Source organism: Rhinoderma darwinii, chromosome 5 (assembly GCF_050947455.1).
Source record: "Rhinoderma darwinii isolate aRhiDar2 chromosome 5, aRhiDar2.hap1, whole genome shotgun sequence".
In the NCBI taxonomy this organism is placed as follows: domain Eukaryota; kingdom Metazoa; phylum Chordata; class Amphibia; order Anura; family Rhinodermatidae; genus Rhinoderma; species Rhinoderma darwinii.
This window is the reverse complement of record NC_134691.1, coordinates 298,971,959-299,548,674: the sequence shown is the minus strand read 5'-3', so window position 1 is coordinate 299,548,674 and position 576,716 is coordinate 298,971,959. Positions and strand designations below refer to the sequence as shown.

At 41.0% G+C, this 576,716-nt stretch overlaps 2 protein-coding genes and 3 long non-coding RNA genes across 9 annotated transcripts; 4 read left to right on the top strand and 1 right to left on the bottom strand.

The window, feature by feature from the left end:
- The first annotated feature begins 131,370 nt into the window (after window positions 1–131,370).
- LOC142652008 (uncharacterized) lies at window positions 131,371–200,691 on the top strand. Its single transcript, XR_012847760.1, has 4 exons — window positions 131,371–131,419; window positions 137,739–137,863; window positions 199,421–199,543; window positions 200,328–200,691. It is a non-coding gene; the product is annotated as an uncharacterized LOC142652008 (long non-coding RNA).
- On the bottom strand, window positions 140,523–499,232 carry LOC142652004 (sodium channel protein type 5 subunit alpha-like). The gene is made up of 28 exons (XM_075827343.1): window positions 498,286–499,232; window positions 378,016–378,343; window positions 376,385–376,503; window positions 371,475–371,564; window positions 358,355–358,483; window positions 354,107–354,198; window positions 346,300–346,539; window positions 320,962–321,025; window positions 316,012–316,153; window positions 315,399–315,596; window positions 314,127–314,312; window positions 312,835–313,212; window positions 277,001–277,136; window positions 270,323–270,561; window positions 264,216–264,398; window positions 263,732–264,088; window positions 237,641–238,123; window positions 226,329–226,349; window positions 220,774–220,894; window positions 206,024–206,178; window positions 203,743–203,916; window positions 176,557–176,679; window positions 159,761–160,036; window positions 155,512–155,568; window positions 152,598–152,739; window positions 146,568–146,668; window positions 145,849–146,119; window positions 140,523–143,234 (listed from the first exon to the last, which is right to left on the bottom strand). Exons 2-28 carry the CDS (start codon window positions 378,289–378,291, stop codon window positions 142,003–142,005), a joined length of 5,985 nt encoding a protein of 1,994 aa, XP_075683458.1. The 5' UTR covers window positions 378,292–378,343; window positions 498,286–499,232; the 3' UTR covers window positions 140,523–142,002.
- Window positions 373,377–467,542, top strand: LOC142652005 (uncharacterized). 4 transcript variants are annotated; one of them, XR_012847757.1, is made up of 5 exons: window positions 373,377–373,626; window positions 376,079–376,197; window positions 378,032–378,134; window positions 444,050–444,296; window positions 467,444–467,542. It is a non-coding gene; the product is annotated as an uncharacterized LOC142652005 (long non-coding RNA). The 4 variants fall into 4 exon arrangements; XR_012847756.1 differs by lacking the exon at window positions 467,444–467,542 and adding an exon at window positions 389,386–389,530 and having other exon boundaries at window positions 444,050–444,666; XR_012847758.1 differs by lacking the exon at window positions 467,444–467,542 and having other exon boundaries at window positions 378,032–378,130; window positions 444,050–444,665.
- On the top strand, window positions 410,324–416,673 carry LOC142652007 (uncharacterized). The gene is made up of 3 exons (XR_012847759.1): window positions 410,324–410,437; window positions 416,247–416,335; window positions 416,555–416,673. It is a non-coding gene; the product is annotated as an uncharacterized LOC142652007 (long non-coding RNA).
- Window positions 499,233–535,949: 36,717 nt separating the features above from the next.
- On the top strand, window positions 535,950–563,103 carry WDR48 (WD repeat domain 48). Of its 2 annotated transcripts, none has more exons than XM_075827342.1 (19): window positions 535,950–536,272; window positions 540,599–540,739; window positions 541,308–541,386; window positions 544,123–544,205; window positions 545,193–545,322; window positions 546,412–546,500; window positions 546,815–546,916; window positions 547,829–548,053; window positions 551,357–551,431; window positions 551,573–551,675; window positions 554,383–554,480; window positions 555,526–555,633; window positions 557,815–557,911; window positions 558,024–558,119; window positions 558,209–558,317; window positions 558,442–558,529; window positions 560,538–560,614; window positions 561,672–561,864; window positions 562,745–563,103. In XM_075827342.1, exons 1-19 carry the CDS (start codon window positions 536,258–536,260, stop codon window positions 562,838–562,840), a joined length of 2,004 nt encoding a protein of 667 aa, XP_075683457.1. In that variant the 5' UTR covers window positions 535,950–536,257; the 3' UTR covers window positions 562,841–563,103. The 2 variants fall into 2 exon arrangements, with proteins under 2 accessions (XP_075683457.1, XP_075683456.1); XM_075827341.1 differs by lacking the exon at window positions 535,950–536,272 and adding an exon at window positions 536,299–536,900.
- The last annotated feature ends 13,613 nt before the right edge of the window (window positions 563,104–576,716 follow it).

Below are 576,716 nucleotides of genomic sequence, written 5' to 3'. Positions count from 1 at the left end.
CGTACAGTAGGGCCCCATGAGTCCTGTATTGTGACCCCGTAAAACTTCAAGGTTGTGCTGTAATATGCTTGTGTGCATAAGTTTATCTACAATATTTTTATTTTACTTATGTTACTCTAGACCTGAATAGAATAATGGTTGAGATCTTATGCTAAGGATCTAATCAGTTTGGCTTAACGTCACCAGTGCATCCAGGTTTATTACTGCATTGGCAACTCAATTGAAATCCAAACATATGTCTTCATTTTTAACAAAAGTACCTATTTGGCAGCCGTAGTTTTGCTAGCTAATTTATTGTGTTAGCTAGGAACATATCTCAACCATGCTCTTCAATGTCCATATGGTCCACATGGGATCTTATAAACAATACAGTGTGAATGAGCCTAAAATTATAGATTTTCTGGATGCAAATAAATATTATTACAAATGCATTATAAATGATAATTTTACATGGGAAAAATATAATTTCAATGCACATTTGTTTCTTTTACTACTTTCTGACACTGATTTAGTTTTACAATAGTTTTCCTCATCATATCCCAGTGCACTTTACTGCCTCGTTCTTTTTCTCTTTTGTTCCTTATACATTCACCTTTAGATGAATAGACATAAATAACAGACCATGTTCTAAACAAAATACTGCCATGTAACAAAAAAAGCGAAACCCTAAACAAATAGTTTATAATCAATGAACTGCCATCTCAGATTAACCTCTTAACGATGAGCGACGGATATATCCATCGCTAACAGGTGTTAGTTATCGCATAGCGACGGATATATCCGTCGTTCTGATCGGGTGGGTACTGCCAGTGTACCCACGTGATCAGCGGCAGGAGCACGGCTGTTATATATACACAGCCTGGCTCCTGCCCCAACTGCCGGAATCGAAGCGCGCTCCGATTCTGGAAGTTTAACCCATTAGATGCTAATGTCAATAGTGACAGTGGCATCTAATGTGTTTGACAGGGAAGGAGCTGCCTCTTTCACCCCATCGGCACCGCCGCAAAGAAATTGCAGGTCGCCATTGGGTTTCCATGGCAGCCGGGGGCCTAACAAAGGCCCCCAGGTCTGCCTTCAGCAACTGCCTATGGCATGGTCCCGGGCATGGCCTAATAGATTGCCTGTCAGTTTTACACTGACAGGCAGTAATGCTTTCGTACACTAAGTATACCAAAGCATTATATAAGCGATCTGCAGATCACATGGTGAAGTCCCCTAGAGGGACAAAAATAAAGTAAAACAGAACACAGACACATATATGGTATTGCCGCGATTGTAACGACTCAGACAATAGAGATAACACATTCATTAAATCGCCGGGTGAACGGCGTCTAAAAAAAAATTCAGAAAAACAATGGCAAAATTCCTTTTTTTCTCCCATTCCAATCATAGAAAATAAAATAAAAGTTAATCAATAAGTCCCATGTTCCCCAAAATACTACCAATGAAAACTACACCTTGTCCCACAAAAAATAAGCCAACATATGGCTACATCGACAGAAAAATAAAAAATGTTACGGCTATTGGAATGCGGCGATGCAAAAACAAGTAATTTTTTAAAAGGGTTTTTATTTTGCAAACGTAGGAAAACATAAAACCTTAACATATTTGGTATCCAAGTAATCGTGCCGACCCATAGAATAAAGGTAACATGTTATTTATGCCACATAGTGAACGGCGTAAATTTATAACGTGAAAAACTATACTGGAATAGCTGTTCATTTTCAATTCTTTCCTAAAATAAAGTTAATAAAAGTTAATCAATATCATCCCACAAAAAAAAAAGCCCTTATACAGCTATGTCAACGGAATAAAAAAAAGTTACGACTCTTAGAATGCAACAGTGAAAAAAAGAAAAATAATCCTTGGTCATTAACGTGCAAAATGGGTCATTAAGGGGTTAAATGTGAATCATAAAAACAGCTGCACAAAAGAATAAAAATACTGCAGTAACTTAAAATGTCAATTGTGGGCATATAAAAATAAAACAATGAGAGCGCAGGAAATGTGAGATCAGTTATTAAAGGTGTAACCTTAAATGTGGATAGATACGTTTTCAAGTCTACACATGACATACAGTATCCTAAATATAATGTCACAAAATAGTACCTTCATGTTCCATTGTCACATTGATAAATAGCACACTGTCAGGGTGACCATGGCCAAGTCAGTCTTTGAAACCCACATCCCTTCCTTGCTATATGAAGGAAGCGCAACTTGGTTGTGCCTCAAGGCAGATAACAGCTTTCCCATCCCCATTGTAGGAGTGATGCAAGTGGACATTTCAGTATGTGGGCAGGAGTTGAGCAAGAAAGTATTAGTAGTGGTGGAGACTAAAATGGGCTCTGATCTTCCAGTTATTCGTGGGATGAATGTTTTGTGGGAATTAGATGGAGTAATGATCTGTAAGTTGGGCCACAAGTACTAGAAGTATGCCCCGAGTCAGAAACTGCAGAGACAGCACTGTAGAGGACCCTGAAGAAGTTCTGTATTCAGAAGATGCTCCTGGACTCCAGGAGAGCAGGTAGACAAAGTGTGCCTTCTTCCAGACCACTAGAAGTTCTTGGCCATTAAGTGTTGCTGCCCCTGCCATTTGGTACCAGCCAAGGGGTTAACCGAGTTTTTAAAATTAATGGCCTATCCTTAGAATAGGCCATCAATATTAGATTGGTGTCGGTCTGACTCTCTGTACCCCCACTGATCAGCTGTTTGAAGCGTTCATACTAACGCAGCACCCTCTTTTTTGTTTACATGGATTTATTTTTCATTCATACTTGCACATTACATTCAGAACAGCCATGCAAAGTATTGCAGCACTGTCCGATTTCATTTGAATGGAACTACGCTGCAATACCTTGCTCAGCCACTGAGACACTGGTGTAGCATCTAACTCCTATGTATCGTTAAAGTGCAGCAGAGGGCACAAGGGAGTTGTTCAGGATATCTAGGGTAGCAAATTCTGCCTGGACAAGAAGAGGTGGGACAGAGTGTTTCCTAGGGAGAGACACGTGGGCAGAGTGTGTTCAGATAAAGATGGACCGGCTGCTAGGATAGCTGCAACACAGAGAGCAACATGGTCAAAACCGGAGGCCTCAGAAGAGATCACCATCAGTATCAGTCCTTGGGAAAATGGAGGCAGAGCCCTGGCGTAGAGGCCATAGTCAAAGGGCACCTTGTGTATGAAGCAACTATTAAAGAGGGAAATACAGACTTCAGCCATTACCAAATCCATCCCAAGCATGTGCTGCACAGTTGGACTGTTACATAAACTGGGTCATCACCTGATGCAGTCATTGCCATGAATAATATTAAGTCTGTTTGAGCACCTATTTAAACTTTATCATACAGGTAACATTGTTGTTTTACCATTCCAGTTTGCTACATAACACATGCTACGTACGCACAAATAAAGAAAGAGTTACCTGCCATTACCGTCTCAGATATCTTTTTCTTCTGCTTCCTGCATATTACACTCCCAAAGGCTTACCTTGAAGCTTTCGGACCCAAATGCAAAATCTGTAACAGGACCTCCACCTACCATGTGCTATTTATAATACTGCTGTCTTTTTAATGTGGCAGAGGGTTCTTTGAACCCCCTCAGGTACAATGGCCCAGTTGTGACTCCCACTTCTGGACCCCCTGTAGCTATGCCCCAGTGCCACCTGAGCTATTAGAGAAGGCCACGGCTCAGATACGGACAAAGTCTCTCAAGAGTTAACTAGTACTCGGGAGATACCGGAAATTTAAACTGAGACCTTTCTTTGGCTCCTTGCTTGGTTCTACAAGCCCCATGGTATTATGCTCCTGAATTTTTTTTTAATACTTAGACGGATCCCCTGTAAATGATGGGGTTTGAACCTGACCATGCTCCTGCCATTGAGCTCTGCTCCAGTTGTCTCTATGTTCAAGCTGATATGCATCACTAGTCTATGAGTGCCACTCCAGAGTCTCAGCCACGGTGGCATTCCATATTCTGATCCAGCTATCAGCAGTTGGTTCCCGTATGTCTATTTCTGCTGATCCAGCATTAAGTCACATTCCAACACGAATTTCTCATGTCCATATTCGTGTTTTTATTCTAGAAGAACATGATTATAAAACTATTGTTAGTTAATTAAACTTCCCGCACAACTGAATTTCTTTACCATTGTTAATATTGGTTCGGCAGTACCCTTATAGTAGTCAATATTTGTTGATGTGCAAACGGATGAAATACGATTAAAAAACACAGACAGAAAATAGACACAACACGAAGCATAAAAATTCCATATGAACACAACATACATAAATATGGAGATCTGAACCTTGTGTATTTATCTACAAATTTCAATACTTCCATAGTATTTCCCTATTATTTATTATTTCGGTTGATTCCTATTGTATTGATGCAATTATTAGGGTAATTTCATTACTCGGGTAAGTTCACACGTAGAGTAAATATTAATATATAGACTCCAAACAGAGCTGTAATAAGGGCTGGGAGCTGTTTAAACCACAACTGTCCCCCCATGTCATCTAGGCAACTCCATAAACTTAATCCATATACCACAAATCGTCATAGCACTTCTACACCATCTCTCAGAAACAAAGCGAAAGGACAATATCTCCATAGGTAGGAGGTATACATCCCCCTGAGGAAGCACACGTGGCGAAACGCGCGTCGGGGTCTATGCAGCGGAGCGGACACTACCTTTCTTCACTTATTGACTCTACCTATGGGTAAGCTTGTGACCTAACAGTCATTCTTGTTCAAATCACTATTATATGTACTATGATATGTCTTCTCTTGCTTACAACCTCCTACCTATAGAGATATTGTCCTTTCTCTTTGTTTCTGAGAGATGGTGTATTAGTGCTATGACGATTTGGAAATAGATGTCTACCTAAATATTTATATGGCTACCCCTAGACTATAGGTAGTAACAGTATTTGGTGCGGTCTCCGCTTATTATACTAGAGTCGTTTCTTTATGTTATTTTAACTATTTATGGTGTTTGTGTAATAAAAATGAAAAACTTTTATATATATATACATTGGCGTTAAAGGCTCTTAATTGTTTCTTTGTGGTATATGGTGTAGAGTAAATATTGCAGATTTTCTGCAACGGAAAATCCACAGCATGAGGCCATTCTTTTTTGCGGGCTGAGCTGTAGTTTTAGTTTGCACAAATTTGGGTTACATATGACTTTTTGATTACTTGCTATTTAATTTTTTTGGGAGCCAAGTTGACCAAAAAATAGCAATTCTGGCATTTATTTTTTATGGCATTCCCTGTGCGAGATAAATAATGTTATATTTTAATAGTTTGGATCGTTATGGCTATATCGATTAAGTATATTCATTTACTGTTTACATTATTTTATGTAAAAAAATAAAAATAAGAAAAGGGTTGTTTTTTTTTTACTCACAAGCTCACAGTGCAAGTGTCAATAGAGCCTAAATTGTTGCATTTATTGTACAGGTTGAGGTTATAAGAATACTAAATATGTGTGTTTTTGTCATACACATTTATTATTATTTAATTTCTAATTTGATTTTTTTCTGCTACTAGGGACCCAGCGCCTGGCAATAATACACTTAACCAATCAGCTAGAAGGGGTTATATCCATATATACATAAGGTACCATTTATATCTCCAGATTTGTAATAATACCTGAAGGAAGACATCCATGAAGAGAATTGGTTTCACATTTCTCTTTCAAAGGGTTGTCTTGTAAAGATAATTCCTGTCCACATGTCCTATCAGAGAATATGGACATTGTGGAGGTGGGCCCTCGCTCAAAATTCTCCACTATTAGCCAGATCGGAGAAAGGCCACCAAACTATGCTACTGAAGGGTAAATGTGTGGTGGGACGTAGCTTGCCTTGGCGATAGCAGCTGATTCCAGGGCTTAGAGAAGCCGGCTTCATTTTAAAAAGGAGTTGTCCTGATGAGAATGGTATATGGCCAAGGAAATACAGCAAACTATTTAATGAGAATGTAAACACAGTAAAACCTTTTTGAGACAACTACACAAAAGTGCAGTGAAAAATGGTTTTCTATGGAGGTTGTCCTTTTTAAAGAAGCCAACTGCTAGGAAACGCCTGTCTCTTTCTTTAAGATTGCCATGACTACTAGCCTATCTTCTGGGTGGCTCTGGTTTGAGTTGCAGAGCCAATCTCATTTCTGTCTTCTTCCTATCTGATTCTAGGGTGGAGTATTTAAGTCTGGTCAGTTCTTTCATTGTTGCTTGTGAATTTCTTTGCGTATGCAAGTATCTGATCAAGCTCCTGGCTACACCCTGTATCACCTTACTATTTGGATTATTGGAATTGGACCACGGCTTTATCTTAGATTGACTCTTTTTCTCACTGATTTGGACATTCTGCTCTTGGCTGGTTTTGACCTCTGCAACTCCTGGTATTCTTCTGCTTTCTGATTTGGACTTACAGTCTCTCCTGGTTGTGTACTCTCTTTGCTGTTTACCCTCTGTCTGGTTTCCGTTCTGGTATTGCACCTTCTGTTCAACCCTGTATACTGTTAATGCAACCTGGGTTCTATGAAGCCAAATCCAACCTGTCTTGCGGTGAGCTCTGGTGAAGACTATTCTGCTTTCTGATTTGGACTTACAGTCTCTCCTGGTTGTGTACTCTGTTTGCTGTTTACCCTCTGTCTGGTTTCCGTTCTGGTATTGCACCTTCTGTCCAACCCTGTATACTGTTAATGCAACCTGGGTTCTATGCAGCCAAATCCAACCTGTCTTGCGGTAAGCTCTGGTGAAGACCATTGTGTAGCCCTAAATTCTGCTGATCAGAGTAGTGACAGACTTGAGGTAGCGGATTACCTGCATGCTTTATCCAGTCTCCAGCTGCCTTTTGAGAATCGTTTACAGAGCAATTCCATAACTTGCACTCTGGGGAATTGCTCAACTTGTGATTCCATTACATCAACATAAACAGAAGATAGGGGAATTAATTTTTATTCACAGAAAAATAGTTTTGTGTTTATGTATATACCCATTGCCTTGCTGTACTACCTCACTCATTTAAAGATGTTCTCCATCTAAATTTAGAAAAATGTGTTTAAAAGCACCAGCTGCGATAGGCATAGTAAAACTACCAAGGTTTCTTCTGAGTCCTAATCCATGATCGTTATTTGTTACAGTCCAGTACTTATGAATCCATTGCCTGAACATCAGTCTTTTTATTGGTGTTGTAAGGCTACATGTCCCTAGAAAATAGTCTGTCGCAGATTACCCCGTTCTTCAGATCAAGAGCAAACTGGCAATGAGATGTGGGCAGAAAAAGGGCAAGTAGACTTCTGGAGTACCCAAATCTTTTCTATATCTCTGAGCTGTGGGCAGAGAAAGGTCAAGAAGACTTCCTGAGTTCTCAAGTCAAACATTTCTTTATTTCTTACTGCTATATTAGTCAGATTTTACAAAAAATAAATAAAGATGGAGAAACTCTTTCGCTATGCAAACTACATTCTAATGTTGCTCAGTGCAGACGTCTAACCAGAAGGTTTAAGGCCCAAATGCAAAATCTGTAAGAGCCCTTCCACCTACCGGGAGCCATTTATAATGCTGGTGTCTTCTTATATGGAAAAGGGGAATTCAGAACCCCTCAGGTTAGTTTGCTATGCCCCTGACACAGTGGATAGCTTTTGTGCTATCAACACTTCAACAGAGATATAATAAATAAGTAGGATTCTTAAAAAACACTGTGCATAACACAGATACACATATTAAGTTCTGACTAAATTATATTTTTGTTTGTGCATCAGCCTCTGGGTTTTTGTTGTTTTCCCTTTAGAAAGGAGGCCTTGAGAGATGGAAAAATAAAATTTGTGCTTTTGTGCTCTTTGCATTAAATTTCAAAATCAAATACAAAATGTCACACTGAGCTTTTCTTACCAGAGAAACCATGAATTTCAAATCTACCTTGAAATGTTTGAGGAAAATATAGAGAGGGATGCTAATCATTACCCTAGGCTTGTATAGGAAAGCTGGCATTTACCAGCCATTGTTCTGAAAACTATTTCTATAAAAGCTTTATTTTTAACTACAAGAATCTGTAGAATTTGCGACTTGTACATTATGGGAAAATGTGTTCTTTCCCTAGCGAACTAGTTATTCTTATTTGTTTCTTGTTCCTTGCTGCAGCCGCATGGCTTGATTGATTTACTTCACAAAAATCATTAGTAAAGTATGACTGTTTCAGGTTCTGCTTTATACTTGCTTCATATTTGCTATGTATGTCAGTTTTTATTGTCTAACCGTTTCTCTCCTAAAGAAAAAAACTCTTTAAAGTTTGGAGTAGATATGTGGAAAAAGTGTCATGTATTTGAACAAGCCTTTATAGAATCTAAACCTGTTAAAAGTATTGTGCCATTGCTGTATTCCCAACTTAGACATTTATGGCCTATCTGCTTAGCTGTTTCTGTAACTCCTATAGAAAAGAATGGAGAGAGCAATGCGGACACTTTTCCACTAGCCCCCGCTTGAAACGCCAGCTTGCGGCCGCTGTACCAGGCAAAACGGGGTTGGATGACCCTCGTTCTCTTTATAGGTGGGGGCCCCAGAGCTGAAACCCACATCTATCAGACATTTATGGCATATCCTGTGGATATGAAATTAATATCTAAGTTGGGAATATCCCTTTAAATGGAACAGAATATCCCTTTAAATGGAACATGTCAGCAGTTTTGAGGCCTCAAGACTGCAGACACAGCGATATAGAGGAGGTGGAGGGCATTTTAAACATACAGTTTTTCTCGGACATGCAAGTTGCAATGCTAAGGGTATGTGCACACGCTTACTAAAAAACGTCTGAAAATACAGAGCTGCTTTCAAGGGAAAACAGCTCCTGATTTTCAGCCGTTTTTTTTTAGCAACTAGCGTTTTTCGCAGCGTTTTGTACGGCCGTTTTTGGAGCTGTTTTTCTATAGAGTCAATGAAAAACGGCTCCAAAAACGTCTCAAGAAGTGACATGCACTTCTTTTTCGCGGCTGTTTTTTAACGCGGCTGTTTTTCAAAACGGCCCGTCGGAACAGAACGCCGTTTTTCCCATTGAAATCAATGGGCAGATGTTTGTAGGCATTCTGCTTCCGATTTTTTGGCTGATTTTCGTCCGTTTACGGCTCGAAAAACGGCCGAAAATAAGCCGTGTGAACATACCCTATATGTAAAATTCGATGTCAGAAAGTGAACCTTTTAAAGGAGGTGGTAGCGTCCCTTCACATCTAAAGAGATTATTTAGATTACAATCATTAGATCAATTAAATTCTAGCAACCTGCAGCCATCACTAGAGGGAGATTTCTGCATACTGTTTTAATATTCAGTTCAATGCATACATTGTATGCAGTAGGATTCTGAACTCCCTCCAGTGTTGGCAGAGAAAGGATGTGTTCACATCAGTGTTGGTTTCAGTTCATAGGTTCCATTGCAGCTTTCCATCGGAGGAAGCCATGAACGGAAAGCCAAACGGAAACCATAGCTTTCCGTTTGCATTATTATTCATTTCAATGGAAATTATTCAGTTGCAAATGGTTTGCGTTTGTCTCTGTTCCGTAAGGTTTCAGTTTAAGCAGAAACAATAGCGTAGTCGACTATGCTATTGTTTCCACTAAAGAAACGGAAACCTTACAGATCAGAGACAAACGGAAACCATTTACAACAGAAGCATTACCATTGAAATGAATAATAATGCAAACGGAAGCTATGGTTTTGGTTTGCCTTTCTGTTCATGGGTTCCTACCACTGGCGTAGCTATAGGGGTCGCAGCGGTCGCAATTGCGACCGGGCCCTGAAGCCAGGGGGGCCCCCCGCACCACATCAATAAAAAGTTACTATAGTAACTCGGGGCGCGGGCCCCTGTTACTATAGTAACATACTTTACTTACCTTCCTGGTTCCGGATCGCAGCGGAGGTCCTGACGTCAAGCGCTGTGCGCAGCGCATGACGTCACAGCGCTATGCCGCCGCGCACAGCATCGAGACGACAGAACTCCCGCCGCGGCCGAAGAGGAAGGTAAGGTTAGCCCTGACTGGCGGGGTCTGACTCCCGGGACCCGCCAATCAGCTGTTTTGAAGGGGCCGCAGCACTCGTACGAGAGCTGCTCCCCTTCATTCCTGTCACTTCATTCCGGTCACACTGTGAATCGGTATCGGCGATTCACAGTGTGGGCGAGTAGTGAAATGAAGGGGAAGCAGCTCTCGTACGAGTGCTGCGGCCCCTTCAAAACAGCTGATTTGCGGGTCCCGGGCGACACATCAGCTATTGATGGCCTATCCTGTGGATAGGCCATCAATGTTTAGGGACTGCACAACCCCTAAGCCTACGACTTAGGCTTAGGGGGCCCATGAGACAGGATCACAGATTGTGTGATCCTGTCTGCTGGGCCCTGTATCTAAGCCAATCACATGGTAGGCTTAGATACATGGCCCATGCGTGATCCTGTCTGCTGGGCCCTGTATCTAAGCCTACCACACTGTAGGTTTAGATACAGGGCCCCAGCAGACAGTAATCTTATACTGTATAAGATTACTGTCTGCTGGACCCTGTATCTAAGCCTACCTTTTGTTAGGCTTAGATACAGGGTCCCACAGACAGTATCACACATGGGCCCTGTATCTAAGCCTTAGGGTATGTGCACAGACACTAATTACGTCCGTAACACAGTGCAGGGAGCCGGGCTCCTAGCATTATAGTTATGTACGATGCTAGGAGTCCCTGGCTCGCTGCAGGACAACTGTCCCGTACTGTAAACATGTATTCAGTACGGGACAGTTGTCCGGCATCGAGGCAGGGACTCCTAGCGTCGTACATAAGTACGACGCTAGGAGCCCGGCTCCCTGCACTGTGTTCGGTCCGGTACTTGCGGCCGAAATACGTCCGTCAATTACGGACGTAATTAGTGTGTGTGCACATACCCTAACACATGTGTTACTAATCATTTTTTGTGTGTTTTCTTACAGGTTCGGTCATTGGACTACGTCGGATTCCAGGACTACTTAGATGACGGCTTTTTTTTTATTAATAAAATGGTTAATGAGGGCTGTGTGGGTTTTTTTTTTATTTCAATAAAATATTTTTTCTATGTCTTTGTGTTTTCTTTTTAAACTATATTACTACCGCCTTAGTAATGGCCGCCAGCTGAGTGACAGCGTCCATTGCTAAGGCGGGACTTAGTGTTAGCTGCTGCAGAGGCTAACACTAACCCCCTTTATTACCCCGGTACCCACCGACCACCAGGGGTGCTGGGAAGAGCCGGGTACGATCCAGTACCTGACCATCTGTAGTGATGGTCAGCCACTGGGGTGGCCGCAGGCTGGTATTATCAGGAGGGGAAAGGCCAAAAACAGTGGCCCTTCCCATCCTGGTAATGCTGCCTGCTGCTTTATTGTATCTGGCTGGTTATGAAAATGGGGGGGACCCCACGTCATTTAAAAAAAAATTAAATAAAAAATAATTGGAAAGAACGATGTCGGGTCCCCCCCAATTTTCATAACCAGCCAGATACAACACAGCAGCAGCAGACAGCATTACAAGGGTGGGAAGGGCCACTGTTTTTGGCCTTCCCCAGCCTAATACTACCAGCCTGCGGCCACCCCGGTGCCTGCCCGTCACTACAGATGGTCGGGTACTGGTTTGTACCCGGCTCTTCCCAGTACCCCTGGTGGCGGTGGGTACCGGGGTAATAATGGGGGTTAGTGTAGCCTCTGCACCGGCTAACATTAAGCCTCGCCTTAGTAATGGAGATTGTCAATCAGCCAGCGGACATTACTAAGGCGGTGATAATAAAGTTTAAAAAGATACAAGCACATAGAAAAAATATTTTATTGAAATAAAAAAACAACCCTCATTAACCATTTTATTGAGAATAAAAAAACCGCTGTCATTGAAGTCCTCGTATCCGAAGTCCAACAACCGAACCTGTAAAAAAAACACAAACACACAAAAATAATCAGTAACACATAAAGAAGCAAAATTATTATTCTTACCTATCCTGGATCCAGCGCTGGAGCCGCAATGTCAGCGAGCTGGGCCCTGTATCTAATTCTATCATGTGTGATACAGTCTGCTGAGCTGTGTATCTAATCCAATCATGTATGATACTGTCTGCTGGGCCCTATATCTAATCCGATCATGTGTGATACTGTCTGCTGAGCCACTGTATCTAATCCTATCATGTGTGATACTGTCTGCTGAGCCACTGTATCTAATCCTATCATGTGTGGTACTGTCTGCTAAGCCACTGTATCTAATCCTATCATGTGTGATACTGTCTGCTGAGCTACTGTATCTAATCCTATCATGTGTGGTACTGTCTGCTGAGCCACTGTATCTAATCCTATCATGTGTGATACAGTCTGCTGAGCTGTGTATCTAATCCAATCATGTATGATACTGTCTGCTGGGCCCTATATCTAATCCGATCGTGTGTGATACTGTCTGCTGAGCCACTGTATCTAATCCTATCATGTGTGATACTGTCTGCTGAGCCACTGTATCTAATCCTATCATGTGTGGTACTGTCTGCTGAACCACTGTATCTAATCCTATCATGTGTGATACTGTCTGCTGAGCCACTGTATCTAATCCTATCATGTGTGGTACTGTCTGCTGAGCCACTGTATCTAATCCTATCATGTGTGATACTGTCTGCTGGGCCACTGTATCTAATCCTATCATGTGTGATACTGTCTGCTGGGCCACTGTATCTAATCCTATCATGTGTGATACTGTCTGCTGAGCTGTGTATCTAATCCTATCATGTGTGATACTGCCTTCTGAGCCACTGTATCTAATCCTATCATGCGTGATACTGTCTGCTCAGCCACTGTATCTAATCCTATCCATAGTTTATAGGGTCGTAGTGCTATAGATATGCTATGCTGTCTCATATACACACTTTTTTTTGGGGCGGACACATATGTATTGGGGCTATTTCCCGGACATTTTAAGCCCTGAGGGTATGTTCACACGGCAGCGTCCGTTACGGCTGAAATTACTGTGCTGTTTTCAGGCATCTTTTGCTGCGTCCATTACGGAAGTAATTGAAGCTGGTTTTCCATGGAGTCCATGGAAAACGGCTCCATTTACGTCTGAAGAAGTGACAGGCACTTTTTTACACGCCGCCTTTTGACAGCGGTGCGTAAAAAAAATGACCGTCGGCACAGAACATCGTAAGACCCATTCAAATGAATGGGCAGATGTTTGCCGACGCTTTTGAGCCGCATTTTCAGACGTAATTCAATGCTAAAACGCCCGAATTACGTCCGTAAATAGTGTGTGTGAACCCAGCCTTAGTGACGCCCCGGCTGCTAGTGCTGCATTGTTGGGTCACTTAGGAGACCCAGCGATGCAGCTGAAAGCTGCGGACCGTCCGCCATGAGAAGTTTGCGGGGGGGGGCCCAGTAAGAATTTTTGCATCGGGGCCCATGAGCCTCTAGCTACGCCCCTGGTTCCTACGATGGAAAGCTGCAACGGAACCTATGAACGGGAATCCAACGCTGATGTGAACAGGCCCAAACTTAGTTTTACAGGTGTCATCATGGGTGTAATTGGTAAATACTATTCTAGGTATAAATGCATTTCACCATAGTAATAAAGCAATATATTGGACAAAGTTTTGAGTGCACTAGTAAGATTTTATATCCACCAAAATCTGTAAATCTAGTTTAAAAAAAATACAGGCTCTACAGACACCTTTTTTGTGGGGGGAAAAAATGAGATACAACTAAATTAATTAAATTCTGAATATTTTATTGTTGGTCCTAATAATTCTTTATTATCTCCCTAATAGTAAGCCACTCATAAAAATAATCGTAACAGTGGACCAATAAAGATTAAAGATGAAATATGAAGAAATAAAAATGCACCAACGGTCGTTCTAATATTGCCTAACATATATCCTAACATATTATATGGGAAACCCAAATTCATGCTGCAAAGACCAAATTCAATTCATGCTGCGCTCATCTAAAAAGTTCATCTAAAAATCCCATACTTCAAGCAACTTCAGTAATGGTTATAGATGGCAGTAAACAGTGATTATCCAGGATCAGGAGTTATAATATTTAAAACGTACTTCATAAGATAAGCAAGCTGTGGGGCCCTAGTAACATGCTATATAATTGTATCAGGGGCGTAGCTAGAGGCTCATGGGCCCCGATGCAAAAATTCTTACTGGGCCCCCCCCGCAAACTTCTCATGGCCGACGGTCCGCAGCTTTCAGCTGCATCGCTGGGTCTCCTAAGTGACCCAACAATGCAGCACTAGCAGCCGGGGGCGTCACGAAGGCTGGGTTCACACACACTATTTACGGTCGTAATTCGGGCGTTTTAGCATTGAATTACGTCCGAAAATGCGGCTCAAAAGCGTCGGCAAACATCTGCCCATTCATTTGAATGGGTCTTACGATGTTCTGTGCCGACGGTCATTTTTTTTACGCGCCGCTGTCAAAAGGCGGCGCGTAAAAAAGACGCCCGCGTCAAAAAAGTGCCTGTCACTTCTTCAGACGTAAATAGAGCCGTTTTCCATGGACTCCATGGAAAACCAGCTTCAATTACTTCCGTAATGGAAGCAGCAAAAGACGCCTGCACATGCCATTACGGCTGAAATTACGGTGCTGTTTTCTCCTGAAAACAGCACCGTCATTTCAGCCATAACAGACGCTGCCGTGTGAACATACCCTCAGGGCTTAAAATGTCAGGGAAATAGCTCCAATACATATGTGTCCGCCCCAAAAAAAGTGTGTATATGAGACAGCATAGCATATCTATAGCACTACGACCCTATAAACTATGGATAGGATTAGATACATTGGCTCAGCAGACAGTATCACACATGATAGGATTAGATAGTGGCTCAGAAGGCAGTATCACACATGATAGGATTAGATACAGTGGCCCAGCAGACAGTATCACACATGATAGGATTAGATACAGTGGCTCAGCAGACAGTACCACACATGATAGGATTAGATACAGTGGCTCAGAAGGCAGTATCACACATGATAGGATTAGATACAGTGGCCCAGCAGACAGTATCACACATGATAGGATTAGATACAGTGGCTCAGCAGACAGTACCACACATGATAGGATTAGATACAGTGGCTCAGAAGGCAGTATCACACATGATAGGATTAGATACAGTGGCTCAGCAGACAGTATCACACATGATCGGATTAGATATAGGGCCCAGAAGACAGTATCACACAAGATACGATTAGATACAGGGCCCAGCAGACAGTATCACACATGATTGGATTAGATACACAGCTCAGCAGACTGTATCACACATGATAGTATTAGATACAGGGCCCAGCTCGCTGACATTGCAGCTCCAGCGCTGGACCCAGGAAAGGTAAGAATAATAATTTTGCTTCTTTATGTGTTACTGATTATTTTTGTGGTTTTTTACAGGTTCGGTTGTTGGACTTCGGATACGAGGACTTCAATGACGGCGTTTTTTTTATTCTCAATAAAATGGTTAATGAGGGTTGTTTTTTTATTTCAATAAAATATTTTTTCTATGTGCTTGTATCTTTTTAAACTTTATTATCACCGCCTTCGTAATGGCCGCCGGCTGATTGACAACCTCCATTACTAAGGCGGGGCTTAATGTTAGCCGGTGCAGAGGCTACACTAACCCCCATTATTACCCCGGTACCCACCGCCACCAGGAGTACTGGGAAGAGCCGGGTACGAACCAGTACCCGACCATCTGTAGTGACGGGCAGGCACCGGGGTGGCCGCAGGCTGGTAGTATTAGGCTGGGGAAGGCCAAAAACAGTGGCCCTTCCCACCCTTGTAATGCTTCCTGCTGCTGCTGTGTTGTATCTGGCTGGTTATGAAAATTGGGGGGGACCCGACATCGTTCTTTCCAATTTTTTTTTTTTTTTTAAATGACGTGGGGTCCCCCCCATTTTTCATAACCAGCCAGATACAATAAAGCAGCAGCAGCCTAGCATCACCAGGGTAGTAGGGGCCACTGTATCTGGCCTTTCCCCTCCTGATACCAGCCTGCGACCACCCCAGTGGCCGACCATCACTACAAATGGTCAAGTACTGGATCGTACCCGGCTCTTCCCAGCACCCCTGGGTGCCGGGGTAATAAAGGGGGTTAGTGTTAGCCTCTGCATCGGCTAACACTAAGCCCCGCCTTAGCAATGGATGCGGTCAATCAGCCGGCGGCCATTACTAAGGCGGTGATAATAAAGTTAAAAAAAAACCACAAAGACATAGAAAAAATATTTTATTGAAATAAAAAAATAAAAACACACAACCCTCATTAACCATTTTATTAATAAAAAAAAAAAGCTGTCATCGAAGTAGTCCTGGAATCCGCTGTAGTCCAACGACCGAACCTGTAAGAAAACACACAAAAAATGATTAGTAACACGTGTTAGGGTATGTGCACACACACTAATTACGTCCGTAATTGACGGACGTATTTCGGCCGCAAGTACCGGACCGAACACAGTGCAGGGAGCCGGGCTCCTAGCATCATACTTATGTACGATGCTAGCAGGACAACTGTCCCGTACTGAAAACATGATTACACTACGGGACAGTTGTCCTGCAGCGAGGCAGGGACTCCTAGCGTCGTACATAAGTACGACGCTAGGAGCCCAGCTCCCTGCAGTGTGTTCGGTCCGGGACTTGCGGCCGAAATACGTCCGTCAATTACGGACGTAATTAGTGTCTGTGCACATACCCTAAGGCTTAGATACAGGGCCCATGTGTGATACTGTCTGTGGGACCCTGTATCTAAGCCTACCACAACGTAGGCTTAGATACAGGGTCCAGCAGACAGTAATCTTATACAGTATAAGATTACTGTGTGCTGGGGCCCTGTATCTAAACCTAGTGTGGTAGGCTTAGATACAGGGCCCAGCAGACAGGATCACACATGGGCCATGTATCTAAGCCTACCATGTGATTGGCTTAGATAAAGGGCCCAGCAGACAGGATCACACAATCTGTGATCCTGTCTCATGGGCCCCCTAAGCCTGCTACATCGTAGGCTTAGGGGTTGTGCAGTCCCTAAACATTGATGGCCTATCCACAGGATAGGCCATCAATAGCTGATGTGTCGCCCGGGACCCGCAAATCAGCTGTTTTGAAGGGGACGCAGCACTCGTACGAGAGCTGCTTCCCCTTCATTTCACTACTCGCTCACACTGTGAATCGCCGACACCGATTCACAGTGTGACCGGAATGAAGTGACAGGAATGAAGGGGAGCAGCTCTCGTACGAGTGCTGCGGCCCCTTCAAAACAGCTGATTGGCGGGTCCCGGGAGTCAGACCCCGCCAGTCAGGGCTAAGCTTACCTTCCTCTTCGGCCGCGGCGGGAGTTCTGTAGTCTCGATGCTGTGCGCGGCGGCATAGCGCTGTGACGTCATGCGCTGCGCACAGCGCTTGACGTCAGGACCTCCGCTGCGATCCGGAACCAGGAAGGTAAGTAAAGTATGTTACTATAGTAACAGGGGCCCGCGGCCCGAGTTACTATAGTAACTTTTTATTGATGTGGTGCGGGGGCCGTGGGCCCCCCTGGCTTCGGGGCCCGGTCGCAATTGCGACCGCTGCGACCCCTATAGCTACGCCAGTGAATTGTATGCTAAAGCTATATAAAGCATACAGTTGTATAACTTGTTGGGTAAATACTTTTGCAATTGTCCATAGTCAGGTCCTAATTTGAAACGCAATTTGAAATCCCAAAAAGTTGCAAGTGCACGTACTTTTTGAGTTGCTGGCATTGCCCTATTGGAGGCTGAAAATGGGCATAGGGGGAGCTGTACTATAAGCTTCCCCTATAGACTTTGCTAAGACAAATAAGCCCAGGTTTAGGGAAGTTCTTTCACTGCAATGCTACTTAGTCCCAGAGTCATTTCTAGATTGCCCAGCATAGAGGGTACACTGAGAGAAAACTCCATCAGAATCTTTGTGAATAAGCCCAGAAATAGTTAAAAAAAATACTACTGTACATCTAGTATAATAAATCACACGAAAACCAGTAAGTCTTGAAATTGTTTAAGCAATTTCCCAAAGTGAGTAATTTTGTGTGTCTGTGGTGAAATTGCATATCAACAAAGGCACTTTAGAGGAATCATGAAAAACTAGAGACGTTCTAAATATGCTGGTAACAGTTACACCCTGTACTTAATAGGTACTCCATTATAATAATGAAAACAATGCAAAATGCTAAATTAAAATGTTTATCTAAAACTAAAATAGAAAGCTCAAGGCTGTATTCACATGTTACAATTTCAAAATGTGTTAAATTAATGCACGGACCAGATGGTTAATTGAAATAAATGGAATTTTATGAAATTCCATTTCCACAGTATAGTTTTCAGCGCATGCTGTGATATTTTTAAAACTATGTCATATCCTAATGGTGTTGGTTTTGAGGTACCTAGGCCACGTTTTTTTAATTTACTTCATTGAGGAAAACCAGAGCATTGAAAACTCCTGCAAAAAACGGTATATATTTACATGAAGATTTGATAAACTAATTATTATTATTATGATTATTATTATCACCAACATATGCAGATCTACAGTATACAATAAATGTATGGAAGATGAAGAGTAAAGAGGGTGCAAATACAAAATGTATAATACAAGATAAGATAAGACGCATGATATGAGAAGTTCGGCACCAGAAATTACAATCTAACATGTGATCTTCTCTATAGCTACATTTGCACGTTTATGACAATGACGATGTAAATGTTAGTTTTGTACTGAAACTATTAAAGGTTTTTGCATAGGTTGTCACTGTGACGAAGAAATCAAAGCATTATTCAAAACCCATTGAAATGAATGGATGTTACCAAGAGCCACACTTGACGTGACTATTGGCACTTCCTAATAGAGATAAGCAAATTAGTCAAATACAAAAAAGGGGGTACCTCAAAATATTGCTGCTATACTGTTACACTGTTAAAACTGCTTACTGCTTATAGATTGGACTTTTTATGACAGAAAGAATTGCCGATGCCCCAGTGAGATTTTGCTCTTTTTCGGATATGTAGTAATAATCCTAGAACCGGTATCTTATCTCTAAAAATTGGAACTGTTGTAAGGTATGATGTAGTAATTTCTACTATATCATCCTTTACAATATAATTTATTATGTAGACTGTCATTTTTAATATGGATGTTCCCTTATGAACTTGTTACTCTGAGCCAGGGGCACCAAAAAGCTACTTTGCCTTGGCTGGTACTGCTTGAAAAATACTGCACAAACAGTAGAACCACTTAACCTAGTACACTAATTCAAACCAAATCGCTAAAATATAGTTTAACCTAGAATGTTGGCATCTACATTGACCAGAAACAACCTAAAAAGCACACAAGTGCAGGGGACAAAACACCCCAATGGAATATAAGGATAAATCACTGCCACATATCGTAAAAAAATATATAAATCTTTATTAATACATAACAATACATGGTATCACAGTAATAAATATATTCCGATAAAGCGGGTCATACATGAAGAGCAATAACTATAAGGTATAGATGACAACATACCATCAGGAGAACAGAGACAACCAAACTCCAAAACATCCCATACCTAGCATACCATGAATATAAAAAAGGTATACAAAAATATTACAATAACCAAAAGGCAATTATATGCACAATAGCTATATATGTCCAATAGATGACAACTGGTGCTGACATATCGGATGCTTGATATTCAAATTTACTTATATTGGAACAGATACACCGAGCCCTTAGAAATTGGCCCGTTGGAATGGCCTTCTTGACTTTTGGATAGTGAAAGGAGGTGGCATGAAGAAGTGCATTGGTCGAGGTCTCCTTCCTAAAGATGTCTGTGGAGACAACATTATCACAATCCTTAGAAATCAAGACATCAAGAAATTCCACACATGACCTACTGAACTTCCACGTAAGCCTGATGTTCAAATAATTCTCATTAAGAGGGGAAAGGAAAGACTCCAAATGCTGAGTGGAGCCCTGCCAGATGAACAGAATGTCGTCTATGTATCTTGACCACAGGAGTACGGCGTAGTGTCCAGGTGTATTAAGGACTATTTCTCTTTCCCCCAGCCCCAGGAACAGGTAAGCATATGAGGGAGCACAAGTCACCCCCATTGCCGTGCCCTGGAGCTGCAGGAAGAAAGGATCCTTAAATGTTATAAAATTATGTGTGAGTGAAAACTCTAACAAAGTTATCACAAACTCAATAAGGTCAGAGTCATAATTGGTCATGCTTAAAAAAATATTTAGACGCTCGTACCCCGTGGTCATGACAGATAGATGTGTACAGGGACTCCACATCGCATTTAACTAGAAGCATATCATCATCCAAATGTAAACCGTCAAGACGTCGAAGGACATTGGTGGTATTCTTAATAAATGACGGTAACGTCTCCACACATTTCTGGAGGAAAAAAAAACAATAAATCTGCAGATGTTCTCGCTGAGACCACCAATGCCCAACACAATGAGATGGCCCGGGGGATTGGTGGAGTTCTTGTGAATTTTAGGTAATAAATACAACATCGGTGCAATTGGAAAATCTACCACCAATCCCTCTTTAAGTTTGGGACTGATGATCTGCTCCTCCATAGCTCTTTGTAATATATTACCAGTTCTCTTTTAAAGGAACCTGTAGGGTCACAGGATAAACGGCGATAACAAAGTGCCATATTTAACAAACGGTCTTGGGCGAAACGCGCGTCGAGGAATCTTTTGTGCCATATCTCTTCACGTCCCCTGCCTTCACCATGTCTATAGGTATGTCTTTTCTACTAATTCTCTGATGTTACATGCATTAGCTTTTGTGTATATGCTCTGTTATTCCTGCAGCGCATGTCTGCTATACATGTGTTTCACCAGTTATTGCTCTCCATGTATGACCCGCTTTATCCGATTATATTTATTACTGTGATACCATGTATTGTTATGTATTAATAAAGATTTATATATTTTTTTTACGATATATGGCAGTGATTTATCCTTATATTCCATTGGGGTGTTATGTCCCTGCGCTTGTTTGCTTTTTAGGTAGTTTCTGAGGTTTGTTGGGGACCCCCCTTCTTCTCAACCTTGTTTTGAGGTTTCTTCTAGGTTTATTAGAAATATATCTACATTGACCAGATTTTACTTGAAATTACTAAACAGAAACTGGAGGGGGTTCAGATTAACACAGCCCCAGAAAAACAATAGAAACCAAAGGCAATTAAACAACATAAACCAATAAAAAACAGGAAAAACAAGAGAAAAGAAAACAATGAAACAGGATTAAAATTACCAATTAACAGGACTAAACACAGAAGCAAATACGAACTAAGGAAATATTTAGGCACATGACAACACTAGACTGGAACACACGATCAGACTAACACATGGCACACACACACACACACACACACACACACACACACACACACACACACACACACACCAGGTACTATAGCCGATACCCTCAATCTGAGGCCAGGGGTTCTTAAGTACAGGCAGACCAAAACAGGTAGCTCTTACTAAATGAGCCACAGGCTCACATCAATGTGGTCATCCGAGCTGCACTGATGAATCAGCTTTGCAGCAGTCACCTCAGTAACTTCCCCAGCTACTGCTCAAAAGTGGGGAGATGACAAGTATGTATGAACAGACCCGCTGCTCGTAACATTGCCTGACGTAGCGAACGCGCTGTTAAGTGCTGTTGTACCCATATATATGACATGTTATGCAATGGTTTGGCACCTGCACGTCAACATCCGAGAATAAGGAGTTTTGTGAAGTGAGCATCCCATGTTCACAATGGACATTCTATGTATCGGACATTCTATATACCGGACATTCTATGTGATGAAGTTTATTCAGATCATTGGAATATGTGAGTATCTTAAGCCACCTAGGAGACATATACCCTATTGTCCTTACCTACTATTTAGAATAAGGTCAAGACACCTGATTTACGTATACAGTCTCCTTTTTTTGTTTATTGGCTGAAAGCAGCAAATAGCAGTAGTTACAAAGAGTTTAAAATGACTCTGATCAAGAATATGAATGCGCTAGTATATGCCCTGCTGATGTACCATGTGTGTAACAACTGGTAACCGGCAAGATATTTGTCCTCTACTTTGTTTGCTGATCTACCTCTTCAATTTCCCACTAAGGACACCACACTACTGATGGTAGAAACGCGACTGGGCCGAATGATTGAGGGAGTTACCTAGGTTAATTAGGGTGCAGCTTTATATGGGTGCCCTTTTCAGGGCAAGTGCTCTATGAGGAGCAGCAATAAGGAAAGGAAAAGGTAATGTCAGGATAGGGAGACAGACAGGAGAGCCCTAATCTACCCACTCAGTCCCTGTCTACTTGCACAGACCATCCTAGGCGACGGCGTACAACTGGGCGACGGTCCCTACGCTCAATATGTGCACGACAGACAAACAAGAAAAGGCTACATAGAAGCAAAGGGAAGTGGGGAAGTTCCCCATGGCAACACCGTGAGCAACAGAGTAGTGGACAAGCCGAGTCAAACCAGGAGTGTACGTGGTAACAAATGCAGAGCAGGAGAATAGTCAGTCAAGCCAGCGTCAATATGAAGCAGAGGTCAATGGTAAAAGCAGGAACAGCAGAGCCAGGAAACAGGAGAATCACAGCCAAAGGACAAGCAGCAAATGAAGGTATAAGAAGAACAAGGGCGGGAGCTAGAACTGTCTGGCCAGGCTGCGATAGGCTCTCCCATTCCTCAGCCTACCAGCCTGAGTGGTAGCAGATCGAGTCACTCTAGCAGACCTAGGAACAGATGCAGGCTGATTAACCACGGGCGTCGACACAGAAGCTGTGTCAGGCAAATCCATTACAGTACCCCCCCCCCCCTTTTATGAGGGGCCACTGGACCCTTCCTAGGTGGACCTGGCTTGTTGGGGAACCGAAGATGGAACTTCCTGAGCAATAGCCCGGCGTGAACATCCAGGGCAGGTACCCAAGTCCTCTCCTCAGGCCCGTATCCTCTCCAATGGACCAGGTACTGGAGGGAGCCTTGGACCATCCTGCTGTCCACAATCTTGGCCACCTCGAATTCTAACCCCTCAGGGGTAAGAACAGGGACCGGAGGTTTCCTCGAGGTAGCCAAGGACGGGGAGCAGCGTTTCAGGAGGAAGGCATGGAACACGTTGTGTATTTGAAAAAACGGGGGTAACTCCAGCGGGAAGGAGACAGGGTTAAGGACCTCAATGACCTTGTATGGCCCTATATACCGTGGAGCTAATTTTTTGGACGGAACTTTAAGGCGCAAATTTTTTAAAGACAGCCACACCAGATCCCCGACCACAAACAAGGGGTTAGCAGAACGTCTTTTATCTGCCTGAATCTTTTGTATACTCTGGGACGCCTCTAGGTTCTTCTGAACCTGGGCCCAGACTGTGCACAGTTCCCGATGAACGACATCTACCTCGGAATTGTTGGAACCACCAGGTGAAACGGAGGGTAACCGTGGATTAAATCCAAAATTACAGAAAAAGGGGGAGACCTCTTACGAGTTACTGACCCGGTTATTGAGGGAAAATTCGGTGAGGGGAATGAAGGAGACCCAATCATCTTGGCAGTGAGAGATAAAACACCTTAAATATTGTTCTAGAGACTGATTAGTCCTCTCAGTTTGGCCATTAGTTTCAGGATGGAAGGCCGAGGAGAATGACAGATCAATCTCCAACTTCTTACAGAAAGCTCTCCAAAACAATGAAACAAATTGTACCCCTCTGTCAGAAACAATATTGACAGGAACCCCATGGAGACGCAGGATGTGTTTAACAAACAAGGTAGCTAACGTCATGGCATTGGGTAGTTTCTTGAGGGGCACAAAGTGGCACATCTTACTGAAGCGGAACTACAACCCACACCACCGACTTGCCTTGGGATGGAGGCAGATCGGTGATAAAATCCATGGAGATATGGGTCCAAGGTCTCTGGGGAATGGGCAAAGAACATAGTAAGCCTGCTGGTCGGCACCTGGGAGTCTTAGACCTAGCACAAATTTCACAAGCGGCGACGTAGGTCTTAACGTCTTTAAGCAACCCAGGCCACCAATAGGTTCTAGAAATTAGGTGCTTGGTACCCAGGATGGCAGGATGGCCAGATAGTGTAGAGTCATCATTCGGAGACTAAGTCAGAATCAACAGAGGATATGATTATACCTGGGGGCAAAACACTAGCAGGATCCTCCGGAGGAGGAGGGCTGGCCATGAAGCTACGCGACAGCGCATCAGCTTTAATATTTTTATACTCAGCTCTATAGGTGACCACAAAGTTGAATCTAGTAAGAAACAACGCCCATCGAGCTGGTCTCGGGTTTAGCCTCCGGGCAGATTCTAGGAAAACCAGATTCTTGTGGTCAGTAAGGACCGTTACCTGGTGCCTAGCCCCCTCCAGGAAGTGGCGCCACTCTTCAAATGCCCATTTAATGGCTAAGAGTTTGCGGTTGCCAACGTCATAGTTACTCTCAGTGGGGGAGAACTTCCTGGAGAAGTAGGCACAGGGACGGAGATGGGTGAGAGACCTAGTAGCCTGGGACAAGACAGCACCCACTCCCACCTCGGAGGCGTCAACCTCCACGATGAATGGCTCCATCTGGTTAGGCTGAACCAGCACTGGGGCAGAGATAAAGCATCTCTTAAGGACCTCAAAAGCCTGGACCGCCTCCGGAGGCCAGTGGAGGAGATCGGCACCTTTACGAGTAAGGTTCGTAAGAGGCTTAGTGATGACCGAGAAGTTAGCAATAAATCTCCTATAATAATTAGCAAACCCCAGGAAGCACTGTAAAGCCTTCAGGGAGGCAGGTCGGACCCATTCAGCCACAGCCTGAACCTTGGCAGGGTCCATGCGGAATTCGCTAGGAGTGAGGATTTGACCCAAAAATTGTATCTCCTGCACCCCAAACACACATTTTTCGGTTTTAGCAAAGAGTTTGTTTTCCCAAAGGGCCTGGAGCACCTTCCTGACATGCTCAATGTGGGAGGACCAGTCCTTGGAAAACACAAGTATATCATCAAGGTACGCTACAAGAAATACCCAGGTAGTGTAAAGGATCTGCCAGGCACAGCTTCGGGGTTAACGCCCATAGGTAATCAGTCTTCACCTGAGTCTATGTCTCTGAGACTGACTCCAGCTTCCACCACTCAGGCTGGCAGGCTTAGGAGTGGGAGAGCCTATCGCAGCCTGGCCAGACTCAGCTAGCTCCCGCCCTCTGTCTATTTATACCTGCCTTTCCTGTTCTTCCCTTGCTTGTGATTCTTCTCGTGTGGTTTCCTGGCCCAGCTACAGCTTGTGACTATTTGATCCTGCTCCATACTGACCCCGGCTTACTGACTACTCTCCTGCTCTGTGTTTGGTACCTCGTACACTCCTGGTTTGACTCGGCTCGTTCACCTCTCTTGTTGCTCACGGTGTTGCCGTGGGTAACTGCCCCATTTCCCTTAGCTTTGTGTACCCTTGTCTGTTTGTCTCGTGCACTTACTGAGCGTAGGGACCGCCGCCGAGTTGTACCCCGTCGTGTAGGGCGGGTCGTTGCAAGTAGGCAGGGACAGAGTGGCGGGTAGATTAGGGCTCACCTGTCCGTTTCCCTACACCTATCATTACATAATCATAAGCCTATTACCTAGTCTACCCTGGTCCCTGTCTCTACTATGGACCCCCTTGAGACCCTGGCCCAGCAAATGCAGGGTCTCTCCCTACAGGTCCAGGCCCTGGCTCAGAGGGTCAACCAGCCTGACGCTACCATGGTAGTGCCCCTCACCTCACCTCTTGAACCCCACCTCAAGTTGCCTGACCGGTTCTCAGGGGACCGGAGGACTTTTCTCTCCTTTCGGGAGAGTTGTAGGCTCTACTTTCGGTTAAAGCCTCACTCCTCAGGTTCTGAGAGCCAGCGGGTGGGTATAATTATGTCCCGGCTCCAGGAAGGGTCCCAAGAGTGGGCCTTCTCCTTGGCTCCTGACGCCCCTGAACTTTCCTCCGTTGATCGTTTCTTTTCTGCTCTCGGACTCATTATGACGAGACTGACAGGACTGCCTTTGCCGAGAGGCAGCTGGTGACCTTACGTCAGGGTAAGAGACCTGTTGAGGAGTATTGTTCTGACTTTAGGAAGTGGTGCGTAGCTTCTCGGTGGAATGACCCTGCCTTAAGGTGCCAGTTTAGGTTGGGTCTGTCGAACGCCCTGAAAGACCTGCTAGTTAGCTATCCCTCTTCTGACTCCCTAGACCAGGTTATGGCTTTAGCGGAACGACAACTTGAAAGTTTTTGTGTTTTCCCCTCTGACTCCCCCATGATGCCTCCCGAGGTCCCGTTGCTTCGCTCTTCCACGGAAGACTCGGAGGTACCTATGCAACTCGGGGTCTCCGTGTCCCCCCGACAACATAGAGAGTTCCGCAGGAAGAATGGTCTCTGCTTCTATTGTGGGGATGACAAGCATCAAGTGAACACCTGTCCTAAGCGTAAGAATAAGCAGCCGGAAAACTTCCGCGCCTAAGTGATCATCGGGGAGGTCACTTGGGCGCACAGGTATTTCCCGTAAATATGAAACGTAATAAAATCTTGCTTCCCTTTCAGGTCTCTTTTGGTGGTAGGTCTTCTACCGGCAGTGCCTTCGTGGATTCAGGGTCTTCTGCTAATATCATGTCTGTGGAATTTGCTATGTCTCTAGCTATGCCTTTGATTGATTTGCCTAAACCTGTCCCGGTAGTGGGTATCGACTCCACTCCTCTTGCTAATGGTTATTTTACACAGCATACCCCTGTTTTTGAACTCCTTGTTGGCTCCATGCATTTGGAGCAGTGCTCTGTACTGTTGATGCAGGGATTATCGTCCGATTTGGTTTTAGGCCTTCCCTGGTTGCAGTTGCATAATCCCACGTTTGACTGGAATACTGGGGAGCTTACCAAATGGGGTAATGAATGCTTGACGTCATGTTTTGCTGTTAATTCTATTTCTCCCCCTGAGGAGGTGAACACACTACCTGAGTTTGTGCAGGACTTCGCTGATGTTTTCTCTAAGGAGGCCTCCGAAGTGTTACCTCCTCATAGAGAATACGATTGCGCTATCGAATTGGTACCAAGAGCTAAGCTCCCTAAGGGTAGGATATTTAATCTTTCTTGTCCCGAACGTGAAGCCATGAGAGAGTATATTCAGGAATGCCTGGCCAAGGGTTACATTCGCCCCTCTACTTCTCCGGTAGGTGCTGGCTTCTTCATTGTAGGGAAGAAGGATGGTGGTCTTAGGACATGCATTGACTACCGTAACTTGAATAAGGTCACTGTAAGGAACCAGTATCCCCTTCCTTTGATTCCTGATCTCTTTAATCAGGTTCAGGGAGCCCAATGGTTCTCTAAGTTTGATCTACGGGGGGCATATAACCTTATCCGCATCAAAGAGGGGGATGAGTGGAAGACTGCGTTTAACACGCCCGAAGGTCATTTCGAATACCTCGTCATGCCCTTTGGGTTGTGTAATGCTCCTGCGGTCTTCCAGCATTTCATAAATGAGATTTTAAGGGATTACCTGGGGGTATTTCCTGTAGTGTACCTTGATGACATACTGGTGTTTTCCAAGGACTTGTCCTCCCACATTGAGCATGTCAGGAAGGTGCTCCAGGTCCTTCGGGAAAACAAACTGTTTGCGAAAACCGAAAAATGTGTATCTGGGGTACAGGAAATACCATTTTTGGGTCAAATCCTCACTCCTCATGAATTCCGCATGGACCCCGCCAAGGTCCAGGCTGTGGCGGAATGGGTCCAACCTGCCTCCCTGAAGGCGTTACAGTGTTTCTTGGGGTTCGCTAATTATTACAGGAGATTTATTGCTAACTTCTCGGTCATCGCTAAGCCTCTTACGGACCTCACTCGCAAAGGTGCTGATCTCCTCCACTGGCCTCCTGAGGCTGTCCAGGCTTTTGAGGTCCTTAAGAAGTGCTTTATCTCGGCCCCGGTGCTGGTTCAGCCCAACCAAATGGAGCCATTTATCGTGGAAGTTGACGCATCCGAGGTGGGAGTGGGGGCTGTCTTGTCCCAGGGTACCAGGTCCCTCACCCATCTCCGTCCCTGTGCCTACTTCTCCAGGAAGTTTTCGCCCACTGAGAGTAACTATGATATTGGCAACCGCGAACTCTTAGCCATTAAATGGGCATTTGAAGAGTGGCGCCACTTCCTGGAGGGGGCTAGGCACCAGGTAACGGTCCTTACCGACCACAAGAATCTGGTTTTCCTAGAATCTGCCCGGAGGCTTAACCCGAGACAAGCTCGATGGGCGCTATTTTTTACCAGATTCAACTTTTTGGTTACCTATAGGGCTGGGTCTAAAAATATTAAGGCCGATGCACTGTCGCGTAGCTTCATGGCCAGCCCCCCTTCGGAGGAAGATCCTGCTTGTATTCTGCCTCCTGGTATAATCATTTCTTCTATTGATTCTGATTTAGTCTCAGAAATTGCGGCTGATCAAGGTTCAGCTCCTGGGAACCTTCCTGAGGACAAGCTGTTTGTTCCCCTGCAATTCCGGCTAAGGGTACTTAGGGAAAATCATGACTCCGCACTATCTGGTCATCCAGGCGTCCTGGGTACCAAACACCTCATTGCTAGAAACTATTGGTGGCCTGGGTTGCCTAAAGACGGTAAGGCCTACGTCGCCGCTTGTGAGGTTTGTGCTAGGTCCAAGACTCCCAGGTCCCGAACAGCGGGCTTACTACGTTCTTTGCCCATTCCCCAAAGACCTTGGACCCATATCTCCATGGATTTTATCACCGATTTGCCTCCATCTCAAGGCAAGTCGGTGGTGTGGGTTGTAGTAGACCGCTTCAGTAAGATGTGCCACTTTGTGCCCCTCAAGAAACTACCCAATGCCAAGACGTTAGCTACCTTGTTTGTAAAACACATCCTGCGTCTCCATGGGGTCCCTGTCAATATTGTTTCGGATAGAGGGGTACAATTTGTTTCATTGTTTTGGAGAGCCTTCTGTAAAAAGTTGGAGATTGATCTGTCCTTCTCCTCTGCCTTCCATCCTGAAACTAATGGCCAAACTGAGAGGACTAATCAATCTCTAGAACAATATTTAAGGTGTTTTAGCTCTGACTGTCAATAGGATTGTGTCTCATTCATTCCCCTCGCCGAATTTTCCCTTAAAAACCGAGTCAGTAACTCGTCAGGGGTCTCCCCCTTTTTCTGTAATTTTGGGTTTAATCCACGGTTCTCCTCCGTTTCACCTGGTAGTTCCAACAATCCCGAGGTAGAGGTCGTTCATCGGGAACTGTGCACAGTCTGGGCCCAGGTTCAGAAGAACCTAGAGGCGTCCCAGAGCGTACAAAAAACTCAGGCTGATAGAAGACGTTCTGCTAACCACTTGTTTATGGTCGGGGATCTGGTGTGGTTATCGTCTAGGAACTTGCGGCTTAAGGTCCCGTCCAAGAAATTTGCTCCCCAGTTTATTGGGCCGTATAAGGTCATTGTAGTCATCAATCCTGTCTCCTTCCGACTGGAGTTGCCCCCATCTTTTCGAATACACGACGTGTTTCATGCCTCCCTCCTTAAACGCTGCTCCCCGTCCTTGGCTCCCTCGAGGAAACCTCCTGTTCCCGTTCTCACCCCTGAGGGGGTGGAATTCGAGGTGGCCAAGATTGTGGACAGCAAGATGGTCCAAGGCTCCCTCCAGTACCTGGTCCATTGGAGAGGATACGGGCCTGAGGAGAGGACTTGGGTACCCGCCCGGGATGTTCACGCTGGGGTATTGATCAGGAAGTTCCACCTTCGTTTCCCCAATAAACCAGGTCCACTTAGAAAGGGTCCGGTGGCCCCTCATAAAAGGGGGGTACTGTAAAGGATCTGCCAGGCACAGCTTCGGGGTTAACGCCCATAGGTAATCAGTCTTCACCTGAGTCTATGTTTCTGAGACTGACTCCAGCTTCCACCACTCAGGCTGGCAGGCTTAGGAGTGGGAGAGCCTATCGCAGCCTGGCCAGACTCAGCTAGCTCCCGCCCTCTGTCTATTTATACCTGCCTTTCCTGTTCCTCCCTTGCTTGTGATTCTTCTCGTGTGGTTTCCTGGCCCAGCAACTACTTGTGACTATTTTATCCTGCTCCATACTGACCCCGGCTTACTGACTACTCTCCTGCTCTGCGTTTGGTACCTCGTACACTCCTGGTTTGACTCGGCTCGTTCACCTCTCTTGTTGCTCACGGTGTTGCCGTGGGCAACTGCCCCATTTCCCTTAGCTTTGTGTACCCTTGTCTGTTTGTCTCATGCACTTACTGAGCGTAGGGACCGCCGCCCAGTTGTACCCCGTCGCCTAGGGCGGGTCGTTGCAAGTAGGCAGGGACAGAGTGGCGGGTAGATTAGGGCTCACTTGTCCGTTTCCCTACCCCTATCATTACAGGTAGTCTCTTAAAATCAAATTTATGAAATCATGGAAGACCGCGGGAGCATTACACAACCCAAACGGCATGACGAGGTATTCGAAATTCGGGCGGGTGTAAACGCAGTCTCCCACTTATCCCCTTCTCTGATTCGGATAAGGTTGTAAGCCCCCTGAAGATCAAACTTAGAGAATCATTGGGCCCCCTGAACCTGATTGAAGAGATCAGGAATCAGAGGAAGGGGATACTGGTTCCTTACAGTGACCTTATTCAAGTTTCGGTAATCGATGCACGGCCTAAGACCACCACCCTTCTTCCCTAGGAAGAAGATTCCAGCACCTACCGGAGAAGTAGAGGGGCGAATGTAACCCTTGGTCAGGCTTTCCTGCATATATTCTCGCAAGGCTTCACGTTCGGGACAAGAGAGATTAGCTCCTGGTACCAAATCGATTGCGCAATCGTACTCTCTATGAGGAGGTAACTCTTCGGAAGCTTTTTTAGAAAAAACATCAGCGAAATCCTGAATAAACTCAGGTAGAGTGTTCATCTCCTCAGCGAGAGAAAGCAAATTAATAGAAAAACAGGACATCATGCATTCATTACCCCATTTAGTTAGATCCCCATTATTCCAGTTAAACGTGGGATTATGCATCTGCAACCAAGGAAGGCCTAAAACCAAATCGGACGATAATCCCTGCATCACCAACACAGAACACTGCTCCAAATGAATGGAGCCCACAATGAGTTCAAAAAAAGGGATATGCTGCGTAAAATAACTATTAGCAAGTGGAGTGTAGTCGATACCCACTACCGGGACAGGTTTAGGCAAATCAATCAATGGCATAGCTAGAGACATAGCAAATTCCACAGACATAATATTAGCAGAAGACCCTGAATCCACGAAGGCACAGCCGGTGGCAGACCTACCATAAAAAGAGACCTGAAAGGGAAGCAAGATCTTATTAGGTTTCATGTATACCTCCCTGATGGTCACTTAGGCGCGGAAGTTTTCCGGCTGCTTATTCTTACGCCTAGGACAGTCGTTAACTTGATGCTTGTCTTCCCCACAGTAGAAGCAGAGTCCATTCTTCCTGCGGAAATCTCTACGTTGTTGGAAAGACACGGAGGCCCTGAGTTGCATTGGTTCATCCGAGTTTTCCGTGGAAGAACGAAGCAACGGAACCTCGGGAGCCATCATAGGGGAGCCAGAGGAGAAGGCACAATAACATTCAAGTCGTCGTTCCCTGAGACGTCGGTCAAGACATACCGCTAAAGCCATAACCTGATCTAGAGAGTCAGAAGAGGGATAGCTAACTAACAGGTCTTTCAGAGCGTTCGACAGACCCAATCTAAACTGGCACCTCAAGGCAGGGTCATTCCACTGAGAAGCTACACACCACTTCCTAAAGTCAGAACAATACTCCTCAACGTGTCTCTTAACCCTGACGTAAGGTCACCAGCTGACTCTCGGCAAATGCAGTCTTGTCAGTCTCGTCATAGATGAGTCCGAGAGCCGAAAAAAAAAAGTCAACAGAAGAGAGTTCAGGGTCGTCAGGGGCCAAGGAGAAGGCCCATTCCTGGGGGCCGTCCTGGAGCCTGGACATAATTATACCCACTTGCTGGCTCTCAGAACCTGATGAGTGGGGCCTTAAACGGAAATAGAGCCTACAACTTTCCCGAAAGGAGAAAAAAGTCTTCCGGTCCCCTGAGAACCGGTCAGGCAACTTGAGGTGGGGTTCAAGAGGTGGGGTTGAGGGCACTACCTAGTTGCACCTCTGAGCCAAGTCTTGGACCTGTAGGGAGAGACCCTGCATCTGCTGAGCCAGGGCCTCAAGGGCGTCCATAGTGTGTCAGGGACCAGGGTAGAAAAGGTATATGGGCCTGTGATTATGTAATGTCAGGATAGGGAGTCAGACAGGAGAGCCCTAATCTACCCGCCACTCAGTCCCTGCCTACTTGCACATACCGTCCTAGGCGACGGCGTACAACTGGGCGACGGTCCCTACGCTCAATATGTGCACGACAGACAAACAAGACAAGGGTACACAGAAGCAAAGGGAAATGGGGGAGTTGCCCACGGCAACACCGTGAGCAACAGAGTAGTGGACGAGCCGAGTCAAACCAGGAGTGTACGTGGTAACAAATGCAGCGCGGGAGAATAGTCCGTCAAGCCAGCGTCAATATGAAGCAGAGGTCAATGGTAACAGCAGGAACAGCAGAGCCAGGAAACAGGAGAATCACAGGCAAAGGACAAGCAGCAAATGAAGGTATAAGAAGAACAAGGGCGGGAGCTAGAACTGTCTGGCCAGGCTGCGATAGGCTCTCCCATTCCTCAGCCTACCAGCCTGAGTGGTAGCAGATCGAGTCACTCTAGCAGACCTAGGAACAGATGCAGGCTGATTAACCACGGGCATCGACACAGAAGCTGTGTCAGGCAAATCCATTACAGTACTCCCCTTTTATGAGGGGCCACTGGACCCTTCCTAGGTGGACCTGGCTTGTTGGGGAACCGAAGATGGAACTTCCTGAGCAATAGCCCGGCGTGAACATCCCGGGCGGGTACCCAAGTCCTCTCCTCAGGCCCGTATCCTCTCCAATGGACCAGGTACTGGAGGGAGCCTTGGACCATCCTGCTGTCCACAATCTTGGCCACCTCGAATTCTACCCCTTCAGGGGTAAGAACAGGGACCGGAGGTTTCCTCGAGGGAGCCAAGGACGGGGAGCAGGGTTTCAGGAGGGAGGCATGGAGAATAGTCAGTCAAGCCAGGGTCAATATGAAGCAGAGGTCAATGGTAACAGCAGGAACAGCAGAGACAGGAATATTAGAATCACAGGCAAAGGACAAGCAGCAAATGAAGGTATAAGTAGACCAAGGGCGGGAGCTAGAACTGTCTGGCCAGGCTGAGAGATCGAGTCACTCTAGCAGACCTAGGAACAGATGCAGGCTGATTAACCACGTGCGTCGACACAGATGCTGTGTCAGGCAAATCATTTACAGAAAAAGTTTGAAATGTTATTTTTCATTAGTGCTACTGTACACCACGGGTTACTGGGACGACTGAATGATGAGAGCTATATAATGAGAGACTACCCTATTGTTCTTTCACTGAGACTCGTATGGAGGTGTTGAGTATACCAAATTTAAATATTTAATATCATATGATATCAATATCCTATCCTGGCTGTCCCAGATATAATTTTTGATTGTGCTTGTCTCATCATATTTATTGACTGGACTGAGAATTTTAGCAGTATTTAAAAGTTGTAAAAACATTTAAAGTTATGTTTTAATAGCTTTAAAGCTATTTTTTTCAGTGATTAGGTTATTAAGATACGGGGCTTGGGCAGCAATCTGCATCTTTGCCCCAAGTGAAGTAGATCCTAGTCAATTCTTTGAATATGAAGTTTCTGGGGCATAACTAGGAAAGACTGGGCCCCACAGCAAACTTTTGACTGTCCCCCATTGGTGCCACACACAGCCCCCCTTGTAGATATTGCCCTCCTGTAGATAGTGCCATTCTGTACATTCTGCCATATATCCCCAGGTAGATTGTGCCATACAGTCCCCCCGTAGATAGTGTTACACCCCCTTGTAGATAGTGCCACCCTTTTCCCATGTAGATAGTGCCCCCTACCCCTTGTTAACACTGGCATACAACACCCCTGGTAGATAGTGTCCCCCACCTCCCCCTTGTAGATAGTGCCATACAGCCCCCCCTGTAGATAGTGCCCCCCACCTCCCCCTTGTAGATAGTGCCATACAGCCCCCCTTAGATAGTGCCCCCACCTTCACCTTGTATATAGTGCCATACAGCCGCTCCTGTAGATTGTGCTACCACCCCCTTGTAGATAGTGCCATACAGCCCCCCTTGTAGATAGCTCCCCCCACCTCTCCCTTGTAGATGGTGCCATACAGTCCCCCCATTGTAAACACCCCCAAACAAATAAAACAACAAAAATTATACTCACCTAGGCCCCGTTCCCGTGATAGACGGAGCTGCTAAAAAGCATCAACGCCGACAGGATCCAGTGATGACGTGGCTTGTAGCCTAGTAAATGGCAGAGCAGGGAGCTACCTCCCTGCTTTGCCAAAGTGTTCAATAGTTTCAAACGTGCCATCGCTACTGCTATAGCAGCGATAGCGGTTGGTAGTGGTGCCACCAGGCATGGGGGTGCCCTTGCCAGCAGCACCACGGGCCCCCTCATGCCACAGGCCCCGTAGCGGCGCTATGGCTGCTACAGCTGTAGTTACGCCACTGTGCAGTATATTAATCATACACTTCTACTACACAGCGACAGTTTGATACTTTCAGGCTTTGTTCACACAAGGCGGAATTGCTGCAGATTTTCCATCCAGATTTGCAGGTGGAGAATCCACATTAAAATTGACACGTGCTATGGATGTTTTAACCTGCAGCATGTCAATTTATGCTATGGAATGATTGCACATTTGTTGCAGAAAACAACAAATGGCAAATGTTGCATCTTTTGCTGGCTGTGTAATAGCTGCATTTACGCAGTAAATATGGCATCTAGAAGAATAAAAAAAACATTTTTCAACTGTTCTATAAAAAAAACGACTTTACCCACCTTCCCTGGTGCTCGCATAGCGGAGAGTCCCTGCTCCCCTGGCTGGTGTGTGTTCATCTGGCCCCTTGAGATGATGTTTTGTCCCATGTGACTGCTGCAGCCAATCACATGATGCTACGAGACGTCATCCCTGAAGGCTGGCTCAACACAGACTAGCCAGGTAGGGAGGGGGGGGGCAGGGACTTTTCGCTAAGGCAGCGCCAATAGAGGTGAGTATAGTCTTTCTTTTTTTAATCCCCCCAACATTCTTCTTCGCTTCTGCGACAAATCTGGCTGTAAACCTGCGCCAAATCCAACACGATTTGGTGAAAACTTGCGGCCGGAATTCCCTGTGGAATCTGGGTTAGATTTCCTGCAATTTTTCTGCAGAAAATTCTTACTGTATAGAGAGAATTCACCAGAGGAGTAACTTGAATCTCATAGGACCTAATGTAAAATCTATCACTGGGCCTCCACCTACTTTATGCCAGTTATAATACTGGTGTCTTCTTCTGAGGCAGAGGGGTATTTGTACCTCCTTAGACAACAAGGCCCAAGCGTGACTGCTACCTCTGCACCTCCTCTAGCTATGCCCCTGGAATTACATCTCCTTCTACATTTTTAAACAAGAAATCACTCAAACCACATAATGTCAAAAAACAACTTTTATCACACATGGAGCTAAATGGAGCTAAATGCAGTTTTAAAATGTGGTCACCTGTTAACAGATTCACAGGGGAAAAAAGTCTCCAGAAAAGTAGTAAGCAATACAATTATTTATAAAGAAGTACAGCTGCGCATAATACCTAGGAAAATACATAACTGAACTCCTGCCTGTCTTGTGATTTAATCAGGATGGTTCAGTTAAAGCTTAATGTAGTTGCTACAGCAACCTTGTATGGGAGGCACGCACATAATGCCCCTAGATAATATGGGGACTATCAGATCTCCATATCCTGCAGTGTCTGGAATACATTTTTACATCCTATGTTTCCAATCCAAAAGGCTGGAACATCAGCTGATGTAGAGGATTACCTTAAAATGTTGAGTAAAAGATTTATTGAACGACATTAACATTGGAGTTGTGGGAGCTGGCAGAGTGCGATGGACATACTTCACAACACAAGGGTACATATCGAAATAAAACCAATTACTATTTCCAAGTGTACGTGAAAAAAAGTTGTAATGATAAATGGGAATATTTTCAATCTTCAATGCTTTTATTTATTTTTTTATGTCATTCCTTGAACCGGTAACATTTTATTTTCTAATAATATGTATACAACTTAAAGTGAATGTCCACCCTTAAAAACTATCTAGTTCTTTTGATTTTTATCTAAATAGGTTAAACATTTTGTGTTGATTAATTTATCAATACAGTTATCCCTCAAGTTACAACGGTCTCTGGTTACAATATTTTCAACATACAATGGGCAATATTAACTTAAACCACATTCAATTTAGGGCAGGTTCAGACGTGGCGGAATTGCTGTGGAATTCCGCTGCGGACAGTCCTCAGTGGAATTCTCCAGCGGCCGTTTTTTACATTTGTTTCTACACATTTGTGGGAAACTTAGTTCAGACGTTGCGGACCATAGGCTGTGGTGCGGAATTTTCAGTTCGCAGCATGCACTGTCTGTTTCGGAGAAGAAGTGGAATTTCACTGCGTATTTCTGCCTTTGCAATGCAAAAACTGAAATCTGTGGCAAGTCCGCTGTGTTTTCTGCAACGTCTGAATTACCTGTCAAATATGCAAATGTTGTTGCAAATTCGTTGCGTAATTGCCCCGAATCTGCACCAACATTTGCAGCGGAAAAACTCTGCCACGTCTGAACGTGCCCTTACAATGCCAGAGACAGTGACGATCAGTCCAATTTCACTGGTAAAACTCCTGTGCTTTAATGTATCACATTGGCGGTAAGTAGATTAGTGGGTTCTGTATTATGGAAGTGTATGCACTTCCTTTGCCAGGACTAGCTGCTCCTTTGAACACTAGCTGAATGTGTCTCCATTTTATTTTTGCTGTACTCTGTGTGTACTAAACAGGAACTTGGAGAAGCTTCTGTCTTTTACATAACCCTACATACACTCATACTTTCAAGTGAATATACATACATAATTTTTAGGTAGAAAATTAATTTCTGATTAGTTTCTTAATCTATCTTTATAGCGGTGTAGCTTTGGTTATCAGATATAGAGCCCCAAATACCCTACATAGACATACATTTAAAAGATGTTATCGAAAGCATCAGCAGCCAGACTAGCTAGAGGAACCAAAGTAAGCCGAAATGTCTTGACCCTAACCAGAGTCATGGGAAAGAGGGTTGCTATAGATAAATTGTACCGTCTAGTTGGTTCTTTCTCATGGTATTGTAGGAACCTGACAGTGACAATATAACTGGCCTCCATGAAGCCAGAACGGTTGTTGGTAGCTCAAGTGCAGAACCTTATGCAATTGGTGCATGAACTGTGTTAACGCCCTGCAAGCTCAGGGTGCTGCCCACCCAATGCCTTTTACCAGAACCCAAGATTAACCTGCCTGATTGGTTCTCGGGTTATTGCAAGGTATTTGATGCCTTTCGTTGCCATTTGTTTTGAACTTCGTCCTCATTCTTTAGGGACTTAGCAGTAGCGAGTTGGTCTGGACATTCATCTAATCAACGCTTGTCCAAAGAAATAACAGCTGGAAAAATGTCAGTGCGTAAATGAGTCCAGGGAAGCTCACTTAGACGCAGAGGTATACCCTACCAATTATTCCAGTATTTTGATGCCTGTCAAGTTGTCCCCTAACCCCAATATGGTTTATTTAGTGCTTTTTTCGATAGTGGAGTGGCAACTAACTTTATTGGTTCTAGTTTTGTCAAGATGTTCAAATTACCCCGGCTTATGTAGTTTTTTCATGCCATATAACTGCTGTTGAAAACACCCAGCTGTCTCAGAAAATATTTACATTTGTCACCCATGAAATCTCTTTTATGGTGTGTTTCAACAATTGTTAAATTAATGTCGTTTTTGTTTTGGAGCCATTGCCCGCTAAGTTGTATTGGGATTGCCACTGTTGCATCAACACAACCCAGTGGTAGATTGGCAATTGGGGATATAATTAAGTGGAACTTGGAATATCACATACATTGCTTTTCCTTGCCATTCACTCTTATGTTATTGCCTGAGCACTATAAGAGTTTTTTTCGGATGTATTTTCTGAAAAGGAATGTGAAAGATTACCACCTTTTTTCTTCTGATCTGGTCATTCATGTGTCACATGAACGTACTGTGTTAAAGAAGTTGGGAGAAAATTATTTGTTTCCTAAACTAGAAAAATGAGTCTGTAAGGTGGGCGAAGGTGGTAAGAAAATGCTGATGCAGGTCTGTTGCGGAAAAGCAGGTAAGGAAATCAGAAGTAGTAGATAAACAAAGTCTTTAGTCAGGTAGGTGTTGACTCACACACACAACCACAGCATACAACAGAACAATTCCTAATATTCGAGAGGCACCCTCTCTTAGATAAAGCTTCAGGCAGACAATGATGGCTGGCTCACACTCGCAGGACAGAGTAAGGGCTCATTCAGACGAACGTGAATAACGTCCGTGTGTTGTGCATGGAAATCACACGCAGCACACAGACCCTTTGAATTCAATGGGGCCGTTCACACATGCAGGAGTTTTCATGCAGCAAGAGTCCGTTGCGTGAAACTCACTGCATGTCCTATATTGGTGCGTTTTCACGCACCTATACGCCCATTGAAGTCAATGGGTGTGTGAAAACATCCGTGTGCGGTGCGTAATTTGCGCATCAATTCAATTGAAAATAATAAACAAAAAAATTTGCTTTGCGAGTGCGTGAATAACGCATGCCACTCGCAAAGCACACTGATGCATAACGCAACACACGGACCAGATTCACAAGCGTTTTTCACGCGTGTGAATCTGATATGCTCGTATGAATGTAGCCTAAAGGGCACTCCCTCCTGATTCAGGGACAACATTCTGAACAATAGGCCTCAACTGGCTTTCTGGCTTACTTATTGATAATAGTTATGGGTAGGCTCCTGTGACAGTCATCTGCCAATATCATTGTCTCTCACAGGGAAGGCTCCTGCCCACCACCTGAGAGTATTCCACAGCATGTTGGAAGACTCCTGCCCGTCACCCACCGATGCTCCACACTCCAAACTTATGCAGACTCTGGGCCTTCTCGCTCTTGTGCCACTTGTCACCACAACAGGACAGCAGCTTCACCCTTCAGCAGCTTGTAACACCAAGTTTACCTGCACATTAAACACCTTTTACATAGCAAGTGCCGACCCTAGAGTGGGAACGCAACGTAACGACATTGGGATCTTCCTCACTGTTATGGAAAATCAGAGAAAATGTAAATATATTTATTTAAAAATAACAGAAAAAAGACATACTTACTGACACAAGCGTAGGTTTCAACCTGCCCTTGAGTCAGAAAGTATAGGCTTTTTCTGTGATCTCACTGTTATGGCATATCAATACACTAACTTAGTCTTTGTTCACTTCTGCGTCGGGGTTCCATTTGTGGGGTGTGTCAGACCTTTTCGTCAAGGGAACCCATGAACGGAAACCAAACGGAAACCATAGTTTTCCGTTAGCATTACCATTGATTTCACTGCTAATGGTTTCCATTTGTCTTCGTTCCATAAGGTTTCCTTTTTTTTTGAGGGAATCAATAGCGCAGTCGACTTTTTCCGTTAAAAAAAACTGAAACCTTACTGAATGGAGACAGATGGAAACTATTAGCAACGTAAGCGTTACCATTGAAATCAATGGTAATGCTAATTGAAAGCTATGGGGTGCGTGGGATAGATAGAGTTATTTTGGGTTGGAGGGGAGGCAATGTGAGATTAGCCCTGCTGAGGAAGGAAAATTCCTCTTTTTCCTTACAAAATGCTCTATAATGGGAAACCACCGCCCCAAAAAAAAAACTACACATAATTGATATAGTCAAATCCGTAATAACCTGCAGACTAAAAATCATTATCATTAATCATTATTTGTCCCGCATGGTGAACGTCGTAAAAAATAAATAAATAACAAAACACAATGGTAGATTGCTTGGTCATCTTGCCTTCCAAAAAAAGCAATAAAAAGTAAGCAAAAATTCATATGTACCCCAAGATGGTACCAATCGAAACTACAACTAGTAAAAAAAAAAAAGCCCTCATACAGTTCTGACGACGGTTAAAAAAAAGTTATGGCTCTCAGAATGTGACACAAAAGAATTAAAATATCATTTATACTGCACGTTGAGCGTAATAAAAGCAAAACTCAAAAAGCAATGGCATAATGGTTGTTTTTTTCCATTGCACCCCCAAATTTTTTTTATAAAAGTAGTTCGATATATTATATGTACCACAAAGTGGTGCAATTTTATAATAGAGCTCATTCCGCAACAAATAAGCCCTTACACACATACGTCGACAGAAAAATAAAAAAGTTATCAAAATGCGGAAAGGAAAAGAAATTGTCCTTAAAGTTGTATTCTCACAATCCAAAGTGTCCATCATTTCAGACTACTATTCACCATAGTAACATCTATTTTAATTTAACTGTTCATATTCTAATATTTTATAGATGTTCTATTTTTTCATGACAATCCAGTAAAAATACACAATTCTCTAATCATTGCTACAGGAGCATATTTTCTAAATTATATTCTAAAACATACACAAAAGAGTCACAAATAATAAAATTGGCCTTGATATCTCCTGACTTTAAAATTAATGAGGCAAATCTAATTAGGTTGAATAATATAGATATGTACTTAGAAACCATCAAGTCAAAGAGGTAAAATCTTTGAAAAAATTATTATAGGAGAATTGCCATAGGCTATATAGAAGAAAAAGTATTTACCTTTTGATGAATTTGGCGTAGGCTAAACAATGCCAGAAGTTGCGTTCAGCTCAACTCGAAAGTTTTGCCTTCATTTCCCATTACCTTAGTATGTGTCTGAAAAAATGGTCCCGTTTGTGTGGTTTCAAGTCTTTATCCGCATTAATGTCTACCATATAATTAGTTTTCACCGCTATCGACCTCTAGAGATCCACAGACACGGGCCTGGTTTTAACTACTTCCCACACTATGATGTATATTTATGCCATGAGAACTATACAGTTCCCGCAAAATGACGTAAATTCACATGATAGGGATGGCGGTGGCACAGAAGCTGTACCTGCTTCATCAGTTGCGGGTGCTGGCTATATTATACAGCGGACACCTTGCTCTAACGGCCAGGATCGGAGATAACAATGAATCCAGATTTTTAACCTCTTAGATGCTGCAGGCAATGTTGACCGCAGCATCTAAATGTTAGAACACGGCCAGGGGCGTAACAAGTAACCATGGGGCCCCATAGAAAAACTTCAAATAGGGGTCCACTCCCTCATGACACCTCAAATTTGACACAAATACAACAAAAAGAAAACAAGAACAAATCAAAGAAAAGTCATATTGCTCCATGTACCATACAGTATAATGTTATCAAAGCCGAAGAGATGTTATTATACTTCCAAAAAAGGAACATAATGAATAGTGTACACAAGGGAGTACAAAAGCAGATTAGACAGAAAACATGTCAGAGGTTTAGACAAAAATCACAGAAAATTTCCATACACTTTCCAAGGAAGCCAAGTTCTCAAGAAAGCACTTCTTGTATGATTCTCCCAATGGGTAATTTAATATTTAGATATTCCTATTGCACAGGGACAAGGCACAAAGTGATGGGACAGTACAAGAATACTGCACACAGTAATGTCACAGTGCAGGAATAATGTGCACATTGATGTCACAGTACAGGGATAATCCAGTCAGGAATAATACCCCATTTTATACATTTTATCCATAGAATACATGGCTATATTAATAGACCAAACCGTGAACATTAATGGGATTGAGGTTATGTCTATATTTAGATGGCATTCTCCTCGACATCACCCAACCGCAGCCCAGTCCCATCTTCTTCAAACAAATAATCTGCGGTGGTGTCAAGAGTTGGACCCCCAACAATCTAATATTGACGCGGATAACCCCTTAAAGGGCTTAAAGACGATTAGGTCTGGCACCCAGTCAGTGTGCTGTTCTTCAGTTCTAACAGTTTATTTGTAATACAGGGAAGGAGATAAGTGGTACTGAATTATTGGCAATGTGCTGTAATTTTATGGAAACTTGGACTGGTACTATATTTTATGGGCATCTTTGATCGCAATATCCTACTTAAAAGGGTATTTCCAGCACAGATATTCAGTAAATATTTACTGGATATTCAATAAATGTCTGATAGATCTCCCAGAGAACGCCTGGTATGAAGAATGAATGGAGAGGTAACTTTCATATTAGTGAATAGATAGAGACCTGCACATGCATGGCCACCTCTCCATTCATTCTCTGCCTGGATGTGGCGGCCGCCATTCTTCACATAGGTGCAAGTTTCAAAGCTGGGACTTATCAGACATTTGTGGCATATCCCGAGGAGATGCCAAAAATATTTATAATAAGAATACACCTCTGTGTAAAAATACAGATTTTTTTTCTTTTTACTTGGTCCTGTTATTATGATTATAACTATATTAATGGGGTTTTCCGACACTACCGCTCAAATTTTTAAAAGGTCTGGCCGCACTACAAATGTTCCAAATAGTCCCCTCCAAATACCTTTTTCCAGTTTGTTTAATTTTTCTGTTGATCCTCGTTGCCCAGGATTGCTTCCAGTGTTTGTTTATGTACATGATTCCTGGTCCGCGGCTGCTTTGATGTAATTGGATGCGGGCGGCGCATGCGCAGTAGACACATTTGTGTTTGTGTGAAAGTAGAAGGTGCAGACATGGCACATGCGTGGAACAGAGATCTCAGCTAACTGGACCAATCCCTGTAACAGACGTCACTCATGACGTGCTGTACAGGCCATAGGCCGGAAGGAAGCTGTTGCAGACCATGGACGTAAAATCACCGGAAGTGTAAATTTCACAGAGGGTCGGCATCACGTGACCAGCGACGGGAATGGTAAAACAGGGCATTTTCTGAAACGTAAGTAAATTACAAAGTGTGTTTGATTGGTAACTTGAGGTAAATAGCCATTAGATAGTTAGTCCTGGAAAACCTCTTTCATTTTATAATTCATTTTAAATGTTACTAATATATTTTAAACTATAGACTTGCAGTCTCTTACTTAAAATGGTTATGATTAATTTAGGTTTTTTAATTTGTAAACTGGATATAAAATATGGACATGAAATAAAGATGAACAGTAGAAGTGAGAGAATGAGGATAAGGTAATGTTTGCTTTAATGGTTGTAGTGTTTTGGTGTTTAACACATTACTTAAAAATTATGTACAGTTATGTCCAAAGCAGTTGGTAGTGTAACTTATGTGCACACACCATCACCTACTGGGAGGGTGCCAAGATGCGCAAAAGCTCTATTTTGTTGTTTAACCCTATTTTGGAACTGTAAACCCTGGTCCTGTCAAAGAAACACAGTACATAATTATTTAAAAAAATCTAGATAAAAATGTGTAAACAAAATTTTGTTTTATTCTGCGGAGATCCTATTTTGTTAACAAGGAAAATAAATCCACTACTGACTATTTTTTTACTACCATGTCAAAGGTAGGGGCAGGGACAGCTAAAGCAGCCCTTCAATGCAAGGATCCTCTATAGAGCAGCCGAAACTCAGAATCCTGGATCCCTGTAAATATGGAGTGGGAGTGGGTAATTGGGGTTAGGTCACAACAACATTTTCTGTTTTAACTGGAGATGTGCTTTAAAGATGAGGTGGTAAATATTTTTGAGCCTAAACCAATATTTAAAATAATAACGCTGACATTTCTAAAAATCTTTCTATCATGTACTTAGAATGTCATAGGTTGCTAGTTGGCATCAGCGGTTTTATGCATTAACACAATATTCCCACATTGTTATTAATTAACTAGCACACCGGAATGGCCTTTATGGGAAACAATTGTAAAAGTAATAACGTATCCTTTTAAACCACCTTAAAACAAAGAAATATGAGTAACCAACGAACAAGTCCAGCCAACAGTGTTGCTAATTCCCAAATTGCTTCCCTCTTTAGCACATTGTGAACATTGAATTTGATAAGCAAGGTCCTAACCACAAATTTGCTTTCAGGCTAGCAGCTGTGACCGAAAGAACAAGTGATGAAATAAACTTAATGTGTTTAATCTGTTTTGAACAGCTAACTCTAATTGCAAAGCACCTGTTGCTCGCAGGGTGAAAAGCCGATAGAGTTTTGCACATTTAACTCCAGTGTAAATTGTAGGAGTGGAAACAAAATATTTTTGCTGCAAATTAGCAATGCCATTTACAAGGTACTGAAGGAACTGCATGTATTAAAATGCATTTACAATGTGGACATTATAATAATTATTACTTCATTCTAAATTAAATCGTAAGTCAATGTGTTCTCAAAATTAAAATAGTCCAGTCAATAAAACAAAATGTTTTAGAAGACAATAGGTAAAAGGTGCCTTTGTGTTTTAGCATCCCCAAACCCAACATTCACGACATATTTACATATTTATCTAATTTAGAAACACCATATTTATATACCCTATTAGGGCATTTTGAAACAATAGAGGAATCCATTGTTTGGAACCTCTGTCAATAGCCTGAGAGTGTGGCGACAAAGAACGTATCTCTTTCTGGAGGACTAGTCATGTCTGTGCAGTACTAAGAGGCCATTGATTTCAATAGACACTATGTAATCCTTGGTTTATCCTATGGTGGTGCTGCAGTTAATTTTAACATTTGCTGCTGGGTTCCAGCTGATCGCTGGAGGTCCAAGCGCCAGGACATCCTGTGAACAGCTTGTTTTTTAAGGTAACCTTCTAACAAAAAGGGATTGTAAAAAGTGGATAACATTTTTTGTCCCTTTATCAGCAATAAAACATAGCATATAAAACATCTCACAATATCTCAAATATTGCATACAATGCAATCGAATAAAAACTGTACAAAATACTTTTACAGAGACAGAAGAATAATTTGAGGAGGTAACCTCCCAGACATCAAAAAATAATAACAGCCAATGGTAAGTAGCAGCACTATAACCAGAATCAAAAGTAGCGCAATATGTAGGGAAACCAGTCCCAAGAAACTAATACCAATGATATTTTAAGTATGAAAATTCAACATACAAAGTTACAAAAACACAAAGACAAGACAACAAAGGGAAACACAAAGACAAAAGCGGCAGAGAATTGGCATTATGAGCATTCAAAAGAGGCCATCCAACCAGAGAGGCAAATCAGCGCCACCCCGAAACAAAGACAACACTGACCAAGTTTGAACAAAGGCTTCGGATTTACCCCGATCAGCAGAAATGAACTCCTCCATTCTCATAATACCGTTCATCTCAGTTACCCATTCCTGCAAAGAAGGCACATTAATGGACTTCCAATGACGTGGTATTACAGTCATAGCTGCAGTCAGAGAATGCCTAACGACGTCCCTTTTGAGGTGTGGGAGTGATCCAGTAACCATGGAAAGCAATCCAATAGAAGGAGAAGTAGGAACATCAGTGTCAAATAGCTTGTTTCCAAGATCAAAAATTTTCCAACAAAAGGGACGGAGCTTATGGCAATCCCACCAAATGTGTAACATAGTTCCAGGAGCATCCCCACACCTCCAACAATCCGCAGACACATCAGGAAATATCCTATGTAGAAACGAAGGGCAACGGTACCATCTTGTGAGAATTTTATAATTTTTCTCCTGAGTAAAACAGGAAGTCGGCAATTTATGGGCCAAGAGGAAAGAAGTCTGCCAATCCTCCTCAGAGTGTTGAACGCCCATTTCCCCATCCCATGCCTTAGTGAACGCCAAGTGAGAATAAGAGTAATCAGGCCAGAGGATCCCATGTAGATAGGATAGCATATGAGACGGAGCAGAAGACAATGACAGATAATGTTCCAAAGGAGTCTTATCCTCAAGCAAATCAAGACAATCTCCCATGGAAGAGAGATAGGACCGTAATTGAAAATAGGACCACCAAATTGAGCGTCTCCCCGGGCAGGCCTCAGAGACAGTAGCAAGCGACAAAATTGCACCATCAGGTGTAAGGGTCTGAGCTAAGTACCCCCCATCCTGTCTCCCCCAGCAGAGGAATGTGTCCACACCCACGGCTGGAGGCAAGGAAGAGTTATCAAAAAGAGGAGTCAAAGGACCCAGACGTGAGCAAGGTCTAGAGCACCAATGATCCGTTCCCAAACAACAAGAAACTGACGTGTGAGGAAAGGCAGAGAAGACGCTGGTCGATGTGAACTAGTCAACCAAGGCAAAGAGGACAATGTAAGAGAAGACATACTTTTCTCAATGCGCACCCATTGCTTACCAGTATCTCAGCGGAACCAGTCCACCAATCTTATGATGATCGCAGCTTTGTGGTAACGTTTGAAGTCCGGCAAACCCCCCCCCCTCCAATTTAGGCCGGCTAAGGACAGAGAATCTAATGCGAGGCTTAGAGGAGCCCCACACAAATTTGGTTATGGCCCTATGTAATGTTCTGAAGAAGACAGCGGGCACCACAATAGGGACAGTCTGAAATATGTACAAAAATTATCCATACAACAGCGTTAATACGCCCAAACCACAACATGTGCCCACCCTCATACACCTCTAAATCCCGCAAGTTACGCTGTAAGACAGGAGTGTAAAATCAAGGTAAACAGATCAGACAATGAGTGGGGTTATGTATCCCCAAGTATTTCAAAGATGTGGGCTGCCACTTAGATGGGAAAACCTGAGCGAGATGAGGAACAAGAGGAGCAGCTAGAGATATATTCAATGCCTCCAACTTAGAGTAATTGACTTTCAAATTACTCAAATGACAAAATCGCTCAAACTCCCCAGTCGAAGACAGCAAGGAAATCATAGGATCTGCAATGTCCACGAGAAGATCATCAGCTAACTTATGATGCCGGGCACCAACACAAATGCCATTAATGTTGTGGTTATTCCGCAGTGCCACAGCCAGGTGCTCCATGACCAAAACATACAGCAGAGGTGAGAATGGACACCCCTGTCTCGTACCATTGGTAACAGGCAGAGAGGCAGACAAAAGACCATTAACTCGAACTCGAGCTGTAGGCCTATGATATAGTGCCATAATCTTATTCACCATGTTAGAGCCAAGTCCACCCTGAGTCAAGTCACACCCAATGCACCCGATCAAAAGCCTTTTTGGCATCAACAGAAAGCAAACACATCGGTATCTTGCGTGTCTGACAATATGATGTTAAAAGAAGGGTCTTATTAGTATTATCCTGTGCCTCTCTACCACGTACAAAACCCACCTGGTCATCCATGACCAAGTCAGGCAAGAATGGAGAGAAGCGAGAGGCAATCAATTTCGCAAAGAGTTCCACATCCACATTTATCAAAGAAATGGGCCTAAAGTTTGCGCATGTCGTGGGATTCTTACCCGGTTTTGGTAGAAGGGTAATGTGAGCCTCTAGAGACTGAGGCGCAAAGGGACAAGAGGAAGACACGGAATTAAAAACTTTTGTCAAAAATGGAGCAATTTGATCCTTAAAGGTCTAATAAAATCTATTGTTAAACCCATGAGGTCCCGGGCTTTTGCCCAAGGGAGAGTCCCCAATTGCACGCTCCACTTCCGATTCCAAAAAATCCTCCTCATGTCCCAAGGTGTCCCCAGCCCCCAAAGTCGGCAAAGCAGTGTCCTGTACATAATGATCAATTTTTTCCCATAATGCATCATCCTGCATATCGTGAAAATGTCACTTGAGATTATATAAGGTAGAGTAATAGTGTCTGAAATAGTCAGTGATGCCTACAGGGTCATGAACCTCACCACCAGTGGGAGATGTAATTTTAGGAATGTAAGACGCCTGTTTACGGGGATGCAAAATCTGAGCCAAGGACCTGCGACATTTGTCTGCAAATTCGTAGGAATGTTTGCGCATCCGATCCCGAAATCTAGCATGTGATTGGTCAAGCAAAGAACGCAATGATTCTCTTGCCATGGTGAGTTCCGTAAAAACCTGCGAGGAAGGAATGTGTTTATGACTGGATTCTAAATCACGTATCTGTGCGAGGAGTCGGGTAATAGCTACCCCTTTTTCCCTCTTTAATCAAGCGCCCTGTTGTATTAGGACACCCCTAACCACACACTTGAATGCCTCCCACTGAAGTGGTAAAGAAGTAGAGTCACGAGCGTGTACATCAAAGAATGTGCTAAGCATATCCTTAAAGGCATGGTGTTGCCAGAAAAACATGTTTTTTTTTTTTTAATTAAACATTTAGTGTGTGGGTGATTAAACATTGTTCAAATTTTTTTTATTTTTTTCACGAGTCAGGAAATATTATAAATTATTTCTAATTTATAATACTACCCATTTTTGGTCACTAGATGGAGCTATTTCCCAAAATTGCAGCATTGCAAAATTGGGTTAAAAGCCCTCGCTCTAGTGAGCTCTCAGCATCCCCCCCCCTCCTTTATCCTGGCTAGTGCCGGGATAAACGAGGGGTTTGAACGGTGTAACCTCCTACACTGTGTGTCGCCATTTTTTGAGCTAACACACAGCGTAGTAGGTTTACATACAGTAGTAAACACACACAAACACGAACATACATTGAAATCTCTTACCTGCTCCTGCCGCCGCGGCTCCCTCCGGCCCGTCCGCTCCGTTTGCTGCCGCTGGTCCAAGTGCACAAATCCGGAAGCCGCGACCGGAAGTAGTAATATTACTGTCCGGCCGCGACTTCCGGTCCACAGGAAAATGGCGCCGGACGGCGCCAATTTCGAATTGGACTGTGTGGGAGCGGCGCATGCGCAGTTCCCACACAGACGCCGTACACTGAAGTCAATGGGACGGGAGCCGTTCGCAGTCCCTATGGGACTGTGGCTGCCGTATTCCATGTCTGTATGTGTCGTTAATCGACACACACAGAAATGGAACAAAAAATGGCAGCCCCCATAGGGAAGAAAAAGTGTAAAAATAAGAAAAAGTAAAACACAAACACACAAATGAATATAAACGTTTTTAATAAAGCACTAACATCTTTAACATATAAAAAAATAATTTGTGATGACACTGTTCCTTTAAGAGCTGACCAACATACTGTATCCCGCAATAGATTGTCATTAATTTTCCAGGATTGGAAATTGGGCACTGAATTATTAAAGGTAAGTGTCAAAAAGACTGGAGCATGATCCGACCAAACCATTGAACCCATCTCAGAAGTAGGGTGCCAGGTAAGCAAGTGGTGGCTAACGAGAAAAGCATCCAATCGACTGTACATATTATGTAAAGGAGAGAAATAAGTATACTCTCGTACCTTAGGATGGAGGATCCGCCACACATCATTCAATTGCATGGAATGCATCGTAGTCTTCAAGGCCACCAATTGTGTCTTAGGAACTGTAGACCTGCCAGAGGAGGTATCAAGTCTGGAATCAAAGGTCAAATTGAAATCACCGCCCACAATCAACCCACCCTCCGAAAACTCTTCTAGCTTTCTCAGAAACAGTTGGCAAACCCGAGCCTGATCCTGATTAGGAAGATATAAATTGGCCAGAGTAAAGATCTTATTTCTAATGGACTGTTTAAGAAATATAACATACCGACCATCTGGGTCAACAAATACATCTAGTGTCTTATGAGAAAGCGATTTGTGTATACAAATACTAGCACCCTTTGACTTGGATTCCGGGTTGGCACTGTGAAACCAGACTGGATAATAGCGATTAGTAAATTTTGGTGTATGGCCCACCTGAAAATGAGTCTCTTGTAAGAACAAGATATGTACCCGCTCTTTTTTTTTTTAAACATATTTTTATTGAATTTTTTCACCACAAAAAAAACACAAATCATACAGTAATGCATTGCCATAATAATAAACATTACAAAAAATGTATAAATGAACATGTGATAGTGAATGCTTCCCAGCAAACTAGGTTTGATCTTGGAAGTTATTCCCCATAGGCTATCAGCCCTCCTTCATCTCCTCTATCCTTCCCATCCTTTAACCCCACATGTCGGGTAATCCTGTAAACATTGTTACATAACTTTGCATATCTGCCTAACTAACATAACTAAACAATACACAGAACAAATAAGAAATTGGAGCATACATAACAATTGGAGCTTCGTGAAGCAGTTCACCGACTCAGGCAGCTAGTCCGCAAGAATAAAGAAATCCCAGAGGATATATATGCTTTACTCCCGTGATATTTTCAGTGCCCCTAAAGTGCCCTTAAGATCTTCAATCAAGTACCATGACGTTCCCGTAAATGGATCTATGATGTCCCTTCGTTCTGCACTGGTGAAATATTTTGTGAGGAAAAGCTTCCATTTCTCAAAGAATTTTTTGCTCTGCGTGTCTTTATTCTGTAATATACCAATGCGGTCTAGATAAAACAGTTTCCTCAACCCCTGGACCACCATGTTCTGAGTCGGTACTTCAGCTACCAGCCAGTTTTGGAGTATGCACCTCTTTGCCACTATCAGTGTGGCATGGGCCATGGGAGCTAAATGTGTCGTTTCTGTCTCTTCTAATTCTCCATCATGTTGTATATGGAATAAGACCTCCATTGGCCCTAAATTCCCATGGAACCTGCCCACCTGCTGCAATAAGGATGTTATCTCCCCCCAGAATGGCTGAATATGTGCACACGCCCAAAGGCCATGATACATGTCTGTCTTTGAGATATTACATCTAGGGCATGACGTTTTCCTATCTGGTTGTGAGGCGGAGGGGGCCAGGGTAAATGCATATATTGCTTGGTGAATGATCTTCAAATGAGTTTCCCTCCAGTTTTCGTTGTGCACGTGTGCCCTGAAATCCACCAGCCCTTTTTCAATATGCTTTTCAATGCCTGGTAAATTAAACAGTTTTTCCCATCTCCCAAAGGCCTGCCCCGGGGACATCTTCACTAGTGTTGGTCTGAGTGTACTATATAATTGGGAAATGGAGTGTCTGTGATTGTCCGTGAACCATGAATCAAACAGGTTGGGGGGGACCTCATCCGCTACATCCGCTAGTTTAGTTTTACAGTGATTAACTATTTGTAAGTACTGTAAGTGCTGATGCCGAACAAAAACATATTTATTCTGGAGCTCCTGCAAGGTTAACCACCTCTTATCCTGCGCGTGGAACATATCCCCCAGAGTCGCTACCCCTTTCTCCCTCCATTCTGACATTAGCTTGTTAGATCTTCCTGCTGCAAACTCTGGGTGCTGCCATAAGGGCATATGTTTTGAAATGCGATAAGAGAGGTTATAGTGTTTGCGCAATACCTTCCAGGCAATGATGGTATCTCGTAACAGAGATGATTTCTTGACGATCTTTGGGAGACAAGTGAACGTTGTGTGTACCAGGGCCATGAGATCCCAAGGTTTTGCTAGCTGTCTCTCCAGTCTAGTATTGGAGTGGAACTCTGTGTTGTGTTTCCAATCTAGCAGATGTCTACTCAAGCAGGCCAGGTTATAACCCCGAATGTTAGGGAAATTGACCCCTCCTTCCGCCTTCCTCATCATGAGTTTCGTGAGCGCTATTCTTGGTTTCTTCCCCCCCCATATGAATTTGGTAAATGATGAGTTGAGTGTATTGATATCTGAGTGCTTGACCAGAAGTGGGATAGTCTGGAGCGGGTAGAGTAATTTCGCAAATCCTGACATTTTGACCAAACAGCTCCTTCCCATCAGTGATAGAGGTAGACTGTGCCATCTCAGAAGATCTGCTTGGATATCTTGTATAAGGGGGGGATAATTTAGATCATACAGCGAGTTGGGTGCCCGACCCACTTTAATACCCAGATAAGTAATGTTTGACTTAGCCATCTCAACATCCAGGGAGGCTAGGGACCGCCTATATGCTGGGTCCTGCGTTCCCAAATCTAATAACTGGCATTTTAACGTGTTAACTTTGTACCCTGAGTAGCTCCCAAAGTCGTTCAATGCCTGGAAGATACGCGGAACATCTTTAAGGGGGTCTGCGAGAAATAACAAGATGTCATCTGCAAACAACGTTTCCTTGACCTCCATCTCCCCCACCCTTATGCCCGTATATAAATTGGATGACGCCAGATAACGTGCCAGCGGCTCCAAAGCCAGATTGAACAGCAGTGGCGATAGCGGGCACCCCTGTCTTGTACCTTTACATAGACGGAATGGTTTAGACAGAAAGCCTGGTGTGGAGATTCTAGCCTTAGGGTCTTTGTATATGTGGTGTAATAATATCCTGAATGTCCCCGTTATTTCCATCTTATCCAGGACAGCATCCAACCAATTCCAACGGACATTGTCAAAAGCTTTCTCCGCGTCAAGTAAAAGTAAAGCCGAATGTTCCCCCGGAAATGGGTTATGCTGTACTCTATCTAGCACTGCCAGAACCGTCCTAATGTTGGTGACCGCCGACCTACCTTTAATAAAACCTACTTGTTCTGGGGCTATGAGGAACGGCATTATATTCGCTAACCTATCAGCTATGATTTTGGAAAGGAGTTTAGCGTCCACGTTTATGAGCGATATGGGTCTGTATGATCCTGGTAGTAGGGGGTCCTTTCCAGGTTTAAGCAATAATTTCACATAAGATGTATCTGCTGATGGTGGTAACCCCTCCTCTCCCAGAGCATTGCTAAACAAGGAGACCAAAGTCTCCGTAATCTGTTCCCGCATTACTTTAAAAAATTCGCCGGTCAGCCCATCTGGACCAGGCGCCTTACTATTTTTAAGGTTTCTTATTGCCTCATCCACCTCCCCCCTTGTGACCCTGGCATTTAGAAGTTGCAACTGTTCCGCGGAGATGACCGGTAAAGTGACCTTGTCTAACAGTGTGTCTGTCAGCGGAAGGGAAGATGTATCAGAGTACAGCTCCTCATAAAATTTAGCCAAGATGGAATTAATACTAGTTGGATCGCATGTTTCTCGCCCATTATGATCCCTTAATTTCGCTATGTGCTGCACTGAGCGCTTTCCTCGAGCCATATTGGCCAAAAGTTTACCCGCCTTACTTCCGAACTTATGTAAAGTAGCTTCAAAGTCTCGAGTATATATTGTTTCTTTCTGAGCTGCCCACTCGTCAAAAGAGTGTTTTGCCTGAATCCAGGCCTGTCTGGCATCTAATGTAGGGTGTGCCAAATATGCTGTATAGGTTGCCCTCAGTGCAGCACTAGAAGCATTAAATTTTTGTGTTATTTCCCGTTTTTTGCTGGCAGTATACGCCATTATCCTCCCCCTCAGCACTGCCTTGGCCGTATCCCAGTATAGTGAGGGGTCATCTCTGTGTTCTGAATTCGTCGACGTGTATTCTAACCACCACCCTCTTAGCTGTCTCACAAAGGTGTCATCAGTTGCTAAATGAGCCGGGAATCTCCATATGAAGTCTGATCCTCTGGGATATATTTCCTGAAAATCTACTCGTACCGGGGCGTGATCTGAGATCACTAGGTCCCCTATCTCAGCGGCCCTCAGCCTCGGTTGTAGTGTTGGGGATATTAAGAGGTAGTCAATCCTGGACCAGGACTGTTGAGCGTGGGAGTAATGTGTAAATTCCCGGGCATCCGGGTTACCCCTTCTCCAGGGATCTATTAAGTGTATTCTTTCCATCAGAGGTCCCAACACTCGGTCCTGTTTTCTGGGAGCCCCTGTTGGAATGGATCCCGTGCTTTGTGAACTGTGTGTGCGTCTATCCTCCTTGTGATCAGAAACTGAATTAAAGTCACCTCCCACTATTTTGTGCTGGACATTATCTGACATAAGGGCCCTTTCCAAACCATTGAAAAACTCAATATTATCACCATTAGGTCCATACACATTATAAATGCTTAATACCCCACATGGTGTGCTTAGAGTAATATGGAGCAGTCGCCCTTCCTTATCTGCATCAGTATGAATTACCTCATGTACCAGGTTTCTATTTATTAAAATAAGTACCCCCGCTTTACGGCCACAAGCTGAAGAGCCGTATACTTGGCCCACCCACAACTTTTTCATGCGGTGGAAGTCGCTCTCCTCCAAATGTGTCTCCTGAAGAAGAGCGATGTCCGTATGGAGTTTTTTTAAGTGACGGAGTACCATCATTCTCTTGTTAGGGGACCTAAGCCCCTTTACATTCCACGAGGTCAGCTGCATAAAGTGGGCGTTCCGAAAAGGTTCACAATTGACTGGTCATAAATATCTAATTCTAGGCAAGCGTGCTTTGCTGCCTTGGTAGCCGCCCGGCGGCGTCTGCTCCAGATTGCTCCCAACATTACAATAACAACATTTACATTCGGTGCCAGAGAATTGGCACAACCTTTAACAACAAAATGCCCATCCAGGAATGTCACCAGCATTTCCTGTGAGACAAACTTTAAATTGGCATACATAACTTCACTTTTTTCTGGTCTGTGACCCCTCCCCCCCTCCCCTTCCCGCCATCTTTTCGTGATATATTGGAACTTCACATTTTAATTTTTAAAGTATCAAAATAAGTTGGGCTTCCTATACAACACGGGTACAAGTGCTTATGCCTATTATAGCAGGAATTTTGTCGGCATAATATCCCACCAGAACCAATTGCCACATTAATATATAAGGCACAATCAAATGCGCTCATGGAGCCTCTATGCGATACTTATCAGTCCGGGATGGTTGCAAGCCGGTTTTCTGAGCGTTGTCGATGTGGCATCTTCGACGATTCTGCCCGTTGTTGCTTGGGTGAGGAAGTGGAATTGCGGGCGATATCTGACCATGTACAGTCCCTCGATGAAGAAACTGGTGTACGGGGACCTGTACCCGCTCTTTGTGCATGTTATACAGTACCGGTGAGCGTTTTTCAGGGACATTAAAGCCCTCTAACATTAAAGGTACAGACTTTCAACTGCGCCATCTCCACTGCACTTTCGACAGTCAAGCCAAATAATATGAACTAAGGCAGTGAAGACAAAGACAAGACAAACAAGACAAACTAGGAAGAGAAACACGACAACGAAGACAAACAAACGGGTGACACCGATCACCCACTCCTTAAGACTAATCCAGGAGAAACAAGTGGATAACCTTTTTAACAATTATATAATATCAGATTGTTGATTTTGCCACTTCAAATCTACTACCAGGGATAAACAGTAGCAGCTCCTAGCACAAGAAGTTCTGTCATATTCAATGTGTGTGAAATAACCAGTTAGGATTAACTATAAGGGTATGTGCACACGTAAACTGCATTTACGTCTGAAATTACGGAGCTGTTTTCAGGAGAAAACAGCTCCGTAATTTCAGACGTAAATGCTCGTACTCACATTTTGCGAGGCGTCATTGACGGCCATAATTTAGAGCTGTTCTTCATTGAATTCAATAAAAAACGGCTCAAATTACATCCAAAGAAGTGTCCTGCACTTCTTTGACGAGGCAGTCATTTTACGCGTCGTCGTTTGACAGCTGTCAAACGACGACGCGTAAATTACAGGTCGTCGGCACAGTACGTCGGCAAACCCATTCAAATGAATGGGCAGATGTTTGCCGACGTATTGGAGCCGTATTTTCAGGCGTAAATCGAGGCATAATACGCCTCGTTTACGCCTGAAAATAGGTTGTGTGAACCCAGCCTAATTGTTACACTGATGGTAATGCTGTGAGAAAAGAGAACACCATTATCGACTCAACTGCCTTTGTATATTTCTGGTCCACTGAATTGACGGCGGACAGGCCCATGTATGCATTTTTTAACAGACACTTTCAACATATATAGCAAACTTATGTTGTATAATTGTTAAGTCAGCAAATCTTGCTGAACGGACCTCATACATTATTAGGTATGTTCTTTTCATTTTATCTAGACAAAGTACATAGACTACTGCTGTTATTATTCATTTCATTATTTTTCATTTTCTATTTGTTTTAAGGCTGTATACACAGTTGTGTTTTTTTCTATTTTTGCAGCTTTGTCGCAAATCTAAGGGACACTGTTCTAGCAATCGTACTCACCCACTTTACAATAATATTTTTTTCTGGAACAACCATTGTAATTTGAAAATATTGTAACTTGAGACCTTAACCATGTTAAACTAGTATTTGGTTCCAAAGACCCCAAAACAGTCTTGTGTACGCAGGTCAGAAAAAGCTGCTGAAAGCTGGTGAATCCCTTTTTATGTTACGGACGGGAGCTTCTTCAGTGTTCTTTACATTACACATACAGTAGTGCACAGTAAAAACAGAGGTGTCCTCAAATGATTTGCAAAGAAATAGATAATTTCTGCACCGGTAGGTAGCGGTACAGTACGTGTACACTACACTGTAATGCAAAGATCCGCTATTAGACATCCAATCAATGCATGCACTTCAGTAATAGAGCACCTGCTGTAATGGCAGGAAGGAGGTGAAGGGAAAGTGAGCCCTAATCTACCCACCGCCCTGTCCCTGCCTACTTGCAATGACCCGCCCTAGGCGACGGGGTACAACTGGGCGGCGGTCCCTACGCTGTCTAAGTGCACGGGAGAACAAACAGGGAACACGCAAGGGAAGGGGCAGTAGCCCACGGAACGCCACGAGGAAACGGAGCGGTGAATGAGTTGTCAGGACCAGGATGAAGTGGAGTATACCCAAGTGAGCACGGAGGAGGAAGCAAGCCGGAGGCAAAGCAAAGCGGGTTAAGCAGAACAGCAGCAAGGCAGAAGCACGGCAGAAGCAGGCTGGAGCAAGCAGCAGTGGGGCCAGGAATCCAAAAGAATTACAAGCACTGAGGAGGAGAACACAGCAGGTAATAAAGGACAGGGGGCGGAGCTAACTCCGACTGACCAGGCCGCGATAGGCTCTCCCACTCCTGAGCCTGCCACCCTGGTTGGTGGGAGATGGTGTCAGTCGAACAGGTCTGGCCTCAGGTGTGGATTGATTAATCCCAGGAGTATACCTAGATGTAGTACCTGGCAGATCCCTAACAGTACTCCCCCTTTTATGAGGGGCCACCGGACCCTTACTAAGAGGACCCGGTTTAGTAGGGAAGAGAAGGTGGAACCTCCTGATCAATACCCCAGCGTGAACATCACGGGCAGGTACCCAAGTCCTCTCCTCCGGCCCGTACCCTCTCCAATGGAGCCCTGGACCATCCTACTGTCAATAATCTTGGCCACCTCGAATTCCACCCCCTCAGGGGTGAGAACGGGAACAGGAGGTTTCCTCGAGGGGGACCAGGACGGGGAGCAGCGTTTAAGGAGGGAGGCATGGAAGACGTCATGTATGCGAAAGGATGGGGGCAGCTCCAGACGGAAGGATACAGGGTTGAGGACTTCAATGATCTTATAAGGCCCAATAAATCGGGGAGCAAACTTCCTGGACGGGACCTTAAGGCGCAAGTTCCTGGACGACAACCAGACCAAATCCCCGACGACAAACCGGGGGTTAGCAGAACGTCTACTATCCGCCTGAATCTTTTGTGCGCTTTGGGACGCCTCTAGGTTCTTCTGAACCTGGGCCCAGACAGTGCACAGTTCCCGATGAACATCCTCTACCTCAGGATTATTGGAACAACCAGGGGAAACGGAGGAGAACCTTGGGTTAAACCCGAAATTACAGAAAAACGGGGAGACCCCTGACGAGTTACTGACCCGGTTATTCAGGGAAAATTCAGCAAAGGGAAGGAATGAGACCCAATCGAATTGACAGTCAGACATGAAACACCTTAAATATTGTTCCAGGGACTGGTTAGTCCTCTCCGTTTGGCCATTAGTTTCGGGATGGAAGGCGGAGGAGAAGGACAGATCAATCTCCAACTTTTTACAAAAGGCTCTCCAAAATAAGGAAACAAATTGTACCCCTCTGTCAGAAACGATATTGACTGGGGCCCCATGGAGACGCAGGATGTGTTTCAGAAACAAAGAAGCTAACGTCTTGGCGTTAGGTAGCTTCATAAGGGGCACAAAGTGGCACATCTTGCTGAAGCGGTCTACTACCACCCACACCACCGACTTGCCCTGAGATGGAGGCAAATCGGTGATAAAATCCATGGAGATATGGGTCCAAGGTCTCTGGGGAATGGGCAAGGAACGTAGTAGGCCCGCAGGTCGGGACCTAGGGGCTTTGGACCTAGCGCAAACCTCACAAGCGGCGACGTAAGCCCTAACGTCTTTAGGCAACCCAGGCCACCAATAGTTTCTGGTAATGAGGTGTTTGGTGCCCAAGATGCCAGGATGACCAGATAGAGCAGAGTCATGGTTTTCCCTGAGTACCCTTAGCCGGTATTGCAGGGGAACAAACAGTTTGTCCCCAGGGACGTTCCCGGGAGCTGCACCCTGATCAGCCGCGATATCAGAAGCTAAATCAGAATCCGTGGCAGAAACGATTATACCAGGAGGTAAAATACAAGCAGGATCCTTCTCGGAAGGAGGATTGGCCATGAAACGACGTGACAGGGCATCAGCCTTAATATTCTTGGACCCAGCCCTATAGGTAACCAAGAAATTAAATCTGGTAAAGAATAGTGCCCACCGAGCTTGTCTAGGATTAAGCCTCCGGGCCGATTCTAGGAAAACCAGATTCTTGTGATCTGTAAGGACCGTTACCTGGTGTCTGGCCCCCTCCAGGAAGTGTCGCCACTCTTCAAAAGCCCATTTAATGGCTAGAAGTTCGCGGTTGCCAATATCATAGTTACTCTCCGTTGGCGAAAACTTCCTAGAGAAGTAAGCACAGGGGCGGAGATGGGTGAGGGAGCTGGTACCCTGGGACAAGACGGCCCCCACTCCCACCTCGGATGCGTCAACCTCCACAATAAATGGCTCCTCTTGGTTGGGCTGAATCAGCACGGGGGCCGAGATAAAGCACTTCTTGAGGGTCTCAAAGGCCTGGACAGCCTCAGGGGGCCAATAGAGGACATCAGCACCCTTGCGAGTAAGGTCCGTAAGAGGCTTAGCGACGACCGAGAAGTTGGCAATAAATCTCCTGTAATAGTTGGCGAACCCTAAAAAACACTGTAACGCCTTAAGGGAGGCAGGTTGGACCCATTCCGCCACAGCCTGAACCTTGGCAGGGTCCATGCGGAATTCATGAGGAGTGAGGATTTGCCGTAAAAATGGTATCTCCTGTACCCCAAAGACACATTTTTCAGTCTTAGCAAACAGATTATTCTCCCGAAGGACCTGGAGCACCTTCCTGACATGCTCCACGTGGGAGGACCAGTCCTTGGAAAACACCAGTATGTCATCAAGGTACACAACAAGAAAATTACCCAGGTAATCTCTCAGGATTTCATTAATAAAATTCTGGAAGACAGCAGGAGCATTACACAACCCAAAGGGCATGACCAGGTATTCGAAATGACCCTCGGGTGTGTTGAACGCAGTTTTCCACTCATCCCCCTCTTTGATGCGGATAAGGTTATATGCCCCCCGTAGATCGAACTTAGAAAACCATTGGGCTCCCTGAACCTGATTAAAAAGATCCGGAATCAAAGGAAGTGGGTACTGGTTCCTTACGGTGACCTTATTCAGGTTACGATAATCAATGCACGGCCTAAGAACACCATCCTTCTTCCCCACGAAGAAGAAGCCAGCACCTACAGGAGAAGTCGAGGGGCGAATGAAACCCTTGGCCAGGCATTCTTGGATATACACCCTCATAGCTTCACGTTCAGGACATGAAAGATTAAATATCCTACCCTTAGGAAGCTTGGCACCAGGCACCAAATCGATGGCGCAATCGTAATCTCTATGGGGGGGCAACACCTCGGAGGCCTCCTTAGAAAACACATCGGCGAAGTCCTGAACAAACTCAGGAAGCGTGTTTACCTCCTCCCGGGGAGAAATAGAGTTAACAGAAAGACATGACATAAGACATTCATTACCCCATTTGGTAAGCTCCCCAGTATTCCAATCAAACGTGGGATTATGCAACTGCAACCAGGGAAGACCTAATACCAGATCAGACGATAATCCCTGCATCACCAGTACAGAGCACTGCTCCAAATGCATGGAGCCAACCAGGAGTTCAAAAACAGGAGTATGCTGAGTAAAATAACCATTAGCAAGGGGAGTTGAGTCGATACCTACTACAGGGATAGGATAAGGTAAATCAATAAAAGGCATTTTTAGAGACATAGCAAATTCCACAGACATGATATTAGCAGATGAGCCAGAATCCACGAAAGCACTGCCAGTGGCAGACCGGCCAGCAAACGAGACCTGAAAGGGAAGCAAAATTTTATTGCGTTTCACATTAACGGGAAATACCTGTGCGCCCAAGTGACCTCCCCGATGATCACTTAGGCGCGGAAGTTTTCCGGCTTTTTATTCTTGCGCCTGGGACAGGTGTTCAGAAGATGCTTGTCGTCCCCACAGTAGAAGCAGAGACCATTCATTCTGCGAAACTCCCTACGTTGTCGAGGGGACATGGAGGCCCCGAGTTGCATAGGTACCTCCGAGTCCTCCGTGGAGGGGCGAGGAGACGGGACCTCGGGGGGAATCGCAGAAAGGTCAGAGGGGAGCACATTGAAGCGTTCAAGCTGATGTTCCCTGAGACGTCGGTCAAGTCGTACTGCTAGGGCCATAACCTGGTCAAGGGAGTCAGAAGAGGGGTAACTAACCAGCAGATCCTTCAGGGCGTCAGATAATCCTAACCAAAACTGGCACCTTAGGGCCGGATCGTTCCACCGAGAAGCTACGCACCATTTTTTAAAATCAGAACAGTACTCCTCAACCGGTCTGCTACCCTGACGTAAGGTCACCAGCTGACTCTCGGCTAAAGCAGTCCTGTCAGTCTCGTCGTAAATGAGTCCGAGGGCAGAGAAAAAGCGATCAACAGAGGAAAGTTCAGGGGCGTCAGGAGCCAAGGAGAAGGCCCACTCTTGGGGCCCTTCCTGGAGTCGGGATATGATGATACCCACCCGCTGGTTCTCGGAACCTGAGGAGTGGGGTTTAAGGCGGAAATACAGTCTGCAACTCTCCCGGAAGGAGAGAAACGTCTTACGGTCCCCTGAGAACCGGTCAGGTAACTTGAGGTCGGGTTCTAGAGGTGAGGTGAGGGGAACTACTACGGCAGCGTCACCCTGGTTGACCCTCTGGGCCAGGGCCTGGACCTGTAGGGAGAGGCCCTGCATCTGCTGGGTCAGGGTCTCAAGGGGGTCCATGATAGCGTCAACGTAGGGGAAATGGTAGACTAGGTAAGGGGCTTGTAATTGTGTAATGGCAGGAAGGAGGTGAAGGGAAAGTGAGCCCTAATCTACCCACTGCCCTGTCCCTGCCTACTTGCAACGACCCGCCCTAGGCGACGGGGTACAACTGGGCGGCGGTCCCTACGCTGTCTAAGTGCACGGGAGAACAAACAGGGAACACGCAAGGGAAGGGGCAGTAGCCCACGGAACGCCACGAGGAAACGGAGCGGTGAATGAGTTGTCAGGACCAGGATGAAGTGGAGTATACCCAAGTGAGCACGGAGGAGGAAGCAAGCCGGAGGCAAAGCAAAGCGGGTTAAGCAGAACAGCAGCAAGGCAGAAGCACGGCAGAAGCAGGCTGGAGCAAGCAGCAGTGGGGCCAGGAATCCAAAAGAATTACAAGCACTGAGGAGGAGAACACAGCAGGTAATAAAGGACAGGGGGCGGAGCTAACTCCGACTGACCAGGCCGCGATAGGCTCTCCCACTCCTGAGCCTGCCACCCTGGTTGGTGGGAGATGGTGTCAGTCGAACAGGTCTGGCCTCAGGTGTGGATTGATTAATCCCAGGAGTATACCTAGATGTAGTACCTGGCAGATCCCTAACACCTGCTCTCTATACTTACCCCAGTAGGATGAGCTGATTGGCTCTTTAACTTTCATGTGTGCAATATGTATCCCGATTGGCTGGACCTTCCATGAATCACATTTTAGATTGAATGTAGTTGCATTTCATGATGGCACGGTTGTTGTATGGCAAAAATGTTTGTTTGAGGCCATTGTAACCCAAGGGACCAGGTCTTAGCCAAACAAGCTTAAAGCTGGGGATATTGAAATGAGGACAGTAAAGGTCTAAAGAGCACTGAATGTCATCAAGTCAGCAACCTGGCATAATAGGGTTATGAAAAGACATGCAATATATAAATGAAAGTGATAACACATTGCTGGAAGAAATATTCTACAATTGACCAGAAATGTCTGAATGGAATGTACCATGCTATATTGTCATTTCTGTTGTTGAAGGTTTTTTATTTTTAGCTCCTTTCTGCCGCAGTCATTTTTCATTCTATTTAAAAAAAAATCTTTCCGCCCCCACAGTCTAAGAGCCATAACTTTTTTACTTTTTCATCGGCATAGACATACAGTATGAGGTCATTTTTTAATGCACCATATAATGTACTGAGAAACTTTTCAAAATTAATCTGTGGGATGGAATGGAAAAAAACCTCAGTAATTTCTCCAATGTTTTTGGGTTTAGTTTTCACGGCATTCACCGTAAAAAAATAATTTTCATTTTAACCTTATGTTGTGGTCTAATATGATTGTGGTACCAAATGTTGATATTTTTTTTAACGTTTTACTACCTTTACAAAATAAAAACAATTATGAAAAAATCATTTTTTGTAGCTATATTTTGAGACCCATAACTTTTTGGGTTTTCCGTTGATGGATCTTTGTGAGGGCTTTCATTTTGAAGGGCGAACTGTAGTTTTTATTGGTACCATTTCAAGCTATGTTCAACTTTCTGATCACTTTTTATAAAAAAATTTGTGGGAGGTGAGGTGAACCAAAACAGCAATTCTCTGTTGTTATTTTTTTGTGTGTACACTGTACGGGATAATAATAATTCGGATTGTTACAAACTTGGTGATACCAATTATGTTTATTTTATTATTGTTTCAATTATTTAGGGAAAGCATGGTGAAGGTTTTTTCTTTAAAACGTAAAATTTTTTATTAAAAACTTTTTTACATTTTTTTTGTTTCACTGGGGCCTTTTTATGCCCCAACTGCCTGGACGACCCTTTGCCACCAAAGCCGGCTTAGATGTCGCAGTCGCTATTGATGGTGGCATCTGAGTGGTTAAGTGTCTGTGTTTGTACTTCATCCCAGCCATTGGAGCGAGGTGTCAGCTGTAATATATAGCTGACACCCCCTCTGTTTGGAGCAGTCTCCACTCGTGAGCACGCTCTATACTCCCCCCTCGTCACTATGACGTACATGTACATCAAATGTTTTTGAAGGAATTAAAAATATATTTACTTGGGGGATTGTTCATATTTACTCATGAAACTTGTCCTTATGGTTGAGAGATTTTGCACCTCATGTATTAAATGAATAGAACACAATTTAACCAGATGTCCATTTTCTATGGGTCAGTGGAAAAATAAAATCTGGAATCTGATTGATTTTTTTTTATGGGTAGCTGCTCTACTTTTCCGTTGATCTGCTTTTGTGTCATATATATCTTTGACATTTTTTTTTCTGTCAGGGTAATGGTTAAAAATAGGTGTTACCATCTGGCACAAAATGTGTTTATATCACAATGACCTGTCATCTGGTTCAGATCATTGTGTCATACTCAATGGCCTGGAAAGTTTGGAAAGTTTCTGAAGTCGCTGATAAGCTGCAGCGTGCATTCTCCGTATTACACACTCTGGAGCTGCAATCTAATCAGCGGCACTTGAGATGCATTCTGCACATACACTTCAAACTAGTCAACTTTAGAAAAAGATCCACACTTGCCAGTAGACATCATCTCACTTGCATAGTTTTATGATTTGTGTAGGACGCATATGAAGACATAATTGGAAATTATATCTAACATCGACATTTTTATTTATTTCTCAATTAAAATGTTCTTACATAACTCTGCATAAGTGTGACTTATATAAATATACTTTGCTATTTTTTTTAATATACAGTAGAGGAAGAATACTTGTTTAAAATAATTTTATAAACATTTGAATGTATAAGGCGCAGTATTCCTGTCTTAAAGGTTTTAAAACATAGAGGGGTTAGGGGTTAATTTAAAGAGGCTCTGTCACCACATTATAAGTGCCCTATCTCCTACATAAGGAGATCTGCGCTGTAATGTAGGTGACAGCAGTGCTTTTTATTTAAAAAAAACTATCTATTTTCACCACTTTATTAGCGATTTTTGATTTATGCTAATGAGTTGCTTAATGCCCAAGTGGGCGTGTTTTTACTTTAGACCAAGTGGGAGTTGTACAGAGGAGTGCATGACGCTGACCAATCAGTGACCAATCAGCGTCATGCACTCCTCTCCATTCATTTAGTCAGCGCATAGGGATCCTTTTAGTTATGATTCTTGAAATGCGAAAATGAAAAAACGAAAAAATAATTCTTGGTCTTTAAGATAGGGGTCATTAAGGGGTTAAGAATAGCTAATATTCTAGTTATATTTAGAATTGGGTTAGTTTGTCTAATTATTAATTGATTCATAATTCACCTGCCATTTGATACAATGAATTAAGCAATTTCCCATGTTTGGGGCTTCAATGCTGTTGAGTTGAAGAAAATATTAGGCAAATCAATTTGCCCATTATAATGAATGTAAAGAAAGACACATTTTTTACTGGCTAAAAAATATTGTAATATTTTCATGCATTGTTCACATTTTGATAGCTTTGTAAAAGATTACTCCAGAGATTACAGGGAGTCGTAGGGCTGTTGCCTTGTCTACAAACACACCTATGACCAAGGACGCATTGCCTTGGTAACCTTGCTATATAAAGTGTGACCTTGCTTGAGCAAGGTTTCAATAAACATTTTGAATAGGATGCTGAAGTCTTTTCTACTTATTTCTAATACATATGTTTAAATAATGCCACCATATATTGCCCACATACCTTCATATGTTTCCAAATAACACTGATATACATTATGCAAAAGAAAACAAAATCAACTCACCCGACTCTGGCAGTTTATTTTACTCTGGATCCCAATCCACATCCCATGGGTGCTCTTGAAACTTCTGCAGGCACAAAACTGGAAATCACAATGTGGTAATCCGGCACTCCGAGGGTGGAAAAATAAAAAAGCTTTAGGCCTCATGCACACATCCGTTGGCCGTCGTACCGCCGTTAATGACGGATCCGTGAAACACAGACCGCACACGAATTGCTTCCGTGTGGAGTCTGTTGTTTCAGCTGACCAAATTAATGGAATGGCCGAGACTGTTCCTTCAAAAACGGACAGGAGTAGGACCTGTCCTATTTTTGTCAGAACGGCCACACGGTTCTGTTAAAACAACGGAAGTGTGCATGGCTTCATATAAATTAATGTGTCAGTGTGCTATTCATTAAAAAAACGGACAGCACACTGAAGAAAATAACTGAAGTAGGAATGAGGCCTTATTGTTGACTTCAACTCCACTAGACTGTCCTCACTAAAGATAGTAAAAACGACCGTCATTTGCAATGTCGATCTGTTGGAATTTAAGCCAACCATACAGCTTCCGCATTTTTCCATGGATTACTAGATTGTATTTTATAAATATACATTTTTCAACATTTAAATGGCAACACCAAGAATGGTAAACGGCAAGGTTATCGAGAAAGTAGTAGGTGTCGCTAACATCTGCAAATTATCAAATTTTCAAGCACCTATCTCCAATCTGTGGCATATGTGGGAGGGGCATAAAAGCCAGATTGAAAGCAACATTTTTTAGCCACAAGAAACCTCAAAAGTTGGATGAAGTGGTAAGGGATGATTGTGCGATGCCTCCAGTTTATCAAAGTGCCATTTATCGCCACTTGTCGCAAACTCAAAGGGACATAATCCTTAAACTGTGAGACCTTGGTTTATCACTCCGGCAGATTGCTATGCACCTAGGCCGAGATGTCAGCACTGTTTAACATTGCATGTCCCGGAGGTTGGGCGAACAACATCGAACGAGAATGACAGCAAAAGGTTCACGGAAGGCAAACTTCTGCACGGATGGATCGTCTGATTGAAGGAATGGCGAGTAGTGATCCGTTACTGTACTGCAAGTGAAATTGGATGTCACATCCCAAGCTTAGGGCGGCAACCAGTGTTGACACAAACTATCAGAAGGTGTTTGCACGACATTGGGCTATAAGCCAGATGCCCAGCTACAGGTGTTCCATTGACCACACACCACCACTCACAAAGACTATCATGGTGCACAGGAAGACGGCAATGGAGGTCTATTCTCTCTAGCGATGAGTCCCGCTTTTGTCTCAGATGCAATGATAGCCAGAGATAGTCTGGAGACCATGTGGGCAACACCATGAAGAGGCCTTTACAAGTGTCCATTTTCCGGGGTTAGGCCCCATGCACACGACCGTAAAAAACTTCAGTTTTTGCGGTCCGCAAAAACTGACCCATTCACTTCCATTGAACGCAGACACCTTTCCGTATCGCTACGGATGAGTGTCCGTTCCGCAGAACTGTGCCCGGATTTATGGAGCATGTCCGTTCTTGGTCCGCAATTGCAGCACGGACTCCTCCATAGAAGTCTATGGGGGAAGCCAAAATTGCAGATGGCTACGAAGGTGCGTCCGTAAATACGGATAGCCATCCACAAATACAGAAGGGTTGCTAAGCGACACAAAGGGGATTTCCCATCAACCAGACCTCTTTATTTTGTGGATCCGTATATACGGATGTAATACGGATGCACTACGGACCGTATTTGCGGATACCATTCAGCAGAAATGTGTACGTTGCTGATGAGTTGCTGATGACTATAAAGCAATACGGAACCGTATTTGCTGTCAGTATTTGCGGATACGGTCGTGTGCATGAGGCCTTAGGCCCCATGCACACGACCGTGCCCGCAATCACGGCCCGCGATTGCGGGCACGGCCGGCCGCTGACTGACAGCCGCATTTCCGGGCTGCATTTCCTGTATGTTTTGGTCATGGAGCACCTGGCTGTGGCACTGCGGAATAACCACAACATTAATGGCATTTGTGTTGGTGCCCGGCATCATAAGTTAGCTGATGATCTTCTCGTGGACATTGCAGATCCTATGATTTCCTTGCTGTCTTCGACTGGGGAGTTTGAGCGATTTTGTCATTTGAGTAATTTTAAAGTCAATTACTCTAAGTTGGAGGCATTGAATATATCTCTAGCTGCTCCTCTTGCTGCTCATCTCGCTCAGGTTTTTCCGTCTAAGTGGCAGCCCACGTCTTTGAAATACTTGAGGATACATAACCCCACTCATTGTCTGATCTCTTTACCCTGATTTTTCACTCCTGTCTAAGGCCCCATGCACACGACCGTGCCCGCAATCACGGCCCGCGATTGCGGGCACGGCCGGCCGCTGACTGACAGCCGCATTTTCGGGCCGTGCTCCCATACAAAGTATGGGAGCACGGCCCGCAAAATGCGAAAGAACGGACATGTTCCATAATTCCCGGAACATTTCCACGGCACTGACACCCTTCCGTAGTGCTACGGAAAGGTGTCAGTGTTCAATGAAAGTGAATGGCTCCGTTTTTGCGGACCGCAATTGTGGTCCGCAAAAACATAGGTTTTTTACGGTCGTGTGCATGGGGCCTTATGGTGTGGAGTGGCATAATGTATGGTAGTCGGACCCCTCTAATCTTCATTTCAACTACACTAACAGCTCGGCATTACATTGATTTAGTTGTGGAATCGGTTGTACGGCCATTTCTCCAAAGTATCCCAGAAGCCGTTTTCCAATGCAAGGCAGCATGTTGCTCATGCTATTGTGAGCAGCCTGCGTGGCCTTCTTGATGTTGCCATTTCAATGTTAAGGAGTGTACATTGTTACACATACTATTGCAAATAATATATAAACACTGTACTGCTATCCATGTTCTCTTTAGCGGGATCATGTAGGCAAGTGTTTCTTAACTTTTCAAAGTCTTGTACCAACTAGCCAAGCTACGTTCCATCCCAATCATAAGCAACTGTACTCAGCTGGCAGCCTTTTAGTCTGCAATGTTAACATGTGCAAATTCATGAATAAATCACAAATAATGAAATACACTAGCTGTAAAAAGCAACGGTACACAGTTCTCTCCAATGGTACTACCATGCACGGCCTACTTAGTACCCCAATACAGTGCTGAGTTAATACCCCTCATACAATTAGTAATCAATTAATGTTTCCTTTCAGTGGTCAATTAATGCTGTATGCGGCCAGTGCTTATTTAATGCCAATATCCCTTAGTGGTATATTAATGCTGCCACCCACAGTACAATTAATACTGCCACGCGCCCACTGTACAATTAATGACCCCACCCAGCCATAGAACAATTAATGCCGTCACCTACATACAGTGCAATTAATGCAACTACCTACATTCTGTACAATTAATGTCATCGCCCCAGTACAATTTATTCCGCTACCCACACGAGTACAATTAACGTAACCACCAGCGGTACAATTAATGTCACTACCTTCATACAGTATAATTACAGCATAACTATAGTTAGCCAAAAAATAATAGTGCCAGACAGATAGTGGCCTCAAAATAATAGTTCCCTTAAAAACAATAGTGGCAAATAGACAGTGGCCCCAAAAATAATACTGCCAAACAGTGCCCCAGAAAGTTACAGTGTCCCACATTGTGCCACAGACATAAGTAGTGCTCCCAAACAGTAACAATGCCCCCTTTGTGCCACCTATACAGTAATAATGCTACCCCCTCTTGTGCCACACACAGTACTAGTGCTCCCAAACAGTAACAATGCCCCCTTTGTGCCGCCTATACAGTAATAATGCTACCTATGTGCCCCCTGCATAGTAATAATACTCCCTTTTGTGCTTTACGCAGAAATTATTAGCCCTGTTTATACACCCACATAGAAAAAATGTCCCCTTTTGTGTTCCCTACACAGTAATAGTGTGCCTGAAAGTAATAAAATTAATACTCACCATAATCTGCTCACGCGACAGGTGGGGCAATGCAGTGAAATTATTGCACTGTCTACGCCAGCCTACTGGGAGCACAGGATGGTGCAATGCCCTTAGATCCTGTCATCACTTGACGTCACTGTGGATGATTAAACACTCAGATTGTATAGCCACAGGGTTTGGAGGGTGGGTACCTTGTGCAAAATTTTTCCTAAGAACCACTTGGTAAGTCATTTATCTTACCTAAAGGGGTGCATTTAGGTAATGTCAGTAATATTCTTCCCGATTTTTGTAATTCCTGGATAATGTTGAAAGTCCATAATAATAATAATCCAAATCTATTATATAGAAAAACATTCATGAGCAATATCTACTTATTAATCTTAGTGCCCACCTGAAAAATAGTGATCTTCCATAGTAACTGTAAAATGTGAGTATTTCATACTAGTTTAATGTAGCTCTCGAGCAGACAAAGCAGATGGGATTAAAGTGAAATTCTAAAGTAACGGAAGCTTTCAACACTTCCAAGTGTTCTTCCCAGCATCTAGCTCTTACGAAACAACCTGACATGCTCATACCAAGCTTTTTTTTTCACCATTCTGCAAATAGGATAAGTTGACTGAACCTCCAATGCTGATGTAACATAGCACTTTTAAGTTTCAGTTCACTGAGTTTAAAGCATCCGAAATTTGCCATGGTTAACAACAGGTGCAACAGTTTATGCTGAAAGGAATTTTGCTTTGCATTTTTGTGGCAGTCGGAAAAATCAGACATCAATTTGCTTACAATTGTTTACAGGAAGCACAATAATTATGCTGCAGTTGTATGGGAAAAAATAAATAATTAACCAAATGTACACACACATATTTTATTACAAAGTGGCTATTACAGTAAGTGCTGTATACAAATTGGACATTAGGGGCCAAAGTGTCAAGCAGTTAGTATTTCAAATAGTAGTTACTCTTGTAGCACAAGTCAATATTCAGAAATGCAGTAACTAATGTATAAAGATAACTTACCAGATGCCTCTTAGAAAAAATGTAATAATAAAAAAAAAAAGAATAGATTGATTGAACAATTAAATCTTTGAAAACAAACGCACATGCCCTTGTGGAAATGGTACAACATGGAATGTATTTATTTCATTTTAATATATTAATTTCATAACACGAGAAAGGGGACGGATCCCCGGAATGTTGTACCAGGTGTAGTAAGACGCCAACCTACCCTCTATGTGAAGTCTTTGCAAACAGTCCGTAAAGATACCGGGAAGAAACGACCGGGACACGTTTATGGACTCTGGCACACTGGGTGATATTGATATCTATTCTTTGTATGTGATCATTTTTTAATACTGAATTTTTTGACAAAAGAAAATATATTTTGCAAAAATGAAAAAATACAATTGTCTCGTGCTTATCTTTATATAAGGCTACTAGGCAACAATCACCATATAACTATAAATTCTAAAAGTGCCTAGTAAGTATTAAACTACAATGCTCAAATTATTCTGGTAACCCTGAATAATTGTTTATGATTTATTATGACTCAACCACAGATTTAGTTTATAGTGAAAGGAAGCACTAGGCAAAACATTTTAGTGCACTCCCTAGCAAGATGACTACCACAACACATTTAAGCACGGAGATGCTGCTATTCAATAGCCCCCAAATTTACAGAAATAAGTGCATATTTTATTAAAAAGAAAATATAAATAAATAAGCTAATACTACAAAGAAGGCAAAACTATTCAGGTACATGTAAAAGAGAGTTTCTTTTTCTAAAGAATTCAAAACTCTGTGTCAAACCAACCGAAAGGTCAGGTTATACAAAACTACAGGCTTCATAAATGAAGCTGCAGAAAACCTTTAATGTTCCTCTTTGTACAGTTTTAGTCAAGAGTTATGATGACGACATCTTGTACAGAATCAGAGAGAGATTGTGCTTATTTAGAAACTCAGCTTTTAAATCCCTGGTTTGTTCAACAGACAGGGCAATCATATATGTCATCAACTTCCCTAGTGCCCTTCTAAAGTGTCGCTGCATCTTTGCTTTCCTGCCCAATTTTACATCGATGGGGACAAACATAGGAAGCACACTGGGTACAGTTGCCAAAACAACCATACAATGTCCATTATGAATGCGTTCTATTAATTAGAATAGGATTTTTGCGCAAAATTTCCTGAGCATCGTATGGTTGCCTTGGCATCGTATGGCTGCTTTGGGGTGGGAGAGCAAATGTGTTGTGAAACTTTACTTATATCATCTAAAACCTTAAATACATGGGTCTCTATTGTTTCATCCTTACTACGCACAACTATCTACAATTTTCAAATTGTCAAAGACATTTCACACTTTTTAAAATTATTATGATTTCTAGACCTCAAGATTTTCATAATTGATTCAACTTTATAAACAAATTGAAGGCACTGCCATGGGCAGTAGGCATGTGCCCAACTTTATTAAACCAATTCACCAGATAAATAGTGGATCAATTAGTGGATTGTATTAGCCGTTTAGTTTTCTAGCTCTTACACTGATTGAGATAAAGCATTTGTATTATCCCATAAATTGCCACTGCCATGTAGTGCACAAGAAAAGGAATATGAAATACTTAGTAGTACAGAAGTCCAGCACTGCTTCACAGGCAATATCCTCAGTCCCTGTTGGAGGTGTGGATCCAAGAGAGTTAAAAATTAAAGAAGCTCTGTCACCAGATTATAAGTGCCCTAGCTCCTACATAATCCGATCGGTGCTGTAATGTAGATAACAGCAGTGGTTTTTATTTTGAAAAACTATAATTTTGAGCAAGTTATGAGCAATTTTAGATTCATGATAATTAGTTTCTTAATGCCCAACTGGGCGTTTTTTAGCTTTTGACCAAGTGGGCATTGTAAAGAGGAGTGTATGACACTGACAATCAGCGACCAATCAGCGTCACTTCTCTCCATTCATGTCCATTTGTACTCACAGCACAGCGTGATCTCATGAGATCACGCTGTGCTGTCACACACACCCACATTAACTTTACTGAAGTGTCTTGAGAGTGAATAGACATCACCTCCAGCCAGGACACGATGTCTATTCACACTCCCGACACTTCAGTAAAGTTTCTGTGGGACTTACTCACACAGCACAGCATGATCTCGCGAGATCACGCTGTGCTGTCATTCACAGCACATCACCACTTATGTCTATATTTGAATTGTTATTTATCAAAATATAATCAATAAACATTGATAAAACATATTAGCCATTTAGTGCCCATATAGTGCCTACAAACCCCCATTGCAGAATCCACTTATGTAACATTTGTGGAACCCCTTTCCAAATTAATTTATTGCTCATGCACTGACAGGGGTTGACACAACAGCTCATAAAATGTACCATTTCTAACAATTCTAGGTTTTTATATTCAAAAATTTCATCCAATGGAGTAATTAGGATTATTGTTCTTGAAACTCTCTCATTAAATTGTCACTTATTCCAGGAATACAATGTACATGAATAAATGTCACAAGTGACTTCCAGACATCTTTTATGCAATTACGTCCTACTCACCTTTTGTACATGACTTCCTGTATGATGGAGGTGTTAGCATACATTACCCTAAAATGGTAATAGACTTGATCACTCATTAGATCTAGTACTTAGATGTATCTGAAGTTACAATTCCTTTTCCTAGCATAGAAGCATGGCTGAAATTCTTGACTCACTTTTCAAATGAGTAAGAGAGACAGCTGCAGCCACATGAGATAGGCATCCTTTATACTCCAGACACTTGTATTGATAGAGGCGTTTACAGTCATACTGGAGTCAGAGTCCTGGCTACTTGTCTGGCAGTAGCTTTTATGTGCGAGCTCATCCTAGACTCAGACTTTGTGTCATTTTTCTTCTTCAGTACAACTGACTCAGCAAATATTTTTAGGCATAAGGATGAGCTAGTACATAAAAAACAGATTAGTAAGAGTTAACATGACATGTCTGAGCTGCAAACCATCATATGTTTAAAAAGCCAAATATGTATAATGAAAAACATTACACATTTATACAAGATGCCATGAGATGTAACTTCCTGAAAGAAAAATGTTTTCAAATAAAGACATTTTATTATGAACATTTTACGATGATACGGAGTAGAATTGTGATGGAATATTAACCCCGCAAGGATACGGCCAATTTTATTTATTTTTTTCATTTTAGTTTTTTCCTCCCCGCCTTCCAAAAGCCATTACTTTGTTATTTTATTCGTCAACACAGCCAATTGAGGGCTTGTTTTTTTGCGGGATAAGTTGTAGTTTTTCATTATACAATTTAATGTACCATATAATGTACTGGGTATCTGCAAAAAAAAAATATTTGTGGTGGTCCATTTATCTGGGGATTTCATTTTTACTTTGTTTATCGCACACTAAAAAGTACATGTTCACTTCATTCTACAGGTTTATATGATTATGGCCATACCAAATTTATATTTGTTTTATGTTTTACCACTTTTATAAAAGAATAATTAAATGTCGCCATATTCTGAGAGCCATAAAAAAATTTCTGTCGATCTAGCAGTGTGATGGCTTATTTTTTGTGAGGCAGCCAAATAATACAGACAGATATTGATACTGTTAATTTTTTCCATACCTCACATTTCCCCTCTCATTTCATTAATTGCAGGTAAAACATTTAATTTTATGTAATCCTCCAGAAACTTAGAAATAATTACCCCCTAATACTTAAAACTTTTGTCTGGTTTGAGTACTCTCAAACCCAGATTTATACCATATATGGGATCAACAAGGGGGAATAGCAAGGATTTCGCCCAACTTATATTAACTCCTGAATATATGCCAAATTCTGAGAATATTGCTAATACGGCAGGCAAAGACCCTGAATAGTTGCAGAGGAAAATAAGAAAGTTGTCAGCGTACAAGCTAAATTTTTCTTCAAACCCGTTGATCCTGAAGCCTTCAATCTTCTTTTTGGAATGTATATATTGAAATAACAGTTCTATAATTATTGAAAACAGGAGGGGTGATAGCGGACTCCCCTATCTTTACAGAGATTCTTGCCGGGGACCAGAATACAGCAAGGTAATCCATTTTACAAAATTAAGACCAAACTTTAATTTTTTCAAAACCAAGGTTAGGAATGGCCATTTGACACAGTCCAGAGAAAGGATTGCCCCCTTCCCCCCATTAAAATCGACAGCCTATAGATACGCAAAAATCCTTATATTAATTTTGGTGGATTTATTTGGAATAAACCCAGTCTGGTCACTATGGACAACTTTTGTCATTACTTTTGCCAATCTAGATGACAGCACCAGGTCAAGGATTATAATATCTATGTTTATTAAAGATATCGGTCTGTAAGAGTTCAGCACGATCGTGGCCTCCTCCACCGATGGAGGTAAAATCCCCTTCCCAAAGTAGGAATTGAAATCCTCCAACATCTGGCCCAGGGTTTCCGCCACATGCTTTTTAGAAATCTCAAAGGGGATCCCATCCTCACCAGGTAACTTTTTGCAAGGGGTAACCAGAAGGACATCCTCTAACTCCTTTAGAGTTATGGGCCTATCTAATACAATTTTCTCTTCCTGAGAAAGTTGTGGTAATATAATATTATCTAGGTAGTTTTGAATTTCCACACTTGATGCACTGAGTTTAGAAGTTTAAACTTTCTTAAAATGGGATTCAAATATCTTAAGAGTCTCATTGGAATCACTCACCAGATCTCCATTAGAGGTCCTGATCAACCCAATGAAATTCAAGTTTTTTTGGGGCTATTAACTAAATTAATTAAAACTTTACCTGGAATTCCTGCATGATACAGATGGTTAACTTTAGAGAAAAGTGCTAAATTTTGAGCCTTGCTTAATCTAATCATATCATATCCTTGCAGCACTTTTCCCCACTGCACTCTATTTAACTCACCAGGATTGTTAACATACATTATTTTGCTACTATCCATCTTATCCTTTGTTGCAACTTCATCTTGTCTAAAGCCCTTCTTTAAAGCATTAATATCAGATGTATAAACCCCTATTAGAAAATCCTTAAAGGTTTCCGAAACCCAGTGAATCTCGGACGGGGGTACATATATTGTCATTAAAGAACTTTTTAAACCTACCAGAGATCTCTTCATGCGTCTTAATCAAAGATATGCAATGAATAGAGATGAGCGAACCGGGACAACCGAACCCGGTTTCGGTCCGAACTTCCGGAAAAGTTCGGTTCGCAGCGAATCCGAACTTCACCGGGTTCGGCCGAACCCGTTTTGACCGAACCCGGTCAAAAATATTATACAAATCGGCAGCCACTTGTCTCTATCAATCACTGATAGAGAAAAGAGGCTGCTGATTAAAAATAAAATAAAAAGCATTTCATACGTACCTGGTCGTTGTCTTGCGGACGAGTCTCTCTTCTTCCTCCAGTCCGACCTTCTTTTCTGACGCGGCAGCCTGTGATTGGCTGCAGAGGCCTCTGCAGCCTGTGATTGGCTGCAGAGGTCTCTGCAGCCCGTGATTGGCTGCAGAGGCCTCTGCAGCCCGTGATTGGCTGCAGCGCTCACATGGGCTGCATCGTCATCAAGGAATGTCGGGCCGGATGTCGCGAGGGACGCGTCACCAAGGCAACGGCCAGGAGACCGGACTGGAGGAAGCAGGGAGTTCCCGGTAAGTGTGAACGTCTTTTTTTTTTTACAGGTACTCTATATTGTGATCGGTAGTCACTGTCCAGGGTGCTGAAACAGTTACTGCCGATCAGTTAACTCTTTCAGCACCTTGAAGAGTGACTATTTACTGACGTCGCCTAGCAACGCTGCCGTAATGACGGGTGCACACATGTAGCCACCCGTCATTACGGGGCCTCATGCACACGACCGTAAAAACACCCGTTATTAAGGGTCGTAATTACGACCCGAAATAGCGGGCCCATAGACTTCTGTTAGCCACGGGTACCTTCCCGTTTTCTCACGGGAAGGTGCCCGTGCCGTTAAAAAGATAGAACATGTTCTATTTTTTTATTTTACGGGTCGTGCTCGTAATTACGACTCGTAATTACGAGCACGGCCGGCCGCTTTTACGAGCCGTGCTGTCATTATAAGGGTAAGTTCACACGACAGCGTCCGTTACGGCTGAAATTACGGGGATGTTTCCGCCTGAAAACATCCCCGTAATTTCAGCCGTTATGGCATATGCAGGCGCTTGAACGCCGCGTCCATTACGGACGTAATTGGCGCTGCTATTCATTGGAGTCAATGAATAACGGCTCCAATTACGGCCAAAGAAGTGACAGGTCACTTCTTTGACGCGGGCGTCTATTTACGCGCCGTCATTTGACAGCGGCGCGTAAATTACGCCTCGTGTGAACAGACAAACGTCTGCCCATTGCTTTCAATGGGCAGATGTTTGTCAGCGCTATCGAGGCGCTATTTTTGGACGTAATTCGGGGCAAAAACGCCCGAATTACGTCCGTAATTAGTGAGTGTGAACATACCCTGTGTTCACATGCACTAATTACGGATGTAATTCGTGATTTTTTGCCCCGAATTATGCCCGAAAATAGCGCCTCGATAGCGCTGACAAACATCTGCCCATTGAAAGCAATGGGCAGACGTTTGTCTGTTCACACGAGGCGTATATTTACGCGCCGCTGTCAAATGACGGCGTGTCAAAGAAGTGACCTGTCACTTCTTTGGCCGTAATTGGAGCCGTTATTCATTGACTCCAATGAATAGCAGCGCCAATTACGTCCGTAATGGACGCCGCGTTCAAGCGCCTGCACTTGCCGTTTCGGCTGAAATTACGGGGATGTTTTCAGACGGAAACATCCCCGTAATTTCAGCCGTTACGGACGCTGTCGTGTGAACATACCCTAAATTTTATAGCAGCACGGCCCGTAAAATAGAAAAATAGAACATGTTCTATTTTTTTAACGGCACGGGCACCTTCCCGTGAGAAAACGGGAAGGTACCCATGGGTAACAGAAGTCTATGAGCCCGTTATTGCGGGTCGTAATTACGACCCACAATAACAGGTGTTTTTACGGTCGTGTGCATAATGGGAGCACGGCTTGGAAAAACGACCGGCTGCCTGTGGCCGGCCGTGCTCCTCTCCTGAAATACTCTGTGCTGCCTTAAACTCTGTGGACAGGTCAGGATCCTGTTTCTTTTAAATGCTGCTAGGGAACCCGCTCGATCCACTATATAAGGCTGCGCTACAGTGCAGCATTTAAAAGAAACAGGATCCTGACCTGTCCACAGAGTTTAAGGCAGCACAGAGTATTTCAGGAGATGAGCGTGCAGATTCAGTGCTGCTGTGAACTCTGCTCTCAGTCTGTTACCTCTCCTCCACTCCTGTCCTCAATAACACCTTCACATGATTGGCAAGTCACCACCCCGCACAAGATCCGCACGCTCATCTCCTGAAATACTCTGTGCAGCTGTGAACTCTACTCTTACCATTACGTGGTGACTTGCCAATCATGTGAAGGTGTTCTTGAGGACAGGAGTGGAGGAGAGGTAACAGACTGAGAGCTACGTAATGGTAGGAGCAGAGTTCACAGCAGCACTGAATCTGCACGCTCATCTCCTGAAATACTCTGTGCTGCCTTAAACTCTATGGACAGGTCAGGATCCTGTTTCTTTTAAATGCTGCACTATAGCGCAGCCTTATATAGTGGATCGAGCGGGTTCCCAAGCAGCATTTAAAAGAAACAGTGTGTGTGTTTGGGTATGTGTCTTTGTCTGTTTTTGTTTTTATATGTGTGTTTGTGTTTATGTGTGTTTGTGTATATATGGGTGTATGTGTATATGTTTGTGTGTAGATGTTTGTGTGTGTGTGTTTTTGTATATGTGTGTGTTTGTGTATATGTGTGTATATGGGTGTGTTTATGTGTGTTTGTGTATATATGGGTGTGTTTGTGTATATATATGGGTGTATTTGTATATATGTTTGTGTGTAGATGTTTGTGTGTGTGTGTTTATATATGTGTGTGTTTGTGTATATGGGTGTGTGTATATGTGTGTGTTTGTGTATATGTGTGTGTTTGTGTATGGTTGTTTGTGTGTGCGTGCGTGTATATATGTGTGTAGGTGAGTAGAAGTATTGTTATTGTTCACATTGATAACTGTTTTTTTATGTTGTTGCAGATTTTGATGTACCGATTGGACTACATCTTCGATTCGTTGGACTACTGCGTAGATCTACGTTTTTTTTAAATTTTAATAAAATGGTTAACGAGGGTTTTGTTGGGGATTTCTTATTTCAATAAAAAAGAATTGTCTTTGTGTTTTTTTTTAAACTTTATTAGTGCCTAGATAATGGCAGTTGGCTGATTGACAGCGTCCATTATTAAGGCGGTACTTAGTGTTAGCCGGTGCAGAGGCTAGCACTAACCACCCATTATTACCCCGGTACCCACCACCACCAGGGGTGCCGGGAAGAGCTTGGTATGATCCAGTACCCGACCATCTGTTGTGATGGTCGGGTACTGGGGCGGCCGTAGGCTGGTATTATGAGGCTGGGAAGGGCCAAAAACAGTGGACCTTCCCACCCTTGTAATGCTAGGCTGCTGCTGCTGTGTTGTATCGGGCTGGTTATAAAAATGGGGGGGGGACCCCACGTCGTTTTTTTTGGGGAATTTAACAAATTTAACAATAGACGTTGGGTCCCCCACATTTTTAATAACCAGCCATATACAAGGCCGCAGCAGTCTGGCATTACATGGGTGGGAAGGGCCACTGGTTTTGTCCATTCCCAGGCTAATAACACTGTGTTGTATGTGGCTGGTTATGATAAATTGGGTGGAACCCCATGTCTTTTTAAAAAAATAAAATAAATAAATAATAAAAAAAAAATGACGTGGGGTCCCCCCCACTTTTATAACCAGCCAGATACAACACAGCAGCAGCAGCCTAGCATTACAAGGGTGGGAAGGTCCACTGTTTTTGGCCCTTCCCAGCCTCATAATACCAGCCTGCGGCCGCCCCAGAGCCCGACCATCACAACAGATGGTCGGGTACTGGATCGTACCTGGCTCTTCCCGGCACCCCTGGTGGTGGTGGGTACCGGGGTAATAATGGTGGTTAGTGTTAGCCTCTGTACCGGCTAACACTAAGCCTCCCCTTAGTAATGGATGTTGTCACTCAGACAGCGGCCATTACTAAAGTGGTAGTAATAAAATTTGAAAAGAAAAAGACAAAGATATAGATAAAATATTTTATTGAAATAAAGCACCCCCAACACAACCCTCATTAACCATTTTATTGTAGAAAAAAAAAAAACCGTCATCGAAGTAGTCCTCGAAACCGACGTAGTCCAAACACCAAACCTGTAAAAAAAAGAAAAAATGAAATAAAACATGTTGTAAGCTTAGATTCAGTTTAATGTGTGATACTGACTGTTATACCATGTATAGAAGCCTGCCGTGAAGTTGACTTAGATACAGGGCGCCAGCAGACAGTATCATACATGGCCATACAGACATGTATACAAACAAACATACATACATGCAAACTATCATACATACATGCATACACACACACATGAAACCATACATACAAACATGCAAAGATACATACATATATACAAGCATGCACAAATATACATGCAAACATAAATACATGCAAACATAATTACATACATGCACATATATATAAACATACATGCAAAAATAAAAACATGCAAACATACATGACAGCATACATACATGCAAACATACATACATACATACAAACATGTATACATACATGACAACATACATACATGACAACATACATACATGCAAATATACATTCATGCAAACATACATAAATGCAAACATACATACATGCAAATATATACATGCAAATATACATACAAACATGCACATATATACATACATGACAACATACATACATGACGACATACATACATACATACATACATACATAAAATGCAAACATACATACATACATTCATGCAAACATACATGCAAATATATACATACATGCCAACATACATACATACATGCAAACATACACACATGCAAACATACATACATGCAAATACACATACAAACATACATGCACATATATACATACATACATGACAACATACATGCATACATACATACATACATGACAACATACATACATGCAAACATACATTCATGCAAACATACATTCATGCAAACATACATACATACATGCAAACATACATTCATGCAAACATACATACATGCAAACATACATGCAAATATATACATGCAAATATACATACACATATATACATACATGCCAACATACATGCACATATATACATACATACATGACAACATACATACATACATACATACATACCAACATACATACATGCCAAAAAAAATAATAATACGTTCATACTTACTTTCCTCCTGTCCGGGCTCCAGCGATGACGTTTCATCCATGTCGCCGCTGCAGCCTGTGATTGGCTGCAGAGGCGGTCACGTGGGATGAAGCGTCATCCTGACGTGCGTGACCGCCACTACAGCCTGTGATTGGCTGCAGCGGCGAAAGGGATGAAACGTCATCGCTGGAGGCCGGACAGGAGGAAAGTAAGTACGAACGTATAATTTTTATTTTTTTATTACATTTGTATTTTCCGCGCGCCGAGCATGTACTGTCAAGGTTGCTGAAAGAGTTAGTGCAGCCCATTAACTCTATCAGCACCCGAGACAGTAGCATGCTCGGCGCACGTAAGTGACAGGTTCGGTCCGAACTAGTTCGGTCCGAATCGAACTATTTTGTGAAATTCGGCGAACTAGCCGAACCGAACTTTTGAAAAGTTCGCTCATCTCTAGCAATGAACATTAATTTTTAACTGCAAATTTCCATTAAAGGACAGAGATTTAATGTTAAGAGAATTGGTGAGTAATCTTAAAGACCCCTAGTTAAATCTGGTACTCCCTACTATGGGGAGGATAGAGGCATTACCAAATGCCAAGTCTATCCTTGATAAGCACTTCATTAGACCTATAGCAAGAATATTGGTGCCTCTTTGGATTTTGAATTAGCCAAAGATCATGTAGCACTAGAATATTCTGTGTGAAAATACTCTTTGACCCATTTCTTAGTGACTAGATGAGAAATGTCTTTAGTTAATTGTGTCTCTAATAGACATATGATCACAGGAAGGTGATCCTTAAGTGCACTAATAAAAGCAAATCTTTTAATCCTCTCTTTAATGACCCTAATATTCCTTGATACTAATTTCATATTCCCCATAGGTTCTGAAAGAACCCATCTTGCAGCCTACAGTAACCCACACCCCCAAATCATCTTCCCCCTCAACCCGCATCCTCCAGTGAAGAAATAAAAATTCCCCTGCTGCAGATCCCCTGACTAACGACTAACCCCATCTACCCCCCTTCCCACTCCCTCACTTTCCAAATCAATTATACAATATGAAAAGTATTGCACCCGTTCAAGCATATAATGTCACAGGTGTGCTATTTTCATGCGGTATACACAAGGGCACTATTTTCATGCCGTGTTCACTGAAAAATAGAAATGTAACTAATATTGGTCTTGTATGAGACCCTGGAGGAAGGGGGCGCAGTGGAATGCGATGAGCTCCCTTGATAGCAAATATTTTTTTAACCGTTTTCCGTCCCGATTGTCCCCAGAAACCATTTTGTCATGAAATCAGCAGAGTTCCCTCCTTCAACTCCATTTGGGAATCCCATACATTTAATATTTAAACGCCTAGAGCGATCCTCGAGATGAGTCAGCTTGGAGTCTATAGTGGAATTCTGAACTTTCAGATTAGTTATATCTTTATTCATAGTACATATGTGGTCCTCTATGCCATCCTTTCTTTAACATTGGACATGTCGTCTCTTATTAGAAATATATTGGATTTGACCTCTGCAATCTGCACCGACAGCCCATTAATCGCTCACAAGACATCAAGCAGTGACTGTTCCTTTCCTGCTACATCTGGAGCGTTCTCCTCTTCCTCTGGATTTTTATCCATTCTTTGGCTACATGAGCCCTGAGTACCCTGATAAGTGTCGCACTTCTTTTGGGCCGCATTCCTTCTCCCTCCAAAGCCTGCATTCCTTTTGTCTTACTAATGGTCTTCCCCGTGGGTTGAATTTAAAGAGGCTCTGTCACCAGATTTTGCAACCCCTATCTGCTATTGCAGCAGATAAGCGCTGCAATGTAGATTACAGTAACGTTTTTATTTTTAAAAAACGAGCATTTTTGGCCAAGTTATGACCATTTTTGTATTTATGCAAATGAGGCTTGCAAAAGTCCAAGTGGGTGTGTTTAAAGTAAAAGTCCAACTGGGCGTGTATTGTGCGCGTACATCGGGGCGTTTTTACTACTTTTACTAGCTGGGCGTTCTGACGAGAAGTATCATCCACTTCTCTTCAGAACGCCCAGCTTCTGGCAGTGCACAGACACACAGCGTGTTCTCGAGAGATCACGCTGTGACGTCACTCACTTCTTGCCCCAGGTCCTGCATCGTGTCGGCCACATCGGCACCAGAGGCTACAGTTGATTCTGCAGCAGCATCGGCGTTAGCAGGTAAGTAGCTACATCGACTTACCTGCAAACGCTGATGCTGCTGCAGAATCAACTGTAGCCTCTGGTGCCGATGTGTCCTCGCTCGTCCGACACGATGCAGGACCTGGGGCAGGAAGTGAGTGACGTCACAGCGTGATCTCTCGAGAACACGCTGTGTGTCTGCACTGCCAGAAGCTGGGCGTTGTGAAGAGAAGTGTATGATACTTCTCGTCAGAACGCCCAGCTAGTAAAAGTAGTAAAAACGCCCCGATGTAACACACATAATACACGCCCACTTGGACTTTTACTTTAAACACGCCCACTTGGACTTTTGCAAGCCTCATTTTCATAAATACAAAAATGGTCATAACTTGGCCAAAAATGCTCGTTTTTTAAAAATAAAAACGTTACTGTAATCTACATTGCAGCGCCTATCTGCTGCAATAGCAGATAGGGGTTGCAAAATCTGGTGACAGAGCCTCTTTAAGCATTGCTCCAACTTGTTTCCTATAGCTTTCAGTAGAGTAGAATTGCCACCCTCGCCTCGATTTCACCGCTGGAATTTTGTCCTCTTTTTAATCCTCCTTTTTTCTGGGCATCATGGCCCACTCTTGTGCCATTTATGTGAAGTCCTTTTATGTATAGTACTTTTATGTATAGTTCTTTTATGTATAGTACTTTTATGTATAGTCCCTTTATGTGCAGTACACTTTATTCGAAAGAGAGCGCTGTTTTCATGCGGCATACACAAGGGCGCTATTTTTATGGGGTGTTCACAGAAGCACTATTTTCATGCAATATTCACAAAAGCGCTATTTCGATCGCTGTTATAAGGCAAAATTTGCATAACCACTGTTTTAATGCAGTGTTCACCAAGTCGCTGTTTCGAGACAGTATTCACAGGAGTGCTGTTTTAGTGCAGTATTGACAGAGAGCTAGTAGGGTAAGTTCACACGTAGCGTAAATATTGCTGATTTTCCACAACGGTTTTTGCTGCGGAAAATTCACAGCATTAAGCCCTATGCACACGATCGTGTCAGTAATCACGGGCCATGATTACGGGCACGGATGGCCGTGGACAAGCATCCGCATTTGCGGGCCGAGCTCCCATATAAAGTATGGGAGCACGGTCCGTAAAAAGCAAAAAATAGGACATGTCTGATCTTTTGCGGAGCATTTCTACGGCACGGACACGTTCCCGTAAATATACGGGAAGGAGTCCATTGGCCATAGAAATTAATGGTTCGTAATTACAGACCATAATTAGGGACGAAATCTATGGTCGTGTGCATGGGGCCCAATACAGTAGCAGCAAAGTGGATGAAAGTTAAACAAATCTCACCCACACGCTGCCTAAATGAAAAGCGGAAAAACGCTCAGAAATTGACCTGTGGTGCATTTTTTTAATCCAAAGAATGTCAATTGTATTTCCGTAATCACTGCTTTTTTGTTACAGGTTTTTCCCCTTAAATTGAATGGGGAGGTAAAACCCGCAACAAGTAGCAGATGTTGCATTTTTTTTTGCGGTGGAAAGGCAGCAATTCCACTGCAAAAACGCAACTCAGAAAAAAATAAAAATAATCTTATACTTACCCTGAATTCTGTGTTTCTTCATCCAGGCCGGCCTCCTGGCATGACTTTTTATCTCATGTGACCGCTGCAGCCAATCACAGGCTGCAACGGTCACATAGGATAAAACATAATCCCAGAAGGCCGGCCTGCAGGACAGCAGAGGGACGCGTTGCCATGGCTACGTAAGTATTAAACTTTTTTTTTTAATGGAGTTTTCCGCAGCAGAAATTCCAGTTTGGTGCGGTTTTTTGCCGGAATTCGCTGTGGCGCCCATGGTGGATACGCTGTGTGCTTCTACACACCGTATCCGCCCTATGTGTACATACCCTTATAGTGTGGTATTCACAAGAGCGCTGTTTCAGTGCGGTATTCACAGGAATTCTTTTTAGTGCAGTATTCACACGAGGGTTGCTTTGATACAGTATTCACAAGAACGCTGTTTTCATGCAGTATTCACAAGAGCGCTGCTTTAGATCAATATTCAAAAAGGTGCTATTTTACAGCAGTATTCACAGAAGAGCTGTTTTAGTGCAGTATTCACAGGAGCGCTGTTTTAGAACAATATGGGTCCTATTTTAAAGCAGCGGCGGATGCCTCAACAGTGGCATATGTCAGCATACAGTTTAATGATACATGTTAAACGTGTACGTCATGCACTCTCATGACTGTCATGACGTACTATATACATTACATTAACACCATTATAGTGTATAAGTGACGTATGCTACTGTTAGGCATCCGTTTAACACATACGTCACTCATAGATTATAATGGTGTCCGATCAATGTATACGTCATGAAAGACATTTGAAAATCCCATGACATATACGTTTAATATATACCTGTGATCAGGGGTGGACCTAGCCCGTCTGCCGCCTGAGGCGAACTATAAAAAGGCGCCCCCCCCCCCCACAAATCTATCGGAGTTTTCTCATTCCTAACTTTACACATCAAACACGGAATATATACATTTTTTAAATAGGAAAACATTTGATGTTTATTTGTTAGGCCCTGTTCACACAGAGTATTTTGACGAGTTTTTGGGCGCGGAAACCGGTCCGCAAAACTCGTCAAAAACCGGCCGAAAATGCCTCCCGAGAAAGAAGGGACATGCCCTATCTTCGCACGTTTACGCCTCTGACCTCCTATTGACATCAATGGGAGGCAGAGAGAGGGTATTTCGCGGAGTTTTTTGCCCGTAGCACTCAATGGCCGTGAGCGAAAAACGCGGTGAAAATCGCGGCAAACGACATGCAGGAAGGACAAAATTTGCCTCAAAAACCCAAAAAACTCAGTGTGAACATAGCCTTATAGTGCTGTTTGAAGTATGGAAAATATTTAAAGAATTATTCTTACTGCCAATCAGTGCAGTGCAAATAGTACAGTCTGCACAGCCCCATATCTCTCCTTGGCAGCCAGTCTCATTTGCGGCGAAACTCTCTGCAATTACATTCAGGCCAGTCCAGGACGGATCACGCTTAGCGCTGTTTTGAAGCGGCACGTCCTGGGCTGGTTTCTTTGCTCTACCTGCTGTATTGTTGTGGTCTGCCTGTGCTGGCTCGATGCCAGTGGTGGATTAATATGATCTTTGGCCCTGTGCGGTCCACAAGTTATGGACCCACATCCCACACGTAAGTATCACCTACATGTCAAAGTACATCACATGCCACTCTGCGGACTGACTCTTAGCCTGAAAATCCGCTGCCACTCACACTTCCCCACAGCCTCCACCACTGTAATGTACATAGATTGTAAGACCAACATTACCAATAATACCGCCATACTGCTACTGAATAATACCCCCATACTGTTACTGAATAATACCTCCATACTGTTACTGAATAATACCCTCATACTGTTACTGAATAATACATTTATACTGTTACTGAATAATACCCCATACTGTTACTGAATAATACCCTCATACTGTTACTGAATAATACTCCCATACTGTTACTGAATAATACCCCCATACTGCTACTGAATAATACCCCATACTGTTACTGAATAATACATTTATACTGTTACTGAATAATACCCCATACTGTTACTGACTAATACCTCCATACTGTTACTGAATAATACTTCCATACTGTTACTGAATAATACCCCATATTGTTACTGAATAATACCTCCATACTGATACTGAATAATACCTCCATACTGTTATTGAATAATACCCTCATACTGTTACTGAATAATACCCCCATACTGTTACTGAATAATACCTCCATACTGTTACTGACTAATACCTCCATACTGTTACTGAATAATACCCCCATACTGTTACTGAATAATACCCCCATACTGTTACTGAATAATACCCCCATACTGTTACTGAATAATACCTCCATACTGTTACTGAATAATACCCCCATACTGTTACTGAATAATACCTCCATACTGTTACTGAATAATACCTCCATACTGTTACTGACTAATACCTCCATACTGTTACTGAATAATACCCCCATACTGTTACTGAATAATACCCCCATACTGTTACTGAATAATACCCCCATACTGTTACTGAATAATACCTCCATACTGTTACTGAATAATACCCCCATACTGTTACTGAATAATACCTCCATACTGTTACTGAATAATACCTCCATACTGTTACTGAATAATACCCCCATACTGTTACTGAATAATACCCCCATACTGTTACTGAATAATACCTCCATACTGTTACTGAATAATACCCCCATACTGTTACTGAATAATACCTCCATACTGTTACTGAATAATACCTCCATACTGTTACTGAATAATACCCCCATACTGTTACTGAATAATACCCCCATACTGTTACTGAATAATACCTCCATACTGTTACTGAATAATACCTCCATACTGTTACTGAATAATACCTCCATACTGTTACTGAATAATACATTTATACTGTTACTGAATAATACCCCCATACTGTTACTGAATAATACCTCCATACTGTTACTGAATAATACCTCCATACTGTTACTGAATAATACCTCCTTACTGTTACTGAATAATACCCCCATACTGTTACTGAATAATACCTCCATACTGTTACTGAATAATACCTCCATACTGTTACTGAATAATACCCCCATACTGTTACTGAATAATACCTCCATACTGTTACTGAATAATACCTCCATACTGTTACTGAATAATACCTCCATACTGTTACTGAATAATACCCCCATACTGTTACTGAATAATACCCCCATACTGTTACTGAATAATACCCTATACTGTTACTGAATAATACATTTATACTGTTACTGAATAATACATTTATACTGTTACTGAATAATACATTTATACTGTTACTGAATAATACCCGCATACTGTTACTGAATAATACCTCCATACTGTTACTGAATAATACCTCCATACTGTTACTGAATAATACCTCCATACTGTTACTGAATAATACCTCCATACTGTTACTGAATAATACCTCCATACTGTTACTGAATAATACCTCCATACTGTTACTGAATAATACCTCCATACTGTTACTGAATAATACCTCCATACTGTTACTGAATAATACCCCCATACTGTTACTGAATAATACCTCCATACTGTTACTGAATAATACCTCCATACTGTTACTGAATAATACCCCCATACTGTTACTGAATAATACCTCCATACTGTTACTGAATAATACCTCCATACTGTTACTGAATAATACCCCCATACTGTTACTGAATAATACCCTCATACTGTTACTGAATAATACCCCCATACTGTTACTGAATAATACCTCCATACTGTTACTGAATAATACCCCCATACTGTTACTGAATAATACCTCCATACTGTTACTGAATAATACATTTATACTGTTACTGAATAATACCTCCATATGGTTACTGAATAAAACTGCCAAACCATGATCACATATTACTACAACATTGTGTCAGAAAAAACCCACCATACTGTTAGTGAATAAATCACACTATATATAGACCAATATTACCACCATATAGTGACCTTATAGAGGTAGATGCCAGTTATACACAAGATATCTGCAAACCATATAAGTGATTACAGTATAGTTATATCGAGTGACTATTGTGGCAAATTTAAGTTTTTTACATTTTTATACTGCTTTTTTTTGGTAGGTTCCGCTGGAGCGTTTGGACTACGTCGTAGATACAATGGACTACTCCGATGATCTACTTTAAAAAAAAAAAAAAAAATGGTGAAAGAGGGTTGCATGGGGGAGTTTAGATTTCAATAAAAGTTTTTCTTGTGTTTTTTTTAATACTTTATTATGGCCTTAGTAATGGCTGCTGTCTGATTGAGAGCGTCCATTACTAAGAAGGGGCTTAGTGTTAGCCAGTAAAAAGGCTATCACTAACCCCTATAATTACCCCGGTTCTCAATGCCGCGAGGGGAGTACGATCCAGTACCCGACCATCTGAAGCGACGGTAAGGCAGCAGGGCGGTCACAGGCTGGTTTTACCAGGCTGGGAAGGGATAAAAAATGTGGCCCTTCCCACCCTGGGGATGCTAGGCTGCAGCATTGTATCTGGCTGGTTGTGAAAAATAGCGGGAACCCCACGTCTTTTTAAAAAAAGAAATAGAAAAAAAATTACGTGAGATCCCCTCCATTTTTCATAACCAGCCAGATACAATAAAGTAGCAGCAGCCTAGCATTACCAGGGTGGGAAGGGCCATGGTTTTAGGCCATTCCGAGCCTGATATTACCTGCCTGCGGCCACCCCAGTACCCGCCCTTCTCTTCAGACAGTCGGGTGTGGATCGTACCCAGCTCTTCCCAGTACTCCTGGTGGCGGTGGGTACCGGGTTAATAATATGGGTTAGTGATAGCCTTATTACTGGCTAACACTAAGCCCCTTCTTAGTAATGGACACTCTCAGACAGCTGCCATTACTAAGGCGGTAATGAAGTATTAAAAAACAGAGACATAAAGACATTTATTTTATTGAAATGACAACACTTCCTCACAATACACTTTAACCATTTTATTTAAAAAAAAAAGAAATAAAGCTTAAATCAGCGAAGTAGTCCAATGAATCTACGACGTAGTCCAAATGGTCCAGCGGAACCTGCAAAACAAAAATTAGCAGTATGAAAAATAAAAATAAAGCTGGCTGCCCCCACAGATGTACAAACATATGAATAAATAGCTACCTTCGGAAACATATTAAAATAATTAGAAAAATTAGGCCAATAAAAAAATACAAAATTATAACACCTTTCTTTTAAAGAGAACCTTCCACCTCCCCATACATGTACAGCTGAGTGCAGCAGGTAATGGGGAGGGCCGCACAAACTCTGGGGCACTTTACATTTTTTTCGTTATTTAGATATCAGTGCTGTAATATTTGGCGCCCGATATTTAAATAACCCCCTGAACTGTCAATGGGGAGGTAATTGGCAAGGGGGCGTGTAACATCGCTCTGACACTGTCCAATCAGCTACGGTCAGCGTTACAGCAAGAGCTGGAGAGAGAGCGCGTGCGCGCAGCTCCGCCACCACTAAGGAACACAAGAGGAGAAGAAGAGTGTGAATTCTTCTTCTTCTGTTTCATGGCATCGGAGCTGTGCGTGCACGCACGCTCTCACTCTTTAGCTCTCGGCAGACAAGGACGACAAGACTGATCTCTCACCTGAGATCAGTCTTGTACTTGCCTGCCGAGAGCTGAAGAGTGAGAGCGTGCGTGTGCACATGATCTCCTCTCTCCAGCTCTTGCTGTTGACATTGTCCGCAGCGGATTGGGCAGTGTCACAGCGATGTTACACGCCCCCTTGCCAATTACCGCCCCATTGGCAGTTCATGGGGTTATTTAAATATCGGGCGCCAAATATTACAGCACCGATATCTAAGTATGGAAAGAGGGTAGAAAAAAAAATTTAAAGTGCCCCACAGTTTGTGCAGCCCTGACCATTACATGCTGCACTCAAATGCAAATCTGTGGGCAGGTGAAAGATTCTCTTTAAAGTGTAACAACTTTTTAAAAAAATGTTAACATGTCAGAAGTTTTGATCAGTGGGGGCCGAGCACTGAGACACCTCCACTAGTCGCTAAAACGAAGCAGCAGAAGTGCTCGGGTGAGCGTGTGCCGCTTCAATTCTGTTTGGCTTTCCTTGGAGCAGTGTACGGGCTCAATAGAAAGTCTAGGAGTCCGTACACCGCTCACTCGGCTGAAAGTCGATCATAAATGAAGCGGCACAGCGCTCACCCGAGCACTTCTGCTGCTTCATTTTAGCGATCGGTGGGGGCCTCAGTGCTCAGTCCCCCACCGATGAAAACTTCGGACATGTCACTATGATATATAAAGATATCAAGATATCTATTACTGCGATTGGTGCAAGTTTTAATTACTTTTTATTGAAAATGATTTACACTTTTTGAGATACAGCTGCTTTGTATCCTGTATACAGAGCAGCTGTATATAGCGCTGAGACCTGAATCCATTAGGTCACCTATTACCGATCACATCTAAGTTATGAACTTAGATGTGATCGGTTACAGCTCGATCCTGCAGGACTCGCTGACACTGAATCAGTCAGTCCCACTGACCTGACGGATACAGGATACAGCGCTATATACATTATATAATATATTTATTTTAATTAGCGGGGGCAGGTTTATGGGGAAGGATTAGGGCCTGTTCACATCAGCGTTGGCTTTCCGGGTGAACCCCCTGCAACGGAAAGTCAAACTGAAACCACAGCTTCCGTTTCAGTCACCATTGAAATCAATGGTGACGGAAACATTGCTAATGGTTTCCGTTCATCACCATTCTGGCAGTTTTCAGTTTTTGTGACGGAATCAAGAGCGCAGTCGACTGCGCTAATGGTGACTGAAACGGAAGCTGTGGTTTCAGTTTGACTTTCCGTTGCGGGGTTACCTCCGACGGAACCCCAGAACGGAAAGCCAACGCTGATGTGAACAGGTCCTAAGGCTTCTTTCACACTAGCATTAATATACGTTTACCGCTCTTCCGTCAGAGGAAGAGAGGATCGATACGTTAAACGGAAAGCAACGGTTCCATTAGAATTACCATTGCTTTCAATGGTAATTCTTTTGTATCAGTTGCTTTCCGTTTGTCTCCGTTCGCTAAGTTTCCGTTTTTTTTAAAGGAAACAAAAGTGAAGTCTGCAGAACTTTTAATTCCGTTCAAAAGAATGGAAACCTAGCGAACGGAGACAAACGGAAAGCAACTGATACAAAAGAATTACCATTGAAAGCAATGGTAATTCTAATGGAGCCGTTGCTTTCCGTTTAACGTATTGATCCTCTCTTCCTCTGACGGAAGAGAGGTAAACGTATATTAATGCTAGTGTGAACAAAGCCCAATACAAGTAAGATATTAATAAATAAATAAATTAAAAAAAAAAACCCAACTGGGATTTGAACCAGCAACCTTCATGTGTAAGGCAGACAAGCTAACCACTACACTATAGAAAGCTTCAGTCAATACCTGTGAAACTGTAGTACTTGAGGGTTTATTGAATGACAGGCACTATTAGTCTCTCCTGTCTCTCTGCTGCGTGTGGGTGGTGACTGGTCAGAGACTCACAGTCAGACTGGCTGCCGCAGCTGCTGCATGCAGTGTGCACTGTGAGACTCACCAGTCAGCCCTATTTGTAGCTTTCCCACGCTAATTAAGCACAGGAAAGCTACAAAGCCAGGAGTATACTGCAGGGGGGGGGGGGTCGTTTTACTGACAGCAGAGGGCTCCAGTGGCGTAGCTATAGGGGTCGCAGCGGTCGCACTTGCGACCGGGCCCCTAAGCCTGGGGGGGCCCACGGGCCCCCGTTGCCATACTGTATGCTTCCAAAAAAAATCTTCTGTGCCGTAAAGCCGGCACTTCCTGGTTACGGTCACATGGTACACTTAGTGTACCATGTGACCGTGTTGTCACGTGACACGTCTTCCGGACAGTGGAGTGGAAGAGTCGGTGCCGAGGACTCCAGGTGAGCTGCAGTCTGTGTTGTGTTGTAATGTATTGTGATGTAATGTGTTGTGATGCCTTGTAATGTATTGTGCTGTTTGCGGTGGAGAGGAGGGGGGGGGGGCCGTTAAATCACAGCCCCCCCTCCTCTCTCCACCGCAAACTTCACAATACAACACAATACAGCATAGTACACATGACTATGAGAGCGGGGCTGCGGCTGTGTAATACAGCCATTGCCCCGCTCCTGAGTCCTGACATGTGCGCGCCGTCAGCATGATGTGATGCGGCCAGCGCTGCACTAATGATCTGCGGCACTGAAGACAGAACATGGCGGGTGCACTGCAAAACACCCCCATGTTCTGTCCTCAATGCCTGAACCGCCGCTCATTAGTGCAGCGCCGGCCGCATCACCTCAGGCTGACCGCGCGTGCACTTGTTGTCAGGAGCGGGGCAATGACTGTATTACACAGTCGCAGCCCCGCTCTATAACGGCGGAGATCAGAGAAACCTCTCATCTCCGCCGCTATTCTCCTGAATGCTGCGATCAAAGCCGACTGCAGCATTCAGGGGAAAGTGAGAAGGGGGGATGCCCCTGGATCGTGTCACAGGGAATTCCTGTGACGCGATCGAGGGCCATACCATATATGGGCAGACAGCCCTGGGGTCTATTGAAGGACCCCAGGGCTGTCTTACCATATTTCCTGTTAGGGCATACTGAGGTATGTCCTAACAACTGCCTGTGTGCTATCTGTCCACAGGTTAATGTACTGACATATATCTGATATATGCCAATACATTGAAGTTTAAAAATAAAGTAAAAACAAAGTAATGTTAAATAAAAAAAACACACATTCACCTTTTTTACTATAAACATTAAAATAGTTCTCAATACATAAAATATACACATATTGGGTATTGGCGCGGCCGTAATAACCTGCACAACGATTTTTTTTTGCATTATTTGTGATGTGTGCGCTGTAAAAAAATAAAATAAACTGCTTTCTATCACTTATTGTGAGGCACAAGGTGTGAAGAATTTAACCTCCATGTGCCTCACATTAATAGTAATTAACCCCATCATGTACCTCACACATTAACCCATTATGACTGAGAAACATGACGGGATTAATTACTATTAACGTGAGGCACATTCAAAATTCAGCATCACACCTCGTGCCTCACATTAGAAAACGAAAGAACTTTTTTTTTTTATTACTGTAAACGAAGTATCGGTATCAAAGTCCAAATTTTGGTATCGTGACATCCCTACACTGTGGGTCGCGTCCCCCTGGGGATTCGTGTGAAGACCTCCGGGGGGTCGCGAGTCACTCACCGAGGTCCCGATTCCATTCAATCCTGGAGCAAGGAGCTGACATCTCCTTGATCCAGCATTCACTGTGCCCTGAGCAGCTCGACGCAGGCAGGCGGGATGTAGCGACATCTTCGCGCCTGTCTGCTCCGAGTCACTCATAGCACAGACCGGAGGAGGCGAAGGATCCTGCACCCGGCGTGGGAACGGGCATAGGTAAGTAATTATGCTATTTCTTTTATTATGCACATATGGGGGCATTATACTGTATGGGGGGGGGGGGTGCTGATATTGTGTGGGGGGCATTATACTGCATGGGGGCAGATATGGCATGGGGGCTGATAAGATGGGGGCATTATACTGAATGGGGGCTGATATGGGGGAATTATACTGAATGGGGGCTGATATGGGGAGCATTATACCGTATGGGGCTGTTATGGGGGGGCATTATACTGTGTGGGGGCAGCTATGGGAGCATTATACTCTGTGGGGGCATTATACTATGGGGGCTGTTGGGCAAAGCGTCTGGGCATAGGCACGCACAGGGGTCTGATGATAATGATGATGGTGGTGTTGGGGAGTGGTAGGGGGGCCCAAGCTGAATTCTTGCACCCGGGCCCATGAGCCTTTAGCTACGCCCCTGGAGGGCTCTATAGGGGGGAATCATCCCCCCACCATAGAGCCCTGACTAGTTGCTATACTGGAAGGTTAGGGGGGTCTGAGCATCTGACTGCTCTAAAGTGGGGGCAGAATCCCCCCCCCCCTCTAGAGCTCTCTGCAGTAAGTCAGACGCTCAGACCCTCCCCCACCCACACTAATCGTTCCATTATAGTGATGTGAGGGCTCTATGGGGTGGATTATTCCAGCCCCATAGAGCCCTCTGCTGTCGGTAAAATGCCCCCCTGCAGTATACTCACGTCCCGGTCCCAGCAAGGCAGGCACTTACCTCGTGGTGATGGTGCCGCTCGTCGCTCCTCCTGCAGACTTGCTCCTCTCTGGCTGTATGTACTGTGTACAGCGTCAGAGAGGAGGAGGAGTATTACAGACGTTCGGCGCGTCTGCATGGCCCCTCCCCCCGGTCCAGTCCCGGGCTGAAAATGCCGGCCCCCCCCCGTTTGGGTAGGTGGTGCCGCCTGAGGCCGTCGGCTCACCTCGCCTCATGGCAGGTTCGGCACTGCCTGTGATGTATACCATACAGTGGCATACTTCACCTATAGACCCCCATGTTAAAATAAACATATATCCCGCAGTATACGTTTTTTTGCTGCATCCCTCGGAATAGAAAAGCATAAACTACTACACTTTTCTATCCTCCAAAAAAAGATATACTGACGTATAACAGCCCGAAAAAGGGCCGAAAGGATACTCTCTTGGCTTCTGTCAGGCTAAAGGTATGTTCACACGCTGAAGTAAAAACGACTTTTCAAGGGAAAACAGCCTCTGATTTTCAGCCGTTTTTAAAGTATCAAGTGGTTTTTTTATGCGTTTTTTTAACAGACGTTTTTGGATCTATTTTTCTATTGAGACAGTGAAAAACAGCTCCAAAAACTGCTCAAGAAGTGACATGCACTTCTTTTTACGGGGCATTTTTTTTACGCGCAGTCTTTACAAGCGAACAGATGTTTGGAGGCGTTCAACCTCCGTTTTTTCAGCCGTTTTTAGGGCTATTTACGGCTGAAAATAACCCATGTCAACATACCCTAATGGAGCCCTATGGACAAGTTCAGCATGTATGTCGCTAAAAGTAGGGGGAAATCGTAGTGTGCACAAAGCCTAACAATTTGAAAATATCAATTAAATATTTCCAAAGCAGTTTTTTTTATCTCTTCTTCTAACGTTTGGGCTGCATGCATTACTGTATTGTGAAACTTACCACTGTTAATTGATTTAATACTAAGGTTCAAGTCGATATATTTCCTTGTAATGAGATTTCCCATGGGTTACATTTTCTCTTTTGCAGTATTTTTCTCTGGACAAACTCCAGCACAAATGTTACCAACACCCTTGAATAGCTCTGAGCATTAAGCGCTTGTTATTTTACACTTTATTGTTTAGGAAATAAAAGAGTTCCTAGATGACAGCATTTCTTACCTTGCAACAAAAAAGAAATCTGTGACACTGGGGAATAATTATTGAATTGTAACGGTGGCAATCAGGGAACTATTGTAACGTGTTTAAAAAACAAATCATGATATATGGAATTATAAAGTATTCACAGTATATGCAAGCCTACAGATTACCGGGCGTAAACGGTATATAGCGTACTGTATGTACAAAAAACACAACACCCTTTCTTTTAACCCTTTAGTGACCTGCCTATTTTGGGCCTTAAAAACCAAGAGATTTTTTTTTCTGTTTTTCCATCGTCGCATTTCAAGAGCCATAACTTTTTACTTTTTCTGTCCATAAGCCATGTGGTGGTATGTTTTTTGCAAGAACAGTTGTATTTTTTAATGGCACCATTTTGGGGAACATGTAACTATTTGATACGTTTTTATTAAGTTTTTTGGTGGGGAAAATGTAAAAAAAAACTGCAATGCCGACATTGCATTTTAAAATGATGTTTACTGTGCGGTATAAATAACATAATAACTTTATTCTCTGGGTTAGTGCGATTTTGGCGATTTATAATTTGATGAAATGTATATTTTTTGTTTTAATTCTTTTGCACAATAAAAACACTTTGGTAAAAAATTATTTGGTTTTGTGTCACTCTAACGTTTACATTTTTCAGTCAATCGAGCTGTATGAGTGATTATTTATTGCGGGATGACTTGTATTTTTCATGGTACTATTTTGGGCCCACACAACTTTTTGATCGCTTTTTATTGCAATTTTTTTAAGCAGGATGAACAGAAAATAGCAATTCTGACAAGTTTTTATTATGGCTTTCATCGATTAGGTTAAAGAAATCGTTATTTGTATAGTTCGTATCTTTACGAAAGCAGCAATACCAATTATGTGTGGCTCTTTTTTTTTTTCAATAAAGCAATTTGTAAGGGAAAAAAAATGGGTTTTTCATTTTTTTTACTTGCAATTTTACATTTTTGGGGATTAAACTTGATTTATTTTTTTTTTTTAAGTGTTTTGAGTCCCGCTATGGGACTTTGCTATGTAATGTAAACCATCGGCATCCCATGACCGAATCGTGACAGAGGTAGCTCCCTTGCTCTGAAACCACTTAAATGTCGAGGTTGAATATCTGAGGAATTAAACGGCTCGAATCAAAAGTTCATCCGTGCCTGGGTGGTTAAAGCAGGAGCCCAGCCGCTCTACCTTGCACGGGACACCCATTCCGGGCTTATGACACAGCGCTGTAAAAAGGCAGCACTGTGGCATGAGGCCCCTTAAAAAGGCATTATAGAGGCTGCTAAATACTAAATCTATCTAGATAAATCCCCCTTCTCACTCCCAAATCATGCCATAGCTAAGCAGATTTGTCCTTCAGGGTCCTGGAAAAGCTGGGCAATAAACCAGGTGGAGCTGTAACAGAGATCTGCTGAATAATAAATATACCTATATAAATCTTCCTTCTGGCCGCCATAGCTAGTCAGAAGTAAGAAGATGAAGTGTCATTTTTTTTTAGCATTTCAGCTGCAGATTTTTGCTGTGTTTTTGTAAAAATGCAGGAAACTATTTTGCTATGATTCTTACACAAAAAGCTTAAAAAAGTATATAACCACAGTTACCCGCCACATACTTAGTCCTCATGCCCACTTCAGTTATTTTCTTCATCGGGTGGTACACATAAAGCTGCATGAGTTGGTCACCAGCCAGTCTCCGTGTATGACAGACATGAAGAGAAGGAGTGTGAGGGAATCTTATTCTGATGACTAATCTAAAAGGAGGGCCATGGAAAGGAGTCAGATTAGGGAATGTTATAGGCCTGTCTAAATAGATGTGTTTTCAGGGCACGTTTAAAACTGTGGATATTGGGAATTAATCTGATTGTCTGGGGTAGCACATTCCAGAGGACGAGCGCTAGTGGTGCTGATAGCGGCTGGCCGCTGTATCATGGCGCTCTGATACAGCGGCCAGCCGCTATCAGCACCACTAGCGCTCGTCAATTCAGTTGCCCAGCACGGCTCAGTGCCTGATGAAGGTCACCTAGACCGAAACGTCGCACTCTGCCACTGGCATTAGAAACAAAATAAAAAATACCTTTTTTTCTATATTGGTGTGCCGGATACTCTTTTATATTTATGTTTGGGTTGGGCCCCTATCCGTGCAAAACCTCACCCTTCCACGTATCTGGTGCTATCTGAACCTTTACACATAGTAATAAGTTACAGTAGTCAAGACGAGAGTGAATCAGAGCAACAATGAGAGTTTTGGCTGTTTCCTCAGTAAGAAAAGGGTGGATTCTGGAGATGTTTTTGAGGTGAAAATGACAGGAGCGTGAAAGTGAGTGAATGTGAGGAGTAAAGGAAAGATCTGAGTCAAAAATAACCCCGAGATAGCGGGCATGCTGCTTAGGAGTTATGATAATGCCACACACAGAGATGGAGATATCAGGTTTACGGAGGTTGGTAGATGGTGGGAACACAAGGAGCTCAGTTTTAGAAAGATTCAATTTCTGATAGCGAGAGGACATGATGTTAGAGACAGCGGACAGACAATCACTGGTGTTCTGTATTAGAGCAGGGGGGATGTCACAGGAAGAGGCATATAATTGGGTGTCATCAGCGTAGAGATGGTACTGGAAGCCAAATCTGCTGATGGTTTGTCCAATAGGGGCTGTGTAGAGAGAAAAGAGGAGCGGACCTAGGACTGATCCCTGAGGAACCCCGATAGTAAGGGGAAGAGGAGAAGAAGTGGAACCAGCAAATGACACACTGAATGAGCAGTCAGAGAGATAGGAGGAAAACCAAGAGAGAGCCGCGTGCTTGAGGCCAATAGAGTGGAGCATGTTAAGTAGGAGTTTGTGGTCTACAGTGTCAAAGGCTGCAGAGAGATCCAAAAGAATCAGGAGAGAGGATTTACCCTCGGATTTAGCCGCCAAGAGATCATTTGAGACTTTAGTAAGGGCAGTTTCTGTGGAGTGTTGAGTGCGAAAACCAGATTATAAGGGGTCAAGAATGGAGTTGGCAGAGAGATAGCAGATAGCAGATAAGGCGAGAGTAGACCAAGCGTTCCAGGTGTTTGGAGATGAAGGGCAGATTAGAGACTGGTAGGTAGTTAACAGCGCTGGATGGGTCAAGAGTTGGTTTTTTCAGTAATGGGTTTATAATGGCATGTTTAAAAGATTAGGGAAAGATACCAGAAGAAAGAGAGAGGTTAAATATTTTAGTCAGGTGACTAGTGACAGCTGGGGAGAGGGACTGGAGGAGGGGTGAGGGGATAGGGTCACTAGGACAGGTAGTAGGACGAGAAGAAGAGAGGAGCCTGGAGACTTCTTCTTCTGTTATTGGGTCAAATGCTGAAAGTGAAGAAGAGGGAGTGCGGGAGGGAAGGGGATCGATGTTACTAGGGGACTGGGAGATAATATCATGGCGGATGTTGTCAATTTTAACTTTAAAATAAGTGGCCAGGTCTTCAGCACTGAGATCTGTGATTGGCGTCCGCACTTTAGGACTAAGGAGGGAGCGAAAAGTATCAAAGAGGCGTTTTGGATTATTAGATAGTGTAGAGATGAGACACGTGAAATAGACTTGTTTGGCGCGGTGAAGGGCAGAGTTGTAAGTTTTGAGCATAAATTTGTAATGGAGGAAATCTGCAGCCAACTGCGATTTTCTCCACAGTCGTTCGGCACCGCTGAAGAAAGCGAGATTGAGGCGTGTGCCAGGGTTGTCGTCGTCTTTGTCGGGGGGTTCGGAGTATAGGGGGGGGGGCTGCTTCATCCAATGCATTCTTGAGAGTGTTATTGTAAAGTTTGGCAGCCAGATTGGGACAGGAGAGGGAAGTGATAGGGGACAGTGTGGACTGTAGACTGTCTATGACTTTCACAGTGTTAATGGCATGTAGATTTCTGTATGTCTGATATGTAGGCATGGCCTTAGAAGGCAGAGAATATTTGATAGTAAAGGAGAGAAGGTTGTGTTCAGAAAGCGGGAGTGGAGAGTTAATAAAGTCAGAAACTGAGCAGAGACAGAAGAAGACCAGGTCAAGTGAATGCCCGTCTTCATGTGTAGGAGAGTTAGTAAGTTGTGACAGACCTAGGGAGGAGGTTAAAGATAAAAACTGGGAGGCAGATGAGGAGATTGGGTTATCAATGGGGATGTTGAAGTCACCCATGATGAGAGTGGGTGATTCAGAGGATAGAAATTGTGGAAGCCAGGCAGCAAAATGATCCAGGAATTGGCGGGGTGAGCCCGGGGGTGGTAGACAACTGCCACTCGGAGGGAAAAAGGGTGAAAGAGTCTGAGGGTGTGGACTTCAAAGGAGGGAAATGTGAGTGAGGGGACCGGGGGAATGACCTGGAAAGTGCAGCGTGGAGAAAGAAGTATACCTACTCCTCCACCCTGCCTGTTCTCAGGTCTGGGGGCATGAGAGCAATGGAGACCACCATAAGATAGAGCAGCAGGGGAAGCAGTTTCAGACAGGTGTAGCCATGTTTCTGTAAGAGCCAGGAGGTTGAGAGAGTTAGAAAGGAATAAGTCATGAATAAAGGTGAGTTTGTTGCACACGGACCGAGAATTCCAGAGAGCACAGTTAAAAGAGACAGGAGAAGTCGTACAAGGAATGGTGAGAAGATTAGCAGGGTTTCTATGTGTGGCAGGTAAGTGGTTGAGCTTGGCAGAAGAAAAGGGAGGACCAGGGTTGGGAGATATGTCCCCTGCAGCTAGTAGCAGGAGAGTGGAGAGAGACAGCAGATGGTTCTGTGATTTATGAGAGCGTTTTTTATGTTGAGCAGTGTGATGGGATGGGTTAAGTTGACTGAGGAAAGTGAATAGTGCATGGGAGCGGTACATGGGCGAGGCAAGGAGAGAGGGACTGATGTGGACTGTTTTTTGGCAAGGCCTAAATGGGCGGTAGGATTGTAAAGCAAGAGCAGCTATGATGATGAGTGCGGTAGTGAACATGTTTGTTTGTTTGTATTTTGTTTGTAAACTGGTAAAATCGTGAATCTAATAATTGGACTGTGTGCTAGTTTGTTTGATTTGGTAATGCAGCTTACTTGTCACTTACCCTGCCTAACTGCCATGTATAACTGCCAGGACACTTTGACAGTATGACACTTACACAGAGATGACTTCTGCCGTCGTGCCCTCCCTGCACAAGTGCCTTCCCCATATGCTACATCTAAATTTATAGGGGGGTAGATGCTCAGATCTAGGCCTAATTAAGCTCGTTCAGCTATTAATCAAATCAACTAGACACATGAGGTGAAAAGCTCTGCAAAGATAAACAAATAAACTAGCTGGTCTGTATGAACATAAAACTTAACGACGATCAAACACTTTGACAAAAGTTAGAGATAACAGACTATATAGGAAGACAAGAAAGCAGAGTTATATACCATAAAATACAAGTTTCAGCGTTTTGAAATGCAGGTACAGCACAGATGTAGTTAAAGAGACTCTGTCACCACATTATAAGTGCCCTATCTCCTACATAAGGAGATGGGCGCTGTAATGTAGGTGACAGTAATGCTTTTTATTTAAAAAAACGATCTTTTTTCACAAAGTTAGAAACGATTTAAGTTTATGCTAATGAACTTTCTTAATGCCCAAGTGGGCGTACTTTTACTTTCGACCAAGTGGGCGTTGTATAGAGGAGTGCATGACGCTGACCAATCAGCATCATGCACTCCTCTCCATTCATTTACACTGCACTAGCGATATAGATATATCACTATGTGCAGCCTCATACACAAGCCCTAACATTACTACAGTGTCCTGATAATGAATACACATGACCATCCAGCCTGGACGTCATGTGTACTCAGAATCCTGACACTTCTGAATCTTTTTTTGTGAGATTCCGGCAAGTGACACCAAATCTCGTTTAGCTCCGAGATCTCGCGAGATTTCGTATCCGTTGCTGGAATCTCACAAAAAAGATTCAGAAGTGTCAGGATTCTGAGTACACATGACGTCCAGGCTGGATTTCATGTGTATTCATGATCAGGACGCTGTAGTAATGTTAGGGCTTGTGTATGAGGCTGCACATAGCGATATATATATATATATCGCTAGTGCAGTGTAAATGAATGGAGAGGAGTGCATGATGCTGATTGGTCAGCGTCATACACTCCTCTGTACAACGCCCACTTGGTCGAAAGTAAAAGTACGCCCACTTGGGCATTAAGAAAGCTCATTAGCATAAACTAAAATCGCTCCTAACTTTGTGAAAAAAGATCGGTTTTTTAAATAAAAAGCACTTCTGTCACCTACATTACAGCGCCCATCTCCTTATGTAGGAGACAGGGCACTTATAATGTGGTGACAGAGTCTCTTTAATGCTGGAATGGAAAGGATTATATACCATAAAATACAAGTTTCAGCGTTTTGAAATGCCACAGTGCCCTCTGTAGATGCTGCCACTGTGCCCTCTGTAGATGCTGCCACAGTGCCCTCTGTAGATACTGCCACAGTGCCCTCTGTATATGCTGCCACGGTGCCCCCTGTAGATGCAGTCACAGTGGCCTCTGTAGATAATGCCACACACACCCCTTGTGGATAGTGCCACAGACAACCCCAGTAGATAGCTCCATTGGGGCTCCCTCTAGGAGTGGAATCCCCAGCCAGAGGGTTGCCGACGCTTTGGCCAGAGATTCCTCTGCTGGAGGAGCCCCTAATTTCACTGTTCATACACAGTGACGTCAGGGGATCCTCCTGGACCAGAATGTGATGTCAGGGGCAACCCCAGAGCCGGTGTCCCAGAGCGGAGCACTAGTACAGGCTCTGCTTCAGAACTCTGGGGAAGCAACTGACATCAGTGTCCATATATGGACAGTGATGTCAGGGGCTTGCACAGAGCTGGAGTCCTGGAGCAGAGCCGCTTCTAGCACCCTGCCTGGGATTCCAGCTCTGCTCCTGACTTCACTGTTCATATATGGACAGAGATGTCAGGGGCAACCCCAGAGCTGGTGTCCCGGGCAGAGCGCTACTAGCGCTCCTACTGAGACTCCATCTGTGCTCCTGACAACACTGTCCAGCTCTGGGAAAGCCCTATACATCGCTGTCCATATGTGGACAGCGATGTCAGGGGATTCCACAGAGTCCCAGAGTAGAGCCTATGCTAGCACTCTGCCCGAGACTCCGCTCTGCGGAAGACCCTGACAAAACTGTCCATATATGGATAGCGATGTCAGGAAATTCCCGTAGCAGAACATATACTAGCGCTCTGCCTGCAACTCCGCTCCGGGGAAGACCCTGACAAAACTGTCCATATATGGACAGCGATGTCAGGGATATCCACAGGGTCCCGGAGCAGAGCCTATGCTAGCGATCTGCCCAGGACTCAGGCTCTGGAGAAGCCCCAGACATCGCGTGTCCATTCATGGACAGCGATGTCAGGGTATTCCACAGAGTCCCAGAGCAGAGCCAATACTAGCGCTCTGCCCGAGATTCTGCTCTGGGGAAGACCCTGACAAAACTGTCCATATATGGACATCGATGTCAGGGATTCCACAGAGTCCAGGAGCAGAGCCGATGCTAGTGCTCTGCCCGGGACTCCACTCTGGTGAAGACCCTGAAAAAACTGTCCATATATGGACAGCGATGTCAGGAATTTCACAGAGTACTGGAGCAGAGCCGATACTAGCGGCTCTGTGTCCCGCGGGCCACAGATGACAGCCTCAGGGGCCGCATGCGGCCTGCGGCCCTCGTGCTTGAGACCCCTGAGTTTATGCATGCTACTGTACGTTATGTAAGTATTTGTTTATATGGAATATGTTATCTCCCAGACCTTTCTACAGTTTATTATAAGTTAGAGAGAAATAGTTTTCCTACATTATTCAGAGTTACTAATTGATCTCTTATGTGTGAACTCTTAAATTGGAGTTAATTCTTTTCTTAGCACTGCATAAAATAAAACACATTCACTTAGCAGGTAATTGATTAAATCTGAAGAAAGATTGAAGCATTAAAACTCTGAGAAATACAAATTGCACATGAAACAATAATGAAAAAGTAAAGGCGCTGGATATGGTCCATGACAGTGATAAACTGGCCAATTGGCTCATATTGTAGCAACTATCCTGATTTAAACTACCTGTAGGAAACTGTAGGAAGGTCCATATAAAAGCAGAGAATTGTTAACGGCCACTGAGTTTTGCCAGACAGCATTAGATCCCAATGTGAATTATTGCCTATCCAGTAGGTCAAGCAGGGACTTTCTTCTTTTTTACTCATTATAAGGGCACAACAGCTGTTATGACAGTACGTTAGGGTTAAAAAAAAATAATCTAAAAACAGTAAAATCTCCTAATATGGCTACAAAATGATAAAAATAGTTAAATGGAGTTGTTGTTTACAAAATTCTACCACTACACAAAAGATACACTAAACAGGATTTTAAAAAGTCATATATGGTGAATGCCATAAATGTAATAATGATGGAACTGTTTTTTCATGCTTTCCTCCATTATAAAAAAAATTAATATATGTACCTGATGCTTTAAAAATGTACAACTTGTCCCAAAAAACATGGCCTTAAATATCTACTAAGCCTCAAAAATACAAAACTTATAGCTGAGGCAAAAATGGTAAACTTCTCTTGGTCCTTTAACCCCTTAAGGACACGGCCAATTTTAGCCTTGAGGACAGAGCAATTTTTTTTACATTTCCCTCTTTGCATCCCGACGCTCATAACGCTTTTATTTTTTGTACGACGTAGTTGTATGAGACTTTGTTTTTTGCGAGACGAGTTGTACTTTATGTACATACCATTTTTTGGTACAAATACATTATCGTTTAATTTCTATAAATTTTTAATTAGATTAAAATGCAGAAAAAAAGCAGTTGTGCAGCAGTTTTAATATTTTTTTTTTTACACCATACACCGATCATAATAAATAATGGTATACATTTGTTGTACAGGTTGTTACGGTCGTGGCGATACCAAATATGTCTATATTATTTCATGTTTTGGGACTTATATTTTAAAAAGTTGATTTATTATAAAAAATGTGTATTTCTGTGTATTTTATTTACTTTTTATTTATTTATTTACCATTATTTTTTTTTTACATTCATTTAACTTTTTTTTTTAATCCCATAAAGGGATTTATCATTTTGATTTTTATTTTGTAACTGTAATGTACTGGCATAGATCTATATGCCAGTACATTAGCCTGTTACTGATTGTACACAGGCAGTTGTTAGGGCATACCTCAGTATGCCCTAACAACAGGAAATATGTTCAGACAGCCCTGGGGTCCTTCACTGGACCCTGGGCTGTCTGGCCATATGAGTTATGGGCTTTGATCGCGTCACAGTTATTTTCTGTGACGCGATCAATGTGCAGTCCCCTCTCCTTGAACGCCGCGATCAGCTGTCATCGCGGCGTTCAAAGGGTTAACAGCGGAGAGAAGATGTTTCTCTTCTCTCCGCTGTCAGAGCGGGGCCGTGGCTGTGTATTACAGCCGTTGCCCCGCTCTCGATCGCACACACAGAGACGGCAGGGACGGCTGTCACACAGGACGAGTATGCTCGTCCTAATGCGCGAAGTGCTCGCCGCTCAGGACGAGCATACTCGTCCTGTGTCGGCAACCAGTTAAGGCATTTTCCGGGAGTGCAAAAATGGATGGCCTATCCTAAGGATAGGCCATCAACATCTGATTGTTAGGGGTTGACTCCTGGCCCCCTCCCCTTCATTGTTTACTCAGACACAGCGCTGTGTATAAAAACCTTCACAAAAAGAAAGGATTGAGCTAAAACACAAAAAATAGCTCAAACTGTTATATATCTGCCAAGTATTCTGATTTGTTACTTGCCGAATGGGTAGAACAGTGGTAAAAGTCAGAAACTGAATTTTGCCAGACAGCATTAGGTATGATTGGGGATCTGGCCAGTAGTTGTGAGTAGTGTAGAAAGATACCAATGAAAATGTTGGCTATCCAATAGTTGAAGGTGGGGGGGGAGGTACTTTCTTCTATTATCTTCACACTGAATTGTTCCACAAAACCCGCGGCACGATTTCGGACCACACAACTACCAGGTCCGGAAAGAAAGCCGCAAAACGGTCAAAGTCAGAACGTATAATTGAGATCAATTCAGCCACTCTAGTTGACCAAAGGTTGTTATCACCTGCGTGTATCACTAAAACTGTTGGTGATTGTGACATTTTGCTAACTGAAACCACCTCTGGAAGCACTTAGAGCCATTTTAGACCTCTATTACCCCTCCAGTACACATCAGCTTGCTTGAAACCAAGATCCAGCCCTCCAGCGCGATATGACGCCCTCTGGGCCGCCCAATAAATATATGAGTGCCCGATCAACCAAACCACCGGTCTACGAACACCTGTAGAAAAAAGACATGCAAGATCAACACGTTAACAAATGAGGACGAATATACCTTTTAAAACAACCCGACTTCGATCAACCCAACTTTTTTACTTCTGATTCCGTCATACCTGCCGCATCCGCCATAGTGGCGGCCCCTATTCGAAAGTAATGTGTGCCGAACTCAGACGGGGATAAACCAACAGTGTTCAGGCACTTTTTTAGGACAGATGAAAATTTAAATTTTGATAAAGGAGAACCGTCCTTATGCAACAAAAAACTGAGGCCTGGAGGACGCATCGACATGTAACTCTTTATGGTTTTAACTGGACAAAAATTGGAGGCTAAGCCGAAAACAGATAACCATATACCTTCCCCCGTCACATCTGTTTTTGACCGACGCACTCTTACTTTTATCGAATCCGACAAAGCTATCACGTCGTCTGCTACTAACTATCTATCATGTCTATACTAACACATTAACAATACTGAAGTGTTTAGACACTGAATAGACATTCCACGGGATGTCTATTCACAATCCCTGCACTTCGTTAATGTGTCTGTGGTAGTTACAACAGAGCAAGCGGAATCTCGTTGTAACCTGTCATTTACAGCGTAATCTCGTGAGATTACGCTTGCTCTGCTGTAACTACCACAGATACATTAACGAAGTGCAGGGATTTTAAATAGACATCCCGTGGAATGTCTATTCACTGTCTAAACACTTCAGTATCGTTAATGTATTAGTATAAGACAGCACATACTGATCTAAAAGGATCCCTATGCGCTGACTAAATGAATGGAGAGAAGTGTATGACGCTCATTGGTCACTGATTGGTCAGCGTCATACACTCCTCTGTATAACGCCCACTTGGTCAATAGATCGTTTTTTTAAATAAAAAGCACTGCTGTCACCTACATTATAGCGCCCATCTCCTCATGTAGGAGATAGGGCACTTATAATGTGGTGACAGAGCCTCTTTAAGCTGACTCATGACTTTCTTAGATAGTGTTTCTACATGCTAACCACACAAAGTCTTCCCGTCAAGAAGGTAAGAGAACCAACTTACTGCTTCTAGTAATTCTGATGGCGATAATTCTGACCAGTCTGTCCAGCACAACTGCATATACTCAAGCTAATCTCTGCAATCTATATAACTATCTATATATATATATATATATATATATATATATATATATAAATGAAAGAAATCCCACAGCACTCCGATGGTTCCTGTCTGTGTCCAGCCTCATTTACGTTTGGCATTCCTTGGGTTTTAGTTCTTAGCTTCCTGACTCTGAGATTCCTGTTTTGTTCCTGATACTGTTGTGCCGTGCCTATTCCTTCTATCTGTTCCTGTGGAAGCCTACAGTTTGTTCTTCTGGCATCCTGACCTGAGATTCCTGTATACTTCTTTTGCATCCTGAGTCTTGTTCCTCTAACATCTAGACTTAGAATCCTTTTCTGCTCATGGTCTACTTCTTGTGGCATTCCAAACCTAAGAATCCTGTGGCTAGTTTATTGTCTTTCTTTGTTGACCTTTGTGCTGGGCTTGAGCTTCTCATTTGGTTTACCATAGGTTTCCGTTTCCATCACCATTCATTTCAACCTCTGGTTTCCGTTTGTGTCAGTCAGGGCTCTATTCTGACGGAAACCTCTGACGGAACGTCAGAGTAGAGTCTGAACGGATATGTGAATGAAGCCTCAGACTGCCTTGAATCCCTCAATGGATATTCCCCTGATATCCACTCTACTGGATTCTGCAACTCTATGATGAGCCATAGTTTAATTTGGATTGTAACAGTGGAAGAATATGTAGCAATATTTCTGATACTATACAAAAGTGAAGCACAAATGCAAACCGCTATGTTTAGAGGAAAAAGAACACTGCACATAAACACCAAAACCTCATCCCAACTGTGACGCATGACAGAGGGAGCATCATGGTTTGGGGCTGTTTTGCTGCCTATGGGCCTGGACACCTTACGATCATCGAGGGAACAATGAAATCAAAGCTGTATCAAAACATTTTACAGAAGAAGGGCAGCAGTCCATGACCTCAAGCTGAAGAAAGAAGACAATTACTTGGGTGAGGCAACAAGACAATTACCCAAAGCGCACAAGTAATTCAACTAAACAATGGTTAAAAAAGATTTGTCTTTTGAAATGGCAAAGTCAGAATTCTGACCTTAACCCTGTCGAGATGCTGTGGCATGACCTGAAGAGGGCTGTTTTTTTGATGAAGTTAAACTAAATTGCAGGGAGGAATGGTCCAAACTTTCCCCTCAACGTTGTACAAATTTAAAGGCTGTTAATTTTAAAGTTTATCACTTCCCTACCTCCTACCTAATCTAGTAGGTGCTTTAATGCTGATAACTCCTGTGTTTTTTGTTTAAAAAAAAAGTTGTTTTTTTTCAAAGTTATGCTCTTATTTGGACTTATGCTATTTTTCTCTTACATGGCCAACTGGGTGTTTTTTTTTTTCACTATTTGGGCATTGTATAGAAAACTGTATGACGCTGACCAATCAGCTGTGGTGCTTCTGCTGAGGAAGATAATCGTCCTGGTGGCGATGTCTGGTCTGTCTTCCGTGGTTCTGGTGAAGGACCTGCGGGAGGGAGTGACGTCACAGCGTGATCTCGCAATTCTAGCTGAGATCACGCTGGGCTGTGAATTTGCTGGGCTGGACTGAAGAAAAGTGTATGATGCTGATTGGTCAGCGTCATACAGTTTTCTATACAAAGCCACATGGTGAAAAGAGAAAAAAACGCCCAGTTGGCCATTAAGAGAAAATTTGCTATAATTTAACTTTAAAAAAGAACATAACTTCGTAAATAATAAACTTTTTTTAAAATAAAAAATGCAGGAGTTATCAGCATTAAAGCGCCTATTAGATTAGGTAGGAGATAGGGAGGTGATGAACTGGTGACAGAGCCTCTTTAAGGGTTCACTTTTATTTTCTTATTGCACTGTGGATGTTTACTCAATGTACTCAATAAAAGAACTGTTTGTTTGTTATAGATAGCCCCAGTGGACTCTGTCGAACACTTAGGGCTCATTCAGACGAGCGTAAAACTCTCAATGGGGCCATTCATACATATTCCCACAGTGTATGTCCGTTGCGTAAAACTAACTGCATGTCCTATATTGGTGCGTTTTTCACGCACCTATGCGCCCATTGAAGTCAATGGGTGCGTGAAAATCATGCATAGCACACGGATGCACGTCCGTGTTCTGTGCGTGATTAGCGCATCAATTCCATTTAAAAATAAAAAAGATGTGCTTTGCGAGTGCGTGAAAAACACATGCCGCTCGCAAAGCACAGATGCAATAATGCAACGCATATGGACCAGATTTATGCGCTTATTTCACGCCTGTGAATCTGATACGCTCGTGTGAATGTAGCCTACTTTGTGCCCAAAGATTGGGGAAAAATAAGGTGCTGAAGACGCCTCAGCCTCCATCTATGGTTCTATTCTTAACAAAACCTACTTGGTTGTTTCTACTGATTGTCGGGAGTATATCTAATAATCTATTTGCTAGTATTTTGGTGTATTTTATTAATCAGAGTTTAGCAATGATATTGGGTGGAAGTTGATAGCGTTGTCTTGAAGTTTTCCGGGTTTTGGTAGTGTAACTGTAAGAGCACTAAGCATTTTATTGGTCTATGGCATGGATGTATAGCCTCAAAAGACATTGAGAAAGGACGTGTGGAAAAGTTTTAAAATATTTATAAAACTGTCAGGCCCTGGGGATTCGTTAATTTAAGGAAATTGATTACTTTATAAATCTCTGAAAGAGTTAATGGGTTGATAATAGTTCTTAGTGACAAAGAGGGTAATGTAATATAGTTCTGAAAAGAGTTAATATCTGTATAAGATGGATATATGATGTTTGGATCCGATTTAAGATTGCAAAGTGAATTATAATATTCTGGAAAAATATTTACTAATTGTCTTGAGTTAATTATCTTCTCTTTGTCTTTGTTAAATAAAAAGGCAATTTTAGATTCCCAATCTTCAAGTTTGATTTTGTTTGCTAGCATTGTACCAGTCTTATTTCCTTTCCAGTAGAATGCCTGCATTGTTCTAAGTGGTATTCATACTTCTGTTTGAGTAGTAAATAGTTAGTGTCTTAGGGCTTATTCAGACGAACGTAAAATACGCGCGTGCAACGCGCGTGATTTTCACGTGCGTTGCCCGTAGCTATATTAGTCAATGGGGCCGTGCAGACATGGCAGCGTTTTTTGCGCAGCGTTGCTCCGTTGCAAAAAACTCACGACATGTCCGTTGATTCAGCGTTTTCAACGCATCACGCACCCATTGAAGTCAACGGGTGCGTGAAAACCACGCATGTCGCACGGAAGCACTTCCGTGCGAACTGCGTGTTTGCGCAACAGCTGTCAAAAGGATGAATGTAAACCGAAAAGCACCACGTGCTTTTCTGTTTCCGAACATCCAAACGGAGTGTCTTTGCGATTAGCGAAGCCGGACAAGCGAACCGAACTTCACCGGGTTCGGCCGAACTCGATTTGGCCGAACCTGGCAAAAAAATTATCGGTACGCGACGTCAGGAGATAGTCACTGTCCATGGTGCAGAAAGAGTTAAACTGTTTCAGCACCATGGACAGTGACTACCGATCCCAATAAACATGAACCTGTAAAAAAAAAAAGAAGTTCTGACTTACCGATAACTCCCGGCGTCTTCCTCCAGTCTGACCTCCCGGGATGACAATTCAGGCCAAGTGACAGCTCCAGCCAATCACAGGCCAAGCACAGCCTGCAGCGTTCACATGGACTGGCGCGTCATCCAGGGAGGTGGGGCCCGATGTCGAGAGGCGCGTCACCAAGGACGCGTCACCAAGGCAACGGCCGGGAAGTTCTCGGTAAGTACGAACTTTTTCTTTTTTTCACGGCATTCACTGTCGAGGGTGCTGAAAGAGTTAGCTCTTTCAGCACCTTGGACAGTGACGGGCGTCGACTAGACTCATCTCTATGATGGCGGCTGCGCGAAAATCACGCAGCCGCGCATCAGACACGGATGATACACGCAGCTGTCAAATGGTGTTTGCGCGCGCAAAACGCCGCGTTGTTTGCACGCGCAAAAACGCAACGCTCGTGTGAATCCAGCCTTAATGAGTGAAGTGTGCTGAAGTTGTTTGATGAAAGAGATTTTTGGATTTTTTTTGTCTAGCGATTTGTTGTATTAAGTCTTTTTTGTTTTTTTTGCAGTCTTCTTTTCTCTATAGAAGCCATTTTTAAGAAATGTCCTCTGACGACTACTTTATGGGCACACTATTATATAGCTTTTGGACTGAGTTGTTGTCATTAAAGAGGCTCTGTCACCAGATTTTGAAACCCCTATCTCCTATTGCAGCAGATCGGCGCTGCAATGTGGATAAGAGTAACGTTTTTTTTTTTGTAAAAACGTTCATTTTTGGCCAAGTTATGACCATTTTTATATTTATGCAAATGAGGCTTTCTAAAGTACAACTGGGCGTGTTTAAAGTTATGTACAAGTGGGCGTGTATTGTGTATGTACATCTGGGCATTTTTACTTCTTTTACTAGCTGGGCGTTGTGACTAGAAGTGTATTATGCTGACGAATCGGCATCATCCACTTCTCTTCACAACGCCCAGCTTCTGGCAGTGCACAGACACACAGCGTGTTCTCGAGAGATCACGCTGTGACGTCACTTCCCCAGGTCCTGCATCGTGTCGGACGAGCGAGGACACATTGGCACCAGAGGCTACATTTGATTCTGCAGCAGCATCGGCGTTTGCAGGTAAGTCGATGTAGCTACTTACCTGCAAACGCTGATGCTGCTGCTGAATCAACTGTAGCCTCTGGTGCCGATGTGTCCTCGCTCATCCGACACGATGCAGGACCTGGGGCAGGAAATGAGTGACGTCACAGCGTGATCTCTCGAGAACACGCTGTGTGTCTGTGCACTGCCAGAAGCTGGGCGTTGTGAAGAGAAGTGGATGATGCCGATTCGTCAGCATCATACACTTCTATTCACAACGCCCAGCTAGTAAAAGAAGTAAAAACGCCCAGATGTACACACACAATACACGCCCACTTGTACATAACTTTAAACACGCCCAGTTGTACTTTAGAAAGCCTCATTTGCATAAATATAAAAATGGTCATAACTTGGCCAAAAATGCTCGTTTAAAAAAAAAAAAAACGTTACTCTTATCTACATTGCAGCGCCGATCTGCTGCAATAGGAGATAGGGGTTGCAAAATCTGGTGACAGAGCCTCTTTAAGTTTGAAGTATTCCTCTAAAACATTTTCGGATGAGGTCGTCATTTTGGTTTTTTTGAATAGTGAATTTTAAGGTGCCATGCGGGTTGGGAGTTATAATGTTCTTGTATTTTTATGCTTACAGGTACATGATCTGACCATGTGATAAAACCAATGTGAGAGGAAATACATTTTTTGAAATAACCATTTATCGATTACAAAAAAATCAATTCTGGAAGAAAACCCATGTGGTTTGAAAAGAATGTAAAATGTATTTCTGAACTTTCCAGGAGTCGTATAAGTCTTCTTTTAATTATAGATCATGTAGGTCAGTATTTTTTCCTGTTTGTTTGTTTGCATGGGAATTTTTGCAAGGTATGTATTTATAACTTTGTTTTGGGGTTTGGAGTTCACTTTCGATAGATGAGATTCTTGTGCACATATAACATCACATCTGAGAGAATTCACTTCTATCCAGGACATTGAATGTTTTTTGTGGGCTATTTAGCTATATAATGTTAAGTTTTGATATAAGGAATACCATTGTTATCAGGGTTGTTTGAAATAAGATAGGCAAAAGAGCCTTCTGATAACATTCTAGGTGTGATCAAACAATTCAAGTTGGATAGTTGACAATATTCATTCTGTGTATAAAAGGAGAACATGTATGTTGGTATGGCACATAAACAAGGCATAAATATAAAAAATAATAGTAAAAATAGAGTAAACATTATAGTAGAATGTGTTGGTTCTACGTGAATTAACCAAGCGTCACTTTTTGTCATTGCTGAGTAGAACGGTGGCAAGATAAGATTAAATAATTAACTTCCTAGGTCATCCTCCCCAAAAAAATGTCTGGGTAATTGGTTTATGCCACATGCATGGTAAAAGTTTGTGTTATATGACTTTCATGTTGCATGGCACACTGAGTTTTTCCTCTTTGATTTTGTTTTGTAAAATCGGCACGCCGTACATAAAAGGCTGCCTTTCATACTGTCATACTGGCTCCCTGTCATACTGCTATCTTATTGTTTGTGAGAACATTCCTTTTTTTATGTGGTTTAGATGAATTTCTGATTAAATCACAGTCTTGTTTATATACCATGCTGATACACGTTTCACAAAAAAAAATGGAAGTGTGAATAATTGTCCTATTACAAAACAGCGTTCTAAAAACTGACTTTTATCTGCCGCCTGCATGAAGTGCCTGATGACTTATGTTTTCCACATCCATACAGTGCCATCCATATGGCACTAACAATGTCATGCAGAGAAGTATCTTGTGCACCATGCAACACATATGTATGGCCCTGTTCACACAGAGTTTTTTGCTGTGGAAACGGCCGAAATTGCCTCCTATTATTTTCAATGGGAGGTGGAGGCGTTTCTTTCCCGCAAGCAGAAAAAATGCTTGTGGGAAAAAGAAAACGACATGCCCTATCTTAAAGTGTTTTCCGCCTCAAAAACCCCATTGACATAAATGGGAGACGGAAAAAACGCTGCGAATGGCCGACGCTTTTTTTGACGCATTTATGCCAAAAAATGCCCGCGGTCCTTTCCTTTGCTTGTTGAAGAAATAGGTAAAAAAAAACGCATCAAAAACCATGTAAAAACCGCGGCAAAAAACGCGTCAAGAAACAGGTCAAAAAACACCTGTGGTGCAAAACCACTTAAAAAAAACCAGAGCTGATTTTTCCACGCAGAATTTTGTGCCTGCAAAAAACTCTGTGTGAACATAGCCTAAGAGTTCATTCCAAACATGAATCTGAGAAAGATTCATGGATGTGAAGTAAACAGCTGCTGTGAAGAAGAATTCCCTGCACTTGTGAAGTGTTATCTTGGGTCTAATTTAGGTTCTCAGTTGTCCTTGTACAAAAAAGCTTTTAAAAACTTCGGATACAATTTATTCTAGCACACATAGAATTTTCTGAGGGTTGGGAGAAAACTATGCTTAATAATAGAGTATCATAAGAGTGGTTGTTTAGGTACAGTTATTCTCTTTTTCCCATTCACCTCCCTCCAAGTTATACTCTCCTGGGGTCAACAGTAATGAAGATGAAAGTGACAAAAGAAAGCAGGCTTCAGTGTGACTATCTAAAATTCAAAAGTGAAGCTGGCACTGCCGAAAAATCCATGCTGCACTAATATCATTCATACAATGAAAAAAGGAAAGAAGACCAAAGATACCTAAAACTACGCTTTTAGTTTTTAAAAAGTTAAACTGGCCGTCCACTATTCATTTCTGTTGACCAAATTGACAGATTTTGACCACTTGTTGACGTCCATCAGACATGACATGAAAGACGATGTTTGACACCAATCGAAGACATCTGTTAAAAACCTCAATCTGACATGTAAGATTTAGTCATTTTGGTTGCAGTCATTGGCAATACTTTGAAAGTCATTGGTGCCATACAAAAGATGTTCACCCTATCAATAGAAGCCAAGGTCAAGGCAGACATGTATCGGCAATTTATCGCTTTATCTTACAGTGTTGTTGCCCAGAATGACAAGCTCCACAGACCAAAGATGAATGAAAAGTCATTCAGAAACTGGCCATCTAAAATCTTTCGAGTATGACCATCTTTGGTTTTCACATGTTGTCAAAAAGCTATACAATCTCAATAGACAATTATTAGCAATAGAATAAGTTGTACTGATGAGGTCAGTCACTTTGAACATGGCACTTTCATTGGATACTAAATTTCTGCCCAGCTTGAGTTGTCCCAGTCAATCATAAGTTTTTTTATTTGAAGTGGAAGTCTTAAAGCAACCATAGCTCATCTACAAAACAGTAGGCCATCCAAACTCATAGAACAGGATCTCAGAGTTCTGAAGAACTAATGCCTTTGGGACCCGCACCTATGTCTAGAATGGGGCCCCCTGATCCCCTGTGCTACCTTCTCTTGCTCTCGCTGATCTCCGTAACTCTCATATAAGTAGCTCCCAAGTTCTGGAAACAGCTTAGCTTGATGTGCTACGCTGTTTCTGTACTTCCTATTCACTTCTATGAGACCTACGGAAACAGCACAGCTCAGTGAGCTCGGCTGTTTCCATCGTCCCGACCACCTCATCAGTCAGTGGCTGGAGAGCAGCGGGAGCAAGAGAAGCTAGAAAAGTGGTCACGGAGCCCCAGTACTAGAGATAGGTGTAGTTCCCAGAGGTAGGACCTGCATCTATCGGACATTTATGACATATCGTGTGCTGCAAGGCAACAGTGCTAATTACTGATCCACCATGCTGCAATAATTAAACTTTCTGGGGTGGCAGGTGTAAGTTTCTACGAGGGATCAACATGTATTTTCTATCACGCATCTTTGTAGTCCTGCGGCTACCCATAGGGTTGGATTTGTCTAAGATCAACTCCTTCTCCATGGAATTCCACCTCTGAGGAACAATTCCTTATTGTCCTCAGGTACTGACCTTTGGGAATACCCAGTTTAAGTGGAAGTGATCACCTTCACAACAAAGAAAACTATTGGTAGCTGTTTCTTTGTGGTGTCATTTTGTTTCCAGTTCTTCATTATCTCGTTTGTTGATAGTAACATCCCCAAAAAATTAATACTACAATGGATCTTATGCGTAAACCTCAATTCAAATTTATTATTAAGCCAATCGACAAAGCTTAAAAATTTGTCTACCATAACCTCCCATAAGATCTAATATTGTATCCTGATCAAAATTATATTATTTTGGTCCAGTTAATGTTTTATTCACTAAAGATTATAGTGTCCTGCTACCAGCCCAGGTTCAAATTTGCATAACTGGAGTCACATGTGGTCCCCATAGCAGCCCCCCTAGGCTGGTGGATTACCTGGCTACAAAAAAAGGAGTTGATGTATTCGTCACAAAATTGACTCTTGGCTCGGTAAGATAATAGTTGTAGTTGTGTGTCACGATGAATGACAGCAACTGTATAACAAAGTCATTGTGGGATTAGAGGTGTATTCGTCTGGTGTTTCTAGTAGTGTCATACTACTTAAAGGTCTTTGACATGGAGAATGGATGAGCACAGGGCGTCCACATTCATGGACACCAGAAGAGAATTTTTTTTAGGATGATCCCTTCTATCTTCCTAAGTATGTCCATGGTGTCTCTGGTATATAATGGAAGATCCAGAAGAATCAGATCAATATACAGACTACAGTGTTGTGTGTCAATACTTATTCTGGAAACAATCGGTCTACCTCGTATGGGGGATACTTGCTTGTGCACTTTCAACAAACTGCAAAATGTTGGAGTCTGAAGTCTCTCTGGAAGAATCTATTTTTTTTTTCTTTGGTACTATTTAGATTTCGTTTAGAATTTAGCAATTTTTGGTAATTTTCAGGGTCAATAATCCCTTTGAAATACATAGTATTTAAAAGCATTACACTGACAGGCAAACTATTAGGCCATGCTTCTGGCAGTAGGCAGATGCTGATGGCAGACCTGGGGGCATCTGTTAGGTCCCTGGCTAGCGACCAAGTCCTGGGAAGCCAATGGGCTGACAAAGGTGCCCATCCCACTGTTAAATACTTTAGATGTCGCACTCCCACTTGACCAAGGGATTCAATGGGTTAAACAGCCAGGATCAACATTTTCCCTGATCCTGCAGTGATCAGCCTGCTGACTAAACTTTAAAGCCCGTGCACTGTCACGGGCGGCGGCGGATGCAGTGGCGTCGCTAGCACCGGATGGAGCTCCGGTGCTAGCAACAGCCACATTCATTTGTATGTGCGTCCTCATGACTATGAATACTATAGGCTGCAGGCAGGGCCGGCCTTAGGGTTGTGCGAGTGCACAGGGCACTGCACCCTCACAGCATGTAGGGGGCACCACTGGGCTCTGCCTCTACTCTGTGTTCTGCTCTGAGTTACACACACGGAGCGAGAAGCAGAGGAGGAAGCTCCGCCCACAGCCTGTCCTGTAAGAAGCCTGTGATCCCGTCAGCAAGGAGAGATCGTGAGTATCTATGTGTGTCTGTGTTGATCGTTGTGTGTATACAGTGTGTGTCTCTGTGTGTATACAGTATGTGTCTCTGTGTTTATACAGTGTGTCTCTGTGTGTATACAGTGTGTGTCTCTCTGTCTCTGCATGTTTTTGTCTATTTGTAAAAGCGTGTGTTCAATATTAAAGTAGAACAAATAAAATGAAGATATCGTTGCTACCCCCTATATAGCCTGTTGCCCCCTATATACCCTGCTGCCCCTATATACCCTGCTGCCCCTATATATCCTGATGCCCCTATATATTCTACTGCCCCTATATATCCTGCTGCCCCTATATAGCCTGCTTCCCCTTATTTAACCTACTGCCCCTTATATACCCTGCTGCCCCTATATACCTTGCTGCCCCTATATATTTTGTTGCCCCTTATATACCTTGCTGCCCCTTATATACCCTGCTGCCCCTTATATACCCTGCTGCCACTATATACCCTGCTGCCCCTATATACCCTGCTGCCCCTTATATACCTTGCTGCCCCTTATATACCTTGCTGTCCCTTATATACCTTGCTGCCCAGTGTGGTAGTATATACAGGGCAGGGGGGGCTGTGCAGCGCTATATACAAGGGGAGAGGGGGGCTGTGTAGTGCTGCATACAAGGGGAGTGGGGGCTGTGTAGCGCTGTATACAAGGGGAGGAGGGGGGCTGTGTAGCGCTATATACAAGGGGCTGTGTAATGCTATATACAAGGGGAGGAGGGGGCTGTGTGGTGCTATATACAAGGGGAGGAGGGGGCTGTGTAGCGCTATATACAGGGGGAGGGGGGCTGTGTAGTGCTATATACAGGGGGAGGTGGGGGGCTGTGAAGCACTATATACATGGGGGAATTGCTGTGTAGCACTATATACAGGGGGCTGTGTGGCACTATCTACAGGGGTCTGTGTGGCACTATCTACAGGGGGGTCTGTGTGGTACTATCTACAGGGGTCTGTGGGGCACTATCTACAGGGGAGCTGTGTGGCAGTATCTACAGGTGGGATCTGCATGTGGTGCTATCTGCAGGGGTCTGTGTGGCACTATCTTACACGGGGGTCTGTGTGGCATTATCTACAAGGTGTCTGTGTGTCTCCATCTGCAGGGGGCTGCATGTGGCGCTATATACAGGGGGTGGCGCTATCTACAGTGGGCTGTGTGTGTCGCTATCTACAGGGGGGGTGAAGCTGTCTGCAGGGGGATGTGCATGGCACTATCTACAGGGGGTCTGTGTGGCACTATCTACAGGGGCTGTGTGGCGCTCTCTACAGAGGGACTGTGTGGCACAATCTACAGGGGGCCTGTGTGGCGCTATCTATAGGGGCAGTGGTGTTATGAGGGATTCTTTCATTGATGCCTATAATTCGTGTTTATAACTGTTGTCGCTATATTAATGGTTACTGGGGGTATTACTTTTGGTCATCAGATCGCCCACCATTGATGGAGACTTGCTCTGCTCCCTAACTGCCCCGCTCAGGAGCTGCCAAGACTTAGAGGGAACATTGTATCTGACCACTAAAGAGTCAGTGTATGACTGTGTTACTGGTTATATTGGTGTTGGTATAGTGGCAGAGTACACTTGTTCCTAACAGAAAAAGCCAGTGTAGGTCTGTACTTGACCATGTGATTAAGTGTTTCTATGTTCCAGTATGGTTCACCGCCTGAAAGAACGATTAAAAAGTAAAGTTTATTAATTGTATTTATAAAATTGTGGCTCAACCAGCCACTGATACCAGACCAGGCATAAGCAAGCGATTTGCGACAGGAGAAAATGGTTCAGAGTGAATGATGTCTCTCACACCTAAATACCAACTCTCCTGCTTATAGTATAAATTCCGCTATATCCTTGCCATAAATCACTATCTATATAGATCCTACGCGTTTCCTCATCACACTTAAGGTGATGTTTCCTCAGGGATTCATAGATATAAATTGTTTAATTGTAGTTAAATTCTAAAGTGTTTCAATAGTTGCAATGTTACAGCACTGGATAGCACTGTTCATGTGCTGATTGTTAGCCTCCAGACGCATGCACGGCTCTGATACACTGGCCGTACACGCGCCGAAAAGACCCATGGTTTAAAAGGCTGAGAGCCCGCCCTCAAAAGGTCGTCCCCGGGGCAAACCACCAATCCGCGTCATACACGACAAACTGTGACGTGCCGGAGGCGGCTCCCCGCGGACCTAGCAACCAGTGAGGGTTCCTGAACGCCGAACGCGTCCATAGTAACTAGGGGACGCTAAACGCGGCTCCTGAACTGTCAGTCGACAGCAATACACATATGGATATAGTTAATGTAGCACACGGCAGTGTAAAAGAACAAGGCCGTGTAGGTACATTGGGAAGTAAGTCATCATGAGAGCCGTCTCGGTCAGAGACTACACTCCCGGACGTGACACAGTTAGTGTCCTTTTATCCCAAACGTCAGCCAGGGATCACAGATACAAACAGACAGCGTCCATAGCATCGCCGAAAGAGTATGTTAGACAAAAGGTATGGGGGATGCGATCAGAAGGTCGCACAAACAGGCACAGCTCGCGCCCACTGATCGGTGATACACAGGAACCATCAACTGGTGACCTACTTTAGGGGATATCAATACCAGATGTACTCAGAATACGAAAGAAAGGAGGCTGTTCTACAACAAACAGTTGAGAAGTTCACGTGTCACATTAAAGAAAGGAAACATTTCCAATTTGTACGTGACACTGTGGACTTCAAAGAAGGAAGAATCTTTGACTATAGTGCCAGGACTGGTCTTTCTCATGAGCCTGATACCGATCCTTCCTCATCAGAGCAGGAACAATCGGACTCAGAGTTTGGTAGAAATCCACCCAGAAGAGGTCAGGGAGGGAACGAAACTGGTAGATACCAGACCCGTCAAAACTTTAGAGGCAGAGGTAGAGGAAAGAGTCAGCATCGGGGTGGTTTTTTAGCCAAGAACCACCTGATCTCAGACTACCTTTTGCGAGACAGAAGGGAGTTATAGGCACTTCAGTAGGGAACAGTGATAGACTCCAGATAGTTAACCTCTCCACACGCAATCTCACAGGAGAGGAGGTGGAGGTGCTTAGCAAGGGTCTCTCATTTGTCCCGACCAATAAATTTAATCTTTTCACGTGGGTTAAGGATCTCAACCTCTTTGCCAGGAAACTCAAGTGGAAAAAGTTCTTCAAGATGCATAACAAACGGCAATGCCTTGAATTAGGAATCATGGAAGAAGATCTCCCACATTTTAGACTGCTGGAGGATCTATGGGAGGAGGGTCACAGGGAGGAGGGCAAGGGCCCATTTATGGAGTTAAGGGTCCCGTCAACCAAATATGCACCCCTTAGTGACAACACCCCCATTGATGTTTTTGTTAAGGTAGTGGAGGACCAACTTAAATTGATCAATCAAAAGGAGCATGGTTCTAACTTTTCCACTAGAGAGATGGCAGCTCTGTTATCTCTAGAGAGGGATGACAATATCATTATAAAACCCTCTGACAAAGGGGGGAATATAGTGGTGATGAATCGATCACAATACAGCAGGATGTGTCACGACATTTTGGATGATCGTAACTGCTATGGGGTCCTTACCAGTAACCCGATGACCACCTTCAAAGAGAAATTAAAGGACATCCTTGGTCCGGCGAAATCGGATAACCTTATAAATGATAGGGAAATGAGATTCATTTTAACGGAGTACCCGCAAACGGCAACGTTTTACAGCTTACCTAAGGTACACAAGGGGGTGAACCCGTTGAAGGGTCGCCCCATTGTATCGGGGATTAATAGTCTCACACAAAACGCTAGCCTGTACCTTGATCAGGTTCTTAGGCCGTTCGTTGTGTCCCTGCCATCCTATGTGAGGGACACAATGGATGTGCTGAGAAGACTTGAGGGTATACGCTGCGATGGTGAGACTCTATTGGCATCTTTAGACGTTGAGTCCCTATATAGCTCCATTCCACATGGTCATGGGTGTAGAGCTATTGAACACTTCTTGATGGATAAAGGGATACAATACCAGGCCCATAATAAATTTGTGATTGAACTACTTAGGTTTGTCCTGGAGCACAACTTATTTTTATTTGATCAGAAGATCTACCATCAACTCAGATAAGTGGCCATGGGTAGTCCATGTGCACCCACCTTTGCCAACCTATATCTGGGTTGGTGAGAAAAAGAGGTTGTGTTCAGTGATTTGATGGACAAATGGTCATCATCTATCTTGCTCTGGCTGAGATTCATAGATGATGTCCTGATCCTGTGGACAGGGACCAGGGAGGAATTTAAGGAATTTGTGGAGATCTTGAATGCCAATGAATTAGGTCTTTTCTTTACATCTGAAATTCAAGACACTAGGATCACCTTTCTGGACATCACGATCTCTAAGACGGACATGGGGATTTTGGAGACCAATATGTATCGCAAGGAGACGGCGACCAATAGCCTACTACGGTGGGAAAGCTGGCACCCATTTAACCTGAAGAGAGGGATACCAAAGGGCCAATTTCTCAGGGCACGGAGGAATTGCTCTACCATTACGGATTTTGGGATATCCGCACGTGACCTAGAGAACAGATTTAGAAATAGGGGATACCCCAGGAATGTGTTGAGAGGGGCATATCAGAATGCACTCGGGTGCAATAGAGATGACCTGCTTAACCCGAAACCGAAGGAAACGAATGAAGAACAAATTAGGGTCATTGGTACTTTTGACTCGGCCAACAGAGAGGTCAGGGAAGTGCTCAAACGCTTCTGGGGCATTCTTAAGGCAGATCCGGATGTGGGGGCCCTGGTTGGGGACGCCCCGCTCATTACCTATAGAAGGGGACGCAATCTCAGGGACCAACTGGTCCATAGCCATTTACAACCGATGACACCGTGTAGTACCTGGCTGGTTAACAGTACCAAAGGGACATACAGATGTGGAACATGCAAAGCATGTGTGTCCATATTATGTAGCAAGAACTTCACGAGCACCCAAACTGGCAAAACCTTTGACAACAGGTCATTCATAAACTGCAAAACAAAGGGCATTGTTTACTTGATTACCTGTAAGTGTGGCCTACAATATGTGGGTAAGACCAAAAGGGAATTTAGGAGAAGGATTCGGGACCACATTGGGGATGTCAGAAGGAAAGTGGACACCCCGGTATCAAGACACATGTGGTCCTGCCATGACGGGGATGCTACTGCCCTTGTTTTCCAGGGAATAGAACATGTGAGACCCCTCCTGAGAGGTGGGGACCTGGATAAGAAAATATTACAAAAAGAGGCAGAATGGATATTTAGAATGCAGACAATTAACCCTCATGGCATTAACGAACAAATCTCTTATTCCTGTTTCCTTTAATCACATAATGTGACCCTATGGCTTGCTGCGACATTTAGGGAGTCTTCCATATATACCATGAAAATATATGCCACTCTTGGATATATATATCTATTTTTTGATTAATCGGCCCTTGTCCTCCATGCACACCATGCGTTTTTTTACCACGTTTTTCCGCGTTCTAGTTCTCCCGGTTCTTGTTGTACCTCCTCTGACCCTGTATACTCCTACATCTGGTATTGATATCCCCTAAAGTAGGTCACCAGTTGATGGTTCCTGTGTATCACCGATCAGTGGGCGCGAGCTGTGCCTGTTCGTGCGACCTTCTGATAGGAAAATTGGGACGGGATGATTAATATTGTGGATCGCATCCCCCATACCTTTTGTCTAACATACTCTTTCGGCGATGCTATGGACGCTGTCTGTTTGTATCTGTGATCCCTGGCTGACGTTTGGGATAAAAGGACACTAACTGTGTCACGTCCGGGAGTGTAGTCTCTGACCGAGACGGCTCTCATGATGACTTACTTCCCAATGTACCTACACGGCCTTGTTCTTTTACACTGCCGTGTGCTACATTAACTATATCCATATGTGTATTGCTGTCGACTGACAGTTCAGGAGCCGCGTTTAGCGTCCCCTAGTTACTATGGACGCGTTCGGCGTTCAGGAACCCTCACTGGTTGCTAGGTCCGCGGGGAGCCGCCTCCGGCACGTCACAGTTTGTCGTGTATGACGCGGATTGGTGGTTTGCCCGGGGACGACCTTTTGAGGGCGGGCTCTCAGCCTTTTAAACCATGGGTCTTTTCGGCGCGTGTACGGCCAGTGTATCAGAGCCGTGCATGCGTCTGGAGGCTAACAATCAGCACATGAACAGTGCTATCCAGTGCTGTAACATTGCAACTATTGAAACACTTTAGAATTTAACTACAATTAAACAATTTATATCTATGAATCCCTGAGGAAACATCACCTTAAGTGTGATGAGGAAACGCGTAGGATCTATATAGATAGTGATTTATGGCAAGGATATAGCGGAATTTATACTATAAGCAGGAGAGTTGGTATTTAGGTGTGAGAGACATCATTCACTCTGAACCATTTTCTCCTGTCGCAAATCGCTTGCTTATGCCTGGTCTGGTATCAGTGGCTGGTTGAGCCACAATTTTATAAATACAATTAATAAACTTTACTTTTTAATCGTTCTTTCAGGCGGTGAACCATACTTAACAATATTGGAACGACATTTATTATCAGTTTTTCAGTGAGTTTCTATGTTCCACTTTAATTTTCCTTTTGTGTTGATGGTGTGGTTTGGATAGTTAAGAAAGAAAAATTCACTGTGATGCGTGTTGCACACTGATATTTTTTTGCTACCTCTAGGATTCCAACCTGGATCCACCCCTGCAACAAATATGGCATGTGTGAATGCGGCATTCACACTAGTATTTTGGGATAAGGCTCAGCTCACAGGGAATACTCCCGACCTATAACTCCGATGTGCCTGAGAAACGAGGTGTGAACGGAGCCTAATAATGAAAATCTGGAGTTTTGTCCACACATTTGTGTGTGTGTGTGTGTGTGTGTGTGTGTGTGTGTGTGTGTGTGTGTGTGTGTGTATGTATATATATATATATATATATATATACAGTGTATATATATTGTTGCTGTGCATAGTCATAAACTACAAATAAATCAAGGCACTGTTTGAATGAACACCTGGGGTGTTTATTGAATTGACTGCAAAATACACGGCAGGCGACATACAATACAATCGCCAATGAAGGAACACATTCTATTCACATATTCTCTTACACCCACGTTGCCTTCCTCTTAACAACTCGCTAATCATTCTGTTTACAAAGTAACCTCTTATTTTTCTTAAACTTCTCCTCATTTATTTTTTATAAATGTTATTAATTTCCACATACACAAAGAACTCATTCTTTAGACAAACCATTATTTAGTGCAATACTGTTCTCACGGGAGCTTCTATCCAATATATGATGATTCAAGACAGTAAAAGTGGGGCTTAGCAATGCTTATTTCTATCTTTTGTGTTGTTGAATATAGAAAGAGATATGCCATATAGGAGTTATGCATTTTTTTCCTAACACCACAAAGTGTATAGTCACATTTCCTTAACTTCTTACTGCCACAGCCAGTTTTGGACTGTGACGCAGCGATTTTTGAGCTTTCCATCGGAGGAAGCCATCAACTGAAAGGCAAACGGAAACCATAGCTTCATTTTAATGATAATGCGTCCATTGCTGATGTGAACACACCCTAAGAATGATCGTCCTACAGAATGACCAGGTTACGGACAAGTTTAAACTTTCTGGTTAATGCCTTGATGGTGTTCGTTCAGTAAAGATAATCCTCATTCCTCATATAACATCTATTTTCTGACATGCAATAGTAACCCTCTTCATGCAAAATACCCTCACAACAAGATACTGCATCGTTCTTTTGATTAAAAGCCTCACCCACTTTTCTTCATACAGATGAAGCAGTCGCCACCTTGATTACTGTCTCGTGTAGTAGCGTAGTATTGTAGCTTGCTTACGCTATTTGCGTAGTGTGCTGCTCACTCACTTTGAATGAGAACAGCTGCGCTATGCAAATAGCATAAAGCGCCATTGATATCGTAGCTCACCAACAGTCAATTTAGTGGTTGCAAGACCCATACATAGTGTATGGATATGCTATAGCATATCCTGATAGTCACATGCAAACTTCATTCTGGTTATCTATGATGGTCCTGGAGTAGGGGCTTCTTTCTTGGGTGACAGCCGATTGCTTATGGCAGGCAGGGCTTTCTTAATGGTGGATGTAGAAAGTTAGGTACCTGATGCCTCCAATTCCTTCACTAATTCCCCTGTTGTACAGTTTAACCTGTCACACCATGTGAAAGTGATTAGGAATGTTTAAAAGATTACATTTTGCGTAGATTCCATTTTGTATGGTTGGCGTCCATTTTGGATCATTGGAATCCATCTTGTGGCCTGAAGGAGCCATTTTGAGATTATAAAGTCATGCTGCTTTAAGGCTAAGACATCTATGTCAAGTATTGTCTGAAACAATTCCATGTTATTTGTTCTTGAGATGAAAGTTTATATTTAGTCTCTCTCTAGTATGGAGAATGCAGATGAATATTTATTTATTTTTGTGTGATAAGGAGCCGCTCAACCTTGAAGTCTATGGAGAAAGATCATGTTTACCTATAAGGGATGGGGGGTAGCCTAACTCTTCGTCTTGGAGATATTATAAGTGAGGGGGTAGTCTCACTCCTAGCATCTATGACGTGGTATATTTTGGAAACTCAAAGTTTTGTACTTAAGAGGTCTTGTAAGCGTATGATTGGTTGAGGGCAAAACATATTGTCATCATATGATATTGGCTAAATGAAATCCAAATTAACGTCATATTGTAAACATTGTAAACGATTGACTGGAATCAAGCTGCTCCTACTTCGAAAGATATTATTGTAACGGTTTGATGAATAAACGCCAGAGAAGGATTTTAAACATACAAAACATGGTCGCTTGTGTCATCTTTTCTCTCATATATATATATATATATATATATATATATATATATATATATATATATATATATTATTATATACAGTGAAGCAAATAAGTATTTGATCCCTTGCTGATTTTGTAAGTTTGCCCACTGTCAAAGACATGAACAGTCTAGAATTTTTAGGCTAGGTTAATTTTACCAGTGAGAGATAGATTATATAAAAAAAAAATAATAAATCACATTGTCAAAATTATATATATTTATTTGCATTGTGCACAGAGAAATAAGTATTTGATCCCTTTGGCAAACAAGACAATACTTGGTGGCAAAACCCTTGTTGGCAAGCACAGCATTCAGACATTTTTTGTAGTTGATGACGAGTTTTTCACACATGTTAGATGGAATTTTGGGCCACTCCTCTTTGCAGATCATCTGTAAATCATTACGATTTCGAGCCTGTCGCTTAGCAACTCGGATCTTCAGCTCCCTCCATAAGTTTTCGATGGGATTAAGGTCTGGAGACTGGCTAGGCCACTCCATGACCTTAATGTGCTTCTTTTAGAGCCACTCCTTTGTTGCCTTGGCTGTATGTTTCGGGTCATTGTCGTGCTGGAAGATCCAGCCACGAGCCATTTTTAATGTCCTGATGGAGGGAAGGAGGTTGTCACTCAGGATTTGACGGTACATGGCTCCATCCATTCTCCCATTGATACGGTGAAGTAGTCCTGTGCCCTTAGCAGAGAAACACCCCCAAAACATAATGTTTCCACCCATGCTTGACAGTGGGGACGGTGTTCTTTGGGTCATAGGCAGCATTTCTCTTCCTCCAAACACGGCGAGTTGAGTTAATGCCAAAGAGCTAAATTTTAGTCTCATCTGACCACAGCACCTTCTCCCAATCACTCTCAGAATCATCCAGATGTTCATTTGCAAACTTCAGTCGGGCCTGTACATGTGCCTTCTTGAGCAGGGGGACCTTGCGGGCACTGCAGGATTTTAATCCATTACGGCGTAATGTGTTACCAATGGTTTTCTTGGTGACTGTGGTCCCAGCTGCCTTGAGATCATTAACAAGTTCCCCCCGTGTAGTTTTCGGCTGAGCTCTCACCTTCCTCAGGATCAAGGATACCCCACGAGGTGAGATTTTGCATGGAGCCCCAGATCGATGTCGATTGACAGTCATTTTGTATGTCTTCCATTTTCTTACTATTGCACCAATAGTTGTCTACCTTCTCACTCAGCGTCTTACTTATGGTTTTGTAGCCCATTCCAGCCTTGTGCAGGTCTCTGATCTTGTCCCTGACATCCTTAGAAAGCTCTTTGGTCTTGCCCATGTTGTAGAGGTTAGAGTCAGACTGATTAATTGAGTCTGTGGACAGGAGTCTTTTATACAGGTGACCATTTAAGACAGCTGTCTTTAATGCAGGCACCAAGTTGATTTGGAGCGTGTAACTGGTCTAGGGGAGTCTGAACTCTTAATGGTTGGTAGGGGATCAAATACTTATTTCTCTGTGCACAACGAAAATAAATATATATAATTTTGACAATGTGATTTTCTGTTTTTTTTTAAATATAATCTATCTCTCACTGGTAAAATTAACCTAGCCTAAAAATTCTAGACTGTTCATGTTTTTGACAGTGTGCAAACTTACAAAATCAGCAAGGGATCAAATACTTATTTCCTTCACTGTATATATATATATATATAATTTTTTTTAAAAAAATATATATATATATATATATATATATATATATATATATGCTTATATATATCGATTACCTATGATTTTAAACTGGATAAATTACTGGAGGGCGGGTATAGATTGACATGCCCAATACAAATTTCGGTCTAATATATTTTGGTCCATGATTGCGTCAACAGTTTTTTGGTGCCGAAACCCGGGAGATTTAATCGTCTGATAGCTGTCTTTGGAGGCCGGATGGCAGTGCATCAGTGAATATTAAAAACTGTCCGGCACGTAAGAAGCTTATTCTTACAAACATTTTTCACTCATTTATTGCCGAGGCTGGAATTAGCTCTCATTACGTGACATCTCCTGAACGTAGTAATTTATCCAGAAGTATTAGATATGTTGAAAACTTTTTGTGTGATGAATAACGCAGATACGTACGTTATCTTGAGTTGTTGTTGCAAATGTGTGAATCTTGCGGTTCATGGCATGAGAGAATTTTTGTCGGCATTGAACATTGAAACTGTTAAGATTGTATGGAACAAAATCTGTAAGGAGTGAGTGCGTGACCCCCCATTTGGAAAGTGATGACAGTAAAAAAAGGAAAAGAGGAACTTTAGTGAAAAAACTTGTGCAAAGCGAGTATGAATCCATTGCGTACATCTGTCTGTTTGTAAGATGAGAAAGCTGAATGCTGTGTAGTGAACCTGCAATGAAATGTGCTGTTTGGATTTGTGTATTGTTATAGGTCTGTTGAAAATGTTATTTATTATTTGGATGTTGTGTAAAAACTGTTAAGGATCAAAGGAAATGTTATCCTGTTGCCCATTTGTTCTGAGAGACCTGAGAGTCGGGAACGCCCAACTTGGCGAGAGTCACAGACTACTGACTCAGTGGTGCTACAAGTGTCCGTCGGTGGCACAAACTGTCCGTCGGTGGCAGAAAGGTAGAGTGGTACTAAAATTGTTCTTCAGTGGCACAAGTGTTCATCGGTACCATAACTGTCCTGTGGCAACAGACTGTCATGGCAGAGAGTCGGGGGCAGAGGAGTTGGATATTCGTCGTGATATCCTGTAGATAGTGCCAGTAGTACCATCAGGATCTCAGGGGGCAGAGAGGGAGTCCAGTGGCATGCAGCCAAAGAAATGGTGACAAACAGGGTACAAAAGACACTATAACAACTACAGAGGGATCCTGTAATAATCAGGTCCTTTGTCAGGGTTGTAGTACTCAAATGAATATATATGAAAGTGAATGAGAAGTGTGTATGTAAAATTACACAGTGCAATAGGGAAGACTTTGCATGTTGTATTGAGTAATAATTTATAAGTTTCTAGCACACACTACCAGCTCGTAATATTATGTGTAAGGGTCCTTAAAAACCACCAGTTGTATGCATTGTCAGAATGGCATAAGGTGGGAATCAGTACAGACTGATTTCTAGAACCCATTTGATAATCCGGCATAGATTTTGATCTGTAGTAGTATAACATCAGACAGCCGGATTGAATACCGTTTTAAAATAACAACCTGTGTTTAATGACCTAAACAAATTACAGTGAAGGACATTGGTATTGGTGCACACCCTGGAGCCCTAAAGAAATCATTACCAACATACATAGCAAGCCCCTAGACTACAACCCTCAGAGTGAATGGTTGAGTGGGAAGGATGAGATATATGTGATCAAATAAGTTGATTGTTCAAAAATGTAGGATGTGTGGATGTTAATAAATTGCTATTTGTAAATAGACAGAGACAGAAAATGAATCCAGAGTGCTGCATGTAAGGAATTGATGATGATGATGATGATGATGATGACTAATGTAGATTGTGACGGGGAGGGGGGCTGTGTGATGTAACATGTGTGAAATCTGATGTGGCCACAATATAGCAGATTTATATTGTATGCTCTTGTTTTCAGTAGCAGTACTGTGTAACATTTTTAGTGTCTTGTGTATGGGGTTAAATAATTTGAGTTCTAAATGTAATCAGTTCCTCTCCTCTGTGCAAAGGAATGTTTCTTATCTATGCGCATGCGCTGTTGTTTGTAAGTACAGAGGGAGTAACTATTGGGCATCATGCATCACCATTTTCATGGCCGTTTTTCAAGGATCGGTGTGTCTAATGTGGTTCCAGGGTGTACTCCGTGTACACTTCTGTGTTTCCGATTCTGAGCGCCGCACATGGTACTCACTGTCCAGTGGTAGTCACTATCCAGAGTGCTGAAAGAGTTAAGATCAGTGCTGGATAGAGAGAAGGGGCTGCACTGATAAGTCAGTAACTCTTTCAGCACCCTGGACAGTGACTACCGCTGGATAATGAGTACCATGCGCGGCGCTCACAATATAGATTTCTAATGTTTCCTTCAAAAACCCCAACTCAGAAAAAAATAAGTATATACTTACCCAGAACTCCCTGCTTATTCCTCCAGTCTGGCCTCCTGAGATGACGTTTCATCCCATGTGACCGCTGCAGCCTGTGATAGGCACATGGACTGCCGCGCCATCCAGGGAGGTCGGACTGGATGTCAAAAGGGGGACAACGGCTGGGGTACGTATGAACTTCTCTTTCTTTCTATCGCTATCGCTCTCTATCCAGCACTGATCAGCAGCCTCTTCTCTCTCTCAGTGCTGGATAGAGAGAAAGGGCTGCCGATTAGTGCAGTGCAATATCTCTCTCTATGTGTACTTCTGCCCGCCTGGCCGTTGCTAAGCAACGGCTCCGTCTAACACGGACGGCACACGGATGCCTTTCGTGTGCCTTCAGTTTATTTGACGGACCCATTGACTTGTATGGGCCCCACGGTCACGGAATCTCGGACCAAAGTAGAATATGCTCTACTTTTGTCGGAAAGGAATAAAGGGACCGTCAAAAAAATTAAAGTGTGCATGGCCCCATTTAAATGACGTCAAAAAATCGGCTAGCATCCTGAAGGAAAGAACGGAAGTGGGCATGGGGCCTTACAACAAGCTGAATTTGTCTGGATAAAAGATAAAAGATACAAAATATGGACTGCCGGAATGTGCGGCGCTACACTGCATATTCATGCGTTATGATATGATTTAATGTTGTAATGTTTTGAAGTTAATTCAAATGAATTAAAATACAGATATTGTGAGACACAGGGTCTTGAAAATGTATGTACCCCCATTGTTCCCTAGTCCCACATATAGTTTATTGGTTTGCAGTAATTAATATTAGCAGATATATTATTCTCTGCTTTATTGAATAAAGAATTAAAATTCTTATTTTTATTTTTACACATGCAGGCAACTGGTATAATACTGCCTAAATGTCATTTTTGAAAATGTATGATGTTTTAAAAGTAAATGGTTGCAAGTTATCTAAAAGATAAAATGTAGTTTTGTCAGGAGAAAGTCATTTTTGTTAAAGAATGCTCATAATATAGAGAAAGTGGCTGACAGATTTGACAGTGTTACAGATTATGTTGTTTGATGTTTGAATGCTGCCCAAGGGGGGCATGTGCATGTTCCAAGTAATTGGCCCAGCCTGTTGCCATTATATGTAGTTTTGTCAGGAGAAAGTAATTTTTGTTCCAGGCTATTGTGTATTACAGGGGGCCAAACTAGTGCCCCCTAGACAGAGTTCCCAACCCCACCATGTTGAGATATGCAGTTTTGAACTCTGCTACATTATTTCCGCAGTCCAAAAGGGGGGGGGGGAGTATAGATACGTTTCTAGTTTAGTATAGTTTTTCTAGCTCTAATTTCATTGCTTCAAACAAATGCAAAACAAATTTGTGTGCTGTCTCACTGAGTCATACCACTACTCTCCCCCCCCCCCTTTTGGTTCAAAACTGCATATTTCAACATGGTGAAGTTGGGAACTCTATCTAGGGGGCACTAGGTTGGCCCCCTGTAATATAGCACAATAGCCTTGAACAAAAATTACTTTCTCCTGACAAAACTATATATAATAGCAACAGGCTGGGCCAACTACTTGGCACATGCCCCTTTTGGGCAGCATTCAAACATCAAATACATAATCTGTAATACTGTAAAATCTGTAAGCCACTTTCTCTATATTATGAGCATACTTTACTGCTAAACCTACCAATGTTAGCAATAATCCAAACTTGTCCCGCCACGGCACATGTATTGGTCATAATTGTGTTGCACTGTCACTTACTGTCCTAATGGGACTTTTACCCCTGCAGGTATAACAGGTCGTGGGCAGCATCTTATGTCAAACCTAAAGACACCCAGGTAACATAACCTCAGGGCTCTCATTGCTGTCAGGTACTTCTTACTTATGAGTGACAACAACCAGTGACCTTCACCTCATAACTCCACATAAAACACCTCAGATTGTAATTTGCCACCAATCTCATGCTATTACCCCTCAGGTTTGGGACCCATCAGTTCATTGACAAGTCCTGTACATCCTCATCCTCTTCTTCTTTTGTCTTCTGCTTTTCACTGACGGTAACCCACACAATTGTGGAGTCAGACTGTACTGTGGTGTTCAGTGGGGGATTTATTATTACCCTCCTCCTGGTCACCTATCTTCCACTGTGAAACACTTTGATGCTGCTGACAGGTTCACTCAGAGCTTTGGCCTTTACTTTAATTTGACAATTGCTGGACTTGGTTTGGTCCTTCTCATCTGTCAGTCACCGTCCCTTGTTAGTATATGTCACCGGGCTGTACACAGCACCTCATACTGTGAGCCTGGGGTGAGTTCCCTCGTAGATGAGTTAGTAGAGTTTTATCTGCCACACCGCCCCCCACCCCCCCCCCCCCCCCGCCCGCATCCGTCATCTTTCCTGGCAAAACTTTGTTTAGGCACGGGTGTTTATTTGTGCCTTCTTTCGGAACAATGCAGTGTCTGTGTAACGCCAAGATTTTTATATTTGTATACAACTTTTTGCACAGATGCTCATGTTAGCTTCAGTTGTTCGAATATTGCTCCTAAGGAAGAACTGAACTTTTTGTTTCTGATGTCTTGGATAAGTTGCTTGAAATTTTCCATGGTGTCAAGGCCAAAATGACATGGCGTTATAGGTACTGTAGGTCCATAAATTCAGATAGATGGGCACATTAGTTTCCAATTATCTCCTACTTACGACAATTGGCCATATTAGCTTTCAAAAAGCATTACATCAATTTATGGAATATTCCAGAATTTTAAAGAGATGGTTAACGTGGTGTATACAAATTTTTGGCCCTGTATGTACGTTTTTGAATTCTTACATAATGAAATAAACCTGTCTCTAATTAATTATTTTAAAATTTTAATGTGAACAGAAAAAAATGCTCTCATTGACTTGTTAAAATGAATGTATAGTAAACTGATTTGAGAGAAATGGTGAACAACCAAGTTTTTATATCTTTTCCTAGGTGTATATATATATAATTCCCTCATGTGTGTGTATGCATGCACACATTTTTTACTGTATGTATATATATATTTCTATTATCTAAATGAGTATTTATAATACACTTAATGTATCATTAGAAACTATTAAGCTTACTTATGCTTTTCATGACACTGTTAGATCAGTACCACAGGGAAGTTAGTTGAGCATTGAATACTGGTACTATTTGCATACTGTATTGGGCCATTATTTTAGTACTTTATTACAGTATTTTGGCACCACAGTTCAGTATGCTTTGAGCTTTGTGCAGTAGTATTATTTGGCCACTTTGTCACTGTATAATTTTTAGCACTGTAGTGGTGTTATTTTAGTTTTGTTTGATGTTTTGATTGAATAACTTGGGCACTATGAAGGTATTATTTTGTGAATGTATGGTGATTTTGTTTGGGGCTATATGGTGGTATTATTTGAGCATGTTGTGGTATTATTATATGGGCAGTGTGTGACTGTATGATAGTATCTGAACACTGTATGGCAAATTATGTGGACATTGTACAGCATTATCTGTAAATTACCTAAAAGTACCTTTAACATATAATTGGGTAAGGTATTTGGTGCCTCTGTAAGGCCAGATGGCCTCCCAGATTTGAGGATTTCCACAATTGTTGCATCATAAAAGGAAGAAGGTAAGGCCATCAAAACTAGAGCATGCTCAAATAACACAAGTAAACAAGCACTGTGCTCCTCAATGTGGTGCTTTTACCATTAAGCTACAAACCCATCTGGGCCTGGGGATTTGCGGGTCACTATCAAAGTAATAGCCTGATGGATTTTCATCTTTGTAATGGGGGAATCTAATTACTGGCTATCCATCTGTAACAAAGAGGGGAGAGCAATCCTGTTCTAATAACCAGTTAACTCCTCTAAGAAATGGCAGGTCTGAGAAGAATATAGTTGTATATAATAAGTTGCAAACTAAGAACTTATATGTCTAGCTTCAGCCACCACAAATCCTGTCTCAGTCTTGATACCCGTCACCACTATGTTCTATGTTCTAGCCAGATAAGCCAACGCCCTTCTGTTTTTATGCCCTTATGCAAAAATCATCTGCCTTCTGGGTATGGTCTGTTAAATGTAAAGTATATGCTCTTTGAGTACCTAACTACTGTGCCTGGTTATATCCACTAGGGTCCCTAATATATGTTTTTCCTCTTTCACTCAATTCTATTTCCAAAAAGTTGCATGTCATTAACAGTAAAGCTCTATGAGTTGCTATTGCGCAGACTAATAACAGCCTTAAAAGCCTCACACTCTGCCAAAGGATTAGGGGACCCCGTGTTTATCTGCCACTACTCCTCAATTTCCAGTTTACACGTATTCTCAATGAGCCCCACATCAAGCCACATAGGGTTACGTCTCCATTGTCTAATAGGGCAGTTTACTGGGTGATCCGAGATACTCCTCAGGAAATAATCAACAGCAGAAATTTGTGATAGAAGATCTGTGAGTCGGGGGAGGATGTAATCGATCATTCATATGATACAGAGTGACATTAAAATCACCCTTCAGGATAAATGGTGCATTAGGAAGTAGAGCCACCTTTGCCATCACCTCATTTAAGATGTTTGTTTGGAAGGGGAAGGAAGATATAGTCCCACTATCACATATTTACACCCCCTATTATCATCGTTTAAATGCGCATACCTCCCCGCCGGATCTATTTGAACTGTGTTTAGCTGAAAAGGAAGGGACTAAAGCTTGTTAAACACTTTAGATGTATGATGGCCTAGCCCGCCGACCAGTGGGACGGCTGACCATCAAATGTGTATGGTGGTGTTCCGACTATCCCCCGATGGCAGATGTCGGGGGAGAGAAGGATCGGTCTGTTGGATTCCAACATGCCCGATCCTTTTGTTTGCAAGGAGATAAGCCACTGCCAGAGGAGCATTCGGTCAACAGCGATCTGAAATTTATTGCGCCAGCTTTACTCACAGGTACAGAGACTCCCCTTGCATAATTAGAATAAAACGCATGATAAGTTAGCCCTATCCAGAGTCTTTTAAGGGCCAGTATTTTCTGTCCTCTCAAGTGCAATTCATGTAATATGACAAAATCTGAGCTATACGCCTTTAGGTAGTTAAAGACTAGAAACCAATTGATTTTACAATTGACACCCCGTACATTTCACAATATTATTTTACAGGTAGCCATTTTCCTAACAAAGTCATAGACTAACAGCACTTTTACCCCTCACGCACATACACATCCATACATAACATCATAACTAAGAAACTTACTTCTTCCCCCACCTTGCCCAAACAGACCCAACCTGTCCAAGCTCAGAGTCCCGAACCCTGAACTGTATTCAATCATATCAAAGCCTCCGTTAATTAATAAAGCAAACTATTAACAATGACTTAGAAAAAAATCAGTGCATAGAGCTTCATTTCGTGTTCATCCGGTACAACAAAGAGATTATAGGGACATCAAGAGAGGTGTCTCTCTATAACCTCAAAGGGTACACCAGAAATATACGACAATATAATATCAAAGATTCTCACGTCAGCACCACTGGACCCATCGAGATTGCATGAGCAAAAGGATCAGTCCATTCCTCAAAATCTGTTTTGCTGGCGGTCTATCCACTCTGAGATCTCTTTTGGCATGTTGTAGAATCAGGTTGAATCGCCATCCTGTATCCGTAGCCTTATAGGACATAGCAGCGCATATTTAAGGCCGAGCTCTCGCTGACGGGTGTGCACCTGGGTAAATTGTCCCCTTTTCTTCTGTGTATCAGAGGTATAAATCAAATAGAAATAAAGTCGTGTTCTCGAACTTTATTTGCCCTAAGCTCTTTCCAGGAGGTCCAATAGGCGGACAGTATTTCATCTGTTTAGATTTTTCACATCCTCTGCTCTTTCTGGTAGGGCCTCAACTTGTTGTTGTAGTACGTGGGTATTATCTCCAGTGGTATGCACTGTATCAACACCTTTGCCAAATCTGCGCTCCACCTCCATGGTACGGTCTCTAATTTAATCAATGTCATGTCTGAGATTGTTTATGTCTATTTGGAGATAATCAATCTTTGCCATCAGGGCAGTTTTTCAAGCCGCTATGGCATTCATAATTTTGTTGGTATCCAGAGCCCCAGTGTCGGACACTTGTTGCTGTCTACCAGGTCCGTCTCATCACGTCCACTAAAGCTTTGTTTGTGGTAGATTAAGGAAGCATGTTTTTCGACCCATACAGTTTTCACTCCCCAGGTGTCACACAAAATGGTTTGGAAGGAGACAGCAGCTACAATAGAACTTCTTCAAGTACCACAGAGCACAAATAAATCTTGTTGGGCCAAACTTCAGGGGTAATGGTATTAAACAGAGAGCACAATGGACATGGTAAGCCTCAGTCAACTCAACTGTCTACATTTTAGAGTGAGGAAATTGGGGCACACCCAGTAGAGAACTTTGGTCACACGTTTAATACAAGGAGCAGGAGGTACTGTTCAGAAGAAATTTCTTTCATGCAGCCCACCATGTAGTATTAAGCAGACTACAGACTAAAATGCAAGCGATATATCAGTGGACGAGTGGTGGGAACACAATGTCTGTTCATAAATTGCCTATAAGAGAGTGCTTCCAGGTATGGAGGATTGTAATCCAGGGTATACAGGTGTGGAATGAGGCCGGTACGCCAAAAGTTCTCTCTATATCTTAGGTATATCTGCCCCCAGCAATCTCCAGAGGGACGTGGGAGGATACTCGCACCATTTTCTCCTTTTGCCTCTGAAGAACGCTGCCAGGGCTTCTATAGCTGCAGCCCAGGTCGGCTGAAACCTCCGATTGCAGGTGAGTAGTGCAAGAACAGCACTAGGGAGAACCAGCTGGTAGGTGGGGTCTCCCGGCGCTCTCCGGTCCCAGAGTTTCCTTCCAGCGGCAGTTAGGCCACAGTTGTGGCTCAAGCTGTGGTACCACATGTTGGGAAAGAAGACATCTCATAAATTGCTTCCAGCATGCTGCCCAAGGCACCCCTTTATCTCTCCGGTGGCAGAAAGGCTCAAGTAAAGCTGGATGGCCAAGATTTAAACAGGATTTTTCAGAAGCTCTTCACAAATGCATCTTTTTCCATTAGCTTTAGGCCACGGCCCAAAAAGCACCAGGTTTGGGCAGCTTACAAAATTCTGTGTATGGGACTTTTGTTTATGCAGTATATGACAGTGTGTGCCATTATTTGCACACTGTATATTCCTTCAATTTACGGTCTGTTTGAAACAAGTATTTAGAGATCTATGTAAGAAAAGGTATAGTTTCTGGGGTATGACCTATTTATTATGAGTTATAGCCGGGATGGGTACATTTGTATAAAATGTGTATCCTTAGAAAACTGTTTCCAATTGTTGGTAAATACTATCTATCTATCTATCTATCTATCTCTCTATCTATAGAACAAAAATAGGCAGCACTCCGTTTGTAAAGGTGAAAAAAAGAGGGTACTTTTAATGTCCCATAAGCAATGTCTCAGCTCCTTCCCCTGGAGCCTTTCTCAAGCTTGAGAAAGGCTCCAGGGGAAGGAGCTGAAACGTTGCTTATGGGACATTAAAAGTACCCTCTTTTTTTCACCTTTACAAACGGAGTGCTGCCTATTTTTGTTCTATACACAATTGAGATTTTGGTCTAATCTCTTGGGCTTGCACCCACACCATACCGGTGCTGCTGGATCCATCTGTCTATCTATCTATCTATCTATCTATCTATCTATCTATCTATCTATCTATCTATCTATCTATCTATCTATCTATCTATCAGAGGGTCGTGGCTAACGTGGGTCCAGTAACAGAAGACATTGCCCCATGGTGCAGCACATGAGAGTGAAAATGTATCTATATAACATATCTACCCTGAAAACAAAAATCATGGACAATACACCATCTGGTAGCTTGACTTACATTATAAAGGCAACAAGAGTAAATGGAGGTAATCGTAATAAGAATACTAACCTAATCAATTTTGCATGTATTGGACTAATATCAGCAAGTGCTTTCATCTACTGTATATGTGTAAAATGTTGTTGTTTTTTTTTTTTTTACAGATGTAGCCTAGTTGCTGTGTATGTACTGCATTATAAGCTACACCTGTAAACTGTTTGATAATACCATAAGTCTGCTTGCCACTTCACGACAACCTCTATTAAGTGGGTCCCTAATCTATTAGGTGCAGTATGGCATAGCAACCAATTCCACCGCAACAGAGAACCTTCAGGAGGACCATCCTATGGGCCAACAGCACCCAGGCTGCCAGGCTAAGCCATCTTGGCTCAGGGCCAAGTTCCCCTAAAGGTACAGTACCTTTAATAGCTCACCTTTCTATGTGGTCTCAGTGGCAGAACGAGTGTAAATAGGTAAAAACCTTTAAGCAATAGTAAAGTGCAAATAGGTAAAAACCTTTAAGCAATAGTAAAGTTTTCTAATAAGGGATCATTTTCTTTCAATATCTATGTATTACATAAGGAACAGGTCAACGAGACTACGAAATATTTTAGACAACTGAGAAAGTAAAGAAGACTAGTGTCCATAATGTAATACACACGGAAGGAGAGAATTACAGTCATAGCAGAGAAAAGGTGGCTCCTCCCCTTGTATGGTTTAATTAATTGTTTTATATAATTAAAGGAATTGTTCATGTTTGTCCATTAGATGTGTTTTGTATTGCATTTCCGCTTCATTGACTTGAATGTGGAAGAGCTGCAATGCCAGACAAAGCCAATGGACATGAGTGGCGTATCTGGAACAAAGCAGACCGTTTTTTCTAATTCTGGACATCCATTTTAAAGGCATATAGGGGTTTGGATCACAGCTACTGCTCATCGTTCAATGTACTGACCAGAAAGCCGACAGTGGCTACTGTATCTAAGAAGAAAACAAAAAACAAGGAAAGTAAAACAGCTGTGATGTCATGCAGGTCAGGGACTCTTGTCTCACACATAGGAAACTTATTATTGCAGTACATCACACCAGACTTTCTTGGGTCCTTTTCGAGTCCTTAAACTATCCACCTGAAGAATACTCTGGTAAAGTGCCAAAACATTTAGTTGAGTAAAGGTTACCACTAAACTGAAGTTGTTTTTAACATGCATTTCTCGAATACCAATCCACTCTGGGACAAGGTTCTCTTACTCACATTGGATCACAACAGCACTTGTGACTGCTTGGTTTTTAAATTTCTTCTTGCATGTCATATTTTATTCTACCCCTACCACTTCCGTAAAGACACATAACGCATACATATGTTGATATCACACAAACAAAAGCATAAGTGGAACATGATGCTTGGCAAACAGCAATTCAAAATTAGAATTATGAAGGCAAGTCAAGTGAATGAGTGTTGAGAAAACAGACCTACAAAGGTCGTACATATGGACTCGAACATCAGTGTATTAGAATACTGGCTGATCATTGTGGTTTCTGACTCTGTCGTCACTCCAATTATGTAAATTGGTAAACTTGAATAGCTGAAGATTAATGTACTTTCCATGTTGGTTAAACATGATGATGTCAGAAGAACGATAGCTGAGGCAACGAACAGCAACTTGATATAACAGTATGTAGTTAAATTGTCGGTCATACAAGCAGTACATCTATTGATTTAAATAAAACTGGGGAAGCTGCTTTATTGAAAAAATGTTAGCTTGTAATACATTTTCATAAAAGTTATTCATTAAATGATGCCTCTTTTTTTAGTGCCTTGTTATGCTGTTGCCTCCTTTTCTAGTGCCGTGTTATGCTGTATATTGTGCATACTTTTTATTGGCTGCAGATGAGTCTAGGGGGTTTGCCTGTCACTAGGATAAAGCTTGTAGACTTAGATTTAGAGAGGACTTTGACCATGATCACAATTGCTTAGCAATGAATCAAAGACCATTCTGACAGGTCAGTCAGTTGTCATCTTGAAGATCAAAATGTACGTTAAAGACAATAACTCTCAAAGAGTGCAAACTATATTTGTTATATCATTCCAAAATGACCTAAATTGGTCTAAAAACATTCAAAAACAGCATTTTGATGACAGATACGCTTCAAGGTGTAGCGAGACTTGCATGGTACATTACATATAGCAATAAAGGAGAGAATGTGAAGAATAATAGAATCATGGTAATATTTTAATAAAAAAGTATATGAGAGTAGGGAAACATTCATTCAGAGGTGGGGAGGGGGGGTAAAAAAGAAGAGCCATGGAGATAAAAAAAGAATGATAATTTTATTCAAGTATATTCAAGGTCAATACAAGAAGTTCTCAAAAGAACGTTTCCTTACATGTGCTGTGTTAATGACAAGTGGACATCACTTAAGAGCAGAAGTGAACTTCATGTGCAACATAGAAATGGTTCTTTACAGTAAGGGAAATGGAACATTTGCGATAAAAGTAATGCTAGCAGATGAAATTGATAAGTTCAAGAACTGTGTACATTTTTGGAACAAAACAATAATTGGATGCCAAAAAGTCACACAAACAGTCATTAAACAACTTAAAACTGTAAATGACATTGACAATGGAATTTATTGCCTCATTCAAAGAGGAAATGGCTTTTTCACTTTTTAAAACACATAAAGCAAGTTTTGTTTACAGAAAAGGTGATGCCAGTCCACTCTGCCATGCCAAAGCCACATGCAAATGGTACGTGAGTAGACAGAGTCAATACAATAATACACAGTATTTTCTCCATGCTACCATGCCCGATATTGTGCCACTTTTTGCCAACCTGCTTATTAAGGGTGGGTCTGAAATCAAATACATTATATCAAAAGTTTGACTGGTTTGTCATGTTTCTTAACTACTCTGCAATATTTCACCATAGAGCCAGCAGTCAAATAACATCTGTGATTTTGAGGGCAATAATCCTTATTTGAATTCATCATCAGTACCTATAAATGGCTATAATTTGCTTCATTAAACCAGAGTTTTTCAACGACAATCCTCAGGTACTCATGTTAGATGTCATGTTTTTAGGACTTCCCAAGAAAGAATTGGAGACAGTAAAGAAATCCTCGAAATATTGTTCTAAAACACAACATGCAACAACATGGCTTTTTTATGCCAACGATAGACTTGAGTTCTCCAGAATGCGGCTGACTAGCTGAATAATGTTAATGACTATCTGGTGCACTGATGATCGGAGGAAGACATGAATGATAGATACAGGACTAAACGAGAAAAGAGTAAAGAAAGATAAAGCTATGGCAAAAACATTGCATAGACATTCCAGGTAGAATAGTGAGATGAGAGCTCATCTTTTAAAAGAAGCCCTGAGGGAGTATGGTATAGTGAGGGGGGTTTTGAGATGGGTTAAAGTAATGGCCAAACCAGAATGATGTAAAGGACAAAAAGTCAATCACAAAAGAGATGAAAGAATAATGCAAAAGGTAAAAAAAAAAAGTCTTATGAAATGAGCCCAGATATTTGAATTGTTACATTGAGCCTCATGTTTCAAAAAGTGGATTTAATGCCCATAGCAACCAATCAGCGCCCACATGTTATTTTTTCCAGTGCAGTTTATATTACGAAGGCTAAACACTGATTGGTGACTATGGACCTGATGACCACGTTTACTCTGAACCACTTTTGGAATCAGAAACCCCTTTTCCCTAGGTTTTTTTTGGGTATGTGCTAAGAGCTATAAAGAACAGACATTAATGACATTATAGTACAATTAAAAAATTCACAATGATGAAACTTCTCATGTTCGACTTATTTTTGGACACATTCAATTAGCCAGGTTTGCTTGTTATTTAGAACACATTAATAAACCCTTTTTTAAAAAGCTTTATTTGCATTACCCATGCCAAGCAATTACATGTCAGCTTAAAATACAGTTCAAAATGTTTTGTAACAACTTGCAGCAGCACGATCCAAGAATTATTTTTGTTTTCTTTTTCTTTTTTTAATATTACATAATTTGAGAGTTTATAATGCAGATCTTTAAATATTTATCTGCTCTACCCTTGGAAAAAAGAGAATTTTTTTTAAGTAAAAAAAAATATCAAATATAAATTTATGAAAGACCATTCATGACATATACAGTAAGTGTATATATTTTTGCTACAGCAGCTTGTGATATTTGGATTGAACTTAGATACAAGGTCATATATAACCTTTACTAAACACACTAGGATAAGACCATAAATGAATGTATTACAGTCAGGCTTTTTCTGTGTATCGAGATACATTGCATTACTCTTTTACACATTAGCATACTCATAACCACGCCACAGTTATTACTTTTTAGGCTGCATAAGATCTTGATGTAGAAATATAAAGCAAAATTGACTGAGATTTAGCCAACCGTTGTAAAGCATTCTTTCCCAGTGGTTCAGTTGAAAAGTTAATAATTTTATTTGCAAATAAACTGAATATGAAGGCTGCCAGAACTGTTGTGCACTTGTACATTGTAACATTCTGTAAACAATATCAAAAACAATGATTATACAAACGATTCCTTGTCTCTGTCCGCGCATATTTTACAATCTGTAGACTCATCATTTTTGGAAGAGTCTTCCATGGTGATATTGTCACATGTGTCCCTGGTTACACTGTCATATGAAGGTGGAAATGAAGTTGAAGATAAGGATTCCACATTATCCAAATGACGCCCATAATTTTCATTCATCATGATTGCAATAAGACCTACTTTTTCTGGGGCATCTTCTTCTATGATGTTGATGTCACATGACCTGTGACGATAAAGGAATGAGGCTTGTCTCATGGAACGATAAAGCAAATGCCTCCTGTAGGCTCTTTGGATGATACAGGCAGACACCTCTTCTTGCTTACGCCTAAGAGTGGTCGTAATAGGTTCATATGAAATTTTTGATGGGTTAGCCGCCATAAATTTTTCTTCCATTTGTATCTTTAGAGTATCCATCTCTCCAGATTCTCCAAGAACTCTTTTGGTGAATGCAAACAAAATATCCAAGCAATGAATCCTATCTCCACTAACCATAGGCAAGTCCATTGCAATTAGTTTAATCTTATTTGGTATTTGTATACGTAAGGGTTCAGCAAGCGAGTCTGCAAATGTGGAAAGGACGGAGTAGTCAATGAACTGTGTTGCTTCTGGGTCAAATTTCTCCCAGACTTCATAAAACATTTCAAAGTCATCTTCACTTAGAGGCTCTGTACTTTCCTCTGTAGCCACACTGAAGTTTTCCAGAATGATGGCTATGTACATGTTAACTACAATAAGAAATGATATGATAATATAACTAACAAAGAAGACGATTCCTACAGGAGGATTACCACAGTTTCCAGGAGTGGTGCTTCCCGGGTTGGCCAAATAAGGATCGCATTCATGTTCCTTACTGTTTAATATTGGGCTGAGAAGGCCATCCCATCCAGCCGATGTTGTGATTTGGAAAAGACAAATCATGCTGTTTCCAAAAGTTTCAAAGTTAAACATGTCATCAATCCCACCCTCCTTCTTTACATATGCAAAGTTTGACATGCCAAAAATGGCATATATAAACATAACAAGGAAAAGCAAAAGACCAATATTAAAAAGAGCAGGGAGGGACATCATTAAGGCAAACAAAAGAGTCCGTATTCCTTTGGCTCCTCTGATTAGTCGAAGAACACGTCCAATTCGTGCTAAACGTATTATCCTGAACAAAGTCGGAGACACAAAATAATTTTTGATGATGTCTGAAAGAACAATGCCTGAAAAACAAAAAAATAAAAATTAAAACTAGTTTACACATACAGTACTTTGCATTGAGAACATAATCTAACCAACTAAATAAAGGTTTCTATGTGCTCATATTGGACAAGTGTATGTGCTGCTTCACCTACAGAAGGCATCATTCCTACTAAACCTTTAAAATGAGATTCTATGGAATAAGTGAAGGAGTGGGCTTTAGACATGAAGCAACAATGCCTGTTGCTCTAGTTTTCGTCTACAGTTACCCAATATAAAATCTCATTCAAAAGGCTCATGCACATGGCAAAACCATATATACTCAGTGTGCTATGGGTGCTGCATTATGTATCTGTACAACACAGATTTGTCATATAGCCATATGCATGACGTGGAGCGAGATAAAGCCCACTACACATAAAGTTGCTCAGACACACACACTAAGAGCTTGGTTCTGGTGCTATTTTCATATAATATATGATCAAAAAGCATAAAAATATATTACATAAAAAACTGTAAAGAATAAAAAAAAAAATATTTATTTTATTCAGTATGTTTAAAAAAACAGGCAAACACGTGGAGAAGACAGCAGTTGTTGTCCTTGGTCAGATTCGAAATCAGGACCCAGTTGCAAGACAACAGTGCTAAGTCACGGTGCTGATTCTGCAGTGGTGGCATGAAAAATCAGTTCAATGTAAAAGAGAGAAAATGGATTTATTACCAAAATAATATAATATAGGTACAGAAAATGCTAGTGGAAATAATATGCCTGCAAAACCCAGTTAAAGTGCTGTCAGATATAATTTTCAAATTGGCTTTTTAATTCATTTCAAACGATACATTTTTGGCTTAAAGGGGTTGTCCGAGATTAAATGACTTTGTGTTAATGCTTGTAATTTATAAATGTAAATACATTTGTAATATACTTACATATTCCAAAGTGGCCCCGTTTCCAGATCCTGCCGTGGGGTACTTGACGGGTGACGTCACTCTCTGCACTGGCTCTGACCGATGTGATGATCTTCAATTCTTTGCAGGGTATACGACACGTCACTTGTGACGTGCCGTGTATGGGCTGTTCCGCTTCACAGCCCGTAACGCGCATGCGCTGTCTCTGCTGTTCTTGCGGTCCCTGCTGTTCTCGAGATAACAGCAGGGGCCGCGCATGCGCGTTACAACAGAACAGCCCATACACGGCACGTGACAAGTGACATGTCGTATACCAGGAAAAGAATTGAAGATCAACACAGCGGCCAGAGCAAGGGCAGACAGTGACGTCACCCGTCAAGTACCCCACGGCAGGATGTGGAAATGGGGCCACTTTGGAAAATGTAAGTATATTACAAATGTATTTACATTTATAAATTACAAGCATTAACACAAAGTCATTCAATCTCGGACAACCCCTTTAAAACAGTTACTTTGACCTTCATTTTTATGAAACATAACTCAATACAAAGATTGTTATGTTTTATATGTCATGGGCTTATGTTTTAATTGTAGTGATACTGATATACTGTAATAGTCTAATAGTACATAGAGGAGGGCATTCCACTGGAAATGCATCACTAGCTTTATCTTGTTCCCAGTTTTGTGTGACTAAAATGATTCTGTGGCCCCTAGCTAAGTGATTTTTTTTTAGACGTTTTGGGCCACTACATCTTCTAATGAGCGTAAGGACATTTTTGGAAAACTAAACATGAGTGCTATATCACAGTTTACGATTCACCGCACCAATTGTTGAGTTGGCAATACAGGATTGCTGTCAATTGAATATTCAGCCGACAGGTATCTTTCCTGCACTCCCTCATAAACATGCACACTTCGATAGGCCGACCAATACATATTTACTTTAATAACCACTGGCAAACATTTCTGGCAGCACTTATCTCCCAAAGAAACTAAAAATTGGGCACATGGGCATAGCAAGGAAGGCTTGCGGGGTATGCGCCCTGGGTGCTGGGAGACTCAAGTTCATAATGATAGAAATTAGAGTTGGCCATAGACTGAGTAAATGTCCATGTTGCCTCCACAAAGCAAAAGCAAACATTTGGAGAGTTGTACCTTCTATAGTATGATTAGTGCTATAACTCAAATAGCGACAGCTGGTTAGATTATTGTCAGTTAAGAACTGTAGATGGGCGTATAAATACTCCTGAATACTGAAATACAGAGATTATAGAAATACATGTTTCACTAACTGCAGCTAATCTAAAACACATGTTGACATTTTATTAATATGCTCACCCACATAGTCATTACACACATTTTGAATCTAGAACAGGCAAAAAAGAGGACAACTTTATTCTCCCTTTTTGTGTCACAACAACCATCACATATAAGTTTTATAGATGTAAAACATATGTAATGTGTATCAGACACTGATAAATCAAGTTGAGCATGATGGAAATTTGGTCGAAAACTACACTAACCATGTACCAAACTGGACATACTTCCTAACTTTCATAGACGGACCATGGCAAATTATTCCTATTCCCTATCAAAGCCAAAGTGCGGGCATACATTCACCCATCAAATGGCCATCCAAAGTGATACTGAGGGGGTCAAAAAAGTAGTTGCAGTAAAGATCCTGACATACATCAATTTATGGTTTGACAAAAGCATTTAGATACTTACCGACAATTGAAAGAATCACAACTACAAAATCAAAGATGTTCCACCCGATTGTGAAGTAGTAGTACCTGAGAGCCAGGATTTTAAATAGACATTCCCCAGAGAAAATGACCACAAATGCCAAGTTAATATTGTACAATAAATTATCAATATAGTCAGATTGCTCATCTGTTTCCACCATCATGGTAACCATATTAAGACATATAAGGACCATGATGGTTATGTCGAAGGCTTGCTTAGTTACAACGTCAAAGAAAAATCCTTGAAACTTGTTCTGCAAGAAAAAAAGGGTTCTGTTATGAAAACAGACGGAATAAAATATTACATTTTGAGAAAGAAATCTTAATATTCATGTACGTGAACTAGTGAACCTCCAGTACTGTATCAAGAGCCAGTACACACACAATAGAGTCTCGTTAAAGGGGAATTCCCAACGTAGACATTTATGGTATATCCATGAATTTCTGAAGCACTGCTCGGCAGTTCTTTTAACTCCCATAGAACAGAATGGAGAGAGCCCCCTCTCCACTAGTCTCCGCTTGAATTCGGCAGCTTGCGGCCCCCGCACTGGGCGAACGAGAGTCGAATGACTCGAATTCACTAGTAATCAAAAATACTTTACTGATCTTGAAAATCGAATAACTTAATCCATATAGTAATAATAATAATAATAATAATAATAATAATAATAATAATAATCATCATCATAATAATGTTTTTACCTGTGGCCTTGGAATTGGTTTTTGAGGCTTTTTTGACCCCAACTTCTTCATAGCATTGTAATATTTTTTTTGTTCCTCTGTCATAAAAATATCCTGGCCCCCTAAGTAATGGGACAAAATAAAAGTAATCATTATTATTGCAAATAAGAGATAAACATGTGATTTACAGATGATAAATTAGTGTCATAACTAACATTTTATGCAGACATCATTTATATATTGGAAATAATAAATATGTGCTGTATAAATACACTTCATCTTAACTGAACGATGTTTAATATATTTAAAATCCCTGAATTAAGAACTTAAATAAAACATAATTACGGAAATATACATTTCGAATTCCCTGTGTAATTTTTGACATAATACAATGAGTTATTTACTACTCAGATAATGTAACAACTAACATTTTACCGCTATCACATTGGTGCACTTTATTTTAATCAGTGTGCATTAATTTTTTTCCCCCATCAATTAAAAGGGTTAAACATCTTACAGGGGTTGTTCAGGATTTAAAAAAGATATCTGGTTTCTTCGAAAAGCAATGTCACACCTGTCCATGGGATGTGTGTGGTATTGCAGCTTTGGTCCATTTATTTAAGTGAATGGGGCTGAGCTGCAATATAACACACCACCTATGGACAGGTGTGGGACTATGTATGGAAGAAAGCCATGTTTTTCCTTAATTTCAGAACAACCCTTTTAACTACAAGTTTATAGATTAGGTACAGAATTTATAAATGTGCTAGACCATGATGAGCAGGGAGAAATTGAACCATTGTATCTTTCCTCCTAGACATTCCACGTTCAGCTGTCAGTGATATTATTGCAAAGCAGAAGCTTTTAGGAACCACTGCATCTCAGCCACAAAGTGGAAGACCACGTAAAGTTACAGTGCAGTGTTGCTGAGTGCTGAGGCAGTGTGCATAAAATTTGCCAACGCTCTACTGAGCAGGTGCTTCATGTCATAGGTTTCTATGACTCAGCAGCTGCATGCAAGCCTTCCATCATCAAGCACAATCTTAGGCCTCATGCACACGACCGTAGCCATGTGCACGGCCGTGATTTTCGGGCTGTCAGCCGTGAGCCGCCCGCAAATCGCGAGACATGCACATGACCGCGGCCATTATTTTCAATGAGCCCGGACCGCAGAAGATGGCCGTAATAAGAGAGGTCCGTTCTTTCTGCGTTGCGGGCTCCCGGGCTATGCATGGACCGTAAAAACTACGGTCGTGTGCATGGCCCCATAGAAATGAATGGAGCCACAATTCTCCCATGGATTTTCGGGGGAATTGCGGCCGCAAAAGCACGTTCGTGTGCATGGGGCCTAAAGCGTTAGATGGAGTGGTGTAAAGCACGCTGCCACTGGACTCTGGAGCAGGGGAAACGTGTTCTGTGGGGTGACTAATCACGTTTCTCTATCTGACAAACTGATGGATGAGTCTGGGTTTGGTGAATGCCAGGAGAACGTTACCTGCCTAACTGCATTGTGCCAACTGTAAAGTTTGGTGAAGTAGGGATAATGCGGTGGGGTTGTTTTTCAGGGGTCACCTAGGACCCTTAGTTCCAATGAAGGGAAAACTTAATTATTTTGCATACCAAGACATTTAGAGCCATTGTATGCTTCAAACTTTATGGGTACAGTTTGGGGAAGGCCCTTTTCTGTTTCAGCATGACTGTGCCACAGTACTCAAAGCAAGCTCCATAAAGACATGGTTGGATGAGTTTGGTGTGGAAGAACTTGACTGGCCCACACAGAGCCCTGACCTCAGCTCTATCGAACACCTTTGAGATTAACTGAAACGGAGATGGTGAGCCAGGCCCCCTCGTTCAACATCAGTGTCTGACCTCACAAATGCTCTTCTAAACGAAAAGGGCAAACATTCCCACAGACATACTCTAAAATCTTGTAGAAAGCCTTCCCAGAAGAGTGGGAGCTGTTTTAGCTGCAAAGAATGGACCAACTCTATATTAACGCCTATAAATTTAGAATGGGATATTATAAAAGCTCCTGTAGGTGAAATGTGCAGGTGACCCAATACTATTGCCCTTATAGCGTACATAACATGTTCAAACAAAAAATATCTGAGAAATGTGCCTAAAATACATTTGCATGCCAATATATTGCTGGTCTACCATCATACAGATATACATAAAGCTGAGATGCATTTTTCAATCATATGACTATGTGTTACCTATAGTTTCCCAAAGGACTGCAGTTAAAGGGGTATTCCCAGAATCGACAAGTATCACCTATCCACAGTAGATGCTGATACGGCGAAACCCTGGGTCGTGCTGACTTGGCGTGCCACGTTTTTATATGCTGATTTTAAAAGTTTGTTTATAAGTACAAACCTTGTGTTTTTTGCAAATTATTGCAAATTACTGCCTGTGCAACTCTATGTGTTGTCTACTTCTTAGTAGGCCTATGGTTACATCAGATTGAGCCGGAGACATCTGTAGAACTACTGAGCCCAGCATTCACTGACATCTGCTACACCAGTAATACTGCATCTTTACCCTTTTCTCAAGAAATTTAGGAGAAGGATACCACCAGGACTATTGGACTGACATTGTGGATTCATTAGGTCGTTTTGAGCTGCTGAGTATTTATTTTAGGATAGGTGATAATTGTCTGATTGGTGGGGCCTAAATGTAAACGGGGGTCCCAAACCCCCCATTCCTCCTCACTGCTCAGTCACAGTGAAGAGCACATTGAATGGAGCGGCGGTCAAGCTTGCGCGATGCAGCTCCACTGAAGTTTTATGGGAATCAGGGAAACAGCCGAGCACAGTGCTCGGCTGTTTCCGTCAGATCTATAGACATTGAATGGAGCATCGGGCGCATGGTTGAGCGCCGCTCCATTCAAGCTCCTACTCATTGCAGGGGTGCAGTCAGGGGGAACGGGGTGTTCGGGATCCCTCCATTTGGTGTTGTTTCCGGCGGTGGGGTTCCCAGCTATCAGATAATTATCACCTATCCTGTGGATAGGTGCTAATTGTCGACTTTAATACGTCCCTTTTAAACCTTAGTCATCTTGTTGAGCAAATTAAATCCATTCTGTGCGTGCTACACGTTATAAAATAGAACAGCTAAAACAGTAGTCACAAGTGAAAAACATCCTTATTTCTGCAGTAGATTTGATATACTAGCTGGATTATACTTCAGGGCCAGCTCATCCATCTAAGCTTCATGCATTGCAGAAGTCACAATAGAATTACACATTTGCAGAAGATGCTAAGCACAGATTTCTGGATCACATTTATTTCTGAAAACCATGTTATATTTCAGAGAAAGATTTACACCTGTAACATTTCAACTTTCTTATTGTCTGAACACTTTAGCTCGCTCACTACAGTATCTCTTTTATTGTTGAATTAGAAAAGCTGCGCTCAAAGTGACCTTGCAGTTTCAGCTGGAAACGGATTGTTCCTGTAAAGTCTGAATTACCTCCTTCAATTACATTCAAACTAATTAAATTATGGTTTTTTTTTTCAGTGTAGAGCGTGAATTGAGAAGTAGAAGCTATTATGTTACTATAACTGTATAATCAATCATAAATGTGTCATTATTGGGAGATTGGGGGGGCACTCTGTATAAAAACCTAAGCAAGGGATCAAGGGCATACCACCTTAAATATTTTTGGACTTGGGTTTTGCTAAATAACAATATTCATTTATGAATAGACATATTATTCTTGGATTTTTGGTATTATTTATTATAGTGACAATAAACCAATCAGCAATAACATTAAAACCGCTGAAAAGTAAAATGAATAATAGCGCCTGTCAAGGGGTGGAATAGATAGGAAAAAGAAATCCCTTTAAGTTGATGTTTTGGGAGAAGTGTAAGGATATAAATATCTTTGACCAAAGGTCCAAATTGTGATTGCTAAACAACTTCGTCAGAGCAGCCGGTCAGGTCCGATCCTGCAGATGAGCTACTGTAGCCCAAATTGCTGAAAAGTTAACGCTGGCTATGATAGAAAGGTGTCGGAATACACAGTGCTTCGCAGCTCGCTGTGTTCTTTGGCTGTGTAGACACACACTGATCAGAGTGCCCATGCTGACCCTGTCTACCGCCAAAAGCACCTACAATGGGCACGTGAGCTTCAGAACTGGACTATGGAACATTGGAAGAAATTGGCCTCGTCTGATGCTTCACGATTTTTTTTACATCACTTGGACCGCCAGGTGCGTTGCTTACCGGGGGAAAAGATGACACAGGGTTGTACTATAGGAAGAAGGCAAACTGGTGAAGGCAGTGTGATGCTCTGGGCAATGTTCTGCTGGGAAACGCTTTGAGCTGCACTTATGTGGATGTTACTTTGACACATATCACCTACTTAAACATTGTTGCAATTACACTCATTCATGGTAATGGTATTCCCTAATGGCAGTGGCCTCCTTCTGCAGGATAACACACACTACCATACTGCCAAAATTCTTCAGAAATGGTTTGAGAAACATGACAAAGTGTTCAAGGTGTTAACGTAAAATTTCCTTAGATGTCAATCCTTTCGAGCATCTGTGGGATGTGCTGAAATAACAAGTCTGATCTATCGAGGCCGTACCTCTAAAATTTTTAGGGCTTGAAAGATCTGCTGCTACCATCAGTGCCAGATACCAGAGGACAGCTTTTGAGATCTTGTGGTGTTTATGCCTCGACAGGTCAGAGCAATTTTGGTGGCACGATGAAGACCTATACAATGTTAGACAGTTGATTTTAAAGTTATGGTTGATCGGTGTATATTGTGCCGTGCTTTACAGAGAATATACTCATGTATATGATCAATCCCTGATCTAATGAGTACTAGTCTTACTATATACATTCCACAAAACAGACGCCATTTATAAGTCAGGATATGAGAAAGTCAGAACAGTGATGTAAGTGAATCTGCAGTGTGGATTACAGAGATAGTGAATACACAGAAATACTTCAAAGAAAATAATAACTAACAAAACTACTACCAATAATCATTACTATCCTTATTATAAAATTTTAAAAAATGCAGGGTAAAAACATGTATTTGACCAGCTCATATGTCATACCCTACATATAAAATTAATATGAATTGTTAATAAAAATCACTGCTTGGATGTAATGTAATGCTAGAAATCGCATAATCTGTCTCTCCATAGTCATGCTTTGGGCATATGAATGACATCTCTGTATAACTACTAAATATCAAGCCTGCCGGCTGTTTTCCTGTCTGACAGCACGTGTGAACTGATGATAAACCAGTGATATTCTTCCAAAAGGGAAATTCCCTATCTTTTTCAACCTGAGATACAGGTTGAGTCATTACAGAAAAAGGCTCTTTGAAAAGTATTCTCGCTTATCCGATTCAGTTTTATGAGTTCTGGATTTTATGTCTGGAAAAATTGATGATTTACGTCAGTCTTCTCTGAATCAAAGAACAGAAGTTTGGTAAATAATACATTGGCAAATATCCCAGACTGAGATTTATAAAGAGAATATAATAAATGTACAGACAGACAGACAGACAGACAGACAGACAGACAGACAGACAGACAGACAGACAGACAGACAGACAGACAGACAGACAGATAGATAGATAGATAGATAGATAGATAGATAGATAGATAGATAGATAGATAGATAGATAGATAGATAGATATTGCGGAACTGAGATTCTAAGGCTTCATGCACATATTGCGTATTTTGCTGTGGAAAAACCGTACAGATCATGCGTTTTTCTATAAGATATTCAGTGCGGTTTTAACATTTTGATGCGTAAATCGGTGCGTTTTCATGCTGCGGGTTTTGGTGTGTTTTTCCTTAGTATTAGGCAGATACAATTCGCAAGCGTAAACGCAAGATAAATTGACATGCTACAGATTTTAGTATACGCACTGGAGGTCAATTTACGTCCTTGGAATCTCATTGACTATGCTGGTACTGTATTATGTTGTGGATTTGCTGCACGCAAATACGCGTGATAAAACCGCACATTAAACGCATCGTGTGCATAGAGCCTAAAGGGCAAAGATGACATTAGTTAGATACTTATCTTTTTCTTTTGTTGATTGAAATTGTCTATAATCACACCAATGAAAAGGTTCAGAGTGAAGAAAGATCCAAAAATGATGAATATGACAAAGTATAGGTACATGTATTTATTGGTTTCATATATTGGTTGTTGCTCAATCTAAAAGAGAACCAAACAGAGTAATAAACCCAACAGTTCAATCAGATCCACTTTGTACATGTTATCAGTCATCCAAATACACAAGCAGCAAGATAATATCAAATGTGGCATGTCACATAAACCCATTTTGGAAAACATGAGAATTAGTAACTTATCATCCCGGTAAAAACGCTCAGATTTTAGTAATACTTTCACTGTAATATTCAGCTAGATGCAATAATGTCTTCATGGGCAAAAAGTTGTGTGAACATTAGGCATCATGCACACAGCAGTGCCACATGCAGGAGGTTATACGGTTGCATACCAAGTCCCCTGTCACTGTGTCTCACGGGGGATGGGAAAAGCTTTATAATACAGATTTTTTTTCCCTGTTGGATAATTACGGAATTAGACAGAAAAAACTCAATATGCACAAGTAAAGTACTGCCCCATGCCCCTCAATGGGTGCCCTATTACGTCTCTGTGTTGTACAGCTATGTGTATCCACATTCTTCATGTTTGTTTTAAATCAGAAATCACTCTGAGAAATGTAGCATTTAATTCCTAATTAGTTCAATCTGTATAAATAAATCATTTTATATTAATGAGCGCGTCCTGACAAGTCCAAATCAACCCACTCTATATCATCTGGAAAATAAATTACGGTAATTAAAACCATGTGTCAATCCTGGGGTGAAAAGCATATGCTATATAGAAGTCAGTTCATTTACCACTTAGAATACAATGGCAGAGGACCACCGAGTGTGAACTAGACACAGACACCAAAAGAAGATTTAATTGTTTTACCAATGTTTTTCATTTGCCAGTACATTTCTCGGTGCCACTATTTCGTGTAGAATTTTTTTTTATTATCCAGAAGAAAAGTCCTTGGAATGCTGCATAAGACTCTGATGCCAAAATATTACTGTATTTCACATTAATTGGCTTAATATGCGAAACGTCTCATATTTCAGCAACTTTTTCTCTAAGTGTTCTTAGACACTGATCATCCACTTATTTTCAAGAGAATCATTATGAGAAATGGGGTATATTTGGGATCTCGCACAACCGCATATCAATCAAACCTACTACTATTGCTACAATTATTGTACACGTCAGGCCATTTATTTAAATGGGCATCATATAAAGTAAACACTTTCTGATGGTTTCCCACACAGAGTACAGCTAATCGCTGGGAGTCTTTAAGCTGGGTTCACATAGTAAATTATGTTAGACTAGAAAAGACACCTTGACTTGTACATTGCATGAGGATCAATAAATTGTAATTGTATTATAGTAGCTGATATCTGAATTGAACACAAAGTAAATAATGAAATAATTAAAGGGGTTGTCTTTAAATCACCCTCTTCATATACCCTTTTATTATAGATTAAGTTTAAAGAGGGGGTCCGGTCACTCACTTATAAACCCTCTATTAATCAGAACTTAGTGAGTGCAATTAATTTAATTAGTGCAAATGCTTTTTTTCCCAGTACATTTATTTCTTGAGGGCATGCAATTTAAAAAGGAAATTTACAAACTAGACAACCCCCTTAAAAAGACAATATACAGTATCCATCTTTTAAATGGACACTAAGTTTTAAACAATTTATGCTAATGTATTAATATACCTGAAATATATATATTATATCTATCAACTTTGTAATTTACTTACTGTTAAAATGTAGTTAGTTATCCATGCAAATTCTGTGTGAAGTTACTGCCACTAGATGTTTACACATATAAGACATATTGTAGGCTGTTTTTTCACAGCCTGCCAATAGAAGTTTATGTAGAGTGGAGAGGGAGCAGGAGGACTGAGCAGAGTGAGAAAGATACAAACGCTGCTGCCCACAGAAGTCTATGGAGAGGGGAGGGGGAGTAGGCGGAGACAGCAGGGAGAGACACAGACAGGTTGCTCATAAAAGTCTATGGAGGGGGAGCAGGAGGAGGGAGCAGGAGCAGAGAGGGACAAAGACACTGCCCATATAAGTCTATGGAGAGGGGAGAGTGGTGCAGAAGGAGGGATCAAAAGCAGGAAGAGAAACACAGACACGCTGTACATAGTATTCTATTAAGAGGGGAGTGGGGAACAAGAGCAGAGAGAAGGCTATTGGTAAGAGTTTTATGTCATGCCAGTGGTGGATTCTAAGCTACAGTGCTCATTACTGCGGTATAATGTTCTCCATGCTGCTGCAGCTTTTATATATATATATATATATATATATATATATATATATATATATATATATATATATGTGTGTGTGTGTATGTGTGTGTGTGAGATAGATGGAGATAAGAGAGCAGGATTCTCCTATTCTTTGTGTGCAGTGCATTGAAGACATAGTACCAGTTATGCACCACCCACTAGCTTAGAGAAAACGGAAAATTAGAGAGGGAGCCTGCAGAGGGGAAAACTGCTAAAAAAAACAAACAAACACCAACCAACCACCAACAAGTCGTATAATGGCCAGAAATAGTTTTATTCCTCATGTACACATATAAGACAGCTAAGTCTGAATTGTCACCAAAACAAGTTAGGTACGCTTTAAGCCTGCACGACCTCCTGAACTAGTAGGTGGAGATTGCACAGTATTATGCCTCGTGCACACGACTGATAAAGTATCTGAATCACATTGATTCTGAATATTTTTTCAAGGAGATTTTACATAAAACATTGCAATTTGCTTAATCAGATGCCATAGAAATTATCCCTAATAAAAGAATGTGTAATAAATGAATAGCAACTAAATAACAGAATTATTAATAAGAACTATAAAAACATATACTGACCCCTGCACGTGAGTCAACGGCTGCATACATGATATCCATCCATCCTTTAAATGTTGCCTGAAACAAAAGAGAAAATTCAGTCCAAAATGGATATTATTGAATAATGGTATTTTTTTTCTATTATTATTATTTTGTGTTACATTTGATGCTTTTATATTTAACGCTTCATAGTAGTGAATTGAGCCAATGTCGAGGCTCCCATCAGAAAAGCTTGTTACATTAGAATTTAATATTTAATTTACAATGGTCGCCAGTTTGTTTTTTTTCACAAAAAAAAGTAGTGTGTACAAAGCCTCCTATTCTGTTTTCAAGAGGAAACAGCTGTGTCCCGCCACAAGGGAGAAACACAGAACAATAAGGAAATAAAATACATTGTCAGAATGCCAACAAAGTATCACCATGTCTGCAGATTACATATTGCAGTCATTAGCACCATTGCTGTGTCTATGTAAATAATGCATTGCTAGGGCGCTATGTCATCACTGGCATGGCTTCAACACTGACTACAAGATCCAAGCAATGAAATGATCAGGCCATGATGCACATGACATTCTTACATCACTGCTGACTGAATAGAGCACCAGAAGATACAATATGATGGTTGCAAAAATTGCTATTGAGTAATGGCTAATGAGAAAAATTGTCTCAAACCAACACATGACTTTAATTTTTGGAAAAATTATAAAAACATATGCAAAACATATAAACATTATACATTGTCTCCGCAAATGTAATAAAATTGTTACACTCATAAAAAATAGTAAAATTAAGCATGATAGGAATAGCAACACAAAATGCATTTATTTTCCGGGGGTTTTGGGCTGTATTCACCTGTGCTGGTTTCTTGTACATTTCTTGGTGAAGTTTTTCCAAATTTTTTATGCTTTTTTAGTAACAAATATAGTAAAATATTTTATTGCGATAAAAAAACAAAAAAAATCACAGCAAGAAATGCAGCACAAACTATACCAAAACGGCAAATGTGAATAAAGCCTAAAAGGTTTGATGATTTGAAAATAGTATCATGTTGAGTATTTTCCATTGCCCTAAGGCACTCTGAGATTCTTAATTCTTTACAAATTAAAAAAATGTAAAGGTCCATGAAGCTCTAATGCAGACAAATGTGTCTCCATGGAAACTGACTACAAACAATCCCTGCGTGTAGTCTAATCCTTCACTCATATATTACGCAAATCCCTCTGCTCCCCTTCTTGCTAACCTACAAACAGTAAGATATTTTTAATCATGATTAGTTGCAAAATTCCTTCATTTTGTATTTTATATAAATCAGAGTAATACAAAATTGGTTTCAAAAGTGCAAATGTCAAATATTTTAAGCACATATCTTGCCCATTGACTTGCTATATTTAAACCAAAAGTGGAGACTGTGTAGCCGTCATCCCCATAGACCAAAATGCTTCAGGAGATATAGGAGTACTGTATGAGTACTTTGTGGGTCCCGTCCAACTAACTTCACTTATAGAAACCCAGAGGAATTCCCCTTTAAGTAACTAAAAAAGGCTTAAAGAGAGAGGTTTAGAATTTCCTCGCATCTCCTAATCTAGCAAACAGTGTGTCCTTGTACATTTCTCCCTGCATGTATGATGTGCTTCAGTGGACTAAATGATACAAATGTATACCCCTGTAGTAGACCAAACACATAGAAACTTCTGCTCTGCTTGAGGACATGACACCTGAAAATGCATTTTCCACTTCTTCAATCAGCTAGAATCAGGAAATTTATAGACTACAATCTTTCATTTTCTTTTTCTTCTTGGCTACTTTTCCAATCACTGATGATTTTTTACCATAAAACAATTTTCTGATTGAGTACAGTACAAATAAAACTGTTCTGTGGAAGTCTAATGTAATTCCACCTACAGCTTCCTACTGAAATGAAAGAGAATTAAACTTTGGGACTGGTTTAATTATTTCAGGTTTGAAAAAGGAAGACATTGAAAGCTGAATAACGGATAGACTTGTTAAAAATAAATCTTTAGTATCTGCACTTCATGAAATACAAAACAAGCTGGCAGAGGAATAAGCTGTTATTGATTTAAGGTAAATTTGCCACAGCAGAAAGACTTCACTGGAGTTTGTGCCTTGGAAGCTTTATGTTCTGACTCTGATACAAGATACACTACTAGTCTTTCTCAATGAATTAGAATATCATCAAAAAGTTTATTTATTTCAGTAATTCAATTCAAAAAGTGAAGCTCTAGATTCATTACACACAGTGTGATCTATTTCCAGCATTTTTTTCTTTTAATGTTGATGATTATCGTAATAGTTAATCAAAACCCCAAATTTAGTATCTCAGAATATTAGAATATTAAATAAGCCCAATTTCAAAAATGATTTTTGATACCAAAATGTTGTCCTACTGAAAAGTATGTACAGTATATGCCCTCAATACTTGGTCAGGGCTCTGACTCTGCATGAATTACTGCATCAATGCGGCGTGGCATGGAGGCGATCAGCCTGTGGCTCTGCTGAGGTGTTATGGAAGCCCAGGTTGCTTTGATAGCGGCCTTCAGCTCGTCTGCATTGTTGGGTCTAATGTCTCTCATCTTCCGCTTGACAATAACCCATAGATTCTCTATGGGGTTTAGGTCAGGTGAGTTTGCTGGCCAATCAAGCGCAGTGATACTGTGGTTATTAAACCAGGTATTGATTCTTTTGTGGGCAGGTGCCAAGTCCTGCTGGAAAATGAAAATAGCATCTCCATAAAGCTTGTCAGCAGAGGGAAGCATGAAGTGCTCAAATTTCCTGGTAGACGGCTGAACCACTGAGCAACAGTGTTGGTCCACTGTGTTATATCAAGTCCACAGTCAGCGCAGCCGTCTACCAGGAAATTTTACAGCACTTCATGCTTTGCTTTCCAGCAGGACTTGGCACCTGCCCACACTGCCAAAAGTACCAATAACTGGTTTAATAACCACAGTATGACTGCGCTTGATTGGCCAGAAAACTCACCTGACCTAAACCCCCTAGAGAATCTATGGGGTATTGTCAAGAGGAAGATGAGAGACACCAGACCCAACAATGCAGACGAGCTGAAGGCCGCTATCAAAGCAACCTGGGCTTCCATAACACCTCAGCAGTGCCACAGGCTGATCGCCTCCATGCCACGCGCATTAATAACACCTCAGCAGTGCCACAGGCTGATCGCCTCCATGCCACGCCGCATTGATACAGTAATTCATGCAAAACGAGCCCCGACCAAATATTGAGTGCATATACTGTACATACTTTTCAGTAGGCCAACATTTCAGTATTAAAAATCATTTTTGAAATTGGGCTTATATAATATTCTAATTTTCTGAGATACTAAATTTGGGGTCTTTATTAAATGTTAGCCATAATCATCAACATTAAAAGAAAAAAAATGCTGGAAATAGATTACTCTGTGTGTAATGAATCTATATAATATATGAGTTTCACTCTTTCAATTGAATTACTGAAATAAATTAACTTTTTGATGATATTCTAATTCATTGAGAAGGACTAGTATATGGAAAAAAGTATTGGGACGCTCTTCTTAATCATTTAATTCAGGTATTTCATTCAGTCCCATTGCCACAGATGTATAAAATCAAGCACCTAGCCATGCAGTTGCCTTTACAGACATTTGTGAAAGAAAGGGTCGTTCTAAAGATATCACTGTATTCCAGCGTGGTCCTGTAATTGAATGCCACCGTTTTAACAAGTCAGTTCATCAAATTTCTTTCCTCCTAGATATTCCACGATCAACTGTGAGTGATATTATTGCAAAGTGGAAGCGTTTAGGAATCACAGCTACTCAGTCACCCAAGTGGCAGATCACGAAAAGATACAAAGCTGTTCCAGCATGACTGTGCCCCAGTACACAAAGCAAGGTCCATATTTTTCTATATAGCACAGCTGCAGGGCCAGATATACCTATAGGCACAGTAGGCATGTGCTTATAAGCAGTCTTGGGGTAAGAGAGTCTGCTGATGGGAAAATTTGCATATGAATACACTAAATCATGTACAAATGTAAATTAGGTGTACTTATATGTTAATTGGGTGCCCCATAGTGCTATGGAAAATCCTAAGATATATCTAGAAATTGCAGGCATATCCACCTGCTGGCAAATTAGAAGGGTTGGGGGGCATGTACAGTATGAGAACTAGAATCTGATTGGCACTTATGCTAGTCGTCCTTCAAGGTCACCTTAACCATAATAACTGTGGCTAAGCAGAATAAATATGGCATAAATACTTACCACTTGAAGCAGAGCTAGATAACCTGCCCCAACATTATCAAAGTTGACTTTAACGTTAGTCCAGTAGGCTTCTTTACTGTTCATTAATTTACACATCGTCTTGTTGTCTACAATAGACACATCAAACTCTGTCTTGTTCTCAGCGTACACACATTTTCCAAACTTTCCAGCAAATAAATTCACTCCCATGATGCTAAAAATTAGCCAGAAAATGAGACACACCAGCAGGACATTCATGATGGATGGGATAGCCCCAATTAAGGCGTTCACTACGACCTTAAAAGTGGAACAAAACATAATTAGTCAGTAGCTATTAGAAATAAAACAGAAAAAAATAATAAAGTACTAATATCATAATACACAGGCCAGTCAGCTTGATTTTATATTCAGCGACATGGGGATGTATTACTATTAGGCTTTGTGCCTGTTGCAGAATGACACTATGAATAGTTATGGCTTTTATAGATTCATTTTAATAATGATATCTGAACTATGGCGACAAGGCTGCTTTAATAAAATCAAGCTTTATGGGTCTCTAGTCTAAAACATTTGACTGCATAAATTCACTCGGCTACATTAGTAAAACGATTTTAGGATTTTAAGAAAACAGAATTAATATTTGCAGGAGTCAAACAGTATGCATTACTGAATTTATGTAATTTGTAGTACTAGGTCCATTACAATAAGGTCGTAACCTGGATAAGGCAGCCCCATGTAAAATGGCCGATTGAAGCTTTTTATTGGTAGCCTGAAGGGGAAATTAGGATTTACATTGCAGTTCTTCAAGTAATTTTAGATAATATTAGAGGCTACCAATAGGCCAACTGTGAACTTTACACCTGTAGTCCCACATCCTGACTTTTTAATTTTACTCTTTAGATTTGTCTAATACAAACTTTGGTCTTCTGCAAATGCCTTATTGTTATCATTACTGGTTGATAAAAAATTAAGTTAGATAACATATTCATACCAAATCATTTATGTGAAGCGACACGAATGTCATGAGGTTATAGCTTGTTTGAAAAATGCAAAAATAAATAAATAAGAAAAAGAGTTTCTGTGATTATGTCCAGGGGTGTAGCTTTGGGAGGTGATGGGGTAGCCATCATAAGTGGGCTCTGGTGCCTAAGGGGGCCCAAAAGGCCCCTTTGCCACATAAAATGACATCAGTATTATAAATGGCAGCACATGTCTCCCAAGTTTCAATCAATATGTTCTTTTATTGGTCAAACATCCAGTAAAAAAGAGAAAGACCCTCCACCTGTCACGGGTCGAAACGTTGCCATTTTTTTACTGGATGTTTGACCAATAAAAGAACATATTGATTGAAACTTGGGAGACGTGTGCTGCTGTTCACCACGCTTTTTCTGAAGATTACATTACGTCAGACTGGGTTTGTCTGATTTTACAGCGTGACACCTCTCCTGATATCGGGATTTGTGCTTCTGCAAATCTTGTATTATTTGGACCAGTATTATAAATGGCACATGGTAGGTGGGGGACGGCTACAGATTTTACATTGGGGCCCAGGAGCTTCAAGTTACTCCTTTGCTTGTGTCCTCGATTCAGTGTTATTACAGGAACCTTCAGTATATCCATATCCGACAGAAGCGGATCTAGACTGTGCCAGGGCCAAGGTCAGGAATGAAATTGCATACTAATGTCATGCAATTTAACTTATTATAAGTGGACTGGGTATCGCAACAGCAGTAAGATGCATGGGGGCAAGGGGAGCACAAATACCCTGGGCAAAATGGAATATGGCATTTTTTCCTGGTCTAACCCTTTAAATAATGTCACCTATCCATGGCATGAAAATGTTTTTGATGCTGGAATTCCCCTTTAACTATATATTAACAGGAAGACATTAAAGTTACAACATGGCACAATCGAATATCACTGCCATTTAGCCAGGATATTATCTTTTTTTCGTTTTTAATCTAAATTAAGTTAAAGAGGCTCTGTCACCAGATTTTGCAACCCCTATCTGCTATTGCAGCAGATAGGCGCTGCAATGTAGATTACAGTAACGTTTTTATTTTTAAAAAACGAGCATTTTTGGCCAAGTTATGACCATTTTCGTATTTATGCAAATGAGGCTTGCAAAAGTCAAAGTGGGTGTGTTTACAGTAAAAGTCCAACTGGGCGTGTATTATGTGCGTACATCGGGGCGTGTTTACTACTTTTACTAGCTGGGCGTTGTGTATAGAAGTATCATCCACTTCTCTTCAGAACGCCCAGCTTCTGGCAGTGCAGACACAGCCGTGTTCTCCAGAGATCACGCTGTGACGTCACTCACAGGTCCTGCATCGTGTCAGACGAGCGAGGACACATCAGCACCAGAGGCTACAGATGATTCTGCAGCAGCATCGGCGTTTGCAGGTAAGTCGATGTAGCTACTTACCTGCAAATGCTGATGCTGCTGCAGAATCAACTGTAACCTCTGGTGCCGACACGATGCAGGACCTGTGAGTGACGTCACAGATCTGCACTGCCAGAAGCTGGGCGTTCTGAAGAGAAGTGGATGATACTTCTCATCAGAACGCCCAGCTAGTAAAAGTAGTAAACACGCCCCGATGTACGCACATAATACACGCCCAGTTGTACTTTTACTTTTCAACACGCCCAGTTGCACTTTTGCAAGCCTCATTTGCATAAATACGAAAATGGTCATAACTTGGCCAAAAATGCTCGTTTTTTAAAAATAAAACCGTTACTGTAATCTACATTGCAGCGCCGATCTGCTGCAATAGCAGATAGGGGTTGCAAAATCTGGTGACAGAGCCTCTTTAAGTTAAGAATATGTATCACAAATCGTGACCATAAACATATTTGAGCATTAGTGTCTCTTCATCACAAAGTTAATTTACAAAATTTTACAGGGACTGTACAGGCCATGGTATGAATCAATATAAAAAAAATTCCATGAAAAAAACAGAAATATAAACTGTGATATCAGAAGATCACAGAGTATCACAAATTATTCACTAGAAAATGTTGTGACCACTGCTAAACTGATGTTTCCTATTTCCTATAACTTTTTCATTGTATTGTCCACACATATTACTATAAAATTATACTTATGTTATTGGAAATACTAATATATTAATGGTGCGTCTTTGGACACAAAGTTAGTGGTTAAAGGAAGATTTACTTGAATAGTTCACTGAAGCCTATGATATAACTTGGAAACTTTTCAAGGTCATGTGACACAAATGGTGCTTTCACAAAAGTACCAAAAGTAAGCAGCCGAGATGAAACAGGATAAACAAAATACTCAGAAAAGATGGTCACAACATATCTAAGAATAATTTGTGAATGCTTTGTATTGCAGTTCAAGAAACATGCTCATTACTTTCAAACAGTGATATGGATACTAGTAGAATGTTTCTTTACAAAAGTCAACTAACATTTTCAACAGTTCATGACCAATACGCATCCCTTCATGGTTACATAAAGACAGGACTTTAACTAGCAGTTCTCAAACTTGTCATTTACCGGGTCCACTAGCAGTCAATCTAGAACTGTATCACATAATGTGTGACTTCAATGTTACCATATGCACGATGATTGCAAGAATTCCAACAAAGTTCGGATTGTTACAATTGTTGTTCTACTTTTTCCCCTATAGGGAAACATTGACATTGCCTTTGAGTCACAGTAATAGTGCAAATTTACAGCAACTTGTGTCGCCTTGGAACCCTAGCCTTAAAAGAAAATAAAAATAAACATATAACACGCATCTCAATCTAGTTGAGGCTAGTTGGCCAAATTCAAAGGGAAGCCCAGTATCACAGTTTGAGAGCCACCAACTAAAATAATAATAATAATAATAATAATAATAATAATAATATTCATAATTTATTAGGAAAATAGAAGCCACATTAGAAGTTGCACTGCAAAGATCAATCATTTAGACATTAATCCCATCATACATTAGACAAGTCAGAAATCACATTAATATGTGGACACTGCAAATAACATATAGAAAAGGACAAACAATTCCACACGTAGGACTTGCAATTAGTTATTCTCGGTAAATTGTAAACTGTACTACTGTTATTGGTCAAGCGTTGTAGAGTATGTAAGAGTCATATGACTAGAATGTATGGTAGGGGATGACTTCAAAACAATTCTATTACAAAGGATGCTTGCAATAGTTGCTTGGGCAGACACATACTAGTCCATCTCAATGAATTAGAATATCATCAAAAAGTAAATTTATTTCAGTAATTCAATTCAAAAACTGAAACTCATATATTATATAGATTCATTACACAGAGCGATCTATTTCCAGCATTTTTTTTCTTTTAATGTTGATGATTATGGTAACAGTTAATGAAAACCAAAAATTTAGTATCCCAGAAAATTTGAATATTATATAAGCCCAATTTCAAAAATGATTTTTACTACCGAAATGTAGGCCTACTGAAAAGCATGTACAATATACTTGGCCGGGGCCCCTTTTGTATGAATTACTGCATCAATGCGGCGTGGCATGGAGGCGATCAGCCTGTGGCAATGCTGAGGTGTTATGGAAGCCCAGGTTGCTTTGATAGCCGCCTTCACCTCGTCTGCATTGTTGGGTCTGGGGTCTCTCATCTTCCGCTTAACAATAACCCATAGATTATCTATGGGGTTTAGGTCAGGCGAGTTTGCTGGCCAATCAAGCACAGTGATACTGTGTTTATTAAACCAGGTATTGGTTCTTTTGGCAGTGTGGGCAGGTGCCAAGTCCTGCTGGAAATGAAATCAGCATCTCCATAAAGCTTGTCAGTAGAGGGAAGCATGAAGTGCTCTAAAATGTCCTGGTAGACAACTGCGCTGACTCTGGACTTGATATAACACAGTGGACCAACTCCAGAAGATGATATGGCTCCACAAACCATCACTGACTGTGAAAACTTCACTCTGGACCGCAAACAACTTGGATTGACGCCTCTTCACTCTTCCTCCAGACTCTGGGACCTTGATTTCCAAATGGAATGCAAAGTTTACTTTCATCTGAAAACAGGACTTTGGACCACTGAGCAACAGTGTTGGTCCACTGCGTTATATCAAGTCCAGAGTCAACGCAGCCGTCTACCTGGAAATTTTCGAGCACTTCATGCTTCCCTCTTCTAACAAGCTTTATGGAGTTGCTGATTTAATTTTCAGCAGGGCTTGGCACCTGCCCACACTGCCAAAAGTACCAATACCTGGTTTAATAACCACAGTATCACTGTGTGGCCAGCAAACTCACCTGACCTAAACCCCATAGAGAATCTATCGGGTATTGTCAAGGAATATGTGAGACACCAGACCCAACAATGCAGACGAGCTGAAGGCCGCTATCAAAGCAACCTGGGCATCTATAACACCTCAGCAGTGCCACAGGCAGATCGCCTCCATGCCACGCCGCATTGATGTAGTAATTCATGCAAAGAGAGCCCCGACCAAGTATTGAGTGCATATACTGTACATACTTTTCAGTAGGTTTACATTTCGGTAGAAAAAAATCATTTTTGAAATTGGGCTTATATAATATTCTAATTTTCTAAGACACTAAATTAAATCAACATTAAAAGAAAAAATGCTGGAAATAGATCACTCTGTATGTAATGAATTTATATAATATATGAGTTTCACTTTTTGAATTGAATTACTGAAATAAATTAACTTTTTGATTATATTCTAATTCATTGAGATGGACTAGTATTCTTTAAGAAAACCTTTTGAGGGTAGTCTCACTAAAACAACCCTTTTCGGTATGCCCAATTAGGGCATATGGAGAATGTAGAGGGGAGTTAGCGCTTGGTATCCCCCTTTATGAGCCACAGCGGAGAGCTGCTACGTATAAGCTGATCCTATTTTGGCAGACCCAGCCTCTCCTTGTGTTACATAGGGGCTGCAAGGGAAATATTCCTGGTTGTCGGACCATCTTTATTTCTAAAGGGAGTTGTCATGATGAGACAACCCCTTTAAAATTTATCAATGACTTTAGCTGGCCATGCACATAGGATAGCTGAGTGTTTGGCGAACTGCTACATCCTCAAACCTCCCTACAAATATACATCTTGGGTATATGGAGACAAGACACTGCCAGGTACTTCTAGCAGCGACTTATCTCCCAGCAGAAAAAAGAATCGGGCATATTGGAATCCAACATGCCCGATCTTTATTTTCTTCAATATCTGCCATCAAAGGACAGTCAGGAGACCCCTGCACATGTTAGATTCTCCCTGGATCCCATCAATATTGACAGTGTCCACTAACACTAATCTTATGTATAAGGTGCAGCTTTAAAGAGGCTCTGTCACCAGTTTATAAGTGCCTAATCTGATAGGCGCTGTAATGTAGATAACAAAAGTGGTTTTTATTTTGAAAAACGATAATTTTTGAGCAAGTTATAAACAGCTTTAGATTTATGCTAATTAGTTCTTAATAACCAACTGGGCATTTTTTTTTACTTTTTACCAAGTGGGCGTTGTAAAGAGGAGTGTATGAAAGCTGGCCAATCAGCGTCATACACTTCTCTTCATTCCAGCCCTGCTTGTTTCACTGCACAGCATCATACACAGCGTGATCTCGCGATATCACGCTGTGACGGGACTTCCTCCCACAAGTTTTTCATCGGAGCCATGGAAGACTGAACAGACATCGCCTCCAGCAGATTCTAATAAACATCCTGGCATGGCTGGGGGCGATGTCTGTTGACTCTTCCATGGCTCCGATGAAGAACCTGTGGGAGGAAGTCCCATGATCTCACGAGATCACGCTGTGCAGTGAAACAAGATGGGCTGGAATGAAGAGAAGTGTATGACGCTGATTGGCCAGCGTCATACACTTCTCTTTACAACGCCCACTTGGTAAAAAGTTAAAAAACGCCCAGTTGGTCTTTAAGAACTAATTAGCATAAATCTAAAATTGTTCATAACTTGCTCAAAAAAGATTGTTTCTCAAAAGAAAAACCACTGTTGTTATCTACATTACAGCGCCCATCACATTAGGTAGGAGATAGGCACTTATAAACTGGTGACAGAGCCTCTTTAAACAGGTATGTCTTATCTCTTTATAACCTAGTCTCATTCTTAAAGGTTTTTGTGTCAGAGCAATTCAATCAGCTGTTATTGAAACCTTTAAAGCTACTTTAACCAATATATTAAGAACATTTAATTATGAGTAATTTCCTTCTATATAAAACAGGAGCATTTTGGTTTAAAAAAAAAAAGAGAACAAATGAAGGGAAATGAATTTGTATTCATAGCTTATGGCTCCTTTATTTAGAAATGGGAGGAGCAAAAAGTGTCTTTAAGATATACAGTACTGTGCAAAAGTTTTAGGCAGTTGAGGGAAAATGCTGCAAAGTAAGAATGCTTCCAATAGATGTAAATGTTTGTTTTTTTTTTAAATTAAATTACCAAAATACAGAGCAAAGGAACAGAAGAGAAATCTGAATTAAATCAAAATTTGGTGTGACCACCCTTTGCCTTCAACACAGCATCAATTCTTAAAGGTACATTTGCACAAAGTCATGGATTATGTAGGATTGTAGTCAGGTGTATGATCAACCAATTATACCAAACAGGTAATAATGATTATTATTTTCCTTTGTAGGTTGAAACACAGCCATTAACTGTAATAGATATCACACAGAGAGACAATTCAAGAGCCTTTAACGCCAATGTATCAAATATAAAAATTATTAATTTTATTACACAAACATCACATAAAGTTAAAAAACAACAAACAAGTAATAGAAAGCTGTGTAGAAGGCTAAAAACTGGGTGAGGTACAGCCAAACTGTGCTACAAAGGTGAGGTTGAGGAAGAGCGTTTCATGTCACAGGTCCATGATGGCAAGACTGAGCACAGCAACAAGACACAAGGTAGTTATACTTCATCGGCAAGGTCTCTTCCAGGCAAATATTTCAAAGCAGACTGGTGTTCAAAATATGGTGTTTAAGCTCTTTTGAAGAAGCACAAAGAAACAGGCAACCTCGAAGACTGCAGACGCAGTTATCAGCCAAGGAAACTACGGCAGCAGATCAAAAGCACATCATGCTTACTTCCCTTTGAAATCGGAAGATGTCCAGCAGTGCCATCATCTCAGAACTGGCAGAAACCAGTGGGACCAAGGTACACCCATCTACTGTTCGGAGAAGTCTGCCCAGAAGTGGTCTTCATGGAAGAATTGTGGTCAAAAAGCCATACCTTCGACATGGAAACAAGGCCAAGCGACTCAACTATGCACGAAAATATGGGAACTGGGGTGCGGAAAAATGGCAGCATGTTCTTTGGACTGATGAGTCAAAATGTGAAATAATTGGCTTAAGAGAAGGCAGTTTGTTTGCCGAAGGGCTGGAGAGCGGTACAATAATGAGTGTCTGCAGGCAACAGTGAAGTATGCTGGAGGTTCTTTTTAAGTTTGGGGCTGCATTTTAGCAAATGGAGTTGGAGATTTGTTCAGAATTAATGGTATCCTCAGTGCTGATAAATACAGGCAGATACTTATCCATCATGCAATACCATCAGGGAGGCATCTGATTGGCTTCAAATTTATTCAGCAGGACAATGACCCCAAACATACAGTCAATGTCATTAAGAACTATCTCCAGCGTGAAGAAGAACAAGGAGCCCTGGAATTGATGATATGGCCCCCCACAGAGCCCTGATCTCAACATCATCGGATCTGCCTGGGATTACTGGAAGAGACAGAAGGATTTGAGGAAGCCTACATCCACAGAAGATCTGTGGTTAGTTCTCTAAGACGTTTGAAACAACCTCCCTGCTGAGTTTCTTCAAAAACTGTGTGCAAGTGTACATACAAGAATTTATGCTGTTTTAAAGGCAAAAGGTGGTCACACCAAATATTGATTTGATTTATTTTTCTCTTCTGTTCAGTCACTTTGCATTTTGTTAATTAATTAAAAAAATATTAACAGTTTACGTTTTGAAAGCATTCTTACTTTGCAGCATTTTTCCACAACTGCCTAAAACTTTTTGCACAGTACTATATATCCATAGAACTATGGAAATATAGTGGATAACATTACCATATGCACTTGACCTATGCAGCTGACATGGTACTGCTTTGCTTCTAACACTGGATACTCATTATGCTGCTAATTAAATGTAATTGATAAAATACCCAATTACTTGTTGCATGGAAGGCTCATTTACTTGTAATGTCCCTGATTACTAGCTGACAGTTATACCAGACAGACAAAAAAGTTTCAAAATATTAAGCACAATGGGGATGTTATACTATCATGCATGTGTTATATGTAACTTAGAACGTAATCATGCAGAATACATCAAGAATATACGCACAGAATGATATTAAGAACAGGGGCTCATTTACTTCTTCTGGATACAAGGTATTATTTTTTTGGTCTAGTCAGTACATGTATGCTTTAAAAAATTGTAACTGTTGCTGATCGAAAAATTGTTATGTATGAATTGTATAGAATTTAGTATTATGAGTAGTATAAGTAGTGTAGTCTTTGTAACTGCTCCAATTATAAATCAAGCATTTTCGAGAATTTAGCAGAATTAACCAACTACAATCAAAAAAATTCAGTTTGTTTTTTTTTACAAATTACTGTAGTGCTGTTATTTTGTTATGCAGCACCAGAAAAGTATTGGCCTAGAGCTATGGCATATTGTAAATCTGATTATAGACATTTCCATTTCTAATACTTGGGAATTTAAAAAACTCAGCTCAGGCGGGTACTTGGGTGGGAGTTTATTTCCTTTTTTGCTCTGCAAGTAATTATCTAAATGCTAAATGTGAGCAATTCCTATAATAACATGATATTATGAAATTAATATTTAAGCAATTTCAGATTTCTGAAAGGTTTAACAAAAGTGAATGTTAGGTGTCCTATAGTTTTTTAGGCCCTGTTCAAACCACGTTTGTGATGTACGTTTACCGACTAAACATGTCCATAGGGCTCCATTAGCCTGACGGTTGGTGTACGAGAGGTAACTTTTTTTTTAAGGTATGGAATAGCGTAGAAGACTCTTAGTAGCATCCAACAGGATTCTGCAAAAAAATGTATCCTGCGAGGTATACATTTTTTTTAATATGGGAGCCTATGAATGACGTATGCCACTGCATGACATATGCCACAGGCATCTGTCAAATGTATACAAGCTTTTCAATAGCTTTTCAGGATGTATCTGTTAAACTCATCCCAGTCTATGGGTGAGGGATGCCACTGTTAGGCACCTGTCACAGCCTACATTTAACATATAAGTCGGGAGCTTTTCCTTTTTTGCTGACAATATTGCTGTATATCAGTGAAAGATATTGTAGAACTGGACCATGTATACTCTGGACCATGTATAGGGCTCTGAACACTTGCAGACAAAAAAAACCCCATTGTCTTATGTGCCACAGTGAGGGCCCTGAATTTCTTTAAGGGTGACATATTCAGGCATCACTGCCAACTGCAGGCCTCTGGAGACGCAAGTGGGCCAAATTTTCAGACCATTATGAAGGCATATGAATTAGCTCATTGTGCAATAAATGTGTTTAGCTCAAATGAAAAACTGTTTAATTTGTTCTTCAATTGTCCTGTAAGCAAAGACTGTTTTTGCCAGATATTTTAATGCGTTGGGGCATGAAATTATTTACTCTGGAAATAACACAGCATTTACTTTAATAATAATTAATAGTACATAATTATTGTTGCACTATAGAAATGACTTTACATGATCACCACGGTGAGCAGTATTGCACTAGTACAGCAGAAAGGGACTGGCAATATAATAATTCAGAAGTATAATTTAGCATAGATTAGGCTTTACTCCACATGAAAGATAAATCTCTGGGGGGCCCAGGCTCTGAATTGATAATGGTTTCCCGTCACAACTAGGCTCATGAGATCCAACAGAAGATAACCCTACCTCAGGCTAACTAGACAAGGAGTTAATTTACTGCTAAGGTTAAAAGGTTATCCCACTACAACCCCTTTCATTTTACTTTTTGACCCATGAATCAGAAAGATAATAAAAGTAAGTTAAATGAGACTCCAACCTCTGAGAGCCCCACTGTTGCCAAGAATTAGGGGGCAAGACATCCCTTGGGTGAGGAGCAGGATGAGTATGAGCTATCCCGCTCACTTGACTGTTTCTGTAACCCACATTCCCTGTAAGGCTGTTTCAACAAGTCTCATCTACACGCTGCAGAAAACTTCCCTGCGAAAATTGATTTCCAAATCTGCATGCAAATTTCTGATGCGGAATGGTTGCGGATTTGTTGCAGGTTTTCCCCATTCAGTGTAATGGGGAAATAAAAATCTGCAACAACTGACAATTGCTGCAGATTTTGCTACAGATTACCTGCGGATCCAACCAGCCTCCTGTGATGACATTTCGTCAGATATAACTGCTGCACACAATCACAGGCTGCTGCAGTCACATCTGATGAAATTTCATCACAGGAAGCCGGGTATACAGAGACCAGCCAGGGGACCAGTACTGCGTTGCCATGTTGGCTCCAGGGGAGTCTTTATGCAAGGGAAAAGTCGCTACAAAATCCGCACCAAAATCAGCCTGATAAGCTCAGAGAGGCAACGATTTAGCAAAGAATGGAAATAGCCAATAAACCACAATAAGGAACGCTGAGAAAAGCCGATCAAAGCTTCTGACATGTCAAAATTGTTTCAGAGTTTAGTTACACTTTAATGATTTATCAAGGCCTTTGACTTATTTTAAATGTATCTAGTTGAGGATAAAATGTCATTTTAAATAGGCATAACTATACTAAACTGAAGAGATTGTGGTTGCACTCCACCCTGTAGCCGGAGGGGGCCCAAACATTCGCTCTACCCATATGATGAGACTAGTACTAATACAATAAATTATGTGTGATCATTTGAGGCCCCATGTTACAGATTTGGCATTGGGGCCCAGGCATCCGATTTTAAGACAGGGTAATGTAGCATTGCATATAATATAAGAGTGACCAAAAACTGCATAATTCATTAGTAAAAATAAAATGTAACTACAGCTTTGACTGAAGTAACATAATAGATTATTATTGTGATAATATTCTAACTTTTCTTGTTCTAGCAAAACAACCTGTAGGTTGATTAGACATGAATCACGTAAAACCTTCTTCTGACCCCACCGAGATTTTAAATGACATCTTTAGTCTTAATGTCGTCATGGTGACAGTTCAATCACTTCTTCCGCCAAGTTTGACATTCTTAATTATATTTGAAAGCTGCTTTAAATCATCAACAAGAAACACAACATATGTTTTAGAAGCGTCCAAATATATCCTGCGTTAATAAATCATTAGCAAAGTGTGAAACCTGAATGACAGACAAACACTAGTTGTTAGGTGATATCAATTATGACTATTTAATAAGCAATGACTATTGCATTGTTATAGTGGCAATTCATCAGTTATACTCAAAGGGTACTTTAACATGGCCCGACATGGGCTGTGAAAACGAGCACCGATCAATGAGACAGCTCTTTGATCTGCGCTCATTTGCTCGTTTTACAAGGAGCAATGATCGCTAATGTATGGGAACGAACAATCGTTACCACAATCATTCGTCCCCATGCATTTCCATCATGCCGGCAGCAAATCTTCCTGTTTCCACAGGAGAATAAGCTGCCGACTAGCGACCATTTTATTGGCCAAACTAGCTGATCAGCTCTGACATTATGAGAAATTCTTATTTGACTATTTAGTAAACTGATCTTTCAGCCAGATAGAATAAGAGTTTAATGTGTTGCCAAGTTCCATCATGGATAATTCATGATGATGGCAATGGGAAAAATATAATCTTTTCCTGGACAAGTGCATAATTCCTTCACTGATGCCACTTAAAATAAACACTCTCCTGTATATATCAGAGCAAAGATTATGCGGAGATGGCTAACTAGGTAGTTTGCATAGTCTAGAGCAGTGGTTGGAAACGTGGCGGCCATGGGGCTACATGTAGTCTGCTGGGGATAAGCCAGAAGCCCCTGGCTCCCTTCTCCCAAGTGTTCACAGTTCAGTGAACAACTACCAACTAATTACAATTGTAGGGGTACCATGCTCTCTATTTGCAATCATAGTCATAAAAGATACTGTATTTATGTATCTCCCATCAACTACAATGGGGAGTAATAGCCCCCATTGACTTTAATCTGTGGACTACTTAGCGTAGGAGGTTGACCACCTCTAGTCTAAAATATAAGCACTATTATTGAAAGTAGGGAACAGTCCCTGGTAAAGGAAGACTTTGGAAAGTTCGAACAATTTAATCCCAAACCAAAAGGCTTTTTATATTTGGATGGAGACAATCTCTAAGAAGCAAATAATAACAACTATGAATTTTACAACTTTTTGCATTACAGAGCTAAAGTAACTAGAGAGTACCTACTTTATATTTACACTTTTCATCACTATTGGTAAATTTAAAATGGATTAATGTTTTAAAGGGGTTGTTTCATGACAACAACCCCATTCCATATGCCCTATTAAGACATATGTACGCCAAAGACGGGCTCCTATGATAGGATTATCCACCTGTGAGCTAAAGCGGAGAATTGCTTACAAATGTTTGCTGCTCTGTTAGACCCCACTCCTTCAGGTATTACATCGTTGCCCATTCTTTTAAATGGGCATGGCTCGGGAAATGTGTGGTCAGACGCAGCTACAGGGACATAGATATAGGGGGTGTAGAGGTAGCAGTCACACCCGGGCTCTTGTGCCTCAGGGGTCCAAAGGCCTCTATGCCGCATAAGATGACACCAGTATTATAAACGGCACATGGTAGGTGGGGGGACCCTGTTACCGATTTTGCATTGGCGCCCAAGAGCTTTAATTTGCGTCTCTGTACAGCTGGTGACTACAGCAGTTTGCAAAGAAATGAATATTTAATTAATCTGTACTTTGCAATAAATTTGGAGTGAAATGACAGGATATGCTCATTGAGCCTACATAAACAATACATCAGAATTTACTTAGTGAAACATTATTTCCTGCCCTTTCAAGCATTGTAATGTTACAGTCTACTTGTCACCATGACTTGCAAGAAAATCGAAACTGTTATATCATAATAATAGGATCCTTGAGGCGACCAGGGTATAAATGTAATAGCTGGTGATATTATGTGCAGGAAGCTGCATATTTTTTTCTTGTGTAAGATCTATTCATTCTGGTGTGTTTGCCATTATTCAAATTAAGCAGAACAAAAAAACGTTCAAACTGAAAGGAAATTAGAGAAAATAAACTTCCCTCTAACAATACCTAATTACAAATATTGCTAATTGTTGTTTACTGCAGCGGAAGAATCAGGGCACACAGCCAAGTGCATTAATAGGCTTTTAACACATGCTTGGAGCATTGCTTATTTGCCAGCACGACTGTCAACAGGCTATACTCCCCTCTACCAACTCTTTTCAATACATCTCCAATGGTTTAAGACCCCTGTAGATCAAACTGCCATAGTCCCGAATATATGGGAAAGTACAGAGACTGCGTTTTTGATGAGTAATTTAAGTAACACACAATTATCTATATCAAGGTTCCCTGGGACATACTCAGAGATTCCCACTTTTATAGTAGGCTTGACTAGGGCCTATTCACACGAACGTGGATCACGGCCGTTAAAACAATGCCCGTCACACGGACCCGTCTATTTCAATGGGGCCGTTCCCACGACCATTGTTTTAACGTAGCATGTGAAGGGTCCATTGAAAATTGGACATGTCCTATTTTTCTGCGTGTCACGCATCCCTCCATAGACTGTAGTCTGTGGGGGATCGGTGACAACGCTTCCCGCACAGGTCCACCTCGGTTTTTCACGTCCGAGGTGGGCTACGTTCGTGTAAATGTCTGAGTTTGTGTGAATGTCCGATATCCACCTGCTCAAATACACCAGGCACAAAGGCAGGCAAAGCAGTCAATAAATCTTGGCCACAACCGCACTGGCATAGAATTATGGAATAACTTGCTTGTCCCACACACCAGGCTTCTTTAGGGTTTGGGCTAGAAGAAGAGGCGACTCATTAATTTTCCCTACTTTCCTAAGTAATAAGTGATGGGAATCGTTGGTCTATTTAATTAGTCATAAAAAGTTAGTGAAGTTCTAGTACAAAGCTTTGCCTACTAAGGTTAGCAAATTCTAATCTTGGAAAGTCTAAAAACTTTTTGTGCTTTAATGGATGTTTTCAATTAGCACTACTAACTCATTTTCTTAGAGCACAGAGCTCAGTCATTTGGGTTATAGTAGATTTAGGCCTTCACACACAACTTTTAGGTGCATTTTTCAAGTGAATGAGGCTGAGGTGCAATACCAGATGTCAGCACATGAAAGAGGGTGGCGTTGTTTATGAGGAAAAAAAGCAGACTTTTGTTTCTAATGTCAAACAACCCTTTTTACACTAGAATGACCATAGAGTGATGTAAAAATTGTCAGACAGCAGTTAGCGATCAGAATTATTTAAATGATAAATTATTGTCAGACAAGAAGCCATAACTTCTAGAAATATTGTGTCAATTTGTGTATTTTGTGGTGTTATATATCCCCCACCTGGATAATGGTTAATTCACTTCTCCGTAGTAATAGAATAATGAAAAAAATATATAGATCCGGAGTACTAAAATATAACTTTTACTAGTATGAATAAAATAGGTATGAACAGATATATATATATATATATCTGTTCATACCTATTTTATTCATACTAGTAAAAGTTATATTTTAGTACTCCGGATCTATATATTTTTTTCATTAGAAATATTGTGTGCAGCAAGCAAATTGACATGAATATGTGAAAAAAAAAAATAGAGCTAAAAAAGCATAGTCATTAAAACTTCTCAATTGACGCTATTCACTAGTGTTAACTTATAGGATCACCTTTGTGAACACACATTAAAGGTGTTTTTTATTTCCAGAAACATTGCTACTCTTGTCCATGGGCTGTGTCTGATATTGCAGCTCAGACTTATTCACTTGAATGCTAAAGAGCAGCAATACCAGACATGGCCCATGGACAATAGTGGCGCTGTTTGTGGAAAAAGGTAGACACTTTTTTCTAATCCTGAACAACTCCCTTTATGTGCAGATACTCTCCTATCAGAATTAACTGCATTTCTGGAGAGTCAAAATTGTTAACATTCTTGAGATTGATGTGGTTGAGGGAGAACAAACAAAGTATGCACAAAAATGTGTATTTTCTGGTGGGGATGAATAGCTAGTGTGATTTATGTGATCAGTAATTTGGACAGATACATAAACTGTAACAGACGTGTTTTGTAAAGAGCATTTTGTTTAGGATGTAAACATGGAAATGGCATGCAAGTGACTGAGTTATCCATGTGAAAAAAGCAGCAATTTGACAAACAAGAATGATTAAAAAGGATGAACATGCAAACCAGAAATTATAATTGGCATGCTAGCAAAAAAAATATATCAATATTTCAGAAGAAAGTATTTGCAATGAATGCATCCATGGATTTAGAACTTAAAACAATTGGTTAAATGCTCTACAAATGTAAAAATGGGTTGTACATTTTAAGTTCCATTGCCAGTAACTCATTGCATCGCTTGATCGATGATGTACCCTCATCTGAAATCTTTTTGTTATTTATTTCACTCTTTGTAATGGAATTGTTCCCATATTTGACCCCTCAATCCCCATACAAAGATGAAACAAATGTATCAAAATAGAAGAAACTACTGTATACCAAATGGTTCAAGCCATTATTGTATACAGATCTACTCACAAAAAGTTAAAATACAATGGGGTCTTTGACATGCTTTTGATTCAAACGGACCCCAGGTGCTATTATAATCTTACCCTCATCCCTTCAAACCGTGATAAAGCTCTTAATGGTCTCAAAGCTCTGAGGGTCCTAAGAGATTTAATAGGACCAAAGTCGGAGAATCCAAGTGCAGTTGCTATGAGGCTTATTAAAGACACCTGAATGGAGACATAAAGCAGAATCCAAACTGTTAACTCACTTTGGTTATCTCCATCACTTAAATGAGAAGAGGAACCCTGGACCTACAAAAAGCAAATGTTGTTAAGTGTTGGGAAGGAGCTGCAGTCTGTAGCGATACAGAGTCATTTCAATGTGCTTATATTTTGACATTGAACATGAGACTATGGTAATGCCCCCAAGTAAACCCAATAGACAGAATTACAACAGTCTTCAACTATAGACATTTAAGTGACTTCAGTATTGCTACTTATACTGCAGCTTCTTAACCACAACGTGAAAGAAAAAAAGGTTACATTCCTGTAAAAGTAAAATTGATTAGATTCATGCACAGAATTTTGGTGAAGTTTACCCTTACCCTCATTCCTTCAAATCTGGACAAGGCTCGTAGAGGCCTCAATGCCCTCAGAGTTCTGAGAGACTTCACGGAACCCACTTGGCCTTGGCCATTCCCAAAAGTTGCTATCAGACAAGCTACTGAAATCTGTATAGATTGAATGAAATATAAAATTATTGATCAGATGCAAGCATATCAAATTGGAGCCCGTCTGTTGTCTGTAGTCATCGTCTGGTCTCGTTCTTTTGGTTTTCATTTGGGAAAGTGATTATTTTACAAATCAAGTTGTAAGGCAGACACATTTCAAATAGTGTTATACTGAGTATAGTTTTAATAACGGTTTATTGATCACCAGCTCCTTAAATATATTATATTGGCATTGATAGCAGCTCAACAATTAAGTGCTGCTGAATAATAAACTCAACTTACATCAAGACATATGCAGTGCTGTATAAGTAAAGGGTTTCTAAAGTTATCGGTTAACTGGCTCATAGAAGATCTAGGACGTGAGATAAATTCAGCCTCTTTTGTACTGTGGGTCTATCTACTTTGTAGTCAACAATTGAGTTTATCACTTTGATTTTCATCGGTCCCCCTGTGATAATGATCGACCCGTCTGTGCTAATGTTTACATACCTACTTATTTCGGGATTGCAAACAGCCAGTTGATGGGGACTAATAATATAATTTGTGAAGCAATGCTTCAAGACATCTTGTTTATTGCTTAAGAATAACAGCATTGTCTAAAGTATATCTGTAAATATAAATTTTGTATTCTGGCTGAAATAACAGAAATCCTTTTAGCATAAGGAAACACTAACGTGGCAAGGCTCTGTTGTGGGTAATGTGTGATCTGTTGAGCATCAGGAGAGAGAGAGAAGGTGTGCATGGGCTCTGTCAGGGGACAAGAAAGAGATACTAGGAGGCAGGGCTCTGTCGGGCTAGGGGATGGAAAGTAGCAAGGGCTAGAAGAAATAAGAGACAGTAGGTGGGCTAAGGCTCTGATGGGGGAATAGGGAGAAATTAGGTGGCAGAGCTCTGGGGGGAAGGAGGGGGAAGGGAGAGTAGTATTGACAGGAATGGGGTCAAGGAGAAAACCTAACATGTCAAGGGCTCTGGAGATGGGCATGGGGGAGACAGTGGGTGGCAAGGGCTCCATGGATAAGCATGAGGAGACAGTGGATAGCAGGAGCTCCGTGGAGGCGCAGAGGGGAGACAGTGAATGGCAGGGGCTCTGTGGGGGGGGGGCAGGGGAAAGGCCGTGGTTGGCAGGAGCTCTGTGGAGAGGCAGAAAGAGATAGTGGGTGTTAGGGGCTCTGTGGAGGGGCAGCGGGAAGAGAGTAGATGTCAGGGGTTCTGTGGAAGGTCAGAGGGAGACAATAAGTGGCAGGGGGTTTGTAGAGGTGAAAAAGTAGGCAGTGGGTGACAGGGACTCTGGAAGGGTGTAGTGGAGACAGTGGATGGCAAGGTCTCTGAGGGAGAATAGGGGATGACACTTAAAAATCACTGCACTGAAGCTGCTGCTGCTGCTGGATGTACAGAACACAGGCAGGCAGCAGCTTCAGTACCTCCCTAACTTTCCTCCCACAGTCGCACACAAATCTGCTGCTTCTGATTGGTTTTGCTACAGGACGTCTCTGAGGTCTCCCGCCACTGTGGCTTGCCTGGTAGAAATATCCTCCTCCTCCTCACATGGAGCATGCACGTCATAGCGCTGTGAGGAGAGGAGAAAGGGCCCATTCACCGCTGCCCACTTCTCATCGCCACCCACTGAAGCACAGCCATGGAGCCATTTATAATTTTATTTTGGGGGGAATAGCAGGCCCCATTACATTGCAGGGCTCTTTCCTTTCCCCATGGTAAGATTATGCTGGCTCCATTGCAGCAGCGGCCGCCCCCTCTATTTTTATAATTGTGGCAGGACCCCTGACAGCAGTACCCACTGTACTGCCCTGATGGTGGACCTGTCTGGACCCGAGTGAAGTGCTAACCAGTGAGCCACCATGCTGCCTATAGCAATTACTGTTTGTGCAAAAGAGGACCTGTCACTAGGTCATTTAAGTTGAGCTGGTTTACTGACCTGACTAGCGTGGTCTTCCTGATTCCAGCGCAGTTTTTCTTTTTTTTCTAGACCCCGGTTCCAGTGATATGGCCCACTGTGGTATTGGTTCCCTAAATGCTAATTTGCTGTCGTTAGTCAGGGGGTGGAGCTAGCTTCCCTGCCTCTGATGCTGACCAATCAACGCGAGGCAGATGAAGGGTAGTTCACGCACTGTTGGCTAACTACAGCAAATTAGCCTATACAGAGCTAACACAACAGTCTCGGGAACGGGGGAAGTCTAGGAAAAAAGAGAAAAACAGCGCTGGAATCATGTAGTCAGCGCTATTCAGGTTAGTAAACTAGTTCAACTTATATGACCTAGTGACAGGTCCTCTTTAATGCAGCTGCAATGCATCTATCAGTAAGAGTACCCGTTGACTGCAACTTTTGTGAAACTATCCATCCCTATAGATTTTTTTTAAAATCTTACACTGTCACACAGCAGTAGGGAAAATTTTCATAAACTTCTATTGCGAGAAAGCAAATCGCTTTTAGAAGCCCCCCAAAAATCACAATTTGTAACCTTTGTGGGAAAATCATGTGCCAGACATTGCCATATCTATTATTGTAAAGGACGACATACCACTGTACTTGCTGGCACCATGTACGACTGACAATTGTGTATCGAAATGTGAGGACATAGCACAATTGGAAGAGCCCATCGTTTGTAAATGGAAACATGTTCACTAATATTTTAATCATATGCACAGAACCAAAAAAACAGCTGTATGAAAAATTATTATTAGTCATTAGCAACAAATTATTTTGTAGGGTTTAGACAGCGCCAAATACTGATTATCAAACCATCACTAACACCTAAAGGAAGGATATTAATGCACCTATTCCTCTCCTGCCACTGTCCCAGGATCCACTTCACTGCTCGGGAAGTTCTGAATTACAAAACCCATTGCAGAACTGCTGATCTTTGGAGAAGGAAGAGTAGCCCATGGCATTACTATTATCCTTCTGTGTACATTCCTGTCATTCATTGTAATAAATAATATAACATATGGAATATTTTACCTGCATTGCATTATTATTTCAGAAAAATTGCACTCTATAGATTTATACTCTAGAAACATTTCAACACAGTAGACTTCTAACCAACACCAATTGTGCTTTTTATTTATGGCAAACATGAATCAAGATCTTTGGCACTAATATATATGGGAAGGCTTTATGTCCGATCTATCCCTCCTTGATGCTGCCTTGGGAGGCGAAGGTGATAATCCCTCTTGATCCCTGGATTTAAAGATGTAAATCCCACCTGTTGCACCCACTCAGCAGGCAAAGAAAATAAGACAAATGATTTCCCAACTGTAGAGCTAAGTGACAGATAGCAAGATCTATGTGTCACTGGAAAGCTGGTCTGCTCTTGTAAATACAGAACTTTCTTTCTACTTTCTAAATTGCAAGAGAATAGGCTGAACTGGGTTGATTTATGCCTTTTATCACCCTTAGGCCGGATTCACACGAGCGTGTGCGTTTTTCGCGCGCAAAAGGTCCGCAAAGGGTCCGTATGTCATCAGCATATAGTGCGCGGCTGCGTGATTTTCGCGCAGCCGGCATCATTATGATGACACTCTGTTTTTATGTTTGTAAACAGAAAAGCACGTGGTACTTTTCTGTTTTCATTCATAGTTTTGACTACTGTAGCGCGCATCATGCGCGGAACACGGAAGTGCGTTCGTGTGCCGTGCGCGGTTTTCAAGCACCCATTGACTTCAATGGGTGCGTGATGTGCGAAAAACGGGCAAATATAAGACATGTCGTGAGTTTTACGCAGCGCACATACGCTATGTGAAAATCACAGACTGTCTGAACGGCCCCATTGACTAACATAGGTCTGTGTGACGCGCGTGAAAATCACGCGCGTAGCACGGATGTATTATACGTTTGTCTGAATAAGCCCTAAGGCTGGGTTCACACGACCTATTTTTAGACGTAATGGAGGCGTTTTACGCCTCGAATTACGCCTGAAAAAACGGCTCCAATACGTCGGCAAACATCTGCCCATTACTTTCAATGGGCTTTACGATGTACTGTGCCGACGACCTGTCATTTTACGCGTCGCTGTCAAAAGACGGCGTGTAAAATTACAGCCTCCTCAAAAGAAGTGCAGGACACTTCTTGGGACGTAATTGGAGCCATTTTTCATTGACTCCAATGAAGAACAGCTCCAAATTACGTCCGGAAAAGACGTCCCGCAAAACGCGAGTACATGCAATTACGTCTGAAATTCAGGAGCTGTTTTCTCCTGAAAACAGCTCTGTAATTTCAGACGTAATTGCAGTTATCGTGTGCACATACCCTTAGGGTTTGTTCACATGAAAGATTTTTCTTTCTGAAATATTCTCTGTGGATTTGCCCAAGAATTTGCGGCAGAAATTGATGGCTGACCCTCTGACTACTGCATCAGATTTACAGTTTCATCAGCTGTGGATCTGCACTCGGATTAGCCCATGTCACCTCTTTTCTTTCTGTAACGTGGATTTTAAATTGAAATTAATGGGACGCAGTTAGTTGGTGGATTTTGGCACGGAAAACAAGTCGCAATCTGCATGAAAATCCGTTGTGTGAACACTACTTTAGATAAAAGCTTACTATGTGCTCCTTTTCACATTTAATTAAAGAGAGGGCGCTATTAATATTATTATATAAAAAATGAAAATATATTGTACAGATTTCAATCATACACTACAACTCTTAACCTGGTGGAACCTACACCCAATATAATATCGGCATTTGCTTACCACATATACATGCAAAATATATACCACAAAGTAAACCCCAGAGGCTGCTATGGTCCACTAGAAAGAACGTGTGGTGGGCTCTCCTTCCTCATTGGCACCACCAAATATGTAAAGAAGAAGATGGGGAAATCTTCTGAGGTTTAAAACTGCCCTTTTTCCTAGGAGGTATAATGACCTTCTGTTCCTGTATGAGGAGTTGTGGTTGGATCAATCTGCACCATTAGGGAAGTCACAATTCAATTTTTGCTATAAGACCTCCCCTAACAAGACCCTTGTGTCCCACACCCATGATGTGATTATATAGACAAAAATCTTTTACCTTTATCCTAGCACATTTGGTAAGATTGGATAACATTATTGTAATGTAAACCTTCAATATGCCAATTTTGTAAAAATATCACATTTACACAGTGGCACGTTGCGTTAAAATGTTCTATTTCATCAAAAATATGTATGTTTTAAAGGAAAACTCCACCCTCAATCCAGTTCAGGGTAAAGTTTAACACTAAGATGATATGAACAGGGTGCAGACTAGATGAAAATAATTTGGAGGTAAAATAACTCAGGTAGTTGCTGAGGTTGCCATAGGCTGCTATAGCTACCTGAAGCTAAACCCTGCAATATTTTTTATTTAGTAGCTCCTAATAATGTTCCAAGACATATAATAAAACTGCTATAAGTAATAAGGTAGGAAAACAGTCAATATAAACACAGCAATATTGTACAGGATTAAGCCAAAGTACTGGGAGAAAATGTGCAAAACATGTTTCTAGTTCATTGCATACAGAAGCAAAATGCTTGAACATCAGACAGAATGACTCAGAGCATGACAGTGATTTAAAGGTTCAGTAAAACGGAAGATACAATATATGTACATTATGCAGGGAAGACCAGAAAGCTGCCAGAGAAGGCATCCTGCAGACTAACAAACACTGTGAGCAAGTTTATCTCCGGTTTACTTTTATTATTAATTTCTAGGTTTAGTGTTCCTTTAATAGGGCAACAATATGGTGAAACAGTTAGGGTATGTTCACACGGCAGCGGCCGTTACGGCTGAAATTACGGGGCTGTTTTCAGGAGAAAATAGCTCCGTAATTTCAGCCATCATGGCATGTTGAGGCGCTTTTTCGCTGCGTCAATTACGGACGTAAATGGAGCTGTTTTTCCATTCAGTCAATGGAAAACGGCTCCATTTAACATCTGAAGAAGTGACAGGCACTTCTTTGACGCGGGCCTCTATTTACGCCCCGCCTTTTGGGCGTAAAAAAAAATGACCGTCGGAACAGAACATCGTAAGACCCATTCAAATGAATGGGCAGATGTTTGCCGATGCTATCGAGCCGCATTTTCGGACGTAAATCGAGGCGGAAAACGCCCGAATTACGTCCGTAAATAAGCCATGTGAACATACCCTCATACCAAAAGAGCAATGCAACTCAGAACTGTTTTTTCTTTATTCTAAAGCTGGGTTCATACCCACATTGGTGTTTCCATTCTTCTGCTCCGTCAAAGGAGCAGAACAATGAAAATACAGGAAGCAGCGGTTCTGTTGTATGACGGACGCCTTCTGCGCACGATGGAACCCATTGACTTTAATAGATTTTGTTTGCTATCCGTCAAGAACTCCCTGGTCTGCGCTGCGCTATTGTTTCTGTTTTTTTCAGCTGGATCTGTGACAGAGGCCCCTAAAGGAGCCTCCAACGCAGATGTGAACAGGCCCTAACCTGCCTGTTTTGATTGAAAATTCATACACTATCTAACAGCATATGAGGTCCTTATTAGGGACTCTAAATTTGCAAGATTAGGCAGAGAGTTTGGTCTGGTACTTGTAAGTAAAGGGGGTTTTACAATGGGCGATTATCGTGCAGACGAGTGTTCATAGAACGCTCGTTGCCTATAATTTCCCTGTGTAAACAGGGCAGCGATCAGCAGATGAACGAGCAAACACTCAATCATCTGCTGATTGTATCATTTTAAAAAAGTAAAAGATTATCGTTGTCGGTAGCACATCTCCCTTTGTAAACAATGCATGGGGACGAGCGATCGGAGTATCGACCGCTCGTCCCCATCCATAGCACGATTGTTGGCCAGTGTAAAAGGCCCTTAAGACAGTGATCCCAGGGATAGTAAACAGGATAGATATAATTCATCATGAGCTATGGCCAAACTTCTTCCAGCCTTGCTGAATAATGCAATACACAGGTCAGATTTAAGGGATCAGAGAAATGGGGGACCCAGGTATGGAAGACTTAGAAAAGGTGGCGGGGTTTGGTAGATCAAACTTTCAGGAATATTGAAATATACTCAAAGGCCTGACATTTAGATGGAATTTCCCAAAAGTTAATTTTCTTACATTCACTACACAGATAGCCAAAGTCTTACATCATGTATTGTACATATAAGTATAACCTTCAACTTACTAAAAATATTAATGAATGGTATAACTGATTTAGACAGCGAAGATCAAATTGTGCAAAAATCTAAATTATTGTTTGGTTCTTTATATAGTGCAGGTATGCACAATGGTTAATGGGTCCATGAAGAGATGATTTTAAAGGCAATGTCTCACGTATATTTTTTTTTACTAATTAAAACCAGATAGAAAACATATTTTTTTATCTATTTGTATTTTTTGATTGTAGATTTTTTATAAAATTTTCTGTACATGATTATGAGGGCAGCCATGTTGCCTGAGATGCTGTAACAGCATTTAGAGATATGCTTTACAGCCACCACAGGGACAATAGGAAATAATAGTCTGGAGATAACCTATTGACTTCTATGGAATGGTTTTCTAGGCATGATCTGTGACCTGTGCAGAGATCATTGTGTAGGGAGGGGGAGGAGGGGAGCTGTATTCATCACCTATTGGGTGGATCCTGTGTTATCTATATTTAGTTGTTACCTGCCATTATAATCCTGCCTGTGATGATAATGAGATGTCCTACAGAACAGGACGGGTCAGTCTATTGTGAGGCCCAGGCCAGAGTAAAATAAAGTGAGCAAAAATTCCTAGAAATTAAATGTTTAACATAAAAACTTGATTTAACTTGAGGTTCTTTTTCTTCATTGGAAACTGTGTTATGCTATCTGATTCAATGCTATGGATATTTCTGCCTGCCAGGACTTGAGCAGGAACAAAGGTAGGGTAGATGGGGGAGCTGCACAAGCATGTGCCTCGGATGCTAGATCTGGGGGAGTGCATGCATCACTGGTACCAGCAGCATAATAAAATGAATTAATAAAAGGAAATCATACTATTTTGGCAGCATATTAACTGTACGAAGCATAGGAGAGTAGGGCTATCACCTAACATTAGCAGTGAGTCGCTTAACTATAAATATCTGTATGAACATTAGTATATAGGGATTTGAATTAATTTGTGGGGGAGGGGAATCAAGCAGAATCTTTGCCAATGGTGAAATAAAGCCTAGCTTATGCTCTGACTTGAGTATGTTGTTGTTGTCAATAATAATAATAATAATAATAATAATAATAATAATAATAATAATAATAATAATAATGTTAATAGTCATAAAAAAGAAAAGTAGTATAGGAATAACAATAGTCATCAAATTATGTTTGTAAAAAAAAAGAGATTGTCCTTTTCCAAGTAGTAAGAATAGAAGTTTTGAATTAATAGCAACCTGCTGATGTAATGACATTTATACATTTTGCACATTGTGTTTGCTAAATAATATGTTGACGCCTTGGTGCATAACAGAGCTGTAGCAACAAGCTCTCAAATCCTCAGAGGTCTAATAAAGGCTGAGCAACCAGATCCTGTCATTAGTGGATTTGGAGAAACAGCCATCCTCGTAAGTTTTCCACAACCCATGTGAATTATGCTGTTATGTGAAAGACATGTTTATCCAATCTTTTATTTGTATTGCAGTGTTTCACTGTAGAAATTTATTTTATTAATTTAGGCTAAGACTACATAGACTAAATAGATTTTTACCATGCCAGCCGCCGTGCATACTCAATATTTTGCAATGCTGCCGTATGAGAGGGACAATAGTTAATCCTCAAACAAAAGCATTTAAAGGGGTTGTGCGGGCACGGACTACTGATTACTTATCCACAGGATAGGTCATCAGTATATGAACCATTGGGGTCCGATACCTGGAACCCACACCAATCAGATGCTTTAAAAGATAAAACCAAAGCAAAACCTTCAGAATGTTGGAATGCAAAACTGCAAGAGGTAAAGCTTTTCTCTGGACACAAAGGGTCAAAACCCCCCCGGGTCACGGAAGGTTTACACTCACACCACAATGCCTTCTTCACATGTACATAGTATGCTAGCACTAGGGATGATGGTCACAATCTCCTGTTTGCTAACTATAAAGTGAAGCTGAGTGATAGAGTGATATGGAAAGATTGCCCTGATGCCTTGGTTCATTTGACATTTCACAGTACAGCTAAATGAAGTGAGAACCTGACGTCCATGCCAGAAGCAGATGGCTCAGGTCATAGAATAGCGGCTGAGCTGCAGTACTGCAGCTCTGCTCCTATTCAAGTAGATAGGAGCAGAGTTGCAGTTCTGTAGCATAGCCGCTATGCAGTGTATGGAGCCATCTGCTTCCGGCTCCGAACACTGCATACAGTGCATAGAATCCGGTTCTCGTAGGCAGCCGGTACAGCTGATGGGTGCGGGGTCCGGGTGTCTGACTCCCACCGGTCATATACTAATGACCTATCCTGTGGATAGGTCTTCAGTAGTCCAGGCCTAGACAATCCCTTTAAGATGTACCTCTGTGCGACTTTTTAAGGGGTATTCCCATCTCAGACTTTTTAGCATAGAAGTTAATGTAGATACGGAAACAGTGTAGAACAGAAGGCTGTGCGGTTTCTGAAACTCGGGAGCTACGTAAACAGCGTGGCTCGTTGTGCTATACATTTCAATGTGCTCTGAAATTGCAAAAGTCAACACTCTCATCGTCCATTACATTAGAGCCTATTCAAACGAGCATCATTCACGTCCGTGTGCTGTCCGTGTGTAGAACGGACAGCACACAGACTGAACACTGACACAATAAAGTCAATGAGCCAATTCACATGTCCAATTCTCCGGACCATTAGTCGGTGCAGAGAAAATCTTAGCATGTGCTACTTTGGTCTGATTCTCGCACTAGACTCCCCCATTCAGGTCAATGGGTCCATGGAAAAAACCGGACAGCACATGGACGCCATCCGATTGCCGTCCATTTTCACCAATGAGTTGTTAGGAGACATTGAATAGAAAGCAGGACGTCTTTTTTGTTGAACATGAAAAGCTGATAGTCACTAATGCTACACGGATGTGAAAAATTTACAAATGGAACGCACTTGGACACAGTACATTTTTCCCTTATGAAATACAGATACGTTTTACAACGCTTGTCAGCCTTACAAAAAACGAATGCGTAACCCTAGTCTATAACTATTAGGAACTGATTAAAAACTAGATTCTGTTTTCCCATATAATATTGAGTTTTCCTAAAATATGGACATTTATGAGATTTATTTCTTATAATTGTTCTAAACATTCAAAATGTCAATCTCATTACGTTTCCCCACCCCATGTCTAATAGTAAAGATGTGTTTCTATTGTACTTAATGTTCTAAAAGGGTCAATAAAGTTCAGTTTGGTTAGCCCAGATACAAATATTAAACAGTAAAAAGTAGTTTTGGCTGGTTCCCCTGAAGGGGGTTAGGAGTATCTCCTTGACCAGTTCAGGGACAAATCTGGGTGTATCATGCTACTAATGTATGCATATTTTACGTTTCTTTTAGTCTGAACTGTGTGTCTATGTCTGGTCTCCGACAGCTATCGTCCTTTACAATTGGGAACACACGGTGAACTGATTTGATAGCATTTGTCTATCACCTAAACTTTGGATTATTCTAATATATGTGACACTAGAATTAGGGCTCATTCACACGAACGTGAATCTCGTCTGTGTGGCGGCCATTAAAACGGCCGTCACAGAGACTCATGTATTTCAATGGGACTGCTCACACGACCGTTGTTTCAACGGAGCGTGTGAACGTTCTTTTGCAAAATAGAACTTGTCCTATTTTACTACGTGTCACGCATCCCCCCATAGACTTTAGTCTGTGGGAGATCCGTAACAACGTGTCCTGCACGGGTACACCTTGGATGTGGAGAATGGCAGTGGGCTACGTTCGTCTTTGACAAGGCTGCATTGAGCAGCTGAAACGTTGCATCCTTTTACACACATGGGTGAATAAATTCATTTTTGAGATTTCAACTTTGCAGTGCTGCCTCTTCTCCTTGGTCTGTCTATGTTTGTGGGATCTATAAGGCTTCGTTCACATCAGCGCTAGGGCTCTGTTCCGACGTTCCATCAGAGCTTTCCGTCGGAACGGTGCCCTGACAGACACAAACGGAAACCATAAGTTTCTGTTTCCATCACTATTGATTTCAATGGTGACAGATCCGGTGACAATGGATTCCGTTTGTCTCCGTTGTGCAAGGGTTCCGTCGTTTTGACGGAATCAATAACGTAGTCGACTACTCTGACGCTGTCCAATCAGCATAAAGCTGCTTCACACAGTGCGAGAGACTAAAGCTGGAGGGATGGGGGATCACTTGAAATAGCCATTTCTCTATATCCATGCGGATAATGTTGCTCTATGCAATCCCCTTTTTTTTCCCTGAGTATTTTCTCAAATACTAATACTATCTCTCTTTATGTTTCACACTTTAATGTAAACTCCTGTTTTGTTTTTTTGCATTACTTGTACTTTATGTGTATCCTACTGATATGTTTCATTCAAATTACCATCTGTGTTATATGCGAATTTATTTCTATTGTACTTTTTTTTAATTGAAAAAATAATAAACTTCAATAATGAGAACAAATAATAGCCATATCTCCGGCTGTGGACCACATAGAACATTGGTTCTGGTGGCATATGAAAGAGGAGTTTCTAATATTTAATATGCCGTTCTAGCTGTGAAACAACCGGAGGTATCACTAGTTAAAGACACAGTCAGGAATGGAAGCTGTATACTATATGATCACTCTGTGTTGCTGGGCAGGGAAGGGGGATAAGCTGGATGCTGATTGGACAGCGTCATGCAGAAAATATTACACCGCCCAGAGTGATAAGAAGGTCACCTCCTATTTGACAAGTATAGCCAAATTAGCATATTTAGAAAAATGATCATAACTTTGCAAATAATAAACGTTTTTGAAAAAAGTTACACTGTAGCTATCAGCATCATAGTGCCTATTACATTAGTTAGGAAATAGGTCATTAATAAACTAGTGACAGATCCTCTTTAAAGCTACAGAGCGGCAGCGGGACTAGTAAAAAAATAGGGACAAGACTAAAATATCTTGTCGCCATTTGAAAATTCTTAGTCACATTGGTGACAGAAGAATTACTATATAATTACTAATTATGTTCTAATAGATGACACTAGAATTATGTATTAAGTAGTGACATCAGAATTACTTTATTATCTGTGATGACACCAGAATTATAAGTGATTACATCAGAACTACTATACTATAAGTAACGATATCATAACTTCAATACTATAAGTGATGTAATCTGAATAACGTTATTACAAATGATGACATCAAAAAAAAAATTAGAATTGAAAACACCAAAATTACAATTTAGGTGATGACATCAGAATTTCTATATCATAAGTGGTGACTTCAGAATTACTATATTCTAGGTGATGACAACCATATTACTATATTATAAGTGGTAATATTCTAATTACTATATTATTAGCTATGACATCAGAATTATATTATAATTGATGACATCAGAATTTCTCAGTTATAACTAATGATATGTATGTTAAAGCAATGAATGTTAATGGTAAAGCAAAAGTGGTGATATCAGAAAAATTAATGTATAAGTGACAACATCACAATAAGTTATAAGACATTATTTCAAAATTAGTCAAGTAATGACATCACAATCACTCAGTAATAAGTGACAACATCAACCAGTACTCCAAGTTCTATGTGTTTTCCAGGGGTCGAGTACAAGGTGATTACCCATTCAGCACACAAGTTGTGTGCACTATCTAGAACACAATACAACTTATCTGAATGTGCCAATCTTCTCTGTATGAAGTAGATTGGACTTGTTTAGTTGACTTTTTATCAACAGGTGTAAATCTTAACTTGGCAAATGTTAAGGGTTATTTCCGAACATATAAGAAAGCGGTTTGGATTAGTAATGGTCTTAATAATTGATACCTGAGTGGATAAACTAGCACCATAACTATATAGTACAGTTATAAAAGATTTGTAAAAACATAAAAGAAACAAAATGCTACCAATAAAAACAGGCATTTTGTGTGAAATTGATAATCAGTTGGTGACCACCGTGGGCTGCCTCTTCAGTCTTGCCAAAAATACTTATTTTTGCATACAGGCTAGATGCGAATGTGAAAGACTTTTCATTTTGTCCATTGCTTTTTCCCAGCATGGACTACTTTTTATTTTTTTTTAATTTATTTTCCTATGGCTATAAATTGAACAGTTAACATTTGAAAAGGATTTTAAAATGGGCTCCAATTTTATAGCTGCTATTCACTTCAAACAGCACAGGGGCCTTACACAGCGATTTCATTAAGATACCGAAAATACTTCAAGGATGGTGATGTTGAGAAACTCCACACAAGACAATGCACACATCCTGTGCATAATTAGAAAGAATCCAGAGACATGAACTCCCTCAATGTAATTGTGGTTTTGTCTTTCTTAGAAAAAACAATAGAGTAGTCACATAAAAATAACCCATGCAGCACAATGGGAATCATCTCTTTCCTTTCTACAAATTTTGGTATCTGCTGTCAAGATGTGAGGAATCCTTGTTACCCAGACATATAAAGAATATCACAGACGTCTACCATTCATAATATTTAATGGCTGAAATATGTTTATATTGTTTTGTTGTTTTTTTTTTATATAAAGAAATCGTATGAATGTTTACAATTAAGTTCTGCCCAGAGGCATAAAATATGGATAAAAAGTTTTGACTTCTGCTTTAACAATCTTCTGTTACTTAGACAATAAACTAACAGATGTCTTTGGTGTATCAAGTTTAATGTTTCACACCAGGGAAGGATTTTACAGCAAAAAATGTATATGGCTCAGAGGAATGAAAATTTGTATATAAAGGAAACCCTGGAGATGCCTTTGAAGCTTATTAGTAAAAGAAAATAGTGTAAGGGAATGTTCACACGTAGCGTAAACACTGCAGATTTTCTGCAGCGTAGTACAGTAGCAGCAGAGTGAATGACAGGAGAAAATCAAAATGTTGCGTGAAAAATCTGCCGAAAAAACGTTCACAAATTGACCTGCGGCTTTTTAATATTTAGCATGTCAATTTATACTTCGGAATCGCTGCTTTTCTTTTGCGAGTTTAAAAACCTGCAACAAATAGCAAATGTTGCGATTTTTGTGGTGGAAAGCTGCAATTCCGCTGCAAAAATTGCAATTTAGAAAAAAAACAACGTTTTTTTTTTTTGGTTTAAAATAAAAAAAAAAGGTTTATACTTACCTTCGGGTGTTGTCATAGTGACTCTTTCTTCTGTCCTACATCCAGGCCGGCCTCCTGGGATGACGTTTCCCATGTGACTGCTGCAGTTAATCACAGGCTGCAGCGGTCCCAGGAGGCCAGCCTGGATGATAACGGAAGAAAGCGTCGCTATGACAACGGAGACCGTGGTATAAACTTTTTTTTTCAACCACTGCTTTCCACAGCGGACATTCCGTCTGAAAAACTTCACCACAATTTGTTGCGGTTTTTCGAGCGGAATTTTTTGCGGATTCGTGGACGTATACGCTCTGTACTTTTACGCAGCGTATCCGCCCTGTATGAACATGGACTAAAGGTGAATTAACACGCGGCAGATTTTGTTGCAGAAATCTCTGCGACCGAAAATCAGTTCCTTTTATCAGAATGGGGTTGTTTCTGCAGCGAGCCCATGGATTACTGCAAGGTACATTCGGATGAATGGAACTGATTTTCAGTCGCAGATTTTTTTTGCAAAAAAATCTGCCGCATGTGATTAAACCCTAAGGCCGGGTTCATACATGGCTTAACACATTGCATAATTTCGGTTGCGGAATTTGTACCAAAATTCTTCAACGAAGTACAGTACAATGTAAGTGAGTGAATGCAATGCAATAAATAAAATCCAAGGCTATATCCACACCAAAATCTGTAATGAAATCCGCATGCAACACATGCAGATTTCATCGCAGATATTGTTACAGATTTGTCGACGCACTGATGCTATAGCAAAGAACCTTCGGATAGGGCATCATTTTTGTTACTTTTTTTTGCAAAGGTTTACACGATTTACGCCTTTGCTATAATTAAGCAGGCATAATTAGAAAGTTACTAAAGGCGGAACTCAGCATTTCTCTGCCCTACTAAAATGTTCTCTAAAACTTTACACATTTTAATGATGTCCCTTTTCTTTAAAAAAAACAAAAAACGTCCTGAGCTGCCAGGGCCTGTATCCGCCACTGTGGCTGCTATAATACAATTTTTGCCACTGTATATTAACATAAGAATTAGATGTATGGCTAAATAGACTCTAAGCTCATGTAAACAATATATGAAAAGAAAAAAAATATTGAGTCTAATATTCTGCATCACATTTGGTCAGGTTCTCTGCCAGTCCTTTTACATTCATATTACACAATGTCCTGCACATTAATAATAAGCTGTCAACATTGCTACCTGCACAAATTATCCTGGCCGTCATATTTTTATGTGCTACATGTTGTGCCTTTTAACATTTGTGCACTGTGGCTAATAAACTTTTTCAGATCTCTATTATATTCCTTAGCAACCATTTCTGTTTCAGTCTCTAATGAGCCAAGTTTCTGAGATCTCGAAAGTTGCTGCTAAAATGCCTAAATTTAATGCTACTTGAAACAACATGTCTGTTTTCTTTTTTTATAAAACTTGTTTCAAACTAGTTGAGATTTTGTGCCACGATACCTCTGGTTCCAAGCACTTGTGCCTACATTAGATGATTTCTGGCTAAGCACGTCCTTCACACAATTCATTGGGGGGAATTAATTAACTTATCTATGCCATTTTTATGGTGTAGGAAAGTCGCGAACAGCACAAAAGTTGCAATTTGCGAGAAAAATTGTGACTTTTTTACAGTTTGCGCAGCTCACTGCACTTTTCCTAAAAGTGGGTGGAGCTTAGCGGAGGGGCGGGCCATCTGAAGTCTGACACATTTTTACTCTGTGGTGCACGGACAGCCAGAAATGTGCCTAATGTATTAAGAGGTGTGGATCTTTAAATAAATTAGGCACATTTTCCTCTAGCGATCTTAATATTAAGACTGGCGTTTCATATATGAAATGCCAGTCTTAATAAATTTCTCCCCCCATATATTTTTCTGATTCTTGACAAGCTGGAATGTGATTTGTAGAAAAGCAACACTCATTGTAGGTTCTAATGAACAACAAAGCTGGGAATGTGATTATTTATGATCGAGTATGGGTAGGAAGGTATACTCCATGCTAGTAATCTTACATAATAACACTTCTTATGCCACATAAAAGAATCTGATGACATCATGCCAATTGCACAGTGATGTAAGTCTACAATATGGTGACATGTTAAGTTATTAGCAGTAAAATGATGGATCTAACTGTTGCATTGGCACCTCAAGCTTCCATTGTCTCTAAATTCATTCTTTGAAAGAACTAATATTCAGACTATTAATGCCTCAAGACTAATATTGGAGACTAAAAATTTTTAAAGGCCAGAATCACACACACAGCTTTGTTGCAGTTTCTGGGGTCGTTTTTGGGAATTTTTTTTGGGCCAAAGCCAGAAGTGGAGACGGAAACGCAAAAAAACGCAATACATGTAGATTAAATTTCCTGAAATCTCATTTACTTTGCTTGTACTGTATTATGCTTCAGTTTTGTCGCAGGAAAATCACTACGTAAGATCTTATTCACACGAACGTGTTAAACGTCCGTGTGACGGCCATTGTTTCAATGTTTCAACAGCCGTCACACGAACCTACATAATTCAATGTGGCCGTTCACACGGCCATTGTTTCAATGGACCGAGTAAAGGGTTTGTGAGAAAATAGGACATGTCCTATTTTTTCACGCTTCACGCATCCCTCCATAGACTCTAGTCTATGGGGGATGCGTGATATCGCTTCCCGCAGAACAGAGCACGGATGCACCTCGGACTTGAAAAACGCCCGTTTTTCACATCTGAGACGCTCAACGCCCGTCTGAATCTAGCCTAATACGCATTGTTTGAATGTGGCCTAAAAAAACAGAAATGACCACAGGCTGCAAAGGGAACCCCATGCAAATAATAGTTGACACAGCACTAAAACCTCTCAACGTAACTTGCAGAAGGTTAATCCCAATGTAACTTCTTAATATTAATCCCTCTGACACAATTACATACTAGCAGGGAATGATTTGCCAACAAAACACGATTAGAGCAGCAGACTGATAAAACTATTGTGTTTGAATGCTTCTAAAATAAAACTGGCAGTAGCGTCATATGCAATTCTGTCAGTTACGGACCTTTTACACGTGCCAATGATCTGGTAACACTCGTTCATCGGCTGATTGCATCTTTTATGTAGCAATAAATATTATCATTGTCGGCAGCACATCTCCCTTTGTAAACAGGAAGATGTGCTGCTGACATGATGGAAATGTATGGGGACAAAAAAAAACGCAGTAACGATCGCTTATCCCCATACATAACCGATCATTGCTCCTTGTGAAAAGAGCAAACGAGCGCCGATCATGAGCTGTCTCGTTGATTGGCGCTCGTTTTCACAGCCCAAAATGGCCCGTGTAAAAGAACCCTTAGGCTGAAAGAAAATGCTTAACAGCAACCCCTTTTTTGCTTTAAAGCCTATCAATCAGAAAAGTTATATAATGTAAGTTGGGTCGGGGTCTTCTGGGACGCCCACTGTTGCTGAGAACAAGGGCCCCCAAGTCCCCATTCTCAACCAGAGAGCAGGACGAGCATGAGCATTGAAAATAGCCGCACATGCTCTTTTAGATGTTACCAGCAGCTCCATGACAGTGAATCGGGATGCTAGGAACAACTGAATGAACACATTTGGCTATTTCCCATGTTCCTATTTAACTCTATGGGGCCCCTTGTCCTCGGCATACAGTCAGGGTCCTATTAACGTATTTTAGATTTTAAAATGAAAAAATACAGGCTATAACTAAAGGGGTTGTCATGGGACAAAAGACGACAAATACTGGGCATATGCGGAAACTTCTAGGGCAATTTCTGGCAAATACATAAAACTATTGAACACGTTGTATCCCCGAGTAGCATATTTTATATCTTGATAATTCAACATTTTTTTTTAATATACAAATTAATACTATATAGGGGTTCCTGTTGAACCGAAATGTTGCACCTTTGCATGGAATAAAAGTCAACTTTATATACATCTGCTGGAGTGCTGCCCATTATCCTATATGACTGGAGGGTACCCACTGACAATAGCACCTGTCAAGGGGTGGGATATATTAGGCAGTAAGTAAACTTTCAGTTCTTGAATTTGTTGTGTTGGAAGCAGGAAAAATGAACAAGTGTAAGGAAATTAACGAGGGCCAAATTGTGATGAAATTGTGACTGGATAAGAAAATCTCCAAAACAGCACGTCTTGTGGGGTGTTCCCAGTATGCAGTGGTTAGTACCTACCAAAAGTGGTCAAAATAAGGACAACCGGTGAACTGGTGGCAGCGTCATGGGTCCTCAAGGCTCATTGATGCCAATGGGGAGTGAAGGCGACCCCATCTGGTCTGAATCCATAAAAGAACTACTGTAGCTAAATTGCTGAAAAAGTTTATGATGGCTATCATGGAAAGGTCTCAAAGCACACCGTGCATTACAGCTTGCTGCGTATGGGGCTGTGAAGCCACAGACCGATGAGAGGGCCCATGCTGACCCATGTCTACCACATAAAGCGCCTAAAGTGGCCTGGTCTGAAGATTTTATTTTAAATCATGTGTCCAAATTCCCCAGATATCATTCTGATCGAGCATCTATATGAAGTGCTGGAAAAACAAGTGTGATCTCGCAATTTACAGGACTTAAAGGATGACAACAATTTTGTGCCAAATACAACAGCACATCTTCAGGTCTTGTAGAGTCCATGTCTCAATGGGTCAGAGCTGGCAGGGGACCTACAGAATATCGAGCAGGTGGATTTAATCTTATGGCTGAACGGTGAAAGCATAGATATACATAGTAGCATATATATATATATATATATATATATATATATATATATATACTACCGTTCAAAAGTTTAGGGTCACTTAGAAATTTCCTTATTTTTTAAAGAAAAGCACCGTTTTTTTCAATGAAGATGACATTAAATTAATCAGAAATACACTCTATACATTGTTAATGTGCTAAATGACTATTCTAGCTGCAAACGTTTGGTTTTTAATGCAATATCTACATAGGTGTATAGAGGCCCATTTCCAGCAACCATCACTCCAGTGTTCTAATGGCACATTGTGTTTGCTAACTGTGTTAGAAGGCTGATGGATGATTAGAAAACACTTGAAAACCCTTGTGCAATTATTTTAGCACCGCTGTAAACAGTTTTGCTGTTTAGAGGAGCTATAAAACTGACCTTCCTTTGAGCTAGTTGAGAATCTGGAGCATTACATTTGTGGGTTCGATTAAACTCTCAAAATGGCTAGAAAAAGAGAGCTTTCATGTGAAACTCGACAGTCTATTCTTGTTCTTAGAAATGAAGGCTATTCCATGCAAGAAATTGCCAAGAAATTGAAAATTTCCTACAACAGTGTGTACTACTCCCTTCAGAGGACAGCACACCAGGCTCTAACCAGAGTAGAAAGAGTAGTGGGAGGCCCCGCTGCACAACTGAGCAACAAGACAATTACATTAGAGTCTCTAGTTTGAGAAATAGACGCCTCACAGGTCCTCAACTGGCAGCTTCATTAAATTATACCCGCAAAACGCCAGTGTCAACGTCTACAGAGAAGAGGCGACTCTGGGATGCTGGCCTTCAGGGCAGAGTGGCAAAGAAAAAGCCATATCTGAGACTGGCTAATAAAAGGAAAAGATTAATATGGGCAAAAGCACACAGACATTGGACAGAGGAAGATTGGAAAAAGTGTTATGGACAGACAAATCGAAGTTTGAGGTGTTTGGATCACACAGAAGAACATTTGTGAGACGCAGAACAACTGAAAAGATGCTGGAAGAGTGCCTGACGCCATCTGTCAAGCATGGTGGAGGTAATGTGATGGTCTGGGGTTGCTTTGGTGCTGGTAAAGCGGGAGATTTGTACAAGGTAAAAGGGATTTTGAATAAGGAAGGCTATCACTCCATTTTGCAACGCCATGCCATACCCTGTGGACAGCGCTTGATTGGAGCCAATTTCATCCTACAACAGGAAAATGACCCAAAGCACACCTCCAAATTATGCAAGAACTATTTAGGGAAGAAGCAGGCAGCTGGTTATTTTATCTGTAATGGAGTGGCCAACGCAGTCACCAGATCTCAACCCCATAGAGCTGTTGTGGGAGCAGCTTGGCCGTATGGTACGCAAGAAGTGCCCATCAAGCCAATCCAACTTGTGGGAGGGGCTTCTGGAAGCATGGGGTGAAATTTCTCCCGATTACCTCAGCAAATTAACAGCTAGAATGCCAAAGGTCTGCAATGCTGTAATTGCTGCAAATGGAGCATTCTTTGACGAAAGCAAAGTTTGAAGGAGAAAATTTTTATTTCACATAAAAATCATTATTTCTAACCTTGTCAATGTCTTGACTATATTTTCTAGTCATTTTGCAACTCATTTGATAAATAGAAGTGTGAGTTTTCATGGAAAACACAAAATTGTCTGGGTGACCCCAAACTTTTGAATGGTAGTGTGTATATATATATATATATATATATATATATATATATATATGACTGTATATATTATAGTATATATTATTTAGATGTTATTTTGATGGCATCATTTAACCTTTTCACATAATCATTTAAGTTTAACCCCTGGCCTTTGTTTTTGCCACATTCTAATAATCTTTAAGCCAAGACACTCTGTTACCATCTCCGTACTTTAGCCTGAGGGGAGATTTCCACAATCCAGCCTCTTTATCTTTTAAACTACATAATGCTGGTAATTTTCTCTTTATAGATTCAAGTTTACAACATTCGACAGATTGTACACGTAAAATGCTTTAACAAAACAGCTCAATCAATGTGAATAAATAGATATAAATAAATATGCTCTTGGATGCCTGACAAATTTCAGTCTGTCAGGGGAATCCTATCTTAACAAAGTACATTTGGCAGAGCTCAAGCTATAAAAGAAAGCTTAGAGTGGCTTATTTTAACAAACATATTATCTTGCTTCACTACCTGAAGCCTAAAACAGCGTTTGAAAAATGATTGTTCTGATTGTTCCTCTTTGCTATTAAAGAGCATAAGTTAAAGTTTGGTTCTGAAGCATGCACATTACAGATTGAGGCTGCTTGGGCAAGGGTTATATATTTTTTTTATAGAGATCATTGTACACACTACATCCATATATACTGCTACATAGATATATAACACTGGTTCCACAATCATCCACAGTTCCCTACACAAGGGATTCTCAGTATTTTTGCCCTGGAGCCACACCAGCCAGAACATGGTGATTAGGCCTCACTTGGTCGAAGTCCATGCCAACATTAACCATGTCTCTTAATTTATCTTTAATTTGTCTCCTGAACCCAGTATAACATATACTTATAATAAGCACAAAAGGGGTCAATTATGTCACCAAACCAGAGATTGGTGAAGCCGAAGAAAGGATTGTGCAGCTTATCTTCACTTCTGTCAAAACTGCCTCGCCAGCTGCCCATCACCAACAACTGATGAGTGCCTACCCTACATTATAGAACTAAATTTCCACAAACAATATAATACAAACGTTCAAATGAGACCTATTTGTACTATCTATAGAACCTCATCTGAAAGATTTCCACTGATATCCACATATCAGATGGCCTACTTGAGCCTTCCACTATGGCACACAACACACTCCATAGACTAATTTGCATTAATTTTCTGGACACATGCAGTTATGATTTTTCTTTATCCGTTCAAGTACATAGAGGGAATGCTTCCATTAAATGTGCGCTACAGGAAGCCTTAAAGGAGTTGTTCAGTCCCTAAAAATTTATGGCCCAGCCTCAGGATAGGCCATTAATAGCTGATGGGTCAGGGTCCCACTCCCGGGACCCCCGATAATCATGTGTGTACCCCGTAATTTCTACTTGCTCACTGTGAATCTTCGACACACATGTAGCGGCGATTCACAGCTATTGCAGCCTTCTTCTCCAATGACAACCCCTTTAATGGGATGGTACCAACTAGATATACCATGTCTATATGGCCCATGCAGTGCATTGAATAAGCTCCAAATAATACTGCATATTTCTTAAGAGTTTTTGGTGATACGTTTTATTTTTTACATACAGGTTACAGAGCATGCCTCGAAAACTCTCCCATAGAAGGCAATGGGTCCCCTCCTGTTCACCGGTTCCTTTGGTCCATGTGGCTGCTGTAAAGCATATCTCTAAATGCTGTTAACAGAAGCTCAGGTAAAATGGCTTCACCCATAATAATGTACAGAAAGTAGAATAAAAAAAATCTACAGTCAAAAAATAAAAACATATTAGAATAAAACAATATGTCTAACTATCTGCTTTTAATTAGAAAAAAAAGGTAGTACATTCCCTTTAAAGAGGCTCTGTCACCACATTATAAGTGGCCTATCTTGTACATAATGTGATCGGCGCTGTAATGTAGATTACAGCAGTGTAAATGAATGGAGAGAAGTGTATGACGCTGATTGTTCACTGATTGGTCAGCGTCATGCACTCCTCTGTACAACGCCCACTTGGCCAAAAAGTAAAACACGCCCAGTTGTTCATTAAGAAACTCATTAGCATAAAGCTAATCTGGTCATAACTCCGTCAAAAATGATCGTTTTTCTAAATAAAAAACACTGCTGTGATCTACATTACAGCGCCGATCACATCATGTACAATATAGGCCACTTATAATGTGGTGACAGAGCCTCTTTCAATAGAAAATTGTGAAACATGGTAGTTTACTTTGCCATCAGCTAGTTCATTATCCATTACACACTCTCTGCCATCCACTGATATTTGAGCATATATATATATATATATATATATATATATATATATAAATATATATATATATATATATATATATATATATATATAAATATATATATATATATATATTGACATTAGAATTTAACCATTGCCTACTGGGTAGATAATTTACTGTAACAAATAGAGTCATTAATTGAACAATGGGAAGTAACCAAAATAATTGTGTCCTTGTCCCATGCAGATAACAGCTGTTTAGTGGTTCTGTACATATGGAGTGAAGTCGTCGTCTGGAGTTTTTTTTACATTTATCTGAAGAAGGAATGTTATAGCCGGTGTGTACGATTTTAAAGACCACTATGGAGAATACTTATACACTGTATTATGCTTAGTGTAGGGACTGGGTGGGTGGTGTATGACACAGGGATCTAAAAAAGACCAAATAAAGAATTCCTGTGTCATGCACCACCCCTTAGGTCATACACTAGACATAACACAGAGCATATGTTTTGCCAATAGTATTGCTTTACTATTCGTGAACAGATTATGTGAATTTCATTGTTCTTTGAAACCATACAGATGCAACAATAAAATACATTTAAATATGATTAGTTATGATGACTTTAATGCTTATCCAAGTTAGGAAGGATCTATTATTTCAAGCTTTACTAAACATTTCCGTTTGCTCTAAGAATCCTCTGTTCCTCTAACTTGAGATAATTGTACTAAAGAGGAATGTAAATTTGTTACAGGAAAGTTGCCAAATGGAATGAACATCATATGCCGTTTGATATACAACCAAGAGGATAAAACATTTTTAATCATTCATAATGACCTCATAGAACCTATTTTACTTTTTAGAATATCACACAGAGAAAAAAGATCAGAAGAAAAAAAAATGAGAAATTATAATAACTGAAGACCCAATTCGATCTTCTTGAGAAAATATTATAAGTTACCACAGACATTATCAAAATAATATACGGCAAATCCCTCTTTACCATGTATATTTGCGATTTTGTTTAAGTGGTAGAAAAATTAATCTGGGAACTTCTTATCGTCAGTAGTAAATAGCTCCCAGTAATAGGACCCCATGTAATCATTAAGGCTAAGAACCAATTTTTCCATTTTATGGTTGCATAACTTTCCATAAGAATCTATAATATTCAATGCTTTGAAATAATACATTGAAAACCAAATTAAACTATGTAGCTAAAAAAGTCATATATGAAGCCAAAGCAAATGGCACTGCAGATAAAGTTGATAATACTTTATGAATCCGTTTTAGAGGCACAGATGCATAAAATTATATCATTAAAGCAAACAGTGTCCGATGTTGATAACATTTTCTGGTGACCACTCCATTAATTGATCCGTTTTGCATATGACACATTGTGTCAGCCTATAGCGTTTTGACCCTTGTGCAAAGTTTCAGTAAAACTACGTCATCGCTGGTGCCATTTGCCACAACAGTGTTACCACCAGCTACGGAGCCACAGAAGTCACTGGTTGGAGAACATCGTCCTAGAGGCGGCTTGTCTCTAACTGGAGCATATGCATCTCCATGAAGACACGCTACATTATATAGTACTAGATATATTTTCACTGAGGACCTTTCATTATTTAATTATTGTCCTTTTTTCTTCTCAAGACAATCATGGTCGCTCAGTAATAACGTATGCTGATCCTCCTCCTGCACTATAGTCTGCTCAATGGTGCTGACTGTTGAATCTATATTTCTACTTATGAAAGCATGAAAAAATTGCATTTTCTTTATGTTTAAATGTAATATATATCTGCTTGATTTAACCCTTAGTGACCAGCCTATTTTAGGCCTTAATGACCAAGCAATTATTTTTGTTTTTCATCGTCTCATTTAAAGTGCTATAACTTTTTATTTTTGCTGTCGACATAGCCTTATGAGGACTTTTTTTTCTGCGGGATTAGTTGTATTTTTTATTGGCCCCATTTTGGGGTATATATAATTTTTTGATTAACTTTTATTAACTTTTTTTTGGGGGGGAAATAGAAAAATAAACAGCAATTCCACCGTTGTTCTATGGGTTTTAAATTTACGCCCCACACTGTGCGACGCAAATAATATGTTACCTATATTCTATGGGTCGGTATAATTACGATGATACCATATATGTATCGTTTTTTTATGTTTTACCATTTTTGTACAATAAAAACACTTTTGAACTAAAATTATTTGATTTTGCATCGTCGCTTTCCAAGAGCCATAACTTTTAGATTTTTCCGCCAATGTAGTGATATGTGTGCTTGTTTTTTGTGGGATGAGACGTAGTTTTCATTGGTACTTTTTTGGGGTTCATGGGACTTATTGATTAACTTTTATTATTACATTTTTGGGGGGCAATGGAAAATATAGCAGTTCCGCCATAGTTTGTTGCGTTGCGTTCACCTTGCGGTTTAAGTTACATTTTAAATTAATCGTTTGGGTCATTATAGTCACGGCGATACCCTATATGTGTACTATTGTTTCTTTTTTACACTTTGACTAAATAAAACCACTCTGTATCGGAAATGTTTTAACTGTAATCTTTATTAATAATTCTTATTTAACATTCATTACTTATTTTTTTCAGTCCAACTAGGAGACTTCACTATGTGATCTTTTTATCGCAGATATAATGCTTTGGTATACTTAATATACCAAAGCATTATTGCCTGACAGTGTAAAACTGACAGGCAATCTATTAGGCAATGCCTCTGGCGCGGCCTAATAGGCATATAGCCAGGGCAGGCCTGGGGGCCTAACAAAGGCGACCCATTGGAGGCCCGCGATTGCATTTGCGGGCCGCCGACGGGTGAGAGAGGGAGCTCACTCCCACTGTAAACGACGTAAATGCAGCAGTCGCTATTGACCGCAGCATTTAAAGGGTTAAATGGCCACGATCTAACTAAACTTTGATCGCTACCATTGGAGCAGGATCCCGGCTGTCATCAGACAGCCGAGCACCCGCTCCAGCCTGCACGGGACACTCGTGCAGGACTTAGACTAGGCTGCCGTGAAAAGGCGTATTGGCGGTCACTAAGGGGTTATCTTACTCTGTTATTTTGCTGTGCTTTTTTTTTCTTTTTTTTGCTGGGGTACATACATACTAGATACATTTCCTACAAAATTTCATTGTGACAACGTCTTCTAGGGGCAGGGTTGACACCAATTTTGGGCTTGTTTATTACGTTTTATTATAGGTACATTGCTGTTATGATTTTTTTGCCACTAATATAGATTAATAAAGCATTATAAACGTTAACTGTGGTGCCTTGGATTCTATAGACATTTGGATTTTTCTGGTGGGTATTGTTGAGACCAAGTCAAAAGTGCACATCTTGCTCTGGTGTAAACATCCCTTTTGCTTGCGTACTCCCCTTCCAGGGAAATACCACTGATTGACAACAGTGCCACAAATGGTGACATCTGGTTAAAATCAACTCGCAACCAAGTGGATTGGGCTTCTAATTGACCATTCTCGGGTGTATAATTTGACATTACCATAATTGAGTTCTCTAAACTCTAATAGAGGCACATCATTTCACGATAAATACTAAATACCTTATATGACCACAAAAAAAAACACAAATTTAAGAACCATGAACGAATTTATAAACGTAAAAAATTCCATAATACTTACACCAACTATGAAGAAATCCAGCCAACACCATGCGTTGGTGAAGTACTTCTTAAAGCCATATGCCACCCATTTAAGGAGCATCTCAAGAACAAAGACGTATGTGAACACCTTGTCTGCATACTCCAAAATAATTTTTACAGCTTTTTTCTGGTCGATGTAAATATCTTCAAATGCCTGAAAACCAAAAATCTATGAGGCAAGTTTTTAAAACACAAGTGAACTGCATTCAGTAACATATAATTGACATGAATTGTGAACTAATATTCTGAGTTTTAATCCCCATGGCAACAGAAAAACTTTTGCTAACTTGATAACTACAAAGTGTTTTCTTTTGACCTGTACCTAAATTATGACCAACTGTGACAACTTAATAAAAAAAGAACACCGGCGCGCATGATAATGCAATTTATTACTGTACCACTGACAGAGTATACTGGGCAAACTATAACATGAAAAATACAATATGAGACAAGTGAAGCCATCAGTTATACAAAATACTACGAGAAATGAAGCACCGGCTAATCAATTACTCCTAATAATATTATTTGCCTAGGGTTCCATAATATGGTTTCAGGCAGTACAAAACACCCTTAGCGAAAACACCCTTTTTATGTCATCAATGACCCCTCTTATTCAGCTTTGCTAAATATTACCCATATAGAGCTACTATCTATATGCAGATGACTGGACTGTTTACAACTTTATGGACTGCCTGAAAATGGAAGAGAGAAGATTAGATATGATCTAAGATAAGCAATATTTGTGGGGAGAGAGATATACAGTATCTAGGCAAAAATATAGAATATGCCTGATGAAGAGAGGCATCATATGGTATGCTATTGTGAAGTCGAGGCAGTACCGAATCCTTCATTAGGTCATTTGTCACAATGCACCTTGTAACATTATGCTGTCAAACTCTACAAAGTTACTATTGGCCAAACAAACAAACTATAGTTGGTCCCTTTAAATGTCATTAGAGGAAAGAAGTAGCTATTAGAAATCATATGCCACCCTAAACGTGATTATTGTGACTTGTTACAGTAAAACATGACATCATTTTGGTCAATGAGATTACACCCATGCTCTACAGGAAGGATGTCGAATTTGATCACATCGGTGGCACCCTCGGGGACTTTAACTATTACTGATGTAAAATCATTTCATTTCCACATCCAAATAGAGATGTGAGAAGAAAATAGAGTTTGAGGAACAAAAGTGACTGCAAATTAGTTTTAGATCATGTAAATTGTATTGTGCCACTGCATCTGTTTCAGTGATTGTGATTAGGGGGATGAAAGGCAATGGAATAACAAGATATATTTTCCTTCGGAAGAAGCATGGGCTTTACATATATTTATCTATTAATCATTAAGATAACATCTACTGGTGAAGAGACTGACATAAGTGATGACATTTTCTGTGTGAATGCACATTTATGCCAGTCCATGTCCTCAGTATGAATGACAATTCAGTTTTTCTATAAAAAGCCAAATAAGTCAACAATTGTTTTTGGAAGGAATACATCAGTTAATCCCTTAATGACTGGGCCTGAAAAAGCCTTAATGACCTTTAAGCAGTCATAACTTTTATTTTTCCATTGACGTGGCTGTATGAGGCCTTGTTTTATGTGGGGAAAACTGTATTTTTTCTCTCCGCAGTTTGGGGTTTTGAAAAAAATTGAATTTTACGGCATGAATATAGGAAAAAGAAATTCTTGCCATTGTTGTTCTTGTTTACTTTTTATCCAGTTCACGTTAAATTAATTCTTCAGGTTATATAGTTGTGTAGATACCTAATATGTGTAGGTTTTTTTGGTTTTATGTAATGTAGGGGCAATAAAATATATTTTATGCAAAATAATGGCTTTTTTTGGGACATTTTCTTTTGAACATGTCTCTTGTCACTTTGACACAGGCTGCTGTTAGGGCAGCACATAGTCAGTCAGACGCTGCTGTAGACAAAGCACTTGCAACGCCTGCCATCAAAAGACGGTGGGCGGTCATTAAGGTGTTAAAGGGGTAACTTGGGTTAAAAAGGGTGTCCTAACTGAACAACCCATAGGGGTGTGGGGGTGCCAATGTATTAAATGGTTACCCAATCATTTAAATTGACATCATGTAATGATATACTTCACCTGCAGAGATCATTGCAGGGGAAATGTGCGCCTACCCAGAGCGACCAACTGATTGCTAGGATGACCTGCTTTAGAGATGGGATTGTCCAGTTGAAAATTCTGTACAATGTACAATGCATCTAATAAAAAATAAAGCATAATACTTACCAGTGCTCCACTGCTGAGAAGAATCATGAAGATGATAAAGCTCTCAAACCAGTTGTGTTCAACTATCCTGTAGCAAGTCTTTCTCACTTTCCACCATATTTTACCAACTCCTTTTGTGATGTCAACTTTACAGCATGGACAATAATGCAAGCAGCCTAAAAAGTAAGAAAATACAATGAACACTAGCTGAAAAAAACAGAATATGATGAATACAAAATAATGGCAATATAATGGCAATATTGTAGCTATATGGAGTATATGATTGTTTTAGGAATCGGCTTGTAGAGTTTGCTCTGTCTACATCACACTTCCTATAGTAGTTAGTACTCAAGATGTAGTGTCAGGATGCAGTGAACTCAAAAAGTTTAAAAATAATACCACTTTCTTTTTGGTATTTCCATGTACCTATAATCTCTTCTTAAAGAGAAACGGTCACCTCTCCTGTTATGTCTATTTTAGTAAATACTTTTATTCTCCATGTAGTAACAATTCCGGGACTTATTTTGTTAGAAAGCTTCATTGGGGCGTTCCTCTGTTATTCCTCCTAGAAATTTATGATTAAATTGACAACTGGGTGTAACCATTTCCCTCGTCAAAGGGGCATGTTCCTAAAAAATCTCATTCCATCAGCGCTGATTCAACATCGTCAGTCTGTGTAGGGACACACCTCAAACCGGTAACACCCAGTTTTGAATTTATTCATAAATTTCTAGGAGGAATAACAGAAGAAAGGCACAACGTAGAGTTCTAAGAAAACATGCTCCAGAATTGTTATTTCATGGGGAATACAATTATATTTACTAAAGCAGACCTGTCAGGAGAGATGACGGGTCCTCTTTGAAAGAAATCAAAATGTTAAAATAATTGACCTAGCATTTATTGTATTTACCAACAGGAATAAATTACTTTTTTTTATTATTATTATTATTATTATTATTATTATTATTATTATTATTATTATTATTATTATGCAATGCTTTAGGGAGTATCAGCCATCAAGTATGCAGCATATAACATCCTATATATGTTTTACTGTATTTCAGAATGTGGCGGTCCTCAAGCTATTTTGTATATTAACTACTATGATTTGCATTCTTATCTCATTCTGATGCACAGTAGCTACTGCAAGAAGGCGCTGTTCACCCCAGCATTATGTCCTCAATTGTTCATAGATATTAATGGCTATTCTTGAAGTAAAAAAGAAATAGAGACCTAATGGAATGGAGAGTAGCACTAAGGTGGACAAAGCCCTACAACATAAAATACTAACATCTGAGCACAATGGTAACCTGACAAAATTTCATACCAAATGATAATTTTAGTGCCTAGTCCTATTCCATCACCAAAGCATTTTTTGTTTTTAGAATTTTTTTATTCATTTAAAAAAAGACAAATACTAAATTCATTTAGGAATGGTTGGAGTGTCCTAGACTAAATTTAAGAGGCAGATAGATCCAAAGGGGGTTTTACACTGGACGATTATCGTGTAGACAAGCATTCATAGAACGCTTGTTGCTGATAATTGCCCTGTGTAAACAAGGAAACGATCAGCGGATGAACGAGCAAACGTTCTGATATCATCTGCTGGTCGTATTGTTTTAAAAAAGTAAAATATCATTGTCGGCAGTACATCTTCCTGTGTAAACAGGGAGACACGCTGCCGACATGATAATAATGGATGGAGACGAGTGATCGGAGTAACGACCGCTCGTCCCCATCCATAGCTCCGTGTGACAAGAGCAAACGAGCGCCGATCAACAATGTCTCGTTGATCCGTGCTCGGCTGCACCAGCCGCTTATCGGCCACTGTAAAAGGCCCTTAACCCTGCTACCACTACCATACAAAGCAGGAATTGCAGACTCATTTAGGAAAAGCATTTAAAGAGTACTTGTCACATTTCTGTTTTTTCAGAACATTACAAGAACTCTGTTTAAAAACTTTGTCACTTTGCATAGAAGTGTAGGTGTGTCAGAGTGAAGAGACATGACCAGCAGTCGTTCTTGCCCGCTTAAATGTTCCTATACAGTTCCTAGAACAAAATATTGTCTATATTGTGTTTTTTTTTTAATCTAAACTAACTGGGGACGTGGTAGAAGCTGGGCAGGGCAAGTACTGCTTCTACTTGGTGTGTTAAAGAGGCTCTGTCACCAGATTTTGCAACCCCTATCTGCTATTGCAGCAGATAGGCGCTGCAATGTAGATTACAGTAACGTTTTTATTTTTAAAAAACGAGCATTTTTGGCCAAGTTATGACCATTTTTGTAGTTATGCAAATGAGGCTTGCAAAAGTCCAAGTGGGTGTGTTTAAAAGTAAAAGTCCAAGTGGGCGTGTATTATGTGCGTACATCGGGGCGTTTTTAATACTTTTACTAGCTGGCCGTTCTGACGAGAAGCATCATCCACTTCTCTTCAGAACGCCCAGCTTCTGGCAGTGCAGACACAGCGTGTTCTCGAGAGATCACGCTGTGTCGTCACTCACAGGTCCTGCATCGTGTCAGACGAGCGAGGACACCGGCACCAGAGGCTACAGATGATTCTGCAGCAGCATCGGAGTTTGCAGGTAAGTAGCTACATCGACTTACCTGCTAACGCCGATGCTGCTGCAGAATCAACTGAAGCCTCTGGTGCCGATATGTCCGACACGATGCAGGACCTGTGAGTGACGTCACAGATCTGCACTGCCAGAAGCTGGGCGTTCTGAAGAGAAGTGGATGATACTTCTCGTCAGAACGCCCAGCTAGTAAAAGTATTAAAAACGCCCCGATGTACGCACATAATACACGCCCACTTGGACTTTTACTTTTAAACACACCCACTTGGACTTTTGCAAGCCTCATTTGCATAACTACAAAAATGGTCATAACTTGGCCAAAAATGCTCGTTTTTTAAAAATAAAAACGTTACTGTAATCTACATTGCAGCGCCTATCTGCTGCAATAGCAGATAGGGGTTGCAAAATCTGGTGACAGAGCCTCTTTAAAGGGGTTTTGTGGGACCTGTAGTGTTGTAAAATAACAAAAGAAACCTGTAAATTGTAAAGAAAAAAATCGAATAAAATTACTGGCTGAATTCTTCCTCAGTCCCCCTCGACTGTGATGCCTTGATCCAGTATAAATAATAGGCTGCCATTGGATGATGCAGTCACATGATGTTGCCTTACAAAATGTAACTGTAGCCTACTCATACCAGAAGACCAAGGGAGAACTGGGTAGGAAACAGAGGAGCAATTCGGATGTAAGGAATATTACAACATTTATTTTAAATAGCTGTTGCAGCTTCTCTAAGGCTTTGTTCACATCTGCATCAGGGCTCCATTCATGGGTTCCGTAGAAGCTTTCCGTCAGGGGAGCCCATTAACGGAACCCTGACTGAAACAAACGGAAACTTAAATGAAATGTGACAGGTTCTGTGAGAAGTTCTCTGACTAAAAGTCTGTTTAGAGAAAAATCGGATGATTAACACAGGCTAAGCTGGGGAATGGCACTACTTCACTGCAGCCATTTTTACTGGTATCTTCAGCCTAAGGCTGTATATAAACTGAGATGTCGGCAGGGAGAGTTGACAGCACCCAAACCAACTCTATCTCTCTCTGTTACTGCCATATTCGTCAAACTCTAATAAAAATCAATTTAGGTAGACTGCCATATTCGTCAAACTCTAATAAAAATCTATTTAGGTAGAGACATTTTTTAATGCTATTTCCATATGTCATAATAGAGATAAACTAGTCACTTAAGTAATAAAACACAAAGCTTTAAGGTAGCAATCCAGAGTTGAATTTATTCCGGCAAGGAATCATTTGGTTTTACAATGTATATGTATCTACTGATATGTCTTAACATTATAAAGGAAGCATCGGTCCCTGATACTTCACAATGTAAGCCTCAGGTCAGCCTACTTTATGTAACATCTCACCAAAAGTGCCAAGTTATGTAACGCAAAAAACCTTTATAACAACTTGCCCCTGGGCAGAGTATGTAAAACATCTATTATTATACAGAGTTAATTTTTCTCATATTTCAGAATACATTTTTAGATAGAATCTGATCATTTCAATGAACAACCTACCATAGGCTTATAGCATTTGGGGGCAAAAATGTAACTCATAGGGGTGACATTATCTTTGGTGAACCTCCGGGAATATTTAGGTAATTCCTGAATAACAATGACCTAATATAGTGTTCTTATCAAACCTAGTCTCTTTATCAGTGCGTGTGTTCAATATTGCAGGTCTGCAAGGAATTTTAAATTCCATGCCATTGCCCTGTAAAGTTGGCCATGTGTAGTGGGGCAGCCAAACCATCTCCAAGGTCTGCTCTTGGGGGGATAGAAGGATCAGGCATGTTGGATTTCAACATACCTGATTCTTTATTTCTACAGGACATAATCGCTGGCAGACGTGTCTATCAGTGATTTCCCTCCCACTATGCTATTACCATGTGCACTTGGCGAGTTCCATGGTGCATGCTTATGGGAGCGTCACAAGGGATAGCTGTCTTCCAAACAAAAATTGGAGCAACAGCTATCTTAGATGTATGGCCAGCTTTAATGTGTCAGCAGGTTACAACCTATAGTCTGTAAATGGAATAAGGAGTGTGCTGGTGGGATGACAGAGATGCCACGGGAAATTTTAAACCTCTAGACACCCCCAGTCAGTGGCGGATCCCCATATGGGCGTTTCGGGCGGTCGCCCGGGGCCCAAGGCTTGCAGGGGGGCCCATAGCTTCCCACACCGCACACAAGTGAAACAAAACTCTCCAGGGCTGCTGCTGCCGGCCGCATTCTAGAGGCGGGGGGAATGTGCAGGGGGAGTCAATTGCGGCCAGGGAACAGGGGCACAGCACATCAGCTGTAGAGAGCAGACTGTCAGAGATTGTGATTGGCAGGTGCTGGAGTCTCCCTGACAGTCTGCTCCTCTGTGCTGCTGTGCACTGTCCCTCCTGTCTAAACCTCCAGCAGCTGCCTGATAACGGCAAAACTGAAACTAGAGGGTGAAGGACCTGTGGTGACGTCACAGTCACATGATTAAGGTCCTGGAGGCTGCCAGAGACAAGCACCGCAGAGGAAGAGACTGGTAAGTGTGTGTGTGTTAGTTAATGTAAGTCTATATAGTGTGTGCTGTGTATATAGTGTCTATAATGTAAGTCTATGTAGTGTGTGTGTGTGTGTGTGTGTGTGTGTGTCATAATGTAAGTCTATATAGTGTGTGCTGTGTATATAGTGTGTGCTGTGTATATAGTGTGTGCTGTGTATATAGTGTGTGCTGTGTATATAGTGTGTGCTGTGTATATAGTGTCTATAATGTAAGTCTATGTAGTGTGTGTGTGTGTGTCATAATGTAAGTCTATATAGTGTGTGCTGTGTATATAGTGTGTGCTGTGTATATAGTGTCTATAATGTAAGTCTATGTAGTGTGTGTGTGTGTGTGTGTGTGTGTGTGTGTGTCATAATGTAAGTCTATATAGTGTGTGCTGTGTATATAGTGTGTGCTGTGTATATAGTGTCTATAATGTAAGTCTATGTAGTGTGTGTGTGTTTGTGTGTGTGTGTGTGTGTGTGTGTGTGTGTGTGTGTGTGTGTCATAATGTAAGTCTATATAGTGTGTGCTGTGTATATAGTGTGTGCTGTGTATATAGTGTGTGCTGTGTCTATAATGTAAGTCTATGTAGTGTGTGTGTGTGTGTGTGTGTGTGTGTGTGTGTCATAATGTAAGTCTATATAGTGTGTGCTGTGTATATAGTGTGTGATGTGTATATAGTGTCTATAATGTAAGTCTATGTAGTGTGTGTGTGTTTATGTGTGTCATAATGTAAGTCTATATAGTGTGTGCTGTGTATATAGTGTGTGCTGTCTATATAGTGTGTGCTGTGTATATAGTGTGTGCTGTGTTTATAGTGTCTATAATGTAAGTCTATATAGTGTGTGTGGTTTGAATATATAGTGTTTGGTGTTAGTGTGAATTGTATATAGGGTGTTTAATCTCACATTTTTTGTGTGCAAAATAATTTCCCACCCATAGAGCCCTCTGCAGTAAGTCAGATGCTCAGAACCCCCCCCTGCAGTATAATCTCCCCCATGGAGCCCTCAGTAGTTATTATTCTGCAGGGGGGGGTCAGAGCGTTTGATTGACTGTTCAGGGTTCTATAGGGGAATAACTCCTTCCCCCCCCAAGAGCCATAAGGGCGGATTTACACGAACGTGTAATTTGTCCGTGCAACGCGCATGCTTTTCACGCGCCTCGCACGGACCTATGCAAGTATATGGGGCAGTGCAGACTGTCAGTGATTTTTGCGCAGCGTGAGTCTGCTGCGTAAAACTGACGACATGTCCTATATTTCTGCGTTTTTTGCGCATCACGCACCCATTGAAGTCAATGGGTGCGTGAAAATCACGCATGCCACACGGAGGCACCTCCGTGGGACGTGCGTGATTTGCTCAACAGCAGTATAACTATGATTGCAAACAGAAAAGCACCAGGTGCTACAAACATACAAACAGAGTGTCATAATGATAGCGGGTGCGCGAAAGGCACGCAGCCGCGCATCATATGGTGATGACACACGGAGCTGTTAAGTGCCTTTTGCGCGCGCAAAACGCCGCATTTTTTGTGTGCGCAAAACGCACACGCTCGTGTAAATCCGCCCTAAGTGTCAGACACTTAGACCCTCCCATAGGGCACTCAGCAGTCAGTCAGATGCACTGGGGAGGGGTGTCTGACTGCTTAAAGGGTAACTAACGAAACTTTTAAAAAAAAATTACATGTCATAGTGACATGTCAAATGTTCTAATTGGTGGGGGTCCGGGCACTGAGACCCCACCAATCGCTGAAACAAAGTGGCAGAAGCGCTCAGGTGAGTGAGGAGCCACTTTGTTTCTGATCGTCTTTCCTCTGATAGCCGAGCATGCGGTCTATGGGCACAACAGAAAGTCTATGAGTCCGTACACCGCGACGAGGAAAGACAATCAGAAATTAAGTGGAACAGCGCTCACCCGAGCACTCCTGCTGCTTTGTTTTAGTGATCGGTGGTGGTCTCAATGCTGGGACCCCCATCAATCAAAACTTCTGACATATCACTCTCACTATGACACGCCAAATGTTTTTTAAAAGTTTAGTTACCTCTTGGGGACTGAATTTATTGGTTTGAGTTAATGTATGGGCCTGGGTCTTAATTTGCTTAGGGGTCTGGGGTATAAGACAATTTATGGTGTTTATGTCTGAATTTTTATGTTGCTATAGACTCTGAAAATGGCTACAGAATCAAGGGGAAAAGATTTCTCATCAGGAAACTGCAGTCATCAGGAGAAGTCGCCATAGCGGTCTGTGTCAGATGGAGAAGAAAAGAGAACGACCTATCAGTGAAGACATCACCTGTGAGTCATTGCATTTATCTGTCACCTCTCCTGACATGTCTGTTATCGGAAATCCTTGTATTCCACATAAAGTCTTTGTGTACCCAGGACTAATAGACAAATGCGTGTTACCATTCCCCTTGTCAGGAGGATGTGTCCCTACACAGTGTGATACTGTCAGCGATGGTTGAAGACTGTCAGTGTGTAGGGACACAGCCCTTTGACAAGGGGAATCGTAGCACTCATTTGTCAATGCTCACACAGAAAGGTGGTGTTTAATATAGACATGACGTGGCAGGGCGGTGGTGGACAAGGGGGCCCAAGCTTGTGGAACAGCCCAGGGCCCATGGTTTACTTAATCCGCCACTGCCCCCAGTGCACTATGACTGCCAAATGAGTCAAATACAATTACACAATGGTGCAGATTTATCAATGTATTTATGCAGTCATTTTGACCTGCACAAATATGGCATTTAAACTGAAGGTCTATTTATGAAGCCCCTGTATCCCTTTTTCAAACACATCCAACTGTGCTGGGAAATGTGGTTGGGGCTTCAGAGTCACACGAAGTGCAACTCATTCATCAATATTTTCTGCCATTTTTGGAAAACAACATCAGATCTGACCTGGTGTTTTTAGAATGCGCTATATTCATCAACAGGGCATTGATTCTCTTGATGAATGTGGCACACACTACACAGTGGATGGGAATGTGGCAAAAACTCCCCCAATAGAATTAATTTGCTCATGCTTTTCCCTAACTTACTTTAATCAGATTCCAAAATGTTGTGTTTGTAGGCTCTCACAGTTTCAGTTATGGATTAAATATTATATTTAACAGTTTTTTGGAAAAAATAGTCATGTACTGAAAAAAACGACCCTCCAGCCCTCTCTATAGATATGTTCTTTTAAGGGACAGTTTGCCCATATTAAAGACACATGATAACAGTGCAGAAAGGTACCTGGCTAGGAAGTCAGTCCAAAGAATGAAAATAGTGGATGGTATGGTCGGCTTGCTACCTTAAAGGTCATTCTGCTTAGTATTAGTCTATTACAGCACATGCATGTAGTTCATTGCCTTTCTAGGGTGAGGGGGAAATTACAGTTCAGGTACTAAATGCTTCATTGAGAACGTGATATTTTTGCACAATGCCATGGCAACGATTAGAATAAGTCATGTTGATTGGAGGACAAGAAAAATATTATGCTTATGAGTCTGACACTACATTGGTTTGAAAATAAATTTTTTGTGTTAACTCAAATTTTATCCCGATGTTCTATGCCAGATTTATAGAGCCTATTGGATTATTAGATTTCACCTTCTGCCTCTTGCTAATAAATTAAATAGGTCTGACATTTTCTCTTGGAAATTAGCATTTGAGTCATTCAGTGCAAGCTGAAAAGATAACAGCAATGTGCAAAAATACAGAGTTGTGTGCAATAACTTTACAGGTAATTTGTACAGCCGTATGAAAACAGTTAATGTCAAAAAGGGCAGTTAAGGGACATGTGCAGCTGTTTGGTTACTTATATAAAGGTTACAAACCAAACGGACACTTAATTTCAAATCGCTAACAAAAGATTTACCTGAATGGTCCTGGAAGTTTGTATCTACAAAAAGTAACAATTATATCAACCAATTAAGATCTACTTCATTTTTTGAAAATGTAGGAAATTAAAAAATTTGTTTCATGTCTATATATTTTATGTGATTTATAAAAATAATAATATGTTCACACATGGTGTTTATAATGCAAAATATATTCCTGCCATTTATTTATTTTGCCGTGGAATCCGCAGCAGATTCCACTGCCAAATTTCCTCCGTGTGAACGTGCCCTTATGTTGCTTATGCACAAATAATTATACTCATGTGTGCAGAATCAATATCTGTATCTAGAAAGAATATTAAGTCCCACAAAAAATCTAAACTTTCTGCAATGTATCAGTTCAGCCAATTTGTATTCTTGTATTTGTATTATTTGAAACATAGGCCCACATTTATCAAAGTGGCGTCATCTTATCCAATGTCTAAGTTAAAGCTAGACTACCTTGTTGACATATGCTGCGACAAATCTATGACTGCATTTTTCCCCTTTAATAAATCTAAAACAAACACATAATAGTGTGCACTGCCTGTATATTAAGGGTGTGCGACACAAACCTTAAATAATTAAACAAATCCAAAAACATAATTGAGAAACAAATCACACCCTCCAGTGAGAAAAATAGAATGTGAGTAGATTTTTATCATACATCAAAAAACACTACCAAACAAATGTTTGATATATAAATTTACAAATATTTGGATCACATGAAATTGCATTTATTTATTAATTAAAGAGATTTTCCAGCCAATAAAAATTGATGGCCCATCCTCAGGATAGGCCATCAATAGCTGATGGGTTGGGATCCGACTCCCAGAACTCCCGCTGATCAGCTGTTTTGAAGGGGCCGCAGCGCTCGTGCGGGCGCTATTTCCCCTTCATTTCTTCGTGCTCACTGTGATTGTTTGACATGCATTTAGCGATGATTCACAGGTATTGCAGCCTCCTTCTCCCATTGAAGTGAATGTGAGAAAAGGCTGCAATACCTGTGAACCGCTGCTAAATGCGTGTCGAACATTCACAGTGAGCAAGAAGAAATGAAGAGGAAGCAGCACTCGTATGAGCTCTGCGCCCTCTTCAAAACAGCTGATCAGTGGGGGTCCCGGGAGTCGAATCGCAACCCATCAGCTATTCATGGCCAATCCTGAGGATGGGCCATCAATTTTTATCGTCTGGAAAACCCCAATAATGTGGCTATTTCCCATGATTAGGACACCACCCAATACCCATGCTTATGTGTAGGCATGGTTATTGGGTGGTGTCCTAATCATGAGGAATGCTCATCTGTGTTTGATATTTATTTGTTTTTAACCAAATTTTTTGTATGGTAGTGTTTTTTTAAGTATAATAAAAATATATTTGCTTTCTCCTCTACATGTTTTTGGCGGCCCTTTGATAAATCTATCACAATACGATTCATTTGCACACTAACTAACCTTACTCCACCTTCTTTATGCCTTTTTTTTGTGGAGTAGAGATGCACCTTTGTTTTCTCATGTGCGACTTGCCAAGCAATAAGTCACATCTACTTTACAAATTGATGTGCATGGTTAATAAATATGTCGCTCAGCAGATTAGACACTATTATGGAGTAAAATGTGGCAAAAAAAAAGGTGCAATACATTTAGAGAAGTAGACCAAAGTTCCAAAATTGGTTGTCACTTCCCTTCCAGCACACACCAGTGAAATAGAATGAAGATTAATAATGTGGATCGTATTTTATATAAAAATGCATTAAAGGCTATGTACACCTTTGACATTGTGTTTTTTTGTTTGTTTGTTTTAAATAAAATTGTCCATCCGTGTGATTGGTGCAACTTCCTAAATACATTTTATTAATAATAATTTTTACTTTTTGAGATACAGCTGCTTTGTATCCTGTATACAGAGCAGCTGTATTTTGCACTGAATCATGTATCCGTCAGGTACGCAGGACTGACGGGTTCAGTGACAGCGGGTTCTGCATGTCTCTGATCGAGCTGTTCGTAACTTAGATGTGATCGATAACAGGTGGATCCTGTGTACACGCTGTCACTGAACCCGTCAGTCCCGCGGACATGACCGATTCTGGTCTTAGCGAATGCGAACAGCTGCTCCGTATACAGAATACAAAGCAGATGTATCTCATAAAGTAAAAATAATTTTTAATAAAATGTATTTAGGAAGTTGCACCAATCACACTGATGTACAATCTTACAAAAAAAAAAACACAACAAAAAACCGTCAAAGGTGTAAATACCCTTTAAGTAGAGTTGCTATTTAATATTTGCACAATTTGCAGCTATCATACAGCTGGAATAGACTGATGAAATTATCATACATAATGCAACCTACCAAGCCACTAAACGTCTACTGCTCTTGGGGGGGCTGGTGGTAGGTGGTAGGTGGGTATGGGACATGTGGTATGATACCTATCCAGGACATGTAGGAGGCAGTGGGCTGCAGGTAACAGCAGAGTGTGCCGCCTAGAGAGTGGACCATTTACGTTTTGCTCCTTTTTTTTATAGCACATGAGTCTTGTTTGTCCATTCAGGTCTAGAATATAATCCATAGCTGAAATACCTCCCAGTCCATGCTATTACATAGTGACTTAGCCTGCTCCAGCGTGATTAATACTTCAACTGGCAAAGCGCTCTGATCCATGGCTGTATATTTCATATTACCGTGAAAATAGCATTAAGAAATAACTACGACAGGTAAAATGACTGAGTAAATGTTTTGTTCTAAGTCAGCCGAGGCAGGAGGAGGCCTGTGTTTGGCTTTCTATAATACAAAATTGAAGTGTTTTCTCCCTTAAGAGCTTTTTAAGTCATGCATCAAATATTATTGAGCAAGTTGAAGAAAATTGCATTAGTCTGTGAGGCATGTATTTCCATTACTGCCATTTAAACTGCACCAAGTTATCTTATTACAGCACAACCGAAAACATGGCGCCAAACGGATAGCAACCTAATTTGTAATGACCCTGATGCTTTTTGTGTGTAAAGGGGGAGGAGAAATAGTTAAGTGACTGGAAAATGTCGGTACAAGGTCAGCACATGGTAGTTACAGTAAACACCTACATATCTAAGAATTGTATAAGGACACTGCTTTACAAAAACTGTACGAGAGGGCGGACATGGTGGTGTTTCCCGTAACATCTAATCAGAGCACATTTTTCTACTGGATCTAATAAAATCAAACATGTACTGATTCCTAAAGAAAGTCCCCTTTCCTGTTGCACTACCTTTCATAAATGGCTATGTATTGTCCAGTGTTTGTCAACGGCAATAATCATTTTAGATGCCATCTAAAGTCTAAAGATTGTCAGCGTTTTCTAACCTCAGACTAAACTTTTGATTTGGGGCAGCCGCAATGTAATACCATATCCAATACCATACCAGCTGAAATTGCAAGGGAAAGCCACAGCCATTCTCTTACCCTACAGTTGCCACTGCAAGGAAAATATGGTATTACATGATGGCCGTTCAATTGAAAGGTTGTCTATATATTACAATCCACCATGTCACTGAACGAAGGATCAAGCCTGTTGGATTTTAATCAGCCCAATTCTTTCTTCCAACATGAGATAGAAGCTGACAGAGATGAATGGCAGTGGCTTACCTCATTCCTATTGAAATAAAGAAGATAAACAAGTGTGCCTGTTGAAGTCGGGAAAGTAAGTTGTTTGGCCGTCAGCTAATTCATGTGTATGGCCGACTTTAGACAATTCCCCTTGTAGGAGAGAGTTTTGCAAAATTTTCATAAAAAATTGTATATGAAAACCTTAAATAGTAGTGTTTCTTTGCTTGAAAACTGCTCAATAACCATTTTTTTCAAATAATGTGGTTTGCAGGGAATATTTCGCAGACAAGAACATGTTGGCTTCTAAACAGTATATATATATATATATACATATATATATATATATATATATATACACACACACACACACGCACGCGCACACACACACACACACACACACACACACACACACACACACACACACACACACACACACACACACACACAGTCATGTACTCTGCACCCTGAAGTGAATCTTTCTTGTTTCCTTTATCTGGGCAGCAGATGGCGCTGCAGACAATTCTATAGAATACTATAGATTAGTATAGCTAAAAAGAAACATTTGTTTGCTTTTCAATACAGTAGAATTAATATGGCTGCAGTGTTTTCCTATCACTTAGAGGTGTTTTCCAAGTAAATAAAAAAAAGCCATGGGGGGAATGCAATAAAACAAAAAAAAAATAATCATTACTCAACGTACAGATCCCCCGGCATCCAGTGTAGTTGCTTCATTTTTCCCTGCCACTGTTTGTTGACATGGCTGCAGCGATGACGTGCCCGTATACCCACGTAATTGCTACAGCCAATGACTGGCCTTTGCGGTCCTGTGGCGTATATACACAGTTGAATCTATAACATGGGTACATCTTTGCTGCAGCCATGTCAACAAATCGTAGCGTTGAAGATCGGAGAAGCTACGCTGGATGCCCGGCGATCTGTCCAGTGAGTAAGGCCTTTTTCTTTGCTTTATTACATCCCCAACCCTTTGGCCACTTTTTTTAGTAACTCGGAAAACGGCTAATGTTTTCACTGGCCAGCTTCACACAAAATCTTTAAAAAGCATAACTTGAACTTTAGAACTTAACTTCATTTTACGTATCTGCAAATTTCCTTGATCTAGAGTGTAACTAAGCCTACTGGCCGTAACCTTGTGATGCAGCTAACGTATGTAAAATGTGTAAGCTACCATTATAAAGTATTGTGTTCAGTGGTTGTAATATGTTCAGCAATTCGGAGGACTGTGATATAAAATTCAATGGAGGGACATTTATAAAAAGGAACCATTTTGTGTATAAATCTGGAAAAGTAGCTCACATTAAATATATCTCCATAACTTAGATGAACATTGAGCAAAATGACTTTTAGTTATGTGTCCACTTAAGGGTATGGGTACCATTGACACCCACTACAACTGTTATGAAGCTCATGAAGGACCCCCATCTATTACTCAACAGGTAGCGTAGCCCTATATAGGGTCCCCTTTCACATAGAAACAGCAGCATTCAAAAAAAAAAAAAAGGGAAAAAGAACATCCCTGAGAGTCACATCACCTGTTTCTTCTGCAAGTAGTGGGAGGAGGGGGCAAACAAGTGTCTCCTCTCCTATCTTACCATGGGGAACCAGAAAGAGCTGATGTCCCACTTTGCTGTAGGGTCTCATTTCTGTTTACTCCTCTGTTACACTGATATAATTTTGATGTTCAGATAAGCATTATATTCCTAACATCCTTCCCCATGGAAGGGTTGAATAAATGTCTCTTATACCTCACTTTTCTTCTTTTATCTATATGACAATAAATGCAATACAATCTAGAGGGGAAAAAAATAATAATAGGCATAAAGCCAAAATCTAAATTGTACGCAAGAACCCAGCTATAGAGAGTGCAAATGTATAAAAGAATACCCTGCACCCAGGTCCTGGGTATTAAAAATGGGTGGCCCTTTTACAGATTTTTGCATTGGAACCCGGGAGTTTCAAGTGTCGCCTCTGACTGTACTTCTCATTAGAGATCGTAGAATCGATTCCCCAGGTGAATGAGAGTGATTTGCATTTTAGACACTCTGTGAAATGAAAATTTGCATAAGTGTCCTCACCTTTTCATTTTATTTTTGGGAGCATACACTTGGGTGTAACACCCTACTTCATGGGTATGGTGTAACATCTTACTCATACAGCCTACCCATACAGAATAGTAGGACCGGGACCCTTTAAGTAACTTATTTTCCTTACCTTCTGTAAAGCATTCTTCAGGTTCCATGCACTCTTCAGAAGCGTCCTGTGGTTGCTCAACAAGTTCCCGGGACTTTCTTAGATCCACCGTGCTGCACTCTGAAATGCTGTCATCCTGTTTCTGCATAATAAGATCAGATTTTAGTTTACAAAAAACTTTCACAAACTTTTGGCTTCTGTAGCATCAGATATAAGTGTCCATTACAGCTACTTACTACTACCCCAAAACCCAAAAGAGGTCAATTGGTTATCAATACGTAACACACAGTGTAGAAGTGACTACGTTGATCAGTAGACAGGAACAAGACTGTGCGGGTGATATCGTACCGTACCTCTAGGCGATGAATATTAATTCATTCAGTTTCACGATGAGCTGAGCTATAAGTCATGGCACCTGCTAAAAGTTCAAATATTTCCTGCCAAATATGTATTTTTCTTACATCAGGAACCAAGTCACTGAAAAATGTTCTCTTTTTAAAGATAGATGATTATTCAGAATATATATTTTTTGCCAGTATTGTCTAGACCTGTAAATACATTTCTTTCTACTGTCGGTCAGTTTTTCTGCTTTATTAGCCCTATTTCTATTTCTCCTTTGTCTCTTCCCTACTGCCAGCCCCACTGTTTGTTTACAACAGAAAAATGTGAAACATTTTTTACTATATATTCTAATATCTAAATGCCCTATTAAAGCATATGGACATCATGGCGGGGGGGGGGGGGTCCCCTGCTCAGGACCCTTATCTGCTAGGCAGAGTGGAGAGCCATTAACAAATAATTCTTACGCTGGCAGACCCAGTGCACGCATGTATTATGATCTGCCCATTCATTTCAATGGCTGGCATGTAAAATTACATTTCCCATGCAACGGCCACTGCAGACAAAATATATGGTCGCCCCAGCAATAACATATCTTTTCAGAGAATTCTGACGCTGGACTTGTGGTAATAAGCTGATCACATGATCTAGGTGAAATGTTCTCCCTTGCACCCGAGCCTTGGTTCTTCTAACCACATGTTTTACAAAAATTTCAACTTTTATTTGAAATGTGCAAACCATGTAATAAATGTCATATGCTGGTAGACAGCTAGTCAGTATCAGCTAGTAGAGTGACCAGCATCACAATTTATAAAAAAATATTTTTAAACCCTTCAGATTGTCTCAATCCAAAAAGTTCCAGGCATGACGGGGTAGAAAATCAGAATTAAGGTTATTATACTTTATTTATATTATATTCACAAATAGTTTTTATCCGACTGCTGTATTTTTATATGGCTCTATATGATTTGTACATATGTTGGTAGTGGCATGCAGATGTCTTTACTCTACATTATAAATTATTGCAAAATGTTGAACATTTTTTAAGATATGGAAACAAATTTCAATTCTATTCAATACTTTGTGGCTATTCATGGATATAAATGATGGACAACAAATAAGAGGCAGGAAAGTACCCAGGCCCTGCTGTTGGAAAAGGCAAGGAGAATAAAATTGGTCCTTTATTATATCAAGTCTATTCATCCACGCACAAATGACTTAGGCCTCATGCACACGGCCGTGCCCCTAGTCACGGCCCGCGCTTGCGGCCACGGCTTTCCATCGCCGGCCGCATTTTCAGGCCGTGATCCCATACAAAGTAATTCCTGACACAGACATCTATCCGTAGCGATACGGAAAGGTGTCCGCGGCCAAAAGAACTGGGCGGGTCCGTGATTGCGGACCATATTACAGTACGCAATTACAGAGATTTTTTACGGTCGTCTGCATGGGACCTAATGGAATATGTTTTAATTGTGTACAGGCTATGAGAGGCTCATTGGAAAATATTATTAAACTGAGAAGACCTTTATGGAGAAAACAACGGATGAACCATTATATAACATGACATTGGGGAAAAGCCTGAAAAACTAGAAAAAACATTCAGCGTAAACATGTGATTGGACCAGGACTGGCCAAAAGCAACTGTAGTAGATTATTGTCATATACAATGTAATTTGACTACAGGTCTACAAGACCAATCCTCTGCTACGGAGACCCACAAAAAGCTATTACAGTTGTAATCCATACCATTGTTTTAATTCTGATGTGTACTACTGATATCACATAGACTACTAGCTGGATATTGTAGTTCTTTAAGGTTGTCAGAGGAAATAGGGATTGCAATGTCATTACTGTGTCATGTAATATTACAAGAGCTTTCCATCCATTGCTCTCTCATTAACATTTGCCGAGTCTGAATGTGTCATTTTTTTCTTCTTCTTTTAAAGTGACATGTTTATAATCAGTTTCTGCTAGTTATATGTACAAAAGCTGCATGTCCCCTCTTGCTCCTGCACTTTTAGACATTTATGAAAAACTTTGTGACATTTTAAAACTATTTTACAGCAATGCAACAACAGAGTGTAATACATGACCATTCATATAGTTCTCCCTTTTTTGATAAAATATAATATAGTAAATGGAATATATTACATTGCCAGTACGCTATTAAAGTAAAAGACTTCCATAATGTATCAACTATGAAAGTAAAACACCCTAAACCATATGGCTGTGGTGCTGTTAGGGAAGTACTGTGGCTGGTACTAGGATGCAGTCACACATGGCGTACTTGCTTTACAATGTATGCCAATGGGAAAAATATTCTGCAACGCAAGAATTAGAGATATTTTCACCTTTGGCATACATTGTCGTTTACCGCAGCGTATGTTTGCACTGTGGAAATACAAAGCAAGTACGCCACCTGTGACTGCCCCCTTTTAGGTGCACTGTAGCTGGAACTTTTATGCGTGCGCTGTGACTGCTACTGTTATAGAACTGCATATAGAATTGTTATGTGTCCACTGTGGCTAGCATTATGATGGGGCACTGTGACTGCCACTGTTATGGGGCACTGAGGCTGCACTGCTATAAAAGCACTGTGGCTTTCTCTGTTATGGGGGCTCTTGTGGCTGCACTTTTGTCAGAGAACTGTGACTGCCAATATTATGAGGAAAAGTAGGTCTGTCATTGTTTTGTGTGCACTGTGGCTAACACTATTATGGGGCACCGTCACTGCCACTGTTATGGCAGAACTGATACTATTTGAAAAAAAAAAATCCCACTTGCCCCTCTCTTTTTTATTCCTATAGCCTAATGCACATGACTTTTTTTTTTGTCTGTGTGCTATCCGCAATTTGCGATTAACACATAGACCCATTAATTTATATGGCCCCATGCACACGACAGTGATGTTCATGGATCCATGTGGGGGCCCTGAATCCAGGATGCAAAAATGTAGGACATGTAATGTTTGCGGACCATGTGACCTACTCAGGGGGTTGGGACAAACTGATGACATCAATTCCAGCCTTCCTTTTTTTTCCAGATCCATTAATACTGATGAAACACTGATGCACAACGCATTTGCGGTTTTGCGGACCACAAAATCACACCAGGGTCACGTGCATTAGGCCTGAAAGTTGCGATATATACATATAAAAAGAAAAAAATCTATATAAATATTAATGTTGGCATTATCAATTCCCAAAAATGAATTAAACCAACCTCGACAATATTTATTAAAGCCGTAAAAAATGACTGTTCTGCTTATGGACTTGTCTTACAGCCAACTTTGTATGGCAGGAGATAGCAATTTCTGAATGAAAGTCGTGTACAAAATATACACGATTGCTTAGCACCAGCCTCACATCACTGGTATAGTAACTGCACAGTCATGTCTTATATCAACATACAAATCACGTATTATACTGCAAGATTTAATAAAGGGGAAAAAACAGATGCAACACAGAGATAGCAACCAGCAGGAACAGACTGTCTGAAAGAAATGATGTTGTGACACAAAACTTATGGGGGAGATATCAAGAGAGGGCAAGGTCTGCATATTGCAGTTAATCACACAATGATATGGCTGGCGGTATTTATTATTCATGCCCTTTAAACTCATAAAGCTGACTGTAGCTGGCAGAACATATAAAAAATATTTTTTTGGAAGAAAGAAAATGGGTGCAACAAAAATCATCTTGTTCTTTTAAACGTGTTCTATTTTGCTCATAGGTGAATGTGAGAAGATTTTTGCAAAGCAACAAGGAATTTGATGATTTAATGCATCATTTAATGGAAGAATGACAAAAGTCAAATAGTTTTAAAGAGGATCTCTAGGGGTGCATAAATAAACTGCAATGACTGAGCAATTCTTATGTTTTGGAATATACTTTGTCGCAATTTGGTTGCAGGCTCTGGAGATCACAAGTAGTCACTCTACACACAACCCTTCTATACAGGTAAGCCAAACGACCCTCCAACGCCCCCCTAAACACCAAGCTGTGGTTTCCAAGATCTGAACTTGCACTCCAAATTGTAAGGGTATGTTCACACGCAGTAGCAAAATACGTCTGAAATTACGGAGCTGTTTTCACCTGAAAACAGCTCCTGATTTTGAGACGTTTTTGCAGCCACTCGCGTTTTTTGCGGCGTATTTTATTGGAGTTGTTTTTCAACGGAGTCAATGAAAAACGGCTTAAAAAATGTCCCAAGAAGTGACATGCACTTCTTTTTCGCGAACGTCTTTTTACGCGCCGTATTTTGACAGTGACACGTAAAATAACACCTCGTGGGAACAGAACACCGTAAAACCCATTGAAAGCAATGGGCAGATGTTTTTTAAGGCGTCATCGAGCCATTTTTTCAGGCGTAATTCGAGGAGTAAAACGCCCAAATTACGTCTGAAAACAGTGCGTGTGAACATACCCTAACAGCGACTACATTAAGAAATGAGAGCATATTTAGTTCTCAGTTAACAGTACTGGTACTACTTGACAATCCCTTCTTATATGTATAGGAGATAAAATATTATCTACATGTAGGTGAAAAGAAAATCAATTATTTTCTCTAAAAAGATGAATTAATGTAAAATAGTATTAGCCACTGTAAATTGATATTATGATAAAGGGGGTCTTCTAGGACTGCATAAACATCTCCCTCCTATGGGAGATTTATCTATTTATAGATGTGCATTCGGATTTATGTATGTATCTATATTTCATACATGAGTGCAATGTAAATAAACATATAATCCCCCCTTCATAAAATGACCCTTCATATAATGCTCCCTTCCTTGCAGTCCCCAAGATCAATGCCTAGGAGTCAAATTATAACAGGAACTATATAGAGAAATTTGAGTACACTCATGAAGTATATTCATGTATTCCTGGAGAACCCCTTTAAAGAGAACCTGTCACTAGGTCATGTAAGTTGAACTGGTTTACTGACCTGAATAGCGCTGTCACCCTGATCCCAAAACTGTGTTTTTTTTTTACCTGGACCCCCCCCACCCCCCTTCCAGAGATATGGCCCACTGATGTGTTGGCTCCCTATATGCTGATTTACTGCGGTTAGCCAAAAGGGCATGAACTACCCTCAAGCTGCCTCATGCTGATTGGTCAGTATCAGAGGCAGGGAAGCTAGCTCCACCCCGTTGGCCTAGTGAGAGGTCCTCTTTAAGTGCATAAAATAAAATATATATAGGCAGAAGAGAATACAATGAAAGCTGGACATACCTTTTTGATTTTGTCATCAGACTGGTTAAAGGAAAGGGCAGCAATGGGCAAAGACAAATATACAATTATTCCGATATCCATGCACAATGCAAAAAAGAGCTATTAATAGTATACAATCAATCTAAAGATGATGAGGATTATGATCATTATTAATAAAAAATATATAAAACCAAATAAAATATATTAGATAAAATGCTAAATAATATTTTCTTTAATTATTATTACTAGCACAAATGCAGTATAAGTAATTAACCTTCAGTCATGGCCAAACTTTAAAAACAGAAGATACAATGTATCAAAAGGAAAGCCCAAGTCATCCGATACTTTTGTTCAATCTAGCTTTAAAGAAGGAAACCTGAGGACTCCAGCCATCTACTTATTTCAGAGTGCAAATGTTCTTCTACATCCCCTAATAAATTTCAGTCATTAAAACATATCAACACTTAGATGTTGCTACTTTCTTCATGGGCAATTTAAATCATATGCGACAAGCACATGGAGCTTCTAGAAAATATTTAGACCCTACGAGGTTCTACTTGACGGAACGTAGAGCATCATGAGTTTTTATGAAGATCTAAGTTCTGTAAGCAGAACCATAGTACGCAGGCTAAAATGTGTTCATATTACGCACATGTGAAACCAGCCTATGTAAATCTTTGAAGACTTTTTTTTTTTTTTTACTAAAACAGTGTATTTCATTGTGTAGTGCAACTTTGTAATTTGTTTTTATTAATTTTTTTTTTTTTTCACTCTTTCAGTTACAGCTTCTATGTATCCCAGATACATAGAAGCTGTATCTTGCACTGAAACCTGAATCCGTCAGGTCAGCGGGATTGACGGCTTCAGTGATAGCGGGTCCTGCATGAGTCTGACACGCAGGATCCACCTGTTATCGATCACATCTACATTCATAACTTATAACATAACAGGTGGATTTGACCCGCTGTCACAAAAGCCGTGGATTCAGGTTTCAGCGCAAGATACTGCTTCTATCATAGAAGAGGTATCTAAAAAAGTTAAAACAAAAAATTATAAAAACAAATTACAAAGTTACACTAAACATTAAAATACACGGTCTCAATAAAAAAAAAAAGTCTTCAAAGGTTTACATAGCCTTTAACCTGTAATCTTAACATTTGGTAGTCTAACAATTCATGAACCAAAATTTGCTGGGGTGCACACTGTACGTACTGGTTGTGGATTTCAATAGATAACTGATAACTGTTATGTTTGTATTGCACAGGAGCTCCAAGTTACACCTCTGCGAGTGATGTAATCCAGCTCAAGCAAGGTGTTAGTGCAATTTAGATCATTTTTGGAGCCCTGCTGCAGTGCGTATTTTTTTTTATTTTTTTTGTTTGCAATATGCTCCAGAATGTTTCATGCATATAATGTTCAAGGAGAACCACCATGCTGTTCAGTAAGAAACACCTCTGGGAAAGTTTTAATGCATTTTGCATTGTAGTAGTGCTGTTTTTCTAGATGAAATAGTTGCTGTGTTTTGTAACTGCGCTAAAAAGTCCTTGAGTGGACCTAGCGTTATTGGTGAAAACATTTACACAGTAGTTGTTGGTGTTCAGGTAAGATTTTATATTAAAAGAATTACCTATTTACTGTTGTAAAACAATTATTCTTCAATAGTGAAATACAGGACAACGGGTCAATGGATCTAATGTAAAATAAAATCACATATTGACTACATGTAACACATGAAATGTAGTCATGAAGTCATCATGAAATGTGCAGAATGAGTGGCACAAACAAGTAGGTGATGGAAGGGGACCTATCAACACTGTCAAAGACTTCAGCACTGCACTCACATTCCCCAGTAACGTCTCTAATGGAACAGATAGCAAAGTGTTGGAATGGAGTAACATAAGCCGCCGCAAGGAAGTTGCCAGGCAGGTGCGTTGAAAGAACACTACAGCACATTACAGGTAATCTACTATAAAAAGAACATGGAGGTGATGAAGAGTGGAGCTGGTTGAAAACCATTCACATTTCCTTTAACACTAGTGACAAATTTGTACTTGTATACGTTTCACAGCCGCTTTTTGGCAACTTTTCCCTGGTCAAAGATACTATCATTTCAAAAGATTCTGCATCATCACAAATTGATACAAATAGAGCAGTGGTCCCATGTCAATTTGCAATATTTAACTGAAACATTTAGTTCAGTTGGTTTGGAGATTTCATAATATTTCAAGAACCAAAGTATGAATATCCTGTTCCTACAAGGGACATTGTATAATGGCTCTTGTTCTGTGACTGAACTATAAGTAAGGCAAATTAATGCCAATCAATAATGACTGAGTAAATCTGTGCAGTCAATACTGTAAGTGTGACATTTGTCAAAATGGACTGCGTAGGTGGACTGGTCTGGTTTCTCAAACTTTAATCACACTGTTGTCAAGCAGAGATACATATAGAAGCAGAGAGACCAAACCCTAAAAAAATCCAGGTTCACACTCTGGGAGCAAATGTACATAGTGAAATGGGGCCTACAGGAAGGTGTAGCAGAATGCAACAGGTGAGGAAACGAAGGACATGCGGCACAGGCAAAAAAAATGGCTATGGGGAAGGGTATAGCTTAATGAGAAAAATGGATAAACAGAGACGATTACCACTGGCCCACCGTTTCTCTGATCCTCATTGTGGTGGCCTTCCCAGCCTCTTGGGGTAGGTACGGTATGCCACTTTGCTTCAGTCAACCAGTTCACCTTTCATCCTACCTCTGCACTGGCCCCCCCACTACAGTACTGCATACCTGGTAACTGTCCCTATTGTGATGAAATAGTCTTACCTTAAAAAACAAAAAAAGGGTTTAAGTAGGCATTAAAGGGGTTGTCTGATCCTATGAAATTTTTTCCAAAAAGCTTTCATGGCTACAAAATACCAAAATAAGTAATACTCATCTTACCAAACCCCTGCCACACCAGTAAAGATACTTGGTCCCCCGTCTGTCTCTGATTTTCCGGCTTTAGTGATGAAGTGAAGTCAACACGTCACCGCTACAGTCAGTGATTGGCTGCAGCGGTCAAATGTTGTGTCAACACCGAAGCCCAAAAAACAGAGACCGGCAGGGAACCAGGAAAGTGTTGGTACTGGAGAAGCAGGGGAATGGTAAAGTAAGTATTACTTCTTTATTATTTTATATCAATGCAAGATGTTTGGAAATAAATTCATAAGTCGGACAATCCCCTTAAGGCTTCTAGAAAAATGTACAGCAACCTAAATTTAGGTTAGATAATAAAAAGGTAGGAACTTTTCACTCCTGATGCAATAATGATGCAATAATAAATCTGGCTAGAATCATACTGGGTTTATAATAATTTCATAATAGTATGGGTCAATGTGCTCTCTCTGCTACGCCTATTTTTATTTATAGTCAAATCCTGTAACCCACAGTAAACTATAGATAACTTTAGGACTTACTGTCAATGTTGGGTTAAATGGATCACTAAAAATATCACACATATACATGTATATTCAGGACAAATCAATGTGTGTCAGACTGAATGCTCATGTTTTAGTGCATGTGAAGGACCAGCATTTTAAATGCAAAACATTTAAAAACAAACAAATATAACCGTCAGTGGTTAGCTGCTGCTCTGCACCATTGGGGCCATGGGTTGGAATCTGATCAGAGTTACATCTGCAAAAGACGATGCAGTATGTTTACTATGTGATTGTATGGATTTTTTTTTGTCGATACTGCTTATTCCTCTTACTTCCCACAATGTGCTTTTTAGAAAGTGTCTCTATCATGTGCATGTTTCATACGTAAATCACATTGCTCTCCCCACTTTGACACAAACTCTTCGTGAGTGCAAACTTTGTATAGTGCTATGTGATATGACGGTGCAACATCAATAATGGATAGAATCTACTTAGAGCCTAAAGGGGGTTTTACACTGGGTGATTATCGGGCAGACGAGTGTTCATAGAACGCTCGTTGCCGATAATTGCCCTGTGTAAACATGGCAGCGATCAGCAGATGAACGAGCAAACGCTCAATCATCTGCTGGTCGTAATGTTTTAAAAAAGTAAAATATTATCGTTGTCGGCAGCACATCTACCTGTCTAAACGGGGAGATGCGCTGCCGACATGATAATAATGTATGTGGACGGGCGATCGGCGTAACGACTGCTCGTCCCCATCCATAGCTCCGTGTGACAGGAGCAAACAAGCGCCGATCAACGATGTCTCGTTGATCGGCATTTGCTGCAGCGGTGGCCGGCATAAAAGGGGCTTAATTCTACCACAAAAACTACTCTCCACCAGTCCAACAAAACCCCTAGCTCTATGCACATTACCACATTTTTTTTTATTATCTACGTTTCATACCCTAGTTCAAGTCCCCCTAACTTAGCCTAAGACTGGAAACATTTGCCCATTGGTGTAATGTTTGCGGTAGCAGGGTGTGCGACTGAAACCGGCCCAGAGGGGAATGCGGCCTTCCCTGGATTCCTTCAGGCTGCCACTTCAGGCTCGGTCTGTGCTGCTCCGATTCTGATGCCGGGCATCGCCAGGACGTTATCCATCCTGACGCTGGACGTTGTATGCTTTGTCGCATACAATGACTTTGCATGCTCTGCAGCACAGAGTGGGCATAATGTAGCAGCCTGAGGGTATATAGGGCGAGCCCTTCTATGTACAAGAGAAGACAGCAGAAAAGTGAGTAAGGGATTTTTTATTTGTTTAATATGGGGGAAACTGATCTAGGAGGGCTCTGAATGTAGGCAGTCCTGGCACGAGAGCCCTGAAATGGGACCTGGCACTCTCTGGTTAAGCCCCTGCATCTTCCATAACTTTTTGTGGCTTCATTGGTGTAGACTACCTGTCTTGTTCTCTCCTAGGTCCCTATCTGAGTTATTATCTGTAACCATGACAATTTGGTCTGTTAGGTGTCCAGACTTTTGATACGGAAAATCACATCACACAGGAAAATGACTACAACCATGTTACATGGCACGGCTTATATATCTCTTACATAAGTCACACATAAATCAAAACTTTATATTATTTCAGTCCCTTATAAAGATTTTTCTTCTTTCGATAAGGGAGGGGAAGGATATTGTTTACTGATTGGTAGGGTTGTTATAAGATACAAACACAACTAAGTATGATCTGGAAGCTTTCTGTCTCATAGGGAAATCCTGTTACAATACACTAATGATTTTTAGAAAAATTTTGAAAAACATCTCAATTCATGAATCTATTATCATTTTCAGGTGAGGTGTCTATGTATTCCTGAGAAACAAATATAAAAATGGAAGATTAGGAAATTAACCGCATTGTTAACAACTTTCTGATAGTCAGCAAGCACCCTAAATGGAGTCAATGATGTTAAAATATAAACAGGGCAGAGAGCATGAAATTATTTGCAGCATCAGGGAGAATTTGTCGACAAAACAATAGGACAAGCACAATTTTCTACTGTGACTCATCGAAGCAATATTGTGTTTACAATGAAGGCGGTAATGATAAAGTCAGGGATTTCAGGTACCGAGGCCCTGATCCGTTATCCTACATCAGCATAATTAAATGGTAATGTACATCTTGATTCCCAGTCGGAGGTTCTGTTTTGTGGCATAGACCAGACAAATCCTTGATGACGCAACAAGCTTATCCTTAATACACCTGTTGGGATGCTTATCACATTTATACCTAAAGAGCTGGCAGCTACAGCTAATGACAAGTAAATGCAAAAAATGAAAGAACAGTCTATGGATGCAAATCATCTGTGCTGTATTCTGTCTGTACTAGATCAAATGGGGCTTATTTGATTATGTGCTGCATCCTATACAACCAGATGCCAGCTGCCAGGAGTCTAGTAATTGATCTAATGAACATTAATATCATATTGGTTACTGTAGGTCACGCAGCAAATGTACAGATGTAGAAATCTTTGACTTGACTCTTAGGCCGGATTCACACGAGCGCTGCGCATCTCGGACATGAAAAACTGAAGTTTTTCAAGTCCGATGTGCATCTGTGCTCTACGCTGCGGGACGCGATGTCACGCATCCCCCATAGATTAGAGTCTATGGAGGGATGCGTGAAGCGTGAAAAAATAGGACATGTACTATTTTCTCACGGACCCTTCACACGGTCTGTGTGAACGGCTACATTGACTTATATAGGTCCGTGTGACGGCCGTTGTTTCAACGGATGACACACAGACGTTTATCACGTTCGTGTGAATAAGGCCTTAACGTGTTAAAAATACTGTAGCACGAAACTTTGAATTGACTTTTTCAATCGTTTTTCAATGGCTGTTGTTGTGTGATGTGACACTACAGCAACTTATCAGAGTCAAATTAAACTTTGCTACTTCTCTATTCTACTTGTGCTGTTTCTTATTTTATTTTAAGGTAAAATAACAATGTTTCGCACAAATTATTATTTAAAAAAAAAGTTGAATAATATAATATGACTGAACAAAGAACTTGTTGTCTAAAGTGTATTTTATGCTATAGTGGTCTGAGAAGGGTTAACATGTGTCAAGACGTTAAAAGAGAAATCCAGTTTCCCAAACACTATTATATATTGCTTAATGTAAAAAGTATTCATAAGGCATATGACATAAAAGTGCATGGGTCCTTTACTCTACCTCTGTATGGAGCATGCAGACCTTATTTCTGTCAGATTTTGCATGAATCCGAATGACCAAAAATTTAGCTATGTATGTACGGAGATTTTCTACAATAGAATAGATCAGTACATACAGTACCTGACAAAGCATTGTAAGGGTATGTTCACACGATGAGAGTCTTTTACGGCTGAAATGACAGACTGTTTTCAGGAGAAAACAGCTGCCTCGTTTCAGCCGTAAAAGCTCCTCCTCGTATTATGCGAGGCGTCTGAGACGCTCGTAAATCTTGAGCTGCTCTTCATTGAGTTCAATGAAGAACGGCTCAAATTACGTTGCAAAGAAGTGCCCTGCACTTCTTTGCCGAGGCAGTCAATTTACGCGTCGTCGTTTGACAGCTGTCAAACGACGACGCGTAAATTACAGGTCGTCTGCACAGTACATCGGCAAACCCATTCAAATGAATGGGCAGATGTTTGCCGACGTATTGTAGCCCTATTTTCAGGCGTAAAACGAGGCATAATACGCCTCGTTTACGCCTGAAAATAGGTCGTGTGAACCCAGCCTAAGGCCTCTGTGCAGGACAGGACTGGGACACAAAATCAGCCCTGGCATTTTAAAGCACAGAGGCCCACCTACTGTCCAAGAAATATGTTTGCGCCTTTGCGCAAAACATTATACATTGTTTCTGATGCTGCTTGAAATGCTGCTTCCTTTTGTGCTATTCAGATATTTCATAAATAAATCCCACACAACTTCTAAATGGGAGCAGCATGTGATGGGCTGAATATATACATCGGTCATACATGAACGGTGATGGATTATCCGTCATAAAATGTTTGAGAATCACAAAACTAAGAGATGGTGGAGATGGTGACAATACCTGGAAACAGACTACATTTTTTAGTAATAAATAAAATATTTCAGAAATATAAGAATATATGTGTGCAATAAATATAATAAATCATACACCACCAGGATATATAACGGGTCTGTAATTTATTTTTTTATGGCATTAAATTATTTCATTATAATTTAATTATTAGGTGGATGATTTTAATATTTTAGTAACCAAATTCATCATATTCTAAAGAATGGCACCAGGGGCGTAGCTAAAGGCTCATGGGCCCCCGATGCAAAGGTTCTTCTTGGGCCCGCCCCCAAACTTCTCATGGCCGACAGCCCGCGGCTTTCAGTTGCATCACTGGGTCTCCTAAGTGACCCAACGATACAGCACTAGCAACCAGGGGCGTCAATAAGGTCTTAAAACTTCAGGGGAAATAGCCCCAATAGATATGTGCCCCACCAAAAATGTGGGTCTGTATATGTGTGTATAGGAGACATAATATCTATAGCATTACGACCTTATAGCTATGGATAGGATTATATACAGTGGCCTAGGAAACTTTATCACATATGATAGGATTAGATATAGGGCCCAGCTCGCTGACATTGTGGCTCCAGTGCTGGACCCAGGAAAGGTAAGTATAAGAATTGTTTTGCTTTTTTATGTGTTATTAATGATTTTTGTGTGTTTGTGTTTTTTTACAAGTTCGGTTGTTGGACTACTTCGGATTTGAGGACTACTTCGATAACGGTGTTTTTTTTATTCTCAATAAAATGGATAACGAGGGTTGTGTGGGGGATTTTTATTTCAATAAAATATTTTTTCTCTGTCTTCGTATTTTTTCTAAATTTTATTACTAGCACCATAGTAATGGCCGCTGGCTGATTGATATCGTCCATTACTAAGGCGGGGCTTAATGTTACACATGAAGAGGCTAACATTAACCCCCATTATTTCCCCGGGACCCACCGCCACCAGGGGTGTCAGGAAGAGCCAGGTACGATTCAGTACCCGACCATCTGTAGTGATGGAGGGGCAGTGGCGCGGCCGCAGGCTGGACTAATTAGGCTGGGAAAGCCCAAAAACAGTGGCCCTTCCCACCCTGGTAATGCTAGCCTGCTGCTGCTATGTTGTATTAGGCAGGTTAAAAAAAAAGGGATGAAGCCCACATCGTTCTTTCCAATTATTATTTTTGTCTTTTTCTTAAATGACGTTGGGTGCCCCAAATTTTTCTACAAAATTTATCTACAAAAGAAACCAACATGTCTGTATATCAAATTCTGCAGTGACGAGTCATGGCTGGAATAAGTCGTCACAGTGGTCTTGGCCAGTTGGCAAAAAAAAACATCTAATCAGAGAAAACATCACCTGTGAGTCACTGGATACAAATGTCCTGTGATCACTTATATCGTCTGCAGAGCTCCTGTGTATAACTGGCATCTACCACTATATGGTAACTACATAGTGGTAATATTGGTCTTTGTATAGAGGTTTTTATTCAGTCATTATTCAGTTATTATTTATTGTGTTGTTATTATCGGTTATATTGGTCTTGTAATAGTGAGTTGTGTTTCGGAACAGTATGCAGGTAATATTTCATCTTGTGGTATAATTTAATAACTGTATATGTATATAGATCATTTTTTCGTGTGAGGGGGGGGGAGGACATATGCTTTGGGGCTTGCAACACTGCTGGATGCGCTTGAAATCAGCGATGCAGTTTTCTGCACATCGACTTCTGAAATGACTGCATTATTGATACAGTAATTCAGCATTTGGGGTCCCACTTTTAACTCTGCCCAGGTCCACACTTTGTCTAAAACCGGACCTGCACAGAGCCTATATTGCGGCACATTGATTTCTTTATGATCTGTACTACAGAGTTGTAGTGTGTGCCATCGTATGGTGTCTGTATATAACACTGTAGCAAGGAATACAACATCTGGTGGAACATTATTTTTTGGTCAAATACTAAATGAATTGTACAAAGAAACCTCTGTATGCCTCCAGAGGGATGCAGAGGTAAAGTATGGCCCCCTAAACTTTGAGCATGTATGGAGCCACAATACAGCCGTGTACATAAGGCCTTAGCTGATTTCTTTGATACTGTTAAAGACTCTATACAGAATATACTGTAAAATGCAATATTTCTTATTTTGCTTTTTATACAATGAATACAATGCTAGAAAATTGGTGATTATAGGAATAGTCCTACATTCCATGGAAAAACATACTTCCATGTCTTTACAGAGCAGCTATTGGATGGAACCCCCTTTGTAGCTTGTTTACTTTCATTTGCTTTAGATCTTAAAGTGAAGCAGCTGACAGGATGTATCATACAGTAGATGAAATAGCACACCTGCTGCAAGAAACACAAGAGACTCACAAGCAGCAATATCAGGAATTAGTCCATTCGCCTCTTGTTCCGTGATGAGTGGGTGCGTGGGGAGCTAGATACTGAAACCTACTTCCGTCATATAGTCCACCCAAGAGTCACACAAACATTCAGAGTTAAGGTCATTCAAGAATCTTATCACACGATCATGTTGGTGTCACCAAGACATTTTATCCTGCGTATGGTTGTGTTTCAACCCTAAAAATCCCTAGTTGGGAAAGTACACAGATTAAGAAGAGCAACAGAACCTGTATCCAACAACACAGCTGTTACTAGGATCACAAAAGAAAGATAACAACTTCTAATCATAGTACGGTATACGGTATAATATTGTCATACTATACACACCTATTGTGTGGACTTTTATAACTCAATATAAAGCAAGGATTCAGAGCAATGCCTAGGCTGGGGCACATTTTAAAATAGTATTTTACTGACACAAATAAATTGGATTCAATACATAAGAAACTCACTGTAAGGGCTTATTCAGACGAACTTCCGTGTGACGCGCGTGATTCACGCAACAGCAGTCAAAACTATGAATGAAAACAGAAAAGCACCACGTGCTTTTCTGTTTACAAACATACAGAGTGTCATAATGATGGCGGCTGCGTGAAAATCACGCAGCCACGCATCATATGCTGCTGACACACAAAGCTGTTATGGACGTTTTGTGTGCGCAAAACGCTGCATTTTTTGCTCGTGTGAATCCGGCCTGATACTAATAATGTGCACATAAAATGCCCCACCCCAAAAAAAAAGTGCTACCTCATCCAAAATTTATATATTATCAGTTCCATTAGTCTGATCTGTACTGCAGTCATGTGAACAGCTCTGTGTCTGAACACTAAATGAAGTAGCTGCTTCTGCCTCATTCACAGGAGGAAATCCCAGCATGAAATTAAGCAGTTTACATCCTGCTACCTCAAAATATAGTTTTTCATTAATTTGCTGTTTACAATACCTATAAAAGCATGAATTGTGACTGACATGAGGATTTAGGGATCCTGAAGAGGCGTAGAATCACTATCTGCGTGACCAGCTGACAGTGGAAAGTTAATATGGCCATTTGTAACTGGCAGACAGCTACTTCCAGTGACTGAAGGTAGGGGAAATCTAGAGTAGTGTTTTCCATTGTTCCTAAGCCAGATACCCCATAATAAAAGTTACCCCCAAGGCCAAGATCATACACTATGATGTGCCAATCCAAATAAAAGCATGAGGACAGTGCGAGTACCCTCTAGACACATGGCATGTAGTCCCTAGGGTAGACGTAACACAGGTTGAGAACCTGGAGTCTAGACCACAAGCAGCAGACCTCACAAAAGAAAGACTTGAGAAAGTTACTGCACATACAGATTCAGAAGCACGGGAAAGGTCTCATTTTTGGCTGGATGTACATTTGATTTCCATTCCAACTAAATATTTTACCACTCTAATAATACTAATAAGCTAGTAAAAGTTTTGCCCTTACCTCTTTTCCGTTCTCAGCATCGGTGAAAATACTTTGTTCATCTTCATCATGGTACTCCACATCTGATTCACACATAGCAATGGGAACACAGCCGGAGAGACGAAGGTTGGCCATGTAATCATCACTTTCACTAACAACATATTTTTCTCCAGTTTTGGCTATCCCACCATTAGTATTACTCCCATCCATGCAGTCATCCTTTTCTTTCCCGGTATCGGACATATTGATATGATTGTGTGGATTAATGTTGTTTTTGTTCCTATTCTTTCCAGACAGACTTGTTATAAAAGTGTCCCCACTTTTTTTAGGCTTTGTAAATAAGCTGCGGATGAAATCTATGACACTTTGTTTGGCAAAAGAAATACCTCTTTGTATTCTAGCAATAGCTATCTGAAGATTGTTCATTTCACCATCTTCATCTGGGGCAGACAAGTTATCAGCACTGAAGGAACTCAGTAGGAGAGCCAGAAAAAGGTTGAGAACCTGCCAAAATTCAGAGATAAGATAACTTAATAAAATGAATAGCCCATAACCATATCGTGATATGCAATAACACATTCGTCCAATCATTTACATTACTCAATTCAGTGATAAGTAATACAGAATCTGCAGAACAAATGCAACCAAGCAGAATTAAGATTTTTTTTTTTTTATATTTCCTGAATAGCAGTAATTGATTTTGACTATATAATAATAAGCATTTGCATTTAAAAGGGATGTAAAAAATGGACAACCCCTTTTTAGACTGAAACTGCCCTGTACACAGATGTCCCTGACCAGGGGTGTAGCTAAAGCCTCATGGGCCCCGATGCAAAGATTCTTCTTGGCCCCCCCCCCCCCCAAACTTCTCATGGCCGATGGCCCGCAGCTCTCAGCTGCATCGCTGGGTCTCCTAAGTGACCCAACTATGCAGCAGTAGTAGCCAGAGGCGTCACTAAGGTCTTGAAACGTCAGGGGAAATAGCCCCAATACATATACCCCCTAAAAAAATTGTGTGCGTGTAGGTATATGTGTATATAGGAAACAGCATATCTATAGCACTATGACCCTATAGCTATAGATAGGATTAGATATAGTGGCTCAGCAGACAGTATCACACATGATAGGATTAAATACATTGGCTCAACAGAGAGTATTACACGATAGGATTAGATACAGTGTCTCAGCAGACAGTATCACACATGATAGGATTAGATATAGGGCCCAACTCGCAGTCGACAGAGGAGTGGACACAGAAGAAAAAAGATGCATCATTTATACCTTTCCTAACTTTTTGATCCAGTCTTAGCTTTAGCTCACAAAACTGAGCCAAACGTTATCAAAACTGTATGGTGATCCTAGTCTTAGGAAGTCTGAACAACTCCCTAAGGCTAGGATCACACACACATTGTTTGATGCAGTTTTTGCTCGTTTTTTTTTTAGCCAGAGCTTGTAGTGGATTCAAAATGAAAGAAAGAGATAGAGAAAGTTCTGATGCATCTCCTTTCTTCTGTGTCTACTCCTGTGTTTGGCTAAAAAAAAATGGAGCCAAAAACTTCATTAAAACGGCATGTGTTATCCTGTCCTAATGATCACTTAGGAGACTTTCTTATTGGAATTTTTGCTTAATGATAAATTTTTGCTGATGATAAAGCTAGTCACATACAAGTGTCAACTAACAATTATCTAATGTTTATGGCCAGTACACGTGTAGTAATTATTAGAAATGCATATTCCCAGGCACGCACCGGCGTATATTTATTGATACTAGCGCGCCATGTATGCCATGCACCAGTATATAGGTCAGACCTGAAATAGTTTTCTGTCACTTTTCTAAGTAGAGGGGTTGTGGAAAATGTTCAGAAATGAGTTGTTCTAGTTTCACCCACTTTTTCTGACATTTTCATATGGAGGCTTCACCTATATGGTGTTTTTTTTCAAACGCTATATTTTTATTAATGTCTTTACGCCAGAAAAGTGGTGTATATTAGTAAAAAAAAAAAAAGTGTAGCAGTCCATAATAACCGAATCAGATGACTGCTATCACTTTATAGCTTGCATTGGATTAATGAAAGCTGGAATCTGATTGGTTGCTATGTACAGCACTTGCAGAATTTTTCCTTCACTAATTTTTATACATAAGGCCCGTTCTGTATTTGGTAGAATTTTCACAAAAAGAGTCCTCCGTACATCTATAACATTGATTACTCCTTATTCTGTATAAGTTTTCTGTCAGATTTCTTGAATTGACAAATGCTATGTTCACACTTTGCAAGGGAACAATGCTCACAAAACATTAAGTATAATTGCAGCTACCACGGATAACCTTTATTGTAAAGTGTAGCGGGAAAAAATGTGACAAGTGAAGTAAAATTGAATGTTACAGAATCCCTTTATAACTCCAATCGCATTTTACCTACTGTAGCCACTAGCTCTGACAAGTGGCCAGGTAAATGTTCTTATTCCTATTCAAGAACAGACCGAACAAAGCCTTCAAAAATAGATGTGGCCAGAAATAGAACCGTGAGAGGAAAAATATATTTAATGTCACATATGTTCGTTTTCTGTATGAGAAAACAAGTAAGGAGGCTGAGAACATATTTTCGTGGTGCCACTCTGAGCGAGTGGGAGTGAGTATTCAGACTGAACAAATGGTAATAAGAGAAATGTTTCAAAATGGAGGCTGCATGCTGCTTTCTTTGATCCATAATGCACTGTGTCCCGTGAAGCCTTAATCTGTGGTATTGTACAATAAATTGCTAGGGTGCAGCATGGGGTTCTGACCAAACTGTAAGCACAACTACATTTTTGCAGCTTGATACTCATGGGTTGAATGGGAAATTTACATTGTAATTCTTTTTTTTTTTCTTGCAGTAAAAAAATCTTGATTAGGTAAAAAGCAGAAAGCATTGACATACAATTAACATCAACTAAAAATATATACAGGCTTTTTAAAAATATCCCATAGAAATGTAGTTTGTAACCTTAAAAGGATATTTCTTCCACAAACTCAGAATCGGTCATTATAGGTGATATTAAAGAGGACCGGATCTCTCCTGACATGTGTATTTTAGTAAATACTTGTATTCTACATGAATCAACAATTCGGGAACATATTTTATTAGTATGCATTGTGCCATTCCCCTGTTATTCCTCCTAGAAATTTATGAATAAATTGACAACTAGGTGTTACCATTCTCATTCTCTAAGGGGCGTATCCCGACACAGTCTCACTCTGTCAGCATTGATTGGACACTATCAGTCTGTGGAGGGACACACCTCCAACTGATAACACCCAGTTGGCAATTAATTTATAAATTTCTAGGAGGAATAACAGAGGAATGGCACAACATAGAGTTCTAAGAAAATATGCTCAGAACCTTTATTTAATGGGAAATACAAGTATTTCGTCTAGATCTGCTATGTTACTGAGTCATAATGTTTGAATTTAAATTCACTAATTGAATTATTCATTACTGCGGTTTGAGAGAATACTCTAGTTGTGGCATTTTTGTGGTGCTAGGTGTGACATTTTATTAAATTCATTAGGAATTAATACACAAAGTATATTAGAAAATTGAATGACTTAATTATACAATGATCACTTACTGTTGACTTTTGCATCATATAAACTGGAAGGCCTCATTGCACAAGAGCGAATTGGTTTTGCGGTCCGCAAAACCACAGGTCCGTTGCGGTCTATCGGACCTCAAAAAACCCTTGTTGTGAATCCATGTGTCATTAAAGCTCACGGATCCACAACAATTCACCAGTATTGGTGAATCCGCAGATCCGGACCTTAAAATTACATGTCCTGTGATTTTTGTAGTCCGGATTTGTCATCCCCGCACGGATCCGTGTAAACCATGGTCGTGTGCATGGAGCCAAAGAAATGAATGGGTCCGCAATTTGTCCGCAAAAATGCGGATAAATTGCGGCCACAAAAGCACGGTCGTGTGCATGAGGCCAAAGACTGCTTCTAGAATCCACTACTTTTTCCTTTTGTCATCCTAATTTACAAATATGTTTTGCTGAATTTTTGTACAATGTTGGTACATTACAGCTATTTCAACATATGGTAGACAAAAACCCTGTGTTAATATGGGTTTCCAGGAATACACAGTATAGGCCATCAATAAGTGATCAGTGGGACACAGCAGAACATAACGGATGGAGGACAGACCCCCATTTAACGCAGATGGCATATCGTAATGACAAGCTATCCGAATGTATTCCTGGAAAACCCCTTTAAATATCAGATACGATTTTTTCATAAATATGCACTTCTAAGGCCTAATACGCACGACTTTAGTGGTTTTGCCAGCCGCAAAACCACAGATCCATTGCAGTCCATTTGTCCGCAAAAAAAACTTCTATAGTGCATCCGTGTGTCATCAGTATTCACGGCTCCGCACCAAAAAAATTTATGTCACCAGTTTCACAAGCCGCAAATCCAGGACGTAAAATGACTGGTCCTGAGTTTTTGCAGCCTGGATTTGCCGCCTCCACACAGACCCGTGAACATCACGTTCGTGTGCATGTCTCCATAGAAATAAATAAATCTGTGCGCTATCTGCAAAATTGCGGCTAGCACAACCGACAAAAAACTACGGTCATGTGCGTGAGGCCTAAAGATGCTAGAAAACTGTTTTTTTTAAATGACATTTTTTATGCTGCATTTTTTTTAGTCACTGGAATTAATGGGGAAAATTGTGACATTGCTTCTAGGAGAGAATATATAGAGGTACCATAAGGTGGCACATGAAGTCTATATGCCTCTTTTCAGGCTCAGTTTATACAGTTCTGCTATTTGTATGAGCCCTTTCGGTTTTCACGAGTTTGTTTTAAATTGCAGCACCCTGTAACGTTGAGATTTTCCTGACAGCCATGGACAAGAGTGGCGCTGTTTTAATAAATTTAAAAAAAAACAGACAACTTTTTTTAATATTGTACAACACCTCGGAGTTTACTCATAATTATGTTTTTCCAATATATCCCTTTAAGTGCATTTTTTACATGACACATGTATGCATAATCTTGTAAGTAGCAATTGACATATGTCACCATACCCCTGAGTATTTACTTGAACATTGGTGTGACTATATAAATAGGATATAATTATTGTGTAGAAATCACATAAAAATCGTTTGATAGCGGTTAAAAACTTTCACTCCACCATTCACCATTTTGAACATAATTGCTTTTGAATAAAATGTAGGACAAAATTGCTTCCTCTTAGCACTTTTTGTCACAGCGATAAAATTAATGCAATCTTCCAAATGTCACTAATTCAAGGATGCGCATTTTTTTCTATTCAGATAGTGACTCATTTATTGTTGCCATGCATTCAGACACCAGTATCAAAGAAGTTACAAGACTTCAAACAGAAGCGGTAATAACTGTACTCCGTTATTAGATTCCATCAGGACCTCACATTTTGCGCCTTCTAAAAATAAAAAATAAAATAAGAAAACCTGAAACCAAGCTTTTTAAAGAATTGATATTCGTTTTTGGTGGAAAACTGCAGATACAGAGTGCAGTGACTGCTCGTAGCTGGTTAAAGGTTGAGTATATCGGGGGAGTTTTTGTGACTAGTTCTCTGGAAGATGTTTAGGGTTACACAACACAAAAACTTTTCAAATATTCATGCTGTAATTAGCTATGGACTTGTCTGTTTACACATGTACAGTACATCCACATAGTCTATGGACCCCCTCAGAATATTGAAATCTCTGGCCTGTATGGACAGGCATGTGTAAACACACTAACACAAATTATGTTAGACCAAATTGCAGTGGGATTTATATTTAAAAAAAAGTAATCGCTTTCTGTGTTGAAACGAGTACAAGGTCCCATTTAATAAGTCTTACTGACAATACTGGTTCCCATCCAAAAATCTGTCAGACACCAGTCCCAAAGTGTCTGCTTGCCCTCTCAAAGTCTTAGATCATGTTTTATCAGTTAAAAAAATAAAGACTTGGTACATGAAGGGGGGATGTGAGGATATTGTGGACCAGGTATGAAAGTGATTAAGGACAATTTAGTGTATTAGGTCAATTCAGATTTAGCAGGCACTTATTAAAGTTCTAAAATTCACCAAAAAATATAAGCTGCCTTTCCTCAAGTTTTAGAAAAAATTGGAGAGATTTAATTAGCAAGAATTGGGACAATTCTGATGCACATTATGTGAAGTATGTCACGATCTGAGTGTATATGGACCCAGTAGGCCGCACCGCCGTAGCGGAGTAGATGCTGGCCAAACAAGTCTATAATGTCTATGCAAAGTCTTTAGTACAAGAGTACCTGTAAAGAGTCTAGACAGTAGCAGAGGCTTTGGCATGGATGGAAATTTGATGCGGCAGATGACGCCAGACGTGGCGGATGACACCAGACGTGGTGTATTACAGCAGGTGTGGCAGGAGAGACAACAATACTCCAACACTGGACACAGGAACAAGCACAGCACGGGGTACAGGATACAGGAAGCAGGATACGGGAACACTGGGAACAGGATAACACTATGGGACCATTTGCTAAGACTAACATGAGAATACAACACAACGCTCAGGTAAGGAGTGAAAGGGCAGGGCCCTTCTTATAGTCCAGGGTGAACTGGGGTTAGTCATTATTTGCATGTGCGCGCGCTAGCCCTAGAGGACACTACAGAACAGAGCGGCCGCATGTGCTGGTGTCTCCGAGGAGGGAGACATCAGCCAGAAGACAGGAGTCTGCGGTCGCGGCCGTCAGAGGTTAAGGAGAGGCAGCTGTCCGTGGATGTTACAGTAACCCCCCTTACGCCCCCTCTTCTTGGATCCAGAGCGTGAGAGGAATTTTTTAAGGAGGGTAGGGGCATTAAGGTTCTCTTCTGGCTCCCAGGACCTCTCCCCAGGACCAAACCCTCTCCAGTCCACTAAATAGAGAGTTTTTCCTCGTACTTTTTTATAGTCCAGGATCTCCTTCACCTCGAATACATCAAAAGAACCGTTGGGAGCAACTGCAGGACTAGGAACTTTAATGTAGCAGTTCAGAACCACAGGTTTCAGGAGGGACAGATGACAGGAGTTGGGGGTTCTGGGGTAGGAGGCAGCCAAAGCTTATAGGAGACAGGGTTTATCTGTTGTAGGATCTCAAAAGGTCTGAGAAACCTGCGAGCAAATTTGGCACCTTTGAACGAATATTCCTTGAGGACAGACAGACTTTGGTTTCAGGAAGAAGCTGTGGCGGCTCTCTTCTTCGTGTATCAGCTTTTCACTTCATGTGATCGACTGCCAGTAGAATACAGGACCTGGTCTGTTGCCAAATGTGTAAAAAGTCCCCAAATGCAGAGTCAGCTGTGGGTACCTGAGATGTAGCAGGAACAAGAAGAGGGATTTATGGATGTCGGCCATAGACAATGTAGAATGACGTGGAAGTAGTGAACTCACTTGTGTGGTTGTTATAAGAGAATTCAGCCCATGGAAGAAGCTATACCCAGTTATCATGCTGCACGGAGATAAAGTGACAAAGATAATTCTCCAAGATCTGGTTAATCCTCTCGACTTGACCATTAGACTGAGGATGGTAGGTGGAGTAAAAATATTGTGTATGTCTTCGTTATATATTTCTTCCGCCTTGGGTTATTATCCATTTTTGTTATACTTCCAAATGGCATGTCTGACTAGTAATACAGCAGTAAGAGGCAAGGAATGTATCAATGCATAACCAGTCAGATGTATCCCTACAGTTACTAGTAAATTTTTAATGGCAAGTGGAATGATCATGTTGTATAAATATGTTCTCTACCATAGAGTTTTGTTTGGGTTAACCTGTTAGCTCACTAAGACATAAAGGATTTTTTCCATGATAGACATTTATGGCTATGGCGGGATATTACATAAATGTCTAATAGTTAGAGAGGCCCACCTATTAGAAGAACGGGGGTCTAATTTTTATGGGCTGATCTGCAATACCAGGCACAGCCAATAGACAAGAGAGGTGCTGTTACTTGGAGAAAAAAAAGCAGAACTTTTTTGCGATCTCTTAAAAAAAAAAAAATTCCCAAAATAAAACTTTTTTAAGTCCCAAAATATTCCCAATGTTCCCGGGGTTGATAACATTTTTAATCCAATAAAAATGACTGCACAATGGGTTGCTAAGTAAGCAGAATATATTAAAGTTCCTTATTTTTAAGAAAAGGCTATATTCCCAAATGTCAATTTAATAAAAACAATCCTCAACCACACAGAGGTAAGTAGCATAAAGTTTATTCTAGCAATGTACAAATATAAAACCACCCACTAGAGAAAGCAGCACTTTTTTTAAAAAATTCTTATGAAAATTTGATTCTAAGTTACCAAGTCCAATACTTGGCACAAACTATTATTTATAGTGGTTCCACCGGGCATAGACTTTTAAGACATGTCAATTAGGCATGTCATAGGAGTCGCATCAGTCTAGCCCCTTATTACTGAGCAATTGTAGTAAAGGTTTTCATGCAGAGCTGATCCACGAGTACCCAATTAGTCCATCCCCAAATAAAATTTATAGAAGTTATGGAAACCTTCGAGGGCTCTCGTTCAAAAGTTTCCTCGTAGTTTCTGTCCATATTTGAACATAATATATAGGTTTATTTTTAGAATTAATCAACATAAAAGGATGAAAATGTGAAAATATATTGCTTCGCTTCTCTTGTACTGATCCTGAGTCATAGCCTGTATTATACTCCAGAACTGTATTCACATCCATTGTTTATGTACAAGAAGACAGGTGGTTTATCCTGGAAACGCCATTCACACATTACAGGAGTTATGTTCATTTCACATCGAGCAGTTTACCGAGGGCTCTTCAGAACTTTGAGGTAAACTACCCCCCGATCAGACGCCATATGAAGAGGCAAGCTATGCAGGCGGAAGATATGTAAAATAAAGAGATTTGCCAGTCAAGGAGCAGAAGGTAGGCCGGTTAGCGGGATAAAATGTGCTATTTTAGAGAACCAGTCCACCACCATCCAGACAATATTGCATCCTGCTGAGGGAGGAAGATCTGTGACAAAGTCCGTTGCAATATGCTGCCAGGAGGCATTAGGCACAGGTAAAGGTTGGAGCAGGCCGGCAGGTCTGGAGTGGGTAACTTTATTAGAAGCACAGACAGTGCAGGAAGAGACATGGCCCACAATATCTTTGGGCAGCTTGGGCCACCAGAAATGATGAGCTATCAGGTCTCGAGTCTAACACCAGCGTGCCCAGCCAGTTTGGAGCTGTGTCCCCAGTGAAGAATTCTCCTCCTGCCTGCCAAATGAACAAAAGTCCTCCCTGGAGGGATGTCTTTAACCCTTTCAGGACCGAGCACATTTTGGCCCTCAGGACCAGCCCCATTTTTTCAAATCTGATGTGTCACTTTATGTGGTTTTAATTCTGGAATGCTTTTGCATATCTAAGCGATTCTGAGACTGTTTTCTTGTGACATATTGTACTTTATGCTAGTGGAAAAATTTGGTCAATAAATTCATTGCTTATTTGTGAAAAACACCAAAATTTAGAGAAAATTTGCAAACATTATGATTTTTCTAATTTTAAATTTATCTGCTTGTAAGACAGACAGTAATACCACACAAAATAGTTAGTATTTCACATATTCCATATGTCTACTTTATATTTGCATTGTTTTTTGAACATTATTTTATTTTTCTACGACGTTACAAGGCTTAGAACTTTAGCAGCAATTTTTCACATTTTCAAGAAAATTTCCAAAACCTATTTTTATAGGTACCAGTTCAGTTCTGAAGTGGCTTTGAGGGCCTTATATAAAGAAACCCCCATAAGTCACCCAATTTTAAAAACTACACCCTCAAAGTAGACAATACAGCATTTAGAAAGTTTATTAACCCTTTAGGTATTTCACAGGACTTAAAGCAAAGTAGAGGTGAATTACAAATTTCTTTTTTTTGTCGGAAAATCCATTTTAATCCATTTTTTTCTGTAACACCAAAGGTTTTACCAGAGAAATGCAACTCAATATATATTACTCGGATTGTGCAGTTTTTAGAAATATCCCACAAGTGGCTCTAGTGCGCTAATGGACTGAACCACAGGCCTCAGAACCAAAGGAGCACCTAGTGGATTTTGGGGCCTCCTTTTCATTAGAATATATTTTAGGCACCATGTCAGGTTTGAAGAGGTTTTGTAGTGCCAAAACAGTGGAAACACCTCCAAAAAGACACCATTTGGCAAACTACACACCTCAAGGAATTCATCAAGGGGTGTAGTGAGCATTTTAACCCCACAGGTTTTTTGCTGAATTTTGTGGAATTAGTCCGTAAAAATGAAAATCTAAATTTTTTTCAAAAAAACGTAGAAATTTGTAAAGCAATTTCTCCTGATTACGGCAATACCCCACATGTGGTAATAAACGGCTGTTTGGACGCACAGCAGGGCTCCGAAGCGAAGGAGCACTATTTGGCTTTTGGAGATCAAGTTTACTCAATTGGTTTTCGGGTGTCATGTCGCATTTGCAAAGCCCCTGAGGGACCAAAACAGTGGACAACCCCCAGAAGTGACCCCATTTGGGAAACTTCAGCCCTAAAAAGAATTTGTCTAGGGGTATAGTGAGCATTTTGATCCCATAGGTTTTTTGCTGAATTAGGCTGTCAAAACTTCTATTGTTTTTTATTTATTTTTTTACGGCGTTCACAGTGCGCTATAAATTACATATTTCATTTATTCTCTGGGTCGATGCGATTACGGCGATACCATGTATATAGGTTTTAATGTTTTATGGTGTTTGCACGATAAGATCACGGTTTTAAAAAAATTTTTTCGTTTTTGTGTCGCCATATTCTAAGAGCCACAACTTTTTTATTTTTCTATCAGGAAAGCTGTGTGAGGGCTTGTTGTTTGCGGAACAAACTGTAGTTTTTATCGGTATAATTTTTGGGTACATGCGATTTTTTTGATCCCAATTTATGAAAATTATTTGGGAGCTGAAGTGACTAAAAATAACGATTCCGGTATAGTTTTTAACTTATTTTTTTATGGCGGTCATTGTGCGGGATAAATTACATTATATGTTTATAGTTCAGGCCGTTACGGACGCAGCGATACCAATTATGAATAGTTTATTTATTTTTTCTAATAATAAAGGACTTTATAAGGGGAAAAAGTCAATTTTAAAAATTTATTATTTTGACATTTTACTTTTGTAAATTTTTTGTAACTTATTTTACTTTTTTTTTTTAGTCCTTCTATGGACTTGAAGATCCAATTTTTGGATCGTTGTTATAATACCCTGCAATTCTTATGTATTGCAGGGTATTATACCTGTCAGTTTCACACTGACAGGAGGCATATTAGGTCCTGCCTCTGGCAGGACATAATCGCCTTCAATAGATGGCAGACCCGAAGCCTTTGTTAGGCTTCCGGTTGCCATAGCAATCGCCCCCGCCCAGCAACAATCGGCCCCCCCAATCGCGTAGCGGGGTGCCGATGTTGCTATAACAACTTAAATGCGGCGGTCACTATCGACTGCCGCAATTAAGGGGTTAATCGGTTCGGATCACCGCTGTGATCCGACCCAATGTTTTCCCCCAGTATTAAGGCTGCTAGTAGCAGCCTGTACTTTGAGATGCCGGGCTGCGGGGAGCGTCTGTGTGCTCTGTTAGGAGCACACGTAGATTAACAGGCTGCAGGCACAAGGACCAGCTCTGCAGCCCGTTAATCTACGTGGGGTGGTCGGGAATGGGTTAACTTACAGGGGATTAGCAGTAATAATGCAGGACAGGTCTATGATACATTGAGGGGTCTCCACAGTGTCCTCTGTTTCAAATGACCTGAACAGGGCATCGTCCCTCACATTTTTGTCAGTGGGACGAAAGTGGAGCACAAAGTGAAAACGGGTGAAGAACAGCGACCATCTGGCTTGATGGGGGTTTAGTTGTTGAGCCAACTGGAGATCGGTGATATTCTTATGGTCAGTCTATATCAGAATGGGATGAACTGCGCCATTCTAGCAGATATTTCCACTCCTCCAGTGACAGCTTGATGGCCAGTAACTACCGATCCCAACTCCTGATCCCAATAGAGTAATTGCGCTCTGCGGAAGAACACAGTCTTGAGTAATAACCACACACTACTGCCTTTCCCTTGAGACCTCTCTGGAATAGAAGTGCCCCTGCACCCACAGAGGAAGCGTCCACCTCCAACAAGAACTGTCGAGATACATCAGAATGATGGTGGATCGAGCCTGAAGTGAAGGCAGTCCTGAGGCTAATAAATGCTGATTCTACCTCTGGGGTCCACACCTTGGTGTTCACACCTTTCTTGGTAAGGGTAGAGATGGGAGCCTTCGGCGGCGAGAAATTTGGGATAAACTGCAGGTAGAAGTTAGCGAATCCCAGAAAACACTGTATGGACCGCAGACCCTGAGGATGTGGCCATTCCAGGATGGACTTTACTTTCTCAGCATCAATGAGGCCTTGGTCAGAGATGATGTAGCCCAGGAAGGGCAGAGAATTTTTTTCGAAAAGGCATTTTTCCAGCTTGGCATACAGGCGATTCTCCCTTAATTACAACAGGACTTGATGGACATGCCTCCGATGTGTCGTCATGTCTGGGGAGAAGATCAAAATATCAGCTAGATAGACCATAACACAGTGATAGAAGACGTCTCGCAAGATATCATTCACAAATTCTTGGAAGATAGCGGGAGCATTACACAGACCGAAGAGCATCACCAGGTATTCGTAGTGCCCGTCTCAAGTGTTGAATGCCGTGTTCCCCTCATCACCTCGACTGATTCGGATCAACTTGTAAGCCCCACGCAAGTTCAGTTTAGAGGAAAATCTTCTCGAATTTGGTCAAATAATTCGGGGATCAATGGCAATGGATATTTATTCTTGACCGTGATCTGGTTGAGACCACGGTAGCCAATGCAGGGTCGAACTGATCCGTCTTTCTTTTTAAGGAAGAACACGGCTCTGGCCGGGGAGGAGGATTTTGATATGAAGCCCCTCTCCAAATTGTCCTTGACATATGCTGACATGGACTAGGTCTCTGGCAAGAAGAGAGGATATACCCGTCCACGGGGAGGTGAAATATCGGGGACAAGTTCAATTGTACAGTCATAAGACCGGTGTGGGGGAAGCATCACAGCCTCCTTCTTGCTGAAGACGTCCACAAACTGAACAAAATGAGTGGGTAATCCAGCTAATGGCTGAGACAGAGGAGGCTGGAGAGGATGGATCTGTAACAGGCAGCAGTTGAAACATTTGGGGCTCCACTGGAGAACTTCTCCGGAATTCCAGTCAATGACTGGGGCATGTAGCCAGAGCCAAGGCAGACTCAGCAAAACCGGATTGACGGTTTTGGGCAAGACAAGAAATGCAATCTGTTCTGTGTGAAGATCTCTAACTTGGAGCTTCAGTGGCTTGGTCTCAGACACAATAGGATTGGGCAGAGGAAGTCCATTCACCGAGACAACAGCCAGAGGCGTCTCCAGAGGGACTGTGGGCAACTGGAGAAGATCCGCTAGGTCCTGTTGGATAAAGTTTGCCACAAACTCGGAATCCAGGAAGGCAGAGACCCGGTGTGTCTTCTCGCCGGACACTATGGTTGCAGGAATGGACAGTTTGGGAGAGAATTTTCTATTTAGCACCATTCCACCTAGGGTTGTCTCTCCAACCAATCCTAGGCTCTGGAGTTTTTGGCTTCTGGGGACACAAACGCACAAAATGACCTCCTAGGCCGCAATACAGACAGAGTCCCGAAGTGCATATGCATTGTTTCTCCTGGACTGACAATTTGAAACGGTCCACTTGCATAGGTTCCTCTGGTGGAACAACTGATGAGGGCAGCAGGGGGTCACTGGAATGTAGGAGCCAGCCTAGGGAATCTTCTGTCCCGACAAACCTCTTGGGACCGTTCCTGGACCCTCATGTCAATCAGAGTGGCCAGAAGAATAAGATCATCCAGGGTAGGTGTCAAATCTCGAGCGGCAAGCTCGTCTTTAATATCAGAAGACAGTCCCTGCCAGAAGGTAGCCACCAAGGCCTCTTTGTTCCAGGCCAGTTCAGCAGCCAGAGTACGGAACCGAATTGCGTACTCGCCCACGGAGGTGTCTCCTTGGCGAAGGGTCAGCAGAGATGTAGAGACTCTCCCAGGTTCCTCAAAAACCGTACAGAAAGTCTGCAAGAAACACTGAAGTCAGGGGTCTCTGGTCCCTGATGTTCCCAAATGGGGATTGCCCATGCAAGGGCCTTTCCAGTAAGGAGAGAGATTATGAAGGCGATCCTTGCGTCATCAGAAGGCAATGCCCTTCCTTGCAGTATGAAGTGGATCTGGGATTGATTTAAAAATTCCTTGCAGGACCTCGCGTCCCCATCGTAGCGAGGAGGTAGAGGTAGGGAGAATCAGGGATCGGTACTGATAGCAGGTGTAGCAAGAGGGGCAACAGGAGTGGGTGCCGTGAAGACTGACGTTTGAGCATCCAGATGATGTGCAATGGCGTTCACCGCCTGGAGGAGTTGGTTCTGTCGTGACTGGATGTCTCGCATGTATGCCTTCATGATTTGTGATGTCGTCATGGTCGTGGGTTGACCAGCGGGGTCTTTGGCCTGAGTGTACTGTCACGATCTGTGGACCCACTAGGCAGCACCGTCGTAGTAGAGTAGCATCTGGCCAAACAATAGTCTATAATGTATATGCCAGGTTCTTAGTACAAGAGGCGTGGCATGTGACACAACACGACTCCAACTCTGCATAAGACAGAGGAACAAACACAGCACGGGATACAGAAAGCAGGATACGGGAATACTGGGAACAGGATAACACTAAGGGATGATTTTCTAAGACTAACATGGGAATACACAACAATTCTCAGGCAAGGAGTGAAAGGGCAGGGTCTTTCTTATAGTCCATGGGGAACGGGGGCTAATTAGTCATTATTTGTATGTGCGCGTGGTGGTCCTTTAAGGCCGGACATGAGTGCACGCACTCAAGAGGACACTACAGAACAGAGCAGCCGCATGTGCTGGTGTCTCCGAGAAGGGAGACGTCGGCCAGAGGACTAGAGTCGTGGCCATCAGAGGATAAGGGGAGGCGGCGGTCTGCTACCGCGGACATTACAGAGTATATGATGCATGCCATATTTAATGGTCCACATTAACTTATGACATTACATCAGGTTTTGGCAATTAACTGTACCCAATAAATTGTAAACATGTGACAAACTTGCAGAAAATTTTTGCAACTTTTCTTGTCACTCTTCAAATTTGAAAAGTAGACATACTGCATCTTAGACTACATTTATTAAGTAAATTAAGTGCAAAATTCTGGTGCAAATCGAGATTTGATTTTTTGCCTGTTTGTGTCAAATTTATGAAGAGATGTGCGCCTTTTTAAAATTCAGCGCAAATCACTTTAACTTCATCCTCAACTTTCACTGGCATAAAAATCGTAAGTCTTAGTAAATGTGGGCCAATTTATATTTAAAGTGTCTAAAAACAATGGGATAACCAATAGAAGTGAAATGTACTAAAACATGTGCCTTTTTTTGCTCGTTTTTGTAATTGTACAGTGGCCACAGTGGGGTATAAATGTGCAAATAGTGCCTAACATGCCTCGTGAGTTGCACCAAATTGATCACACCATCTGCGAAATTCTTTATAAATGTAATGCAAATAACGCCATTTTTACGTCGTAAAGTTATGCACCCTACAACACAATCCCCTTTGGGTTATTATCTATTTTTGCTATACTTCTAAATGGCAAGTCTGCCTAGTAATACAGCAGTAAGAGGCAAGGAAAGTATCAATGCGTAACCAGTCAGATGTATCCTTACAGTTACTGGTAAATTTTTAATGGCAAGTGGAATGATCATGTTGTATAAATATGTTCTCTACCGTAGAGTTTTGTTTGGGTTAACCTGTTAGCTCACTAAGACATAAAGGATTTTTCCCATGATAGGCATTTATGGCAATGGCGGGATATTACATAAATGTCTAATAGATAGAGAGGCCCCCCTATTAGAAGAGCGGGGGTCTCACTTTTATAGGGCTGAGGTGCAATAACAGGCACAGCCAACAGACAAGAGTGGTACTGTTTCTTGGAGAAAAAAAAACAGAACTTTTTTGCGATCTCTTAAAACTTTTTTAAGTCCCAAAATATTCCCGATATTCCCGGGGTTGATAACATTTTTTATTTAATAAAAATGACTGCACAATGTGCTGCTAAGTAAGCAGAATATATTAAAGTTCCTTATTTTTAAGAAAAGGCTATATTCCCAAATGTCAATATAATAAAAGACAATCCTCAACCACACAGAGGTAAGTAGCATAAAGTTTATTCTAGCAATGTACAAATATGAAATCACCCACTAGAGAAAGCAGCACTTTTTTTTTAAATTCTTATGAAAATGTGATTCTAAGTTACAAAGTCCAATACTTGGCACAAACTATTATTTATAGTGGTTCTACCGGGCATAGACTTTTAAGGCATGTCAATTAGGCATGTCATAGGAGTCGCATCAGTCTGGCCCCTTATTACTGAGCAATTGTAGTAAAGGTTTTCATGCAGAGCTGATCCACAAGAACCCAATTAATCCATCCCCAAATAAAATTAATAGAAGTTATGGAAACCTTCGAGGACTCTTGTTCAAAAGTTCCTTGTAGTTTCTGTCGATTTTTGAACATAATATATAGGTTTATTTTTAGAATTAATCAACATAAAAGGATGAACATGTGAAAATATATTGCTTCGCTTCTCTTGTACTGATCCTTAGTCATAGCCTGTATTATACTCCAAAGCTGTATTCACATCCATTGTTTATGTACAAAAAAAGTCAGGTGGTTTATCCTGAAAACACCATTCACACATTACAGGAGTTATGTTCATTTCACATCGAGCAGTTTACCGAGGGCTCTTCAGAACTTTGAGGTAAACTACCCCCCGATCAGACGCCATATGAAGAGGCAAGCTATGCAGGCGGAAGATATGTAAAATAAAGAGATTTGCCAGTCAAGGAGCAGAAGGTAGGCCGGTTAGCGGGATAAAATGTGCTATTTTAGAGAACCAGTCCACCACCATCCAGACAATATTGCATCCTGCAAGGAGTTATAATTAGATATAAACATTCCCATGATTAACCAAACTAACATGGTCTACAACTGGTCAATAAACAGCAAGTGTGGGCAAATTACACCACTAGTACCATTTCGTGACACAATACACAATTTTGTGAGAAAATGTCAGGCTGTTCTTTGGGCAAATGTAAGATTCTACACAGTACTCAAACAGAACTCCAGGTATTTACATGAAGTTCGCCACATGCATAACAACATAGTCACTAATTCAAAACTATTGAGCAAGGATGGTATACAATAAAGTATAAAAATGCTGCCTTTACGAGAAGGGGCAGCATAAGCGGGAGGCATCTGGCAAAAGGTTACCAGTTGGACAGCCTTGAAATTACAAAATAAAACTAGACTTTTTTTTTTTTAGAAAACTTGCCATGAGTCTTTAAAAGCAAAACAGCTATAGAAAAATCTAAACCCCACTACAAATAATAGCCTAAATACCAAATCACCGTGTGGAGTAAAAATTCTAAATTTTATTAACTGCAAATTAATTTCTGCTCTACATGAAAGACAATTAATTTGCTTTGTTTCAGCCGCCAATATTAGTAGGAATAAATACAAAGCCCAGTGGAAGAAAGGAGACATTAGTCGTATAAATATAAGCATATGGAAGGTAGCAGGGGTAACTTCTATTACTGATGTGTAAGCCATTGGCATGCTGTGGTTATTCATTAGAGCGTCCAACAGGCTTATCAATGGGAGATTGTTTTGTAGGAAGAAATAAATACTTAAATTGATCTCTGGCTTTTTTGAGTACAGTAGAACCATCTGTATTTAGCAGCTGCCAAGTGGAGTTAATCTGAAGAAAAGTCTTTGATAAAAGAGGATGCCCAAGCGGTAAGCCTAGATCCCTTTTCATGTGCAATATGTTTAACACCTGTTATTGGCAGTTATGTAGGTTTTCCATTTTGCTATTTTTTTTTTTTTTTTTTTCGTTTAACAAAACAATCATTGGTCCCAGTAGGTTTTTAATTAAAAATAAAATTATGGAATGAAAAATAAATTAAATAAAACTTTTATGTTAAGATCTTTTAAATACTAAATATAAAGTATGTTACAGTCTTCTAAATACTGACCAAACATGTCGCTCAATCATTTGTTGTGAATCGCAACAGAAAACACGTTTGCCTGTGTAACAGAACAGATCCAGAGAAGGTGAATTTGACATGTTAGGCTCCCCTTCACACTTACGTTTGGGGATTCTGATAGGGTTTCTGTCAGTCTTTCCACTAATTTTGATGGCAAGAATAGCCCAATCTGCAGCCCTTTTCTTGATGTCAAAAATGCGAGAACTGCAGCGGAGTCAATGAAGTTCTGTCAGGATCCATTCGAATACATTGGATAACGGATCCATCACATCAGTCATGGCTCATTCATAAAACAATGCCAAGACACTAGTGTGAACCGATCCTTACTCCCACTTAGAATCAGAGCATCACTGTTCACTTACCCTGACTAGTTCTAGGCTAATGAGGAACATAGCATTCACAGATTTAGTTTGAATTGAACATGTATCAATAACGTATTCTGTAGCTATACACTGATCAGCCATAACATTAAAACCACCTTCCTAATATTATGTAGGTCCCCTTCATGACAACAAAACAGCTCTGACCAATCGATGCATGGGCTCCACAAGACCTCTGATGGTATCTGGTGGCATCTGGCACCAAGAAGTAAGTAGCCAATCCTTTAAGACCTGTAAGTCGTGAAGTAGGACCTCCATGGAACAGGCTTATTTTTTCAGTACATCCCACAGATGCTCGATCGGATTTATATCTGGAAAATTTGGAAGCCAAGTCAACATCTTGAACTGTTTGTCATGTTCCTTAAACTTTTTCTCAATATTTTTTGCAGTGTGCCAGGGTATATTATCCTGCTGAAAGAAGCCATTGCCATGAAGGAGTGTGCTGCAACAATATTTAGGTAGGTGGTACGTGTCAATGTAACATCTACACAAATACCAGATAACATTGCCCAAAGAATCACACTGCTTCCACCGCCTTGCCTTCTTCTCATAGTGCATTCTTGTGCCATCTCTTCTGCAGGTAAGTGACGCACACGAACTCGGCTGTTCACATGATGTTAAAGAAAATAAGACTCATCAGAAGAGACCATCCTTTTCCATTGCTCCATTGTCTAGTTCTGATGCTCATGTGCCCGCTGTAGGCATTTTCGTAAGGGGACTCTGTGTTTTGACACTTTTCGATCATAGCCAGCATTAACTTTTTCAGCAATTTGTGCTACAGTAGCTCTAGTCTGGGTTCATACCAGACGGGCTAGCCTTCATTTCCTTTGTATTAATGAGCCTTGGGCGCTCATGACCACTGATGACTCTGTTGGCAGTTCACCAGTTGTCCTTCCTTTGACTACTTTTGGTAGGTACTAACTACATATTACTAAGACCCCACAAGTCCTGCATTTTGTATACACTCTGACTCAATTTTCTAGCCATCACAATTTGGCCCTTGACAATCTCACTCAGATCCTTATGCTTGTCTATTTTTCCTGCTTCCAGCACATGAACTTCAAGAACTGACTGTTCACTTGCTGCCTAATATATTCCACCCCTTGACAGGTGCCATTGTGCCAAGATAATCAATGTTATCCAATTCACCTGTGAGAGATTTTAAGGAGACCCTCTGGTTTTTTGCTACAAAAGTAAAGTTTCCTAGGGAATACATATTTTATTTACCTGGTGCCTCCGTTTACCTTGTTGGGCCACCAATCCTCAGATTTACGGGCCCCGTCTTCTCTCATAAAAGATGGCCACGGCATTTCTCAGACTACCCGATGTACACTGTGCTTCGGTACTCTGATCCACTGTTCCCTGCTATCCAATTAGCTAGTGCTGCTTACATTGCTAGAGCAGCAATAGCCAAGCAGATAGCAGGAAAGAGTATTTTGGAAAACCGAAGCACAGTGTACATCGGGTAGTCTGTGAAATGCTGTGGCAATCTTGTATGACAGAAGAATCGGCGGATCGGTAGCACAACAAACTAAACGGAGAGCATCAGGTAAGTAAACTCTGCACTCCCCAGGGTCGCTTTAATGTTATAGCTGATCGGTGTATACCTACAGGTTAAGATCAGCTGATTTTATATAACATACCCTAGCAGTCATGTATAAAAAAAAAAGTAAACAAGTGCAGCTGTGTTGCTGTAGCAACTGCCATTGCCAAGAGAAATGTACAAAATATAAGCAAGAACCTTGTCTTTTGTCATGGGAACTACTGAATATTTTGGGTTGTGCAGTGTATTCAATGGTGAATTAGATGTCTTTGATAACAACTTTATTATAATAGTATATAGAGTTGCTCATAAGCTGTAGGATAGTTTTAGGGGGTGCATAGGAAGCAGTCACATCGAAACATCTACTCTAGAGGAGGCCCAAAAGCTCCAGATTTGATACAAAGGCACCTGGAATTATATTTCTGTCGAATTCTTTATAAATTTAACAGAAAAAAATCTCTGGCAGACTCCATTGCATGCCGCATTACAGAGCATTGCTTCTATTGTAGAAGAGTTACATATTACTGCACCGTAAGGAGCAGAATATAGCAGAACATGGACTGCCTACTGAAGAGGCTCCGTGTGCCTCCATACAGCCTCTCTGCTGCCATGTGCATGAGGCCGAAAAGCAGTGTTCCCGGTAAGGGAACTAAAGTTTAAAGCCCGCGCACTGTCACTGGCGAATGCAGTGGGGGGCTCCGATGCTAGCGACAGCCACATCCAGTTGTATGTGCGTCCTCATATATATATGTGAGGATATAATGTATGTACTGTATGTTTATATTTGTGTGTAGTTATGTACAGTTTGACCTCACGCACACAACCGTTTTTTCGCGACCGTAATTTATCCGCATATTTGCGGATAAATTGTGGATCGATTCATTTCTATGGTTTCTATAGTTTACACGTATCCGTGTGTTTCGTTTTAGCGATCAGGGGGTGCTAAGTGCTCAGACCCCCAATTACACTTTAAAGGAAAGTTATTTTTTTTTACGTGTTTTAATTATGAGCCTATTTTGTCTAACTATTTTAATATGTTCCCTAATGTAACTGTATTTATTCATATATTTGTACTAATAAAGATGGGGCAGCCATCTTTATTAGCATCTGTGTATATGTTTCTGCATGACACATACACAGGTGCTATCTAGCGCACCCAGGGCATAGGGTCGGCTCCCATCCCTACTTTCCTATCTCCTGCTAGAGCCGTTCTAGCTTTGAACCGTGCGTGCTCTATGGCATGTACGGTTCACAGGGACCCACAGCGACCCTCGCTTCTAGGTGGAAGACGGGCACCAATTTATCTAAGAGCGACAGTCACTGCAATCATCGAAGGAGTTGTCTGTCAATTGAAATGAATTGCCAGGCCCTGCCTGCTATGAATGCAGGACCGCCTGTCAATTCATTTGAATTGCCACCTCCTCCTGCCCCACACCCTTAAGGCCTTATTCACACGACAGTGAAAAATGGCCGTGTGACGGCCGTTCTTTTAACGGCCGTCACAAGGCCATTTTTAGAACAATGATGTTCTATGGGTGTATTCACAAGGCCGTTTTTTAACAGCCCGTGAATAATGGCCGTCAAAAAATAGGAGATGTCCTATTTTTGGCAGTTTTAATGGCCTGACAGCCCCCATAGAAGTCAATGGATCCGTTTTTAACGACTGTCAATACATTGCTGTCAAGGTATACTGAATGTAGTAGAACAGAAAAATGGGACCACCGGCGCTGCTATAAATGATGTCAAAGTAGAAGAGAATCTTCATTGGCCTGATGAAGACGCCAGTCCGGCGTTGAAACGCGTAGCCCTGTCTCATGAAAATAAATACATTCAATTCAATTCTCTTCTACTTTGACATCATTTATAGCAGCGCCAGTGGTCCCCTTTTTCTGTTCTACTACATTTAGCACACCAAAAGAAGACAGCGCTGCATTGGTGAGCGTCGTCGCGTCTCCTTCACAGATCCCGTGAAGACGAGAGACCTTACCAGAAGAGGACAGCGCAGCATCAGTGAGTATGTATCGCATTCATGTCGGGCTGGGTGGCATCATATACAGGAGGGCTGTGTGGCATATACAGGGGGGCTGTGACATCTACAGTGAAGCTGTGTGGCATCCTATACAGGGAGGCTGTGTGGCACCCTATACAGGGAGGCTGTGTGGCATCATATACAGGGAGGCTGTGTGGCATCATATACAGGGAGGCTGTTTGGCATCATATACAGGGAGGTGTGTGGCATCATATACAGGGAGGTGCGTGGCATCATATACAGGGAGGTGTGTGACATCATATACAGGGAGGTGTGTGACATCATATACAGGGAGGTGCGTGGCATCATATACAAGGAGGTGTGTGGCATCATATACAGGGAGGCTGTGTGGCATCATATACAGGGAGGCTGTGTGGCATCATATACAGGGACGCTGTGTGGCATCATATACAGGGAGGCTGTGTGGCATCATATACAGGGAGGCTGTGTGGCATCATATACAGGGAGGCTGTGTGGCATCATATACAGGGAGGCTTTAAATAGTATCTAGGTGAACATGTAACCTTCTTTTGGGTGTTTTCAGGGGGTTGGGACTAAAAAAGCCTGACCAATGAAATTCATTCGTTTTTTTTAATGGCCATGAAAAACTTATGCAAAACGGCCATTAAAAACGGACAGACGGACTGGAAATGGATGAAAATTTGGAGACACTGATGCAAAACGGCCATGAAAAACCAAGTTGACCAGTTTTTAATGGACATTTTCTTTCACTGTCGTGTGAATATCGCCTTACCTAACACTTCAGTGTGACTGCTAGTAACCCCGCCACGTAGCTAATACAGGGACTCTTCTGTCACTTAAGGAGTCCATGCATTAGCATTTTCTGGTGCACAGGACCTCCCAGATGCGTCAGAATTATTAATAACGATTAATATTTCTGCCGGATCTCTAGTTCCTGTGCGCCACAATAAGAACTACAGTTCATTGACCTCTAGTTTCTATTACAGCGCAGGGTAGAAGAAAGAAGACAGAAGACTGCAGTAGGTGAGTATAAGTAGTTTTATTTTTCATACTGGTTATGTTTTGTTTTGCAGGTTCCGTTGGACCAATTGGACAACGTCGTAGATTCGTTGGATTACTTCGATGATCTACATTTTAAATAAAATCATCAGAGGGTTATGTGAGGGAGTTTTTATTTCAATTAAATTGTTTTTTTATGTCTTTTTTTTATACTTTATTACCGTCTTCGTAATAGCCGCTGTCTGACAACATCCATTACTAAGGCTGGGGCTTAGTGTTAGCCAGTAAAAAGGCTAGCACCAACCTCCCATTATTACCCCAGTACCCACCGCCATCAGGGGTACCAGGAAGAGCCGGGTACGATCCAGGACCCGACCATCTGAAGGGATAAAGTGCCCGGCCGTCACTCCAGATGTTCAGGTATTGGATCATACCCGGCTCTTCCCAGTACCCCTGGCGGCATTGGGTACCAGGGTAATAATGGGAGGTTGGTGCTAGCCTTTTTACTGGTTATCAGTAAGCCCCAGCCTTAGTAATGGATGCTGTCAATCAGAGAGCGGCCATTACACTGGCGGTAATAATGTATTAAAAAAACAGATGGACATAAGAAACATTTTTTAATTGAAATCAAAACTCCCTCACACAACCCACTTTCACCATTTTATTTAAAAAAATAAATAAGAAAACATAGATCCATGGAACCAACCGGAAAAAAAAAAGTCTATGAAAAATAAAAAAGTATACACTTTCCTTCTCCCCTGCAACGCACTAGAAATTAGAGGTCAAAGAAAAATAATTCCCCATCATGTAAGTCTGCTACCTGTCAACTGAAAAGTCATTCGCCAGAGGGAAAAATGTTTCCACATGGCGGAGTACCGGATCCCAGGCCCAGGTGAAGCTTTCTTTTAAGACTCCACCATTGGGAAACATTTTTTCCTCTGGTGCAAGATTTTTCCATTGACATGTAGCAGTTCTATAGGGGTGGTGTTAGCAAGGGCAAACTCAGCAATTGCACAGTGCCCCCAAAATGTGCCGCTACTCATAGGCAAGTACTGTGTGCTTGCCTCCCGGCTAAAATTTGCCAGCCAGCCCTGGGCCGTTGGCTCCCTGCCCCACCGTTTTCTCTCATAGGTCTGCGGTCTACAACAGTCCAAGAACACGCTATTGATGTCAGCAGAAAGTCAGAACGTTTGCTTGGGTTACTTGGATAGATTTTGGGGGGATGCCTTTCTATAGTTCGCAAAGGCAGCAAAGGGGCTAGGTTCACCCCTGACTGGGGGTGTTGATTTACTGTAGACCGTAAAGCCGGGTTCCCACGTAGCGTAAACGCTGCAGAATTTCCACAACAGAATTATGTATGGAAATTCTGCAGCATTTACAGTAGCAGCAAAGTGGATGAGATTTAGAAAATCTCATGCCCACGCAGCATAAATGTTAATAAATTGACCTGCGGTGCGGAATTTAATTCTGCAGCATGTCAATTTATGCTGCGTTTTTGTTGATTTTCCGTTGCGGGTTTACCCCATTGAATTCAATGGGGTTGCGACTATTGCAGTGGATTCGCAGCAATTACGCCCCAAAAAATTGCAACTACGGGAAAAAGAATAATCATACTTACCCAGAACGCCCTCCTTATTCCTGCAGTCTGGCCTCTCGGGATGATGTTGCATCCCATGTGATCGCTGCAGCCAATCACAGGCTGCAGCGGCGGTCACGTGGGATAATACGTCATCCCAGGAGGCCGGCCTGAACGTCAGAGGTCCGGCCTCCTGGGATGACAGTGCATCCCATGTGATCCCTGATACAGCCAATCACAGGCTGCAGCAGTCGCATGGGCTGCAGCATCAGCCAAGGAGGCTGGACCGGACTGAACAGGAGGGACGCATCGCATAAAAATGGCTTACGTAAGCATATGCGGCTTTTACCGCTGCTTTCCACAGCGGAAATTACGTCCAGACAAACGCATCACAACGTGGTGCGGTTTTCAGACGGAATGTACTGCGCGTTCCAGGTCGGATACGCTGTATGGTTTTTATGCATCTTATCCGTCCCGTGGAATCCCGGCCTTAGAGAGAGTGGCACTGCTGAGTAGCTGTTGTATGTCAGGTCCAGTGGCTGCTTATTGGCTAAGAATACAGCAGCCGCTAAAGATTAAATAACCTAGTGGACGGGCTCTTTCCTTTTGGGGAGAGGCAGCACTGCTTCCTCTCTGCCACTTTATTGTTGCTCGATAATACAGATGCAGCTGACCTCATCCCTCTTCTACTCCTTGCCATCTCTCTTGGAATCTGATCAGTGGCCGCTTACAGATAAGCTTGATGAGACACCCGAAGTGAAAAGGCTTCAGTCCGCAGCTATAATTAATAAGAAACTGTGTGGGTAGCAAACTGTTACACCAGTCCATCTGGCATTTGCCAGAACTGCCACATGGACGATCCGACCTTGCTCACGAGGATCTGCCTGCCCAATCCATTCTGAAGATTTTTTTCATTGTAAAAGTAGTAAAACAAAAAAATATACATAAATTTGGTATCGCTGTAATTGTATTGACCCTCAGAATAGAGTTAACATGCCGTTTTTTACCGCACGGTGAACACCGTAAAAACAAAACCCCCCAAAAGATTAAGGAATCACTGTTTTTTTCCTATTCCAGCCCACAAATAATTTTCCCGTTTCCCAGTACATTGTATGGTACAATAAATCCTGCTGTAAAAATCTACAACTCGTCCCGCAAAAAATAAGCCCTCATATATTGATGAAATAATAAGCTGGGGAGGACAAAACTAAAGTGAAAATCCAAAAAATGGCAGTGGCAGAAAGGAGTTAAACAAGCAATAGGGGCACCAATAAAAACTTTCCAGACAGAATGACCGGATAGTTGTTTTAATGCATAAGTGACAACTGAAAGATCCTATAACATCAGTAAATAATGTAGTCATTACACACAAGACATGCTAATCATCAAGATTGAAAGTATTGTTACTTACCACTAGGTTTCCTATAACCATAACAAGCATGAAGACAAGGATGCACAGGGGTTGGCCGTTAACTTCCATGCAATCCCACATGGTCTCAATCCATTCTCCGCATAAAACACGGAACACAATGAGGAATGAATGAAAAAAGTCGTTCATGTGCCATCGTGGTAACTTGCAATCATCACTGATTTTACAAACGCAATCCATATAGTTCCGTCCAAACAACTGGACTCCAACAACAGCAAAAATAAAGACAATGATAGCCAGAACAAGGGTTAAGTTCCCGAGAGCTCCTACTGAATTGCCAATGATTTTGATAAGTGTATTTAATGTTGGCCAAGACTTTGCCAATTTGAAAACCCGAAGCTGAAACAAAACAAAATTAGTTTTAGTTTTCTACACATAAAAAAATAGACCCCCAAACAATACTACATGCAATGTATGAAATGGAATGTGACATTATAAATACTTCAGGAATTAGTATACAGCTTACCAGTCGAAAGGACCGTAGAACAGACAGATTTCCCATACTGGAGAGACTGGACAAACAGAATTCCATTAAACTCAGGGTCACAATGATGCTATCAAAAATATTCCATCCCTGCTGGAAATAGTAGTAAGGATCTAAGGCAATAATTTTGAAGACCATTTCAGCTGTAAAAATACCAGTGAAAACCTGTAGACACAAAAGTACAAGAACTCAGAAGACATTTAGAGGAAAGTCATGGCAAAGCAAATTACATATTTACAGGAGCATTGAATAAATTACCTTTCCATTTCCAGTTATATTTAGTGAGGTTTCATACATGTCTTGCAAATTGCCAGACGTTTTAACTTTCTTTGAGCTTTTTCTTTTATCGCTTATATCTTTATTTTTAGTTCACTTACATATGATGCAGCAGCTTAGTTTTAAGATATAGGAAATGCAGATATTGCAGTCCTAATTAGACAACACAATAGAACAAAAGCACAATGACATAAAACTAAGCATCCCATTATGTGTATATAGGCTCTACATCATTAGATACAGGAACCCAATGTCCCTGGTAATTATGCGACGGGCCCCAGTGAAGTTTTTTTCATTAAGGTCCAGAAGCTTTAAATTATGCTGATATCAATGTGAATAATCGTCAAAATTATTAATGTTGTAGATTGATCAGTATCAAGCAGTTTGATCTACAACAGATTTTAGAGCTGTGGCATGACATGTGTTACATTTAGTGCATTAACATACACTGCAAGATTTGAAAATGGAAAAAAAGTATAATTGCCCCCCTCATGTGAAATAAAGAAACCCCCAATAGTTTCAACTGAGTGCACACTTTAGACCTTGGCAGAGACAGCTACCGTACACTGGGCACTGGGATGTCTGGAAGTACACATTTCCCAACGTTCCAATATTGGTGATCACAGGAAGCGCTGCAGAGATCTTTCAATCTTTTGCAAAATTAAAGGATTATGGTGGCAAATCGTTGAATAAATTCAGTACTTTACTGCCAGAATCGGTATACTTGGATAGTCGGATATAAAAGTCTACAAATATAAAAATATGTAAGTGCGTGTCTGCGTGCATGCACCTGTGTGTTTGTGTGTGCATGAGACCTTAAGGGAATCTCAATTTTTAACACTATTTCTTTTTTAGGTCCAAAACACTGTACTAATTCATTCCTTAACCCCATAAAGAGGCTCTGTCACCAGATTATAAGTGCCCTATCTCCTACATAATCTGATCAGCGCTGTAATGTAGATAACAGCAGTGTTTTTTTTTAAAGAATGATAATTTTTTAGCAAATTATGAGGAATTTTAGATTTATTCTAGCTAGTTTCTTATTGCCCAACTGGGTGTTTTTTAACTTTTGATCAAGTGGACATTGTAAAGAAAAGTGTATGATGCTGACCAATCAGCATGATACACTTCTCTCCATTCATGTCCATTTGTACTCAGCACAGAATGATCTCGCGAGATCACACTGTACTGTCACATACACCCACATTAACTTTACTGAAGTGTCTTGAGAGTGAATAGACATTCTTTCCAGCCAGGACGCGATGTCTATTCACACTCCCGACACTTCGGTAAAGTTTGTGTGGGACTTAATCACGCTGTGAATGACAGCACAGAGTGATCTCGCGAGTTAACGCTATGCTGTGTGAGTAAGTCCCACAAAAATGTTACCGGAGTGTGAATAGACATCGCGTCCTGGCTGGAGGCAATGTTAAAGTGGGTGTATGTGACAGTACAGCGTGATCTCACGAGATCATGCTGTGCTAAGTACAAATTGACATGAATGGAGAGAAGTGTAGGACGCTGATTGGTCAGCATCATACACTTCTCTTTACAACTCCCAACTTGTTTAAAAGTAAAAAAAACGCTCAGTTGAGCATTAAGAATCTATAAATCTATATGATAAATTGTTGATAACTTGCTCAAAATAAAAACCACTGTTGTTATCTACATTACAGCGTCAATCAGATCATGTAGGAGATAGGGCACTTATAATGTGGTGACAGAGCCTCTTAAAGGGAACCTGTCACCAGCATTTCACCTATTAAACCAGCAATACCTGGTGGTAGTGGGTGAAAAATCATTTCTATATAACCTACAATTGTCTTCTTAGTCGGCTCTGTAGCTTTAGTATTCAGTTTTTTAATGTTCCCACAACGTATGCTAATGAGCAGAAAAGAGTCAGATCTTCTCTTGAAAAGAGTCAAACCTTCGTTTGAAAAAAGTCATATTTTCATTCCTCAAGTCTTTCCGCGCTTCCCCGGCCTCCTTACTTTTGATTGACAGCTCCTCGCCTTCCCCCAGCACACAAAATCCTGCACTTGTACATTGATGTCCTCTTCTGGTGTGTGCGCACAAAGGGACGCCGGATTATTACGATAAAAAGCGCAAAATGTTTGCAGACCATTATTTACAGTCGGGGGAGGAGTTTAGGAGAGGGGATAATGGCAATGAACTTTTGATAGCAGCGGCCAGTGAGGGATAAGTGAAGTTCAATAGGTGAAATTCTGGTGACAGGTTCCCTTTAAGGACCAAGCCTAGTTTGGGCCTCAAGGCTCAGAGCCCATTTTTCAAATCTGACATGTGACATTTTATGCGCTAATAACTCTGGAATGCTTATACCCATCCAAACGATTCTTAGACTGTTTTCTCGTGACACATTGGACTTTATGTTAGTGGCAAAATTTGATTGATATATTCAGTGTTTATTTGTGTAAAATATCAAAATGTAGAGAAAATTTTGAAAAAATAGCATTTTTCTGAATTTAAATGTATCTGCTTGTATGACAGATACTAACACCACACAAAAGAGTTACTAGTTCACATCTCCCATATGTCTAGTTTATGTAGGCACCATTTTTTGAACATTCTTTTACTTTTCTAGGATGTTACAAGGCTTAAAACATAAGCAGCAATTTCTCATATTTTGAAAAAAATGTCAAAAGCCTCTTTTTTTCAGGGACCAGTTCAGTTGTGAAATGGCTTTGAGGGCCTTATATATTAGAACCCCCATAAAACTCCCTTTAGGCGTTTCACAGGAATTTAAAGCATAGTAGAGGTGAAATTTACAAATTTCTTTTTTTTGTCAGAAAATCCTTTTTATTAAATTTTTTTCTGTAAAACAGAAGGGCTCACCAGAGAAACACAACTCAATATTTATTGCCCAGATTCTGCAGTTTTTAGAAATATCCCACATGTGGCGTTACAGAGTAAGGCCCCATGCACACGAACGTAAAAACGCCCGTAATCACGGGCCATAAATACGGCCCGTAATTACGGGCCCATAGACTTCTATTGGCCAAGGGTACCTCCCCGTATGCTTACGGGAAGGTGCCCGGGCCGTTGAAAAATATAGAACATTTCCTATTTCAGGCCGTAATTACGGCACGGGCAGGCCCATAGAAGTCTATGGGGCTCCCGTAGTTACGGGTGACTACGTGTGTGCACCCGTAATTACGGGAGCGTTGCTAGGTGACGTCAGTGGATAGTCACTGTCCAGGGTGCTGAAAGAGTTAACTGATCGGCAGTAACTATTTCAGCACCCTGGACAGTGACTACCGATCACAATATAAAGCAATGTGTAAAAAAAATAAAAGTTCCTACTTACCCAGAATTCCCTGCTTCTTCCTCCAGTCCGGCCTCCCGGGATGACGTTTCAGCCCATGTGACCGCTGCAGCCAATCACAGGCCAATCACAGGCTGCAGCGGTCACATGGACAGCCGCATCATCCGGGGAGGTCGGGCTGGATGTCAAGAGAGGGACGCGTCACCAAGGCAACGGCCGGGTAAGTATGAATTTCTTTTACTTTTACTGCGGAAAGGGTTGTCCCTTCTCTTTATCCTGCACTGATAGAGAGAAGGGCTGCCGATTACTGCACTGTAATTTTGCAGCGAACACGTGCCCGTAAATACGGGTAGAATACTGGTGACACCGGACCCGTATTTACGGGCACGGGTCCGTAAATACTGGTGCAATACGGGTCGAATACGTGTGACCAAGGACCCGTATTTACGCCAGTATTTACGTGAGGGAAAAAATAAGTTCGTGTGCATGAGGCCTCAGATGCAGGACACGTCCTGAAACTGGTGATAGACTCTCTTTTAAATGGTCGGAGCTCTCCATATCTCCTGCACATACAACCCCTGCAGCCACAACTAGGGGGAGCTTATGAGCCCTAAAATCCTTTTGCGTAATATTTTATTATTGAGTTCTGGATATAAACAGTATGTAGTAAACTGCTAAGCTCCCTCTAGTGATCGCTGCCAGCAGACAGAATTTTATCATTGAACTGTATGTCTATGCAGATCAATTGGATCTCTGTATCAACAAAAAGGAACTCCATCTGCACATTGTTTTCGTTATATTTAGATTACAAATAAAGCACAATGGCGTTTAAGGGCGAACATTCCCTTTAAAAGTGTATTTTTATATCTCTGAATTACAATCCATATGAATAGCAACAGTCAAGTTTTTGCAATCTGCACATTTGTTCATCATTTACAGTAAAAAAAAAAAAAAAAGAAAGCAGGTCTACTGGTCAAGCAAACAGAGTCAGGTTCTATCAATCTTAATTTTATCTTTTGCATATTTAATTTTGAGAGGATTTTACTATTTGACCTTTGGGATGACCTGAAAAAAACATTGAATTGAAGCCTAAATGAATATTTAAAACTGGGGCACAAATGGGTTCACATATTGGTTTTCCTCTCTTGTATGTATTGGCCTAGCTGTTCTTATGCCAGGATATAACGTGATTCCAGGCAACATCACAGATATGGCATCTCCCAGAGGAATAGCGGAGATGCTTCCAAGGTCTAAATAAAGCTGAACGAGCCATTCTCTTGCCTAAGAGCAGCTACTTACTACATGAACTTTTGAAATGTTGCCTGGAACAAGTTAAGTGGTGTGTTCTTTTCTGCTTTTTATTCCCCTTCATCTAGATAATGCATCGTCAATAACAAGTCTGCCCTTCGATCGCCCATGTTTTAAATGCAGTTTACAATTACTGTAAACAAGCAAGAGCCTCTGGGAACACATTGCCTCTAGGGTGCACGTATCCTAACTTTCTTGGCACTGTGCTTGCATTGTACACAACAAGAGTGCCACACAGTCATTTCAGATTCTTCTTATAGAATCTTCAAATAAATGACAATCACTTAGCTCAGACACAAATCGGATTCATGCAATAGTTTTGATTATTTCTATATGTATTCTATTATGCTGCCCCATAGGAGATCACTTTACATCCAATTGTCTGCAATGTCTATCTCTTCTGTAAGAAACAAAATCCCTTTGATATTTCAATTTATATCACTTAGTCGGTTTATTTTTACTGGATTCTTCATTCTCATGTGTCCATCAGAGGCCATCATTATAATTTACCCTTGTGTATTTAAGGGATTTAAAAGAAAATAGTGGCCCATAGACTGCAAATGGGACAGGTTGCAACTGTACTATCTAATATACATGCTATTCTAATTCTCCCTCCCACCAATGGGACTTGCTGAGGGGCAATGGTGAAGATGTAGAAGTGAAATAGTAGCTACCTCGTCCACAAAGTGCTCGACTATGTGCAGAAAAGGCAATTCCTTTAATGACTATGACCATTGTCATTTTAATATAAGGCCTTCTACACACTTTTTTTTTTTGGTGCATTTAAAAAATGCGCCCAAAAAAAAAACATGAAAAACTCTAAAGACTGCAATGCAGGCCACACAGACAGTTGCAATAAAGGTTTATTGGTGGAAAACACCAAAAAATTGCCACAGCTAGAGAATGCTACATTTTGGAAAATATGCCACAGGGTCAAATAATGCTAAAACAGGCCACAAACAGAAATAATTTTTTTATACAGAACTTGATATTTTATTGATTATCAGAAAGCATCCGGATGCTGAAAAAAAAAAAAAATAGCAGAAAAAATGCCACCAACAAATCTACAAAAAAAAGATTTTAACTCTGTGTGGCAATCCACTAAGCATTTTTTTTTTTCAATGTAATGCCTATGTGTTATTCAAAACTAGGAATAAATTATGCTTAAAAATAAGATCACAGTCTATATAGAGAACAAATTATAGATTGAAGAACTACTTACAAAGTTGCCAGTAGCTAGCATTTTCTCAAAATCTTCAGTCATTTTGTGATGTTCTAAAGCCATAAAAAGGGTGTTTAGTACTATGCATATAGTGATGGTTAGATCTGTAAAGGGATCCATGACTACAAATTTAACGCCTTTCTTGATTTGTAACCACAGGGTACAACAATCCCAGATGAGGAACCGATGGGAAAAATGGTACCAGCAAGGAGGACATTTCTGCCGAGATTCTTCCAGTTCTAAAATGACAATAAAATAAAAAAAATTATTGTGTCTGAATATATTTACATTTTAAATATTTAACAATTTTAAAAAGAATGACCACCTTTTAACACTATTTGATTATTAGTCAAATATATCTTTATAGGGGTCTGAGTTCCAAATAGGCTCCTTTTCATGACACGAACGAGTGTAACAAAAGACAGATATCTGTGGAAAAATTGATCTTCCATGCTGGATTTTTTCAGTTGTTGTCGGGTGCAGTCTTGTAAAGTCGTTCATGCCAAACAGATTAGAAACCCATAAATAAAATGTTACAATTAGCAGCAGGACTGCTGCTAATCAATAATTTCTGTTTTCTCTGTGTTTAGGCATTGCTAGGAAATGCCTTTGGTCTGAGTCTGGATTTGGTCATCATTTAGCTTTGCCTGGTTAATTAGGGCAGAATCGTTTTCTTGGACTTCTATATACTGTACTTCAGGCCAGGATTACTCAGGTGCTGTTTATACTGTTTCTGGCATGTGCTAAACTCTTTCCAGATTCTTGTTGGTGACTTTCTTCTTGTCTTTGTATTTGTTTGTACTGTGGGTTCTGTTGTTCCTCTGAGAGATCTAGTTTTTGTATAGTGGTTTATGTATTTCCTGGGATCAGTAGTTCCACTGGTTTGTTTACCTTTCCTGTGTGTTTGGTCTGCTGCCAAGTTGTTGTCTTACCCTGCAGTGGGATAGTATTCAGATAGGGTCAGTAAGTGCTTTTAATTCTTGTCCACTGTCTATTCATCTGTTAACTGCTTGAATGCTTTTCATATGCCATCCACTCCATTTATGCATCGTCTCCATGTTTTACTACCTTCAGTATTCGGGTCCACTCATCTACTGGTGATTAACTTGTGCCTTTTGTTTTCTGTCAGTAGTGATGCGTGCTTCACCCATGTGATAGGATTGGTATTGCGGCCTTGAGCACCACCAGCAGGTTAACATAAAAACCTAGCCCAGGCCACAGATGAAGGCAAATATTGATTACCGATTTGTCATTTCAACTTATGAAGTGATCGTGCAGAAGGACTACCTCCACAGACCAACCCTGTATGACCAGCTATAAAGACAAAATTTTGGATCCCTGCAGCCACCAGTAGGGGGAAATTAGCACTTTACTGCATACTGGTTTATTACTATTTAGAAGTATGAAGTAAGTTTTCCTTAGTGGGCTATGGCTATGTAGGGTGTTAGAAGCGTTAACCAATAATACAATATAATTTGAAGTTATATTTAGATTAAAAAAGTAAATGTTCACTTTTATTAAAAAAACCATAATATATCTCCCCCATTATATTATAAATTTATCCTGTTTACCATCCTTATGAATTTTGATCAGGCATGAGATCCATGAACCCTATACCAAAGCAATAACTACTCCATTTTTTTATTCCTGACAAACACTCTTTAGTCGTGGCCTCATACTGTATATTGTCTGCAGTTTAATAGCAGTTTAGTGGCTGTAATTGCACCGAACAATTCAACTCTAAAACTGGCCACATTTTCAGAGGCCTGTCCTGTTGACAGCTCACTTTATATAAGAGCCATTGTTTTATAAAAGGCAAATTATTTTATTTGCTTAACTTAACGTGTAGTTCTACCCGTTGAGTTACTTTATAGACTGTAATAATGACAATTTCTTAATATAATCTTATTAGAAATACTCTTGTTAGCTTTGGGAACTGTAGTAAAAGTTATACTTTCCGGTGGTGTTTAGGTCACATAAAAAGCTGAATATTGATTTATCACTGTACATTGTCTGGATCTCATAAGCATTCGGGAGTTGCTATTTAGGCAATGTGTTTGTTTGTATTTTTACGTTTCACCCTAAGTATATTTTGACCTCATTTATCATTCATGGGATTGAAGTCTTCATGTCTGAAAATAGTCTTAAATGATGTATGGTGTTTGGGTTTATAAAGTCTTCACAAATGTACAGACCTGTCAAGTTTTAAACCGCTACAAGATAAAATAGTCATGACTATTATCAGCAGAATACACTTAAGACTTCATTATATCAACTGGCCAATAATATGTGACTCACCAGGAGCACTGAAGATTAAGCTTTCTGAATATTTAATTTTTTTAGGCCTAACTATCATGGCTGGGTACAAGAACAGTAAAAAAAAATCTGATCTTCATCTGTTCCATAGTCATTTTCAGAAAAAACTGGGAACTCAACAGCTCTATATACAAGTAAATGCAGACTCAACAAAGTGGTAGAAAATGTTTTATTTTTTTGTTAGCACTGCAAATACCGACCAGAGAGGTAATTATATTGCTTTGCAACATTTATTTAGGCCAAGAGGTAATTCTACGCATTGGTCCCTTCTTCAGGAAATTAAAAATACCTTAGTATACAGAAAGACATATGCAATATTTAAAAAAAAGCGAAGAAGGATTTGCGCCACATATTACGTCAGGTTAAGGCATAAATTATAGTAAATTAGCCTTGTCCTTTTGCTAAGCCACACTCCCTTTGTAAAAAGTGCGACGCGCAGCATAAAAAATGTCAAGGAGCGCGCTCAAAAATTTGCTTTATAATAATTACATCTGATAATAAATTCCCCTATTGCTGCATTTTTAAAATATGCTTCTATCATGTAACAAGTTTATAAAATATTCCCATTTTTTCCTCCTTTACCCTGCCCGCTCACCCACTCCCTTCCGCTCCTCCAACCCGCGCAGGGCCGACATCATCACCAGGCGAACCCGGGCAAGTGCCGGGGCCCACTACACTTGGGGGGGCCCACTCGCCTGCGGGGGGCTGACGCTGCCATGGTCACATCATCAATGTCCCAATGTCCATGTATGGACAGTGATTTAAGGAGGAGAAAAGGAGTCCCAGGCAGAGCGCTAGCGGCTCTGCTCCGGGACTCCATCTCTGGGGAAGCCAGTGTTGTCAGGAGCAGAGCAGTGTCCCAGGCAGTGTCCCAGGCAGTGGCATAGCTATAGGGGTCGCAACTGCGATCGGCCCCTAAGCCTCACATGTAATGACGTCATCACCTGTCTGCACCGAGTCACTCACAGCACAGTGCAGAGGAGGAAAAGGATCCTCCACCCATCATGGGAACAGGGATAGGTAAGTAATTATGTTATTATTTTTCTATTAGGTACATACATATTGGGGAATTATACTGGGTATGGGAGGGGAGGTTCATATGGTAGCTGCTGAGGGGACATTATATTGTATGGGACAGCTAAGGGGGCATTATACTGTATCGGGGGCATTATACTGTATGGGACAGCTATGGGGGGCATTATACTGTATGGGGGCATTATACTGTATGGGACAGCTATGGGGGGGAATTATACTGCGTGGGGCATTATACTGTATGTGGCAGCTATGGGGGGAATTATACTGTATGAGGGGTATTATACTGTATAGGGCAGCTATGGGGGCATTATACTGTATGGGGGGAGTTATACTGTATGGAACAGCTATGGGAGAATTATACTGAATGGGGGGCATTATACTGTATGGAGCAGCTATGAGGGCAATATACTGTGTGGGGGCATTGTACTGTATGGGCAGCTATTGGGGCATTATACTGTATGGATGTATTATACTGTATGGGGCAGCTATGGGGGCATTATACTGTATGGCGCAGCTATGGGGGCATTTTACTGTATGTGGGCATTATACTCCTTGGGGCAGCTATGGGGGCATTATACTGTATGGGAGTATTATACTGTATGGGGCAGCTATGGAGGGCATTATACTGTATGTGGCAGCTATGGGTGGCAATATACTGTGGGGGCAGCTATAGGGGCATTATACTGTGGGGGCCGCTATGGGGGCATTATACTGTGGGGGAAGCTATGGGGGCATTATACTGTGGTGGTCAGCTATGGGGATGCATTATACCGTGTGGGGGCAGCTATGGGGGAGCATTATACTGTGGTGGTCAGCTATGGGGGGGCATTATACTTTGAGGGGGCAGCTATAGGGGGCATTATACTGTATAGGGGACATTATACTGTATGGGGGAACTATACTGTATGGCGGGCATTATACTGTATGGAGCAGCTATGGGGGCATTATACTGGGTGGTGTCATTATACTGTATGGGGCAGCAATGGGGGCATTATGCTGTATTATACTGTATGAGGCAGCTATGGGGGCATTATACTGTATGGGGGCATTATACACTATGGGGCAGCTATGGAGGGCATTATACTGTATGGGGGTATTATACTGTATGGGGCAGCTATGGAGGGCATTATACTGTGGGGGAAGCTATGGGGGCATTATACTGTGGGGGCAGCTATGGGGGCATTATACTGTGGTGGTCAGCTAGGGGGCATTATACTGTATGGGGCAGCTATGGGGAGCATTATACTGTGGTGGTCAGCTATGAGGGGAATTATACTGTGTGGGGGCAGCTATGGGGGGCATTATACAGTGTGGTGGCATTATACTGTGGGGCAGCTATGGGGGCATTATACTGTGGGGGCATTCATGGGGTCTGTTGGGCAAGGCTGCTGGGCATAGGCGTGCACAAGGGTCTGGTGGTGTTAGGGAGTGGTAGGGGACCCAATATGAATTCTTGCACCAGGTCCTATGGGCCTTCAGCTACGCCCCTCTTCGCCAGAGCCGGAGTACCTGAGCAGAGCCTTTACTAGCGCTCTGCTCGAGACTTCAGCTCTGCTTCGGACATCACTATCCATATATGGACAGTGATGTCAGGAGCAGAGCAGGAGTCCCAGGCAGAGTGCTAGTAGTGCTCTGCCCGGGACTCTGACTCTGAGGTTGACTCTGACAACACTGTCCATATATGGACAGTGATGTCAGGGGCTTCTCCTGAAGCAGAATCCCCAGCCAGAGCATCGGCAATGCTCTGGCTGAGGATTCCACTCCTAGAGGAAACCCCAATGGCACTAGCTACAGGTTGGGGGGCTGTGTGGCACTACCATGGAGGGGGGCTGTGTGGCACTACCTGGGAGGAGGGGGCTGTGTGGCACTACCTGGGAGAAGGGGCTGTGTGGCACTACCTGGGAGGGGCTGTGTGGCACTACCAGGAAGGGAGACTGTGTGGCACTGCCTGGGAGGAGGGGGCTGCGTGGCACTATCTACAGAGGGCACTACATTTATGGGGGTGCAAACTGGGGGCCTAACTTCTACATGGGGGCATAAACAGGGCCTAACATCTATATGGGTGACATTTTCTGCCATTTAACTGCCGCCGTGAGTTTCCCCGCAAAGGGGACTACTAAGTCTGTGTCGCCCAAGAGCCCACATAAACCTGGAGCCGGCCCTGAACCCGCGTTTCTTTGTGATTTTAACCTGTATACTAAGGTTAGAAGGTTGAAAAAAAGACACAGGTCCATGAAGTTCAACCTATAATTCTACAGTGTTGATTCAGATAAGGGCAAAAACCCCTATGAGGCGGATAAAAATGGCCTCCCCGATTCCAAATATGGCAATCACAATAGATCGCTAGATCAATCTCCAGAATCTAGGACTCATAACTTGTAATATTATATTTTTCAAGAAAGGTGTCCAGGCCAAACTTGCTCAGTGAACAAGCCATCACAACATCCTGCGGCAGAGAATTCCAAAGTCTCACTGCCCTTACAGTAAAAAATCCGTCTATGATTATGATGGAACCTTCTTTCCTTTAGATATAAAAAATGCCCCCTTATGATGGTTACAGGCATAGGTCTAAAAAGATCATTAGAAAGATCTGTGTACTGTCAATTCATATATTTAAACATTGTAATTAGATCACCCATTAGCCGTTTTTTTTTCTAAACTGAATAACCCTAAATTTGATCATCTGTGTTGGTATTGCAATTCACCAATTCCCTTAATCACCTGGGTCGCCCTCCTTTGCACCTTCTCTAGTTCAGTCATGTACTTCTTATGCACAGGTGCCCAAAATTGTACACAATATTCCATGTGTGGTAGGAGTAGTGATTTGTATAGAGACAAAACTTTATGTGCATCTTTGCCTCTTTTGATACATTCCATGATTTTTTTTGCCTTGGCAGCAGCTACCTTGCACTGGTTGCTTATGTTAAAGTGTTTTTCATTTCCTGAAAAAGGGACCAGTCCGAAACGCGTAGAACTAATTCTTGGCATCTAAATAAATGTTATAAAGCAACATACTAACCTCTCTGGTCAGTATTTTCATTTGCAAACAGCAGTGCAGCAAAAAAAAAAAAACCTAATTTTTCTACCACTACAACAAAAGTAACTCGGTGATGCAACAAGGCTGCAAGTATAGTTTGTATTTTATTTCGAATAAGTGTACTGTGGACTCCTTGTATTTGATCTTTACATGTTATAAGTCTATTACAATTGCAATTTATATACACTTCTTATCACAGTTATTGTATACTGTAGTTCTGCTTGAAGATAAATTTAGTGGTCTTTAAAATTACCCTATACGTTTAGTAACCTAATTTTACAGATGTTTACCTTCCATGGCATTGGTGAGGACACTGACTGCACTCACTGCCCGCTGTCTCTGAAATGGCACGTCCATGTATTCTACGGAGAGTCGATGAGGCATCAGCAGCTGCATCTTACTCATTTCAAGGTCTGAAGGAGACATCTGCTAAATAAAAAAGGATTTATATATTGACTGCTCTACAAACAACAATGACAAAGTATTTGATATTATGTACATGTTTACATTGTATTTTTATCTGCATTAAATGTTATTTCAGGATTGATCATTTTAAGTCATAGGTTTGTCTACTGGCTTTGGTTAATGCTATGTAATTATTCCAATTACAATTATATAACAAAAGTTTCTGTGCACATAATATAAAACATATTATACGTTTCTCATCCCTGCCATCAAATATGCTACGATTTCTTAGAACTGAACAAAAAATTCCAAAACATCCATTATGTTATCAGTGCACTCAGACGGGCATAGAGAGCTTTCAATTGTGATATAGAATTCAGGGGATAACAGGCTTAATATTTCTAGGAATCAGATAACAAGACGAGACCACTAGTAACACAAGCATTTGGAGAGACTACTAGAATAGGATGCAGGCCACATCATCAAGTGTTTTGTTTACACAAAAATGTAACCATATGATTATTTTCATCTTTTCATTATGTATCCAATGAACTGTTAATGGGATTGAGACACAGGGGTGAATTTATTAAGACTGGCGTTTCATGCGCCAATCTTAATCTAAAGAGCAATGGAGTAAGATGCATCTAATTTATTGAGAGTGCGCCTCTGTCCGTGCATGCGTCAGAAAGTCAAATCTACCCCAGCTACAGAAGTGTAGATTTTCAGGTTTAATTCAAGGGGTTGAACAAGAATATCCTGTGAAACATTTAGGAATTGCAACCATTTTTCTACACAACCTCCTCATTTCAGGGGCTCAAAAGTAATTGGACAAATTTACATTACCATAAATAAAATTGTTTTTTTTAATACAGGTGTATTGAAGTCTGGAACCCATGGACATCACCAAACGCTGGGTTTCCTCCTTTGTGATGCTTTGCCCGGTCTTTACTGCAGCTGTCTTCCGTTGTTGCTTGTTTGTGGGGTTTTCTGCCTTAAGTTTTGTCTTAAGCAATGAAATGCATGCTCGATCGGGTTGTGATCCAGTGATTGACTTGGCCATTGCAGAATATTCCACTTCTTAACCTTAAAAAACTTCTGGGCTGCTTTCGCAGTATGTTTTGGGTCATTGTCCATCTGTATTGTGTAGTGACATCCAATCAATCTTGTAACATTTGGTTGAATCTGAGCAGAAAGTATATCCCTGAACACTTCAGAATTCATCCGGCTGCTTCTGTCATCAGTCACATCATCAATAAACACTAGTGACCCAGTGCCTTTAGCAGCCATGCAGGCCCATGCCATCACACTGCCTCCACCATGTTTTATAGAGGATGTGGTGTGCTTTGGATCATGAGCTTTTCCAGGCCTTCTCCATACTTTCTTCCTCCCATCATTCTGATACAGGTTGGTCTTAGTTTCATCTGTCCAAAGAATGCTGTTCCAGAACTGGGATGGCTTCTTTAGATGTTGTTTGGCAAAGTCTAATCTGGCCTTTCTATTTTTGAGGCTGATTAATGGTTTGCACCTTGTGGTGAACCCTCTGTATTTGCTCTCATGAAGTCTTCTCTTTATGGTAGACTTAGATACTGATACACCTACTTCCAGGAGAGTGTTCTTCACTTGGGTAGATGTTGTGAAGGGGTTTTTCTTCACCATGGAAAGGATTCTGCGATCATCCACCACTGTTGTCTTCCGTGGACGTCCAGGCCTTTTGGAGTTCACGAGATCACGAGGGCACTCTTTTTTTTCAAGAATGTACCAAACTGTTGATTTGGCCACTCCTAACATTTGTGCTATCTCTCTGATGGATTTCTTAATTTTTTTTTTCAGCCTAACGATGGTCTGTTTCAATTGCATTGAGAACTTCTTTGACCTCATGTTGTGGGTTCACAGTAACAGCTTCCAAATGCAAATGCTACACCTGGAACCAACTCCAGACCTTTTACCTGCTTAATTGATGATGGATTAATGAGGGAATAGCCCATGCAGCACATTAAATAGCTTTTGAGGTAATTGTCCAATTATATTTGGTCCCTTTAAAAAGAGGCAGCTACATATTAAAGAGCTGTAATTCCTAAACCGTTCCTCAAATTAGGATGTGAATACCCTCAAAATAAAGAAGAGATTCTGTACTTTAGGCGCATATTGATTATATAACTGTATATTCAATATGTTTTGGTAAACAGCTAAAATGCCAAAACTTGTGTCACTGTCCAAATAAATTTGGACCTAACTGTATATACTAGCTTAGATTTGCGCTACTATTTCCACCAATCTCTGGCCAAAACGAAAGTAAATTAGTGAAGTCACTTTTTTAGAAAACTGACACATTTGCGACTTTCCTACGCCTGGCGTGGAACATTTAATAATTTCCCTCATAAGTATTTACCAAACATAGCAAATGCAAAATGATTATCTGTCAGGAGGGACCTTCGGGAACTTATAATCAATACGGTATTATGCGGTAATGACGACTAATATCGGACTGCGATCTTTGCAATCTGAAAGTCTGAAAAACCCTTAGAGGGGGTTGTCCTTTCTGAACAAAGCCATCTCCAAAGCAGTAGTCGCTTCGGGAGAAATGTAGTATTACATGGGGCCAACCAAAGGAATGCATAAACATGTAATACGTGGTCATGCCAGAGGGGGAGTCACTCATTGCAGCAGTTCTGGCTATTTTGGCGGAACTACTGTTTATGTGTAAAGCTTTTGAGTAACGCCACTTCTGACATTATGGGGAGCATTTAATAAAAACTAGTGGAGATACTGCAACAATAAAGCTAGGGCTACACAGCGACGTCGGCCGGGTCGCAAGCAGCCACATTGACTTTCATTACGTGTGATGCACGCAGGGGCACACAGCGATCTTTGGCAGCGCGACCTGTGACACGACCAAAGTCGCAATGCAGCCCTAGCCTAATTGTGTTGTCTCAAGCAACCAATCAGATTACAGCTGTCATTTCTATAAAACATGTTGGGAAAGGAAAGCAGCCACCCAATTGGATGCTATATGCAACTGGTTTCTTTTATTCTTCAAAGCTGATAATTTTCATTGTATATGTTCATAGTCTTTAAAGTGAAGGTCCATGTGGTTACTTAAAAATGTAATAAACTCAAACATAAATCCAATTTTAAGCAATATATTCTAACGAAACAGGTAAAAAGGCTAGTAACATAATAATAATTCTAGTAATTATGATGATGATGATGATGATGATGGTGATAATGATGGCACAGGTTGTTAATTTTGTATCTGAAGCTTTCAACGCAAGCTCCAAACTATAGCAATGCAGGTGTCGGAGAGACAGAGAAACTTGCATTATGCATTTGTTTTGTTTAAACATTCCTCATAGTAGGAGGGAAATAACTGCTATTCTAAGCCAGTAGGGAACATATGCCGGATAGACCAGCACTCGTGTATGTAATGAGCTCCCACCTTCCTAAACAAACACACAAGACTAGATTTAAAAAGACATGCAAAGGATTAAATGTATATCCAGGCTTCTTGTATTACATTCTGAAAGGTCATTTTAAAAACAACAGAGAAAGAAAAATTTGGGAATTCAAGATGATGATAAAATTCCAGTCATTGACACAAGGCCTCAATCTAACACCTGGATTTATGAGCCACTACATGGACACACGTCACGTCCCCCATCAGACTGACTCCAGATGCCTTAACTCCTAAGTCATCACCCCTATAACCTCAGTTTTATTGCCCCGGCTTATCTTAATGATGTATCACCTCATGTACTAATTGTCTTTGTGTAACATCTAAATGTTGTGCTTTTTTCTAAGTCATTCATTTGTTAACCTGCCTGAAGAAGGAGCCTGTGTGCTCTGAATGCTGCATATAGAACTTTTATGGTTAGCCAATAAAGGTATCATACCTATTATACTTTTGTCTTTTTTGACACAAAAGTATTTAACATTTGTATTACATTCAAATGGCTTCTAGAAATTTATGATAAATATTGACAGCAAATTTCGTCTTTGTATACGGTTAAAAAGTTATATTTTGAGAATATAAATATTCTAATATGATGTTTGCTTAGTTTATTGAAGCAGTTTCAACTGTTTCTAATCATTCTTCTTAGAAATCTGAAGAACTCTTCACCTCTATACAGTTAACTCTTTTTTCGGCAATGAGTTTGCTTATATGATAAATGTATTTGAGTTCATCTATTATGCAAATATAATGTCTAGAATGCTGATCTTTTTAAAACTGTCAAATTGTGATATGAAAATAAAGGCATTTCTTTTTAATTTAGATTAAAAAATAATATTTCAGATTTATCAAAGCGTCCAGTAGGGGGCATAAGCGGTTATAGTGCAGTATGTCATATACTGCCTTACAGTAGGGCTGCTGCACTAATCACTCCACAAAGAGGCAACACAGCTGGAGACTGATACATAACATACATACATTTGTTGTTCATCTGCTTATTTATTTCTCACTACAGGCAAGGAGACAGGACTATGCACCAGCATATGCAAATCGCTCCTATTACAGTATTCTGGTGTAAAAATGAAATCACAGACATGTGGGAGTATGGTGAGGCCCTTTACTTTTATAGGTGCTGTATTGCATCTACATATAACTTGGAGATTGTGCAAATCGGTAATACGGTCGTGTGGATGAGCCCTTATACAAGGAGCTGCTAACAGCATTCACACATATGTTTCTGGAAGTTTCTGGACGTTCCCAGAAACTCTGCTTGAGAAAGTTTCGAATTGAACCGAAACGTCCCACCTTTGCATGAAGTAAAATTCCACTTTACTTGAATCTGCTGGAGTGCTGCCCATTTTGTCTTATATTCCTAGATCAGATATGTTTCTGAACTGCCTGTCAGTAATCCCAGCGGTCACCCAAGCGTTTCTGCCTCTTCGTTTTAGCGATCGATGGGGGTCTCAGACCCCCACCGATCAAAACTTCTGACATGTCACCACTTTACATGACATGTACTTTTCCTTTATATCCATACAAAATTATAAAGTACTAAACAAGACAGGAAACAAGAGAAAAATAAGAAATAATCAAATGATTGAAAAAAGGAAAAAGGAAAACAGTGATCCCAACAGACAAATAATATAAAGCAGCGAACAGAAGGCTGGGTTACTATTCTCACAACTACCAGAGGTGAGAAAAGTCATAAAATTCCCAACTGCTAAGAATCTTTCTTTCTTGGGTTCGGAGAACTGTTTTCTGAAGAATAATTATTTAAGAATGTGTAAAAACTGAGGCAAACAACACATTTTGTCATATAGAATAAACCTGTTCTTCGCCTTGCATAGAGATGCACACATTCCAGGTATCATATGGACAGGTGAAATGCTAATGTATCATTTGTAATGTATTCTGGATCCAACTGGGAATAAGTGCTTAAAATAATAAAGTACGTAAATAATTTTACTCATAAAATATACATTAATGGAGTTTTAACACTGACACGTATGTACATAGTAGACTTATAAATGGCGCATTCAGCTGTCAGAACGCATTAGGTGCTCTCCTTATATAGTTGGCACAGAAAAAGGAGGTTACATGTGAAGGGAAAAATACAATAGAATGCAAAAGAAGCAAGTATCCTCTAGCCCTCTTTTTTGTGGAGAAAGAGGCTGTGGTGGCTTGTACTATATAAGGCTAAGACTGTTCAGGGTGTCACTGTAACGTGCAGGGTATGGTGGGTATTATGCCTGGCACTGTATTGGGGTATTATGAGGGGCATTATATGCAGCATTTGTTGATAGCACCATTGTCCGGACGCTATGGTTGGATGTTTAGGGGGCTATGAGTGGCATTGGTTAGCAAAGGCACATTTTCTGACACTGTATGTAGGCATTGTGGCTGGCACTGTTCTATGATTCCAATAAAAAAATTGTCAACAATAGATAGCCTGCACATACCAAAAGTAGTTATTTGGTTGTTTTTATAAAGTTAAACCAAACTGAATATTTTTTTCAAAAATATAAAAAATGGTTATATACATCAATATGCTGGATTTTAGATTTGATGACTACATAACTAATGATTATTAAATATGGAGCATCCCTTCAATGCATAACTATTATTGTTGTAGTGCAAGTTGGAATATAGAAATTTGGTTATTATAGACTCTACCGCCTTTTCTCTCTTTTCTATTTTTTTTATGAATACTTGCACTCTAATGTGTGTATACGTCATAGAATCAGCCGCACTGTCCACAACAATTATCTAGTACAAGGGTCAGCAACCTGTGGCATCGGTGCCACAGCCAGGACGTGGGGCATGGTCTGCTGGCACACTTCCCTCTCCCAGTGTCTGACGGAGTTGTGTGCTATGCGGCACTGAACACTGGGAGAGAGAGCGGCGCTTCATTATGCACATGGTGGCGCTCAGTGGCGGATTATAATATGGGCGTTTCGGGCGGCCGCCCGGGGCCCAAGCTTTTAGGGGGCCCATCGCAACCCGAAACGCACATCATTTTAAATCGCGGTCGGACTCACTAATGGCCGTTCACAAGAAGCGCCGCTAATGGCCGTTGAGAGGGAGGGGCGGGCGGACTGCAACAGAGGGCAGTGCAGTGCTGATGAGGAGGAGGGGGATGGATATCAATTGCTGGATAGGACTAGCAGACGTGCGTCTGCTAGTCGTGGTAGAACACGCCCCTCTGACGCTTCACGTACCGCCAGTGAGGAGAAGGGCGGTGGTCGAGCAACGAGGAGGTTAGTGTTCATGTTCGTCTCCATCTTAATTTACATCTAAGTGACTCCAGAGGACTCCATGAAGGGGGGAATAACCCCCCATCCCATCCCCCATAGAGCTCTCAGGATTTCAGTATTTATTATACAGCAGGGGGGGTTTGAGCGGTGTAACTCACTGCAGAGGACTCTATGGGGGGACAATAATTTCCCTCCATAGAGTCCTCTGCAGTGAGTTACACGCTCAATCCTCCCTGCTGTATAATAAATACTGAAATACTGAGAGCTCTATGGGGGATGGGATGGGGGGTTATTCCCCCCTTCATGGAGTCCTCTGGAGTCACTTAGATGGTTAGAACCCCCCCTCCCCCATTCAGTATAATCCCCCCTTCCCATAGAGCCCTCACTAGTTACTAATATATTACAAGGGTAAGTCAAATTGTCTGACTTCTGGGGGCTGTATAGGGGGGTCTGAGCGACGGGCTCTATGGGGGGGGCTACCCCCCCCCCCCCACACAGAGATGTCAGAATCAGACACTCAGACCTCCCTATAGAGCCCCCAGAAGTCAGACAAACTCACCTCCCCTTGCAATATAATCCCCACATACAGCCCTCAGTTTTCCCATAAGAAAAATTTATGACATATCCACCATCCGTAAGTCTCATAAAAATGAATGACGCCGACTCCCTCTGATCACTAAAACTAAGCGTCGGAAGCACTCGTGTGAGCGCTGAGCCACTTGGTTTCTGTTTCCGGAAAGCTGAGCAGCTTATGTACGGGCTCATAGAAAGTCAATGAGCCCGTACACCGCTACTTTGGCTTTCCGGAAAAAGCCAAACAGAAATGAAGTGGCTCTTTGCTCAAATGAGCGCTTCTGCCGCTTAGTCTCCGCACCCGGACCCCCACCCATCAAAAGTTCTGACATGTCACTATGACATGTTAGAAGTTTGTTAAAAATTGACTTACCCTTTAGGCCTCATTTACACGAGCGTGTGCGTTTTGCTCACGCAAAAACTGCGGCGTTTTCCGTGCGCAAAAGGCACTTAACGGCTCCATGTGTCATCAGTGTATGATGCGCGGCTGCGAGATTTTCGCGCAGCCGCCATCATTATGACTAGAGATGAGCGAACTTATGAAAAGTTCGGTTCGGCTAGTTCGCCGAATTTCACGAAAAAGTTTGATTCGGACCGAACCTGTAATTTCTGTGCGCCGAGCATGGTACTGTCCAGGGTGCTGATAGAGTTAATGGGCTGCACTAACTCTTTCAACAACCTTGACAGTACATGCTCGGCGCACGGAAAATACTATTTTAATGTAATTAAAAAAAAATAAAAATACGTTCATACTTACATTCCTCCTGTCCGGCCTCCAGCGATGACGTTTCATCCATGTCGCCGCTGCAGCCAATCACAGGCTGTAGTGGCGGTCACGCACGTCAGGATGACGTCAGAAGGCCAGCCTCCAGGAATGACGCTTCATCCCACGTGAAGGCCTCTGCAGCCAATCACAGGCTCCTCTCCTGAAATACTCTGTGCTGCCTTAAACTCTGTGGACAGGTCAGGATCCTGTTTCTTTTAAATGCTGCTGGGGAACCCGCTCGATCCATTATATAAGTCTGCGCTACAGTGCAGCATTTAAAAAAAACAGGATCCTGACCTGTCCACAGAGTTTAAGGCAGCACAGAGTATTTCAGGAGATGAGCGTGCAGATTCAGTGCTGCTGTAAACTCTGCTCTTACCATTACGTAGCTCAGTCTGTTACCTCTCCTCCACTCCTGTCCTCAATAACACCTTCACATGATTGGCAAGTCACCACGTAATGGTAAGAGCAGAGTTCACAGCAGCACAGAGTATTTCAGGAGAGGAGCGTGCAGATTCTGTGCTGCTGTGAACTCTGTGTGAGGGGGGCCCAAGTTGTATCAACAGCCCAGGGCCCATGGTACACTTAATCCGCCACTGGTGGCGCTGACCACTAGGAGCTAAACACTTTGCAAGCACATAATGCAGCACTGCTCTCTGTTCTTGTATTCAGCGTCAGCCAAGCGAATAATGAAGCACTGCTCTCTCCTGGTGATTAGCGCCGCAAGGAAAGAGTTCAGTAACTGCGGTCTCTCCTGTGTGCAGTTCCCCTAGCTAGTGTTCAGTAGCCGCAATCTCTCCCATGTGCACCCCCCCCCCCCGGCTGGTGTTCAATAGCCGCGGTCTCTCCTGTGTGCAGTTCCCCTTGCTAGTGTTCAGTAGCTGCAGTCTCTCCCATGTGCACCCGCTCAGCTGGTGTTCAATAGCCGCAGTCTCTCCTGTGTGCAGTGCCCCGTAGCTGGTGTTCAGTAGCCACAGTCTCACCCATGTGCACCCCCCCCCACAGCTGGTGATCAATAGCCGCATTCTCTCCTGTGTGCAGTGCCCCGTAGCTGGTGTTCAGTAACCGCAGTCTCTCCTATGTGCACCCCCCCCCCCCCCAGCTGGTGTTCAGTAGCCTGGTATGCACCAGGGACAAGGGTCACACTGAAATCAATGACTTTCATGTTTACATGGCACTCGGAGTGCTTCATCTTTGATTTATTTATTTTTATCGGCTCACCATACAAAGACGGTTGCCTACTCCTGATCTAGTGTATCATCACAGTTGGTTGCACCAAATGTACCCAGTCGCGTTACTACCGCTATAGCAGCCGTAGCGGCTGCTACGGGGCCCGCGGCATGAGGGGGCCCGTGTCGCCCGCCGGCACGGGCCCCCACCATGGCCGGAGGCTCCGCTAGCTGCCGCTATGGCTGCTACAGCGCGACGCCACTGAAAACTACGGCAGAGCAGGGAGGTACCTACCCGCTTTGCCATTAAAGGGTTTGTTCCTACATGAGACATGTATCCCCTATCCACAGGATAGGGGATACATGTGTGATTGCTGGCAGCGATAGGGAGAACGGGGGACCGAAAGTCCCCTGAAGTTCTCCATGAGAAACCTCGGACTTCCGGGGTCTGTGTTGGCAGCTCCGTAGAAATGCGTGACCAGCGCTCCTTTCATTTTTATTGAGCTGCGCAGACTCCGGAAGTCAGAGGTTAGTCATGGAGAACTTCGGGGGACTTTCGGTCCCCCGTTCTCCTTATCAGTGCCAGCAATCACACATGTATCCCCTATCCTGTGGAGAGGGGATACATGTCTTTTGTAGGACACATTATAGGTTGGATTTTTTTGGGGGGTTGGGGCTGCATGGCATTACCTACAGGGGGGGCTGTATGGTGTTACCTACAGGGGGCTTGTATGGCGTTACCTACAGGGGGGGCTGTATAGCGTTACCTACAGGGGGGCTGTATGGCGTTACCTACAGGGGGGGCTGCATGGCGGTTCCTACAGGGGGGGCTGTATGGCGCTATCTACAGGGGGGGGCTGTATAGCGATACCTACAGAGGGGGCTGTATGGCGTTATTTACAAAGGGGTCTGTATGGCGTTATCTACAGGGGGGGCTGCATGGCGTTATCTACAGGGGGGCTGTATGGCGTTATCTACAGGGGGGCTGTATGGTGTTATCTACAGGGGGGCTGTATGGCGTTATCTACAAGGGGGGGTTGTGTGACACCCAGGGGAGGGGGGGCCCGGGGAGGGGGGGCCCCGTCAAAAGTTTGCTATGGGGCCCAGTCTTTCCTAGTTACGCCCCTGAATGTACCTAAACAACCCTAATTGTTTCTGCCTATCGTAGACTCAATAAGCTTCTATCATCTTTAATAATATAGTCGCATTAGTCAGGGAAAGAGATGACGAAGCATTAGAGCTAAAAATATGACTAATAACAATACCATCTGCAATCTTTAATTTGTTTGTTTATCATTTTGCTTCTAATATTACCCAGAATAGCAGCAATCTAGGCAATAGATAATTGACATTATGACTGAAAGATATAGCCATGAGAAAGCGCTCAGACAAATGGCGGGGGGGGGGGGGGACGGACTGTCTACAAGGTGACTTGAGGTTAAGAATATTCTATCAGTAGCACAAGTTGCTGTGAGATGAGACTGCACTCTCCACACTCCATATTCAAGCTTTTATACCTTGACGGAACCTCTATCTATTTACATATAATGTCCATGTATACAGACAGATCAAAAAATACAGGGCTCCAAGTATAGGATGGTCCCTGCCCTGATTGGTCCTGTCCCTATTCCACAAAGCCTGTGTGCACTTATGCAGGGTTCCCCCTTTCTATAGACATAGGAAACTCGGAAATCAAGTAAAGGCTGAATTGTTTCAAGGCACGAGGAGGGGTCTCAATTAAAAATTTTGCTAAGGGGACCAAACTCTTCTGTTTTCTGCCATACTACTTAGATAAAATATATCACTTGTTTAGTCACCCAGTGGATATTTAATGACATATAATGAATAATTCAAGGATAATAAAAGTAAATAGTAGCCTTAAGCAGACATAGCATATACATATAGCATGCTGTATAATGGAGGTCAAAGGTACGGTCCAGTGACCATTACAGCTACTTTATGGCTTCATATGTTCACTGTGATCAATATTATTGATAAATCACTAATGCACAGCATGAGCGGCATGATGAGATGAACCCGGGTACATGGGCCATAAAGCTCACCAACAGTGCTATTATAAGACCTGACTGACCATTGAACATGACATTTCTTCTATCTTAGAATGAGTGAAGGGTCAAGTTAGAGGAAATATCTGACAATGACCTTGTATGGAAAAATATACAAAATCTTTTACAAACAAACTCATACATTTTCCTCATCCTCGTGTCCAGAATTGTTGATGGGATGTTTTAAAAAAGTAATTCCGGCTCTTCAGTAGCAGTGAAAGCTCCTTGCGGCATCTGCTGATAAGCTAAGGCCCGAAAATATTTGGGTTTTTGGTTTGAAAACAGTGCAGGTAAAACAAAAATATGGATAGGTGAAGAGTATATATATATATATATATATATATATATATATATATATATATATATAAATATATACACAGAAATATATATACACACATATATATGTATATGTATATATATATATATATATATATATATATATATATACACACATATATATGTGTGTGTGTATATATATATATTTCTGTGTGTATGTATATATATATATATATATATATATGTGTGCGTGTGTATATATATATATATATATATATATATATACATACATACATACACACACACACACATATATATATATATATACACACAAACACACATATATATATATGCAGTATATATACACATTTTGTCGTTTATGATTTATATATAAAAAAATAAAAACTGGTACAAGGTGGCTTATAAATGAGCTGCTAGACTTTGCGCTGAGTTCCCTGACCCTACTTCTCAATTTATAAGCACTTGGTAGACTAATGTCAAAAAGTAGGTACTATAACAAATATGGTGCCAGAGAAAACATATACAAATAATTCATTTATAGCAATTGATTAAATACATAATAAAAATAAAACATCAGTTCTTGGCTCTCGGAATATGGCGACACAAAACAAATTTTATATTTAGCAAAAAGTGTTTTTTATTTAGAAAAATTAACATTTTTAACTGAGTTATGACCTATATTCGCTTTATACTAATGAGTTTCTCAATGGACAACTGGGCGTGTTTTACTTTATGACCAAGTGGGAGTTGTACAAAGGAGTGTATGACGCTGACCAATCAGTGACCAATCAGCGTCATACACTTCTCTCCATTCATTTATACAGCACATAGCGATATAGCTATATCACTATGTGCAGCCACATACACAAACACTAACATTACTGCAGTGTCCTGACAATGAATATACATTACCTCCAGCCAGGACGTGATGTGTATTCATTCTTCTGACCACTTTTGTAGCGCCTCTGTGAGTTACAGCATAGTAGGCGTAGTCTCGCGAGATTACGCTGTAAACTGTCATTCACAGCGAGATCTCGCTGTGCAGTGCTGTAGCTCACAGAGACGCTACAGAAGTGGTCAGGAGAATGAATACACATGACGTCCTGGCTGGACGTAATGTATATTTATTGTCAGGACACTGCAGTAACGTTATAGTGTGTGTATGTGGCTGCACATAGTGATATAGCTATATCGCTATCTGCAGTGTAAATGAATGGAGAGAAGTGTATGATGCTGATTGGTCACTGATTGGTCAGCGTCATACACTTCTCTCCACAACGCCCACTTGGTTATATAGTAAAACACGCCCAGTTGTCCATTGAGAAACTCATTAGCATAAAGCTAATATAGGTCATAACTCCGTCAAAAATGATCGTTTTTCTAAATAAAAAACACTGCTGTAATCTACATTACAGCGCCGATCACATCATGTACAATATAGGGCACTTATAATGTGGTGACAGAGCCTCTTTAACATGTACTTGTTTTATACATTCTACCTTTCTCCCATCATAAGAAAGACAGTAGGGCCTCTTTAGGACCATATAGCCCCTCTAATCTGGGAGAAGGGGTTGTTCGTAAGTGTAAAATTAAACAGGGGGAAGATTTGACCTGAGTGAACAGCTTATTATGCAGGGCACACTTAGGGTTGCCATCTATTCCACTCAATAATACCGGACAGGTTTACGGTGTATTTACACATTTTGTGGTGTTTTGGGGGGGGGTTTGCGCAAAGCACATAAAAAAAAACCAAAAAAAAAACACACAACCGGCACATGTAAAAAAGGACAAACATGGTAAAAAGTAGGCATGATTCCCACTGTGTATGTGAATGGCAATGGAAGATTCAGATAGTGTCACAAACCGGGCTGGACGTACAGAATTCCCTTTCACCATTTTAGAGTTAGTGCTGGCTGTGTCGAGTCTAACAGGCCCTACGGTTTTCACCAGCCACTACCGCATGGCGTTATGAGAATAGCTGCCAGGGGCCTGCAGTTGGCTAACCCTCTAACTGCCCAGTTAACATGGCTAGTTGAAAACAGGCAATGACTGTATGAGGATGCAAAGTCAAACCGATATCCAAGAGAATAGTCAAAAAAAGCAGAGGAAGAGGTGACAAGCAATGGTTCAGAAACGAGCCATGAGTAACGAGCTAAGGACAGGTATACAAAGAGTCAATAACAGGTACTGGAACAAGAGAGCTGGAGTCAGGATGGGACCTAATACTCTGGTTGGTGCTCAGAAAGAGGCTTATGAAAGAAGTGCAATTCAATCATGTGACAGCAGAGGGAATTCTTCTAATTTGAAGGTGCTTCCGCATGCAGACCACTAGAGGGAGCTCCGGCATGTGGTACTGCACTTTGACCACTTGAGGGAGCTCCATCATGTAGTACCGCACACCGAACACTGGGTGAGCTCCGGCTCTGGAAATGGGTGAAAGACGATGCGGGACAAGGTAAGTAGGCGCTTGGCGCCGTTTTGTTACAAACAGAAAATAACTGCCTGTAACTCAGTCAGTTTCCTCCTTCCACCTCCACTCTTCACTTCAGGGCTGCATAGGCAGGCAGTTTGCCCATGTCATGCTGGTAAATGTGAGAGTAGCTGTCTCTCTGCTGCCTTGCCCACTACAATCCCCCACTGGCACTAATCTCAAAGTTAAGCTAGTCCTTATGCTGCTGAAATTTCTAGGGCTGGGCGGCCTGAAAAAGGGTCAGTATCCAATCCAAATAGGAAGTAATCTGAGACACACGGTCTTATTTTGCAAAACTACCGCCACTTGCTATTGCCGGTAAAAAAATATTTATGGTACCAGTGTTAATACCAGTGTTAATACCAGTTAGGCGGGTGGTTCACTGGCCTGGTGGCAACCATAGAAGCACTGCAGTAGTGTTGTGATTATGGCAGTAAGCTAGACCTTCCTACTAATGTTGAGAACGATGCCTTACCTGCACACAGGAGCATAACTGTAGGGGGTTCAGGGGGGGGGGTCACACCTGGGCACTGGAGCACGAGGGGTCCCAAAGGTTACTCCATATAGTGAAACCAGTATTATAGATTACATTTGGGGCCTATTACTGACTTTGCATTGGGGCACAGGAGCTTCAAGTCACCCCCTTCCCTGTACAAACTGGACTTAATCATAAAAACTAATCTTTATATAAATATTCATATAACAATTAAAGAAGAAGTTTAATTTACCTAATGGCAGAATTATATAATACTATACTTTCTATCATGTACTGTACTTTATATTTTAGTGTAGTACAGCATCTTACATATACAGATGTAGCCATCTTCATCTTGACTTTTAACACATTAAATAAACAGTGGCAGGAAACTTTAACTTGACTTTTTCAATGGCTTTTTTTCATGTGATATCACGCTGCAGCAAGTTATCGAGCCAAGACAAACTTGGCTACATCTGTACTATATAAGTTATATAAGGCACTTCTCATTCAAGATTATAAAAGCACACTTTATGTAGATGCGTTCCTGTGAAATGTAGCCTCTGACATAATTGCAGGAACTACACAATACAACAATAAAGAAAGAATATAAGCAGTATAAGGGACATGAAATGACTATACAAACAGAATTTCTATATTTACTTCCACATAGTTTTGCTGGTATTGTGTTAAGCTGCCCTTCTGCTGCCTCTTCAAAATGAATGTGAGACAAAGGGCTCCCTGCCACTTGGCTTTCAAATCCAGAACAAATTTTCTGCATAGATTAGATACCGAGCCTGTTTTGCATCCACGTCCTTGTCATTGCGTCACCAAATGAGTATATATTGCCATGGAGCTTTGGAGATATTTCCTAGACAACCATGATGCCACCATTTTCATCAGCCACCTTCCATTCCTTATCTCGTTGTGACCTAGTCTGATTCATGTCAAATATCCATTACATTAAGTTGGAGGGAAGACATATATACATAATCTGTTAGAGTCTCCCTTAAATTACTTTGGATTTTAAAGCCCAGAATAAAATTGACCTGTTTGAATCCCAAAGAATTATTTTCACATTTACTTCATATCGTGTTCCCAAAGGTATTGTGTTGCGCCAACCACAAAAAAACGACATGAGTGACAATTATTTTACCTTCTGCCATGTCTAATCCATGCTTATGGAACACAATAAGTGTGATACATTAGCCAAAGCTCTTTACTGTTCCAAGTCCAATTGCTTTATTTCTCGTTCCTGTTTGATTCAAGTTATCTTAGCAGGAATCAAAGTCTTAAAGAGTTTTCTTTCTTCCAGCCAGCATCATATAATAAGTAAACACTGCTTTCACGAGACCACTGACAATCAAAAGGGAAAAGTTTCCACTCCATTGGAAACCACTTTGCTTTGCATCTGTTTACCCCATGTAACGTGTGGTGATTAGTACTCAGCTTAGGCACACAAAGAGCGGCAGTCTGGCACACGTAATGTGAAAAAAGAAAGCACATCCATGGAGATTATCTCATAGTGACCACTAGTCAACATCATAGCACAAGCCTTTGGTTTGTTTTACTATACAATTCCTAAATCGCCCATATTTTATGCTTAACTCAAGATCACTGCTAGTAAAGAGAAAAATCCTACATTGATTGACAAATAGAACTTAGAATATCATGCTTTGTGGTACTTGGCCTACAAGAAGAAATGGCTAAAGCTATGAACAAGGATTATGTTACCTCAAATTCCAATACGGTGCTGCAGACATATTTGTATCTGATATGTGTAGAACAGTTTATAAAGGGAATATTTCTGCCACTTTACATAATCTGACCATATCCTTAAAGGAAATCTCCATGCAAAACTGAGTGTTAAGGTTGTTTTAAAGGGGTTGTACACTGGGCGATTATGGGGCAGGCAAAAGTTCATATAACACTCGTTGCCGATAATTGCCCTGTGTAAACAGGGCAGCAATCAGCAGATGAACGAGCAAATGCTCAATCATCTGCTGATCGTATCGTTTTAAAAAACTGAAATATTATCATTGTCGGCAGCACATCTCCCTCCTTAGACGCGCTGCCGACATAATAATAATGTAAGGGGACGAGCGATCGGAGTAACGATCGCTCATCCCCATACATAGCTCTTTGGGACAGCAGCAAACAATCGCCATCGTTGATCGCCGCTCGCTGCATCGGCCGATTATTGGCCAGTGTAATAGGGCCTTTAGGGTTTAGTAAACCAATTTTCAAGTACCCTATCAGGGAATTCTGAGTTAAAAGACAGGGGTCCCTCATTTCTTCATTAATTAGGTGGAGCGGAGAGCAACTATAAAGACTGTCTCCCTCTCTCTCTCTCTGGAGTACCCGATCTGTCTATGCGGTCTTTATTTCACAGACAGGTCACTGATTTCTATGGGCACCATGTAATGCTTAATTTTCCCTGTTGTGACACTCAGATTACAGATAATTGCCGGTGGTCCCAGTTGTGGGACACCATGCTATCAGCTTATTTTTAACGCACCCTTAAAACCAAGCAAAATTGTCTAAAACTAACAACCGGTTTAAGTTTCTGAGAAGACCTGAGACAAACTCCCATCACCCAGAATTTTATGTGGAGTCCCAGTGTGGAGATTGGGGAGAGTCTCCCTTTGTGCTTCTCTTGCATCAAGTCACCCTCATTATCTGCATGGGGAGGTGTTATGATCCACCCCATTCTCTGTATAATTAAAAAAATCCCTCTTCTGGATACTGGTATATCTACTAGAGGGGGCCTATTTATTTAGGAAATGACGACGATCATGAAATTACTCCATGCAGCCATGGAGAGTCATAATTTGGATGAAGCAAGCTAAGAGAATCATCAACAACTCCATATCACTCCAGAAAAGTAAAATGTAGGCAGACCTACCATTTAAGTGCCTACATCTTAGACGGCTGGGTCACAACACGAATGGATACTTTGACTATAGCAACAGCTCAAGGACTTCTATTTAATCTAAGGTTGAAATAAACTCTACAATGTTAAGACTTTAACTTCAAGCAACTTACTCAGAATTTGGGGCTATCCCCCCAGCACATAGATGATTTCTGGTAAGCATGGGCGTTGCTAGGGTCTTAAAAGATCAGGGGCACAAGCCCTGAAACATATGCATTGTCCCGAGAATTGGATGAATTGTCTCAGCAGACAGTATCATACATGATAGGATTAGATACATGGCCCCAGCAGACAGTATCACACATGATTTAGATGCAGGGCCCCGACAGTAAGTATCCTTGTACTAACCCTCAGGGGCAATATTTCATTTCTGGGGCCCCAAGCAAAGTTATGTCTCGGGGCTCTAATCAAAGACACGTGTAGAGAGTGCCCCACACAATGCTTCCTGTATATAGTGTCATAACCCCCCTTTAAGGCTTGTCCACATGGAGCGGAATTGTTGCGTTTTTTCTGTCCGAATTGCAGATGTAAAAAAAACGCAGCAGAACACAGTAGCAGCAAAGTGGATTATATTGAACAAATTTCATCCACATGCTGCGTAAATGTAGAAGATAAAGTGGTAGTCAGGTTAGAGAGGGGTCAGACTATATTGGTGGGGGGAGAAACAGACTGTGGGGAGAGAACTAGACAACAAGATAAGGAGATCCTTTTGTTACAAAACAGCAATGAAAATTAAAATGCCCAAATAATGTCAAATAATTACATTTCTGATACTGAAAGTGAAAAACTGAAAGGCAAGTTAAAGTGTATGTTCACAAATGTCAGAAGTCTAGCATGCAAAATGGGGGAGAAGGAGGCCTTGATACTAGAAGAAAATATAGATATAGTGGGTGTTGCTGAAAAAAGGCCGGACTCTTCACATGACTGGCCTGTAAATCTACAGGGCTTTACACTTTTTTAGAAAGAGAGTGTGAATAGGAAAGGCGGTGGTGTATGTCTGTATGTGAGAAGCGATATGAAGGTGAGTGTGAAAGAGACATTAGTGGATGAAGATTGTGAGGAGGTTAAAACCTTGTGGGTGGAACTAGAAAGGGAGGTAAACACTGAAAAAAATTACTTTTGGTATAATCTATAGACCCTCCAATATAACTGAGGAGATGGAAGGTCAGCTATATAAACAGATGGAGCGGGCTGCACAGGCGGGTACAGTAGTGATAATGGGAGATTTTAATTACCGGGATATTAATTGGTGTAATGGTTCGGCTTCAACTGCAAAGGGGAGACATTTCCTCAACCTGTTGCAGGAAAATTTTATGGGCCAGTTTGTGGAAGACCCGACTAGAGGTGAAGCTCTGTTGGATCTGGTCATTTGCAATAATGCAGAGCTTGTTGGAAATGTCAATGTTCGTGAAAACCTCGGTAACAGTGATCACAATATAGTTATATTTTACCTATACTGTAAAAAACAAACGCAGGCTGGGAGGGCAAAAACACTTAATTTTAAGAAGGCCAATTTCCCCAGGATGAGGGCTGCAATTCAGGACATAGACTGGGAAGAACTAATGTTAAATAATGGGACAAATGATAAATGGGAGATTTTCAAATCTACTTTGGGTAATTATAGTGCAAAATTTATTCCTATAGGTAACAAGTATAAAGTACTAAAATTAAACCCCACATGGCTTACACCTTCTGTAAAAAGGGCAATACATGACAGAAAAAAGGGCATTAGAAAAATACAAATCTGAGGGTACAGCTGTAGCCTTTTTAAATTATAAAGAGCTTAATAAAATCTGTAAAAATGTAATAAAATTTGAAAAAATGCAAAATGAAAGGCAGGTGGCTAAGGATAGTAAAACAAATCCCCAAAAATTCTTCAAGTATATAAATGCAAAAAAGCCAAGGTCTGAACATGTAGGACCACTAGATAGTGGTAATGGGGAGTTGGTCACAGGGGATCAAGAGAAGACAGAGTTACTAAATGGGTTCTTTAGCTCTGTATATACAACAGAAGAAAGAGCAGCTGATGTAGCCGGTGCCAGTGCTGTTAATATATCAGTTGATATACTGAATTGGATGAATGTAGAGATGGTCCAAGCTAAATTAAATAAAATAAATGTACACATGGCCCCGGGACCAGATGGGTTACACCCTAGAGTTCTTAAATAGCTTAGTTCAGTTATTTCAGTCCCCCTCTAGAGTCTCTAGTGACTGGTATAGTGCAAAGGGACTGGCGCAGGGCAAATGTGGTGCCTATTTTCTAGTTCTTCCCCGGGTAATTATAGACCAGTAAGCTTAACATCCATCGTGGGGAAAATGTTTGAGGGGCTATTGAGGGACTATATACAGGATTATGTGACAAAAAATAGTATTATAAGTGACAGCCAGCACGGTTTTACTAAGGACAGAAGTGGTAAAACTAACCTGATATGTTTTTATGAAGAGGTGAGCTGAAGCCTAGACAGAGGGGCCGCTGTGGATATAGTGTTTTTGGACTTTGCAAAGGCATTTGACACTGTCCCTCATAGATGTCTAATGGGTAAATTAAGGACTGTGGGTTTAGAAAGTATAGTTTGTAATTGGATTGAGAATTGGCTCAAGGACCGTATCCAGGGAGTTGTGGTCAATGATTTCTACTCTGAATGGTCCCCGGCTATAAGTGGTGTACCCCAGGGTTCAGAGCTGGGACCACTATTATTCAACTTATTTATTAATGATATAGAGGATGGGATTAATAGCACTATTTGTGTTTTTGCAGATGATACCAAGCTATGTAGTAATGTTCAGTCTATGGAAGATGTTCATGAATTGCAAGCGGATTTAAACAAACTAAGTGCTTAGGCATCCAGTTGGCAAATTAAGTTTAAGGGGGAGCTACACTGGGAGAGTCACTTGTTAAGAAGGATCTGGGTGTACTTGTAAATCATAAACTAAATAACAGCATGCAATGTCAATCGACTGCTTCAAAGGCCAGCAAGATATTGTCATGAATTAAAAGAGACATGGACTCGCGGGACAGGGATGTAATATTACCACTTTACAAAGCATTAGTGAGGCCTCATCTAGAATATGCAGTTCAGTTCTGGGCTCCAGTTCATAGAAAGGATGCCCTGGAGTTAGAAAAAATACAAAACAGAGCAACGAAGCTAATAAGGGGCATGGAGAATCTAAGTTATGAGGAAAGATTAGAAGAAGTAAACCTATTTAGCCTTGAAAAAAGACGACTAAGGGGGGATATGATTAACTTATAGAAATATATTAATGGCACATACAAAAAATATGATGAAATCCTGTTACATGTAAAACCCCCTCAAAATACAAGGAGGCACTCCCTCCGTCTGGAGAAAAAAATGTTTAACCTGCAGAGGCGACAAGCCTTCTTTACTGTGAGAACTGTGAATCTATGGAATAGTCTACCGCAGGAGCTGTCACAGCATGGACAGTAGATGGCTTTAAAAAAGGCTAGCTCCTATGTGTAGAAATTTTTACCTTCCCTTTTCCGATCCCTTGGTTGAACTTGATGGACATGTGTCTTTTTTCAACTGTACTAACTACGTAACTATGCTGCGTAAATACTGAGTGGAAAAAACGCTCAGAAATGGACCTGCAGTGCGGAATTTTATTCCACAGCATGTCAATTGTATTTGCATATTCGCGGCATATTTTCCTCATTGAATTCAATGGGAAGGTAAAAGCTGCAAAAAATAGCAGTTGTTGCATTTTTTGCGACGTGTTCGCAGCGATTCTGCCGCAAAAAGCGCAACTCTGAAAAAAAAAAAACTATACTTAACTAGGAGTCTGTGTTTCTTCCTCCAGCGCGGCCTCCTCGGATGACTTTTCATCCCCTGTGACCGCTGCAGCCAATCACAGGCTGTAGCGGCGGTCACATGGGATGAAACATCATCCCAAGAGGCCGGCCTGGGTAACGTCAGAGGGCAGACCTCTTGGGATGACGCTTTATCCCATGTGACCGCCGCTGCAGCCAATCACAGGTTTCATCCCAGGAGGCTGGCCTGCTAGCAGCAGTTTTCCTCAGCCTACATTCCGGGCGATAAACTGCACCACAGCTTTGTGCGGTTTTTCGCCCGGAATTCCCTGCGGTGCACAGAGCGGATACGCTTCGTACTTTTATGCAGCGTATCTGCCCCATGTGAACCCAGCCTTATGGTTCCACACACAGTTCCCCCTGCCATACATCCCCCTTGTAGACAGTGCCATGCAGTCCCCTGTAGGTAGTCCCACATATCCACCTTGTCTCAGCAGACAATATCATACATAATGGGCTTAGACACATGGTCTCAGCAGACCGTATCACACATGACAGGCTTAGATACATAGTCCAGCAGACAGTATCACACATGATAGACTTAGATACAGGGTCCTGGCAGTAAGTATACTTGCACTAACATATGTCCAACACCCCCAAAAAATGTGTGCGTGTATATATGAATGTATATATATATAAATAAATAAAATGACAGCATATCTGTAGCACTCTGACCCTAAAGCTATAGATAGCATTAGATACAGTGGCTCAGCAGACAGTATAACACAAGATAGGCTTAGATATAGGGCTCAGTTCTCTGACATTGCGGCTCCAGCGCTGGACCCAGGAAAGGTAAGATAATAATTGCTTTGCTTTTTTATGTGTTACTAATTTTTTTGTGTGGTTATGTTTTTTTACAGGTTCGGCTGTTGGACTACTTCGTATTCGAGGATTACTTCGATTACAGCTTTTTTTATTCTCATTCCATGAGGTAGGCTTAGATACAGGGCCCATCAGACAGTATCATACATGGCCTTGTATCTAATCCTACCACAAGGTAGGCTTAGATACAGGGCCGAAGCAGACAGTAATGTTACACTTACCCTTCTCTTTGGCTCCGGGTGCAGCGGATGTCCTGACACCATCCGGCGTCGTGACATCATGCATGGCGCACAGCGTCGTGATGTCATGACGCGAGAAGACGTCAGGACTTCCGCTGCGCTTGGGATGGAGGAGGGTAAGTAGTGTCATTACTATAGTAACAGGGGCCCGTGTATTTTATTACATCGACCCCAGTTACTATAGTAACTTTTTATAGACGCGGTGAGGAGGGGGCTGCGGGCCCCCTTGGCTTCAGGGCCCGGTCACATTTGCGACCGCTGTGACCCCTATAGCTGCACCACTGAATGTTGCAGTGAGAATAAATATTATAGCACCGTAGCATACTGACGTATTTACATGTGAACTGTTCTTTTTGGGTCTGTAGGAATGCCCCCCCAACAATCCAAATCCAGGGTACACCCTTAATGACTGCTACTAAATGCTGTAGTACAAAAATGCAGGACAAATATACCATTTGCTAGAATTGTCAAATGTAAAATAGTAGAAAGCCGTCTCTGAAGCAGAATATAATTGATTTTAATTGCAGTCATTATCAAAAACAAGAGAAATAGTGTGAGGTAAAATCACGTCTGCTTCTAAAAGTATTATATTTCATCAATTTTGTGAAAATATGTCATTTAGGACAGACAGCTGTATCCATGTAAAATCTTTTTAGCTGTACTATGTCTCAATCAAACACAATAAAGAAACCTCTGAATAAGATAAGTGGTTATAATGTGAATGCTGGTTTCGTGATGTCATGACGCGAGAAGACGTCAGGACTTCCGCTGCGCTTGGGATGGAGGAGGGTAAGTAGTGTCATTACTATAGTAACAGGGGCCCGTGTATTTTATTACATCGACCCCAGTTACTATAGTAACTTTTTATAGACGCGGTGAGGAGGGGGCTGCGGGCCCCCTTGGCTTCAGGGCCCGGTCACATTTGCGACCGCTGTGACCCCTATAGCTGCACCACTGAATGTTGCAGTGAGAATAAATATTATAGCACCGTAGCATACTGACGTATTTACATGTGAACTGTTCTTTTTGGGTCTGTAGGAATGCCCCCCCAACAATCCAAATCCAGGGTACACCCTTAATGACTGCTACTAAATGCTGTAGTACAAAAATGCAGGACAAATATACCATTTGCTAGAATTGTCAAATGTAAAATAGTAGAAAGCCGTCTCTGAAGCAGAATATAATTGATTTTAATTGCAGTCATTATCAAAAACAAGAGAAATAGTGTGAGGTAAAATCACGTCTGCTTCTAAAAGTATTATATTTCATCAATTTTGTGAAAATATGTCATTTAGGACAGACAGCTGTATCCATGTAAAATCTTTTTAGCTGTACTATGTCTCAATCAAACACAATAAAGAAACCTCTGAATAAGATAAGTGGTTATAATGTGAATGCTGGTTTCTATTGATTTTAAAGCAATACAATTATTCAAAACAGCCCAGTTCATCTGTGGTAATTCAATAGTCGGCCCCACTCAGACTGGGACTCAAGTGGAAGAAGAACAGGTATTTGACATCACACAATGTGAGCTGAAGTGCCTTCTCCTAGGGTTTACATTCATTTTAATGGACCGGACAGCCTGGAAGAAACTATACAACGCAGTATTCAACTCCTAATAGCCATATCCTCATTTGCATATTTTTTTTTTATAGAATCAAATGCATCTAAAATATAAAAGGGAAGTAACTTAGCAGGTGGTCTTGATTAAAAATCGACTACTAATTTGTGTCTACAGCTCCTATGCAGAGCTATGGGGCTCCAAGCTTACAGGCTACAAAACAAACCCTTTGTAGTTTGATCCTGCAGTTGCGCTCCTCTCCAGCAGTCCCATACTTCTTGCTTACTTACCGATTATACAGTATATTGGCAAGTAGTAGGAGATATATAGAAGAGGGTATGACTGCAAAATAAGACTACAAATAGGGTTTGCTAGTGGTCTGTTACAATAGAGACACATAGGATTGTACTGGATCTGGATACACAAAAGTGTAGGAGATTTTAAAGGGTAACTAAACTTTCAAAAACCTTCTGACATGTCATAGTGACATATCAGAAGTTTTAATCGGTGGAGGTCCGAGTACTGAGACTCCCACCGATCGCTAAAATAAGGTTAGCAGAATCTCTTAGGTGAGCACTGAGCCGCTTCGTTTCTGATCGGCTTTTCTCAGAAACATGAGCAATTGGTGATTCGGCTCAGTAGAAAGTATATGAGCCTGTACACCAATTGCTCGGCTTTCCGAGAAAAGCCAATCGGAAACTAAGTGACTCAGCGCTCACCCGAGCACTTCTGCCGCATCGTTTTAGAGATTGGTGGAGTTGTCAGTGGTCGGACTTCCACCAATTAAAACTTCTGACATGTCACTATGACATGTCAGAAGTTTTTTGAAAGTTTAGTTACCCTATCAATCAAGACTTACAAAGTTGCTTTTTTATTTTATTTTAAATGATGTTGTAAGTTCCCTTTAAATACAAAATATAGTGTTACAATAGTGCAGATGCACATCTTTCCAAGAACATTTTTGCGAATGGCTGAAAGTGGAAATAATTTAAATTAATTTAATTCTTTTATCATTTGGAAATCTAAGAGTGTGATCATTTTTATTGGAACATTTTGGGGAATATATAAGATTAAATAAAAAATAAAAATGTATCCCAATATATATTTTTTTTAACGTCTACTTTGTCACTGTATTGCGATGCTGTATAATCCCAATGTGCTTGTAGTTGTAGGGAAAGTATTTATTGTTCTTAACCAATTAAAATTGGTCTCTACTTTTATTTTCAAAGACAGTATTTATAGTTCAGCATTAGGGTATGTTCACACGCTAAACTAAAAATGGCTGTAAAATACAGAGCCGTTTTCAAGAAAAAACAGACGTTTTTTAAGCATCAAATTTTTTTTGATCCATTTTTTTTACGGACGTTTTTGGAGCTGTTTTTCTCTTGAGACAAATGGCTCAAGAAGTGACATGCACTTCTTTTCACGGGGCGTTTTTTTTTATGCGCCGTTTTTACAAACGACCGCGAAAACAAAGCCCCGTCGGAACGAAACGCCGTTTTTCCCATTGAAATCAATGGGCAAATGTTTGGAGGCGTTCAGCTTCCGTTTTTTCAGCTGTTTTTCAATTCGTTTACAGCCTCACAATTGCATCTGTGTTCTCCAATTAAATAAATATTAGTCTTTGGCTTACTAATACCCAAAGCAACAGAGTATTTGACATGCTACATGTAACTCTTCTCAGTAATGTTTTTACATAACTAACAATGTTTCACAACCACAGAGGTCACCTAGAGAAGAAAGTAGCTGTGCTTGATTAAAAAAAAGGTAGACATAAACCCTGCTCAGACTAGTGTTCAGAGCCTCCATCAGGGTTTCTGTTGCCCTTCTAATATATTTGTTGTCGCTATTCTTGCCATCAAAAATACTGAAAACGACAGTCCGTCAGGATTAGCTGGCTAGTGATTTAATATTTAAAAAAATAAACAAATTATATATTCTTGTAATACAAAATAGTTTTAGTATTAAATTGATAGTACATGTGGAAAAGAAATATGGGACATCCATAGTAAAAAGCTGCGTAAATCTTTAAATCCATTTTTTTGTTTTAATAAAACAACAGATTTTAAGTAACTTTTAAAAAATATATATATATATATTTATTTTTTTTACTTTTTAAAATACAGCTTCTATGTATCCTTGATAAAGTGAAGCTGTATCTTGTGCTTACACCCGAATCCATCAGGTCAGTGGGACTGACGGCTTTGGTGACAGCGGGTCGGATCCACCTGTTATCGATCACATCTAAGTTATGAACTTAGATGTGATCGATAACAGGAGGCGTGTCTGACCTGCTGTCACCGAAGCCCCCAGTCCCGGTGACCTGACGGATTCAGGTTTGGGCGCAAGATACGGCTTCACTTTATCCAGGATACATAGTAGCTGTATCTCAAAAAGTCTTTTTTTGTTTTATAAAAAAAACTATTAAAAGTTTCTTAAAACACCGTGATACATTGTTTTATTTTTTTTAAAACGAGTGTTCAAAGGTTGACATAGCCTATAAAAACAACCAAAATGGAGCATTAAAGCAGCCCCTAATACTTCCATAGGCCTGATGGGCTTAGGTTAGTGCTACTTCCTTACCCTATATCCAAAAGATATATTGTAGCTGCACAGTGATATAAAACAAAAAAATTAAATGGTGAGTGCTAAGCCTCAAAGAGTCTTGACCAAGTCCCCTTCAGTTAATCGATACACAAATCCAAGGAAAAAGGGCAGCACTCGATGTAAATATAAATTATAATGGTGTTTTATTCCCCCCAGTATGTAGGCAAGATCTCAAATTCCCATTAAAGGCATTTTCAAGCAATGAATGTGTGTGTGCACAGCTTATATATATAGTGTCTCAGCAATACAATCATGTAATGAAGATAATCAAATATGATTAATATAAAAAGATACAGAACATATTACAATGTGACATAAAAAATAAGTTAAAAAATCCATACAAGTTATGTGACAGGGATATCATATAATGTACATAAATACAAAATGCCAAATGTACAAAAGTTATACAAAAAGTGCTAAAAAGTATTCATTTCAATTACTGTGTCATAAGTATCAGCTGCCACTCACCTCTGAGCTGGCAATGATCAACGCACATGACTTACAAACAGGAATTATGAGTAAATAACATAGAATAGCAATATCTTTTCATATTTGATTATCTTAATTACATGATTGTATTGCTGAGACACTATATATAAGCTGTGCACACACACATTCATTGCTTAAAAATGTCATCAATCGGAAGGTAAATGTTGCCTACACACTGCGTGAATAAAACACCTTTATATTTTATATTTGGAGTGATGCCTTTTTTCCTAGGATTTGTGTATTCCTTACCCTATCAGTGTAATAGAATAACTCCCAGAGTGACAGGCATAGCAGCTGTTATGGGGCCCAGTAGTTTCGGGCCCCCACCTCTATGGGTAATGGGTAATGTTCACTGAGTTACTGCCACTGGACAAGGAATAGATTAATTTAGGATAATGGAAAGGGAGAGACAAAAGTGAGTGTATAGGAGAAGTAGAGGCCATGGAAAGGAGGAAAATACACAGGAGAGATTGGAGGCTGTAATGCTGGTGACCTTTGCGTTTCCTGAACTGCTGTTAGGGTTCTTGGTGATTTAGAGCCCCAATGGGGCATTTTGCTATGTGGCCACATGGTTACTTGTTAGGCCTCTATATGAGTGTTGTATACCTGTACAGGAAAGGCACAAACAACCAAATGGTTACACTGCCCTTTTCTCCTACTAGCGATAAAACGGGGTGAATGGCAATCAAACAAAATGAGCTCACTTGACAAAACGCAACCTGTCCCTTCAGCAGTTTGCCAGCCTCCCTGATCAGTCCCCATCAACACATGCAAATAACAGGCGATGTGGTATCGCCAAGATTTCCAAATTTCAGCACATACTATTTTTTGTTGCAATTTTAACTTAGAATATCACGGTTATGAGGTTGTATACGGGGCCTGATCCAGCTGAAAAGGACACTTGAGTGGGGAGGGTGGCGGGCTTTGGAAGATGGCCTTTTCTTTCAGTCAGTTGTTCTCTACCCACCACCATTGCTCAATGATGATTACCTGAGAGCGGCTGACTGACAGGGCCTACCTCACAATGCTCCTCACAAAAGTCATTTTTAGTTGGATGCAAGCACAGTATACAGCCTCTTATGGCGGTGATATTTTACGCCTTCTTGCCCCACACAGGATTCCATATAAGACATTCTTGCTATTGTACAAGTATGGCATTTTCCTTACTTGTGCAGTATATGTGCCTGCTCTGTACAATATGTTTAGTCACTTGTAACCTCACTTTAACCCCTTCGCGCTCAGGTCAGTACTATTACGTCGCGCTAAGTACATCGTTCGCGCTCAGGTCAGTAATAGTACTGACCTGAGTAAACACGGCGCCATCTTTCCCCGGCGCGTGTCTGAGCTGTGATACCTGCTGTTTCCGACAGCAGGCTATCACAGCTTAGTGTGCAGGGACCGATCGCCGTGGTCCCCGCCGATTAACCCCTTAGAAGCCGCGTTCAATAGCGATCGCGGCTTCTTAGGGGTTAAGCTGCCATCGCCGGCCTGCTACACGATAGCGGGCCGCGATGGCTACTATGGCAACCAGAATCCTAACAATGGACTCTGGCTACGCCATCGACGGAAGCCTAGTGGGTCCCGACAAAGTCAGGACCCACTATGCTTGCTGTCAGCGAACAGCTGACAGCTCTAATACACTGCACTACGTATGTAGTGCAGTGTATTAGAATAGCGATCAGAGCCTCCTGCCCTCATGTCCCCTAGTGGGACAAAGTAAAAAAAGTGTGAAAAAGTAAAAAAAAGTTGTGTAAAAATAAGAAAAGAAAACTTTTAAAAGTAATAAAAGTCAAAATCCCCCTTTTTCCCTTATCAGTCCTTTATTATTAATAAAAATATATAAATAAACAAATAAACTATACATAATTGGTATCGCCGTGTCCATAACGGCCTGAACTACAAAACGATGTCGTTATTTATCCCACGCAGTGAACGGCGTAAAAGAAAATAATAATAAACCGTACCACAATCACAATTGTTTGGTCACTTCATCTCCCAAAAAATGGAATAAAAAGAGATCAAAAAGTCGATTGTACCTAAAAATGGTACTGATCGAAACTACAGTTCGTTACGCAAAAAATAAGTCCTCGCACGGCTTTATTGATGGAAAAATAAAACAGTTCTGGCGCTTAGAATAAGGTAACACAAAAAGTGAATGATTGTTTACAAAATGTATTTTATTGTGTAAATGCCATAAGACATAAAATAAAACTATAAACATCTGGTATCGCCGTAATCGTATCGCCCCGCAGAATAAAGTGAATATGTCATTTATAGTGCATGGTGCACGCTGTAAAAAAAATAGAAAAAAAAACAATAGTAAAATTGCTGTTTTTTTAGTCACCACGCCACCTAAAATTAGAATAAAAACTGATCAAAAAGCCGCATGCACCCCAAGAAAACTACAATGGATTCCTCAAGGTCTCTAGTTTCCAAAAAGGGGTCACTTTTGGGGGGTTTCCACTGTTGTAGCACCACAAGACCTCTTCAAACCGGACATGGTGCCTAATAAATTAAATTAAATTAATTAAATGTCACCTCTACTTTGCTTTAAATTCCTGTGAAACACCTAAAGGGTTAATAAACTTTCTAAATGCTATTGTGAATACTTTGAGGGGTCTAGTTTCTGAAATGGGGTGTTTGATAAGGGTGTCTAATATATGGGCCCCTCAAAGCAACTTCAGAACTGAGCTGGAAATTAAAAAATAAAATATTAAAGAGGCAATACTTCGCTTCTTACATTATACTCATAATAAGCCGTGCCCACCCCGAGATGACCCCAGTTTTGACCGTTTGTATAAACGGAGACCCCTATTAGACCGTTTCAGTGCCCGGTTTTCCCAGCATTCACCCCCGAGAAGTGTATTTCTATAGATGAATCCCTGGTACATTTTAAAGGGAGGCTTCAATTCCGCCAGTACCTGCCGGGTAGGAGGGCAAGGTATGGCGTGAAGATGTATAAGCTGTGCGAGAGTGCATCAGGGTATACCTACAAATTTAGGATATATAAAGGGAAGGACACCAGTATTCAGCCCCCAGAATGCCCCCCCCTTACTGGGAGTTAATACAAAAATTGTGTGGGATTTGGTGCACCCACTGCTGGTCCAGGGTTACCACCTCAACCTGGATAATTTTTATACCAGCGTCCCACTCTTCAACTGCCTCGCTTCCAGAAGTCCTGCGGTATGTGGCACTGCTAGAAGTAATCTGAGAGGCCTCCCTAAGACTCTGCAGGGCAAAGCTCAGAAGGGGTGAGAGCAGGGCACAATCTAGCAGCAACATATTGTGTGTCAAGTACAAGGTCAAGAGAGATGTCCCACCAGTACCCATGTACCTGTACGAGGTACCAGTACAGAGACCCCCAAACCAGACTACATCCTGGACTACAATAGGTACATGGGACCGGTGGACTTCTGGAAGCGGGGCCACAGGCATCGTACCAGGGCAACACTTTCCAGGAGAAGTTCCCCAAACTGGCAAGAAGGGAAAAAGTCAAAAGAGGTGCAGAGTCTGCTATAAGAGGGGGATAAGGAAGGACACAATATATCAATGTGACGCGTGTCCCGAAAAACCAGAGCTCTGTATGAAAGAGTGTTTTAAAATTTATCATCCATCCCTTTATTTTTAATTTACCCCAGTTTTACTCGCTCTGATCCACTTCACACAGCTTACCCCTCCTCATCTTTCCCCTCTGAGCCCTGCTGCGTGCCCAGGCAGCTGATAACAGCCACATGTAGGGTATTGCCGTACCCAGGAGAACCCACATTACAGTTTATGAGGTGTATATCTCCGGTGGCGCATGCTGGGCACAATTTTTCGGACACTGAATTGGCATATATGTATAGAAAATTGCAAATTTCACTCTGCACCAACTGCTGCACATTATCTTTTACACAATACCTGTGGGGTCAAAATGCTCACTACACCTCTAGATGAATGCCATAAGGGGTGTAGATTTTAAAACAGGGTCACTTCTCGGGGGTTTCAACTGTACTGGTACCTTAGGGGCTTCTGCGTACAAGACTTAGCACCAGAAAAGCTCCAGTAGGCCAAATGGTGGTCCTTTCCTTCTGAGCCCTGCCGTGTGCCCAGGCAACTAATAACAGCCACATGTAGGGTATTGCCGTACCCGGGAGAGCCCACATTACAGTTTATGGGGTGTATGTCTCCGGTGGCACATGCTGGGCACAATATATCGGACACTGACATGGCATATATATAGAAAATTGCAAATCTCACTCTGCACCATCTGCTGCGCATTATCTTTTACACAATACCTGTGTGGTCAAAATGCTCACTACACCTCTAGATGAATTCCTTAAGGGGTGTCGTTTTTAAAACGGGGTCACTTCTCGGGGGTTTCAACTGTACTGATACCTCAGGGGCTTCTGCACACATGACTTAGCACCAGAAAATTCCCAGTAGGCCACATGGTGGTCCTTTCCTTCTGAGCCCTCCCATGGGCCCAAACGGCAGTTTAGCACCACAAATAGGGTATTGCCACACTCAGGACAAATTGGGCAACAAAATGCGGTATTTTATTCCTTGTGAAAATAAGACATTTTGAGCCAAAACTACCTCTTATTGGAAAAAATATATTTTTTTTTAATTCACAGCCCAATTCAAATAAATTCTGTGAAAAAACTGTGGAGTCTAAATGGTCACGACACCCATAAATGAATTCCTTGAGGGGTGTAGTTTCCAAAATGGGGTCACTTCTGGTGGGTTTCCATTGCTTTGATACCTTTGGGGCTCTGCAAATGCGACATGGCACCCGAAAACCAATCCAGCAAAATCTGGGCTCCAAAGAACACATAGCGCTCCTTTCCTTCTGAGCCCTCCCATGGGCCCAAACGGCAGTTTATCGCCACAAATAGGGTATTGCCGCAGTCAGGACAAATTTGGCAACAAAATGGGGTATTTTATTCGTTGTGAAAATAAGACATTTTGAGCCAAAACTACATCTTATTGGAAAATTTTTTTTTTTTTTAAATTCACAGCCCAATTCAAATAAGTTCTGTGAAAAAACTGTGGGGTCTAAATGGTCACAACACCCATAAATTAATTCCTTGAGGGGTTTTATTTCCAAAATGGGGTCACTTTTGGTGGGTTTCCATTGCTTTGATACCTCTGAGGCTCTGCAAATGCGACATGGCACCCGAAAACCAATCCAGCAAAATCTGGACTCCTAAGAACACACAGCGCTCCTTTCCTTCTGAGCCCTCCCATGGGCCCAAACGGCAGTTTATCACCACAAATGGGGTATTGCCGCACTCAGGAAAAATTGGGCAACAAAATGGGGAATTATTGTTCCCTGTGAAAATAAGAAATTCTGATCAAAAATGACATCTTATTGGAAAAACTTTCATTCTTTTAATTTCACAGCCCAATTCAAATACGCGCTGTGAAAAAACTACGGGGTCAAAATGGTAACAATAACCATAAAAGAATTCCTTGAGGGGTGTAGTTTCCAAAATGGGGTCAGTTTTTTGGGATTCCTCCTCTTTTGGCACCTCAACACCTCTCCAAACCTGGCATGCTGCCTAAAATATATGCTAATAAAAAAGAAGCACCAAAATGCACTAGGTGCTTCTTTGCTTCTGGGGCTTGTATTTTAGTCCACGAGCGCGCTAGAGCCACATGTGGGACATTTCTAAAAACTGCAGAATCTGGACAATACATATTTAGTAGTGTTTCTCTGGTAAAACCTTCCTTGTTACAGAAAAAAAATAGAATAAAATTGAAATTCAGCAAGAAAAATGAAATTTGCAAATTTCACCTCCACTTTGCTTTAATTCCTGTGAAATGCCTGAAGGGTTAAAAAACTTTCTAAATGCTGTTTTGAATACTTTGAGGGGTCTAGTTTTTAAAATGGGGTGTTTTATGGGGGTTTCTAATACATAGGCCCCTCAAAGCCTCTTCAGAACTGAACAGGTACCTTAAAAAAAAGGCTTTTGAAATTTTCTTAAAAATATGAGAAATTGCTGTTCATGTTCTAAGCCTTGTAACGTCCAATAAAAATAAAATAATGCTCTAAAAACTATGCAGATCTAAAGTAAACATATGGGAAATGTGAACTAGTAACTATTTTGGCTGGTATAACCATTTGTTTTACAAGCACATGAATTTAAATTCGGAAAAATTCTATTTTTTTCAAATTTTTCTCTAAATTTTGCAATTTTTCACATATAAACACTGAATATATCGACCAAATTTTACCACTAACATAAAGCCCAATGTCTCACGAGAAAACAATCTCAGAATCGCTTGGATAGGTTTAAGCATTCCGACGTTATTACCAAAATGGGCTCTGAGCCTTAAGGCCAAAACTAGGCTGCGTCCTTAAGGGGTTAATATAGCTGTATATATCTCTAATGAATTATATGTTTTCTCTTTAGTTTAATGATTAATTTGATTGATTAAACAGGATCTGTCATGGTGGGACACCTATTCCATTTCCAGTGCAGCATTAATATGACTGACTCCTTGATCTCTGTTCATATTATTTCAGAGCAATTCGTTGGAGGTATACATCCGGATTTAGACATGGCATATTTACAATAGATTTTTGGTGCTTATTCTGCACTGAAAACCTTCAAGAAAATTACAGTACAATGTTAGTTTAAGGGATTTTACAAAATCTGACTGACAAAGCAGATTTTTCCGCTGCGGATCTGAGGGAATGCTGCAGATTTTTACATCTGCAGTATTCGTATTACGTCACAGATTTTTCACGGTAAAGCCATTGTGAATCCGTAGAAAAATCCACTGCATCTAAATTCAGTCTAACTGTATCAAACATTCACACTTTTCTAAAACTTAGTGGACAAACCATTAATCTACTCTATTAACCAAGTGAAGCAGTGACATTAAACGATAGAAGAGGACTGAAGAGGAGTTTGTGAAAATGGAGTACAAATTCACAGTAGATATAACAGGCAATCAGCAGAGATTTTCTCAGAAGAGAATCAAACTACTACTAGTTATCTGAGCTGCAGTATATTAATAGATTTACAACACAGTATCCAGCGAGGAGAACACTATAATAATATGGGAAGAGTGCAGGACCATTCACACACGTCTCTCCATACACATTAGAGATACAGCTGGAGATGACAAAACCACCAAAATCTTTGAAACTATCTATTAACACTGAAAGTAACAGAAACTTTGTGAGTAAAATGGTTCAACAATTCAGACAAAGGTATATTTCCTCAACTCAAGTCAAACTGCATGGATAGGAGGATCAAATAAATACACTTTACCCATGCAAATAATACAGTATTAAAAAATAAGGAGCCATCCAATATCTCGCACAATCCAGTTAACAAAATGTATGTTTTCTTTTATCATGAGAGTCTATAGGCAATCGACAACCGATGGATGGCATCCATCAGAGACATCCGTCATAGCCATACAGTAAAAAAAAGTATACGTTAAATGTAAACACTTTTTTCACATGCGAGTCTATGGCGACAGATGGCCGATGGATAGCATCTGTCACAGCCATCCAATAAAAGACGAATATGTTAAACGTATATGTTTTTTTAACATGGGAGTCTATGGAAGACGGATGACTGACTAATGGCATCTTTTTTTTACATGTTTGTTTAACATCTCACGGCAGGCATCTCGGGATATGTTGAGATAAGTTAAATATGAATGAATCTGTAACTGTAGGCAGGGCCAGTTTTAGGTTGGATGGTGGTTTGTGTAGTACCTTCTAGTGAAGAAACCCCCTTTCTTTCCTTCTGGTGTGCAATATAGTGCCCAAATAATGCAATCGCATTGCCATAAAATGCCCTAATAACTTAAATAAAATGGCTTATATAACACTGACCCACCAAAATAGGGAATAAAGCAGCATCCTGTGCAGCTGCCATGACATAGATTCGGGCACCAAGTGTGAGATCGGCGGTGCAAACTCTGGGTGTCCGAGTCATCAAAAACAATGATGCCCTCTTCGGTAATGAGTAGTGATGCGCGCTGTGTGGCTGGACAGGTCACACACCCCTAAGACCAGCCCTTGCATAGGTTCACCCAGACCTACACTTCAGGGGATGCCCATATCAAAAGTTATCTTCTTGTCGTGTAGCAAAGAGCTTAGTTTATAGTGTTTATAGTGTCTTATAAAAGTGTTCAAGATCCCCTATTATACTGTATAATATCTTGGAGTAATAATATTCTCTCAGGATAATAACTTGAGACTAAAGGTCATGTAGAGTACTCTGTATGACATCATTAGAACAAAAAAAAGCTAAATTAAAACTGCGTTATAAAGACAGAGACAAAGACCAACTTCATGATTCCCCTTTGAAAGCTTTTAGGTCCTCCTCCATTTTTTTTTACTCAAATTTTATTAATATGACAGCAAGACGTAAAGAAAAACAAGGTTTATGCGCTGCCCATCCTTTTCGCTCCTTGTCCTGTATGCTCAGTGACAGCACAGTAATATGAGACAGACTGGTTGCTATACATGTGTTGCCTGACAACCTAATTTAAAAGACTGTAGCTGTTAAACAGTGTATTCCTAGCAACCTGTCTGTCTTACATAACTCACATAGTCGGCTCAAAGCTGGACTGGCACTGTGCTGACAGCAGGAAAAGGAAAAAGCAGCGTGGCCGCGGCTACTCCATGCCTTTCCAATCTTAGTTAGGAAATCCCTGTGATAAATGGAGCTATTTGAACCATTTTCTTTTCTGTTAACCATGAGAAAACACTTACATTTTCTTCTGTTCCAGACTTCTCCACAATGACGGCTGGCAATTGTAATCCTCCAGGAGAAGTTGGATTTGAGTATGTGCCGAGTTCTCCAACCAGAGAAACTACTCCATTACAATCCACTGAACTGTTCCTCTTGCCATTCTGTGTGAATCCGGGTGTATTTGGATAGGAATTTGCGCTTGTTTGGCTCTGGATACTTTGGCGTCTTCCTACTCGTGGAACAAGCAAAGAACCTCTGTGACCATAACTGGCATTGCTCACTTCATCATCTGCAAATTCAGTCTCCGAGCAAAGGTCTCTTGTACGGAAATTAAATATGTTTCCATTGCTTTTCCTTCGTCTACCAGAGATAGGGCCAATACCAATGCCAAGGAGAGACTAAAAAAGTAAGCAAAAGAAATAAACAATTTATTGTGTCATGGGTGAAAAAAAATAACAATGTATAATTTTCTCAACCCTGACAGATTTGTGTTGAAATGTATATCAAAATTGTCAAAATGTCAAAAAACGCTCTAAAATCAAAATAATGAAAGAATGAATTATGTGCTGTGCATGAATAATACCCATGTACATTAGGTGCCCAGACTGGCTGATTCACCCACAGACATACCTTCCCTTTAATGCAACTGTTGTTTCAGTCCAGTCTTAAAGTGACATGACACCTGTCAAGAACTGGTAGAGTGCTGTTTAATCTGATCCAAATTAGTTACAATCAAATAGGTGTAGAAAGAAATGACATTGGCTTTACTTGAAAGGCTAACACAGTGGCTACTTCCTCCAGGAGAACATGAACAGGTGCACAAAGGCCATATTAATCTGCAAAGATGAGTGATTTATGAACCAAAGAAATCTTCAAAGGAACATTTAAGCATCAACTTTTTATCTATCTATCTATCTATCTATCTATCATCTATCTATGTATCTATTATACAGTATATCTATTTATAGTGGCACGAGTGCTTTCATGAACACCGTTATAAATGGTGCATGACTCATTATAGTAAAAGTTCATATATCAGAGCCGTGTTTTCTATCGAGCTGTGCACCTGGGTGTCCATCACATGACCATGGACAGAATTCTATCCACTGGAAGTAAAGAATGAATGTTCCAACTGAATGACAGCAAGCAGAGATCTTGAAAACTGTCAGAAATACAGAAAGTATATTGGAAAATCGTATCAGTTTTAATTTATACCAAAAATAATTTTAACTTGCTGAAACCAGACAAATTCTTTAATAGTTTTGACCAGTAGCAATATGTACAGGAATTTTATTTAAAGTCACATAATTACCGGCTTTCGTCCACTCTCTTCATCGGATTCCCCTCTGTTAGTTCTTATGTCATCATTATACTCGTCAACTTCGGAAGATTTTTTTTTCTTTCTTCGATTTCTTCTTTCTTTGGCACTTTTGGAGCTGAATGGTGACATTTCACATGAGCTGTAAGAGCCTTCATCAGGTCCTTTACTGGCCAGCACCTGCTCATGGGATATAAAAAGCACATATGACATATAAAAGTGTGTTATATTTCAGATTATTTCACCCTAAATAAAATGGTCCTTTCTAAATATAAGTACTTCTGTGTAGGGGTGTACATAGAGTTAAGGGGATCGGAGACACCTTCTGATGTTGGTTAACACCACCACACCCCTAACCACCAGTGAAAGGAGGACATTATGTTTCCCCCCCACACACACACACCCAACATCCTCTTTTCATGATCCTTGTGATAGTTCTCCACACCTTGTGTTCCCTATTGAGACAGGATCCCTGCACAGGTTCTTATGTCCATTTAAATAAGGGCTATAGACAACCTGGGCTGGGCACCCTATCTACAGGGACTCTATAACAGCCATATGTGCTTCCTCTATGGTACGCATGCTCTTGCTTCAGTCCCACATGGCTTGACACCCAACCAGCTTTCTTTAGCAAGCCATAAACTTTAGATAGCTGTCAGCCAAACCATCGTTCAGCCGACAGCTATCCTCCCAACTCCCCTATACACATGCACGCTCGTCTCGGCCGAGTATACATCCAATGTGTATGACCAGCTTTAGAGCTCTGAATATCAAATCTGCCTAGTCATGTAGACATATGAATATCTTACTCACATATCTCTGCATAAACAGGAGGTTGCACTCTTTAGGACTGTAGCGAAACTGAAAACTTAAAGGGGGGCATATTGGTTGTCACATGGTTTTCACGGAAATCAAGGAGGCATTTATTTTGTGCACTGATCTAGAATATATGACAACTAGCTTATAATGTAGTAGAATAAAAAATAAAGTCACAAAATAAATATTTCACCGATAGAGTGCACAAAGAAAATGGACTTTGAGTTGAAGTAAAGCTGTAACTATCCGTCTGCTTGACTGCCTGTAATAGCCATATCTCAATTGACATATACCGCATGCTTCAATATAACGCACCTAGTTATTTGAAAATTGTATAGGAAATGCTACAAAGGTTATAACATAGTCCTTTTGGCAAAAATAAAAAAATATGAAAAGAATGAGTGCCATAAATGTAACCCTTAACTTAGCATTGTATGCATTTCTATTAACCTCTTGTTCTTTCTTTAGCTGTTCCATAGCTTGTTGAAACTCCTTCTCCTTTGCCTCTGCCTCGGCAATGCTGGCTTGGTTCTGCTCTTCATAAGCCATGGCCACCACGGCAAGGATCAAGTTCACCAGATAAAATGAGCCCAAAAAGATAACGAAGACAAAAAATATCATGTATGTCTTCCCTGAAGCTCGTAGGGTCTGCAAAAAAATCAAACAAAACAAGAGAAAAAAGAAATATTAATTCCTAAGAGTCACCACTAGGGGCAGTGTTGTTTTGTGCTATTTTAAATATGGGCAATTAAACATATCATGTGGTGAGGAAATAGGGGTCTATCTTAGATGTATAACATATTCAATCAAATATTTAACAAACCTATGATGAAATATAATTATAGTTATGCTAGCCATATTGTGAGTACAACATTTTCTCCCTTCTCAAGTGTTCAAGTGTTTAATAGTTGATTGATTTGTTCAGAATTACAAGTATAATACACGTTCAACTAATTATACTAATTTCAGCTACAAATTTATTTTTCTTTAATTGGCAGCAGAAAAGAAACAAAAAATAAATCACTGAATATAAAACTGCATTAAATGACTTCTACGATTTTACCTGTTGATATAAGTTTTCCCAATAATCTTGTGTCATAAGTCGGAAAAGAGAAAGGAAAGCCCATCCAAATGTATCAAAGCTGGTGTAACCATAATTGGGGTTTCTGCCGACCTTCAAACAAATAAAACCTTCAGGACACTTCCTGCGGACAGCAACGAAAAGAAACAGATTAAGTATATTTCTCATTTGTATAGTATGTGTTCTTCTATATTTTTATAGATTTCAAGTTATAATCTAACAGACAGTAACAATAGAAATGCCATGCCGAACTTGTCGATTTCGACAGGATCGTCCGACCATTTAGGCCTCATTTACACGAGCGTATTATACGCGCGTGCGACGCGCGTGCTTTTCACGCGTGTCGTACGCACCTATAATAGTCTATGGGGCTGTTTAGACGATGCGTGAATTTTGCGCTACGTGAGTGCGTTGCGTAAAACTCACGACATGTTCTATATTCTTGCGTTTTTCACGCAACACGCACCCATTGACTTCAATGGGTGCGTGAAAACAACGCATGCCACACGGACGGTCCTGCGTTGCATGCGCGAAAATCACGCAAGAGCTGTCAAACTCCTGAATGTAAACAGAAAAGCACCACGTGCTTTTCTGTTTACAAACATCCAAACGGAGTGTCAAATTCGAGATGAGCGCACCGAACTTCACCGGGTTCGGCCAAACTCGTTTTGACCGAAACCGGTAAAAAATGTTCGGGTACGCGACGTCAGGAGACAGTCACTGTCCACGGTGCTGAAAGCGTTAAACTGGTTCAGCACCATGGACAGTGACTTCCGCTCCGAAAATCCATGAACCTGTAAAAAAAAAAAGACGTTCTGACTTACCGATAACTCCGGTCCGACCTCCCGGGATGACAGTTTAGTCCAAGTGACAGCTGCAGCCAATCACAGGCCAAGCACAGGCTGCAGCCAATCACAGGCTGCAGCGGTCTCATGGACTGCGGCGTCATCCTGGGAGGTGGGGCCGGATGACAAGAGAGGGACGCGTCACCAAGGCAACGGCCGGGAGCCCGGACTGGGGGAAGCAGGAAGTTCTTGGTAAGTATGAAATTTTTTTTTTATTCACAGGTTGGTGTATATTGTGTTCGGCATTCACTGTCGAGGGTGCTGAAAGAGTTACTGCCGATCAGTTAGCTCTTTCAGCACCTTGGACAGTGACGGGCGTCGACTAGCCTCATCTCTATGATGGCGGCTGCGTGAAAATCACGCAGCCGCGCATCATACACGGATGACACACGGAGCTGCCAAGTGCCTTTTGCGCGCGCAAAACGCAGCGTTTTTTGCGCGCGCAAAACGCACACGCTCGTGTAAATGAGGCCTAAATGTGTATAGGGATTTCCCAACTATCCCCCTACAGCAGATGTTGGAGAAGAGATGGATCAGGCAGTTGGATTTCAACACGCCCGATTCTTTTGTTCTCAGGGGTGATAAGCAGCTGTTTCTTTCATTTTCCCATTCAGAATACATGCCCGCTCAGCCGAGCTTCTGTCTGTATATGTGGAGATCGGGAGGAACAGCTAGAAGCCAAACAATAGTTAGGCCAACAGTAGTCTGAAGTGTTTGGCCAGCCTTAGGTTCTGTTCACACTGCCGACAGAAGCTCAGTTTATTGTCTCCGCTGGCAGTTTCATCAGAGTTGAGGGGAAGAACAGAGCTGCATGAAAGTCAATATGGTCCATCTTGCACCGTTGGTATCCATTGTATGGTAGACCCTGCAATGCATCACGGTTTCCATGGAAACCATGACAAAAGTGGGAACAGAGGCTTAGCCAAGTAGGTTCATCTCTAACATAGGTACAATGACCCTTCCTTTTACATAAGTTTCATTTGTGCTAGACCAATAAAAGCTTGACTGCTGATTGGCTGGTATGGTTCACTTCCCCGGTGATTCCGTAATGCACCTCATGTTAAATATATCATAATGGCGCAGTTGTATGGGATAATGTTTCCTCTATTGTAAATTATAGGTATATTACAAGGCACAGCGGAGCTCAGTAGACATATAGAAGAGTGAGACTAAAGGCGTATAATTATTTCTAATATTTTTAACGCTTTACTGCAGGTGGTATGCTTTTACTTATAAAAACCACCTCAGCTGTTGCAAAACCTCTTTAAGAGAAATGGGAATTTCATGACATGCAATGAATATATGTTTTCTTCTCAGTAAGGTTCTGTCGAAACTGATGTAAAACCGCTTTGATAAGAAGGAGAGGACGCTTCATGTCAAACACAAATTTAACGGGAAAAATAATGTTCTTCATACCTATACTCAAAGAGGTTCTGAAGGTGGGGCAATGAACTACATATAAGAATACACACTTCAGCTGCTACAGAACCTCTTTTGATTTTCAAACGTTTCAAACAGATTATGTAGAAGCTTGTATGTAGTACAAGATATTGTGAGAGATTTAGCCAGAGAGAGTGAAGTTCATGTAATCTGATTTCCTGCCAACAAGTGTAAATATGTTTTTTTCTGACAGGCTTGACTGACTGACTGGAAAAAAAGGATGTGCTGCCATAAAGAGGGAGATGTGCTGCCATAAAGAGGGAGATGTGCTGCCAGAATGGGAGGTGTTCTTCTGCTAGAGGAAAAGGTGTGCCCTGCTACAGAGGGAGGTACGCTGCCAGCGAGGATTGTGCTGCAAGGGCATATGATATGTTGCCAAAAGAGATGTGCTGAAAGTTGGGGGGTGGAACATGTCCCGCTACAAGGGTAAGAGAAATGTGCTACCAGAAGGGGGTGGTTGACAGACAGGAGGGCATTTGCTGCTAGAAAGGGGGAAGGATTCTCTGCAATAGAGGTTGGTCCTGCTAGAGGGGGAGATGTTCTGCTTCTGCTAAAGGTAATGATGTGCTGCCAGAAGGGAAGATGTGATATAATTGTTGCTTATCGTTGATAATTACTTTATCCCTTTACATGCTCTGCATGGTGAAGATGCTATGCATGCTGCCATAAAGTGTAACATTTTAGTTGATGAACCTGCACTAATATATTGGGAAAACATAGTTATACTAATAAAAATAATATTTAATCAGTTGTTATGGTTTGCAGTATATGTGTATCACTTGTATTTTATACTATCCTCCACCTTGTTTTATGTGCTCTGATTCTTGGCACATTAATAGTAATCTAACGCCAAAACACGTAGCTCATCATCAACCAAAGAAACCTACAACTGTTCCCAGGGGAATCAGCAGAGAGATTTTCAGACTCAAAGGTTAAAGCCTTCAGCACAAAATATTGAGTTAAGCAGCAGGTCCTGTATAATGCATTAAATACCCTTCAGAAGGATGACGATGTAAAATTGCATTGATTTGTCAACACTTCTTCGCTGAGTGAATATATTGTTTCTTATTATTCTAATAGTTAAAGCAGAAATGATTAAACGGACATTAGTAATTACATTGACAAGGACAACTGACATTTCAATTTGGTAAATGAAGATGAAACTCATTGGTCATTGTAAGACTCATTGTAAGAAAAAAAGACATTTAAAAATGACCATCATAATTATTACTACTATTGGATGTTTTTAACCAGACACTCTATTATGTTCATGTACAGATGACACTGAATATAACCGTGTGTCTGTTACAATTAGCAATTCTGCTTTAAGAACAAAGCATGAAACCTAACTATTTCCATTACTAAACAATGTATATAGATTGGCCATAAATGTTTACCATAAAGCCACATTGACAAATCAGTCGACACGTGAATGTTTATATACATAGTGTTCAAGGGTGGGCATTCATTTTAAAACACGTCCATAACCTTTTCATTACAACTCAAAATATTTCAGCTGATCGAAGCCACTTGTTTCGACACCACAGATGTAGCAGAGTGTAATGTACACAGTAGTAGTTATATTTATTAGTAGGTAGGAATATTCTGCTGCACTGTCCAGAGCATTCATTTATATATCGGTTCCAGTCCCCGGTGGACACGCAACAATAATTTGTCTTAGATATTATTTGTCACTTGCTAATTATCACAGGTACGTCCATGAGACATGACCAACCAAGAGTCCATGAATGTTGTCATCGTGGATTGTGAATCCATAATTGTGAAACATTGGAGCAGTGTTATACACTACTCAGGTCAAACAGAAGCTCAGTTTGTTTGTCACTTAGCAAAATACATAGACAGTGCTATTTATTTCCATATAAAACTGAAGATTTCCATTGTAATTGTTTATTTGAGAGACCTTCAGACTCCCTTTCAATTTTCCATCAGTGCCTGTTTGCCAAGCAGGTACTTGAAAATGTTCAAGCCACTGCATGTCACAAGACAAAATAGCCAAGGGGTGACATTGTCGTATCTCCACATTCCCGTCACTTACTAAAAATGATCAATCATATTATTTATTTACTTATATTGATATTCGATTTGTATTGAAATATGGAGGTTTAGAAGATCGCAACGAGGGGGGGGGGGCGGCTGGCAGAGGACACACCAGAGTGATTCTTCCAATAATATAAATAATAGGCTTGGCCAAACATACAGGTGCTCCTAAGGGAATGGTGAACAGCTGCAAGAACACTCAAATGCTGCTTATCCAGAAAGAAAACAATAAAATTGGTGAATGAAAACACAAGTTTGTTAAATCCCCCCTTCCCCCTTCCCCCACTACATATACAGATGCTCAAACATGTTATATAGATAATTGCACAGATGTAGTGGAGCTGGGTTTGTCAATAAACCAGTGCATTGTCTGTCATCTAGCAAAGCGGATAGGGATTTTCATGTTCTACTACATCACTGTATATACTACTAAAACAGCTCCTTAGAAATGGAGAACTATAACTTACACTCCCTTGGCCTGCAGATGCAGATGCATTATCAAGTTGTGTTTCAGTATGGACATATAGAAGTGAAAAAAATATATATTTACAATGTCCGAAACTTATATATACTAACTATATTTACTTACCCAGCATCACTGCTATTTCCACACAGCAAAGGATCTTTTGTTCCATTCTTTATGTAGATATTTTCTTTAAAAATTAAAATATATATATATTTGTGGCATGGAATTAAAAGAAATAGAATACAATACATTGTTTAAAAAACAGAATACAAAGTTAATAAAACATTGCATGAGTAGTTACACATATTATTCGTTCAACACATTTTCACAAATCAATAAATTAAGAAACACAACTGCAATATATTGTCATACATAGTGAAAGAATATTTAGTTAAAGGGGTAGTCCCACCACAGACAATCCCTTTAATATGAGAGCCGCCGTGTAGAAACAGATGATTTTGCCAGGGGAAGCCACAGAAAGTCAGCGGCCACTGGAGGGGAATTGTAGTATTACATGGCGGCCAATTATGTGATACATGGACGGTTTGAGTCCGGCGAGCGCCACTGCTTGTTTAGAGGCTCTCCACTCTGACCCTCTATGCTATCCTTATACCAAGACAGGGGTTGGCTTGAGACAACCACTTTCAAACGTATTACTTCATCACTGGTGCAAAACTAAAATATATGCAAAAATACTGTATATGAGACAGAGCTATTGTTCTAGGCATAGCACTTAAAGGGGTATACCCATACCCGGACATTTTTAGCATATCAACAGGATATGCAATAATTATCCGATGGATGCAGGTTCCAGCTCTGGAACCCACACATGAATCTCTACAACGGGGCTTCTGAGTCCCGTCGTGACCAGGTTTTCCGGAAACAGGCGATCGCATTTTGCTATGCTGTTTTCGGAACTGCCATAGAAGTTACGGCAGTCATGGAAACAGCATAGGACAGCAAGCTACGCTGTTTCTGGAGCTTGGGAGCTACAGAAACAGCCTAGCTCGCTGTGCTAGTCTGTTTCCATAAGTCCCATTCAGTTGGTAGTTCTGGATACAACAAAGAATGCGCGCTCGGCTGTTTCCAGAAAACCTGGCCATCTCGTCAGTCAGAGGCCAGAGCCCAGCGACATCGGTTAAAGGTAGGACGGGGTTCAGGGGGAGATGGGAAAACCCATTTAATGGCATAGCACTGGCTTGTTTAAGGGGTTATCCCATCATCAAGAATGCTCCTAAACCTCCTAGTATTGCAATATAATTGAACTTTGTAAAATACAGTTATTAAGGGGAATAAAGGGGAATCAAAATCCCCACAGAAAAAAGCTTTACTTTACTGGAATAACAAACTATTGTATGTCAGATTGCAACTGTTACACAGTCTCTCTCAATGTTCCGAAAGGGGGTTTTACACAGGATGATTATCGGGCAGACGAGAATTCATAGAACGCTCGGTGCCGATAATTGCCCTGTGTAAACAGGGGAACGATCAGCAGATAAACGAGCAAACACTCGATCATCTGCTGGTCGTATTGTTTTAAAAAAGTTAAATATTATTGTTGTCAGCAGCACAGCCCAGCCCAGCTTGTTTCACTGCACAGCGTGATCTCGCGAGATCACGCTGTGAACAGACTTCCTCCCACAGGTCCTTCACCGAAGCGATGGGACATTCAACAGATATCGCCTCCAGCCGTGCCAGGACATTTATCCAAATCTGCACCAGCTTAAAGCGATGTCTGTTCAGTCTTCCATGGCTCCGATGAAGAACCTGTGGTAGGAAGGTCCGTCACAGCGTGATCTCGTGAGATCACGCTGTGCAGTGAAACAAGCTGGGCATGAATGAAGACAAGTGTATGACGCTGATTGGTCACTGATTGGTCAGCGTCATACACTTCTCTTTACAACGCCCACTTGGTAAAAAGTTTAAAAAAAACTCCCAGTTGGTCATTAAGAACTAATTATCATAAATCTAAAATTGCTCATAATTTGCTAAAAAATGATAGTTTTTCAAAATAAAAACCACTGTTGTTATCTACATTACAGTGCCTATCAGATTAGGTAGGAGACATAAGGGCACTTATAAAGTGGTGACAGAGCCTATTTAAGGCCTCGTTCACATCTGCATCAGTGTTTTCAGTCATTCAGAGCAGAACAACGAAAATATCGGAAGCGGCGATTCAGTTGTACGACGGTCACCATCAGTGCCCAATGGAACACATTGGCTTTAATGGGTTACAATAAAGGTAGCAATAGAAGTACATTAGGGAACTTCTATTGTATGTATTATGGAATAATACACACCATACATGTGAAAACCATAATACTATATTCTGGTTCGGACCTAATAAAAGACTAAAATGGCTGTAAAATTTATATGGGTGGCAAACGGTGCAACATGTAAGCGAACACTGTGTGAAACTGGTATTCTATGTACAGAGGAAACACACACTCGCACCTTCAAGAAAAGCTAATTTTCTCAGTCCAACTGGAAGTGATTTGTAACCGGAGATGCTAATGACAAAGCAGTGTTTGACTTGTGATAATATGGAAGTGATGCTCTCCGGAGACTATAATACTTTAATCCTTCTCTACACAACAAGGCAGGAGAGAATACAGCAGATCTGCCAGCCCTTCCCTCCCAGAACTTGCCTAGTTACCATCCATAGGTAATCTCCAGTCACCCAGACTCCAGGCCCGAGGTGCCTTTCCCATTCGTGACTGTCATATTTGCTTAGCAATGTCAATATGTGTGCGTGATAGGTGATACTCTACAGATACATGTTAGAGATACAAATGAGCACTTACTCAAAAAGAGCTCAAATCATTATTAACCTCCACATAGCACATTCACTCAGATTAAAACTGCACTTAACTATCCTCACGCGTTTATATATAAAAGACTCAGGATTTACAAAAGATAATGTTATGTACCATGTGCAGCCAGCATGGAAGGAGGAGCTGAGAGGACGTAAGGTTAAAGGGGTTTCCCTTTATAATTATCTATTAGGTATTCATTCAGGCTACCAAACAAATAATTTTTGGCCATTGCTTTCCGCAAAGCTGAAGGCCAAATATGTTCACGCCACTGCTCGGCAGCCAGTTACACATTGTGATATCCATGTTAACATTTACGGCATGTGTTGGCGGTATGGATCAGCACGTAAAGGGCAGTGCCAGAGAAAGAGCAGAAAATGGAAGAAAATTTTTTAAAAGGAACACGGTGTTTGCCTTACGCACACAGCCGTACAAAACAGAGCCTTAATAGAGCTTCCATAGAGATGCATGAGGACTCAACAGTACATCTGTGTGCCTCCGATTTCAGATTCCGTGTGCGAATAAATCGTGGAATGCTCTATCGGCTGCCATATGTTTAGAGAAATTCTCCCCTAGAAGCGATTCTCTACATACGGCAGCCGAGACTGTACGGCAGAACATGGAAGCTACGTGGCTCCGCACTAACAAGCTGTAGTTCCTCCAAGCACTGTATGAGCTTTAAAGAGCCTTGAAAACTATTCTTTTACTGGGAGACTAATAGATAGTTATTAATATTTCCCACTGCATCAACTGAAAAAATATTTCTAAGTTAATATAATCATGCCTGGGATAAACACAAATCTATCCTAGGAGAGAGTTCTTAATAAGGATAGAGATAAGTTAACGCCCCATGTGGAGAAGAGGCAGATCCACCATTATTTGAATGACAGTACATATATACATTTTATTATGATCCTTTCACCAGGACAGGCTCCCTTTATGTTATACCATCTGTGCAATGTTCTACCTCAGTTAGCCCAGCAGACACCACAGCACAAAGTAAGTGATTCCCAAAAAGTACTAGCTAGGAAGTCAGAAGGAATTAGCCACAACCATCGTCTTGACTTGTTATGCATGTCCATGCTGAATGGCCAAGAAATCTCATAGAAGAGAGTGGCATACAGTATGTGAAAATTATTTTCCTAATGGAAATTTTGAGAAGCTATTTAGTGGGTATAATTTCACCCACTAATAATTATCTGTAATCTCTAACAAGTTCACCTCTTTACAATGAATGATTGACAGATCAAGAAGACCCTCTCTGTATAAACCAACGCACTCTCCTTAAGAAACCGAGAAATCCTCATCCAGCCCTGGGACTAGAGAGAATGATTTATACTAAAACTAATGAAATAATTGTGAAATCCTTGTGGTTTTTAAAAACTAAGCCCAAATTGCTTACAGATGGTGTAGTATTCCAAATATAGTAAAACCCCCCAAGGGTTGAAAAATGAAACGATTTTTCCTGACCGATTGGACAGTTGGGACCAGAATTGTTAACAGTGGCAATTTTACTGACCCACCCATGGCTTCTATGATGGGCAACTATCAGGGGTCATCATTGTGCTTCACCTGTGTTCTGGGGTGGCAGTTCCCCATGGAAGTACTGTTCTTGTCTGCTGCTTATAACACCACCAACATTTAATAAAATTTTTTATTATCAATTGGTTTCCCCACGAGCATCAATGCAAAGCATGCTTTAGAGCCTTATACAGTTAGGCTATATCACCTGGAACATGGGTAAAGTATATAAAAGGGTTTCCCCTCTTTGGATAATCCCTATTTTTTAGACAGGTCCTTTAACAATAAGATAATCACAAAGTGTCCCTCGGCTGGGATCCCCAACGATCAACTGTAATCTGTGGGGAAATCTGGCAGTAAGTGTTAATGTTCAATTTCCCTGCAGTGCCACCATAGGGGAGATGAAGCATTACACAGTGCCTAACCATATCAATGGATTGTCTGTGTAATGCAGGACAGGACAGGCCCACCAGAATGAGAGATACTCTTTGTAACCACTCTTTACTTTGGCCAAGAGATAAAGATCCTATTATATGGGTGTTTGGTTTTTTTCAATTCCAATGAAAATGCTGCATGGTTGTAAGAAAGAAATCTTAACATGTTGATAATAACATTAGTATTTTCATTAATTATTTGTAAATTGTTTATGACTCAGTTTTTCTGTAGGTGATTAATTTGATTTCTGCCTCTGGATGCTTTTTGCAATTTCCAAGCCATCAGGTGATTCCAAATTAAAAAGGTCTTAGAAAAAAAATTTGCGAATGCTAAATTCTAGGAATTTCTCTTTTCTGAAAAGCTACTTTCCTGAGAATAGGTGTTCTCTCCACAATCAAATGGGTAACCATACCTTTTTGATGCTCTAGTCTAGGGTGTTACTATGTTGACAGGATCACTGGCTATCAGTGTGTTACACAGCCCAGAACTTTATCATCACAGCATTGGAATTTTCTGACAAAGGCAGGTCAGCAGTCAGCATGAGAAAGATAATGGAAGCAAAGACTATTTCGGCCGTGCTTCTCTCTCTATTTAGGCACAGATCACAGTGTACAGAATCTGTTTTTCTTCTAGCCTACTAATCAACTATAGTGCTCTAGTATCTGAGGCAAGCGTCACACGTGGGTGAAGTCCATGAATAGATGTCAAATGTCAAGTAGAGTACGCGCTCTCTACACAATGTACCAAAGCAGGATGTGCTGCAATCACTGCTATTTCAGAGATCAAAAGATGAAAGGGTTTACATATTTAATTAATATTATCATTATCATCAAACTAATTCATTGGAATATTCTGAACATATAAATGATCACAGATCCACAAGTGTAAAGGGCCTTTTACACTGGCCGACAATAGGCCGATGCAGCGAGTGCCGATCATCAACGAGACATCATTGATCGGCGCTGGTTTGCTCCTGTCACACGGAGCTATGGATGGGGACGAGCGGTCGTTACTCTGATCGCTCGTCCCCATACATTATTATCATGTCGGCAGTTCGTCTCCCTGTTTACACAGGAAGATGTGCTGCCGACAACGATAATATTTAAGCTTTTTAAAACGTTACGACTAGCAGACATTTTATGATAATTTCTGCTTCTTCAAAGTTTTCATGCTTCATAGAAGTATAATAGGCCATCCATTACCTACTAAGTGGAGGAAGATACTCTATGTTATTGGGGTGACATGTATATGTCTCTACTGCAAATGTGTTTCTCTGTACTTGTACTTGTCTATAAATGCATACATGTCTGTGGACGTAGTCATAACAACCAAAATAAATCCATTGTATACATTGCTGGCTGTATTCATAGAACTGGAAATTGTGCACATTAGAAACAAGACTTCTTGGAAAGTTTTATTTTAAATTGGGCTAACCTGGGGAAATATTTTACATTTTGTTGAGGCATTTACAGATTCCACCATGTCCAAAACACAGCAGAAACCCACCACTCATTCACCAAAACCATGTCCTAATGCAGTTTGGACTATATTTTCATAGGGCTAAACTCTCTAAGTCAGGGGTAGGCAACCTTTTCTGTGAAGCATGCCGTTAAAAAAAAAAATCAACAATGAAGTACTCAGGTGCCACGAAAACATGGAAGTCGTATAAAAAAAACCTGTTACCAACTATATGACATTGACCAATTAATCAGTTAATTAAACTTACATTTCAGTATAACCTGTATCCCTGACTTTCTCCGCAAAGATGATTCATCTGCGGTGCTTACGAGACTACTGAACACAATCTAGGGGGAACTGCACACAGGAGAGAACACCAGTTGAGGTGCTGTACACAGGAGAGAGCGGCTACTGAACACCAGCATGGGGGGCTGCACACAAGAGAGAGAGAGGCTACCGAACACCAGCTTGGGGGCCTGCACACAAGAGAAAGAGGCTACTGAACACCAGCTTGGGGTGCACTACACACAGGGAGACCGCAGATACTGAATAACTGGTGCTGCACAGAGGAGAGCGGCTACTGAACACCAGCTTGAGGGGGTGCACATAGGAGAGACTGCGGCTACTGAACACCAGCTAGCGGAATCCGCACACAGGAGAGACCGTGGCTACGGAACATTAACTTGGGCTGCACACAAGAGAGAGCGGCTACAGAACACCGGCTTGGGGGTACTGCACACAGGAGAGACCGCAGATACTGAATAGCAGCTTGGGGGCGCTGCACACAGGAGAGAGAGCGGCTACTGAACACCAGCTTGAGGAGGTGCACATAGGAGAGCTTGTGACTACTGAACACCAGATTTGGGGGGTGCACATAGGAGAGGCCGTGGCTACTGAACACTAGCTTGGGGGGGTGCACAGAGGAGAGGGAACAGCCAACTCTTTTGCTAACTTTTTCTTTTACAGGGCACTTACTGAACTCCGTCCTTACGACGCTGATCACCAGGAGAGAGCAGCGCTTAATAATGCGCTTGTCGATGCTGAACACCAGGAGAGAGAGCAGTGCTGCATTGTCTGCTTGCCAAGTGTTCAGCAGCGACAAACACAATGACGCACTGCTCTCTCTGCTGGTGATCAGCGTCGCCAAGCGCATAATTAAACTTTGCGCTCTCTCCCTCTATTTAGCGCTGCCGAGCACACAGCGGCACTGGACACCAGGAGAGGTAAATTTGCCAGCAAACCATTCCACAAGTGCCGGCTGTGGCACCGGTGCCAAAGGTTGCTGGCCACTACTCTAAGTTCATTAAATAGATCTCTTTCTCTAAACATTGGACTATAGAAGGCCATTCTATCTTACATCTACATCTCTTTCACCTATTCATTTTGCCAACTAGTATTTTATTAATGAAAATGTATAACAAGTCACTATCCTTACATCTAAAACAAATGTTCTCCTATAATGTTATTTTCAGTATTGCTCCCTTCAGCCATGTGTAACAACATGCAGAACTATCCATAGATGGCAGCCTGACGTCTCCTATCATTTTTAGAACATATTATCTTTAATAACGAACACATCTATAAGGAATGAATCCAATAATAACATATTAAGAAATGTTACGCTATATTTTCTTTAAAAGAGTTTTTACACTATTTAAATTATCTTTCCCTTAAATTAAACATACTACACAAACATTATTTTTCCAATACCCATGATTTCATCTATAAGCATAAAGGACCTTCTTGTTTCTAAGATGGCAGCTCCAGTTCCCCTGTTCTGAGCTTACAGTGAAGGCACCTCTGATATTGCGGCATGCATATCATCACAATAATGGTATTATTTAATGGAACACTCCAGTAAAACTAAAATACTGTGTTGTGCCTAGAGCAGGGCCTGAGGGGATGGTCATGACACATAAATTTGAAGAACACTAAAGATAGAAGCCATGCACTGACACCTCATGTCTCGCACTAGGTATAACAAACGTTAATTTTAGTTTTAGCATTTGAAAAATTCAAATACACTGACTGTGTAAAAATACATTATATACACTATATACTACAGAAACCATTTAAAGCAACACTAAGGTGGAACTTTACTTTAAATATTGAAAGATTCAACTAATTGGCAATACACCTTATTAAATAGGTTGTATCGAAAAGTATGGTTGCATTCTTCCAAGAACAGTGCCTCCCCCGTCTACAGGTCGTGTGTGATAGTGCAGCTCAACCATATTTACTTTAATAGAGCTGAGCTGTAATCCTAGAGACAACCCATGACAGGAATGGCGCTGTGACCGGAAAACGGCAACCATGTTTTTCAAAAGAAGCACAACCCCTTTAATCTCCAGTTTCTTCTGTGTGAACAATTGCAATGAGAAATGTGCTTAGTCTGAGACCTGAGGCATGGCACTTTCATTACTCTGAATATTGTATATTAAAGAGGCTCTGTCACCAGATTTTCTCTAGACTATCTCCTATTGCAGCAGATCGGCGCTGCAATGTAGATAACAGTAACGTTTTTTTTTTTTTTTTAACGAGCATTTTTGGCCAAGTTATGACCATTTTTATATTTATGCAAATGAGGCTTTCTAAAGTACAACTGGGCGTGTTTAAAGTTAAAGTACAACTGGGAGAGTATTATGTGCGTACATCTGGGCGTTTTTACTTCTTTTACTAGCTGGGCGTTGTGAATGGGAGTGTATGATGCTGACGAATCAGCATCATCCACTTCTCTTCGTTAACACCCAGCTTCTGGCAGTGCACAGACACAGCGTGTTCTCGAGAGATCACGCTGTGACGTCACTCACTTCCTGCCCCAGGTCCTGCATCGTGTCGGACGAGCGAGGACATATCGGCACCAGAGGCTACATTTGATTCTGCAGCAGCATCAGCGTTTGCAGGTAAGTCGATGTAGCTACTTACCTGCAAATGCTGATGCTGCTGCAGAATCAACTGTAGCCTCTGGTGCTGATGTGTCCTCGCTCGTCCGATACGATGCAGGACCTGGGGCAGGAAGGGAGTGACATCACAGCGTGATCTCTCGAGAACACGCTGTGTCTGTGCACTGCCATAAGCTGGGTGTTAACGAAGAGAAGTGGATGATGCTGATTCGTCAGCATCATACACTCCCATTCACAACGCCCAGCTAGTAAAAGAAGTAAAAACGCCCAGATGTACGCACATAATACACGCCCAGTTGTACTTTTACTTTAAACACGCCCAGTTGTACTTTAGAAAGCCTCATTTGCATAAATATAAAAATGGTCATAACTTGGCCAAAAATGCTCGTTTTTAAAAAAAAAACAAAACGTTACTCTTATAATAATAATAATAATAATAATAATCTTTATTTATATAGCGCCAACATATTACGCAGCACTTTACAATTTAGAGGGAACATGAAACAAACAATATCAGACATTACATAGTGACAAAGTTCATTTACAATTCAAACCTGGGGAGTGAGGACCCTGCTCGCAAGAGCTTACAATCTATGAGGACATAAGGGAGACACAAAGTGTAACAGTGTTTGTTCTGCACAATAGTCCGGCCATTTTTATACACATGCGGTGGTAACATAAAGCTGCATGAGCCGGTCACCAGCCACTATCCGTGTATGACGGACATGAAGAGAAGGAGTGTGAGGGAATCTTATTCTGATGACTAATCTAAATGGAGGGCCATGGAAAGGAGTCAGATTAGGGAATGTTATAGGCCTGTCTAAATAGATGTGTTTTCAGGGCACGTTTAAAACTGTGGATATTGGGAATTAATCTGATTGTCTGGGGTAGCACATTCCAGAGGACGGGTGCAGCACGAGAGAAATCCTGGAGACGGTAGTGGGAGGTTCGGATTATGGAGGATTTTAATCTAAGGTCGTTGGCAGAACGTAGAGCCCGAGTAGGGTGGTAGACAGAGATGAGGGAGGAGATGTAAGGAGGTGCAGCACTGTGGAGAGCTTTGTGGGTGAGAGTAATAAGTTTGAATTTTATTCGGAAGGGGATGGGCAACCAGTGCAGTGACTGGCACAGATTAGAGGCGTTGGTGTAGCGGTTGGTCATAAAGATGAGCCTGGCTGCTGCATTGAGGATAGATTGGAGAGGGGAGAGTTTAGTGAGGGGAAGACCGACTAGTAATGAGTTACAGTAGTCAAGACGAGAGTGAATCAGAGCAACAATGAGAGTTTTGGCAGTTTCCTCCGTAAGAAAAGAGCGGATTCTGGAGATGTTTTTGAGGTGAAAATGACAGGAGCGTGAAAGTGATTGTATGTGAGGAGTAAAGGAAAGATCTGAGTCAAAAATAACCCCGAGACAGCGGGCGTGCTGCTTAGAAGTTATGATAGTGCCACACACAGAGATGGAGACATCAGGTTTAGGGAGGTTAGTAGATGGTGGGAACACAAGGAGCTCAGTTTTAGAAAGATTCAGTTTCAGATAGAGAGAGGACATGATGTTAGAGACAGCGGACAGACAATCACTGGTGTTCTGTATTAGAGCAGGGGTGATGTCACGGGAAGAGGTATATAATTGGGTGTCATCAGCGTAGAGATGGTACTGGAAGCCAAATCTGCTGATGGTTTGTCCAATAGGAGCTGTGTAGAGAGAAAAGAGGAGTGGACCTAGGACCACTTATCTACATTGCAGCGCCGATCTGCTGCAATAGGAGATAGGGGTTGCAAAATCTGGTGACAGAGCCTCTTTAAAGACTCTCTGTCACCACATTATAAGTGGCCTATATTGTACATGATATGATCGGCGCTGTAATGTAGATTACAGCAGTGTTTTTTATTTAGAAAAAGGATCAGTTTTTACGGAGTTATGACCTATATTAGCTTTAACCAAGTAGGCGTTGTACAGAGGAGTGTGTGACGCTGACCAATCAGTGACCAATCAGCATCATACACTTCTCTCCATTCATTTGCACTGCAGATCGCAATATAGCTATATCGCTATGTGCAGTCACATTAACATACTATAACGCTACTCATGTGTCATGACAATGAATATACATTACCTCCAGCCAGGACGTGATGTGTATTCAGAATCCTGACCACTTCTGTAGCGTCTCTGTGATTTACAGCATAGCACAGCAAGATCTCTCTGTGAATGACAGTTTACAGCGTAATCTCGCGAGACTATGCCTGCTATGCTGTAACTCACAGAGACGCTACAGAAGTGGTCATGAGAATGAATAAACATCACGTCCTGGCTGGAGGTAATGTATATTCATTGTCATGACACATGAGTAGCGTTATAGTATGTTTATGTGACTGCACATAGCGATATAGCTATATCGCTATCTGCTGTGTAAATGAATGGAGAGAAGTGTATGACGCTGATTGGTCACTGATTGGTCAGCATCACACACTCCTCTGTACAACGCCCACTTGGTTAGATAGTAAAACACGCCCGGTTGTCCATTGGGAAACTCATTAGCATAAAGCTAAAATAGGTCATAACTCCGTCAAAAATTATCGCTTTTCTAAATAAAAAACACTGCTGTAATCTACATTACAGCGCCGATCACATCATGTACAATATAGGCCACTTATAATGTGGTGACAGAGACTCTTTAAGCTATGTATGCACCTAAACATGTGTAAAATAGAGAACATATGGGGTGGTGGATGTATACATTACATGTGCATTCAAAAAAAGGAAAGTAAACACTGAGAAACTAACAAAATTTAAATAAATGAAAGTTGATTGATTAAATAAAACTCTGAATTTAAGTTTGACTTGACTACAAAATGGGCAAACAAGCTTTCTCAAATGTTTGTACATTTTGTGAAAGGTAACAGACCTATAAGTCTACATTAAATTATTAGGTGGCAGACAAAGTGTCCCCGTCGAAACTCCACAGGCTTCGTTTTCCAAGAAATGAATTGACTGAAGCGAGTGGTCTTCAGAGACCATTCAATGAACTGTTATACCTTATCCTAGATGGCAGATGGTAACATGTTCAACTATAAAAGACACAGCCAGTGCTGACAATTTATAGTGTTGTGTAAGGAACGATTAAGGATAAGCCTTATCTTTATTTTGCAATTCCCACTGAAGCTTGTGTTTTAAGACCAGTTACAAAGTAGGTGTTTTATGTGGCTAGCACTGGCCTTTGTGCATTTTGAGGATTTATACAGAATGCCTCTTATTTTGCAAAGCTTTTGTCTACTGATTTTGCCTAGTTAGACATTTTAGAAGAACTTGCTGATAAGTGAATGTTATAATATCAAGCAGCACCATCTCAAGCGAGTCCCGTACACTCCCAAACAAAAAACTAGTTATACATAGAGGATCGAGAGGTCAGGGTTTAACTACACAACAAATAATTATACATTGATAGCAAAAGCCTAAAGGCCGTTTTAAACGGGCCAATTATAGGGTAAAAGAGCATTCATCGGCTGATTGTGTTTGCTGCAAGAAATATTATCGTTGTCGGCAGCACATGTCCCTGTGTAAACAGGGAAACGTGCTGCCGACATGATAGAAATGTATGAGGACGAGCAATTGTAGTAACGAGCGCTTGTCCCCAAACATAGCTCTTTGTGAAAGGAGCAAACGAGCGCCGATCAACGAGTTGTCTCGTTGATCGGTGCTCATTTAGACAACCCATGTTAAGCAGTGTAAGAGGACCCTAAAGACCAAAGGCCCTTTTACACAGCCCAATGATTGGAAAAACACTCGTACATCAGCTGATTGGCTCTTTTATGCGGCCAAAAACATGCACATCTCCCTGATGCAGATGCATGTGGACGAACGATCGTATTAACAATTATTCATCCTTATACATTTGCCATCCTTGTCTTTGGAATAAGCGTTGATCGGCGCTCGTTTATTCAGCCAGTATCGTGCCATGTAAAACCACCTCCAAGAGTAACTACACCTTCAACAAGCTTTTGATAAGTCAGAGACATTTCAAATGTTTGGATCGGGGGGGAGTCCGGGTGCTGAGACCCGCACTGTTGCTGAAACAAAGGAGCAAAGGCGCTCAGCTGAGTGCCCTGCACCTTCGGCTGTGATAAGCGCTCATCATCAGGCTGAAGACGGTTCACCTAGATGTTCTACGTAATCCGACTTCAGCCTGACGATGAGAACTGATCATAGCTGAAGGAGCAAAGAGCTCAACTGAGCACTTCTGCTCCTTCGTTTCAGCAATGGAGGGTGTCTCAGCACCTGGACCCCCACTGATCCAACCTTTTAAAATGTCTCTATGACAAATCAAAAAAAGTGTAGTTCCTATTTAAGTTCAGTGGAGATGTTGTATTTCATTTGAGGTTATTTGCCTGTCGATTACTTTTCATATTGTGTATTTATTTTTATTTTTTTTTGTCATATTAATAAAAGTTGATTCAGATCAGAGTGTGTAGGGACACACCGCTTTTTAACACACACAAATGTTAACACCCAGTTGTCAATTTTTTCATACATTTCCAAGAGGAATAAAAGAGGAATGGCACAACACAGAGTTCTAAAAAAGGATACTCTAGAATTGTTATTTAATGGGGAATGCATGAAAGGAAAGCTGATAGGGCGTCTTTTAATTATTAAAAGAATAATTGAAAACTGATACAAACTTTCATGTTTGGATAATTTGTAAAAAGTTGTGTAACAAAAAGTGTCATATATAAAATAGTCATATTAACACTTTAAAAAAAATAACAAACTGGTGTTCTGCTCAAACTTGAGCCACTTGGAGTAAGTAGCAGTGTGGTTCCCCTAATGAATTCCACAGTAGAGTCTCCAATTCCGTCTGTTGAAGCTGCAGACAATCTGTCATGCTAGACAGATCAGGAAAACCGCTCAGCTGCTAACACAAAACAGAGTGCTCTCTTTGGAGACCTACGTGCTGTCACTCCTATCAAAGGGAGTGAAGAAGACAAAACGCCACAATGCGTAAAAGGGATTTTAGAAATAATTTATATCAACCAAACAAAGGCTGGAATACTTTCTAAAGAAAAGCCTACCGTTTTTACAAAGGCATGATATTTCTTCCAACATGTAACTGTATCTATGTCTGGAGATAACAGCCCCAAAGTTATGCATAAGGAACGGAGCTTGTTAAAGGAAATATCACTGAAAAGATTTGATACACACTAAAAATGTAAGAATTCCTAATCTCCAAAGGGAAAACAAGGGTCAAACATTGGAAACCCCTTTTTCCTAATTACAAAAACCGTGTAAAATGTAGCCATTTAAAGGGGGTTTTCCCCATCATATGAAGTGATAGCATAACGCTAGGGTACCCCAAAACTTCCTGATCTGTAGGACTGTGTTACAGTTCTCTGCACAGTCCTTACTAGACTCAGAAAATGCAATAAGGACTATGGCCTCTTTATTCTGAAGGTCGACGGTGGTCCAAAAATCTGGGCCCATGACGACCAGCAAGTTATAGCATATCCTAGATATATGCAATATATAACATATTGGTGGGAAAGCAAGAGAACAAGAGTCTTATTCTATTACCAAAATCAGTGTTTTGTGAACAAGGGTTTTCAGCTAATTTTGTTTCCAGATTTGAAGCTCTACTGGGTCCTCGTTAAACAGCCTCTTTCAATTTCCGGTGTTGTGGGTTGGAGGCATGCAAATGTTTATGTAGCCAATCAGGAGGACGGGCCACGATTTGATTTTGTTATAAAGTTTTTTCTTTGTGTGCCCTTGACTGGCTGTAATTCTTATCATTACTGCAATGTGCTCCAGTGCTATGTTATTAACCCCTTAGTGACCAGCCCATTTTAGGCCCTAATGACCAAGCTATTTTATTCGTTTTTCTATAGTCGCATTCAAAGAGCTATAACGTTTTTATTTTTTCGTCTACATAGCTGTATGAGGACTTGTTTTTTGCGGGATTAGTTGTGCTTTTTAATAGCACCATTTTTGGGTACATATAATTTTTATATTAACTTTTATTAACCTTTTTGGGGGGGATTATAAAAAAAACTGAAATTCCGCCATTGTTCTATGCGTTTTTAAATTGACACCGTTCACTATACGACGTAAATAACATGTTACCTTTATTCTATGGGTCGGTACGATTACGGCGATACCACATATGTAGAGGTTTTTTTATGTTTTACGACTTTTGCACAATAAAAACACTTTTGAACTAAAATTATTTGCTTTTGCATCGTCTCTTTCCAAGAGCCGTAACTTTTTTATTTTTCCATCAATGTAGTGATTTTTTGGGCTTGTTTTCTGCGGGACAAGACGTAGTTTTGAATGGTACTGTTTTGGGGTACATGGGACTTATTGATTCATTTTTATTATGACTTTTTTGGGGGGCAATGGAAAAAAATAGCAATTTCGCCATGGTTTTTTGCGTTTTTTTTTTACGGTGTTCACTTTGCGGTTTAAATTACATATTAACTTTATTAATGGAGTCATTACGGTCGCGGCGATACCACATATGTGTACTTTATTTTATTTTTTTTACACTTTTTCTAAATAAAACCACTTTTTATGGAAAAAAATGGATTTATTTTTTTACTGTACTTTTTATTAATAATCTTTATTTCACTTTGATGACTTATTTTATTAGTCCCACTAGGGGACTTTACTGTGCGATATTCCGATCGCTGCTATAATGCTTTGGTATACTTCGTATACCAGAGCATTATTGGCTGTCAGTGTAAGGCCGGATTTACACGAGCGTGTGCGTTTTGCGCGCGCAAAAAACGCTGCGTTTTGCGCGCGCAAAAGGCATTTGACAGCTCCGTGTGTCATCCGTGTATGATGCGCGGTTGCGTGATTTTCACGCAGCCGCCATCATAGAGATGAGGTAGTCGACGCCTGTCACTGTCCAAGGTGCTGAAAGAGCTAACTGATCGGCAGTAACTCTTTCAGCACCCTTGACAGTGAATGCCGATCACAATATACACCAACCTGTGAATAAAAAAAGACGTTCAAACTTACCATGAACTGCCTGCTTCCTCCAGTCCGGTCTCCCGGCCGTTGCCTTGGTGACGCGTCCCTCTCTTGTCATCCGGCCCCACCTCCCAGGATGACGCGGCAGGCCATGAGACCGCTGCAGCCTGTGATTGGCTGCAGCCTGTGCTTGGCCTGTGATTGGCTGCAGCTGTCACTTGGCCTGAATTGTCATCCCGGGAGGTCGGACTGGAGGAAGGAGCCGGGACTTATCGGTAAGTCCGAACTTCTGTTTTTTTTTACACGTATATGTATATTGTGATCGAAAGTCACTGTCCATGGTGCTGAAACAGTTTAAGTCTTTCAGCACTGTGGACAGTGACTGTCTCCTGACGTCGCGTACCCGAACATTTTTTGCCGGGTTCGGTCAAAACGAGTTCGGCCGAACCCGGTGAAGTTCGGTGCGCTCATCTCTAATTTGACACTCCGTTTGGATGTTTGTAACCAGAAAAGCACGTGGTGCTTTTCTGTTTACATTCATCCTTTTGACAGCTCTTGCGTGATTTTCGCGCATGCAACGCAGGACCGTCCGTGTGGCATGCGTTGTTTTCACGCACCCATTGAAGTCAATGGGTGCGTGTTGCGTGAAAAACGCAAGAATAAAGAACATGTCGTGAGTTTTACGCAACGCACTCACGCAGCGCAAAATTCACGCATCGTCTAAACAGCCCCATAGACTATTATAGGTGCGTACGACACGCGTGAAAAGCACGCGCGTCGCACGCGCGTATAATACGCTCGTGTAAATGAGGCCTAAATCTGACAGGCAATCTGTTAGGACGTGCCTCCGGCGCGTCCTAACAGGAATATGTCCAGGGCAGACCTGGGGGCTTTTATCAAGCCCCCGGCTGCCATGACACCCCATCGGAGACCCGCGATTTCATTCGCGGGCCGCCGATGGGTGACAGAGGGAGCTCACTCCCTCTGTAAGCAAAGTTAAATGCCGCGGTCGCTATTGACGGCATTGGACGGCATTGGGCGTTGGAGCAGGAGCTCAGCTGTCATCAGACAGCAGAGCCCCGGCTCCTGCCTGCACGGGAGACCCGTGCAGGACTTAGACTAGGCTGACATGAAAAGGCGTCAGCCTAGCCTAAAGCCCATTAGTGACCGACGTAAAAAGGCATATTAGTGGTCACTAAGGGGTTAATGCTTGTCTAAAACATAATAGCACGATTAACTGAATTAAGTGGTTCATTGGAGGATATTAGGATGTTGCTAAATAGAAGATTATAGAATCGAGGCTATAAATGATTTCTATTGTAAATGAAGCACACTTTATAGTAAGTATATTTTATTGAAATCTATAAATGGTCTATCCATCTTAGTAATAGATGGGAAGAAGGAAGGAGGCTGGCACTGCCAAAACCGCACAATCGGAATGGGAGTATAAAGGTATGGCTTACTTTCTATTTGGACGATTGCAGGTAAATTGCCACGGAGTTGCTCATCGAAAGTGTAGCACAATCGGCTGAATATATTTGTAGAGGAATAATCGAGGCACTCACCGAAGCTGGCAAAACAATTTCTTTATTACAAAAAGATCTCGGTCAGGATGTGGAATTGCCTACGGCCGTTTCACGTGCGTACACGCTTTCTCAAGGCCTTGAGAAAGCGTGTACGCACGTGAAACGGCCGTAGGCAATTCCACATCCTGACCGAGATCTTTTTATAATAAAGAAATTGTTTTGCCAGCTTCGGTGAGTGCCTCGATTATTCCTCTACAAATACATCTTAGTAATAGTTCTAGTTGTTGTAAGTACAATTCAATCCAAGGCTCAATTTGCCCTTAATTGTACATAAATTTGCTGATATTTATATAGTAATTCCTCCTGTAATTCATAATACACGGCCTGCACTATAAGTTGGTGGATTTGTACCAAATAAACATAACCTGCTGTTCAGTTTTTTAAACTGCACCACAGATCCCTGGATCATAGTTGGTGGGGTCCCACGGTACAAAAGTTGGGTAGGGGCCCCCACACATATAATGTGTGACTAACTCAAAGATATTTAATCAATATTTCTTTGATCACCCGTCACCGCTGTCCTCTAAAACCACATCATCCCTCCTTTTTTGCAGTGCTGTGTATTAATGTCTCGTCCACAGAACCTGACCATAGTGCCCATTTTTTCACTGAAGTTACATTTCATTGCAATAAATATGCATGTTCAGCCCAAAAATTATTTTAGCAACTTTTTTTTTAAAATGGGACTGAACTGCCTATACTTGACCTAGCCCACGGACAGACATGGCACTTTTTTTTGAAATAAAGAATAACTTTTTCTAATCCTGGACAACTTTACATTTTTGGAGGTGCGCTTAAACACTTTTACAATTCCTATGTCTCACCTGAGTATTGCTCAAGAGAAATGGTAGGTGGGGGCCCTTGGTAGTGTAGGCCAATAGGAATATGCCCCTTTTGTATTTTTTATAAGATCTCACTAAAGATAAACCTCATACAAATCTAAAAGCAGATCTATTTACTAACTAGGAATACTTGCCCAGACTACTAGCAAATGAACATCTAATATTATGAAAGTAATAATATATATTGAGAATTTTAAATCAAATAAAATTATGATAATTGAATAATATATCTATTAAACATATGAAATTCTAATAATTTATCTATAACCATTTATTTTTTTAATTGTCAAAATATTTACAAAAATTGGAATCCCCGGTTCCAGATTTGGTGATCACAGCACACTCGTGTAGAACACAAAGCTGTGCTGATTGGATTACACATACAGTCGCATGTGATGCCTTTGTAAGTAATACAGATCTCATCTTGATATCTTGGCCTCTATTATTCTGTCCTTGTAAATCAATTTCTGCTAAAACATGCATTGCTGGTTTAAGCGAGATGCAAAAGAGAAGAATAGACCACAACAGGAGGAATAGTCAGGAAAACCAAAAAGGGAAAAACAAAAACACTTCAAAGCCTCTTATTTCTAGTGATTAGCCCCCAGCCTATGTGTATATGTGATATACAAGATTGTTCAGCAATGAGACCTGGTATATTACTCTTACCATTGAGGAAGGGTAGCCCAATAGCTAATCACTGCAATAAGTGCACATTTATGTGTCTCACCTCCCTGGACCTGATAATGTGCAATACTCCATGAAACATCATGCTGCAATCATGATAATAATATACCGGGGAGGTATTGACGATCATATCCTTTTTTATCATATTGTTTGTATATTATATCTGACAGTATGCCATGGAAAATCAATAGAATCTCTGATTTATTTTATTTGTTTTGCTGCTATTTGATATCTAAACTACATTAACAGTGTAAAATGCTCCAATATAGTGGCACACATAGGACGCCCTATAGCAACGTTGAAGCTGCCCCCTCCCCCATTATGTTGCTAGATTATGCTACCTAAGAGAGAAGGGAATGGTGTTATTATATCAACGCATGCCCATTTTTTAACCGTTGGGCTCATTTACCACCCTTTTGTTTGCTAACAATTTGTTTCATTTGTAGAGGGGTTTCTGAACGTCAAGTGTAGCTAAACGTTTGAAAAACTTCTGACATGTCATAGTGACGTGTCAGAAGTTTGGATTGGTGGGGTTTCGAGCACTGAGACCCCCACCAATCGCTAGAACAAAGCAGCTGAAGTGCTCGTGTCTGTTTGGCTGTTTCCGGAAATAAATGTATCGGTGTACGGACTCAATAGAAAGTGTATGAGCCCGTACTCCGATACATTGGCTTTCGAGAAAAAGCCGAACAGACACGAAGCGGCTGAGTGCTCACACGAGCACTTCAGCTGCTTCATTCTAGAGATTGGCGGGGGTCTCAGTGCTCGGACCCCCACCAATCCAAACTTCTGACATGTCACTATGACATGTCAGAAGTTTGTCAAACTTTTAGCTTCACTTTAATTCTCCCCACCCAATGGTAAAGAAGATGGGACTAATAAGGGCTGAGTCCCCTCTCTTTATGGGACCCATAGCAGCCGCATAGTCTGATTCTATGGTACGTATGTCCTTGCGCCATTTTTTTTAAGATCATCTACTATTAACAGGAATTTTACAGTTCACGTTCTTAAATTAAATTGCATAAGCACATTGTAAAAATTTGGTGTCAATATATATTTTTAAAACTTCTCTCACTCCCGTCGTGCATCAGGAGGGATCACAGATTGTAAATTATCTTTACATTCCGAGGAGCTTTCTTCTGTGCTCCTATTTTCCCCTGCTGAGTAATGCATCTTAACATGAAGAAAGGAGAGGTGACAACTATTATAAGCATAGTTCGGACTTGGTAAGTTGTTGTCACTTTTCAAACTAATTCAACTGTCGACCTGACAAATAAAGAGCAATATCTTTATTACACTAGCGCTATAAACTATAAAACTATAATACTACACTGCATGGATCAGAATATGGAACATAAAGGAATTTTCATATTTGCCTAGAGGTATTATATATTAAAAGGACTGTCTGTGTGTGTAACACTATTAAGCTAGATGTACTAAAGTGGATTCAGAAAATTCTTTCTGCTGTAGAATTGACTGTCTCCCAACTCTACACAGGTTTGTTTTAGGTGCACTCACGACTACACAACAAATCACGTCGTTTCAGGAAGCAAACAAACAAGACAAAGGAGAAAAGTACAAAAACAAATAATTTTACATGGGCCAATGATTGAACAAACGTTCGTTCATCGGCTGATTGTATTGTTTATGCAGCAGAAAATATTATCGTTGTCAGTAGCACATCTCCCTGTGTAAACAGGGAGATGTGCTGCCGACCCTATGGAAATGCATGGCGGCGAGCGATCGTAGTATTGATCGCTCGTCCCCATACATAACCAAGCAATGTTCCTTGTGAAAGGAACAAACGAGCGCCGATAAATGAGACAGCTCTTTATTGCCCAGTGTAAAAGGACCCTAAGTTATGTGCTAGTTAATAGGTTCCCTTTACCTGCTGTGTTAAAAAGCTGGGGAATATAGTCTATAGTTTTTGGTGGAGGAATCACTGTAACTGGTGAAATGTTCAGGTACAGAAATGTCTTCTGTGAAATCATTAAAAATGAAGTGCGAGGTCTGCTCCAAACTTCTTATAATAGGTGTTGCTAAAGCTGTCTGTTCCTGGAGCTCTGTACTCATCAAAATGACTTGTTCAATCTCGAAAGATGTTATTTGTGTTATCAGTGTAATACAATAATCTCTGATAAAGTTCCTACAAATAAAATTTTTTATTTTTCTCCAAGCAGAATTATTTTGTATTCAAATTACAATTATTTTTCTAATATGCACACTGCCTGGGTTTATGTCTTCACAGTCAATCTGTACAACTTCCTGTTAACTATTAAATGAAATAATATAGTAAAGCTGTCCATAAAAAATTGTTAGCAGATCCCACTGATTTCAACTGGACCAAACAGTTAAAAAGAAAGCTGATCGACCCGCGCTTAATGTCAGAAAAAAATAGGTATCTATTGCTTTCCTCAGCGTAGGGTTCTGAAGCTACTTACTGCTCCTCATCATAGAACATTGTGTGTTCGACATGCTTATTAATAAGGGCGACTACAATCTAAACAGTAAATGGCTAGCTTAACATGAAACCAAATTGTGAAATTAAAACAATACTATACCACAAGCTACATACAGTGTGACTACTTTCGTCTCCACAGGAGCCTAGAAATCAAGCATAGCCACCAACTGACAACAGCACCTGATGCTTGGCAACAGCCTAAACTTATTCAGCAGGAAAACATTTACTAGCATATCTGAGGGATTAATGAATGAATAATTACAATAGAAAACACTTTCTTATTAGCAGTCCTTTTTAAAATATTGATAAATTATATTAGTAGATATTATTTCTAAAATACTGTATTAATATAGTTTTATATTATATTCAATAAATGTATTACGTACAAAATTAAAAACACTGTAAAAAAAAAAAAGATGTATGCTTGAAGTAAAAAGAGAACAAAGGTCATTTCAAGCATAGTATTAGGCCCCATGCACACGACCGTAAAAAACCTCCGTTTTTGCGGCCCGCAATTGCGGTCCGCAAAAATGGACCCATTCACTTTCATTGAAAGCGAACACCTTTCCGTAGCGCTAGAAATGTTCCGAAAATTATGGAACATGTCCGTTCTTTTGCATTTTGCGTACCGTGCTCCCATACTTTGTATGGGAGCACGGCCCGAAAATGCGGATGGCATTCGGCGGCCGGCCGTGCCCGCAATTGCGGGCCGTGATTGTGGGTACGGTCGTGTGCATGGGGCCTTAGGGCAGATTTACACGAACGTGATATACGTCTGTGCAACGCGCGTGATTTTCACGCGCCTCGCACGGACCTATATTAGTCTATGGGGCCGTGAGGACAGTCCGTGATTTGCACGCAGCGTGTGTCCGCTGCGTGAAACGCACAACATGTCTTATATTTGTTCTGTTCGCGCATCACGCACCCATTGAAGTCGATGGGTGTGTGAAAATCACGCGCACCACACGCAAGCACTTCCGTGGGACGCGCGTGATTCGCGCAACAGCAGTCAAAAGTATGAATGAAAACAGAAAAGCACCACGTGCTTTTCTGTTTACAAACATACAAACAGAGTGTCATAATGATGGCGGCTGCGCGAAAATCACACAGCCGCGCATCATATGATCATGACACACGGAGCAGTTAAGTGCCTTTTTGCAAAACGCACACGCTCGTGTAAATCCTCCCTTCGTGTGATAAAAAAAATTATAAAACACCTTTTCCTGTGAGAATATATCACTGAAAAAAATATTCTGTTTTTGATGTACAGGATTTCTAGTTTTACAGGTCATGCAACAAAATTACAAATTACTCTAGAAAACAGGATTGGATATAATAAACATGGAAGAACATTTCCACTTAAAATAATAAAGTAACAGTAAATATAAAACTCTGAGTAGTCTTCTACTGCTGTCTCCCCGTTTTACCCTGAATGACTAATCTAAATGATCTTGCAGTAGTACATTCTCCAGTCTATAATAATTGGGAAACTACGCAAGGGCTGAATACAATTTTTAACAGCTTGACAGAAATGAACCACTCAAGGACATACTTAATGGTGATTTCTTCTTTAAAGTGCATGTCCATCCTTGAAGACTATTTTATTTTTTTAATCTAAATAGGTCGCCATTTCTGTGCTAAATCATTTCTTAATATATATGAATAGTGCTCTTAGCTCTGTTTTTAGGGATTTCCCATGAGGGACATTTATGATATAGCCACAGGATATGTCATAAATGTCAGATAGATGCGGGTCCTACCTCTGGGACCCACACCTGTCTTTAGAACGGGGCCCCTATGCCCCGTTCTGCCACTCTGTGTTGCGGCAGAAGCAGGTGAATTCCGACCATGAATTAGGAAACAGTGTAGCTCATAGAACTGAATGGTAGTTACGGAAACAGCGTAGTTCGCATGCTATGCTGCTTCCGTAACTGCCATTCACTACTATGGGACTTCCTGACTCCAAAACATATAATCAGGAAGTGGCCAGGAGGCAGCAATAGCAGAAAAAGGTAGGTTTTGGGGGCCCCATTCTAGTGATAGGTGCAGGTCCACAGAGGTGGGACACGCATCTATCTGACATTTATGACATATCCTGTGGATATGTCATAAATGTTCCTCATGGACAAACCACTTTCATATTATGACTTTGTTATGGTGACCACAACGAGATGGAATTAACTCCTCCCAAGATTCAAACAATTGAATGAAAAATCAGATCAGATTGAAAAACATCATTAATCGTATTTATAATCTTAGACCAATAAATTCTACGTTTCGGGCAATTCCAAAAAAAGATAAATCAGCGAACCTGCATTTGAATGACATTTAGGACATCTAAGGAACTCTCTAGCATTAAATCTATAAAAAATCGCCAGAGTATAAAAGGCTCTATGGATCAGAAAATACTGAGTTAACCTATATGAAATAGAGGGAAAACATTTTTCAAGGACTTCTTCTCTGACAAAAGACTATAGTCTTGTTGGTACTTTTCGTAAACAGGCTTCAAATCCTTGGATTGTGCCCCCAGCAAAACGTTATATTTTTTGTATACCATGTTCACTACGTGGGTTTCCAGAGCTAGCAGATAGATTACCAAAATTCATAAAGAGTGGTTTAAGTCTTAGACCCTGTTTAAATAAGGCAGATCGGAGTTGTAAGTATTGTAAAAAGACCATTCAACAGCTGTTGAGAAGACTTAAACAGTTTATCATCATATAATAGTAAGATGGTAGTTAATCCTGCCCTTTCCCAGGACACAAACCCCTCGTGTTTATAACATTCTGGAGGTAAAGGATTCCTCCAAATAGGTGACACCAAGTGGAACATTTTTTTTTTATTGGATTTACACTCGTTCTTAATACCAGAGTATCAATCGTCTGGAGAAGTAGCTTTTCACCCCACAGGGTCTGAGAAATAAATTGATTACTATGACAGGGGTTTGGCAAAATACATCCCCTAAATTGATTTGTCTGAGCAGCCACAAAATACTGAAAAGGGTATGGAATTGGAAGCTTTGCTTTTCGGATACAGAGCTCTAAATCCCCTGCATAGCCATTCAGCTAATTTATAAAAATCTGTCTGCCTTCAACCACCACTAGAGGGAGCTTAGGCGCTTGATGCATACAGCATAAATTAAACTCAATAATAAAATAGTTTGCAGTGAGCTCCTAAGCTCCCCCTAGTGGTGGTCGAAGGCAGCCAGAATCTTATTGTTAAGCTCATTAATTGGCACAGAATCTTTGCCCTAAGGGTATGTTCACACGATGAGAGGCATTTACTTGTGAAAAGACAGACTGTTTACAGCTGCCTCGTTTCACACGTAAATGCTCCTCCTCGTAATTTACGAGGCGTCTGAGGCGCTCGTAAATCTTGAGCTGTGCTTCATGGAGTTCAATGAAGAACAGCTCAAATTACGTGGCAAAGAAGTGTCCTGCACTTCTTTGCCGAGGCAGTCCATTTACGCGTCGTCGTTTGACAGCTGTCAAACGACGACGCGTAAATTACAGGTTGTCTGCACAGTACGTCGGCAAACCCATTCAAATGAATGGGCAGATGTTTGCCGATGTATTGTAGCCCTATTTTCAGACGTAAAACGAGGCATAATACGCCTCATTTACGTCTGAATATAGGTCGTGTGAACCCAGCCTAAATATCACGTGTTAAAAGATGAACATTCAATTTAAGATTTTTAATGAATGTTGTATCATACTAACAATAAATCAAACATATTAAATTAGCATAAAATGACATTAAGAATAGAGAGAATTTTAAAAAAATATAAAAAAAAAAACTTACTTTCATCGTTAATGAACTCATTATAAGATGACCAGGTCAAGTTATCCGTGCCCCAGAAAAAATTGTCGGAAAGGCTTCGATTATATTCAGTGTAATTTCTAACACATTTTTGTTTTAGGTGGCCCATAAATAGCTGTAGCCCTATCAGGGCAAAGACGCTCAAACAGAAAACTGTTAAAATCATAACATCTGCAAGCTTCCTTACTGACTGGATAAGGGCTCCAACAATGGTTTTCAGTCCTGAGGGAAATAAATAAATAATAACATTTTGCAAATATAGATTATGAAACAACAACCTGGGATTCTATGGTAAAAAAAAAGTCTGTGAGATTTAGCCTATACTAGTAGGGTTTTGGCATTCCTTATAATATATATAGATAATAGAAAATTTTAAGTTATTTAGATGGTGTATTTGGACGTGCAGAAGGCTGTAGAAAGATCAAGCTTTCTGTCTGAAAAAGGCATTTTATGGTGGAAAAAAACTCCTTGCTTCATGTAGGCATCTAACCTACATGGCCAAAAGTATGTGTACACTCCAAAAACAAGGGCATTAATAAGACTTTCCTCTCAATTTTTGATTATGGCTGAGGAGTTTTAGAGCATTTGGTCACATGAGCATTAATGTGGTCAAGCACTTAAGATATGGCACATAGTCGACTTTCCAAATAACCCCAAAGGCGTGTAATGGAGTTGATGCGGATGAACGGGAGCACAAAGATTAAAAGGTACTATATGCAGTAACATTAAACCAAGACTTCTCTTCACTGGAACTAATGAACCCAACCCAAACCAAAAGAAAACAGATAAGATCATTATTCTTCTTTCTCCAAACTTTACAGTTGCACTATTCTTTTGAACAGGAAGTATCTTGCATCCGCCAAATCCAGATTTCTTTTTATAGACTGCCAGGTGTTGAAGTGTAATTCATCCATCAAGGGAATGCATTTCCACTGCTCCGGAGTCCAATGATGGCGTGTTTTAGATCTCTCCAATTACACTTGCATTGTACATGATGATCTCGTTCTTGTGTACAGCTACTTGACTGTTCAAACTACGATGCTCCCAAAGAACAGTACAGTGCTGATGTTGTAGTTAGTGTTCCAACTAAGGAGAAAGGATTTTTACACCTTCAGCAGTTAGTGTTCTCATTCCATGACGTTCTGTGGCCCACTAATTTGAACCTGAGTAGCTGTTGGTTCTGGATGTTTCCATTTCATAATAACACTTAAAGTTGACCAGGGGGATTCGAACATTGAATAAATATCATAGGCTTTGCGTTGAAAAAAATGGCGTTCGGTGCAATATAAGTCACTAAGCTCTTGAGTACACCCCATTCTACTGCTATTCGTCTATGGATATGTCCTGGTTGTGTGCTTAAACTCACTAATTAGAAGTAGTGTCCACATACTTTTGGTTGTTTAGTCTATAGGATAAAGATCAATGCATTTGAAGTTGACAACTCTTTGCGCTCTAGATATTTATTGCCAAATCACAAAAATTTCTACTGTTTTTGGGTTTTGGTCAAGGCTTTATCTGACAATCATTTTACATCTATCCCATAGTTACGAAGTATTAATAGTTCTATCTAACTAAATAATTCCGTCTAAAATTGTTAAAATAATGACCACATAACTAGTGGTTTTTTTGCATTTTGTTTATAACTTGAAGACTAAACTGGAAAAAGTTAATTTTCAATTCACGTTCTTAGCAATTTGGGTTTATTAATTGCAACAACATTTGGGAAAAAACTTTCTGGAATCATCATGCACATTTTTAGTTGTTCTAGGCACCCAAACTATAGGAAATGTTAAGGACGGTGATGTTAATGACCGAGTAAACAAATCCATTCATACTGATTTACTGACGTTAACAATGGTATTTGTAGCGGTTTTCCGACCACATAAAATGGTAGCCAAGTGCTCCATAGTATTTTAAAAAATGTGTTCTATATTTAACAATTTTTATGGTGGAACCAGGGTCTCCCGCTACGTCTATTATTGACACTTCATCAGTATAAAAAGTGTCATTGCTCTGCAAAGACAACAAGATTGATGCCAAGAGCAGGGTTTGCCTCTTTTGGATCTTATTAGTGTACTGTAGGTTAGGGATTTCTGCTCATCTTGATTGAAAGTTAAAGGCTATGTGCACGTTTGTAAGCATTTTTTTTATTTTTAAATAAATGTCTAGTGTTTTTAAGCAACTTTCAAAATCAATTTTATAATTTTTTTTATTACTTTTTAAGATACAGATTTTGCTTATCCTCTATATATAGAAGCTATATCATTATGTCTCCGGCGAGTCTGACAGTTCTACTGAACTGATGGCATTGCTGAAATGGGTCCCGCGTGTCTCTGATACACAACATTCAGCTAATAGAGATCATATCTAAGTTCAAAACTTAGATGTGATCGATATTAGGTGGATCTTGCGTGTCAGACACATGCAGGACCTGCTCTCAGACAAGCCATCAGTTCAGCTGAAATGACGGATTCGGCTGAGAGAGAACGATGCTTCTATGTATGCATAGTATATATATTCTAAATATACTATGTATATTTCATAACAAAGGTGAACATAGCCTTTAACTAGTGTCAGACAATTTCTTCAAACAGACACCTTTAATCAAACATTTAAGTCCATAACTTTTTCCATACATCTGGATTAGCGCAAACTAAGTTGTAAGTAAAATCATCAAAAAGAATTTATAGCCATGCAACATCAAGCAGAGAAAGACAGAAGCCCAAACCATTCTCTTCTACAACGCATCCTCATAATAATGATTCTATTTTAGTTTTATCTAGACCCTTAATAGACACTGGCAATGTACATTACAACAGAGCAAAATTCCAATTCCTCATTTAATGTGAGTCTACAATGAAATATTAGGTCATATTTGAACTATTACTTCTATTATTACTTCATATTCAAATATCTTTAGTATGGATATGAAAATCTTTATATAAGGTAAAAAATCTGAAATTAACCGTGTCAATTGAACTATTAGACTCTTCAAACAAGTTTTTTTCAAATACAGTGCCCATCAGGCCTAAATTAAACAGGGAGTTTCTTTACAAAAAAGTTTATATTCATCTTAAATCTGCCAATCCACAATAAGTGATAGGTTCACAGCTATGGTAGTGGGTAAAAGTCCTATAACTATTAATGTCCAGGGGTCCAGACCACTCTCAATCCACCCCTGGTATGGCAATTCCTCTAAAACTATTGAATTAGGTAAACATGCTTAAAATGGGCAACTTAATTGGCAATTGAAGACTATAAGTCTTCAGATTTCTTTCTCAGATAGTTCAAAACAGTTATGAATGTATGTAAAGTAAGGTCATGCTACTGCTATGAAGTCCGGGAGGTGAGGTTAAGCAACAATGTGCATATCCCCAATTCCAGAATTGGGAGTTGTGAGGAGAGGTGTTTCCTTTCTATTCTTAAGAACAATGAGGAAGGGGATTGGAATGGGCCATCAGGGATGATTTTAGCCGCAGGTTCGGCATAAAAAGGGGTGGTAAAGTTGTGACAATTCATTTGAGGCTTCCCCTCTCAGTGTTCTCCCTTAGCTCTAACTACAGTCATAGCCCAAGAAAAAAAAAAATATTCTTCTTGCTGGGATCCAGCTGGTAGGGAGTCTTAAGGGCAAGGCACCGTGGAAAAAAGTATGCAAAATAAAAGTATCTCTCTTCCAGGACGAAACAAACTTTCTAGTGCCACCTTTAGATGACAACCTTATAAGTCAATGTTCAGTTCCAAAATATTTTTTTCTTGCAAAATATCAATGGGTGACCGGTTTGGCTATTAACCATGTTTCAAGGCTCTATAAAGGCTCGGTATGGAGCCTTGAGACATGGTTAATAGCCAAACCGGTCACCCATTGATTTTTTGCAATAATTTTTTTTTTTTGTAGCTGAAAATTGAATTTTGTTCTATCTAAATTCATCAGCTTTACCAGCTGTTTATTTAATGTGAACACTTGTTATCTGTTATGATGTCTAAAGTTCCTCTTACATGTTAGACGAGGATGGTTTAAACGAGTGCCAATCAATGAGACAGCTCGATGATCGGTGCTTGTTTGATCCTTCCACAAGGAGCTATGTATGGGGACGAGCTCACGTTACTACGATCGCTCGTCAACATACTTCTATCGTGTCAGCAGCACACCTCCCTATTTACACAGAGAGATGTGCTGCTGACAATAATATTTTATGATGCCTAAACTATACAATCAGCCGATGAACGAACGTTTGCTCGTTCATCAGCTGATCGTTGCCCTGATTACACAGGGTAATTATCAGGAACGAGCGTTTTGTGAACGCTCTTTTGCCTGATAATTCACCCGTGTAAAAGGACTCTAATGGTCTAAGGTCTGAGGGTAGATAATAAGATGTGTATTTTAAGGGAGATAGCCTACAATCTAATTCTGGTACAGTTTATGTAATATAGACAACAGGAGTGAGGTTTGTTGGAAATTAGTGTTTTTACAGGGTATATTCCAAAAATTACATGCACTTTTACAAGTTTTCTGTGAATAGTGATCCATAGTAGATAGTACATGGGTACAGTGGGCAATTTGCCTTGAGAAACCTATCGAGTTCGGTCTATGAGCACCCGGGCAGGTTAAAATACTTTTGGAAGTGAAACCTGGTTTAAAGCATTAAACAGATTGTTTAATCAACATAGAAACAAATGGTTATAGCTGATAAATCACCATATATGTCTGACATACGATTGCCAATGTCTGAGTAAGGATGCGTACCTATACATTTTATCATGCAGACCTATCACCTTTCCATGCAGGTCAGAAATGTTAAGCACTAAGGCTGAACGAGACATGTCTTCAGGATGTGATTCCGTCTTCCTGTGAAGACTCCTGCAGAGCTGCTAATGGTACAGATCCAGTATTTTTTTTTTTTCAAAACTTTAGAGAATCTAATTATAACATTGCTTTGAATAGTAATTATTGTGTGAATGTGTATACAGTCTGTAGGTTGAAACCTATAAATACACTGGGACAGAGATTTTTTGTTCCTTTACTCATGTGTCAAAACATCCCTTCTCCAGGGGTTGCTATAGTATCTAAAATCAATTTTACTGTCAAACTGAGGATAATAGTATGGAAACACTGCTGCTTCCCTGGAAGTTTTCTTGATTTGTATTCAATATAGAGGCGTATTTGTTTAATGCTGTATAAAATTACAGATGGACTTGATGGAGTTCCTCATTTTGCTAACAGACTCACTGAAAAATAATGTCACAGCAGAGTAATGAAGATCTTACCAAAGTTATTAAGAAGATGCTAGAATAAACCTCCCGTCCTTATTCCCTACTGTGGATATACCTTACGTTACAAAAGAAAGGACTTCCTAAAATAAATGTAACATTTTCTTTCTAACAGAATAAAGCCTTTATAGGGTATATCCACCACGAAACACCATTTTACAGTTTATATATATATATATATATATATATATATATATATATATATATATATATATATAGAGAGAGAGAGAGAGAGAGAGAGAGAGAGAGAGATAGATATCTATATATATATATATATCTCTATATATATATATATATATAATCTACATAACAAATTGCAGCCTGAATTATAGTTCACATTCATCAGACCAGTCTCTAACAGCCTTATGGAGCTCCTGTAATGCAGGGGAACAGTTAGATTCTTAAATTCTCCAACATATGGTGACTGTATAGAGATGGGGATTTCAACTGGCAGACCACGGTCCGAATCCGGACCCCGGATGCCAGCTTTCTGGACTCCTGCACTCAATTGCATCTGCATCCTTAGGCCACAGATACAATTGAACAGCTTCACTTACAATTAGCAGGTGTGGTTTGATCTACAATAGATACTGTGTGGCACTATTTACAGGGGGCACTGTGTGGCGCTATCTAGAACGAGCACCATGTGGCACTATTAGCAGGGAACACTCTGTGGAATTTTCTACAGGGAGAACTACGCAGCACTATCTACAAAGGGTGCTGTGTGGCAATATCTACAAGGGGCACTTTGTGGCACTGTCTACAGGGCACACTGTGAGGCACAGTCTACAGGGCGCACTGTGCGGCACAGTCTACAGGGGGCACTGTGTCACACTATCTAGTGGGGGCACTGTGACACTGTGTTCAAGGACTACTGTGTGGTACTATCTAAAAGGGGCACTGTGTGGCACTATTTACAATAGGTACTTTGAGGCACTATCTACAGGAGGAACTGTGTGACACTATCTACAGGAGGAACTGTGTGGCACCATCTACAAGGGATTATGCGTGAGGCAGTATCTACAAGAGGCATTTTTTTAACTATAACTATAGGGAGACTGTTTGGCACTATCTACAAGAAGCACTGTGAGACACTATCTACAAGGGGTGCTGTGTGGCACTCTCTACAAGGGGTACTGTGTGGCACTCTCTACAAGGGGTACTGTGTGGCACTCTCTACAAGGGGCACTGTGTGGCACTATCTAGAGGGGGCAGTGTGGCACTCCATTATCCCTCTAGACCGTGTGTATAATGTTCAAATCATCTCATTATCTGATGTCATTTGTGCATTCAAATAGCTGAGAATTTACTTAAAAAGGTTGGACAATACTCCCTATAAATGTCTGATCTTGCCTGAAATAAAAACAGCAAATGGACTTAGTTCTGTGGTTTTTGGTAATAGTGGCTTATGTTATGTTAATATGTACTAAAATAATATTTTAGAATCCATCCACAACTAGACCACTTTCTTATATTCTGTTGGATACCTACATTTTAATGCATAGTTTAGGATTAGGGGAGTAGTGGGGGTTAGTCCATTATATGTAGACAGGCCTGGTAAGGATGACTTAAGCTGACCATACACATGAGACAGCCGTCAGCCAAACACAGTTAGCTTGGCTAAGCACACATGTTTATTTCATTGGACAAGGAGTTATTTCCTGTGGGAACAAACATCTGTCACTATGGACTGTCAAATACATTAGATTGTTGTCCTATCCCTCCGACATTGATCATATGTCGAGAGAGGACTTGTTACCTCTCCTGACATGTCTGTTTTAGTAAATTCTTGTATTCCCCATAAAATAACTATTTTGGAACATATTTTCTTAGAACTCTGTGTTATGCCGTCCCCTTGCTTTTTCCTCATAGAAATTTATGGATAAGATTGGGTGTTACTAGTCCCCTTTTCAAAGGGTTGTTAGGGACACACCTCCCACTGGTAACACACATTTCCAGGAGGAATAATAGAGGAACAGGACAACGTAGAGTTCTAAGAAAAGATGCTCCAGAACAGTTAATATATAATTATGTCATAAGAGGTGGCAGGTCCTCTTTAAAGGGGACACGATCACCAGGTCAATCTTGGGAAGCACTGCTAAACAATTTAGTGATGTAGGATTTTGAAAGATTTGAAAGTTAAAAAGTATGGCCAGTATTTCAATGTAATTTAGTATGTTTAACTATGACTTTCTAAGTAGCAGAATTTTTTTTACTATGGAGAAATCCCAGTCTTAATACTGAGGATAATATAACCAATATTTACATTACTAGTAAGTCCACACTGATGGGCTTGTGATAAAGCTAGATTTTCTTTAAATTATTGTACACTGGATTTTCTGCAGCATTCTTCAATATCAAAATGTCTAAAATATTCATTCTGCAGACAAGTCACATTCTCAACATAAAACCATTCCGAAGAATTTTTTGCGTCAAACACTGTCAGTGAGACATCAGTTTGGTTAATAGGAATGGTATGTGGGCTTTTATAAGCAGCCTTAGTATTTAACCCAATCCTCACCTGGAATGACCGAGATTGTTTTCAAAGCTCGAAGTACTCTGAATGTCCTTAAAGCTGACACATTGCCCAGGTCCACAAACTCAGTGGCATATCTGTAATAGGGAAAAGTCACACACAAACAATAGCAAAACTCCATCCAACAACAACAGCAAAAGAGGGAATACAGGGCACAGACTGAAGCACTTGCAGTAGCTGAGAACTAGAGAGGTGGGGCGATCTTACCTGGAATTACCGATATAGTTTTCAGAGCTCTCAGCACTCTGAAAGTTCGAAGGGCTGAAACATTGCCTAGGTTTACAAACTCTGTTACAAACCTGTAGAATCAAATCATAGTTATTTGGAATCAAGGAATGGAGGAAGCTACTGCATGACCGCTGAGACAAGATACCAATGTTACCCAGCCTCGAACAAAAATTAGGAGAATACAATTAAAAAGTTCTATTCTCATTAATAAGACATTTTACAACTGGGAAACAATGGTAAATTATTGCAGCAGGCGAATGAGGTCTAGCGTCTGGCATCACAATTCAGTCTGTTACGTAACAGGATGCCAAAAATGCCAACTGTAAATTATAACAGTGGTAGAGGCCGCCAAGAAGTACCATGACAATTTAAAATGACAAGGCCACACGTCTACATGGTGATATATGAAATGCTATACTGTTTAAAATAATGGGGACACTATGCTACTTATATTACACTGCTCTTATCCGTCACAAAGCTATTTTGTTGTATAAAGTTTTCTTGCAAATGTTGACTATACTATTCCCCGAAGTTTCATGTACTGTACTGTGGAATAGCATAGTCCCCATTGGCAAGAAAACTTTATACAAAAAAATGTGTCAGATGTATTGGGCTATGTCATAGCAGTGGCAAAAGAGCCTGTTGGTTGTTGGCCCACATTCTCCCATTCCCTAAAGATAGAGGGTCATGTAACTCTCTAAAACAGTTTTCGCCATGCCATATCCATACCACTTCCCCGTGTATAGCTTAATGTGATTAGCTGGGTATATTTCTTATTACTTGTTCTTTTCATTATGTTCCAACAGCTTCTATAAGCGGAACTCATTTCCTTCAGACAAATACTGATTCTGGGAAGTAGCTGTCTTCACAATTTACATCTGGGTTTTCCATATCACATGCCCATGGGACATCAATTACTGTATGTATGAAACAATGAAATAATTCTGCTTAAATGTAAGAATATTTTTTAATCTATCATCTATCTCATTCCATCTGATGGAATCGTGTTCCTTTTATTCAATAGATATATTAATATATAATTTAATCTAAGGGCTCAAGCACACTTCAGTGATACTCTTCAGTGTGCTATCCATTTTTTGAAAGGATAGCACACCCATTCATTTCTATGGTGCCATGCACGCATCCGTTTTATGTTTTTTTTTGCGGATCTGTTTGTCCGTTCCGCAAAATTATAGAACAGGTCCTATTCCTGTCTGTTTTTGCGGATCAATCTCGGCCATTCTATTTATTGGTCCGTTAAAACTACGGACCGTACACAGAAGCCATCCAGGGGGGGGGTCTGTCTTAGGCGGATCCGTGATTTGCGGCCGAATAAAGGGCCATGGATGTGTGCTTGAGGCCTAATCAGTGTGAGTCCTGTTACGGTATGTTTTCCAGGTCTCATACACAGCATGTATCTAACTAGAAGGTTGAGGGGAACTGCAATATTTGAAGGGTAAGAAAATAAAACATTTGTTTATTATCATCAATAATGATTCTAACGATAAACTGGGACTAAACATTGCAATTATCCACAATGAAGAACAGACATTTCTTTAGTACTGTTCTAGTTCTTTCCTCAATTCATTCATCTGATGAATTAAACATTCTGTAAATTGTACACAAGTATAACAATAAATTACCAGCAATCACTGCTTGTTACATTGGAGACAATGTTATTATTTAGAAACCTCAACTATTTCAAATTCTGACTAAACAAAAGGAAAGAGATGAATTTAACATTTAGAAAAATGTTTGATTATTCTGACTTCAGTCTCGGAAAATAATGTCATTGTCTTACATGCTTCCCACTCCCAAAAAATTTACCAAGCATCACACTAAGGATCCAGTTACACTGGCCAAAAAACAACACGATCCCCTTGTTTCCGAGTGATCGTAGCAATAGATGTGTGGATGACGCAGAAGATCAATGATAAACCCATAATTTATCATTGAACTTAAGCGATGATGCCGCCATAAAGATTATACAGCGAGATATTTTTTCCCTTCTAGATCTGAAGATCATACTGAATACTGATGGAAATGTCCGTCAGATACTCGGCCACAATTTTTCAAGCCCCCGATTGTTTGTCAGGGTTTTAAAAAATCATGGTATGTAAAAAGATGTTAAGCCATAACTGAGGTATATGTATGATCTTATAATATTGTGTTATGGCCAGATAGATAATTGATGAATGCAGCGGTAGCAACTTGAACCAAACTAATAATTCTGTTGCTTAAAGTTACTAGACCATGTTCAAAATCTTTTATCTGGACCCACAAGCTCAGTCCATAATTATAAGGGATACTATAGTAAGGAATACTGTATAAAAACTTGCACACAACTAGAATGATGTCCCATCACAACTCTTCTACTGACTTATTGTACTTATTGGTTGCTGGCATATAGTTGTGGCGTAATAGGCTATCATTGTAGGGTTTTTCCACACAGATCTACTTGTATGTGGCTGTATAAATCATTGTAATTTTTTGTGTTTAGAAATAATCCACATAAAGACAACATTTTGTAATAAAATAAGAAACAGTAGGGTCTAACATTACAGGGCTCTAATGGAATGTATATGCAGCAGTATAGCTATAGGGGTGCAGTAGTGGCAGTCGCAGGTTTATTATGATGTTACAGGTGAATCATGATGTTTGATATGATCAAAGAAATTAACATTTTGGTCCCTATTTACCAAGATTAAAGGGGATCTGTCACTAGTTTAGTAATGCCCTATAGCTAATCTGATAGGCGCTGTCACGCTGATAATGCTAGTGAAAATTATGTCCCAAAACGTTTATTATTTTAAAAGTTATGAGGTTTTTTCTAAATATGTAAATGAGCCTTTAATAGACAACTGGGAGGTAACAGCAGTGATCCTCCTGAGGGGGAGCTACCTCACAGTCCCTGGCGCTGCCCAATCAGCATAAGAGACTAAGACTGGGTTCACACGACCTATTTTCAGGCGTAATGGAGGCGTTTTACGACTCGAATTACGCCTGAAAAAACGTCTCCAATACGTCGGCAAACATCTGCCCATTACTTTCAATGGGCTTTACGATGTACTGTGCCGATGACCTGTCATTTTACGCGTCGCTGTCAAAAGACGGCGCGTAAAATTACAGCCTCGTCAAAAGAAGTGCAGGACAATTCTTGGGACGTTTTTGGAGCCATTTTCTCATAGACTCCAATGAAAACAGCTCCGAAAATGGCCGTAAGAAAACACTGCGAAAACGCAGAGAAAAACGCGAGTTGCTGAAAAAACGTCTGAAAATCAGGGGCTGTTTTCCCTTGAAAACAGCTCCGTATTTTCAGACGTTTTTTGTTAAGCGTGTGAACATACCCTAAGGCTGGAGGAAAGGGGGATCACAAACAGCCATATATGAAAAAGGAGATTCTATCTTATGGCACCAGAATCACAGTTCTAGTGTGACACAACCGGAGATATCGCCAGTTGAATACACAGTCGGGAATGGAAGCTGTATACTATATGATCACGCTGTGTGGCTGGGCAGGGAAGGGGGAGAAGCTGTATGCTGATTGGACAGCGGCATACAGAAAATATTACACCGCCCAGAGTGATAAGAAAGAGTCACTTCCTATTTGGCTATTAGAGCCACATTAGCTTTTTTAGAAAAATGCTCATAACTTTGCAAATAATAAACTTTTTTTTTTTTTTTTTAAATCACACTGTAGTTATCAGCAGCAAAGCTCTTATTAGATTAGTTAGGGGATAATGCATTAATAAACTGGTGACAGATCCTCTTTAGGCTTAGATTTACGAAGAGAAAGCTTGAGAACTTGGAAAGTGGGAAATACAAGAATGACACCATATAAATCTAGAAGATGGCCCTAAATGATCACAAGCTTGCTAAATTGCCCTGGCTTAGTCTTTACTTATATACCGTTATATTGTATACCCATATATATATATAGAAACAGGAAGTCAAATAACATAGCAATCTGTTAATAGATAAAATAAAAAATAGAATTATACTCACGCCATGACAATAACACTGAAATCCAACCAGTTCCATGGGTCCCTCAGAAAGGTGAATTCTTTCAGACAGAATCCTCTTGCCAGAATTTTTATCAATGATTCAAAAGTATAAATGCCAGTGAAAGTATACCTGGTTAGAGTGTACAAGGAACGATTTAATGAACACTTATCTAAGTGCGGCATTTCAGAAAATCTCAACATGGTCACCAATGTGTTTACTTGATGCATGTGAGAGTACCTTAAATGTAAACCAAAAGCATAAAAGTCATGATATAATAATGAAGGAAAATATGGAAAGTACAAGCTGGGTTGGAAAATGACTTTTTGAATTAAAAGGTGATATAGCATTCCCATCCGTTGTTGTGGCCTCCTATACTTCAAGCTTATACACCACCATGGCTATTTTAATAATCTGGTGAGATCTTATTCAATTCCTAACAAAGTCTAACTCCGCCAAACGTGAAAATCCAGGTGTGACTGCAGTTAAAACCAATATCCCACTATCTCCATATCTTATTCACAGGGGGCCACAAAGCTCATATATGGGGAGATGTTTGATACGGACATGACACTCTTAACTAGACTAACAATATAGCTGCTATACAGGGTCAACGAAATCCATTTCTGGGGTCTTAATCTTACAGAATTACTACAGGGAAATTACTGATGACCACCAGTTCTCCAGGAGAAGGGAATCTTCTAAACAATTCCCCATATCCCAAGTTGTAGATACGCTTCCCTTCACCAGGGCAAAGATTGAGTTTGCTGCCCTAGCCCTGTATGTATATACCCTGGCCAAGGCACAGAGGCTTGTTGGTGCCCACCTAGCACCCAGAAACTAGGTACCATGCCCCGTCAGCCCTTCCTATCCAGGCTTTACAAGACAAGATGCGATATATTTTATTGTAACTATACTAACAATGATCTGATCCATTTATTATTTGGTCTATAGAGAAACATTGCTATACTATTTCTACTCCCACTAGATTATGAACATCCAGCGTATTCATTCTCTATAAATTTTACCTATCTGCTTCCTTAGTGTTCTGGTTCTGCAATGATCATATTGTCATTGAGATTACGAGCTGCAATTTCACTAACAGTAGTTATACCCATGCTTGAAGGTACTAGGTAGCTGTGATATACCTTAAAACAAGAATTTGGAAATATATTTCTATGGAATAATTGAAGAACTGAAATAAATATAAATTATAATATTAATTAAAAGACAGATAGAATAATGGAGTACATCAGGGTTGGTATACAACAAGCTTTAATTCCGTCTGGTAACAGTTTCGATTAACTGACACACCATGCAGATATTATAGCATAGTTAATCATGCACATGCTGAACAATATTAATAGCGTCTGTCTGTTAAGTAGACGACGTTGAGGACATGAGTCTGCAAATAAATGGAAGCTTCAATCCAGCATCTCCGTATGGACTGGCAATAATTAGATCAAGCATGGGCGCCACATCCTGGAAATCAATTCATTAATGAGCATAACCTACATAGGGAAATGGAACCTCAATGTATCTTGTTATGCAGTATGGTTTACAAGAATCATACCTCTCAGTTCTTAGCAGGGTTATATAGCAAACTGTGATCATACAAGGATGGCTATTTATTAATTTTCTGAACATTTCTGTGCTATTTTTATGTTGTAACTGTAGGGTACAATACCATAAAATTTACATATAGTATTCTTCCTATATACCAAGGTGGCCAGAGTGTGACTTTGGAGTCACAGCTTGCTCTTAGGCCTCTTTTGTGTGGCAGCACACGCCATGACAAACAAGTGTCCCCAATTCCCATACATCTGCTCCGATAGAAGAGATCAATCAAGTTCCTATTAGTAGAGAGCGGAGCAGGACATGGGGTAGACAAATGTGTTCTGTTAAAGGGGCACTGAGTCTGCGGCAGTTTTCTGGGCACTGGGCATTAACTACTCTGAGTAAACCAATATGCAATTATTTTTTATAGTCACTGTTATCTGGCTGGCACAATTTTATGGGTTATTCCTTGTGGTAGGCATGTTATAGGCAATATCGTGGAGATGGTATAGTTGTGCTGGTACTATTGGCTTATAGTATTTTATGGGCACTGTAGTGTGGAATATCTGAAAGGGGGCACCACTGTGTAGGTACTATATGACTAGGCGATATGACAAGTGTGTAGAGAGTCAACACATAGTGAATATTTGCTATAATCTGATATTTCTTTTACAGATAGTAGAAATATTTGGCATGTATATATTGTCAATTTGTTCTTGCTTTTGGGAATAGCAGAGGAACAAGGGAGGCACATATGGTTTGTGAGCATGGGTTCACTTCTCTCTGTGACAACATCTACTGATCTGACTATGAACACATAAGACCTTCATAGAGAAAAACTTTGAGGTGAATTTAGATTGATTTCTATTGGAAATGTCCTATTTAATCCTAAAAATAGCCTTATTTTTCAGCCACGTCAATCACTGAGTGTCATATTTAGTGGAAAATATGTAGACAGGAAAGTACTGTCAATAAACCCAAGAGGAAAATCAATATATACAAAGTACTTTGAAAAATAGCACAGCGGAGACAGTCATATTGTTGGGCTGGAGTAAAATTAGGCTGCAAGCTCCTATCCTCCTATCCTTAATGTTCTTACATTTACCCAACAAAATTTAGACTCCATATGTAAGTACATTCAGGACTATTACATAAGGACCAGAGGAACATAGAAAATGCTCATATCTTATACATCTAGCCATACATCCTAAACTGATGGTTATTAGGTGATTAACCCGACTGGTTGAAATACTATGACTATATATCTGTGTTTTGTTCTTTAACTTGTAGCCCAGTCGTTTTTCCACAACATAATTAGAATTGATTTTCCTTTTCAGAGTTCCTGCTGCATATGTGTTTAGACACGAACATCGGGTCAGATATTAACCTGTTCATTTCCATAGGCTCAACTAAAGACTGCACTTCAATAGCACGTCTTTTAGCCACTCTGCATAAAGAGGAGCTCTACAGGTATAGCAGGCCAAAAATTGTCATTTAAAGGAGCCCAAACCCTTCACGGTTTATAAAAAAAAGTAATTTATAATATGGGCAGCTAATATCATGCACACATACAATATATGGTAAAAAGTATTAGGACACACCTCTTAAACAGTAACTCAATTTTTGAAAAACTTTTGACATGTCACAGTGACATGTCATAAATTTTGATAGGTGCGGGTCCGAGCAGTGAGAACCCCACTAACTGCTAACACAAAGCGGGAGAAGAGCACTGCTTTGTTTCTGATCCGCTTTTCTCGGAAAGTCGAGCGAGTAGCGAACGGACTCAATAGAAAAAAATATAAATAGAAAGTCTATAAGTCCCTACACTGCTCAATCGGTTTTACGAGGAAATCGGTTCAGAAACAAAGCGGCACAGCGCTCACCCGAGAGCTTCTGCTGCTTCGTTTTAGCGATTAGTGGGGGTCTCAGTGCTTGGACCCCCACTCATCAAAACTTCTGACATGTCAAAAGTTTAGTTACCCTTTAATCATTGAATTCAGGTGTTTCATTCAGTTCCATTGCCACAGGTATATAAAATCAGGCACCTAGCCATGCAGTCGCCTTTACAAAGATTTGTGAAAGAATGGGTTTTTCTGTGGAGCGATGAATCGCACTTCTCTATCTGGCAGTCTGATGGATTCTGAGTCTTGGCTTGGCAAATGCCAGGAGAACGTTACCTGCCTGACTGCATTGTGCCAACTGTAACGTTTGGTGGAGGATGAATAATCTTTTGGGGTTGTTTTTCATGGGTTGGCTTGGGCCTCTTAGTTCCAGTAGGGTAAATCTTAATGCTTCAGGTCCTTTTCTATTCCAGCATCTGTGCCCCAGTACACAAAGCTAGGTCCATAAAGACATGGTTGGGTTAGTTTGGTGTGAAAAAACTTGACTGGCCCGCACAGAGCCCTGAACTCAGCCCCATTGAGGACCCTTGGGAAGAACTAGAACGGAGATTGCGAGCCAGGCCCTCTCGTCCAACATCAACCAACTCCATATTAATGACTATGGATTTAGAATGAGATGTCATAAAAGCTCCTGTAGGTGTAATGTGTAGGTGTCATAACACTTTTGTTATATATAGTGTATGTATGAACATTTTTCTCTGAAATTGAGATACTGTATGTAAGATAAAGTAGAGATCGTGGAGACAGACATTTTTCTGTAACGTTGTGTCTATAATCCCATTGAAGAACCATACCATCATCCTCTCAAAATGAAATGGCTGATCACAGGGGACAATAGATTGGATTTAACAACACAACAAATGTAAATAAAAAAACTCGTATGCTAACAATATTTATTGTAATAGAAGTCTATGACTATATAATTGATAAAATGTGCAGCATTAGATTAGCCATTTTACAGATTTGTTCACTTGCAGTAGGGATTATTATTATTATACTGCAATCTTAAAAAGCTTTCCAGTAAGTATGTACTATAATGCAACTATAAAAATCTTAGGAACATTGGAATTAAAGAGTTTTTGCTTACCACAGAGTTTGCTCATGATTTGATAAATCTAGATGTGAAATTAATCAGCTTTGTGTGTAGGTGGCAGATATTTGTACAGTGCTGCCGGATTAGAACCTTTTAAAAAGCTTTCCTACGGTCCTGAGTGTGAACTCCCACCTGTAATGTTCATTGAACTGAATGCCACCATGTATGCGGATCCCAGGTGCCTACGCTTAATTTGCCGGCAAAGATGGTGCTTATAAAAGCCGTGTTTAATATATGCATCCGTTTACAGCCTGGTTCTCTACAGTAGTTTATAGCCTGATTGCTACAAAGTGTAGGATGAGCAATTGTAAGTAGAATATGTGTATTACGGCTTTTTAGTCATTATGTATAAGCCGCATTGTTCATAGTAGCATATGTTGTAAGTTAGAATTTTTGCCCTCTGCTAAAGCATATTTTACTGTTCACCTATAAGGTTCATGTACCAACCCTGTATTTAGGCAGAAAATCTGCACAGAAAATTTCACCAGCATTTATCAGAGGCCCAAAAAAAAAAGGTACAGATGTAGCCGTCTTTATCTTGACTTTTAACGCATTAAATACACAGTGAAAAGTTCCTTTATCTTGGCTTTTTCAATGGCTTTTGTTATGTGATATGACGCTGCAGCAAGTTACCAGAGTCAAGATAAAGATGGCTACATCCGTAAACCTAGGATGTGCACAAAGCACCTGCTCTTCAGTCTCCCACACCCAACCAGGCATTTAGGGGTGTAATATATAAATTCTGCAGTTCTTCTGAAAGGACTGACGGGTGGTGCATTGGGAGGAGAGGTCCGTCCTCCAGGGTTCTCTTGCTCCTCTCCTCCTGATGCACGTACATCCTAGGGGTTGAAAGCAAAACTAATGGGATCCACTGAGAGCTGAGTTATAAAAATGAATGTCCACTATTCCGTCATTAGGTCGTAAATACTATGTTGAGTAATCTCATAATGTAACTGCATGGGAAAGATCTTTGAATTTGATCAATTGTATAATTCTAGCTGCATACAGCCACCGCCAGGAGGAGCTAACAGGATATGCAGTGATACATCTATTATTGGAGTTGTATAATTTATGTGTGCAGCCAGGGTCCCTAGTGACATCTTCAGGTAGCCGCTATAACAGTGTCATGGCAAGAAGAGGAAGTAATTCAGTGCCCGGACCCTTCTCATGATGGATGCCGTAGCATCTGCATGCCTTAACTCTATGGTAGGTACGTCAGTGAGTACAGACTGCACAATGATGATTCCAATCTCTCACAGCTACTGTTAGAATGAGATCAACCAGAGAGACTGGCATAGTGTTGAGATATCTACTATGACAGGGGTACTCCATGATGAGCACCTCACTCTTGGCGGAAAACCTTACAAAAAGCAATTGGGCAGATTTACTACTGTGGGCCTAGAAAGTGTTGGAAAATTAGTCAAATTGGTGCAGTTTGGCACAATATTAATGTTTGTACCTCACTAGACACTTTCTTAAAATATTTTAAAAAGGGGGTGTGGCTTAGCAGGAAAGGGCATGGTTTGCCTTAAAGGACGTGGCTTCAAATGTGCCAAAAATGTGCCAAAAGACGGGTACAAAATTCTTTCCCAAAATAATCCAAATCAAAAGTGGTATATGGAAGTTAAAAGTATCTAGCAAACAGGTCATGCAAGATGCCCTAAAATGATCGTACAGCATGCACCGCTGTGATAAATTTGGCGCATTTTGTGCCTGGTCTAAGTTTACGCTGTTTAACTATTAGACAGCATTAGTAAATGTGGGCCAATGTCTAAGTTCTGTCTGCAAAAGAGCTATCTGCTCTCCATGCCTCCTAAATATTATTACGATGACATATTTCATTCCTTGGAAATCACATGAACAAAATTATATTCAATGTTTCCCATGCAGTTAGAAATACAATTATTTGCATACATTACTATGCATATAAAAATATATACACTCATATCACACAGAACCTAGTTGCAGGGAATGTTTAAAAAAAAATGCATTTATGAATCCATATACACAATGGATTTGTTCCTACAGAATCTTTGAAAGAAGACTTTGAACAACGAAGGAGTGTTACATATGTATAATCAGACAGTGGGTGCTAATAATCACCTTCCTGTTCCCTGAGAAAATGAGAGGTATGATCGTTCTCGTTTGACAATGAAATGACAGAGTCAGTTACATGCTAGAATGTTCATGAATCATTTCAGTTCTGATACAATGTTACTGATTTCACAATATTACATTATGGAAATGTGTTATTCACAACAGGATACTTGTATATCAAACATTACAGGGAACTTGTTATTGTGGCTGCCCCCCTTATATTAGGATGTCTAACAGATTCCCTACTAAAGGCCCTTTTACACCGGCCGATAAGCGGCCGGTGCAGCGACCGCCGATCAACGAGACTTTTGCTCGTGTCACACGGAGCTATGGATGGGCACGATCGGTCATTACACCGATCGCTCGTGCCATACATTATTATCATGTCGGCAGCGCATCTCCCTGTTTGCACAGGGAGATGTGCTGCAGTCAACGATAGTATTTAACTTTTTTTTAAATGATACAATCAGCATATGATCGAGCGTTTGCTCCTTCATCTGCTGATCGTTCCCCTGTTTACACAGGGCAATTATTGGCAACAAGCGTTCTATGAACGCTCGTCTGCCCGGTAATCGTCCTGTGTAAATCCCCCTTAACTCTGAACTAAAGGGCATGAAAACTTTCCACAGACAGTGCTATACATCTCAGTCAATAAACGGAACCAAGAACACTACCCTGCAATCCATGATAAAAAATTGTAAAAAAGTTCACGTCCACTGGAAAATAACTTGTCCACTCTATGAGCCCCACCGTTATTCAGCAGAGCTGCTACATTTCCTTGCAGCCCTGGGAAGTCTTTATTTCTTGAGGTGTATTCACACATTCAGATTTTATGCAGGGTTTTTTTATGCAGTGTTTGAAGCCGAATCCAGGTGTAAAGAGGAAGAAAGTATAAAGAATGGATACTACTTCTCTTGTTCGAATCCATTTTTGCTTCAAAAACTTCAAAACCTGCACGTGTAAATACACCATTAGGAATAGAGGTTGGGGCTTACGTTCTTTGCCCCTACTTTAGAGGCCAATTTGCAATTAGGCTTACAAGTTCAGCTTTTGTTGGTCATGTTACAAATGCCTTAATCAATAGGAAACTTGTTTGGTGACAGGCTTCCTTTAAAGAAAACCTTCACAAAAGTTGAAGTGAATGTCCACCTTCAAACTTTTTAGTTTTGTTAATCGAAAAAGGTCCAAAACTGTGCTGATTAATTTCTCAATATGTATTTATACAGATTTAGGGCCCATTTACACAAGCGTGAATAATGTCGGTGTGCTGCGCATAGAAATCACACCCAGCACACGAACCCATTGATTTCAATGTGGCCGTTCACACATGCACGAGTTTTCACGCAGCGAGAGTCCGCTGCGTGAAACTCACTGCATGTCCTATATTGGTGCGTTTTCACGCACCTACGTGCCCATTGAAGTCAAGAGGTGCGGGAAAACCACGCACCGCACACAGATGCACATTCGTGTGTGAGGGTGATTTGCGCATCAATTCGTTGGAAAAAAAAAAAGATGTGCTTTGCGCGTGGGTGAAAAACGCATGCCACTCACAAAGCACATTGATGCATGAGACAAAACACACGGACCAGATTCATGCACGTTTTTCACGCGCGTGAATCTGATACGCTCGTGTGAATGTAGCCTATGGCTCTGTTTTTCTGACAGAGAGCTAAAAAAAACTGCAGGCATGAAGTTAAATGATACAATTCGAACTTCCTGCAGCCACCACTAGGGGGATCTTACTGCATGATAAGGGCTCGTCCAGACACAGTAGAATTGCTGCGGACGGAAAAAACACAGCAGAATACAGTAGCAGCATAGTCGATGAGAATTAACAAATCTCATCCACATGTGTAAAAATTCTGTTCAGAAATTGACCTGCGGTGCGTCATTTTCGGACCGCAGCATGTCAATTCCTGCTGCGGTAAGTGGACAGAATTGCTGTGTTTTTTAGAGGAGATGTCACCATCTCCCAGCATTGTGAAAAACGCAGCAGAATACGCACCATTTTCTGCTGGAAAAAAACGTAGGAAATGGTGCGTTTTTGCCGCAGCGGAAGGTCTGCTACTTTCAACAGAATTTCTGCAGAAATTTTCTGCACCAATTCCGTTGCGAGTGAACAAACTCTAAAACATATACAAGTTCCTAAGCCCCTTTATATTAGCGAATGCATTCAGCAAGAATTTTAGCATTTGACTCTATGTTTATGCAGCAGATTTTTTAGAGCTCTGATATCAAAATTATATATAAAATAAATAAATCAGCACAGGATGTTGGACTTAAAAGAATAGCCTGTTGTTAAAAGGTGGATATTCACTTTAAAGCAACACTATAGTAGCACTAGATTTATACACCTAAACATACTCCAGCTCGTAGAAAGTTCAGTAAACTACAGCTCTCAACTTTCTCAATAACCCAGCTAATGGCATGTAGGCATCAATTCATGTACATCTGTATATTGTACTTGCTATTGAGCTATGGAGCAGAAAGCCCAACTGTATAAGGTGTCCAAGACAAACCTCTTTAGAAGTGCAGTTGAATCTTTCACTACTGCTTGTATGATTGTCAATTGTAGCAGTGATTTTGATCCTGCACACAGGAGATATGTTTTGTGCTGTGTAACCTGGGGCATTTTCCTTTCTCCCTGTTGACAATGACAAGATAAGCCGTTGCATTTCAAAGCAGCAGATGCCGGTGATTATCATATTGCCGGTACGGAAGAAGTCTTTGTTGCAGCCACTAGAACAAGCCAACTTATTGCTTTGTTGATTGCTTTCCAATCTTTTGTTTAGATTTGTGGACAAAGACGAGATAAATATATTTCAATAGATTCCAGTCCAGGTAATGGTAGCAATATTCTATATTCGGGATGGAAGGAAATATTTCCAGAGCCAACTTCATATCACACAGCTTTGGAATTCAAACATAACTTTTATGCATATTACAGGTTAAAATGGAGACACATATAATATTTAGTCTCTCGGTCTCACAGATGTGACTTCATGATGATTATGCATATAATTATTGCAAAGTAAATGCAATACCGCATGTGGAATACTAAAAACTAGATTTACTAACTTTAAAGGAACACTTTGTGCACTATTGCAACCTTTTCTTTAATGCTCTAATGCACTAAAAAAAAACACACAAAAAACAACTTTGCAAGTGTTGAATAAAAAATTCTACCATTTTATGTATACAGCTCCTATGTATACCTATGTGAATCCATGGTTACAGACTACAAAAAAAAGTTTTTCCTCCTGTTCTTGTTAAAGCGTTTGAATGGGATTAGAAAATAGGGTATGTTTATTTTTAAAGTACAACGCCACTCTTGTCCATGGGCTGTGTGTGGTATGAACGCTCAGTTCTATTCAAGGGACAGACTGAATGGAGTGGGGTGAACACTTGACTGCACAATCAGACTACACACAGGTTTGTTTGTGGTATGTAACCTTAAATATGCATTGGTCTGCACTGGAGGTGTAGACAGAAAATGCTTGCACAGTATTAGTAAATCTCTCTCACATAAGATCAGTGAATATAGGGCTAGATGCAATGTTTCCTATAACCTTTAGTGGCTACGGAAGGAGGGGGGGCATATACAGTGAGTTACAGCCATGGCTAGCTGGAGAGAAGTGGATTAGGAGTAATAAAAGGTAACTGTTTAGATTATTATAGGTTGCCAATAAAAAACTAAACTCAATCCAAGGAAAGAACATTAAATCTATGCTACATCATGAAACTATTATTTAAAGGAGTTTTCCCACGAGGGACATTTATGACATATCCACAGGATATGTCATAAATGTCAGATAGATGCGGGTCCCACACCTATCTCTAGAACAGGGCCCCCTAAGCCCTGTTCTACCACTTTGTGTTCTGGATGATTTCCGACCATGAAGGAAGAAACAGCGAAGCTCGCTGACCTATGCTGTTTCCGTAAGCCCCATAGAACTGAATGGTAGTTATGGAAATAGCGTAGCTCACATGCTACACTTCTTCCGTAACTGCCATTCTCTACTATGGGAGCTACGGAAACAGCGTAGCTCAGCGAGTTACGCTGTTTCCATAACTCCCGACCATATAATCAGGAAGTGGCGAGGAGGCAGCGTGAGCACCAAAAACTAGAACGGGTTGTAGGGGGCCCTGTTCTAGAGATAGGTGCGGGCCCCAGAGGTGGGACCTGCATCTGACATTTATGACATATCCTGTGGATATGTCATAAATTTCCCTCATGGGAAAACCCCTTTAACTCTTCAAATGTACCCACCTAATTGCCATCAAGCCATATACTGTATTCTGGGCTGTAAATTGAAAATCTTATTACATATCAAATCTGTCAATGTGACCTATAATAATAAAAAAAAAAATCATGGTCAATTAGTTATACTCAGTCCAATGTTTTACGCAATGGGAAGATTTAGCCGATAATTGAGCAGTGAGTTTCATAGAAAAAAGAAAAATGAGACGACTGTGGCTCTAGTGAAACTTAGGGGTCTGATGTCGGGAAATGTCCCACTGACTATCTGTGACGATAAGACATCTTCCCATGAGTCAATGGTTTTTAAATATTTTAAAACTTGATGAAAATGGTTTATTTATATAATTTTATTATAAAAAAGAAATCCATAAATAATTCACCTATCTATCCAGGGGTATAATGCAAGATTAAGCAATAACAATAATACCTTGTTACATCTTTTCTACTAAGACAATGGTATTGTAAAGAGCACAATATATGTAAGTACAACAAGATCAGAATAACATCCTCTATCTCGGAATGACAAAATGCAGCTGAGTATGCCCTTCTCCATGGTGCAATTGTGATGCAGCATGACCAGTGATTTCGGGGAAGTTCATGAGAGGGCGCGGTGGAGTTATAAGGTTACTTACGTGCCTACTGTGTCTCACAAGATAAGAAAGCCCTGGCAAAGCATTTCATTAAAATATAGATATCAATATCAATAAGAAAGGCAATTGAACAATAACATAAAAAATAATATTCGTAGCCATAATAAGAATAAGAGGCAATAATAGAGATGATAGACGTCATAATGAAAAGTTTATGGTTTAACATAAATTATTCGTCAGAGGAGGATAATCCAAATGTGCGAGTAACATGCCAAACTTGCCAGTGGTGAAACAGAACATATTTGGGTTGATTGGGTTTCATGAAAGTTGTAGTTTGGAATATATATACTATATTAAGTATTTGCAGTTATATCAACAAATAGTCTTGGGATTGTTTATGAGCACCATATAAAAAATTAAAGGGATCGTCCATATGCATTAACAATATAGTTCATTTTGCAGCAAGAGGTAGGAAAATGCTCCTCAATTTCAGTGAAATTCTGCAGACTGGTTGCTAGGGATGTACTGCTACATAATCCTATTGAAAGGACTGTGGTTATTAGGCAATATATCCATAGCAACTAGACGGTCAGACAATTCAGTTGTTCAGCTCTTGAGTGGTGCTTGTTTTAGTGACAGCAGAATAGGGAAAATCAGATTGGCAGAAGCCAAGCAATATCATTCTCACCTCATGCTTCCATCTTGGATATTCCAAAAGTGACAACAGCCATTGGGCACAATTAAAGCACCCATAGAGACACCCAGCTTTCCCAGTCTTCTGAATGCTAAATCTACCTAGTTACGAAGTCATACTGTATATCCCTTATTCCCATTTTATTGCTGGCACACTTGCAGTTAAAAGGGTATTCAAACCTAAAACATTTATGACCTATCCACCAGATTGGTGATAAATATTAGATCGATGGAGGTCTGAATGTTAGGTCTAAAATCCCACACCACCCCCAAGTGGTATACCCCTTTAAGGAGTCAGGAAAGCTGTGTGTAAACGTCAGTGAGAGCTTCAATGGTGGCCATGGTAGTTGACACTCCGCTTTTTAAAAAAAACAGATCTAACTAAAAATGGACTAAATGTAATCTAAATTCCCTTCCTAATCTCAACAGCATTTAGCAGAATGACACGTCCAATATTTTATTAAAAAGTCTAAGAAAAATGCAGTAGGTAACACAAGGCTTGTTACTGCCCATAGATCTGGACTGGTTATATATCAGGATTAACAAATATTATAACACATTACAAAATGTACATAGATCAGCTGTTCATAACACGTACTGTACATAACTGTCCTCTAAATCATATTTGATATTTCATGTGGGTTTTATATTTGAAAACGGTATCTGAAATTATTATTAATAATAATAATAATATTAATAATAATAAAGCATGTATATATATATATATATATATATATATATATATATATATATATATATATATATATATATAGCATTTATACATTTTATTATTTCGCTCAAACCTATTTAATATACGTACAAATATTTGTGATCATGCACTGCAAACATTTCCTGTTACCAAAAATGGGAAACGGTACACAGGAGATATACAGGATAGCACAGATGTAGATATAATATGAAGAATACTTACTCTACATATTTGCCCCACGTTCCCAGGTCAGACATAGCCATGAACACGCAGTTTGTGAGGATAGTGCACATTATAAAGATACTGAACAATGTGAAAATATCTGTCAAGGAAAATACTTTGTATTGAAATGATATTTACACATACAAATGATGGACAGTGTATATTTAATGGTCCAGATAACTGACTTTTTGGAGACTATTGTTTTCTGGTAGAACCTATGAGAAGTCTCCACCATTTCCACCCACCTCTAAAAAGGGAACCACAACTTTATTGTGGCTGAAAGCTTCACAGACATGGAGACTCTGGCACTAGCAATGATTGATCTTAAGTTATTGAAGCCTTAAAACACATTTTCTCCCCTGTTATGTAAATTTACTTGATTTTCCAGGAATGTCACTTTTGAGTAAAATACAGCATAGACTTCTCATTTTTGGCTGCATGGTTTTTGAAGATGTTTTAACTGTAAATATAGGGTGGCCAAAAACAAGCATTTCAAAACTGCGGCCATTACTTGTGGCTTCGCCATAAAGAAAAGTCCTTTTTAAAAAGAAGCCGGCTGATTGTTGCAGGCAGGGGCGGATTATAATGGAGGGCAATCTGGGCAAGTGCCCGGGGCCCAAGGCAACAAGGGGGCCCAATGGAAAAAAAAATTATAGAAAAATTAATTTCCATTTAAAAAGCTCAGTTGCGCTGCTGTGCATTGTCTACTTAAAGGGAATGTGTCGCTAGAAATTTTTAGATATTTTTTTCAGTTAAACAATTAGTATTTAAGTGATTACATATTGTTTTCATTTTTTTACAAGTCAGGAAATATTATAAATTAGATTCTAATTTATAAAATTGCCATGTGCTGGCCACTAGAGGGAGCAGTTCCCAAAATTGCAGCATGGTCACTGTGGTAAAGCAACCTCATTGATTTCTGCTGCAAATTTGGGGTGGACACACTCTGCTCTAGTGTCCTCACACAATCCCCCCTCCCTTCTTCTGGCTAGTGCCAGTAGAGGGAGGGGTTTGAATGTCTTCAAACCTCCTACACTGTGTGCCGCCATTTTCTGAGCGACTGCACAGTGGTAGGAGGTTCTACAGCGAGAAGCGAGGCGAGGAGACGAGCGGGGAGACCAGCGAACAGCGAGGAGAACAGAACGGGAAGGCGGTAAGAAACTATGTCATGTGGTAATGCGGAGATGGGGTTGTTAGTAGCGGCTGCACTAATGCACATGATGCTTCGTTGAACATATGGCCGGAAGCCACGGCCGGAAATCATCATATTAATGTCCGGCAGCGGCTTCCGTTCCACATGAAAATGGCGCCGGATTGCGCTCTACCAACGAGCTTCGTTTTGGTCTGTGTGGGAACGGCGCATGCGCGGTTCCCACACAGACGGCGCACGCTTCTGAGAATGGAACGGCTCCCATTTGCATTCGCTATGGGGTTGTATGTGCCGTATAGCATCTCGACACATACAGAGATGAAAAAAAAATGGCAGCCCCCATAGAGTAGTAAAAGTATGAATACAGTAAAAAGTAGAAAGTGACAACACAAATAAATAAATTTTTTGTTTATATTATATTTAAAAAAAATTAAAAAAAATCATGACACCTTCCATTTAACTTTATTTCTCATCCAGCGTTTGCGATTTTACTCTCTGATGATAGGCTGTCCACTGCCCCCGGTCTCCGCCTCCAGCAGCAAGATTCTCCTCCTATCACTACCTTCAGCTCATTCCCGAGCAGAACACAGCAATGATCATTGGTGGGTAAGTGATGGAAACTAAGGCTGGCCAATAGGATGGCTTAATGAAGCATCTCCTGATTCTAACTCCACCCCCTATCTCTGCTGCATCCAATGTGAAGTTAAGAGGAGCTTCAAATCCCGCCCACCCTTCTTTCCCGCTCTGGGTCACTCACCACTCCAGCAGTAAGGGAGTGATGATGCAGAAGTCTGAAGCAATTTGTGTGTTCCATCCTGATTCCTGCTTCAGAGTGCCCGCCCTGCCTCAGCGGTGCCACTGCCCTGCAAACGGTACAGCTCAGCAGCACACCAGACAAAGCAGACCACAGCGTTTGGACACCAGTCTCTGCACAGCCGTGACCAGTGACCAGCCTGAGCCTCAAAGGAACATTCAATCGAATCCAGCAGCACACTGCAGCAGGTATGCAAAATGTAAAAAAAAAATCTGCATGGGGTGTGTGTGTGGGGGGGGGGGGGGATAGCAGCACACAAGATAATCTGTATGGGGGGATGGGAAGTAGGAGCAACAGCCCACAAAATAATCTGTATGGGAGGATGGGAAATAGGAGCAACAGCCCATAAAATAATCTGTAGGGGGGAATAAATAGAAGCAGCACACAAGATATTCTGTGTGGGGGGATGGCAAATAGCACATTTGTAGTTAAAGAGGCTCTGTCACCAGATTTTGCAACCCCTATCTGCTATTTCAGCAGATAGGCGCTGCAATGTAGATTACAGTGACGTTTTTATTTTAAAAAAAACGAGCATTTTTGGCCAAGTTATGACCATTTTTGTATTTATGTAAATGAGGCTTGCAGAAGTACAACTGGGCATGTTTACAGTAAAAGTCCAACTGGGCGTGTATTATGTGTGTTACATCGGGGCGTTTTTACTTCTTTTACTACCTGGGCGTTCTGACGAGAAGTATCATCCACTTCTCTTCAGAACGCCCAGCTTCTGGCAGTGCACAGACACACAGCGTATTCTAGAGAGATCACGCTGTGACCACTCACTTCCTGCCCCAGGTCCTGCATCGTGTCGGCCACATCGGCACCAGAGGCTACAGTTGATTCTGCAGCAGCATCAGCGTTTGCAGGTAAGTAGCTACATCGACTTACCTGCAAACGCCGATGCTGCTGCAGAATCATCTGTAGCCTCTGGTGCCGATGTGTCCTCGCTCGTCCGACACGATGCAGGACCTGTGAGTGACGACACAGCGTGATCTCTCGAGAACACGCTGTGTCTGCACTGCCAGAAGCTGGGCGTTGTGAAGAGAAGTGGATGATACTTCTCGTCAGAACGCCCAGCTAGTAAAAGTAGTAAAAACGCCCCGATGTAACACACATAATACACGCCCACTTGGACTTTTACTGTAAACACGCCCAGTTGGACTTTTGCAAGCCTCATTTGCATAAATACAAAAATGATCATAACTTGGACAAAAATGCTCGTTTTTTAAAAATAAAAACGTTACTCTTATCTACATTGCAGCGCCGATCACATGCAATAGCAGATAGGGGTTGCCAAATCTGGTGACAGAGCCTCTTTAAGTTCATTTAAAACTGCATTCAGTTTTGATTTGGTTTTTGGTGCAGTTTTTTATTTTACAGGTGAAACACGTTTATGTAACAGATTATATTTTATAGCAGATGTTTATATTTTATATAAGTGGACACTTTAAAATGTTTTATTTGTTATGTGCTCTATTGTCTGATATACAAAACTTTGACAATTGACAGCACTTATTGTGAATTCTATGGTTATGGATCTGTTTTCATATTAAATATGTTTGCTCTGTTCAAAACTATGGCTACTTGCATCTTTTCTGGTCTTCTCTTTTAAATTTGCTTTAATAATTATCTTAAAGAGGCTCTGTCACCACATTATAAGTGTCCTGTCTCCTACATAAGGAGATGGGCGCTGTAATGTAGGTGACAGTAATGCTTTTTATTTAAAAAAACGATCTTTTTTCACAACGTTAGGAGCGATTTTGGTTTATGCTAATGAGCTTTCTTAATGCCCAAGTGGGCGTACTTTTACTTTCGACCAAGTGGGCGTTGTACAGAGGAGTGCATGACGCTGACCAATCAGCATCATGCACTCCTCTCCATTCATTTACACTGCACTAGCGATATAGATATATCACTATGTGTAGCTTCATACACAAACCCTAACATTACTACAGTGTCCTGATAATGAATGCACATGAAATCCAGCCTGGACGTCATGTGTACTCAGAATCCTGACACTTCTGACTCTTTGGTGCGTTTTTGTCGCAGCAAAATATTTGCGTTTTTCAACGGAATTGCTGCAGAAAATGTGTGGACGAGCCCTTCCACTTCCATCTCCGTTGTGGATCTTTAGAGCTAGTCAGTGTTATCGTTGGTGTCTATTTTGTTCGGGGGCCTTCTCTTGTCAGGTTTGTAGTTGTGCCATATTCTTTCCATTTTGCTATAATGAATGTAATGGTGCTCTGTGGGAAGGTCAAAGTTTGGGATATTTTTTTATAACCCAACCCTGATCTATACTTCTCTGCAACTTTGTCTATGACCTGTTTAGAGAGCTCCTTGGTCTTCATGTTGCTTGCTTAGTGGATTTGTAGACTCCATATTTATACTGAACGTCGTGACAGATCATGTGACGCTTTGCTTGCCTACAAGTGGATCTTATTCAACTAATTATGCCACCTTAAGTTAATTGGCGTAAACAGACCTTATTTAGGAATTCATTGCACTGTTACACTCAAATTTTTTAGTTCTTAGTTATTTTTTATTATTTGCTTTCAAACAAGGTATTTTTTTTTCTGTAACAATTTAGACTATTCTGTCACGTTCATTACATAAAATCAAACTTAAAATCCATTTTAATTCCAGGTTGTAATGCAAAGAACAGAAAAAGCACCGAGGATGTGAAGTCTTTCGCAAGGCACTGCAGATGCCATAGGAATAAGGGAGTACAGTGAAATTAAATACACAGAATAAAAACCTAAAAGGTGAATACATAATAAATACATAACCTAAAAGGTGAATACATAATACATACTGTTTAGAAATGTTGCATGCCATTGTTATTTGCTACCTTTGTTTTGCACAACATAAAGCAGACGGATAACACTTTTGTAGAACATATGATGGCGAGTCAGCATCACAGACAGAATGTCATTTAACTTGAAAGGATATGAATGTACCAAAATTTTGATTGCAGCTCTTCTGATAGGATGGAAAGGGCTAATTATATACAAAGCAGGTGTGGCACTAAATCTGAAGATTGTCTTTCCTCTGTTTAGTACTATAAATGTCTAGGGGGAAAAAAAGCAAAAGAATGCAGTGAAATAATTACCACAGATTTAAGAGACCATGACGTGTGAGAAGTGTATTGTTTACTAGAATATTGGTTCAACAAAAATCTGGAATCATTAGGCCTCATGCACACGGCCAAACTGCGTCCCTGTACAAATTCTACGGAGCCTTAATACAGCACCCAAAAAAAATCCATTTTCATATGCCTCAAATTTTATACAGAGTCATACAGATGTTTATTCTCCTGGATTCATACTGAATTTGAGAGAAAGTAGATTGCACCATGTTCCACCCGATGTCATTTTACGGAGATGTATAGGGGAGAATACCTCCATAAGATGGTGCTATTCAGAGTCACCGTACGGTAGTATAGTAAGGAACCCTAGGGACTCTGTGTGCCGCTGTACATACTCCATCTACAAAGCCCTGCTGTGTGCATGAACCCAAAATGGTAAAGAACAACAAAGGTTAATAAAATAGCCTATGCCAATATAAGCCGGTTAGTCATTGGTGGCAAGTTATAGAATGTAATCTACGAAAAGAAGTTCCTGCACCATAGGGGAATGCACATGCTTCATATATAAAACAATAAAGACTAATATATTTTTCAACCTTATGCTGAATTTCACAATGTATTACCATAACTAAGAAAATGTTAATTTTTCAAAGGTCAAACTTCAACTGACTAAAAGACATATACTGTAGTTAAATGAAAAAATTCTGGCTTCTTGAAGACGGAGACTAGAAACTTACTGCATAAAGTTTTGTTAATAATTCATAAGCAGTATGCAGGAAGCTTCTGAGCTCCCTCTAGTGGTGGCCTCAGGCAGCCAGGATTTTATAAAGTAACCGTAGGTGTATGCAAGGAATTTGGAGCTCTGAATCAGAAGAGCTCTGAAAACAAAGATATTTTAAGAAATTAATCAGCACTTATTTATATTAAAATAATAGTACTCAGTTGTGGAAATTCCCTTTAAAAGTAGGCAACAATGTCCTCCTTCAATTAGTATCATAGTTGGGACATTGGTTGGTTACCCTACATTTTCAAGTTAAACATGACTCTTAAAGTAAAATAAGACTTTTAAAATGAAAATCTGCAAAAGTGGTATAGCTAAACGTTACTGAACCCTATTGCAATTCATTGAAGGGTCCTCACTCCAGGCTGTGATATCTAATAACCAATTTACCATACTGTATATGTAAACTATAGCTCCCAGCAAGAATGGTATCATGATTCATGGTACTTTACTCACACAATCATAAATGGATAACCAAAATCATTTAAAATAAAATGAATATAAACACAACAGCAAATTAAAATCTAGATTTAAAATCAAATTTTGATCTTTGCTATGTATAAATTCATTTTTAGTCAAAATATTTCAAGCTTATTATACCGAACTTAAAAAAAAAACATTTTAAAAAGAAAAGTAAACATGAAATATATTCTACTGAGCTTTATGTCAATTCTGAGATATAGGGAGGTGAGGAATGAATCAGGCTGATGTTACCTTCTTATTTTTGTAGAAAGGGTCAATATCCTCCAGGGGTTGCCCAATGAGACGTGAAGGAAAGTCCCCAAAGATTCGAGGCAGCTGTTTGCCAGCCTCCAAGTCGGGATGTGGTGTAGGTAATCCCTCTTTATTTTCATTGTTCTCTCCTTCTCTGTATTCATGTTTAGCACTTCTGGCCTGTTCCTCAGCGATACGCTTCTCAATAGCAGCCAATGATTCTGGGGTGAAACGGCGGAAGCTGTCAGGACTTGGTGGCAACAACAGGACTGCCATATTTTCATCCTGCTCCTTCTGTCCTAATTTTTACTTATAGCATTGGAAACAGCTGAAACAAAAACAAAAAAAAAGAGCAAATTGAGTTTATGTATCTACGAGAGGCAACCATGTCACTTTTCCCTGGATAATTTCAGGAGTCGGATTTCAAGTTTATGACTCATGGCTTTACAGAAGAGAAATTACTGGAATAGTAAAAGGGGGTGATCTCTACCTACCACCTGTCATGTTCAACATTATATAAATAGTACCTACAGGTATATGTGGTACATGTTCTGCATTTTGGAGACGGTCCCATCAGAGTTGTAGCTAGGCATACCTTCACCCTGGCCAAGGAAGAGTGGCTTTTTGGCAACTCCCATGGCACCCTACACCAGGCGAACCTGCTCTGCCAGCCCCTTACTATGTACACCCCTGAATCCCATAATGGTAAACCAAATTATTGTTTGCTGATCTATGGCCATGTTTGAAAATGTGAATGAAATAAACCATAACAACTTTCAATCAAAATTTAGTTTCTGACAACTTTAAGACCAAACTAGATTTAGCCAGTTATTACGCCAGTATGAAATAAACATCATAAAGATATTTATGCAGAGGAAGACAAATTTATATGCATATGGAACTAAAATAGAATAATAAAACATCAAAATTATCTGTGCTGACCAATGTGTTATCCATAATTTAAAGGTGGCCTATAGTTAGCCCTTCCAAAATATAGCATAATTCCCTTATTCTGCACTGTGGGAAGGGTAATGGACCATATTTACTAATGCTGTCAAATAGTTAGACAGCGCAAACTTGGACCAGTAAAGCACAAAATACACCAAATTTATCACAGTGGTGCATGCTGTATGAAAAATTTGGCGCATTTTGCATGACCTGTTACACACTTTTCTCTTCCTAATACAATATTTAATTTGCCCGTTTTTCACCAGAATTTTGTGCCTGTTTTTTTGGCGAACATTTTAACGATTCAAGCCATGCCCTTTACTGATAATTCACATCCCCTTTCCAGGTAAGTCACACCCCTTTTCAAGACACTTTTAAAAGTGTTTAGAAAGTAGTGATAATCAAAATTGCGCCAAAATTTGGTGCATTTGTCAACACATTCTGGACCCAGACACAGTGGTAAATCTTCTCTATTGTCTTTAAATAACTCATACAGTGATCCTCCTGAATTTCATCCGTGTATCTTAATCAAATTGGTTGCTCATGTATATGCTCTAGGCAGCAAAAACTTGGCAGCTTCCTCTACAAGCTTACAGCTGCTTGGCCTGTCGTGTGACCTCATATTCACTTCTGTGCAACAATTTAGGTGTTAAAGGGAAGGTGTCACGAAAATATTTTTTTTTATATAATATTGCTTTTAGTATGTCATTAAAATACATTATATTTATTTGTGTTTTTGTGTTGTACTTTTTACTTTTTTCTTTCTTTTACTTCTCTATGGGGCTGCCATTTTTTTTTCATCTCTGTATGTGTCGATTAACGACACATACAGAGATGGAATAAGGCACATACATCCCAATAGAGAATGCGAACGGGAGCTGTTCCATTCACTATAGCGTACGCCGTCTGTGTGGGAACGGCGCATGCGCCGCTCCCACACAGACCGAAAGGAAGGTCTTTGGTAGAGCAACATCCGGCTCCATTTTCATGTGGACCGGAAGCCGCGGCCGGACAGTAAGATGAAGACTTCCGGTCGCGGCTTCTGGCCATATGTTGAAGGCAGTGCAGACGCAAGGACTAGGAGCGGAGGCGGCAGGAGCAGGTAAGTTATGTTTGTGTATGTGATGTGTGTGTATGTTAGTGTTATACTGTCTGATTACCACTGTATCTAATCCTCCTACACTGTGCATTCGCTCAGAAAATGGCGGCACACAGTGTAGGAGGTTTGAACATTCAACCCGCTCCTTTCTCCTGGCACTAGCTAGGATAAAGGAGGGGGGATTGTGTGAGGACACTAGAGCGACCGTGTCTACTCCAAATTTGAAGCATAAAGCAATGAGGTTGCTTTACCACATGCAAATTCTGCAATTTTGGGAATTGCTCCCTCTAGTGACCAGCACATGGAAATGTTATAAATTAGAATCTAATTTATAATATTTCCTGACTTGTGAAAATTTTTTAAAAATTCAAACAATGTGTAATCATTTATATACTAACTGTTTAACTGAAAAAAAAAAAAAGATTTCTAGCGACACATTCCCTTTAAGCCATCACTGAGGTTCAAGCCCTCAGACTCATTCATAGAAAGGAAAACTCATTTGCACCCAATAAAATTTCCCTAAAACAAACAGACAGACAAAGACAGCTCAACAACGCACTGAAAATGTGAATATGATACATGGGAAATTAAAAGGGAAACTGCTGTATTAGTATTTCGGGACCCTCATGCTGTGTTGTTGCAGCCGTTTTCTTTATTCCTTCACTAGGTGGCATTTGTGCAGTCGTGCAATAGGCCACTGTCTAGTATTGAAGGGAGAAGATATGCTACATGGAAGAAAATAGTGGTTAATCAGGCCACTGAAAACATTATGTATATTGCATCCTGTTGCGTTTATTGAATGTTTTGATAAGGTAAGGCAAGGTGCTTCGCTTGTTTACATCTAAATTTAGGGCGCTGGGATGTGCGGCCCGGGCTCCATCTTAAGGCTACATGTGCCGTTCTGTAACAGAGTAACGGCAGACGCAAGAGCGTGTGAGCATCATCATCTGGGGCAGGGCTTAGAGTATAAAATGGTGGCGAGCTTGTCAAACAGTGTTCAGTGTTGGGAGGAAATTAGCGTGACTTGAGCTCTGCGTTACCAAGAGAGGCGTTGCTATAGGCGGGAAGTAGTGAAGAGCTGCTATTGGTAGAAACCGACTGTGAGGAGCTGGAAATGAGGAGCATGGAGAGGAATGTTGAGGTGCTACGTTAGTATCTATCATTGTGCCTAGGGTAGCGAAAGGTCCTGAAGAGAAAGCAGAGGATGGTGTGGCATATCACGACTGTACAGATAGATGAATAGTTAGCGGTGAAGGGCACGTAAAAGTGAGACGTGCCCGAAGTCAGTCAGAAAGGAGTAACGGTCAGTGGCCGGCATAGTGAAAGACTAAGGGTTGAGAATCACTCCATTTTGAGACTTACAGAGCCTTTTATATAGCAGCCAGTAGCCACCATATCATGGGTCACTAGGCCCGAGGTTACGCAACTAACAGCCACCATCTTGAGGCAGATAGACCTTGTATCAAGGAGGGGTGCCTTTGACCCGGTGTCTGCCGGTCATACAAATCACGCTAGCCATCTTGTCAGGGTGAGCTGTAAACTGATCTTGTGCCTCCCAAAGTGGAAGATTGCAAATATTGTCTGTGGGCACCATTAGCACCGGCAAGAATTGTATATAATTGAAAGTACAAGTCAAGTTTTGCCATTATAACTCCTGATTCATTTCATCTTTCTCCGCAGCATCCCTGCAGGGTTTCCACCATCTTGATAGATGTAATTAAATTGTTATAACCACGCTCCTAGTTTAAATGAATTTATCAAGTTTTGGAAAATTGTTCTAAATTTAGGTTCCATATAACTAAAAACTGGGAACCTTCCGTTATTAAGTTCATTTGCCCTACAATGCTCTTCAGATCATTCGTAAACAAAAGAAATTGATAGATCTTTTATCCGATACAGTCCACCAAGCTGAGAGCCAGTTGAGGACTCTCAGAATCAGTTTAGCAAAGTCTTAAAAGGGCAATTGACAAAGGGTTGTTCATTAATTATTTAAACTCTGATTCAAGAGAAGACCTTAAAGGGATTCTCCTAATTCAGATTTTAAATAATTCATGGATGACTCTTCCTAAAATATTTCTGTATCTGTTACTTGTTATGGATATAGCTAAGCATATGATCCAGGGAGAAGTTTCCTGGTAATTTTATTATCTACAGTCACTTCATTCAAAGTTGTTGTTATGGTATTTTTGGTGGATATAACATTAAAGAGGCTCTGTCACCACATTATAAGTGGCCTATCTTCTACATAATGTGATTGGCGCTGTAATGTAGATAACAGCAGTGGTTTTTATTTAGAAAAACAATAAATTTTGACCAAGTTATAACCTATTTTAGATTTATGCTAATGACTTTCCTAATGCCCAAATGGGTGTTTTTAGCTTTTGACCAAGTGGGTGTTGTAAAGAGAAGTGTATGATGCTGACCAACTAGCGTCATACACTTCTCTCTATTCATGTACTCAGCACACAGTCATCTTGCGAGATCACGATGTGCTGTCACTTACTCACAAATTAACATTACTGAAGTGTCTTGAGAGTGAATAGACATCGCTGCCAGTCAGGACGCGATGTCTATTCACAATCTCGACACTTCGGTAACGGTTGTGTGGAACTTAATTACAGCAAGCATGATCTCGATGTGCTGTAAGTCCCACACAAACGTTACCGAAGTGTCGGGATTGTGAATAGATGTCTGGAAGCGATGTCTATTCACTCTTAAGACACTTCAGTAACATTAATGTGTGAGTAAGTGACAGCACATCGTGATCTCGCAAGATCACTATGTGCTGAGTACATGAATGGAGAGAAGTATATGATGCTGATTTGTCAACGTCATACACTTCTCTTTACAACGCCCACTTGGTCAAAAGCTAAAAAACGCCCAGTTGGGCATTAAGAAAGTCATTAACATAAATCTAAAATAGGTCATAACTTGGTCAAAGTTGATTGTTTTTCTAAATAAAAACCACTGTTGTTATCTACATTACAGCGCCGATCACATTATGTAGGAGATAAGGCACTTATAATGTGGTGACAGAGCCTCTTTAACCCCTTCCCTCTTTGGCCGCTTTTGACCTTCCTGACAGAGCCTCATTTTTCAAATCTGACATGTTTCACTTTATATGGTAATAACTCCGGAATGCTTTTACCTATCCAAGTGATTCTGAGACTGTTTTCTCGTGACACATTGGACTTTATGTTACTGGCAAAATTTGCCCGATACATTCAGTATTTAATTGTGAAAAACACCAAAATGTAGCGAAAAATTGCAAAAATTTGCATTTTTCTCAATTTAAATGTATCTGCTTGTAAGACAGGCAGTTATACCACACAAATGTTGCTAACTAACATCCCCCATATGTCTACTTTAGATTGGCATCGTTTTTTGAACATCATTTTATTTTTCTAGGACGTTACAAGGCTTAGAACTTTAGCTGCAATTTCTCACATTTTCAAGAAAATGTCAAAATGCTATTTTTACAGGGGCCAGTTCAGTTGTGAAGTGGGTTTGAGGTCCTTAGATATTAGAAACCCCAATAAGTCACCCCATTTAAAAAAATGCACCCCTCAAAGTATTCAAAACAGCATTTAGAAAGTTTCTTAACCCTTTAGACATTGCGCAGGAATTAAGGCAAAGTAGAGGTGAAATTTACATAGTTCATTATTTTTTTCCAGAAATTCATTTTGAATCCATTTTTTTTGTACCACAGAAGGTTTTACCAGAGAAATGCAACTCAATATTTATTGCCCAGGTTCTGCAGTTTTAGGAAATATCCCACATGTGGCTCTAGTGTGCTACTGGACTGAAGCACCGGCCTCAGAAGCAAAGGAGCACCTGGTGGATTTTGGGTCTCCTTTTTATTAGAATATATTTTAGGCACCATGTCAGCTTTGAACAGGTCTTGTGGAACTAAAACAGTGGAAACCGCCCAAAAGTGACCCCATTTGGGAAACTACACCCCTCGAGGAATTTATATAGGGGTGTAGCAAGCATTTTGACCGGCCAGTTTTTTTGCAAAAATGTTTGGAACTAGGCCATGAAAATGAAAATCTAAATTTTTTCAAATAAAATGTAGGTTTAGCTAATTTTTTTTCATTTCCAAAAGAACTAAAGTAGAAAAAGCACCACAACATTTGTAGAGCAATTTCTCCCGAGTAAAACAATACCCCACATGTCGTAACAAACGGTTATTTGGACACACGGCAGGGCTTAGAATGGAAAGAGCGCCATTTGGCTCTTGGAGCTCAAATTTAGCAGGAATGGTTTGCGGAGGCCATGTCGCATTTGCAAAGCCCCCTAGGGAACAAAACAGTGGAAACCCCCAACAAGTGACCCCATTTTGGAAACTATACCCCTCGAGGAATTTATCTAGGGGTGTAGCAAGCATTTTGACCGGCCAGTTTTTTTGCAAAAATTTTTGGAACTAGGCCATGAAAATGAAAATCTAAATTTTTTCAAATAAAATGTAGGTTTAGCTAATTTTTTTTCATTTCCACAAGGACTAAAGGAGAAAAAGCACCATAAAATTTGTAAAGAAATTTCTCCCGAGTAAAACAATACCCCACATGTGGTAATAAACGGTTGTTTGGACACACGGCAAGGCTTAGAATGGAAAGAGCGCCATTTGGCTCTTGGAGCTCAAATTTAGCAGGAATGGTTTGCGGAGGCCATGTCACATTTGCAAAGCCCCTAAGGTGACAAAAAAGTGGAAACCCCCAACAAGTGACCCCATTTTGGAAACTATACCCCTTGAGGAAATTATCTAGGGGTATAGTGAGCATTTTGATCCCACAGGTTTTTTGCAGAAATTTTTGGAAGTAGGCTGTGAAAATGAAAATCTACATTTTTTCAAATAAAATGTAGGTTTAGCTAATTTTTTTTCATTTCCACAAGGACTAAAGGAGAAAAAGCACCATAAAATTTGTAAAGAAATTTCTCCCGAGTAAAACAATACCCCACATGTAGTAATAAAAGGCTGTTTGGACACACGGCGAGGCTGAGAAGGGAAAGAGCGCCATTTGGCTTTTGGAACTCAAATTTAGCAGGAATGGTTTGCGGAGGCCATGTCACATTTACAAAGCCCCTGAGGGGACAAAACAGTGGAAACCCCCCAACAAGTGACCCCATTTTGGAAACTACACCCCATGAGGAAATTATCTAGGAGTACAGTGAGCAGTTTGACCCCACAGGTGTTTTACAGAACTTATTGGAAGTAGGCCGTAAAAATGAAAATCTACATTTTTTGAAATAAAATGTAGGTTTAGGTTTTTTTTTTCATTTCCACAAGGACTGAAGGAGAAAAAGCACCATAAAATTAGTAAAGCAACTTCTCCCGAGTAAAACAATACCCCACATGTGGTCATAAACGGCTGTTTGGACAAACGGTAGGGCTCAGAATGGAACTAGCACCATTTGGATTTTGGATAGTGTCTGGGCGCCATGTCACATTTGCTGAGCCCCTGTAGTACTAGTACAGTGGAAACACCCCAAAATTGACTCCATTTGGGAAACTGCACCCCTGAGGAATCATCTAGGGGTATAGTGAAAATTTTGATCCCAAAGGTTTTTTGCTGAATTAATTAGAATTAAGCCATGAAAATGAAAAATATTTTTTTTTTCCAACAAGATGTCGTTTTAGATCAACATTTTTCATTTTTACAAGGAATAGAGAAGAAAAAGCACCCCAACATTTGTAAAGTAATTTCTCCCGAGTACGGTAACACCCCATATGTGGTTATAATAAGCTGTTGACATATATGGGAGCATTCAGAAGAAAAGGAGCGGTATTTATCTTTTGGAGCGTAGATTTTGCTGGAATGGTTTGCGGACGCCATGTTGCATTTGCAAAACCCCTGATGTACCAAACAAAAGTGACCCCGTTTTAGAAACTACACCCCTAAAGGCATTTATCAAGGGATGTAGTGAGAATTTAGACTCCACAGGTGTTTTTCAGAAATGAATACGCAGTGGATGGTGCAAAGTGAAAATTGCAATTTTTCCACTGATCTGCCCATTCACCACACAAGATGTTGTGCCCCTAGAGAATCTTACCCCATAAATTGTTAAGCGGGTTCTCCCGGGTATGGTAATGCCTTACTTGTGGCCATAAATTGCTGTTTGGGCACACTGTAGGGCTAAGAAGGGAAAGACCGCCATTTTGAGCATGGATTTTGCTTGGTAGTTTTGTTTGAGTTTTGCTGGTATTCAGTTTATAATGTGGTGGCATATGTAATCTGTGCGGAGAACATCAGGGTATATGTAAGCTGTGCGAAGTACATCAGGGTATATGTAATCTGTGCGGAGAACATCAGGGTATATGTAAGCTGTGCGGAGTACATCAGGGTATATGTAAGCTGTGCGGAGTACATCAGGGTATATGTAAGCTGTGCGGAGTACATCAGGGTATATGTAAGCTGTGCGGAGTACATCAGGGTATATGTAAGCTGTGCGGAGTACATCAGGGTATATGTAAGCTGTGCGAAGTACATCAGGGTATATGTAAGCTGGGCGGAGTATATCAGGGTATATGTAAGCTGTGCGGAGTACATCAAGGTATATGTAAGCTGTGCGAAGTACATCAGGGTATATGTAAGCTGGGCGGAGTACATCAGGGTATATGTAAGCTGTGCGAAGTACATCAGGGTATATGTAAGCTGTGCGGAGTACATCAGGGTATATGTAAGCTGTGCGGAGTACATCAGGGTATATGTAAGCTGTGCGAAGTACATCAGGGTATATGTAAGCTGTGCGGAGTACATCAGGGTATATGTAAGCTGTGCGGAGTACATCAGGGTATATGTAAACTGTGAGGAGTACATCAGGGTATATGTAAGCTGGGCGGAGAACATCAGGGCATAATAAGAGGGTATAATAATGGGGTAAATAATACAATTCTCCATAGATGTGTGTTACGATGTGAAGCGATCCGTTATGCGCAGGCCGGTGTCACACAGATAAACGGTTTTCTTTCTTATCCCCCTTTTGTAACGCTCTGCACCTTTTGGGGACTTTTTCTCCTTCGTAGTTTGGGAAATATTGCTGGGAAAGTTTTGCGCTGGTATAATACGGGCGCCCTCGATTCCAGCGGATGTGCGATGTCCAGTGGCGGATTATCATATGGGCGATTCGGGCGGCCGCCCGGGGCCCGAGGCTCCCAGGGGGCCCATGGCAGCCCGAACCGCACATTATCGTACAAAACTATTCAGCGCGCTAGCGCTGCTAATTTCCGAAGATGAGGAGGGGAGGAGCAGGGAATTGGCCGGGAAAGGGGTAGGACACGCCTCCCTGACAAGTGCGGGCGCCGCCATGAGTAACAGAACAGCGACGGACGGCTGTTCTGTTGCTCTAAAGCTGCAAGAGAAGACCCGGGCGGGCGTTCACCGGCGCTGAGGTTAGTCGGCTTATCCTCCTGCCCAACTGGTTCCCGACCGCTGGCTGTATTTTTACGGCCAGCGGTCAGGGACGGGTCCTTAAAACCCGAGCCATAGACTTTCTACGGCTCGGGTTTTAACTTGCTGCCCGCGCGATTCGGCAGCTGAATGTCGGGTCTCCGGCTGTCAGTGACTGCCGGGGACCCTGAGGAGAAGACAGAAGCAGCTTTCGCTGCTTCTGTCTTCTCCGATGTCTTCTTACACAGCGTTCAATGAACGCTGTGTATAGGAATAGAGACAGCAGCAGCGGCGCTGTCTCTATTCCTCCCGGTGATCATGTGACTGGTCACATGATCGCCGGGTGCCGTTACTAACATACTGCTGCTGGGTCTTACTAGACCCAGCACAGCCCTATTAGTGACAATCGTCACTATGAGAGGGCTGATTTCCCCTGTAACTGGGGCTGCTGTGCAGCTCCAGTTACAGTGGAAAAGATGGTGTAAAAGAAAGAAAAAAAAATATATAAAGTTCCCCAAAGGTCTTTTTTGACCTTTGAGGAACAGACCATAGTAATAAAAAAATAATAAAGTAAAGTGCAAAAAAAAATTAAATAATAAATACACATAAAATACCCACCCCCAAAAAAAACGTTCCCCCTCCCGCCAAACATTGTTGTAACGCTAGCGCTGACCCAATTACCCTAATATAGACATGTAATATATTAAAATTTACGGTAAACAATGACGATTACAAATAAAAGGTCTATTTTAGGGTAAAACTATGTTATTACCAAAAAAAATAGCTGAAACGTAAAAAAGCTTATTTTTTTTACTATTATTTTCAAACTTTATGAATAAAAATTCTAAAATAGCAAAAAAGTGTGCATAAAAACGATAAAAAAGGAAACCTGCATTGTCTACGGAAAAAAACGTTGCAAAAATCACGTCTTTTTTTTTTTTCTTTTTATAAAAATGTGTGTTTGGTGCAACTTTGTAATTCCGTTTTATTAAAAAATATTTTCACTTTTTGAGATACAGCTGCTTTGTATCCTGTATCCGTCAGGTCAGCAGGACTGACGGGATCAGTGAAACGGGCCTTGCGCTAAATTATAATCTTAGATGTGATAGATTTGAGGTGGATCCTGCGTGTCACTGATCCTGTCAGTCCTGCTGACCTGACGGATACAGGATACAAAGCAGCTGTATCTCAAAAAGTGAAAATATTTTTTAATAAACTCAATCACACACATACTAATATATATATATAAAATTATGATAACGTTTTTAAATGTGTACATAACCTCGTGGCACTATATACAAGGGGGAGCGCTGTGTGCCACTATATACAAGGGGGATATATACAAGGGGAGTGCTGTGTGGCACTATATACAAGGGGGATATATACAAGGGGAGTGCTGTGTGGCACTATATACAAGGGGGAGCGCTGTGTGGCACTATATACAAGGGGGAGCGCTGTGTGGCACTATATACAAGGGGGAGCGCTGTGTGGCACTATATACAAGGGGGAGCGCTGTGTGGCACTATATACAAGGGGGAGCGCTGTGTGGCACTATATACAAGGGGGGGCTGTGTAGTGCTATCCACAGTGGTATGTGTGTGGCGCTCTTTATAGGGGGGCTTTTTGGTGCTATTTACAAGAGGGGGAGGGCTGTGTGGCGCTCTCTACAGGGGGCTGTATGGCACTATCTATATAGGGCTGTGTGTAACACTCTCTACGGGGGGATGTGTGATATATAGAGGGGGCTGTGTATGGCGATATCTATGGGGGTGTGTAATATCTACAGGGGCTGTGTGTGGCACTATGTACAGGGGGCTGTGTGTATGTGGTGTTTTACAGTGTGTGGTATTATTATATTCAGGCGCGCAGTGTTTGGTGCTATTATATTTAGGGGCACAGTATGTGGCACCATGATAACTTTATTTTCGTTTATAGGTGTGGAAATGTTGGAAAAGTGAGGAGACGTCTGAGTGGCAAATTCTGCAGAAATGGGTCATGGCCGGGAGAAGTCGTCATGAGTGCTGGACCGGATGGAGAAGAAAAGAGGAAAAAACTACTAGAATCTGAGACGTCGTCACCTGTGAGTCACTAGATTTATAGAGAATCTGTCACCTTTCCTGACATGTTTATTATAGGAATCCTTGTATTTCACAAAAAGTCTGCAGTCCAGGACTGATAGACAATTCCCCTTGTCAGGAGGTTGTGTCCCTGCACAGTGTGATACTGTCAGTATGTAGGGACACCGCGCTGTGACAAGGGAAATCGTAACACTGTTAATGCTTGCCCAAAAAGGTAGTGTTAAAAATAGTTACGGCAGGGCGGCGGTGAGGAAGGGGGGCCCAAGTTTGGGTAACAGCCCAGGGCCCATGGTCTACTTAATCCGCCACTGGCGATGTCCCTTCCCTTTCCTAGTTCCTAAATACTAGGGTCCTGAAACTGCAGGAATGTTCCCCTCCGGCCTGCGCATTGAGATGTTATTTCATCACCGCATTACTAGTGCCGTAACTTTTTTGTTTTTCAGTTGATTGAGCGGTGTGCGGGCTTGTTTTTTGCGAGACGGGCTGTAGATTTTATTGGTACCATTTTGGAACACATACGACTTTTTGATCACTTTTTATTTCATTTTTTGGTAAAGGAAATTACCAAAAACAAGCAATTCTGGAATCGTTTTTTATTGGTTTTTTTATCGGCATCCACAGTGCGCCCTAAATTACATGTTAGCTTTATTCTGCGGGTCGATACGATTACGGCGATACCAAATTTATATAGTTTTTTTTATGTATTGCGGCTTTTGCACAACAAAATCACTTTTTTTATAAAATCATTTGTTTTCTGTGTCGCCATATTCTAAGACACATAACGTTATTATTTTTGCGTGCACAAAGCGGTGTCAGGGATTATTTTTTGCGGGACGGATTGCCGTTTTTATTGGTACTATTTTGGAGTAAATATGACTTTTTGATCACTTTTTATAGCATTTTTTGGAAGGAGATGTGACCTAAAAACAAAGATTCTGGCGTTGTTTTTCATGGTTTTTTTTTACGGCGTTCACCGTGCGGGATAAATTACATAATAGTTTTGTAGTTTGGGTCGTTACGGACGCGGCGATACCAATTATGTATAGTTTTTTTTTAATTTTTACGGTTTTTCCCATAATAAAAGACTTACTATGGGGAAAAAGTCAGTTTAGCTTTATTTTTATTTGAAATGTGTGTGTTTTTATTGTTTTACCACATTTTTATTATCTTTTTTTTACTTTTCTGACTTGTCCCACTAGGGGACATGAGGGCCTGATGCCCCGATCGCTACTCTAATACACTGCACTACATACGTAGTGCAGTGTATTAGCGCTGTCAGTTATTCACTGACAGCAAGCCTATGAGGACACGCCGAAGGCGGGTCCTCATCGGCTCCCGTACAAGGCAGACTCGGACGCCATTTTATGGCGTCCGATTGCCACAGCAACCCAGCGATTGCATCACTGGGTTGCCGATCGGGTGAAAACCTATCAGATGCTGCGCTCTATTGAGCGCAGCATCTGAGGGGTTAATCTGCCGGATCGGAGAGTAGCTCCGGTCCTGGCAGTTACAGGAGGGTGCCAGCTGTATAATACAGCTGTCACCCCGCGGTGATGGTGCCGGCTCTGCTTCTGAGCCCGCACAATCACTGCGCCGTACATGTACGGCGCTTTGTGGGAAGCACCTCCCGACAGCGCCGTACATGTACGGCGCATGTCGGGAAGGGGTTAAGGTTAAATTTCTATAACAATACTCCAGTATTTACTTCATACTAGGTTTCAGGTTAGCCAAGCATTTCGGATATCAGCATTATCCAGTAGATCAAACACAAAAGTCACTGATCAAAATGAAATTTTGTCTGTAACAAACTAGTGAAAATCATATAAAATATCCAAATTTTATAGTGTCTACTTTTGTTTTAAGGGAAATTATTTCTAAGCTATTCACAAAGACAACATCTGCCTTCTAGCACGGAAGTAGTTAAAGAGGCTCTGTCACCAGATTTTGCAACCCCTATCTGCTATTGCAGCAGATAGGCGCTGCAATGTAGATTACAGTAACGTTTTTATTTTAAAAAAACGAGCATTTTTGGCCAAGTTATGACCATTTTTGGAGTTATGCAAATGAGGCTTGAAAAAAAGTCCAAGTGGGTGTGTTTAAAAGTAAAAGTCCAAGTGGGCGTGTATTAGGTGCGTACATCGGGGCGTTTTTAATACTTTTACTAGCTGGGCGCTGTGAAGAGAAGTAACATCCTCTTCTCTTCAGAACGCCCAGCTTCTGACAGTGCAGATCTGTGACGTCACTCACAGGTCCTGCATCGTGACGGCCACATCGGCACCAGAGGCTACAGTTGATTCTGCAGCAGCATCAGCGTTTGCAGGTAAGTCGCGATCTTACCTGGGCGTTCTGAAGAGAAGAGGATGTTACTTCTCTTCAGAGCGCCCAGCTAGTGAAAGTATTAAAAACGCCCCGATGTACGCACATAATACACGCCCACTTGGACTTTTACTTTTAAACACACCCACTTGGACTTTTGCAAGCCTCATTTGCATAATTACAAAAATGGTCATAACTTGGCCAAAAATGCTCGTTTTTTAAAAATAAAAACGTTACTGTAATCTACATTGCAGCGCCTATCTGCTGCAATAGCAGATAGGGGTTGCAAAATCTGGTGACAGAGCCTCTTTAAGTGGATTATGTTACCAAACACCTTCTAATGCGGAGCACAGTGCATCAGTAACTTTCTATTGTAATGTAAAGAAATGGGACATGTATTTAAAGAATGCTGGGAACAAGAAGAATTAATCTGGAAAAATGAATCACAGTGTTGTATATGGGAAGTATCATTGAAACATAAATTAAGTGTTCTGGGAATCATTTATAAAACACAACTGCATAGTTGAACATTATCCTCCATTTCAATTACCAGTATGTATCAAGCTGCACTACACTGCTACATCTTAATGTTGCTATTGAAACTTTTTTCTTTCCAAATTTTCTCTACAGTCAATTACTGTAAGAGTGACACCTGCATGTTACAGGAAGGTACTACACATAAACAAATTAAACATCCTGGATTTGAGCATGACTCTAATTTGAGAAATGTATCACTGTGAAAAATATCTTAACAGATCATGATCACTATTTAATAATAAATGCATAGAAGTATATCGTTTTGAATATTGCAATATAATATAAGAACTGTATTAAAAAATTAATCCGAATGCTATGTTCACCTTTTACAACAATTCACTTTATTGTTCCAATGAATGTAAAATAGAAAAAATGAAGTAAAGTTGAAATATTGTACTGTTTTAAGTATAAAGCTCCTGTGCATACCTATTTGTCCCTATGGCTACAGACTACAAACAAGCTTTATCTGATACTGCAGTCTTGCTAAATATCAGTCCCACTGCCCACTCTGTTTGATAACTTAATGACAGTGGGATTGTGGACAAATAGAAAGGAGTGTCACAGGACTATAGGATCAGACTACACACAGGGTTTATTTGAAGTCTGTAACCATGGAGATACATACAGTACTGTGCAAAAGTTTTAGGTAGTTGCAAATTCTGCAAAAGAATGCTTTAAAAAAAAGAAGTGTTAATAGTTGTTTGTTTTTTTCGCAATTAACAAAATACAAAGTGAACGAACACAAGAGAAATCTAAATGAAATCAATATTTTGTGTGACCACCCTTTGCCCTCAAAACCGAGCATCAATTCTTCTAGGTACAATTGCACAAAGTCATGGATTTTGTATGATTATAGTCAGGTGTATGATTAACCAATTATACCAAACAGGTGATAATGAGCATCATTGTCACATGTAGGTTGAAACACAGTCATTAACTGTAACAGAAACAGCTGTGTAGGAGGCTTAAAACTGGGTGAGGAGCAGCTAAACTCTTCTGCAAAGGTGAGGTTATGAAAGACTGTTTCATGTCACAGGTTCACCATGGCAAGACTGAGCACAGCAACAAGACACAAGGTAGTTATACTGCCTCAGCAAGGTCTCTCCCAGGCAAAAATTTCAAAACAAACTTGGGTTTCAACATGTTCTGTTCAAGCTCTTTTGAAGAAGCACAAAGAAGCGGGCAACATTGAGGACCACAGACGCAGTGGTCAGCCAAAGGAAACTTAGTGCAACAGATCAAAGACACATCTGGCTTACTTCCCTTCAAAATCAGAAGAGGTCCAGCAGTGCCATTAGCTCAGAACTGGCAGAAACCAGTGGGACTCAGATACACCCATCTACTGTTTGGAGAAGTCTGGCCAGAATGTCGTTATGAAAGAATTGCAGTCAAAATGCCATACCTTCAACGTGCAAACAAGGCCAAGCGATTCAACTATGCACAAAAACCTAGGTACTGGGGTGCAGAAAATTGGCAGCATGTGCTCTGGACTAATGAGTCAAATTTTTTAATATTTGGCTGTAACAAAAGGCAGTTTGTTCACCGAAGGGCTGGAGAGCGGTACAATAATGAATGTCTGTAGGCAACAGTGAAGCATGGTGGAGGTTCCTTGCAAGTTTGGGGCTGCCTTTCAGCAAATGGAGTTGGGGATTTGGTCAGGATTGATGGTGCGCTCAATGTCATGAAATACAGGCAGATACTTATCCATCATGCAATACCATCCGGGAGGCATCTAATTGGCTCTAAATTTATTCCACAGCAGGATAACGACCCCAAACATACATCCAATGTCATTAAGAACTATTTTCAGCGTAACTAAGAACAAGGAGCCCTGGAAATGATGATATGGCCCCCACAGAGCCCTTATCATCGAGTCTGTCTGGGATAACATGAAGATCTGTGATTACTTCTTCATAATGTTTGCAGAGTTCCTTTAAAAACTGATCAAGTGTACCTAAAAGAATTGATGCCGTTTTGAAGGCAAATGTTGGTCACACCAAATATCGATTCAATTTAGATTTCTCTTCTGTTGATTCACTTTTCAAAGTTTTTGAAATTATTCTTACTTTGCAGCATTTTTCCACAACTGCCTAAAACTTTTGCACAGTACTTTAGGTCTGAATACAAGTTGTAGATACAAAATGGTAGGATATTTTTTAATCAAGAGCACTTTTGCTTTGATAAACAACAAATTTAATTGTCTAGAACTATTTTCAACTTTTGGAATATTCTAAGATTAAAGGGATTTTCCTAGAATCATAAATCATAAATGATCACCTATGTGTTAATTTCTCGAACCTCCCCATTCCTCCTCACTGCTCGACCGCATTCAAAGTCTCTGGGAATGATGAAAACAGCCGAGTAGAGTTCTCGGCTGTTTCCAGCATTCTCATAGACCTTGAATAGAGCGGCGGACCCAGCAGAGGGGCCCCAGAGATCAGAAAATTATAACCTCTCCTGTGAATAGGTGATACTGTATGATTCTGGGAAAAACCCTTTAACCCTTTTCCGTCACTAATATGCCTATTTACGTGGGGAAAGGGTGTTTAAAGATGGCGCCAGCTCAGAAGCAGAGCGGGCACCATAGCCACCAGGTCTCTGCTGTGTTATACAGCAGAGACCCAGCGGCAATGCTTGCGATCAGAAAAATGACCACCGACATCTGAGGGTTTTTTACTTTCACTTTTAGTTTACCGGCGGTTACCAGCTCCTACATGGCGAGATCGCGGGAGGGTGTGTGTTCCTCTAACAGATGGCAGCCTTGTGAACGCTCCCAGCTCAAGTTTTCAATCTGTTACAAAAATGCATTTATCTTCAACTTTAAAAAGATCATATACTCTATTGATGATATTCAGGGAGGATATTTATTATCTCATTAAAATTGTGTAAATGTAAAGGCCTCATCTACTTAAACACTCATTCAAAAGTGTACTACCAACGCAGGTGCTCTGGAGTCACTTCTGTTAATCCTCTCTCCAATTTAAATAATATTACTAACATAAGTAAATAAAAAGTGGCGAAATATGTTACATCAGTTCACTTTATCATAAAACCATAGCAACAGGTCCATCTGTAAAAAAAATTAATTAGCGTAACCCAAAGAACACTTTTAAATTTACAAAAACAACATAGCGACATGAAAAATGTGTTATTACTTAGAACATTGCCATTAAATGCTTACAGTCTTAAATAAAACAAAAATCCATAGCAACGTCCTCGCTATTTTATATGTACAAAGTTCAACCTGACTCATTTGGCCCCAGTAATTATACTAATACTCATGGAACTTTTCTTACTTTTTCTTATAACTAAAATAAATTTATAAATGAACATAGCAATTTATTCCACATTGCAGTTCACTCACTATCAAGTTGTTATTTCTTGATAGAAAATGCTACAGCAAGCTCGCATAGAGTAGAATTGGGTATTTATCATGGCATGGCCAAAAACCGGAATATAAAAGATATAAGCAGGGGTTTAATGAGATGGAGTCTACAAGAATTACACTAAAGAGGTCAATTAAACAAACAGCTTTGGACTCCATATTAAGGGTATTTATTTTTTTGACTATACATTGGGAACGACAAATAATAATACACGGAAACTGATCAAAGCTTTCTACTGTGGTCATTTATTTAATATAGAAAATAAACCAAGGTCCTTTTCTAACATTGTAGTGTCTATTGAGGTTCCCCAGATCAAGAAGGTTTAGATGTAGACAAGGGCCTATGTACGACAGAAGCACTGCTGCCATATGGACCAATAGATAAAGGATGCCCCTTTTATGTTGAATTCTTTATTATGACAATTTATCTACATGCTGTAGGTACTGCAACATTAGCAGGGGGAACAGGCCCACGAGTTATGTTGTCCTACTTTCCTACCAGCAATGGGTAGGATGAGCAGAGGGCTTTCTATGCCATGGCCCTAGATTTAAGTTCGGTAGCTTGTTTACCTTCTTGATGTACCTTACCATTTACTCAAGTGCAAACATACTATAGAACCAGACCATGCAGCTACTATGGCACCCTTGGAGTGTGTGGGGGCAGCCTTGAAGATCTCCCCTCTGCAGAGGTATTGCATTGTTAGTAAACAGGGCGTGGCGGATTGGCACAGGGGGTAATAAACTACAGGCCCCTCTGTCCTGAGTTGCAAAACTCGACATCATAATGGGGACCCAATCTGATATTTGCTATTTGGCCCCCTGTCTGCTAGATATGACGCTGCACTTTTTTTTCTTTGCCAACTGTTCTGTTCTACATATTTGTATTTCCCAACATTCTAAATTAAAAAGGGATAAAATTAATAAAATAAGACATTTGAGCCCCTAGAATTTGCCAATGTTCCGAAATATCCATGTTTTCCTCATGTGCAAAATCCAAAAATATTGACTATGTTGCCGAATACATACATACATGTAGCAAAATATGTATTACCTACATAATGGTAAAACTGGACATTAATGTACATTGTCATCCGAGGAGAAATAAACCAATTATAGTACATTTCCTGCTCTGTAAAAGTTAATGTAAAGTCCACTAATAGAAAATATAATTTCAATTTGTAGCTTCTGACCATAAACTGGCCTTACAGCCTACTCATAGCGCTTCCAATAGCCAACCATCTAAGACAAGCGTACTTGATGTTCTGTTTAATCTCTTTGTAACCTTCCTGTGAGCACTACATTCTGAGAAGCTCACCTTGGACTGTTTCCAATCTCTCTGTGTTACTGGTCAAAATATCAGACTGTGAACTCCTTCATTAATTTCTATCTGTTTTCTCTATTAGAATATTCAGTAATAGAGTTAACAGCTGTGATTTGTAATAAATGAAATGTGGAAAGCAAATTAGCCCATGAAAGCTTTACTTACAATTAAACAATGAAAACCACTTGAGAATAGATTTCATAATAGGCACGTGTTGGTAAAATGGGAAAACTGAGAATGTGCTTCACATGGCAAAATATTTGCAAACTATTTTATAATTGTTCCTACATAATTTAATTATCTCTTTTTAGATATATATATCTATATATCTATATAAATCCAAACAAAATGTCAGCCGCACAGCCTTTTCAATCATATGTGGGTGCCAACCCGCCCAGGTCAGGGCTGATAGACCTGCTGCAATTGAGAAAGTGAGAAAGGCTCCTGCGTTGTGCTGAAACGTCGTGTTTTTTATGGACCAATAAAGCAAATTTTTCTCCTTTGCTTATACCTTGGAGCGCTGCCTGATTTTTGGATCTTATATACATATATATATATATATATATATATATATATATATGTGTGTGTGTAAACAAGGCAACGATCGGCCGATGAACAAGCAAACGTTCATAAGCTGATCTGGTTTTTTTTGCAGCCAAATAAATGGATGCTAGTCAGCAGCACACCTCCTTGTGTAAGGGTGCTAAAACACAGCCAGATACTGGCTGAAAAAATTAGTCGATCAGCGCTCGTTGGCTCCAATTACAAAGAGCAACGATCATTAATTTATGTGGACAAATGATTGTGTATCTGATCATTCGTTCCGTTACATTTGCATCTTTTCAGGGATAAGGAGATAAGAGCAGAAGGACAGGCATAGAAACTTTGTATCACAACCAAAACACTTTATTCACACCAGTACTGGTCAGTACTTCTCTGTATATGTCCTACATGATCCTAGGGCTGTTTCTGAGTGAGAGAGAAGGTTCTAGAGCAGATTCTCCTCTTCTTACTGTGTGTAGTGTATGGCTGCTAGTCTCTACACCCTAGCTCAGAGAGAAATGCAAACTACAGATATAGCATGCAAAGGGGAAAACTGCTAAAAATGGCAAAATCAAAGTTATATAATAGCCAGAAATAGTGCTGCTCCTCATGTACACACACATGGTAGCTTATCCTGAAAAGTCAAATGAAACGAGAGGTACCCTTTATCCCCTTGGGGACATGTCACATACATGTACGTGACAGCCGCCAAGAGGAAGTATGGAGCATGCTCACGGGTTGAGCGCGCTCCATACCGTGCGGGTATCGGCTGTATGTTACAGCTGAAACTCCAGTGCAACGGACAGAATCGAAGATCACTTAGATTAAGCCTAACTACATAAATGCCTAATTTAAGCCATTAAAATGAGGGAGAATGGCAACCTCTGTCATGCCATCGGACCCCCCCGCGATGCGATGGGGAGGTGATGGTTGTCATGGCAGCCTGGGGCCTAATGAAAGCCCCCAGGTCTGCCATTTTTGTACTCCTGTGAGGGGAGTACAAAGATGGCCTCCGACGGGGCTTCATAGAAGACAGTCAGTATAGTGATATACTGTAATGCAGTAGTATTGCAGTATATCATGCAAGCAATCCAACGGTTGCTGGTTAAAGTCCTCTAAATTAAAATACAGTTGAATAAAGTTTTTTTTAATGTACAAAAAAAAAATTATTAAAGAGTAAGGCCTCATGCACACTTCCGACACCTTTTTCACGGCCGTTTGTGACGGATTTGTGTGGCCGTTTTAGCGGCCGTGTGCACTCCGTGTTTCCGTTTCCGTGCGCCGAGCATGGTACTGTCCAGGGTGCTGAAAGAGTTAATGGGCTGCACTGATCGGCGGTAACTTTTTCAGCACCCTGGACAGTACCATGCTCGGCACTCGGAAAATAAAATTTTAATGTAATAAAATAAAAAAAATTAAAATGTCATACTTACTTTCCTCCTGTCCGGCCTCCAGCGATGACGTTTCATCCATGTCGCTGCTGCAGACTGTAGATGACGTCAGAAGGCCGGCCTCCAGGGATGACACTTCATCCCACGTGACCGCCTCTGCAGCCAATCATAGGCTGCAGCGTCCTCTGCAGCCAATCACAGGCTGCCGCGTCATTCTGGAAGGTCGGACTGGAGGAAGAAGAGGTACTCGTCACCAAGACAACGACCGGGTAAGTATGAACTGATTTTTATTTTATTTTTAATCAGCAGCCTCTTTTCTCTATCAGTGATTTATAGAGACAAGTGGCTGCCGATTAGTGTAATATTTCTGTTATGTTTTTCTGCCCGCCCGGCCGTTGCTAGGCAACGGCTCAGTCACACACGGACGGCACACGGATGCCTTCCGTGTGCCTTCAGTTTCTTTGACGGCCCCATTGACTTGCATGGGCCCCACGGTCACGGAATCTCGGACCAAAGTAGGACATGCTCTACTTTGGATCGGAATGGAGCAACGGGACCGTCAAAAAAACTGAAGTGTGAATGGCCCCATTGAAATGAATGGGTCAGTGTGCTAGCCGTCAGAAAAACAGCTAGCACCATGAAGGAAAAAACTGAAGTGGGCATGGGGCCTAACTAAATGTTTAACAAAATTCTGACACGTCATAGTGACATGTCAGAAGTTTTGAATGGTGGGGTGCGAGCACTGAGACCCCCACCAATTGCTAAGATGAAGCGGCTGAAGTACTCGTGTGAGCGCTGAGCCACTTTGCTTCTGTTCAGCTTTTTCCGGAAATCGATGTAGCAGATTATGGGCTCAATAAAAAGTCTATGAGCCCGTACACCGCTACATCGGCTATCCAGAAAAAGCCGAACAGAAACTAAGTGGCTGAGCGCTCACACGAGTATTTCTGCCACTTCGTTTTAGCGATTGGTGGTGGTCTCAGTGGTCGGACCCGCACCAATCAAAACTTCTGACATGTCACAAGTTTGTTGAATGTTTGGTTACCCTTTCCGCGTCCATAAAAGTCCGAACTGCCAGAGGTAGCTGAGGGCTGGGGGTGTCCCTGCTCGAACGTGTGAGATCGATATAAGTATCGATCTCACTCGTTAGACCCTTCAGATGCGGTGCTCAATAGCGTGCACCGCATCTGAGTGGTTTTGGAGAGAGGGAGGGAGCTCCCTCTCATCCCACTGACACCCGGCGATAAAATCGCCGAGTGTCTGTGTCTCCGATGGCAGCCGGGGGCCTGTAGTGAATGCCTGCTAGGCTATGCCAGAGGCATGTCCTAGCAGATGCCTGTCCGTTTTAAACGGACAGGCAGTAATACACTGCAATAGAAAGTATTGCAGTGTATTATAATAGTGATCAGAGGATCGCATATTAAAGTCCCCTAGCGGGACTAGTATAAAAGTAAAAAAAAGTTAAACAAAGTTAATTAAAAAAAATGTTAAAAAAAAATGAATGAAAAACCCACTTTTTCCCCTTACAAAATGCTTTACTATTAAAAAAACACAATAAAGCAAAAAAGTTACACATATTTGGTGTCACCGCGTTCATAACAACCCCGACTATAAAGCTGTTACATTATTTAACCTGCACGGTGAATGCCGTAAAAAATAAAATAAAAAACAATGGAAAAATTGCTGTTTTCTGTTAATCCTGACTTTAAAAAAAAGTGATCAAAAAGTCACATGTACTCTCAAATGGTACCAATAAAAACTACAAGTTGTCCCGCAAAAAAAAAGCCCTCATACAACTGCATCGGTGGAACAATAAAATAGTTATGGCTCTTCAAATAAGGAGACACAAACAAATAATTTTGAAAAAAAAGTGTTTTTACTGTGTAAGTAGTAAAATATACAAAATCTATACAAATGTGGTATCTTTGCAATCGTAACAACCCGTTGAATAAAGTTATCGTATTTTTTATACCACACGGTAAACGACGTAGATTTAGGGCGCAAAAAAAGAGTGGTGAAATTCCAGGTTTTCTTCTACTCCCCCCAAAAAAAAAGTTAATAAAAGTTAATGAATAAATTATATGTACCCAAAAATGGTGCTATTAAAAAATACAACTTGTCCCGCAAAAAAAAGACCTTATACAGCTATGTCGACGCAAAAATAAAAAAAGTTATAGCTCTTCGAATGGGAAAATGGAGAAATATAAAAAATGGCTTGGTCATTAAGGCGCAGAATGCAAGCAGGGGGAAGGGGTTAACCTGCTCAGTGAACGCCATAAAAATAAGTAACTAAAAACACCCAAATTGCTATTTTTTTGTCACCTTTGCACCCCAAAAAAAATGTAATAAAAAGTGATCAAAAAGTCACATGTACCCCAAAATGGTACCAATAAAAACTACAGCTCGTTCCGCAAAAAAATAGCCATCACACCGCTAAATTGACTGAAAAATTAAAAAGTTATGGCTTTCAGAATGTGGCGATACAAAACTATTTTGTTTAACGAAAAGGTTTTTTTTTCTTATAAAAGTGGTAAAACATGAAAGAAACTATATAAATTTGATATCTTCAAACATGTCGTTTTTACCACACAATGTACATTGTAAATACGAAACCCAAAAAACAAAGGTGGATTCGCAGTTATTTTCCGAATTCCACCCCAGAAAGATTTTTTTTTCAGTTTCCCAGTATGTTATATGGCACATTAAATAATGCAATGAAAAACGACAACTTGACCCGCAAAAAAAGCCCTCATACAGCTATGTCAACAGTAAAATATAAAAGTTATGGCTTTTGGAAGGTGGGGAGGAAAAAACAAAAATTAAAATCTGAAAAATGGCTGCGTCTCCAAGGGGTTAAGGATAAACTACATGCATCAATCTCTCTATATACACAGCTTTTCCTTAAAGGTTTGTACTGCATTTAGAATACAAATATATTACAACTACAGTGGATATAAAAAGTCTACGCACCCCTGTTAAAATGCCAGGTTTTTGTCATGTCAAAAAGTCAGTACAAGATAAATCATTTCAGAAATTTTTCCACCTTTAATGTGACCCATAATCTGTACAATTCCATTGAAAAACAATATGAAATCAATTAGCTGGAAAAAATTAAAATAACAAAACTACAATAATGTGGTTGCATAAATGTGAACACTCCCTTGTAATTGGGAATGTGGTTGTGTTCAGAATTAGTCAATCACATTTAAACTCATTTTAAATAGTAGTCAGTACACCGCTGCCGTTATTTAAAGTGATTCTGGGTAACGCCATATAAAGTTCAGCTGTTCTATTAGGATTTTCCTGATATTTTCTTTGTTGTATGTGACAGCAAAAGCCATGGTCTGTAAAGTGCTTCCAACACATCAAAGGGATCTGATTGTCGAAAGGCATCAGTCAGGAGAAGGGTACCAAAGGATTTCCGAGGCATTAGATATACCATAGATCACAGTAAAGGCTGTCATCAAGAAGTGGATTACATTTGGCACAACAGTGACATTACCAAGAACTGGACGTCCCTCAAAACTTGATGAAAATTGATCCGGGAGGCTACCAAGAGGCCTATAGCAACATCAAAGGTGCTGCAGTACTTTCTGGCAGGTACTGGTTGTGTAGTGCATGTGACAACAATCTCCCGTATTCTTCATATGTCTGGGCTGTGGGGTAGGGTGGCAAGACGGAAGTCTTTTCTAACAAAGAAAAACATCCAAGCCCGGCTATGTTTTGCAAAGACCTACATCAAGTCTGCCAAAAGCATGTGGGAAAACGTGTTATGGTCTGATGAGACCAAGGTTGAACTTTTTGGCCGTAGTTCCATAAGGTATGCTTGGTGCAAAGCCAACACTGCACATCACCGAAAGCACACCATACCCACAGTGAAGCATGGTGGAGGCAGCATTATGGAGCATGGTGGGGGCAGCATTAAGGAGCATGGTGGAGGCAGCATTATACTTTGGGGCTGTTTTTCTGCAGCTGGAACTGGGGCTTTAGTCAAGATGGATGCAATTATGAACAGTTCCAAATATCAGTCAATATTGGCACAAAACCTGCAAGCCTCTGCTAAAAAGCTCAAGATGAATTTCACCTTTCAGCAAGACAACGACCCAAAGCATGCCTCCAAATCAACAAAAGAATGGCTTTACCTGAAGAAGAGCAATGTTTTGGAATGGCCCAGACCTGAATCCCATCGAAAATCTGTGGGGTGACCTGAAGAGGACTGTACATAGGAGATGCTCTCGCAATCTGACAGATTTGGAGCGCTTTTGCAAGGAAGAGTAGGCAACAATTGCCAAGTCAAGATGTGCCATGCTGATAGACTTCTACCCAAAAAGACTGAATGCTGTCATAAAGTTAAAGGGTAATTCAACAAAGTATTAGTTCAAGAGTGTGCATATTTATGCAACCACATTATTTTTGTTCTTTATTTTTCCACCTTAAAAGATTCCAGTTTGTTTTTCAATACAATTGTACAGATTATAGGTGACATTAAAGGTGGAATATGTTCTGAAATTATTCATCTTGGACTGATTTTGTAACATGACAAAAAAATTGGCATATTAACAGGGGTGTGTACACGTTTTATATCCACTGTATAAGGCCTCATGCACACGAACTTATTTTTTTCCTCCCGTAAATACTGGCGGAAATACGGGACCTTGGTCACACGTATCCGACCCGTATTGCACAAGTATTTACAGACCCGTGCCCATAAATACGGGTCCGGTGTCACCAGTATTCCACCCGTATTTACGGGCACGTTTTCGCTGCAAAATTGCACTGCACTAATCGGCAGCCCCTTCTCTTTATCAGTGCAGGATAAAGAGAAAGGGCAGCCCTTTCCGTAGTAAAAGTAAAAGAAATTCATAATTACCCTGCCGTTGTCTTGGTGACGCGTCCCTCTTGCGACATCCAGCCCGACCTCCCTGGATGACGCAGCAGTCCATGGGACCGCTGCAGCCAATCATGGGCTGAAACGTCATCCCGGGAGGCCGGACTGGAGGAAGAAGCAGGGAGTTCTGGGTAAGTATGAATTATTTTATTTTTTTACACATTGCTCTATATTGTGATCAGAAGTCACTGTCCAGTGTGCTGAAAGAGTTACTGCCGATAGTTTAACTCCTTCAGCACCCTGGACAGTGACTATCCACTGACGTCGCCTAGCAACACTCCCGTAATTACGAGTGCACACACATAGTCACCCGTAATTACGGGAGCCCCATGGACTTCTATGGGCCTACCCGTGCCGTAATTACGGCCTAAAATAGGACATGTTCTATATTTTTCAACGGCCCGGGCACCTTCCCGTAAGCATACGGGGAGGTATTCATAGCCAATAGAAGTCTATGGGCCCGTAATTACGGGCCGTGATTACGGGCGTTTTTACGTTCTTGTGCATGGGGCCTAAGTGCTCAGTCTGTGAACACCTTCTAAGAAAGTTATTTGATATTTCAGCCAATACCATGATCCAAAATTGAGCAGCAATATTTCGCTGTGCATAAAAATCACACTGTGGCCGGCCTTCACTTTAAAATGTATATGGAAGGGGGGAAATAGAGAGGATTAAATATCTGCCATATATTATATCTGTTTTGTATTATACATGCTTGTAGATGATTAAGCTACTTGACATTTGGAAAATGATCTGTCCCATGTACCTTGTATTTTGTGAATAATGTATTCGATATTTGGTACAATTTCTATTTCATATACTATCTAATTTGGAATTTTGTGATGGTGCCTGGGGGGAGGGTTTGGGATAGGGTTTGTTTAATATGTTTTGTTCTATATAATTTTGAAAACTTCAATAAAAAAATTATCTGATTTAAAAAAAAAAAAAGTATATGGTGGAAGTTTTAATGCACTTTTAATGCAATTTTAGTTATGACCTAAGAAGCTTTGCTCAAGGAATTTTATTTCTAAAGCAACATAAAATACAGATAAATGAATAAATAACTAAAAGCGGCATAATAGCAGTGTGAGCATTTTGATGCAATTCTAATAAGATCTGGAAATAATTAACGAGTTATTATTCTAAATCAAAATCCGCAAATAATTTACTACATATGGTTCCACAATCAGCTGCAGAATTAGGCCCTGTTCACACGGAGTTTTTTGACACGTTTTTTGACGCGGAAAACGCGTCGGAAAACGCGCCAAAAACGACCCAAAATGACTCCCATTGATTTCAATGGGAGACGGAGGCATTTTTTTACCGCGAGTAAAAAAAACGCCTCGCGGCAAAAAGAAGGGACATGACCCTTCTTGATGCGGTTTCCGCGTCCAAAACCGCATTGAAAGCAATGGGGACACGTCAAAAAACACCTCGAACTAGTGAGGTGTTTTCTGACGAGTATATTGCCGAGAGTTTTGGAGGAGTTTCTTGCAGTCTCCTGCTGCTAGTCCAGCCCAGAAAGGGGCTGTCATTTCCTGTCTGCTCGTGGAGGCTGAAAAACATCGTGGACAGAACTCAGGGATACAGAAAACCGAAGTCCTGCATCCAAATACAAGTAAGTGCACTTGCTCCTATGTTCCATACATGCTATACATGTATGGAGCTGTGCATTTTTTTTTTTTTAGAATTTTTTTTTTAATTTTTTTTTCTGATTTTTTTTTTAGATTTTTTTTTTCAATTTTTTTATTTTTAATTTTTTAATTTTGTTATGCAGTTGCTCATGTATGTCATCTCTTTTTTTATTTTTTTTTAACATTTCAGGAACAGAAATGACGACAGCAGAGGTGTACCACCGAATGGACATTGATGTTGGGAAATTGATTCAAGAAGTAAGTATACTTTTTTTTTTTTAATGTGGGCCTGTTCACATCAGCGTGGTTTCCGCTGAGGGGTTCCGTCGGTGCTTTCAGTCAGGGGAACCCCTCAACGGAAAGGCAAGTGTGAAGTGGTGACAGATCCGTTGCTAATTGTTTCTGTTTGTCCCCGTTGTGCAAAGGGTTCTGTCGTTTCGACTGAACCAATACCGCAGTGTAGGGAATCCCATTAGCAACGGATCCATCAGCATTGAAGTCAATGATGATGCAAACAGAAAACAATGTTTTTTTTAATGTGGTTTCTGCTCAGGGGTTCCGTCGGTGCTTTCAGTCAGGGGAACCCCTCAACGGAAAGGCAAGTGTGAAGTAAGTTCCGTTTGCATCACCATTCATTTCAATGGTGACAGATCCGTTGACAGAAGGCTGTCAGGCTGGGTTCACACGACCATGTTACGTCTGTAATGTACGGAACGTATTTCAGCCGGAAACCCGGACCGAAGACAGTGCAGGGAGCCGGGCTCCTAGCATCATAGTGATGTACGACGCTAGGAGTCCCTGCCTCGCTGCAGGACAACTGTCCCGTACTGTAATCATGATTACAGTACGGGACAGTAGTTCCACGCAGAGGCAGGGACTCCTAGTGTCGTACATCACTATGATGCTAGGAGCCCGGCTCCCTGCACTGTCTTCGGTCCGGGTCTTCCGGCCGAAATACGTTCCGTACATTATGGACGTAACATGGTTGTGTGAACCCAGCCTCATGCGTGTGAAAACCTCGGCAAAAACAGCCTGAAAAACCGCCTGGAAAACCGCGTCAAAAACCACGTCAAAAACCACGTCAAAAACCACGTCAAAAACCACATCAAACATGAAAACCTCCAGGGTCAGTTTTTACAGGAGGAATTTTCCTCCTGCAAAAAACTCCGTGTGAACAGGGCCTTAGACTAATACAATTTTACAGTCCACTGGATTTATAATACCTCTACATAATAAAGGGTCGGTGCATCCCATAGCGATTACATCCATGCGTCACATACACTTTTAAATAGTTAACATATACCTGGTTTTCCAGGTCAGTAACATGGATTTGTCCAAACCACAAACACCCTACACTGCAATTTGTACTGCTGCAAGCAGGACTACCTAGGCAGGAAAAATCACTATTGACATCAATGAAACCCAAACAGTCCCTAAATGGAAGGATAGTGAAATAAATAGAAACACAAGTTCTATCTAAAATCTTTTAATACTCAACTTTTAACCCCACCATACTGCATGATGGAAACAGGTTCCAAATTTATATTAGAAATTGATGGAAATGTTTTTTTTTCCTGAGCTTACTGTAATTTAATGCACCACAGCTGATCATACACATTAGGCTTCGTTCACAGCTGCGCTAGGGCTCCTTTCCAACGTACCGTCTGAGCTTTCCGTCGGAACGGAGCCCTGACAGACAGAAACGGAAACCATAGGTTTCCGCTTCCATCACCAAACAGACACCATTGGCACTGGATCCATCACCATTAAAATCAGTGGTGATGGAAACGGAAACCTATGTATTCCGTTTGTGTCTGTCAGGGCTCCACTCCGACGGGAAGCTTGGAATGCCCTAGCGCAGATGTGAACGAAGCCTTAGATAAAAGTTGTCCCAACTATCTCTTGTAAATGGGGGTCCTCGCAACTGTCACCTGATCGCCGATGTCAGAGAAAGAAAGATAAAGCATATTGGACTATTGGATTTCAACATGCCTAATCCTTTGTTCTCAACAAGAGATAAGTCAGTGTCAGAATGGTCTTGTTTATGGTGGCGTCGAGAGCACCAGCTATCTCATGTGTATGGCTTGCTTTAGTATGAACTACCATGGAAAATGTGTGACGGGAAGTGAAAACTGCTCTGAATTTCTGCATTCTAGTACTGATCTAACAAGCTTAGTATAATATCATTACTGCTACCATGCTAATAACTATAATACTGCAGCCAGCGACGCACCTCCTGTGAGGCGGGATGAGAGAAACTCGCCTCAGGCACCGCCCTGGAGAGAGGCAAAAAAGTTAAGACCTGCCAGCTGATGTATCCCACTATCCGCTCATTTGTCTAACTGCCTTCCCGTCCACTTTTTTGCCCGACTGTGCCCGCTCATTTACTGACTGCTTTGATTTTTGCCTTAGGGTACATCCCTAGTCACAACCCTTAACTGAGCAAAAGCCGTGACGCTAGGTCCCTTATTAGTCATCAGATGGAGCCAATAAGCGATTGTTCTACTGAGCAGTGATGAAGCCAACCAGCAGTCCCGACTCCTGTGCAGTGTAAGCAAATACATTGTGTGAAAAAAAGTACTTCAGTGTACACAAAAATTTCCTAATTTTCCAAAATTCACAGCAGTAACAGAAGTTTTGCCATGATTATATTAAAATTTGCTATGTTTAGTGGCTTTCTACTCTTCTCTGTAGCATATTGTTGTCTCCACAACTTTGATAAGAAGTATAACCTATTTCATGGATATAGTTGTACTGGGATAAATTAACGATGCATGAGTACATGCCAGAGTCTAAAGCCGGGTCCAGACATGGCAGATAGATGCAGATTTCATCGTCGATTTTGCTGCGAATTTCACCATATTACAACCTATGCATTGCAAAGGGTGAAATCTGCATTGAAAATCCGCTGCAGTTCCACAACAGAATGAGTATACTACAGATTTAAATATCCTCAGCATTTATTCATTTCTGAGTGGAATTTTTGCAGTGCATGTGGAAAGTGTTTCAAAAACCCTTCCACTTGTATTGTACAGTGAATTGCTGCAAATTTGCAGTGCAGAATTCACAACGCAAATTCGTGGCAATCACATGCTGCATATTTATTGCAATATTTTCTCCGACTGAAAATTTCATACAATACAATTGAATGGGGTTTCATGTTCTTAGATTTCTGCAAGCCGTGTGTGTGTATATATATATATATAGCCTTCAATGTAGTAGAGGCTGTGACGTCATCGGTTTTCACTTCCCATCTCCAACCTTCACATCTGACAGATTCCCTGGCCACTAACAAAGTATACTCAATGCTCGGTTGTGATTTTTTGAAGATGGTACAGCTGCATATTATACAACTAGTAGTTGTTGTCATAAGTGATTTTGAGTGCTGTAAATCCTACAATGGTTCCCACAGAGATCACTGGAAGTAAAACACCTGCCATATGACACTCTTCTCATGTGTACAGAGCGTATGTATACAAAGAAGGGATAATTTAGCCTGCAATTTTTTGGTTTGGCTTTTATTTTATTACTTACGGCCACGTACAAAAAACTTAAATCCCCGAGCAGGGTAGTATAACTTTACCTTTAAAATATTTTCTACAAATTACCTTTTGTATTAAGCCTTCCATAACCTATGCGTAGCATGAGCAAGCTTGTCAACAAATAAACAGGGAAGCTACATTTCATGGGCACCTTTTCTTTTTAGCTGGACATCTCATTACCAAAATCTGTCAAGACCTCTGTTTATTTTTAGCTCATTTACAGAGACCAGAGACGGCCACTGATGACAAAGGTGAGACTTCCTGGGAATCAATTAACAGGAATTTTCAGAATGACCGGATGACAACTATTATTGTCATGTCAGAGATCCCAGGAAGAACACACTGGTGTATTTCTGGAGGTTTGTTTTATTTTTATTATCACGGGAGTCCTGCCAAGACGGAGGGACTTTACCACAGCAGAATATAATGTTCCTCTATTTCACCTATCGACTGGAGCCCTTACAAAGATACTGAATGTAAATATAGGCCCGCTGAGCGGAAACATTAGAAACAAACAGCCTTAGGAAAAGCACGATACTAAAAAATAGACATGTTAGTTAATATAAAGCAGAGGATCGTCAAGTTAATTTGTTATACTTTGGTGATTTCCAAAGATTTGATTATAAAACAGATTTGTAAAGAAGAATGGGTCATATTTTGGACAGGAACTTATTATTGTGGTCAAGACTATGAGATACTTTGAGACACTTCTTGGACTATTTTTTTTCTGGTTCCAGTGGAATTATGATGTCATGTTATATTTGGCTTTGTAAGTAGCGACGCTTATTTAAGACAGAAAAATGTATTGTTGCCTGTGAACGTGTTTCTTCAACCGGTTGTGCAGCGGCTTGTCCACCCCCTTGTACTACACAGGGGTGGCAACCCATATATGCCACCTCTTTAGCTGCACAGGGGCCCAGTCGGTAGTGTGGCCCACTGTTACCTTAAAAGCAACTTCCTACTGTTATTAGATTGTGTGTACGGGACTGAGCTTATCATTTTAAAGGCTCACATTTGGGGTGTGTTCAAACAGGTAGGATATGGTAAGAAAAAGTCCTACAGCGTATCTCATCTAGAACCTGCAGGGAATTCCTGCCGAAAGTCTGCACCAAATTGTTCCGGGTGCCGAGAAAAGAAAACAATACTTACCTCACATGCATTGCCATAGCAACACCTCCTTGCTCACCACATCTTGTCTCCATGCAGCCTGGCCTTCTGTGATGACGCTGCCAACCATGTGACCACTGCAGTTTTTGATTGGCTGCAGCAGTCACATGAGATGAAACCGTCATACCAGGAGGCCAGCAGCACAGAGAACAGCCGGGAGAACAAGGAGCTGTAGCTATGGCAACGTTAGTGAGGGCAATATTGACTTTTATTCAATTTAAACAGAAAAAAAAAATTATGTTTTTGCTGCGGATTCGCAACATTTGCTATTTGTTGCAGATTTTTACCTCCCCATTGCACTTAACAGGGAAAATCTGCAACAAAAGTGCAATCATTCCGCAGGGTAAATTGACACGCTCAAAAATCTGCACTGCAGGTCAATTTATGTACGTTTTGTCAGCAGATTTTTTTGTTCAAATCTCATTGACTTTGCTGCTACTGTAATATGCTGCAGGTTTTCGGTCAGCAAATTTGGTCGGAAAATCCATAGCAAATCTGCCCTGTGTGAACATAGACTTACTGGTTTATTGTAGGAGAAGAATAAGGGGGTCTATAGTGAGCTATTGGGGACACCAAGAGGCCCATTTGCGGTTCTGCTGTCTATGTCCGCCCATGAGTAGACAATTAGCAAAATGTACGTCTGTCAAAACATATCAAAACTAAGATTGTTCAACAACCAGACATTTCACTTACATCAAATCCTTAATCGCATATATCTATGGTCTCTTATACCAAACCAACTATCATAAAGACTGCAGAAGACCAACTATAATTTCCACAACACTATTTCCTATATAATTCAGACGTTACATAACATTGGGAAAAAAAAATACAAACTTGAATATTTTCCAGAATTTTCACTTCAGACCACCTAAAACCACAAAAACTTTCCATGCCATAAACTGGAAATTGTTAATACCGATCTTCTGTTTAATTAAGAAGGGGAATTGATTCTGAATATTATTGTGATTATTAGTATTATATGTAGCATGGATTTCCAAGTTAACTTCTAATTGCAGATTTAAGCTTACAAGTCTAAATGCAAAATATAATGTAAAATGCATATGCTTCTGCTTAAATGTTCTAGAGTTCACAAGGAACAAATGAACTACTGCAGATAAAATATGTGCACCCCCTTGAATATTGTTTATGTGATTACCCATTTTCTAAGATGAACATTTATTGCAGTTAAAGGCTGGGGCTACGCAAACTTTTTCAGAACATGACTCTTCTAAAACAAATGTCGCATTTGCACAAAAAGTCTTACCCATGTGACATGAACATCATAGATAAACACTTCTGCTTCTTTCCATATGAAGTAATTTCTCATGTAAAAATTGCAAGTACATGTAAATAAAACACAACATTCATCTATACTCAATTGAGCGACTTTTGTTAGAAGGGTTCTGCCACAATGAGATGATCACAGGGTACCATGCTGCTGGGACCACCAACGATCATCTGTAATCTGTCAGGAAATCCAGGCACAACTGTTCAATGTCCCTGCAGCGCCACTGCAGGAGAAAAGTAGCATTGCACAGTTTCCATTGTAGTTTATGGGCTGTCTGCGTAATGCACAGACTTATCAGGTCCTCCAGAGTGTGAGATGCTCTTTGTAGCCATAGATGAAGGTTGTGAATGGGATAAATATGCCTCAGAATTCCCTTTTAGGGCATGACCAGACGTGGCGGAATTGCTCTGGAATTCCGCAGCGGACAGTCCGCAGCGGAAATCCGCAGCGTACACGTTTCTCCATTGCTTTCCACAGCTTTTTAGTTGGGTTCGTTTAAACGTTGCAGACAATTCCGCTGCGGAGCATAGGCTGCGGTGCGGAATTTGGTGTCCGCAGCATACACTGACTGTTGCGGACGTGTAGCGGACTTGTTGCGGACTCACTGCGGAATTTCTCCATTGACTTCAATGGAGAGTCATAATTCCGCAATGAAGTCGTCCGCAGATGTTATGTGTGCTGCGGAGCGTATTGGTTTTACTAACATGATAGTTCTTCATTCTGGCTGGATCTATGTATTTCTAGGTCTACAGCCAGACTGAGGAAGTCAATGGGGCTCCCGTAATTACGCTTGACTACGTGTGTGCATCCGTAATTACGGGAGCGTTGCTAGGCGAAGTCAGTAAATAGTCACTGTCCAGGGTGCTGAAAGAGTTAAACGATCGGCAGTAACTGTTTCAGCACCCTGGACAGTGACTACTGATCACAATATACATCAACCTGTAAAACAAATAGAAGTTCCTACTTACCGAGAACTCCCTGCTTCTTCCTCCAGTCCGGCCTCCCGGGATGACGTTTCAGTCCAGGTGACGGCTGCAGCCAATCACAGGCCAATCACAGGCTGCAGCGGTCACATGGACTGCCGCGTCATCCAGGGAGGTCGGGCTGGATGTCGAAAGAGGGACGCGTCACTAAGACAACGGCCGGGTAAGTAGGAATTTCTTTTACTTTTACTAGGGAAAGGGCTGTCACTTCTCTCTATCCTGCACTAATAGAGAGAAGGGAAGCCCTCTTCCCCTCAATACGCAACGGCTAGTCCGCATCAATTTAATGCCCATTTTAGGCAGAGCCGCAACAGAATCTGCAACGCAGATTATGTGCGGCATTGATGCGGACAGTGTATCCAGAACTCCGCCACGTCTGGTCATACCCTTAGGGTATTTGAAAATGGGTTTTCTAAATCAACAACATTAACCCCTTAATGAACATCACTATAATTGTACGGCGCTAGCAGGAATCCTCATAGGACCAGCGCTGTACTATTACGACACTCTAGTTGTGTGGATACTTTTACTATGCTCGCACGATCAGAAGCCGTACCACGGCTTTAATACACAGCCATGGTCCTGCCTCAACTGGATATAACTCTAATTTAGGCAGTTTAGCCAACTCGATGCCAAAGTCCATAGTGACCTCGGCATCTAAGTTGTTTAACAGAGGAAGGGGACTCGCTCTTTCATTGGCGCCCCGTGATTTGACTACAGGGTGCCGATTGGTCACCATTGCAACCGGGGGCCTAACAAAGAATACGGTAGAATACTGGAGATGGGACCCACATCTATCAGACATTTATGGCATGCTATAAATGTCTAAGATGGGAATACCCCTTTAAGGCTCAATATAGGACAGTCCTTAAAGTGTTAATGATCATTATCATTTATTACCTAAAATTATTTTCTCTTCAAGATACTTTCAAAACGGTATGAATGTTCTGCCACATCTATATCATCTACAGGTATACTGTACAGTACATTGGTGCTGTCATTTGTGCATTGTGAGAAACCAGCTGAAATAATTATCAGACCTGTTAATCCATGTTCCTACAAATATCAAAATAATGACATGAATGAATGAATGAATGAATGAATGAATGAACAGGAAGGTGACAAAATCATCATCACAGCATTTGTGTTACTTTTCTTAGTTCAATTTACTTTGCAATGAAGTAAAAATTGACTAATTTAGGGAATATGTCATGAGTGGTATGAGGTGACTGCAGCTCTTCTTACCAATGTGCCATACATTTATCTTACAAAGTGCAGTGGTAAAAGCATGAGTCACCTCAATTAGATGCAGGAAAAGGAAAGTAGTCCTATGTCACTACAAGGTACTGTACACAGTGAAAGCAGGATGACATGTGGTTAAGGCCTCGTTCACATCTGCGTCAGGCTTCCGTTCATCGGTTCCATTAGACTTTTCCGTCAGGGGAACCCATGAATGGAAAGCCAACCGGAAATCATAGCTTCCATTTGCATTACAATTGATTTCAATGGTAATGCTTCCGTTGCAAATGGTTTTACCTTGTCTACGTTCCCTAAGGTTTCTGTTTCTTTAGCAGAAACAATAACGCAGTCGACTACGCTATTGTTTCGGAAAAAAAAAAAAAAGAAATCTTATGGAACGGAGAGAAATGGAAACTATTTGCAATGGAAGCATTACCTTTGAAATCAATGGTAATGTAAACAGAAGCTATGGTTTCCGTTTGGCTTTCCGTTCATGGGTTCCCCTGACAAAAAGGTCTAACGGAAGCCCGACACAGATGTGAACGAGGCCTAAGATGAGCATTTGGATGCAGAGATGGAGTAAATTCACTTCACTTCACACACAGAACCACATTTTCTATTGCTGTCTAATAGTTAGACAGTGTAAACTTAGACGGGGCAAGCACTAAATGTGCCAAATTTATCACAGTGGTGCATGCTGCACGATTATTTTGGCGCATCTTGAATGACCTTTTAGACACTTTTCTCTGCCTTATACCACTTTTGTTTTGGGTTATTTTGTGCCAGAATTTTGTGCCAGTTTTTTTTTTGCGCACATTGACGCATTTTAAGCTACACCCCTTTCCCGTTAAGCCACGTCCCTTTTCTAAACACTTTTCAAAAGTGTCTAGTGAGGCGAAAAAACGTGGCACATTTTTCAACACTTTCTAGACCCAGACACAGTAGATCTTCCCTTATGTGTTTCACACACAACATTTTGACGCCCTATCGTTAGTATTTTTTTAAAGGGGCAAAAATGCTGCAGCCAGATATTAGTTTAAAGTCTATAGTAAAATAGGAGAAAATCTATTTATATAGCATTTCGTTTTTTTTACTTTTTGTAGCATTTTTGGGATCAGTGGAAATGTGTAGTAACATGCGTTTTATGTGACATTTTTAGATGCATTTTTGGTGGTGTTTTTCATTTGGTGTCATTTTGTACAGGCTTTTGTCCTGTTCTATCAATTATTAAGTAAAGAACAACATGAATTCTCATTGTATACTGAATGACAGCGATGAACTGCTCACCTGTAGGCGACAACAGTATAAATACACATCATTTTTTAGAATATTTTTTTTTCATAGGCTTATGTATAGAACAGGATAAATGCCTATACAAAATAACACAAAATATAAAACATCACCAAAAATGCATGCAAAAACATCATTACAAAACTTTGCCATACATTTCTACATGCATTTTTTTCATGCAGTTTAAAACGCCTGACAAATACCAGACAAGTAATCCAAGTTGCATAGGAGTTGAAGATGTTTCACTAGGGACTAATAAATAAAAATGTTACAAACTAAATGATCGAATCACACATAAGGTATATAAATTCTGAATCAACAAAGTAAATGTATAATTGCAAATCTATTGATCAATTCCAAAAAAGCATTTCAAGTGCAAAGAGGGAATCAGGTTAAAGATAGGGACTGTCCCTCCAAAACAGGGAACTGAGCTGCACAACTGGCAGCCTTGAACTTGATAATTGTCATTAAATCAAATTCATAGAGCTATCAATCGATTGGTTGAGTCTTAGAACTCTTAGAGCTCTTTAGGTATATTGGTGTAAATTATTGGCACATGCGGTAAATGACTGGCATTCCAGTAAGAGACATTACACATTATCTATGTATTTGCGGCACTTTAGTAGTTTCTGTTGATATGTCCTGAGTTAAATTAGTTAACTTGTGTGAATAATTTTGTAATTGAAGTCATGAATTGTGTATTATTTTCTGTTCACACTTCACACTGTTCTGTTCGCACTTTACACATACTTCATTTCCATCAGGTTTCTGTTCCGCTTTGATGGCCAAAATAGTGTAGTCTTAGGCTACATTCACACGTAGTGGATTTGCTGCCAATTTTTCGAAAATCCGCTGCAAAATACAGTAGCAGCATAGTAGATAAGATTTGAACAAATCTCATCCACATGCTGTGGAAGTTTTCTGCACAGAAATTGACCTGCATCAATTTCTGCTGTGGAAAGTGCACAGATTTGATACAGATTTTCCCCATTGAACTCAGAAGAAATCTGCAAGAAAATCCTATTGTTGCGGATTTTGCTGCAGATTGTCTGTGGATCTGCAGCAAAATCCGCATTTGCAGATAGTTTAAAATACGTTTAAAATAAGTAAAAAAAAAAATTAAAAAAAAATATATATATATATATATATATATATATATATACACTCACCTCCCGTGGCAATGCTTCCCAGGTCTCTCGCCAGTCTCTGCACACCCGGCTTCCAGCAATGACATGTCACAGGCTGCAATGATCAAATGGCAGAACACGGGAGTGCCAGGGGTGAGTATAATGTTTTTTTTGTTTTTAGACGCCCAGCTGTTGCGCTTTAGTGCAGAGTTGCCTCTGCAGCTTTCTTCAAATTTCCTGCCAATATTTTAGGCTGCAAATCCACTACGTGGGAATTTAACCATATGAAGGACCGTAAACAACCTATTATAAGTTGATTGGATCAGTCAAAAAACTGATTTTTGATATCTGTTATGTATCCTGCAAAAACAGTAGACAAGACGCCAGTGTGAACAAACCAAAAAAGTCCTGCACATGGAGTAATGAACAATGTCTGCAAGACGCCAGTGTGAACAAAGCCTTACATGATGTTTCCCTGTTATAATAAAGAACTGACATTGATATACAAAGACCATCTTGATAAATAATTGTTAACACGTGTGGACTGGCTGGTACTAGTGACTTCAGAAGCTCGGTTTGTGTATGGTGAACAATGTCCTTCACGCCGATGTATAATGTAAGGCTGGGTTCACGCAACCTATTTTCAGGCGTAAACGAGGCGTATTATGCCTCGATTTACGCCTGAAAATAGGACTACAATACGTCGGCAAACATCTGCCCATTCATTTGAATGGGTTTGCCGACGTACTGTGCCGACGACCTGTAATTTACGCGTCGTCATTTGACAGCTGTCAAACGACGACGCGTAAAATGACTGCCTCGTCAAAGAAGTGCAGGACATTTCTTTGGACGTTTTTGGAGCCGTTATCTCATAGACTCCAATAAAAACAGCTCCAAAAACGGACGTAAAAAACGCAGCGAAAAACGCGAATTGCTCAAAAAACTTCTGAAAATCAGGGGCTGTTTTCCCTTGAAAACAGCTCCGTATTTTCAGACGTATTTGCAGTTAGGGTATGTTCACACGTACACGTCTGTTACGGCTGAAATCACGGAGCTGTTTTCAGGAGAAAACAGCTCCGCAATTTCAGACGTAATGGCACGTGCAGGCGCTTTATCGCTGCGTCCATTACGGACGTAGTTGGAGCTGTTTTTCCATGGTGTCAATGGAAAACGGCTCCAATTACGTCTCAAGAAGTGACAGGTGCTTCTTTGACGCAGGCGTCTGTTTTACGCACCGTCTTTTGACAGCGGCGCGTAAAAAAAATGACCGTCGACACAGAACATCGGAAAGCCCATTCAAATGAATGGGCAGATGTTTGCTGCCGCTTTGGAGCCGTATTTTCGGACGTAATTCGGTGCTAAAACGCCCGAATTACGTCCGTAAATAGGGCGTGTGAACCTAGCCTTATCGTGTGCACATACCCTTAGACCCCTTCATTTGTGTGAGAAGTGAGACCTGTGAGTCCCCTCAACACTGGACCCGTTGGCATGCCACAATTGTCTGATTGCTCAGTTCTAAACCTTGTGCAAATGTTACAGAATTTATTGCAGAATTACTTTATAACATGACCTTTAATTTTCAGCAAAATCTAAAATTTATTTGTAAAATCCATATCCACTAAATTAGGAAATAATTTGTAAAAGAGCTTATCTAGCGCCTTCTGTAAAAAAAACAAGCATATGTTATTGTTTCATCTAAACAGTCGCTTACAGGCCTTGCAAACAGCAAGGGTTCCATATGTTCAAAAATACAAACTAAGGGTATGTGCACACACACTAATTACGTCCGTAATTGACGGACGTATTTCGGCCGCAAGTCCCGGACCGAACACACTGCAGGGAGCCGGGCTCCTAGCATCATACTTATGTACGATGCTAGGAGTCCCTGCCTCGCTGCAGGACCACTGTCACGTACTGAAAACATGATTACAGTACGGGACAGTTGTCCTGCAGCGAGGCAGAGACTCCTAGCATCGTACATAAGTATGATGCTAGGAGCCCGGCTCCCTGCACTGTGTTCGGTCCGGGACTTGCGGCCGAAATACGTCCGTCAAATACGGACGTAATTAGTGTGTGTGCACATACCCTAAGATCTCCAAAAAAAAAACCTCAACCCATTCATACATGTACGTCATAGTCAGGAGGGGGAAGCATGGGGTGGGCTCTGGAGTTGATCTCGCTACATACACATCGGGTGTTAGCTGTATAACGAGACTTAGATGTCGTGGTGAAAAGCAAATATGGCATCTAAACTGTTAGACATTCCACTGTCACCCCATCGACACTCCCCCACCTCCCGTGATGCGATTGCAGGGTGCGGATGGGTTGTCATGGCGGACAGGCAGTGCCGCATCTACCATTAGGCGATGTGAGCCGACAGCCTCCGGCGGCGCAGCCCAGCTGAAAGTGGGGGGCGGCATTTTGAACCAGAGACGGACTGGACCGGGGGATTATTTTACTTAGCAGACGTGCCCGTCTGTGAGAACACTCTTGCTCCTCTCTGACGCTGTATGAAACACGCGCCACCAGAGAGGAGCAGGTCTGCAGGAGGAGCGGCCCTCTCCTCAAGCAAGTGACCAGACGAATGAGGTGAGCGGTGGACTGCTGTGCATACAAGCTACGTCCTCTCCCTCTCTGTCCCTTTCCTCTGAAGCAGTCGGTGCAGAGAAGAGGGGGAGGGGAGAGTTCACAGCCTCAGCATCTGCAGAGAGAAAGCTCCGTGTCTAGTCCTCCCCTGTGTCCTTCTCATGTGCCCTCCTCCTCTCCTGTGTCACTCTTCTGTGTCCCCTTGCTTCCCTCTACTCTGCCCCCCTCCTCTCGTGTGCTGTGTCCCCCTATTTGTCTAACAGACCAGCTACTTCTGCAGCTGGTTATATCTGCTGTCCTGGGATGCCTCTGCTGCTTCAAGAGACTGCATGAGAGATCCTACATAGAAGGTAAGTGTGTGTATGAGTGTGTGTGTGTGTGTGTGTGTGTGTGTGTGTGTGTGTGTGTGTGTGTGATTCTCGTCTATATATGAGACTGTCTGCATTAGAGATCCTACATAGAAGGTAAGTGTGTGTATGAGTGTGTAAATGTGCGATTATATATATATATATATATATATATATATATATAATCTGTGTGTATGTGGAAATATGATTCTCGTGTACATATGATACTGTAAGGACATTCACACATTGTAGTTTTGCAGCAATAATTTAGAAACTGTTTTTGCTGTGCTTTTGTGTAAATAGTGGGAAACTGATGTGTAGAGTATATAGTGTATATACTGGTATTGTGTGTGTAGACTGTGTAGCAGTATTGTGCGTAGTGTATGTTGCAATATTATAGGCAGTGGCGTAGCTATAGGGGTCGCAGCGGTCGCAATTGTGACCAGGCCCCGAAGCCAGGGGGCCCGCAGCCCCCCGCACCACATCAATAAAAAGTTACAATAGTAACTCGGGCCGCAGGCCCCTGTTACTATAGTAACTGACGGTACTTACCCTCCTGGTTCCGGAGCGCAGTGGAGGTCCTGACGTCACAGCGCTGTGCGCAGTGCATGACGTCACAACGCTATGCTCCGCGCGCAACATCGTGATCCTGGATAGAGCTAGGACAGAGCTTCCGCAGCGGCTGAAGAGGAGGGTAAGATTAATATCCGTCTGCTGAAGCTGATTGGCGGGGTCTGACTCCTGGGACCCGCCAATCAGCTGTTTTGAAGGGGCCGCAGGGTTCGTACGAGAGCTGCTTCCCCTTCGTTCCGGTTACACTGTGAATCGGTGTCGGCGATTCACAGTGTGAGCAAGTAAGGGAAATGAAGGGGAAGCAGTTCTCGTACGAGTGCTGCGGACCCTTCAAAACAGCTGATTGGCGGGTCCCGGGAGACGGACCCCGACACATCAGCTATTGATGGCCTATCCTGAGGATAGGCCATCAATGTTTAGGGACTGGACAAGTCCTTTAAGCCTACGATGTAGCAGGTTTAGAGGGTCCATGAGACAGGATCACAGATTGTGTGATGCTGTCTGCAGGGCCCTGTATCTAAGCCAATCACATGGTAGGCTTAGATACATGGCCCATGTGTGATCCTGTCTGATGGGCCCTGTATTACTGTATAAGATTACTGTCTGCCTGACCCTGTATCTAAGCCTACCTTGTGGTAGGCTTAGATACAGGGTCCCACAGACAGTATAACACATGGGCCCTGTATCTAAGCCTAACACATGTGTTACTAATAGTTTTTTGTGTGTTTTCTTACACAAGATTTTAGATTCCAGGACTACTTCGATGACGGCTTTTTTTATTATCAATAAAATGGTTAATGAGGGTTGTGTGGTTTATTTTTATTTCAATAAAATATTTTTTCTATGTCTTTGTGTTTTTTCTTAAACTTTATTACTACCGCCTTAGTAATGGCCGCCGGCTGAGTGACAGCGTCCATTGCTAAGGCGGGGCTTAGTGTTAGCCGGTGCTGAGGCTAACACTAACCCCCTTTATTACCCCGGTACCCACCGCCACCAGGGGTGCTGGGAAGATCCGGGTACGATCCAGTACTTGACCATCTGTAGTGATGGTCGGGCAATGGGGCGGCCGCAGGCTGTGTAAGGCCTTATACAGTGAGCCTTCCCACCCTGGTAATGCTAGGCTGCTGCTGCTTTATTGTATCTGGCTGGTTATGAAAAATGGGGGGGACCCCACGTCATTTAAAAAAAAAAAAATACAAAATAATTGGAAAGAACGATGTGGGGTCCCCCCTAATTTTCATAATCAGCCAGATAGAACACAGCAGCAGCAGGCAGCATTACCAGGGTGGTAGGGGCCACTGTTTTTGGCCTTCTCCAGCCTAATACTACGAGCCTGCGGCCGCCCCGGTGTCTGGCCGTCACTGCAGATGGTCGGGTATTGGTTCATACCCAGCTCTTCCCAGTACCTCTGGTGGCGGTGGGTACCGGGGTAATAATGGGGGTTAGTGTTAGCCTCTGCACCGGCTAACATTAAGCCCCACCTTAGTAATGGAGGTTGTCAATCAGCCAGCGGCCATTACTAAGGCGGTAATAATAAAGTTTAAAAAAATCACAAGCACATAGAAAAAATATTTTATTGAAATAAAAAAACACAACCCCCATTAACCATTTTATTGAGAATAAAAAAACGCTGTCATTGAAATTGTCCTCGAATCCTAAGTCCAACAACCGAACCTGTAAAAAAACACAAACACACAAAAATAATCAGTAACACATAAAGAAGCAAAATTATTATTCTTACCTTTCCTGGGTCCAGCGCTGGAGCCGCAATGTCAGCGTGCTGGGCCCTGTATCTAATCCTATCATGTGTGATACTGTCTGCTGGGCCCTGTATCTAATCCTATCATGTGTGATACTGTCTGCTGGGGCTCTGTATCTAATCCTATCATGTGTGATACTGTCTGCTGAGCCAATGTATCCTATCCATAGTTTATAGGGTCGTAGTGCTATACACACACACACACACACATTTTTTGGGCCAGACACATATATATTGGGGCTATTTCCCCAGTCACTGTGGTTATGGTGTGGTGGTATTATTCAGTAACAGTATGGGGGTGTTATTCAGTCACTATGTGGTTATGTTGTGGTGGTATTATTCAGTATCAGTACAGGGGTATTATTCAGTCACTATGTGGTTATGTTGTGGCGGTATTATTCAGTAACAGTATGGGGGTATTATTCAGTTACTGTGTGGTTATGATGTGGCGGTATTATTCAGTAACAGTATGGGGGTATTATTCAGTCACTGTGGTTATGGTGTGGTGGTATTATTCAGTATCAGTACGGGGGTATTATTCAGTCACTATGTGGTTATGTTGTGGCGGTATTATTCAGTAACAGTATGTGGGTATTATTCAGTAACAGTATTGGGGGTATTATTCAGTCACTATGTGGTTATGGTGTGGTGGTATTATTCAGTAACATTATGGGGGGTATTATTCAGTCACTATGGTTATAGTGTGGTGGTATTATTCAGTAACAGTATGGGGTATTATTCAGTAATGGTATGGTGGTATTATTCAGTAACAGTATGTGGTATTATTCAGTCACTATGTGGTTATGGTGTGGCGGTATTATTCAGTAACAGTATGGGGGTATTATACAGTCACTATGTGGTTATGGTGTGGAGGTATTATTCAGTAACAGTACGGGGGTATTATTCAGTCACTATGTGGTTATGGTGTGGGGGTATTATTCAGTAACAGTATGGGGGTATTATTCAGTCACTGTGGTTATGGTGTGGGGGTATTATTCAGTAACAGTATGGGGTAATATTGGTAATGTTGGTGTTACAATCTATGTAAATTACTGTGGTGGGGGCTCTGGGGAAGCGTGAGTGCGGCAGCAGATGATCAGGCTAAGAGACAGTCTGCAGAGTGGCATGTGATGTACTTTGACATGTAGGTGAGACTTACGTGTGGGATGTGGGCCCATAACTTGTGTACAGCCCAGGGCCTAAGATCATATTAATCCACCACTTGCATCAAGTCAGCACAGGCAGACCACTACAATACAGCAGGTAGAGCAAAGAAACCAGCCCAGGACGTGCCGCTTCAAAACAGCGCTAAGCGCGATCCGTCCTGGACTGGCCTGAATGTAATTGCAGAGAGTGACGCCGCAAATGAGACTGGCTGCCGAGGAGAGATATGGGGCAGTGCAGGACAGACTGTACTATTTGCACTGCACTGATTGGCAGTAAGAAGAATTCTTTAAATATTTTCCATACTTCAAACAGCACTTTAAGGCCCTGTTCACACAGAGTTTTTTGCAGGAGGAAAATTCTGCCTCAAAATTCCGTTTGAGATTTTGAGGCAGATTTTGTCCCTTCCTGCAAGTCGTTTGCCGCATTTTTCACCGCGTTTTTCGCTGCGTTTTTCGCTTGCGCCCATTGAGTGCTACGGGCAAAAAACTCAGCGAAATACGCTTTCTCTGCCTCCCATTGATGTCAATGGGAGGTCAGAGGCGTAAACGCGTGAAGATAGGGCATGTCCCTTCTTTTACAGGAGGCATTTTCAGCTGTTTTTGACGAGTTTTGCGGAGCGGTTTCCGCGCCAAAAAACTCGTCAAAATACTCCATGTGAACAGGGCCTAACAAATAAACATCAAATGTTTTCCTATTTAAAAAATTTATATATTGCGTGTTTGTGTAAAGCTAGTAATATGAAAACTCTGATAGATTTGGGGGGGGGGCGCCTTTTTATAGTCCGCCTCAGGCAGCAGAGGGGCTAGGTTCACCCCTGCGGACAGGGCCTAATAAAGGCCCCCAGGTCTGACATTTTACTACTTCTATTAAGCCCTCGGCATAATGGAAAAGTGCCAATGAGATATTATACTGCAAAACAGAAGTGTTGGTCTGTATTTTGTATTATCAAAACGATCAAACAATCGCATATTTAAGTCCCCTAGTGTGACTAAAAAAAAGTAAAAAGATAAAGTTTAAGAATGCATAAAAAAAACATTAAAAGTAAAAAAGACCTTTCTAATTTTATGTAAAATAATGTAAAAAAGAAACATAATTAGTATCGCTGTAATGATCTGAACTATGAAAATATAATTTTATTGTTTTTATAATGTGAACGCCAAAAACACAACAAAAAAAAACACCTTGGCTGCCAAAAAAAATTAAAAAAAGCTATCAAAAGTCATATGTAACCCAAAATTGTACCACTAAACACAACAGCTCAGCCACTGCTCGTCTGTTTTCATAACTCCTATAGAACATAAGGGAGGGAGCCGCGCACATGCGTGTCCACTTCTTCACTTAGTCCCTGTCTGAAATCGGCAGCCAGCAGCCCCATTACCAGGCTAATCAGGATTGGATGACCCACGTTCTCGATATAGGTGTAGGTGCCATAAATGTCTGAATTGAGAATAACCCTTTAAGGGGTGAAAGGACACTAAACAGAGGAAATACAAAACAAGAAAAACTATTCTAGCAATTCCTTCTTTCATATCCTCCTCTCATCTGATTCTATTTGTCTCATATTGTAAGCAAAACAGAACAACATAAAATAATCTTATCCATGTGCCCCAGGAGATCATCTATGTCGCTCCACCTTCTCCTCACAAACCTGTCTGGTTGTAAGACAACTGGCTGCAGCACGAGCACCCCCCCCCCCCCCCCCATGCTCCATCTGCAGTAGGACACAAGGATAGTTAAGTCCAGCTCCTCAGCTTTATACCAGCAGAAAAAGGAAGAGATTAGCAGGAAATTCACCCCTGTGTTCTGGACAAGATTTCTAAAAGACTGTTTGTTTCAGGAACATGCAACAAAACATACAGAATGACAAACAGTGGAGGCAAGTTCATCTGCCTGTTTACTTTTATAATTTATTTTTAGGTTTAGTGTTTCCTCAATGGGGTTGTAATGACGGGGGTAGGGAGAAGACAGGTGAGCCCTAATCTACCCGCCACTCAGTCCCTGCCTACTTACAACTGGGCGACGGTCCCTGCGCTCAATATGTGCACGAAAGACAAACAGACAAGGGTACACGGAAGCTAAGGGAAATGGGGCAGGTGCCCACGGAAAGACCGTGAGCAACAAGAGTAGTGAACGAGCCGAGTAAAACCAGGAGTGTACGAGGTAGCAAACGCAGAGCAGGAGCGTAGTCAGTAAAGCCAGGGTCAAAATGAAGCAAGGTCAATAATGATAGCAGGAGCAGCAGAGCCAGGAAACAGGAAAGAATCACAGGCAGAGACAAGCAGGAAATGAAGGTATAAATAGATTGAGGGCGGGAGCTAGAACCGTCTGGCCAGGCTGTGATAGGTTCTCCCACTCCTGAGCCTACCAGCCTGAGTGGTAGCAGATCGAGTCACTCTATCAGACTTAGGAGCAGGTGCAGACTGATTACCCACGGGGCGTCGACACAGAAGCTGTGTCTGGCAGATCCTTTACAGGGGTTGTCCAGAATTAGGGTATGTGCACACACACTAATTACGTCCGTAATTGACGGACGTATTTCGGCCGCAAGTCCCGGACCGAACACAGTGCAGGGAGCCGGGCTCCTAGCATCATAGTTATGTACGATGCTAGGAGTCCCTGCCTCTCTGCAGGACAACTGTCCCGTTCTGTAATCATGTTTTCAGTACGGGACAGCAGTTCCACGGAGTAGCAGGGACTCCTAGCATCGTACATAAGTATGATGCTAGGAGCCCGGCTCCCTGCACTGTGTTCGGTCCGGTACTTGCGGCGGAAATACGTCCGTCAATTACGGACGTAATTAGTGTGTGTGAACATACCCTTAGAAATAACAGTCTGCTTTTTTTTCCCCCAGAATCAGTGCCACTCTTGTCCATGGGCTGTGTCTGGTATTGCAGCTCAGCCTGTTCACTTGACTGAGAATAAGGTTCAATGCCAGCCCCATTTAATGAGAACAACTTTTTGCTATTTATCAACACTTAGTGATAATTGATAAACAACCCTTAGGGTCCATTTACACTGGCCAACTTTGGCCGTAACAATGAGCGCCAATCAACGAGACAGCTTGTTGATCGACGCTTGTCTGCTCATTTCACAAGGAGCTATTATCAGTAATGTATGGGGACGAGCGCATTTCTATCATCTCGGCAGCACGAGATGTGCTTCCGACAACGATAATATTTTCTGCTGCAGAAACCATACAATCAGCCGATGAACGAGCGTTTGCACAGGCCGTTCTGTGATTGCTTGTTTGCCTGATAATTGTGTAAAAGGGCCCTTAGAACTTTGGACATACTCTCCCTTGAAAAGATAAGGGAGGCTCAGCTAATGAGTCTTCTCTGCCTGATCAATATGTTGATATAAACCCTGTAAATAAAGTATACCTGCTAACACCAGCGCGGGATATTTTATATTTACTTAAAAAAGCATATGTTCTCGCCAAACAAATGTTTATTAGGAGATACTGTCTTGCATGGTACCTCATAAAGATGATCATACATGATGCTAAATTGCCCAGATGGCAGGAAGCAATTATTTTCATAACAAGCTAGAGTCGGCTGAATAATGAACATTTTAGCAAGATAGCATCTCATCTAGTGTTTCCCCAACCAAATCATTCTTTGATAAGGCAAAGCACAAAGACTCATTTACTGTACCTTGCTAACTGTGCTAATCCTATAGGTGTGCTGAAGAAAAACATGTTTCATTTCACAAAGCTCAGATAATGCATCTGCACTCTATTTTACAGCTTGTTTTTAGGTAATAAAAAATAACTAGTAAAATATAAAAATATTTACATTATATCAGTGGCGTAGGTAGCGGGGAGGCCCTGTTCCACTAAGAAGGTGGGGCCCGCCGCTCCAGCCATGACTCCTGCCGCGGCCACATTACAATATTCATCAATCTAAAATTGCATGTGCAGAAAAGGGCTACGTGTGAGGAGAGGATGAGCAAGCACCCCACCCAATAGATGGATGGCTACAGGGATGATGGGGTTTATATACAGGGATAATGGCTGGTATATACAGGCATGATGGCCGAACTAGTGGGTCCCATCATCTCAGTGGTCCCACCGCCCCCCCCCCGCTACCTACGACACTGATACAATGTAAATATTTTGATATTTTAGCATTATCTTTTTAGTATCTAAAAACAAGCTGTAAAATAGAGTGCAGATGGATCATCTGAACATGGTGAAATTAAACATTTTTCATCAGCACACCCATAGGATTAGCACAGTCTACTAATGTTTTACTCCAAATTGACAGAATTGTAAAAATTGAGACCTGGCTACAAAAGGTGCTTAGACTTGTTGGACAGATTTTGTCTACTTTGGCCACCCAAATGATGGGCAAAATTAGACATTACCCTTTCACTTAACCCTCAGATTGGGTAACATTATATGGCTCTTAAAGGGGTTTCTTCCCTTTGGAAAATCCCTTTTTATTAGTAAGAGTCCTTAGAAATAAACTGATCACTGGATGCCCAGCTACTAAGACTTCCAAGCGGTCAGATGTAATTTGCAGGGAAATGTAGAAGAAAGTGTTAAATTTCACTGCAGCGCCACCACAGGGGAAATGAAGAATTACACAGTTCCTTGAATTACGTCCTCCAAAGAGAGAGATGTAGTCAATCTTTGATCAGGTTAATTGATGGAGGTCCTGAATGAGGGATTCCCCTCTATTAACTCTAATAGGGTATTTGAAAATGTTTTCTTTTAATCCAGGCAACCCATTCAATGTCTAGCACAAGTTGGCATTCTTAACTTGTAATTTGGTGGTGACCAAACAAGATTGATATTTATATTTATCAGAGACATATCCATTTAACTAAAACAAGTCCAAAAATGCTTTGGTTCATCAGCCAATCGGAATGAAGTTATCCTACTGATTTGTGATGCTAGCTTTGAAGTCAATAGGGTTAATTTGTGTATTTTTTTGTAAACCTACTGTAAGAGTTGTTTAGCGATCAGGCCCTCTGAAAATTTTTGCTGCTAAATCTATTATCACTTTTTTTTCATTTTAGAATATGAATGTTGTTCATTAAAAGCATCTGTTTTACGTTATTTAGTTGTCATTTGAAATTATTTTGAAGCTCTTGCAATAATTTCCATAGAAAGTCACATAGAAAGTTATGCCTATCAGTGCTGCTTCATATTGTAGTCTTTAAAGTAAACGGTAAGAATAGGACTGAAATTACCGAAACAAACCTCGAGTGACACAAGTTAATTATTCATTTCTAATTTATGTTTCTAGGGTTTGTTCTTCTTTAAAGATGGCTCTTGCTATAACCTTGGAGACCACAGTTTATTTGCTGTGAGTCTGGGATGCACACATGTAAATTAATGTAGTCATACAGCAATTAGTAGCAGTTATTAAATTAAATGTTTTGCTAACACAAAGTTATTTGTGTTTGTGATTTACAATAAAGATGCAGCCATACCCCAGATAGCACAGGCAACATCTTCTTATTAGAACACTTTATACTGATTTATTAACTTGAATCTTTCCATCTCTTCGGTGGTCGTATATCTCCAAAAAACAAGACTTTACTGAGTGGTATAACGCTCCAAAGGTATTTTATCATAATATGTCAAATAAAAATATAATGATAAAATACCCTATTGACCCTCTTATGCAATTAATCATTCTAATACATCTGAATACGGTAAAATGCTGTGTAAATGTGTTTACCCCTATAATGCATATTTTCACCATGATTGGCTTCTAATTAAAAAGGCTCTGTCACCAGATTATAAGTGCCCTATCTCCTACATAATCTGATCGGCGCTGTAATGTAGATAACAACAGTGGTTTTTATTTTGAAAAACGATAATTTTTTAGCAAGTTATGGGCAATTTTAGATTTATGCTAATTCATTTCTTAATGCCCAACTGGCCGTTTTTTTACTTTTGACCAAGTGGGCATTGTATAGAGAAGTGTATGACACTGACCAATCAGTGACCAATCAGCGTCATACACTTCTCTCCATTCATGCCCATTTGTACTCAGCACAGCGAGATCTCACATACACCCACATCAACTTTACTCTAGTGTCTTGAGAGTGAATAGACATCGCCTCCAGCCAAGACGCGATGTCTATTCACACTCCTGACACTTCGGTAAAGTTTATGTGGGACGTAATCACAGCACTGCATGATCTCGCGAGATCACGCTGTAAATGACAGCATGCTAATCGTTTTTCAAAATAAAAAACACTGTTATCTACATTACAGCGCCGATCAGATTATGTAGGAGATTATAATCTGTTGACAGATCTTTAAATATATTAGACAAAAAGAACATGAGTAAATACACAAACCAGTAGTTGCCTAAAGACACATTTTAGATTTTCCCTTACGTACTGCTTCTTTCCGGTTTAAAAGAAATTAGATAAAAGATTTCTGAAATATATCAGTCTTGAAAGTTTTGCCAAGCCATGTCTATGACTCTGGGACTCCATCAAATAAAAGTGAGAGCCAAGACTTGCAACAGTAAGGAATCTTTGAGGGGTACAGTGATGACTTGTTCTATAGACGTACGTGTCGGTAATTGCAACTGTTTTGACAACACAAGTCCCATAATCTCTGGTGTCAAATGACCACTAAAGTGTAACTAAACTTAAAAAAATTGACATGTCATAGTGATATGTCAGAAGTTTTGATTTGTGGGGGTCCGAGCACTGAAACCCCACCGATTGCTAAAACAAATCAGCAGAAGCACCTGGTGAGCGCTGTGCTGATTCTATTCTGATCGGCTTTCCTCGGAGCAGTGTATGGGCTCAATAGAAAATCTAATGACTAGAAACAAAAGCGGCACAGCGCTCACCTGAGAGCTTCTGCCGCTTAGTTTTAGCAATCAGTGGGGGTCTCAGTGCTTAGACCCCCACAGATCAAAACTTCTGACATGTCAAAGGTTTTTTTAACAGTTTAGTTACCATTTAAACAATAAGATCACTGTACCAACAGACACACATGGTGGTGGTAGTGTGATGGGGTGGGGATGCATTATTGCCTTAGGACCCTTAGGTTACTTTGCCATTATTGAAAGATCCAAGAATTCTGCATTGTACTAAAAAAATTCTTAAGAACAATGTCAAGAACTGAAGCTAAAGTTGGGTTCATACAATGTTTCATAACATAAAAAGCAAGTCTACTTCTGAAGAGCTTAGGCAAAACAAAATTACAATTCTGGACCGACCTAGTCAAAGCCCTGAATTTAACCCCATAGAAATGCTTTTGTATGACCTGAAAAAAGCCGTTCTTGTGTCTGAATGAAATTGTATCCCCTCTTTTCTAAACAAAGAAGGTTAAGCTACATTTACTGTGGTTCTTAGCTTTTTTTCTTCAATGTTTGATTTTTCTTTACGTAATCATATAATATCAGCACCACACTGGGTATATGCCGCAAATGATCTAAACAAACAGAGATGAGTGCTCTGTATAAATTCAGTACAGGAGCCTAGTTGTGCGGCTCCTATTACAGTGAACAGGATCATAACGGTAGCACCTGTACTGACATTGACAGAAAACGGGCACTGTTAGGTTATGCTCGCACGTAGCAAATCTGACCCAGATTCCACAGTGAAATCCATCCAAAAGACCGCAATCTTGTTGCAGAGAAGAAAAGGGGAGCTTAGAGGATTACATAAAAAATACCATACTCACCTCACCTGGCACTGCGGTAGCGAAGACTCTCTGCGCCCCAGCTGTTCTGCATTGACGTTTCATCCCATGTGACACTGTAGCCTGTGATTGGCTGCATCGGTCAACTGGGAAAAACATCATCCCAGTATGGCGGGCTCAACACAGACCAGCCGAGGGAGTATTCGCTACAGCAGCACCAGGTAAGTGTGGTCTTTTTTTTATGTTAAAGTTGAAAAATGTTTTTTTTTTTTTTTTTCAGTTGTGATTTTTGTTGCAGAAATGCAGCTATTTTGAATTAAAAAAATCAACATTTGTTGCTTCCCTATTAAACCATTTCGCAACATAAATTGATATGCTGAAAATGAAAATATCTGCACCGCAAGTCGATTTCTGCACAGAAATGTTCTGCAGCGTGTGGATGAGATTTGTTAAATTTCATCTACTTTGCCGCTACTGCAGTACGTTTTTTTTTGCCTGCAAATGGTACAGAAAATCTGCAACAATTACGCTACGTGTGAACATAGCGTAAATGTGAACCTTCACTAGAACATTCCAATTATTCACACTCCCGGATGGGTTGGAGCATTTCCACAAGTCACAATATTCAGCTTTTTTTTGCACAAAACAGGTACAGAAAAAATAGTAGACAAGCCAGATTAACAATAACAATACCAGACAATGTAACAAAACAGCTTTATAATTTATTAGGTACAATAATCTCATATATTTTGTAGTAATCTTATTGGTTCACAGAGCACTGATCATCCGAGCACTGTACAACTTAAATGATGTATGTGACAATCTACCTATACATTGTACATTTAGAAAACATGTTCACTTTTATGAATTTTTACTTCTATACAATATATATTTTTCAAAGCTTTTAATTATTTAATCTATTATTTTTAAATTTGTGGGATTTTAGATCCAATTATATATTGCTTTGATTTGGAGCTATGCTTATTAATACTTTACGTAATTACCGTAGGTATTAGATGTCTTTTTAAGTTGAAGGTTCAACATTTATCTCACTTCACACATATGTGACCTGTAAATTATACTGACTATACAAAATATTCACAGGAGATTAAAAGATAAGTGATACTTCGGGAGAATACACAAGATATTAGACTCTAGGGGATAGTGCGTCTTGCCCAAGATCACATAGAGGACACATTATAAAAGTCAGTTTTTCCACTCCTCTAAACCAACCTCTAATGATTTCAGCAAAGCTACTCCCAGGCTCTTCCTGTCTCAGATGTCTTGATATTGATTTGTAAAGAATCATCAGCGGTTGGTCCTTTTGCTCTTAGGAGAAACATCATTTGGCAGCAAGCTACATATCTTGGTCAGATCTGCTCCACTAAAGACATCAATGAGTTAATAATAATTGAACAGTCCTACTGAAAGTCCATTTTCAGGTCATTTCATGTGATTTCTGTGAGTGGACTTGTCATTTACATACAAAAGCTATAACAAATCCCACATTTGTACTGGGTAAATGCTGCTTCACTAAAATTGAGCAAATTGAAGAATTTCTAAACTAGTAAGTTAAAAGGAAGGTGTCATGATTTTTTTATATAATTATATTGCTTTTATATAATGTAAACAAAAATTGTATTTATGTTGTCACTTTCAACTTTTTAATGTATTAATACTTCTCTATGGGGGCTGCCATTTTTTTCATCTCTGTACGTGTCGATTAACGACACATACTAAGATGCTATACGGCACATATAATCCCATAAAGAATGCGAACGGGAGCCGTTCCATTCTCAGAAGCGTGCGCCGTCTGTGTGTGAACTGCGCATGTGCAGTTCCCACACAGACCAGAACAAAGCTCGTTCGTAGAGCGAAATCCGGCACGATTTTCATGTGGAACGGAAGCCGCTGCAGGACTGTAAGATGACGACTTCTGGCCGCGGCTTCCGGCCATATGTTCAACTAAGTGAAGGCGCAAGGAAGAGGAGAGTAGGCGGCAAGAACTTGCTAGATGAGCGGAGGCAGGAGCAGGTAATTTATGTTCGTGTATGATGTGTGACTGTGTGATACTATCTGAAAATCGCGGCACACAGTGTAGGCGGTTTGAAGACATTCAAACCCCTCCCCCGCCTGGCACTAGCCAGAAGAAGGGAGGGGGGATTGTGTGAGGACACTAGAGGAGAGTGTGTCCACCCCAAATTTGCAGCAGAAATCAATGAGGTTGCTTTACCACAGTGACCATGCTTTATAATATTTTCTGACTTGTGAAAAAAATTGAAAAATTAAAACAATGTGTAATCAGTTATATACTAATTGTTTAACTGAAAAAAAAATTCTAGCGACACATTCCATTTAAGGTCATCTGGTCAACATTCCTCAGCAGGGCCAAGAGCACGATTGCCCTTACACCTTTTATCTTAATTTAGGTTTACCACCTGGGTCTGTAGACTCTAGACTTGGCAAACAATCACTGGCTGATCGTATGTAGCTTACTATTTCTGCATGCTCACATTTATCCTCAAGCTCAAAGCTGTTCTCTGCAATTGTTGGACTCGGCCTGTAACTGTACATAATAGAAAAATCAGGACGCTGTTGTACCACCTAAATTCATTACCTCGGGATCTGGATCAATAAGGTCCCCGTAATTTTTCAGTTTTATTCATCTTCTCTGAACACATTTATGTAAAATCGTTTACATTTATCGTTCTAAGTAACATATCTAAAGCTGAACATAAATGGGACAATTTAGACAAGAGAATTTTTCAACATTTTGGAAATTCTTAGTATTATGACCTGATCCTTTGTCATCTTTGTGCAGACATCTGCCCATTTATACGTAAAAGGAGAATAGGGACGCAAGCCATCATTTATTTATTGTGACAGTTAAAGGCCAACAACACTCTAAACCTGAGACTTCTAGTGTGAGTGCAGCTTGTCCTAATATCTAACTCCCCTGATGGCATTCACAAGGGTTCAGGAAGCTAAGATATGGAGAGTTGTTGGCATTGTCTGCACACTGGAGAGTTGGAAATGACCAAACATTTTTGTCCCTACAAAAGATCAGTATTAGCATCGGTATTCGTAAATAATTCTGTTCCTCATGAAATAACAATTATTTCATATTTTCTTAGAACTTTGCATTGCGGCGTTCCTCTTTTATTCCTCTTGGAAAGGTATGAATAAATTAACAACTTGGTGTTATCATTCCTGTTGTAAAAGTTTGTGTCCCTATACAGTCTGACACTCATAATTGATTGGACAGTTTCAGACTGTGTAGGAACACGCCCCATTAAAAAGGGTAATGGTAATACCCAGTTGTCAATTTATTGATACATTTCCAGAAGAAATAATAGAGCAACGATGCAATAATGAGTTCTTAGAAAAGATGCTCAAGAGTTATTTTATGGGGAATACAAGTATTTACTAATACAGACATGACAGAAGAGCCAATAGGTCCTATTTAAAGGGGCTGTACTCGGCTGTTTCTGTCAGTACCATAGACTTTGAATAGGGGCAGAGCGCAAGCTCGATCTCCACTTCATTCAAAGTCCACCTCACTGTGGTCGAGCAGTTAGGAGGAAAGCACACCATTCTTGCAATGGGTGGGGGTTACTGCTGTGGGGTCCCCCAGTGATCAGACAATTATCATCTTTCCGGTGGATAGGGTGTAATTGTCAATTCTGGCACAATTTCTTGAAGCAATTATTATGTACATGGCCTTCCTTCTATCTTAAAGGGGTATTCCTATCTTAGACATTTATGGCATATCCACAGGATATGCCATAAATGTCTGTCAGATGCAGTTTCCAGTTTCCGGACCTACACCTATTTTGAGAACGGAGAAACAGCGTAGCTCGTGGTTTTATGCTGTTTCTGCAACTCCCATTCCCTTCAAGCATATAAAACCGAGCTTAGCTCTTTCAGTAATTCTGTCCGCCTCTCAACTGCGTCTCTACCTAGCAATGGCAGCCAGCAGCCATGTCACCAGACAATAAAGGTCTAAAATGGGAATACCCCTTTAATGTATATATAATTATATCCAATCAAACTTGCCATTCTAGAAAAATAGAAGATAATGATTTATCATAAGCTGCAGAGTAGGAAGAAGCTGTACTGTATGCATTGTACTGTATGTAGAAAGATTACAGATCACTTAGACCATATTAAACCATATATGGTTTCCAGGTAAATAAAAACTAGTTGCATATAAAGTTGGTCGCTTAATTTTAAAAAGAAAATCCAATATTATTTTTTTTTAGTACACAATTGTTTCAGTTTAAGTGTTTGATAAACAAAATTATTTACATCCATAACTAATACGTTCAATATGTTCCATTCACCACTCATCAGGTAGGTAAACATATATCATTAATACAGTCAATGATCAATTAACGGGACTGTCTCATGAAGACAACCCCTGTCCATATGCCATATTAGGGCATGTGGACCTCATAGGGTCTCCGTTACATTATCTCTTACCATATGTCTTAAGCACCTATGGACGTTTTGCACTACTCATACACAGTCGAGTCACATTATTATGGCTATCCAGAGTAACTGCTGTGTGCAGCACAGACATCAGCTAGACGGGCTGGGAGTGACTCAATAAGGTGCTGGTAGGTTGTCTCAGGTATTCAGAGCCATGCTGACTGCAGTGCATCCCACATTTGCTGGAGGGTGCGTGGGGGAGGATCTATAAAGGCAATCGAGGTGATCCCACAGATGCTCAAGTAGGTTCAAGTCTGGCGAATTAGGAGGCCAGGGCAGTACTTGGAAGTCTTGGTCGTGCTCTTCCAACCACTGTCGGACATTTCTACCCGTGTGAAATGTTGTATTGTCTTGCTGGAAGATTCCATCTGCCCCAGGGAAGACAAACAGCATCTATGGGTGGACGTGATCTGCAACTATGAATTTATACCCAAATCGGTTCAGAGTGCCTTCCACATGGATGAGTGGGCCCAGACAATACCATTCCCCAGACCATAACGCTGCCGCCACCAGCTTGTGTTCTTCCAACAATGGTTGCAGGGTGTTTGTTCTCTGATGTCTCTCGCCTGACACGCAACGTCTATCCGTTCGATGAAGCAGAAAACTTGACTTATCGAAGGAGGCAACTCTTTGCCAATCATTGGTGGTCCAATTCCGATACTGCTGTGCAAATTGAAACCGATGCACCTTTGTTAGCATAGGAGCAGTGACCATCCGTCTGCTTCAGAGCCCCATACGCAGTAGGGTTCACTGAACTGTTGTTTTAGACACACGTCTGGTAGCCCCCTCACAGTGAGCTGCTCCACTGTAGTGTGTCGTTTGGCCCTCGCGTACATTTGTAGCCGACGTTCACCTCTCACATCAATGGCACATGGTGGTCCGCAGTTTTCATGTAGTTTATTCCTAATGATGCAATTTTTCCACTCCCGATACACTTTCACTACATGCCCCTTTTACCCATGGCAACAACGAGTGATATGTGATCAGACAGCCTATCGCACACCTTATATACCCACCAAGCCAGCCCACGACTCATCAGCTCCTTCATGGGCTACGGGCTCCCGACGTCGAAAGTAGGAGGTGGTCATAATAATGTGACTCAACTGTTTATAATACAATATGCTGGGCAGAGCTCTCTGTCCTATTATATCTAGTGTACACTCTAGCTGTGCTGTTGTTAAGCATTTTATGTGTGGGTTCCATAGAATCACTAAGTCTTATAGGATGCGACTGTTACTGCAGTGGGTGATGATTTTGAAAAGTTGAAGTAAACTACGACCTTCTGTGATCATCATGTCGTGTTTGCATTAAATTGCACTTTTAACCAAATTTAATTGATGAGACTCAGTATTGTGCAACCCCAGCCTCCCATGTTGCCCCAGCTGAGCACATGAAGATTTCAGCTAGTGTCTGTCAGTCTGTCTCAAAATTGCTCTTTAATGCTCAACTTGGATTTTATTATTCTTTTTATAGTTCTTTTAATCTTTCTTAAGGTATTACAATCATTTGTAATACTTTCAGCTCCACATTATCATATTACTTGCGTATGAGAGAAAAACCCAATTAAACTTAGGTCACGCACGTTATTTTGCTATTTATCATCTATACGATTTTCTAATTCCATTTGAAATTACTGTTGCAGCGAGAATAATGTTAGAATCCGAACTCATCCAATGTCTTTATCTATTTATGCAATTGCATTGGTTTTATCCTCGTGGCTGAACTGTTGCTCTTCAATTCATTGTCAGCAGACCCTAGAAGTAGCGGCCAGGCCTGTTCATAGCCAAGTGACATGTGCAGGACAGGGCATTGTTTGTAAATGTCACATGTTCAAGCTGACTATCATAACCTCTATGTCTGGATACTCCGCTGCTCATTCCAGATTTTCTTAACCCAATCAGGGCTGAAACATATACTGCACTGTGCTACTGTAAATAATAATGAATATAATATCTAGGCATGATCCAAATATGTTCTGTAAAATGGAAATGTTACTGGACCTGCTAAAAATGATTAAACATCATCGATGGAAATAATCTTTGCAATAATTGGTTGACAATTTCATGTGAAGGGTTTTTACGAGCAGAACAAAGAAAAAACATCTGATCTTATCAAAATGCACGTGATTTAAAGACAAAGTGTTCCAATATAAAACCTTTGTCTGATCATAGCCGAACCTTTGTTTCCATGGCCTATAAATAGCTGTGATATTATTTAGAAATCTCTATAGTACAAGGAGTTAAAGAGACTTTGTAACCAGTTTATCAATTCCCTATCTCCCAACTAATCTAATAAGCGCTTTGCTGCTGTGTTAGGCTATGTTCACACGGAGTATTTTGGGGGAGGAATATCTGCCTCAAAGTTCCAAACGGAATTTTGAGGCAGATATTCTTCCCCCAAAATACTCCGTGTGAACAGCAATTATCGCGCCGTTTTTCGCCCGCGGCCATTGAGCGCCGCGGGCATAAAACAGCGAGATATACGCTTTCTCCTGCCTCCCATTGAAGTCAATGGGAGGTCGGAGGCGGAAGCGCCCGAAGATAGGGCATGTCGCTTCTTTTTCCCGCGAGGCAGTTTTACTGCTCGCGGGAAAAAGACGCCGACGCCTCCCATTGAAATCGATGGGAGGCGTTCTCGGGCCGTTTCTGCCGAGTTTTGCGACGCGGTTTCCGCGTCAAAAAACTCGGCAAAATACCCCGTGTGAACATAGCCTTACAGTGTGATTTGTTTTAAAGAAACGTTTATTATTTTCAAAGTTATGAGCATTTTTCTAAATATGCTAATGTGGTTCTAATAGCCAAATAGAAGGAGACTCTTTATTTTCACTCTGGGCGGTGTAATGTTTTCTGTATGACGCTGTCCAATCAGCATACAGCTTCTCCCCCTTCCCTGCCCAGCAAGACAGTGTGATCATATAGTACACAACTTCCATTACCGACTGTGTATTCAACTGGCGGTATCTCCAGTTGTGTTAAACTGGAACTGCAATCCTGGTGTAATTTGAAAGATTAGAATCTCCACTTTCTTATGCCGCCAGAAACACTGTCCTAGGTGGTCCACAGCCCGAGATATGGCTGTTTGAAGTAATCCCTCTTCCCTCTAGAATGTCTCTCATACTGTGTGTGAAGCAGCTTCATGCTGATACGACGTCATCAGAGTCTGTGACGTAGCTCCACCTCAGGAGAATCGCTGCGGTTATCTCCCAGTTGTCTAATAAAGGCTAATTTACATATTTAGAATAAAGCTCATAACTTTTAAAATAATAAAAGTTTTGGGACACAATCTTCAACTAGCTAGGAGATAGGGCATTACCAAACTAGTGACAGAGCCTCTTTAACCCCTTAGTCACCACAATACGCCTTTTCACGGCGGTCACTAAGGGGCCTTAGGCTAGCCCGTTGCCGTTTCACGGAGGCCCAGTCTAAGTCCTGCACGGCAGTCTCATGACAGCCGGGCTCCTGCTCCAATGGCTGCGATCGAAGTTACTTGCATTTCACTTGTCTACAGAGTGAGCTCCCTCTCTCACCCATCGGCGGCCCGCAAATGCAATCGCGGGCCTCCGATGGGGTGCCATGGTAGCCGGGGTCCTGATAAAGGCCACCAGGTCTGCCCAGGGCATATGTCTATTAGGACGTGCACGTCCTAATAGATTGCCTGTCAGATTTACGTTGACAGGCAATAATGCTCTGGTATACTAAGTATACCAAAGCATTGTAGCAGCGATCTAAAGATCACATAGTAAAGTCCCCTAGTGAGACTAATAAAATAAGTAATAAATGTGAAATAAAAATGTATAAAAATTATAGTAAAAAAATAAATAAAACAATTTTTTCCCATAAAAAGTGCTTTATTTTGTAAAACTGTAAAAAAAAAAATAAAAGTACACATATATGGTATCACCGCGACCGCAATGACGCAAACAATAAAGTTGATGTAATATAAACCACAAGGTGAACACCGTAAAAAAAAATGCAAAACACAATGGCGGAATTGCTATTTTTTTCCATTGCTCCCCAAAAAAGTCATAAAAGTTAATCAATAAGTCTCATGTACCCCAAAACAGTAACAATCAAAACTGTGTCTCATCCTGCGAAAAACAAGCCCTCACATGATTACATTGACGGAAAAATAAAAAAATTACGGCTCTTGGAAAGAGACGATGCAAAAAGCAAATAATTTAGTTTAAAAGAGTTGTTATTGTGCAAAAGTCGTAAAACATAAAAAACCTCTACATATGTGGTATTGCCGTAGTCGTACTGGCCCATGGAATAAAGGTAATGTGTTATTTACGTCGCACAGTGAACGGCGTGAATTTAAAATGCATAGAACATTGGCAGAATTTCAGGTTTTTTTTTCTATTATCCCAAAACAAGTTAATAAAAAAACGATATGGACCCCAAAATGATGGCATTAAAAAGTACAACTAATCCCGCAAAAAAACAAGTCCTCATACAGCTATGTCGACGGAAGAATAAAAAAGTTAAAGCTCTATAATGCGACTATATTAAAACAAAAAGAAATAGCTTGGTCATTAGGGCCTAAAACAGGCTGGTCACTAAGGGGTAAGAATAATTTTTAACAAACATTAGATCTGATGGAAAGCTGTTGCTTTGGTGAGGAACTGTAGTCAGAATGTTCATAGTATCAAGGGTAAAAGGGGCTTTAAGAGCAAATATTAAAAATGTTTGTGCAGATTTACTAATACTATCTAAGTTTTAGACAGTGTAAACTTAGACAAGGAAGTTAGAAGATGCACCTGATATAAAGTAGCGCACGCTGTATGATAAATTTGGCACATCTATCTAGACATGTTAGCGACTTTTCTCTTCCATACACCACCTCTTGGTTGGCTTTGTTTACGCCATTTTTGTGCCTCAACATTTAGACCAGTATTTTAAGCCACACCCCAATTTTCACTAAGTCTTTCTCCCTTGTCGAGCAAGGCGCAAAAAGTGTCTAAAACAGTTAATAAATGTGGCACACAGCATGTTCGCCTGAATCATGGCTCAACTTGAATAGTAAATCTGCTCCAATGAGTTTTAACAAAAATATACTGTACATACCTCCCAACTACAGTTAAGGTACCCCTGTTATCTTGATAAAACACCTGTGATGCAGCTGCCCACACCAACTCCTTCTACATATATATATATATATATATACACTACCGTTCAAAAGTTTAGGGTCACTTAGAAATTTCCTTATTTTTTAAAGAAAAGCACAGTTTTTTTCAATGAAGATAACATTAAATTAATCAGAAATACACTCTATACATTGTTAATGTGCTAAATGACTATTCTAGCTGCAAACGTCTGGTTTTTAATGCAATATCTACATAGGTGTATAAAGGCCCATTTCCAGAAACCATCACTCCAGTGTTCTAATGGTACATTGTGTTTGCTAACTGTGTTAGAAGGCTTATGGATGATTAGAAAACACTTGAAAACCCTTGTGCAATTATGTTAGCACCGCTGTAAACAGTTTTGCTGTTTAGAGAAGCTATAAAACTGACCTTCCTTTGAGCTAGTTGAGAATCTGGAGCATTACATTTGTGGGTTTGATTAAACTCTCAAAATGGCTAGAAAAAGAGAGTTTTCATGTGAAACTCGACAGTCTATTCTTGTTCTTAGAAATGAAGGCTATTCCATGCGAGAAATTGCCAAGAAACTGAAGATTTCCTACAACGGTGTGTACTGCTCCCTTCAGAGGACAGCACAAACAGGCTCTAACCAGAGTAGAAAGAGAAGTGGGAGGCCCCGCTGCACAACTGAGCAACAAGACAAGTACATTAGAGTCTCTAGTTTGAGAAATAGACGCCTCACAGGTCCTCAACTGGCAGCTTCATTAAATAGTACCCGCAAAACGCCAGTGTCAACGTCTACAGTGAAGAGGTGACTCCGGGATGCTGGCTTTCAGGACAGAGTGGCAAAGAAAAAGCCATATCTGAGACTGGCTAATAAAAGGAAAAGATTAACATGGGCAAAAGCACACAGACATTGGACAGAGGAAGATTGGAAAAAAGTGTTATGGACAGACGAATCGAAGTTTGAGGTGTTTGGATCACACAGAAGAACATTTGTGAGACGCAGAACAACTGAAAAGATGCTGGAAGAGTGCCTGACGCCATCTGCCAAGCATGATGGAAATAATGTGATTGTCTGGGGTTGCTTAGGTGCTTGTAATGTGGGAGATTTGTACAAGGTAAAAGGGATTTTGAATAAGGAAGGCTATCACTCCATTTTGCAACGCCATGCCATACCCTGTGGACAGCGCATGATTGGAGCCAATTTCATCCTACAACAGGACAATGACCCAAAGCACACCTTCAAATTATGCAAGAACTAGTTAGGGAAGAAGCAGGCAGCTGGTATTCTATCTGTAATGGAGTGGCCAGCGCAGTCACCAGATCTCAACCCCATAGAGCTGTTGTGGGAGCAGCTTGACCGTATGGTACGCAAGAAGTGCCCATCAAGCCAATCCAACTTGTGGGAGGGCCTTCTGGAAACATGGGGTGAAATTTCTCCTGATTACCTCAGCAAATTAACAGCTAGAATGCCAAAGGTCTGCAATGCTGTAATTGCTGCAAATGGAGCATTCTTTGACGAAAGCAAAGTTTGAAGGAGAAAATTATTATTTCACATAAAAATCATTATTTCTAACCTTGTCAATGTCTTGAGTATATTTTCTAGTCATTTTGCAACTCATTTGATAAATATAAGTGTGAGTTTTCATGGAAAACAGAAAATTGTCTGGGTGACCCCAAACTTTTGAACGGTAGTGTATATATATATAAAAAAACAAAGAAAAATTAGCACCGTTCCTTCTGTGTAGGGTGCAAAAAATTCCCGTTCGGACACTCGACCAGTGTCCCAAATAACCAGCACACTCCAAGATACGAGACAGCACTCCAGTAGTAGTAGTAGTGAAAAATAGGATCACTTTAATCACCCCTTTTGCAACAGGGGTGATTAAAGTGATCCTATTTTTCACTACTACTGGAGTGCTGTCTCGAATCTTGGAGTGTGCTATATATATATATATATATATATATATATATATATATATATACACACACACACACACATACATATATACACATATATACATGCTCACATATTGTTTTTGCTTTCCGTCTGAGGTATACGTAAGGAGTATATGCATACAGTGGCATGCATCGCCTATAGGTTTCTATTGTAAAAAAAAAAAAGTACCGCGCAGTATACGATATTTACTTGATGCCTCTGTATAAAAAAAAGCACAGCAAACTACGCTTTCCTATACAATGAAAAAAATAAGTAAACCGACGCATGTTATGCCTATGGACGCCAAAGAGACACTCTTTTGGCATCCATCAGGTAAATGGGGTGTTATTTGTGTCAGGAGCTGTACCGGCACTTACACTGAGCATACAGCAAAAACGACTCATGAACAGAGCCTAATAGTTAGTAAGGGGGTTAATTAATAAGAGTTGGGGGGGGGGCACATAATTAGAATTCTTAAGTTTTGCCTTTAATTACATTTTACATTTGTGTGTCTATTAATAAATTAAGTAAAATGTAATTTGTTAAAACTGACATTGGTCGCTTAAATCTTGGAGGCCTTAAGAAGACTGACATATATATGCTGGGTATTAAGAGAGCACTGATTGACAAACCATTCTCTTTAATCCTAGACATGGAAGCTAGGATTTATAGACCACTGAGTAATATGACAAGCATCCCTATTTACATCCATTAAGATGTCTGTCTAAAAGACACAATCAAATAGAATCTAAACCTGGTCAATGGCACTCATGGATTAACAGCCCCATTTAAGTACAAAGTGGAACAGAGATAGAAGTAAATTGATTTTTATATATATATATATATATATATATATATATATATATATATATATATATGCAGAAAGCACCATTTCGTCATATTGGAGTGCTGCAAGTTTTCTCTTTTTATATATCATATATATCATAGCAATTGCTTAATTTTGGTGACATCACTAGTTTTAAAACCACAGGGAAAAGAGTCAGTGCTCATTCGGACGAGCTTAATACTCATCTGTTGAAATAACTCACAGCACACAGACCCATTAATTTCGATGGTGCTATTCAGACATGCAGCGAGTGTCTCTTGCGTGAAACTCATTGCATGTCCTATGTTGGTGCGTTTTTGCGCACCTAGTCGCCCATTGAAGTCCATGGGTGCGTGAAACCCACGTACAGCACAAGGACGACATCCGTGTGCTGTCCATGTTTCAAGCATCAGTTACATAGAAAAGCAGAGAAGTAAATAAAAAAAAAAAAAAGAAGTGCTTGCAAGGACGTGAAAAACAAATGCCACATGAAAAGCACACTGATGCCAATACACAACGCACACGGACATGAAATGTAGGAAAAACGCTGCGTTTTTTACGCGTGCAAATCGGACACGCTCGTCTGAATGCAGCCTTAAAGGGTTGTCTCATCATAACCCATTTCCATGTATATGGATGTCAAAGAGGGGTTTTAGGATTCCCTCTATGAGGTAGAGTGGATAACAAGTACCCAGTCCAGATGAATGACCGCAAGCAATTCTACATTTACCCTGTGTAAGCAGCCAACAGTAACTTTCCCCGACAAAACCAGTCCGGGTCAGTGCTAAATTATAGTGGAAAAGATAGTGAGAGCTGTCAACCACACTATATATGCTGGCTATAGACATTGAAAATGTCCCACGGAGTGCTATGGTTGGTGAGACATCGCCTGTTCTCAGAACCAACTCTGTGATGAGAAACCTTGATGGAAAACTGGCAGCCCAAATAATAAGTCAATGGGGTCCACTAGGACTCATCTGTATCCATTTGCCAACGGATCTGTAGCCATAGCTTAGTTGAAAATGTAAGCCATGACACGAATGTGGACTAATGTGGAGCCTAAACTACTACTATTGTGTAAAGGGTCAGTCAACAACAGACTTTCTTATTTTATATTTATATATATATATATATATATATATATATATATATATATATATATATATATATAATATATATATATAGGTTAGTACAACTACTTGACCATAGCAGCATCCAATGCATTAAAATACATATACAAAATAATGCTTTGTGGAAATTACTTAAAAGCTCTTGAAATTTAAAACTACAAATTTCATGTGTTTTATCCAATGTATTGGCAAAACAAGAAACATACTTTGTGCTTTTAACAAATTAACCCAACATTTTCTCCAATTACATTTCAGGAGGTTATTGATTTTGTGTTAACTGCAAGACCTTGCATCTGATAAGGAGTCTGCTGAAAGATAGGCTTTATGTTGTTTTTTTTCTTTCAGACAATTATGGGAGCGAATTCTCTGAGGGCAGAAGATGGTATCTTCTACTAAGCTCTCCAGTTTCATGTCAAACATACAAGATCAACCTCCTGCCAAACAATTCAAGCTCAGAGCACTGTAACAACCCTCAAACTGAAAACATATGCACGATGAAGCAAAAACACCATTGTTTTCAAAGAAATAAGTCTTTTTGTGGACACTAACTCTAGTAGTAAGGAATTCTTCATGCTTCAACTGTATAATATCGGTAAATATTTCTGACATTTGAAGGACACTTTTCTTGGGTAATAAATAGGGTACAGTTCCAGGAGACATAGATGTACACTAGGCTTTAATTTTCTCATACAAACAAGCTGGAAATAATTTGTTGATGTCAAGGCGTAACTTTCTGCGTACGGAGGACTCTTTAAGCTGACCACCACTAAATTATATATTGAACGCGTAGACACAAAATGAAGGACCTAGTGCAATTATCTGCATGACTTCAACTTGTAGTGACTCGTAGCCCGGGCAAGGAGGATTATGTTTAAGAGGAAGTTAATTATAAATAAGATATATCTAGAAAAGGGGAAAATGTGGAGTTAAGAGACAGTTGTGGATTACAAGAAAAGAATAGTGACTAAATGAGAGGAGACAATATGCCTCAAATTAAGTGATATGCAAACTGGAAAAATACAGTCCATTAGAATAGCAACAGAAGATTGTGAGCCCAACACTGCAAAAGTTTCTAAAGGCCATTGGAGGAAGGGATCGGTGGACCGAGGAAAGGGAAGATAGAAATCCCCTGCCCCACATGTAAGAAGAGTGTTCTCAGTGATAAGTCACTAGCTTATTCCATCTCTCTGCAATTCACACTTCTTTGTAGATGTACTCAAAACTTTGACTATTGGCATACATAGTGTAGTAGACGACAAGCGCAAAGCATGTTTGTGGGATGAAAAAAGCATGCACAAAGCAAGATATAATAAACTGGATCATAACAATAGGGGCAGTAGTTGCACCCAGGCTCGGTGCCTGATAGGGCCCAACGGCCGCATGAGCAGAAACCAGTATTATTGATGGTACAAGGTAGGTGGGGGGGGGCTGTTACAGATTTTCCATTGGTATCCAGGAGCACTAAAGGCGATGTAAACCTTTGAGGGTCATTTAAAAAAAAATAGAAATAAAATAAATGTGCTTATTTATTGATTAAAAAAAACATTTGCAATTGACTTTTATTAAAAATTATGTTTACTTTCGAGATTATGCTTTTTATGAATTCACTATTCATAGAAGCAGCATCTCTGCACTAACAGTCAAATCCGTCAGTGAACTGCAATGAGGACTCGGCCGTCAGCGCTTACTGTGTCCCCCTGATACCTTCTATAACCCTATTAATAATCATATCTAAGTTGATCAACTTAATAGAGTTATAAAAGGAATCAGAGGGTCTCAATAAGCGCTGACAGCCAAGCGGTCAGTGCAGTTCATTGACGGATTTGGCTCTTAGCGCAGAGATACAGCTTCCATGTATCGTGAACGCATAAAAAGCAGAATCTCGAAAAGTAAACCGTTTTTAATAAAAGTAAGTCACAAATGTTTTTAGCAATAAATATGTACATTAAAAAAATGCCCTTAAAGGTTTACATAGCCTTTAAGTTATGCCTATGATTGCATATACATGATAAGCCATAAATAAAGACAGAGAAGGAGGTAAAACTTATGATACAAAAAGTAGGCACAAAAGTAGAGATGTTTGGCATGGACAGAGTATGGAGGCTTGGAATGAAGATAGGTAAAAAATGACAATATTAAAAAATTCTGTTGTAAGAAGAGAGGAGAAAATCTGTAGATGGATCATGATATAAACACAGCAGGGTATGAAGGTGAGATGATGATAATATGATGAGAGAAGGGAAGTGAGAAAACAAAATATGACAAGAGCTGTAAAGAAAGAAGAGTTGATATAAAGAGAGCTGAGAAGATAGAAGTCATGATTATCTCAAAAGAGCAACATCAAAAATATTGTGATGGTTTGCAGAGAAAGAAGAAAGATATTGAGATAGTGTAGAAAGGATAGTAGTTAATATAAAGGAAGGAAATGACACGAGACCACCACAATACAAGAGGTATAACAGAGTTTAGGGGGCTCTGTTCTAGAGATAGATCTGGGACCCAGAGGTGGGACCCGCATCTAACATATATGACCTATCCTGTGGATATATCATAAATGTCGTTGATAAAAAAACTAAAAACTTTAAGTCACCTGACCACACTTAATGCGTTTAGGACAGGTCCTATGACTACACTACAGCTACATTTCGGCCTCAGCTAAATATTTCAAATTTTAGGTCAGGGGCAGATGGAGCCAAGTACTGTCATTCACTACTAGTGAATGAGGATGCGGCGGTCTGAGTGAGGAGGTCAGTGCGCGTCAGGTGACTGGACTGGTCCACTCCCGGGCTGGCACGCACCGGCCTCACTCAGACCACTGCCATACTTGACTGCCGCCCTCCTCCTGCCCCTAAATGTGAGTGAGTAGGGCGGACGGACAGGTCCAAGGAGGGAATGACACGGCAGCAGCGGCGGTCAGAGTGAGGTCAGAGTGTGCTGTGACGGGAGTGGACCAGTCCAGTCACCTAACCTCACGTCATTGATGTGAGGTCAGGTGACTGGACAGTGCCGGCCCTGGAGTAGACCAGTCCAGTCACTTGACCTGAGTCCCCTGACCTCACGTCACTGACCAGTCCACTCTTGGGTCGACATGCTCCGACCTCACTCAGACCGCTCCCGCGATACTTGGCTCTGTCACCCTTCTCCTGCTCCTAAATGCGAATGAGTAGGGCGGACGGAGCCAAGTAGCGAATGACACGGTCTGAGTGAGGTCGGGCCGGACATTCCCCACCCCTGCCTTAAAGGCTTTGTACACTTTTGTAGCAAAAAAATATTTTTTTATTTTAGTAAATCAATGTTTTTATCTGATTTTAAACAACTTTTAAACTTTTTATTGAATTTTTTTCGTTTTTAAGATACAAGATACATAGAGGATGTATTTAAAGTGTGTTTTGCTTCAAAAGTGTACGTAGCCTTTAACCCCTTAAGGACTGAGCCTGTTTTGGCCTTAAGGACACAGCCTATTTTTTCAAATCTGACATGTGTCACTTTATGTGGTAATAACTCCGGAATGCTTTTACCTATCCAAGCGATTCTGAGATTGTTTTCTCGTGACACATTGGACTTTATGTTACTGGCAAAATTTGCTCGATACATTAAGTATTTAATTGTGAAAAACACCAAAATTTAGCGAAAAATTGCAAAAATTAGCATTTTTCTAAATTTATATGTATCGGCTTGTAAGACAGGCAGTTATACCACACAAAATTGTTGCTAATTAACATCACCCATATGTCTACTTTAGATTGGCATCGTTTTTTGAACATCCTTTTATTTTTCTATGACATCACAAGGCATAGAACTTTAGCAGCAATTTCTCACATTTTCAAGAAAATGTCAAAAGGCTATTTTTACAGGGGCCAGTTCAGTTGTGAAGTGGATTTTAGGGCCTTATATATTAGAAACCCTCGATAAGTCACCCCATTTTAAAAACTTCACCCCTCAAAGTATTCAAAACAGCATTTAGAAAGTTTATTAACCCTTTAGATGTTTCACAGGAATTAAGGCAAAGTAGATGTGAAATGTTCAAATTTCTTTTTTTTTTTGCAGAAATTCATTTTTCATCTATTTTTTTTGTAACACAGAAAGTTTTACCCAAGAAATGCAACTCAATATCTATTGCCCAGATTCTGCAGTTTTTAGAAATACCCCACATGTGGCCCTAGTGCACTTATTGACTGAAGCACCGGCCTCAGAAACAAAGGAACACCTAGAGGATTTTGGGGCCTCCTTTTTATTAGAAAATATTTTAGGCTCCATGTCGGGTCTGAAAGGCTCTTGCGGCGCCAAAACAGTGGAAATCCCCCAAAAGTGACCCCATTTTGGAAACTACACCCCTTGAGGAAATTATCTAGGGGTATAGTTAGCATTTTGACCCCGCAGGTTTATTGCAGAAATTATTGGAAGTAGGCCATGAAAATGAAAATCTACATTCTTTCAAAGAAAATTTAGGTTTAGCTAATTTTTTCTAATTTCCACAAGGACTAAAAGGAGAAAATGCACCACTACTTTTGTAAAGCAATTTCTCCCGAGTAAAACAATACCCCGCATGTGGTCATAAACGGCTGTTTGGACACACGGCGGAGCTTAGAAGGGAAAGAGCGCCATTTGTCTTTTGGAGATCAAATTTAGCAGGAATGGTTTGCGGAGGCCAGGTCACATTTGCAAAGCCCCTAAGGGACCAAAACAGTGAAAACACCAAAAAACTGACTCCATTTAGGAAACTACACCCCTTGAAGAATCCATCTAGAGGTGTAGTGAGCATTTTGAACCCACAGGGGTTTCATAGATTTTATTAGAATTGGGCAGTGAAGATAAAAAAAAAACATTTTTTTCCAATAAGACGTAGCTTTAGCTCAAAATTTTTCATTTTCTCAACAAATAAAAGAATAAAAGAACCCCAACATTTGTAAAGCAACTTCTCTGGAGTACGGCAATACCCAATTTGTGGTCATAAACGGCTGTTTGGGCATACGGCAAGGATCAGAAGAGAAGGAGTGCCATTTGGCTTTTGGAGCACAGATTTTGCTGGATTGGTTTCTTGACACCATGTCACTTTTGCAAAGCTCCTAGGGTACCAGTACAGTGGAAACTCCCCAAAAGTGACTCGATTCACGAAACTACACCCCTTGAGGAATTCATCTAGGGGTGTAGTGAGCATTTTGACCCCACAGGTGTTTCATAGATTTTATTCGAATTGGGCAGTGAAAATAAAAAAAATCCTTTTTCTTCAATAAGACGTAGTTTTAGCTGAAAATGTTTCATATTCTCAACAAATAAATGAAAAAAAGCACCCCAACACTTGTAAAGCAACTTCTCCTGTGTATGACAATACCACATATGTGGTCATAAACTGCTGTTTGGGCACAGAGTAGGGCTCAGAAGGGAAGGAGCGCCATTTGGCTTTTGGAGTACAGATTTTGCTGGATTGGTTTCTGGGCGCTATGTCGCATTTGCAAAGTCCCTGTGGGACCAAAACAGTGGATCCCCCCCAGAAGTGACCCCATTTTGGAAACTACACCCCTCAAGGTATTCACCTAGGGGTGTAGTGAGCATATTAACCCCACAGGTGATTGGCAGAAATTGGTGTGCACTCGATATTGCAGAGTGAAAATGGTTTTTCAATAGATATGCCAATATGTGGCGCCCAGCTTGTGCCACTGGAGATACACACCCCAAAAATTGTTAAAAGGGTTCTCCCGGGTATGGCGATGCCATATATGTGGAAGTAAACTGCTGTTTGGGCACACTGTAGGGCTCAGAAGGGAGGGAGCGCCATTTGGCTTTTGGAGCGTGGATTTTGCTTGTAGTAGTTTTGTTTTGAGTCTTACTGGTGTTTCCGTTTATAATGTCGGGGTACATGTAAGGCAGGCGGAGTATATAAGGGGCATAGTCAGGTGGTATAGTGGGGTAAAAAAAAACAATAAAATTATCCATAGATGTGTATTACGCTGTGATCGATCCTTTCTGCACAGGCCGGTGTCGCACTAATAAATGGTCTTTACTTATTCCCCTTTTGGTCCACACTCGGCACCTTTGAAGTTTGGGGAATTTTGCTGGGAAGTCTTGTCCTGGTATAATACGGGCACCCTCACTTCCAGCAGATATGTTTGGGCCCTCCCCTTCCTGGTTCCCTAATTTTAGGGGTCTTGATAATTCGCCACTTGAAACAGAAGAAACGTTCCCCTCGGGCCGGCACAACTACATATTTTTCTTTCCTGATTTATTGGTGCCTTGACTAATTTTATTTTTTCATAGACGTAGTGGTATGACGGCTGGTTTGTTGCGGGACGAGCTGTAGTTTTTATTGGTACCATTTTGGGGTACATACGACATTTTGATCACCTGTTATCCTTTTTTATTTGGGAGGCATGGTGACCAAAAAACAGCAATTCTGGCATTTTTTTTAGTTTTTTTTATACAGCGTTCACCACGCATTATAAATTACATGTTACTTTTATTCTGCAGGTCAGTCCGATTCCGATGATACCTAATTTATAGCACTTTTTATGTTTTACAACTTTTTGCACAATAAAATAACTTTTGTAAAGAGAATGGATTTTTTTCTGTCGCCAAGTTGTGAGAGCCATAACGGTTTTACATTTTTAGTCGACGGAGCTGTATGAGGGCTTATTTTTAGCGAGACGAGTTATAGTTTTTATAGGCACCATTTTTAGGTACATGCGACTTTTTGATCACTTTTTATTAAAATTTTTGGAAGACAAAGTGACCAAAAAATAGCAATTATGTCAGTATTTTTTAGTTTTTTTTTTACGGCGTTCACTGTGCGGAATAAATAACATAATATTTTTATAGTTCAGGTCGTTACGGTCGCAGCGATACCAAATATGTATGGCTTTATTATTTTTTTCAATAATAAATGACTTGATAAAGGAAAAAGGGCGATTGTGTTTTGTGTTATTATTTGAAACTTTTATTGTATGTTTTACAACTTTTATTTTTACTTTTTTTACACTTTTTTTTTACACTTTTCTTTAGTCCCACTAGGGGACTTGAAGGTCCAACTGTTTGTTTGATGTTCTAATACATTGCACTACCTATGAAGTGCAATGTATTAGAACTGTCAGTTGTTCACTGACAGCAAGCCGATCAGGCTCCGCCTCCGGGCGGGGCCTAATCGGCTAACGTAATGGCAAATAGGAAGCCATTGTTAGGCATCCTGTTGCCATAGTAGCAGTCGCCAGCCTTGCCATCGCATGGCAGGGCTGCCGATTGCATACAAACCACTTTGATGCAGCGATTGCATTGAATCGCTGCATTGAAGGTGTTAATGGCAGGAATCGGAGCTAGCTCCGGTTCCTGCCGATAGATCGGGGTGTCCGCTGTAACATACAGCGGACACCCACTGCTGATGACGCCGGCTCAGCTTCTGAGCCGGAAGCTGAGCCGGCGCCATCTTGCCGATGGTACCGGAAGCCTCCTGGGCCCCGCCGACGACGGGGCATAGGAGGATTCCGTTACAGGCTCATCGGGAGGTAAGCATTAGCCCTCCGATCGCCTTTGCAGCCACCGGCAACCCAGCGATCACGTTGCTGGGGTGCCGATGGCTATAAACTCCTCACATGCTGCGATCTCTATTGAACGCAGCATGTGAAGGGTTAATCGGTCGGATCGGAGGCTAGCTCCGGTCCTGCCCGATACCTCAGGGTGCCAGCTGTAACATACAGCTGTCACCCGGCGGTGATGTCGCTGGCTCAGCTCCTGAGCCAGCTTCATCTCCATCACGTACAGTTACGTGGAGATGCGCGAAAAGGCCATCTCCCATCACGTAACTGTACGTGAAATGGCGCGAAGGGGTTAAGTGTATTTTACAATTTTCTCTTATTTTGTTTGCCCCTATATCTCCTGTAGCGTCCATGGCCGCGGGCCGTCGGGTTTGCACCTCCCAACACCCGCAGCCATGAATCCGTGAGCGCTGGTACCCGTCTCCTTCCTAGGAGATGCCAGCACTCACTTCCGCTCCTGTCTGCTGTGTCCCATAAAGGGCCAGCGCGCGCACAAAGGAAATCGTCATCATCATCAACTGCCATGATTTCCTGGTCTATAAGAAGGCCCCAGGCCTCCTGATCCTTGCCTGAGCGTTGTTCGTTTTCCCAGTCTGTCTTGCAAATGGTCCTTTAGTGTTTCCTGTTCCAGTTGTTACCCGTGCCTTGTTACCAGTTCCTGTTTCCCGTGCTGTGCCTATAGTAACGAGTCGTGCCACATCCTGTGTCATCTGCCACGTCTGAAGGAATCCGCCATGTCCTGTGTCAACTGCCACGTCCGGAGGAATCCGCCACGTCTGGTGCAACCTGCGGCACCTGTGTCATCCGCCACGTTTGGCGTTATCTGCTGCACCCATCTCCATCAGTGCCAGAGCTGCGGCCACTGTTTTAACTGTCCAAGTACCCTTGTGCGGGACATTGTATTGCTGGGGTTTCCTGTTGTTTGGCAAGCTGCCTCCCCGCTACGGCGGTACGGCCTAGTGGGTCCACTAACCCGCTTCGTGTAATCTCCCTAATTTTTCTTTTCTGTAACCCTGTTTTATAAGTTTTTTATTTCTCAATAAAGCTTTAAATAAGCTAAAAAAAAAATAATAGGACATTAACATGTACTTAAAGGGGCTCTGTCACCAGATTTTGCAGCCCCTATCTGCTATTGCAGCAGATAGGCGCTGCAATGTAGATTACAGTAACGTTTTTATTTTTAAAAAACGAGCATTTTTGGCCAAGTTATGACCATTTTCGTATTTATGCAAATGAGGCTTGCAAAAGTACAACTGGGCGTGTTGAAAAGTAAAAGTACAACTGGGCGTGTATTATGTGCGTACATCGGGGCGTGTTTACTACTTTTACTAGCTGGGCGTTGTGTATAGAAGTATCATCCACTTCTCTTCACAACGCCCAGCTTCTGGCAGTGCAGCACTGTGACGTCACTCACAGGTCCTGCATCGTGTCGGCACCAGAGGCTACACTTGATTCTGCAGCAGCATCAGCATTTGCAGGTAAGTAGCTACATCGACTTACCTGCAAACGCCGATGCTGCTGCAGAATCATCTGTAGCCTCTGGTGCCGACACGATGCAGGACCTGTGAGTGACGTCACAGTGCTGCACTGCCAGAAGCTGGGTGTTGTGAAGAGAAGTGGATGATACTTCTATACACAACGCCCAGCTAGTAAAAGTAGTAAACACGCCCCGATGTACGCACATAATACACGCCCAGTTGTACTTTTACTTTTCAACACGCCCAGTTGTACTTTTGCAAGCCTCATTTGCATAAATACGAAAATGGTCATAACTTGGCCAAAAATGCTCGTTTTTTAAAAATAAAAACGTTACTGTAATCTACATTGCAGCGCCTATCTGCTGCAATAGCAGATAGGGGTTGCAAAATCTGGTGACAGAGCCTCTTTAATTACTCACAAGATTTCCTTTTCAATAGGCTCTAGTGCAAATCCGTGTTTCCAATATATTACATCTATTATATAGACAAAATGCTACATATGGATGGATGAAAACATATGTAAGACCCCATAAATCGTGGCTTGGTAAGTTTATGTGTCTTGGCTGGTTGCAACAAAGGAAGCCTCAAACTAGGCCAAACTTTTTTGCCTTATTTTATACACAATTATATGACTCCAGTACTTAACATAAAACATGGGGAATTTATTTTAACAAAATAGTTTCTGCTGTTAACATTTATTGCTATATAATTGTGAATTTATGCACTTCCATTAATCATAGTATCCAAAAGCTCATCCTAACAAAAGTGGCATTGACCAGATATGGGCCAATGAAGACCAAGGTATTTACACAGAGAGAGAGAGACATTTTTACATATGTCCATATTGTGCAAAAGTCAGATACCACCACCATTTATTTATTTATTTAATTTTCAGTCAAAAAAGAGACAATGGCTCATTCCGTAATGCCCAAATGCTTCAATGGAAAAGGCCACGCACCATTGAGGCCACCTCGCTATTGAAATCTACAGAAAAAATGTCCACTGTGAATCCACTCTCCACTCACTCATGTAGAGGTCCCAGGACTAACACCGATCTATAATGTCTATATGCCCGAACAAGGCATATGGAGCGGGGCTGCCCTCAACAGACAACCCATGTATGTACTACTTATATGATGGTGCTAGTTCTGCTGCTCTACTAGATCCTGCAGTTGTCAGGAGTCATATTTTTTCTATGTCTTTTAATAATTTGTTCAACACAAGCTTAATTGAGTTGATAGCTTATACAAGATATAAAATACATGAATGTGTGGATAGTGAAAGAATATTAAGCAATGAATGTGTGGATGATGTATATACATGAACGTGTGGATAATACAAGAATACTGAAGCAATGAATGTGTGGATGATGTATATACAAGAATATTGAAGCAATGAATGTGTGGATGATGTATATACAAGAATATTGACGCAATTAATTTGTGAATGATGTATATGCAAGAATATTTAAGCAATGACTGTGTGGATGATGTATATACAAGAATATTAAAGCAATGAATGTGTGGATGATGTATATAGAAGAATATTAAGCAGTGACTGTGTGGATGATGTATATGCAAGAATATTGAAGCAATGAATGTGTGGATGATGTATATAAAAGAATATTGAAGCAATGTATGTGTGGATGATGTATATAAAAGAATATTGAAGCAATGTATGTGTGGATGATGTATATACAAGAATATTGAAGCAATGTATGTGTGGATGATGTATATACAAGAATATTGAAGCAATGAATGTGTGGATGATGTATATAAAAGAATATTGAAGCAATGTATGTGTGGATGATGTATATGCAAGAATATTAAGCAGTGACTGTGTGGATGATGTATATAAAAGAATATTGAAGCAATGTATGTGTGGATGATGTATATACAAGAATATTGAAGCAATGTATGTGTGGATGATGTATATACAAGAATATTGAAGCAATGTATGTGTGGATGATGTATATACAAGAATATTGAAGCAATGAATGTGTGGATGATGTATATACAAGAATATTGAAGCAATGAATGTGTGGATGATGTATATAAAAGAATATTGAAGCAATGTATGTGTGGATGATGTATATGCAAGAATATTAAGCAGTGACTGTGTGGATGATGTATATAAAAGAATATTGAAGCAATGAATGTGTGGATGATGTATATACAAGAATATTGAAGCAATGAATGTGTGGATGATGTATATACAAGAATATTAAGCAGTGACTGTGTGGATGATGTATATACAAGAATATTAAGCAGTGACTGTGTGGTTGATGTATATACAAGAATAATATTGAAGCAATGAATGTGTGGTTGATGTATATACAAGAATATTAAGCAATGACTGTGTGGTTGATGTATATACAAGAATATTGAAGCAATGAATGTGTGGTTGATGTATATACAAGAATATTAAGCAATGTATGTGTGGATGATGTATATACAAGAATATTGAAGCAATGAATGTGTGGTTGATGTATATACAAGAATATTGAAGCAATGAATGTGTGGGTAATGATGAAATGATGAAATCACATTGAAGATTAGGATTTCCTACAGCAAAATAAAGCACATTTATAAACTATGGTTTCACAACCAAAACAACAACTTTTCAGTTGACATTTAACCTTAAAATGTGAAGTTTCCATGGAAATGCTCAAATTGAAAATATTTTATCAACTTGTCATTTAACTTAAAAGTACATTCTCAGGAAGAAAATAATGTCTATTTGGATAAGAATCTATGTTTTAATAATCTCTCATACTTTCATATAATAATGTATATTTAGACAGGATCATCCCAGAAGGCATTATAGACAGTTGGGTAACACCAGTGAGTAGAGAGGCTTGTGTATGAGAATCCATCATTCTGGCCAGTCATTGCAATCACTATTTGAGCCCTACTGGAATAACATAGATACTGTCTATTATATATGAGATAATGTACCACCTACTATGAATTATAAGAATGTTAGGGTCCCCACATCCCAGCGACTGCAGAATTTATTTATTTTTTTACATTAGTGAGCATCATGTCAAAGAATTCTACAGTAGCTGTGGCAATGTACATTTATAGTACCCCCAGTAACTTCTTTGGTAAGAGAATATACTTAATGTGTGATATTACTTGACAAAGGATCTGAAGTCCTAATATGTAACTGTACTGGGCAAATAAAAACTGAACACTGCGGCTCTTGACTCGTCCTGTTGATTCTTATAATTATCTTAGGGTATGTTCACACGCTTAATAAAAAACGTCTGAAAATACGGAGCTGTTTTCAAGGGAAACCAGCCTCTGATTTTCAGATGTTTTTTAAGCAACTAGCATCGTTTTTTGCAGCGTTTTTAGAGCGGTTTTTCTATTGAGTCAATGAAAAACGGCTCCAAAAAAGGCTCAAGAAGTGATAAGGCACTTCTTTTTACGGCCGCGTAAAAAACGCCACGTGGGAACGGAGCGCCGTTTTTCCTATTGAAATGGGCAGACGTTTGGAGGCGTTCAGCCCCCGCATTTTTTGGGGCATTTACGGGCCCGAAAAACGTCTAAAAATAGGCCGTGTGAACATACCCTTACCCTTTAAATGCCCGTCACTCTTTAAAGGGAGTCTGTCATCACATTTTCACCTCTCAAATTTCTAATACTGCAATATAGGGAAGGATGATAGTTTGTCAAATACACCTATGTTGCCCAAGTCAGTCCATCGTGAACCATAAAGAAGTGCTTTTATTCCTCCGGGCGCTGTATGTAAATGAGCACTGAAGAGTCCTGCAATCCAGGAAGTGTCTTCCATTCTACGTGGTTTCTGCTTAGAATCCCAGCCACCGGGTTGCAGGACTCTTCAGTGCTCATTTACATACGGCGCCCGGAGGAATAAAACAACTCCTTTATGGTCCACAATAGGCTGACTTGGGCAACATAGGTATGTTTATAAAACTATCATCCTTCCCTATAGAGCGGTATTAGTGGTTTGGGAGGCGAAAATGTGATGGCAGATTCCCTTTAAAAAAGGAAAATCTGCAGCATCTGGGGGTATAATATATATTTCAAAGAAGAATTTGCACCACGGCTTGAAGATTCTTGTTTGATGGGCACTGCTAGTATAATGAGTATTTGAGTTCTTTGTACAGCAGATTAAGGGTTACAATATATTGTTTGAGGGTAGTTCTGTAGTAGACTAATCACTTGGAAGGGAGTGTGTGTGTGTGTGTGTGTGTGTGTGTGTGTGTGTGTGTGTGTGTGTGTGTGCGCGCGCGCGCGCGCATATGTTTGTAAGTGTATGAGTGTGAGATCATGGGGACCAATGCCCAATGTTTACATGGTCCACCAACTACCATGTACCATTTATAACTACTTCATACATGGCAGAGGAGTCATTGGGCGACTGCTACCTCAGCATCCCTGCACCACAACAAATATTATTTTATGGATGAATATAAAACTGTTATAAAACTTATTTTTATACAAACAAGTGGAAATAAAGTTTGAATGATTTCAGCATCAGCATTTTCCATATCTTTTCTCAAGTACCAGTGTTATTGGAAATCAAGTTAAAGGTGGAATTAAAATAAACATATCTTTAGCACCTTACTATTTCCCTGGTCTTTACTGGGTTCACAAATCTCATTAATTACGTGCGAGCAGACAAAATCATTCAGGAATGACAGGTGCTGTTGACAATAACTAAGTGCTTTTGTAAGTCTCAGCACCACGTCTGTCACAGAGGGTTTGCAGACTTATTCATACAATGCCAATGTACATAGACGTCAAGTGAAGCAGAATGCTATTCTTGCTTGTGATTTGTCCAGCAGCAGAACCCGCATATGCCACTGCCACCGAAGAGCATCCTAAACACGGCTAACCAAGTTATTTCCAGTCTTGCGTCATGCTCTAAAGAATACCATGATGTAAAGTTTCCTAAATGTATTCATCTTGGCTAAACTAAACATAAATAAATTGTTTCCGGTCTGCAAAAATTAAATCTTGCAAATAAGTCTGCAATAAATATTAAATAAACAATCTCTTTGTCCAAGTTACTGTCTGGAAATCATCCATGCATTAAACAATATTCTCTGTCTATATGGCATTACGTCTCAAAAACTACTCTGACAAGTTATTCAGGTGAGATACTCATAGAACTTTAGCAAAAAAAATACATATAAAAAATCCTCAGTATATATTAATTATTGAGATATCCACTTATGTTTCTGGGAAGGATGGGTGACAACCAATTTGGCTACCATTACTACTCTCATAGAGGTTCTCACTACTCTTTTCCTAAGTAATGAATGGCAAATCTGCCTAGTTATGCAATAATGTGGGAAATCTAGATGACAAACTCAGCAAGAGATGTAAAAGTGACTCTACCGGTTAAACCTGTCCATAAAATGATACTGCTAAACTGCTGAATGAAATGTTTAAAGTGGATGTCTGGGTAAGAAAACCCATTTTCAAAAATCATATTAGGGAATTCTGCGTTAGTAGAAGGCGTTCCTTGTTCCGTATCTTCATCTATTAGCCTCACCAGAGAGTAGATATGGAGAGCATCTCTAATTCTGGAAGACCTGGTACGTCGGTGCATTACATGACAGATTATTGATTCCAATGAGGACTGTGTAATGCCTAATTTCCTCTGTAGTGGCGCTTATGCAGCAATAAATATTATCGTTGTCGGCACTTCATCTCTGTGTAAACACGGAGCTGTGCTGCTGACATGACAGCAATGTATAGGGACGAACGATCGTAGTAACGATTGCTCATACCCATACATAACCAATCATTGCTCCATGTGAAAGGAGCAAACGAGCACCGATTAACGAGCTGTCTCACTGATTGGCACTTCTTTTTTCACGGCCCATATTGGCTGGTGTAAAAGGACCTTAAGTGTTCGGAAGCAAAACACTCTGTAATCAGCTTTTTGTTAGTAAATCCTTATGCAATGTTAAATACTTTTGTGTCAAAAAAGACAAAAGTATAGTAGGTATGAAACCTTGATTGGCTAACCATAAAAATTATAAATGCAAGCTTTCAGAGCACAGAGGCTCCTTCTTCAGACAAGTTTACAAATGAATGACTTAGAAAAAAGCACAACATTTAAGATGTTAAATTCTTCAAATGAAAAGGGATTCTCCTAAGCAGACAACCCCTTTTAGAACTTGGCAGAAAACGACAGTCAATGATTTATGTTTATTTTTGTTGTTTTATTAATGTTTAAAGGGATTACAATTCAGTAATAATAAACTAATAGATACATTTTTGATACTTTAAAATACAGACAACTAAGGCCTCATGCAAACGAACGTAAAAACGCCCATAATTACGAGCCGTAATTACGGCCCGTAATTACAGGCCCATAGACTTCTATTGGCCACGGGTACCTTCCCGTATGCTTACAGGAATGTGCCCGTGCCGTTGAAAAATATAGAACATGTCCTATTTCAGGCCGTAATAATGGCACAGGCATGCCCGTAGAAGTCTATGGGGCTCCCGAAATTACGGGTGGCTACGTGTGTGCACGCGTAATTACGGGAGCATTGCTAGGCGACAGTGACTGTCCAGGGTGCTGAAAGAGTTAACTGATCGGCAGTAACTCTTTTAGCACGCGGGACAGTGACTACTGCTGGAGTTAATAGTATTAAAAGTTAACTTACCCAGAACTCCCTGCTTCTTCCTCCAGTCCGGTCTCCCGGGATGACGTTTCATCCCATGTGACCACTGCAGCCAATCACAGGCCAATCACAGGTTGAAGCGGTCACATGGACTGCTGCGTCATCCAGGGAGGTCAGACTGGATGTCAAAAGAGGGACGCGTCACCAAGACAACGGTCGTCGTACGTATGAACTTTTTTTTACTTCAAACGCTGCGTAAACTCTGATAGAGAGAAGGGGCTGTCGATTAGTGCAGAGAAAACGGGTCCGTAAATACTGGTGGAATACGGGTCGAATACGTGTGACAATGGACCCGTATTTACGGGAGGAAAAAAATACATTCGTGTGCATGGGGCCTAACAGTGTACAGTTTCAAAACTTTAAGGCTTGGATGTTATTTTAATACAACTATCATGTCACATTGAGATTAAAGTAGCCACAGAGGTGGACATAATCTGTGTGCAGCTGCCCAGGGACCCTGTAGGCAAAGGCACCCAGCACCATCTTAAAAAGAAAGTGCGTTTTACAATCTGCTGGATTGCATGTAAGGGACTGTTAATATTAAGGAAATGCAGCAACTGAAATCTCATCATAGGAAATGATGTACGGTTTGCTCTTAGGCTCTGTATACAGTACGTTTTGGTCCGATGTTTAGCGTGTAATTCGGGAAAGCTCCAGACGTACATGCTAAATGTGTCCATAGGGTTCCGTTAGTTTCCTTTCGACCTTCGTTGGATTGGTATACGTCAGTATACCTTTTTTTAGGGGGATGGAATAGCAGTAGTAGTAGACTACGCTTTCCTATCCCGAATGAAACCTGCAAAAAAAGTATTACGTCAGGTCTTCATTTTTTTAACATGGGAGTCATACGGAATGTATGGCTGGTGTCACAGGTATACGTTTAATGGACACCAGTATAGATTAAGGGCGACATATCCGTTAAACGGACGCCTAATTGTGGGATCTGTCACCCATAGACCATTAGGGTATCCGTTTAACATATACGTCATGAACAGGTCATGAGCGTTCATGACATATACGTTTAACGTATACAATTAAACTCTATGGTGACACATGCCACTGTTAACGCATCCATCACATGCTACATTTAAGGTATACTTCGGTAGCTTCTCCCGACATATATGTTAAACGTAGGCAACACAGAGACTAAGATGTATTTTTTATTACTTGCAATTATCCTATATTATCATTTATGCTCAGTCTTTCAGTAGTCAAACAATTCACCCACACAAATAACATCAACCTACAATCTATGGACTCCTTGGTCAGTTCCATACAGATAAATGTAACTGAGGCTTCTTTCACACTACCGTTAATATATGTTTACCTCTCATCCGTCAGAGGAAGAGAGGATCGAAAGATTAAACGGACAGCAACGGTTCCGTTAGAATTACCATTGAAATCAATGGTAATTCTAACGGAACCGTTGCTGTCCGTTTCTTTTGTTTCAGTTGCTTTCCGTTTGTCTCCGTTCGCTAGGTTTCCATTTTTTTTCACGGAAAGAAAAGTTCTGCGGACTGCAGTTTTGCTTTTGTCCAAAAATTTTAATTGCAAAAGTAAAAATAAAATCCACAATAGAATGCAAGTGGCTACAAAAATGTTTTCGATTTTTAACTGAATTTTCCCTTTAAAGGGACTTTCCACCGTTGGTCAAGTGTTCAAATGTCTAATCCGCCGTTTTAGTATCTCCATTCTTTTTTTGTCGTTTTTATTTTGTAGAAAGGCTGCAGTGTAGGGAAGCTGCTGTTCATATTACATGTTATTATTTAGTACTTAAGTACTTCGTACATAATGGTGTACTGTGTGCCTGATTGGCTCATTAACAGTTTAAGGCTGGGTTCACACACTGCGGTTCTTTGGCGTCAGGTTTTGCATGTTTTTTTTTTTTTTGGGTGTTTGGAAAGATAGTATAAGGAACACATTTGAAAAACTGAATGTGTTTTTGGCTGGATTCATACATGCAGTGTCGATACAGTTTTTGATGCAGTTTTTAACCAAAGAAGGACATGTACTCGGTGAAACTAATTTTTTAACATGTTTCACCTGTAGAAACTGTGTGGCCAATTACTGCATCGCAAGGATAGGCCAGCAAATTTATCTCTCCGGAAAACCCCTTTATTGATGCCCATGTTTTTCACACAAGCCATAATTAAAGTAACTGAATAAATCTATAATAAAAAAATCTATTAGCCGCTAGCCTACTTATTGACGGTTTCCAAGCAGCAACAGACTTTTTTCTGTTGCACAATGTAAGACAAACAGATGTAATAAGTAAAACAGCAAAAAAAAATAGACCTTTTGTTAGAGAGATCTACCCGCTAGGTAATTCAAAGTGAAAGAACCCTTGATATTTTTTGGGGGTCACAAGTACTAGTTTATTCACAGAGTGCTTGATAGTAATACTTGATGGTATACTAGCACATCTTTATTACATGCATTAGTTTGGCCCTGGGTTCTCTGTTACATGGGGACTGATGGGAATGTTTTCCAGATCATTTTCTAGTGACCATCACTAATCAGGTTAAGATGTACACTATCTAAAGCTACACAAATGTGTTTTGTGTGTGCGTATATTCATAACTTTGTCTATTTAAATATAGTTATTTTATATGGATGTTTTTGATCATGAACCATCGTACCAGCAGAAATTTCCAATTAATTAAGGACACCCTGTAAGGAATTCTCAGGCATAACGACAAGTCCAGGAATGATGATTCACGTGATACGTGATATCCTGTCAATCCCGACAGTTCCCTCAGACACCCTGTAATGTCAGCACTCAGTAACACAGGACACTTCCTTTGATATGATATCACGTCCTTCAGACATGGTCCAATGCCAAACAAGTGTTCAGAACGTGTATAACAAGACACAAGATCCAGAGACTTCCACTCACATAGCTCAAAATCTCCATTTGGGATCTTTAATGCGCAGAATATACTATGTCAATAGTTGTTTGATTAGATGCATTATAAATATGGAAAGCAATAGTTTAAGTATAAATATTCATACAATAATTAAGTGATATAAAACGATTATAACATTAATATATTAATGGTAGCAGTAACGTAGTAGAACAGAGCCTCTTAGTTTACGTACAGCTGAGTTCTACTGTTGCAGCAGGAATGAGTCTGTCAGTATAGCAGAGCTGAATTTCTCACTTAGAACAACTGATGGTGATATCACAATGTGGAAACATAGGACACAAGATAAACCTACTGTGAGTTATCACCGTACACAAAAGAAAGTGATAAATGAAAGTGTTAAATTATAAAATAATCTCTGCTACATCTGGATCAGAAATGATCCACAATGAAAGTAATAAGGAGAGTAAACACTATTTGCTTAGGAAATTACACTTGTTACCATGGTAACAGATACCCGCCGTAGATTAGACTTCTTTTTGACCTCACTTCAACCTGTCCGTAGTGTCCATATTAATGCAGTCAGGACACCAGAAAGAACGGGCGTGGGTATTGGCTGGTTGAGAGATGACTGAAGCCACCATGTAACCCCAACCTGATATGATAAATGCAGAAAGTATCTACATTATTACAAGTACCAGGTTCTCCAGTCCCAGCAATTTCCGAGAGAACTGGTTTATTAGGTTTATTTACAGTCTACATTATAATGTTGCAGCTTGTTCTGGGCTCTTGGTACCCCCGTTGACCTTTGTACTATCTCCACTATAGTCCGCAGAAGGCCACACACTTATCTGCAAAAACTTTGGGAGGATGCCCAGTCACAGCCACAGTACAGAGGGCCATGCTCTATAGTCTGTAACCTTTATTGGAGATGGTACAAACGTCACCAACATAATCATAATGGGCAGCAACAATGACAAGTAACATTACAACTCTAAATATACATAATAATGCTATAGTTCCCCAGTCCTAATGATTTGGCTGGAAAATTTGGGCCTCTGTGACAACTGTAGAACTCAATGCAAGTTCCAATATTGGGTGATTGGGATTGACAAAATATTCACAGGACAGTTGCCAGCATATGCCTGCTTTTGCGTATTAAGAATATAAACCTCTAAAGTCAATAGAGAACTACTATTTCAGGAGGATCTCATAGGTTGCCGTTCAAATATGAAGCCTCACTTATTCATGATAATCCCTTTTTTTTAACAATTTATTCATCGTAACATATACATACACTTCTTTCAGGGGGAAGTGGGACTGACAGGCCATGTGCACCCAAAACATGGTGCCAGGAGGGGGCCATAAAGCAACTCTGCCTTGGCCGGGGTGTTTAGATATAATACTAGGTGTACATACTAGTGAATGAAAACCAGGATTATTTCTATACACTGCGACATCTTTATCATCATCATCATCATTAATATGTAAAGTATAGGAGAATAAAAGCTTATGAACTATTATTTGGCCCACCAGAGATAATGGTGACAATGAGTAATGGAGGTTAGAGGACGCATTTGATAAAACAGCACATCCTCCTTTTCAAAATTATCAACTGTTGAGAATCAATTAATATTACATTAACTACTATTTTTCTACACATTGACTGATGGGAGTACTAGTTATGAGACATTAGTGGCCTTTCTCTCTAAGTGCTTCTGCCCCCACGGAGATTTCACTAAGCCCATTATAATTTATCAGAGGTCACAATGAGGTAGGGTCAGGTATGAAAATGTCAACCACAAACAACTTTCCCTTGCTGGATCCACAAATGACTTGCTCGGCCTACTTTAAATGTGCATATATCACTGCCGCCCATTGTGTTTTTCCATGTGATACTGACGGTAGCGGTCCAATGCCGATGTAAATAATTAATAATACATGAAACCAGCCAGGAATATCATCCAAATTGAAACATTCTGTACAACATCCATATCAAAGTCTAAAATTCAAGAAAACCTACTGTGATCAAATTACCATTTCTGAGCAAGGAAATCAATGTGTGTAAAAGGCTGAATGTCCCTTATGTGCATTGGCTTAAATAACAATCACAACCCCCCACCCGGCCCACCGCGAGAAAATAAGGTCATATACCGTTGTCGCTGCTCATCAGCTGAAAGATGAAATTCAATTATTCTCTATTAGGCAAACAATTGGATCAGATACATAGCGTAGATTCAGCAACTGTCAGGAGTTTCAAGTTGTGTTTTGCAAAGTAGATAAACTGCTCTTTCCAAGGCGGTCGCTGGTTTTATACTCCGTAACAGCCACTTAAACTACAGCTACAGATGTAGTAGAGTTGAAATCGTCATTTAACGCTTTAAAGTTTGCATTGTGATAATTCTCAAAGTTAAAAAAAAATCAGGTTTACCTGCAGTCCTATGTAAAACCACATATAGCACATTGATTGTGATTTCCCTAATGGGTTGTGCCAAATGACAAACTCAGCTTTGCTACATCTGTCACTCTATCTCATCTACAGCTTTGAAAACTCTGATTTTATCAGAATACACTCAGAAGCCAATTCTTAATGCATTAGGCACAGTTATAATGTAATACATTTGCCGCCTGTACTTACACGCTGTCAGTGAGAATGAGTCTCTGGCACAAATGTTTTACGGAGTTATAGATCCAGAAATAAAAAGAGAGTTCTGTCTGAAGGCTCGTAGTGATCGGATCTACAATTACAATACCAGTCACTTCTTGTTTTCCTAGAACAGGTCCAGCTGAAGGTGTCAGAATGTATCCCAGACCCTGCTGATTCCGTCAGCACCTTCCGCAGGCTACTACAGACTGGCAATGCTTCTCCGCACATACCAAATGGAGCTTTATACAAAGGGGTGGGGATACAAAGCTCCATCTGAAATCCTAGTTTCACCCTGAACTATAGAGCTATCAAACACTCAATATATACCTTTAATCTTATGTTTAATAATTCACAAAATGTTTAATGATACACCAGCAAGCTGATCCACGAGTCGGAAAGCACAGATAAACGGATAGACATTATAGGAGGAAGAGCAGGGCAGGATAAAATAACTACTGTACATCAATAAACACACTACAGAACTCTTACTGTTGAATAAATGTATTACCATTAGAATGATATTTCTTATTAATGAGTTATTAATATATTATTAGAAATGAATGAGTTACATTACTTTTTTTTTTACAGTCAACAACCAATCCTTGCTATTGTCACTATAGAAACATATCAATTGCACCTTCTATAGGTTGTATGCAGGTACTACACAACATGAATAAAAAATACCTGTGCAGAGTATACAGTAATAGTATTTTGCAGGATATTATGCAGGGTTTGTAACACAATATTCGACAGCATTGTATTCTTTAAACGGATGCTTAAGTGCGCCGCTTAATGTGAGACAGCCATAAAATAGCCATTTAGTGTCGACAAGCCATAAAATAGAAAAAAAGGTAAAACACTTCCATGGATCAATATTTTAAGGTAATGCGTTTAAAGCTGTAGTTACCTGAATACATAGATGTCAGGAGATTGATTAAGCAAAATTATTTTTTGCCTTGGACGGCTTGAGCAGCAGTCGCCTTAAAATAACGTAATCACCGGTAAGAATTACTACTGAACAGCCCTATTGTATCAAATTGTTAAAAATGGTATTCAGCAATTCTCAGTTCTATATATTTTTTGGAAAGCTGGGTGACCACCGATGTAGTCAATATTACAGCCTCCCCATGGGTGTGGAGTTTTAAAGATGAACTTACCTAGTTTGCAGTGACAACCCCTGTGGGACCTGTAATTGTGACCAGAGTTACTGTCATCCAGCTAATCTTCTGCTAATCCTACAACAGCAAGTACTTTACAAACTAATCAATAAATCTTTATTACCGAGGATGCTAAATTTTTATCTTCCAAAGGAGATCAAAAAGTAGCCAGACACAGCGGGCACTTCCAGGGTAAAAATAAAAAAATGTGCCAGTTGTCCCGTGTAGTGAGGAATCCTTTATTAGAGGCATGCATTTCAGGTTCGCACCAACCTATTTGTGAGTCTTATGAAGTAAAAGTTTTTATGTCCGCCAAGTACAACAGTTGACACTGTCCATTCAAACTGGCATGGTACCTGCATCTACATATTTGTGAGCAGCAGATTGTCTCAATATGGTGCACATGACTGGCATTAATTGATGCCATATCAATAAATGATCTAAACGCTAACTAGTATTTGGAAAAAAATAAAAACACATGGATGGTTTGTGTTTGACAGTTGATTCCACTGATAATGGTTTTCTGATGGTATGGCTTTAAATTTTACCCAAAGTTGTCAGTAAGCCAGATGTATAATGGAAAAAGCTCCCAGTAATATTATTAAGCCATACAAAGAAAACGCATTACATTAACATGACACATGTACAGTAAGTTATGCCAAGTTACATTAAAATGGAGGCAAACGATCCATCCAAGGCCATAAACGTTAAAGAAGAAAGTGAGTAAAACTACTAATATGGTGGGTGGTCCTACTTATCTGTGTCTTTCAATGTTTTGTTCTATGGGTCTCTTTGAAATTGTCTTCCGTGTCCTCTGTGAGATGCATTGTCTTTGTTTGAAGAGGTAGATTCACTGAAGTGATATATAAGTAAAATACAACTTTATTTTATAACTCTCTAAAAACAGGGGTACAATCACCACCGTGAAAAAGCCCCACCGTGTGTAAGGTATTTCAGAAGAGCAGAGGAGTGATATGACTAATAAGGAGTAATGGGGCAAGAGATAAGGGCAGATCCTGAAATCCTGTGCACCATTGGAATTTGCAATAATGTTTAGTAGGATAAGGTATATTACGGTCTAATAGAGGCCAACAGTTTAGTGTACTGTTGATGCATTTGGTGATCTAATATTAAAGGAGTTCTGTGTTATTATACTAGGAGGACTTATATAAAAAATCTTAAGTCAAAATGTGTCCCTTGTGCTTAGATTTCAGAGACTAATGCTGCCCAAAAAGTTCATAAAGTAGCCTATATATAAGTTGTACATATACTGATCGCTATGTATGCAATGTGTCCATATACAGTGCAGTCTCCATCGTAAACATGGTCTTAGGGGACTGAATTTGAACAATAGAACCCATTTAATAATGATATAATAAATTTTTGATTATTTGTAGGTAAAACTATTTTACAAGAAAAATTGGTCTGCTCACCACTCATTTGAAGTAAGGACGCCACATTCCATGATTGATCTGTGAACGGGCAAGAGCACTACGTCGGGAGTAGGTAAAAATCCAAGGAACAAATTTAGAGCTCCAGCACATGATATGATATGAAAAAATACAAAACTGTTTGAATCAAAATTAAGACAAGAAATTAAAAAATCCCGGGGAGAGAACGCCTTCTCGCAGCCTTCTCTCCCCGGGATTTTTCAATTTCTTGTTTTAATTTTGACTCAAATAAACAGTTTTGTAATTTTTCATATCATATCATGTGCTGGACCTCTAACTTTGTTTCTTGGAAAACTATTTTACATTGTAGGGTATTCTCTGAACATTTCTCGATAAGATATTATGTACCAGTGATTAATTCTATTGCTATGGATATTAGATTTGCCACAGCAATAGTTGTGGTTGTCAAACGTGCCACATTTGTTCTACAGGTATGTAGACACTGCTTTTCTCAAAACCTGATAGGCGGTGAAAGCGATTTGGTGGAGAAGAAACTGTTGACAGGCTCCCTTTAAAGCGTACCTAACCTTTGAGGTGACTTTTCAAAATAAGCTGTCATATGTGTGTACATGAGGAATAACACTATTTCTGCCATTGTAGGACTTATATATGGCATTTTTTTTTTAGCAGTTTTACCCTCTGCAGCCTCTATCTCTAATTCTCAGTTTTCTTTGAAGTAGTGGATGGAGCCTAACTGCTTTCATGTCTTCCATATACTGTACAAAGAGAAGAGGAGAATCCTGCTCACTTACAGTATCTCTATCTTTCAAATATAAAGACGCTACAGCAGCATGGAGGAGATTACACTGCAGTAATGAGCAGTGTAGCTGAGAATCCAGCACTGGGGTAAGATATAACTCTTACCAGAAGCTGCAGCGCGTCCATGTGTGTGTGTCTTTGTCTCTTTCTCACACTGCTCCTGCTCTCCTACTCCCCCTGCCCTCTCCCAGACTTCTATGGGCAGCTGTAACCTGATCCGTCAATGAGCTGATAATCCATCTTGTCTTGAGGAGATGGAAAAAGCAGTAAATTCAGTCAGTGAACAGTTAGAGGGAGGAAAAGAGCCTGACAAGTGGAGAAAAGGCATTTTTATCTAGTAAGATTAAAAACAAATATTCTTATATTCGCTTGTACTATTGATTTATGCAAAGTTTGTGGAAAAGTTTGTGTCCATTTAACTACTAACATTAAGTTACCAAAGATGATTGTTAAATTATCAGATGCAATTAATTCCATAACTAGATCTTGAAACCTATTGATCAATTTTGGTGCTTAGGCTTTACATTCAGTCATTAAGTGTTGCCATTATTAGTCAACTACCAGAATAGTATATCGACTGCAATGCTCGGTTTTCTGTGTGGAATTTTGTCATACAAGTCTTACACAGTTAGGCACATGACTAAAATACATGGCTACAAGCATAATCGTATCATATTCTACTAAAACTTGTGGAAGCTTCTAGTCGTGATCCATGGCTGGTACAGATCGAACATACAACTTAATGGTCCTTCCTAGCACAACTATAGCAAGTGTGATAGTGGTCAGAAGGACAAAATGCACACACATCAAAAATGTATGGGTAGTAATACTGTAAAGGATCTGCCAGACACAGCTTCTGTGTCGACGCCCGTGGTTAGTCAGTCTGCACCTGCTGCTAAGTCTGATCGAGTGACCCCTCCTTCTACCAATCAGGCTGGGAGGCTGAGGAGTGGGAGAGCCTATCACAGCCTGGCCAGACTGAGCTAGCTCCCGCCCTCTGTCTATTTATACCTTCACTTCCTGCTCCTCCTTTGCCTGTGATTCTCCTGTTTCCTGTCTCTGCTGCTGCTTGAAACTATTTGTCCCTTCTTCATATCGACCCTGGCTTACTGACTACTCTCCTGCTCTGCGTTTGGTACCTTGTACACTCCTGGTTTGACTCGGCTCGTTCACTACTCTCCTGCTCTGCGTTTGGTACCTCGTACACTCCTGGTTTAACTCGGCTTGTTCACTACTGTTGTTGCACGGTGATGCCGTGGGCATCTGCCCCATTTCCCTTAGCTTCTGTGTACCCTTGCCTGTTTGTCTGACGTGCACTTATTGAGCATAGGGACCGTCGCCCAGTTGTACGCCGTCGCCTAGGACGGGCCGTTGCAAGTAGGCAGGGACTGAGTGGCGGGTAGATTAGGGCTCACCTGTCTGTCTCCCTTCCCCGCCATTACAAATACTCAACATATTGACATGGGCATGTAAAATGGCACTTCCTTGATGAGTCACGGCTATAGCAATGTCTGATCACTGTGTCATGTCCGTGGCTGCGGACTGTCAGGTTCACTCTCCCCCTGACGGCCGCAGCCATGGGCCGGCGAGCGCTGGCCCCAGTCTCCTCCTTAGGAGATGCCAGCGCTCGCTTCCAATCTCCTCGGCCAGATCCCGTAGGCCGAATCTTAAAGGGGTAGCGCGCGCACCGGACTTTAATGAACTATCAACCCATGAGTGCCCTGGACTATAAGAGGGGTTCAGCCCCTTGCTTCGATGCCTGAGTATTGTTGTCGTACCCTAAGTTTGTCTATGCTATGGTCTCCTAGTGTTTTCCAGTGTTCCTGTTCCTGATCCTGTTACCTGTATCCCGTGCTATCCTGGTCCAGTGCCGTGCTGAGCCAAAGTCATGCTGTCCTGTATACCATGCCTGTCCTGCTTCACCACGCCTGAAGTCTGCCTGCTGCCTAGTCCCAGCCTTGCTACTGTCCGAGCTGCCACAGGTACCCTATACGAACTATAGACTTTAACCTGCGCCCTGTTGGCCAGCTGCCATACCGCCAAGACGGTACGGCCCAGGGGGTCCACGAACACTACGTGACACACTGTCTAAGAACCTAATAAACCAACCTAGCAGTCCTTTTCAGGTCGATACTGCCTGGACGTCTCCTCTCCCACATATATTGGCACCACTTGTAATACAAAATTTGTCACTGAATCAAAAAAGTATATCCATTTTCTAGACAATACAAAGTTATGGAAGACAACTGTGAACCGTTTCATCCAACATAGACTCAGTCTAAACTGTATCACAAGAAATGCGTAGGATAATATAGATAACACAAGAAGTAAATCTACATAATTAGTTTAAAAACACTGATGCTTACGTGTAAAAAGAAATTGAACAAAACAACATATTTAATAAAAAAAATAGTCTTGTCAATTGCTACCTAGGCATCTAATGTACACATGCTGTAGTCATAAGTCATCCATCTTTATAATGATTGCCATGAACAAAAACCACCTTTTGGGTTTGCACTCTTATGTTCCTTGTCACTAAAATAACCCAAACCAACAGCTGGCAAAACTGCGTTATTGGACAAAAAGCTGTCAAGAGCCATTTGCTGTCAAGATACAGTCTGTCCTTCTCGATACTCCAACCATATTGTAAGGGAGCTCGCTGACAAAACTACTTTACGCAACAATATGCTTTCAAGAGTCATTTGCTGTCAAGATACAGAATGCACTGTTCAATATAGTGAAGTTCCAGCAATACTGAATAGGAGCTCAAGGAGAAGTCATTACAAGATTCCTATGTATCTCAGGTTCTGTTTACACCCCATAACTAGAAACATTATAAATATTAGGAACTTTGCTTTGTTACATTTTCATTGAATGTCAATTGGACACATCCAGTGGGTGTATACATATAAAATACATAAAAATCAATAAATTAACCAAAGTCATGACTAGGTATTCTTTTACTCAGGGAAAAGAAAAGTTTGCTATCCTAGCCCTTTTTCCAAGTACCCTGGTAATGGCAGAGTAGCTTGTTGGTGCCCACTCTGGCATTCAGGGCACATGCCACATGCCATAGAAATAAAAGAGTTGATATAAAAAAAAATAGGTAAGACAGAAAATATTTTGTTTTCAATGTCAGACTAAACTCTTCAGAAATGAAGCATTCCATCTCCACCCACCAGGTACCTGATTACTATATAAGTGGCCTCCATCCAATAACATTATGTATAGTCTGTACAGAAGTAACTTTAAGAAACAGATTTAATAGCTAAGGGGGGAATTGTAATTGTTTTAGAGCATTAGAAAGCACAGGCAGGATGAGACGTCCATCACTGCATTTCCTGCTCTCTGTAGCATTACCTAAGATCCCTAATGTTGCTTTATGTTTTCATACTACAGTATATTGATACACTAATAACTAGACCGGCCTCTTAGCAAGCGTCTGTCTTTTTCTGCCTCGAATAGAGCTGCCTATGTGACAATATAACCCGCGGTCTTTCCCTTCTGCGTACAGTCATGCTTAATGGTCAGCTTGTTCACATCTACCGTCAATAGATAGATGGACATGTCAAATAAATAGTTTCAAAATACGTTCTGTCAACTATATCCTGATATGAATGACTTGAACGAATACTAAACTTAAAGTCTATCTTATCTACATTTCATCCGCAGTTGTATTTAAAGCATACATAACCTTTCAGACTTTTTAGAATAAGCTGTGTATACATGATGAAATAACACTATTTCTGGCCATTATATGACTTGTATCCCGCATTGCTTAGCGGTTTTCCCCTCTGCAGGCTCTGTCCCTAATTCTCAGTTATCTCTGAGCTAGTGGGCAGAAACTAACTGCTAACGTGTCTTCTGTACACTGCACACATAGAAGAGGAGAAATATACACACATATATATATATATATATATATATATATATATATATATATATATATATATACAAAATCTAGCAACAGCATGTGGGTGCAAGCTCTGAGGGACGGACCAAGTTCCAGATACACAGAACTCAAAAAATGAGCAGCAACTCCAAAAATCAAAGTGAAAAAAAGTGGGTACTTTATTGCCTGTGCAACGTTTGAGATCCGTCCACTGGAGCCTCCGTCCAGTGGACGGAGCTGAAACGTTGCACGGGCAATAAAGTACACACTTTTTTTCACTTTGATTTTTGGAGTTGCCGTTCATTTTTTGACATATATATATATTATATATATATATATCCATCTAATAAAGTTTAATTATATAAGGTATACTGTTAGATTAGCATAAGTTATTTGAAAAATTAGTGTCCGTTATACTAGTTTGGTTATCTAGTGTTGCCTGTTACCAGTCATTTTAGGCTGAGGGGCTAATTTTAGTGACAATAAACAGGAAATTTTGATTACTAGATCACTACTTTATCTCCCATATCTCCAGTTCTGAAAACCAGCATGTAATAGGCAGGGCTGTGCAAACTCTGGGGCACTTTACATTTTTTCCTATCTTCCTCTGTTATTTAGATATCAGTGCCGTTATATTTGGCGCCCAATAATTAAATAACTCCCTGAACTGTCAATGGGGCGTGTAATTGGCAAGGGGGCGTGTAACATCGCTGTGAAACTCTCCAATCAGCTACGGACAGTGTCACAGCAAGAGCTGAAAAGAGGAGAGCGTGTGCGCGCATGCGCGCTCGCAGGCTCTCACTCTTCAGCTCTCGGCAGACAAGGACAAGACTCAGATTTTTGGCGAGAGATCACAGTCTTGTCTGTCGAGAGCTGAAGAGTGAGTGAGAGCATGTGGGCGCACAGCTCCGAGCTGTGCGTGCGTGCGCACATGCTCTCCTCTCTCCAGCTATGTGTCAATAGTCACTATAACAGACATGCAGCCCCAGTTACAGTGGAAAAGTATAGTGTAAAAAAATATTGCTTAACTGTGTCCTGAAGACTCAAAAAAGCCTGGTCCTGAACTGTTACTTGCAATCCCAAAAAGGCCACATAATATTTAAAACCAGGACAACAGTTTGGAGCTTTTGTAAAGACCATATAAGGCTCTGTTCCAACTGGTGTCACAGTTTCCCTTTTTACAGGATCTATGACTGTTAGAACGGATCAGTTATTCTTCCTGCCAAAACAACGGAAACATGACGGACCCAATTGTACGCCAATGGGGTCTATCGAGTGCTGATGGTATCTGACGTTCGATAGATCGGTTTCCAGTGTTGTGCCTTCCATTATGAATTCCCTTAAGTCCCAACTGCAGTATTCAGGATGCCATTTATGATTAAATAATGATTGGCTGCTATGGACAGTATTCCCCAGTGTTTCATAACCTTCCGCAATACGAATATTTTTTCCATGGAAACATCTATAATTATATTCTTGCATAGCACTAATTCCATCAAATGTTGTAGCTGGTCACACAAACAAAAATACTCCAGATATGATTATGACAAATTTCTGTCCAGAATGACAACAATTAAACTGCATGCCTGTGCAGACAGTGGGCCACCAACATTGGAAAGATTGGCCAATTCCACTGAAAGCTCTAGGAATGGTTTATGTGCAGCACAGGAGCCTGGAAGCAAATATTCACCTATGAATAGAAAAATATCAAGTAAATATTCCTGAATGTAGGGGGGCACTTGTGATTGACTAATAACAAAGAAGTACCCTTCTATGGATCCTGATACTAAAGTGTTAAATGGCCGGGATCTAAGTTTTCTTCAATCATAGCCATCTGCTAATGATCACTCATAAGTATTCGCAATTTGGAATGGTGGGAAGGTGGACCAACCCGCTCTACCTAATCTAATAGGCGCTGTGTTGTAGATAACTACTGTGTTGTTGTTGTTCTTTAAAAAAAAAAAAAATGTTTATTAGTAAAAAAGTTCTGATCATTTTAACATTTATGCAAATTTTTTGTAAGAGCCCAACTGGGCGTTTTTTTTACTTTAACCAAGTGGGCGTTGTAAAGAAAAGTGTATGACGCTGACCAATCAGCATCATACACTTCTCTTCATTCATGTCCAGCTTTAGTCACAGCACAGCGTGATCTCGCGAGATCACACTTTGCCATCACTTACTCCCACAGTTCCTTCACTAGAGCGTCGGGAGAATGACCAGACATGGCCTCGAGCCTAAATGATAGCATAAATGTTAAAATGCTCAGAACTTTGTCACTAATAAAAGTTTTTTTTTGTTTTTTTCAAAACAACACAGTAGTTATCTACAACACAGCGCCTATTAGATTAGGTAGTAGATAAAGAAGTATGAAACTGGTGACAGAGCCTCTTTAAGTCACCTGGTACCGCTGTGTGTGTTGTCTTGATGTGGTTTGTTGGCGTCCATCCCCCTGTCTGTGGTGTCCATGTCTTTTCCTCTCCTTGTGTGTCATGTGCATTCATGATATGTTGGGACGCTGTGGCAGTGTCGGGAAGTGGTGAGGGAGCAGAGCTGCACTGTTGCTATTTAAGCTCAGCGGCGCCATGCGTCATGAGGAAGACATGCTTCTAAACAGTATATTGGAGGGAAGGGTCCACCATCTGTAGGAAAGGGAAGAACTGGTCAGAGCAGCGCTGGAGAGCCTCACAACTCTCAGTCAGGGCAGCAGCATTTAGAAGATGAGTGGGTGGAGAGGGTGGCTGGCACTGCAGCAACCCAGGGGGAGTGCGCTTTGGCCCAGTGGGACAGTTGGGAGGCAGGATGTTGGGAGTAGTAGTCCCCTATCACTGTCTGTTCACGGTGGCAGTACCCGCCTCCACTAGACCTCCCACACTTTTAGGGCTGGCACAGCTATGAGGGGTTGCACTTAGATGATGGTGGTAGTTGTTCCCCCGGGGCACCCTGTGTATATGTCTCCTGACTAGTTGAAGATGGGGTGCCCTTGATGATGTAGTGCAGAATAATAGGCCGGAGTCTGTAGAGCAATTGAACAGATAACTCACAGTTCCTTTACTTGTCAGAAAATTGCAGAACCTATAGATGGAGGGACACAATCTTACAGCAATGGGCTGGCTGACCTGGAGGAAGATTTCCAAATCTCACATGTTCCCTAAACGGCAGCAATCGGTTTCTCTGATGCAAATTCTCAAATAGCGATTCCTCTAGTATGCAGTTCCCACTGGCAGGGTCCACATATATCTCGATTTTCTGCAATTTCTAACTGCGAGGTGCAGATCTTCCACACAAAAGCAACATGTAATCTGCCAAAACCAGATGAGCCGGGCCGAGGTCTATAACTCAGTCGTCGCTGTAAGGCCCAGGGAAAACTTCTCCTCACAGACTTCTCCTCTGTCCTCCTCAGAGTACAATACATCCTCTTCTCAGCCCCTCCCAAGATTAACTTCTCTGCCACTAATGGACACTGGACTGATGGGACAAGCCTATATTAGTTCAGCTCCGCTCTCCTTCTAGAACAATCTTCTGAGCAAACTATAATAGAAATCGGGGAAATCTTACCCTCCTGCTCCAGCCTCAGATGGTTTAGCCCAGGTATTTAAAGGCACAATCACATATAATATCAATTACAATGCAAACATTAACTTAAATCAGGTTTCTGATTGGAAAAAATATGAATCCATTCCTGTACCTTAAAACAAATTACATATCACCTTTAGCAGTGTCCTAGTGGGACACTACAGCAGTACCACGTTAGAGTGGGAAGAAAGCACTGCTGTGGAGACCTGGCCTATCAGCTAAGACTATAAGGGCGTATATACAAAAACGTATGCATTTGCAACATACACTTAAGATTTTTTTTGTGGTAACGTAGTGTACGTATTTATAAGTTTGTGTCTGTTTTTACATCTAAAAACGTATACGTTTTTTGTTCTTGAGCCAAATCAATAAATATTTGTAAAGTCAAAATATAAAGTAAGAAGTAGGGAGTGGCTGTATAGTTTTCTGGCGCCAGTACTGAGGGGCTTGGCAGGGGGAGGCTCGGTTTTATCTCATAATCTGGGTAATTTCCCATATAGGGTTTAAGATTGCAAACGTCATCCATACATCGCCATTGACTTCAATACAAAAAAATAAAATACATGTGGTATACATTTTGGAAAAGTACTGAAAAGGGAATGCACAAACTACACTATTAGAGCACCTGTTATGTCCATTACAATCAATGTACAGGCTGTGGCGCATGTTTGGACACTGTCTTTTCATGTCAAAGCGGGCACGTCAGATGCACAGTACAAATTAGATGTGAACTGAGCCTTACAATACCTGCCACCGTCTGCTTTGTCTATAGCGAAGAGGAGCTAAGTACTGAGTGGCATGTTTCTTGCTCTGATGTCGAGATGAATACTGTTTCCAAAAAGCTGTGAAGTATTTGTCAAGCGAAATTACTGGCAGGCATTGTTAAGGGGATAGGGCGATATACCACTTGAACTGCACCGTTGCTATTTAAGGACTGTGGCCCTAAGACTTATATCTAGTCCATGTGGTGACTGCAATTGCTGGCGTGCCTGTCGATGTTAAGGCCGCCGACTAAGGAGGAGGTTCCTCTACCTCAGCCAGAATACCTGCCCTGGGAAGTGCAAAGGCTGATTATGTGCCGTCAGTGAAAAATACGAGGTGCTTTTCTGTTTTCATTCATTCTTTTTACTACTGTTGCGTGAATCACACGCGGCACCTGGAAGTGCTTCCGTGTGCCGTGCACGATTTGCACGCACCCATTGACTTCAATGGGTGCGTGCTGGGTGAAACACGGGCAAGTATAGGACATGTCGTGAGTTTTACGCAGCGCACATACGCTGCGTGAAAATCACTGACAGTCTGAACGACCCCATTCACTTACATAGGTCCGTGCGACGCACGTAAATATCACGCCTGTAGCACGGACGTATAACACGTTCGTGTGAATAAGGCCGTTATAACACCCAGAGTATTGCGGGTCCCGAGTTCAATGTGGGGTGCCATATCTCGGGCCCAGTTTTTCTGCATTGGAAACAGTTCTTCTTCTGGAGAAAAAAAAAAGCAGCGTCCAAATTCCAAACTTGACCTTCTGACTATGAAGGATACTAAACCAGCAGGTGCAAAACAAAAGGCATTTTACTAACATCAGTTATTCCCAACCCCTTTACCATGAATAAACAAACTGGTGTACATTTTCCGCCTCCTGGGAAGACCCTAAAACTATCCCAAGCATACTGTAAAAGTGACAGCTCTGTCTGATGCTGTGAGCTAGGGAACTCTTGATTCTAAGGAACCCTGTCTGGGAATCAGATAAACAGGCAGCATAAATGTTTGAAAAATTTGATATTCTGGACGGCTTTGACATCTCCAAACTTTTACATTTTAGAATGAAGCTGCAACTATCCTGCTTTCAAAGACTCGACGAACAAAGGAAACAGCAAGAAATGCATTACATTTTCAACAGAAACAAAGACTTATTGCACTTTCACATGTTACTAAAAAAATTATGAATATACACAGTCAGTAGGATTGAAAAGACTCAAGTTCAACCAAGGGATAAGAAAAAGGGAAAATAAAAAACTCTCTTAAATCTAGAGAATTAAAAAGGAAATACTCAATATAAATCAGTGTAATCTCCAGGGTTGCCGCTTTGTTTGGCAATCCTGGAAAGGGTCAATGGTCAACACCCTGAAACAAAAACCTGCTCACTGTAAGGGCTTATTCAGACGAACGTATAATACGTCCGTGCTACGCACGCGATTTTCACGCGCGTCGCAAGGACCTACATTAGTCAATGGGGCCGTTCAGAGAGTCCGTGATTTTCACGCAGCGTATGTCCGCTGTGTGAAACGCATGACATTTCCTATATTTGGCGATTTTTCGTGCTGCACGCACCCATTGAAGTCAATGGGTGCGTAAAAACCGTGCACGGCACACGGACGCAATTCCGTGTGCCGTGCGTGATGCGCACTACAGTAGTCAAAACTATGAATGAAAACAGAAAAGCACCACGTTTACAAACATAAAAACAGAGAGTTATAATGATGGCGGCTGCGCTAAAATCACGCAGCCACGCATCATATGCTGCTGACACACAGAGCTTTTATGGACCTTTTGCGCGTGCAAAACGCTGCGTTTGAATTCGGCCTAAGGGTATGTGCACACGACCTCTTTTCAGACGTAATGGAGGCGTTTTACTCCTCGAATTACGCCTGAAAAGACGGCTCCAATACGTCGGCAAACATCTGTCCATTGCTTGCAATGGGTCTTACGATGTTCTGTGCAGACGAGCTGTTATTTTACGCGTCGCTGTCAAAATACGGCGCGTAAAATGACGGCTCGTCAAAAGAAGTGCAGGACACTTCTTGGGACGTTTTTGGAGCCGTTTTCTCATAGACTATTGAAAACAGCTCCAAAAACGGCCGTAAAAAACGCTGCGAAATACGCCAGTTGCTCAAAACAGTCTGAAAATCAGGGACTGTTTTCCCTTGAAAACAGCTCTGTATTTTGAGACGTTTTTGACTCTGCGTGTGAACATACCCTTAGGGCATGTGTACACGGCAACGCCACTTACGTCTGAAATTACAGAGCTGTTTTCAGGCGAAAACAGCTCCTGAATTTCAGGCGTCTATTACGGACGTAATTGGAGCTGTTCTTAATTGGAGTCAATGAAAAACGGCTCCAATTACGTCCCAAGAAGTGACATGCACTTCACTGAGGCGGCCGTCTTTTTACGCGCCGTCTTTTGACAGCGGCGCGTAAAAAAAAAGCCTGTCTGCACAGAACACCGTAAGACCCATTGAATTAAATGGGCAGATGTTCGCAGACGGTTTGGAGCCGTTCTTTCGGCCGTAATTCGAGGCGTAAAACGCCTGAATTAAGTCTGTAAATAGGGTGTGTGAACATACCCTTATTCATAGGAGCACATCTGTAGGTGTCTGAAGATGAGTAGAGTAAAGGCCTTTTCATAGGACGCTTTTTGCCGATAATTGCCTTGTGTAAACAGGGCAGCGATCAACAGATGAACGAGCAAACGATCGTTCAATCGCTGATCGTATAGTTTAAAAAATTAAGAATATTATCGTAGTTGGGAGCACATCTCCCTGTGAAAGCAGGGAGACGTGCTGCCGACATGATAATGAGGGTATGTTCACACAAGCTTTGTTCGGCCGTTTTTCGGGGCGTAAACTTCCCGAAAAAATGCTGAAAAATCGGAAGCAGAACACCTACAAACATCTGCCCATTGATTTCAATAAGAATTACGGCGTTCTGTTCCGACGGGGCGTTTTTTCACGCCACGTTTTCCAAAAACGGCACGTAAAAAGGCGCCCGCGAAAAAGAAGTGCATGTCACTTCTTGGGACATTTTTGGAGCCATTTTTCATTGACTCTATAGAAAAACAGCTCTAAAAACAGCCGTAAAAAACGCTGCAAAAAACACGAGTTGCTAAAAAACTTCTGAAAATCAGGAGCTGTTTTCCCTTCAAAACAGCTCCGTATTTTTAGACATTTTCGTTTAAGCGTGTGAACATACCCCAATACTTCAACAGGTCCTTCAACAGGGCGACTCAGCGTTCCTCCAGTAAGACGGTCCCTGCATCACCTCCAGTCGTTGCAGGGAGTCGTCTTGGTGCGGCTGGAGGCGATGCAAGGACCGTCTTTCTGGAGGAGCGCCGAGTCACCCTGTTGACGGACCTGCGGCTGCAATTGACAATACAGCGTGATCTCGTTATTGAATCTGAGATCACGCTCGGCACGGAAGGGGGAGAAGCAGTATGATGATGATTGGACTGCATCACACAGACAAAATATAACACCGCCCACAAAGAAAATGAAGAGTTACCGCCCATTTGGCAAGTATAGGCTCATTAACATATTTAGAAATAAGAATCGTTTTAGAACACAGCATGCCAGCGCCTATTACATTAGTTAGGAGATAGGGCATTAATAAACTAGTGACAGATCCTCTTTAATAACTACTCCTCCCTGCTTATAATATTTTCCTTTGTTTTATCATTCACATAGATTACAAATACACAAGTAGATCCTTTGGCAGCATTAATGTTTTGAAGTACAATATAAGCTGCAGTTTAAGAAATATACTACAAAAAAAAATACTACAAAATTGACTGAGAAGGAATATTTCTATTTAGGCGGCTTACTGTTCTTCACGGCTTAAAAAACAGGTTAGGGTTGGTAATTGTGATTTGATGAATTCCCTTGTGTTCACCTCTTGTATAATCCCTTCCCCCTTGTGCCCGTGTTGGTGTTTGATTAACCTGTGTTCTTTTTTTAGCAGTTGTTTATAATTTGTTTGCTTAGTTAATGAAAGGAGCAGTGAAACAGCGGGATATACAGTATACTGTAGCCTAGCCTAATGTGCGCACCCATAATTGTAAAACATGTGACTACGGCCTCCATAAATGCACCTTTTCCACTGATACGAAGCACATACTGATAGTAAAATAAATTGTTATTGGTAGCATAATCGGTAAATTTACAAGGACCTCATAGTGACAACAATCATGCTTCCTACCCAGCAGGCGGTTTGCAGTCTTTGGGGGAGATTTATGAAAACTGACATAGTTAGTTCAGTTACTCACAGCAACCAATCAGATTTCAGCTCTCATTTTTCAAAGGTCCATTTGAAAATAAAAGGAGCAATTTGATAGGTTGCTATGGGCAACTACTCTACTTTTCCTTTGCAGCCGTTTTTAGAAGTCTCAACCATTGTGTGTAACGGACCTTTATGAATATATTCTTGTGAATTAAGATCATATGACAGGACGTCCATGGAGACGTCTCTCTGGAGGACCATGCATTACATGCATACATTACACAGACAGCCCATATATTTAAATGAAAACTGTGTAATACTTAATTTCCCCTGTGGTGGTGCTATAGGGCAATTGAACACTTGCTTCTAGATTTCCCAGCATATTACATCTTTTCACTGGGGGTCCTAGGACCTTATTTTCAGGGCACCCTTGTAACAAAAATTGATTGTCTAAAAAAAACAACCTTAGTAAGTTATAAGTAGAGTCAAACAAAACAAGGTGTATATTAAACAGTGTAGTTATTTTCAGTTTAAAATCAGAACTCTCTAAAAGTGTACTGTCTGACAACTTCAAAGAGCACGGAAGCATCACATAACCAAGTGTGTCTAATCACTAAAACTGGAATCAAACACAGCATTTACTTGCGTTTCCAGTGGCGTTTTTTTCCCCAAAAAAACGCTGTGGCCAATGTAACTTTAACGTTTGTAGTAAAAATATGAAAAAAATCTACATACACAGATTTTGGTTTATAATGTTAGGGTATGTGCACACGCTTACTAAAAAAACGTCTGAAAATACGGAGCTGTTTTCAAGGGAAAACATCTCCTGAGTTTCAGCCGTTTTTTTTTAGCAACGGCTGTTTTTGGAGCTGTTTTTCAATGAGTCAATGAAAAACGGCTCAAAAAACGTCTCAAGAAGTGACATACACTTCTTTTTCGCTGCGTTTTTTTACGCGCCCATTTTGAAAAACGGCCACATAAAAAACGCCCCGTCGGAATAGAACGCAGTTTTTCCCAATGAAATCAATGGACAGATATTTGGAGGTTTTCTGCTGCTGATTTTTCGCCCGTTTACGGCCCGAAAATAAGCCGTGGGAACATACCCTTAGTGTAGCGTTTTTGGGGTCAGTGGCGTTTTTTTTTCAAAACCCAGTATGCACTAGGTATGGCATTTTTTCGGTAGTTTTTTCCATAGGACTTCAAAAACACCAGGAAAATCATAAGTACAGAAGACGATGGTGTTTCCAAACACTGGGGGAAAAAAAAAGTGTGTGAAGGAGGCCTAAGACTTGCCGTCTATAGTATTCTATTATACCCAATTATTGCGGATCTTCTACAACAGATTTTATTGCAGAAAATCAGAGCATATTACGGTAGCAGCAAAGCGGGTGAGATTTCAACAAATTTCATCCATACGCTGCGGAAAAAATATCCAGCAAAGAAATGCTCAAATTGAGTTGCGGTGTGGATTCTCAATCTGCAGCATGTCAATTTCTCTTGCGGAATTTCTGCACAGAAAATCCATTTGGAAATTTCGAAGTGTTTACACAGTGTGTGGACGTACACATAGGGTGGCAAAAGACATAATAAAAAAAAGATGCAATAATGTTATTATGTAGGGGCAAAAATTAACAAAACGAAAGCAGAAGGCAGATATTATTATGAAGTCAAGCTCATCAATTTCTTATTATAAAATGCATCTTTTGTGTCCATGATGGATTTTTAGGGTTTGACCACGGGAGACGTATGGACTTGTGTCTGTTGCAGGCGCGTCAGTTTCACCTTTGATGTGGAAAGTCTCTTACATTTGTTTCCCATTCATCTCACCCTGAATTAGAACATATAACTTTTCTTTTTTTTTCCACCGCTGTTTGTTTGACAGTGTGACGGATAGTATTAACAGCTGCTGCTGTGTGGTCATAGGAAGCAAAACAATTTGAAGCCCGCGACAACATTAACATGAGACAACAAGTCAGCAAGCAACCCAACCTCCTGAGCCTTGCAGCCCTGCACTGATTGATTCCTGGAGCTCGTGCACAAGGCCCTGGTACGGCAGCAAGTGACAGCTGTCGTCAAGATGCGTGAAACGTAAGAACGTAGCCTTTTCTTCCTAGACTGGGAAATAAGCGGAAATGCCAAGAGCCCTATGGCACGCCACATTCCACCTGCCAGGCTGCAGGAACTTAACACTCCTGTCTCTGTGCTGGTTATACCCTTTGTAGAATATTGCAGATCAAAGTTCATCTTATTTAATGTGTCTATCTAGCTTAATTTTATACATATATTAATCAATGTTCCTTACAATTCCAATTTTGTAGCTATTGACGTGTATATACTGCATATAGATACTCTAAAATCAGCGGCACCAGTGAAAATATGAATGGGTGCACGGCTCAGGGATCCGACCAAAGTAAAGTTCTTTATTCGCCCCGATGCGACGTTTCGGCCCTAACACTGGAGCCTGACAAATGCTTGAGAAAGGCTCCAGTGATCGAGCCGAAACGTCGCACCAGGGCGAATAAAAAAATTTACTTTTTTCACTTTCTATTGGAGTGCTGTCTAATTTTGTATGCGTATATATATATATATATATATATATATATATATATTTATTTTAATTGTTTTTTTTCCCCTCAGTTCCTGTTAAATCTATGTTATACAAAGTCTGGAACCCTCAGTTTTTTCATAATCTATGTATATGATGATATATATTTTCATAATTTTTCCTTCGCTAAATTCTTCTTTTCTTTTATGCAGTAAAACTGGGTCAAAATTAGACGTGTTTTACATATTTCTGGATTCAAAGGAGTATTGCCAAAATCAACATTTATCACATGTCCACAGGGTAAGTGATAAATGTTAGATTGATGGAGGCTCCACCACTAGGCCTCACATTGATTGTCCCTGTTCTGCTCTATACAAACACTATGGGAGTTGGACTTCGCAGTGGAAGTTTTCTGCTACGTGTGAACATGGCCTAAGAGTGGATTTTACAAAACATTCATGTCAAGGAAAATCACTTAAAGAGGCTCTGTCACCACATTATAAGTGGCCTATATTGTACATGATGTGATTGGTGCTGTAATGTAGATTACAGCCGTGTTTTTTATTTAGAAAAACGATCATTTTTGACGGAGTTATGACCTATTTTAGATTTATGATAAAGACTTTCTTAATGGACAACTGGGCGTGTTTTACTTTTTGACCAAGTGGGCATTGTAGAGAGAAGTGTATGACGCTGACCAATCAGCGTCATACACTTCTCTTCATTCATTTACACAGCACATAGTAATCTTACTAGATCACTATTTGCACCCACATACACACACATTAACGTTACTCGAGTGTCCTGACAGTGAATATACATTACCTCCAGCCAGGACGTGATGTCTATTCAGAATCCTGACACTTCACTAACGTTTGTGTGAGATTTACAGCAAGGCAAGTGTAATCTCGCGAGATTACACTGTAAACTGCCATTTAAAACAAGTTTATGCTTGCCTTGCTGTAAATCTCACACAAACGTTACCGAAGTGTCAGGATTCTGAATAGACATCACGTCCTGGCTGGAGGTAATGTATATTCATTGTCAGGACACTTGAGTAACGTTCGTGTGTGTGTGTATGTGGCTGCACATAGTGATCTAGTAAGATTACTATGTGCTGTGTAAATGGAGAGAAGTGCATGACGCTGATTGGTCACTGATTGGTCAGCGTCATACACTCCTCTGTACAACGCCCACTTGGTCAAAAAGTAAAACACTCCCAGTTGTCTATTAAGAAACTCATTAGCATAAAGCTAAAATAGGTCATAACTCCGTCAAAAATGATAGTTTTTCTAAATAAAAAACACTGCTGTAATCTACATTACAGCGCCAATCACATTATGTAGAAGATAGGCCACTTATGATGTGGTGACAGAGCCTCTTTAATATAAAACGTAAAAGTTACAACTCATCTCAACCAGATACTATTAATGCATGGCAGCAATATAAACATAGAAATAAAAATGATAAAAGAACTAAGGAGGATGTATATAGGGCAGTACATAAAAGTCATGTGAAGGTCTAAAGCCCAGGCAGTCAGTACTCTGGAATGCACATTACATAACACAAATACTTATACTGGAGGCAATGCCTGTTTGATTTGGCACAGTAATGACATCACCATAAGTGAGATACACACACATAAGAATTTAACCCCTTGGCGCCATCTGTCATACCGTTACAGCAGAACGTGTCGGGCTCATGAGCTGTGACATACAGCTGACACCCTGCTGCATTGGCTTTTTTAAACATTCAATGCCGCAGCATCTAAACGGTTAGACCAGACATGGGCAAACTACGGCCCGCGGGCCACATACGGCCCGTTAGGCTTTTTAATCCGGCCCGCCGAACTTGTCCAAGATATATCCGTCCTCAGCAGCTGCTAGTTCGCGCAGGAGGACGGATATATCCGTCCTGTGATCGCGCGGGTACTGCCAGTGTACACACGCGATCGGCGGCAGGAGCACGGCTGTTATACACAGCCTGGCTCCTGCTGCAACTGCCGGAATCGAAGCACGCGCCGATTCCGGCAGTTTAACCCATTAAATGCCGCTGTCAACAGTGACAGCGGCATTTAATGTGTTTGACAGAGGGGGGAACTCCCTCTGTCTCCCGATCGGCGCCCCCGCAAACAAATCGCGGGTCGCCGTCGGGTTTCCATGACAGCCGGGGGTCTAACAAAGACCCCCAGGTCTGTCTTCAGCATCTGCCTGTTAGGCGATGCCAGAGGCATGACCTAACAGGTTGCCTGTCAGTTTTACACTGACAGGCAATAATGCTTTGGTATACGAAGTATACCAAAGCATTATATATGCGATCGGCACATCGGCACATCGCATAGTGAAGTCCCCTGGTGGGACTAAAAAAAAAAAAGTAAAACCGTTAAATAAAGTTTGTGAAAAAAAAAATAAAAAAAATTACAGTCAAAGTCAAATAAAACTACTTTTTTGCCCCAAAAAGTGGTTTTATTTAATAAAACGGTCAAAACAAATCACACATACACATATATGGTATCCCCGCGATCGTAACATCTTGACCAATAAAATGAACACATTAATTAAACCGCCGGATGAACGGCGTCCAAAGAAAACGCAAAAAACAACGGCAAAATTCTCTCTTTTCTCCCATTCCCCCCATAAAAAATAAAATAAAAGTTCATCTATAAGTCCTATGTACCCCAAAATAGTACTAATGAAAACTACACATTGTCCCGCAAAAATCAATCCCACGTACGGCCACATCAACGGAAAAATAAAAAAATGACGGCTCTTGGAATGCGGCGATGCAAAAACAAGTAATTTTTTTCTAAAAGGCTTTTTATTGTGCAAACGTAGGAAAAACATATAAAACCTTTACATATTTGGTATCCCTGTAATCGTGCCGACCCATAGAATAAAGTGAACATGTTATTTACGCTGCATAGTAAACGGCGTAAATTTATAACGTGAAAATTAATGCTGGAATAGCTGCTTATTTTCAATTCTCTCCTAAAATAAAGTTAATAAAAGTTAACCAATATATTATAAGCATCTAAAAATGGTGCAATTACAAAATACAACTCGTCCCGGAAAAAACAAGCCCTTATACGGCTATGTCGACGGAATAAAAAAAGAGTTACGACTCTTGGAATGCGACCGTGGAAAAACAAAAAATAATCCTTGGTCATTAACGTGCAAAATGGCCCGGTCATTAAGGGGTTAATGTGGCGCGTATTTCTCTTTATTTCACTTTCATTTTCACTTCGTTTCACGTCACCATTAAGCCCTTCGGTTTTCAAAGAGTACAATATCAGCCGTCACTTTGCCACGAAGCATGCAAACTATGCTAGCAAGCAGTCAACACAAGAACGGGCGGCTACTGCTCAGAGGTTGGCAGCTAATTTACAGAGTCAACAGAACTTTTTTCTTGATAAATCACATTGCGTATGTTATTTTAATCTATTTACATTTCCTCCTCCCAGTATCTGCGAAATAGTATGTAAATGCCATATCTTGCATATTCCTTGAGACAAATTTATTAACTGATAAGGGCTATTTTTCACATTTGAAAGACAGTTAATAAATTGGGTTGTAGTGTTCTTACTGTGCTATGAGGTTTGCACACACTACATTTAATGCTTTAGTATATCCGGCCCAAACACTCCCTCCAAATGCTCCTGGCCCGGCCCCTCTGTCAAATTTTAGAACCCATTGTGGCCCGCGAGTCAAAAAGTTTGCCCACCCCTGGGTTAGACAGAGGTAGGGGGCTCCCTCTGTTACACGATTGCCCCCTCTGTAAGGCGCTTGCGGGGGGCTGCCAGCCAGGCACTCCTAATGCAGGCCCTCAGGTCTGCCATCCTAGCACTCCTAGGCTTAATAAATTAATATTGACAGGCCAATACACTGCAATACTGAAGTATGGAAGTGTGTTATACAAATGATCACATGTTCAAGTCCTCTAGTGGGACTAAGAAAAGACATAAAAAAAGATTTTTCCATTTATTATGTCAAAAATATAAACAATAAAAAGATCCCTAATGATCTGAACTATTACATTTCAGGTTACTGCTTTAATCGCAGTGACCCGCAGAATATAGTTAACATGTGATTTTTCCTGCATGTTAAACATTGTAAAAATAAAACCCAAACCAGGTAGCACCATACTATCTAAGTAAAAAGGAGATTTATTCTGCCGCACGCAGTGTCTGCCGAACCAGGAAGTGTCCTGCATCTTATGCTCAAGCTCCTCCCCTCTGCAGTTGATCGACGGTCCGCTTGTACGGCTGAAACAAGTCAGACGCATTATGCAACATTATAAAAATATTTAGACTTCTAAAACTTTCTAGCCTTAGGGACCCCTAAACCACATCAGCGAAAGATAGTGCACTCGATGTATGCAAATTAAGATGCCTCTTGGCAGAGGACAAACCCTTGGCACTTTAGCTGATTCTTTCTCTGAACCAGAAGACCAAAGACTAGAAGATGATAGAGTATATGTCACATAATAAGGCTAAAACAGAATGACTGGATCCTATGGGGGTATGTTATAGGCATCAGCAGGTGTACTATGTGGTCAGTGTAAGAACATGAAAACAATTATTTCGATCTGTTTTGAGGAGGGGCATACATTTGGGATCACATGCTTTACTATATTATAATTATTTGGTGGAAGGAATCCAGCATTAAAATAAAAACCAAAACACTAAAATAAAGTATTGCTGGCGTATTTGCACATTGCCGTATTTGTCAGACTATAGGACACACCTGACTATAAGACACACCCAGGTTTTATACAACAGAAAATAGTTATAAAAGAAAACTATTGGTTAAAAAAAAAATTATTTGTTCGGTTTCACCACATTCTGAGAGCCATAACTTATAATTTTTCATCGTTTACACTCCTGAAAATGTATCTAACTTTGTTTTTTTTACATATTTTATTAGTTCCCCTAGGGGACTTGAACCAGCGATCATTAGATCGCTGGTACAATACATGAATGAGTTACAGAAACAGCGTAACTCGCTGAGCTATGCTATTGACGTAACTCCCATAGAAGTGAATGGCAGTAAATGCTGCGGTCGCTATTGACAGCAGCACTTAACTAGTTAAACAGCCAGGAAAAACGCCATCGCTGTTCCTGGCTGTTAGAGCAGCGTGTCAGCTGTAAAACACAGCTGACATCTGCAGTGTATGGAGCGGGCTCAGCACGTGAGCCCACTCCGCTCCAAACATCCCCTCCCCGCTCCATGATGTGCCGGCACATCATGGCTCAGGAAGGGGGTTAAGTAAGAAGAGGTCAGGGGGCCCGGCGCTGTCCGGTCCCTTGACTGCTGGCTATAAGATGCAGGGACTTGTTAGCAAGATTGATCCTTGCCAAAAACTGCGTCTTATAGTCCGAAAAATACGGTATGTGTATTATGTATAACTCCTAACATCTGAAATGTTTTTGATTTTCTTTGATGATAAATGAGGGCAACTGGCCTTATACAAGTGCTCCTCCAAACTGGCATGTCAAGAATCTGGTCATTTTTAGAAAATACAGTCCACAGAAACCAGTAAGATCATGTCTAGGAGTCCAGTGATGTCTGTACAATGTAGGGGCATGTAGAGGCCAGCTAATGGACACCTGACCTTTAATCTACACCTTAGCCACAGGGTATGAAAGCTGCATACCAAAGAACTCTTCATGTCAACAATTGCCCACAGCAAAGTGCTGGACAAAATAATGACTCAAATCTACTCTACAAACTGAGAAGTCCCGGATCTAATCAGGGCCAAATAAATGCAAGTATGATGGATTTCACGCAAGGTTTACAAATATAAACAATAAAAATCACCTTACAGCATAGTCAAATAATCTTATATAGGTCTTTCAAAGGACTACCTTATAGGAGGTAGTTAGAATTTCTGAAATTTGCAACAAAAGTATCAATTTTTTCAAAAAAAATTAATTTTGCAAATATTTTATACTTTATACCAACTTTTTTAAAGTCAGGAGCGGTCAAACCAAGGATGATTTAACAATGAGCTGCCATCTAAGAATACTAAATGTAGAATATTCGATGTCTTCTGGATCAATACAACCTGTTCTCTCACATTTTGTGGTTTTAACTAACATGGAAACATGATGGTTCAGGAGAAGCTAAGCCATGTTCACTGTGAAGACCTGGACAATAAAATGTGTTACATAGATCTGAAATACCCTATTAAACTATCAATGTCATTTAGACACACTCGAGTCTGTCCAAGTCATTACCCATGTTCGGTGGTTGTGCCAAGAAAGTGAACAATAAATCTGAGCTGGCATTTAAAGGCAGGAAGGACTCTCGGATACATCTATGTATGGATATCTCAGATCCCTCAGACAAAGTGTGTGAATTTACTGGAAATATGATATGGCAAAATGAAAAAGACAAAGGATGAAAACTAGTTTTGTAAAATGGTATTAGGCTATTTGGTGGTCCAGCTGTTAAATATGAACATGGAAATTGGATCTAGCAAAGATCTAGGTGCTAAGTCATTGCTAATTGCAGTTCTGCATTCTACCATTTAGTAATAAATGTTCTCATTGGTTAAGACTTGGATTATGCTACAATTTCTACCAATGTGACCCCTAACCTTCTAAAGTAGTCAACAGTAAGTTATATAGTGTTATAGCTATGAAGCTTCTGGTCGGCAGAGGAAATTTTTGTTAACTAGTGTATATGATTGATACAAAAGGGCCATGCGACAGTGTCGCGTTGAAAAAAGTTGTAGGCGATTGCCACTTTTAGAAGCCATTGCGACCACATGGAGTCCCATATGTTGTGTGGTGTAGTTAATTCCTATTGGTAAAAAAGCTGCAAAAAGTTGCCTTGTAGCCCTGTCCTAATTGTTTTTAATGTTTTGGGTCTCAATAATGTCATTTAGGCCAAATTCACACACATTGTTAAGGCCTTATTCACTTGAGCGTATTTCACGTCCGTGTTACGAGCGTTAAAACAACGGACGTCACACGGACCTATGCAATCCAATGGGGACATTCAGTGTTTTTCACGCAGAGTGTGTCCGCTGCGTGAAATTCACAGCATGTCCTATACTTGTGCGTTTCTTGTGCATCACGCACCCATTGAAGTCAATGGGTGCGTGAAAATCACGGACAGCACACGGACGCACATCCATGTGCCATGCCTTTTTCATGCCACTGTTGCTAAAGAAATGATGAGGGAAAAAAACCACCTTCAGCTTAGTTTGCTGACGTAAAAAACGCGTGAGATACAGATGAGATATGCGCGTAAAAAACACAGACACGCACCGTACGCGGGTGTGACGCGGAACTGCAGTGCAGGAAAAACGCTGCGTTTTTTACGCGCGCAAAATGGAAACGGTGTGAATTTTCTTTTTCAAAACCAAAAGTGTTAGTCTATAGTAATGTAAGAATATCTTTACACATAATGTTTTGGTCATTTTGTTTTTTCTTTTTTTTAGCGTCTGTGGCGTTTGTTTTTTTGTCGTTTTTTGTGACATTTTTTCCCTATAGACTTCAATAGTCTTTAAAAATAGCATTAAAAAACTGCATGTACAAAAGAGATTATTTAAAAAAAAAAAACACTTAAAACACCACAAAGAAACACTGCAGGTATTTTTGTAGGCATTTTTCAGGTGCAGATTTAAATGCTAAAAAAACCTCTGTATGAACCTGGCTCTTTTTTACGGAACCATAATAGGGCTGCCATAGGGTACGAGTCCTTTACTTCATGTAAGAGGCATATGAAATCCAACAGAAAAATTGTGGCATGGTCTCAATGAATCTCTGTAAACACATGGTGTCCGCACTGCGAAACAGGCTTTTGTTAGAAAAATAACTTTTTAAGGTGTCTAACTGATCTCATAGATTTAGCAAAGGGAAATTCCAGTAAAAACGCAAGTAAAGTTTTATGACGGTGCAATCGGTGCAAAAGAGAAGTGGAGCAGTAGCCCATAGCAACCAATCAGGTTTTCATACATCTCCATGAATTGTCACTGAATTTCCCAATGTAATTATTCAGTGCTCAAACAGAGAATTATCACTGACAGAGTTCGCTTCTCGGTTCTGGAGCCTGGAGTGAGGCAATTAAACAAATGTATATGGCAGGTTCTATAGGCATCTCTTCCTAAAACACTCTGCCCATGAACTCCCAAACTTCCATCAGTGAATATTGGTCTTCCTGTCAGTGTCCAGGTAATCTTCCCTGTATTGTTGATAGATTCTAGTCAGTCCTCATTAAAGAATAAATACCTAAGATCCCAGAGAAACAATGACGATTCTTCTCAGGGTCGTAATTAGCACAGAATTCTTCTCTGCGAACACTGCTATTACAATGTCTCCTATATTGCCCCCATATATTGTATATCTTCCACACCAAAGAAGAAATATAAGCATCAGTGGTATAACTATAGGTGGGGTGGGCGGTGGTAGTAGACACACCCGGCCCTGGTACCTCATGGGGTTCAAAGGTCACATAAGAGGACATCAATACTATAAATGGTAAGTGATGGCAGGGGCCCTGTTACAGGTTTTGCATTGGGGCCCAGGAGCTTCAAGTTACACCACTGATGTGGGCCGTGTAATCGAGCGCCGATCAACGAGACAGCTCGTTGATCGGTGCTCGTTTCCTCCTTTCACAAAGAGCTATGTATGGGGACGAGCGCTCGTTACTACCATCGCTCGTCCCCATGCATTTCTTTCATGTCGGCAGCCCGTCTCCCTATTTACACAGGGAGATGTGATGCCAACAACAAGAAAATGTTCAGCTGCATAAACCATACAATCAGCCGATAAACGAGCGTTTACATAGGGTAATGATCGGGAGCAAGAGTTCTGTGAACTCTCGTTTGCCCTATAATTGACCGGTGTAAAAGGGCCCTTAGACATAGATGTAAACATTCCCTGACAAAAAGATGAATAATTTGATATTAATTCAGTATCAGAACTTTCTGATAACATCTTTCTTCTAAGGGCTCATTCAGACGAGCGTAAAACTTGTCCGTGTGCTGTGCGTGGATACACTCATTTGAATGTAGCCTAAGGCCTCATTCAAATGACTGTTAGGGTATGTTCACACGGCAGCGTCCGTAACGGCCGAAATTACGGGGCTGTTTCCTGGAGAAAACAGCCCCGTCATTTCAGCCGTAACGGCATGTGCAGGCGCTTGAACGCCGCGTCCATTACGGACGTAACTGGAGCTGGTTTTCCATGGAGTCCATGGAAAACGGCTCCATTTACGTCTGAAGAAGTGACATGACACTTCTTTAGCGCGGGCGTCTATTTACGCGCCGTCTTTTGACCGCGACGCGTAAATATACGCCTCGTGTGAACAGACAAACATCAGCCCATTGCTTTCAATGGGCTGATGTTTGCCAACGCTATCAAGGCGCATTTTCTGACGTAATTCGAGGCGTAAAATGCCCGAATTACGTCCGTAAATAAGCCGTGTGAACATACCCTCAGGCCTCATTCACACGAGCGTATCAGATTCACGCGCAATTCACGCACAGCACACGGATGTGCATACGTGTGCAGTACGTGGTTTTCACGAACCCGTAAACTTCAATGGGCACTTAAGTGAGTGAAGAAACACAAATATAGGACATGCAGTGAGCTTCACGCAGAGGACTCTCGCTGCGTGAAAACTCATGCATGTGTGAATGGCCCCATTGAAATCATGGAAATCACTCGCAGCACACGGACGTTATTCACGTTCGTCTGAATGGATCCTAATACTTCATATCGCAGCAGAAACAACCGGACCTCCCGTGGATCAACTGAACCGAAGTTCAATTACTATAGGAGTCTTTGGTGATCCAAGTTCGGTTCAGTTGAACCACGGCAGGTACGTGTGTTATGGCCTTAACATGGAACCGAATGAGGCCTAACTATGATTATTTTTTTACATGGAAAATCCTGCCTATGGCAAAAAGGCATTTTTGCGTTCGTTTAAAAGAGAAATTGGAGTTTCCATCATCAGACTGACAGTTTAGATTTACACCATCTATAACATAACCTAAGAGTTCCCCTAATGCTCCAACTGTGAAAAATGATGAGTCCGTTTACAATTAAAGGGTCTTCTGGGGACAGATACCATGTAAACACTATATATAATTGTAACTAGCAACCTAGATGAACTTTACTATATATAGCATAGAAAGGGGTATTCCACAGGATAGAGATAAGTGTCAGGGTATGTTCACACGAGGGCGTCCGTAACGGCTGAAATTACGGGGATGTTTCAGCCTGAAAACATCCCCGTAATTTCAGCCGTAACGGCATGTGCAGTCGCTTGAACGCCGCGTCCATTACGGACATAATTGGCGCTGCTATTCATTGGAGTCAATGAATAACGGCTCCAATTACGGCCAAAGAAGTGACAGGTCACTTCTTTGACGCGGGCGTCTATTTACGCCTCATGTGAACAGACAAACGTCTGCCCATTGCTTTCAATGGGCAGATGTTTGTCAGCGCTATTGAGGCGCTATTTTCGGACGTAATTCGGGCAAAAACGCCCGAATTACGTCCGTAATTAGTGCGTGTGAACAATCTTAGGGTATGTGCACACACACTAATTACGTCCGTAATTGAAGGACGTATTTCGGCTGCAAGTACCGGACCGAACACAGTGCATATGATACTAGGAGCCCGGCTCCCTGCACTGTGTTCGGTCCGGTACTTGAGGCCGAAATACGTCCGTCAATTACGGACGTAATTAGTGTGTGTGCACATACCCTTAGATTGGTGGGGACCGTTGGGACTCCCAATTAGGCCTTATTCACACAAGCGTATTTCACGTCCGTGTTACGCGCGTTAAAAAAACGCACGTCACACGGACCTATGCAATTCAATGGGGCCATTCAGACATTCAGTGTATTTCCCGCAGCGTGTGTCCGCTGCATGAACCTCACTGCATGTCCTATACTTGTGTGATTATTGCGCATCATGCACCCATTGAAGTCAATGGGTGCGTGAAAATCACAGACAGCACACGGACGCACATCCGTGTGCTGTGCGTGATTCACGCAACAGTTGCTAAATAAATTACGAGAAAAAGAAAAACACCTCCTTCAGTTGTTTTTGCTGACGAGAAAAACGCGTGACATAAGGATGACATGTGCGCGTAAAAAACGCAGACACACACCGTACACGGATGTCACACGGAACTGCAACGCAGGATAAACGCTGTGTTTTTTACACGCACAAAACGGACACGTTCGTGTGAAAAAGGCCTTATCACTAGAACATGGGACCCAGTGAGGAGGAGTTGTATGGAGCAATAGGTGGGAGTACCAGCGATTAGATCTATCATTGACGGCCTATAACACCCTTAGCATAAAAATATGAATTAATCAAACAATATAAGAACCATACCTGCATTGTGATAAATATGGTCATTTATCAATCATTTCTAACAGATATTACATGATTAACATATATAAACTATGCCATCCTGTGTATTACTGTGGTCATTTAGTGTAAAGAATGAACATAAAAAAATGAAGTGATGTTCTGCCTGTATCCAGTGGCCATGTTATACTGGTGGTAAAGAACCTCTTACCCTACACTGCTGTGATGCGTTTACACGTGGCTGCCCAGCAGAACATTATTTTTCCTAGGTTGGGCAACTTTGCCAGAGTGCATTTAGAGTTGAGCATTGTAATTTAATATGGCCAACGTCAGCATATGACAAGTGTAACACAGCAGATCATACCAGACTTCCCCAAAAAACCCTGTAACCTGAAATTCGGACCATATAGTATATACACCAACACATTGTTTCCTGTATATATAAATATGAACTTTGAAACATACCAAAATTGCATTTAATATTAAAAGCATTTGCAGATGTAGCGGAGCTGAATTGGTCATTGTATCATCTGTACATTGCGGTACGATTACCTGCACTTAGAGATCACACCTTGGTATCACAATCAGCTCTGCCTGATAACACACGTTTTCCCTCATCTGGCCAATTCAGCTCTTATATATCTGTATTTTTGTATTTTGTGCCTTCAGTATAAGGGTATGTTCACACGCAGTGTTTTCAGGCGTAATTCGGGCGTTTTACGTCTCAAATTACGCCTAAAAACATCTGCCCATTGCTTTCAATGGGAATTATGATGTTCTGTTCCCACGAGCCTTTATTTTACGCGTCGCTGTCAAAATACGGCGTGTAGAATGACGGCTCGTCAAAAGAAGTGCAGGACACTTCTTGGGAAGTTTTTGGAGGCGTTTTTCATTGACTCCATTGAAAAACAAATTTAAAAACGGCCGTAAAAAACGCCACGAAAAACGCGAGTTGTTACAAAAACGTCTGAAAATCAGGAGCTGTTTTCGCCTGAAAATAGCTCCGTATTTTCAGACGTTTTTACTCACTGCGTGTGAACATACCCTAAGGGTCTATTCACGCAAAGCGGTCCAATCGCTTTTTTTATGACATTTTTGTGAAACTGCAGCAAAATTCGCAGCACCGTTTGATTATTCCCTAAGATTGGGACTCAACAATAATAAGGGGTCGTCCGTGAGTAGCGGTAAACTTGCCGGATTGACTCAACTGTCAGCATCTCAGTGTTACACTTTGGGCAAAGTGCCATGTAACCTTGTGACCGTGGCAAAATACCATGTTGGATTTCTTGCGATGTTTGCTTGCAACTTTTTCCCTATAGGGGAAACATTGTGGTTGCAGTATACCACTATTTAACCGGTTTTACAGATCAATAACGACATGATAATTTACTAGATCCTTATGAAAATTCATGTACAAAAGAGTGATCCACTGCACATAGATAACAGAAAATAAATTTTTTGGGGGGGGCACATTTTTCAAAAAGCTCCATTAAGTCTACTCTGAAATGGATTCACAGATTTCTCAATAGACATTGGCCATACAGACAATATTAACAATAAAAAACATCATCGTTTTAGCACGATCAAAAAATGAACAAACATGTGGAAAAAGTGCAGTACATTACAGCCAGAGTCATGTCCGGACGCGGCACATTACTGCCCCCAGGGGAATTGAATTTCTGCCCCTTGGGAATGACCAGGTGAAAATCCCTGACCTGAGAGTTCATTAATCCTAAATAATCCTGGAACAAGACGTGAGCAGAGAACCGGAAGGAGATAGTAAGTAAGATCCCATCCGATCACGTATAGTTTCCGGCGTTGCGCACATTGATTAACATTTCCCAGCATGTTAGTAGCCTTCCATACAATGTAATAAAGAGACTCTGGCTCTCTATCAGGTGTACAAATCTGAATACATCAGCACCATCCATTTATATCTAACTACAGACTTAATGCACTACAGATGTAGCAGAGCTGTCAATTGACACAAGTCAATGTGATACTATATGTTAACAGTAATTTTACATAGGACTGCACTGTAGTTAAACCTCCTGAGCTCAAAGAGTAATCTCTGGGCACAAATGAAAGAGTTAAATTACAATTCCAGCTGCTACATCTGTAGTAAATGTCACACCGCTGGAAATACATTACTCTAGATCTGTATTCCATGAAATGAACTACTGTATTTCCATAAATCCCCTCAACTCTACTTCTCATACTGTAACTGGAGAAAGAAAACATGACACTTTATTGAGAATTCTCTAGTTTGCTGTATGGTAAAGCAATAATCAATATGAACTCTTCACAATACCGTCTGATATGATGCCCTGTCTATATCTGCTAAGTGTTTTCTTGACTATTGACAGAAGACCAAACATCATCATTATTACAATTATTATTATCAGTATTAGTATTACATTATTATAATATTCTTTATGATCCTTTTTATAGTACTGACATATTCAATTGCATTATACAGATAGTACACTCACATTGATTTTAAATAAATAATATTACTACTATAACAATATTATTATTATTAATAATAATAATAATAATGATGAAGATAAAAACATAATAATAATAATAATGATACATTACTTTATTAACCTTACATATTCAGTGGTGCTTTACAGAAACTGCAGAGAATTGGTCCTAAATAATATAATTACTATAAAAAAAAAATACATTGATTAAAAGTAATAATAATATAATAGTGGTTATAGTGGTGGTAATAATAGTAGTAATAATAATAATAATAATAATAATAATAATAATAATAAGATAATAGTAGTAGTAATAGCAGTAGTAAGAATAATAGTATTATAGTAGTAATAATAATACTATGATTATAATCACTAGCTACAATGACAGACAACACAGTGACTCATACTGTAATACTGCACTATAATAGTAATAATAATAGTGCAATCGTAGAAATAATAATACAAATAGGACTAATAACAGCAACAGTATAATAATGGTATTAATAATAGTAGTAGCAGTAGTAATAATAATATTATAACAACATCACAATAATAATAATAATAATAATAGTACTCATCATTGTCTGATTATAATACTATCACTAGGAGCAATGACAGACACATCCCAGTGAATCATACGTTATAAGATGAGATCAATGCATTGAGGGAGCAGCGCAGCCAGCAGCAATCCTTGCAGGATAATTCAGTTACATAATCACATGGCAGGATGAGCTCTATACTGTACAGCTGGATAACAACTTCTGCTTGCCTTTTGCACCCATCACATGTAATCCAATTGAATAGTAATTATTGTGGAAGGAGCAAAAAACTATGTGATAATGGATTTTAATTCTCCATGTAAGGAGGGTACAGCTGAATGCAGAAAACCCTGATGCTAAAGTAGGTTCTCTGCTGATACTTTACACAAAGTCTGAGATGTCTTCCAGATCTGTGTTCTATGTCTATTCTATGTGCTGCCTTACTTCCAGCTTTGAATTGGCAGGTTTACAAGTATCAATTACATGTAAAGGTCTGAGTATAAGTAATATCTCTGCTCGCACAAGTTTACTAAGGCTTGAAGGTCAAGTGTTATTGCAATGAATAATGCTAATTAATTCATTTATGGAGCTGGTGACTTATTCTGGATGAGCAAGACTGAAGAAGTCAAGGCTTTACTACTATAGAAGAAGATCAGATACTTACAGTGCTTGTCAAGTAGGTCTACAGAATTGCCTAGATCTGTAGATAAATTCTGGGATAAAGTCCACAAACTGTTCTGCTCTAGCCCTGATGTTTAGTCCAATTAAAGACCCAGCTCATGTTGCTTTTGTGGGAGGCACAAAATGAGGGGGAGTCCGCCCCCCCCCCAGCAGCTGCTCTATGCCAGGTTGATCTATAAAAATGAGGAGGGCAAGTAGGAGCTTTTGTTGGTCCAGAGGAGGAGGGGGGATTAGTTACCTGCTGAGGCTTGTATGACTGGAAACCCTCTGTGTGATCTCTGATCAGCAGCTCAGGACTGGTCTCAAGGTAACCACTCCCTAAGAATGAGCCTGGCAGCAGCTGCCTCCAACACTTACAGGGCTGGGAGGTCTCACTCTTATCAGGCACCAACAATTGGTCTTCCAAATTTTTTAAGGAATTCCATGTTCCCTCCAATACTGAAGGAGTCCTGTGCATGAATGTGATGAAGAATCAGACACCATAAAGCTCCTTGACAGTCTTGGTAGTGCAGCTCCTTGAAGCCCAACCCTTTAGTTTCCAGGTGGACACAAATTAAGATATCTCCAGGTTACTCTAATGACCTTCTAAACAGGATTTCTTGCTACAGTCAATTCAAGGTTAGTAATGGTCATATAACTCCGCAAGTCAAGAGAAATAGGTGGATTTCATGGAAGAGGTCTATAAACCAACACCAAAACCCATGCATCCAACTTTCCTGGTAGACTCATCATGACTTCTTCCTTCATTAAGTCTCCTGGATCATCCCAGAAGTTGCATAAATATCATTCCACAATAAGAAACTTTAAAGCATCAACCACAAATCCTGCAAAACTCTAGTTGTGTTGTCTTCATCCTGTTCATCTAGCTGATGTTGCTATCAAAGTGCTTTACTGTCATCCAGAAATCACAAGCTCCACCTGACAATGAATACCCAGTGCAGGTGTGAGCTTTAACATGTAATCATTATAATAGGGACAGCAGGGGACTAGAAAGATGTCAAGCTAGAAGATTCTCCAAGCTCTAGTCACTCCCTTCCCTAAACCTCCTACCGCAACTAATTTAGAAGTAATTTCTAGGCTGGAGTTATGTCGCCACCTAGTGGTAGTCACAGAAACAATTCTGTGTTAAAAAAAAACAAATATAAAATTAAAATATACACATTATACACAAACGCTATACCTGTTTTTAAACCTTATTTGTAAAAGTAGACATAAAAAATTCGTTGTAATCAAACCAGTATATATCTATTCACTGACGGAACAATTGTATAACAACCCCTCTACATGGAAATATATTTTGGTCAATATAAAAAAATGGTACATCTATAAAAATGTGAAGTTCTTTGTGGTACCTTTTGCTTTTACCATTTGTTTCCATAAGGCATTCCGGTTTCTGTAAAAGTTAGGTTCTGTTCACATTATATTTGAGCCTTCTCAGCATTTACGTATCCATAGGGCTCCATTCACCAGACGGAAGCCAAATTAGTGTACTTTTTGCCTCTGTCAGGCTGATATACATCAGTATACCTTTTGTTTTCTGCTTTATAGAAAAGCGGTCTACTACACTTCTCTAAGCAGAGGCATTGTGCACAAAAAAATGCATACCACGCGCTTTACAATTTTTTGACATAGGAGCATATGAGCGATGCATGCCACTGTATACATATATGTGGCATACGTCAGAGCCTAACATCAGAGGTATACGTCACAGAATACTCCTGGCATATTTGTTGGTAGGAAGGCTCATATGTGATGTGAATAGAGCCTTACTTATGTACTCGGTGTAGATAACATATGGGTAGTGAAGTTTCCTGCTTTCAAAACAGTCCTTCTTGACAATATTTCAGGAGAGACAATCTACCCATATGGCAGTTCTTACATGGCTCTATAAAAATGGATGTGATTTTTCTCCATTGACTTCTATTGGGGGGAATTGGCAAACAGCATCCGATAGAGCATAGCATGTTGTTTTTGTTTTTTTCATAGGGTAGCAAACAGAGCTATATGGTAAAAAATTATTTTGGAATTTACCAATATGGAAAATTGTCTGTTAAGTTTTATTATTTTGTTTTTTGTGAGATAAAGTGCTCATTGACACTCATTAAAGTAGTAGTAGTAGTAGTAGTAGTAGTAATAGAATAGGTATTGGTTACTATGTTAGTAGTAGTAATAGAATAGGTATTGGTTAGTAGTAGTAGTAGTAATAGTAGTAATAGAATAGGTATTGGTTACTATGTTAGTAGTAGTAATAGAATAGGTATTGGTTAGTAGTAGTAGTAGTAATAGTAGTAATAGAATAGGTATTGGTTACTATATTAGCAGTAGTAGTAGTAGTAGTAGTAATAGAATATGTATTGGTTACTATAGTAGTAGTAGTAGTAATAGAATATGTATTGGTTGCTATGTTAGTAGTAGTAGTAGTAATAGAATAGGTATTGGTTACTATAGTAGTAGTAGTAGTAGTAGTAGTAGTAGAATAGGTATTGGTCACTATATTATTAGTAGTAGTAGTAGTAGTAGGAGGAGTAATAGAATAGGTAATGGTTACTATATTAGTAGTAGTAGTAGTAGTAGTAGTAGTAGTAATAGAATATGTATTGGTTGCTATGTTAGTAGTAGTAATAGAATAGGTATTGGTTACTATAGTAGTAGTAGTAGTAGTAGTAGTAGTAGTAGTAGTAGTAGTAATAGAATATGTATTGGTTGCTATGTTAGTAGTAGTAGTAGTAGTAGTAGTAGTAGTAGTAGTAGTAGTAGAATAGGTATTGGTTACTATATTATTAGTAGTAGTAGTAGTAGTAGGAGGAGTAATAGAATAGGTAATGGTTACTATATTAGTAGTAGTAGTAGTAGTAGTAGTAGGAGTAATAGAATAGGTATTGGTTACTATATTAGTAGTAGTAATAGAATAGGTATTGGTTACTATGTTAGTAGTAGCAGTAGTAGTAGTAGTAGTAGTAGTAGTAGTAGTAGTAATAGAATAGGTATTGGTTACTATAGTAGTAGTAGTAGTAGTAGTAGTAGTAGTAGTAGTAATAGAATAGGTATTGGTTACTATAGTAGTAGTAGTAGTAGTAGTAGTAGTAATAGAATATGTATTGGTTGCTATGTTAGTAGTAGTAGTAGTAGTAGTAGTAGGACTAATAGAATAGGTATTGGTTACTATATTAGTAGTAGTAGTAGTAGTAGTAGTAGTAGGACTAATAGAATAGGTATTGGTTACTATATTAGTAGTAGTAGTAGTAGTAGTAGTAGTAGTAATAGAATAGGTATTAGTTACTATAGTAGTAGTAGTAGTAGTAATAGAATATGTATTGGTTACTATAGTAGTAGTAGTAGTAGTAGTAATAGAATATGTATTGGTTGCTATGTTAGTAGTAGTAGTAGTAATAGAATAGGTATTGGTTAGTAGTAGTAGTAGTAGTAGTAGTAGAATAGGTATTGGTTACTATATTATTAGTAGTAGTAGTAGTAGGAGGAGTAATAGAATAGGTAATGGTTACTATATTAGTAGTAGTAGTAGTAGTAGTAGTAGTAGTAGTAGTAGTAGTAGTAGTAGTAATAGAATATGTATTGGTTGCTATGTTAGTAGTAGTAATAGAATAGGTATTGGTTACTATAGTAGTAGTAGTAGTAGTAGTAGTAGTAGTAGTAGTAGAATAGGTATTGGTTACTATATTATTAGTAGTAGTAGTAGTAGGAGGAGTAATAGAATAGGTAATGGTTACTATATTAGTAGTAGTAGTAGTAGTAGTAGTAGGAGTAATAGAATAGGTATTGGTTACTATATTAGTAGTAGTAATAGAATAGGTATTGGTTACTATGTTAGTAGTAGCAGTAGTAGTAGTAGTAGTAGTAGTAATAGAATAGGTATTGGTTACTATAGTAGTAGTAGTAGTAGTAGTAGTAGTAGTAGTAGTAGTAGTAGTAGTAATAGAATAGGTATTGGTTACTATAGTAGTAGTAGTAGTAGTAGTAGTAGTAGTAGTAATAGAATATGTATTGGTTGCTATGTTAGTAGTAGTAGTAGTAGTAGTAGTAGTAGTAGTAGTAGGACTAATAGAATAGGTATTGGTTACTATATTAGTAGTAGTAGTAGGACTAATAGAATAGGTATTGGTTACTATATTAGTAGTAGTAGTAGTAGTAGTAGTAGTAGTAGTAATAGAATAGGTATTAGTTACTATAGTAGTAGTAGTGGTAGTAGTAGTAGTGGTAGTAATAGAATATGTATTGGTTGCTATGTTAGTAGTAGTAGTAGTAGTAGTAGTAGGAGTAATAGAATAGGTATTGGTTACTATATTAGTAGTAGTAATAGAATAGGTATTGGTTACTATATTAGTAGTAATAGAATAGGTATTTGTTACTATAGTAGTAGTAGTAGTAGTAGTAATAGAATATGTATTGGTTGCTATATTAGTAGTAGTAGTAGGAGTAATAGAATAGGTATTGGTTACTATATTAGTAGTAGTAGTAATAGAATAGGTATTGGTTACTATATTTGTAGTAGTAGTAGTGGTAATAGAATAGGTCAGTGGCGTAACTACCACAGTAGCAGCCGTAGCAGCTGCTACGGGGCCCGCGGCATGGGGGGGCCCGTGTCGCCCTGACAGGCACATTACATTATGTGCCAGGCCTGGAGGCACGGGTCCCCTCATGCCTAGTAGTAGCATCACTAACGTTTCACTAGGCATCCGGGGGCGGGGCCCGTTAATAGCCACTGCACTGCACACTGTGCGCTGATAGTCTGCCACAGTTGAATAGGACGGCGATAGGTGGTAGGGGGAGAGCTCAGGCGGTGGAGCGGACAGGGGGCGGAGGCCACTATGTGTGATCCTGCAGTCATGTGTTGCTCTCCGTCTTTTGTAACCTGCAGACAATAGCACAAGGAGCAGATGTGTGGTGAGCTCGGATCCACTGTCCCGTCATGTGATTGATATTTGCAGAGCAATTTCTCTTTGCTCTGGGCTCCTTGCGAGTATTACAGGAGGTAGAGGCTTACAGGAGGCTTAACATGTGTCTGACCTTGCCGTGTAGACTCTTTCTGTTCCCACACTCAGCATGTACCGTGGGGCTGACCACCATTCTGTGCCCTGTTATTCTTGGCCTCCGCTGGCTGGAGAAGCGCAGTTTGGGGTGACACAACCCTGTTATATGTTATTTGGAAGTGACTGACCACCCACAGCTGGGAGCGGGAACAGAGGTGTCCAGCTGCACTCAGAGCGCCGGTTCACATGGAGTCTGTTATTTTTGTATTAAACATTCTATGTTTAGAACTCAAAAAGTATAAATTCATGTAAATTCACAAAGACAAAGCTGAAATCATCATGTCCTTATGGTTCAGGTAGAGCATGTGACGACCCTGGCTTCTTGCAGGGCTATGATGGTAGCCTTGTGCCAACTATATGAAAGACACATTTTATGTAATGTAGGGTATGATGCCTGGTGCTAGCTATATGAAGGACACATTGTATGTAGGGTATGATGCCTGGCAGTGGCATAACTACCGCAGTAGCAGCCGTAGTGGCTGCTACTGGGCCCGCAGCACGAGGGGGCCCGCTTCGCCCGCCGGCACGGGCCCCCACCATGGCCGGAGGCTCCGCTAGCAGCCACTATGGCTGCTACAGTGCGACGCAACTGAAGGGGTTGTTCCTACAAAAGAGATGTATCCCCTATCCACAGGAGAGGGGATACATGTGTGATCGCTGGCAGCGATAAGGAGAACAGGGGACCGGAAGTCCCCAAAGTTCTTCCATGACAAACCTCGGACTTCCGGGGTCTGTCTGCAGCTCCATAGAAATGACTTGCGCAATGGTCGCAGACGCCAGAAGTCCGAGGTTTGTCATGGAGAACTTCGGGGGACTTTCGGTCCCCTGTTCTCCTTATCGCTGCCAGCGATCACACATGTATCCCCTATCCTGTGGATAGGGGATACATCTCTATTGTAGGACAAACTATAGGCCGTTTTTTGTTGGGGGCTGCATGGCGTTACCTACAGGGGGGGGTTTAGGGCTGTATGGTGTTATCTACTGGGGGCTGTCTGGCGTTATCTACAGGGGGGGCTGTCTGGCGTTATCTACAGGGGGGCTGTATGGCGTTATCTACAGGGGGGCTGTATGGCGTTATCTACAGGGGGGCTGTATGGCGTTATCTACAGGGGGGCTGTATGGCGTTATCTACAGGGGGTGCTGTATGGCGCTATCTACAGGGGAGGGCTGTATGGCGTTATCTACACTGGGGCTGTATGGCGTTATCTACAGGGGAGGGCTGTATGGCGTTATCTACAGGGGGCGGCTGTATGGCGTTATCTACAGGGGGGCTGTATAGCGTTATCTACAGGGGGGTCTGTATGGCGTTATCTACAGGGGAGGGCTGTATGACGTTATCTACAGGGGGCTGTATGGTGCTATCTATAGGGGCGCTGTGTGGCGGAATATATAGGGAGGCACTATCTACAAGGGGGGGGTTGTGTGATACCCAGCGGAGGGGGGGCCCCAGTCAAAAGTTTGCTATGGGGCCCAGTCTTTCCTAGTTATGCCCCTGGAATAGGTATTGGTTACTATAGTAGTAGTAGTAGTAGTAGTAGTAGTAGTAGTAGTAGTAATAGAATATGTATTGGTTGCTATGTTAGTAGTAGGAGTAATAGAATAGGTAGTAGTAGTAGTAGTAATAGAATAAGTATTGGTTACTATATTAGTAGTAGTAGTAGTAATAGAATATGTATTGGTTGCTATGTTAGTAGTAGTAGTAGTAGTAGTAGTAGTAGTAGTAGTAGTAGTAGTAGTAATAGAATATGTATTGGTTACTGTAGTAGTAGTAGTAGTAGTAGTAGTGGTAGTAATAGAATAGGTATTGGTTGCTATGTTAGTAGTAGGAGTAATAGAATAGGTAGTAGTAGTAGTAGTAGTAATAGAATAAGTATTGGTTACTATATTAGTAGTAGTAGTAGTAATAGAATATGTATTGGTTGCTATGTTAGTAGTAGTAGTAGTAGTAGTAGTAGTAGTAGTAGTAGTAGTAATAGAATATGTATTGGTTACTGTAGTAGTAGTAGTAGTAGTAGTAGTAGTGGTAGTAATAGAATAGGTATTGGTTACTATATTAGTAGTAGTAGTAGTAGTAGTAGTATATTTATTAGTTTTAATTCACTGAGTATATAAATGTCATGTAGTTCCCCCTAGTACAATTCTGAAATTCACTGGTTAATATATCATATCCCTAAAGACATAAACCAGTGAATTTTATGTTTATTAGTTTGCCCTACAGACAGTGATCAAAATGTATTCCCCAGAAAACCTGACCCTAATCTTGAACTTTTACAATGTATCTTTTACTCTATCCTCTATCAGAATAAGTCGTCCAGGCCTAAAGATAATTGTTTTCAGAAACCTGTTGCTTCTTACAGAAATACAGACATAACCCCATAGTCCTGAATAAGGTCACCAATGGATGTCTTTTCTAAAAAATAAATAATATATATGTTCCTCTTGTTTCCACTCATTCTTTACCAGATGTGGGGGGGGGGGGTGACGGAGGTCAGGATGAGAGACAAAATCAAAGAGACTGACTATTACATTATTGTCTTTCAGGTAGCACTTGGCATGTTGGCATTTGTCAGGAGAGCAACTCATTATATTGGCAGGCTAAACATTTCATTTTAAAGGCTAATGCAGGAAAAGAACTCAGGCTATGCATTTGACCCCTGGTCAGGTTGAGGTCTCAATACCAGAGAAGCCTGGCTGCACTGAGCACATGACAGCTGCTCTAACAACAGCAGATACTACAAATACTTTGACTTCCCAAGCTGCTTTTATCATTAGCTTTCTGTCCTGACATACATTCCTACACAACGCTCCCTCTTGTGGTGATACCTAGGTAGTACAGCTTTATCTGAAAATATTGCAAGATTTCAGAGCCCAACAAGCACTTGGAAGTGTCTTCAATAATTACTAGTTCAAGTCAGGGGGAAAGTCCTAATTAACTGCTGGACCTGTACAGTCTCTATTTAGGAATGCAAAGGTTATATAAGAATTGTGCTGATAAGAGCAAGAAACTCGGTTGAACTGAGCAGTGAAGTTTCAGCACCTTGGACAAGAACACTGTCAGAATAATCAGGGATGCCAGCAGTGACTACTGCATATCAAAGTACAGGTTACCTATGTCCCTGTGTATAGGTCAGACACACAATGCAAGTGCAAGTTTTCAATTTATACCGTATGTGCCGAATTTTTCATATTCATATTTCAGATTCATACACCCAAAATGCATTGATTCAGACAGTATGCATGCATAAATATAGCAACAAAGTTCAGGGTTTTTTTTGTTTTTTTTTAAAAAAAGTACCTAAAATGCTTCTGTTAGAGGTATAAGTTGGATGCCCATCTCAGGCAAGGATGCGATTCAGTGTATCACTGAATTTAGAAATCTCCTAACTTTGACAGGTCTGCCTAAAATACAGACTGGTGCTGCACTACACTTACTTTGTTGAATATAATTTGATAAATGTTTTGTAAGAATGGGTACACTTTAAGGGGGGGTTTCCAGTCTATAGGGTTTTCAGCCTCATGAATGTTCCCATTCACAACAACAAGCTGAGATCTTAAAGGAAGGGTGTCGCGAAAAAAAAAAATTATACAAATTTGCTTTTAGTGTTTTATTTAAAAAAAAAATTATTTATTTGTGTGTTTCTGTTTTACTATTTTTTATTTTCTAACTTTTTCTTCTCTATGGGGGCTGCCATTTTTTTTTTCATCTCTGTATGTGTCGATTAACGACACATACAGACATGGAATACGGCACATACATCCCCATAGAGAATGCGAACGGGAGCCGTTCCATTCACTATGGTGTATGCCGTCTGTTTGGGAACGGCGCATGCGCCGCTCCCACACAGTCCAAATGGAAGGTCTTCGGCCGAGCGACATACGGCGCCATTTTCTTGTGGACCGGAAGCCGCGGCCGGACAGTAAGATTACTACTTCTGGTCGCGGCTTCCGGACATGTGTTCTGAAGCAAGCACTAGGAGCGGAGGGAGCAGACGGAGCGGACGGACCGGAGGGAGCGGCGGCGGCAGGTGCAGGTAAGTTATGTCTGTGTTTGTTCGTATTTTACTGTGTGATTACCACTGTATGTAAGCCTACTACACTGTGTAAATGGCGACACAGTGTAGGAGGTTTGAACATTCAATCCCCTCCTTTCTCCTGGCACTAGCCAGGATAAGGGAGGGGGGATTCTGTGAGCTCACTAGAGCGAGTGTGTCTTCTCAAATTTTGCAGCATAAAGCAATGAGGTTGCTTTACCACATGCCAATGCTGCAATTTTGGGAATTGCTCCCTCTAGTGACCAGCACAGGGAAATGTTATAAATTAGAATCTAATTTATAATATTTCCTGACTCGTGAAATTTTTTTAAAAATGAGAACAATGTTTAATCATTTATACACTAACTGTTCAACTAAAAAATAAAAATAAAAATTTCTAGCAACACATTCCCTTTAAAGATTGTGATAAATTGAAACACAAAATATTTTGGAAAGTTGACAAATTTTGCATTATACCAAAGTATCGAAAAACTCCTGTTTGGCCTCCTTCACACACAATTGTTTTGCCAATTTAAACTGCATAAAAAAAAAAAACACCACTGACCACAAAATTGCCTTAAGAACGAACACAAACAGAAATGCAGTTGATATTTTACTACAGACATTAATGTAACATCTGGCCGCACTTAAAAATGCAAACAAAATGCTGTTCAAAACGTCATTAAAAATACCACGGAAAACGCACAAAAACAAAGCAAAACGTTGTGTGTGAATCCAGTCTAAGGCCCTGTTCACACAGAGTATTTTGCAAACAGAAAAAAATCTGCCTCAAAATTCCTTCAGGAATTTTGAGGCAGCCTGTGACCTGCCTGCACTTTCTTTCCCTGGTTTTCGTTCCGTTTTTCGTGGCTGCGAGCAGCTAAGAGCCGCCGAGGAAAAAACACGCCTCCGCTACCCATTGCAATTAATGGTAGGCAATTTCAGGCGGCTTTTTTGTGCTGATTCTGGCACGGTTTCCGAGTCAAAATCAGCGCAAAAAAAACTCTGTGTGAACTGGGCCTTAGACCACTTTCACACGGCAGTATTTTGCATCTGTGTTTATAAACCCAAACCAGAAGTGGAACCCTGACAGAAAAAGTTTAAAATAAAGATTTGCACCTCTTTGCATATTTTGGACCCACTTCTGGTTTTGGCTTATAAAAATTTTTTGTAAAATACTGACCAAAATATTGCGGTTGAAAGTGACCTAATACAGATCCATAATACAGACATATTAGGGATGATATTGCATCAGTTTGTGATCAGTATTGCATCAGTATTACAGATCCGTATTACTGATGGGCTATCTTCTAGAGAGATATCAGACCAGAATTGGAAATCCTGTGGATACCTCGCAGCAGACACACACTGTTGTTAAAACAGACAGTACACGGATGATAAATACATTCATGTGAACAAGGCTTGTTTTCTGGTTTATTTCAGTGCGTTAAACGCTTGTGTTACGCTCTGAAATACCCTTTTAATACCCTGCAAACATATATATATATATATATATATATATATATATATATATATATATACAGTGAAGGAAATAAGTATTTGATCCCTTGCTGATTTTGTAAGTTTGCCCACTGTCAAAGACATGAACAGTCTAGAATTTTTAGGCTAGGTTAATTTTACCAGTGAGAGATAGATTATATAAAAAAAAAAAAAGAAAATAACTTTGTCAAAATTATATATATTTATTTGCATTGTGCACAGAGAAATAAGTATTTGATCCCTTTGGCAATCAAGACTTAATACTTGGTGGCAAACCCCTTTTTGGCAAGCACAGCAGTCAGACGTTTTTGGTAGTTGATGATGAGGTTTGCACACATGTTAGATGGAATTTTGGCCTACTCCTCTTTGCAGATCATCTGTAAATCATTAAGATTTGGAGGCTGTCGCTTGGCAACTCGGAACTTCAGCTCCCTCCATAAGTTTTCGATGGGATTAAGGTCTGGAGACTGGCTAGGTCACTCCATGACCTTAATGTGCTTCTTTTTGAGCCACTCTTTTGTTGCCTTGGCTGTATGTTTCGGGTCATTGTCGTGCTGGAAGACCCAGCCACGAGCCATTTTTAATGCCCTGGTGGAGGGAAGGAGGTTGTCACTCAGGATTTGACGGTACATGGCTCCATCCATTCTCCCATTGATGCGGTGAAGTAGTCCTGTGTCCTTAGCAGAGAAACACCCCCAAAACATAATGTTTCCACCTCCATGCTTGACAGTGGGGACGGTGTTCTTTGGGTCATAGACAGCATTTCTCTTCCTCCAAACACGGCGAGTTGAGTTAATGCCAAAGAGCTAAATTTTAGTCTCATCTGACCACAGCACCTTCTCCCAATCACTCTCAGAATCATCCAGATGTTCATTTGCAAACTTCAGACGGGCCTGTACATGTGCCTTCTTGAGCAGGGGGACCTTGCGGGCACTGCAGGATTTTAATCCATTACGGCGTAATGTGTTACCAATGGTTTTCTTGGTGACTGTGGTCTCAGCTGCCTTGAGATCATTAACAAGTTCCCCCCGTGTAGTTTTCGGCTGAGCTCTCACCTTCCTCAGGATCAAGGATACCCCACGAGGTGAGATTTTGCATGGAGACCCAGATCGATGTCGATTGACAGTCATTTTGTATGTCTTCCATTTTCTTACTATTGCACCAACAGTTGTCTCCTTCTCACCCAGCGTCTTACTTATGGTTTTGTAGCCCATTCCAGCCTTGTGCAGGTCTATGATCTTGTCCCTGACATCCTTAGAAAGCTCTTTGGTCTTGCCCATGTTGTAGAGGTTAGAGTCAGACTGATTAATTGAGTCTGTGGACAGGAGTCTTTTATACAGGTGACCATGTAAGACAGCTGTCTTTAATGCAGGCACCAAGTTGATTTGGAGCGTGTAACTGGTCTGGAGGAAGCTGAACTCTTAATGGTTGGTAGGGGATCAAATACTTATTTCTCTGTGCACAATGCAAATAAATATATATAATTTTGACTATGTGATTTTCTTTCTTTTTTTTTTATATAATCTATCGCTCACTGGTAAAATTAACCTAGCCTAAAAATTCTAGACTGTTCATGTCTTTGACAGTGGGCAAACTTACAAAATCAGCAAGGGATCAAATACTTATTTCCTACACTGTGTATATATATATATATATATATATATATATATATACATACATACACTATCGGTCAAAAGTTTAGGGTTACTTAGAAATTTCCTTATTTTTGAAAGAAAAGCACAGTTTTTTTCAATGAAGATAACATTAAATTAATCAGAAATACACTCTATACATTGTTAATGTGCTAAATGACTATTCTAGCTGCAAACATCTGTTTTTTAATGCAATATCTACATAGGTGTATAGAGGCCCATTTCCAGCAACCATCACTCCAGTGTTCTAATGGTACATTGTGTTTGCTAACTGTGTTAGAAGGCTAATGGATGATTAGAAAACACTTGAAAACCCTTGTGCAATTATGTTAGCACCGCTGTAAACAGTTTTGCTGTTAAGAGGAGCTATAAAACTGACCTTCCTTTGAGCTAGTTGAGAATCTGGAGCATTACATTTGTGGGTTTGATTAAACTCTCAAAATGGCTAGAAAAAGAGAGCTTTCATGTGAAACTCGACAGTCTATTCTTGTTCTTAGAAATGAAGGCTATTCCATGCGAGAAATTGCCAAGAAACTGAAGATTTCCTACAACAAAATACACGTTCTGTGTGGGACTGAACCAGGAAAATGTATATCTGTGACATATGTAATACACAGTGATATAACATGAATATAAGGGTATGTTCACACGGCCTATTTTCTGCCATTTTTCGGTCCGTAAATGCCCGAAAAACGGATGAAAACTCGGAAGCAGAACGCGTCCAAACATCTGCCCATTGATTGCAATGGGAAAAACGGCCTTCTATTCTGTGCATGCTCGATCGGGTTGGGATCTGGTGATTGACTTGGCCATTGCAGAATATTCCACTTCTTTGCCTTAAGAAACTCCTGGGTTGCTTTCGCAGTGTGTTTTGGGCCATTGTCCATCTGTACTGTGAAGAGACGTCCAATCAACCTTGCTGCATTTGGTTGAATCTGAGCAGAAAGTATTTTCCTGAACACTTCAGAATTCATTCGGCTGCTTCTGTCTTCAGTCACATCAACAAACACTAGAGACCCAGTGCCTCTGGCAGCCATGCATGCCCATGCCATCACACTACCTCCACCATGTTTTACAGAGGATGTGGCATGCTTGGAATCATTAGCCGTTCTCTATACTTTCTTCCTCCCATCATTCTGGTACAGGTTGATCTTAGTTTCATGCTGTTCCAGAAATGGGCGGCTCCTTTAGATGTTGTTTGGTTAATCTGGCCTTTCTATTTTTGAGGCTGATTAATGGTTTGCACCTTGTGGTAAACCCCCTGTATTTGCTGTCATGAAGTCTTCTCTTTATGGTAGACTTAGATACTGATAGACCTACTTCCAGGAGTGTTCTTCACTTGGGTAGATGTTGTGAAGGGGTTTTTCTTCACCATGAAAAGGATTCTGCGATCATCCACCAGTGTTGTCTTCCATGGAGTGCACAAGATCACAAGTGCGCTCTTTTTTTTCAAGAATGTACCAAACTGTTGATTTAGCCACTCCTAACATTTGTGCTATCTGTAACGACGGGGGTAGGGAAACGAACAAGTGAGCCCTAATCTCCCCGCCACTCTGTCGCTGCCTACTTGGAACGACCCGCCCTAGGCGACGGGGTACAACTGGGCGGCGGTCCCTACGCTCAGTAAGTGCACGAGACAAACATACAAGGGAATACAAAGCAAAGAGAAAGGGGCAGTTGCCCACGGCAACACCGTGAGCAAAGAGTGGTGAACGAGCCAAGTCAAACCAGGAGAGCACGAGGTACCAAACGCAGAGCAGAAGAGTAGTCAGTAAGTCAGGGTCAGTATGGAGCAGGATCAAATAGTTAGGAGCTGTAGCTGGGCCAGGAAACCACACGGAAAGAATCACAAGCAAGGGAGAAAGAGGAAAGGCAGGTATAAATAGACAGAGGGCGGGAGGTAGCTCCGTCTGGCCAGGCTGCGATAGGCTCTCCCACTCCTAAGCCTGCCATCCTGAGTGGTGGAAGAAGGAGTCAGTCTCAGAGACGTAGATTCAGGTGTAGACTGATTACCTATGGGAGTTAACCCCGAAGCTGTGCCTGGCAGAACCTTTACACTATCTCTCTGTGATGGATTTCAACATTTTTTTCAGCCTAACGATGGTCTGTTTCCCTTGCATTGAGAGCTCCTTTGACTTCATATTGTGGGTTCACAGCAACAGCTTCCAAATGCAAATGCCACACCCGGAATCAAGTCCAGACCTTTTACCTGTTGAATTGATGATGGAATAACGAGGGAATAGCCCATGCAGCCCATTAAATAGCTTTTGCGATGATTCTCCAACTACCTTTGGTTCCTTGAAAAAGAGGCAGCTACATATTGAAGAGCTGTAGTTCCTAAACCTTTCCTCAAATTAGGATGTGAATACCCTCAAATTAAATCTGAGAGTCTGCACTTTAAGCCCATATTGATGTTTGGCTAAACAGCTAAAATGACAAAACTTGTGTCACTGTCCAAATAATTCTGTACCTAACTGTATATAGTTTTTATAAAAAAATATTTCTACTTTTTGAGATACAGCTGCTTTGTATCCTGTATCCTGTATCATTTGCTAAGACCTGAATGCGTCTGGTCCGTGGGACTAACGGGATCAGTGTCAGCGGGTCAGACACGTAGGATCCACCTGTAATCTATCACATCTAAGTCAGACACACAGGACCCGCTGACGCTGAACCCTTCTGTCCCGCGGACCTGACAGGCACAGGATTCAGAGAACGGTACAGCTGCTCTGTATACAGAATACAGAGCAGATGTATCTCAAAAAGTAAAAATAATTTTTAGTAAAAACTAAGTTGAAAGTTACACCAAACACACTGATTGACATTTTTATTAAAAAACAAAAATCAATTTAGAACTTTTAAAGTTTACTTAGCCTTTAATGCAGTCAATATTGTGTATTGGCATAAACAAAAAAACACTCACAAAACAAAAATTGTAAATAATATTTAATAAAGTTGATGTTAGGATCAGTTTACACTGAGGTTTTTTTGCGCTGATTTTGACACGGAAACTGAGTCGGAATCAACTCCAAAAAAACGTCTGAAACCGCCATTCAATGGGAGGCGGAGGATTTTTTTCCCAGGAGTGGCCTTTAGACATGCTCTTTCTTGCCGCGGTTCTGCCTCCTATTGAAATCAAATGAGGCAAAGAAAGCGTTTTTCGTTGTGTTTTTTGACTGCGGTGCTCAATGGCTGCAGCCGAAAAATGCTGCAAAAAACCGGGGGGTAAAATTTGTTTTCTGCCTGCAAAAAAAACTGTGTGTACAGGACCTTAGAAAGAACTTTGCAAAAGTAGAATAACATAATTAAAAACATTAAAAGAAACAATGAATAAGGCTCTATTCATACAACAGGGTCCGAGTGTCGGCCGATAAAAACTGCAGTTTTGGTCCGTTTTTCTCGGCCGTTTTGCATCCGTTCCTTTTCCATTCCAGACCGTGTTTCCATCTTTAACGGCTGATTTTGACTCGTGTTGCATCAGTTTTTTCCCTGTCCGTTTTAAAAATGGATGAATTTCATTTGTACATTTTTTACCACACACTTCCCTCTGTAGATAATGCCACACACTGCCCTCTGTAGATACTGCCACAGCCCCCTTGTAGGTAATGCCACACAGCCCTCCTGTAGGTAGTGCCACACAGCTCCCCTGTAGGTATTGCCACACAGCCCACTGTAGGTAATGCCACACAGCCCCCTGTAGGTAATGCCACACAGCCCCCTGTAGGCAATGCCACAAAGACCCATGTAGGTAATGCCACACAGCACCCTGTAGGTAATGCCACACACTTTTACATAGCACCCGCCCCCCCCCCCCCATAGATGGAACCCCCTACCTTTCTATAGATAGCACCACCGTTCCAGGAGAAGTCCCTGCTTCAGAAATCCCTGACGTCACTGTGTCCATATATGGACAGTGAAGTCAGTGACTTCTCCTGGAGCGGAAACACCGGCCACAGCGTCGGGGATCCCGCTTCAGAAGTCCCTGACGTCACTATGTCCATAGATAGGCAGTGGAGTCAGGCACTTCTCCTGGAGCGGAAACACTGGCCACAGCGCCGGGGATTCCACTTCAGAAGTCCCTGACGTCACCGTATCCATATATGGACAGTGGAGTTAGGGACTTCTCCTGGAGCGGAAACACCAGCCACAGTGCCGGGGATCCCACTTCAGAAGTTCCTGACGTCCCTGTCTCCATATATGGACAGTGAAGTTAGGTACTTCTCCTGGAGCAGAAACACCAGCCACAGCACTGGGGATTCGCTTCAGAAGTCCCTGACGTCACTGTGTCCATATATGGACAGTGAAGTCATACACTTCTCCTGGAGCAGAAACACTGGCCGCTGGATGCTGATTGGTCACTGATTGGTCAGCGTCAAACACTTATCTCCACAATGGCCACTTGGTCAAAAGTAAAAACACGCCCAATTGGGCATTAAGAAAGTCATTAGCATAAAGCTAAAATCGATAATTTTTCTAAATAAAAAGCACTGCTGTTACCTACATTACAGCGCCGATCTCATTATGTAAGAGATAGGGCACTTATAATGCGGTGACAGAGTCTCTTTAAGTTACATGTTGAAATAGGGACACAAAAATAATGCATCTTGTCCTGCAAAAAAAACAAAAAAAGACTTTAGCAATTGCAATAAACATTTTTTTTAAAAACTTGATCAATTGTAAGCTGTTAGGGAGTCCGGAAACAAGTCTTTAATAACCACCACATCGAAAATTAAGCATTACGCAGTTCTCATTGAAATTGATGGGCTGTCTGTGTTATGCATGGATGTGCTGGATCCCCAGAGGTAGAGACACTCTTAGCTGCTCTCCCTTGTGGCTAATAGATGAAGATCACCTTTCTCATCTCTCTGCTGAATATGCTGCCCTAGATAAGGGTAGCGCTCTGTTCTGAGCTAGCTGAATTATGTGGCTTGTCATATAAGTGGAGTTATAAAACTGGAGTTAAAAAGAGGAGTTAAAGCCACAGTAAGTACTCTTCTTTTATTTTACTTTAACAATTGTTCATTTTTTTTTGTAACTGGGATAATGGACAGCGAGATTGGAGGTTTTCTTCAGTGCACAGTTTGCCATATGTATGCACGACTGGAGCCGGAGTTTCAGGGTGAATACCTCTGTGGCAGATGTGAGCATGTTGTTCACCTGGAAGTTCGCATTAGAGATTTGGAGGAGCAAAATGCAACACTGAGGGCGATAGACAATCTTGTGTGTACATCGGGGCGTGTTTACTACTTTTACTAGCTGGGCGTTCTGATGAGAAGTATCATCCACTTCTCTTCACAACGCCCAGCTTCTGGCAGTGCAGATCTGTGACGTCACTCACAGGTCCTGCATCGTGTCGGCACCAGAGGCTACAGTTGATTCTGCAGCAGCATCAGCATTTGCAGGTAAGTAGCTACATCGACTTACCTGCAAACGCCGATGCTGCTGCAGAATCATCTGTAGCCTCTGGTGCCGATGTGTCCTCGCTTGTCTGACACGATGCAGGACCTGTGAGTGACGACACAGCGTGATCTCTCGAGAACACGCTGTGTCTGCACTGCCAGAAGCTGGGCGTTGTGAAGAGAAGTGGATGATACTTCTATACACAACGCCCAGCTAGTAAAAGTAGTAAACACGCCCCGATGTACACACATAATACACGCCCAGTTGTACTTTTACTTTTCAACACGCCCAGTTGTACTTTTGCAAGCCTCATTTGCATAAATACGAAAATGGTCATAACTTGGCCAAAAATGCTCGTTTTTTGAAAATAAAAACGTTACTGTAATCTACATTGCAGCGCCTATCTGCTGCAATAGCAGATAGGGGTTGCAAAATCTGGTGACAGAGCCTCTTTAAACTAGGGCTGAGGAGGGAGGTCAATGTAGAAAAAAAAGGGCTAGTTAGGTTAGAGAGGGGTCAGACTATATTGGTGGGGGGAGAAGCAGACTGTGGGGAGAGGACTAGGCAACAAGATAAGGAGATCCTTTTGTTACAAAACAGCAATGAAAAAAAAAAGCCCAAATAATGTCAAATAATCACAGGGTTTTACACTGTTTCGGAAAGACAGGACAAATAGGAAAGGCGGTGGTGTATGTCTGTATGTAAGAAGTGATATGAAGGTGAGTGTGAAAGAGACATTAGTGGGTGAAGATTGTGAGGAGGTTGAAATCTTGTGGGTGGAATTACAAAGGGAGGTAAACACTGAAAACATTACTTTTGGGGTAATATATAGAACCCCCCCCCCCCCCCCCCAATATAACTGAGGAGCTGGAAGGTCAGCCATATAAACAGATGGAGCGGGCTGCACAGGCTGGTACTGTAGTGATAATGGGAGATTTTAATTTCCGGGATATACATTGGTGTCATGGTTCAGCTTCAACTGCAAAGGGGAGACATTTCCTCAACCTGTTGCAGGAAAATTTTATGGGCCAGTTTGTGGAAGACTCGAGGTGAAGCTCTGTTGGATCTGGTCATTTCTAATAATGCAGAGCTTGTTGGGAACGTCAAGGTTCGTGAAAACCTCGGTAACAGTGGTCACAATATTGTTATATTTTACCTATAGTGTAAAAAACAAACACAGGCTGGGAGGGCAAAAACACTTAATTTTAAGAAGGTCAATTTCCCCAGGATGAGGGCTGCAATTCAGGATATAGACTGGGAAGAACTAATGTTAAATAATGGGACAAATGATAAATGGGAGATTTTCAAATCTACTTTGGGTAATTATAGTGCAAAATGTATTCCTATATATAAGTATAAACGACTAAAATTAAACCCTACATGGCTTACACCTTCTGTAAAAAGGGTAATACATGACAAAAAAAGGGCATTTGAAAAATATAAATCTGAGGGTACAGCTCTAGACATTGTAAATTATAAAGAGCTTAATAAAATCTGTAAAAATACAAAATGAAGGGCTGGTGGCCAAGGAAAGTAAAACAAATCCCAAAAAATTATTCAAGTATATAAATGCAAAAAAGCCAAGGTCTGAACATGTAGGACCCCTAGATAGTGGTAATGGGATCAAGAGAAGGCAGAGTTAATAAATGGGTTCTTCACCTCTGTATATACAACAGAAGAAAGAGCAGCTGATGTAGCCGGTGCCAGTGCTGTTACTATATCAGTTGATATAAACTGGGATTGGTGGGGGTCCAAGCACTGAGACCACCACCAATCGCTATAACGAAGCAGCTGAAGCGCTCGTGTGAGCGCTCAGCCGCTTCGTGTCTATTTGGCTTTTTCCGGAAAGCCGATGTATCGGAGTACGGGCTCATAGACTTTCCGGAAAAAGCTGAAAAGACACGAAGCAGCTGAGCTCTCACACGAGCGCTTCATCTGCTTCGTTCTAGGGATTGGTGGGGGTCTCAGTGCTCGGACCCCCACCAATCCAAACTTCTGACATGTCGCTATGACATGTCAGAAGTTTGTCAAACGATTAGCTATACTTTAATTCATTTTTACATGAATTAACCGTTAGATGTTATATACCAAAAAATATACCCGAGACGCAAAAAACTGGACTTCACAAAGTAATGTAACGAAAAATATAATGCAGCTCCTAAATAAATTCAACAGACATTGCTGCGGCCAGTTCTCCACGCTCCGATCACTCACATAGGGCTGACATACACTGACATACACTACCAGCTGAAGGGGAGGCAGCAGCAGGAGAAATGCTGTCTCCCAGGTGGAGTACTTCTTCAATAAGTATACTAAACACAGAGATATGGATATTTGCAAGCCAGCAGTAGGTTCGGCATGTCTTACTCTATCTGTACAAAAAAACGTAACGCCAATCAAGTTTTCCTTATGCGTCACTCTCCCCTATTTGATAAATGACTTCCGAAAGCTCCAAGGAAACAGTATTCCTTGCTGCACAAATGAATGTTAATTAAAATACAAAGCATCGGAATAGAATAGACCTCTCCCAGGTAACATAATAATAAAATCAATCTGTACAACAGACTATTGAAATGCATGGCACGGCACAATTGTTAGAACATTTATTCATAGCAAAAATGCTACAATACAAATCCAGAATTTCACTGGTCGGCTAATTATATGGAAATGATTCAGTGACTCATATAACAGGAAGTATCAGTTATGAATAAATGCTTTATGGGTATGAATAAAAATATGAAGGTTTGTCAGTCTGGGAGAACAGGAAAATAAGTAGTTGCAAGCCAATAATTGCACATGAAAATTTTTGCTGGTAGAGTAACTACAGTATATCAATCACTACACCAATCCGCAAATTTGCCCGCCAGCACTCCTTATCAATTCACTCACTTCACCCATCCTCCATTTTAGCCGGACTGCGTAGTGGTTGCTTAGCAATAGCACTTCTAAAGCAAAAGGGTGCCCTGATGATGGCGACACATGCTGTTAAATTGCTGTGGATTTGTGGACTGATATTATAGCGAACTTAAACTTAAAATAACAGCAAAGCTTAAAGATTATATTCACTTTTCAACATTCATTTGCATATAGATTTAATCTACATAAAAATGTATGCAACTTGGCAAATACTTAGCTTTTTTCATCTTGTACAGATCTTGCGTTACAGCCTGTAGGATAGCCATTAGTTGCATTCATAATTTTGCAGACATCAGAGCTGAAATCTCCCAGCATTTCTTGCTTACTCATTGCCTGCACAGAGCTTTCTATGGTGATTTGCATTCCGGGAAGTGTCATCTTTACATCAGGCACTGTATTCTACCACCGCCTTAGGGCACATTCAGACGTGGCGGAATTGCTGTTGAATTCCGCTCTGGACAGTCCGCAGTGGAATTCTGCAGCAGCCGTTTTTTACATTTCTTTCTATACATTTTTAGGAAACTTAGTTCAGACGTTGCGGAAAATAACTGTGCTGAATTTAGGCTGCTGTGCAGAATTTCCCGTCCGCGGCATGCTCATTATGTTGCAGAGAAGCAGCGGAATTTCACTATGGATTTCAGACTTTGCAATGCAAAAACTGAAATCGGCAGCAAGTCCGCTGTGATATCTACAGCGTCAGAATTACGTGTCAAATATGCAAATGTTGCTGCAGATTCGTTGCATAATTGACAAGAAGCTGCAGCAACATTTGCAGAGGAAAAATTCTGCCCTTAGGCCTCATTCACACGAGTGTGAATCACGTCCGTGTGCTGTGCGTGGAAACGACGCACAGCACACGGACCGATTATTTTCAATGGGGCCATTCACACATGGATGAGTTTTAACGCAGGGTGAGTGCGTTGCGTGAAACTCACTACATGTCCTATATTGGTGCGTGTTTGCGCATCGCAGTCGCCAATTGAAGTCTATGGGTACGTGAAAACAACGCACTGAACACTTGTATCATTCGTGAGCAGCGCGTTATTCATGCAGAGTTGCAAAGCATATTGGGACTTTATAACAAAAACTAGGAAGTGGGCAGAGGAGGAACAGATCAGTCCTGTGCGCAGCAAACTAGCAAGAAGTGATGCCTCGACCAATTGATGTGGGGAGATTAATAACTTTGGGCAAGGAGAGGCCTGAGTTATGGGACACCAGGTCTGATTTGTACCATGACTGTCATAAAGACAAGGCATGGGAGGCCATTTCAAAAGCCATGTTTACGCAGTGCCAGTCCTGCTGAAAGAAACAACTTTGGTAAGGCCTCATGCACACAAACGTATTTTCGTCCTCCCGTAAATACTGGCGTAAATACGGGTCCTTGGTCACACGTATTCGACCCGTATTGCCCCAGTATTTACGGACCCGTGCCCGTAAATACGGGTCCGGTGTCACCAGTATTCCACCCGTATTTACGGGCACGTTTTCGCTGCTAAATTACACTGCAGTAATCGGCAGCCCCTCCTCTCTATCAGTGCAGGATAGAGAGAAGGGGCAGCCCTTTTTCGCAGAAAATGTAAAAGAAATTCATACTTACCCGGCCGTTGTCTTGGTGACGCGTCCCTCTCTTGACATCCAGTCCGACCTCCCCGGATGACGCGGCAGTCCATGTGACCGTTGCAGCCTGTGATTGGCCTGTGATTGGCTGCAGCGGTCACATGGGCTGAAACGTCATCCCAGGAGGCCGGACTGGAGGAAGAAGCAGGGAGTTCTGGTTAAGTATGAACGTCTTTTTTTTTTTTTACAGGTTGATCTATATTGTGATCGGAAGTCACTGTCTAGGGTGCTGAAACAGTTACTGCCGATCGTTTAACTTTTTCAGCACCCTGGACAGTGAATATTTACTGACGTCGCCTAGCAACACTCCCGTAATTACGGGTGCACACACGTAGTCACCCGTAATTACGGGAGCTCCATAGACTTCTATGGGCCTGCCCGTGCCGTAATTACGGCCTGAAATAGGACATGTTCTATATTTTTCAACGGCACGGGCACCTTCCCGTAAGCATACTGGGAGGTACCCATGGCCAATAGAAGTCAATGGGCCTATAAAAACGTGCCGTAATTACGGCCCGTAATTACGGGTGTTTTTACGTTCGTGTCCATGGGGCCTAAGTAGAAAATTAGTTTAGCCTGTAAATATTGTATGAAGCTGCCCTATTTTTCCAAAAATATGACGTTTTGTTTTTATGTAAAGCCATGTTGTCCTTATAGACACAGTATATTTTTGCCCCTTTTGTCATGTGTCGCTGTTGATCAAGTGTCTGGTCAATAATTTATTACTTGTGCAGCATGTGGCCCTGATAGAGACGCAGTCAACTGTTTTAAAGAAATTAAATATGGGCCGCATAGTACATCTACACTTTATATTTTTATGTGTAAGTCAGGTGGGGAAGCACGAGGGACCAATACCGCCGTGAAATGAACACCAAAGGGAAGAGTGGTTCCGCTCTGAGGAAAAAAAGGCCATATCAGTTTTCTCGCCAGTTATCCTTTCTCAAACCCGTTTTGGAACTTCGTGCATATGTATCCGTTAAAATATGAGGAATTTCCCTTTTAAAGTTTTTCCCCCGTCTAGGGAAAAAAAATCAGTATCGCACCAAATATGTAATAAATGTCTGAGATATTTGTTTCACACTAATACCACCTGGACCAATGCCTTTAAGGGGTCCCCTGAACACCAAATTTCAGAATTTGATCCTGATGCAAAAAAAATCCTGTAAGGCCTCATGCACACGAACTTAAAAACGCCCGTAATTACGAGTCGTAATTATGGCCCGTAATTACGGGCCTATAGACTTCTATTGGCCACGGGTACATTCCCGTATGCTCACGGGAAGGTGCCCGTGCCGTTGAAAAACATAGAACATGCCCTATTTCAGGCAGTAATAACGGCACAGGCTTGCCCATAGTAGTCTATGGGGCTCCCGTAATTACGGGTGGCTACGTGTGTGCACCCGTAATTACGGGAGCGTTGCTAGGCGACGTCAGTAAATAGTCACTGTCCAGGGTGCTGAAAGAGTTAACTGATCGGCAGTAACTCTCAGAACCCGGGACAGTGACTACCGCTGGAGTTAATAGTATTAAAAGTTAACTTACCCAGAACTCTTCTTCTTCCTCCAGTCCGGCCTCCCGGAATGACGTTTCATCCCATGTGACCGCTGCAGCCAATCACAGGCCAATCACTGGCTGCAGCGGTCACATGGGCTGCCGCGTCATCCAGGGAGTTCGGACTGGATGTCAAGAGAGGGACGCGTTTCCAAGACAACGGCCGGGTAAGTATGAATTTCTTTTACTTTTACTGCGGAAATTGCTGTCCCTTCTCTCTATCCTGCACAGAAGGGCTGTCGATTAGTGCAGTGCAATTTTGCAGCGAAAATGTGCCCGTAAATACGGGTGGAATACTGGTGACACCGGATCCGTATTTACGGGAACGGGTCTGTAAATACTGGTGCAATACGGGTCCCGTATTTACGCCAGTATTTATGGGAGGACAAAAATACGTTCGTGTGCATGAGGCCTAAATGTAATATGAATAATCATAAATTCTCATTAAAAATCAGCTCTGAGGACAACCAAGTGGGTGATCCGGAGGAAGACGACAACACAGAGATGGTGGAGAGGAGAGTTGTGGAAGATTCCACAAGTCCAGAATAGGAACAACAGGATTGCGAGATTCCAGTGACATCACCTGGGGCGGTTCTGAACACTCCAGAGAATACTTCTCGCTCCAGAGCTGCACCAAAAAGAAAAAAAAGAGTGGAGCCATCCACAGCGAGCCACGTGGACACAAGGGTTTTGGATTACTTGTCACGACATCAGCCTGAGGATGAGGTGGACACATTTGTTCGTAAACTTCATGCGTGGCATCACTAGCGGATAGCGTCCCGCTGCCAGGGCACTGCACCCTCGGGGATCAGGAAATTGTAAAGAATTCCGTGTTCAGAGGCCAGATGTTCCAGGTCTTCCTTGCGCTGTGTTGTCAATAATCAATGATCCAGTGGACATAAGATGTTCCACTTCACCATCGGCTGTTGCGTCGTACATTCGTGTGTAGTTGTGCAGGATGACACATGCTTTGATGACTAAATTTACATTGTTTGCATCCATTTGTATTGTTGACATGAACACTCTCCAATTGTTTGACATAATACCGAAGGCGCACTCCACATAGCGACGAGACCTGGAAGTGAGTATGCGCCATAGTTCGTCCAAAGCACGCCTAGGAAAGGGCTGCATAAGATTGGTGGATAGTCCGAAGGCCTCATCTGCAACTATCACAAATGGTGCTGGGGTCCAGAATATCCGGGCAGTAGGCAGGGTTCAGGGAGGCCTAGCTGGTTGCTTAGAAGCCGCTGACCCATTCTGGAAGCCCTGAAGAAGCTATCATCCGCTTCCATAGGAACCAATATCTACAATTACAAACCGGTATTGACTGTCAGCCAAGGCCAACAGCACTACCGAGAAATACTGTTTGTAATTGTAGAAACGGGACCCTGAGTGTGGCGTCTTCTTTATCCAGATATGTTTTCCGTCCAGCGCCCCAATGCAATTGGGGAATTGTGCATTGGTCATGAACCCATCAGCTATACTCATCCACTGTTCTGTTGTGGGTTGAGGCGTCACGGTATCTTTTAGTTGACGTCAGATTAGATCAGTGGTGGACCTGATAATTCCAGAAATGGTCGACGTCCCCACTAGGAATTCGAAATGATTGGTACGCAAACGAATTTCCAGTGGCAAGGAATCTGAAGATAAAAGAACGAATATAACTTTAATTACACAAAGTCATTTATAACTGCTAATTTGAAGGCATTTTATCATAGTTCTAAACTAGCACACTGAGAATTACTTTTAAACAGAGACAGTATGTATTCTTACCTGAGGGTGGTGATGAGACATTCCTCAGGCGAAATGCTGCGTCTCATGTTCGTATTTTTGAAGGTTAGCCCGGAACGCAGCTTCTCCAGCAGCCGATCAAAAGTTGCGACTGACATCCGACAGAAGGCTTGAAATTTTGCCGGAAGCAGCCGCAGGTCCTCATAAAGGGTGTGGAAGTGCCCTTTGTAATTACATTGGGAGACAATGGGATGAACCCTATGCCGCCGCCTCCTCCTCCTCTTTGGTTCTTCCTCCACCATATGGCGTCGTTCTCCATATGTGCGAGAGATCAGCCACATCATAAGAACATGGTCCATAGCTTTGGATGTCATGTTCACACAAAAAAAGTGCTCTAAAATCAATTCTCAACAAGCACAGGAATCACACAAAGCTCTCTCTATGCTGTACAGCAATAGGAAATGGCGAATCCCGACCATTTGACCTTCCTGTGGTTGGGACCAAATTTTAGCTTAAAAAGTTCCTCCTTCTGTTTTTCACGCGCGTATAAAACGCGTGGTATACGCAGACAATCGGAAGCACAATGCATGCACTCATGTACGCATAAAGCTCCGCAAATTCGGACACGCTCGTGTGAATGAGGCCTTATAGTTCAGCTAAAGGTTTGTCTATCATCAAAGTTGTCGACTGTTTCCAATAACAACCAGCAGAACTGAATTTTAGGGTGTAACTCAGAATCAGTACAAGTAAAGTATTTGCAAAGATACTCAAGTTTTTATACAAATTATATCTTTATACAGGCTGAAAAATTATGTACAGTGTTGGAAACACTGTAAATAATATTACAATAATAATATGAATAATAATAATTTTATAAAAAAGTTTCTTAACTTTGTGAGTACATTGTAATATTTATCTTGTACTGATCCTGTGTTACAGACTGTATTATAAGCATCCTCCTCCGCAGCTGCATTCACCGTTCTGCAGGATGCTGAACTCAAATCTCCCAGGGATCTCTGTTTAGTCAGCACTAAATTTGATCAGGAGATTTGCATTCTGAAAAAGTGAATCCTTTAGACCAGATTCTGCAACAAAAGTCAGCAACAGTTTCAAGTGTGATACATGTGGACAGGGTTTTCAAAAATCTGCACAGATTTCAGGGCAAGCTGCGTATGTTTCAAAATCTGCAGCATGTTCAATGTGTTGTAGAGTTGCTGCAGATTTTTACAGTGGATCTCGTCCTTTTTAATGAAATACATGAGTATTTTGATGCACATTCCCTGCAGATTCGCAATGTAGAATATATATATATATATATATATATATATGACCCCACTAGTTATTGGACCTATTAATATGTTCTATGTACATAATGTAATGTCTTTGCTGCCCACTTTGCTTACCATTTGTGATGAAGGCCTGGCATGACTACATGGCCAGTCCTTGCCATGAATGTAGGAGGTGGTGCTGGAAGTCAATACGGGCCCTCTGAGAACTTGGCACTGACGTGATGGTGAGCATAGTGGCGTCAGGACGCTGGTTAGTATGTACAGTGTGATATAGAAAGGATATATAACGGGGAGAGTTGGTGGCATTGAAGTAGTTTGTGGCTAGACCGCGTGTAGTGCTGTGGGACCCTGTGTCTGTTGAAAGCTTGTAGTTGGGCACTATACCTTGGAACTACAGTGTGTGTAATTGGGTCCTAACTTAGCCACCGCAAAGCTGTCAGTGGGCTGTGAAGTATAGTGACCAGAACCGTTACTGTATTGTTACTACTGTTACCATTCTGCTTACAGCAAGTAAAGTTAAGTGTCCGTAAAAAGAGACAGTAGCCTTTTCTGTTAAGGATTTATTCTAGACTTCGTACATATCACCTAGCGGTCTGGGACCATACTTTGTGTTGTCTGTTGTGTACTGTACTTTGAACGTCAACATTATTGGTGGTTGGGCTATTCTGTGAAAGATAGTGATGAACCAAACACAAGGACTGACGGAGACAAAGTGACTGGTGCAACTTCGCAAGTTACACTAAGGTTGGTAATATCTACATCTCAGATTTACACAAATAAAGGGGAGCCCCCGTTGCAGCATGCTTAGGTCATTTAAAATTGTACACGTGTAGTATGATATCATTTTCATAGACAATATGATATTATGGGGGTTACATTGCACTTTGGCTCTTGCTTGGCATTTTTGCTGTACCCTATTAAAGTGAATCCACCTCATTACCCTACTGCTATGTAAAAATAAAGATAATGCCACTTAGCCAAGAAATTACAGACAAGTTACAGTTCAGTGGAGCTAATTTTCTCTTTATTAATGTATTTCTCTACAAATTCACACATTCGACTCAGCTTACATTTATCTTCTGTCCTCACCCAACCCCACTTCACTGTAACTCATCGCCACCTGCCGTATCCTAGCGCAGCTTTTTGTACTGTTGTCAGTCTTCTCCTCTCTCATTTTCACCTTTCAAACAAAATGCAAAGCCCTGCACTACCAGTAAGTCATCTAATGTGGTGACACAAGTAACCGTCAGGTAATATTACCTAGTCAGAATATATTACAAGTCTTCCTTCAATTACACTGGGCCTGTTATCTCATTTTAGACTACACTGAGGATTTCAAATCAAAAAAGGATTTATTGGGCAAAAAAACAAAAACACAAAACATGAAAAGTTGTATTAAAATGTTACCAGATTGTTGTGTAATATGTTTCTCATCTATAAACTGTGCACTTACGTCTGATATCACGTCATACTTAGCCCCTTCCTGACGCAACCATTTTTAGTTTTTTCCTCCCTGCATTACAAGAACCATAACTTTTTTCTTTTTTCATTGACATGAGGGCTTATTTTTTGGTTTTGAATGGTTCCATTACAACCCTTTCAGGACTGAGCCTGTTTTGGCCTTGTGGAACAGCTTATTTTTTTCAAATCTGACTTGTGTTACTTTATTTGGTAAAAACTTGGGAATGTTATTTCCTATCCAAGCAATTCTGAGATTTTTTTCTCGTGACATATTGTACTTTATGTTAGTGGAAAAATTTGGTCAATAAATTCAATATCTATTAGTGAAATTCACCAAAATGTTGAGAAAATTTTCAAAAATGTGCATTTTTCTAAATTTAAGTGGATCTGCTTGTAAAACAGATAGTAATACCACACAAAATAGTTACTAGTTAACATTTACCATATGTCTACTTTATGTTGGCATTGTTTTTTGAACATGCTTTTATTTTTTTCTAGGACGTTACAAGGTTTAGAACTTTAGCAGCAATTTCTCCCATTTTCAAGAAAATTTCAAAGGGCTATTTTTACAGGGACCAGTTCAGTTCTGAAGTGGTTTTGAGGGCCTTATATAGTCGAAACTACCAATAAATCACCCCATTTTAAAAACTGCACCCCTCCAAGTATTCAAAACAGCATTCAGAAAGTTTCTTAACCCTTCAGGCGTTTCACATGAAATAAAGCAAAGCAGAAGGAAAATTTACAAATTTCATTTTTTTTGCCGAAATTAATTTGCAATACTTTTTTTTCTGTAACACAGAAGGTTTTACCAGAGAAACACAACTCAATATTTATTGCCCAGATTATGCAGTTTTTAGAAACATCCCACATGTGGCCCCAGTGTGGTAATGGACTGAAACAGCGCTCTCAGAAGCAAAGGAGCACCTAGTGGATTTTGGGGCCTCCTTTGTTTTAGAATGTATTTTAGGCACCATGTCAGGTTTGAAGAGGTCTTGTGGTGCCAAAACAGTGGAAACCGCCAAAAGTTACCCCATTTTGGATACTAAACCCCTCAAGGAATTTATCTAGGGGTATAATTAGAATTTTGACCCCACAGATCTTTTGCTATATTTATTGGAGTTAGTCTGTGGAAGTGAAAATCTACTTTTTTGCTGAAAAAACATAGACATTTTTAATATTCACAAGGAATAGAATACACCCCAACATTTGTAAAGCATCTTTTCCCGATTAATATCCCATATGTGGTAATAAGCTGCTGTTTGGACCCACCACAGGGCTCAGAAGGGAAGGGGCGCTATTTGGCATTTGGAGCTCAAGTTTGCTGGATTGGTTTCTGGTCGCCATGTCGTATTTGCAAAGCCCCTGAGGGACCAAAACAGTGGTCACTCCCCAGAAGCGACCCCATTTGGGAAACTACAGCCCTAAAAGAATTTATCTAGGAGTATAGTGGTTTTGGAGAGCAGATTTTGCTGGATTGGTTTTCGGGTGCCATGTTGTGTTTGCAATGCACTGGAGGGACCTAAACAGTGGAACCCCCCCCCCCCCCCCCCCAAAAGACAATTTTGGAAACTACACCCCTCAAGGAATTTTTCTAGGGGTATAGTTAGAATTTTGACTCCACAGTTATTTTGCATAATTTAGTGGGATTAGGCCGCGAAAATGAATAACAACATTTTTGTCCACTTAAATGTTGAATTTTTTCAAGCTGCCCAACATTTGTAAAGCAATCTCTCACGAGTACGGCAATACACCATATGTAGTCATAAATGTTTTATTTATTAGAAATTAATTAACACTTTCAGGACTGATCCTTTTTATGCATTTTCGTTTTTCACTCCCCGCCTTCCAAGAGCCATAACTTTTTTATTTATCCATCAATAGAGTGGTGTGAGAGCTTATTTTTTGCGGGAGGAGTAGTAGTTTCTATTAACACCATTTAAAGTACTATATAATGTACTGGGAAACTGAATATAAAATTCTTTGTGGGGTGAAATACGAAAAAACTGTGATTCCTTCATTGTTTTTTGGCTTTCGTTTTTACCGCTTTCCCCGTGCAGTAAAAAAGACAATTTAACTTTATTTTGCATCTCATTACAATTACGCTGATACCAAATGTATATAGTTTTTTTTTTATATTTTACAACTTTTACAAAGAAAAAAACTATTTGTTAAAAAAAATAGTTTTTTATCAACATATTCTGAGAGCCATAACTTTTTTATTTCTTGGTCGGTGTGAGGGCTTATTTTTGGCGGGACGAGCTGTAGTTTTTATTAGTACCATTTTTTGGTACATACAACTTTTTGATCACTTTTTATTACATTTTATTTAGAGCTAAGGTGACCAAAAAACTGTGATTTTGGTGTTTTAAATTCTTTATTTCTTATGGCATTCACCGTGCGCTATAAATTAAATTTTACTTTATTCTGCGGGTTGATACGATTACGACGATACCATATGTATATAGTTTTTTTTATGTTTTGCAGCGTTTGCACAATAAAATCACTTTTTTATAATATAATTTGTTTTTTGTCTCACCATATTCTGAGAGCCATAACTTTTTTATTTTTCAGTCAAAAAAGCTGTGTAAGGGCTTGTATTTTTGCGGGACGGGTTTTAGTTTTTATTGGTACTATTTTGTGGTACATGCGACTTTTTGCTCACTTTTTATTCTATATTTTGGGAGGGGTGGTGACGAAAACAGTGATTCTGGCATAGTTTTTCGTTTCTTTTTTTTGCGGTGTTCAACGTGCGGGAAAAATAACATTACAGTTTTATAGTTTGGGTCGTTACGAACGCGGTGATACCAAATATGTGTACTTTTTTTTTACCTTTTTTATTTTTTTCCTATAATAAAAGACTTATTATAGGAAAAAAAACCTTTAACTTTTACACTTTTATAAAACATTTTTATTAACTTTTTTTTTAACCTGCAGCACTGATCGCTGCTAGAAAATATTACACTACCTAGGTAGTGTAATGTATTCCAACTGTCTGTGTGATGTCACAGTCACTCTCACAGTAAGCCTATGACCAGAGGTTGGTCCTCATAGGCTTCCATACATAGCAAACCTGGAGGCCGTTATCTGGCCTCCAGTTGTCATGACATGTCGGGGACAGCTGACCTCCCAGTTCCTGATGCACACTGTTACCAACAGTGTGCATCGGGAACGACTCAGTTACTTCTTGTCACTCTGAGAGGGAGCCTATCAGGACCTCCGGCTGGTCCTGATCGGCTTCCGTACATGGCAGACACAGAGGCCATTGTTTGGCCTCCGGTTGCCATGCCAACCATCTGCAAAAGCCACGAAACCCTGATGTGCTAGAAACCCCTAAAATGCGGCAATCGCCGCATTTAAGGGGTTAATCGCCTAAATCAGCGACAGTGTGCATCGGGAACCGCGCAGTAACCGTATGTGCTGGTTCACTAACACACTGGCCACCAGGATGTACAGTTGCGTCGTGGTGCACCTAGGGGTTAAATGTACCATTTAATGTACTAAAAAACTGAGAATAAATTATTTGTGGGATGGAATAGAAAAAAGCAATATATATAGTTTCCCTATGCTTTACCACTTTTACAAAATAAAAACCATTTGTTAAGAAAAAAAATTTTTGTCTCACCATATTCTGAAAGCCATAACTTTTTTTAGTTTTCGGCCAATGGAGCAATGTGAGGGCCTGTTTTTTGTGGTGTGAGCTGTAGTTTTTATGGGTACTATTTTGGGGTGCATACAACTTTTTGATCACTTATAATTCAATTTTCTTGGGGAAGTGAGGTGATGAAAAAAAGCAATTCTGGCGGGTTTTTCTTACGACATTCCTGTGCCGAATAAATAATGTTATATTGTCACAGTTTGGACTTTTACGGACGGATACAAATTATGATTTTTATTTTATTTTTTACATTATGGGAAAAATACATTTGTTCCTATTATATTTTTTCCTCCTATATTAGTGAAAACTTTATTTAACCCCTTAATGACCAGCCTATTTTGGACCTTAATGACCAGGCTATTTTTTACGTTTTTCAATCGTCGCATTCCAAGAGCTATAACGTTTTTATTTTAGCGTCGACATTGCTGTATAAGGTCTTGTTTTTTGCAGGACGAGTTGTATTTTTTAATAGCACCATTTTGGGGGACATATTATTTATTGATTAACTTTTATTAACTTTTTTTTGGGGGGGAATAGATAAAAACCTGAAATTACGCCACTCTTTTTTGCGTCCTAAATCTACGCCGTTTACCGTGTGGTATAAATAACACAATAACTTTATTCAGCGGGTTGTTACGATTGCAACAATACCAAATTTGTATAGTTTTTGTATGTTTTGCTACTTTTACACAGTAAAAACGCTTTTTTTTCTAAATGATTTGTTTTTGTGTCTCCATATTTGAAGAGCTGTAACGTTTTTATTTTTTCGCCGATGCGGTTGTATGAGGGCTTTTTTTTTGCGGGACGACTTGTAGTTTTTATTGGTACCATTTTGGAGTAGATGCGACTTTTTGATCACTTTTTATCACATTTTTTTAAAGTCAGTATTCACAGAAAACAGCAATTTTTCCATAGTTTTTTATTAATTTTTTTTACGGCGTTCACCGTGCGGGTTAAATAATGTAATAGATTTATAGTCGGGGTCGTTACGGACGCGGCGATACCAAATATGTGTAACTTTTTAACTTTATTTATTTTTTTTAATAGTAAAGCATTTTGTAAGGGGAAAAGCTGGGTTTTTCATTTTTTTTCAAATTTTTTTTTTTATTAACTTTATTAAACTTTTTTTTAACTTTTTTACTAGTCCCATTAGGGGACTATAATATGCGATTCTCCGATCGCTATTATAATACACTGCAATACTTTTGTATTGCAGTGTATTACTGCCTGTCCGTTTAACACGGACAGGCATCTGCTAGGTCATGCCTGCGGCATGATCTAGCAGGCATTCACTCCAGGCAGCCTGGAGGCCTTTATTAGACCCCCGGCTGCCATTACAGACACAGACACTCGGCGATCGTATCGCCGGGTGTCGGTGGGGGAGAGAGGGAGCTCCATCCCTCTCTCCAAAACCACTCAGATGCGGTGCTCGCTATTGAGCACCGCATCTGAGGGGTTAAACGTGTGAGATCGATACTAATATCTATCTCACACGGCAGAGCAGGGACGCTCCCAGCCCTCAGCTGCCTCTAGCAGCTGAGAGTAGGGAGATCTGACAGTTCCCTGCTCTGTTTACTTATTCCGATGCCGCGACGTAAAAAGTCTATGGCATCGGAATAAGGCCCGTTAGTGACCGACGTAGAAACACGATGGGCCGGTCACTAACGGGTTAACTAATTTTTTTTCGTTCTTGCTAGTCCCACTAGGGGACTTGGACAAACAATCATTAGTTCGCTGGTACAATACACTGCAATACTTATGTATTGCAGTGGATGATACTTTTACCGGCTCCTATTTAACTCTTCCTCTGGCAGGGCTTAAATAGAGGACCAAGATGTAAGACCTGCAGGCCTTCATTAGGCCCCCAGGCTGCCATGACAACCATCGACACCCTGTGATTGAGTGACGGGGGCTGATGGGATGGTGGAGGGTGAATGATGCTGTAGCCGCTATTGACAGCGGCCCTGGGGCGTAGCTAAAGGCTCATAGGCCCCGATACAAAAGTTCTTATTGGGCCCCCCGGGTCCACCCACCCGCAAACTTCTCATGGCCGACCGCCCGCAGCTTTAAGTTGCATCGCTGGGTCTCCTAAGTGACCAAACAATTCAGCACCAGCAGCCTGGGGCGTCACTAAGGTCTTAAAATGTCAGGGGAAATAGCCCCGATACATATGTCCCCCCCCCCCCCAAGAAAATGTGTGTGTGTGTGTGTGTGTGTGTGTGTGTGTATAGGAGACAGCATATCTATAGCACTACGACCCTATAAACTATGGATAGGATTCGATACAGTGGCTCAGCAGACAGTATCACACATGATTGGATTAGAGACACAGCTACGCAGACAGTATCACACATGATAGGATTAGATACAGTGGCTCAGCAGGCAGTATCACACATGATAGGATTAGATAGAGGGCCCAGTTCACTGACATTGCGGCCCCAGCGCTGGACCCAGGAAAGGTAACAATAATAAATGTTTTGCTTCTTTATGTGTTACTAATTATTTTTGTGTGTTTGTGTTATTTTACAGGTTCGGTCGTTGGACTATGTTGGATTCGAGGACTACTTCAATGACAAAGTTTTTTTTATTCTCAATAAAATGGTTAATGAGGGTTGTGTGGGTTTTTTTTAAATAAAATATTTTTTCTATGTCCTTGTATTGTTTTCAACTTTATTATTACCACCATAGTAATAGCTGCTGGCTGATTGACATCCTCCATTACCAAGGCGGGGCTTAATGTTATGCCGATGCAGAGGCTAACACTAACCCCATTATTACCCCGGTACCCACCACCACCAGGGGTACTGGGAAGAACTGGGTACGAACCAGTACCCGATCATCTGTAGTGATGGTAGGGCACTGGGGCAGCTGCAGGCTGGTAGTATTGGGCTGGGGAAGGCCAAAAACAGTGGCCCTTCCAACCCTGGTAATGCTAGCCTGCTGCTGCTGTGTTGTATCTGGCTTGTTACGAAAACTAGGGGGGACCCCACATTGTTCTTTCCAATTATTATTTTTTAAATGATGTGGGTTTTTCATAACCGGCCAGATACGATAAAGCAGCAGTACGCTAGCATTACGGGGGGGGGGGGGGGCTGTTTCTGGCCATTCTCCCAGCCTAATAATACCAGCCCACAGCCACCCCAGTATCGACCATCACTACAGATGGTCAAGTACTGGATCGTACTCGGCTCTTCCCGGCACCCTTGGTGGCGGTGGGTACCAGGGTAATAATGGGGGTTAATGCTAGCCTCTGCATCAGCTAACACTAAGCCTCGCCTTAGTAATGGACACTGTCAATCAGTCAGCGGCCATTACTAAGGCGGTAGTAATAAAGTTTTAAAAAAAACACAGACATAGAAAAAATATTTTATTGAAATAAAAAAAAACACACAACCCTCATTAACCATTTTATTGATAATAAAAAAAGCTATCATCGAAGTAGTCCTGGAATCCGCCGTAGTCCAACGACCGAACCTGTAAGAAAACACACAAAAAACGATTAGTAACACATGTGTTAGGCTTAGATACAGGGCCCATGTGTGATACTGTCTTGTGGACCCTGTATCTAAGCCTACCACAAGGTAGGCTTACATACAGGATCCAGCAGACAGTAATCTTATACAGTATAAGATTACTGTCTGCGGGGGCCCTGTATCTAAGCATAACACACGTTAAAGGGGTTGACCAGTCCCTAAACATTGATGGCCTATCCTCAGGAAAGGCCATCAATAGCTGATGGCTCAGGGTCCAACTCCCGGGAGCCGGCCAATCAGCTGTTTTGAAGGGGCCGCAACGCTCGTACGAGAGCTGCTTCCCCTTCATTTCTCTTACTCGCTCACACTGTGAATCGCCGACATGGATTCACAGTGTGAGAAAGTGACCGGAATGAAGGGGAAGCAGCTCTCGTACGAGTGCTGCGGTCCCTTCAAAACAGCTGATTGTTGGGCTCCCGGGAATCGGACCCCGCCAATCAGCTTCAGCAGACAGGAACATTAATCTTACCCTCCTCTTCAGCCGCAGCGTATGTCCTGACTCTATCCAGGGTCGGGATGTTGTGCGTGGCGCATAGCATTGTGACGTCAGGCGCTGTGACGTCAGGACCTCCGCTGCGCGCGGGTAAGTACTGTCAGTTAGTATACTAACAGGGGCCCGCAGCCCCAGTTACTATAGTAAATTTTTATTGATGTGGTGCGGTGGGCCGTGGGCAGTGTAGTAGGCTTACATACAGTGGTAATCACACAGTAAAACACGAACAAACACAGACATAACTTACCTGCTCCTGCCGCCGCCGCTCCCTCTGGTCCGTCTGCTCCCTCCGCTCCTAGTGCTTGCTTCAGAACACATGTTCCGGAAGCCGCGACCGGAAGTAGTAATCTTACTGTCCGGCCGCGGCTTCCGGTCCACAAGAAAATGGCGCCAGATGTCGCTCGGCTGAAGACCTTCCATTTGGACTGTGTGGGAGCGGCGCATGCACCGTTCCCACACAGACGGCGTACACCATAGTGAATGGAACGGCTCCCGTTCGCATTCTCTATGGGGATATACGTGCCGTATTCCATGTCTGTATGAGTCGTTAATCGACACATGCAGAGATGAAAAAAAAATGGCAGCCCCCATAGTGAAGAAAAAGTTAGAAAATAAAAAAAAGTAAAACACAAACACACAAATAAATAAAAAATGTTTTAATAAAACACTAAAAGCAAATCGATATAAAAAAAAAAAGTTTCCGCAACACCCGTCCTTTAATTAATGACCAGGCCATTTTGCACGTTAATGACCAAGGATTATTTTTTGTTTTTTCACGGTCGCATTCCATGAGTCATAACTGTTTTTGTATTCCGTCTATATAGCCGTATAAGGGCTTGTTTTTTGCGGGACGAGTTGTATTTTGTAATTGTAACATTTTTAGATGCTTATAATATATTGATTAACTTTTATTAACTTTATTTTAGGAGAGTATTGAAAATAAGCAGCTATTCCAGCATTGATTTTCACGTTATAAATTTACGCCGTTTACTATGCAGCGTAAATAACATGTTAACTTTATTCTATGGGTCGGCACGATTACGGGGATACCAAATATGTAAAGGTTTTATATGTTTTCCTACGTTTGCACAATAAAAACCCTTTTAGAAAAAAATTACTTGTTTTTGCATCGCCGCATTCCAAGAGCCGTAACGTTTTTATTTTTCCGTCGATGTGGTCGTATGTGGGCTTGATTTTTGCGGGCCAATGTGTAGTTTTCATTAGTACTATTTTGGGGTACATAGGACTTATAGATTAACTTTTATTTTATTTTTTATGGGGGGAATGGGAGAAAAGAGAGAATGTTGCCGTTGTTTTTTGGGTTTTCTTTGGACGCCGTTCATCCGGCGGTTTAATTAATATGTTCATTTTATTGGTCAAGTTGTTAGGATCGCGGGGATACCATATATGTGTATGTGTGATTTGTTTTGACAGTTTTACTAAATAAAACCACTTTTTGGGCCAAAAAAGTAGTTTTATTTGACTTTGACTGTAATTGTTTTTTGTTTTTTTTCCACCAACTTTATTTAACTGATTGTCATTTTTTTTTTTTTAAAGTCCCATCAGGGGACTTCACTATGCGATGTGCCGATCGCATATATAATGCTTTGGTATACTTCGTATACCAAAGCATTATTGCCTGTCAGTGTAAAACTGACAGGCAACCTGTTAGGTCATGCCTCTGGCATCGCCTAACAGGCAGATGCTGAAGACAGACCTGGGGGTCTTTGTTAGACCCCCGGCTGTCATGGAAGCCCGACGGCGACCCGCGATTTGTTTGCGGGGGCGCCGATGGGGTGACAGAGGGAGCTCCCTCCCTCTGTCAAACACATTAAATGCCGCTGTCACTATTGACAGCGGCATTTAATGGGTTAAACTGCCGGAATCGGCACGCGCTTCGATTCCGGCAGTTGCAGCAGGAGCCAGGCTGTGTATAACAGCCGTGCTCCTGCCGCTGATCGCGTGGGTACAGTCTCAGTACCCGCGCCATCACAGGACGGATATATCCGTCCTCCTGCGCGAACTAGCAGCTGCTGAGGACGGATATATCCGTCCTTCGGGGTTAAAAGAGCCGCCCTATGAAGGACGAGCCGGTGAGTGCTCCTGCACCCGAGCAGGCTTCGAATTTCCATAGGTTGAAAAAGACTATGTGGCTGCGTCTACGGCGCCATATAAACGAAAGTGCCACAAATGTTCCCTTGTGTTTCAGATCGGTGGGACGTAGGGCTACCAATACCAACAGTCTGTAAATATAGGGAACATTTTTTTAGTGTCCCTGATCAGCATAGCCAAACTGTTATTATTTTTTAAGCTGGGGGTGCTCGTAGAGGCTGGTGCTCTATAAACTGGCTGCCACTTATGGCAACAATGTAACAGCCTCCTACATCTGCATTTGATTTGACAATTTTGTCGGTTATATAAAGGTAGACGAGTAGGATAACATTAGCAGCTTCCTAGGATCTGTGACAGACGGGCGCTGACCAACGGCTCTCTGGCACGAGCAGCACTGCAACAACTGACAATGACGTATTAACTAATGGCGGAAAAAGCGCTCCTGGTCTCAGTTTGGGCGGAAGTTGTAGTTAACCCCAATGAAGGCGTACGTCCATGTCCTTTGGGTATGGGCGGAAGTGTTAGGATTTAGGAAGTGACGACAGAGTGTCAACATGCAAGATGGCAGCTCATCACAGGCAGAACACGGCGGGGCGGAGGAAAGTTCAGGTATGACAGGTAACCGGGACGTCATCCTGGTCCCGATGGCAGGTGATGAAGGGGTGCTCCTGTGAAAGGGGGGGGTTTCCTTGTTGTTTGGCAGATCCGCTGTGACCGGGGATTAACGGAGACGGGGCGGGGCTGTGAGCACCCCCGGAGGACACCCATTCACAACGAAACTGCCGGCACGGGACGTGCTGCTGGGTGACTCTTCTACCACGCATGCATCACACGAGCCTGACCCGCCGCCGCACACCCGTATTTGATGTGTGCCCGGTAGATAGTATTATCCATATGTAACTTTCCTGTAGTGAAGCAGACACCGGCACCGCTGGCTAAGAAATGGCTGAATAGAAACCTGGGTTATTTAATTATTTTTTAATTTCTTTTTGGGAAACCTCTTTTCTAAAAATGGTGGCCCACTGCTCAGGCCATTGTCACCGGTACAACGCCTGGATCCCCCTGATCAAACGTAATGAATGGGCAGCAATGTTCTGTATGTCCGGACTGAGTCTGCCGGAGCCCCTGTTATTTATCAGCTCTTTGCTTTATCTTTCTTTGAGAACTTGTATCCAATAAATATATTTTATATTCTGATTCTTTACATGAGAACTTGGCGTTACCATTTTACTACAGTACGTGTATTATTAGTTTACATGCGCCATTTATGAAGAAGGCGGACGTTTGGCTCACCGACTCCACAGCCCTGTTTGCAGTAATGGCGTTGTATTTTACGTGAGATATAGATATCGATTTGTTTAGGCAATAGAAGTTCTATAACTTTCCAAATCTTTTCTGGGACATCTCTTGTACTGATCCTGACTTGTCTGTGTTATATTCTGAATACCACTGGTAATGTCCGCACTGCGCTGATACACTCCTATTATATCTGACGTATTGGCTTCATTGTCCACCAAAAGATCAGTGAACAGTTAAAGGGGTTGTACAGTTTCAGAAAAACATGGCTGCTTTCTTCAAGAAACAGCGCCACAGCTGTTCACAGGTTTTATCTGCTATTGCACCTAAGCTCCATTAAAATGAATGGAACTGAGCTACAATACCACACACAACCTTTAGACAGATGTGGCGCTGTTTCCAGAATACAGCCATGTTTTGTTTTTTAATCCTGTTCAACCCTTCTAAACCATTAACATATATGATGGGCTCCACAGATCACGCATATTCATGTCCGTGGGAGATTCAGGGGCATCACCTGAGACACTCTGTATACAGAGGTCGCAATAACTCCTCTACAGGCGTCTTTGATGACTAAAAAATCATTTCACACTTTAATATCAGCCTCCTGCGTAGTTCTATGAATGAGACTGGCTGCTGAACTGAAGAGGGAGAGCCGCGCCACTGCGCTATTGTTGGACCGTCCAGCCAATAAAAACGCTTTTTACTTAAAGCTGCTTGCTATAGGCTGTGAGTAGACCAGCGGCTGATTGGCTGCCGTGCAGCAGCCCGGGATGGAAGTTCTCTCACTGGGATCACGATTGCAAAATGCATATTTTCCGTTCGGAATTGCGGACGGAAAATACGCAGCAGAATACAGTAGCAGCAAAGTGGTTGAGATTTAACAAATATATAAAGTATTGTATATGTAAATATTCAGGGCAGAAATGACCTGCGGTGCGTATTTTTTGTACCGCAGCATGTCAATTCCCGCTGTGAAAAGTAGACCGAATTACTGCGTCTTTCAGAGATTTCACCTTCTCCCATCATTGAGAAAAAGGCAGCAAAAGCTGCAACATTTTCTGTCATCAAAACCACAGGAAACGGTGCGTTTTTGCCGCAGCGGAAAGTCTTCTACTTTAAACGGAATTGCTGCAGAAATTTTCTGCAGTGATTCCGTTACGTGTGGACAAGCCCTACAGGTAGACGATAACCAAGATGCTGGTCGGTGACATTATCTGAACGTGAATGTCCCTTTATAAAGAAGCCCGATGTTCCTCATTCCATAAAGTAAATCTATATTTACTGTATTGCATACACAACTGAGAACATTGCCCTTGTATACAGAAATCCCCTAGGTGCAGTGGCACATGACCGAGTGCCTCTCAGGCTGTTTTGCACGGCATCCAAGTGGCACCCGTTAGTTTTCACGGCCCCATTCACTTTAACGGGTGAATCGGGTCTGTGAAAACTGACACGATTCTCCGATACATGGAAAGATAGGACATGTCCTTTTCTTTCCACGGATCACTGACGGGACCGGCCGGCACACAACGGTCGCGTGCATTAGGCGTAAAGGCTCCAGCACACGACCGTGTGTGCCGCCCGTGTACTCCGTATACCTTGAGGGGACACCTGTCTGCTGCACATTTTTTCATTGCTGAGAACAGACGCCCAGAGGTTTAATCTGAAAGGGTGACTAAACGTTCAACAAACTGAGCGCTGAGCCACTTCGGTTCTGTTCGGAAAGCCAATGTAGCGGTGCATGGGCCCATATACTTTCTATTGAGCTCGTACTCTGGCTCAATACGATCGCTTGCTTCGTTTTAGCGATTGGTGGGGGTCTGTGTTCGGACCCCCACCAATCAAAACTTCTGACTTCCCTATGACGTCAGACGTAAGTTTGTTGAACGTTTAGTTACCCTTTAAGTCTGACGCACAAGGCCGCATTATGGATCCGTGTAGTACAGATTTCTCTGTTTTGGAGGCTGAAGTTTTCCTCACAGATTCTGTGAACATCTCCATAAAAAATGGTGACATTTAGCATCAAAATCCATATTCTAGATCGATTCTTCCATAGGGGAGAATCCAGTGCCTCATGGATGCGCTATATGGGGCACATCTACCTGGAGGTTCTTGTGGTGCCACTGTACTGGGTCTATGGAAGTGGCAATGCCATGTCCGTACACATAAGATAGGTGTCTGCTGACTGATTGCTATTACCCCAAATGCATGACAGTAAGGGTATGTTCCCACGCAGTGACCAAAAACGCCTGAGAATACGGAGCCGTTTTCAGACGTTTTTTGTAGCAACTCGCGTATTTTATGGATGTTATTCGAGCTGTTTTTCAATGGCTCCAAAAACATCCCAAGAAGTGACATGCACTTCTTTTTCGCGGGCGTATTTTTACGTGCCGTATTTGGACAGCGACACGTAAAATAACGCCTCGTGGGAACAGAACATCGTAAAACCCATTGAAAGCAATGGGCAGATGTTTGTAGGCGTAATGGAGCCGTTTTTTCAGGTGTAATTCAAGGCGTAAAACACCCGAATTACGTCTGAAAACACTGCGTGTGAACATACCCTTAGCTTGCATGCTATCTCAATGGGGAGGGGGCAGACCCATCTGGTTCTACTTCTCTTCATGAAATTTAAAGGCGCAGACTAGGTAAAATTGACTCTGTAGTTTGGCTGTCCCTATACAAATATCTAATCTATATGGCCTGTTCTGGTTACCTGCGTTGTACCTGTTACATGTTGGCCTTGGTCCAATTCTGCATTGCATCCCTCTGGGGTGGGACAACATATGGCATAGAGGCAATCCATGAGAGCTACGGATGACGCCATTTAGCCTGGATCTGCATAGCTGAGCCAGGATGAATTTGTAGACTGTGAGTCTTTTATACAGCGCTCTTCTTCTTCTTCATTGGATGATTTAGTTGTATCGCTGTGTAAATATATATACAGTGCATGTAGTTACGACTGTGTGCTCATTGGCTTAATATTAACTATACATTCTCATTGTTCACAGGTCTCCTATGTAATTAGGGATGAAGTGGAGAAATATAATCGCAATGGGGTGAACGCCCTGCAGCTCGATCCTGCACTAAACAGACTCTTCACAGCTGGACGGGACTCGATTATCAGGATATGGAGTGTCAATCAGCACAAGGTAAGTTAAAAGAAACATATATATATATATATATATCTCTTTATAGGAAGCTATGCTGTTAGTTCGGATGAGCTGACCCGTGGCCGCCATAATACGGGCGCAAGAATGCACGTATTAGGCCCTGTTCACATCATGTTTTCGCCTTCTGTATTTAGCATGAATGCCAGGAAAGCTTCCGACATACATGCTGAACGTGTCTATATGGTTTTTTTAGCCGACAAAGGCCAGAAGTGTCTATTCTGTCAGCCTGGTATACGTTGGTAAACCCATTTCCCCCTTATTTTTAGACTGAAATCCCACATGGCGTGACAGGCACCTGTTAAATATATATGTCGTGATCTTCCAATAGCTTTTCATGACGTATATGTTAAATTGATCCCATAATAGTCTATAAGTAATGGATGCCACTGTTAGGCATCCATCACAGCCTACGTTTAGCGTATACACCTGGCGTATACGCTAAGCGTAGGCCAAAAAACGTAATTAGAACAGGGCCTACGCATATTTAGTTCTTGATAACATACAGAGATAATTTCTGGGAATGCTAATTATTTCTTGTTTATTCCAGCAAGACCCGTACATCGCATCCATGGAGCACCACACAGACTGGGTGAATGACGTTGTACTGTGCTGTAATGGAAAAACTTGTAAGTATGTTATGTTGGTGACCGTTGTAATACGATAACTGGTCACATATATGTGGTGAGACGGAAAATTCTTAATACATTAAGGACGGGATCACACACACAGTTTTGGTGCAGTTTTTGGTGCAATTTTTTGAGCCAAGGCCAGAAGTGGATTCAAACGAAAGGTATAAAGAAAAGTCTGATGCAACTCCTTCCTTTTGTGTTCACTTCTGTGTTTGGCTAAAAAAAACGTCAAAACCAGAAAAAGAAGCAAGTCACGACCAAGTATTTGAAAAATTACAAACAATCTTTATTACAATCAATAAAATACAGAAAAAAACACATAACTATACACAATAAAATAACATGGACCCTCGAAAAAGGATGGAATCCGAACATACAAGTAGACTGGCCCCCCAGATGTTAAGCTGGTCAAACGATCCCTCGAAAAGCGAAAGTGCATAAATCAATAATTTTAGGCAGGTACTAGGCATACTACATTTGCACAGATAGATATCTAAATATAATAAATGCGCGTTTCAACGCTGGTGCTTCGTCAGAGGTTGAACCCTTCAACCCCTGACGAAGAACCAGCGAAACGCGCGTCGGGTCCAGCAGCGGTCTCCCCCCTTGGTCTTGATCTCCTACTCACTCTCCACTGCGTAGGTATACTGCTCTGTATGCTATATTTAAACTAGGACTGCACTTTGCATTTATTATATTTAGATATCTATCTGTGCAAATGTAGTATGCCTAGTACCTGACTAAAATTATTGATTTATGCACTTTCGCTTTTTGAGGGATCGTTTGACCAGCTTAAAGGAACAGTGTCATCACAAATAATTTTTTTATATGTTAAAGATGTTAGTGCTTTATTAAAAACGTTTATATTTGTGTGTTTGTGTTTTACTTTTTCTTATTTTTACACTTTTTCTTCCCTATGGGTGCTGCCATTTTTTGTTCCATTTCTGTATGTGTCGATTAACGACACATACAGACATGGAATACGGCAGCCACAGTCCCATAGGGACTGCGAACGGCTCCCGTCCCATTCACTTGTGTGTACGGCGTCTGTGTGGGAACTGCGCATGCGCCACTCCCACATAGTCCAATGTGAAATTGGCGCCGTCCGGCGCCATTTTCCTGTGGACCGGAAGTCGCGGCCGGACAGTAATATTACTACTTCCGGTCGCGGCAGGAGCAGGTAAGAGATTTCAATGTATGTTTGTGTGTGTTTACTACTGTATGTAAACCTACTACGCTGTGTGTTAGCTCAAAAAATGGCGACACACAGTGTAGGAGGTTACACCGTTCAAACCCCTCGTTTATCCTGGCACTAGCCAGGATAAAGGAGGGGGGGGATGCTGAGAGCTCACTAGAGCGAGGGCTTTTTACCCAATTTTGCAATGCTGCAATTTTGGGAATAGCTCCATCTAGTGACCAGAAATGGGAAATATTATAAATTAGAATTAATTTATAATATTTCCTGTCTCGTGAAAAAAATAAAAAAAATTTGAACAATGTTTAATCACCCACACACTAAATGTTTAATTAAAAAAAACAAAACATGTTTTTCTGGCAACACATTCCCTTTAACATCTGGGGGGCCAGTCTGCTTGTATGTTCGGATTCCATTCTTTTTCGAGGGTCCATGTTATTTTATTGTGTATAGTTGCTATGTGTGTTTTTTTCTGTATTTTATTGATTGTAATAAAGATTGTTTGTAATTTTTCAAATACTTGGTCGTGACTTGCTTCTTTTTCTGGTTTTGTTATATTAGTCACTAAGACCACTGGTATAACTTGGGGCATTGTTCGTTTTGCTAAAAAAACACGTCAACAAAAATTTGTGTGTGATCCTGGCCTTAGGGTGAATTCACAGGGGGCAGATTTGTTGCAGAAATTTCTGCAACTGAAAATCTCTTCCGTAAATCTGAGTGTAATTGTTCTTCCAGCAGGTGCGTGTCTGCAAAAATCTGCAGCGTGTGTATATACCCTAAAACACAAATACTTATCTATAGAGGAGACCTGGACAGATCCCAGGAACCGGGTGGCCAATGTTACTAGGTTATTCACTTCTGGCACCAAACTTTTTTGGTGGTATTCCCTGCCTACTAAAGGCGACTGTACTTTGCCCATCAAACCCTAAACTACAGCCTACAGCTGGTGGCTTGTAGCATGGGACATCTGAATTTTTACATGGGTCTTTGACCTGTTATGTGACCTGCTAACTCATGAGGCCAGTTCATGTGCGCTTCCTCCATCAATCCTGGAATTGTGGCCATCTTTACATGTAAAGAGAGGGCAAGGGATTGGCACCAATTCCCACTAGAATGTTACATAGCAACCAGGGGAAAATGTTTGCTTTCACACTCTGCACAAAAGCCAATGGTAGATCCAGTCCATGCAGTGAGGTGTCTCCCGCTGCCTGCCCCTCTCTATTCTGCATAGTGCTGTTTACTAGCATGTGAATGTATTTGGCTGCTGTCACTTAGTTCTGTGTGCAGGGGGCGCCTGCTGATGCCGTTCACTAACTTCTTTATCAAGCCTAAAATTGTATGAAAGTGGATATGGTCTGTGACACTCCCCAGGATTCATAGCCCGTATAGCATTACCTAATTTATTTGGGTACACGTGACAGTCAATGTAGGCAGGCTAATTACCCATGCTATAACATTACACTTTGTGTGTAGTTTGAATATACTGTATATATGATGTTTTGCAGTCTCCGTAATATCAACTCTTCTATTTTCTGCAGTAATATCCGCATCTTCTGATACCACTGTTAAAGTATGGAATGCGCACAAAGGATTTTGCATGTCAACCTTGAGAACACATAAGGTGAGAAAAATAAATAAAATGTTAAATAAATAAATATTTGTGTGTGTGTGTGTGTGTGTGTGTATATATATATCAGCATGAGCTATAATATTGTCATCCAGCACAGTTGCACTTGGTCAAAAATAGAAGTTGGTACTTTACATTATGTCCTTTGTAGTTTTAAATAGTTTGACTCCAATCCATGATTGTAAAAGGGGGTGTCGCATATCAGACATTTAAAGTATATCCACAGGATATCAACTGAATGGGGGTCCTTGAACCCGACTCACTTACTGAGCTGGCCGCCGCCTCCAGGTCTAAAATCCGTGCACAACGGTTGTTGCCAGAAACAGCCGAGCTCGCTCAGCTACACTGTTTCTGTAACATCATTAGTAGTGAATGAGAGTTACGGAAAGAGTGTAGCTTGGCTGTTTCTGGGAATCCCTTCCTGATTTGCACTGATTCTCCAACTTAATGCGACGGCTAGCGGCCACCTTGCTAGCAGGGACTGGGTTGTGGGACCCCCATTCGGGAGAAAGGTGTGGCACCTTCATCAGAAATTTATTTCAAGTCCTGTGGATATGCTATAAATGTCTGTCATTAGACAACCCCTTTAAGGAGACTTACATGAAAATGAACTCATTAAAGTGATGTCTCGTGCAGATAACTCCTTTCAAAAACAGTCATCTGATTGCTGCAGATCCGGCTTCTTGAACCCCCAGCGATCAGTGGTTATTACTGTGGGAAGCCTCTCAAATTAATGGCTTGGTACATAGAGAGGGGGTCCCAAGTCGGTAACCCACCTCAATGACATCAATATGCTGTAAAAGGGCATATGGACGTGGGTTGTCGTCCTGGGAATACCCCTTTTTAAACACATGGAAATTTAAACATTTTTTGTAATTCTCATGTCTACTCAGTACAGCTAGTTCTCCATATAGTGCTAAATTATTGTTATAACTTTTAATATGATATGTGTATTCTTACGTTCGTGTTCTTCTCCCCTAGGACTATGTGAAAGCATTAGCATATGCAAAAGACAAAGAGTTAGTGGCATCTGCGGGACTAGACAGACAAATATTCCTCTGGGATGTAAATACTCTCACTGCACTTACTGCATCCAACAATACAGTCACTAGTGAGTAATACAAGTCTTCAGTGTCCTGCATGTTAATGGGTCGTTTCAATGATTTGATTTCTAAATTGGATATGGTATTTATGGCTACACTCCTAACGTGGACAGAGAAACCAACAAATAATGCAGCAAATGCCCGGTTCCACAGCCGATAGGAATCACTATCCTGGATCCTGTGCAGCCCTATCACTGTTTGGCCCCGAGCACTATTTCTCAACCAAGTCCTCAACAAAAAGCCCAACAGGTCATGGTTTAAGAATTGTGCGCCTGTCTGTATCTCCCATAGAGTTATGAGTTGTAACAGTGTGCATGTTCGTACGCTGCTCCCGACAACTCCTCCACGGATGTTGAGAAGGAATGTGGTCCTGGGTTGGTCCCCCTTAACAAGTGATCGGTGGGACTCCCAGTGTTAAAACATTTTAGCACATTTTATGTGTATAGGTAATAAATGGTATTAATAAAAAATCCCCTTTAACAGTACTATAAAAAGAACGTCATCAATGGCTGGAAAGCTACTGAAAAGTGGCAACCAATATGGACTCCGATCCAGTTGTCACTCGGAAAAAAATATTCAACACCGCTGAATACAAATATCCGCTTTAGAAATCCCTACTTAGAAGGGTCCCTTGACAATAAGCCGATTACAGTGTCCCCCTGCTGGGACCCCCCAGCGATCAGATGAAATCTGTGAGGAAACCTGTCCGTAAGTGTTCAATATCCCTGCAGCGCCACCACAGGAGAAATGAAGCATTACACAGTGTCTATATTCAATTCAATGTGTTGTCAGTGTAATACAGGACAGGACAGGTCCTCTAGACGAGAGACACTCTTTGTAACCGCTCTCCACTCTGGCCAAGAAAAGAGGTTCCTGAACAGAGGACCCCTATTAACTAAGAATTTACTAATCGGGTGTATAAAACTGAATTTTAACTAGATTGACGTCTGGCTATTTACTAATATATGGCAGTTTTGGGGGGAAATCCTCTATCATTTAACAAATGCAAGTCATAGATGAATTTGCTTAGGGAAAGATTTATTGGTTGCTATTGTAATATAAGATTTAGTTAACCAGTAACTTTTTGTTTTCACCAGCTTCATCCCTAAGTGGAAATAAGGATTCTATATACAGTCTGGCCATGAACCAGATGGGGACTGTCATAGTTTCTGGCTCTACTGAGAAGGTAACGCTGTGAGCTGCATTTGTCATCCAGTATCCAACAAGCACCATTTCCACCCGTCTGCACTTAAATAGCATTCCTGGGTGCAGTGCTATGACCCCATTTCTATCCAGCAATGTAGTGTACACGAGTGCAGAAAATGTAACCAGCCGTGATCAGCAAAGTAAACCGCATTGCCTTTGTCATGTAGCATGGGTTGCATCGATATAACCATCTTCCCTCTTAGTACCGCTTTAAGCCAAAAACTACTACTACAGGAATGTTGCCCATATATGACATGACCGTTCCTCCCCCCCCCCTTCTTTTCGGCACTACAGGTGCTGCGAGTCTGGGATCCCAGAACATGCGCAAAACTGATGAAATTAAAAGGACATACTGACAATGTAAAAGCTCTGCTGTTAAACCGAGACGGCACACAGGTAATGGAAGTCTCACTCCGCTTTTATCCTTTTCATCTGTGTCTTTGGCAAGGTTGAAAAACATTTTCTTCTTAATGTATTATTAAATGGTGGCTATTCAAATGGCTGTCCATGTAATACAATGACAGGCCGGGTCTGCCCGAGCAAATTAGCATCTTTCTATTCTTTTTAATAGAGGGCACTTTCCTCTATGATGTCCATATCTCATACAGGGCAAATGCAAAGGTTTTGTCTTGATGAAACAGCCGCTTTACCCATGTACAGTACATGGCCAGTAGACAATGGGACTTGTAAAATGGAGCTATAAGGCTACATATTTAAAGGAACACTAGAAATGAATCATAAAAGTTTGTCAGTCTACAGGATTTTCTAATAGTTTCTAAGGAAATTCTGTATAATCGCTTTCATTTTCATCTAGCAGTAGCCTGAGAGGAGTGGTTTAATCCAGGGGGTGGGGCCTAATATTCTTTGTCTCCTATTGCAGCCAGTTGTCTTACAGCCAGACACAGGATTGTGAAAAAGAGGAGGGGACAGTGGATGATCTCTTGTAACACATGTATAAGAATTCATTATATATTTCTCCGTTATGATTGCACTATGAGACAAAAAAGGATCAAAAGAAAAGAGGATATTAAAATGGAATGTTTTTTTTTTGTGTATTTTCTATGTTGAATGTTCCTTTACTTGCTGTAATATGAATTATTAGAGAATCGTTTATGCCTTAAACGTATTAGTATTTTTTTAGTCTCTGTTCACATCACATTTGTCCTACGTACTAGATATATACAAACCTACTGTAATCTGCTCATAGCTTTATGTTGTGCTAACTTATTCCAGAAATGTCATTATGTAATACTTATGTATTAAAAACGCATGATGTGAACAGAGACTAAATCCTACCGACATTTTTAGTGCCTTTCAGGCAGTTCAGATGGAACAATCCGCTTGTGGTCTCTAGGACAGCAAAGGTGTATAGCAACATACAGGGTCCATGATGAAGGGGTCTGGGCACTCCAGGTGAATGAAGGCTTCACTCATGTGTACTCTGGAGGAAGAGACCGGAAGATCTACTGTACAGATCTGAGGAATCCGGATATGAGGCTGCTTATCTGTGAAGAAAAAGCACCCGTTTTAAAGGTGATGATTAAATATAAATGTTATGTGTCAGTTTCTTGTATTACCTTAAAGGGAATTTCCTAGAGGCTTTTTTTTTTTTTTTTTTTTTTTATATATATGTTTTTTTTTTAAATATGTATAATTAATTTTTTCTTATATAAATTCTAGTGGTGGCTGCAGGCATCCCAAATTTTATCATTTAAATTTATGTCTATTCGGTGGATTTAGAGACCTGTATAAAAAAAACTGAGCTCCAACCGCTATTAGGAGAAAAATTAAATATTAGAGCATTTTGGACCTTAAAGGCTATGTACACCTTTTTGAATGTGTTTTTTTTAAATTATTATTATTAATAAATCATCTGTTTATTGGATTTTAAGCACTTTTTTGTAATTTACATTTATTTAAAAAAAATGTTTTACTTCTTACAATACAGCTTCTATCGTTCTCTCCCAGCCGATTCCGTCAGTTTAGTTGAACTGACTGCTCGGCTGAGTGCGGGCCCTGTGTGTCTTTGACACATAGGATTCACCTTATATCGATCACTTCTAAGTTCATCAACTCAGGACCCGCTCTCAGCCGAGCCATCAGTTCAGCTGAACTGACAGAATCGACTGAAAAAATTATACAGCTTCTTTGTATACATGATACATAGAAGCTGTATCGTAGAAAAAAAAAACAACTCTTTAAAAGAGTAAATTTAAAAAGGGCTCAAAATCCTAAAAAACGTAAGTAAGTAATAAAATTTAAAATCACCCTTTTTCCCTTTATAAAGTCCTTTATTAGAAAAAATAAATAAACTATGCATAATTGGTATCGCCGCGTCTGTAACGGCCTGAACTATAAAAGTATAAGGCAATTTTATCCCGCACGGTGACCGCTATAAAAAAATAATACAAGAATTGCTATTTTTAGTCACTTCAGCTCCCCAAAAATGTAATAAATGGGGATCAAAAAGTCGCATGTACCCAAAAATGGTACTTATAAAAATGACAGTTTGTTCTGCAAAAAACAAGCCCCCACACAGCTTTTTTGATGGAAAAATAAGAGTTATGACTCTTTCTACACTACTCCTTATCCCTACAGCAGTCATGGTTTCTTTTTCTTTTACGGTCTGTTTGTTTTCTCTCTTTAGTTTTGTACTAATGTTGTACCTCCTATTCCTTTGGACTAAGGATGTGCAGATTGATGTCATTTCTTATTATCTTAATTAAAAATAAAACATTTTATTTGGGAAAAAAGTTATGGCTCTTGGTGACACAAAAACAAAATTTTTTTAAAACCAAGATTTTATCGTGCAAACTCTGTAAAACATAAAAAAGCTATATACATATAGTATCGCCGTAATTGCATCGATCAGAATAAATTAAATGTAATTTATAGCGCACGATGAATGGCGTAAAAAAAAAGAATAGAAGTTTTCACGGCCTAATTACACTAAATTCAGCAAAAAAACTGTGGGAACAAAATGCTCACTATACCCCTAGATAAATTATTATTTTAGGGCTGTAGTTTCCCAAATGGGGTCACTTCTGGGGAGTGACCACTGTTTTGGTCCCTCAGGGGCTTTGCAAATGCGACATGGCGACCAGAAACCAATCCAGCAAACTTGGGCTCCAAAAGCCAAATGGCGCTCCTTCCCTTCTGAGCCCTGCCGTGTGTCCAACCAGCCGTTGTTTACCACATATGGAGTATTGCCGTAATCGGGAGAAATTGTTTTACAGATCTTGGAGTGCTTTTTCTTCTTTATGCCTTGTCAAAATTGATCATTTCTAAGTTTTATTGTAAAATATAATTTTTTTTATTTTTACGGACTAATTCCATGAAATTCAGCAAAAAACCTCTGGGGTTAAAATGCTCCTTATACCACTCTATAAATTCCTTGAGGGGTGTACTTTGCTAAATGGTGTCTTTTTTGGGGGGGGGGGGGGGTTTCACGGTTTTGGCCCCACAAGACCTCTTTAAACCTGACATGGTGCCTAAAATATAGTCTAATAAAAATGAGGCCCCAAAATCCTCTAGGTGCTCCTTTGTTTCTGAGGCCGGTGCTTCAGTCCATTATCACACTAGGGCCACATGTGGGAGATTTCTAAAAACTGCAGAATCTGGGCAATAAATATTGCGTTGCGTTTCTCGGGTAAAACGTTTTGTGTTAGGCTATGTTTACAAGCTTAACCAAAAACGTCAGAAAATACAGAGCTGTTTTCAAGGGAAAACAGCTCCTGATTTTCAGACGTTTTTTAAGCCACTCGCATTTTTCACGGCCGTGTTTGGAGCTGTTTTCAATAGTCCATGAAAAATGGTCCAAGAAGTGACATGCACTTCTTTTCCGCGGCCGTTTTTCAAAACGGCCGCGTAAAAAAACGGTCCGTCAGAACAGAACGCCGTTTTCCCATTGCAATCAATGGGCAGATGTTTGGAGGCGTTCTGCTTCCGATTTTTCGACCGTTTACGGCCCATAAAACGGCCGAAAATAAGCCGTGTGAACATACCCTTACAGTAAAAAATAAAAATTTGTCAATTTCCCCTCTACTTTGCTTTAATTCCTGTGAAACACCTAAAGGGTTAAGGAACTTTCTAAATGCTGTTTTGAATACTTTGAGGGGTGCAGTTTTTTAAAATTGGGTGACTTCACAACTGCCACTGGTACCTATAAAAATAGGTTTTGGAAATTTTCTTGAAAATGTGAGAAATTGCTGCTAACGTTCTAAGCCTTGTAACGTCCTAGAAAAATAAAGGATGTTCAAAAATCAATGCCAATCTAAAGTAGACGTATGGGAAATGTGAACTAGTAACTATTTTGTGTGGTATTACTATCTGTCTTACAAGCAGATACATTAAAATTTAGAAAAATGCTATTTTTTTGCAAATTTTCTCTCAAATTTGGTGTTTTTCACAAACAAATACTGAATTTATTGATCACATTTTTCCACGAACATCTCCGAATCGCTTGGATAGGTAAAAGCTTTCCAAAGTTATTACCACATAAAATGAGACCTGACAGATCTCAAAAAATCTGCTGCGTCCGCAAGCCCAAAACAGGCTCAGTCCTGATGGGGGTTAAAGGGTTGCCTTTTTCAATTTCCCTTTTATAGCGTTCTTGGCAAGTAGTAGTGGGTCCCCTATTCAGGAAACTCCTTTAGCGAAAGTTGGGATAAGGGCACTGAAGTTTATCTAGAACATTCAATTTAATGATTAATCTAAAGAACCTGATATCTTGCAATAAAAAATCTTCCGTCAGGCCACATTGCGAGATCCTTGCTTAGTGTTGGTTGCTGTGGATTGTGTAACACTGTACAAATATCACACTGTCTGTCTTTCCAGATGGAGCTTGATAGATCTGTGGATCCCCCGGTTGCACTTTGGGTTGCAACAACCAAATCTTCAGTAAATAAGTGGGTAAGGAACTGTTTCTGGCTTCATATGTGATTCTAAAGTCTCATTGCATGTGACGAATTTGCCGTTTGATCCATTCAAGTGTTTTAAACCCTTCCACCCCCATCTCTCGGAAACGTTAATCCTGACATAGTTTTCTTTTAGCCTATAAAAGGTATTCTGAACTTCCGATCCTCAGGGGATTATGAGAATGACTGTAGCACGCCACTGAGCCCGATCTGCTCCCAGCCGGACCAAGTTATTAAAGGTAAACGGCCACTTATTGTATGCAGAGAATTCTCCCGCTGTTGTGTACCGGGCTTCCTAAACTGCATGTTTCATCACTAGGGAAGGGAATCACTTTGCGATTTGATGGCCATTAGGATGCATTGGGTGAATAGGTTTTCCAGGTTTGAGATTCGCTTTTGACAGATTTTAACAGAATAATAGACAAATTGAGCCTCCCATCGTTCTCTATGGACTGGAAAATCGGGTGAAAGAATTCGCTAATCGCTATGCATTTCTTATATAATGGCTGCCACTGACTATCCCCTTTTATAAACCGGTATTTATTTATTTTTTTATTTTTTTTAAACATGGGTATTTTTATATATTTCCCATGAAGCATAGCTTTAAGATACCTGAATAATGACTACTACAGACATATCTGTGACTGTTTCAGGGAATGCTGTCGTCTTTCTAGAATGTACAGACTTCCAATGGAATGTTCATACGTGTAAATAGGCTTCCGGGTATTTCAATAGATTGGGGTTTTGTTTTTAAGAATGTAAATGTTAATTCTTAGAATTTTCACACAGAACCACTCAATGGTTAATGTTGAATAGACTACACCACTCATCTAGTAGATTGGCACTAATGGACCTTAGATTTACTTCGGATTTCCCAAAAAGCTTTTCTAGTAATGCAAACCTTATACACTTGTATTGGAGGTGTCCAAAACTGCGGTGCTACTGGGTAAAGATCATGAATGAGATTATCTGTATGTATGGGTTAAAAATCTCCATGGCTTTCAAATTGTTTATTCTTGGTGGTACAAGCCGTATCAAATTTTGTGGCAATGACAAAATAGCGGCTCTTAAATTGCTAATGATGGCCAGAGTGGTGTTAATGCTACATTGGATGTCTCCGCAAATCCCTCCCATTCTGTGTTGGGAGAACCGGGTATCTGGTAATAGGGTTTGAAAAGAATATTTATCAATCGAGGAACCAACTGGTTAAATTTCATGAAATATTAGATAAATAAGTGAAACAGAGATGGGTATGGGCACCTTGATGGTGATACATGTTATAAACTGCCCAAGTTAAAAGGGGTTTTCCCATCGGAGACCTTTATGACATATCTACAGGATATGTCATAAATGTCAGATGCGGGTCCCACCTCTGGGACCCGCACTTATCTCTAAACTGGGGCCCCCTAAACCCAGTTCTACCGCTGTGTCGTGGCTGACGCGTATGATTTCCACCCATCAATTCCGGAAACTCCCATAGTAGTGAATGACCGTTACAGAAGCAGCGTAGCATACGAGCTACGCTGTTTCCGTAACTACCATCCAGTTCTATGGGACTTACGGAAACATTGTAGCTCAGCGTGCTACAGAGTTTCTATAATTCTTATGTTATATTCGTATATGTTATATTAGGGTCCCCTCTGTGTTGTCCCAAAATGGCCACAGTCCTCCTTGGACTGAGTCTAAGACACTCCCTCTGTTCACGGGTTGGATAACACTGCTCACAACCGCTCTGGCCAATCAGAGAGTGTCTCAGACCCGTAGTCTAAGAAGCGCTGCAGCCATTTTGGGACCGCAAAGAGGGGACCATAAAATAGCGGAGGGTCACAACTAGAGGGCATCAGATATTACTCCATATACACCATCATATTTGAAATGTACTGGGACTGGGGGGTCGCTTTAAGTGTATGGTCCGCTTAAGAGTTCACCAATTATGACTGTTTTGGTCCATTACGTTTTCAATTTTAACCGGTCTGTCAATATAATGTATATCACATTTTACACAACTTAATGTAGTTCTGAGCTGTATAACTTTGTATCCACAGCCAGGGAGATCTAGCAGTACATCAGGGGTACATGTGTGATCTTATTTAACCCCTTAACGACTGGCGTATAGTGTTTCTACGTCGGGTGTTAAGGGTAGTTCTTCTGAAGCGCCGCCTTTTCACGTCTGTGCTTTAGAAGAAGTTTTTCGGGCTGGGTGCTCCTTTAATCCGGGCTGTTCCTAACAGCCTCTGGGTTCAGGGCTTCGATCTAGCAGTGGTCTCCGATCATGTTTAACCCCTCAGATGCGGCGCTCAATAGCGAGCGCCGCATCTGAGTGGTTTTAGAGGTAGGGGGCTCCCTCTCTCACCCCACCGGCATCCCATGATTCAATCGCGGGGTACGGATGGTTTCTATGGGAGCCTAACAAAGACCCCCAGGTTTGCCTTTAGTAAAGGTCTGTTAGGCCATGCCAGAGGCCTGGCCGTTTTACACTGACAGACCTAATACACTGCAATACAGAAATGGTGCTATTAAGAAATACAACTTGTCCCACAAAAAACAAGTCCTTATACAGTTATGTCGAAGCAAAACTGAAAAAAATGATCGCTCTTTGAATGTGACGACGTAAAAACGTAAAAAATTGCTTGGTCATTAAGGTGTAAAATGCCTTCGGTATTAAGGGGTTAAAGGAAGCGATGTGGTAGACTACATTTGTATTGATAGTTTATTATTCTCGGGGCTGGAGGGGTTAAAGTACCCATAATGAGTTAGGAGGGGCTGTGACAACCACATGATTTTCTGATCTTGTCCTAGTGAGTGGCTGCAGCGCTGCCCTCCTCTCCATTGTGCGGGATAAATTGATCATTACTCAGGTTTATTAGATTGTAAGTCACCAGCAGGTTATCTGTATACACAAGAAGCCATTGATTCTATGAATGTGGATGTTTTCTGTCTTTCTAGGGGGTGCGAGCATTATCCAGTGTAACATACTGAATGACAAGCGGCACATACTAACCAAAGACACAAATAATAATGTGGCATATTGGGACGTGTTGAAGGTAAGTCTCGGTCTAGGGTCCCAGAAGCGGTAAATGAATAGACCCCATATTCTAATCTTCGACCCCTATAACTGAGCACATCTTCCCGCACGGCCTCAGCTTCCTCCTGTCAGTTCTGCCATGTGTGTAGTGTCTTCACTCACATCTCTATCATTTTACAGGCATGTCTTCACTCACATCTCTATCATTTTACAGGCATGTCTTCACTCACGTCTCTATCATTTTACAGGCATGTCTTCACTCACGTCTCTATCATTTTACAGGCATGTCTTCACTCACATCTCTATCATTTTACAGGCATGTCTTCACTCACATCTCTATCATTTTACAGGCATGTCTTCACTCACATCTCTATCATTTTACAGGCATGTCTTCACTCACATCTCTATCATTTTACAGGCATGTCTTCACTCACGTCTCTATCATTTTACAGGCATGTCTTCACTCACGTCTCTATCATTTTACAGGCATGTCTTCACTCACATCTCTATCATTTTACAGGCATGTCTTCACTCACATCTCTATCATTTTACAGGCATGTCTTCACTCACATCTCTCTCATTTTACAGGCATGTCTTCACTCACGTCTCTATCATTTTACAGGCATGTCTTCACTCACATCTCTATCATTTTACAGGCATGTCTTCACTCACATCTCTATCATTTTACAGGCATGTCTTCACTCACATCTCTATCATTTTACAGGCATGTCTTCACTCACGTCTCTATCATTTTACAGGCATGTCTTCACTCACGTCTCTATCATTTTACAGGCATGTCTTCACTCACATCTCTATCATTTTACAGGCATGTCTTCACTCACATCTCTATCATTTTACAGGCATGTCTTCACTCACGTCTCTATCATTTTACAGGCATGTCTTCACTCACATCTCTATCATTTTACAGGCATGTCTTCACTCACATCTCTATCATTTTACAGGCATGTCTTCACTCACATCTCTATCATTTTACAGGCATGTCTTCACTCACGTCTCTATCATTTTACAGGCATGTCTTCACTCACGTCTCTATCATTTTACAGGCATGCAAAGTTGAAGATTTGGGAAAAGTGGATTTTGAAGAAGAAATTAAAAAGAGGTTTAAGATGGTTTATGTCCCAAACTGGTTCTCTGTCGACCTGAAAACTGGGGTAGGTTTTTTTTTGGTTTTTTTTTTAACAATTACACCTCCCCTTCCTTTTCCTTCTAACTATATGTTCTGAACCCATTCAGGTTCCCAGTTATTTAAGTATTTTTTTGTTTGCGTATTCACCCTACTTTGATGTCATTTTTACCACATGTATGTAGATCTTGATGACCTCCTTGGGCTACAGGCCTGAACTTTGGTTATGGCTATAATAAGGACATCATTTACACTTTGTTTTCCATCCTTTTATGTGAACTCTCAAAAGCATCCGATCAGTCATAGGTGGATTATTATTTATTTTTTAACCCTGTGCTACACTGCGCTGTGTCTAGATGTATTCCCAGAACATTAATAATTACATTGTTATCCAGTTCTAAACAATACACTTGGCACGCTGAGTTTTTAATGGTTTGTTTAAAAGAGAATTCCAAGCAATAATTAAAACCTAGTTCACAGTTTTATTGCACCTCATCATCAGGTTTACTTAGGGAAAAATCTGCCTCAAAATTCCTTCAGGAACTTTGAGGCAACTTTTGACCTGCCTTTTCTTGTGGCGTTTTTCACTGCATTTTTAGCCCACTGCCATTGAGCGCTGCAGGCAAAAAACGCCACGAAAAAAACACTTTTTCTGCCTCCCATTGATTTCATTGGGAGGTCCAAGGCGGGACCGTGGCAAGAAAGGACATGCTACTTGCTATGTTACTGCTATAAGCCGCTCTGAGGAAAAAAAAGCCTCGGCCTTCCATTCAAATAGGAGGAAGTTTTTGACGCCGACTCCGACGCGGTTTCCACGTCAATATCCGCGCCAAAAAAACGTTTTGTTTTTTTTGGGGGGGGTCCTGTAAATTTTTTGATGCCAAGAATCTACTCTAAGGCCCAGTTCACACAGAGTTTTTGGCGCCGTTTTTTGGCACATAAACTGCACCAGAAATACAGCCGAAATCGCCTCCCATTGATTTCAATGGGAGTCGGGGGCTTTTTTTTCCCACAAGCGGGGAAAAAAAACGCTCACAGGGAAAAAAAAAGCGACATGCTCTTTCTTCCCGCGGTTCAGTCTATGACCTCCTATTTAAAATCAATGAGCAGCAGAGAAAGCGTTTTTTGCCCACAGCGCTCAATGGGCGCAGCTGAAAAACACAGCGAAAAAATGCAGCAAAGAATGTGCAGCAGGGCAGAACCAGATTTTTCTACCCGCAAAAAACTCAAAAAGTGTGAACATACCCTTAGGGCTTATTAAGACGAACGTGATATACGTCCGTGCAACGTGCGTGATTTTCACGCGTGTGGCACAGACCTTTGTTAGTCTATGGGGCCGTGCAGACAGTCCGTGATTTTTGCGCAGTGTGAGTCCGCTGTGTAAAACTCAAAACATGTCCGTTATTTGTGCGTTGTTCGCACATCACGCACCTATTGAAGTCAATGGGTGCGTGAAAATCACGCGCAGCACACGGAAGCACTTCCGTGTGACGCGCGTGATTCGCGCAACAGCAGTAAAAACTATGAATGAAAACAGAAAAGCACCACGTGCTTTTCTGTTTACAAACATCCAAACGGAGTGTCATAATGATGGCGGCTGCGCGAAAATCACGCAGCCACGCATCATACGCGGCTGACGCAGGGAGCTGTTAAGTACCTTTTGCGCGCGCAAAACGCCGCATTTTTTGCACGCGCAAAACGCACACGCTCATGTAAATCAGGCCAAGGACTGTCCACGGCATCTGCTAAAAAGACTGAGCATGAAGGAATCTTTCTGTATTCCCAGCTCCAGAGTAACAAAATATTAGTTCTCCTGTTCTAGCAGACACAATAGAATCAGTATTTTGTTATTTCGAGTCCCGGGACGAATCAAGACATGTTGGGTGCCACAGTCCTGCAGAAGACACACAAAGGCGGTATGAGAGGAGCCTCCAGGGAATCACACGAGGATCCTTCTCAAATCAAGAAATTAGGGATCCATTGTGAACATGGATATTTTTATTTTCTCCCAGAAGCCCCCTTGTTACACCCAGCATTACTGTGGGGCAAGAAAAGCAAGTAAGGAAAGCGCTGCGGTCACTGAACGAATATTTTCTGTCTGATGTAGGAGCAGAATATAACATGATGTGGATTGTATAGAAGGTCGTTTTGTACAGGTAATGAGATTTGCAGTCAGTAGCCCTGACATTTGACCGTGTCTTCCTCACAGATGCTGACCATCACTTTAGACGAGAGCGATTGCTTTGCAGCGTGGGTTTCTGCCAAAGACGCCGGGTTCAGCAGTCCAGATGGGTCTGATCCAAAATGTAAGGGTTCAGCTGAAAGCTTTCTGTGTGATTCCAGCAATAGAGACATTTTTGTTGTTGGAGACACCAGACCCTTTCGTTCGGTAACCTGAGTGATTGTTTGGTTTTGCAGTAAATCTCGGGGGACTCTTGTTACAAGCATTGCTCGAGTTTTGGCCAAGAACGCATATAAACCCCATGGAGGAAGAAGAGAATGAAGTAAATCACGGTGAGGAACCTTGTATACATCTTGTGATTGATTGGAAATATTCATTGACTTTCTATTAATCTAATATTCTATGTTTATTTCTTGTGTAGTGGCAAATGGTGAGCAGGAAACTCGGATACAGAAGGGCAATGGCTATTTCCAAGTGCCGCCTCATACTCCGGTTATTTTTGGAGAAGCTGGGGGCCGCACTCTTTTCAGGTATGTCATCTGTGCAGATATATGTATACAGAGGATAAGAGTATATGATACAGAGGCTGATTTCTGTGAATGCGTACTGTGCAGCCGTCCGTCAGTCTGAGTCTGGTCTGCTTGTTCCTTCTAGGTTACTTTGTAGAGACTCTGGCGGAGAGACGGAATCCATGCTCCTAAATGAAACTGTCCCACAGTGGGTGGTTGATATCACTGTGGATGTAAGTACCCCCCCCCCCCCCCCCCCCATCACACACCCAAGCACTGGCTCTCATTTCTTATGTCATAATGTTAGCGGCTTTATTTCTAAAATGTCACCAGTCACTACTTGATGGAGTTTTATAAGATTAGAGAAAAGAAAAACTCTGTGTACTATGCCTGGTATTTCAGCCTATCCCCGCTCTGCAATACCAGCACATTGAACATGTACATTAGACCTGTAAACTTTTTTTTTTCCCCTTCAGAAATAATTTTTTTCGTAATGGTGTTAGTCGGCATAACCTGGATCAGCCGCACCTGCTGGAGGTTAAGCGACCCTCCGTCCTCCACATAAACATTACATAATATGGAGAATGTATAGTTAAAGTCTCAGTGTCCTTCCTTTTTAGCGATTCTACTACCGATTCCCGGTCCTGTCTTAATTTATCAAAAATGCCTGCCCGCTTTTGCGTATATCCCACTCAGTGCTGCCTAGATGGTAATCTGACACCCCCCGGTGGACCAGCACTGTAACGTCGACTCTGTGTCTGCTAGTGCTGATGTCATCAATGCTGGTTCATCGGAGAGCAAGAGGAGCGTCTCAGGACTATCATGGAGTACACTGAAAAGCTGGCAGGTATTTTAGATGAATGGAGAGGGGTCTGGGAATTTGCGAATCCGCTGTAGAAATGCTAAACAGGAGGGCACCAGACACTCTAAGGCTGAGTGCACATGTTGCAGATTTGTCACAGGTTTTGTTGTGGATTTGATGCAGATCTCACCCTTTTGCATTGGTAAATCTGCAATGAAAATCCATGACGTGTGAACTCAGCCTAACTGTACATTCCCCATATTATGTAAGATGTTTATAGAGTATCGGAGGGTCACTTTAAGTCTATGTTCACACGGGGTATTTTGCCGAGTTTTTTGACGCGGAAACCGCGTCTCAAAACTCGGCAAAAACGGCCCGAGAACGCCTCCCATTGATTTCAATGGGAGGCGTCGGCGTCTTTTTCCCGCGAGCAGTAAAACTGCCTTGCGGGAAAAAGAAGCGACATGCCCTATCTTCGGGCGCTTCCGCCTCTGACCTCCCATTGACTTCAATGGGAGGCAGGAGAAAGCGTATTTTCTCGCTGTTTTATGCCCGCGGCGCTCAATGGCCGCGGGCGAAAAACGGCGCGATAATCGCCGCGAAAATCGGCGTGCAGGGAGAGGAATATCTGCCTCAAAGTTCCAAACGGAATTTTGAGGCAGATATTCCTCCCCCAAAATACTCCGTGTGAACATAGCCTAAATCTCCTGCCTGTTTACTGTTCTTAGCTGGTAGATTTCTTTATCTTTGGGCTAGGCTCACTGCAGTTTCATTTACTTCAATGGAGCTGCACAGCGCATGTAATGCCAGTAGATCGCCCGCCACGGACCTCTTTATTCCCAGATTACGCACTCCCTCCGATACAATGACATGTCAAAAGATAAATAAAAGTATACTGTGTGAATTCTAGTTTTGGGCATGGAGTGCTTTCTGTCTATTGTTTTGATGGTATTAAATGTGTTACAGGGATTGTCCAGCAGTGTAAATAAAGTTTCATTATTCTATATTAAAAGTTCTGAATCTTTTTCTACTATTTGTTTTCAAGTTCTTCGCTGTTTTCATGATCTCCGGTTGCTACTTTCAAAGCCTGGAAACAGTCATACCTTGCTCTGATCACTGCTGAGGATTTGTTACAATGCATCCATCTAGGCAGCAGCGCAGATCTCTCTCCTGCCCTGGAATCGCTCCTGCATTGTAATAAACACTAGGTTGTGTGAGCAGGACTAGGTCGATCAGGTTTTAGTCTGGTAGTTGAATTGAAACGCTTACTATAGTTGGAAGTTGCATAACTTTTCATTATACAGTGCTTATGCTTTTTTTTTTTTTTTTACATGACATTAAATTTTTACCTCTTTATAAAGCACTAGCATGTATTTAGAATGTAATGTTTTGTGACATCTGCTGTGTAGTTACAATGCTCTGTGAATTCTGTCTTGTAGAAAAATATGCCCAAATTCAATAAAATTCCATTCTACCTCCAACCACATTCATCGTCGGGAGCAAAAACTCTGAAGAAGTGAGTAGAAAATGCAGATCTCTTAAAGTCTTCCAAATTAAAGATTAGCAGAAACACGACTTTCCATCATTGTGCCCCTTCCCCTGCACTTTCCTCACCTAATTGTCTATCCAGCTCTGCACATTTCTGTTTATTGTAGTCCCTTCCCTGCAGCCCGGCCTCCTGTCTGTTTCTGATCAGACACCAAATTTTATATTTCACCTCGCTTTCTCTTCCTTTGTGCTATGCTATCAATCCCATGATTCATCAGCACAGTATCACATGAGCAACTAGAGCCGATACCATCTGCCTGCTGGTGAGGACAGTGTGATTATTCTTCCCTCATAATCTCTTATTTTATTTAGGAGAATATTAAGTATAGAGCCTTGGAGGCTGAACTGTGATCATCATTATAAGGCTATGTTCACACGCAAACTCAAAAACATCTGAAAATACGGAGCTGTTTTCAAGGGAAAACAGCTGATTTTCAGATGTTTTTTTAAGCCACTCGCGTTTTTCGCAGCGTTTTTTATGGTGGTTTTTGGAGCTGTTTTTCTATACTCTATGAAAAATGGCTCCAAAAACGGCTGAAGAAGTGACGTCAACTTCTTTTTCGCGGCCGTTATTTTACGCGGCCGTTTTTCAAAGTGGGCGCGTAAAAAAAGGGACTGCTGCCGATTTTCCGGGCGTTTACGGCACGAAAAACGGCCGAAAATAGGCCGTGTGAACATGATGATCGGGCAAACGAGCGCTCCTATGAACACTCGTTCCCGATCATTTCCCTGTGTAACAATCAGGCAACGATCAACCGATGAACGCGCAAACGCTCGATCGTTGGCTGATCTCATTGTTTATGCAGCACAAAATATTATCATGGTCGGCAGCACATCTCCCTATGTAAGCAAGCAGATGTACTGCTGACATGATGGGGATGAGTGATCGTAGTAACAATCGCTCGTCCCCATGCTGATTACTGATCATCGCTCCTTATGATTGGTGCTCGTTTTTACGGCCCATGTTGGCAGGTGTAAAAGGACACTTGTTCTTAACTTGTGCATTGTATTTCCCTCATGTCCAGAGACAGATTGTCAGCTAGTGACATGCTGCAGGTCAGAAAGGTGATGGAACATGTCTATGAGAAAATTATAAATGTGGATACAGAATCCCAGACGACCAGTTCCTCAAATAATGAAAAACAAGGAGAACAAGAGAAGGAGGAAGACATTGCTGTGCTGGCGGAAGAGAAGATTGAGCTCTTATGTCAAGACCAGGTATCTAGACTTCTTATATTACTTATTGCTGTAACGTCACCCTCCTCCAGTTCTGGTACATCATCATTCTTATTCTGTAGTATTTTGCATGGTCACTCACTCGTTTGTAAGGCAGCTGTGCAATACAACATTTCCTTTGACCACATATGGATAGAGGTTGTCTAAAACAGCAGAGCAGTTTTTTAAAAGGGGTTGTTTCATGAAGACAACCCCTTTTATAAAAAGAAGCGGGTCTGGGTTATCTCAGCTCTGGCGATCATGCTGGTGCCGGGACCGCCTAAGGCGAGCCGCTCCCTGTTCTGGAACATATGGTGGGGTCCCCCTCTCTGACGTCCATATAGGGACTATGGACTGGGGTTGTTGTGTTAAGCAACCCCTTAAAGTGTATATAGACATTTTAAATTGCTGGAAAAGAACAGAGGGCCGGTTTTGACTGCCCTGTAAAGCCATACGTTCCGCCTTCAGTACCGCTTCAGTATATATGTGTAATACTTTCCTAGTGTGCAAACATTGTTCACTTTATCACTTTCTTTCGGAAGCTAATATGCTTGAATAGTTCTGTTTGTAATGCTGTTGTCCAGATATCTGTTTAATCAAAGTGGAGGGATCTTGAATCTGGGTTTTCCCATGTAGAAGCTGGTTCGGCGATCAGATGATCATTGCGGGTCTGGCCTCGGAAACTCCTAGCAATTCGCTGTTGTCCAGGGGAAGCTATGTCTGGTCATATATTTTCCCTGTAATACATGGATAGGATGGAGCTTCTCCTTGTGTGCGGCTCTCCACTCTGGCTCACTCACATGTTTTTCATGCCACTACCTCTTACCAAACATCTGTAACCAAAGGGAGTCCTTGAACTGATCCCTGTATTTCCTTCCTACAGATTCTGGATCCGAACATGGACCTGCGGACTGTGAAACATTTCATTTGGAAGAGCGGTGGCGACTTAACTCTTCACTACCGCCAGAAGTCAACGTGAAAGGATTCCAAAGGAGCGACTACACTGACCTTATCGTTGTGGACTAAAAACTAGTACTGTATGGAAGCCCTACTGAACTCTTATACATAACTGTCAATTGAGCCAGTATGGACATTCACATGTACCCTTAGTCAACCTTAATGTAACAGATGATCCCACCACCTTAGTTCCTTGGGTTTCAACATAAAATGACAACAGATAGACAAAACATTGTTTGTGTGTGATTCAATGTACAGATTTGTTGATAAAGATTTCTAATACTTCGTTCATTGATTTGTTCCAAGACAATTTGCATCAACTTAAAATTGGGCGCCTCCAACCCCATGTGTGGGTGCACGTTCCAAGCCATAAGCAGTCATTTTAGAGGTCCGTTGGGGTGGGGGAAGGGGTTTAAGAAACATAACATATGTTATAAATGGGGTTCAATTTGTGTATGTGTCACCTACAAACAGTAAGCCTTTTGTGGGCTGTCCTCTCCGTTTACTAGGAGGTGCTGCCATATTGGGGAGTGAGGGACAAACCGTAGAATAGCACAGCAGCGTTATCTACACATCCGTGAAAAACGTCAACTGTTCTTGTGGAACAATTTCTGTGTATGGGGAATACTATATGTCCTGCTTCCAGACAAGGTGTGTCTCCTGATGCTGTGCATCATATAAAATCCAACTAGTACCACACCGAGCCGCATTATGATGACTTAACGAAATATCAGAACGGTCACTATGGCAATATATTTTGTAGCATTAACATTCAGAGTTGTGGGGACCAGTTTCTGTAAATTTAGGACCTAAAAGTAGAAAGACCATTTCATATTGAGTAGATGGGTTTTGGAAATGTAAATAAGATTACCATTTTTGCCAGTAGAATTATGTACAGGTTTATTGGTCATGATGTGAAGTGTTCTTTTAACGGCTGAATGGACAGGCCATGTCGTAAAAACTTTTATTTAGGTTAGTAGTAGGCAATGTTCAAAAAATCTAGTTTTTTTTTATTCTCCAACATTTATCATCATGTTGTTTTAGGTCCAAAATTTTGTGCCGATTTAATTTAATACATTTTTATAGTGCTCAAAGCTTTTGTTTTTCTGATATGTATCTCCAAATCCTCTGCATAAACAGTTAAAAGATGACATGCTTGCTACCTGTAGCCACCACTAGAGGGAGCTTACTGCATTCCGTTTATACATTGAATGCAATAATAAGACCATGTGCAGTAAACTTCTAAGCTCCCTCTAGTGGTGGCTGCAGGAAGCCAGCATGTCATTTTTTAACTGTCTATGCAGAGGATTTGGAGCTACGTATCAGACAATAGAACTCCGACTACTATAAAGGTATATTTAGGAATTTTTGGACTTATTTGTATGGAGAAAAAAAAAAGACTAAGGGTGGAGTACACCTTAAATATATACTTTTACCTATTGTGTTAATAAAGGTTGTTTTTTTTTTTTTGTGCAGCAGTTCTTAAAGGGGAAGTCTTTAAACTCCCTCAAACTCTCTCTTCCTGAGCTGTCCGACAATGAAAATATTTGCCCAGCCTAATAGCGGGGCAGATATCCTATGACTACATATTTCCTATGATATATCCTATGTAGATAGGATACATCCTTCATTTTTTTTTTTTTTTGTAAAATAAACCTCTGGTCCATGTCAAATTATGGCAGATGCTTTCTCTGTCCAGTGTCCACATAGCTTTTTTTGTTTCGCTGTGATAGTGACCCTGTTATAATACTGCATGTTTATTGCAACATTAAAGGCTACATCTACAGGTCAAAGTGTTTAGTACAAATAAGAAATGTCCTCAGAAAGTGTGAGCGCAGTGTTATGTAGACTCTTAACATTTGCTATGATAGGATTATGCCACAGAAAGCAGCTCTAAGAAATCTGGTTTGAGGGGTACTCCCGGAGGGACCTCTGTGATGGGGCTGCTTTAGTAGAAATCAATGTAAACCGCTCCATCTTCAGAGCCAAGATACAGCTAAAACTTCTCTGCCTCTTCCCTCAAAGCTGCTTTCAAAAATAGCTGCTAAACCTTAAATATGTAAAACATAAATATAATCCGCTGATTGCTGCACGGTCTAGTCCCGACCGCCCCCTAATTACCATTTAATAGCTGTGAGGGGGCGGTCCAGACTACTGCGCTGCAACTGATTATTTTTCCTGTAGTACACGGAAGCCAACAAAGCTCAAAACTTAGTTTATTAAAATGTTCAGATTCACCATCTGTTTATGAAAGGTAATGTTTAAAGTCAATGTACACATAAAGGACATATTTATTGGTATTGCACCCTTTGAATGTCTCACTAGTGCGGTGGGACTTCAGGAAAGAAATTCACCAGGGATCACCCTCTTTCTAGTTAAAGCTGCTAAACAAACCGCTCCCCTATTGTAGCCTCTTATTAATTTTTGGGTGGTCATGCTCTTACATATTTTAAAGTAAATTACACTTTACGAGATTTCCCACATGACAATTAACATTCTGTTCAAATTCATTTGCTACAGATTGCAAGCTGTCAAGTTCTCCTCCGCATGTACTTCTACTAAAAAGGAAGCTATAAAGAGTGTTTAAAAGGCTATAAACTTATTACCAGTTTTTTGTTTTTTTTACTGCTCCAAAACAAAAAGTGTTTGCAACTTTGCAAATATTCTTGAGATATATATATATCTCCTATGCAGATCTGTTTGTCTAACTGTGTAGTCTGATCCTGCAGTTATACTCCCTTCCATCTGTCCCCTAATTTTTATTGGGCTATTGAATATATGTGAGCAACAAACCAGGGAGAGATGGATGTGGGGGTATGACTGCAGGATCAGACTACACAGAGTATTTTTGTAGTCTGTTAGGCCTCATGCACACGACCGTAAAAACTCCCGTTATTACGGGTCGTAATTATGACCCGTAATAACGGGCTCATAGACTTCTATTGGCCACGGGTACCTTCCCGGTTTCTTACTGGAAGGTGCCCGTGCCGTTGAAAAAGATAGAACATGTCCTATTTCAGGCCGTAATAACGGCACGGGCAGCCCATAGAAGTCTATGGAGCGCCCGTAATCACGGGTGGCTACATGTGTGCACCCGTCATTACGGCAGCGTTGCTAGGCGACGTCAGTAAATAGTCACTGTCCAGGGTGCTGAAAGAGGTAACTGATCGGCAGTAACTCTTTCAGCACCCTGGACAGTGAATTCCGATCAGAATATACAGCAACCTGTAAAAAAAAAAAAAAAAGACGTTCATACTTACCGAGAACTTCCTGCTTCCTCCAGTCCGGTCTCCCGGCCGTTGCCTTGGTGACGCGTCCCTCTCGACATCCAGCCCGACACCCCTGGAAGAAGTGTCAGCCCATGTGACCGCTGCAGCCAATCACAGGTTGCAGCGGCCACATGGACTGCCGCGTCATCCAGGGATGTCGGGCTGGATGTCAAGAGAGGGACGCGTCACCGAGACAACGGTCGGGTAAGTATGAATTTCTTTTACTTTTTACCTCGGAAAGGGCTGTCCCTTCTCTCTATCCTGCACTGATAGAGAGAAGGGCTGCTGATTAGTGCAGTGCAATTTTGCATCGAAAACGTGCCCGTAAATATGGGTGGAATACGGGTGACACCGGAACCGTAATTACGGGCACGGGTCCGTAAATACTGGTGCAAAACGGGTCGAATACGTGTGACCAAGGACCCGTATTTACGGGTGGGAAAAAATACGGTCGTGTGCATGAGGCCTTACCATGGGGGCACTTAAATCCTGCGTAGGCAAAAACAGTAGGGTTTTTATTCAAGCTTCACAGCTAAGGGATGTCCATGTCTCCTTTTTAAGTCTCCAAGTAGGTGAAACATTAGGAATTCGGCTGGGTTCACACATCGTGGTGGGCAAAAAAACACATTTTAACCGCGACGTGTAGATTGACCAAATAAATGGAACACTTGGACATACAAAGGCCACATCTGGCAGAATTCCATACTGGTAATTGATTATGATTTATATTTTATTATGATTATATTGCTCCTTGACATTATGTGCAGATATTAATGAAGGCTTCTACTAAAAATCTACTGCCACAAAAAGACATTTCATAGAAAAGATCTCAAAGCGCCTGCTCTATGCAGAATAGACTATATCTAGGCATGGAATATTTGTTTAATATTTAGAATTACTGCAATTTTATTAAAAGTTCACAAACTAGATGGGTGTATAATGAAGTCCATTCCTGCAAATTGCGGAAAATTGTCTTTTCTAACAGGATCAGTAATTTGTGTTTGTGTCTTTATATCAAATTACTTATTTGTTCCATTCCTTTGGAAAATGTAGTTAAGTTAACTATTTGTTTAATTGTAAACGAAACCCATTTTAAAATTGTACATTTTCACTACGACCCTTCTGATAGTTGTAGTTTTGGGGAGCATACAGAATAGTTTAATGAAGTGTACTTTATGGCTGTATAGAATAAAAGATTTGATTAAATAAAGTTTGTTGTGTAAAGTTTATGGGTGAAACAACAATGTACTATTAATAAACAGACCGTAACCGTACATGTAGGGATATCGATGCGGTTTCCGGTGATAGACGTGAGACACGGGTTGTGTGTCAGAAAGGTATCCTCAAACCAATAGCCAATAAGTGCTTCTGTTACACAACTATCCAACTTCACAGATGGAATCTATGGTAATCCATGAAAACAGGACCCGCATGGGTGTAACTCGGACATAAAAAATGGCCGTTTTACACGTCGGAGTTTGCACTAGTTCGTCTGAATCTGGCCTTAGAGTGAAAAAAAATAATCTGTAGCGCTTTAACCCGTTAGTGACCGGCCCATCGTGTTTCTACGTCGGTCACTAACGGGCCTTATGCCGATGCCATAGACTTTTTACGTCGCGGCATCGGAATAAGTTTACAGAGCAGGGAGCTGTCCAATCTCCCTGCTCTCAGCTGCTAGGGGCGTCAATAGCGAGCACCGCATCTGAGTGGTTTTGGAGAGAGGGAGGGAGCTCCCTCTCTCCCCCACCGACACCCGGCGATACGATCGCCGAGTGTCTGTGTCTGCGATGGCAGACGGGGGCCTAATAAAGGCCCCCAGGTCTGCCTGTAGTGTATGCCTGCTAGGTCATGCCTCTGGCATGACCTAGCAGATGCCTGTCCGTTTTAAACGGACAGGCATAATACACTGCAATACAAAAGTATTGCAGTGTATTATAAATGCGATCGCAGAATCGCATATTATAGTTCCCTAGTGGGACTAGTAAAAAAGTTTAATAAAGTTAATAAAAAAAAAAATGTGAAAAAAAATGAAAAACCCACCTTTTCCCCTTACACAATGCTTTACTATTAAAAAAACAAAATAAAGTTAAAAAGTTACACATATTTGGTATCGCCGCATCCGTAACGACCCCGACTATAAATCTATTACATTATTTAACCCGCACGGTGAACGGCGTAAAAAAAATTAATAAAAAAACTATGGAAAAATTGCTGTTTTCTGTGAATCCTGACTTTAAAAAAATGTGATAAAAAGTGATCAAAAAGTCGCATCTACTCCAAAATGGTACCAATAAAAACTACAAGTCCTCCCGCAAAAAAAAAAAGCCCTCATACAACCGCATCGCCGAAAAAATAAAAACGTTACGGCTCTTCAAATATGGAGACACAAAAACAAATAATTTAGAAAAAAAAGCGTTTACTGTGTAAAAGTAGTAAAACATACAAAAACTATACAAATTTGGTATCGTTGCAATCGTAACAACCCGCTGAATAAAGTTATTGTGTTATTTATACCACACGGTAAACGGCGTAAATTTAGGACGCAAAAAAGAGTGGCGAAATTTCAGATTTTTTTCTATCCCCCCCCCCCCCAAAAAAAAAGTTAATAAAATTTAATCAATAAATAATATGTACCTAAAAATGGTGCTATTAAAAAAAATACAACTTGTCCCGCAAAAAACAAGACCTTATACAGCTATGTCGACGCAAAAATAAAAAGGTTATAGCTCTTGGAATGCGACGATTGAAAAACGTAACAAATAGCTTGGTCATTAAGGTCCAAAATAGGCTGGTCATTAAGGGGTTAAAGAGGCTCTGTCACCAGATTATAAGTGCCCTATCTCCTACATAATCTGATCAGCTCTGTAATGTAGATAACAGTGGTTTCTATTTTGAAAAACGATCATTTTTTACAACGTTATAAACCATTTTAGATTTATGCTAATTCGTTTCTTAATAGACAACTGGGCGTTGTTTTTTTTTTTACCAACTGGCCATTGTGAAGAGAAGTGCATGACGCTGACCAATCAGTGACCAATCAGCGTCATCCACTTCTCATTGTTAGTGTGATTGTGCAGTGATAGAAGCTAGGCTGGAACAATGAGAAGTGGATGACACTGATTGGTCAGCGTCTTGCACTTCTCTGTACAACGCCCAGTTGGTCAAAAGTAAAAACACGCCCAGTTGGTCATTAAGAAACTAGTTAGCATAAATCTAAAATTGTTTATAACTTGGTCAAAAATTATCGTTTTTCAAAATAAAAACCACTATTACCTACATTACAGCGCCGATCAGATAATGTAGGAGATAGGACACTTATAATCTGGTGACAGACCCTCTTTAAGGTATTTTAGGGAAAGGATTTAAAATCATAATTCAGATTTTCTACATTACCAGATTCTCCAATGTCTTCGTGCAACAATCTCCAATTAAAAAGATCCTGCAATTCCACTTCTGCATATTGATAGGAAAGTGTATTCTAACAGAATATACAGAACATTGCAAGTCTAAAGTGTTGTATCCTAATATATCACAAGCCTGAGGCGCATGCACAGAGCTCGATGATGGCGACTGTGCTGTGAACTCCATCCTCACACTCCCCTTGTACCCACAGCAGGACTACTTCCTATGCTATAAACTGACCAGAATTGCAGATAAAACTACTGGCATGACGAGCATTTTCTCTGATGCAGCTTCGGTGGTCAAGGTGACCCAGAAAAGCACAATTTCCGACAATTTCTCTACCTCAGGTAACGTTGCCAACCCAGTGGCCCTCAAGTCTGGTGGTAGGAATCTCTCCGGCTTGGGTATCCGCTAATGCTGCATCAGACATAGAAGGCCCGAGTCATACTCTGTACGTTTACAACATATTAAAAGCCTATTTCAGGTGTAACTGGACACCGTCTTGGACAGATGTGGTGATGGTTTGTCACACAAAGGTGTTGCTACAGTGGATTTTATTGAAGTGGACATACGAAAGTTGGACGACCATACATCTAGAACGGAGGATGGAAAGTTCTGCACAGAGATTTTACGCAGTGTGTGGTTAAGAGTTGCTAAAATTTCATCCACTTTCAAGAACTCCCATTGATTTCAGTGGAAAGTCAGCCATGCACATGCAGCCAACTTTCCAACAAAACAGTAGCTTATACTTGGTAAGGACCCATGCACACGACCATAAAAACTCTCCGTAATTGCGGACCCATTCAGTTCTATTGGCCGCGGACACCTTTCCGAATCGCTACGGATGGGTGTCCGTGCCGTAGAAATGTTCCAAAAATTATGGAACATGTCCGTTCTTTTGCATTTTACGAGCCATGCTTAGTATGGGAGCACGTCCCGAAAATGCGGGCGGGCGGCTGTGCCCACAATCACGAGCCGTGATTACGGGCACGGCCGTGTGCATGGGGCCTTACACTGGACATTGATTTGTCCCAGTTCCTGGACCCTTAGGGTATGTTCACACAGGGCAGTTATGCTACATAAACACGCGCAGCATATTCACCCTGAGTGTTGCAGGGAATTCCAGCCAAAAAAACGCACCAAATTGCGGTGCAGTTTTCAGGCCGCAATGTCCGCTGCAGATAACTGCACAGAAAAAAAAAAAGGATACTTACCATGGCGATGCGTCCCTCCGACGTCTAGACGTCAGACGCTCTGCAGCCCTGGGATGATGTTTCATTCCATGTGACCGCTGCAGCAATCACATGGGATTAAATGTCATCCCAGGAGGCCAGACTTCTGGGTATCATTTTATTTCTGAATTGCGTTCTCGCTGCAAAAAAAACGCAACATCTGCTAATGGTTTGCGGGTTTTACCTTCCTATTGAATTCAATGGGGAAATCGGACGAAAAATAAGCAGCGTTTACACAAATACAATTGACGTGCTGCGGAATAAAACTTCACACCGCAGGTCAATTTCTGAGCAGTTTTTCTGCTTATCAGTTACGCACCACGTGGATGGGATTTGTTCAAATCCCATCCACTCTGCTGCTACTGTAATGTGCTGCGTGTTTTCTGCAACGAAATCCGTTGCGGAAAAAATGCAGTATTAACCCTTCAAGTGATTCTTCTCATGTATCATAAATTATCAATAATTGCCCATTAATGAATAATAATTGAATCACGTTTAAATCTGTATCGATTGATAGTCCAAGAAAACAAATGAAATAAGACATTGGAATTGTTAGACCGCCTTTACCATGTTTGAATCACCTACTAACTCCTCTTTATTAAGACGTCTGCATTATCTTGCAATAGACAATTCGTTTACAGTCAAAATGGCCATTAACCCCTTAGTGACCACCAATACGCCTTTTCACGTGAGTCACTAATGGGCTTTAGGCTAGGCTGACGCCTTTTCACGTCAGCCTAGTCTAAGTCCTGCACGGGTCTCCCGTGCAGGCAGGAGCCGGGGCTCTGCTGTCTGATGACAGCTGAGCTCCTGCTCCAACGCCCGCGATCGAAGTTTACTTCGATCGCGGCCGTTTAACCCGTTAAATGCCGCAGTCAATAGCGACCGCGGCATTTAACTTTGTTTACAAAGGGAGTGCACTCCCTCTGTCACCCATCGGCGGCCCGCGAATGCAATCGCGGGTCTCCGATGGGGTGTCATGGCAGCCGGGGGCTTGATAAAAGCCCCCAGGTCTGCCCTGGACATATGCCTGTTAGGACGCGCCGGAGGCACGTCCTAACAGATTGCCTGTCAGATTTACACTGACAGGCAATAATGCTCTGGTATACGAAGTATACCAAAGCATTATAGCAGCGATCGGAACATCGCACAGTAAAGTCCCCTAGTGGGACTAATAAAATCAGTCATCAAAGTGAAATAAATAATAATAAAAAGTACAGTAAAAAAATAAATAAAACCATTTTTTTCCATAAAAAGTGGTTTTATTTAGTAAAAGTGTAAAAAAAAAAAAAAAAGTACACATATGTGGTATCGCCGCGACCGTAATGACTCCATTAATAAAGTTAATATGTCATTTAAACCGCAAGGTGAACACCGTAAAAAAAAAACACAAAAAACCATGGCGAAATTGCAATTTTTTTTCCATTGCCCCCCAAAAAAGTCATAATAAAAATGAATCAATAAGTCCCATGCACCCCAAAACAGTACCATTCAAAACTACGTCTTGTCCCGCAGAAAACAAGCCCAAAAAATCACTACATTGATGGAAAAATAAAAAAGTTACGGCTCTTGGAAAGCAACGATGCAAAAACAAATAATTTTAGTTCAAGTGTTTTTATTGTGCAAAAGTCGTAAAACATAAAAAAACCTTTACATATGTGGTATCGCCGTAATCGTACCGACCCATAGAATAAAGGTAACATGTTATTTACGTCGCACAGTGAACGGCGTCAATTTAAAAACGCATAGAACAATGGCGGAATTTCAGGTTTTTGTTATAATCCCCCCCAAAAAGGTTAATAAAAGTTAATCTAAAAATGATATGTACCCAAAAATGGTGCTATTAAAAAGCACAACTAATCCCGCAAAAAACAAATCCTCAAACAGCTATGTAGACGAAAAAATAAAAACGTTATAGCTCTTTGAATGCGACTATAGAAAAACGAATAAAATAGCTTGGTCATTAAGGCCTAAAATGGGCTGGTCACTAAGGGGTTATTAAAGGGGCTGTTAAACTGGACCACCCCCCATCAGAACGTACCGCTGAGGATCACGCTGCTGAATGACACGTGTGGCTACAAATTAATTGAATAACTAATATACGACCCCACTTCATACATATTAAGAAATAGTGGCTTTCCTTTCTGGCAAATAGAGGGAGGTCTTGAGCAGGGGACCCCCCCCCCCCATATGATATTATCATGTCCTAATAGGGATTATGGACGTTTTTTCCGTGTAAGTCTTGGCTACAGGTTGACTAAAACTTGTGCGAAAACGGTCGCAATGCCACTTCAATTATTTCCTGTGCAAAAAAAAAAAGTTGCTTCCAACCTTTTTATGAAGGATTAATAGAAGTTGCATTGTAAACTGTGATGTTCATGCAATTCACACTTGGTTTTTATAGTCACAATGTAGCGCCAGCCTGAAGCTCGTCCTTACTGGAGTCACAGATTCTTTTTTTACAGGATCCATAACACATATGATAAATCTGTTATTAGACAAACACACAGCGCCTACAGGGCCATAAAACATTCCATGTGCTGCCATACAGGGTCTGTGCACATGGCATCGCCTTGTACATGATGCCCTCACAGCTGATCCACGCAACAAAAAAGCCACTGATGTGTAACTTCAAAGAAACACATTCACACGAGAAACTAACCAAGTGAACCTGGCGGTCTTCCAGATATTTCTTATAAGCACATGAATGGCCAGAGGAAAAGAACTGTCAAAGGGATTACTTGGTTTGTGGGAAGCAGAAAATGCATTATTCGCTCTTCTGTAATACGTTCCACTCTGGGATCTGTATATTTAGAGCTGGAAATGGGCTCAGATCCCATTATGCGAATGTAGAAAACCAAAGGCTTTCTTGGGGGGTAAGGCCGGGTTGCCAAGGGGCAGATACGTTGCGTAAAAATCACGCAGAGTGTCCAACCTGGAACCCGCAGTACATTCAGTCTGAAAAATCGCACCGCATTATGGTGCAGTTTTTCTAATGGAATATCCGCTGCGGAAGAAAGCCGTTCATACTTACCCCCTCCCTCCTCTGACGTCCGTTGCAGTCTCCCTGGATGACGTTGCTGGTCACTTGGGATGCAACGTCATCCCTGGAGGCCGGACTGCAGGATAGAGGGCATTCTGGGTAAGTATGTTTATTTTCCGTAGCTGCGATTTTTGTGGTGTAATCGCTGCAAATACGCTGCAAAAGTCATAACACTTGGCTTTCTGTTGCAAGTTTTGCATCCCCATTGAATTCAATGAGGAAAAGCTGCAACAGACAATCAACAACGCAGCATAAACTGACATGCTGCGGAATATGATTCGGCACTGCAGGTCAATTAACGTTTACGCTGCATTTTTTTTCCGCAGTGTGTGCATGAGATTTTCTAAATCTCATCCACTTTGGTGCTATTGTAAATGCTGCTGAATTTCCTCACAGAACTCAGTTACGGAAATTCTGCAGCGTTTACGCTACGTGGGAACCCGGCCTAAGGCCTCGAGCACACATCCGTTGCTATTCGTACAGCCGTGAAACACGGATCCGTGAAACACTGACCACACACACGGATGGCTTCCGTGTGCAGTCTGTTGTTTTAAATGGATAGAAAGGTCGAGACTGATCAGCGAAAAACGGACAGGAGTAGCACCTGTTCTATTTTTCACAGAACGGACGCACGGAACCGTTAAAATAACGGAAGTGTGCATGGCCCCATAGAAATGAATGGGTTAGTGTGCTATCCAGTAAAAAAAAAACATATAGCCCGCTGAAGTGTGCTTGAGGCCTAAGGCTTTCCTGTGACTGTTCCCAACATGGCTTTGGATTCTAAGAGCTCGAACCTGAAATTTGGTTGCGTTTATAAGAAGCATGGAAAAATATATCCGCTAAGTTCTTTGAAAAAACAGAAACAAAGTCTCACAAAAAGAATGGAAGCGAAAGAGAAAATCTGATCTTATATTTAGTTGTTAAGACCCCTGTGTAATGTTTTTGTTTTCTGCTTTTTTTTTTTTTTAAGTTCAATCATGAGCTAAAAAATTATATGTAAGTACCTATAGGTGAAACCTGATATATATATATATATTTTTTACTTAGTGCTTGCTGCTTGACACATTATGGCAGAGCTTTTATCTGCGACTACAGCTTCAGTACAGCGCCTACAGGGAGTCTGAGGTAGTCAAAGACACACCTCCCGTCTCATCATTGGTTCAGGCTGCTACTTTGCCTCCGATTGGCTGCTGTGTATAAATACAAGTCTCTTCCAGGCTCACCAGGAAGTCTGGTTTCTAGAATGATTAAAGAGCACTTATTACTAAACCACCAGTGAGGAAAAGATGAACATCAGGTAATTGTCACGCATATACCAAGCTTCAGTAAGGGCGACTGGAGAGTCAATTTAATGGCAATTTTTAACTGGAAATTAAACAACTGCCAGGGTGATCGCTAACTTGTACATATTCTATTAATGGAATGAAGACCTAGACACTGAAATCCATATTTTGTTTTATTTTAGACTGGAGCTTTCCATTAAAGTCAACCAACCCCAAATCACTGTAGTACAACCTCTTACAAATAGAAGAACTGACATTTCTGAATATAACAAGACTTATTATGTACAATTTATATTCCCAAGAAATTATACCCGATCATAACAAACATCTTCGGTAATCTTATGGTACACATAGTACAGGCAGAAAAAAATACAGCAGTCCATAAAAATACAGGTTAGCAGAAGAAAACTGGTACTATAGTTTCTGAATTCCCACCTTCTATAGCTTTACACTATAAAAATAATTAGATCTGGAATTTAATAAGGATATTTAAGTAAAATAAATTCTAGACATTACATGAAAATGTGCGAAATGATAAAAACACCATCTTAGCCTCAAGTAACAATAGGAGAGATTTATCATGAATGACTATATTACAGAGAATGAAACGTTATTGACTCTCCCCCCTCAATATTTCTGCCATCACAATGGACTTTTATCATTATGTGGGTAAAAGAAAATGTTATGAAAGGCTCCAGTAGTTCTGCGCTGGACAGTGAGAAGCGCCCCCTGGTGTTTTCTAGTAGCCTGCACCATATTTCACAAGTGTCCACCTTGTTAGAGGATATGGTGATGAATACCCTGCAATTTTTGACGAGCACACTCAGGAGCAGTTCTCTAGTCGTAAAACATTTTCTCGAATGTCACAAGCTAAAAACTGAAGTCCTAAAATTTTTTGCAGGTGCCGTGTACCATATTTATCAAGCAACCCAGACATTTTTGAAAATACCAATGACACCCGAGTGACTTCTTAATTTTAATGCCCATGACAGGGTGTGCATTTTTAGTCACAGCTGTACAACATATGGATGAATGTCTAAAAACAAAGTTTTGGCTTAAAAAGGGGTTGTCCCATAAGGACAATCCCTATTCATATGTCTTATTAGGGAATATGGACATCATAAAGGGCCCCACGGCACAGTCTTTCCAGGTTGACATTTTTTTTTCCCAGTACCGACAACTTAAAGGGAACCGGTCACCAGCATACTCACCCCTCGCTGGCTGCTGCTGTCAAAAGTTCATTGCCGATTGCAAATAACGGTCTGCAAACATTTTGCACCTTTTATGGTAATAATGCATCAGTCTTGTTCGTTGCTCTTCTTTTGCCCGCCCACCGCCGAAAACTGGCCCTCCCTGAATGCCAAATTTTCATCGGAGATAGCGCGCACGCACCTGTCATGTATGGTCCGATGCCCTTCCCTCAAATCTATTTACTGCGCATGTGCCGCTATGGTGTCCAGTTGTGTGCACGCACCAGAACAGAACATCGATGCGCAAGCGCGGGTTTTCGTGTGTGCTGTGAGGAGGCGAGGAGCTGTCAATCAAAAGTAATGAGGCGTTAACTCAGAAAGGCTTGAGGGATGAAGATAGGACTCTTTTCGAACTCATTTATGACTCTTTAATGCTCAGTAGCATACGGTGTGGGAACACTACAAAACTGAATACTAAA

Bases quoted from the DNA above. Each gene is read 5' to 3' on its own strand.
- WDR48 (XM_075827341.1), top strand. From the start codon at position 536,853: ATGGCAGCTCATCACAGGCAGAACACGGCGGGGCGGAGGAAAGTTCAG. The intron at 545,323-546,411 runs GTGAGTAATACA...TGTTTTCACCAG, and splicing joins ATCCAACAATACAGTCACTA to CTTCATCCCTAAGTGGAAAT. The intron at 557,912-558,023 runs GTAAGGGTTCAG...TTGGTTTTGCAG, and splicing joins AGATGGGTCTGATCCAAAAT to TAAATCTCGGGGGACTCTTG.
- LOC142652004 (XM_075827343.1), bottom strand. From the start codon at position 378,291: ATGGCAGTCCTGTTGTTGCCACCAAGTCCTGACAGCTTCCGCCGTTTC. The intron at 160,037-176,556 runs GTAAGATTATAA...TCCACTTTTAAG, and splicing joins CACGGTTTGAAGGGATGAGG to GTCGTAGTGAACGCCTTAAT. The intron at 152,740-155,511 runs GTCAGTATATGT...GTTCTCTTTTAG, and splicing joins CCGTTGACTCACGTGCAGGG to ATTGAGCAACAACCAATATA.